The following is a 576,716-nucleotide window of genomic DNA, read 5'->3' on the forward strand; positions in this document are numbered from 1 at the left end:
AAATGCATATTTTTCCAAGAATATGTTAATTTTATATACTTATTGGAACATTTATGCCTCATACACACGGTCGGACTTTCCAACAGAAAAGTGCGATCGGAGCTTGTTGTTGGAAAATTCGACCACGTGTAGGCTCTATCTGACTTTTTCCATCGGAATTTCTGACAAACAAAATTAATTTTCCAACAACAAAATCAGTTTGCGTAAATTCTGATTGCTCACAATAAATTACAAGAAGGAAGCGCTTGGTCTGGTAAAACTAGCGTTCGTAAAGGAGATAGCACATTCATCACGCTGGAATTTTTAAAATATTTTAACGCAGCACATTTTCTTCTTCTTTATAATGCAAGACGAATAAAGTTGTTTTGCTACTCATATTCGCACAGAGTTCTCACAAACTGATTTCTTTATTATTTCTCGTGATCTCCTGAATTATGAAGTAGCACCCTCTACTTTTAGGTGCTTAGTGATTTTTTTTGACAGTATAGAATGTAGAGACAGGTAAATTTACAATTATTGTATCTTTCCTATAAAATAAAACTGAATCAAGGAAAAGGCAGCTACAAAAGAATGTGAAAAAAAATCTAATTAGTAATAGTGGTGAATATGTAGCGCTAAACCAAACATATAAACAGTGCAACCCTGTGAGTGAGATTAATCAGACAAAAAATAAGTGAGAAAAAGTCCACATAGAGGTAAATGAAACACCAAATGTCCTTTTAGATGAATACCCAGGATGTGACACAGCCCCAAGAGTCATCAAACTGCAGGCGTCTTCAAAATAAACATCAAGGTTCATATACCCTTACCAGAGATGTTGGACTCGACTATCATAAGACAATGAGTCAATTGAGCATGAATGCACCCATGGGACAGGTCCACAATGACTGTATATCCAATTTCAGGAAATTCCCTGATTGGCCTTACTCCAACTTCACATGGTATCGACCATGGATATAATGGATACTGCAGGCGGTACCAGGACAGGAACTCCAGAGATGGTAAATGAATGACCAAAACCAACCGTAATAAGGGTGCTGGAACCAAACGGTGAAGATCAACAGCATTTGCATCGGGGGGGGCTCCAATAGGGCAGGTCAAAGACGGCTTTTAATAGGTAAAAACCAATGTACAAAAAACTTATAAAACGTATAAAAACATATAAAAACAATCACATGTGATAAAAGCAATATGGGGAATAGAGTACCTCACCCGATGCGTTTCGTCCAATACGGATTTCGACTGGGGCATCTGATGCAGGGACCTACAGCTAGGTTGTGTTAAATGTACAGAACATATGTTTGTGTCATTTTATACTTTACTCACTGATCTTTTCCCTGTTTCCCCACTTTCATTCAAGAGGATATGAGATGCCTCCTCTTTTGTTAAAAGGAGGGACATTTTTCAAATTTGCAGGTTTTTTTCTCACATCTGGTGACAGTTGTGAATTTTAGTGGGGGGTGGATGTAGGGCCCTCTACTTTTAGGTTGGTGCTTAGTGATTTTTTTGTGACAGTATAGGATGTAGAGAAAGATACATTTAGGCAGGGTCCTACTATTTACTAGGCCTGGTTGTTTATTTGAGGATGGGAGTGTCAGAGTAGAAGGGGGTGTGGCCATCTACACTTGGGCTCAGGGATACCTCCTCTGTTTGACAGTGGATTCTGCTGGAAAGAGAGGGTGGGCTGAGACCCGAGTGGCAGGAAACCCATGTGAGAGAATTGACCAATGGTTAATTTCTATAGTCAATGGGAGGTCTCTCATAAAAAGGGGGGTCACATGCTCCGGGGGGGGGGGGGAAATGCGCGGTTGGAGTTGGAGTTGGGCCCAGCCACCTCCTGGCTGCCACTTTCCACTGCCTGGCTAAGGCTTTCCTATGTATGAAAAAGGGGTATATTTCTAGTTTTTTTCAGCAATCACACAAAATTTTCAGCTCCTGACTGTTGCAAATTGAATGTTAATAAATAGAAACGACTATCATGATGACCCCAGCATTTTTCATTCTTGTCACAATCATTTTTGTCTACTACTATCTATTGATATGTAAAACACTTTGTGAAATCATAAATTAGTGATCAAAACTAACATCTATTTAACATCGTTCATTTGACAACCAGAAATATTTTTAAGAATGCTATACCTGACTCAAGCTGGGCTCCTCCACATGTTGCTGCCTGGAAGGCCCAGGTTGGTCGTCGGAAGCCTTGAAGGAAGAGTGTAGAGTGCTGGCCTGGGTTCACTCTGATCTGACAGAAAACCCAGTCTGTCATAGTACTACAGCCTGGGTACATAAATGTCATCTGCTGCAGCTCCTGATCTCAGGGAATCCTGGACCTTCTTACGCTCCCTATTATAAGTGCTCCGCATGCCACCAATTTTTCACTTTAAATACTTGATGTCTGCCATGGGGATCATTGGCTTCACAAACTCAAGCAGTTTCTCCAGCGCTGCCTGCCTCTTTGTTTGGTTATTAAAAAATGGGTGGTTCACCTGCCACAGACAGGGCAGCTCCCTGAACATATCAATGAATAGGGCTAGAAATTCCCTATCATAGAAGGGATCCATTTTCTCTGCAGGACACAACACAAGACAAACCCTAATGTCAGGCGAAACTTTTCTAATCTTGACCCAATATAGGCCTCAATCTAGAAGCAGTATAGGCCACTGATGCACCAAATTAAAATTGTACCTTCATTATAAGGATCGTAATTTCCGATATTCTGTCCTCCACTCACAGATCATATGTATGATGCATGCATGTTACGCTTTATGTACACTGCACATGTGTGAAACTCCGCCCGCCCCTGACGTTCTTTCTAGTCTATTCCCTGCCCCTTCTCTTTCGGCGCAGTGGGTAGAGAACATAGCCAAGACACAGCAGGTGCATGCAGATGAGAGCAGCAACGATGAAAGCCCGGAGCTACGAACGTCCTGATCCCAGGGGAGATTTAAGGCCTCTAATATGTCCTTTGGTGAGATGGTGGAGATGGTGGACATCTTGAAGAGGGCCGACTATAATGGGAAGTATGGACCTTACCTAAACCCAAATGTCAGAAAGGCCAAGATCATGACTAAAGTTGTGAAGAGTCTGTGCTGGAATTTTGGGGTACGATGATCCAAGGATCAACTGAGGAAACGATGGTCAGACCTCAAATTGAGGGAGCAGGATCAGTACAGAAAGATCAAGACAGTTCCTCAAAAAAGTAAGTACTTGTCGTGTGTTCCTATTATTATTATTACTTGCATGCTGCTCCATGAGCTTTTCATGACTGTTGTACATTTTAAAATGGCAACTTTCATGTTCATGGGCACAGTAATCGGTTGTAGGAAACATCGTTCGTTCGCCCACTTATAAGATGTTTTTGGCAGGTGAAGGTTAACTACATTTGTTCATGCCTATTTATATTAAAATAAGTTTGTTGTCTAGATGGGTTTGTAATTAGAATGAAATGGAAAATTGATTCAGTGTGTAAGGAGAGGACACTCAGAAGTTGTTTTAACATCTGGACGCAGGAGCACTAGTGTGGGACAATAGAACAAACTTTTTAGGGTGTCCCAAACAGGTGCTCCAGTGGATACTAGGGGTGTCTCCATGTGTGAAAATTGTACAAAAAAGGGAAGTATTGCAGCTTTAGAAAGGAACAAAAAATTTCTTGGAACTCTGCCAAAACATACAATTGGACGACACTTCAAGCAATGTTTCATATTCCTATTTCTGGCCTCAAATATCTGTGTGCTAAGTATACCTATTTTTTATTCACATAGGGGAGAAAAGACTCAGGACATCTGAGGACACCACGAACCCCACACCTCCCAAAGAAGGGGAAATCCCAAAACCACAAGCAGAGGGTGAGGAGGGAGATGTTTATGAAGTGGGCGAAATTGTCACCACAACAGGTGAGTATATGAGACCACAGCTTCAGGTAATAGATGGATGCCCGCATATTTATAATACATGGTTGTTTTTTTAGGTGATGTGGATGTTGTGGAAGAAAAATCTCATTTCATCAGTGAAAGTGCCCAGATCCTCGTCGTGGAGATAATGGGGTGCAATCATGATTTAGAAAAGATAAAGGAAAGGGGTTGCACCCCCAAAACATGTCCATTGATCCACCATGATGGGAGCTAGCACATGTTGACATTAATGAAAAAGAGAAGTGAGATTGCGCTATGGATAGGGCCAAAATACCATGGGTATGAGCTGCCTCTACCTAAAATCTTCTCCCAAAAAGGGTGGATTAAACTGGTGAAAAAAGAAAGAGTAGACTTGACACTATACCTTTAAGTCTCAAAGTGTCAAAGTGTAAAATCCCCTATAGTTGTGGTTACATCTAGTGTAATATTACCAAACGTGATGGAAAAAAAAAACTTTTTATGCTTTCAATATAAAATGTGTACAAATTTTAAAAACACACAACAAAAATGTATACATAGGTGCATATAACAAAAAGTGTAAAGCTGTCTCCTGCACAGCCAGTATACATGTGATTAATTCTAATAGTGCTAAAATGCTAATAATTGTCCAATTGAAAGTCCCAAAGAATATTGAAATCACTTATCACTTATAAAGAGCTACCCGGTGCATATTTCCAGTGCAAAGTAATGATATTGCCCTCACCAGATACCCTGCCCCTGCAGGGGTCCATGCCCTTCAGCTACAATCTCTCCTTTAAATGGCTTGGATATCTGACTAATACTTTGCCCCTTGCCTGTACCCACTTCCGACCCTCCCAAAGAACAACAATAGGGAGGAGAGGAAATATACTGATATTTCCCAGAAGATCACTGCTGTTTATTTTGGAAGGTTTGATGTTATGTAGCCTCAATTTCCACTCTTGCTGAGAAGTATCCAATAACCAGTCAGAGTCCCAGCTACTGTCTTCAAGCTCATCTGCCAATGCAAATATAACTTCAAACCTTCCTGCCAGATTTCCTCTCGTTCCTAGATAGGCTTCAGCTTCAGATACGTCACTCTTGGTTTCTATGTCATGGGAAGCAGTAACATGGTATCTGTTAAGCCCTGTTCTTTCAGGAACCTTACATAAATACTGAACTCTGCAATTCAGCTGGGGAATCTGTGCCCCAACCCCTACCATCCTCTCATATGGTATCCTTTTGGCTATTGGCCTAGAATTTAACAACATGACTGCCTGTGTGAGGACCCAATCCCACCCCCTTAGTGTATGTGTGGGTGTAAGTTTGCATATCTGGTCCTTCAATAGCCTGATGTATCTTTCAATCAAACCAGCTACCTGTGGATGGTATGAGATGTGGCACAACCAGTACACTCCAGAATCTTTGGCCCACTGCTGTACTGCTGATCCAGTGAAGTGTGAGCCATTATCACTTTGGGCTTGTTTGGGACAACCGTAAGCAGCGACAAGTTTCTGGAGCAGTTAAAGCATTGAGGCTTGATCTGCAAATTTGCAAGGATGAACAAGCATAAGTCCTGAATAGGTGTCCACTGCAGTGCAACAATATCTCAATTGTTTCCCCAGGGCAGGGAACAGATGAAGTCAATCTGCCAGATCTCTGAGGGCCTCTCACCCCCCTTAATTGACCCAGTGGAGTACTTTTGCAATGGCCATTGTTGCACTTCTCCACACACTGTACAGTTTCCTATTACAGTCTTTATTATGTCCATGGATATAGGCAATCCTCTCTGCTGTGCACATTCATATGTTGCTTTCTGCCCCAAATGTCCAGATTGCTTGTGCGCCCAGTTGGCCAAGCTCATCAAGACAGGATCAATTGGCACAACTGCCTTTATTTTGGCGATTTCATCTGCAACACTGTTATAGTTCTCAAAGTCTGTGACTAGGGGCACATGTGTGTCAACATGCCCCACTTTTATGGTGCGGAAGTGAGCTTCCTTCCAGATGTAGTCCCAGACTTCCATGCCTCCCCACATCACCTTTCCATGAATCATCCATTCATTGGACTTCCACATGGGCATCCAAGTTGTCAGTCCTTTAAAAACCGCCCAGCTGTCAGTGTAGATAGTCACATAGTCACATAGTTACATAGTAGGTGAGGTTGAAAAAAGACACAAGTCCATCAAGTCCAACCTATATGTGTGATTTTATGTCAGTATTACATTGTATGTCCCTGTATGCTTCGGTCGTTCAGGTGCTTATCTAATAGTTTCTTGAAACTATCAATGCCCCCCCGCTGAGACCATCGCCTGTGGAAGGGAATTCTACATCCTTGCTGCTCTTACAGTAAAGAACCCTCTACGTAGTGTAACATTGGGGTGTTTAGCTCAAGTGGTTAGAGGCATTTTTCAGTCCACATCAGGCAGGCGTTTATAGTTAAGGGCCTGGTAGCCCACGTTTATTAAAAGGAAAAACAAAATAGTCCATCCAGGAATCCCACGCAGGGGTCCAATCTTAAATTCAATACACACAATCCAAATGAAAATGCTAGCCCACCTGGCTACTCTTCAGCAGTAGTGCTGCTATAGGTACTTGCTCCGTCCACCAAACTGCTTGGACGCACACAGTCTTAGGCTCCTTGGACGCACACAGCTTCAAGCCCTTTAACACACAGCTTTGGACTCCTTGGACGCACACAGCTTCAACCCTTCAACGCACACAGCTTTGGGCTCTTTGGACGCACACAGCTTCAACCCTTCAACGCACACAGCTTTGGGCTCTTTGGACAAGCACAGCAGCAAGCTACTCCACTCCACCATCCTCACACTCCATTCCCAACAGCCCTTCATTATATGGCCTGTGTGCAGCTGGGCACACACCCTGCTCGTTATCATCCAGACTTAGACACAGGGCTGGAGATATGCAAACTCTGTCTGTTTTTCCTCCGATTTCATAAGGACAGAGCCTCGCTCTGTCACATATCCCCCCCCTTTGTTTCGATCCGGAGGGAGGAACACCAGCACCCATCATGATGGTTGGGACACCTCTGTGCTGGCTGTCAGCCACGTAGGCCCAACCTTTTTTCCGGGTGTGCTTCCAGGCACGCCTTACCCTGGATCGCAACGGGGTCCTACAGTTCTGTATCCGCAGCCTACTTCCTCTGTCCTTGGGGTTCCTGAGCTCCCATTTCTTTTCTGGTGGCCCACCGCCTTTCCTGCTACTTCCTTTAAACTCAGTTTCCAGATTCTGTAGGGAACCTGCTTCAGACAATACACCTGATGAGGAACTACCTTTTCCCTCACTGGTACTGGTTTTCCCCATTACAACAGGTCTCTTGGGTTTACCAACTCCTTTACCTTTACCCTTGACCACCAACTCCCCAGAGCTTAACGTCTGTGTATCACGTTCATTTTCCAAGAAATTATTCATGTTCATATCAAGGCCATTATTTAAACTAACATTCAGGAATACACCACCATTTCTCCAATTACCAATACTGTCAGTTCTTTCTTGCTCGGGATTTGTTAGGGCCAGGTCCAAGGAGGGACAACACACAGGTGAGCAGCTATCCCCTATGGGATCTTCATAAGGCTTCACTTCACCTGTTGTCCAAATCTCTGTGGGCAATTGTCCTAACAATTGACATTGAACAACGCATGACCTATTTTCACCAGTACCAATCTTTGCCAGCTCACACTTTTCCATGTCATTGTTCCTCTCCATACTATATTTGAGAGTGTCTCCGGGTACACAAACTTGTACCTCTCTGCAGGTGATAGACAGAATCTCTTCTTCTGCCGTGTCCATATCTGGCCCTTCCTTCTTACGAGGTCTAGCGGGTGACGCAGTATCCACACCATTTACTGAACCCTGCTCAGCCGCACCTTGGACTGCACCAGCAGACATGTCTATCACCGAACCAGGCGGAGAGACCTCTGATGTCTCCAGCAGTCCCCTAGAGCGCCTTCCGTACTGAACCGTATCCGGAAGCACTCTCATAGGGAACTGTGACATCACTTTCCAGACTATTAAGCACCATACCACCCAGTTCCACTGGTGATTAATGTTACCCAGCACCGCTTGCATTACCTGGCTCCACCCTTTGGTACCATGCAGCATTACCACATCTGACTGCAACAGAGGCACCCAGGCATACAAGGAAGGTGCTTTCATCAGTTCAAGTAGTTCTACTAGCATATCTGTAAATTCTACACACTCCACATCAATATGCAAAACATTTTTGGGGATTTTTCCCTTATCAGAGACATAGAGGGGCTCATTCACTTCAGCGTGAGGGGCCACGATATTTAAGGGGGCCTCCACCTCACTGGAGGTACCCATCACAGCCTGATGTTCCTCTGGAACACTGTTAGATGCATGTCTCCCACTCATCCCCTCTAACTCACCAATAAGCCTCTGCAAGTCAAAATTTATTACCGTGTCACCTTGACACTTGACATTTAGCGGCTGGGTTGTGAGCACCACATCTGCCATGCATGCGCCCTGATCTGGTCCTTCCGACAGGAGGGAAACATCCCTTGCAGTGACCAACGCACCCTCAACCATCGGTCGCTCTGCAATCTCCCTGTCTGGCATAGCAGTTGTTGTATTCACACCCCTGTCACTCAACATAGCCTTGTCTAACATGGCTAGTAATTGTTTGTCCCAATCCATTGTGCTTCCATAATGAGGGCTCAGCAGTACCTCTTCTGCTTTAGGAGGCACCTGGGATTCTGCAGCACAATCAGTACCTTTGTCAGTTCTATATAAATCACATTTTGACAACATGCTTTTATTCTTTGCTAATGCTTCATCAAACAAGGCAGGGTGCAACACACCATCACCACCTTGCTTCTGGGGCACAAGCACACTCAGCTGTGTACCTTCAGCTTTGGCCAGTGAACTTAACCCCTTACCAACTGGGTTACACATATGGTAAACAGACTGCTCACACAAACTATCACTGCATGGTGTAGACCCAGTCTGTTCCACCAGAGAAAGTTCAGTGCTGTCCTGGAAAATCTCTGGCTCAAACGCATGGAGAGCCCCTGAGACTTCCATGGACAACCCCGTGGCTCTGCGTCTGGTTACCAAGGGAGACATCCCTCTTTCCTCATTACTTTTGAACAAATCAGAATAAGTACATTTACCATCGGCAATACCTTTACCATCAGCATTGATAGACATAGCAGTATTATTAGCTTTAACAGGCTGTTTTTGGTCAGTACACTCAGCACCCCATGTACCACTCAGCACACCACCCTTCCTCTCCAAAGGCATTATTTTGGCTATTAGGGTGGCTCCACAGTTGTCCTGGGAAACCACGTGTCTCACCACTGCGGGCTCCTGGTAGGTTTCCCTGGGCATCTCTGTAGCACCAGTCACTAGGGAACATGGCATACAAACTGTATTGGTCACCCCTAGGTTACCACTTCCAGCACTCTGGTGGATTACACCAGGCACACACAGAGTCCAGTCTTTTTGAGTTCTTAACCTTGCTGCAGGTTGAGCTTCAACCTGTGTCTCCCCACTACTCAGGGTAGCACACTGCAGCAAGTCCATTTTTACACCTTCTGCTGATCTTCCAGCCGGATATACTCCCACTTCACTGGAATCAGTCCGACAAACTGCAACAGTCTTACCATAATCTGTAGCAGGTAACTCTGGCTTCATTGGAGTACGTTGTCTCTCCTTTATCACGCTTTTACTGGCCAACTCTCCCCGGTGGCCATGGAACGAAACTGCAGCAGCCACTTCTGACTCCTTAGCACCCCCTGCAAGCACAACAGGTACTTCCTCACTGTTGCCAGAGGTGACTGAAAACACGTTTGCACACAAATCTGGGCTTGCGGACAAAGACTTCTGCCCAGTAACTACATCTCCAGGCATGTTCCATAACCTGGGACAAGAAAAAATTCCATGCCCCAGTTGACCACATTCCAGGCATGGTACATTTCTGCACATATCTTTAGTGGGACGCCGCTCCACATCTCCACTGTAGCTCCTCCTTCCGGTTAACACTCCATCTCCTGTTGCCAAGGGAGATGGCACTCTTCCAGCTGAACTTTGCTGGCTCTCTCCAACATGATAAATTGGCTCCTCCTTAAGCCACTTTCCACGATCCTTATTAGACATAGCCCATGGTACAGAGACAGCCCGACTGGCTTCCTCTGCGTTGCTATGGGCAACCACTCTCATCCTCAGCCTTTGATCAGCCTCTCTCCTTGCATATAGCATGGGCTTCTCTCTGCTGGATCCTGTCTCATGCTGTGACACATTCACATCTTTCACAATAGCTGTTTTAACTGCATCAGCTTTGCCAGGGGCAACAACAGCCCTCTTCCAGTTATGGACATCCAGCGGCTTTCCCTTTGCACTGAGGGTTGGCTTCCTTTCCTCTGTAGCTTGGTTCAGTGCTGCTAAATGCTGCTTGCACCAATCCACTGCAGATTCAAATGCTGGTGGACTCTCCATAACAGCAGTCATCTGTGCACTCATTGCACACACTGATTGTGCTGTCTCATGCACACAAACACAGTTCATAGCAAGAAAAAAAAATTTGACTTTTCATTCACAGGTACACCACCTGCAACACGCAATGCCTTTTGCCTGGCTGCACTTCCACACACAGCCAATAGTTCCTGACTTGAACTTACTGTAGAGCAAGGACCCGGATTCCACCGTCTTGTGCCCGCATTCGAACACCACTTGTAACATTGGGGTGTTTAGCTCAAGTGGTTAGAGGCATTTTTCAGTCCACATCAGGCAGGCGTTTATAGTTAAGGGCCTGGTAGCCCACGTTTATTAAAAGGAAAAACAAAATAGTCCATCCAGGAATCCCACGCAGGGGTCCAATCTTAAATTCAATACACACAATCCAAATGAAAATGCTAGCCCACCTGGCTACTCTTCAGCAGTAGTGCTGCTATAAGTACTTGCTCCGTCCACCAAACTGCTTGGACGCACACAGTCTTAGGCTCCTTGGACGCACACAGCTTCAAGCCCTTTAACACACAGCTTTGGACTCCTTGGACGCGCACAGCTTCAACCCTTCAACGCACACAGCTTTGGGCTCTTTGGACACACACAGCTTCAACCCTTCAACGCACACAGCTTTGGGCTCTTTGGACAAGCACAGCAGCAAGCTACTCCACTCCACCATCCTCACACTCCATTCCCAACAGCCCTTCATTATATGGCCTGTGTGCAGCTAGGCACACACCCTGCTCGTTATCATCCAGACCTGGACACAGGGCTGGAGATATGCAAACTCTGTCTCTTTTTCCTCCGATTTCATAAGGACAGAGCCTCGCTCTGTCACAGTAGTTTAAGGTTAACCTCTTTCCTTCTAATTTTAATGAGTGGCCACGAGTCTTGTTAAACTCCCTTCTGCAAAAAAGTTTTATCCCTATTGTGGCGTCACCACCAGTATGCCATTTGTATATTGAAATCATATCCCCTCTCAAGTGTCTCTTCTGCAGAGAGAATAAGTTCATTGCTCGCAAACCTTTCCTCATAACTAATATCCTCCAGACCCTTTATTAGCTTTGTTGCCCTTTTTTGTACTCGCTCCATTTCCAGTACATCCTTCCTGAGGACTGGTGCCCAGAACTGGACAGCATACTCCAGGTGCAGCCGGACCAGAGTCTTGCAGAGCAGGAGAATTATCATTTTATCTCTGGAGTTGACCCCCTTTTTAATGCATGCCAATATTCTGTTTGCTTTGTTAGCAACATCTTCATATTGCATGCCAATACTGAGCCTATCATCTGCTAAGACCCCCAGGTCCTTTTCCATCCTAGATTCCCCCAGAGGTTCTCCCCCCAGTGTATAGATTGCATTCATATTTTTGCTACCCAAATGCGTTATTTAAAATTTTTCTACATTGAATCTCATTTGACATGTAGTTACCCACCCAGGTTTCAATCCATGTACTCACCCTATTGTCCATGCCAACAGACCATATTTTGTACAGTAAACGTTTATGGGGAACTGTGTCAAATGCTTTTGCAAAATCAAGATACACCACGTCTACGGGCCTTCCTTTATAAAGCTGGCAACTCACCTCCTCATAGAAGGTTAGTAGATTAGTTTGGCAAGAAGGATTCTTCATAAATCCATGCTGATTACTGCTAATGATACTGTTCTTATTACTAAAATCTTGTATATAGAGTTTACATACTATTGATGTTAGGCTAACTGGTTTGTAATTCCCAGGGATGTATTTTGGGCCGAAATATTGGTGCTACATTGGCTTTTCTCCAATCAGCTGGTACCATTCCGGTCAGTAGACTAAGTAAAAATTAGGAACAATGGTCTGGCAATTACTTGACCGAGTTCTCTAAGTACCCTCGGGTGCCAGCCATCGGGTGCCGGTGATTTATTAATGTTAAGTTTCCCAAGTTTAATTTTAATTCTGTCCTCTGTTAACCATGGAAGTGCTTCCTGTGATGTGTCATGAGGATAAACACTGCAGTTTTGATTACTAAAGCCCCCCGATTCCCTCATGAAGACTGAGGAGAAGAATGAATTCAATACCTTTGCCATCTCCCCATCCTTTGTAACCAGATGTCCTTCCTCATCCTTTATGGGGCCAATATGGTCTGTCCTCCCTTTTTTACTGTTTACATACTTAAAGAATTTCTTGGGATTTTTTTTGCTCTCCTCCGCTATGGGTCTTTCATGTTCTATCTCAGCCATCCTTATTGCACCCTTACATATCTTGTTGCATTCTTTATAAAGTCTGAATGCTGATGATGATCCCTCAACCTTGTATTTTTTGAAGGCCTTCTCCTTTTCTTTTTTATGCATTTTTACATTGGAGTAAAGCCATCCAGGACTTTTTTTCGTTCTTTTAAATTTATTACCCAATGGGATGCATTGGCTAATGCCCTTATTTAATATGCTCTTAAAGCAAACCCATCTCTCCTCCGTGTTCTTTGTTCCTAAGATTTTATCCCAATTTATGCCTTCTAGAAAGGTTCGTAGTTTGGAAAAGTTGTCTTTGTATTCCCCTTATGTTTCCTATTTGTGTGATTTATATGGAAGCCAATTGACCCGTGATTCCTGTTCCCTAAATTTCCCCGTATTTCCACATCCGTGATCAGGTCTGTATTGTTGATAATCAGTAGATCCCGTAACGCTTTATTTCTAGTTGGTGCGTCTACCATCTGACCCATAAAATTGTCCTGCAAGACATTCCTTCCGCCCAGTCTATGTCTGGATAATTAAAATCCTCCATTATGATGACACTTCCCATCCTTGCTGCTAATCCAAATTGTGATAGGAGATCTGTCTCCCCTTCCTCCCTCAGGTTAGGGGGTCTATAGCATACTCCCATAATTATTTTCCCCTTAGATTCATCCCTTTGGAGCTCTACCCATAAGGATTCCACCTCCTCCCTAACTCCCTTAGTGACGTCATCTCACACATTCACTTGTACGTTATTCTTGATATATAGGCATACCCCTCCCCCTTTTTTACCCTCTCTATCCTTGCGATAAAGGTTATACCCTTGAATGTTTGCCAGCCAATCATGAGAGCTGTTGAACCAGATCTCTGAAGTTCCCACAAAATGCAAATCCTCCTTGTACAATAGTATCTCTAGTTCACCCATCTTGTCTGCCAGGCTCCTGGCATTGGTGAGGCAAACACATCGGGACAAGAAAGCTCAAGAATATAATAAATGAAAAAAATTCACGCAAACATCTTAAACAGTAAAATCTGTGGGGTCCTTTCTATGACAATACCAAATATACACAGGTGAAATAAATGGCTGTACAAAAATGTGTAAAAAAGGATCAAAACAGAAAAACAAAAAAACAAGACATGTGGTATAAAAACAATGCTAAACACTGCTGTTACAGATGTAGGGTCCAGTTGAAGTGCCATTTCAGGGCACGTAATGCGTTGACCTAACATGGTCTAACGCTGCTGTCATCCCCTCCTGTGCGCCCCCCGCATGATCCCCATCTTCACGGCCGTTTTGGGCATTTTCATAGAGACTTTCTGTTCAGTCCTCACTAGACTGGTGCATTTTCTACTCAGAGCTCCCTCTGCTGGATACTAACGGAGACTCGCTCCTTCTGAGTTCACCTATGACCTGGATAGACTCAGGATGTGTGATCCATGAGACCTATGCTGCATAACGTTTGTGTGACCGGCAAGTGCTCCGCTCCACTTGGAATCCACTCGTTTGTCTCTGGATGGTGTCTGAGCCAATAGCGGTATCGTTCCACCAGGACCTCCATTGAAGTCATACCAGTGAGCCTTGTATATTCGACCAAGAAGAGCTTGACACTAGCGGCACACACTGGGTCTCTGTTATCCTATGTCACTGCACCACCAGATGACGGATGATACTTGCACTTTCAGGTAAATTTGTTACAGCTATGGACATATATCAGATCATTTGGATCCCTGACTTTATATATGATATGCCATAATCTGTGGAACTTATTCCTGACTGCACGTTCATTGAGCCTGATATGGCTTACATAAAGGACATTTTTGGATACCAGTGTGTGCTGTATATTCGACCAAGACGAGAGTGACACTAGTGGCACACACTGGGTCTCTATTATCCTATATGATTGCACCACCAGATGACGGATGATACTTGCACTTTCAGGTAAATTTGTTACAGCTATGGACATATATCTGATCATTTGGATCCCTGACTTTATATATTATATGCCATAATCTGTGGAACTTATTCCTGACTGCACGTTCATTGAGCCTAACAGGGCTTACAAAAAGGATATTTTTGGATAGAACTGTGTGCATTTTTTGCCTGGCCCATATTCATCTACTATCAGCTTCAGCTGGATACATAGGGAAGATGGGAGGGAACATAGGAGGGGATGACCCTACATCTGTAATAGCAGTGTTTAGTATTGTTTTTATACCACATGTCTTGTTTTTCTGTTTTGATCCATTTTTACACATTTTTCTACAGCCATTTATTTCACCTGTGTTTATTTGGTATTTTCATAGAAAGGACCCCACAGGTTTTGATGGGCGATTCACCTGTGGAGTCTCTTTTTACTGTTTAAGATGTTTGCGTGAATTTTCTAATAAAGTTTACCATTTTTTCCTTCATTATATTCTTGAGCTTTCTTGTCCCGATGTGAGTATTCGTGAGCCCGCTATGGTCTCACATTCTCCTTTATTGTTTGCCTCTAGAATACGTTTGGGGAAGGAAGCCCATCATATTGATGGAAATATCCTCTAAATGGAATTAGATTTTTGAGTGGATTCAAGTGCTTTCCTTTATTATTTATTCCTGGCATTGGTGAACATGCCACATAGTTTAGACCGCTTGCATATTATCCTCTTGAGTTTTTCCGAGATTGCAACTAGGTCTTCCTACTATACTTACCTTGGCTTTATACTACCCTCTGGAATATGTTCCGCACTGACTATCTTTACCTCTGGACCCTCCCTCCCATCGCCTAGTTTAAAAACCCCTCTGACTTTTTGGCCATCTTCATTCCCAGCTGATCTGCACCCTCCTCATTTAGGTGCAGTCTGTCCCTTCTATAGTACCGGTTATCGACTGAGAAGTCATGCCAGTCCTCCAGGAACCCAAACCCCTACTTACTACACCAGCTCTTCAGCCACTTGTTTACGTCCCTAATCCTAATTGGAAAAAGGATCTTCCTGAAGAGTCATCACTACAGCTTTCAACTCGGCATACTGACTGGACCCTCCAATTCTGGTCTCCTGCAGGACTGTGTCTGTACTTGGGTTGTAGGCTGCTGTTGTTTATTTATGCCCAGACAAGGCGACTATGGCTGAACCATCAGTGAACCACGCTGACTCCTTCATGTCTTCTGGCAGAGCTCAAAGGGCGGAGCATCTTGAATGGGGGGTGACTGCAGCACAGGATTTTCTTCTTCTGACCGTGTGCTGGTAAAAGTAACAAGCGCTGCCAACTGTTTTGAAATGTCTCTAACATCCCCAGCTGCAATACCCCCTCTTTCTTGAAGGTACCACTTCTGTTGTCTGGTTCTGGGCTACAGCTGCCCTAGTGATCAGTCCATTATCTCTCACCCATCCTGCTATTGGCAATGCAGTATGGATGGTGACTGCATCCTTTCCTGTAATGGTCTCTACATGTTGAAGTGCTGTGTAGGCCCCAAACAGGTACTTCTCTAGGGGCATGTATCTCTTCTGTGCCCCTGTCAGTGTTTGGACCAAAATCCAATGGGTATGGCTCTCAGTCCTTTCTTTTCATTTGTCTACCACAGACTCCAAGGTATGGTACCATTCTGCTCCACTACATCCAGCTGAAATGGTACTCCTTGTCTCATCGGTCCTAATCCCTGATGCTTCAAAATAGCTTCTTTAGCAGCCAGGAATGCAGTCTCTCTGCTCTGAACCCCATGAGAACTCAGTGTTTTTTATGGCGACATTATATATAGGCCTCATAATCATTCCCCGATGCGCGATGAACGATCTCCAGAACCCCACAGCACCAGAACCCACCAGAACTGTCTCTGGAATTTTTCTCTGTGGCCCAGTCCACATCATTCCCAGGAATTTCACTTCTGTGGCAGCTCCTTGGACTTTGTCTTTGTCGATAGCCCACCCTCTGTTTTCCATGTGATGTATCAGCAGGTGCAGTGCTTCCGTTGCATCTTCTTTTGTTCCAGAGATCATGATGTCATCAATGTAGTGAAACACAGTGACTTTCAAACTCAGGGTACTTAAATCTTGGGCAATCTGTCCATGACAAATCATTGGAGAATGAACATAGTCTTCAGGAAGCAAGGTGAAAGTGTACTGGCGGCCGTCCCACACCATAGCAAACTAGTCTTGACACTCTGGGTTTATCAAAATCTAAAAGAAAGCATTAGCCAGCTCTATCACAGCATGATATTCTCATGCATCTTTAGCAATTTTCTCAACAACTGAGATCATATCTGGTACAGCTAACTTCAATGGAGGTGCCACTTAGACCTCTGTAATCCATAGTCATCAGGTTTCTTTACTGGGAACACCAGAGACGAGAAAGGACTTACAGCAGGTCTAAGGATCCCTACTCTCAAAAGTTCTTGAATAGTCTCCCAAATTCCTTTGTGGCCTCCAGGAAATCTGTACTGCTTGAGACAGACTGGCTTCTCTGGTGGAGGAATGTAGACAGAGGTCCATTTCGCATGACCTCTGACCACAGCCTTCACCGCCCTTACCAGATACGCTTTACCAGGATACCCAAATGTGAATGTACCTCTTTCAGTCTCAATTGACTGACCTTGAAGTACATCCATCCCAAAAATATTTTCGGGTAACTCTGATACCAAAACATTTGTCATAAATCTCGATCCCTTGGCAATAGCCAATTTCACCCTTATCCTAACTGCTGGTGTAGTTTGCCCTCCCAAACCATCTATATAAATCAATTCTCGTTTGTGATGGGAAGGATTTCCTTGCAAAAGTGTAACTTCAGCTCCGCTATCAACTAAAGCCATTACATGTGTAAGAGAAGATGACTTCCCCCACCTTACAGTGACAAGTGCATATGGGAGTCGGTCTCCTGCTGTCACTGCCCTCATTGCTATTACAGGAAACTCACCTTCCCTTCATAAAGGATAAGGAACCTCTCAATCCCCTTTTCTGATTCTCTCTAACTCCTCCCCAGGATAAAGGGAATTTGTGATTGGGTTCATGTTCAGTTTTTGGAATTGGTTTGGGGATCCTCTAAGTCTAGGCTGATGTTATCTTCACTAGGAGTAGTGTTTCTAACCCTGACAGTTTTCTCTACTAAATGTCTCCACCTCTTCAGCATTAATGCAGTAGAAATGCCATCTATCTCATCTTTAGGTACGTCTGCCTTTAATAGGTCAACCCACATTTCTTTCCTAGAAATAACTAGCCTTGTTTTATCCTCACCTCTTGTCTTCTCTACCCCATTCCCTTTCTTCTCTGTTCTTTTCTGCTTGTATTCTTCTTGTCTGGCCTTGACCTTATCTCCTTACCTGACAGGTTTTGTTTTAGTCTCCTCTAGCTCCCCCAACTGGCTTAAGAGGGTTGTGGCTTCATGAATCTTGTTGTTTAATCCGAGGCCTCCCAACAAGGACAATAATGGAGCCCTGAGATTAAATGGTGCAGACTTCATCAGCTTAAAACACAGAACAGACGTAAAGGGTTCCATATCTGGACCCATCCATTCTGGAAATGTATTTAATCCAGTTATACAACCCATCTCATGTAACCTGGAAATACCCTCTCCTATTGATCTCCAGGAGAAGGTATTTTCCAGGTCAGTAGGACTAGCGTATACTCGGAATATTCCATCTCTCACGAAGTCTAAGGCCGTGTACACACGCGGGGACTGTTCGCTCAACTTTGTCCGTCAAACAGTTTCAGCGGACAGTCCGCTCAAAATTAGCATGGACGGACTTGCCCACACACGACGAACGAACAGTCCGCTGAAACCTTCCGCGATGACGTGAACGGCACGTACGACGGGACGAAAAATACGACGTCCTATACACTGCAATGCAAACTTCGGCGTGTAAATCCTTTCTGAGCATGCGCGGAACTTAGTTTGACGAACAAGCCTACACACGAGGGGACTGTTCGCTGAAACAGAGTTTCAGCGGACAGTTTTTCGGAATTTCTGAAAAACTTTGTTCAGCAGACTGTCCGCTGAAACTGTCCGCTGAAAGCCCACACACGAGCGGACTGTCCGCCGAAACACTGTTCAGCGGACAAAGTTGAGCGAACAGTCCCCGCGTGTGTACGCGGCCTTACAGTGAAAAATTCATGCTAAACTCTCAAGCTTTTCACATTGCCTGATACAATTGTGGATCATGGGTTAACAATCCCATAGTCACTGCTTCCTTACCTGACAAAACAACACTGTCCACACCTTCATCCCATAAGCATAGGAGCCAACTCACTAGGGCCTTCCCAGACCTTTGTTTGTATTGTTTGGACAGCTCATGGAGTTCATTTTACTTCTTCAAATTCAACATCTCTGGGGTTGCGATAATGCACCTCCCCATCTGCCATATCCTCTCTATCATGTTGCCATTTCCTATGCTTAGTAATGAGAGGTCTGGCCTACCTTTTCTTTCCCACTAGCAGATCATGCGAAATATCAAACCCTATCTCCTCATCCTCACTATCATTTGATTAGAACACATCCTCACAATCCCAATTTTGGCATGTGATAATGGCACGTATCCTGGCTTTGCTAACAGGTTTACAGCCCTTCCTTTTCCCTTAAGGCATTAATTGATTTGGTCATGAGGGCTGTATACCGCTCTTGCAAATCGGCAGCCCGACTAGCAGTTGAATGTACACACTCTGAAGCAACTGCTACCTGGTCTTTTAAAACCTTAACTTCTGCCTCTGCCTTCTCCCTTCTATGTAATTCGTTATAAATAGCATGAAGGAAATACCAGCTCACTGTAGACACTGTCCTCTTCTCTTTATTACTTAAATCCAACCCCTTAAGGCTAAAATCTACAAAATGATCTGAGACTTTATCACCCCAAGTCAGCTTCAAGGGAGAAGCATACTTCACAAATTCTTTAGCAAGAGGCTCCCACTCATTGTCTCTGGCCAAGATAGGTAAGCTGCACACTTCCTTTCCGGCCACCAGAACCCTGTGCAGCCTTGCTTTTCCTAAACAGCTTAAGCAGCATTTTACCTAGCACAAGCTACACAACACACTACAGAAAAACAGGTCTGCTTCAATTGAATTATAGTACAGAAAGTGGCACGAGCCACCAAATATTTTGCTTGCATCTATCTAGCAAGGCTACTTTGTGGTATAAGCAAGGAAGCTGAGACTTCTGCAATGTCTAAATGTGCTTTTGCTATACAAGTATGCTGTACATACAAAACTATTACAATCTTAGGAATACAATACAAGACTGACAGATATCTATAAGAAGCAAAATGCCTAGCAAATGAACAACCTATGGTGTATAACAGTACAAATGCACTTAAAAGTTACTTATCTTCTGTTACTGTATGATCATGATCTCCATTGGCATACGATTCTTCTGGAGACTAGGCACCTCCTTGTATGATGAGTGGCTTCTGATCTTAAAGCATGATGATGTGTGTCCCACTTATGCCTGAATCCCCCTTTTTTATGTGTCAGGCTGTTTACTATAGTTACCAAACAACAGAAAACATACCCATTTACTGTAGCTGTGTAAACACTGGACTGTTTAAACTGTCAATTGAATACAACAATGGTATCTACGTACCAATTGTATGCAGCTGCATTTGTTTGAGAAATCTACTCAAGTCAAAACCTGACAGTATCTCTATGACCAACCACTATTGTCTGATTGTCCCATGTAATGTTATGTCTGATTAATATAAAAAAATCATATTTTAACAGACACAACACAGGGCCCAAGTGGCGCTCCTTTGGTGTGACTTTGCTGTCCCACATATTACGGAAAGGCAAGTGGATGTCTGTCCCCGAGCTACAAAATATGTTTCATTTGCATTCCACCATGTTTCCTCCTATCTCCAGCTCAGGCACGCTGTAGGCGTGCAGGGGGTTGCTACGTTATTGGCTGTGTCCAATACCCCTATTTTCCAACTATTACAGTAAAGCACTGAAACTAAAGAGATTATCTAGCATTGTTATCAAATGTTACTGACACACCATTTATGGGCTCACCCCACTAAGGTGGTATCCCTATGGGAATGGGTCATTGGACTACTCAATGGGAGGAGGCCCTGCAATCCATTTTCACCTGCTCTCTCAATGTTGCTCAAAAAGTATCCCAATTATATATTGTGCTTCAGGTACACTACACCCCATTTATCTTCATAAGATGGGTAGGCTGGCAGACCCCCTGTGCAGCAGGTGTAGGAAACACCATAGGGATCTTATCCATCTACTCTGACGCTGCCCAAAGCTCCACTGCTACTGGAGTGTGGTTCTTGGAATGCTTAATCAAGTGTTTTCTTGAGACCCAATTCACTGTATCTTGGGAGTTTTGGAGGAGGTAATTTCCGAGGAGATGTCCAGGACTGCATTTTCTAGGGCACTGTTTCCAGCCCGAAAACTTATTTTGATGGGTTGAAAATCGATCTCACTGCCCATGATCACCTTGTGGATAACACAGATGGTGAACACTTTGGTCATGGAACGGTATATCTATCAACACAGGGGAAGCCCAGGTAGATTCAAAAGAATCTGGTCACTTTGGCTGGATCCCCCGGGCTAAACCCCAGGGAATTTATAATGTCCAGAATTCTGCAATGCCCTGCAGGATGATCTTGATATGCTAGGGTTGCTTAATACCAGCTGTACTGTTTATGTCCCTATGCTTTAGTGCACTGCATTACTTTGACTAAAAATTGCACAGTCATGTGACACAGTACCCAAATAAATTTATTTTCTACAAATATAGCTTTCTTTTGGTGATATTTGATCACCTCTGCATTATTTTCTTTTTTGCGCTATAAAGAAAAAAGGACTGACAATTTTTGAAAAAAACAATATATTTACTTTTTGCTATAAAACATATACAATTAAAAAATTAAGTTTCTTCATTCATTTAGGCCAATATGTATTCTGCTACATGTTTTTGGTAAAAAAAAAAATCACAATAAGTGTATGTTGATTGGTTTACACAAATGTTATAGCGTCTACAAACTTTGGGATATATTTATGGAATTAAAAAAATAATAATTTATACTAGTAATGGAGAGATTGGCAATTTATAGCATGACTCAGGCCGGTGCTACCACTAGGCAAACTAGGTAACCACCTAGAGCGCACTGCTGCCTAGGGCGCCCAGCTGCTGGTTTCCTTACTCTCCATCTCCACAGCCGCGCTATGTAATGTAAGTTCTCTGTGCTGTCTTCAAAATACCTGTTATAACCTCTAGTGGGCGCCAGAGCTGCTGGCTGGGATAAAACATGCTCATCTAGAGATATACAGGGGATGCCTCTGCTGCATGTAACTCAGGCAGCTGCTCCGCTCTGTAGTGTCATTATAGAGGTGCAGCATTCCCCGGTGGAACGGAAGAAAACATCCCCTTCATGCCTCTATGATCAATGACCTGTCTGTGTCTGGTGAGTCTTGTGACCACTGTCAGGTTTTTTTTTTTGCCTGTGTGTTGCTTTGCCCCCTTCCTGTGACCCCCTTAAGGTAAGTCTTCAATGTCTCCTACCTCGCTATCCAAGATTAAAAAAAAGTTGTGGAAGGAGCAACTAGTTGATGTTTGGCACATCCTCCCTCAGGCTGAGAGAGATAAAAGCGTTCATTCCATGGCTCACTCACTTAACTTTAAGAGAGCAAATTTTCCAAGGATGAGGGCTGCTCTCCATGACTTAAACTGGGTGGGAATTTTGGCATTGATGAACACAGAACAGATATGGGAAAGAAGATATGCAAACTTATTGCAAAGTATATTCCCATGGACAATAAGGTTAAAAGGCTAAAAATAAAACCTATGTGGCTCACAGCCAAAATTAAAAAAGGCTTATTAAAAGTAATAAGAAAAGCTATAAAATATAAAAATGAAAGAACACTATCATCGTTTAACTGTTAAACGAATATAACAGAATATGTAGAAAGAAAATCAAGGATGCAAAAATTCAAAACAAACAACAGATTGAAAAAAAGTAGGACAAACTGCAACAAATTCTTGAAATATATTAACAGTAAAAAGGTCAGGTCTGAGCATGTAGGCCCTTTACAAAAATCTGGAGTGGGTGACTGGAGACAAAGAGAAGGGAAATGTATTAAATACTTTCTTCAGCTCTATGTATACAAAGTGGCATGGGGGAGCTCATGTCCATAATGAGGATGGTATTGACACAGTCCAAAATGATCCACAATGGCTTAAAAGTGATATGGTCCATAAATATTTAGACAGAATCAAGGTGGAGAAAGCACCTCATGAAAGACAGAAGTTGTCAAGCAAACCTGATTTCTTTTTATGAGGAGGTAAGTAAAACCTTGTACAGGGGGTGGCTGTGGATGTAGTATACTTGGAATTTGCATAAGTGTTTTACACAGTTCCCCACACACGGCTAATGTGTAAGGTAAAGTCTACAGGCTTGGAAAGATCAGTTGTAAATGGATAGAAAACTGGCTAAAAGACAGAATTCAGAGAGTAGTGGTTAATGATTCTTAGTCTGAATGTTCTAAGGTTATCAGTGGTGTACCCCAAGGTTCAGTGCTGGAACACTTACTTTTTAATATCTTTATAAATTATATTGGTTCTGGGATTAAAAGTAACATTTCTGTCTTTGAATGAATGAATGAATGAAATACTTATATAGCGCACAATGCGAACTGAATCGCCTCTAGGCAGATTCTTTGCAGATGACACTAAGCTATGCAGTGGAATGACGTCCCTACAGGATGTCTCCAGTTTACAAGCCAACCTAAATGCACTGTCTAATTGGGCGACTATATGGCAGATGAGGTTTAATGTTGATAAATGTAAACTTTTGCACTTTGGGGCTAAGAATATGCATGCATCATACGTACTAGGGGGAGAACAACTGGGGGAATTAATGGTGGAGAAGAATCTGGGGGTTTTGGTAGATCATAAGCTCAATAATAACATGCAAGCTACGGTTTCCAAAGAAAGCAAAATCCTTTCTTGTATTAAGAGAGGTATGGACTCCAGAGAGAGAGAGATATCATTTTGCCCCTGTACAAATCATTAGTGAGACCTCATCTGGAATATGCAGTTCAGTTTTGGGCACCAGTTCTCAAAAAGGATATCGGGGAACTGGAGAAAGTGCAGAGAAGGGCAAACAAATTGATAAGAGGCATGGAGGAGCTCAGCTATGAGGAAAGATTAGAGGAACTGAATTTATTCACTCTTTGAGAAGAGGTGATTAAGGGGGGATATGATCACTATGTATGAATATATAAGGGGTTCATATAGTGAACTTGGTGTTGAGTTATTCACTTTACGGTCAACATTGAGGACAAGGGGGCACGCTTTACGTCTAGAGGAAAAGAGATTTCTTCTCAAAATATGGAAAGGTTTCTTCACAGTAAGAGCTGTGTAAATGTGGAATATACTCCCTCCAGAGGTGGTTCTGGCCAGCTCAGTAGATTGTTTTTAAAAAGGCCTGGGTACTAACTGGGTACTAACATTTATAGGTAAAGTTGATCCAGGGAAAATCTGATTGCCTCTCTGGGTTTTTTTTCACCTTCTTTTGGATCAGCTATGGGTATAGGATTGGGTATATAGGATTGTATGATATTTTTTATTTTATTTTATTTTTTTATTTTTTTTATGGTTGAACTAGATGGACTTTTGTCTTTTTTCAACCTGACTAACTATGTAACAAATCTGCTGCCATCTACCAGGATGATGAAGATGAAATAAGGGTAGACATTTCAGCAAGACAATGATCCCAAACACAAAGCCAAGGAAACTCTCAATTGGTTTCAACAAAAGAAAATAAAGCTGCTTGAATGGCCCAGACAATCTTTGGAAAGAACTTAAGATCAGAGTTCATTGCAGAGGCTCACGGGAACCTTCAGGATTTCTTATAGGTGGATGAGACTATCTTCCAGAATTCTTCCTACACCTCCTTCCCCCCTACATTCTTTTTCCTTTTAGTTATACCCCATTTCTCTCTTTTCTCATCCCCTGATGAAGTCATGTGGGCATGACATAACACATAAGGCGTGAACGGAGGCATAATGGAAGCGATGCCGGAGGTATTACGAGTTTGGCACTTGTGGACTGTTACTTTGTGTTAATGTGAATAAAAACACTTTTAACTTGAATAAACCTTATAAAACATTATTACACCATGGAGAGTGTCTTTTATACATGAATATAATCATGGAGGATATCAAGGGAGAATACCCAGGATCACTTAGAGGAGACTTACTTACCATAGAGATTTATTTAGCCAGGGAGGAGAACTAGAGGATCCAAAGAGGCGAGCAGAGATTCACGGACCACCAGATTAAGTCTACTGTTATATGCTGTAACCTTACAGCTGTAAGGTGAGAGGCCAGTGAGCACAGAGCGGTCACAAAACTGAAAAGAGTAGATACCACTGATTTATTCACTTACCTACACTTACCTGCATCCTTTTAAAGGATGATTACTCACCACCCCATTTATTTTACACTGTTTATGTTTACAATTTACTATTATATACTATTGTTCCATTCTAATCACTGAGCATTGAGTGATGAATGCCTTCATTTTTTTATATATTTATCTGTGGTATTTGCACCTTCTTCTTTTAATATTGTATTGCACTGCTATCAGTACTTTAAGTGTTATGGATTGTATTATCATATGATTTTCTGAGTTTTAGGTATTTATTTGCATCACCATTGTTTACATTATTTGCACACCAATATTAAGTTAGTATTGTTGTATAGAATATCTTATACAACTATTAAAGCAGGGTCCTATATAAATAACAATCATATTAGCTACGGATAATCTAGCAGGTGTCTGCAGCAGCCAGCCACTCTTTAATATTGTATCTTATTTAAAGTGACACGTGAGTATTCATGACACAGTCATTATGAGCACACGTGTGTGCTCCCCATAGCAAACGGCTTGCTATGAGGGCACTTGGCATAGTTAGAAGTCAGGAGCGCTGGCAGGGGACCCAAGAAGAGGAGATCGGGGGTTGTTCTGTGCAAAACAATTACACAGAGCTGGTAAGTATAACGTTTGTTTTTTTTAATTTTTAATCTAAAGTTTTACAATCACTGTAATAATTTTTTACATTTATATTTATGATTCATAATTTTTTTGCATAACCCCTGTGGACTTGCAACCACTTTGAACCAGATTTATGGTGCCTGTGTATTGTATTTATTTATGAAAATACTTCTTTGCACATCCTGTGTACTATCACATGTAAATCCCACCCTATAGTTTTTATAGTTTTTAAAAAGGAAATCCTTAAAAAGGAGCTGTTTAGACTATACATATTCTAAATACTAAGTGACAGCGTTGCCTGTGTCCTTTGTTTCCCCTTGTTAATTTGTTTTCTCTTATTTTCCCTGCTCTTCTATGCTGGAGCTAAGCAAGTATATTTGATTGGCATTGTAATAGCATCACTTTCCAAGGGACTGTAGGGACAGTTGCAAGTCTTTTAACTCCACCATTCATCCCTGTTAATGGACTCACTTTCATTTCACAGAATGATTTGCATGCCTCTAGTGACACATTTTGAACCTGCTCTGCATCTGTTTGCTCATGCATCACAGCACTGATAAAGATAATGCCACAAGTAATTCAAGCAGGTTGCTAATGATCTTGGCTGTAGGCTGACAACACATGCTGTCAGCTACATAATTTCTGGAATATCACCAGCTGTAGCAAACTAATATTGACATACATTTGGAAGCAGATTTATTAGTTATACCCATCTAAAATACCTAATGTTAGCTACATCAGGTGCAAGGAAAATAAAAAAACATAAATTGTTTGCACATGATTGGATGATGTAAGTCAGCTGAGCTTTACCTCATTCACTAGCCCCTCAAGGACACTTCCTTACAAAGTGCAACATCGCTTGTAAAGTGAACAGTCCATTTGCCTTTAGTAAGTCAAACTCAGGGGTTATATGGGCAGTTGAGATTTCAGCCTTTCTCCTCTGACCTCTGACTTGCCGACTGCTATACGTATATATACGTTGCGGTTTGCAAGTGGTTTATTGGGATTATGGCTGAAGCTGCTAGCTATAACACCAGTATCTTTTTTTTTCAGCCAGTGGCTGGCTTTCTCTTGAAAGCGTCCTGAGCGGCCCCTCTCCCGCTGCTCATCTTGGTTTCTGGGGATTAAAGTTATTACCAGCGTGCCTAAGAAATTATCAAACGGTGCTGCTGGCTAATCACAGAGGCAATAAAAGACTAGATGATCATGACATCACTTTGGGTCCAGGTTTTTAAAGCAAAAGATCAATTTAAATTTTTGTTTTTTTTATCTTTTGCTCTTAAAGGTAAAGAAGAGATTTTTGACCCCAGATCTCTTCATAAAGTGGACCCGTCATCCCTATTTCTATTACAAGGGATGTTTTATATATATATATATATATATATATATATATATAGTTTGAGGGCTATAAGTCATTTTCTAGCAAAAAATAAAATACTGATTTAAACTTGTAATCAAAAATTGCCAGTAAAGGCCTGGTCTTCAAGTTGTTAACCAAGTTTTTAACTTTCTGGTTTGGGATATTTCGGTTTTGTACCATTTCCTGAAAACTGAAGTGGCTTTGTGTGAAAATCCCAGGAGGTCAGCTGTTTCCAAGATGCTGCATTCAAAGTTTTTAAAATTATGCATCTGTCCCGTTATTACACTTGGTCAAATTAAATATAAAAAGAACCTCTTGACAATATCTGCATGCTTTATGTATTGAGTTTCAGTCGTGTGATTCACTCTTTGGCTACTTGTGTTAATAAGGAGGGGCACCTAATAAAGTTATTATCAGGGAAATACTGAAGAGGCAAATCTCCTTGATCGTCACATTGGTAATGTGTGAAAGATGATGAATCAGAAAAAATACCTTAATACATCTGTCAAATGTACACTCCATTAATGCAACTTACACAAAGACCCCCAGTACAAACAATCTCACTTGAAAGGAACAACTGTTTTATAGACACACATCTTAATTTAGGTATTTCATTGAACAATCAACAATATTCCTGTGTTTCAGGGAAATCAGTAAAACATGTTTCACATCTAAAATGTGATTTGTATGATCTACCTTAATCCATCAGTTTCCTGCTGAACTGCAAATGATTTGTAAGTGAAAATAATCTTTTAAATAATAGTTTCTCAATCATACGCCAGTCAGTGCAATGCAATTTAATATACTGCACACAGTAATATATTAGTACATAATAACATTTTATTATAGAAACATATTTTCTGTATGAAGACAGCTGTATCACAATTCGATCAAGAGGAACTGCACAGTAAAGAAATACTCCCAGCTAAGCATTGAACAAGAATTTTTTTTTTTTCAGATGGATACAGCACAGAATTGTAATCTCAGAATATCAAACACCAAGTAAAAAAAGTCAATTTGAGAACAAGAATATATATACCTGTCTGTTTTTGTTTGGGCATAATAAAATGAATTTGGTGGTTAGGCCATAACATATACATGAAGAAAAGGATGAAGAAAGGAGTATTTCTTTAAATGTAAAAAATAGCAAAAAACAGGATTTTTATAACAGCTTACCTGTAAAATCCTTTTATTTGATGTACATCAGGGAACACAGAGCCATAGTACTTACTATGTGGGTTATAGGGCCACTGATAGGTGATGGACACAGGCACGCCCTAAGGCAAGAAGTGTACTCCCTATATAACCCCTCCCACTACTGGGAGTCCTCAGTTTCCTAGCCAAGCAATACAAGTGTATACCAAGAAGGGAGGGACCTCTGTGTCCCCTGATGTACATCAAAAAAAGGATTTTACAGGTAAGCTGTTATAAAAATCCTGTTTTCTTTTCTTACATCAGGGGACACAGAGCCATAATACTTACTATGTGGGATGTCCCATAGCAATGGCAACTGAAGGGGGGGAGACACAACAAAAAAAGTAGGGCAAAAAGGAGGCCAGAGGACTCATACTGCAGCCTGTAGTATACTGCACCTAAAGGCAATATCCTCGTGACTTTCAATGTCGATTTGATAAAATCTGATAAACGTATGAACTGAAGACCAAGCCGCGGCCTTACAGATCTGAGTTATAGAGGCCTGATGATGCACCACCCAAGAGGCACTAATCGCCCTGGATGAGTGTGCTCTAACATGGGAAGGAAGAATTGTTGAATCTGGACAAGAAAAGGTCCATGTCCGGATCCAATACCCCATCTCTGACATATCGCTAGGAAGATGCCGGGGCGAAGAGACCATTCTCCCGGAAATAATTGTTGGTCACTCAAATAGTCTGCCTGCCAATTCTCTATTCTTGGAATGAAAATTGCAGATAGGCAAGGAATGATGTGTTCTGCCATAGTTAGAACATTATTCACCTCTTTTTGGGCTGCGCGACTTCTCGTGCCCCCCTAGTGATTGATGTAAGCCACAGCTGTGGCCTTTTCGGACTGAATCCTGACAGGACAGTCCCGTAGTCTGACAGTCCAAGATTCTAGGGCAAGACATACTGTTTGAATCTTCCAAAATGTTGATAGGCAAGGTCCTCTAACCTGGACCATCTCCCCTGGACAGAATCTTCTTCCAGGGCTGCTCCCCAGCCTAGAAGGCTGGAATCTGTTGTTAACACTTTCCAGGATACAGGTAGAAAAGATTTTCCCTTTTGCTGGATAACCACCACCACCAATTTAGGCTCTGACTTACGTTGGGAGCCAAGCGTATTCCAAACTGACAGGATGGTGTTTTGAAGCAGTCTTGAGTGAAATCTGCGCGTAATGGATGGCCTCGAAGGAGGCCACCATTTCCCCTAATAATCTCATGCACAGCCGAATGGAAGGATTTTTTTTTTTTTTTTTTTGTTTTGATAAGTTGAATTAGTCTTACAATGGAACTGATTCTTGTCTGGGGTAAGAATACCTTCTTCCGTACGGTATCTATAACCAGCCCCAAGTACTGTAATCTCCTTGATGGTTTTAAGGAGGATTTTTCTAGGTTGAGTATCCAACCCAGAGATTCCAGGTAGTTTACAGCTGTGATCGGACTCTGGTTTAGACCTGAGACTGAATGATCTACTAAAGTTAGATCATTAATAGGCTAGGACCGTTAGCCCTTGAGCCCTTAATTTGGCTAAAGGAGGTGCCAGAAGCTTTCGGAACACCCGTGGTGCTGTGGCTAAACCAAATGGCAGGGCCACAACCGAAAATTATTATTTTATATTTCAAAGCGCAGACATTTCTGCTGAGCGGGAAATATTGGCATGTGGAGATCTGCATCTTTGATATCGATTGAAGCCAAAAACTGCAGGATGAGCATAGCCGATCGGATTGAGTCCATGTGAAAGGATTGGATGTTTAAGTGCTGATTCAGATCTAGAATGGGTCTTAACTCTCCGTTTGGTTCTGGAACCATGAAAGGTTTGAATCAAGACCTATGCCCTGTTCCACTAAGGGAACCTCTGATATCACAGACTGGGATAATATATGATCAAGAGCCAGAAAGAGAGACTTCTTTTTCTCTGGATCCTTGGGAACATTTGCCCTTAGAAAAAATTAGGAGATGGAAACTCTTGGAACTCTAGTTGTAACCTAGAGAAAACTGCAGAAGCCACCCATCTGTCTTGACATTGTTTCTGCCAGATCTTTGAGAAATGCAGGAGCCTTCCTCCCACCCGAGCAAGCGGGGGTGCCCCTTCATGACAAGGCTTTAGCATCCTGCTTTGTGGGCTTTCTGCCCCAAGATCTCTTCTGACCCTGGTGCTGCCTTTGGGGTCTTCCCCTTGAACCTGACATTTGAGGCCATCGAGACTGCCTCGAGGCTGATGCCCCTGGCACAGGAGAGGCAACACGCTTAAAGGAGAAATATTTGAACAACTTCTTTACTGGTAAAAGAGAGCTTTTCACATTAGAGATCCTTTGGATGTATTTTATCCAGATCGTCTTCAAATACCCGTTCACCATGAAAAAGGGAAACTGGCTAGGAGCTTTTTACACGGTGCTTCGGCTGACCAATTTTTCAGCCATAGAACTCTGTGAGAATGCACTAGTCCAAGCATGTTAGAGAGTCTGCAAAAGGCTTGAGACTGGGGCGGAGGTTCACCTTCCAGCAGGACAACGACCCTAAACATACAGCCAGAGCTACAATGCAATGGATTAGGTCAAAGCATATTCATGTGTTAGAATGGCCCAGTCAAAACCCAGACCTAAATTCAATTGAGAATCTGTGGCAAGACTTTAAAATTGCTGTTCACAGACATTCTTTATCCAATTTGACAGAGCTTGAGCTATTTTGCAAAGAAGAATGGGCAAACATGTCACTCTCTAGATGTGCAAAGCTGGTAGAGACATACCGAAAAAAACTTGAAGCTGTAATTGCAGTGAAAGGTGGTTCTACAAAGTATTGACTCAGGAGGGCTGATAATAAATGCACGCCACACTTTTCACATATTTGTAAAAAAAATTGAAAAACATTTTTCTCCCACTTCACAATTATGTGCCACTATCACATAAAATCCCAATAAAATACATTTATGTTTTTGTTTGTAATATGACAAAATGTGGAAAATGTCAAGGGGTATGAATACTTTTTCAAGGCGCTGTAGATGCAAAGGTTTGTACCTCTATAATATTGAAGATGAACTAATAGAATTGGATATGTCCCATATGGTCTATTGTTATACTTGTTGCCTTGCTACTTTTCTTTCTAATACATAATAAAATGAAATGCATTTTGTATTTCTGACTTTTATTTATTTTATTGTAGTGACATTAGCACTAATCTGAAATGAGCCAAAAGCCAATGGTACTGACTGACCAACAGCACATGATATGAACTGATTTAATCTCTGTTGAAATCCTAAAAAGCACTGGTATTATGCAGCAAAAATATTGCAGTCTCTGGTTGCAAAATATAAAAGCTGAAGTTTAATCTGCCCTTTTTTTTACGTACCATTACATATCTTAGTTTAGACTGCAATGCAGGCAGATCATAGCTGGTGGGATGGGTGCTGTTAGTACTTCTCGAAAACATCACGAAAACCCTGCCTATGTACCGAGAGACTAGATACACTACATCTGTGCTCAAATCCCAATAGCTTGTACATGTATTTCAACTATCATATGCTAAGGAGGTGTGACCACATGTTAACACCACAAATTCTGGATGGACCCTCTGCACACTACTACACCCTTTCCAGCAAACCATGCAATGAAAAGTAGGGATATTTAATTCACACGTATTGCAAAACATGTTTAAGCTGGCCAACTGCATCAAAATAATCCCTCTTATGGCCAGTCCTACACTGGTCTGCTACTGCAAATGGACACCATGCCAACATGGGGCATACAGACACAAGGTGTGGAAGAGCTACTAGATTTAGGTTTGTTTACTGACCTGCGTTACAACAGAAATGCCCTGTACTGTTCTCAAGAACCCTCAGCCCTGATGCAAGAAGTAGGATGAATTTTATGAAAATACCAGAATTATGTTATGGGTGGATGTCAGTCTGGAGGAGTGGGCAATTCTAGGTGGACTATGCATGGAGACTATCTCAGGTAAAACCGCATGTAATGCCGAGTCTCCATGATTGAAAGCATTATAATCTGATGAATGAAATGGGTGGGCCAAGGACATTAAGGCTGGGGAGGAAAGGAAAAGATTATCTTGGACATCCCTCCAGCTGCAGCTTCTAATACCTCTACTCTGCAACCTATAGTGATCTGAGAGTGATGATATCCGCTTTAGGTCACTCTTTAATCGATCTACATTCCACTGCACCATATGCCATTAAACAAACTAGAGAACACATCACACATAAACTTAGAGAAGATGAAGTAAATGTATTTATTACTTATTTTTCTTATGAACAGAATTACACTATTATAGACATATTTTGATTCACAGGAAATAAAAATCAACCATACTTTTTTGCTAGACGAGTACAATATTCTTTACACACTCATATTTTTACAATACACAGCTTTCTAAGGCTGAAGCAAACTGCAATGCAATGTTGATGCCATGTATATTACAACTACTTACAATTTCAGAATGGTGAATGGCAAAAAAATAAGTTATTTAAATATGGATTTCATATACAGAAAGTGCAACATAGTTAAACATTAGTTGTTTAAAGTTATTTCTCTTCCAAAAGGTATATGGACTCAACATTTTAATATACAAATAGTATATTGCAATGATATGGAAAAATGAAAGCATTATATGCATTGGTATACAGTGCCACTGGAGGAAGGACTGCAGTCCCTTTAATTAAGATGCTTAGAAATGTCCAAAAGGAAAAGGTTAGTTTATGGCAGACACAGTGATTCAGTCTAGATACAATTATCAATGGTGTGTATGCTAGGTGATAGAAAGCCACACTGTTTTCACAACCCTTAAAGTGAATTTCGTAACACATCAACTTTTAATATATCATTTGATAAAGACTCTTAGTATCTTTTACAAATATATAAGCATAAATAATTGTCTTAAAAGGAACTGCCAGTAGGAAAATCAGGATTTATGGGTTATGGTAGGCACCAGAACTTTTCAACCATATTAGAATTTAGTTCTAGCACATGCTGATAGCCCCAAGCGATCTGTAGCTTGGAAATACTGAAAGGAAGGGGAAGCCATAGCGACAATGACTACAAATGTACCAATGAGAAAAATACATCTATTAAAAGACCATACTTATTAAAAAGTATTTTGTTTTATTTTAGTATACTATATAAAAGTATCCAATTATCATAAAAACCCATATATAAAATAAAAAAATATATCACATGGTGTACAATACCAATTCCATAACTATCCTCAGTCAATATCTAAAACACATCCAGAAATGTGAATGTAGACCACAAGGATATTTAGAGAGTGGATATTGTACACAAACGTATCTATGTAATATATTTTTTCATTTTATATATAGGGATTTTATGATAATTGGATATTTTTCAATAGTATACAAAAAAGAAAAAAATAATTTTTGATAAATGTTTTTATATACATGCATTTCTTTATCGGACAATCTTCCTCATTTAAAGTCCCTGTTGCTATTGTTCCCCCTTTCTTTTCTGTTGTGGTATAAAATTGGATCATAGCCTTGAGGACTTGGCATATAATTAAATCTAGATTCCACTTCATGTTTAGGGTTGAACTAGCACGGAAATTCTAAATGTGTTACTGTTCAGGCACAGACTACATGGACAGCTCTCCACAGGCTGCTACCCCACCTACATTGCATTGTGGGAAGGGGGTGCATGTCTGAGTTCTGACTTTAGATAAAGCCAGTGCACACTCGGAAACCTCCAATGCTAACTTTGTTTCTTTATGTAACTTTGTCAGTCTACCCTTAGTTTCCAAAAAAATACTGATACAACATGCTAGGAGTTGTAGTTTGATTACATTAAAGTTTAAAACTGCACATTTATTTTCAGGCATTTTTGTAACTTTAGAAATGTTCAAGCAAGACTTTCTTGGAGAACTTATATATGCAGACAAGCAATAAAGAATGCACACTTTTACTTATATTTCCTAAAAGCTTTGATATGTTACCAGTGTTATTACTGCAACTACATGACCTCATTCAAGTGGCACTTTGTGCTTGAGGGACCAATTGAATGGCCTGAGCATATTCACACCGGTGAGAAGGCAGTGTGACTACCGCTATATACGTTTTATATCAATTATTATAATTTTTCTGATCACCAATGACATCGGGAATGGAAGTGAGAATAAATCCCAAATTTGCAGTTGCCATCAAAACTAAGAATAGAGAGGAACTCTTACAATGGGGGCACATGTTCCCATGACAATTGTCTAAGAGTGGATATTCCTTATACTGGAAATATATCCTCTTACTTCCTCTTGAGTCTACATGACAGAAAGTAACGGGAAATCTTTTGAGGCAAACATGAAAAAAAAATTTAATAAAAAATAATAGCTGTTTTATTTTTTAGATTTGGCTTCAGATTTAAGCCCTGTAATAAAGAGGACAAATATCTATTTACATTTTAATGAATTACATATGGTATATTGAGAATATTTCAGATTTCCATGAACACAATTAGAAAAGGAAATTGTTTCCCCATTGTGAGCATAAGGTAACAACTACCCCCACTAGGGTTTAGAATTAGCTTTTTGCAAATAGACTGTGTTAGAATTTATAAGAACAAGTTTAACTTGATTGGCTTTTATCTTTTTTGAACAATGTTGTGTTGTGTGTGACTGATATGATCAGTCATTTTGTGCTACAATGTGCAAATATGTCTTCCCCCTGTAATGAAGCTACATACTAAGTATTATTGCTATCATGAAGTTGTGCAGTTCATAATACTTAGAATGTAAGTTTATTTAAAAAAAAAACATTTTTTACAGTGGTGGTACAAATCTCAGAAGCAATATAAAAATGATAATTGGTATCCAAGTACATTTCTGAGCCTTTTGTATGGTTGCGGATGGAAGCACTTGTTACCTTACTATTTTAAACTAGCTGTAGGCTCTTATCCTGGACTGACTGGTAATTATATCTTCAAAACATAGTCTTGCATAAAAAAAAAAAAAACATACTGTGTTATGTGTTTTGCCTTGAAATGGCTGTACAGTCAGATTAGCAGTTGTATCTGCGCCATTATATCACAAGAAGTCCCCAGCAACCTAAATTACACAGTCAACTGGTCTGTGAACAAGCATTAGATCTCTGCAGTTAATATTTAAAATATGTCAAAAAATGCAATATTATTTATACAATTATACATCTGGAATAATATAAATCTCTGTAGTTTGCAACTGAAATAAACTGTACATAAAAAGAATATATATATATATATAGTTTTTTTATTTCTAAAATAATTCATGGACCTTAAAAGTTTGGCATTATTTTGCATATAAAAATGAAATTAATACTCAGCAGTACACAAGAAGATGCATGTTTTTCCTTTGTAATGCCAAGTGATTTTAGATTAGTAAAATTTAGTAAAATCTGAACTCTGTACATCTGTACCTGGTGAAAATGTTTGATTTAATCTATAATATACATTTTCCAGGCACATTAAATATCTGAATAGTTGTCCGTGTCTTGTATTTTACCAGTCATAAAATTTTGGTGTAATATTTATGGAAATGTATAAAAGACAGAGTAGCTGAAGCAAACATTGTAAAGTGAGCAAACAAAGAAAATGGCACAGCCAAGTAAAATAAGTTTATAGCATAATATAACTTTAGCAAAGGAAACAATTTAGCATAGTAACCACAAGTTGGTGTGCGCCAACAACTGCTGTTACAGCTATCGCCTGATTAGTTAAAATAGGTAACACCCACTTTTCTTTCCTCCATTTGTCAAGTCATTGTATAAACAAACATGATTATATACTTCTACTGTGCTTACATACCCGATTTATAGTTTAGTTATTACAGGATGAATATCATTCAAATGTCACCTTTTGTGCAAGACTAAACCATTGCAAAATGGAATGTTCTCCAGACAGCACAAGTAGTGTGTGGTCCATCAGACTAAAATTCAGTTCTGAAATGTAACTGTGAATCACAAATGTGAATATTGATGTTGTGATACATATAAGCTATATTATTTTGTTTCAGGAATGTTTCATTGCATTTTAAGAATTGTGTTCAAAGAGTGGTTTCCCGACATAACTGTAGTCCAAGAATGTATTAAAACAATAAAGAAAACACAAATATAAAATTATTATCACTTTTGTCGTGTAAAAGGATCGTATGGGCATAATTTGAACTACGCGGACTCTCTTAGTAGACTGCAAAACATTATTAACACAATCCTGCCAATCAGAGGGCTCACATTAGGGTTGACTTACTAAAACTGGAGGGTGAAAAATCTGGTGCAGCTGGTAGCCACCAATCAGCTTCTAACTTCTGCTTGTTCAATTAAAGCGGAGCTCCACCCTAAAGTGGAGTGTCCGCTCATTGGAACCCTACAGTACAGGTATCTGCACCCACTTCTGGCATAGATATCTGCAGAATCTACGCCCCTTTCCGCAGAATCCACGCCCCTTTCCGCAGGTCCCCCGCTGTCTGCTGGGAAACACACGGATCCCAGAGACAGCGGGGACCATCCTTATTGTGCAGCGCGACTCGCGCATGCGCAGTAGGGAACCGGGAAATGAAGCCGCAAGGCTCCACTTCCTGATTCCCATACCCAAGATGGCGGCGGCAGTACACGATAGACAATCGAGAGATCGGCTTCGGGTTCCGACATCGCGGGCGCGCTGAGCGGGTAAGTGTCCTTATTTTAAAAGTCAGCAGCTGCATTTTTTGTAGCTGCTGGCTAAAAAAAAAACGGCGGAACTCCCGCTTTAAAGTTATATTAAAAGGTAGATTTTTTTTATTAAATAACAAACATATGCACCCCCGATCCTCCTCTTCTTGGGTCCCCCACTGTCACTCCTGGCCCCTCACTCCTGTCCCCCTAGCAAGCAGCTTGCTATGGGGGTGTCTGAGCAGGCTTGCTCTTGAGCTGCTGCTCTGTGCATCCATTCACAGATGGAGCGTGGCTAGGCCCTGCCCCCGCTCTCTCATTGGCTGTGATTGACAGTAGCAGGAGCCAATGGCTTCCTCCACTGTCTCAGCCAATGAGGAGGAAGAGACCCAGGGGAGCCACTGCTCTTCCGCCAATCGCTGGATTGAGATGGGGCCCATGTAAATATTAGGGTGGCTGTTGCACACAGAAGGTCGAGCCTTTACAACCACTTTAAAGTGGTTGTAAACCCATTGATTTAAACAGTTTCAAAAACTAACTAGCTAACTGCACATTGGCTGTGCTCTCAACCAAACTGTCAAACCACCCAATGACTGGTGTCATAACGGATCACATGTGCAGCACCATGGCAGCTGAAGATTAAACAGAGGCAAAGATGGCAGCTTCCGTGGATGAAAACGATAGGGGAGTTTACTTCCACTTTAAGCTTTGACAAAAAAAACTGAAAGATGATTGGTTTCTATGCAGAACTGTACCAGACTTTGTACTCTCCAGTTTTAATAATTAAACCCCATTGTAAAATTATCTGCAGTAAAGGGAAGCCTGCAAAAAATATTTCAGTCTAGAAAGGAAGCGTGCAACATACCAAAGGCAGGCAACAGTGTGAGCTCTTCACAAACTTTAGGTGGATCCATCTCTTGCATCTCACTTCAGCTGCACTGCCCTAAATAAGGAATCATTTTTTTTTTGTTTCTCCCAGAGCTCCTCTATATTCCTAACTCACTTCTGGCATTACATTCACTTACTGTCAGATAAAAAGTAAAACTGTACGTTCAGACTGATACATCCACTTTAAAATAGCAGACAGATTTACTGATTGGTTGAACATTTACATACATTTACCTAAATCTTTACATTAATGGCAATGCAAGTGATTCCCAATGCTTCTAATATGAAAAGAAACCTGTAAATTAGAGGATTATGTAGATCACTGCTGACCTCTCCTAAAAATACTAGTTGCTTGTTTCTAAGTGCACAAAATATAATAGGATATTAAAATATATAAGCAGTAACACTGGAGATTGTTAATTTGGGAATATCAGATTGCATTCAAAAATCAGGAAGGCATTTATTTCCCTGCTGTAGCAAATTCAACTATACTGTATAAGGGTTTTTGCCTTCCTGTGGGTAAGTCAAGGGTTTGGGAGTGTGTGTGTGTGTGTGTGTGTGTGTGTGTGTGTGTGTGTGTGTGTGTGTGTGTGTGTGTTTTTAATGGTTTAATTCTGTCTTTTGGTTGAACCTGATGGATATATGTATTTTTAACCTAACTCACTTGGCAGGTCATGCTGAATGAGTGGCTACTTTCTAAGTGATCCATCAATTACTGACTTCATATCTGTCTTACAGAAACAATAGCTGTTCTCTAGGTGATATATAAATTGGTGCCAAATAGTACACTTCCATATCATGTTTATAAAATAAAGATGCCTTTTGTAACACTGCTTAAAAAGTATTATGAATATACTATATATTTATTACTGAAAAATACAATTTGATATTGTAAAATGAATCTATTTTTTGAGCTCAGTCTAGAACAGTTAAAGAATCATATCATTAGATATGACAAATACCGCCATCAGATTTTTGGCCTTTCTCCAGATGATTGAAGAAGTGTGTTACATATTCTGGATGAACAGGCTTATTAATCTATTGTACAGTTTACTTTTTTCTTTTTACGGTTTTAAACATCTGCACTTTGAATTAAATTGTTCGTTATATAGAAGGAAATACGTTTTTTTCTGTGTTGCATCAGATTAACCAAATTCTCAGAATTATCCTTGCATACCTGTCAATGCAGGTTGTTGTAACATGATTTTGTCATACAAAATACTACATACAGTATACTGTATATATGCTTTATCAAATACTATGTTACTTTTAAACAAGAGATGAAATTGAATGGATCTGGTTCTTGCTTGACAAACATGGCTGGCGTATGGGTTAAGCCAATGAAGAGGTTGCCACAGACCACAAGATCCCCACACCATGCTTTAACATACATAAGGGTATTTGTTGGCTATAAATTTGCAGAAATTGTAATCCCTTGTAATGGTTTCCCTTTTCAGCCAGGCTTCATACAATCCCTGCTCTAACAGGTGCTGTATAAATATACATTGCTAGCATGAACCCATTAAACCACCCATACATTTTCATTTTTGGGAAACGTACAGTATATAAGTTTGCATTCTGTATTAGAATTCAGAAGTTGTGCAAAGCTTAGCAATCCAGTTGTTGAAATCACTTACTGTAACTGGCGTATATCATATAGTAAAAAGCAACCACGTGGAACAATTTCTGCTAGTTACATTGTTGACTTTTCCTGAATACTGATAATGCACAGACTTTGAATGGTCTCTCATACAAGTGAAAGTTACAATAGGACAACATGGCATTCAGCAAAATGTTTGCTTTTATAAACACATTCCACTATTGATGATGATGTATTTTTATAACCAATGAAACAGACTTTGTTTTAAATTCATTACTGAAAATGAAGAATTTAAGGCAAAATAAGATTGTTACTGCAGTTAAGCCACATCAATTGCTAATGTTATTAATATGTAAAAGCACATTTGCATTCGTTTTTCAAATGTCCATTAAAATTCATTGTAACATGTTGGCCTATTGTAGTTAAGTCCTCCGATCTGAAAGTAGGAGAATGACTAGTGTGTGTAGATACTGTAAAGCACTCCTCTTTATCCACAACCTTACATGTCTTTTAGGTGCACAGATAGAATAGTCAGAATTGCAGCTTGCAATGCACATAGTTGAACGGATTTCAAAGCTCTGCCAACATAATGTCATACGCCATCTGAAAATCGTGCTTCACTGTTCATTGTGTACTGGCAACCATATTTATTGGTAAAAGCAGGTCTCCAAATACAGTTCCACAATTTAAACTGCTTCTGGTGTTATGGTCTTTATAAGTCTTGCCGCTTCTAGTATTTTGTTTATATGTCTCTCTTCTTTTATTCCAATGCCTCGTAAGTGAGTCTGTGAGAGAGCAGGCACTTTATTTAATGTTGTGAATCCAGCTTCCAACAGAGGGCATGCATACATAGGAAGGCCAATTGATATAAGCCAGTCGGAAACAGATGAAATATGCCCAGGAGATATGGGTTTTCTGCAGATCTCTGTTAGACCTCCACTTGGTATCTGCAAAGAGGACAATTGGCAATAATGTTAAATTAGTACCAGCTCAGACTTCACACATAAACATAACTTGGCTTTTGGTAATAATGAATATTGCTGTAAAAAGGAATATTGCTGTAAAAATAAATATTGCTTCCCAAAAGCCTCTATCGGTACCAATTTTATGCAAGCAGCAATACCATCGTTCAATTGTACTAACTGGTTGATTTGAAGAATAAACAAACATTTTTACTGGAAAATCAGTTCTGGCACAACCAAACCAAATGAATCTTTCTTGGTTTGGTTGAAAAATTGTTTTTAAACAAAAGTTGATCTGATACAATCTCATCTATGATAAACATATTGTATATCATTATGTGTAATGCCAGAATTTGTGGTCTAAAGGCCTGCAAATATGTATTACTCAAAGAAAAAGCATATCGGGATTTATGGATCAATGATTTTATACTGTACTTTTATCCCATGGTACTCAAGTACTGGAGAAGCTCCATTTTGTCTCTGCCTGGGAATGTTTGAAGCTGTACAAATATCTCTGCAAATGAAAATTCAGTCTGCAGTCGGAAATATTATTAAAGTGATATGCCTTTTTTTTTTTTGTTTTAAAATAACAAACATGTTATACTTACCTGCTGTGTGCAATGGTTTTGCATAGAGCAGCCCCACTCCTCCTCTTCTTGGGTCTCAGACCGGCACTCCTGGCTCCTCCCTCCTGCCGAGTGCCCCCACAGGAAGCAGTTTGTTCTGGGGGCACCCAAGCAGATGTGCTCCCGACCCGTGGCTTAAAGGTTTTCCTTTAAGTCCTGGTACTTACTTAAAATGAAGAGTGAAATAGCATATGGTATTGGATTTCTACATAGATTTGAATCAAACACATTTGTGTATCGGTTATACGTGAAAATGAAGACCTAATGCAAATAAAGAAAGTTACATAAGGAACACTTACAGCCATGCGATGCTGTTTTCGCAGAAGTCTGACACGAATATCGTCCATCCAGCCTGCAACATCTTTTATCGGCTGTCCTACGTCTTCAGCATATCTTTCCACTAAGGCTTCTGGGATACCACAGCGACCATGCTACCACAAGAGAAAAGGATTTTGAATTTTCATGACCACCATGAAACCAAAACAAGAACCAACAGTTTTTTGAATCTCCTGAATATTTGCACGCAGATCTGAGGAATCCAGCTACTCAGTCACCCAAGTGATTTTGCCCTATGAATTGTGTGCACACATATTTAAACTAAACAAAAAAAGTCCAAATTCACAGATTTTTCTAGGTTGCAAATTCATTTCCTCATCAGTCATTTTTTTTTTTTAATGGAGTTTCACTTTAGGATGTGCTAAACAGTGTTTTAGGTATGCTAAAATGAAATGCAATATGTTTGATTGAAAGTCCACGTTAGTGTACCTGAAGGCTGCAATCACACAGAGTTTTTGACCCGCAAAATCGAAATGCTCTGCTAAAATGACAAATCGCACAATGCAAATTTTCATTAATTTTAGCCCTAAAGGTGAGGCATTGAAATCGTGCTACTTCAGTGAAATTTCTAAGTCACAGATCAGTGCGATTTGCGCCAATTTGGATTGTGGCTTAGGACTTCATTTAACAGAAGTCTATTCAAGTCGTAATGAAATTGGAAAAAAGTAGTGCAGGAATCTTTTTATAACCGCTGCAACATGAATGGTTCCACTGCTGGCAATTGGGTGGGACTTGTTGACAAATAACACTGGTGTGAATAGGGCTTAATGGCATCTAAATTTATTACGTTTATTTCCCCACGAGCAAAGGGAGGAAGGAAGGAGGATTTTTTTTTTATTATTGATTTTAATCTATTTATACATTGCATCTTTATTTATTTTTGGATCACCTTTATTGCTATGACAAGGGATGAATGATTTCTCTTGTAATACCATGGACCATGACAGGTCCTCTTTTTTGTAGTGATCTGGGGTCTACTAGACCCCAGATCTCTCCTCTGGCCTATAAAGCATCTGATCCAACTCATTTGATCAAACCCAGATCAGCTAGATCAGATGCTGTCACAAGCCGATAACAGCTTGTTTACATAAGACCAAAAGCAGAAGTGACAAAATCCTTGCTGCTTCTGGTTTCTGATGTCACACAATGGGAGGAACAACATCAGTTCCTTTCACTGTCCCAGTGAAGCGGATGATTCTGGTCACATCTCACTGGGCTCCCTGATTGGACAGGAGAGGACAGCAAAGGCGGCGGCAGTGGGAAGGAGGAATCCCCTTCTGCCAACTGTAAAAGTGATCCAGAGACTCTATAGCCTTTTCGGATCACTTTTACATAAAAGTCACCGCCTCTAAAAAAGGATATCAGGATCATCATAGGCGTGCGCAGCCTATTGTATTAGGGTGTGCACCCCAAAATTCAAACACGCTTGCATGTGTGTATATATACTGTATATATACCATATTTATCAGTGTATAACACCTACTTTTTTCCCCTTAAAATGAGGGGGAAATTGTGGGTGCGTGTAACATAGTTAGTAAGGTTGAATAAAGACACTAGTCCATCCAGTTCAACCTGAGTGAGTGTCTACAATTGTCCCTATCCCTGTACATTGCACACTCACATTGGTCCCTACCTTCAAGGAGCCCACAATCCAAGGTCCCCATTATATACTAGGGCCAATTTGGGACAGAAGCCAATTAACCTACCTGCATGTCTTTGGAGTGTTATATACCGATCCCTGCCGTCTCTGAGGGAAGAGGAGCGAGCGCCTCTGAATTATATAGAGGCGCCATCTCCTGTGTACCTGGCGCTCCATCACTTACAGCCACACTTCCTGGCCCCGCATTGAGCCACTGTTCTGTCTATCATATAAGCAGTGCCAGGAGGCGTGGCTGTGAGTGGCGGAGCGCCGGGCACACAGGAGATCGTGGCTCTGGGTAATTCAGTGGCACTCGGAGACAGCAGTGATAATAAAACACAGTGGTGAGGTTGTAATTATGGGAAAGTTGAGGCTGCAGATGGGCACTGAACAGGCTGCATTGTTGGTCAATTTATAGGCTGCAGATGGGCACTGAACAGGCTGCATTGTTGGTCAATTTAATGGCTGCAAATGGGCACTGAGCAGGGTGCACTGATGGGCAATTTAGAGGCTGCAGATGGGCACTGAGCAGGGTGCATTGATGAGCTGTGACCCTGATTTGCTTCAAAGTTCTTTATTTAAAATATATTTTTTTCCTTAAACTTACCTCCTAAAATTGGGGTGCGTGTTATAAGCCTATGCATGTTATACACCGATAAATACAGTATATATCTATATATAGATCTATATATCTATATATAGCAGTAGGGCAATGGACAGTGTTGGTAGAGCAGTGGACAATGTCAGTAGGGCAGACATTGGTATCAGTAGAGCAGTGGATAGTGTCAGAAGGGCAGAGATTGGTGTCAGTAGTTTATTTTTTATATTTTATTTTTTATTATAACTTTTTTACAATTTTATTTTATTTTTTTACAAAAAATGTTCACAATCATTTTTTTATTATTTATTACATTTTTTTTTTAGGAGCCCCATTGAGGGGCTTTGGTGAAATATCAGGGGTCTAAACAGACCCCTGATGTCTTGCATTGAGACAGAGAAAGCTACTGAGAAAAAAAAGATCCCCCAGTCCTTTTTTCTGCAGCCAATCAGCCAGATTCTGATAGCACAGAGGGATTATGGTGTGCTTAGGCACACCCTTTGTGCACTCTTATGAGGATCATGGTTGCAGCCTCAGCCATGATTCCAGTATAACCACTTCAACCTTCAGGCTGTTTATAAATGACCAAAGGAAGAGAAGTGGTTAACAGAGGAAGTAAACTTTCAACTGTTTGTATTAGGATACATGCAAATGTATTCATCATGCATTTGACATGTAGCACAAGATGAAGCAAAACTACAGCTTGCTGCAGAGAAACACATTTATGAGAACTGTACCACCAAACGGGACATTACAAAATGCTTCATGAGGTTTAGGAGCAGTAAAAATTCAAGAGCGGCTTACAATGGGGAAGTGTCCCTGATGTTAGAATACAATGACTCATCGGGAAGAATTCCCCCATCCACATCAAGTGTGTAGATAGGGGAATTTGGGCCGTTTTATTTTACTTTTTTTACTTCAACCCGCTCATTAAACAAAACAAAACTGATTCATGTTTCATAGTTAGTAAGGTTGAATAAAGACACCAGTCTATCCAGTTCAACCTGAGTGTCTACAATTGTCCCTATCCCTGTACATTACACATTCAAGGAGCCCACAATCCAAGGTCCCCATTCATATACTAGGGCCAATTTTGGACAGAAGCCAATTAACCTACCTGCATGTCTTTGGTTTGTGGGAGGAAACCGGAGTACCCGGAGGAAACCCACGCAGGCACAGGGAGAAAATGCAAACTCCAGGCAGGTAGTGTCGTGATTGGGATTCAAACCAGCGACTTTTCTTACTGCTAGGTGACCACTACACCACTGTGCTGCCCATGTATGGCCAGCTTTAATATTGCATGTAAAGCAATCATGAAAACATTTAATGCTGCCCTTTAGCCTTGTACAGGCAGTCCCGGGTTACAAACAAGATAGGGTCTGTAAGTTTGTTCTTAAGTTGAATTTGTTTGTAAGTCGGAACAGGTACATTTTTTAAGTATAGCTATAACCAAAAAAAATATTTTTAAGCTTTTTGGATAGCATAGGAAAGGTTTAACACCCCTGTAACATTTGTTTTGCTGTTTTTGCCCTTGTTCAGAAATTTCACCTCACTTTCTGTCCCTATGACAATTTGATTTAGAAAATTTTGGGTTGTTGTGGAAACAAGGATTGGTGATAAACCCTTCAGTGGAGACACCTTTTTCCCATGATAACTATTACAGGAGTGAATTTCCCTTCCTAGGGTTTAGATATCCTCTCACTTCCTGTTGTCTCCCTCTGTTTGTAAGTAGGAATTGTTTGTAACCCGGGGACCGCCTGTATCTCCTTATACAATGCTAGACATATAATTCAAACTGCACAAACACAAAATCTAAGTAAACAATCATTTCCACCTCTTTCCTCCATAGAGATGGACTCAACGTGAAGAAACAATGTAATGTAGAGCATGCTGTATGGTACTGCAGTTATTGATATGATTATCAGACACTTCACCATACGTCAAAAAAAAAAAAAAGACTGACAAAAAAAAGCTGTATGCGGTTTCTTTTATTAACCAGTTGGCGTCCGTGCTATAGCCCAATGACTGACACAGCGCGGACCTGAATTTGCCATCATCAAATGACGGCCTCCCCTATGCATGCTCCCTGCGTGCATGCAGAGAGCACTGTGATCACAGAGTCACTGAGACTTGGGTGATCACCGATCCAAGTAAGGGGCCAGCCCTGATGGTTATGACAAAAAATAATCATAACCAAAAAAATGTATATCAGCTTCCAAAAACATATAAAGGACAGTAGTTTTATTTACCTTATCCGAGTATGGTTCCTCAGTAAGATCAATTTCTTCATCCTGCAGCTTGTTTTCTATTAATAATTCTTGATCCATTCCTCTGGCAACAGCCATCTTTCTGGCTGACACAGGGCCCAGTTTTACAGCATGTTGTGGAACATTTGAAGCATCTGGGGAATTAGGAAACCATGACAGCCGTGAGGTGGTTGGGGAAACACACTCATGTGCAGGAAGTATAGAGCTTTCGTTTGGTCCTAATAAGCCTGATTTTATAACAGGAAGACAAGATTCTTCAGTATTGGAAATAGTAAGACTTAGAGGAGGATGGCTCAGCCCATTAGCAAATCGCTCTCTGCATTTTTTGGCAGGAACTGGAGGAGGCTGTGAAGGGTTTTTTGCGGGGACCCTGGGCTCTACAGAAGTTACCACTGTTTTGTCCGTAGATACGCATGAAAAATCATTTGTGTTTTGGGCTGTGCGATCTTTATCATGGCTTTGTATATGAGATGTCCTTGCGATTTCAATGCGTTCAACAGCCCTGTCATGTACCACAGTATTCATATTGCAAGATATTTTGTCATGTACATCTCCTGTTCCTTCCTCCAAAAAACTAGTAGATTCTGTTTTATCTGGTGAAAAAACATTTTCATTAATACACTGAAGATCGTTTCCTTCCTGTTGAAGATTATCCAACGAGTGAGATCTTGGCCAGATCTTTAGAGATTTTCGCCCATCTTGTTCGTTAATTGCACAGACCCCAACAGGTAGACTTCTTCTGTTCTTTTTAGTTCCTGTAAGGTTGACTAACTTTGTATAGAAAGTGTGATCATGAAGCTGTCCGACATTTTCACTGACTCCCTGCGTTACTTCTTTGGTCACCTTCAGACCTGGGTAGTCCGTGAGCGGAGTAGTGGAAGGCTTAGGCAATAATGGAGAAGTCACTGGACTTTTGCCTATAAATAAAACATATTACAGTACATAACATTTACTTTGAGATGGAGGTCAAACTTTATAGTTATTACAGTAAGTACATATAGAAGTATTCTTTAGCACATTATAACAATTTTCACAATGTGAAAATACATCATCCAACCTTATTATTAAAGGAGTTTGAAAGGCATTCTATGCTTTAGGACAAAAAACCTTTTTTGTGTAGCAGGCCCCACAGCACCCCCTAATACTTACCCTGAGCCCCTTCTCTATCCAACGATGTTCACGATTCCCTCAACCATCCGGCACTCTCCTCCTAATTGTCTGGGGCACAGTGGCGGTGCTATTGCATCCCGCGGTTGTCAATCAAAGTCAATTAGCTCCATGTCTGAATGGATACACAGAGAGTGGCCAGAAGCAACAAAGAGGGACCCAAGAAGAGGAGGATTCGGGCTGCTCTGTGCAAAACTACTGCAACAGGGCAGGTAAGTATAACATGTTTGTTATTTACTTATTTTTTTAAAGCAAGATTTAATCACTTTAAGGTTTATGAGGTGCCAACTTTTCTTGCATGACTTAATAGCTTTAAGTTGAACTTTAGCCACAATTAGACATCTTATATTTGGTTCATTAGAAAAACTCTAATAATCTGATGGCCCATTGCTTTAGACATTATTTATCTATACCTAGTAGTTTAGCTTCTATTAGCAGTTTATTATTGTATATTTTAATATTACTATTAGTATTATTAATAATGTATACAGACATCCTTTAAACCAGATGGCTACAATGGGCAACTACATCTCTCTTTTGTTGCAATTTTCATCCTTTTTAAAATCTTTTTCAGCGTTCCTAGTTTTCCCTCATACCATTGATTGTTAGCTATTAATCTTTTTTAAACAAAACTGTGTGGTCAAAGCAAGTCCTTTAGTACTATCTGAGCGAGAGGAAAGTGGGGGCCCAGAATATTACTAGTAAATTGTCTCTATTACCTTTCAAAAGTCATGATGCTGGAAATATCTTTTAGATGTTTTCCTGCTACACCACCAGCCCATCAGAGTGAGGCGGGGTCAGTATTGAGCACTACTACTACTACTGAAGAACATTCAAAACTTATTGGATGTATCAGCCAAAAACTACGGACATCAAGACTGCAGGAGAGTGCATCGAAATATATGTGAAGACACCATTTGATGTCTGCATTGCAAAACTGGAGCCATAGAAAAAGATGGGTTACCATTGTAAAACCAGTAAAAAAGTAAATGTTCTTGTCATAATGTGTACCATACTGTACTTACGGTAGTTTTGTGCTGTATTATTTGTCATTTATTATTCCATTGCATGCATTCATCTGATATATCCAAAATCAGTATATGATCAAAGTATCATGAAGAATCCTCTTGCATGGCAGGCCTGTTCGGTAATTAGGGGAGGGTCAATATTTGCATCTTTGTGTAATAAGAGAAGACGCAACTGTAGTAGATTAAATTGTGAGAAAAAAAAAGTAAATAATGCAATCTGCCAGTGAATAAAAGATTCTACTTTGAACCCTGTGTTCACTGCTCTAAAGCTTAAAGTGGAGTTCCATCCAAAAATTGAATTTCCGCTTTAAGGGAAGTTGACCCCCTGACATGTCACATTTGGCATGCCATTTTTTTTGGGGGGGGGGGGGCGGAAACCCTCCAGCTCCCACTTCCTCCCAGGGCACTGCGGCGCCGGAAGTATGTTCACCTCTTCCCCCTCCACGGCAATCATCTGGGACACGTCATAGGTTCCAGGTGAGGGCCCGGCAAGTCAGTGTGCAGCGAGGCTTGTGCATGCCCGACTGTGAAGTCACAGCTGGGCACCCACAGTGGAAATGCTGGCACTGCAGAGAGGAAGGGGAGATAAGCGGAGCTTTGTTCCCCCGCATTGCTGGTCCCTGGGACAGGTAAATGTCCGATTATTAAAAGTCAGCAGCTGCAGTAGTTGTAGCTGCTGACTTTTACTTTTTTTTTATTGGAACTCTGCTTTACGTTAAAAGTGCAACCAGCATCCAATCATTATTTTGTCTCGCACAAATAATTTAAAAAACTGTTTACTGTGGCAAAGACCTAACCACCAAACCTATATTAAGGTGGATGCAAACCCACAGATTTACCCAGTGAAGTGAATAGCCTCAGATGATACACAGAGATTAAACAAATCTTCCTACATAAGTTTTACATGTATATCTGCTGTATTCAGCTTTCTAGACTCTTTAGAAAGTGCACATCGTGTTAGAAACTTTTCTTCCTGTTTCGGCAGTGGGAGGGGGGGTCTGGGCATACACTGTGTGTGAGCTGATTGGAGGAAAGCCACACCCCCTCCACATAGATAGAGGAACAAAAGGAACTTGCAGAGCTGTGCTGTGATTAGACAAGCTTTCTGCTTATCTGTCTCTAAGTTACCTCCACAACACAAATTTCCAGCTGCTTTTATCTCCTGTGCCAGAGAGTTTGTCAGAAGTTATCACACTGATAACAGAGGAACAAAGCACAAAACATGTGCCCAGGTCAGATTTCATGAATGGGGTTTACATCCACTTTAAAGAAAAAACAGGCCGCTGGATAAAAATTTGGAATCTAGATTCTCCTTTTTTGCATACAACTTGCATACAATGGCCTCATAATTAACATCTATGCAGCATTCTTCTCGCATCTGTTTACTACAAGGTAGCTCTAAAGGCTTATGCTTTGTAAAAATGCTGACACAACATATTGTCCTGAATCCACACAGGACACTGAAATGTTGTTAAAACATACCAGTAGATGCATTATCCAAATCCAAAATATAGTATTTGTCCATAGAAATGCTATTAGGCATGCTCTTCAGGAAATGTGATTTTGCTTTAGGCACTGTCTCTTACCTATTTTGTTCAACAATGCCTCTTGGGCTTTTAGAAAAAAAATACTTTAGGCTACTTTGTTCCTTTTTTTTTTTTACATAATGTTTTAGGCAACATCCAGGGCTATATGCTGCGTGCTAGCTGGTTTATAGAAACAGTACAAAAACAGCTCTGCAATAAGTGTGTTTCCTGTATAGCAATGGTAACAAAGAATCACCTGGAAACCTGCAGGAATGATGGAAACTGTCTGGAATGTGACAGCATGCTGTTAGAATTGCCCCTTTAATCCAGTTACAGTATAATGCAGGAAATATAGTAAAAATAGATACAGTGCAATGACAGGGTGGCAGAATGCCATTTAGATGCTCCAATTGGTCAGCAGGTGTCAGCTACTCAGAGAATGACTTAACAAGCCTACACGTACATTTTTTCCAGAGTGAGGTTTATATAGAAGCATGATCATATGAAAAACATATACTGGTGAAAGCTTTTTAATGAACCTAGACTGCTCAGGAAAAAAAGTAAAGGCATAGACCTGGTATTTTTTTCTGTTGTGCCAAATTTTTTTTTTCATACTATGCAGGTGCTGAGTGTAACCATATTTAGTGCTGCTCAAGATCCTAAAATGTAATACTGTCAAGATTACCAACTGTCCAGAAATATAGACAACCTCATTTGGGTTGCATTTTAATGGACTCTGTATAAGTCTGGAAAAAATGTAAATGTCTATGAAACAGTATGGACTCTTATTCCTGAATTTGAACAAAAGCCAACCACAGGCTTGAATATTTAGGTTTTTAGATGCCAAATAGATGTTAGACATTTATTCTAGTATCAATTTAAAGTTAACCTGTTTACAGTACTGAGTACATAACTGAACTAAATTGGTGATTATTTTTGTGGAACTGAGCCACATAATGGTCTCATCTAAACCGCTGCAGCCATGCCACTTACTGGCATGGGTGTCCTCTCCCGGGAAGTCTTTTCCCACAAAGTGGAGCTGCCCAACTTTCTTAGGTTAACAAGCAAAGAATAGTGATACTAATCTTTCCACCTTCACACAATGGAGATGAACAAAGGCAGGCATGTTTAACCACGCTACTTTAACTGGTAATCGCGTGGTCATGCCACGCTGTACCCAAACTAAATGTATATAATTTTTTCACACAAATAGAGCTCCAACTACTGGGTTTTTTTTTTTTTTTTTTTAAATGAAGAAAATCAAATCTCTCCATGAATTTAGGCCAACATGTATTCTGCTACGTCTTTGGTAAAACGAATCTCAAAGTGTATATTGATTGGTTTGCATGAACATTATCTACAATCTATGGAATATATACACTAGAATTTTTTTTTTTAATACTACTAATTGTGGTGATTAGCGAATTACAGTGGGACTGTGATAGTGCAGCGGACTGCGTAGTGATTGACACTGGATTTACTTTAGGGGACATCAGGGGTTTCTAAAAAAAGGAACAAAAACTGTCTGTTTTTATTTATTTTTTTACACTTTTTTTGGTGAATGAGTAGGGGTACAATGTATGTAGGAATGGAAAGTTTAAGTATATACAATTTTGGGGGTTTTAAATGCCTTGCACTGGCCAATTCCTGAGTACAGGATACTAATGCCGCGTACACACGACCGGACTTTTCAACATCAAAGGTCCAACGGAACAATTCCGGCAGACTATTCGATCGTGTGTGGGCTGCAGCGGACTTTTGATTTGCAAAAGTCTGACAGACTTTAGAAATGGAACATGTTTCAAATTTTTCCGCCAGAACTCCGCCGGACCCAGTTCCTACCGAGAAATCCACTCGTGTGTATGCTAGTCCGACGGACAAAAACTGACGCTAGGGCAGCTATTGGCTACTGGCTATGAACTTCCTTATTCTAGTCCGGTCGTACGTCATCACGTTCGAATCCGTCGGACTTTGGTGTGATTGTGTGTGGCCAAGTCCGTTCATTCGGAAAGTCCATCAGAACTCTGTCAGAACTCCGTCAGAACTCAGTCGAAAGTCTGTCGGACCTAAGTCCGGTCGTGTGTACGCGGCATAAGACTTCCTGAAAATTAACAATATTTGCTTGGTACAAAAATATAGCCAAGCTTTACTATCTATTTCTTAAAAGATGATAGAGATACCTAAAAGTATATCTAAACACTTAACTATAGTTTGCTAAAGCACTGTACATCAAACATTTTCGTGTTTTTGTTTTTACATCTCAATGTGTCAATGTCATTCCGTCTCTTTCAGTGACTTTCTGTCTATATGCACTCACTTTAGCGTTGGCTGTACTTCCAATCTCCCAACAGTTTCCTGATAATGAGAAAAGGTGGACAATAGCTGCACAATATAAAGCATGGCCACTTGTAGTCTCAATTTGATGTGTATGTGACAGGGTGACAATGGAGGAACACAACTGAAAGATAGCTGTTTCTCTATAACAGAAAATGCCTGAACAAATAACTTTATACCAGGCTCAGCAAGTATAATTTTAATGAATGTTGCAGATTTAGAAATCAATAAAAGGTGGGTTAATCTCATTGCTAAATATAAGTGTCCATCTTATTCATGATACAAAATTTAGGAAAATTTACCAAGAACTTTATATTTCATCTTTTGCATCTTCACACAGAACACACATGAACAAATCTAGATCAAACCACGTTGTTTAAGAGACCATCTCTTTCCTATAATAATCTGCTTTTAAGTGAAATATATTCAACTCCTTTCATCTTCAAATGGCTTAGAGAATGATAATAAAATATGCTTCTGGCAGAAAGCACCTTTTAAGAGCTGGAAATTTCTCTTTTTTTTCTTTGATATCTGAATATATTTAATTAAACTTTAAAACTCTGTTACAAAAAGATAAACCTGCATTTTAATTATAAAGAACAAAGAGCTGAAAACGTTGCCAGACTACAGTATGAATAAGAAAATCTTTGTAGTTTATCTTTTTCACCAGTGTATTTTCTCCCCAGTTTTTAGAGACCAATGATATTTGGCCTATTATGTTCTCTTCACACTGGTGTGGGACTCCTCTCGGCCCTCTGTTTACTAGGAATGGAGGAATCTTCCTATGTAGGTTTCTTGAATCCTGTCTGAAATTGATGAAACCTGAACTTAGCATCAAAACCCACTGAGGTCTGGGGGTGAAGGGAATTCCGCTGGTAAATTTTGACCATTTTCAAGCATTATAGGCAAGCTTTTGTCCAAAAATGGCATACAGAGCTGGAAACTGCCTTGGGGGCCATTTAGCAAAACCAAAAAAATTATATTTTTGAAATACCTTACGGTGGGGAAAGGGTCCTTTTAGTGCGAGTTCCAGAGCAACATGGGAAAAAACACACACGATTCTTCAAATTACATGCTTGAGAGATGCCTTTGAGCTATATGGTATATGGGGCTATAGAAAAGTATGATTTTCACAGGCAGCATCAATGACACCATATTCTGAAATCACATATTTTGGATGTGTAAAATTTTAACTGCTAGATTTAGCAGCCCCCAATCCAATTAATTTCAACTTCAAAAAAGTACTTTTCTAACTCTTTTTTTTTTTTTCTATTGAGCAAACTCTGTTGCAAACCTAGTATAATAGAATAAAAAATAAATAGAAATAGAAGTCAGGTATTATACCATTTTCACAAGCCCTAACTCAAATTTTACTCCTACAGGAGACCCACTTTAGGGGCATGGACACCCGCACTACTCTTAATAATCATAAGTATCAAACGTGGTACCACAATATGAACCGCACGCCAAATCCAGTGGGGTCTCCATAGCCTTCCATAAATCATTCAACTTGGACGTTCTGGATTCCTTTATTGATCCCTTAGGCTGTATCATTTTTCTCAAACTAAAATGGGAGCTTCCTGTCCACGGTTCTGAACAAATGACTCTCTTTTGGCGGTCCCTGTTTCATTCTATGTGGAGATCTCAACATGACCCTTTCCCCAGCCATGGACACTTCCTCGGGTAAGTCTTTCATCCCTCACTCCACTCTCACACATACATCAAGTCACTCCTACACTCCGCTCAGCTGGTGGATGTCTGGTGAGTGCAGCATCCTTTCGAGAGAGATTACAGCTGTTACTCAGTAGCCCATAACTCTTATAGCTGTATTGACTACTTCCTTGTCTCAAAATCTTTGTTAGACCTCCCTAGCAGGGCGTCACTTGGCAACATACTATGGTCTGATCATGCCCCTCAGCTGTGTTTAGCTCCATTGATGACTCCCACTTGCCCTCTAAAGACCCATTATATGCTAATATTTCTGTCTTCCCCAAACTAGGCAAGGACCCCTCTCAGTGTAGCAGTTATCGGCCGATTTCACTCCTGGCAAAATGATTACATAGTGGGGATTCAGAAACCCTCTTCTGACCATAAACTCTCGCTCTATGCGGACAAACTCTTGGTATACATCCAACAACTGCACATATCCCTATCTTTCTTGATGCCCGAATTCCACAGGTTCGGGGAATTTAGTAATTTCAGATTAAATATGTCTTAAATGGAAGCCCTTAAAATATCCTTACCAGCTACTATGCTTGCCCAAGTACGGTCCAAATTCTCTTTTCAATGGGGTACCAGAGGCATCTCTTATTTAAGGATAACAATTCCTTCCAACCTATCAGATCTCTATACCCTGAATTATATCCACTTATTGGCTCGTATTAGGAAAGACTTAGATACATGAACCTTGTCCTTGATGCCTTGGTTTGGCCCCATCAACACACTCAAAATGGACACCCTTCCTAAACTTCTTTACTTATTTCAGGTGATACTCATAACTGTCCCTAAACGTTTCTTCAGTTCTCTGCGCTCCATGTCTATACGTTTTGTCTGGCATCAAGGCCTATCCCACAACCACCACACATTGCTTGCTTACCCTAAACTCCAAGGGGGTGGGGGGGAGTTGGCCTTCCAGACTTTGAACTCTACCATAGGGTGGCCCTGCTGGCAGGAATATTTGAATGGTTCCCTCGCCCTTTCCCCAAAGCATCCACCACGGTAGAACAAACCTCTCCGTCTTTGACTTACGGGCCCCACTATGGGGATATATACTTTCCTCCTCATCCCCTTTGACTATAGCTGCCTTGCATTTATGGTATAAAAAGGATGTCAATCCTCCTATCCACAGACCCCTCGCCTCATTATTTGACCACACCACGTTGCCTCAGGGCATGGGGTCTTGTCTGGTAGGCCCGTACACACACTCTACCTGGCCGGTAGCTAGATCATTCATGCACTCCACCTCAGGTACCCCTGTTGTGCCTAGGGACCATGGTAACAGGCTTACTTCACATATCCTCCTTCTGCTCTGATCTATTCTCCTCCACTCAAAAGCATAGACCCTTGACAGGTTATGAACAGCTGTGCTTTCTCAAACACCCAGGCACTTACTCTCTACCATTTACAAATTATTGCAAGAACTACTACATGATCTACTCCCCTCATACACCAGGAGGTGGTCCACAGACTTGGGAAAGGAGCTTCCATTTCACACACAAATCATTCATATCTTGCTACACTCAGGATTTTTTTTTAAACTTCTATCCAGATGGTACAGGGACTCTCAATCGCTGCATAGAATATTCCCATCAGTCCCCCCTACCTGCTGGAGGTGTGGATCAGCCAAGGGGACCTATGTACATATATGGTGAATCGGCACTGGAATACAGCCCCTCTGGACACAGGTTTTGTCCATACACAGCAGCCTCTATGATCGCCTCCTGATGCCTATTCCAGAGATAGTTTTATTGTCCATGCTTCCAGATTCCATAGCCTCCCAAAAATGCAATCTACTGCGCTTTTTCCTGTCAGCCACCAGTCAGCTGATCCCCCTATTTTGGAAAGCAACTAAGCAACTACTACCCCCATATTGTCTTTATGGGTCTCCACTGTCAACAACATCATGCGCATGGAGGAGATGCTAGCCTTAGACAATGACATATGAAAAATTTAAGGTACTGTGGCTCATTTGGCTAGATTTTTGCACTTCAGACTTGCTGAAAAACATGTTAGCACCCACCATCTAACATGGGAACACTGACTGCATTCCACAGGTTAGTTCTCCAAGGCTTGCTCAACCCCCCCCCCCCAAATTTTCTCTACTTGATCTTGCCCTACATCTCAACTTTCCCCCCTCCTCTCCTCCTCTTTCTTCTTTTTTCTGTTCTTCTGCCTTCCCCTCCCACAACCGAATGTGCCATTCTCAAGCTCTAGCACATTTTACTTTGAGATATAGGTTTTAGTTCTCAATAGCACAAGCTATTTACATATAATAGTACATCACTTAAGCTCATGTTTCAACATGCACTGGATACATGAATTGTACTGTACAGTTTATTGTTATGTACATTTGGTTCTTGACCATGTTCTTTTATTCAGATATACAAAAAATATATATATTTGACTCTAAAGCTAAAGCCCCCTAACTACCTAAAAACTGGCCATGAGCACAACAGTTCAGACTCAATAGCCCTTTTTAGAAATACATTTTTGTGGTATCAGCAACTTTAGTTGCTGTTTAGTCTCTGGGCCTTTCCCCCTTGCAGTTTATTTTGTTTCATTGGGGTTATTTTCTTTTATTTCACATTATTCATATTTTTTATTTTCTACCAGGTTAATACAACATGGATGGTGATTAGTGTGTTTTAGATTTAAAAGTTTGGGGAGGTATATTTTATTTTGTCTTATGCCAGAGCCTTTTTTTGACTTCCGGGTGTGCAACATACACTTGTTGCTGACAGAGGCAAAGCTGCTCTGTTTCCAGCATGTCACTACATGTTTGTGCAGTAGAGTATACCAAAGAACCACACTTTTATTCCTCCTATTTCCATAGCTGCCATTAAATTTAGGAAATTCACTCTAATAAAATGTTAGAAAAGCCCAAATAGAAAGGTAGAGATTCTGAAATTGGAGGTAGTATTGGGCTATCATGTTCTTCAGGACAAAACAGCTAACAGACCACACCAGTGCCCTACACTTGACCTGCTGCCCCCCCCCCCCCCCCCCCGCGTGTGACCGAGGGCTGTTAGGCATCATGTAGAAAGCAGAGTGCAAGCGGGGTACCAAGTGCTGAAACACTCAATGTGTTCCAGTGCTGGCAAGAAAAGAGAGGGACTGGCTTGGAGAGAGAGAGAGAGAGAGAGCAAGCTGCGCTTCATCAATGGGGCATGGTATGGAGGGGTTAACTTTCATTGCCATGACCGGCAATGCCCGGGGGGGGGGGGGAGGGTTAATTTTTACTGTCATGAACATCAGTTCGGGGGGGGGGGGGGGTTCACTGCTACTGACCACCAATGCAGGGGGTGGTGGGGGAATAGATTTCACTGCTAGTGGACACCAATGCAGGAGGAGGAAGATAGGAGAGTTAGCTCTCACTATCATCAACTACCAATGTAGTGGAGGTTAAATTTAACTGTCATAACCACCAAAGCTGGGTGGAGGTGCTATCTTTCATTGCCACTGACCAATGGTTAAATTTCACTGCCAGTGACCACCAAATAAGGGTGGTTACTAGTACTGACACTAGTGTTGGTGGTTACTATTGCGTTCACTGTCACCAGTGCTGGATGCTATTACTATGTTCACCGATATCAATGCTGGGAGCTATTATTCCGTCCACTGACACCAATGCTGGGGTTTATTACTTCATTCACTGACACCAGTGCTGGGGGTTATTATCACGTCCACCGACAACAGTGCTGGGGGTTATTATTGTGTCCATTGATAACAATGATATGGGTTATATTACTTCAACAGTGTGCATTGCGATATCCTGATTTTTTTTGGGGGCATTGAGGTGAATAAAATGTGTTGCTATTGTGCGGCCCTCTGCAGTGTAAGGGGCCATACTTGAGGTCCCCTATAACTTCCCAGCTGACCACCAGTGATCTACAGGCAGGGTACATCTGCCTTTTATCAGTGTAGCATTGCTATACAGCCACAGCATAGGAGCTAGAGGAGTGGCTGACAAAACCTTTTGCGTCGTCCTCCTCCCAAGCACAGTAGAACAAGATGTCTGAAAGTGTTGTATTGTGCCCTCTTCCTCTTCTGTTAATCCTGCCGCAAACTGGCATTGAGGAGTCAGCAGAGTTATATGATTGCACAATCTCTGACTTGCGGCAGGAGGAAGTTTCTGGTCAGTGAGGAGAAAGGGGGTGTGGATGATAAGGTGGCAGACCATCCAGAACTGCCACTGATTTGAGAGGAGGAAAGGGAGGATTTTGGGGAAGGACACTTGAAGAGGACTGGAGGGAGCACAATTGTGGTCTATATCTTCTGCCTTCAGCAGCATATTAGCCATGGGAAATGCATCTGGAAACAAGACTCTACACCAGACTCTGCTTTGTGGGAGCACTCCTCCTCCTCTTTCTTCATTTTCCCTTCACCCCCCTCCTCCTTCTCTGTGGTCTTTGTAGACAGGGAGGGTTTTAGGGGCTTAGGATACGTTAAGCATGGGCCACGCTGTGGAGGATCAAGCAAAGCTTAAACTTCTGCAGAATTCTCCTATATCAATCCCACCATCAGCAGTTAATCACGATCACAACATACAAGGACCTACAATTTAATATTGACAGATACATGCATACACACACACACAACAGGTTGAACTGGATGGACTGGTATTTTTTTTTTCAACCTTACCGACTATGTAACTATGGCCAGTGTTATACCACATTGGCAGGTGCCCAGTTACCATTATTTTGGGTATTCCTGCCATCCATTATGGAATGTAATGTGTCTGTGTTGCCAAACCATGTTGTCAGTGGCAGGGTACATATGCCCATGGACATATGGTCTAGTAAGGCAGTGGGGAACTGCACATCCTACATAGCACACTGGTCAATCGTATGGTGGCTAGTAAGGTGCAGGGCAAGGCACATCGCTGGAACTGGTAGTGTCATCGTGTGTCAAGACAGTGCAGTCTACCCTACCCTCTTTCTCCTCACTGGTCTCACACTCCTGCTTGGAACCTAGAGTCCCCCCTAAAAGCAGGCAGCGGTAAAATTGAGGGTATAATCCTATGACCATGTGTTGCTCACTTTTACCCAAATCAGGACCATCACTTATTTCTTCTTCTATGTGATCACAGCATGAAAACAGGCTCTGGAGTGTTTTTTACTCCCCCAGTGGTTCATCATCTACGACAGTGATAGCAAACCTTGGCACCCCAGATGTTTTGGAACTACATTTCCCATGATGCTCAACTACACTGCAGAACATCGGAGGTGCCAAGGTTCGCAATCACTGATCTAGGACATCTGCACTATTTTATTCCCTTTTGAATAGGGTGACTAAAAATGGCAAGCCAGGATTAAGCAGAAAGTATTGACACCATCCACCCTCGTGTTCATCTTAAAACAAAAACTGACTAATACATGAGATTACTCACATAAAAATATTTACTGGAACTCCTCATGTTTTTAGTGAAAAATTCTGGCCCATTCAGTCTCATATTAAAGAGGAAGTAAACCCTGATGAGTTTACTTCCTCTTTCATTCCCTGCAAAGGCAAAGCATAATGGACTACTATGCATCGCATAGTAGTCCATTATGTGTCACTTACCTGACACAGGAGCCAGCGAAGTCGCCGCTGTCCCCTGTAGTCCGCCGCATCCATCTTCTTGGTGGGGTCTCGCAGCTCCGCCGCTGTCATTCAGCAAAGCCGCAATGACATCACTCCCGCGCATGCGCACGGCAGCTCCGTCGTTGAGAATGCCGCGCTCAGTGCGCCTGCGCGCCGATGTCTACGGCGCATGCGCCGTAGACAGCGGTGCCTGTTTTCAAGCAAATATCTCCTAAACCATATAGGTTTAGGAGATATTTCTTGGACCTACAGGTAAGCCTTAATCTAGGCTTACCTGTAGGTAAAAGTGGTTTGTAAGGGTTTACAACCACTTTAACCGCTTAAGGACTGCCTCAGGCCAATGTACGTAGGCAGAATGGCACGGCTGGGCACAATCACGTACCTGTACGTTGCTCTTTAAGTGCCCAGCCGTTGGTCGCGAGAGTGGTGTCGCACTCGCGACCCGGTCCTGAGCTCCGTGACCGTGGACAAAGGACCAGTGGACCCGATCGCCGCCGGTGTCCCGCGATCGGGTCACAGAGCTGAACAATGGGGTGAGGTAAGTGTAAACAAACCTCTCCTCATGCTTCCTACTGAGCCTGTCACTGATCGTCTGTTCCCTGTTATAGGGAAAGACAGTCAGTGATGTCAGACGCCAAGCCACGCCCCTACAGTTAAAAAAAACACACACACACACTTAACCCCTACGCTGCCCCCTAGTGGTTAACCCCTTCACTGCCAGTGACATTTTACAGTAATCAGTGCATTTTTAATTGCACTGATTGCTGTATTAATGCCAATGGTCCCAAAAATGTGTCAAAATTGTCCAACGTGTCCGCCATGTCGTAGTCCCAATAAAAATCGCTGATCGCCGCCATTACTAGTGGAAGTAAAAAAATATATATATTAATAAAAATGCCGTAAAACTATCTCCTATTTTGTAGACGCTATAACTTTTGCGCAAACCAATCAATAAATGCTTATTTTTTTTACCAAAAATATGTAGAAGAATACGTATCGGACTAAACTAAGTAAAAAAATGTTTTTTTTATATATTTTTGGGGGATATTTATTATAGCAAAATGTAAAAAAGAATGCGTTTTTTTCAAAATCGTTGCACTTTTTTTTGTTTATAGCGCAAAAAATTTAAACCGCAGGGGTGATCAATTACCACCAAACACAGTGCCGAAAAAGGGGCTTGGTCCTTTAGCTGGAAAATGGTCCAGGGCTTAAGTGGTTAACACGCTCTCACCCACCATCACTTTTTAATTTATTGCAGCATTTACAATTTTTTTCCCCATTGTAAGGCCATCCCTGCCCAGATCAAGCAATTACAGGCAGGGATTAATGTAGATATTTTAAAAATCCACAGTTTAAAGTTTTATTCAGTTTGTGTGCAGGACATTTTTTTTAGGACTGCGACCCCTGTAAACTGTTGCAAACAGGGTTAAGATATTACCAGCTGGGAAGGATGTAGCAAGGTGGACTCAAATGGATCTTGCGGGGCCTGCTCCTTTGGTGGGAGTCTCATTTTAATCCCCCTTCAGGAGTTTGTCTTTTCCTTTGAGTCTTTTTCCAAGGACAAGTGGGGAAAGATAGGTAGCAGCAAAAAAACTAAGCATGCAATCCTACTATCATAGGCTTCCCACCGATCCCCAGAGCAAAGACTTGAAACTCAAAGCAGCACTCACCAACACGCGCTCAAGAAACAAACTTTCCATGCCAGGTTCTTGCTGAACGGAAGAAAAAGATTGCCCCGAATCCCCCACACATCCAGTGTCTGGATGCCAGCTTGGAACTTCAACTAGTTAAATACCATCTGGCGAAAACAACCCCCTTCCTCTAGCTCATTGCCTGGGCAATCTGTCCCACATTAATATTTTCATACCCACCATCACAATTTGTTAAAGAATTTTTAGTATGGTTAAATATTTACAGATTTACCTTCTCTTTTACATACCTGTACTATTTTTTTTCCCCATATAAGGCTTTTCCTTGTCGAGCAAAGGGGCAGCAAAAGCAAGGCTGTAACCAAAACATTTACAAATGATCATGCCATGAACTAATAGGTGCTGAGGGCTGGTAGTTGCCCAATGTGTACTTGAAGTACTAGCCTGCCCTGCTGCATATCAAGTCAGTGAGGGCTATCAGAGTGAGCAGAAAAAAAAAAGGACAACTCATGACTATCAAACACCTTCATCAGGTGATGGGACATCGGCAATAGTTTTACTGGGATCACCCATCAGGGTATCAAATTAACCCTGTCTACTCCATGAGCCAGAATTGTTTTTTTTGTACCAAGCAACACAAAGATCACAGAGAAAAGAAGATAAGGGACCCTTGTGCTATACTGTACTCCAAGATATGGAATTTATAGGTACGTCAAAATTCCTATTAACTTAATCATACAGTAAAAGGACACAGGAGTGGATTCCTACACCATGGGATGTTCCTAAGCAATAATGTGAGCGGTGGGCAACAAAACAGCAACAGATCCCACGCATAAACCCAAACAGTTGACAAAAGAAGCACCTTACAGCCAAAGTATGCATCACTAGGGGCTCAGTTACCTGAAAAAATGTGGTACTGAAAATGTGAAAAGATGATCAGGTTGTGGCCCCACAACTTGTAAGAAAAACAGATGCTACATGCAGAAAAAACTCAACAGCCCCATCATCTTCATGAGAATGAAGAAAGAAAAATAACCACCCAGCCAGGTAGAACAGGGAGGATTCTCATAGAGCAGCCTTTATCAAACTTTTCAACACAGAGGAACCCTTGAAATGACTTTCTGGCTTCAGGGAACCCCTGCTAAATATTACTTTATCTACAACGCATTATAAATTAATGTGATGGTCATAGGGAAGAATGCTCCTCATAACCCATGGTCATTGGGAAGAATTATCTCCTTGTAGATAGTCAAAAAAGATCATTGGTGTTAGTAGGAACTTATTTGAGAGGCAAAAACTTCTCATTGCTCAAGGAACCTCTGGAGGAACCCTGGTTGAGAAACCCTGAGGGACCGTCCTGTGGGGAAATAGAAGAGGAGTCAGTTCCCAAAGTAAAGACATGGCAGGTAGCCCCACTAATAAGGTGAATCAACAATTAAGCTCCCTCTGTTCCAGTTTGCCATGGTCTGAGCAACTGACAAAACGGCAATAGCCGACTGCAGGGCTGGATCTGACAGAGCAAAGGATAACTTGAGTCTCCAAATACCTATCAAATTAATCCTTAAGGCTGGGTTCACACTGCAGTGGTTTATGAGAACGGATGTGATTCGCACCGCACTGCAGTGCAAATCACATCCGATCTCTGTGCGATGCGAGTTCAGCCATACAGACAGTATGGCTGAATTCGCATCGCACACGGCCCAAACTCGCACAGGACCCTTTTTTGGTCCGCAGCAGAATCGGATCGCATGGGTGTTCACACAATGCGATCGATTCCTGTCCGAGTTTGCAGATCGCACTGCGATATGCGAACTGATCTGGGGGTGTCATTAACATTTCACTGACACTCCCAGCAGTTCGCATAGGGCAGTGTGAACTGCCACCGGGAGGTATGCAATGCGGGAACCCGCCGCGGACTCGCGGCGTTCCCGCATCACTGCAATGTGAACCTAGCCTCAAGGACGGAATGCCCTCAAAAGGAAAACTACATTGATTATTTAGTGCAGCAATGGCTGGTTCGACAGTGGAAACGCCCCATTTTTTTCATTCTTTTTAAACATGTGAATTCTTCTAACATAGGGTACAAGGCAGCAACAATGCTAAGAGTGAATAAACTCTTGGGGTTGGGCCAAACATTATATAAGCTCCATTGGTCAAGGATAGGGAAATTCTTTCTAGGAAAGGCTGTGCAGAACTAGGTATGTCTAGTCAGAGACTAGTATGCATTGCCTCAACCAATGTGTTCACCATAGCTTGAATGTGACAAAAAAAAGCTGATGAATTAACTTTTAGCAGGGAAAAATATTTGTTAGCCTTTGCTAAGATGTCATAACTTTCCCTTGCCTTCTCCAAATGTCAATATACAAAATGCATTGCACATACAGCTCAGTACACTGTCTATACATGTCAGCAAGTGCATCGGAATTTGTGAATTTGTGAGAAGCAATGGAACATTGAATCCTGGGCAAGAAAAGAGAAGTGATTTAAAGTGATTATAACGCTATAGGGGCACTCTGAAGGTAAGAGGACCCAGAATCACTGGCGGGGGACCCCAGAAGGGGGGAATTGGGGCTACTCTGTGGAAAACCATTGCACAGGGTGGGTAAGAATGACATTTTTTTTTTTGTAATCCAACCTTTACGATCACTTTAAAGGCTATGTGCAAGGAAGATAACATCTGAACCCAGAGAAGCTGGAGGCTGATAGGAAATATAAGGCATTACAATTACATTTAAAGAAAAAGTTTAGAATGATTATGCATTATAGTTAAAATTATCATATCCATGCAAAAAAGTCTCAGCCTTTGGTACTAATTTAATATAAAAGTTTTATATTCCCCCTCAACCCTTCATATAGCTTCTGGCTGATTCTCCCAGGTAATATACCGTATCCTACTTCTAAATATATTTATTATATATAGAAGTTGTACAGTGCCTTGCGAAAGTATTCGGCCCCCTTGAACTTTTCAACCTTTTGCCACATTTCAGGCTTCAAACATAAAGATATAAAATTTAAATTTTTTGTGAAGAATCACCAAGTGGGACACAATTGTGAAGTGGAACAAAATCGATTGGATTTAAAAAAAATTTTTAACTAATAAAAAAATGAAAAGTGAGGCGTGTAAAATTATTCGGCCCCCTTGCGTTAATACTTTGTAGAGCCACCTTTTGCTGCGATTACAGCTGCAAGTCGCTTGGGGTATGTCTCTATCAGTTTTGCACATCGAGAGACTGAAATTCTTGCCCATTCTTCCTTGCAAAACAGCTCGAGCTCAGTGAGGTTGGATGGAGAGTGTTTGTGAACAGCAGTTTTCAGCTCTTTCCACAGATTCTCGATTGGATTCAGGTCTGGACTTTGACTTGGCCATTCTAACACCTGGATACGTTTATTTGTGAACCATTCCTTTGTAGATTTTGCTGTATGTTTGGGATCATTGTCTTGTTGGAAGATAAATCTCCGTCCCAGTTTCAGGTCTTTTGCAGACTCCAACAGGTTTTCATCCAGAATGGTCCTGTATTTGGCTGCATCCATCTTCCCCTCAATTTTAACCATCTTCCCTGTCCCTGCTGAAGAAAAGCAGGCCCAAACCATGATGCTGCCACCACCATGTTTGACAGTGGGGATGGTGTGTTGAGGGTGATGAGCTGTGTTGCTTTTACGCCAAACATATCGTTTTGCATTGTGGGCAAAAAGTTGGATTTTGGTTTCATCTGAGCAGAGCACCTTCTTCCACATGTTTGGTGTGTCTCCCAGGTGGCTTGTGGCAAACTTTAGACGAGACTTTTTATGGATATCTTTGAGAAATGGCTTTCTTCTTGCCACTCTTCCATAAAGGCCAGATTTGTGCAGTGTACGACTGATTGTTGTCCTATGGACAGACTCTCCCACCTCAGCTGTAGTTCTCTGCAGTTCATCCAGAGTGATCATGGGCCTCTTGGCTGCATCTCTGATCAGTCTTCTCCTTGTCTGAGCTGAACGTTTAGAGGGACGGCCAGGTCTTGGTGGATTTGCAGTGGTCTGATACTCCTTCCATTTCAAAATGATCGCTTGCACAGTGCTCCTTGAGATGTTTAAAGCTTGGGAAATCTTTTTGTATCCAAATCCAGCTTTAAACTTCTCCACAACAGTATTACGGACCTGCCTGGTGTGTTCCTTGGTCTTCATGATGCTCTCTGCGCTTTCAACAGAACCCTGAGACTATCACAGAGCAGGTGCATTTATACAGAGACTTGATTACACACAGGTGGATTCTATTTATCACCATCAGTCATTTAGGACAACATTGGATCATTCAGAGATCCTCGCTGAACTTCTGGAGTGAGCTTGCTGCACTGAAAGTAAAGGGGCCGAATAATTTTGCACGCACCACTTTTCAGTTTTTTTATTTGCTAAAAAAGTTTAAATTATCCAATAGATTTCATTCCACTTCACAATTGTGTCCCACTTGTTGGTGATTCTTCACAAAAAATTAAAATGTTATATCTTTATGTTTGAAGCCTGACATGTGGCAAAAGGTTGAAAAGTTCAAGGGGGCCGAATACTTTCGCAAGGCACTGTATATCATTATTTTCATTGTTTCACGGTATAAATTAAACCCCTATAGTAGTGATTATCTGGTGTTTTTGTGCTATTAAGGGCTAATTTTTGTTTTTCAACCCGATCATGACAGGTGATTATATATATACACACACACACCCACACCTGTTCTGTTATTCTCAGAGGAGTGGATTAGATATTTTGTCCCCTAACCATATAACTGGTTATTTATTTTTACCACTGTGTATAGATATTTCAGAATAAATTGCCATTTTTTTAACTTGAAATATTAACAAACTTATACACCACACTTTGGTTTGAGGTTTTTATCTGATTAACGATTAACTGCTTCAGCCCAGGAAGATTTGGCTGCTGAATGACCGGCCATTTGTTTTGCAATTCTGCACTGCGTCGCTTTAAATGACAATTGTGAGGTCATGCGACATTGTACCCAAACAAAATTTACATCTTTTTTTTCCCCACAAATAGAGCTTTCCTTTGATGGTATTTGATCATCTCTGCGGTTTTTTGCACTATAAATAAAAAAAAGCGTCAATTTTGAAAAAAAATTGATTATTTTTTACTTTTTGCTATAATATGCCCCAAAAATATATTAAAAAAATGTTTTCCTCAGTTTAGGCCGATATGTATTCTTCTACATGTTTTTGGAAAAAAAAAAAAATAAATCACGATAAGCGTATATTGATTGGTTTGCGAAAAAGTTATAGTGTTTACAAAATAGGGGATAGATTTATAGCATTTTTACTATTTTTTTTTTTACTAGTAATGGCGGTGATCATTATGGCGGACACATCGGACAATTTTGACACATTTTTGGGACCATTGGCATTTATACAGCGATCAGTGCTATAAAAATGCATTGATTACTGTAAAAATGTCATTGGCAGTGAAGGGGTTAACACTAGGGGGTGATCAAGGGGTTAATTGTGCTCCCTAGTGTGTGTTCTAACTGAAGGGGGGGTGGGACTCACTGTGATTGGAGCAGAGATCAGTGATCTGTAAAACACAGCCACAGCCTCCACAGTTAGCAACATGCCCCTAGGACATGCTTAACCCCTACACTGCCACCTAGTGGTTAACCCCTTCACTGCCAGTGTCATTTAAACAGGAATCAGTGCGTTTGTATAGCACTGATTGCTGTATAAATGACAATGGTCCCAAAAATGTGTCAAAAATGTCTGATGTGTCCGCTATAATGTCGCAGTCATGATAAAAATCGCTGATCGCCACAATTTAAAAAATATATATATATTACTAAAAATGCCATAAAACGATCCCCTATTTAATAAACACTATAACTATAATCGCTTATTGCGATTTTCTTACCAAAAATATGTAGAAGAATACGTATCGGCCTAAACTGAGGAAATTTTTTTTTTATATATTTTGGGGGATATTTATTATAGCAAAAAATAATGCGTTTTTTTCAAAATTGTCTTCCTTTTTTGCTTATAGTGCAAAAAATAAAAACCGCAGGGGTGATCAAATACCAATAAAAGAAAGCTCTATTTGTGGGAAAAAAAAGGATGTCAATTTTGTTTGGGAGCCATATCGCATGACCGCACAATTGTCAGTTAAAGTGACGCAGTGCCGAATAGCATAAAGTGCTCTGGTTAGGAAGGGTGTAAATTCTTCTGCCCCAGAAAAAAATGTATCTACAGCCCTGGTTGGAGTGTATGCAAACAGAATGTGCCTCCAAAGAGTCCACAGGAAATAAGCAGCAAAAAGATGCAACAAAAGCTAACAAAATAAAAGGAAAAGGTAAAAACAAGTATTTTACCAACTGTTTATGATACTCAGCACTTCAGCGAACTAAATGTCCTCTAGTTACAGTCATATTTACATTAATATAAGTCTTTAAAAACATCTTCTTCATAGCAATATGAGTCTGTTACTATACTATTGCAACAATTTGAAAGCAAACATTGTCCAACGCTCCTGACTTTTCCCATGTGAAAGAAAATTAGTATTAGCATATGAATAAAATGAATGTAAATTTGACTTTGTATGCTTTTCAATACCATATAGAAAATGATGCATGCAGAATTGTGACTGTCCATAGAACAAATATTCCTGTACACATACTTTATGAGTACAAGAAAACAAGGTAATGAGGGTTAAAAGGTAATGCATGTAATGCAATATAAAATGCATGATGTTGGGACCCATTTATAAAGGACAAAGGTACATTTTTCTTGCTTTTTGGTCCGTTTTCAGGTATCAAGCTTTAATGTATTTTTAAAAGGTCAGGTTTTGTAAATGCTTACCTTAAAATCTGCTTAAATTTGTAAACTGTGTGCTGCTAATTACCTGAAGAGCTCAGCGTAACAAAAAGCAAGCATTGTTCTAATCTTTATAAATAGACCCCATAGTGAGAAATGTCAAAATGCAGTAAGTAATGTAATGTGATAGCCAATGCAATGTTATGGGTTAGAGAGATTCTTTCACAAAGCAAAACACCTATGTGATTGGGCTCTGGCTGATGTGCCCCTTTCCTAATACAAGTGGCACAGGCCAATTTCTGGGCAGAGATTTGGTGTACGGAACCAGCTACACTGCCCATTGAGTATTAGATGTTGCTTTCAGCAGAGCGTATTTACACTGGTATTTTGCTTCATGAGTTATGGCCAAAGGAATAAAAAGCAAGCCGACAAGCATTATCCAAGCAAACCGTTTATTTATGTTCTGCATTTATGATGAAAAATATGTCTTTTATTTACAAACCCAATGTCTTTAATTACAGCTGTTATAAAAATATACAGTGTACAATACTGCCATCAGCATTGACTCCTATTCCTTATAAACAGCAAAATTAAAGCAAACTAGAATGGAAATAAAGTAGAACTAACGGTAGTATTGCATCAAACAACTCCACACTGCAATGGCGGTTATTGAAAAGATGTGGCCACCACCATTATGCTTGTGGGTACACCAACCTTTTCAGTTGCAATGTGTAGTCACCCACATCTTCAGATACAAATTAATCTTGCACAGTTCTGACTTCAGTAAAACACAATCATCAGGATTGATAAGCATTACTGAACTTTAGATCAGAACACTTTACCCTGCTTTCATGTTTAACCCTGAAAATCGAATTTATGTTAATTTTTCTAGGTGCACCTCTCTTTGGTTGATGTCAGACGGATGGAATGGATATGTGTCTTCTTGCTACAGAGCTGCATCGCAAGTAAGAGTAAAGAAGAAAAATCATTTTCTTAAATGCTACATGCAGCATTTTTAAAAGCTGGTCCTCCCCCCCCCCCCCCCCCCTTTACAATTGATTCATGGGGGAAAGCTAGTTCTCTCATCTAATGTATGGGAGTGAAAAACATTTAAAGGCAAGTAAAATGACTCCAGAAGTCAACAATCTAAAGTTTTCCTATTGATTACTGCTAGTCAGTAAAAATTTATATAAATATATATATATATATATATATATATATATATATATATATATATATATATATATATATATATATATATATATATATATATATATATATATAAATGTTTTAGGACATAAAATATAGTTTATAAGAATGCCTCCACTTAAAAAAAATATAAAGTTTTCCAAGGCTGGCATAAGACTCTTTTGATAATAAAAGAGTCCAGTAAACATTACCACACTTGCTTTATAAAAGGCAGAAGGACTATTTGCCTTCCCATGTGTACAGAACATTTGTATTTACATCAGCGATTGCATGAAATCTCTAGTTCACAAAATGTATCATTTGCTACTTGATCCATACAACAATGCTGGCAATTTAAAATAGTTTAAAATGCTAAAGAATTTAACAAGTATAGGTTTTAATGTGTCATACTTATTTAAACAGTGCTTTTACTGTATATATCCAAAACAAAACAAGCAAGAAAACAGTAAGGCCTCATGCACACTGGACGTTTTTACAGCTGCCGTTTTTGGCTTCAGACATTTTTTTCTACAGTCAATAAACTCTCCGGCATGTTATCCTATGTGTCCAATGCACAGTCGGTTTCCAAGAGGTGTTTTTCAGCTGTAAAAACACTCTAACATCAAAAAACACCTAAAAATGCAGATAAACGCTCAAAAATGCGACTTACCAGTGTTTTTTTTAACATTTTTGATCCATTGAAAAAAAAAAATGGTAAAATATGCTAAAGCTGAAAAATGCTATTGCAAAAACATTTAAAAACTCACTGCAAAGCTACTGGTGTTGTTTTTTTAACGTTAATATAAAGTCCAATGTGCATGAGGCCTGAACGTTTGCTCAGGAAATTGTTGAAGGACTGTAGATATCACCTCCAAATATGGACACATACAGGCTAACGTGAAAAACTGCATGATCTAGGGGTCCCCGATTCAATATTCTGAAAACCTAAATCTATAGCCATCATTAAAACACCTATTAAAAAACCCTATTAATAATATAAAAAAAACACCTATTAAAAACTATCCTATTTTAACCTCTTCTTCAGTATCCCCTAAATTAGGATGGCAACCTAGTGTTTTGGGTCTCACATGGCTCTCTTGCTCCTTTTCTGTGGCCCATATCAAGTTTTAGAATTTAAAATGAAGGAAACCCCAATTTTTCTTCAGTGGAAGAGATGATAAGGGACTATATACAAGATTTTAGTAATGAGAACGGTATCATTAGAAGTAATCAGCTTGGTTTCATGAAGAATCATTCTTGCCATCCAATCTATTAACCTTCTATGAGGAGGTGAGTTGTCATCTAGATAAAGGAAGACCTGTAGACGTGGTGTATCTGGATTTTGCAAAAGCATTTGACACAGTTCCCCATAAATGTTTACTGTATAAAATAAGGTCCGTTGGCATGGACCATAGGGCAAGTACATGGATTCAAAACTGGCTACAAGGGCAAGTTCAGAGGTTGGTGATAAATGGTCAGAGGTGGGTAGTGGGGTCCCCCAGGGTTGTGTGCTGGGATCAAGCCTATTTAATTTGTTCATAAATGACCTGGAGGATGGGGTAAACAGTTTCAATCTCTGTATTTGGGGATGATACTAAGCTAAGAAGGGCAATAACTTCTCCACAGGATGTGGAAACCTTGCAAAAAGATCTCAACAAGTTAATAGGATGGGCAACTACATGGCAAATGAGGTTCAATGTAGTAAAATGTAAAATAATGCAATTGGGTGGCAAAAATATGAATGCAATCCATACCCTGGGGGGAAAACCTCTGGGGGAATCTAGGGTGGAAAAGGACCTGGGGGTCCCAGTAGATGAATGGCATGCAGTGCCAAGCTTCTGCTAACAAAGCAAACAGAATATTGGCATGCATTAAAAATTCTCTCACTCTACAAGACTCTGGTCCAGCCTCCCCTAGAGTATGCTGTCCAGTTCTGGGCACCAGTCCTCAGGAAGGATGTACTGTATATGGAGTGAGTACAAAGAAGGGCAACAAAGTTAATAAAGGGTCTGGAGGATATTAGTTATGAGGAAAGATTGTGAGCACTAAACTTAATCTCTCTGGAGAAGAGACGCTTGAGAGGGGATATGATTTCAATATACAAATACCATACTGGTGACCCCACAATAGGGATAAAACTTTTTGGCAGAAGGAAGTTTAACAAGACTCGTGGCCACTCATTAAAATTAGAAGAAAAGAGGCTTAACCTTAAACTACGAAGAGGGTTCTTTACTGTAAGTGCGACAAGGATGTGGAATTCCCTTCCATAGGCAGTGGTCTCAGTGGGGAGAATCAATAGTTTCAAGAAACTATTAGATAAGAACCTGAACGACCGCAACATACAGGGATATACAATGTAATACTGACATATAATCACACACATGGGTTGGACTCTATGAACTTGTGTCTTCTTTCAACCTCACCTACTATGTAACTCAATATTGAACACTACGGACTAAGACTGGGATGCCATTAAAGTTCATGCGTGTATGTAAAGGGAGGAGCCACAATACTTTTGACAATATAGTGTGGATGTTGATTTAAAGTGGTTACAGCACAAGTAATAAACAGAAACATGGCTATAACTATGAACAGAGCAAGACAACTGACTCAACGTGTTACAGCAAAGACTTGCAGGTGTTAATGGAGTCTGTCCTCTTGTTTTTTTACAGAGTGAGCGATGAAATGAAAATGGTGGAAACAGGCAAAGAATGTCAAGCATTTTGTGGATCAGAAGTAATGCGAAAGCCAAGCATGGTTGTCTTTGTTAGCAGAAGCATGGAAGTCCAAGATATAAAACCACATACTGGCCAGCTGAATAAACCAGTGAGATTTCTTGGTAAGCCATATACATCTGTACAAATAATTTAATGTTAGTAAATGTTTCTTTAAAACATATCGCGCGGAAAGTGTTCAGCATGCTAGCCCGTGTAAAGGCATTTACATTACAATTCATCAGGTGTTTACTTCTTGTCATTACCATGTTCAAAATTCTCGTTGCTTTCATAGCAGCCAGAGTCTCGAGGGGAGCCTGCAATCTCTCCTTCTGTTAGCAATTTCTCTTGAGACCCAGTGTGATCACTGTTGCCTGTGACATTCAAAAATAAACATGAATTGTGTTAATAGCTCTGTTATAATGAGATGTCCCATAAAGCACTACCATTTGGTTATTATTATGAGTGTGTTATCGCTGCATTACCAAATCTGTTGAAGAACATTGTTTTGCAAGCACACATTGATCAGTCATGTTCCTTTTGAAATCAAAGTGGTTCTAAATGCAGAAGGTTTATGCATTAAGATAAAACAATTAGTGTGCAGCAGCCCCCAGCCCCCTAATACTTACCTGAGCCCCATCTCGATCCAACAATGTCTCGGCTGTCCAGGAATCTCTCTCCTCATTGGCTGAAACAGCAGCAGGTGCCATTGGCTCCCGCTTCTGCCAATCAGTCAGTGAGCCAATGAAGAGAGAGAGGGGGTGGGGCTGAGACATGGCTCTCTGTCTGAATGGACACAAAGAGCAGCGGCTCAGCTTGGGTGAACCCATAGCAAGCTGCTTGCTGTGGGGGCACTCGGCAGGAGCGATGGTGAATGACCTAAGAGGAGGATCCGGACTGCTCTGTGCACAACCACTGCACAGAGCAGGTAAGTATAACATATTTGTTATTTTTAAACAAAAAAAAAAAACAAGACTTTAATATCACTTTAATTCCTTATATTAGTATCAAGTTTCAAGTATATTAAGGAATTTTCTATTTCTTTCTTCAAAATATACCAGTGATTTAACTTGAAAAAATGTGTATGTTATTTATTTTTTATTGGATATGGTCTTATACTGGGTATGGGTTCAGATACAAATATTGATCCAGAATGATTAGCAACATATACCAGTGCTTCAAAGGAGTGCTATTTGTTACCAAAGAGTGTTTCCAAGCGTTTGTCTTGTCAATGCATGCTATGGTATAATCATTCCAGTATGCCGAGCTGAATTTATTACTCTAGATGTGCTTTTTGTTTGCAGAGAATGCATATATAAATTCTTTTTTTAATACTACTGTAAGAGTAGTGCTTAGCTTAAAGAATATGTTACCCCAACAGTTCATATTCCTGATATGTGCCTGGTGTACCATGTACTTGTGTTAAAAGTACCCTGTTCTCTTTATCTTGCTACTTGTGTGTGAAATACCTGGTGATCCTGCCAGTCCCCCTGCTTTCCCATTTAAAACTGACAATGCTAGGCATAAAAGCATATAAAAAATAAAAAAAATAGGAGAAACAGGGTTCTCCAAAAGGAGTCACCATAGAACACATGCATAAATGCAAAACATTTTTTAATTTAATTTTAATTGTAACAAAACCACCGATTATACAAATTAGGACAAATTCCAAACAAAAAGGGAGTATTCAAACACAGACTCATTAAAAAAAAATATGACAACGTTGTCACACCTCTTAAAGACTGGGAGGAGGAGATAGTTTTTAAGTCCTCGATGTACCTCGGCCACTGTTTTTTGTGGCTGAGGTACATCGATGATGTCCTTATGGTGTGGGCGGGGTCACCTATACAACTAGAGGAGTTTATGCTCCAATTAAATAGTAACAACAGGAATATACATCTAACATTTACATACCACATTGAGAGACTCTACTTTCTGGATCTACAGCTAAGCAAACATATGGGAGGAATTGTAACCAGCACATTTCGTAAAGAAACAGCTGCAAATAGGCTCCTCCTTGCCCAGAGCCATCACCCTACGTCTCTTGTTGAAGGCATACCCACAGGGCAGTTCCTTCAGATTAGAAGGAACTGCTCTGAGGATGAACAGTTTCTAAAAGAAGCAGATGACCTTTACGAACAGTTTAGACAAAGGGGATATTCACATCGTTTTTTTGAAAAAAGCAAGAAAAAGAGCATTTAACAAGAATCGTAGGGAAATCCTGTGTTCCGCATGTGTTCTATGGTGACTCCTTTTGGAGAACCCTGTTTCTCCTAGTTTTTTTCTTTATGCTTTTTTGTGTCACCTGAACTACATTATTTTCTTTATAATATGAATGGTAGTATCTGCAACATTTAAATTATATCTATGGTTGATCCAGGCAATTTTCGTTATTTTTTTATAAAAGCATATCATCCAAAGCATGATCAATTTTCTGTGCTGGAAGCATAGCATTCCTGTTCTCCAGTGATCAGACTTCTGCTGAAGCCCCCCGGGCACAGCTCTTCACTGGGATTATCAGTGTTCTGTAGTTTCTTCTCCCCTACCTTTCTAAAGATAGTGAGATTTTCTCTTTCCAACCATGGTGCCAATCAGCTGCCTGCAGTATCTGACAGGCTGGTTGTACCCAAGTTGATCAATGTACCCCTGTGGATCTTAGCAGTCATCTGAAATGCAGAATTGCTGCAGTTGTTTGACAATAATCATGTTTATGTTTAGATAAAATCTTAATGTTTTCCCAGTGGACTAAATGTCCCTAAATATAGCAGGTTATGAAATTAATAAAAATGCTATTGTACTGTAGCTTATGTACTCATAAAATAACAGTTTAACACACACATACTACTAAAGTGTAGCAATTTCTAGGTGCAAATACTATTCTGGGTGGACAATATCAATTACAAATTCTTACTGTCATATTCCTGCAACAACTCAATAGCTGTAAGAAGGACCGCTTTGTGTTCTGGATTTTGGATGTTCAGTTCATCCAAATCATCTTCTTCCAGAAGTTTGAAAGTATCTAAATCTTCATATCCATTGAAGAGAAAGGTTGGCATGTGCTCCTAGAAATCAAAGCAAGTTGTTAAGAGTTAAAAACAAAGCTCACCTATTACAAGTTAAACAAGTAAGGTATCTATCCATCTATCATTCTTATTATACAGGATTGATATAGCTCCATCACTTTGCGCAGTGCTTTACAACATGAGGGCAGACAGTACAGTTACAATACAATTCACTACAGGAGGAATCCAAGTACTATACTGTTGGGTAATCTGTGGTATCTAACGAGCAGGGCCCTCTAATTCCTCCTGCATTGAATTGTATTGTAACTGTACTTTCTGCCCTAACTTGGTAAATAGCCGCACAAACTATTGGCTCTATAAAAATCCTGCATAGTCATAATATTAATGTACCTTCATTTACATATTTGCTGACAATCTGGGAAAACACATTTAAGCATATTCTTCATCTTTAAAGTGACTGACTGTAAAATATAGGTATTTAGTATCTTCTCTGAGGGGAGGACTATATTTCCAGCATCTATTTTAGCTACAGTCACTTTTAAGATTTTTTTCTCCAAAACAAACCAACTTCTCATTAGCAAATTGATCTTTTATTTTAGCGTTCTGAAAGCAAATATTACAGAGAACAGCAAGAATATAGAACAGGATTTATTTATCAGTAAAATATGAAAATTGGTCAAGATTCTTAGATTCTTAATACCTTTCCACACCAGGGTTTAGGATTGTAGTAGGTGGACATTTTAAATGGAATTAAACCTTCTTTAGAAAGAATTCGGAGTGTGCCTTTCAGTGCTCCTTATTTGTCAGCAGCATGAATAATTGTCTGCAATGTTCTACAACAAACCAATATGCTCATGAAATCTGTACAGCCCATATGCACCAAATCATAATAAATAATCATACTGTAATACAAGCTGCTAAGCTATTCCATTAAATACACTCTGTAATATAAGCAACTGATTTCATACTCAGTGGTTTTATTGCTGAGGTGAAACAGTTATTGTATAAATCTTGGTTTATACCTATAACCTCTATTAAGTTGGGAGTTCAGTTTATATGTAGGGAGTAAAAGAAAAATCACTTTTATTCCTTAATCATTTCAACACTGCAAATGTCTGCATAAATTTTAGGACTCCGCCAACACTTAGGTAGATGGAAAGTTTGGCTAGTCAGTGGGTGTTCTATAAAGCCCAGATATTTGGTGATGTCTAAAGGGAAACTATATTATTAGGGAAAACATTGCAGTAAGTAAGTAAGCAATTTTTGTTTTTAAAGCAAAAGATCAAAAAATAAAAAGTATTTTTGATCTTTTGCTTTAAAGGGTAAAAGGAGAGATTGGGGGTCTTTTTGACCTGCCATCCTTATTTATATTACAAGGGATTATTACATTCCTTGCAATAAGAATAAAAGTAAACATGTCATACTAGCAACAACATGCCTCTGGATTGCTAACAGATCACTTACCTTCTACTAATCACTCCCTTGATGGCTGAATCAGTAAAATATTGCTACACAGCCAAAGAACAAAGTTCTGCAGTATTCTGACAGTGAGGGTGGGAAGCCAATTAGGAAATGTGTCAGTATTGTGGGCAGTGGAAGAAGCGCTGCTGTAAGGTGGCACTAAAGAAGGCAGTTAGCGATCTTATTATATCTGAATTCATTAAAATGCTTTCACTGCATGGATCTGTATACTGTATATAGTTGGGTATAAAGACTTTCTAATTAAATGTGAAGTTTTGTATCCTGCAAATGAGATAGAACTCAGTCTCTGGATTATTAAGGCTTCAGAAAAATGTCCAACCTTAAGATTGATTCGATCCAAAAGCTCTTCAACAGATTTTGGCTTTGGTGGTCGTCCCTTACGCCGTCTCCTTATTGGTCGCTTGGGCTTCTCTTCAACTTCATTGATAACATCCACATATATGAACTTGAAAGTGCCAACCTTGTTGTTCAAAAGACCCATCCATGTGCCCATTGGAGGCTTACTTATAATTTCAATGATGTCACCTTTCTGCAGTAAAGGAAATTGAGAGATGTGTTCAAAAACCCCTTCAATAAGAGCTAGTAAGGACTGTCAGAGATTATTACACAACAATGCATCAACTTGCTATTCAGAACATGTCACAATGGTTTACCTCGATATACTGTTCCTCCTAAGCGCTAGGCATTCAATAGGATCACCTGATGCTTTGGCCAATCAGGAAACAGGTCACACGAACTGCATGCTGATTGAAGGGGGGGGGGGGGGGTGGGCATTCATTGGCTATCGTCACTCAACTCATTCTTTATCATCACTCAACTAGGTGGAACTTTTGGCACAGTACTCTGCGCCCTGAGCCCACCCCTTTAAAAAACACTCAAACCCCCCCCCATTGGAATACATAGTCCAGCGCCCTGATATTAAGATAAGGGGGCCAAACCCATGGATGGGGGGGCGGCACTTGTCCCTCTGTGGATGGGCTGCCACGTCATTCTATTAAATGCGTGAAAGAAGTTTCTATTGTTCAAAACAAATCTGTATCAAGATGTTACAGCTAGTATTCTATAGAACCTATGTTGAATTCACATTTAAAAAGGCAAGAGTTCAACAGAATGAAGATCTGATTTATTCGAAAAGGTAGGTGTATATCCTTCCAAAACAATCAGCAACAGTTTTGAGCTCTATTATAACTTAGTAGAAACATCAGTCTCTCTATTCTCCCAAAAACTAGCATATTTAATGTATGTCAATACCTAAAAATGATTTACAAAATACTTTTTCTTGTAAAATATAAATAGAGCTAAACCAAACAAAACTGCACCGGATGTTTATTTTTTTGAGCTAAGAAAATTCTCAGCATGTACAGAAATACCTGTTAATCTTGCTAGAAATGCATTGTCCTTGTCACTTCCTGCGAGATGAACTTAACCACTTTACCTGTGGAAGATTTACCCTCCTTCATGACAAGGCCATTTTTGGCTATACAGCACTGTGTAAATTTAACTGACAATTGCATGGTCATGCAACACTGTACATAAATGAAATTCATATAGCTTTATAGAGCTTGCTTTTGGTGGAAATTGATCACAACTGGGTTTTTTTTTTGCGCTATAAACAAAAAAAGACCAATAATTAAAAAAAAAAAAAAAAAAAAAAAAAGCACAATTTTTTTTTCCTTTCTGATATCCAATAAAAATAAATACATTTAGAACAATATGTATTCTGCTACATATTTTTGGTAAAAAAAAGTTTCAATAAGTGTATATTTAATGATTTGCGCAAAAGTTATAGCGTCTGCAAATAATGGCATATATTCTGAAATTTTTTATTTTTGTACTAGTAATGGCGGCGATCAGCGACCTATAATGGAACTGTGATATTGTGGCGGACAATCTGACACTTTGTGTGAACCAGTGCCACTAATACAGTGATCAGTGCTAAAAAATATGCACTGTCACTATACTAATGGCACTGACTGGGAAGGGGTTAAACATCTAGGGTAATCGAAGGGTTAGCTGTGTGCCATACCAATGTTTTTGTGTTTACTTTCAAATGGTTTTATTAAGGGATGTGCGGGATTTTCTCTGCTTTGCAGGGAAGTAATATCCAGCACATTCCTGCTGACAGGACAGAGTTCTGCATTGTTAACATATACAGAGCTCCATCCAGTGTGTCTCCTCGTCGATCAGCGGGTGTCGTGGTCATCCATTGGCCAGCACCTGGTGTGACTAATCACAGAAGAAGCGGCACGCGCCCCCTACCCAGAAGTGCAGACTCACGTATATATACGTGATTCAGGACAGAGCGGCTTACCCGTAGCAGTAAAGCTGCTATAGGGTGGTCTGCAAACATGTTGTTATCTTTCTTGTTTGTGCTTTTTCTTTCCTATTATCTTCCTTCCAGGAGAGCAGCCTATGGTGACAACCTGGGCTCCTAGATACAGTGAAGTAAAGAGCATTGCCACCCTATGACAGGAAATGTGTTACTATCGGGATCATCAGGTGGAAATAAAGGATAGGAAAACATTAAATATGAGGCTAATGCATCCACCTTATCAAAGGACTGGTAAACTGCAATATATTATTATTATTTTTTTTTATTGACATATGCTTTAAATCTATAAATGAAAACACCAATTATATTGGAGGAAGACAAAACTAATTTCACCTTCGGCTCCTTTGTTAAAAGTGTATTTTTTGGAACATATCATGGCAAATTTAGTAGAATTAAAAATTATTTACTTGCCACTAACCATTTTGTTTTCACAGTTAGCTAATTAGGGGTACTCCAGAGCCATGCTTTGACTAAATAAAATGAATTAGTACAGAAGATACCGCCACCTGATCTTCCAGGAGAGAGGAGGAGATGACAATGACCGATTTTCCCAGCGAAAAAAATGTGTTTTTCAAAGTAAATCCATTGCTAATTGTGTGCATGCAAAGACACAGTCATTGGATGATGCAGGCACCTCTGAGAGTCATGGCCAGCTTAATAGGACTAGCTGATAGCAATTACCTAAGTGCTTATACAAACATGCTCAGCAAAACTGGATTTCATTTATAATTTGCTGTGATTTCTGATTAATTGCTCAGATCTCAAATAATTTTGCGGCATCAAGCTTTCCTGAAAATGTTTAAAAAAAATCTGCTATTTTGTCCAAGAACACAGAAATGTTTCATATTGGTCCAGCCATGTGGTATGTCCAGGATTTTATTTTAAAAAGTGGTCAGTGCACAAATCTTAACTATGCACATAATAATTAGTAGAAAAGCAACACAAAATGTCCATACTAACCTTCAGTTTCAGAGAATCAGAGTCATAAGGGCTGGGGGTGAAATCCGTGTGAACTTTAGCTCGGCCACAGAAAGGTCCTCTGTATGGCGGCTCCTCATCATCACCATCCTCAGACTTGACACTCTCTCTGTTGCTAGCAGATGAGTCTGTTGTGCTGACAGTTTGGCCACCTGATAAAACAGATCCACAACAGAATGAAGTATTGGACTGAAAACAATACTTATCTATTGCAAACGTTTCTCTTCTGAACTGTATTACTGCAATCTGTACAATGGAAATGATCTTGTTTTTCAGCTTGGAAGGGTAATGAGGATATTATGCAGGCCTTTTAACATACAAAATATAGTTAAGCTACTAAATGAAGATGGAAAGAATGTTAAATGACAACAGACAAACAATTAAGCAGGCACATGTAGAAAACCATCTGCAGAAACATTCTGTCTCTCAATTGATATTCTGTACACTTTGTAAGTAGAATCCGGTGACTAGAGTACATTCAGAGTGGTACAGTAAATGAAGGACTAGAAAAGATCAATATCTGAAGAACAATTATGCTTACTCATTGAGCTTTGGCCACTCAAGGAACTTCGAAGACTTTCCACTGAGCCCCCAGCTTTGAGTTTTGGCTTATCAAGTGTGCTGGTGGGGGGATGAGGAGATTCAGGAGAGCCAGGTATGCCATCTATACTCGAATCCTAGAAAACATCAAAGGCAATATTAAGTTATAAAATATCCTGAATCTCAAGAATCATGCACATTATTTAAGATGTTAACCACTTTCTTACTGGGCACATATACCCCCTTTCTGCCCAGGCCAATTTTCAGCTTTCAGCTCTGTCACTTTTTGAATCACAATTGCGTGGTCATGCTATACTGTACACATATGAAATTTTTATAATTTTTTTTTCTACACAAATAGACCTTTATTTTGGTGGTATTTTATTTTTTGCTAAACAAACAAGAACAGACAGAAACATTTGGGAAAAACAAAACAAAAACAGTTTTAATAGTTTGTTATAAAAATTTTCAAACAGGTATTTGTCTCTGATTCATGTGCACTGATAGGGCTGCACTGATGGGCACTGATATGAGGCGGCACTGATGGGCATTGATTGGGGGCACTGGTTAGCAGCACTGTTGGTGTGTGGGACCGATGTCCCTTTTACAGAAGCCGGCAATCGGCTTTTTTTTTCCTCATGCTGACAGCGTGAGGAGAAAAAATAAAGTAGATTACCAGCTTCTGTTTACATCATGGGATCAGCTGTCATTGGCTGACAGCTGATCATGTGGTAAAGGACTCAGTGATCACAGATCATGACACAGGGGGTGTGGGCAGCACGAGCATGGGAGGATATCAATGTTCGCCTTCCTCGCAATGTAAGCCTGTGCTGTAGCCATCTTTCAGCTATAGCGCGGTCATCAAGTGGTTAAATCGACTTAACATTTGTATTTAGACTTATAGGAGATGAAAATCAGACAATAAGTATTCATCCCTTATTTTAGGAAGTGCTGTTGTTAAAAAAAAAAAAAAATATACACACTATTACCCAGGCCACCAGGCTTTTTAACTTTTAAGCAGCCTAGGGCAGCTGTAGGGAAACACAAGTGCAATAAATAAGGTACACGTACCTGGTCTCTAAGACCAGGCCTTTTCTGATTCTTTGTTTACATGTAAAAATCTGCATTTTTTGCCATAAAATTACTTAGATCCTCCAATCATTTTTTGTAGCAGAGGCCCTAGAGAATAAAATGGTGGGTTTTGCAATTTTTAATGTCGCAAGGTATTTGCGCATATTTTTGTGAAAAAATACACTAATAAATGTAATACTTTTTAATGCACACAAACACAATATAATACCCAATTTTTTTGTAAAATATAAAATATGGTGTTATGCAATGTACACAGATACTTAACATGTCACGCTTCTGGAATGGCGCCAAACTACAGTATTTAAACATTTCCACAGGTGACGTTTTAAAAGCCTTTACTGTTTAGAGTTACACAGAAAGTTTGGTGCTAGAATTATTGCTTTCACATGTGTGGTGTGATCGTTGTCTACATATGCGTGTGGGACCAATGTGCATGCTCCCCTTTGTGCGCAAAACATGAGGGTATGGGGGCAGTTAAACATTTTTAAAAAAAATGTTTACACTGTTTCTTTATTTTATTTTTTATGACTTTTATTCTAGCACAAGGAATGTAAACATCCCTTCTGACAGCAATAGGTAGCGATAGGTACTATTTATGGAGAGATCTAATAGACCCCAAATGTTTCCTTTGCCTTTAAAAGCATCCAAGAGCGGTGTGATCAGATGCTTTCACAATTTAAAAATGATGCAGTTTACAGCCAGGGAAACTGGAAGTGACAAAATACATGTTGCTTCCAGTTTCCTATGCCATAGAGATAATCAGGGACCTTCTGGCTACAGGCATCATCCCAGTATACCGCTGCAACATATATGTACATTAGGCAGTCTTCAAGTGGCTAAGTAAACTTCTAACTAGTTTGGAGAAAGCAAAGGTTGGGGGCGCCTCTGAGATGACTGTTCAGAGCATTTAACTGTCTAATCATTATGACTGTTGGTGACAGACTGATTGAAAGTAAATACAGCAAAGATACTTAGGGGAGCAGATAAAAGGAGAAAGAAAAATGAAAAGATGAAGATAAAAAAAGTGAAATCTGCATCAGTCTGGTTGCAATATATCACTTATGCATTTCCAATGTTAAAGTTACTTCTTAGTCACATACATCTGGATTGCTAAAGAAGACCTATGAAAACCTGACATTACTAGCTCCATGCTTGTTTCATGTCCTGGATTCATAAAATGTTGAGGCCAGAAACTGCACTTTTAGCAGCAATAGGAGCTTCCATAGTTCTCTCAGCACCAAGGCACTTTATTAAGTCACTCATTGCTAGATTAGATACTTTATTAAACAATATAGAAATGTTTACCGCTGCTGCTCTTTGCTAAGCTGAAAGTTAAAAGAGAGTTTGTAACTTTGATCACATGATATAAGCAGACGTGTTCTTTATTTCAGCCACGAGGGCTTTCAATATTGCACAGTAAACAGTTTGCCAATTAATGGAAAGGGCTATGCTGGAAGCAACAGCAGTTACATCCTTCTGCTGCAAACAGGATTTCACTAAATTAAAACACGCTCTATTTTAAATTTTAAAAGTTAAAGAGCAGAAGCCACAAATTGTGGTCTAATAATTTAATTAGGCTTGCTCTGTTCCCCCTGAACCAGTTTTACTGTAATTTCAGCAGCTACACCTACTTTACAAAATAACATGCATTTCAAGCCAAAAGGTTTTTTTTTTTTTTGATGTGTATGATTAGATCCCCTGTCGAATGTTTACTGCGATGCAGGGCCTACTCACTTTCTGCCCTTTCGATGTTTTATCAGGCAAAAAGTGAGAGAAAAATTGCAACAGGGATGCAGCCCAAAATAAAAATCTAAAAGGGGGTTTTAGCCATGCCCCTATGCTATTAAATAAAAGCATTTTTATTTTTTCCTGTGTTGCTGTTAGTTATCCTAACTTTCTGTTTGATAAAACCTTATCAATGAGAGAAAACGTGAGGATACATTTTGGAGCTTTAGACAGCAATACACACCTAATGGGGTTCTAGTCCTACTCTGATCTATCCAAAACTGAAAAAAAAAACCTAACCAAAAAATAAGTTCTACATATGGGAGCAGACTGGAGAAATATACTCCTTAATGGGGATGCAGATAGCAAAAAAAACTTCACAGTGGGCTTGATCGCGCCTAGTGCACTGTGCTAACAAATACGGTTTTGGGCATTTTTCTGCAGCACTCTGCAACACGATGTGTATGTGCATTACAATTCATGGTAGGCACCACAACAAACATGTGCAATGAGCTATGCTACGGCACATCACCGGGCATGCTGTGTGTAATGATGTATTAAATATTGTAGATGCTATTTTTCTTGCACTGAGGCACATTCAAAAGGAGTAGGCTGCCATAAGACAGCATGCTGCAGTGCACAGGATAGTGTGTTGTGTTACATGCATTACTGCAGGATAAATGGGCCCCAATTCTTCCCTACTCAATCAAAAAATAAATAAATAAATTTAAAAAAAGGATTTGACTAGAGCTCTACATAACATACAAATTATACTTGCTCTATTTTGAAATTGCAATTACACAGGGTAAACTGCAGTTATTGAATATAAAACAGAAACAATCAGACTCAACAGTCATTTACATGCTGGCCATTAAAAAATATAAAAAATACGCTTGTTTAAACCTATTAAAATGCAGTGAGCTGGAGGTTCTTATTCAACACAAACTCAGCAATATTACTGCAGACAAACTGTTTAGCTTAGGAAAATTACAATGAGCAGAAATAGCATCTTGTCTTGTGCATGACGCCAAGACGAGCTCAGACAGGCCAAGTACATGGAACTTACAACTAGTCATAAAACTAGTTAAATCAAAACCTGTAATTTGCATTCTGCAAGACTAGCGACAAATGGATTTAATTTATACAGTAGCAGCTGTCAGCTGGAAAACAGGAAACATAATGTGCTCTCTAAACCAAAATCTCTCCTTTGAGCATTGCCAATACCTAATAGGAACTAAAAACACAGCATCAGAAGTCCAATGAATATTAAGGAGTCTAATAAGGAAGTTACTAGCTTATACTTGTTTGGTTTAATCTGCATGTATTTAATATCAGTGGCAATGACAACCTAGACTCACACATGGTCATTTAGCCGGGCATAGGGTGACATACTACTGTCTGCTGGCAGTCCCATAAATACAAATACTGGGCTAAGGCTTCATCTTTAAAAAAGAGGAGGGGGGGGGTGGCTATTTCTAGCAAAGCTGATCTCAAGAATGAGGGGCTTAAAAACTAGCAACAAGACCAGTTTTTCAAGACTGTTTTATTGACTCCACTGAGGACTGTTGATGGGCGGTGTATGTCTGATGCACCTACAGACACATAAGACTGGTTTTCTGATCTGGCTGAAAATGCTAATGCTAATCAATTTATTAAAAAACAAAAACACTTCAACCTTTACACTCACATTTCACAGTTCAAAAGACAGAAAATAGATAGCAAAGTCACAGCAAGCCTCACTCCTGTACAGCACAAACTTGGACTGTGGCCACGGCAAATCCGAGGTGTGCGAGCTTGTCAGCATTGTTCTCACCCTCTCCTCAATGCCCAGACACAGATGCCAATCACCACTTCCCCATGAGGAAGTCAGTGTATGACAAAACGTCGGGGGTGTGGCTGTGTAGCAATCATCACCAGTAATGTGCAGTGTTTGGAGCTGAACAGGGAAGTGGTGATTCGCATCTGTGTATGGCTTTTAAACTGTGAAATGTGAGTGTAAAGGTTGAAGTGTTTTTGTGTTTTAATAAATTGATTCATACGGTTTTACACTATCGGAGCACCTTTATTATTTTACATGTGGAATATTTGAATTTGCACAATGGATGATTGGAGCAACGGTTCACTTCTTGCTGTTTGGCTGATAAGCGCTTAAGCCTGATACGTTATAATTTATAGTTAAGCGCCACTATTTTTCATTTTTTCGGATTTTAGTCATTGTTATTGGTTAGTCACTGGCATTTGTGATAAATAATACAAGAATGTAAAATCTAATATTACAGCATAATCAACACAATGACAATGCATGTAAAAAAAACAATAAAACATATTTCAAAATATATTGTTGTAATGACCCTTTGGTGGTGTTGAGGTGCCAGAGCCAAAAGAATAATAAGTTATTTGAGAAAGAAAAAAAATGCGACACCAGAAATCCTTAATTTCATTTTGTCTCTTTCTCAAAAACATATTTTAAATCTACTGCTAAATCTTAAAGCAACTCAACTTAAGCAAAAATATTTAATTTTGGTTTTGGATACCGTGAACAAGGGTCTTTCCCACAGGGAGAGGAAATTATGAACTTGGGCGCCCTCATTTAATCTGGTGTCACTGAGAAACACAGTAAAGAAAAACCTTAATGAGGAAACAAAAAGAAAAATGAATAAAAAAAGAAATCAACTGGCTTATTAAAAAACAAAAACAAAAAAATCTCAAGGTAGATGCAGGATCTGTCCCCCCACTGCCTCTGCACTGAGAACTGAGCAAACACCAAAGATCGCTCAATTCTCCCCTCCGCTCTGAGCATAGAGCCGGTGACTGTCAGTGACCGGGCCTTTGCTCTGCCCCTCCAGTGCTCACTGGAGCACTGGGCTGGGGAGAGAAGGGAACAGCTGGCTCAGTCTTCCATTATCTCACTGAGAGGCCAAGCCAAATGCCAGTCCAAGAATATGAGTGGATCCTGAATGTAAAGTCAAGAAACGACAATCCCGCGATAGGAGAAGCAGGATCAAAAAAGCTTTGGCCCTGCTTCTCCTTAAAATTTTATTTATATAGTTTGATATCCATATGGTATATCAATTTAAAAAAAAAAAAAAGTTTAGAACATATCAGATGTATGAAATAAACTTTATATATTATATCATTCAGCTCAATGGTCTTAATCGCAAAAACAGCCCTGTTAGGACTGAAAAACATTAGATTGTCTTTTGCTTAGGAATGTAAGAGAAGACAGAAATACCATTTGCACAAAAAAAATGTTCAAATGGAACAGAAGGTAAAGAGGCAGATTGAGGTAAAAGTCAGCCATCAACTGCTTGAGCACAGCATTCAATTTAAATGTGTCAGGATGACATATTGGATGGATTAGTAAAGTAAACCACTATGTCAGCTCTCTCTAGCATGCAGATCGTTTGTCTTCTCCCATGAGTGAAAGACACACTCACACATTTGCTCTTTTTCTTAAGGTTTATAATACTTCCCAAATAATATAGGTTGAATTCAGAGTCAGCAATGGTAATAGTTAGATATGCTAGAGTTAAATTGCATGGTTGATTTAAAATTAAAGCTTTAAAAGGTGACATTAAAGCAGAACTCAATTCACAAATAACAATAAAAGGTAAAATAAAACACTGCTCTTTGCTGAAATATTCAGCTTCAGCCGCAAGATTTTCCCAACCGTTATTTTTTCCTGCTACTAGATGCCCTCAGTCTTACATTCAAAAGCTTTCAGCTCCCTTCTTACGAGCCAGGGTCATTCTGGACCTGCCCCAGCCTCTAATTGGACAGTGAAAGTAGAAGCAGCAGTGATGAGCTCATCCCGCTGTTACCTCTGTTACTCCTTTCAGCATGCTTTTGTCGGCACACAAATTGATTGGCTCCTTGTAACACTTGTTTCACAATCTAGCCATCCTGTACAGTGGCCACAAGAAGCTGATTTCTGGTCAAATTTATGTACTTACATTGACTGCATTAAAAAATACATTTATTTATGTATTAATGATTACAGGGCTTCTTTATGTAAGCATTCACTAACTCACAGAAATTCAACATCTCCTTGACATCATATTGCAGAAAATCAAGAAGAAACAATAAAGTGTTTCCTAGTTCAATGTACCAATTTAACCACTTACCAACCGGGCCATAGCCAAATGACAGCACAGTTGGATAACTCTGAGAGGGCGTACAATGACGTTCTCCCAGATTGGCGTGCACCCTGGAATGTCCGTGACCGTTGGGTCTTCCAGACCCGGCGCATCACAGATCGGGGTAAAGGGCCAAATGACAGAGGCCCTTTACCACATGAGCACCTGTCCAATGACAGCGTGATCAGATGTCGTCAGACTGCAGCATGTCTGGTTCAGCTCCTCCCTTCTCACCGATCAGGACAGTGTGTGAGGAGAGGAGGGAGCTGCTGCAGCAGCGCTGTGGGCTGGATCTGAAATTCCCATAGAGCTCATTTATGCTCATCCATCCCCACCCATGGCTCATTCATGCTCATTCATGCCACATCAGTGCTCATCCGTGCCACATCAGTGCTCATCCGTGCTATATTCGTACTCATCCGTGCCACATAAATGCTCATCTGTGCCAAATCCATACCACATCAGTACTCATCTGTGCCACATTGGTTCTCATCTGTGCCACATCTATCCCACATCAGTACTCATCGATGCCACATCAATTCTCATCCGTGCCCCATCAATGCCACATAAGTGTTTATCCATGCCATATTCATGCCACTACAGTGCCTCACAAAAGTGTAATAATAGGTAGTCAAATTAGTTTTGAAAGTTATGTCCCTTGAACACCTGATGGTGCTCCCTGCATGTTGGGCATCTGTATGTGGCAAGTAAAAGTCTCACACATGTGGTATCGTCATACTCAGGAAGAGTAGCAGAATACATTTTGGGGTGTCATTTTTGCTATGTACATGCTATGTGTTTAAAATCCCTTATAAATGGATAACTGTGTGCAAAAAAAATAAAATTTATTTTCATTTTCTTTCCACATATTTCAAAAACTTGTGGAAAAAAAAATCACAAGTTCAAAAGACTCATTATGCCTCACAGAATATACATTGCGGTGTTAACTTTCCAAAATGGGGTAATTTTTTGTTTTTTTCCATTGTCCTGGTGCTCCAGGGCCTTCAAAGGTGTAAGAGGTAATCAAGAAATGATATGTGTAATTTATGCTCCTAGAACACCTGATGGTGCTCCTTGCATGTTGGGCTTTTCTATGTGGCCAGGCTGTGAAAAAGTCTCACACACGTGGTATCACCATACTCAGGAGAAGTAGTAGAATGTATTTTGAGGTGTAGTTGCAAGTATGCAAATGCTGTGTGTGAGAAATAACGTGTTATGGCAATTTTACAAAAAATTACAACTCACCATACTTCTTACTAAATACATTGGTATGTCTACTTTCCAAAAAGGGGTCATTTGGGGGGTATTTGTACTGTCCTAGCATTTCGGGGCCTCATAAAATGAGATAGGCCATCAGTAAATCAGGTGTGATAAATTTTCAGTGGTGCCATAGCTTTTAGACTTTATAACTTTCACAAAGACCAAATAATATACACTGATTTGGGTTATTTTTTACCAAAGATATGTAGCAGTATAAATTATGGCCAAAATTTATGAAGAAAAATGACTAATTTGCAAAATTTTATAACAGAAACAAGGAAAAATGCTTTTTTTTTAAAAAAACATTTTCGATCTTTCATTTATAGCGCAAAAAATTAAAAAAACTGGTGATTAAATACTACCAAGAGAAAGCTCTATTTGTGTGAAAAAAAACGGACAAAAATGTTGTATGGGTACAGTTTTGCATGACTGAGTAATGTTATGATAAACTTACCTTCACAAACAGATGTACCTGCTACATATGTCAGATGTCCAACCTATGAAACCCCTGTAATATTTCACTAGAATACAGCTAAGAAAAAAAATGGGGTTATAAAACTAGAGAAATACCTTCTCTGTGTTGATAGTTTATGTTGCATGAAAATGCATTTTAACTTTCCGTCAACGAACAGCCATTGTTTACTGCTAAGATATGTAATTAAATCCAGCAGACTCAATTGCTATTATTAAAAAGGGCTTCTGCATGTAATGTAGCTTATGCCAACACTGGAGGGCAGTATTTGTCAAAACACTAAGAAATGGTTGGATTTGTAACAGCTACATTTTCAATGAAATTATACTAGTTATAGGAAAAAAATAAAAGAGAAATAAAGAAAGACATAAAAAAAAGAAAAAAAAAAGTTTTTACCTGCAGTGAACACTCAGATGTATTGGTTCATTTTCTCAGAGAATAAAAGGAAACCTATGATGGGATGATGTAGTGCTTGGCTGCATTTTGGATTTGGTTTGCATATTCTATGGGGCCAAAATTGTGCCGGAATTGCATAAAAGTACCACAGAACCCTTTCTAAAATTGTGCCGTGCTGTGCTGCATTTATGTGAATGGGCACCATTGAAAACAATGAAATTTCCACTGTTACGTGATTCTGTGTGGCTCAATTCACATTTGAAATCACACTAATGTGGACCAGGTCTAAAGTCAAATGCCAATTTATTTTAAAGTTACAAAGTGAACCTGTTTTCTCTGGTAATTCCTGATATTTTTACTATGTTTGCTAAAATTGTAAAACCAACCAAGAATGGACACAAGGCCATGACTCGGACATTTTAATGACGTGTTTAACAAACATGATTGAATGTAGCCATATGTCACAGACAACTTGCAGGAACTTGTATTAGTAATCAATTTACAATCATGTTTGTAAAGTCACATCACCCAGACTGCATGGATCATCGCTAACACACCAAAATGCTAGGAATGCTAAGTTAACTGTTTCCTAAACAAAAGATTTTGACTGTAACATGTGCAGTGTGTGGCAGTCCAGGAACACGTATACACAACAGCAGCCATATGTTTGGTAGCTGCTGCAGTTTTTCTATGCGGGAGTATGGCCTTAAAACACAGCTGGACTCCAGAATTCAAAGGCTAGTTTCTGTTTTTAAAGCAGCTTAATTTCAATAAACAAATTGCTAAAAAGGAATGTAAATTTCCTACTGACCTGCTCTGACACAGAACTTGTGTATTTTTTGGACATCCTCTTCCTCATGGTTTCCTTGACAGACTTCACTTTTTTACCAAGTGATATCCTCGGTGTGCTGGGAGATTTGATGACTTCCTTGTATATAACTTGTCCATCTTTTTCCTGCAAGAGTAAATCATTCTTTAATTTGTAGCCAATCAAGAAAGAACAAATGATTGCAATAAACATATTTCCAGACCCTTAACCACACACCCAGATGTTCCACCATACATTAATACCTTAAGCATCCCAAACAGAAAATCATATTATTAAATTTTATTTCTTATGCTGTTTTTTTAATGAATTAACCTAAATCAAAGCCCAAATTTATTGGGAATTATACAATTGGTGGGATGGTAAATTTTGATAGGTTTGTTAACCAGTTCCAGCCCAAGGACGTCATATGTCGTCTGACTTTCAGTGGTGATATCTGAATGATACCTGCAGCCATCATTTCAATATCTTCTTTTTCAACCAGTGATTCTGTGCACCGTAAGAACAATCATAGTGGCAGTTCAGCCGCTTTATCGTTCTTACAGGTGGCGGGAGGGGGCATCCCCCACCCCCCCCTCCCGCCACCCTCCGGCAGTTCTCCGGACTCTCCCTCCTCCCTCCCGGTCGGAAACCTGGAGAAAGAATCCACTGCTGCCAGATGACGAGCATAGAGATTTCCAGTCATCTCTATGACCGTCGGAGGGCCGGGCACATCGTTATGATGTCACGTCTGGGCCGCGGATGTAAACAAAGCTTAGATCTCGGCTGGAAAGCATTAGATTTATTTTATTTTTTTTTGATCTGATGCTTTCCAGCCTGGAGGAGGGATATATATGTGTGTGTGTAATATATATATATTATATATACATACACACACACATACATATATATATACACACACACACACACACACACACCTGAGCTTCACTCAATCCTGAACTTCACTCCAAACTATGTGCTTAACTTTCTCCCAGATCAGTGCACTTCTGTAACAAACTGGAATCACAATGACCAGTTTTGTTATCTCACCATCATGGATAGGAAAAAAGCTCAATCGATAGTCTCTTTGGTTCTTTACCATATAACCAGGTAACAATATTTCGCCACATTATTATTACACCACCTTTTTACCAGGTGGTTATATAGCAGTTCCTGAAAAAATGACACTGAATATCGGGAATATACATTTGTTTTTTGCACTTTAATGTTACATTTGTCTTGCTCTGAAGAAGGGCGTTATCTATATAGGCCAAAATTGTCATGTATTGGACACCGAATGGAACCTGATTTGATGTTTTTGCTACAATAAATCATTTAAGTGCAGCAATCCAATTTGTTCATATTTTATATATTATTATTATTATTATTTTTTTTAAGTTATTTATCATTTATGTTCATTTATATATTTTTTTGCCCCTATTACTTTAAAACTGATATATGTGTGATGGTATAGGTGCTTTGTTGTTACTGAGCTGTTTATGCACTTTATTTACTGTTCTATAAAGTATATTGTGCAAAACAAGAAACACAGCATGTGTTGTAATGTGGAAATATGGTTGCTAGTTTGCTAGCATGTACATGTAAAATTATATGTACAATGCACATTTCTTATGATCAAAAGACCCTTGTCAGATATTATCAGTCAGTTGGTACTCTCCCTGCATCCTCCCAGGAGACTATATTTAAATTGAAGTCAGTGGCTTCGTTGATCTCCATGTAGGTAGCTTTAGGTACTGTGAAATAATTAATCCTTATAGTGGTAATAAACCTAAAAGTAAAAAAGGATTCTTTTGGAACCTATCAATTCTTACATGTGTTGGCTGCATTTGTTTTTAGTCATTTTTTTTTGTTTTTTCCCTGATAAAAGAAGAAGAAGAAAACTAACCAATTTAACAGACCAAGCTGTCCAGCAAAGTGGCAGAGGGTTTGAGACAAACAATTTAACATCGACAGGTGTGCTTATAATGGTTATAATTACAATACATTAGACAAGTCCATCAAAATCTCAGTGAAAATACCCTAAGACAGTAAGTGTGTTACTGGCTGGATCATCAAGTGAGAAAAAGTCTACTAAAAGAAAAATGAATGTAGCCACCACATTTAAAAATTGGTAAGCTGAAATACACCACATTTTTGCTTTTTGGTTTAATACCGCTTTAATTTTCACAGCAGAAGTCATTAAAATCTGTCTTTACATAGTTCAGCTTACTCATTACTACTTTCCCAGCATTGACCTGATACAATGTAATTTCTTGATTCTGCTGTGAATTTTGTGGACACACTCTTCAACAGTGCCTCTAGCTACAGAGGTCAGAGAGGGCTTGTTTTTAAACACCATTACTGCTTAAATACTTGTCCACAGTCCTATCACAGTTTCACTTTCACTTTCAGGGTGTTTTACCTGGCTACAGGTTAGGGTAAAGGGTTAGTGAGTTACAGGCATAGTTCACCTTTTGAAAATAAATACATGCACCCACACAGATAAAATAAAACGTGCATTTAGTATTGCTTAGTATCCAGGCGTGTGGAGTATTGTAACCAAGATCAATGCACAGAAAGTGCAATGCACAGGCTCCTAAAGACTCTTCTTCTGGCCCCAGGTTTGTGCGGAGGTAAGGACCAACCGTTATGGGGCTGGAGGAAGTAATCAAATGTGGCGACATCACCACGCTAGTGCTACATTGAGATTGATGAGCCTTTCTGCAGTAGAAGATGGGACTTGTAGTGTTCCATTTACATTTCCCTGTGAATGAATCTGTGAATGAAGGATGTAGCTGTGTGGGCTAAGTGTCAAGTACAGCTGTGCTGAATTAAAAAGTAAACATAATGCTCTAGGAAGTATAACTATACGATGCAGGTAAGGATGGGGAAGGGAAAGCAGATTGAGGAATGTGAGGAATGTTTCATGTTACACCTTCGGTATGGATCTAACATGAAATATGGTCAAAGTAGTGGACTACGCCTTTATGAGAACATTTTAGGTATTACATTTAAATGTTAGGTTTCAGATAGGGGAAGCTTAAAAGATAAGGGTTTAAGAGGTAGCAAAAATACAGATATTAGAAATACTTTGAGGGATTTTTTTTTGAGAATTACTGCTCTGACACCAAAAATTGCACATTACTTTAGGTTCTTTACAACAATAACAATGCATGGTAGCATCTCTGCTTATGCGAGTTGGTTGTTATTTTGCTGTAATTTTGCCTGAATGTGTTTCAAGTCGTTGTTAGAGCATTTCAGCTAAAACTATAAACATACAGTAATTACTGAAATTAGAGGGACCTCAGAAACTCACCAGTGAATCAGCATTATTTCCTACATGTATTGAACGATTACCAAGATCAAATCCACCAAAGCTGCAGGTCCTCTGTGGAGTGAACATAGCAGGAAGGAATGAAAGATGAAGAAGAAAAAAGAAATGAGAGAGAGACAGGAGATAAAAATACAAAGAATTAAAATATAAAAAAGAGAACTTCAGTCATTATGGGAACATATGAAAACATACAAAATGGAAAAATCAAAATAATACCAAACTGGATGCTTCACCACAATGATTCATGCTTACCATGAAATGGTCTTTGAGTATTACTCTCTTTAAACTAATAATGAATACATTTCCTTCACATTTAATTTATGCTTGAGGGAATGAAAATGGCTTTCCATACAGTTGTAAGGCTGAATTATTTTTATCCTTCATCAAATCCTACAGAGCTGTTTCAGTCATCACAATACCATGCACGATGAGCTATCGTATGGCAACCACATGGCTTACTATTCATTACAGAAAATCCTGTCTATGTCTCTCGTCATCTGTCTATATGGCTGATAAAGAGGCCTAGCTATCAATACTGATATGGGAAAACATTAATGCAAAAAGGTAATAGAGAAAGTTGTATTTCTTCTCAATTCACCAAACACAAATATTTATACTCCATCAGCTTGATTATTGCAATATGAGAAAGACTTATAGATTTGGATTTTTTTTACATTTATAAGTATTACAAATTTGCAGTAATTTAATCTTTTTGGCATTCTTGAAAAAAAAAAAAAAAAAAAAAGAAAAAAACATTCTACATTCAAATAAAAGAAAATGCTAAGGCAGAGAGGCTTGTTGCCTTTAATATGCACACATGAAGAAATCCTGGGGAATGTAAAAGAAATGCGTTCAACTTTAGTACAAATGATATGCTACACATGTGTGTTCATTACGTTTTTGTTTGGAACAAGGAAAGAAGTTCAGAAAATGCCTTTTGCTGCACAGCTAATTCACATAGGTACTGCCGTATTTTTGATCTACTATGAACAGGCTATATTGTATATCAGTCATCTTGAAAAACTGAAATATTTTTAATCCATTTTATAAGTTTTGCCATCCACAAAATCTTGTGCAGCTCTACATAACATCAAAGATTTGTAAAGAATATGATAAATATGTAGGCAAGTGTTTTTTTTCCTTTTAAAACCTTACAAAATTATTCTCTAGCATTCTTCAAAGGACTACACCAAAAATACTACATGTGTGCTTTAACATCCCATATACAGAAGTCACACATATACAGAAGACACAGAAGTCCCACCCCCTGGAAATTAAAACAAAAACATGTTAAGCTTGTTCTACGCGTAATTTAAAAGATATGCATAGATTTGAAATCCTGACTCTCCTTTTACAATTTTCCCATATAAATCACAGCTCAAAGACAGATTTTAACAGGAACCATTAAAGAATATCTCTAAGCACAGCTGCATCTTGTACATTTTACTGCTTTCCTCTAAACACATTTCACTATAGAAACCAATTAACAATGTTAAAACATGGTTTTTAAAGTTGTAATTCAAATATATTACCCTAAAGTTTGCCATAGGGCCTGCAGCCTAAATGTAGCCTATGGCAATAAACACAGTTTAAAGGCGAAAAATTATTCAATCAATCTTGTAACAAATGCTGGCCCTTTTTTTTTTAATTAGACTGCTTGTTTAAAAAGAGTCCACTGTGTTGGTATTTAAAACAGTGGTATAAAACTGCAAATAAGAGGGCATACCAGACTTAGCATGTCAAGATTTCCATCTTCGACCACTCTTGCTTCCTTCTATTTCTATTTTTAATGGACTTTTGGTATAAAAAAGACTGCAAAAATTTATTGCAAATAGTGGTACCTTTGGTCCATTTGGTATTTTTGAAAACTCTAATCCCACAGCAGATAGGTATAAATGGCTAATAAAATAGTCTGTAACAGACAGATACCATTTCTTTGTTAAGGTCTGCTCTAGATGACACAATTTTCTTTCCTTCCACCGTGCAAGCAACAAGTGGAAGGAAAAAAAACACTTGATTCAATGATCAACACAGTTGGGGTCGATGGGGGAATGCCTCCAGATGCGCCATTGTATTCTGACAGCGGGGATGGCAGAATACAATGGTTACTACTAGCGGCTATAGCCTTGCAACATGCAAGTTGATGGACTGGTAAATTTGGGTACAATCAGCCTTGCCCATACATGGTTCAAATCTTGGCCAGGCCCTGCTGAACCAGCAGACATTCGGACATTCAAACAGTCTATGGCCAGCTTAACTTCCCAGATGTTCTACTGTTTTATTTTGTTAAACTGGTCGCCTGACACAAGAAATGGATAGTTCAGTTGGCCTTTTGTTCAAGTGATCAGGGAGAAGCAAGACAGTTTACGCTTCCCTGTAACACTAGAGAAGTATCTGTGAAGTGTAAACATACTAGGCAGCTGGAGGAAATAGAAAAAGCCAGGTTTTTATAACAAAGGACTGTAACCACACTGGGGAGATAAACAGATTTGTGCCACTACAACAAAGGGGGAGTAAATTGGCTGAATATGTGAGGTTTTATTTCCACAAAACCCAGAGCTAAAGTAATAAAACGCACAGCACAGAACAGCAAAACAGTTGTAAAATATGTTGTGTATATATATATATATATATATATATATATATATATATTACAAGAGATTTATTGACAGCAAGTCTGTAAAATTAGCAAGCACATTAAAGCAATTTGAGAAAGTACTGATACAATTTAAAAAAAAGTATGTTTTTGTTTGTTTTTTTAAACATAAAAAACAAAACAAAACAAAAACAAAAAAACAAGAGCTAGCTATCAAAAAGTTACTCAAACAGTCTAATCCCATCCCTAATTGGAGATTGGATATGCCCAGGCAAGGATCTGTTTTGGACTACCCTAGGGTTGATAACGATTGCATTTTTATCATTGGAAGTGTTTAGTACTACTCATGGATATTTTACTCTTTGTTATAAAATTATTTCGACCAATCCTAGAATCCAAGAACAGTAGCGCGATCCAATGCTACAGAGGATCAGAAGAAATGCCCCTAGATATTTTCTTGGATGAACTTCTGCTCATCATGGTCAGCACAACATACATGAAGCTATTTCACGCTATGACCAATACAAAATGTGGAACAGAAGCTTCATAGCTTTATCAGTGCTATGATACTTTGACCTATGGGATATGTAAGAAACACTTGAGGCCAAATTCAGCAAAGCGTTAAAGATTTAGGACTGCTAAAGCTTTAAAAGTGCTGGCGGTATTTGTCTCTATTGTACTCTACCATACCATGATTCATCTGTCAGTCAGAATTGAGTAGATATGGCAAAGATGAGTAGAAATATTTGCTAAATTCATTTGGGATTCCATAATAATTAATGTGAGTCAAAACTGAATCAGAACCTTCTGCTATAGATTTGCAAGATTTTATTTAAATCTCCAACAAAATGTTTTTGCTGTTTTGAAAAGAGTGAGGTGTGTTAAAAGTTAAGCGTTTTACTACTGCTGGATAGATTTCATGCAACTTCCGGTCCCATTGACTACACACATTTAAGGGGAATAACGGCATCAGGTACCGAGACAGCAGTAAAAACTTAAAGTCCAACCATAAGAAATGTAAAAAATCTGATCCTTCACTCCCTTAGCAGATGACACTCTGACACTCTCATGCTGTGGTCGGGAACCGTTCTTCATATCCATCGTTTTCATATCTAATGCAGAGAGCTATGAACTCTGCATCAGTCTTGATGACTTTAGGACCTTAGACTGCTGGAGCAGTACAGCAGAGGATTAGGTAAGCAAATCTATTTTAACATGCTCCCTAGACCTAAATGAGCAGCTAACCCTTGGCGTACAGGTGCACCACCGGCAAAATAACGTTAATTGTGCATACGCAGTAATTGTTTAATGTAACAAAAATGTAATACACTGTAAAATATTTATCTATATTTATTTATAAGAGAGTGTATATATATATATATATATATATATATATATATATAAAAATAAAATGTATATTAGGGCTGTTACTGATTAAAATTTTCATGTTCGATTGTTTTTTTTTTAAATCGATTAATCGACTAATTTTCAATTAATTATAAACGCACATACAGATCCAACTACTTTTAGCTGATCTCCTTGCATTGCAACTCTGCATTAGTCAGTGGTAAATGTGGTATACACTATATACAATCACCCGACACTAGTTAGTTTCCACAATCCATGACTTAACTTCACAGTTCACACAAATACGTTTTAAATTCAAACTGTAGCACTGACGCAAGTAAAAAAGAATTTTGATCGATAAAAAAAATGAATAGATTAATCAAGGAATTAATCTTTAATTTTCACAGCCCTAATATATATATATATATATATATATATATATATATATATATATATATATATATATATATACACACACACACACACACACACACACTATTACCATATGTATTGGGATGTCTGCCTTTACACGCACATGAACATTAATAGCATCCCAGTCTTCGTTTTTAGGTTTCAATATTGAGTTAGCCTACCCTTTGCAGCTATAACGGGTTCAACTCTTCTGGGAAGTCTGTCCACAATGTTTAGGAGTGTGTCTATGGGAATGTTTGACCATTCTTCCAGAAGAGTATTTGTGAGGTCAGGCACTGATGTTGTACAAGAGGACCTGGCTCGCAGTTTCTGCTCTAATTCATCCCAAAGGTATTCTGTCGCGTTGAGGTTAGGACTCTGTACAGGCCAGTCAACTTTCTTGACCCCAAACCTGCTCATTCATATCTTTATGGACCTTGCTTCGTGCACTGGTCCAAATCATTTGGTGGAGGGGGGATTATGATGTGGGGTTGGGGTTTTCAGGGGTTGGCCCCATAGTTCCAGTGAAGGGGACTCCTAAGGTGTCAGCATAACAAGACATTTTGGAAAATGTCATGCTCCGATAAACACACTGCTAAAACTTGTAGACAGTCTTACACAGAAGAGTTGAAGTTGTTAGAGCTACAAAGGGTGGGCAAACTCAATATAGAACCCTACAGAATAAAACTGGTGTAGCACCCTCTACCAATAGGTAGGTGCTAGTAATAGGTTTTTACTAGGAACTGTAAGCACCGGCAAATTTAGGCAGGCCTATCTGTTTTGATCTGGGGGCTGGAAGTGGTCAAAGTAGCAATGGGTGTTACCACCTGTGCTTTAGTTATGTTCTGGAAGAGGGGCAGGGCCTAGAACTGGAGTGGCAGGTAGCTTGTGTGGGAGCCCTGACCAATTCCCAAATGGTATTGTCAGGGGATGGGCCTCCTATATAAGCTGAGGCAACATGCCACTGGGGAGAGATGTCGGCTGAGTGAAGTGAGGAATGATCTCAGGAGAACTGCGAGGGAACTTTGCCTCTACATGGTCATTGGCATTGTCATCACACATGGTCCAGTCAAGTTCCTTATCAAGGACTCAGGGTAGTGAAAGGTTGGTGAGTGTTACTATAGTGGAGGGCTGGCTGGATGTGCCAGGAAGTCTGTAAGGAACTTTGCTTCTATACGGTCATTAGCAAAGTCTTCATCATTTACACGGTGAATGATGGGGAGTCCTGGATTAGAGGAGTCACTGTGGGGATCTGTGTCAAATCGATGTGGCCTGAGGGCACAGGATTTTCAAGTTGGGCAGGCTTGGAACAGTAGTCCACCATCCATGAGAAAGCTTGTAACCAAACTTGACCACTGGGCACCAATTTTCAGCTTTCGGCGCTCTCACATTTTGAATGACACATACTCAGTCATACAACACTGTACCCATATGAAAGTTTTGTCCTTTTTCCACACAAATAGAGCTTTCTTTTGGTGGTATTTAATCACCATTGGGCTTTTTATTTTGTGTGCTATAAAGGAAAAAAAAATACTGAAAATTCTGTAAAATAACGAAATTTTTCTTCATTTCTGTTATAAAATGTAGCAAACTAGTAATTTTTCTTCATACATTTTGGAAAAAAATTATACTTCTACATATCTTTGGTAAAAATAAGTACAAATTGGTGTATATTATTTGGTCTTTGTGAAAGTTCACAAGCTATGGTGCCAATATCTGAAAATTAATCACACCTAAAGTCTCATTTCTTGAGACCCTAACATGCCAGAAAAGTACAAATACCCCCCAAATGACCCCTTATTGGAAAGAAGACATTCTAAGGTATTTAGAAATAGGCATGGTGAGTTTTTTGAAGTTGTAATTTTTTCCCACAATTATTGCAAAATCAAGATTTTTTATTTTTTTCTACCCCACAAAACTGTCATATTAGCAGGTTATTTCTCACACACAGCATATGCATACCACAAATTACACCCCAAAACACATTCTGCTATTACTACCGAGTATGGCGATACTACATGTGTGAGACTTTTACACAGCGTGGCCACATATAGAGGCCCAACATGCAGGGAGCACCTTCAGGCGTTCTGGAGCACCCAGGCCAATTCTGACATTTCTCTCCTACATGTAAAAATCATCATTTATTTGCTGGAAAATTACATAGAACCCAAAAACATTATATATATATATATATATATATATATATATTTTTTTTAGCAAAGATCCTAGAGAATACAATGACGTCTGTTGCAACTTTTTATCTTACACGGTATTTGCGCATCAATTTTTTTGGGGGAAAAAACAAACAGTTTTGTGCTTTAAAAAAAATAAAAAAAGGTAAAGTTAGCACAATGTTTTTGCATAATGTGAAAGATGAAGTTACGCCGAGTAAATAGATATCTAACATGTCACCCTTCAAAATTGCACATGCTCATGGAATGGCGCCAAACTTTGCTACTTAAAAATCCCCATAGGCGACGCTTTAAAATGTTTTACTGGTTACATGTTTTGAGTTACAGAGAAGGTCTAAGGCCAAAATGATTGCTCTCGCACTAACGTTCACAGTGATACCTCACATGTGTGGTTTGAACACTGTTTTCATATGTGGGCGGGACTTACATATGCGTTCACTTCTGCATGCGTGAGTACACGGGTACAAGGGCGCTTTAAAAAAAAATAAAAAATTTATTGTTCATTTTACTTGACATTACTTGTGATTTTATTTTGACACATTTTCCCGTCCAAAAATGTTTTGTTAATTTTTGATAGGTACTCTTTACAGTGAGATATGGGGTCAATAAGACCCCACATCTCACCTCTAGGCTGGGAAGCCTGAAATAAAAAAATAAAATAAAAAAACTATCCTGGCTTCGATCGTAGCGGTGAGTTGGTGGAAGCACCGGAGTGCGGCAGGAAGGGGGACATCCCCTCTTGCCTCCCTAAGAACCATCAGGCAGTGGAACAGCCGATATGATCATTCTTATGGTATAGGGAATCGCCGGCTGAAAAAGTTGATATCTGAATGATACTTGTAGCTGCAGGCATCATTCGGATATCCCCAAACAAAGTCAAGGACGTCATATGACGGCCAGTGGGCACGAAGTGGTTAAAACGCATTTCTTTTCTTTTTTTTACACAAAGTTGTCCATTTGTACAATGTTTCTAACACATGGCATGTATATACCAAAAATGACACCCCAAAATAGATTCTCCTACTCGTCCTGAGTATGGCGATACCAAATGTGTGAGACTTCCACAGCCTAGCCACATACGGAGGCCGAGTATGGCTGAGAATGGCAGGGTATCGCAGAGTATGGCAGGGTATCGCAGAGTATGGCAGGGTATTGCAGAGTATGGCAGGGTATGGCAGAGTATGGTTGGGTATGGCAGGGTATTGCAGAGTATAGCTGGGCATGGCAGACTATGGCTGGGCATGGCAGACTATGGCTGGGCATGGCAGACTATGGCTGGGTATGGCAGGGTATTGCAGAGTATGGCAGGGTATTACAGAGTATGGCAGAGTATGGCTGGGTATGGCAGAGTATGGAGGGATGGCTGAGCATGGATGAATGGATGGATGGCTGGATGCGACTTCAATTGTCACTGAGCAGCGCTGTGGGCACTACAGATCCAGCCCACAGTGCTGCTGCCATCAGGTCTCTCCCCTCGCACTGTACAGATCGGTACAGAGAGGGGAGGGAGGAACCTGCGTCATGATGACACCGGTTTGTTTACAAGTGAACGCTCCGTCATTTGACAGAGCGATCATGTGGTAAACGGCCGCTATCAGTGGCCGTTTACTGTGATCCGCCGGGTCCGGAGGACCCGTCGGTCACGGATGTTCCAGGGGGCGCGCGGGAGCGAGATTCTGTGAGAACGTCCATGGACGGCCTCCCAGAATATGCCGACCGCACTGTAGCCGTCTTTTGGCTATGGCCCAGTCGGCATGTGGTTAAACTACAAGGCCTCTGGGGAGAGGCACTGCAGGCCTCAGGTCTAGAAGCAGCAAGCAACCAGAGCCTGCTTAAGGACTCATTCAGAGTGGGTCCTTTTTGCCCAAAGAGGATGTGACAGTACTTCAGTTCAGGATAAGTTTGTGCAGGAGGGGAACTAGAGGAGAAGCTTTGTGCAGGAGGAAAGAAGTTTCTGGGAACATCATTTCTACACGGTCAGAAAGTGATGTCTTCATTCTCTACACGGTATTGAATGGGGAATTCTTGGAAGTAAATAGTCTGTGGGAGTAGAGCAGAGAAGGAGCAACAGTCTGCATGAGATGCAGGAGGAAAAACATAACAGTTACAGGTGCACATCATATCTTCTGGCTCTAAATATGTGCTATTGTGTATAATCTCTAAAATATGATGGCAATTGAAACATCCTATGGGCATACCAAGTTGTACCCCCAATAAAACATAACAAAACCAGCAAAAGACTGTTCTTTGTCTCTAAACAGAAAAAGAAGAATTACTCTTGCGCTCATGAGGGTGTTAATAGTGTAAAAAATTGTAGTAATATTTAAAATGACAAAACTGAAGAAGATGATGATAATGTGTGTCCCACTTCCTAAACTGACCAGGGGTGGTCTGAAGAAGACTGTGTGTGAAGGGTGGTTGTAAGGCGCGTGATCAAACGCTTGCATCAAAGTCATACGGTTTATTCTTGTACAATAGAATACATACATAAAAAAATAAATATATATACATATATATATATATATATATATATATACACCCTTCCCACACAGTGTTCTTGGTCTCTGCAAGTGATGTATGGAGTCTGGCTCTTGCCTCTACTAGTGGCAACTACACCGCTACACTAGGATGCCATTAAAGTTCATGTGCGTGTAAAAGGCAGGCGTCACAATACTTTTGGTAATACTGTGTACACTCACACATGCATGTGTGTTTGAGCTTTGGGGTGCACACCCTAATGCATAGGGCTGTGAACACCTATGGTTCCACTTCCACTCCCAGTTCTAGTCTCCATATTTCCATGCACAAAATCCTAAAATAGGAATAAATCATTTACTTTTGTAAATGTGTAGGGTGGCAAGGCAATGATTGTAAATACCCTGTTTTAAATAGAAATAGCTGCACTCTTTGTACAGTGAAGAATGTTTAATGCTAATGATTATTCTGTATTAAAATGAAATAACATCCCATTTCTGAAGCATAGGCATTACAAGGAATGCAAGCGACAAAGCACAATGTTCCCTCTGCCTTGGAAGAGGAAAATTTAGAAACTTCCTCTTAATTTTGCAAACTTCTCTCTAGTTCAGAAAGCAATATTAATGTGGACCTTCACTTCAAAACTACACTTTATTTTAGTTGAATTCTCCCCCTGCCTTTTCTCATCAGTCTAAAAAATGGCAATGTTCTTCTATTTACCCCTTTTTTATTTTCCAGGTTGCCCTCTGCATCCAATCTAGCCTAGGTATGAATAACAACTCCTCTGCACCTGAAGTCTCCTTGCATATGGAGGCCATATGTTACAGGAGGTAACAGCCAAAGGAGGGCAGACTTGGTGGTGTCCCATCAGGGGGCTGGCTGCCTGAACCATAAAGAGACAACCAACTATTGATGACGTCAGACACAAAAATCATGTCACGGGACCTGGTGTGCACAACCAATTGGTGCATGACAGCAGACCAATGTTGTATTCAGGGGAAGTATGAGTATATATTTTTTTAAGATAACTGCTTAAAAAACAGGCAATTCTGACATTTCTAACATAGATGAAAGAATCTGCATTTTTTTTTGATAGAATCCCCAAATGTAATATATATTTTTTTAAATCAGACACCATTTAGAATACAATGTTAGTTGTTGCAATTTTTGAAGTCCACAATACTTGTACAGCCATTTTTAAAACGCAGATTTTCAGGAACAAATACACTTTAATGATGATGTTATGCTGAGTAAATAGATACCCAACATGTCACACTTTAAAATTGCACATGCACTGGTGGAATGGTGACAAACTGCAATAACTATAGACCATCTCCACAGACGATGTTTTAAAAACCTTTACAGGTTTCCAGTTTAAACAGGAAGTCTGGTGCTAGAACGAATGATCTTGCTCTGATGTTCGTGGTGATTTTTCACATTGTGTGAGCAGTTTAAATATGCGTACAGGATGTATAAGTTTGCATTTGCACGTTAGCACAGGGGGACCTTTTTTTTAATTTTTTTTATTTATTTTTTATTTACATTTTTTTAAACTGTCTTTAATTTTTTTTTTTGCTAACTTTATTGCTATCAAAAGGGAGGTACTCTTTACTGAGAGATCTGGGGTCTTTTAGACACCAGATCTCTCCTCCACCCTCAAAAGCATCTGCGCAAACCTAGATTGGTTTGATCAAATGCTTTACAAGCCGGTAACGGCTTGTAATCGTCACCTGGAACCAGAAGATCATTGTCGCTTCTTGTTTCTTACATCACAGGGGGAGGGGGTAGGTTAAGCACCTTCCTCCCCTCACAATGCTCCAGGACACAACATGGCAGTCCCAGGCTCCTTGATTGTATGGCAGAGCCAGGAGGCAGGTGGGATAGGGAGAGCCACTTCCGCACCCTGTAAAAAGGGATCCAGGTGGCTGTAGGGCCGCTCGGATCACTTCTACATTTAATCCCATCGCTGGCTGAAAATGTTGGCACCTGGAGCTGCTTATACAAAGAGCCTCCACATGCACAAAACATGTGGTACAGCAGCGTCTTTGGCAGATAGGTATTGGGATGTCATTGCATCATTGACAAATCTAGTTAATTTAAAGCAGAAGTTCAGTCAAACAGCTGAAACAGTTTAGATTCATATGTGAGTGCGTTTACCTGAAAAGGGATTTGTAGCTTTGCCCAGCTAGCTCTACCAGACAGCACAACATGGTTAGTGACCACACTTTTCAACCGTGCAGTAAAGCAAGATAGTTTGGTTACCTTGCAGTTTCCAGCCTGTAACTGAAGTGGAGGAGCAAAGCACACAGATTAGGCCATTGCTATGCTTTCTCCTGCTGTTTGTATGTCCTTGTCACCACACATGCACGAAGCTGACTGGCTAACTCCGAGTACTGACCCTTCCTCTCCAATTTTTTTGTTTTAAATGACAAACATGTTAAGCTGGCCATACACCTATAGATTATCTGCAGATTTTCTATGGTTAGATAGAAAAAGTGCAACAGATTTCTCCATGTTTGCTAAACGATGGAGGAATCTCCCACTTTTTCCATCTAACCATAGAAAATCTGCAGATAATCTATAGGTGTATGGCCAGCGTTATACTTACCTGCTCTGTGCAGTTGATTTGCACAGAGCAGCCTGGATCCTCCACTTCACGGGTCCCTCTCCGCTGCTTCTGGCCCCTCGCTCCTGTCAAGTGCCCCCAAAACAAGCAGCTTGCTATGAGGGCACTCGAGCCAAGTCGCAGCTCCGTGTGTTCATTCAGACACGGAAGTTGCCTTTTGGCCCCCCCTCTCTCTCTCTCCTGATTGGCAAATTGACTTTGATTGACAGCAGTGGGAGCCAATGGCACCCTTGCCGTGTCTCAGCCAATCAGGAGGGAGAGTCCCAGACAGCCAAGGGACTCATGGACATTGCTGGACAGAGATGGGTCTCAGGAAAGTATTAGGGGATGCTGGGGAGGCTGCTACACACAGAAGGTTTTTTATCTTAATGCATTGAATGCATTAAGATAAAAAAAAAAAAATTCTGCCTTTACAACAAGACAGAGTCAGATTCTTACATTAGTTGCCTGTAAAACACACTTAAGATTTTTTTTTTTAAATAAATACATAACTGCATTATAAAAACACAAAATTTCCCACGACACTTACCAGCTAGCCTGAAAAAAAAAACTTGTATACATCTGTTTAGATTTCACACTTAAGATTACTGTATTTCAGCATAATAATTTTGAGAGTATTTCCTTTTAATACTCACAATAAAAACATTTTACTAGTTTCCCCCATAAGGGAAGTTCATACAGTTCATACAGTTCTAGGTATTCTAAACAAATTAATCTACGTGGAGCTACCTAAGAGAAAACTGTATTTCACCTAGAATAATAAGAAAAAAAAAGACAATCAAGAGGCATGCCCTAGTTAACTTGCTGATCTATATTTCTTTTCACACAATAAATATAAAGGGACCTATTTTAGGAGTAGGGCGATGTAGGGATTGACTTATCTGTCCATCTTACTACAAGAACATTGGATGAAATATCTGTTTAATGACGTAATGTTCATGCAATCAAATACAAAAATCTTTGCAACGCAATAAATACATGGCATGATTAAAACCATTAGCATGCATTGTCGTCTGAAAAAAAAATGGAATATGGAATGACCACTTCCACAAAATATGAATTTCCAGTATCTCCCAGAAGTTGAAGTCAGCGATGAATGTAATTCCAGTTAATGTGTGGCTTCCTGCTTGTGTTAAAGAGGGGTTGTGTAATACTGAAGAAAATGAGTTTGTTGAAGGGAATGCGTGAAAGCTACTTCACTGCTATTTAACTGTGTTATGGACTTCTGATAAGTGTGAAATAAAAAAAAGAGGTTAAATGACATGTTAGTCATTAACATGAAGCTGCAACAAGCTATTGCTAAGCAATAAAACAAAACCTTTTAGGAATATAATGGTTTCTATCATACAGAAGTAAAATGTTGACAACCCTAAGGCATTTCCACAAGTACACTCTGGGTAATGATAGTATTCGCCAATATGTTTATTGTTTAACTAGGGAAGAGGTTGTGGAATTATATAGCACTGTAGGAGGCATTGCCAGCTCCAGACAACTACTTTAGCTATGAAGAAATTTTAATCCACAAAGACGTTGAGATAATAAAAAAAAGTACTTTGTAATTTGTAAACCAGTAATACATTTATGCCAGTGTATTTGCAGGGGGCATTATTTGCACCTAAAAAAACTATTCACAGTTCATTAAACTGTTTACTATGACATATTTAATGTGATATTTTTTTTGGCATCTACCAGATGTGGGAAAAATGAGCACATCTAAACTGAAGGTCATAAGTGGGTGAGGTTATGCAAAATCACTTCTGACTGCAACTCAGTGGGAGATAGAGGCTCAACATCAACCCTTTAGACTCACAGACTTTTGGTGGATTCTCAAGAGAACCCTTTTAGTACAGCGGTCAACAGTGGCAGCCCATTTTCTTTCAGCCTCCTCTTCCTCTTCTAACAGACATCTCTTCTCAGCCTTGCTAAGAGTCCTGTCACTTACAGGGCGCACAAGGTGGGTTAAGTTCAAATGACTGTATAGACTCCTCTCCACCACATAGGTTATGTTAAATTCACTGACTGTTCGACCTCGCGGCCTTCGGTGAGGAAAGACACTGTTGCCACTTCTACACCTCTGGCGGAAAGTTTGTTGGTCACAGGCAGGGGAGGGCATTCCTTTCCTGGCTGGTCGCTGACAGAGAAAAGCTCTAGCACATGAGTAGTTAGAGTCAAGTTTCTTCAGTCGTATCTGTTTTCTGATGTTTTGCACCTCTTCCAAAGAAACCAAAAGGTGATGCTTGTTCCTGTTTCTGTCATAAAAACAAACACTTTCTGTACTTACCCCATGGCTTAAAGAACCTAGGCTTTTCTTTAATTCTCGTTCTGTCATGGAGCGAGAGACTTTTTGGGACTTTTCATCCTCTGGATAGGAAAAAAATGTTCCAATCTTCTTTGGGGGTTTGATGAGACCCCTGCTATCAGATTTGCTCAAAGTTTTTACAAGTTTTCTGTTAACACTCATTGTTTCAAGGTTTCCAGATGATGGCGACACTGAATATAGGCTATCTTCTGGCTGTGCTTTTTCCAGTGAATTATCTCTACATTGCGGTTTCTTATGAACTCCAGAATAAAGTGCAGATTTATCATCCACAATAGGAGTGCTGTGAACTGCATCTTCCAGACCTATTGAAGGAAATACACACTATAAGACTATGTAGGTTATACAATTCCAGGAATGTGGGACATGACCACTATTGCATAAGCTGTTAGTAGATAATGCAGGGATACCATTGTTGTAACAGACTTATCACTTACTTACTCCTATGTCTTGGGTATGCATGTGTAACATCTTTGCCCCCAAGTGCCCCTTTATACCCAGTAAGGGGATCTTAACCACTTCAGCCCCGGACCATTTTGCTGGCCAAAGACCAGACCACTTTTTGCGATTTGGCACTGCGTTGATTTAACTGATAATTGCGCGGTCATGCAACGTGACTCCCAAACAAAATTGACGTCCTTTTTTTCCCACAAATAGAACTTTCTTTTGGTGGTATTTGATCACCCCTGCGGTTTTTATTTTTTGCGCTATAAACAAGAATAGAGCGACAATTTTGAAAAAAAAACGCATTATTTTTGACTTTTTGTTATAATAAATATCCCCCAAAAATATCTAAAAAAAAAAATGTTTCCCTCAGTTTAGGCCGATACGTATTCTTCTACATATTTTTGGTAGAAAAAAAATCGCAATGAGCGATTGATTGGTTTGCGCAAAAGTTATAACGTTTACAAAATAGGGGATAGTTTTATGGCATTTTTATTAATAATTTTGTTTTTTACTAATAATGGCGGCGATCAGCGATTTTTATTGCGACTGCGACATTATGGCGGGCACATCAGACATTTTTGACACATTTTTGGGACCATTGTCATTTATACAGAAATCACTGCTATACAAATGCAGTGATTCCTGTGTAAATGACACTGGCAGTGAAGGGGTTAACCAGTGGGTGGCAGTGTAGGGGTTAAGCGTTCCTAGTGATGTGTTACTAACTGTGTAGGGCTGGGCTTTCTTTTAGTGAACACTGATCTCTGTTCCAATCACATGGAGCAGAGATCAGTGTCACTTGTTGCTAGGCAGAATGGGGAGATGTTGTTTACAACAGCATCTCTCTGTTTAGCCGCTCCACAATCGCGGGTATGCCCGCGGGACCTGCAACCGGACTCGCGACCGGACTCATGGGGGTCCCGACCAGCATGCGACAGGGCGGTATTAAAGATTGGACGTAACTGTACACCAATATGCCTGCCCGTGCCATTCTGCCTGACGTACATTGGCGTGCGCTGGTCGGGAAGTGGTTAAACCAGTTTATGGATTTTATTTATTCACTTTAAAATACAACAGTTAAGTGTGAGGGTAGCATGAATAGCCAGTCATTTTAGTTTTAAGATTGCAGTGGTGCAGAAACAAATCAGTGGGTAAGTTCACTGATGCCCACTCAAAACTAAAATATAAGCAAGATGAGCCTTATGCCACGTACACACGATCGAAAATTTGGCCAGAAAAAGACCGATGAGAGCTTTTGGTCAGAAAATGTGATCTTGTGTATGTTCCATCTGACTATTGCTGGCTGAATTTCGACCAGCAAAAGATTGGGAGCATGTTCTCAATTTTACGGTCGGAAAAGTTGCTATCCGAAAATGCGTTAGTGTGTATGCAATTCCAACGCGCAAAAACTCACGCATGCTCAGATTCAACTACGAGACGGAAGCTACTGGCTATTGAACTTCCTTTTTCTAGTCCTGTCATACGTGTTATACGTCACCACGGTTGGAATTTGGTGAGACTGTGTGTATGCAAGACAGTTTGAGCGAAATCCCGTTGGAATTCCATTGGGAAAACCATCAGAACTTTTTCCGACCAAAATTCCGATTGTGTGTATGCGGCATAAGAAGCAAAGGAGTAATAATCATAAACTATAGCTCTAACCTCACAAAGCTAATTCAAATTGAAGGGTAACCTCACAGTGATCTCTACACTATGTTACCTTGATGTTACATGAAAGGTATAAATCTAACACAGAACACACAGCAACTTTACCTGCTGTCTCTTTGCTATCCTAAAACTTCTGTGTGTTTAAGAGTGTGCTCAGGTTTTTACTGGCTTAGATGTATGACAACTCTGGCAGGCATTTCAAATGTAGGACTATCATATACTGTAGATACTGAGAAAATTGCTGGACCATGTAAACCAGGCTACGTTAAGTGGGTTTAGGAAACAGACTCTCAAATGCAACTAATTATGGAATGTTCTTTGTTTTTGGCTTAATACATGATTTTCTTAGCATTGTTATTATTTATTGATTTTGCAAAGCCATATTCACCTTCTGTACTGGGTTTCTTCATTTCTTCTGCTCTGATAAGCTTCTTCCTGACTCTTCGAGTAGAGTTCACTAGCTTGTGAAGCCTCTTGAACTTCACTGACTCCTCTGACTCTTCATCAGACTGTTCTCTCGACTAGTAGGGAAGGAGAAAATACACACAAATAGATAGAGAACAACAAAGCAAAAGTACAGATGGTAATAATTTCACTCATATGTGTTGAAAATACTGCTGCCTCAATGGCAACACTTTATTTTACCATAAGTTAGGCCACACTGACAACACTGTAAAAAATATGGCCGCCTATAATTGCGATTACTTAAAATTTGCTGTATTGGAATCATAGCTGCTCTTCATCTTCAGTAAAGCTTCATATTGATCCTAATCAGTTTCCCTCTCAATTGTGATCAGAAAAATACAGAGGTCTCAAGTCATTTTTAAACGTAACATTCTGAGTTTAGGGAACATTTGGACAGAAAACAGATCTAGCCTCAAAAAAGCAGATTGTTTTAGATTCTTTCAGACAACATATCTGTAAAAAAAATAAACATATATATATATATATATATACACACACAAAGGCAGCATTATCCCTCAAGCAGACATATCAAGCACTATAAAGTTAAGCAACAGCCTCAGATATAAGATATTTTTGGTATACTCAGAGTTGATTTAACTTTTTTTAATTGCATCCAACACATGGCACATAAATACTATAACTAAAACGGAATTTCAAATGTAATTACACACAAATAAAGGAACTCATATAAAAGGACCAGTAAAAATAAATGATAAGTTACATCTACTTAACACAACTGTTATTACAGCTCTAAAATATGAATTAAGAATCCAAACAAATTATCTATGGCACTGAACATAAAAATCTAATGCAATGATCTCTTTTTCTAACAGAAATTACACTCTCGCTGGCTTAAATGCTGCAGAATCTCACTAGCAATGGAGCAGCACCAAAATGACAACTCGCAGGTTCCACTAGTGATGCCCTGGGAGAAGGGATCTGTATTAGTGATTCTGTGGTGAGCTCTTACCTGTGATAAAATTGGTAATTTGACATAAGTGGGAAAAAAATATCATCTTGACAACATTTTCATCCTATTCCTGAGGTATTTTGTACAAATAATATGACATACAAAACACTAACTGAAATTTTCAGTGTACCTGGATCATTTCAAAACCTGCCCTCGGGGCATTTGGCAAGAGGCATTTCTATGCCTGCAACTGAACTTTCAAAGCAAACTGTCCCTTCTTCATATAAAGCTGCTCTGACATTCACATATGATTATCACATATGTAGGAGGGAGGGCCTTAAAGTTGCTGTAGGTTCACATCCTTGGGTCATATGTAAATCATCTTATTTTAATCCTTCCATGACTAAGCGGCGCTTTAATTTTTTTTTACGGTTACCAGGTTAGAGATACAGAGGACTAGTGCTAGAATTATTGCTCTCGCTCTGATGATCACGGTGATACCTCACATGTGTGATTTGAACACCGTTTACATATGTAGGTGCGGCTTCCGTATGCGTTTCCTTTGCTGCGTGAGCATGCGGGAACAGGGGAGCTTTAAAAAAATATTGTTCTTATTTATTTTAATATTAATAAATTGTGTTAAAAAAATATTTTTTGATCACTTTTATTGCTGTCATAAAGAATGTAAACATCCCTTGTGACAGCAATAGGTGGTGACAGGTACTCTGGAAGTGGCGGTCCGTGAGTTGGGTCACCCGGTGGGACGGGAGGCCCGTTCAGTGCAGCGGGATGGGGGGGATGTCTACTCCACCCACTCACATAGGGTGGGGGGGGCTGAGATCTGGGTGTCCCCTTCCAGATTTCAATAGGCCCCCCGTTCATAGACCTCAACAACCACCGGCTAGGGTTGCCGGGAAGAGGCCATTGTCCTCATCAACATGGGGGCAAGGTGCTTTGGGGTGGGGGAGCGCAGAGCCCCCACTGCCCCAAAGCATCCACCCATTGATATCTATTAGCCGCAAATCGTGGGAAAAAAGTCCCATACCCTTTCCAAAAACGCATTGGCCGCAAAACACATAGATGTGAACTAGTACCATAGGAAACCATGTTAAATGGACTGTAGAGCGTTTTTGCAAAACGCACTAAAACGCATAGGTGTGAAAAAACGTTAACTCAAGAGCATTGCTAAGACATTACACTGTGCTAAAGTAGAATAAAGATCTGCCAGTGTTTAGCCAGCTTTACAGTTGAAAAAGCAAACCTTATTATTCCCATAACAAAGGGAAATTGGTTAACAAGGCTATAAACCTATAACCATACATCAGATATTTCCCAACTTCATGTCACTTTTTTATTTTTTATTTATTTCATCCATTTTTTGTTTGATCAAATGTGCTGTATCCCAGATGTTCCCCCTTAAGAGCAAAATATAATAAAACAATAACAAAAAAATGCATCTTTCCTCCAGCAGCAGTGACAGCAGATGGAGCAACATGGAACAAAGATCTTGTACCAAGGCCAATTTATATACAATAGGATACTTCTGCTTCTCCGCTAGAGTTAAAATGTGTTTTAAAGGCATATCACAGTAATCATGTTGTTGTGTCACAAATCAATTAAAACACTGTATCAGAACAAAATTTTCTATTTATTAAAAAGTGTTCTATTACTCTTTAATTGATATAGGTATCAGCAAAAAAATCACATCTGTAAGTAAAATCATTGCTGAAATAAAACACAATTGTTGCAGTATCTGGTGAAATTGCAAAAGAAAAGAAATACATGAAAAATACTAGTCAATACTAGGACATTTCTTTTACATGTAGTGTACACCCCCTTCAATCACGTCTGAGCAACAGAAGAATAATGTCTATGACCTTTTTATAAAGTTCTGAAAATGCACGCCTTTTTGTTTCACCAATAATGCACAGTATAAGCCCAGTTATCTTTACCCCTGTTTTAAAGCACCACAGCTTTAAAAGGGCCTTAAAATTTAACAATAGTCATTTTACATTACAGTAAATATTTCAGTAGTGGAATCTTATTTCCAATAGACATGCACTAAGTTAGTTATGAGGTTTCTGTTGGTTTTGCTACAGGAGCAGTGGTACGAATGAATCTTTACGTTTATGTCCATTTTCGACTATAAAATGTAAAGATTGCAGGATTCGACCTTCATCATTGGATGAAAAATTCCTTGTCCCATAAAATGTTTTACCTATTTAAAGTGCCATCACACTATTTTAAAAAGTGAAATAGGGTAGGGTCCTCCTAGAGATGGCTGACCAAACAAAGTATATCTGGTCCCATGTCCCTAGCATTGGGAGGGTACTTTGCAAGGGGGTGGTAAAGCCTTCTCGCCTCTTTCAAGGCACCTTGACCCCATGTTGATGGGGAGACAAGGGCCTCATCCCCGCATCTTGTCCCTCAAAAGGGATGTGGGGTTCTGCGAGGGAACTTATTGGAACTTGGAAGTAACCCCCCCTTGAACAATTACAAGGTACAAGTCTCTAGTGTTTGTAAAAAAAAAAAATCTTCCAAATTGCTTAAGGCAATTGTAGACGTATTAGTGCACATGCGTCAGAAACAATTGAGTAATTTTCACAATACTTTTTTTTATTATTTGCGCTAACATACGATTTTTCATGACAAGCTTTCAGGGTATGTCCCCTTCTTCAAGGTCCAAGGTCACACCCCATGCAGTCCATTGTGTTTTTTTCTGCATCAAAAAAGCATGGAAAGTAAGTTATGTGTTTTCCAATGGCATAGTTCACACTAATGTAGTCAGTTCCAGTACCCCAAGTAGAACATTTTTCCTGCACTGGACTGTACTGGAATGCAGTAAAATGCATCTGTGACAAACCCTTGTATCAACCGGACTATGTCCGCCATAAATGCTTCCTTTGTCCAGAACCAGCACTATCCAAGACCCTTTAGCTCACCCAGTCACCAGCGTAACACAGTGTAGGGTGAACAACATCATCAAAACTCCTTTATTTCAGCACGTTACCACAGATATACAACTCCGAGACACTCCCCCCCCCCCACCCTTGGATTCAGGGCGGGGTAAACGGTCCAATCACAATAGACACACAGGTCAGGTGTATTCAAATTTCTCATCAGTAAACAGTCTCATCAGCAGGGAGAGCTGTTGGAGGAATTCACCCCCACTAATCTCAGATCTAATCTACATACATATCTCATAATATCCAAGGCAGATAGAACATTGAAATACAACCCCACCCCAAACGATCACAGAAAAGAGTCCACAACAGCATGAGACAACACACAATATAGACATATATACAACATGCCAGTGTGGCTGTACAGTGTGTCTAAATAGCACAGATCATAGTGGGGTTCTCAGTCACCCTGTGCCCCTAATGGATGCAGGGTGTTTTACACATAAGAGGGGCCAGGGGAGCTGGACACGGAGTCTCCAAGGTAAGCTGAGTTCCACAAACCACCCACCCAAAGTGACTCCTGTCACACACCTCCCCTTTTAGCAGGAGACTAACGCCGGAGTAGACCCCAGACAAGTTGACTCCGAAGTTAGTAGTTCCAGTCCCCCAATGCCGGTGACCACACAGTACCCCATATATATATATTGTCCAACAGATTATATTATTATAACAGAGCATTACTCACCCAGCCAACCTCTGCCTCTCTCAGAACATGCCAGCCGCTGGGGAGAGGCGTGGACTGGCCCTTCTTCCTGGAGTCCTTTCAGCCGCTGGAGAGAAGACAGGGTGACTGGGATCACTCCATCATGCTGTTGGGGATCTGGGCTGACTGCCCAGCATCCCTGGGATATACAAGTGGAAACTGAAGTCTAATCCACTTTTGGTAGATGAAAATCCCCCGTGCTTGCAAAGCATGGCTGACATCCTCCTGTCTCAGTGCCGCACCATTTTCTGGGGTTGTGTCAGTGGAGACCGAAGTCCCATCCACTTTAACAGGAACTCCCTCTTCTGTTAGTTGAGGGCAGAGCTCAGTGATGTCTGGCCTTGATGCCAGCTCCCCTGCTGGGTTGGTGGCATCATTCTGGAGTGCCATCTGCTGCTGGAAAGTGACCCTCTCCTTCTCACCCTGGGCCTCCAGAACCGTCGCAGGTGTGCAGCAAAGAGTCCACAGCAGCATGAGACAACACACAATATATACATATATACAACATTCCAGTGTGGCTTTACAGTGTGTCTAAATAACATAGATCATAGTGGGGTTCTCAGTCACCCTGTGCCCCTAATGGATGCAAGGTGATTTACACATAAGAGGGGCCAGGGGAGCTGGACACAAAGTCTCCAAAGCTCTCCAAGGTAAGCTGAGTTCCACAAATCACCCACCCAAAGTGACTCCTGTTACAATGCTGTAAAATGCATCAAAAAAGCACTGGAATGCACCAGAACGCATTAAAAACACACTGGACCCCAGTACAGTGGGGTCCAGGAAAAGCATCAAATATGCACTGGAATGCATGTCCATGCAGAAACACATCTGAAACTAATCTGTAGTACATTTTTGTGGTGTGAAAAAAAGACAATCAGTGAGGGAAGGTAAATGAGGAAAAAAGAAGTAAAAAACAAAAACACACACAACATTCTGCTGAAACTTTTGTGAATTAGTACTGCCTGAACCTTGAAGAAGGGGACATACCACAAAAGCTTGTCCTGAAAAAATTGTATATTAGTATAAATAAAAAAAGTATGACGGACAATACTCAACCGTTTCTAAATAATAAAAAAAAAAGGTCACTCTTAAAAGAGTATGTTGTACTGCTGCGCAACTTCACAAGTACTGTATGTTATTTAAAGTATTTGTATATTTTAGTGTTGCCCCTTAAGCTGCATTAGAAGGCTGAACATGATTTTTTTTAAACTTTTTTTGCATTGGTACATCCAATGGTAGTGCCGTTCTATTTATGCCCATTTAAAAAAAAAATTTAAAAAAAACCCACAACAATTGGCTCCCATAGACTATTTAATAGGGTTTAGCAAAATATTGGCTGGGTTCGCCAAATCTCAGCCCTATCCAGTTTTCTCCTCATCACTCATGATGCCAGCATCAACATATCAGAAGTGTATATAGAACCATGTTAATGCACTAAAGCACCAAGAGATATTGGCCATTTAAAAAAAAAAAAAAAAAAAAGGTCAACATTTGGCCCTTGTGTATGTTGGTCTGTTCCGACAGAAGTCGGCCATTTGCCTGGCTTCTGTCGGATGAGCATTGTTCTGGTGGGGGGAGGGGGGGCGTCCCCCTGTCAGAACACAACTGCTCAGTGGGGAAGATCGCAAAATAACTTTGCATAGCTAGTATAGTGTCGCCGACCTGAGCTGCTTGGTTGAACGAAAAAAAAACAATTAGTGTGTGCCAGGCTTAAAAATGTGCTGCAGCTGGATGTTAGAGGCCACTTTGCTTGCCACCATATATATGCATTACATGGTTCATAAGAGGTTTAATAGATTACTCCAATCAACATCTGTATATATAATTAGAAAATTCTCTAATCAACATTCTACCTTCATAGTAAGGTTGAATAAAGACAATAGTCCATCCAGTTCAGCCTGTGCAGCTGTGTGCGTGTCAGTGCCCTGAAACAGAGCCAAAGATGCACATGGTGTGAACCCAGCCTTAGGTCTTGTAGTCGTTCCTCGTAATTGAAGTCCTCCAGTTCTCTTACTAATTTTGTTGTCCATCTCTGGACTCTCTTCAGCACATCCTTCCTGAGATTCAAGGAAGGAACTGGTGACCCGTGGAAGTCACACATCTATGGTGTCCTGCTATAATGAATGGAGTGGCAACCCCAGCCTGGATTCCAACCAGGTCATGCATGACCCCAACATGTTTCACTCTGCTCTCCGGAGCTTAGTCATGGCCTGAGCAGCTATGTCCGTGCAGCCACTGTGTCTCAATGTGACAGCAATGAGACTGGCTGCGCGGGAATGCATGCAACACCTGGACATCCCTGTGTGGGTGAACTCACCCTTCCATGGGCATACATCTATATATGCCCAGTCAGAATGAGGCATTAGGAAAGTAACTGTGAACCTCAATAGTTATATAATATAGATTTATTACTCTTATGATATTGAAGTTTTCTATGTCTTTCTTGGGAAGAATAAAATAGTAAATCACAAACAGCACTAATACAGTATGACATTTGCTAAATTCATATGGAAATCTAGTCAAAATATGCAACACATTTGAATTTTATAAATTTTTTATTTTAGATTATCACTGTATTCAGCTGCTGATCTGTAAGGAGATTCTGAATTGCTGGCTACAATTTTCAGACATGATCTATAAATTTTCACTGTATATTGCATATGGGTTGGTAATAAAAAACAGATTGAGTAAAATTAGTATGTCAGTGTGTCAAGTCCCCATTGAGACCAAAAGCACTTGCTTGGCTTACAAAAACAATGACACACATTTCCTGCCTCTCCTATATTACTTATATTCATATAGATTTGCAGGAACTATTAGCAACCACATCAGGGTCTAGCTCACCTAGCAAAAGAGATATTGTTTATTTAAATTGTTTACTCAAACTTTTTTTTTTAGCTTTGTATAAAGAATGATTAAAACCTCTGCCAGTTTTTTTGTCTTGGTTTCATTTCTCTTCACTTCCTGTCCCATAGATAAAGCAAAAGTGAGAGGAACTTCTTTCTTAGCGCCAGTTCACATGTATGTGGCTCTGTGCCCTGCAGGTGTGTGGGCACACCATGTACTTGGATTTTCTTAATCACTGCTGCATGGAAATCACATGGTGCTTTTGCGCCATGCGATATCCATATGCGAGAAACTGAACCACGTTTTTCAAAGCATATTGGCCCCATAAAGGATGATCAAGGGAAGTTTGTTACAAAGGAGAAGTCAACTGTACCAAATGCACTCAGTTTTTACAAAGGAAAATAATGAATGAAATAATCATGACTGTATTTTTAATAACACAACACAGAATGTACCCTCGTGGCTAACAGAAAACAGTGTCCAAAAGACTTGAAAAACCTAATGTAAATAAATCACCAGGACTAGATGGCTTACACCCAAGAGTCCTCAGACCTTTATAGCAAATTTATAAGGAAAGCTTAGTGACTGTAATGGTACCAGCTGATTGGCAAAAAGCCAACATGGTACAAATAATAAAAAAAAAAAAGCCCAAGCTATATACCTGGAAAATACAGGGAAGCCAGTCTAACATCATAGTATGAAAACTATAGGAAGGGATGAAAAAGGACTATATCCAATATTTTGCTTATGAAAACAGTACTAGTAATAGTAATCAGCATGGATTTATGAAAGACTGTTCTTGCCAGACCAAACATTCTATGAGGAACTGAGCTGTTACCTAGATAAAAAGGGACTGTTACATAGTTAGTAAGGTTGAATAAAGACACCAGTCCATCCAGTTCAACCTGAGTGAGTGTCTACAATTGTCCCTATCCCTGTACATTGCACACTCACATCAGTCCCTACCCTCAGGGAGCCCATAATCCAAGGTCCCCATTCATATACTAGGGTCAATTTTGGACAGAAGCCAATTAACCTACCTGCATGTCTTTGGATTGTGGAAGGAAACCGGAGTACCCAGAGGAAACCCACACAGGCACAGGGAGAACATGCAAACTCCAGGCAGGTGGTGTCGTGGCTGGGATTTGAACCAGCAACCCTTGTTACTGCTAGGTGAGAGTGCTAACCACTACAACACTGTGCTGTGTTGACGTAGTGTATATGGATTTTGCCAAAACATTTACAGTTCCCCATAAATGCTTAAATTTACAAACTGAGGTCTGTTGGCAAGGATAATCATGTATGTACCTGGATATAAAACTGATTATAGGGGCACAACATCCAAAGGCTGGTGATAAACAGTGTGTACTCAGTGTGTACCCTAAGGCTCTGTCCTAGGACCAATTCTGTTTAATTTATTCATAAAGGATATAGAGGTTGGTATAAAATAGTTCAGATTTCATTGTTTGCTGATAATACAAAGCCAAGCAGGCCATACATTTCACAGGAGGATATAGACAGTTTACAAGAAGAACTCAATAACAAAGGGATGGGCAACTACATGGCAAATGAGGTTCAATGTTGAAAAATGTACAGTAATTCACTCAGGGTCTAAAAATATGAATTCACGTTACTCGCTTGGGGGGGGGGGGGGGGGCTTTGGGGGAATCCAGAATGGAAAAGATCTGGGGGTCTAGTACATCACAGGCTCAGCAATAGTATACAATCCCAAGCTGCAGCAAGCAAAGTTAGCAGACTACTAGCATGCATTAAAAAGGATATTTACGCAAGAGAGAAGACTACTTCTCCCACTTTACAAAACTCTGGTATTGCCACATCTTGGGTATGGCATCCAGCTCTGGTCACCAGTGGAGTGGAAAGAGCCCAGAGAAGGACAAAAAAACAAATAAGGGAGCTGGGTGACCTTTCTTACGAGGCATGATGACAAGCATTAAACTTATTCTTCCTGGGGAAGAGACTTTAAGAGGGGATATGTTCGTGAGATACAACTATCCTAATGGTGATTCTAGCATACGGAGGAAACTATTAATTTTCAGGTTGCTTAAGAGGACACGTGGCCACTCATTGAAGTTGTACAAGAAGCAGTTTAACCTTGGGAACTGCATTCTTTACTGTCAAAGCAATAAGGATTTGGAACTCCCTTCCACAAGCTGGTGGTGTCCGCAGGGAGTGTTGATAATTAAAAAACTCTTAGATGATCTAAGCGAACGCAATATACAGGGGATATGGGAAATGGTGTTGACAAAATCAGGTGTGAATGTGGCTTAAATAAGGTTTAACATATGATTTCTTTTAACAGCTTCTTGAATTGGGTCATGTGATCACTCATGAATGCTTATGCTTTATATCTAGCAGTAATAGGCTGATAGAATCAAAATAACTCCAATAATCCTCTTTTTTCCTAGTTTTGGACAAAAGGGAGAAAGGTTAGAAAATCTGTCAGGCTTTTAAAAGGCGTTGAAGCGATATTAAAAAGTCTGTTATTTAAAAAAAAAAATTAACTGGTTATACGTACCTGCTCTGTGCAGTTGGTTTTGCATAAAGCAGACCAATCCTCCTCTTCTTGGGTCCCTCGTCGGCGCTCCTGGCCCCTTCCTTCTGCCGAGTGCCCCCACAACAAGCAGCTTGCAATGAAGGCACCCGAGCCGCAGCTCTGTGTGTCCATTCAGACACAGAGCCGCAGTTCAGCCCCGCCCCTTCTCTACTCATTGGCTCACTGACTTTGATTAGCAGCAACGGGAGCCAATGGTACTCGCTGTATGTCTCAGCCAATGAAGAGGGAGAGTCCCGATCAGCCGAGTGCAACATTGCTGGGCTCAGCTAGACCATTATTGCTGATAACGGTAAGTTCTAAAGCATTTGTTATTATCCAGCAAGTGGACCCAACAGAATTGTGCACGTAGCTTACTACAGGAGGCACCTGAAAGAGGGAGGAGCCTATAGCCCCAACAGGGGCTGCCAGAAATGGAGGGAAACTGTTTTTGTGCACCCAGAAAATGCTTTATTTTTTTACTTTAGATTTTAATGTCACTTTAAGATCATATAAAAAAAAAAAGGGACATCTATATTTTTAACAGGACAAACATTTACCCTGACGAGTACAAATGACAATACATCTTTTAAAATTATTGGCTAAACTTGAGGTTGTAATTGAAACTGTGGTGCCTAAGTGTTTCATTTTCAGTTTCCAAGGTAACATTACATCAGATTGTAGACAGCTGGCTCTTTAGTTTTTAACCAAAACAAAGCAACAAATCCAATACACAAAATTATACATTTAAAGAGAGAGAGGGACATTTGGCTGCCAGTAGACTACACTAAAATCTATGGGAAGGTTGGCATGATTCCTAGGGTGGAACCTCTCTGCTTCTCTTGGAACAAGTGTATCCTTCGCACATCTGCAATGCTCTCATAACCAGAAACACAGCCAGGTTTCGCTCTGCCTCCTTTTTTTGTTAGTGGGAAGAACAGGAAAAAGGGGAGAAATGTTTTCAATGTCTATATATGCAAATAAAACCTAAATCTGTGGGTATTAACATTAGCTTATATAAAAAAAGGTAAGCCCTCTGGTTACATCTACACCGCTGTTCAGGAAAGTGGTAAAAAAGGGTTCTCTAACTTTCCATGCTATGCAATATTCTCATTTGCCATTTAATGCCACAGTGAACCAGCTACAGTGCCTTGAAAGTATTCATACCTCTTGAAATTTTTCACAATTTGTTATGTTACAACTAAAAATATAAATGTATTTTATTGGGATTTTATGTGATAGACCAGCACAAAGAACCTCTGCCCCAGTCCCAAGTCTTTTGCCGACTCTAAGGTTTTCTTCTAAGATTTTAGGATTACCTTGTATTTGGCTTCATCCATCTTCCCATCAACTCTGACCAGCTTCCCTGTCCCTAATGAAAAAAGCATCCTCACAACATGATGCTGTCACCAGCTTTTAGTCCAAAAAGTTAAATGTTGGTTTCATCTGACCAGAACACCTTCTTCCACGTTTGCTGTGTCCCCCACATGGCTCTTCATAAACTGCAAACAAGTCTCCTTATGGCTTTCTTTGAACAATGGCTTTCTTCTTGCCACTATTCCATAAAAGGCCAGATTTGGAGTGCATAACTAATAGTTGTCCCGTGGACAGATTCTCATACCTGAGCTGCGTATCTGTATAACTCCTCCAGAGTTAGCATGGGTCTCTTGGCTGCTTCTCTGATTAATGCTCTCCCTGCCCGGCCTGAAAGTTTAGGTGGACGGCCATGTCTTGATAGGTTTGCCATTGTGTCACACTCTTTCCATTTCCATATGATAGATTAAGCAATGCCCTGTGAGATGTTAAAAATTTGGGATATTCTTTTTATAACCTAATCCTGCTTTAAACTTTAACCCAACTTTATCCCTGACATGTCTGGTGTGTTCTTTGGCCTTCATGATGAGATTTGTTCACTCAGGTTTTCTAACAAAACTCTGAGGGCTTTAATCTCTGCATTGTATTTATACAGAGATTAAATTACACACACTATTTACTAATTAGGTGACTTATGAAGGCAGTCGATTCCACTAGATTTTAGTTAGGGGTATCAGAGTAAAGGGGGCTGAATACAAATGCACACCACACTTTTCAGATATGTATTTATAAAAAAAAAATTTAAACCATTTATCATTTTCCTTCCACTTCACAATTATGTGCCACTTTGTGTTGGTTGGCCTATCACATAAAATAAATTTACGTTTTTGGTTGTAACATGACAAAATGTGGAAAATTTTAAGGGGTATGAATACTTTCAAGGAACTGTATATAGTTCACATGGTCTCATGAACTCTTTTACAAGCAAAGATTTGTCATTTTGATCAGCAAGTCTTGTGATCCAGCAGCAGAGCCAGGGTGTTTTCCTCATTTTTTTTTCTATTGCATATAAAGCTTTTCTCTGAGCATACTTAAACCTTCCTTCCATCACTTCTTCCCAATCCATCTACCATTTCCCGGTTTTCTTTTGTTTATGTATAAAAGAAAGCCTCCAACAGCATTTTTGAATAACAACGCTGTTGTCGTGTTGCCCTCCACAGAACTTCCTCCATGAGTGAAATCCAGTGATCCACCACTGGAGTTCAATCTGCCACCAACCGCTCATGTTCTTTTTGCTACCCATCTTATGTTATGTTGTCGTGAGATGTGCTACATATGGCAGCTACTGCTTAAATGAAACTAGACTTCCAAAAGCAAATTAGTTCTGCTTTAACACTCCCACCCCAAGCAGATTTGCTACTGTTTTTAAAGTTGTTGTTTTTTGCCTTTTTTTTATATTTAGCCCCACCCTCACCACCATTCTGGCCTAGGCCAGAATGTCATGTACCCATACCTGCAGACTCCTGGGATATATACATCAAATCTTCCAGGAAGCTGTAGGATCAGCACACAGAGCAGCTAGGGGGTGGGGCCGTCATGTCATTAAAACTGACTGTCTGCACTCTGAAGAGGCAGCCTGTTAAAGAGGACCAAGATGGCGGGCACAGACTGCGTGTCACTCGAATAGCAGATCACAGTTGGACAATGCTAGATTCACTGTGCAGGTATGTGCATGAAGCTCACTAGAGCATGTCAGGTAAGTGGGGAAAAAAAAACATGGGAAGAGGGTGAGTACTGCTTTAACAGAAAAAAAAATTTGAAATAATCGGTATAGGGCTATTGTCAACAAGCTATGATTATATTATAGAAATAAATGAAAAAGGTAGCACACATTTACAGTTCGTTTTCTTTTTCTTTCCAGTGTCATATAAAACATTTGAGTCTACAGACCAAAGGAAAAACAATACGCAAACAATATAGGCTGTATCCACAGTATACAGCTTTAAATTAAGCCATGACTTCCTGTTGTTTATCAGTCAAAGAACATTTTTGGAGTACTTTTCTAGAGCTGTTGCCAGTCCCTTGAATAAAGGCCCTTTGGCAAGCAAACGACACAACATTCGTGAGAACATTTTCTCTCCAGCTATAACCAATAAAGACACAAATATCTATGAAATTACTGAAGACTTTTTTTGAATGCTACTTCATACCTCTGACATTTTTGTCAGGTTACAACCAAAAACATGAATTTATTTTTTTGGGATTTTGTGTGACCAACACAAAGTGGCACATAATTGTGAAGTGGAAAAAGTGGCATGCATTTGTATTCAGCCTCCCTGATTCGATACTTTGTAGAACGCACTTTTGCTGCAATTACACCTGTAAGTCTTTTTGGGGATGTCTCTACCAGCTTTGCACATCTAGAGAGTGACATTTTTGCCCATTCTTCTTTGCAAAATAGCTCAAGCTCTGTCAGATTGGATGGAGAGTGTCTATGAACAGCAACTTTCAAGTCTTGCCACAGATTCTCAATTGGATTTAGGTCTGGACTTTAACCACTTGCTGACCCGCTGTCAGCAAATATACGTCGGCAGAATGGCACGGCTGGGCAAAGTAACATACCCGTATGTTACTTGAATTTCCTGCCGTGCATGCACATGCTGCGAGCTCCGTGACCGTGTCCCGCGGGACCCACGGACTCGATCGCCGCGGTGATACCCATGATCGTGTTACAGAGCTGAAGAACGGGGAGATGCCGATGTAAACCCAATGACAGGACACTGATCATCTGCTCCCTGTCACCGGGAGCAGCGATCAGTGTCATGTCACACACAGCCCATCCCCCAGACAGTTAGAAACACTCCCCTAGGACACACTTAACCTCCCCGCCCCCTAGTGGTTAACCCCTTCACTGCCAGTGCCATTTTTACAGTAATCAATGCAATTTTATAGCATTCATCGCAGTATTAATGCCATTGGTCCCAAAAATGTGTGAAAATTGTCCAATGTGTCCACAATAATGTCGCAGTCATGATAAAAATTGCTGATCACCACCCTTAATAGTAAAAAAAAAAAAAATGCCATAAAACTATACTCTATTTTGTAGACGCAAACCAATCAATATACGCTTATTGTGATTTTTTTTTAACCAAAAATATGTAGAAGAATACGTATCGGTATATTTTTGGGGGATATTTATTATAGCAAAAAGTAAAAAATAATGCATTTTTTGACGCTTTTTTTGTTTATAGCGCAAAAAATAAAAACTACAGGAGGTGATCAAATACCACCAAAAGAAAGCTCTATTTGTGAGGAAAAAAGGACGTCAATTTTGCTAGGGAGCCATCTTCCCCTCAATTTTAACCATCTTCCCTGTCCCTGCTGAAGAAAAGCAGGCCCAAACCATGATGCTGTCACCACCATGTTTCACGGTGGGGATGGTGTGTTCAGGGTGATGTGCAGTGTTAGTTTTCTGCCACAAACAGCATTTTGCTTTTAGACCTCATCTGACCAGAGCACCTTCTTCCACATGTTTGCTGTGTCCCACACTTAGTTTCTCACAAACTGCAAATGGGACTTCTTATGGCTTTCTTTCAACAATAGCTTTCTTCTTGCCACTCTTCCATAAAGGCCATATTTGTGGAGTGCACGACTAATAGTTGTCCTGTGGATAGACTCTCCCACCTGAGCTGTGGATCTCTACAGTTATCATGGGCCTCTTGGCTGCGTCTCTGTCTAATGCTCTCCTTGCCTGACCTGTCAGTTAAGGTCGATGGCCATGTCTTGGTAGGTTTGCAGTTGTGCCATGCTCTTTCCATTTTTGGATGATGGATTAAAAACAGTGCCTTGTGAGATGTTCAAAGCTTGGGATTTTTTTTTTTTTTTTTTGCTTGTTTTTTTTATAACCTAATGCTGCTTTAAACTTCTCCACAACTTTATCCCTGACCTGTATGGTGTGTTCCTTGGCCTTCATGATGCTGTTTGTTCACTAAAGGTTCTCTGACAAGGGTCTGAGGGCTTCACAGAACAGCTGTATTTATATTGAGATTAAATTACACACAGGTGGACTGTATTTACCAATTAGGTGACTTCTGAAGGCAATTGGTTCCACTAGATTTTAGTTAGGGGTATCAGAGTAAAGGGGCTGAATACAAATGCACACCACACTTTCAGATATTTAATTGTAAAACATTTTGAAAACCATTTATCATTTTCCTTCCACTTCACAATCATGTGCCACTTTGTGCTGGTCCCTCACATAAAATACATTTACGTTTTTGGTTGTAATATGACAAAATGTGGAAAATTTCAAGGGGTGTGAACACTTTTTGCACTGTATGCGATGGGGGAACCAGCTCGATTCCAGTGCGGGTTCCCGCATCACATGTCACACGTAGGCAGTACACATGGCCCTCTGAGAACTGCTGCTGGTGTCAATAGCAAGTTAGACACCCCCAGATCGGTTCGCAGATCGCAGTGAGAACTGTCAAATGGTACAGGAATTGGATCACATTAGTGTGACCACCCATGCAATCAGATTCCAGTGTGGAAAAAAAGGGTCCTGCGCCATTTTTGTGTGAATGCAATGCGATTTCAGCCATACAGTTTGTAAGGATGAATTTGCATCGCACAGACATCGCATGTGATTTACACAGCAATGCGGTATGAATCACATGCGATATAAAAAGGAGCAAAGTGCGCTAAATAAAACCTATTATTTAATAACATTAAGAGTAGCAGTAACTTACGTGTAAGATGCATACAAAAAAGTAATTGAGGTCAGAGAAGCTGCGATAATATCATGAATAAACAAATATAATGCAATTTTGTCAGTGGATCGCTCTTCAGAAGCACAAATATAAACAAATGAATGTGAATAATTGTGAAGAACACAGTGAAACGCAAATAGTATATACAAGCGAATCGCTATTAGAAGCATTAAACCGCTATTCAAATGTAAGTGATAATTGAATCAATCATGAAGGACAAATATAGAAAATGACATATGTGACTACTATAACAGAAAATCTTAATGAGATAAAAAGTCTCTGACAATTAACGCAATGAAGCGCCAAAGGACTAAAGGGTCACTCTTTAGATGGCCAATTTACTTATCAAAGTTTTCTTCATGTGCAATTAAAACACCAACAAAACCTTTCATCGCATAGATTAAAGGCTTACCAAAAGGAAAGCTCATTGTGCTTGCAGCTAACAACCCAGCCTGGGTCTTTCTCATCCAAGTGGTTCAGAATGGCGGTCTCCAAAAGATCCCTTGAACGCGAACAGCTGATAAGGACTTGGAAGGTTGGACTCCAGATAGGGCAACCCAGTCACAGATGATGTTCAGAGTAAGCCTTCTCTGAGGTCCAGCACCACTTCTCTTCCAGGTTGAGTGATGACCAGTGTCATGTAACCCACTTCCTGCAAGGCTAGGTAGTGATGCTCACATCACTACATCCACCACCACAGAAGATGAGACAAGAAGAGGACCCCAGTCATGTGACAGCTTGCCAGTGCTCCTCTGCTGCCCCTTCTCTGAATGAGAGTCTGTCATCTTACTCATTTGTATGTTCTTCACAATTATTCACATTCATTTATTTATATTAGTGCCTCTGAAGAGCAATTCACATGCTCGGAAGAGCGATCCCCCTACAAAATTTGATTATATTTGTTTTTTTTATGATATTAGTGCAGCTTCTCTGACCTTAATCACATGCGATGTCTGTGTTCCAACCCGTTTAAACCTAACTTTAATCTCAAAATGAGTTACAACGATCACCAGAACAAAGAGAGAGAGTCCGGTGACAAGCGATGATTTTTTTTTCATAAGTCTGGCGACAAGCGATCATCTTTATATATTTTTTTTTCATTCACAGCTTCCTCCATTCACACAAAAGAGGTGGATGGAGGAATCTCCCTGCCCCCAAACCGATAGACTTCTGTACAACCTGCCTGTGTGGTTTTTATCAAATGATCAGTGATGCCGGAATGCATGGATGGGGGTATCAGGTTTTTTTTTATTCTACCCTCTGGTTGAAAAAAAAAAAAAAAAAAAGATTAATGTATTAGCAGCGGTCCTCTGTCAGCTCCAATACTGAGTGCCGAGCGACCAAACACCACTGTTCGCTCAGTTCTCAGAGCTCCGTGAGCAGAGAGCCGGTGACTTTCAGTCACCGACTCTCTGCTCTGCCACCCCCCCCACATATGCTCACTGGAGTGCTGGGCTGTGGAAGGGCTGGGAGCGGCCAAACTCAGCCTCTCAGTGACGCGCTGTGAGGCTGAGCCAGGTGCCAGTCCAGGCATGTGGGCAGATCCCGACCATATGGCCACGAACTCTCCCAAGCCTCTTGGATGTCAGCTGACAGTGAGCTTCGGACCGCTGTTTGTTGAAAATGGGTCACAGGAGTGCAGAAAAAACTGAACTCCTGTGATCCATAGGAGAAGTACATCCAAATGAGCTTTGGCTGTACTTCCCCTTTAACCACTTGCCTACCAGGCACTTACACCCACCTCCTGCCCAAGTCATTTTTCAGCTTTCAGCGATGTTGCACTTTGAATGACAATTACATGGTCGTGCTACACTGTACCCAAATTATTTATGATTTTCTTCACACACATAAAGCTTTTTTATGGTGGTACTTAACCACTTCCCACCCGGCCAATGCACATATACGGCCGGGTGGGAGCCGTCTACTCCTGATAGGACGTTCAGGAACGTCCATCAGGAGGAGCGGGATCGCGCGTGCCCGCGCAGCGGCGCGATCCCGATGCGCCCGTGTCACCGGGACACGGCGCATCTCAGATCGGCAGGAGGGCTCTGTGATTGGCCCTCCTGATCACATGACGGCCGTGTCCAATCACGGCCGTCATGTGATGTAAACAAACAGCCGGTTGCTAGGCAATCGGCTCCTCCTCTCCTCACACAGAAGTCATCGCTGAGGAGAGGAGAGCAGATTGCTGCAGCCGGCTGATGATCAGTGAGTATGAGCTGTTTTTTACAGCTTTTTACTCACTGATCTTCAGTCTAGTGTAAACACACAACACACCACACAGTGTAAACACAGTCCCCACATATGTCCCCATAATACACATGTCCCCAAAACATAAAAACACATGTCCCTAATAATAAAAACATGTCCCCCACATATGTCCCACTAAAATCACTTGTCCCAATGATTATGTGCACACATATGTACGTGATCACCTGCACACATACGTACATGATCATTTGCGTACATATGTCCGTGATCACACAAACCAATTATTATACACTTAACGGAATTTTTTTTACCAAAAACATGTAGCAGAATACATTTTGGCTTAAATTTATGACAAAATTTGATTTTATTGGATTTCTTTTAAAATAGAAAAAAGAAAATATTGTTTTTTTTCCAAATTTCCGCTTTTTTGCGCTTATATCGCAAAAAATAAAAAACGGAGTCGTGAATAAATACCACCAAAATAAAGCTCTATTTGTGCGAACAAAATGATAAAAATTTCATTTGGGTACAGTGTAGCATGACCGCGCAATTGTCACTGAAAGCGCTAGAGCGATGAAAGCTGAAAATTGGGCTGGGAAGGAAGGGGGCGAAAGTGCCCGGTATTGTAGTGGTTAATCACTGCTGTCAGTAAATTTTGTAACAAATTTTTTGCCTCCACTGATGTACGCTGATGAGGCGGCACTGATAGGCTGAACTGGTGGGCATTGATGAGGTTGCACGGATACGCCGCACTTATGGGCACGGATATGTGGCACTCATGAGCACTGATAGATGGCACTAATATGCGACACTGCTGGGCACTGATAAGCGGCACTTGTGGGCTGTACTGATGGGCATTGATCGATAGCAGTGATGGGCATTGATGGGCGGCACTGATTGCTAGCACTAACTGGCATTGCTTATGGGCACTGACTGGTGCCATGGGTGGGCACTGATTGCTGGCATTGGTGGGTACCGATTGGTGACACTGTATTGCTATATTGTAATCATGGCACTGATGATCAGTGCCCTGATTACAATCCTAGATGTCACCCTGCGTGGAGATGCCACTGATCGGCTTTCTTCACCACACACTCTGTCAGTGTGAGGCAAGGAGAGCCGATTACTGGCATCTCCATGTTTACATGTGACCGGCTGTGGACACAGCCGATCACATGGTTAAAGAGCCGCGGACGCACCTCTTTACAGAGATCGGGGATGCTCAGTGTCCTGGTAACACGACGTGGGCATGCGAGAGCAGCCATTCTGGGACACCATCATCCCAAAACGGGTGCCACACCGTATCACTGTCATTTGACAGTGGGTGGGTAGCAAGCAGTTAAAGCTTGTCCAAGCTGTCAGAAAACAGGGTGGAGAGCTGAAATCACACACTGCATAGCTCAGTAAGGAAAGCTCTGAGATCTGATTGGAAGGCTCACACAGCACACCTGAACAGAGCCAAGACTGTCCATCAGCTGGAGGTCCCTCACCTGTCACCTTTTTTCTCTTGATGTCAGGAAAACGGATTCATGCTGATAGCAATGGAACAAAACAGCAGACAAAAATGATACATAATGCTCCTAATTGAGACAAGCACACACTATAGAAGTATATCCTTTGTTCATATTTCATGTCTGAGGTTTACAACCACTTTAAAAACCTGATATGGGTTCTACTCCTTACACATTTTACCAAAAACAAATATTTCAAGAATAACCTAGGAATTAGCCTTGGAAGGCTGGTTGGACTGTCAATTCTGAGAGGTGTGGTAATATGGCATAAAATGAAAACCACTCTTGATAAACAAATTAATTGTCAAGTATGTAGCTAGGAACAATAAACATCACATGATAATACTGATGCAATAATAGATGACTTTGCATGACCTATTTTCGTGCAACAGATACGGTATCTTTAAATCCTTAACCATCTTAAGAATATGGCTGATGCCACAAAAACATTTCTCAGTGATTTATTAACCAAGAGATTCCTAGGAAATATGTATACTTGGCTAAAAAATAAAAGAAAGAACTATACAGTCACTTAAGAGGAGAGTACCAACAGAATCAGCACACTAATTGCCAACTATTTTTGTCTCATATTCCAAAGACCGTTTTTAAACCCAGTACTTTAAGAGATGGCACTATCAACATCCAACTCAACAAAACAATGTACTTGCTTTTGAAAACAAACAGGAATAGGAGTCTGTGTAAAGTCACATAACTCATAAAAACCATTCCACAAATCACTTTAAGTTAAATACGTTATTTTTCCACTCAAGGTTTCTACTGTGTTTTGTACATCATCCAGCTCTATTCACTAACGTCTGGAAAAAGAGCAAGTAAGGAATAAATTGGTAAATTAAATTAAAGGAATGGTGGTTAATTATTACATGCAAGGGGAACACTTTTCCATAAATATAATTTTCAGTAATGTCCATATTGAGCTTTATATTTTAAACTATTTCTTTACAGGAAGCTCCAAATACAATTACTGTGATTGTGACCAATCACTAAAATTCCCTTTTTGTTGTGAAATCGATGGATCGATTCTTCTTGTACAATTCCCTACAGCACAATAAAAGCATGCAGATGCTCAAGAGGGGACCGCAATATGATGTTCAATTAAGATATTTAGTATATTGGCTACAATCCTGGTTAAAAAAAACAAAAGGAAAAGGATTACCAATACCAATTATTTTTCCTTAAAACAGAAATAAATCAGCCAAATTTACAGTACACTGGTAAAACTAGTCTCAAACAAAGAAATCTGACCCAAAACAAGTCCAATAATAGCCAACAAAGCATTTACAACATTTAAAGTTGCTAAAGTACTTCAAAAGTAATGAAAAGTACACCCATGTGCCAGTGTTGCCTTAAAAACGGATTTCCTTCTAAGCAAGTCTTCACTTACCAGCTTCGGCATTTAGGAAGTCAAACAATAGTTACTAGAAACTGCAATTCTTGCTCTTGTTCAGCTTTCTTTCTCCAAATCTCTGATTAAGCACTTCTTGAAAGCAACATGTGATTGCAATCGTGTACACGCGACTTCTTTTCCAAGTTATATTATCAGACACATAAAAGGTTCAGGGCCACAGTTATTACGTTAAAGGAGGGGATTGAGCAGAAGAAAGAGGATGCTGGACTTAATTAGCTGCCTTCTGCTCTCTGACTGATTCCCCGAATCCTAGCTGAGCTGTGGAGCTTGTAAGAAAAAAAAAAAAAAAAGCATAAGTCATCAGCTTTAAGCAAATCTTCTATTCACCACAAGGAAAAAGGGAGTGTTGTATATGGCAAACAATTCCTTTTTTCACTGAGGAAGGCTAGCTAACCTCTTGCTGGCCTCCAAAGCCTTAATTGCTGTCTATGGAATTTTGGTGACAAGGGAAAAAAAAAAAAAAATCACATTCTGCTGGACATAAATGGACATTGACCCTATAAATGTTCCAGAATATAAAGGCAATGCCCAAAGCATAAAAGATAATGGTGGATTATAAAAAAAAAACCTCTGTATTTCATAAATACAAGCGTTTTCATGTCACATCCTATGTGATGAAAATGCTTCCTGCGTTATGATGCATAAATAATACATAATAAAACCTAAATATGATTTCATTGTGTGCTGGTGAAAAAAAAATTCAATTTTCTACCAGAATAGTTAGTTGTAACAACTTCCTTTCTCATTTTCGAAAGCTGTAGAACTCCAGAACAAACATGGTGCATATGTACAGTATGTATAACCATTGACTTAATTACTGCATGTTCTTTAATCCAGATCTTCTTCCACCTCAATAGGTCAGTGACAACAGCTTTTCTCTCTATCTATCTATATATATCCATATCTATATATATAGGCATTGCAGACAATGCAGCCCAATCCAAAAAGATGGCCATCCAACATGCAGTTGCTTGCACATCTTTTAGCAGCAAGTGCAATGAGTAAACTGTTAATTCTGGCTAACACACACTACAGCTGTACTAAAGACAAAAATACCCTCAGGATACCTTTTCCTAGGTTCTCCACTGAAGCCAGCTATTTGGTTGTACTTCTTGGCACCAACACTTTTACACATCAGGTCTACTACTATCAACAAAAAGCCTGCAGTGAACATATTTGACAATACATCTCCTGCCTTACAAACATGTAAAGCAAGAGATTTCCCAGGTAACCAGACTGCCCACAAAAACAATCTGGTGGGCTAATTAATGCACTACTGCAATACCCAAATGAAAACTGAAGTCCAAGTCAGATAGTCATTATACCATGCACATATCTCAAAGCTAAAATTACCAGGTTTGAATGGTTACTACTTTTTTTTTTTTTTTTTTTAATGGTATTGTAAAAATAAGTTGGGAGTTGAAAATACTTGCCTCAAGTGAGTGAAAAAATTAAAACACTATAACATCAAATAATGCAAGCTAAAGATATGCCTTGAGTTTTTCACTTTTCATTATCCAGCTACTTCTGCATTTTGAAGAAACACTATATCATAGCTCTCTAGCACCCTCGTCACCTTCTCCCATGCTCGCCTACAAGACTTCTCCAGAACCTCTTCCATCTCTGGAATTCCCTACTCCAATCTGTCTAGCTATCTCCTACTCTGTCCACCTTTAGGGGATCCATGAAAACTCATCTCTTGAGGGAATCTTATCCTGCTTCTAACAGAGGCTGGTCATACATTGTACAATTTTCTTGATAATTTCCTTTAGGGCCGGTTTCCGCTGGTGCAATGTCTGAGATCGGATGTGATCACATGACATCTCTGTGCGATGCGATTTCAGTCATACAGATAGTATGGCTAAATTTGCATCAAACTCGCACCAAATGTATTGTTATGCTGACACCTCAAGAGTTCCTTCACTGGAACTAAGGGGCCAATTCAAATTCCTGAAAAACAACCCCACATCATAATCCTCCTTCCACCAAATGATTTGTACCAGTGCACAAAGCAAGGTCCATAAAGACATGGATGACAAAGTTTAGGGTGGAGGAACTTGAAGAGCCTGCACAGAGTCCTGATATCAACCCAGCAGAACACCTTTGGGATGAATTAGAATGGAGACTGCAAACTAGGCCTTCTTGATCACATCCGTGCCGATCTCACAAATGCGCTTCTGGAAGAATGGTTAAACATTTCCATAGACATAATTCTAAACCTTTTGGACAGCCTTCCGAGAATAGATGAAGCTGCTATAACTGCAAAGGGTGGGCCAACTCAATAGTGAACCCTACAGACTAAGACTTGGATGCCATTAAAGTATATGTGCGTGTAAATGCAGGCATCACAATACTTTTGGTAATATAGTGTAACATCTCTCTGTCTTTTCCATTACAGGGGGATGTAGTTTGTAGTCCACAACAATAGCAGGGAACAATGTTAACTGATAACAACCCAAGGGCAGATAGTACAGGAAGTTACTGGCTCACAAGATTTACCTTTTTTTTTACACTTGTCAAACAAATATAATAAAACTCTTTCAATGGTATACTTGACAGACCAGCGAACAAAAGAGAACATTTACTGTTAGCCCTTGTACACACGGTCGGACATTCCAACAACCAAATCCGTCGGATTTTGTCCGAAACTGTTGCATACACACAGTCTGACAAAGTTGTCAGAAAATCCGATCATACTTAACGTGATGACGTTATTTCGTTAGGACGGGACTACGTTCAGGCTAGTAGCCAATAGCTTTGGCCTAGGAATTTGATCTGAGCATGCGTGACACTTTGTCCGATCGGAATTCTCTACACATGATCGGACAAAGTCCAATCGGATTATGTTGGCGGAAAATTTTATAGCCCAGCTGGAAAACTTGGTCCGTTGGATACTCAGACGGAAACAGTCCGATGGAGCCCACACACTGTCGGATTATCCGACAACACGGTCCTATCGGACATTGTCCATCGGAATGTCCGACCGTGTGTACAAGGGCTTAGAGTTTATACACACTTTAAAGAAAAACCTACCACATAAAACACATGTTTACAAATTTACTAGTGCTGTTCCTTGATTGTGGACAACCATATTTGATATATCATGCTGAATATCCCTGAAGAGTTACTGGGGAACCTTTTTCAGCAATGGGAAGGGATTTTCATCCCATAAGCCCACAGGCCTTAAAAGTAGTATCCCAATTGAGTCCCACTGCTATTCTGCTTCACAGTAATTTGAAGCTAAACCTTTGGATTAATTGTTCCCGGGTTGCTATTATGCTTGGTGAAGTGAAAATATTTGCTGGCAAGTAAATAATGTAGTAACTGGCAGAAGACATTTTTCATTATTGAAAGGTTCACTTTATACACATATATATTTTACTTTCTGCAATATGTTGGATTGTCAAAGTGGTTCTTAAGGCAGAACGTTTTTTATTTTTACCTTAATGCATTCTCTGGAATACCCAATACTTCCAGGCTGAGAGGAACAAATTCTGGAATTATGGAATGCAGGTCTCGCTGTTGATGTATTCAAGATACACATGAAGCTGTGGGTTGGGACAGCCCATCAAGCTCTAGTAGGAACATGCCATCAGAAAAGTATTGTATTGTGGACTGGGCAATAGGATGGAAGGTTGTGCTCCCTGTGGAATATAGTGCTATGATTTTATAGGGATGGGATCAAACACATGTGTATAAGCACATGAGGAGCTTAAGGCCAATGGGTGACTTAGTCTTTGCCATAGGACACCTAAAGTGATTTCACTGGTAATTACTTTTCCTTATACACAATACAGTTGTTGTAGTATGTGCAGATGTTTTATTAACTGCTTTCCTCTGAATTTCTGATGTCACTGGAAGTTTGCAGTGGAAATATTTCCTGTTTAAACGGATTACATTTAAAACACTCTTAGGGACAGAAAACATATGTTCTTATCCACATTCTCATACCACATTTCTTTCTAGACAAAAAAAAGTATCTATGAGCAACTAAACAGAGCAGAGGTGCTAAGACGTTACCAGAGTTTATCCTCTGTAACCAACAGACCAAAATAAATATTTTATACAAATGTAAAGTGGTCCTGTCATGCAGCAAAGTTTTCTAATAAACATACATATGAAACTCTTTCCTCATGAATGCTGGAGGGCGATGTCCTCAGATCTTCTAAAGAGCATTCTAGGAAAGTCCATGAAGTTAGCTCATTCCCTGTTATAACAAGGAAGGCCAATACTCATGTTAACATTCATTTAACCTTGTTTTTTTTGTTTTGTTTTTTAACAAACTTTGCAGGAAAACTAAAAATACCCTACTGAAAATGTCTCATCTGGTCTCATCTCTCACCTCTGTGTTCTATAACCATGTGAAAAGAACAGTAGGAGTCCCATCTCACAGTTTCCGGTACAAGGTTTACTTAAAGTATACCCAAAGCCTCTGCTTTCATTTTGAGTAGGGAATGGCAAAATCTCATCAGTCTTTATTGTTAATTGTGACCCACTCCAGAGATTCCCTTTCATTTGCTGGTAGGTCTACATGATAACAAGTTAGGGGAAATCTCTGGAGTCACCCACAGATGGAATTCTATATCTTAGCCAGTTGCCACTAGAATAAGTGTCCCCATTGGAAAATTTCTGCTCCATTTCTATTCTGGTAACAATTCAAAACTTTGGAAGTTTCCTCACTTTTAGTCCCGGTGACAACAACCATCAGAACAAATAGAGAGGGTGAACTTCCACAGTGGAGGAATAAACAAGGGTTCTAATTCTTGTGGGGTTACAGGGTTAAAACCCATGCCTACTCTATCTAATGTATTATAATTTGCAATTATATACGGTATGCACATGCAGGCAAGCATAAATTACATACTAAATGCAGACTCTGCTCTCTACTCTGTCATGCTACACAATGGAGTTTTTTTATGCTCCTTCTCACAACGTAAATCTGCACGTCAGCCAACTCATTCAATATAAAGTATGCGTGGCTGATATTTAATCTCAATTTTTTAAGAGACTAATTGGACTGTGTCACTAAAAGCTCTATTTAGTTGATAACCTACAAATATCTATGTTTAATACAATAAAAATATGTAAGGAGCGAGCATGCATAAATGTGAAAATCATATTGGAAAAAAAATTGAAAATAGAAACCTTCCAATATTTATTCATTATTTTTCTTTGATTCCAAGTAGTCCAAAAGTACAGTGGCTCTCAAAGGTAAACAATCTGCTTCAAAACATTAAAGCAAATTTAAATATACAGAGCTCCATCTCACAGACACTTGAGTGAACCATTTCATTTACTACTACTGCAAACTTCATCTACAGCAGTGGTGATAGTCCAAGAAGACTCCCTTGCACAAAAGTGATGTAACAGAGTAAACTTGTGCAGTACATACACAGGGAGTGAGTAAGGTGGGGACAGGTCCTTGCCATTGTAGGCAGTAGTTAAAAATAATATTGTCTTTTTTGTGGTTACCTCCTTTCAAGATATCACATGCTGTTTGGAGTGTTGTTTATTAATTAAAACAGCCCAGCCTAATTAATTATGGACTCTACGCTGCATGGTTAGTTCAAATGGTAAAAAAAAAAAAAAAAAAATCTAGATGTATGTCAGCATTGCATACAAAGAGAAATACTGTATATTTAAAAAAATACAAATTCTACAGATAATTATACATTAGATGACTTATGAAACTCCCAAATAAAAATAACGATGAAGTTTATCACCATTGTATGATCACACTGCCCTCTACTGGATATTTTGTTTATATAGACACAATGAAAAGATTTAAAGGACAAAGTTAGCATGGGAAAGAAAAATGCACTCAACAACAACGGTTTATTTACACTCATACAATGCTGGACTTTCTCTGTATCGTACAAGTGGGTATTAAAGTATAAAATTACGAATGAGATTGATATGTTGACTCACCCTCAGTGGTGAAGCCTGGACAATATATAATAAAGAGAACAGTAGGAACTATCAAGAGCCAAGACGTATTGCTTGTTGTTGTGAAAAAAGCAATCTATCTGCAGACCAATTTATTGAATGCATGTTTTAATAATTACGGTTCTGTAATAACTCATGGCATCTACAGAACTGATGTTTGTGACTATTGACTACAGAATTGTTCTTTTAGCACAGACAGACACACACCAAAAATGAAACATATCATATTCCTCCTTAAAAATACCAGTTTGCCACAGGCATTAAGGCTGATATCCCCTGAGTTGCTGGACCACAGGCATGCAGTTCACCAACCACTTGAATCCTTGCCTATAATCCCTTGAGCACTGGGCAGGTAAAGAAATATACCTCTTTCCCAAAATAACAACCTGGTCCTGACAGGATTCAGACTGCTCCATGTGCCTTGGAGGAGTTATCTGTGAACTGGTTCACTGTTCAACACAATGTCTACATCGCTAAAATAAAACCAATACAGAAACTAGTTTTCAATATACTACATTTACAATAGTCAGAAACTGTACTATTTTGTTTACAAATGTTTAAAAATGGTAAAACTGTTACTTCTACTAGGAACTTTAGGTTTCTTATCCTCAGCACTGGAGGGAACCAAAACCAGCATTCTCTACAATGAAGTCGATCAGCATTAAGATTTCTCTCATATCTATACCATCAAGGTGCATTACGTATCTTTTAGGGTGACTTCACACCCATGGGATTTAGAACAAATTAACATATTTGCAAAGATTTATCCTTTTTTATTTTTTATATTGCTAGTTCACAAAAATGATGTAGGTTGACAAGTCCCAAAAAAAAGTTTATGTTTGTTTTTTTCATCTGTCAATATGCGTTATAGGGGCTTTGATGGGGATTGCAGTACAAGGTTGGGGCTGACCACTTACAGTGTTCCAGTCAGGGGTAAAACAGCCAGACAGGCTCATGTGTGTTACATTTGGGATGGAAGTAGGGAACCACATACATTCATTTTCAAAATGTAAAACAGATAGAAAAAAAACTGATGGAATAATAACCAGTGGATAAGCCAGATCAGACTGTGTAACAGATCTAGATGATTTGTTATTGTTCTCACATCTCTAATCATTACTTTTATTCCAAGATTAAATTTTTCAGGAAAATTACGGTCTGGTTTCTCCTTGTGAAATGTTGCAAACATGGAACAAGTAATAAGTGTCTAATAAGGTGGGTGATATTCATCATTTAAATGCACATTTATCATCAGCTTTTGATCAACTGTTCAAACCCACAGTAATATAGTAGGTCGCAAGTTCCAAGTTAACGTCGCATTAACATAACATGTTAAGAGACCATTTTAAACCAGATTTGCTTAGTCCATGAAAATATATTTAGACATTGATAAAATAGATAGACAAAGATTCTTATCATTAACTTTTTTTAAGCATATTTCTTTGTTAACAAGGAAATTATAAAGGGGGATATAGTGTGCACTTTCAAGTGGGAAGGAATGAGAATACATTTAGTGGGTGCAGCCTTGCTACAACGATCTGGCTGATTGGACTAAATGCAATGTTAAGATCACCCAAACCAATGCCTAAATTGCCTACCCCAGAGTCTTAAAATACTGCAACATGTAAACATTGTAAACCAGAAGAATTTCAGCAATCAAAATCAGTGTACAAATTTGTGCATTTTTAAAGAAAAAATACCCACGATGCCACAAGAAGATGGTGTGCGTAAGCTTTTGTGACAACTTTGCCCTGCTAACCACTGTTCAAAAAACAAAACACTCAGAAAAATAAATAAGAGAAAAACAATATTTCAAACAAAAAATAGTCTCCATTATTCAAACTTGTATTAGATCTTCGATCTCCATTGTCCCACGTGGAGTATATCTCCTCAATTAAACCCCCTATGGAGAAACTAAACTATTGTAGTGTCTACTTCAGGACTTCTGAAGCATTACCTTTGGCAACTAAAGTGTGGTATTTAAAGATATTCTCATTCTTTGGTTTCCACCTTTTCATTAGATGATTATTTCATTCATTCAACATTATGTTTTTTTCTTCTTTGATTTTGCAGTTTTTCTGGGAAAGAAATGGTCCCTTTTGTTTTCTTTATTCACACCTTCCCCGCACCCCCCTTGAAGCACCTGGCCAAAGCTGAAGCACACATGGTGTCTGCACGCATTTGACTATAGGAATATTTGCCCTTGTGCAATAATCTGTTATTGTTGGGGAACTTTTAACTTAACTCAGAACTTTAAAGTGGAGCTTTTAGTAACTCTACGAGTCCACATGAATAAATTCTTAAAATGTCACAAACACAAATGTCTAGCAAAGTAACTTAATCCTAAACTAAGAAGGTGTCAGCAGTCTGCTTCAAGTAGGATGAAGCATTATTTAGCTTTCCCTCTACCAGTGATCAATCTGCAACATTATTGTAATTTTGTAGCAAGGCAGCAGCCAGAGCTGACCTATGTCAGACATAACACACCCAAGCACTGCACACACACCAGGATTTACATGACATTTATATCTGAGCCAGCATCCCAGTCCTGGAAGTAGATGCTGACCCTCGCTAGTGCATTAACAAAGATGGTTTCACCATTTTTGAGAGCAAAGCAGATGAAGGCATTGTCAGGTGAAGCACTGATCTCTGTGGGAGGTTATAAATACTTGTAGGTGTTAGAATGATACATTAGTTAATATGCATGCACTTAAAATGAAAAGGCAGATCTGATGTTAGCTACTCTTAGAAAAAGAAACACACACAAAAAAAAGGGGGGGGGGGGAGATTGGTGGATCTGAAGTCAGAACGAACTAAGATAGTGGGACAAGACAAGCTGGCGGTGCCGATTTTGTATTATTCTATCTCTGTATTCAAAACTTGGGATGTAACTTTAGCCTATGCTTCATCATGCATTACATTCTTTTATTTACATAAAGGGAATGTTCACCACAAATAGCATTCAACAGTTTCAATACACACAAAAGAGACTCACATTGCAATTGGAAGACCCATCACAAGCTGGATATGATCCATCAGCCCAATCTGCTGAGTCCTGGGACCCTGGTGTCCTATTCTGTGATTCATATTCCTTCAGCTGAAAAGAGGAAGAAAATAACATAGTACTGCATCACAGCAATGGCACAACAGGCAAACTGTTGTTTGGAAGAATCTATCTTCCTTTTCATAGCCAAACATAGCAAGGTTAAGGTGTACTGTTAAGAAGCAGGACACAGCCATGGAAGGAACATATATGTACAAATAGCATTTTAATAGAAAAGGGTATTAAACTTACGTGAGTTTGCCATGCATTTACAAGCAAAATGCCTACAGTCATAGTTATTGTAAGAATATGCAGGAGATCACCTACTGAAAAACAATTTCATAGGCTACTACAGAACAAAAAAACCTATGAGGTGATGGGCGATTCCTATGGTGAGAGTATTAGATGATAAAGACAGCTCAAAGACATATCCTAAAAGTCTGCAAGCCTATATAACTCACGTTTGGAAATCATTTTAAATATCCCATTACTCTGTCTATGGGTACGGTAACTTTAACCACTTGGTACTTTGAAGAGGGATATCTCGGTAACGGCAGCAGCTGCTGCCACAACCGAGATATCCCTCTTTACAGGAGGCTGCCCTGTGTGCGATAATGGTGGTCTCCGGGGCGGGTTCGCCGCAAGATCACCGCTATCGGTGGCGGGAAAGGGGCCACCCCCCTCCCGCCGCTCTCCCGTGCCCTCCGCCGCTTACCGGTATCGGTAGCGGTGGAGGCGAACGGGTCCTTTCATCTGCTGGGTATGGAGACGAGTGAGGCTAAGATGGCCCCCACTCGTCTCTATACCATAGGAGGTCAGAAGCAACGTCAAAACATCACTTCCGCCCATACCTCTTAAAGGTACATTTTTTCAAATTACATTTTATTTATTGCATTTAAGTCCAAATATGAGATCTGAGGACTTTTTGACCCCAAATCTCATATTTAAGAGGACCTGTCATGCTTTTTTCTATTACAAGGGATGTTTACATTCCTTGTAATAGGAATAAAAGTGATCCATTAATTTTTTTTTCTTTTAAAGTGTAAAAATAAATAAAATCAAGTAAAATAAATAAGAAATTATTATATATATTTTTTTAAAACACCCCGTCCCGACAAGCTCGCGCACAGAAGCGAACGCGTATGTGAGTAGCGTCCGCATATGAAAACGGCGGTCAAACCACACGTGAGGTATCGCCGCGATTGGTAGATCAAAAGCAATAATTCTAGCCCTAGACCTCCTCTGTAAAGCAAACATGCAACCTGTAGAATTTTTTAAATGTCGCTTATGGAGATTTTTGAGAGTAAAAGTTTGACGCTATTCCACGAGCGGGCGCAATTTTGAAGCATTACATGTTGGGTATCAATTTACTCGGCGTAACATTATCTTTCACAATATAAAAAAAAAATTGGGCTAATTTTACTGGGGTCTTCTTTTTTTATTCAAAAAAGTACATTTTTTCCAAAAAAGTGCGCTTGTAAGACCTCTGTGCAAATACGGTGTGAAAAAAGTATTACAATGACCGCCATTTTATTCTCTAGGGTGTTAGAAAAAAAAAACTAAATATAATGTTTGGGGGTTCTAAGTAATTTTATAGCAAAAAAAAAGGTTTTAAACTTGTAAACACCAAATCTGAAAAAGAGGCCTGGTCCTTAAGTGGTTAAGGTGGATGTAAACCCACTTTCATCCTTTCTAAACTACTTCTGATCTATAAGGATATACATGCCTCCTCTCTGTCCGTTATGAGACCCGAAAAACCGCAAATTCTGTGGGTGCGTCTGTTGTCCGAAGCTTGGTGGGGGGAGTCGTGATGTCGATAGACTCCCGCCCACCTCTAAACTCCCCGGTCAACATGCATTTTCTCCTCAGGCTCCTGCATGAGATACATAAATCACCTGTCACTCACAGCAAGTCTCCCTCTTGCTGTGAGTGACAGGTGATTTACATATATTTCTCTGTGTGTCTGTTTTTGTCTCATTAAAAAAAGATAAGAGGACTGCTCAGAGCTGGATTAACTCTTTGTGGCAAGACTGGGCACAGATCACATGAAATCCCATACTGTACAAGGTGCAAGTCTTAATTTAAAAAAAAAATGGGTTTACATCCACTTTAAGTCATGTCGCTCTATATTTTAGTTAGCTGGGCTGTGCAGAATAAATACATGGCTTCACTAATCTCTTTTTAACTTAATACAGAGTAGAGAGGAAAGATGGCCAAGAACATTACAACCTTACAATAAAATCAGTGAAAGAACCTACTTACCTAAATAATCTATTCAATGTATATCTTAAATTGTATTGCATCTGTACTTTCTCCCTTTATTTTATAAAGTGCTGCACAAACTGCTGGTGCAATAAAAATGCTGTATAATAACAACCAACCAGAAAGGTCTTCACACTACAGATTATTGGTAAATTCAAAAAAGCATATACAACCATACTGTAATGTGTGCCCAGCTTTAGATTTATAAACATGCACACATATAATGTATGGGCCTGCTTGATTGTTTAAACATTTTTTAAAAGTGAAGATTGTTCAGAAATTGTACAATTCTATATCACAAGAAGGTAAAATATTACCACATAATAATCTTTACACTAAACCAATCATGGTAACAAAATGCAGAAACTGTCTATTGTATATAAAAATATACTGAATTTACAGACATTTCTACAAATTGTACAAATGATGCAAAGGTGAAACACATGAAACATGTGAAACACGTAAAACTGTTTTAAAAGAGAAGTATGTGTATTCAACTACGTAGAAGCAGCATCTGTCCCCCACTGCTTCTGAGCCAGAGAAATCAGTAATCAAAGACAGCTGAAAACTCAGTTCTCAGCATTCAGGGAGCAAAGAGCCAGTGACTGTAGTCACTGGCTCTCTGCTCTGCCCCTCCAGCACTCACTGGAGTGCTGGGCTGTGGAGGGGGTGGCTGGCTTAGTCTCCCAGCGGCTCATGAGGCTGAGTCAGCTGCCCGTCTAGACAACTGGGTGGATCCCGAACATATGGCTATTTCCTGCAGCCAGCCACTTGGAGTAAAACACGACCAGACCGGAGCACCCTGAGAATAGGTAAATATAAGGATCTTTCTTTCTACAGGATCATTAAAATAGAAGTTAGGAGGGGGTGGAGCAGTTTTAAGCATAGACCTAGACTAGAATACCACTTTTAAGGAAAACACTAAGAGAAATATAAAGGCTGCCAATCCTGACCTCTTAATGTTACTAGATGCTTGGCTGTCTCTAGTTACATTACCTAACAGGTCACTGACATGAAACCAGTATGCAGACTAGTAAGTCAGAATGCTTGATTTGCATACATGGACACGGACTATGCATCAAAAAAGAAGGCAATAAAAACAGCATAACAGCCATGAATATATAATTTTTAGATGGAGAGGTCAGCAATGGCAGCATTCTCTCAGTGCAGTCTTCCTTACAGTAATTGTTGGTAAAAAGAAATCACATGTACAGTGGTGAAAATAATTATTTAATCGTGCATGCAAGTTTGCCCACTCAAAGAAATTAAGGGTCTATAATTGTTATCATAGGTGTATTTTAAATGATGGAGATGGAATTCTAACCAAAAATAAGTATACGATCCCCTATCAACCAACAATAATCCTGGCTCCCACAGACTGGCTACAGTATGTGCTCATGTGGTACACTGATTAGTCCAGTCAATTTAAGAAGGTGCTCCTAATAACAACTCATGTGTATAAAAGACCTGTCCACAGAATCTCTTTCTTCCATTCAAACCTCACCATTAGTGGCAAGACGAAAGAGCCATCAAAGGACATCAGGGACAAGAGTGTAGATCTGAATAAGGCTGGAATGGGCTACAAGACCATCAGCAAGAAGCTTGGTGAGGAGATAAATGTTGCAGCGATTATCTGCAAATGGAAGAAATGCAAAAAACCCTCAGTCACCCTCGGTTCGAAGCTCCATGCAAGATTTTGCCTCGTGGGGTAAGGATAATCATGAAAAAAAGTGAGGAATCAGCCCAGAACTTACACAAGAGGAGCTTGTGAATGATCTCAAGGCAGTTGGGACCACAGTCAGCAACCATTGATAACACAATAAGCCACCATGGACTGAAATCCTGCAGGGCTCACAAGGTCCTCCTCCTCAAGAAGGCACATGTACATGCCCGTCTAAAGTTTTCCAGTGAACATCTAAATGATTCAGAGAAGCATTTGGAAAAAGTGCTGATGTCATATAAGACCAAAATTAAGCTCTTTGGCATTAATTCAACTTGCCGTGTTTGGAGGAAGAAACATGCTGACCACGATCTTACAAACAGCATACTTACAGTCAAGCATGGAGGTGGAAACATTATGCTTTGGGGCTGTTTCTCTGCTAAAGATAACGGGTGACTTTGCCACATTGGATGGGGCCATCGCTGCTGTACCAGTTCAGGGATTTTAAATCCCCACAGCTTTCTCTCCTCTTTTCCCGCAGTAACAGGACAGGCTACGCGGCCATGTGATGGCGCCGACCAATTAGAATGCTCCTAAACGTACCTCCTGATGAGGTACAATGTCAGTGTAGGTGATCGCTGTGCTCCAGGTCAGCGGGACTGAGAGGGGGGAGGGGGGGTGAGGAGGGCGTCCTGTGTAAGTTCACCTTACAGATTTTTCTGTAAGGGTGAACTTACCCTTTAAGATCATGGAGTGGCCTAGTCACACCTTAATCCTACAGAAAATGTACGGAGTGAGCTGAAACTTCAAGTTGCCAACAGCCAAGAAACCTTAAGGATTTAGAGAAGATCTGTAAAGAGGAGTGGACCATAATCCCTTCCGAGATGTGTGCAAACCTTGCCTTGTAACCATCTACAAGAAACATCTTACCTCTGTGCTTGCCAACAAGGGTTTCTCCACCAAGTACGAAGTCATGTTTTGCTTGGGGATCAAGTACTTATTTTACTCACTGAACTACAACTCTACTTTATAACATTTGTATCATATGTTTTTTCGAGATTTTTGGTTGATATTCTATCGCTATAATTTAAAACACACTTATGATAAAAATTATAGACCCTTCATTTCTTTGTAAGTGGGCAAACTTACACAATCTGCAGGGGAATAAATCATTATTTTCTCCACTATATACTCAAAGGATCCTAATTACGCCAGCATCCCAGCATTGGATGAAATACAGGCTCTGTTTTTGTATCTTTATTAATCAATCATCCAACCACTAAAGAGTGAAAACCAGTATGACTTTCCTTTTTTTTTTTTTTTTTTAAGAGTAATGATACAGAATATGAGAACATAAATCTAACTTTGGATCTAATTAAAATCCACATACATTTTGAAGTGAATGTCCACCGATTAAAAACAAAATTATTTATTTCTCTATTTTATTAATCATAACATTTGTATTTATAAACACACATATTATATATATATATATATATATATATATATATATATATATATATATATATATTTTTTTTTTTTTATATATTTTATATTTGTAGACTGCATGGCAGTATGATTTTATTTCATTTTTTGCACTCTGGACCACTTTATATAGTATAGTATTCATGTGTAATGTTACATACAGTACAGTAGAAATCAAGATACCGTATATACTCGAGTATAGGCCGACCCGAATATAAGCCGAGGCCCCCAATTTACCCCCAAAAAACTGGAAAACTTATTGACTCGTGTATAAGCCGAGGGTGAGACATGGCTGTCCATCCCTGTGTGTGTGTCCGTCCATCCCTGTGTGTCCATCCATCCCTGTGTGTGTATCCATCCATCCATCCATCCATCCCTGTGTGTGTGTGTGTGTGTGTGTGTGTATTCATCCATCCATCCATCCCTGTGTGTGTGTGTGTGTGTGTGTGTGTGTGTGTATCCATCCATCCATCCATCCATCCCTGTGTGTGTGTGTGTGTGTGTGTGTGTGTGTGTGTGTCCGTGCAGCCGTGTGTGTGTGTGTGTGTGTGTGTGTGTGTGTGTGTGTGTGTGTGTGTGTGTGTGTGTGTGTGTGTGTCCGTGCAGCCTTGTGTGTGTGTCCAGCCTACCTGTGTCCCAAGCCTCCGTCCCGAGCCGCCGTCGTCCCGAGCCTCCTCCGACCCGTGCCGTGCCTCCTCCGTCCCGTGCCTCCTCCGTCCCGTGCCGTGCCTCCTCCTTCCCGTGCCTCCTCCGTCCCGTGCCGTGCCTCCTCCTTCCCGTGCCTCCTCCGTCCCGTGCCGTGCCTCCTCCTTCCCGTGCCTCCTCCGTCCCGTGCCGTGCCGATGGATCGCCGCTCTTCTCGGCGGCCATTCTACAATTCAAAATTCCGCCTCCGCCTGTGATAGGCGGAACACTCAATTTCCCAGCAGCCTGTGTTCCGCCTATCACGGACATCCTCTCATACTCGTCCGTAGTATGAGAATGAGCGGATGTCCGTGATAGGTGGAACACTGACTGCTGGGAAATTCAGTGTTCCGCCTATCACAGGCGGAGGCGGAGAAGGAGGCGCGGCTTTTAAATTTTAATGTCCGCCGTCTGTCTGCTCGATACGCTGATCGAGCAGTCAGACAGCGGTGACTCGAGTATAAGCCGAGGGGGCACTTTCAGCCTCAAAAAAGAGGCTGAAAATCTCGGCTTATACTCGAGTATATACGGTAATTTAAAACAAATACAACATATAAATTGCACATGTGCAATAGTGATTTTTTTGTACATTTCTTTTAAGGACATAGCTCATCCCTTTATGGTTTGATTTTAATGTGTTTTTTTTTTCTTTTAATGAATGGTTGATAACCAGGTGTGTGGCAGACATACTGTAGACCATATGATAAAGAGTGGTTTCCCTGTGACAATTTCTGACATTACTTTCACTTTGCTACAGAACTTCTTGACTAAAGACTAAAGGTGGGTGAGGCTTATCAGGTCAGAGACCTGCTTTCCAATAGCAAAGTGAAAATATTGTCAGATGGGATGCAGAGTAAGCTTTTCTTAATATGAGCTAATTAGCAGGTAGCTTGTCTTCCCAGGTCTTATGAAGCAATTTAAGTTTCCATTGAGTTTAAACACAGGCTCACTTTAAAATCCAATTGCGGTGTGGGCAATAAACCTAAAAAGTGGATCCTGCAAAATAAAAATGCAGGTTGTCCAGACATGTCCTCCATGGACTCACTAATCTGGCAATGCGCTAAGTGCTCCTCTTCTGGGTTAAATGACATCCAGTGTTATTCAACCCACTTCAACAAGCCAGGGTATCAAGGCTCAGCCCCTGCCCAGTACTCACAGCAGTTTGCTGCAGAGAGCAGCGCCAAGTCATTCCAGGGAGTTGCTCTCAGCAGCATTTAGGATCTGCTCAATGCCAGAGGAAGATTAAAAATGACCTGCAATATCATCAGAATGGACTCTGGGCTTTAAAGTAGGAATGGTAAAAGATTTTTATTTAAAATGCCCTATGGGACAGTTTTAATATCTGAATGATTTAGAAGATAATTTTTTAAAGATCACTAAAGGATACTAGAGGAAGATACAAGGATATAGATATATAGATACACACACACATATATATGTGTGTGTGTGTGTGTGTGTGTGTGTGTGTGTGCTGTTTAGCCCCTCCATCACATTTTTGTGAAAAATATAAAATATACAACCGCAGGACAGCTGCATATTTTTCAAGTTCAATAGATTTTTATTAAGAGAGTTTTGCAAAATAAAGGACAGCTGCATTTGTTCTTTATGCTAAATTATATTTGCTGAACACATGGAGACTGAAAAAAAAAAGACATCTGAAAAAGAAAACATTAAAACGCAGCACTATGTGCTTTTCCAAGTCTTTTTTCAAATATTCAAATTTCCAGGCTCCACGTGTGCAACAAATCTGTCTTTATACAGAAAGCATTTGTTCCACGTGTACTCCATCCTTCTCTTGTCTCTCCCAAGAAATTTGACATGTGAGGGAGTGTGCAGTATACAGCCTAGTGTACATACTATTATCCAAGGAAGATATTAGGATCAATTAACCTTCATTAGGAAATAATCATTTTGTAGATGCTTGTATAGCAAGTCTTGCTGGCAAGCAATAGACAGTGACAAATTACCCATATTACACAGCCAGGAGAATAGTTTTGGTTTGCCTATGACTAAAGTATATAGCTCACTCATGAAATAGCTGGATCTTTCAGCTATGGTCATATTCATATATAATCAAAAAAGATCAGATCTATCGGTTTTAGTCATATTCATGTATGGCAAAATACGTCACATAAACATCAGCCAAAGCTTGCACATCATCTAGGAATAGATTTATAAAGCAGCATATGTTAATTTAAAACAAAACATCCACTGGTGGTGAATCAAACACTGCCATAGAAAACACATGCACCGAGAAGATTGATCTAAATGTTTGCTCAATGTCAGATTCACGGACTTATGAAAATATTCCTTAGTGTATGGTGAGTCTCAGAGAGCATGTCTGCAAAAAGAAAAACTTTCAAGAAGCTAACGAGTGCAACATGTTTAAAAAAAAAAAAAAAAGATTTTAAATACATGTAAACTTCTGTTTAAAACTAGATTTCACAGGTACATGTAATAAATATCAAATCTATAGATAGTGAAGAGCATCAACAGGTAACATCTAATGAAATAAACATCTCAACCTACAGAATAAAAACAGGTGAAATATGACCCTTCGGAAAGTGTATTTTGCCCACTAATATGAACTTTTTTTTTTAAAGCAGAAAAGTCAGATAATATATCTTAAAAGTAAACCAAACAGGTTACACTTTATTTTAGTGACATTAGCAAATAATTGGAACCAATGTGAATATCTGATTAACTGAATAGAATCCTACCCTTGCAAGTGCTTCCTCAATGGTGATCATCTTTTCCTTTACCATCATCATCAGCTGAATTCGCTCTTCATCACTCATTGTGATCTCACTAGCCACATAACCAACATCCTCCCCTGTACATAAAAGAAGTAGAGGAAAAAACACATGCAATATGAATTACATTTGTTGTAAAACAAAAAGGCAACATTCTAGTTTGTACTGAAATATGAGTAATGCTACATAAAAATAACAGAACAAAAAAAGAAAATGTTTCCAAAAGAGTAGTTACCGCTCATAGTGACCATCAAATCTAGTAATACAGTAGCACTCTTTAATAGTATAATTGCAACACACTCCTGATATGACCAGTAAATATAGCTTTACATTGTAACAAGTAGCTTTAACTGAATGGCCATTATGTGAAAAAAAAAAAAAGCTACTGGTACGGACAGGATGCAACAGCAATCCAGCTAGGGTGGCCTCTCTTTAAAATATAAAAGCCATTTAAAACTATTGAGCAGCAGCACACATTTTCTGCATTCCTCAATTCATAATGGTGCAGGAAACTGTCAGGAGTGCCATTCGCCACATTAAAGGCTAAGTCCACCTTTACAGAAAAAATATTAAATTCAAATATTATTGCAGGGAAAAAAATGTGCATTTATTATTTTTCCCTGCAGGAATCTGGAAAGTATTGCACACACCTGCAGACATATCCTCCAGCTTTCAGCCTGTACCTCTGTACAGGCTTTCTGTTCTAAAGCCAAAGGACATATCAATGGCCTATGAAAGCACTCATCAGTGCCCCTGCAGCCCATTGAAACTTCAATTCCGTCTTCTGCAGGGGCAGATGGTACTTTTAGTGGGCTCTCTGACCACACAATTGCATCATTCAACCACAAATCCATGTGAATGAATGATGCGGCTGTGTGGGCAGACGGCCTCGTATCGCGATGCTGTTCTTGAAAAGTGACAGTGGGTGCAGGGAGAAGAACCCCCACTCGCTGTCACAGGGAGGGTGGGATCAAGGGGAGATGGGGGCGGGAGCTGGAACATATGACATATGGTCCACCCTAAATATGATCAAAAGGTGAACTTTATCAGGTCTGTCTGCAGCACCCGCATCCATTTCAGAGTGAAACAGAAACTGCCACAAGGTTTAAACTCATTTACCATAGGGAATGTGGCAGTTTTCCCATCTACAAAACTTCAGTAGATCACTGCCATGTGTGACCTGCTGTTTGGGATGTGAACCATTAGCAGACATCACATCCCTCTCTCTGCCTGTGCAGGGATTATACTACATGAGCAGAACCTGCAGGGTTAACAACCCTCCTCTTCTCTCCAGCTCTAAGCTGAGTGGAGGGTGGGACAGGCAGAGATCAGAGCATACAGCTGCAGCTTTCCTGTTCTCTGCACTGTGTCTCTGATGGACATGGCATAACAGAGAACTGATTACTCCTAATTAACAAGAGAGTGGCACCCCTTTTGTTAAATAGGAGCAGAATCTGCTCCAGTTTTTATGTTTAGAAGAGTGGTGCAAGCATTATGTTAATTCCCCATAGTGACTTTACTGTGGTGTTTTTAAACAACATACCATCAAATGCAACCCAATTTCTTGTTTCATTTTTCAAAACAATAACAGGTGAAATTATCAATGTGCTTCCAGGTTGCTAGTTTTAAAAAAATGCACTTCTACCTAGACAGACTTTATAGTTAATATTGTTGCCATTAAGCTGACTACAGATGAATCAAACCATCCACATTTCAATCCGCGTGTAGATATTCCTGTTCTACAGAAGTTGGTAGATAGATCGACTTCTGTTAAAAGGGAATGTTGGAAAACTTTTGTCAATCAGTGTCTGCAGCCACTGATCAGTATATTCTGACAGCATAGTGCCCGCTTGTGTGAAATGGAAGAATCATTTATTTCACTCAGCCTGCTGAATGAACGAAAAAAACAAAAACAAAAACAAAAAACAAGTCCATAAACATTAGTAAATGTTGAATAGTGCACTGGTGGCCACTATCCCCAGAGTTTGGCCATCTCTGTGTTGAGGGAATGAAAAAAAGAAAAGAAAGGGGGAAATGCCGCCTAAATGAAGTATTAAAATAAGTTGATTTATTTACAAGGGGTTAAAAACACTCACAAAATTTGGAATATAAAAATGCTCATCATATACAGCATCAGCCAGTCCTCTTCGTCCCACAGGTACCGCCAACCAGAATCCCAACAGCTGTGGATGGTGCTGAAGTGCCCAGGAAGCCTAGTTGGAACCAGGAAGTCCACGCCAACCAGTGTGGAATGCACAGGCGGATGTGACATCACCAGAAGTGGAGGAAGGCCGGACGAATGACAGGCTACACGCTCAGAGCCCTTAGCTCCTTCTACAGGCCCCTTGCAAATAAACCAACTTATTTTAATATTGCACTTAGGTGGTGCTTTCCCTTTCTTTCTTTTTATTATGTATTTTTAGTGATTTAAGCTGATGGCCTAGCTGCTGAAAGAGACATTTAAACATTCTAGTGGTGCCAGGAAACAGACGCATATTACTGTATAGGGTGCAATTCGACTGCTAACAGAGGGAAAAAAAGAGAAAAATTCAGCCTGTATTAAAGAAAGTGGAAGTTTTGAAGGAACTTCTCTAGCAAGTCAATAAGACATTATTTCTTTGTGTAGATGCACGGGATTGTACTCGGAGGGCCTTCTGGGACACTGTACAGAATAAAAAGCGGCATTGTTTTATTCTCCCCCATCTGTTATGGCTTTCAGAACTACATCACCAAACTTGTCTAAATTTCAGCATAATCTCACATATCAGAAGTTAGAAAGAGAGCTTCTCTGTCATGATACAACTAGCCTAAAGCAAAGCATTTACCCCATGCATATGCCTTCATGAGAACCATGAATAATTTGCCACCTAGACATGTACTTATGTCTGTATTCTGTAATATTTGCGTCAGCAACAAAGCAAAAGGTACACAGACAATCTAATGGACATCTAGGTCAAGCTTCTTTAGGGGAAGTTTCTACTTGGGTATTTTATTATAGCGTCAAGTAAAAAAAAGTAAATGCGAGTCTGATTTTGCAAAACTGTAAATATCCAAATCTCTCTAAAAATCTGGAGGTTTTCATTTTTTTACTTGCAGCTTTCAGAATTTGCAAAGACCCCCCCCAAAAAAAAAAATATTTTCTGAAAGCACACAAGCAGAATAAAAAAAAGTGCTACTGATTTTTAAGGCCCCGTAATTTTTGCGCAAGTGTTTAAGAACTCACTATTTTCACACAAAAAAACCAACTGAAATCCTTCTTTACACACAAACACAATATAACTTCCGTAATTCCTGCAAAATTCCTACTAAAGCCTTGTTCAATAGGGTGAGCTGAACATATGCCCATGGAGGGCCATGTTTACCTGCACAGGTATTTTGTGCACTCCTGTGCAGGGAGTCCTGTTCATGTTAATTGGGACACAGCAGTTGCAAGGACAGCTCTGACATCCATGCAGGTGTAGGTGCATGGCCCCAAAAAGCAGAAAGTGTGAGTCCAAGGACATGTACCCACACGGATGTCAAGTTGGAAGCAGTGGCCTTACAGCCAAATAGTGTTTTTGGTTTGTGCTGCTCAGATGCAGTGTAGTTCCACTTTAAATTACTTGTCAGTAGTTCCATTTACATTCTGTTAGCTACAGCCGTGATCTCTGAACATACCCCCAAAATATAAAAGTCAATGCTAACATTAGGTTATGTTGTCAAGCTGCTAATACCTGTAAAAAGAGAAAACAACAAAGGCCACCAATCATTTCTGTTACCCTGAACATTACCAATCCAGTTTAACTCTGCACTTCAACATTACGACTTTTTACATCAAACATTTAGGCTTCGCTCACATTATGTGCAGAGACGTGAGTTTTTCTGCATGTGTTCTGCCAACAATTGCTCTCTATGTACCCTGTTCTCACCACTACACTAGCATCCTTTGTGGATTTTCTCTGTGCAGGAAACTGCAATGTGTATAAAACGCACTGAGACGCGCATGAAAACTGATGTAAACTCGTCTCTGCAAGTAAAATCTGCACGTCAATTTCCATCAGTGTTTCTGCACGTATGGTGTAAACAAGGCCTTAAAGTGGTTGTAAACCCTTACAACGCACTTTGACCTACAGGTAAGCCTAGATTAAGGCTTACCTGTAGGTCCAAGAAATATCTCCTAAACCTATACGGTTTAGGAGATATTTGCCCGAAGACAGGCACCGCTGTCTACGCGCATGCGCCGTAGACAGCGGCGCGCAGGCGCACTGAGCGCGGCATCGTCAACGACGAAGATGCCACACGTGACGGCTCCTGTGCGCATGCGTGGGAGTGACGTCATCGCGGCTTCACCGAATAACAGCGGCGGAGCTGCAAAACCCCACCGAGAAGATGGATGCGCCGGACTACAGGGGACAGCAGTGACTTTGCTGGCTCCTGTGTCAGGTAAGTGACACATAATGGACTACTATGTGATACATAGTAGTCCATTATGCTTTGCCTTTGCAGGGAATGAAAGAGGAAGTAAACCCATCAGGGTTTACTTCCTCTTTAAAGACTGTGTTAAAGGGGGAAATGTATATGCGAAGTGGGGAAAATTTTTAACCAAAAACTTTTTTTCAGATTTTTTTTTTTAAATGTCCTCTTTGCAACCTTTGTTACATTTCAACAAGGCTAAAGATGTTTACATGAAATGGCCAGCATAGCTGCTTTTGGAGATGTACCTTTCATATCTCCCCATGCAAATAGCAGCATTTAATTTCCTAGCAGATCATCCAGAGCACCAAACAGTTGTGCTCATAAGTTTACACACCCTGGCAGAATTGATGCTTTCTTGGCCATTTTTCAGAGAATATGAATGATAACAAAACAACTTTTCTGTCACTCATGGTTAGTGTTTGGCTGAAGCCATTTATTACCAATCAACTGTGTTTACTCTTTTTAAATCATAATGGCAACAGAAACTACCCAAATGACCCTGATCAAAAGTTTACATACCTGGTGATTTTGGCCTGATAACGTGCACACAAGCTGACACAAAGGGGTTTGAATAGCTATTAAAGTTAACCATTCTCACCTGCGATCTGTTGGCTTGTAATTAGTGTGTGTATAAAAGGTCAATGAGTTTCTGGACTCCTGACAGACCCTTGCATCTTTCATCCAGTGCTGCACTGACGTTTCTGGATCTGCGGGAAAAGGTAGCTGAACTATACAAAACAAGAAAGGGATATAAAAAGATATCCAAGGAATCTATGGTCAGGTAGACCAACTAATATTCCAGCCACAACTGCCAGGAAAATTGTTCAGGAAGAAAATAAAAACCCACAAAAAAACTTCAGGTGAAATACAGGACTCTCTGAAAACATGTGGTGTGGCTGTTTCAAGATGCACAATAAGGAGGCACTTGATGAAAGATGGGCTGCATGGTCAAGTCGCCAGAAGAAAGCCATTACTACGCAAATGCCACAAAGTATTCTGCTAACAATACGCCAAACAGCACAGAGACAAGCCTCAAACCTTCTGGCACAAAGTCATTTTGAGTGATGAGACCAAAATTTAGCTTTTTGGCTACACCCAGGCCTTTTTTTCACCTGGAACTTGGTGGAACTCAGTGGCCCCACCTCTGGCCCTCGACTTCCAGCTCACCACTATCACTTGATATCAGAGGAGTCCGGCTTTTGTGTTTACAAGTGACAGCTTGTCTCCCAATGGCTCCCACAGATCTGATCTCCTGAGCCCCTCCCCTGAGTGCAGGCTGGGCACAAGGGAGATGCAGGTTTCCAGGGTGCAGTGCGGATGCCAACACTCCCACTGAATGATTTACCTGCGAGTGAGAGAGGTGGAGCCACCTACAGTGTGTGGGAAGGTACTATAGAAGAAGAGGGGTGAAAGTGTGATATGGATGGAGGATGCAGAGGTAAGCAGCCGTGGAAGAAGGCTGAATGCTGCACCCTGTGTGTAGTGTACCCCTGAATTCTGCAATCTGTATGCAGTGCACAACTGATTTATACACTCTATGTAGTGCACCCCTGAACGTCGCAGTTTGTATGTAGCGCACCCCCAAACTCTGCACTTTATGTGTAACCCCCCTGAACTGTGCACTATATACTGACAGTGTACTGTACTATGCACTCCTGGTATTTAATGCCCCTTTAAGACCCTCCCACTGTTCGTGAAATTTGACCACACCCACTATTTGATACGATTTGGAGGTGTGTGTGTGTAGGTGGGGGAAGGGGGGTTTGGGGGGATCATAATAGAGTTACTGCCTCTATTTTATAATTAAAAAAAAAGCCCTGGCCACACCCATAAGTGCTTCATTTGGAGAGGAGTCAACAAGGCCTATGATGAAAGGTATGGAGGTAGATCGCTGATGTTTTGGGGATGTGTGAGGCACAAGAAATGTGGTTAAAATTTATGGCAAGATGAATGCAGTATTTATCAAAAAATACTAGAGGAACATTTCAATTCAACAGCCAGGAAGTTGCGCAGACGTACTTGGACATTCCAACATAATAATGATCCAAAACACAAGGCCGAGTCGACCTGTCATTAGCTACAGCAGAATAAATTGAAGGTTCTGGAGTGGCCATCTCAGTCTCCTGACCTCAATATCATTGAGCCACTCTGGGGAGATCTCAAACGTGCAGTTTATGCAAGACAGCCTAAGAATTTACAGGAACTGGAGGCTTTTGCCAAGAGGAATGGGCAGCTTTACCATCTGAGAAGATAAAGAGCCTCATCCACAAATACCACAAAATACTTTAAGCTGTTATTAATGTTAAAGGGAGCAATACATAATATTAAGAACTGGGGTATGTAAACTTTCTGTTGCTATTATGATTCTGGGCAGCAGTAGTGATTAGCAATCTCGCCTAGCAGTAAAAAGGGTCGCTGGTTCGAATCCCAACCACGACACTACCTGCTTGGAGTTTGCATGTTCTCCCTGTGCCTGCGTGGGTTTCCTCCGGGTACTCCAGTTTCCTCCCACACTCCAAAGACATGCTGGTAGGTTAACTGACTTCTGTCCAAAATTGGCCCTAGTATATGAATGGGGAACTTGGATTGTAGGCTCCTTGAGGGTAGGGACCGATGTGAGTGTGCAATGTACAGCGATAGGGACAATTGTAGACATTCACTGGAACTGGATGGACTGGTGTCTTTATTCAACCTTACTATCTATGTAAGAGTAAACACAGTTGCTTGATAATAAATGTTATCATTCCTATTCATAGCTACAATATATTACATTTTTGATTTTGGATTTAAAACTGCTTTAAATATCAAGCTATATAATCCTATTTCAGTAGTAGTAGCAGTAGTCAGAAAACCTACACAGAGAGCATAGGTTGCTCGGAAATAGCTGCAAAGATTGACCAATGAGATAGAAGAAACTGCCCATGGGTCTTCTAGAACACATACACTCCACAAGATTAGGTTTTATGGAAGAGATAAGGGATGCATGTAACATGATCACCCTAGATAGGGGGGAGAGAATTCTGTCATTCTACAGACTCCCATTCAGAGATCCTTATTACATGCAGTGAAAGCAATGAAAGAACTTGAATGGAGGAGGGGACAGACCTCACCGGGAGCTTTTTCTACTGAATTCAGCCCGGGGACCTGAAGTTATTGACCACTTCAGCGCCAGAATTTCAGTGCCAGGAAGAGGACCAGCATCCTTGCAATGTAGATTTCTCCAGGATGTAGCAGACTGCATGAAGTGAGGCTATATTGCAGGTACGTTAAGTTACTAAAACTATTGCTAAAAACTTCTTGCAACCCATAGCAATCAGAGGAAAACTTTCCCTTTTCTAGCATGGTCTTGGGCATGAATGTCATATACATGAAGAGCTGTGTAACTTCTATTACCTTTTGAAGTCTGTCTCATTATTCCTTTTTGACTTTTTCGGAAATTTTGCCAGAAATATTTATTTTTCTTCTTCCAGTCAATTTTTCCTAATATTCAGGGAAAAAAGAAACAATAATTCCAAAACCACTTTGATGTGTATTAATTATCATAGTGCTGCAATTGTGCATATAATTATAATTGTATAATTGTCCATATTTCTGCAATGTATCTGAAATCCGCACCATTTAATATCAATTATTAGTATGCTCTTTTTCTAAATGACCACACAGGTATACATACAATTGACTTTGAACACACAGCTAAAACATACAGAAGAAATACATTTATGGGAGCAGTGAGTGAAACTAAAACTTAGTACACAAACATACCTTTATGGAAGTAGTAAGTGAAAACAGCACATGCCACACAAAAATTGGCCAAAAAATGTAAGATTTTGGTATAACATACTTTATACTCTTTTCGCTAGCTTATTTTTATTTCTGTACTGCAATGTTTGCACAATGCAGTGCAAAGTACAGTCCTAACCCATTCACAGCATGTGTAAGATGCCAAGGATGAAGCCAGGCGCCAGGATAATGTAACTCTAGTGCGCATGTGCAGAAAAAGAGACCTGGAACACAAGGTGAATATCATGGTAGCTTTGACAAAATGTGGCAAAAAGCTCACACATTTCACTGCTGAAGGAGTGTACACCCAGACGCAAGTGAGCCACAATGTGCAAATACACTGCAAAACTTTTAGCTTTGTATTTTTGTCTAGGCAATCCTAAAATGTACATAGCCCTGCCAAGCTGTTCACCTCAAATTTCTCTAAAGCAGTTAAAGCGGAGTTCCACCTGTGAAAAAATAAATAAAAAATAGAAGTCAGCAGCTACAAATACTGTAGCTGCTGACTTTTAATGTATGGACACTTACCTGTCCAGGGAGCCTGCGATGTTCGCACCCCAGCAGATTTTTGGATCAGCTGTCTGGTGCTGCCGATACCATTCATCAAAAGGGAAACTGGTAGTGAAGCCTTTTTGGCTTCACAGCTGGTTCCCTACTGCACATGCGCTAAGTGTGCTGAGCTTTTTAAAGCGGTAGTAAACCCGCTATTTTTTTTTTTTTTTTAACACCTGCAAAGCAAAAGGCATAATGAGCTAGTATGCACCGCATACTAGCTCATTATGAAATACTTACCTTAGAACGAGGCCCCGACATCTGGCCCGATCCACGCCGAGGGAGCTGACATGCTCCCTCGGCGTTTCTTCCGGGTATCGCGGCTCCGGCGCTGTGAGTGACCGGAGCCGCGATATCGTCACTCCCGCGCATGCGCGCGGGAGATTTCTTTCCGGCCGCCGGCCACTGCCGGATTTTCAGGCCGAGAATTCCCTCGTGCGCATGCGCCGCTGCAGTCAGCGGTGCATACCGAGGGGAATATCTCCTAAACCATACAGGTTTAGGAGATATTTTTTTTACCTACAGGTAAGCCTTATTATAGGCTTTCCTGTAGGTAAAAGTTACAAAAAAGAGTATACAACCACTTTAACTGGCCCGGTGGCGGAGGAAGGTGGCTGAACTTCCAAGGGATAGCGGCGTAGTCTCTGGGAAGTGTGGAAGGGTACCTGTCAAAAACAGATACCTGTTATTCCCCCCCCCCCCCGAAAGGTGCCAAATGAGGCACTGAAGAGGGGGAGGAAGCAGAACCTCCAACATATGTGAAAGAACTATAATATATATATATATATATATATATATATAGATATAGATATAGATACATATGCACACATATATACATACACACACATCTATTATATTGTCCCAGTTAAATGATGTCATAGTTCCGGTGTCACATAATGACAGCTTTTTTCTGTGAGTAAGGGGAGTGAGACAGGAAGTGTGTTATTTGCTGGATCACCAGGTGAGATAAAAGGGGGTGAAAAAGCCGAAAATTGATGCAGCTACCACTTTTAATGATTGGTAATCTAGAAAATATATTACATTTTTGTCTTTGGGTTTAATACCACTTTAAAGCTGATTCAAGTAGCCAAACCTGGCCTTTGAGAACATGAGGATACTCTACCTGAAGCCTACTTTTCAATAAAGCTTGCCTAAAATGAATCATTATAATAACTAGCATCCCTGACTGCCTGGTTTTAAGATTGCTAATGATTATTATGGTGTTCTAAACTTTGCACCTTGTTTCCTGAAGGGCAGAATAAGCCTGAGTAGTATTTATTTAATTTATATATTGCTGAAAAATTTCACAAAGTGCAACAGACCATAAACAGCATTTTAGTTAGCAAATGAAAAAAAAAAAAAAACTCAGAAAAGTGTAGAAGATGCACTTGCCTACAGAGCTGTCTTCAGAGCTAGATTTATGCAGAGAAAATCTGAAAGAGAAAAAAAAAGGGAAATAATCAGAGCGTTCCACATTATGTGTATAATTCAGAAATGGTAAAAAAAACACAGTGCCTGCTTGTTTGTAATTTCCTCTATTTACCCGAAGAGGGCACCAAAGAGCTTCTTTTCTGCTCAGTAACCCAGCCATACTGATGTAGACTTTCAATGATTCATACAATATTTGAACATTTGACTTGACTATTCTCTGTACAAAAAGATAACTGTACTTTAGTACATAGCAACAGCTCATCAGAAAGGTCATTATTATTATTATACGTTATTATTTAATTCTTAGAGTGTCCCTATTTTTTAGAGCAGCTTACTCTATACCATGCTGATGCTTTGTTTACATGCCATGACTACTGATGCTATTTCCTGTTAAAGCCTAGTTGATACAGGAAGGCAAGCTCTGTATTGGTGTAATTTACACAAATCCTAATTCCTCAAATCTCAGCTGGAGACAAGGAGCATGCACCAATGACCTTATACTGCATTATGCATACTATACACATTACTATACAATACTTCAATTATTTCTAAGCCAGTACAGCTGACCTTTAACAATTCTATGCAAATATTCACTACAAAAAGCAGTGTAAAGCCATGTCCAGGTATACATAGTGGGAAAGCACATGTGTGAACTTTGTAAATGAATGACCTTCTTAGCTTATCACTGAGGTACCAGATGCTTCATTCTCATACAATAAGCACTTCCTTCTCAGGAGACCCAGTCTGTAATAATTACTGGCAAGCCTGCTTTCCTCTGCACACTAAGCAGCTGACAGATAAGCAGCTTGGAGAAGGTAACTGCCTTTGTTTTTAGTTCTGAAAAGGTAATTCCCACCAGGATGACACTTCGGAAACAGTTTACTTACCATTTTCCTAATTTAAAGGGTCAGCTCACTCAAACGAAAATCTCAGTTTTTGATAGATGCTGGTGAATTTGCTCAACCCGGCACCCTCTTATTGCTAGGGGATCTACTTGCGAAAACTCTGATCATGAGCATTTAGGTCATCTAATTTGCACAGTCATTATAAGAATTGCAGCAAGAGAAGAAAGACTACAAATTTCACTGTGCAAGGCGACTAGAGGTATTTAGAGAGCTCTCTAGGGCAGATAAGAAATCAGTGGGCAATTTAGAATAAAATCCTCAAATGGCTTGTCTAGACTGCTGTCATTTGGGTTCTGCACTTCCAACGTAGGAGTGTCCACCTTACCAAATACCCAGAGACGGGATGACTCCTCTGACAATCTCGGAGAAAAAACTAATTGGAAAGATCTGTTATCTGCATTCAGGACTTCGATGTAAAAAATAAAAATCAGCAGTACAAAAAAAAAAGTTTACTCCATCACAGTGGTCTCCAAAATTGTGGCCCATGGGCCAATGCAGCCCTCTGAGAAATGTTTCTCCCACTGGCACCATCCCTTCCACTGACACCATCCCTCTCCAATTAAAGAAAATGAAAGTAGGGAAATGGCACCAACTTATTGGTAGTGCAAGTTTATTACAAAAATACAAAATGCAAAATACAACCCAGCATCCCCCCTACCCCCCCCCCCCCCCCATCTCCCTCCCCTAACCCCTCAACATCCCCTGGACCAAACCATTCTTCTCACTGATATCAAAGTTGGGGCATTTTTCCTTCCACTTACACAAATGATGGGACACTACTAGTCACACATACACTAGCAATGGGCAATAATTCCTCCCACTGATATAAAAAATTAGGCACTATTCCTTCCACTAAAACCAATTATGGGCATTATTCCTCCTCCTACTGGCTGCAAGCACTGTGTGATTTTTTTTTTTTTTACTCCCACTGACACTGGGGCATCATCTACTTCCACTTCGACGACCCCTCCCTCCCCCCCCTTTTAAAATCTGAAGGACAGTAAATCGGCCTTTTGTTTAGAAAGTTTGGAGACCTCAGCTCTATCACAATGAGACACTTCTAGGTACTTTAGGCTCCTTCTCAAGCTAGAGACAACACTATTCAGCTTAAGAAAGCACCTGGGTTGGCTCAAAATATTGCATTTTGACAGATCAAAGTTGTTGCATTTTTTTTTTTTTTTACTGCGGAGCATTTTTTTGTGCTAATGATTTTAATTGGAACTAAAAAGAGAGCAAATATAAGGATGACATATTATTATACAGGATTTACATATCACCAACAGTTTGCACAGAACTTTACAACATAAGGGCAACAGTACGGTTACAATACAATGCTATACGTGAGGGTCCTGCTCGTTAGAGCTTGCAATCTAGGGGGCACTTTTACAGTTAAACCATTTAGGCCCTGTGCTTAATTAGTCATATACAGTTTAACAAAGCAACCAATAGAAATATATGGCACCCAAGATCTGCTATATGATACAACCACCTATAAAATGTATGCTACCAGCAGGCCTGTTTATGTGAACTACCAAGGACTACTGATGGACACATCTAATCTAGTTGAAGGGACTCAATACACAGTCTAACTGTCCATCAAACCTGTCAAAATGGCAGGAACTGGATGACAGAAATCTAATAAAGATAAGTGCATGTCTACTGAAAGATCAACTCTAGCCAAAGCAGTATTCATATAGTTCTCTATCTTCCCCATAAATGAGAGTGTGAGAAAATCTGTTTACATATTCAACCCATGTGCCAAACAGCACTTACATTTTTGGCTAATAACTGTCTTGTATCCTTAATTTTTTCTGTGCAATACTAACCAGACCCCTAACCAGGTCTTCATTAAACTGGAAAAAAAAGAGAGATGGGGGTGCCACCTGAGTATAGTATTTGAGTATAGATTTATTAACACTTGATTAAAAACACTCACAGGACGTATCAATAAAAGGTGGTCAGAGTAAGGTACTCAGCCCAAAAATTCCACTGTCCTGCAGGCTTGACCGTCTAGATCCAGATCACTGGCTGTGGATGGATGGAGACATGGATGCACTGTTGCAACATCCATCCATCTCAATCCATGTACTTGGAGTTCACAGTTCCTTCTAAGGGCCAGTAGAAGGAGCTGTGAGCTCCAAGCGCATAGCCTGTGACAGTACAGCCCCAAATCCAACTCCTTCCGGTGATGTCATTTCCGCCCCCTGTGGTCCACGCTGGTCAGCACGAGACTTCCTGCTGCAACAGTGCTTCTATGTTTCCATCCATCCACAGCCAATGGTCTGGATCTAGCTAGTGGAGCCTGCAGGATGGTGGCATTTTCGATACCTTACTATGAGAACCTTTTATTGATACTTCGTGATTGTTTTTAATCATGCATTAATAGATCTATTACTCAAATACTACACTCAGGTGGTGCCCCCTCCCCTCCCCTTTTGTTTTTTCCATGTCATTTCAGAGATGGACACACTCTCAGGATGTCTGCTGTTACTCAATTAAAATTTTAATTGACATTTCTATTCATGCACTTATGGACTAAAGATTATTCCCCCCCTTCCTTTTATCTATATATCCGTCTAGTGACTTCCTTGATTGGGACATACATTCTCTGTGCGCCAGAACCTTTTTGCTCTTTTCTAAACTGGAAATCCAGTTAGGGACCGTTCTAACGCAAGTCAGGTGCAAATGGAGAGAATACATCACATGAGAGAAACTAAATATGGGGTGGTGTGAATGGACAAACATTTGGGGTTTGTTACCATCCGGCTATACCCCTACAAAATGAGAGCTCTACTCTGCTGTTTCTAACAAGCTGAGATGCTGTGACATACCCAAATCAATCCTCCCAACAATTCCATACTACCATTGAATTTGGTGCAAATAGAGTTTTAGGGAAGCCTCTGCAACAAAAAACTAAATAGAACGGTTCCTGTTTAGCAGAAAAACAGCCTAGCCATTGTGAAATCATTTAGACTTTTCCCTATGATCCAGATGCTGTCTCTCCCATATCCCAACATAGAAAAATACCGATTGTTCATTTGTGACAGTACAGTGTCCTCTTAACAGCGGTGTCCTTCTTTTTACAATGCAATACACAGTTTACCTTATTAATTATATCAAAAAATAATAAACAATTCATATAATAAATTTATTGATTGGTGCGGGGAACACATGACAGTTGATTAGTGGCAATATATACTGTATTTATCAGTTGAACCTTGGATTACGAGCATAATCCGTTCCAGAAAAATGTTTGTAATCCAAAGCACTCACATATCAAAGCGAGGTTCCCCATAGAAGTCAATGGAAACTAAGATAATTCGTTCCACATTGACTTCTATTGTATGCAGTACCACATGTGGCCAGAGGTGGTGTGGGGGGACCGGGACTGTGGTGTCATAAGGGGTGGGGTCACCGTGTGACATCACCCAGTGACCACGCCTCATGTCTATATAAGTTATTGCGCACGTCACATAACAGCGTTACAGCGGGAGAGAGCGTTGTGTCAACATCGCAGGAAGAGAAGGGGGAAGAAGAAGACACAGAAGACCGGGTCAACGCTAGCAAAAGAGCTGGAAGATAGAGGTGCTGGCAGAAGAACCGGAGAGCGGGAGAAGAGTCCGGACACCGGGAAAAGAAGCCGAAGAAAGTGGAGAAGTCGGAAGAGACCCCCGAAGTTGGTAGAAGACCCCCAGAGCTGCCTAATAAATTACTTTAAAAACCTGTGTAGTGTTTTTTTTATTGACACTTTTTTTCCTCAGGTGAATGGGTAGGGGTACTATGTACGCCATACTCATTCAGATAGGGTGGGGGGGCTGGGATCTGGGGGCCCCCTTATTAAAGGGGGCTCCTGGATTCCAATAAGCCCCCCGCCCGCAGACCTCCGACAACCCAAGGCCAGAGTTGTCGGGAAGAGGCCCTTGTCATCAACATGGGGACAAGGTGCTTTGGGGTGGGGGGGCGCACCCACCCCCCATGTTGAGGGCATGCAGCCTGGTACGATTTAGGAGGGGGGGGGCGCTCACTCGTCCCCACCCCCTTTACTGACCAGCCGGGCTGCGTGCTCGGATAAGGGTCTGGTATGGGTTTTGGGGGGACCCCCACTCCGTTTTTTCAGTGTAGGGGGTTCCCCTTAAAATCCATATGAGACCTAAGGGCCTGGTATGCTCTTGGAGGGGGAACCCATGCGGGTTTTAAAATCTGGCAGGGAGTTTCCCCTCGAGAGCTGATTATTCTGACTTAAAGTCGTGTTGTAAGCCGCCCCAAGTCGTGTTGAAGTCGCCCCAAGTCGCGCTGTGATTCCTACTCAAGTCGTGTCCAAGTTGCCTCCCAAAGTCGTTCTGAAAGTCGTGTTGCCCTTGTGTGAACTGGCTCTTAGGGGTCTATTTACTAAAGCTGAAGAGTGCAAATCAGGCTCACTTCTGCTTAGAAACCAATTATATATATATATATATATATATATATATATACATACATACATATACATATATATATATGATCTGTGTTTTCAATTTATACTGGCACCTTAAAAGTTAAATCAGCATTTTTGCACTAATTGTGATGACACACTCAATAGACGATGGTACCTGTGATGTGTGTAGTACAACAACCACATCACAGTTATGTATACAATAAAATGGCAACATCTAAAGAGAAACTGTTAACAAACATAACAGTGAAAGGAAAAAAAAAAAGCATATCAGCCGCCTGGGAGCCGATTTGTTTAACCACTTGACGCCCGCCCTATAGCAAATAGACGGCGGCAAAGTGGTTTCATAATCAAGACCGGACGTCATATGACGTGATCAGGATTATGAGCCGCTGCGCGCCCCCGGGGGGCGCGCATCGCGGCGATCGTTGTTGCGGGGTGTCAGTCTGACACCCGGCAACTAAGATCTCGGTAAAGAGTCTCCGACGGAGACTCTTTACCACGTGATCAGCCGTGTCCAATCACGGCTGATCACAGTGTAAATAGGAAAAGCCGGTGATCGGCTTTTCCTCACTCACGTCTGTCAGACGCGAGTAGAGGAGAGCCGATCGGCCGCTCCTCTGACAGGGGGGGTCTGTGCTGATCGATTATCAGCACAGCCCCCCCGAGGATGCCCTCACTGGACCACCAGGGACGCCACTAGACCACCAGGGATGCCAAGGACAAGGTATGCCACCCTAGACCACCAAGGATTGCAATCAGTGCCACAATGGATGCCAATCAGTGCCCATAATGGATGCCAATCAGTGCCCACAATGGGCATCACTGATTGGCATGCATTATTGATTGGCACTAATTGGCATCCATTAGTATAATATATTATAATACAATGCCGCCTATCAGTTCCCATCTGTGCCGCCTATCAGTGCCTACCCATGCCCACCTGTGCTGCCTACCCATGCCCACCTGTGCCGCCTACCCATGCCCACCTGTGCCGCCTACCCATGCCCACCTGTGCCGCCTAACCCATGCCCACCTGTGCCACCTATCCATGCCCATCCATGCCAATCCGTGCCAATTTGTGCCACCTATCAGTGCCCATCTGTGTCGCCCATCAGTGCCACCCATCAGTGCCGCATACCAGTGCCACATATTGGTGTCCATCAATGCCACCTCATCAGTGCCACTTCATTGGTGCCACCTCATCAGTGCCCATCAGTGCCGCCTTATCATTGCCCATCAGTGTAACCCCATCAGTGCCCATCAGTGAAGGAGAAAACTTACTTATTTGCAAAGTTTTGAAACTGAAACAAAAAAAAAACATTTTTTTTTCAAAATTTTCGGTATTTTTTTATTTGTTTAGCAAAAAATAAAAACCGCAGAGGGTACAGTGTAGCATGACCGCGCAATTGTCATTCAAAGTGCGACAGCGCTGAAAGCTCAACATTGGTCTGGGCAGGAAGGTGTTTAAGTGCCCGGTATTGAAGTGGTTAAAACAAATAATCATACATTAAATTCTTCACTGTGACCCTTAGGAGCAAATGCAGGGCAGCAATTACATTAAAATGAAGGTTATTTATGTGCTGATTACAATTCCCCAATAATGATGAAGTGAAGCTTGGCAAAAAACGTGGCTATGTTTTGACATGCAGCCAAATGCTGTCACTCTATTAGATGGCTTTAGGGTATGTTGTCTATTGACATACAACTTTATTAGCAGGTTTCCACAGACACTGAAAACTGACAGGCCCCTCACATGCCAGAAGAGAAAAATACATTTGACTGAAAGTCCGCAATAATATTTTCAATACACAGATTACTGACCAGATATAATGATGTTCAGTTATTATTTAGTGAGCAGTGCAGGGATCAGCAGCTATGCCAAGCTCACAGTTTTCCTTTGAGAGTCAGATTGTTCATTTTGGGGGTTTTTGTTTTGCTTTTTAACAGAAAGCTAGAGTGTACAAAAGAAGGGTATAATTCATAGTGAAAGGGCAACTTCCATTCAACAAAACGGAAATGAGATTATGGACTACTGCATGTTAAAATACCTACCAATGCTAGCTATTGTGGCTAACTTGACCTGAAAACCACAGCCACATGACAGACATTAGGCGTTTTGAAGGGAACCTGTAAACATGAATTATTGGAGCTTCCATAGCTGACATGTCTTGCACACTGCAGAGCTGCCATTCTTATCAATTTCTCAGTAATTACTGAGCCAGTGACTATTACAGTGGTCCCCATACAATATACATAGTTGGTAAGGTTCAATAAAGATACCAGTCCAACCTGTGGTGTGTGTGTGTGTGAGTTTATGTCAATAATAAATCCCCTATCCCTGTATGCTGAGATCATTAAGATGCCCATCTAATAGTTTTTTAAACTATCGACACTCCCTGCTGAAACTACTGCTCGTGGAAGGGAGTTCCACATCCTTACCACTCTGACAGTAAAGAACCCTCTATGCCGGTGATTCTCAACTAGGGTTCCTCCAGAGGTTGCTAGGGGTTCCTTCAGCATTGGGCCATTTCTGCCTCTCAGATAAGTTCCCACTGACACCATTGATCTTTTTAGCTATCTGTAAGGAGGTAATTCTTCCCAATGACCACAAGTGGAAGGACCATTCTTCCCACTGACCATCACACAAATTTATCATGAGTTGTAGATTTCAATTTTTAGAAGGGGTTCCCAGAGACTGGAGAACTATTTGAAGGGTTCCTCTGTGTTGAAAAGGTTGAGAAACGCTGCTCTATGCTGATTAAGGTTAAACCAATTCTCTCTGTACATTTGCATTAGAAATATAAACATTTAATGGACCGTAGATGTGGCTTAATATGCCCTTTTCTGGTTCAATTTTTTTATTAAGTTTCAAGAGCATAGGAGCAGCCATGGTTTGCCCACGCAGGGGCGACATTGAACAGGCACATGCAAAAACAGGGTATGTATGTATGATAAACAACAGAGCTATGAACTGTTACTAGGACCAAAGAGGACCAGGGTAAAGATTAGGTAAGTATCACAAGCAGTACTACACTGTTCACAAAAGGACATCAGTCTCCATCTAATAGCTTTTTTTATCAGGAATGAAAAGGAAAGGAAAAAGACAGAGGAGGAAGAGAAAGGAAAAGAAAAATGAGCGAGGCCCCAGGAGAGGGTGAGTACACCAGACGTGGGACCTGTACAAGCAGGGTTTACAGTCAATCAATAGCTAGTTGGGGGCAGGGACAGACAAGGGTAACTTATCCAAGGGTCCCAAACTCTCAAGAATTTTGCATGAGAGTCCTTCAAAACACAGGCCATTTGTTTATGAACCATCTGTAGCACCCTCTAGTTAGGTGCTAGAATGATGCTTTTTCTGGAGTAGGAAAATTTAGGCAGGCCTAGCTGGTGACTAGGCCTGTTTGTTTTCATTCTGGGCTAGGAGTGGCCTAGGGCAGGGCAGGGCAGGGCTGGGTGACTCACTGGTAGCATCATTGTCACCCCCTCTTCATTCTAGAAAGTGCTGCAAGGAGAGGAGGGAGGAGAGATGGAGCTGCCTTGGGTATCTTGAGGAGCCTTGACCAAACCCCAACTTGGATTGACAGGGGTTAGGCCTCCTTAAATACCTGGGGTTAGCCCAGCTGGGGAGAAATTGTCGGGTGGAAGTGCTGGAGAGAGAGTGTGGAGGCCGAAGGGGCACTCCTCAGTCTGGGGGGGGTGTGGGTGGGTGACCCTGGGCCAGGGGGTTCGGGTGCATCCCGGAGGAATGAAGAGATCCTGGAAGGAGAGGCACACGAGAGAGCAAGTAGAGGACAGCAGGAGAGAACACTTCTAAGAGTCTCCAGGGAGGACAACTGGTCGCAGCCAAGAGGGCTGGTGAGTGAGCACAGTTGGGAGGACTGGGGAGGCATGCCTGAGAGAACTGGGAGATTGCAGTTTAAGATGGGTTCATAACCAGAAGAGAGGACTGTGGGAAGGGCAGTAGAGAGAGGTCATTGCAGCCAGGTTGACTGGCAGAGCCTGAAGATGGCTATCTGGGATTGGTAGCTGAACTGAAGACAGCTAGCACCTGAACTATTTCTACACCACAGGGGCCTGCGGTCCCTGCCCGCAAAAGGTAGTTCACGGAGGCCTGACTGAGTTAGAGTCAGGCCTAACCTTGCGGTGCTAGCTAGTTTGGAGGGGAAACAGTCTGCAGCAAGGGAAGTGCTGGTGGAGTAACGGTGTGCAGGAAGTGACATGCTGGAGGAGTAACGGTGTGCAGCAAGTGAAGTGTGGGAGGAGTGAAGAATAGAGGTCTTAAGCAAGAGTTAGTGCTGGAGAAAATACTGGAGTGTATATACTGGAGAGCATATAGAAGTCCCGAGCAAGTTTGCACTGAATATTTCTGGGCATTCCATAATTCCCCATCCAAGTTAAACCAATTCCCGCCCACCCAACGTCATATGATGTAATCGGGTTTGAGCGGTAATATCTGAATGATGCCTGCAGTTACAGGCATCATTCAGATTTCTTCCTTTTCAGCCAGTGATTCCCTTCCATTGTTACAGGTGGGATGCACAGAGGGGATGCACCCCCCCCCCCCACGCCCTCCGGTGCTTCTCCCCGCTCGCCCCTGCCATAGGCGAACTGGAGAAAGAACTGACCGGTGCTGGATGCTGACCATATAGATTTCTGACAGACCAGATGGTCCCCGGAGTCTCTATGATCGTTTGGAGGCAGGCGCGATGTTATGACATTACGCTCGGCCACTGCATTGGAAAAAATGCCACCGACTTGGCTGGGAAGCTGAGATATTTTTTCAGGTTTCCCAGCCTAGAGGTGAGACTTATTGATCCCAGATCTCACTGTAAAGAGGACCGGTCACACACTTGTCCTATTACAAAGGATGTTTACATTAGGAATAAAAGTGATAAAAAAAATAAAAAAATAAAAAATGTAAAAAGAAAGCATCAACCTAGAAAAATAAAAGTAAAATTAACAATAAAGAAAAAAAATATTTTTTAAAGCGCCCCTGGTCCATACGTGCTCGCTCTCAGAAGCAAATGCATACGCAAGTCGAGCCCACATATGTAAAGGGCGTTCAAACCACACACGTGAAGTATCGCTGCGAATGTTAGAGCGAGAGCCCAACACCTCCTCTATAAACGTTAAAATTTTTTAAAGCATCGCCTATGGGGATTTTGAGGAACCGTAGTTTGGTGCCATTCTACGAGCATCTGCAATTTTGTAGCATGACATGTTCGGTATCTATTTACTCGGCGTAGTATTATCTTTCACATTATACAAAAAAAATTGGGCTAACTGCGCAAATACCGTGCAAGGTGCAACAACTGCCATTTTATTCTCTAGGGTCTTAAGATTTTTACATGTAGGAGAGAAATGTCAGAATTGGCCTGGTAGGCAAGTGGTTAATCCCCTCAATAAAAAAACAAAAACAAAGCTATGGCCTGTTCTATGTCTCTGAGTGACTAAGAGACGGATGTCTGGCTGAGCAGGGTGACAGGTGAACCACTACATTCAGCAAACCCTACAGGGGCATGGCTACATAGCGGTCATCCTGGTTTTCATTTCCTGAAAAGCAGCATATGAAGACTTCCAGGCCTGGGCAATAGTTCGCTTGGTGGATATAAAAAGGTATGAAGCCAATTTCTGCTGAGGTGCGAAAAGACCTGGTATAGGGCAATGTAAAAAAAAAAAAGGCAGCCATGCCTTTACAGTCTGTTACATGAAATAAGGTTGGTAGTAGGCCATTAGGGGAGCCGCTCTCTCTCTCCTCTCCACCCCCTATATACAGTGGATAGATTCATGCCATGCCGCACGGGGGCAGCTTGCAGTTGTTTGCCCCACCCCAAACCACCCCCGCATTGTTTGCCCCCCACTGGACCAGAATGAAAATGCCCTTTTAAAATGTGGTTGAAGGATACATACAGTACTATATAAATATAGAATTGAAAAAAGGACCATAGATTCTCTGTAGATATGGTAAGTGGGCAGTATTGCTGTTTGTTTACCTTCTCATCTTTGAGGGTTGAAGAAGGAAGCACGGCACAGAGAGAAGACATTGTTAGAATAAAGCCAACTGTTCTCACAAGCTGAGAGACGAAAGCACTCTTTTGACCTTGAACCATGGACACTTCAAGAGGAAAAAGGAAGGTAGGATTTACGTTTGTAAGTAACTCTTTAAGCATTTGCTGCTCAAAGAGGGATAAAGGTAAAGAGCAGGGACACTAGCAACTGGTCAGCCATGCCAAGATATCAAGCCAGGCATTTCACTTGAGGAGCTAAGAACAGCATGTAATCTATTGAACAGATGATAAGCATTGTTAGACTGGATCTGTTCTAGGAAAATTTGTCCATGCAACATTCCAAAAAGCACCCTTCCTTGCCTGGCTGTCATTTTAGTTTGCATGCTCACTACAACTACTTCATCAGTCTACAAGAAACTGTAAACTATTCTGGATTGTTCAGAGATACTAAAGGGTGTTCAAGACTGTTACTGCTGCCTGAGCCAGGATTATTGAGGTTGTATATGTAACTTTTGTTTTAATATAATTTATATACATAAGTACTAATGTAAATAAATATACATAAGAATGTTAAAGCGGAATTTCACCCAAAAGAGTAGATGCTGACTTTTTGCGGGGAGCTTTGAGCTCCGATTTCATTTTAATTTTTAAAAATCTTGTGTATACTGTGCATGTACTGTGGTTTATCTTATTACATATATGCTCTGTGCTTCTTGCTTAGTAGTACAGACTGGAGATCACACTGCCAATTCTCCTCTTAGAAAAAGTGGCCATAAGCAGTGAAAACTGAAAACAATTGATTTCTTAACACTAGTGCCACGTACACAGGACCGGACTTTTTGACAGCAAAGGTCCGACGGAACGAGTCCATCTGACAATTTGATCTTGTGTGGGCTCCATCGGACCTTTGCATGCCAAAAAAACGGCGGACTTTAGAAATAGAACAAGTTTTAAATTTTCCCACTGGAACTCCGCCGGACAAAAACCAACGCTAGGGCAGCTATTGGCTATGAACTTCCTTATTCTAGTCCGGTCGTACTTTGGTGTGATTGTGTGTGGCCAAGTCCATTCATTCGGAAAGTCCGTCAGAACTCCGCCGAAAGTCCGTCGGACCTAGTCCCTCGAAAAGTCCAGTCGTGTGTACGAGGCATAACACCCTACGAAGGAGAAAAATGACAACAAGCCATAGCAGACATCTCAAGTCTCCTGGAAAGTAGCCCCGTAAGCGCCCCGAGATCTCCCGGGAATGATTGGTGCAGCGGGGATCAGCTGTGATCACGATCTCCTTTGTATTGATTTGTAGCTGACAGCCGCTTCTCATTCTCGCCCTCCCATGGCTGACAGCTAAAAAGCGATACAGGGAGATCGGTGCGGCTGGAGGGACAGCTGTGATCACCAATCATCCCCAGCTGTTCCGTGTGTGTTTCTCCCCCCCCCCTCGGCTCTCACAGCCGGATCCCCTACTCTTCTCTCCCGCCAGCTGTGGGAGGAACTAGTAATAGGACACAGTAAGCGAGATCGCTCCTGTGTCCTGTGTTTACTCTGCTCAGTTTATGAATGGAGAGGAGCCGCTGTCTCCTGTTCTTCATCTTTAGTGCTGAGAAAGGGACTGGAGAATGTGTTCCCAGTCCCTTTGTCTCAAAGGGGAGATGTCAGGGGTCTGTTTAGACCCCTGAAATCTCACCAAAGCCTCCCAAAATATATTGTAAAAAAATTCAAAAAAATTTAAAATTGTAAAAAAATAAACTACTGACACCACTCTCCAACTCCCTCCCCCAAAAAGCATTGTGAAAAAAAAATTAAAAAAAATTAAAACTGTAAAAAAATCTATTGTTAAAAAAAAAAAAAATACACTTTTTTTATACCTTTTTGCTATAATAAATATCCCCAATTTTTTTTTAAAAAAAGCAAATGTTTTCCTCATTTTAGGTCGATATGTATTCTTCTACATATTTTTGTTAATAAAAATCAAAATAAGCGTATATTGATTGGTTTGTGCAAAAGTTATAGCATCTACAAAATAGGGGATCGATTTATAGTATTTTTATTATTATTATTTTTTTTTTTACTAGTAATGGTGGCGATCTGTGATTTTTATCGTAACTGCGACATTATGGCGGACACATCAGACACTTTTGACACATTTTTGGGATGACTGAAAATTATACAGCGATCAGTGCTATAAAAATGCACTGATTACTGTATAAATGTCACTGGCAGGGAAGGGGTTAACACTAGGGGGCGATCAAGGGGTTAACTGTATTCTCTGACTGAGTGTTCTAACTGTAGGGTGGAGGGGACTGACTAGAGGGGGTGACGGATCGTGGTTGCTAGCTATTAGGAACTCACGATCTGTTTCTCCTCACAGAACAGAACAGGGATTTGTGCGTTTACACACACACACACACACGTCCCTGTTAGGGATGAGCTCAGGCGTGTTCGCATGGAACACGCCTGAGCTCATCCCTAGTCCCTGTCCTGTCTCTCGTGCTCGCGATCGCTCGTGGATGGAGGTCATCGCGACCATTGGAACCCCCGCAGCGAAGCACTGCACACGCCTGCTATGCCACTTAAAAGAACTGATATATAGCTACAACGGCTTGCGGGATTGTGCCGACCTGCCGCAGTATAATGACGGCAGTTGGTTGGCATGAGGTTAACAGGTATTAGTGTAGTTATATCCCTGCATTGTTTGTTTGCCTTACCTTGTAATGATGGGCTCACATGTTGTGACTGCTGTTTGTAGTGTCATGGCTGATCAATGCCCCTATGTCCAAGTGCAAGCAACTTCTTGTTGTGGCTCACAGGCGCGCTGTTGCATCACAAATGTGTGAGTGCTTATTTTATGAAGTAATACCTCTATTTGCTTTCACCTGCACCAGCACTAGACCCAGAGACCCAGGCATTATGGGATATGTAGTTTCTTGACATGAAATGTTAGTTCTCACACTACAGAGGTCATGCACTAACCTGTGTCGTATGCTTTTATCTTTCAAACAAATAGAAATGTATGACAACGGGAATGTAATGATTTACCCTACTATAGGCTTTACGTACAGACCAACAAATGATGACTATAAAAAACAACAAATATCTTATGAAAGTGAAAAACACAAGATGCAGATAGTAAAGTTTGGGGGGCACAAAAACCCTTCCCCTTGCAATATAAGAGAATAATGTGCTAGTATGCACCGCATACGAACACATTATGAAAGACTTACCCTAAAACGAAGCCCGCCAGCGGTACGTTGTCACCGCTGACAGTGCTTTCATCTTTACCAAGTCTTCCTTCTGGGTTTCGCTAAACTCCAACTGTTTGAATGGCCAAGCCACCATGATGTTACTCCAGTGCATGAGCACGGGAGCCACGATTGCGGCACAGTACTCTGCAGGGATGCCATGCTCAGTATGCCATCCCTTCAGAGCAATGTTTGCATGTGTTGGTGATGTTTAGGAGATATCGCTTGTATTTACAGGAAAGCTTTATTAGAGGCTGGCCTGCAGGTACAAGTCACCAGGCAGTGTTTTACTACCACTTTAAAAGTTGAGCTGCAGTACATTTTCAATTGGAGTCGATCGTTCTGCATTAATAGTTTCCTATAACACTTCTGCATAGATTCACTCAGATTGTTCTCAAAATTTGCAGTTTTTCAACTCTCTAATTACAGATGCCAAATATATATAAATAATGCTAAATGTGTGACTCTTTCTTCCTCCTTATAGCAAAACAGCGAAGCTGAATGGGACCTGGAAGTTTATTCCGGTAGAATGAGGGACTGTAGAATATTAAACAAATGTTTAGCAGTTACACAGTAAATAAGTATGATTTCAAAATGTTAAGCGAAGTAGATGACGAAAGCTAATAAAATATAAATCACAAATTTCAGGTCATGGTTTTATATGCACAATGTTGGTAATGGTCACAGAAGTAAACATGATCCTAATTAGACAGTAATCAATAAGAGGGAGGAGGGAAATTAGCATGCGGGTCATGCAAGGAACTAGGTTAGAAGCGACCTTGTCACATAATTAGTGTGAAAGCCAAATTCTACTATAAACACTATGGGATGAATACGCGTTCATCTATCTAAACGGGGGCCAGAGTGATGAGACAAATACTCCCTCAGTTTCTTATCACATTAGCATGAAACTGAAAGGAACTTTAAGGCAGCAAAGTATTGACCTTGTTGGCATCCATGTGAAAAAGGAATGGATAGGAAAATAGGTTCCATTCAATTATCTACCCATTAAGTTTCCATGGAGATGGTTTAGGTCAGGTCAAAACTTTCTCAGTAAATGCAAACACTGCAGTGTTTCACTGAAGCCAACACATTTGTATGTTTTTTTGGGTTGTTTTTTTTACTCCCGTAGGCAGCGCACATTAGAAGAGGCACTGTGTGTTTAATTAGACCAGGTTTGCATGCAAGTCACAAAAAAACCCCATAAGGGCTGGAAGTTAGTTGTACACAGAATCATGGTAATGCATGCTTTACAAGCTGTGCTATAAGTTACCACTTCTTGGAAGCTAGTTCTCCTATCCAAACCTCAAGTTGTATAAAGTTTCCCTAGGAGGCGATAATGAGCCTAACAGTTGGAAGCATCAGTATTGCAAAGATTTCCTAACTTGTTGGAAAACCACTATGAAAGCGAATGCTGGCTGTTCACAATGAACAAGAATTTTACAATGTGATTTATGTATGTACCCATTAGATGAGCATGGAGGAACATGGAGTCATGATATTCCCCTTGTAGTAGTGTGTTCAAGGCTGGACAGGCTATTATTCACATTGAGACATCTGTCGATCTTTGGTTAGCCCAATTACAGTCACTCAATAGTACATAACAAAGTTTGTGGGGTAGAAAAATATGCTAGCAGGGAAATTTACAACAAGTATTCTGATTGGCTGTTAGTACACATTTTATACACCAATCCCAAACACAGGGGTTGGACAAAAATAGGGAAACACCAGGTAAAAGAACAAAATCGTTGCCTAATATGTTGCTGGACTGGCTTTGGCATTCAAGATGGCCTGAATTCTCCTGGGCATTGACAAATATTATTCTGAGTCACAATCCTGCACAATGTCCTTTTGTCTCTTTCAGTCAGTTGACCACGCTTATGCTCATCAGACAACATTTTCCTGGAAACTGTATATAGCGTCATGAACCTCGCAACACCACAAATAAATTGGCAACTTCAGTCACAGAAGCACCAGCTAAGCGGGCACCAACAATTTGCCCTCTTTGAAACTCAGTAAGTTCTGACATGACTCCGTATTATTAGCAGCGAACGCAGAGAATGACAGAAGTGAGGCTTCCCACCTGTTAGCTAGGTGATGTAACACACATCGGAAGCAAAATAATATGAGGAAAGGGGATAAGTCAGTTTTAGGGCCCCCACTTTCCTCATGGGATGGTGGTGGTAGGAGTTTCAAGCCCTCAAATCATGTAGTGTTTCCATATTTTTGTCCAACCCTTGTGTGTGTGTATATACACACACACACACACACACACACACACACACACATATATACATACATACATATATATACATATATATATATATATATATATATATATATATATACACACACACACACACACACACACATACACACACACACACACACACACACACACACATACATACGCACACACACAGAAGGGTATGTCCTACACCTTTGTTTGATGGTCCAACATTTGGGGACAAGACACAATAAAAGAGCACCTTATAAAACAGAAGTGGTCATACACTGTAGTTACCACATGCACAAACACAAGTCCAAAAGTCATCATTCAGTTATAAAGGCTATTTTCTAAAATAAAAATATAAATTATGGATTCTTTTCCAACCCTGCTGGGGATATTACTCAATCATTTACACCTTAATTGCACCCTGCTACAATTCCTGTAGAGCACAGGCAATTAATGGAGTGGCGAAGGCGGCAGCAAGATCATGCCTCTATAATTTCCACAGGTTGTTGCTTTACAACAACAACAGGCCTAGACACAAGCAAACATATGAACAGCCATGCTGATCAAATATGATGTTATTGTTTTAATCGAGATCAATCTTCACGCTTCACGGACTCAAACTACCTCTTCATATTACTTTGTGGTTTATCACAAATATACTAATATCTGAGAAGAACAATCCCACCACAGAAATAATTGAAAATAACGGTAATATTTACGAATTTCTTTCATTGTCAAATAAAGAAAATGTCTATGACCAAAATACAGCTGGTGTGTATGTTCCAGCACTAAATCTCGTTTAAAATAAGAAATGAGAAAAATTACAGCATATCTGTAACACTCCTCCCTTCCAACAGCTGAATCAAAGCCCACAAAGCACATCTGTTGAAAACACCAAGGAATCTCTTAAAACCGGTAAATTACCATGAAATGTCAGCATTTTATGCGATTGCTTTGACAAAGGTATTTCACCTAATACTAGTCAAATGCTATACAAAATTAATACACCGGTATATTTATGAATTCAACTGCACAGCGCTGTCCAGCGGAGGAGGTCATTTGTTAGCTAAACCAGTAATCATGTACAAAACAATCATTATGTGGCTGAAACCTGAACCAGATACTGGCTCAGACATCAGTGAGGTCACTAGTTCCTTGTGGACAAGCTGTGCTGGCATAAATTCCAAGCTAGCTTACACCATGGCTGCCTTCACACTGCGATTTTTACATATTCTAAAACTTTATTATTTTTTTATATATGGCTAACTGCAAAGTGAAGTAGCTAATAGCTATTAGAATTTTTATCCTGTGTTTTATAATGCACGGATATTGAATTTGCTGGGAAAATTAAGCTCCTTTCATATGATTTGCTAACCTTCCACCATTTTGAAAACAATTTAAATACCAAAATAAACTGTGTTGAAGCCTATCCTAGCTATATGCAACTTTTAAGGCCTCATGCACATGGACACTAAGCAGCTTCTTGTGCTGGGGTGCAAAATACTCACAACCTTCTGGCTTTGCTTGGGTAAACACCAAATGCTTTTGCATCTGTATTTACCTAAGCATGCAGACAACGCATCCCAACCAACACAAAAGTGGTGGTATTTTACGATTTGGCACATAGGAGCTCCTAAGCGTTTGTGTGCACGAGGCCTGATACTTCACCACAGTCTTAATATTCTATGTGCATTAATGTGTTGAGCAACGAGAAATATGTATGCTGTTGCATCCACTACCTTTGGTTGTTTACTTTCAACACTAAATTGCTTTGTAAAATTCTGTAAGTCATGCTACCCTTAACATCACGAATAACTGAATTATATCATTGTGTAATACAATCAAGTCATATTGCACTAGGGCTTGATTGTACCATCTTAAAACTGGTCAGATGACTACATAGCAATACTCCAGGAATAAAGAACAGTCTAAAACTGTGCTGCTAGATCCAAAACAATTTATTAGCCAAATCTAAACAAAAATCTGTGTTTTGGCACTCCTGACAAAATTCCAAATTTGTAAGGGGGTCAAAGAAAAATGACTTAATTGACCATATGCTATATAAATCCTGTATAATAAAATTATTATATATAGGCAGATGATGATCATTTAAAAAAAAAATCAGAGGAGAGAGGAACCTAGTAGTGGTAATACTAATAAATTCACCAACATGTTATATAGCAGTGATGGCGAACCTTGGCACCCCAGATGTTTTGGAACTACATTTCCCATGATGCTCAGCTACACTGCAGAGTGCATGAGGATCATGGGAAATGTAGTTCCAAAACATCTGGGGTGCCAAGGTTCGCCATCACTGTTATATACCATCATTAACTCCACTGACAAGACTAAATAGCTAGAACCCTATGGTTCTAAAAGACATTTAAAAGTATTGTAGAATCCCCCAGAACACCCAGTGCACATAGCACTCGGTCCATTCAAATTTGTCCTGTGTATGTTGAGTGGTTGGACAGCCTGCTCCGCCCCTATCTGACTACACTAAACAAAGAAAATGGATTTATCATTGCCTCTGACTGACAATGCATAGAGGAGAGGTGTTGCATCAGACAGTGCACACAGAGCTCGCACATCCTCCAGCTCTGTCTCCTCTGACACTGCCAGGACAAACATCTTCATCCATTGGCTTCTCCACTGCCTTTAATACACTGAATGGAAAAAGCTACTGATCCCTCTCCTGAGCTCAGTCTCAGACCCAAGCCCATCCACTGCCTGTATTTAGAGTACACTTGTAACGATCATTCCAAAAAAACACAAGCTCACAACACAGCCTCCTACTACACTAATCTCTAGTGTGGTAGATAACTGTGCCATTGTGGGCTTGTGTTTCTGTGAATTTCTTATGATATAAAGAGCTTTAGCAACTTAATACTTTAGGTCAAGAGAACAGTTGTTCATGGGAAGCAATAAATACAACTCGTGAATATTAATGAGTCACTGGATGCTTAGGTAATGCATCTAATTGAAGAAGCCCCTAAGCACGATTGTAATTTTTTTCTAATTAAAAACACAACATTTTTGCCTTTTTTTGGTTATCTGGCTTTGGTTTTAAGAACATTTAAAGTATATGGCTTTTAAACAGATAATAGAACTGTAGGATTGTCATCCGTACACAATCACAAAAACAGGATGAAGGCCAGGATGCAACCTAGAAGGCTTTTAAAAAGGCTTGACCTGGATATCCTGAAATCCATGGAGTGCAAACAGAGGAACTGTCCAACAAAAACCTATTTGATTATTTTCTATGCAAGGCAGACAGACACAAGAATACGTGCCAGTTAAAACATTTATGACACAAAGTTCTTTGAAGTAAAGCAAATCATTGTTATCGTGTATGTTTTCTTTTCACAACCATAATTATCCATAAAATAAAACTAAAAGTATATATGTTGCACTCTCTAAATCGTGTATTTAAGAAAGCAAGCAATCCAAAACACTGAACATTGCAATTAAAATGGCAACCAAGGCAGTGAAAATATGTGACAATAAACCACCTTAAACAAGGTAGTAACAGTCATAACATAAAAAGTCCAACTCCGTGCTAATTGTGACCAGTATTCAAACATGTGAACTTCAGTGATCCGCCACCAAAGCAAATATAAGTAATGAACCATGCTAGAACTTGTTGTCCTTCACTAGTTGGAGGGGGGGATGGGGAATGTCACATCTTCAGCTCTAAGGTCACATTTCCCAAAAGTGAAGGACTAGAACATGTCCCAGCATGAACCCCTGAGATCTAAGGATGTGACCCCCGACCCCCAAAGTGAAGGACTACAAGTGAAGGGATGTGACCCCTTAGATCTCAGGGGTTAATGCGGAGACTTGTAGTCCACTAGTTTGAGGGGGGGTCACATCTTCCAAAAGTAAAGGACTACATGAACCCCTGAGATCTAAGGATGTAACCTCCTCCTCCCATCCTTCTGTGGGTGTCATCTGTCCTCCAGCAGGAGCTCAGCTGCTGCCCTTTCTGTACGGGTCTCTGCCCGGCTCCTTCATGACATATGGTTCCATCCCCAGGGCCTGGCCTCAGCTCAGACTGAGTAGACTGAGACTCTCAAATGCAGTTCCTTTCCCTCTGAGCAGGGAGCACCAGCCACAGAGGCTAGAGGTGGGTGGAGCTAAGCACTAGGAGGAAGAGGAGGAACTTACATCCTCCTAGGACCTTTGCTCTGAATGCTGAGGCCTGTATTAGGTGACTACAATGGTTGCTAGACGCCATGTGGTCCTAGCAACCAGGCAGTGGGCAATAGTGGCCAGCATGGAACATACCAATACTGTGAGCGAAGCAGCACTGTGGCAGGCTTTTTTGGAGGGGGGATAGGGAGTCCCAGGGGGCAATTGCCACCCTGCCCCTGTCCCAGTCCACCCCTGCCTCTGCCCCCCCCCCCCCGGAGAAACCAGCAGCTATGCCTGAGCCTCTAGGCAGCTGCCTAGTTCGCCTAGCGGTAGCGTCAGCCCTGCACACAGGGGATGAATGCCAACCAAACACAAGGTGGGAAAATGCTGAAAAGACGCCACAGATTGACATCGTGTCCCAATTAACAGAAGCCAATTTATAAGAACTGATCACAGAGAAGAAAGTAAATGACAAAAAATAGGCATACGTTTCTGACAGGTGTCACTGGCATTAAAAAAGCACCTCTTTTTCCTCTCAGCCTCAATTTGTGTATTGCATTGCAGGCTGGGTCCTAGAGGGTATTGACCACACAGAAATATAATACTTCTTTTCACCCACACAGAGGTGATTATTAGTGGGGTGTGGGGGTGTTTTTACAGAGACACTGCCACTTTAGCCTGAAGTGATAGTGTCTCTTTAGAAACCATTCTGGGCAACAACAAACTATATAGTGAGGTATAAATACAACCCAACAAATGCTGCACCTATGCTAAAAGCAGAAACCCCACAATTTACTGTACTCTAAATTGTCTACATTTACGTGCAGCAATGTTTTCACAGACAATCTCACAGGCCCAGTAGAAAGAATAGAGGGATTGGACTTCTTGGAGCCTGTCATGTTAAATGTCATCTCTCTCTCTGCTTCCTGTATCTCCAATCACTTTTACATTTTTCAGGCAGGTTTGGAAAGCATTTGTAGCTGTGGGAAACTTCTAACTGATTTTTATTTTCAGAAGGCCTTATGTAAGTGACAGACTGCAAAAAGCCTTCTTAATTAATATTTTTAATTGTTTATGTATTAAAAACATGTGCTGTCAAATCACCACCGGGCAGGGGTGGACGGGAGCAGCATGGATACAATACTGAAAGACTAATCAGGCAGGCTGTGCTTTCTGTAAGCATATCTATTTTTGGCTGTAGTGTACCTTTAATAAAGGTATTTGGTTCATTGAACATGTCGTTTACATATAAATGCAACCTAATAACAATGTAGTAGAGAAGGTTACATACATATTTAATTTCTCAGCATTTACTGTGATAAAAATCAATCTGTGCTAGAAGTGGAGGCCAAAGGAAATTATATCAGTGTTTACTTTACTTGTTCCCACCTGGGAGATAAAACAAATTTACTATCAAGTTAGCAGTCACACAGGCAAGTTTATAAGAGAATGAGGGAAATGTCGGAGTGTAGATATGGCTTACTGGTCTGTTTAATCAGCATTCTTTTAGTGACAAAGTACCCAGGGCTGTAATTACAAAACTGTATTTCAAGCAAGGTTTAAAATCTATAGAGCTAAATTTAATAAGCGGCTCTAAATTTCTCAGCTGAGCTTTTGCCTAATGAGGAAAACCTCATGTTTGGCAGCACAATATCTGTTGCAAGTCCAACTGCTTGGTGTCAGTCCTGGTTAAAAAGCAAAAAAAAATATCTATATTCCAATGATGGCCATGCATTTTTTACTATTTTTTACTATTTTTAATTGAAACTTTATGGACTTTGTTGCAATATTTATTCAAATCACTTTGCATTGTGTGTGATTCACGGAGCACGAGTACTTTAATATTTTTACTAATATTATTATTATTTTTCACTATTATTATCTATATTGGTTTACAGCACTTGTGTGTGCATATTGTGTACAAATTGTGAGTAGGAGCGCAGCACAATTTATATATATATATGTATATATATATATATATATATATATATATATATATATATATAAACAGGTTTCAGTGTTTTTTCCCATTGTGGGAAGGTGTGGGAAGTGTCAGCAGCTGTTTTGAGTTTTTAGTTTTGACAGGGCACAAGGTTCCACCCACTCCTTGTTCGCCAGCAGCAGAAGCCATTGGCTTCTGCTGCTGTCAGTTAAATCCTGTAAGCAGAGATTGGGGGGCTGAGTCACGCTGTGTATATGTCAATAGATGCAAACAGCCTGGCTCAGGATGGAGCCCGCCATAGGCAGCTTCCTATAGTGGCGCACTGAGAAGCGGAGGACCCTGGAGCACCAGCGGGAGACCTCAGACGAGGTTTGGGGCTGCTCTCTGCAATGCCATTGCACAGAGCAGGTAAGTATAACATATTAAAAAAAAAAAAAAAAAAAAAAGCCTTTACAAATGCTTTTAACCTCCTCAATAGCAGATAGATGCTATGTTCAAGTCATTTTTGTGAAAATGGCATTGGCTTAGTACGTTGAAGCTGTTATGTTCATTACATTAGGTCAATTCTCCTAAAAATTATACATGTACATAGTTTAACCTAAAACTTAGATTTTACATTTCCATAATAATAGGCAACAGCAGTGGACAGTGGTCAGCGGTCAGGCCCCGCCAATTACAATGTAATTACTGTGTAAATAAAATTGCACACAAAAGGACAGTGTTTTAATCTATGAGGATAAATAAGCAACGTTAGACATTCTTATAAATATGGTCACTATGTTTTTTTGTTATGCAGTTTGGAGGCAACATTTCTTTTTAGGGCCAGTAACCCCGAAATAGAAGTGCGGGTTTTGAAAACAAAATATACACTCACCTAGGTAGATGCAGCATCGATCCAATGCTGCATCTGTCCTCCTTCTACTGATTTCTTGGTCTTCAATAAGCAGAGAGGTGGTGACTGTCAATCACCGGCTCTCACTGGAGCACTGGGCTGTGGAGGGAATGGGAACAGCTGGTTCAGGCTCTCAGCGGCACACTGAGAGACTGAGCCAGCTGCCGGTCCGGCATCTGGGTGGATCCCAACAATAAAGTTGGGATTACCCCAGAGTCTGGACCAACTGAGTGATGTCAGCAGACAACAGACCTTAGCCCGTTGTCACGTAAACACGGGTCACAAGAGAGCCGAACCAAGTGCACTCGTGTGGCCTACAGGACAAGTAAGGTCAAAATGTATTTGGTTCTACTTTTCCTTTAAAACAATAAGGCTATTTTAAACAAAATAACTGTACTTATTTTAAAAGATCCTATACCTGTAAAGAATTTTGGACATATGTTAGTTATTTATATAAACTTGGCTGGGAGCTGCTTGTTCTGCATTAGCTGTCACTGTGGAATAAAGGAAAGTAAAATCTGAATTCCAGAAATGCTGAAAACTGCATTCTTTAACAATCCTCTGTCTGTCCTCTGTGATATTGCCATTAATTTCTTCCAAAAAGGTCTAAATATCTTTATTCAATGTTATGTCTGGGTCACAAGCTATTTGCAACCAACTCTGTTGCATAGATTGTGCAGGCTAAGGGGAGGAGGAATATGGCAGTGGTATGTTACCAGTTAAGTAGCCTCAGCACCCTTCCACCCATTTAAATAAGGGACATTGTGAGGAATATTGTGCTCAAATGAATGGCCATTAGCAGTGCAAGGAAAGTAATGGTTAGTCTAAAAAGACCAGAGGGCGCATGGTGACAGCCAGGTAGGTATGTACAGTCAAAGCCGCTCTCTTTGGTCCTCCCGAGACCTCCTGCTCTCTACCTCCCTTGTCACCTCCTGGATTTCTCCAGAGCTTCTCCCAACCTTTGGAACTCCCTACCCCAATCTGACCGACTGTCCCCTAATCTATCCATCTTTCGATGATCCCTGAAAACCCTTCTCTTTAAAGAAGCCTATCCTGCTTCTAACTAATACACAGTTTTACTTCCTCCATCAGCTCACCCCCCCCCCCCCCCCAGCTATTACCTTTTGTATCAATTGACCCCCCCTTGTTAGATTGTAAGCTCTAATGAGTAGGGCCCTCTAATTCTTCTTGTACCAAATTAAATTATAATGTAACTGTAATGTCTGCCTTTATTTTGTTAAGTGCCGCGCAAACTGTTGCTGCTATATAAAACCTGTATAATAATAATAATTTTAAAAAAGGAGACAGATCAGTTTGGTTAGCCAGTGGGAAGGACTGGAATGATAGATTTGTTATACAATATATATATATAGATAGATAGATAGATAGATAGATAGATAGATAGAAATAAATCTATTGATCATATGAAGCCATTCATTATCACATACAGTGGATATATAAAGTCTACACACCCCTTTTTAAATGTCAGGTTTCTGTGATGTAAAAAAATGAGACAAAGATAAATAATTCCAGAACTTTTCCCACCTTTAATGTGACCTATACAGGCATACCCCACCATTAAGTACATGATGGGGTTTATTTACTAAAGCTGGAAAGTGCAAAATCAGGCTCACTTCTGCATAAAACCAATGAGCTTCTAACCCCAGCTTCTTCAATTAAGCTTTGGTAATAAACCCTTGAAGCTCATTGGTTTCTATGTAGAAATGAGCCTGATTTTGCACTTTCCAGCTTTAGCAAATAAACCCCTTTGTGTACTTAAAAGTGGGGTATGCCTCTAAACTGTACACCTCAGTTGAACAAACTATAATCTTTTAGGTTGAGTGTGCACACCCTTAAACAAATACTTTGTTGAACCTTTTGACTTTATTACAGCACTCAGTCTTTTCGGATAAGTGTCTATCAGCATAGCACATCTTGACTTGGCAATATTTGCCCACTCTACTTTGCAAAAACTGTCAGATTGAGAGGGCATCTCCTCTGCACAGCCCTCTTCAGATCACCCCACAGATTTTCAATCCGATTCAGGTCTGGGCTCTGGCTGGGTCATTCCAAAACTTTAATCTTCTTATGGTGAAGCCATTCCTTTGTTGATTTGGATGTATGCTTTGGGCCGTTGTCATGTTGAAAGATGAAGTTTCTCATGTTCAGCTTTCTAGCAGAAGCCTGGAGGTTTAGTACCAATATTGACTGGTATTTGGAAGTGTTCATAACTCTCTCTACCTTGACTTAAGCCCCATTCCAGCTGAAGAAAAACAGCCCCAATGCATGATGCTGCCACCACCATGCTTCACTTTGGCTATGGTGTTCTTTTGGTGATGTGCAGTGTTTTTGCACCAAACATATCTTTTGGAATTATGGTTTCATCAGACCAGAACACATTTTCCCACTTGCTTTTGGGAGACTTCAGATGTGTTTTCTGCAAAATTTACCCTGGCTTGGATGTTTTTCTTCATAAGAGAAGGCTTCCATCTTGCCACTCTACCCCCATAGCCCAGACATATGAAGAATACGGGAGATTGTTGTGACATGTACCACACAGCCAGTACTTGCCAGATATTCCTGCAGCTCCTTTAAATGTTGCTGTAAGCCTCTTGGCAGCCTCCCTGGCCAGTTTTCTTCTCGTCTTTTCATCAATTTTGGAGGGACGCCCCTCCAAAATGTCAACGTAATCAAATGTCAATGTAAACGTAATGTCACTGTTGTGCCATATTTTCTCCACTTGGTGATGACTGTCTTCACTGTGTTCCATGGTATATATAAATTCTTTTGTACCCTTCTCCTGACTGATACCTTTTAACAATGAGATCTCTCTGATGTTTTGGAAGCTCTCTGCTGACCATGGCTTTTGCTGTATGATGCAACTAAGAAAACTAAGAAAATGTCAGGAAAAACCTACTAGAACAGCTGAACTTTTTTGGGGGGTTAATCAGACATTTTAAAATGATGGCAGGTATGTACTGACTGTTATTTAGCATGAGTTTGAATGTGACAGCTTAATTCTGAACACAGCTACAGCTGTGTTATGCAACCACATTATTTTTATTTTTACCCCCCCTACCCCCCCCCCCCAAAGATTTCAGTTATTTATCTTTGACAAAAAAAATTACATCAAAGAAACCTGACATTTTAACAGGGGTGTGTAGACTTTTTATATCCATTGAAGTTTTTTGGCTCCTTTTTAAATCAAAATGACAACAGAAATCACTCAAATGGCCCTGATCAAAAAAGTTTACATACCCTGGAATGTTTGGCCTTGGTATAGACACACAAGGTGAACCACGCAGGTTAAAATTTTAATTAGGAGGTTAATTTCCCACATCTGTGGCTTTTTACATTGTAATTATACAATGAGTTTGTTAGCTCTCATGTGGATGCACTGAGCAGGCTAGATACTGAGCCATGGGGAGCAGAAAACTGTCAAAAGAGCTGCGTAACAAGGTAATGAAACTTTCTAAAGATGGAAAAGGATATAAAGAGATATCTAAAGCCTTAAATTTGCCAGTAAGTACTGTTAATTTATTAATAAGTGGAAAATTTGGGGATCTTGCGATACCAAGCCAAAAAAGACCAAGAAAGATTGCAGCCACATCTACGAGAAAAAAATAGTTCAGGATACAAAGGAAAATCCACAGGTAACCTCAGGAGATTTTTCTTTTTTACTTCTTGGCACCAGCCACAAGCAAATATGCTGGGCCTTGGTGCCGAGCGGCTGCATATTTGCGTGCAATATTGCAAAAACAGCTGTGTTATCATTTTGATTTAAAAAGGAGCCAAACAACTATGTGATAATAAATTAATTCGAATGATCACTATCCTTAAATAAAAGACAGTTTTTTGGCATGATCACTTATATTTTCAATATTCATGCCACAATATCAGGATTTCTGCCAATGTATACAACGTTTGAGCACTGTGAGAACTTGAGAACTGTACATGAAGTGCGTGAATGATTTGCATGGTAGATGGTTAGTCAGTGCTCTCGGCTTGCACCCTTCAAGGGCAGAGGGAGCAGGCACAGTTGGCTCTTGCTCTCAGTCCAGCGCTGAGAAACAGAACCAGCTATCCTGGGTGGATCCCAACAAAATGGTTGGGATCCTTCCAGAGCCTGGGGAGACTCTGTGACATCAGATTCTGGGTTACAGGAGAGCCCAAATAAGATTTAGCCGTACTTCTCTTTTAATTTGTGTGGTCAGTTTTACAGTGATGTTCTAAAATACTGAACAGACTGCAGCATATCACTACCTGGAAGTGAATTAGCATGTTACAAGTCATTGGATAAGTCATATATATAAAGGAGTGTGCAGGCAACTCTAGGTACCAGCATTGTGGTGCCTAAACCTGTTCAGGATCTTTAGGGTAATGGATAGGGAAACTTTATGCCTGCCACATCAATTCCTCCCAAATCTTGTAAATGCTACACTGCCATAGTAACTGGTAACAAAACAGAGGCATGCAGGGCCAGGATCACCAAACGAGATACTTCCAAAATTCTCAAAAAAAATCTTCTATCTTGGAAGAATCATGCTCCTTGGTCCACCCTCACAACATCTATTCCATGCCTACACAGAAGTGCGTTTCACAACAAAACATTGGCTGCATTTTACTAAATGATAGCTGGTCAAGGAATCAGATGTTAGAAATCTCTCTCACCACTATACCACCTTCACAGTAAACATTCAATACAGTCCTGATATGTTCTTAAAACATACAGTTAAAAAATTATAAATATCTATCTTTTTAATGGTTTAATAAATCACAAAAACTTATTTTGCGGCTATGCCTTCTCCCATCTGCACCAGTCAGAACGAGAATGTGTAACTGTATAATAAAAGCTAAATATGATCCAATGCAAATCAACCAGCAAAGAGTGAATAAAATAAGCTTTGCAGTTCTGCATTCCATTTCTTGATCCCCCTTGAAATGACAATTCCCCAAGACAATATGAATTCAACAGCTCTGCTACGCCAACTATGCCTGGCTTTAAAAACTGAGTTATAATGGCTTCCATGGAATGAGTCAATTCAATATGGGCACAAACCATTATAGTTAAAATAAATACTGATAACAGCAAATTATACTTCAGAATTTCCTCTTCAAATAAAGGATACATTGAAAATCCACAGGTGAAAAACACCATGAATAAGTAATATTGCATACTTTTGGGGGGCAATAAAAACTGAAATCAGCATACACAATAATACAACTACAGTAATCCTTTTTAACATTCCACTCTGCATTCCACAAAGATTACAGAGACTACTTGGAATGGCTGTACTCTTTGTAATATCCTTTTTTTAAAGATTTGGAGCGTGAAAAGTCAAACATTTAAATATATGCTTGTTGCTATCCTCATTTAATGGAAATGATTGAATAAATACTATCTAACTTTTTTATGCAACTCTAAGAACAATAATTACAGAGTTTATTAAGCAATGGCTTCTTTTGGCTAGGACAGGACATCAGCAACATCAATTAACCAGAGAAGCTTACTTCCAAGTGCTACGTTCTGGTTTTCAGATATTCATAATTACACAGGAATGTTCTGGTGATGTGGGTATGAAACTCATGAAAGCCATATAAATATTTCTACAGGATATGAAGCTTTTATTTAACTTCTGAATGGTGGATCCTTTTCAAATCCAATTCATGTTTCAGCTGAATATCATTAAAATCCAGTTGAAAGAAATGTTTTCTTTATTTCAGTTAGGGCTAAATACCCGACTAGATTGTAATATACCACACACTCTAATGCCCTGTATACACGACCAGTTTTCCCATTGGAATAAACTCTGAAGGTTTTTCCGATGGAATTCCGCTCAAGCTGTCTTGCATACACACGATCACACCAAAGTCTGACCGTCAAGAACGCAGTGACGTACAACACGTACGATGGGACTAGAAAACGTTAGTTCCATAGCCAGTAGCCAATAGCTTCCATCTCGTACTTGCTTCAAAGCATGCATCGTTTTTGGCCCGTCGGAACAGCATACAGACGAGCGGTTTTCCCAATAGGAATTGGTTCCCGTCGGAAATATTTAGAACATGTACTATTTCTAGGTCCCTCAGAAATTTCGACCTAAAAAGTGCAATGGGACATACACACAATCGGAACATACGATGAAAAGCTCCCGTCTGACTTTTTCTGTCGGACATTCCGCTCCTGTGTACACGGAATTAGAGGTTATGAATGCAGGTGGATAGGGGTGGCTGGCAGTGTATAGTTTTATGAATGGGGTGTTGTGACTTTGCAAGTTTGGTAGCTGATCTGTGGGTGAATATACATGAGGAACGTTTTAATGAGGAAATAAACCGTTTTGATATACAGAGAGCACTAGATTTTGCCTTTTCTATTCCTATGTGCACCGAACCCCACTGAGGGAATTTGTACTGGCTGGTATCCATCCAATCAGCCAGAGGCAACACGGACAGAATAGGCGTTCCATGACCAGCTGATCCATCTGTATCCCAGGGAACCTGCTTTTTCTGACCTTCTGGTGAAACAGGGGTCAAAACGTGAGGTGAGCAGCTAGGATACAGAGGTGGAGGAGAGCACTTGCATTTTCAACATTTATGCACTGGTGGTGTGTTGTGCATTTTTGTGCAGAAGACTGAGGATTATAATTGTGCATTTTGAGTGTGTGGACTTTATCTTATTTATCATTATTGTGTATTGTTCACTATTCCCAGTCAGGGAACACGAATATTTGATTGTGCACTCTTGTGTATCTTGCTACATTGCAAGTTAATCATTTATTCTTATTTAAGGATTTATTGGTAGTTATTTAGGAAGCGCAACACTGTTTTGTTATGTATATTCTATATGTGTAATGAACGCATTTTCTGTGTGTGCAGCAGCCAGGTGGGGGGGGGGGGGGGGGGTATTTTTGCAAAAATTTGGGTGGGATTTTGTTATATCACCTACTACACAAATCACTACATAGTGATTAAGATTATTATTTGCGCTGATAGAAATTTGTTTTACTGTGGGTGAATATGTTGCAGTGTGTGTATGTATGTGCATGCGTGGTTGTGTGTGCGCGCAAATGCGTCACCATGGATTGTGGTGTGGGTGTTGTGGCTGGTGTGTTTTAGTGTGGATGTGTGATTTGTCACGGGTAGGGTTATGTGTATGTGCATGTTTTTGCTTGGATGATTGGGTGTGGGTGTGCATATGAGGATACATGTGTGAACATGCATGTATGGGTGGTTTGGACATGTTCAGGATTATGTGGTTATTATGGGTAGTAGATTATGGGGCATTTGAGTTACTGCTAGGTTGGATAAAAAGGTAGGATATGTTTGATAGCATTATGGTTTGGTGAGTGTGAGATTATGGGAGGCTTTGGTTGTATGCGGTGCATGGTCTAAGTATTCTCTTAGGACCCTAATGTAATGTGGGGGGCACTGTGGGCCCTGATGTAATGCGGCGGAGGGGGGGACACTTGGGACCCCGATATAATGGAGGATTCTGGGGATCCTAATATAAGGGGGGAACTCTTGGGACCCTGATGTAAGGGTTGGTGGTCTCTGGGGACTCTGATTTAATGAGGGGACCCCAATGTAGGAGGGGACTTTGATGTAAGTGCAGGGAGCCCCTGAGTTAATGGGGGGAACTCTTGGGACCCTGGTGTAATTGGGTGGAGAACTCATGGGACCCTGAAATAAGGGGGAAAAGCTCTGGGACACCTGATGTGAAAGGGAGGGACACTCAGGCCCCTGATGGAAAGGGAGGGACACTCAGGCCCCTGATGGAAAGGGAGGGACACTCAGGCCCCTGATGGAAAGGGAGGGACACTCAGGCCCCTGATGGAAAGGGAGGGACACTCAGGCCCCTGATGGAAAGGGAGGGACACTCAGGCCCCTGATGGAAAGGGAGGGACACTCAGGCCCCTGATGGAAAGGGAGGGACACTCAGAAAGTGGGGGACTCTGGGGAGCCTGATGTAAGAGGGCAATCAGTGCCCACCAGTGGCAGCAATCAGTGCCCACAAGTACCACCAATCAGTACCTATTAACGATGCCAGTCAGTGCTGGCAATCAGTGCTGCTCAATGCCCATCAATGATGCCCATCAGTGCCACTCATCAATGCCCATCAGTGCCAACCATCAATAACCCTTCAGTACCACCTATCCATGCCGCTTATCAGTGCCATCCATCAATGCTCATCAGTGTCACATATCAGTGCCCATAAGTGCCCATAAGTGCGGGATTAGTGCCACCTCATCAATGCCCATAAGTCTCACCTCATCAGTCCCACCCCATCAATGCCCACCAGTTCAGCCCATCAGTGCCGCCTCATCAGCACACATCAGTGAAGGAGAAAAATCATTTAGTTACAAAATTTACTGACAGAAAAAAAGTACAAAACGTTTTGTCTTTTTTTGTAAAAAATAAAAAAACACAGCAGTGATTAAATACCACCAAAAGAAAGCTCTATTTGTGTAAAGAAAATGATAAAAAAAAAATGTGTTTGGGTACAGCGTAGCACGACCGCGCAATTGACATTCAAAGTGTGACAGTGTTAAAAGCTGAACAATGGCTTGGGTAGTAAGGGGGTGTAAGTGCCTGGTAGGCAAGTGGTTGATGTTGTTGGTACTTTCACTTTGAAAATATTTTTCAGCACACTGTGCTCGAAAGGTTGCGTTACCCTACTCTAGTGAGAGCTCTACACTTAAGTTTCCAGGTTTGCCCACTTATCATAATATTTCCGAGAGGCAGTTTTTTTTTCCAGTTCTGAGCAAATTAAACTTCTACTGGCGCAGCAGGGGTGACTCCTTGAGGGAGGCTGCCAGGAACCAGTTGTGGATGGAGTTAGTTTCTAACTTATCTACTATTTTCTATAGTAAGATGTTGTAATAGTACTTTCTTTGCATGATAATTTCTCCTGGAAATTGACACATATAAGTCTTGGATGGTAGATAATGGAATCTGATACCACTCTTCACGCAAAAACCCAGGTCACAATCCTATGCAATGTTTTGTCTTTTTCAGCCTGTTGACACTGACGACCACGATTATCCCGATCAGCTGACATTTTCCTGGAAACTGTCATAATCTTTGATACTCTACCTCGCAACACCACAAATGAATTTGCAATTTCAGACCCAGAGGAACCAGCTAAGTGGGCACCAACAATTTCCCTTTTATGAAACTCGGTAAGCTCCGACATGACTCCGTATTACTAGCAGCGCACACAGTGAATGACGAAAGTGAGACTTCCCACCTGTTAGGTATCTCGTTGCAGAGCGGAAGCAAAAGAATGTTACATCACTTGTGTCAGACCCCTATATATATTTTTAATAATTTTTTGGAGTTTGGGTTAGAAGCTCTTCTTGCGCTTTTATGACGGTGTTGGTCTCCACTAGATAAACAAGAATGCTGCATGTGTCTCCATTGAAGCGATCGTCTGTCCCCATTACCACTGTCAGACTGGGAGGAAGAAAAATATATTCCAAATTGGGACACTAATTTCAGTATGGCATTTTAAAATGTTAGAAAGGAAGTACATTGAGGGCAAAACCTGCCCTTTAAGAAGCTGGTCTAGGAGAATTAACTGGCTTAATGTCTGTTGCTAGGAGATTGACAATTTACCCAAAGAACAAATTTCCAAAAAATGAAATAAGGCAACCAGTATTCCTGCGCTGGTGTCAATATTTATACAGCTGACTAGACTGACTATATTTGATGACATGTATAAAAACGATTCTACAGATAACTGCAGAAGATCTAGTATCTTATTAAAAAAGCAATCAATCAGACATTTTTACTTTTCCAGCTTTGTCTGAAAATTTTATTGGAAGTTACAATTTGATTTATATGAATGATATTGCCTTTTCCCCAAATACAGAGTATATGTAAATCAGAGGACTGTTGCACCTGAATAACCAACTTGAAAACAATGTTTTTCTTTTTTATTACAAGAAATTTACTTAAATTGGTATTTAAACCAAAAGCAAACATTATATTGCAGCTTACCAGTTCTTAGATGTGGTGGCTGCATTAGTTTCCCTTTTTTTTAGGCTTTCTGTCCTTTATTTTCTTCTGGTCATCCAGCCTCTAAGTCTGTTATTTTTTTTTTGTAACAGTTATGCCACGTACACACACGACGGGACTTTCTGGCAGAAAAGGTCCGAAGGGCTTTCGACCAAACGGACTTGCCCACACACGAACGGAGCAAAGTCCATTTGTTTTAAATGTGATGACGAACGACGGGATTAGAAAAGGAGGTTCAGTAGCCAATAGCTGCCCTAGCGTCATATTTGGTCTGTCGGACCAGCATACAGACGAACGGTTTTCCCGATAGAAATTGATTCCGTTGGACAGATTTGAAACATGTTTTATTTCTAGGTCTGTCTGAATTTTTGAAGAAATAAAAAGTCAGATGAAGCCCACACACGATCGTAATATCCGAAGGAATGATTCCATCGGACCTTTTCTGATGGAAAGTCCAGTTGTGTGTACGTGGCATCACAGAGATGAGACAAATTATAGGCCCGTCTAGGCCCTGAGGAAACTGGTTCTCCCCTGAAACGCGCCAGCCATTTTTTTTGGGGTAATTTTCGATCTACTTGACATCAGGTCCAGGCTTGTTGATGTTCGGAGAAGTTGAACCTGCTGTATTGATTATGCCTTTTATCAATACTCATTTGTGAGTATTCATTTTGCTATGTGTTCTATTTAAATAAAGCTCTACCAGTGGTAATGCACTAGGTCAGTGCGCCCTCCTTTTCTTTTTTTTTACAGGGGTGCTTCCCAAAAGGAAACAAAAAACTTTTTGCTGTACCTGCTTAGAAAAGTATTAGCTGAAGTTTGGCTTCAATTTGTAAGCATATCTAAATCTGTTAGTACATCTAACACTCCTCTTTCCCCAGACTGACAATGCAGCTGTCTTCTGTGCCCATTCATCCAGAGTGGGGTACTCTAATACAGGAGGTGTGTTAATAGCCAGTCTAAAAAAACAGAAAACAAATGCAGCCATCACATCTATGGATTGGTAAGCTGCAATATATATTACATTTTTGGTTTTTGGCTTAATACCGCTTTAAAAAAACACATTTAAAATAATGGACTTTATTAATTACCATAGCAAAGCCCAAAAAGGACTGTTGCTTTTTTTTTTCTTTTAGAAGCCCCCTTCTTAAATTTATTCAATTGGAATACCTCACATTATTATTTAGACCCCTTTTACACTGGCGGGCCACGTTAGCTTTAAAGCGTCGCTAATTTTAGCGCCGCTTTACCAACGTTTTCAGCCGCTAACAGGGTGCTTTTAGTCAGCGCTAACGGCCGAAGAAAGGGTTGATAGCGCCAAAAAGCATTACTTCAGCAGTGGTGCCCATCCATTTCAATGGGCAGGGGCGGTAGAGGAGCGGTGTATACATCGCTCCTCTACCGCCTCAAAAATGCTGCTTGCAGGACTTTTTCTAACGTCCTGCAAGCGCACCACCCCAGTGTGAAAACACTCAGGCTCTCACACTGGGGCTGCAGGGGAGGCCTTTTTCAGACTTTTTTTTTTTAGCCCAAAAGCGCCTGAAAAACACCCCAGTGTGAAAGGGGTCTTAGGCCCTGTTCACAATTGAGTGATGCCAGCGCACATTACATGCGATGTCTTTGCGGTGCGAAATCAGCCATACAAACAGTATGGATGATATTGCACCGCATTCGGTCCAAACATGCACAGGAACCTTTTTTCTGTTTGGACCAGAATCGGATCACATGTGTGTTCACACATATGTGATCCTATTCATGCCCGAACTGTCAGTTTGCAGTGCGATATGCGACCTGAAATGGGGGTGTCGTTAACATATGACGACACTCCCCAGCAGTTCGCGTATTGCAGTGTGAACTGCCGTGCATGTCCAGTGTGATGCGGGAACCCGCAGCTGATTCACAGGGTTCTCGCATCGCACAAGTGTGAACCGGGCCTGAGGGCCTATTTATACTGCATGGTGTGCATTGACAAGTGGTGGCATTCTGCTTTGCGGTGCATTTTACCTTGTACCTTTCTCCTCACTTTCTGGAATATGCAAAGGGTCTACAGAAGGGCAGAGGAGCCAAACTCATGCTGGCCTGCTGTTTTCCCTGTGTGCTGACATGCATAACCATTTGTTGCATCGTATTGTGTGGGGGGGGGAAATGTAGGACATGCCCTTTTTTCCACCACAAACCAGGGCACATTAGCGCAATGCACCAGCGTGTTTTTTTTTTTTTTTTACAGATTCTTGGGTTGACGTGTGTCAATGCATCTGGTGTAAACAAACCCTTAACCAGGCTATATATACAATTATAAATATGAAATGACAAATGCAAACAGAAGACCTTGAAGTTTACCTTGAGATTTCCCTCAAACAAACTCCACAAAACAATATAAACAATTCTTCTCAAATCAGGCAACCACATGTGGTAGCACTGCCTTGTGATTTTTAACACAGATTTGTGACCATCTTCTATTTACAAATCAAACATGTAGCTAAAATACTATAGATTAAAACAAACCATATATTTAAAATTACCCTCCAGTATAGTTAACCCTAAATTGTTATGGCATGGGTGAAGTGAAAGTTTTTTTCCCCAACTAAAATTACGCATTAATATACTCTTACAATAAGCCAACTGTGCTACATACTCCTACTCTATTCGGTCACTTTAAAGAAGTTGTGGTAATGAGGGTATGGTATGCATTTAGTCTCACTATATCATCTGTTAAAGACCAGACCCTGTGCACCTTTCTCCTGATAGAGCTCATGATACCCATAGTACAACTATTAAGGCCTCATGCACACTGGACATTTTAAAAATGCCAGTAGCGTTAGCTGTAGAAAGCTGTAGAATGAGTTTTGTAGTGTTTTTGCAGTCAATTTTTTCAGCGTTCCTTAGTGTTTGCATTTTCTAGATTTTTTTTTAGCAAAACTATGCTTGCACTAAAACATACCATAAACGCCAAATAGTTGTGTTTTTCCGTGTTTTCAGAATGTTTTTAGAGCTGAAAACTTCTCTTCAAACCCACTAGTTCCATTTTTACTTTTTTCCAGCCAGAAACACCCCTGCCAAAAAATAAAAAGCTTATGTGTGCATGAACACATGTATAACAAGCTGGGGAGTTTACTGGCTGCAGAAAAAAAAAAGAAGAAAAAAACAGCAGCTGAAAAAACATCCAGTGTGCATGAGGCCTAAAGGTGACCTGTTTCAAACTAAAATACCTGCCTGTGGTAATAAATAGGCACCTGGAAGATGAATAGCATAAGGATGAGAGGTTTGCATTAAGAGCATGAAAGGCATTAACATTTTTTTAATTTTTTTTTTACAAATCTCTTACCAGTAACCTAATATAACAGATGAGAATTGGCCATGATGCTAATGACAGGAGAATACTTTGTTTTTTGTTAAAGCCAAGTTCCAAGGGAAAATACACTCCACCTTCCGGCGAATGTTAAAGTGAAACAAAACTCAGCAAAAAAAAAAACACTATAATTGAAAAATGAGGTTCAGAGGTCCCAGCAGATTTTAGCCGTAATGTACTAGAACGCACAGCATATTAACAAATTACTTTGCAAGCAAAACTTCCAGCACTGCAGTGTCAGTGTTCCCATCGATCGTGAGCACCTGTAATTTTATCCTGGTCCTCCTTCTATGTTTGAACACTTGATTCTAAATTCTTGCTAGTCAAGGCCAATAGTCAAGCTATCATCAAAAAAAGGGCAGAGGGAACTCAGCATTTTTTTTTTTTTTTTATGGGGGAATTGTAACAAAGCAAAATGTTTTAAATAAATACTGTATAGTGGGGACAATGTCCTATTTTTATGTCTTTGAGGCAGTGGCGGCCCATCCATTAGGGGTGCACCCCTCCCTAGTCATGCATCTGACCCCCTGATCTACATACAGGGTGCCAGACTATGGATTCCAATTGGGGGGGGGGGGGGGGGTTGAAGCACGTGATTAGAGCCTTTCGCTGTCACCAATGTAAGGATTGTATTGTCAGCAGCACTGACATATAATCAAACTCCTGGCTGCTACAGTTGTGGGTTCTCTTTTTTCCAAGGAAAACTCTGTAACTGCTTAAAAAGTGTTAGCTGCAGTTAGGCTTTAATTTGAACCATGTGACTCTACACTCTTTCCATACTGTGATGCTGCTCAGGGGGTCTCTTTTGCTCCTCTATTGATAAAAAAAACAAATGCAGCCACCAAATCTAACAACTGAAAGCTGCAATAGATTAAATGTTTGTTTTTGGGTTTAGATCAGCTTTATATTATTACTTTGCTGACGGCCAATTTTTCTAGTGTAACTTTGCACAGTAGAATTTCATTTTTTAGTGTAACAAAACAGCTGCCTTGTGCCCGAGCCCCTTCCCTCTTTAATCTGCTCACAAAACTGCCCTGCTGCTGGTCAATTTTATTCTTTAGTTTCTCTGAGATGATGCACTTTGCTTTTCTAATGTAGAAAAACACCTGCCTTGTTTGTGTTTCCCCATTTTTGTCTATTCTAACTGGTCGTATTTATGCAGTGCTCTGGCGATGGCCACGTTTTATCAAACTATGCTATAGCTCTAGCTTTTGGAAAAAATGGGTAGATGGATATGGCAGGGGGTCGTGGTGAACCTGTTAAGGGTGTGCAATGTTTTAAGTTCACAGTGCTTTTACATCCCCCCCAAGGGAGGCAAAAAGTGTTGCAAAGAAGCAGATCTTGAACCGACATTCAGCAACAATGGGCCTAATTATCCCAAGCACACGAAGAGGAAGTAAACTATTGTTAAAAAAAACAAAAACAAAAAAAAAAAAAGACAACATGCAAGACAAAAGCATCAATGGCTTCCCCTACCCCACTGTGTAAAATTCAAAATGCTAACCATAACATACAAAGCCATCAACAACATCGCCCCCATCTACCTCACCAACCTCATCTGCAGATATCGCCCAAATCGTCTCCTCCGCTCCTCCCAGGACCTCCTGCTTTCTAGCTCCCTTGATACCTCCTCTTATGCTCGCCTTCAAGACTTCTCCAGAGTCTCTCCCATCCTCTGGAACTCCCTGCCCCAGTCTGTCTGATCAGCCCCTAGCCTGCCCACCTTTAGGAGATCCCTGAAAGCTCATTTATTCGGGGAAGCCGGTCCCACACCCACCTAACTGTCCCCGAGCCACCCCCATCAAATCATTCTCTGCAGCTATTACCTATTGTACTACCACCCCCTCCCTTTAGAATGTAAGCTCTATGAGCCGGGCCCTCTTGTACCTTTTGTATTGTACTGTAATTGTGTCGTCCACCCCTATACATTGTAAAGCGCTGCGTAAACTGTTGGCGCTATATAAATCGTGTATAATAATAATAGTATGCATAGCATACTAGCTCATTATGTATTACTTACCTCAGATTGAAGCCCCGGAAGCCGTCCTCGTCTCCCCCTCCAGCCGCAGACGTGGTCCTGGAGATACTTCCGGGTATCGCGGCACCAGCGCTGTGATTGGCCGGAGTCATGGTGATGTTAATGGGAATTATTAATACTATAGCAAAAACTGGGGGGGTTTTTTGGTTATTTTATAGCTTTTTCTTATATTGTGTAAACTGAAAATGTATACAACTGTACCTTTATTTTTCTGAAATTTTAAACATAGTTATTTGATATGACATTTCTTTTTCACAAAACGTAAGCGTATGACTTACTTTCTTTCAGTCTCTGGCGTAGATACTGCACTGTTAAATTCAAAGGAATCCTAAAAGGGCAAGAAAATGGGCATTTAATCAATATAATCACAGAAGTAGGGAACATTTTTAGTAGAAGTAAAAAACAGTAATTACAAGAAAAACAACTATAGGGAAGAAGATGAAAATAATCATTTATTGTACGTACTTCAGTTTGGGAACGCAGCTGTAATGAGGTGGAGCCAGCATCAGATTTCTCCTAAAACAGAACATATGCAAGTCAGTCATGAGACATCAAGAAACGTGGCACATTACGATCAGAAAAAAAACATCATCTTATGAAGATAAAATCGGCATACGTACTGTATATGAATGCAGGAAATCAGAATTGTAAATGATGTTCAAAGGAAAAAACAAAAAACATTGCAGTCTCTCCCTATTTTTCAGATAAAGTGCATATCATAGCTTGTATCAGAACTGATAAATGGGATAGCACTACATTGTAGAAACCATCTGTTTTTAACTGTGTTTAGTTAAGAGATGTTAAAGCTGCCTCCCTGATATGTTGATTCTGTTAGACACAGACACTCCCATGCTTAATAAAGAAGAATAACAGAAGTCGGGGAGCAGCTGAACAGAAACAAGAGGAGGTACAATATCACAGCCCATTTTATAAAGCGCACAACACACAGTATTTATCACAGCCATTTATATAGCACCCACAATTTACAGTCACATCAGTCCCTGCCCCCAAGGAACTTACAATCTAAAGTCTCTATGTCATATGCATACATACATTTACAAGGGCCAATTTGGAAAGCAGCCAAATAAGCTACAAGTATATCTTTGTGTGTGGGAGAAAACCAGATTACCTGGGAAAACCCATGCAAACACAGGAAGGAACATTCAAACTCCATGTAGATAGTGTCCTGACCATGGTTCAATAGTGTCTGGATTTGAATTGGGAATCCCAGTGTTGCAAGACAGACGTCATAACTACTAAGTCACTGAGCTGAAAACTAGCAAAGGTTTGCATGTGGCTGCAATACAAATCAGATTTTCATGAGATTCTTAACCACTTCCAGCCCAGCCTATAGCAAAATGACGACTGGGCGGTGGTTCAGTTATCCTGACTGGGCGTCATATGACGTCCTTCAGGATAACAGCCACCGCGCACCTGTGAGGGCGAGCATAGCGGCGATAGGTGGTGTAGTGTGTCAGTCTGACACATTGCTACATCGATCTTGGTAAAGAGCGAGGCTCTTTACCACGTGATCAGCCGTGCCCAATCATGGCTGATCACGATGTCAACAAGAAAAGCCATTGATCGTTTCTTCCTCACTCGCGTCTGACAGAGGCGAGTAGAGGAGAGCCGATCGGCGGCTCTCCTGACAGAGGGGGTCTGCGCTGATTGTTTATCAGAGCAGACCCCCCTCAGATGCCCACACTAGACCGCCAGGGAAGGGGGCAACATGTGTATGGCCAGGTATGTAACCCATGGCCATCCACATGTGCAAATTATGCCCACAAATGGGCACTGACTGACACCATTATATAACATGTGATGCCCAGCAATGCCATCCATCAGTGTCATTGGTACCACCAATCAGTGTCCATCTGTGCCACCTATCAGTGCTCATCAGTGCCACCCATAAGTACCCACCAGTGCCATCCATAAGTACCCATCAGTGCCCCCTACGAATGCCCATCAGTGCCACCTATCAGTGCCCGCTCATTGGTGCCACCTCATCAGTGCCCGTCATTGAAGAAGAAAACATACTTATTTACAAAAAATGTTAACAGAAACAAAAAAACTTTCGGTCTTTTTTTATTTGTTGCGCAAAAAATACAAACCGCAGAGGTGATCAAATACCACCAAAACAAATCTCTATTTGTGGGAACATAAGGATAAAAAAAATGTGTTTGGGTACAGTGTAGCATGACCGCGCAGTTGTCATTCAAATTGGTACAGCGCTGAAAGCTGAAAATTGGCCTGGGCAGGAAGGTGTCTAAGTGCCTGGTATTGAAGTGGTTAAACTTGCACCATTCCAGGTATATGTAGCATGACAGAATGGTGCCTGCTTGGATAAATGGAGCTCATTCTAAAAATGTTTTTTTAACAGGTAGACTGACCACAAATATTAGGGGTTTGTGATTAGCTGCCTCCCCTATCAGCACCATTGGGAAAATCTGAAAAGGTGACCTAACACTAGACCCCCTCCCCTCCTCATCCTCCTGGTGCCCACTGTACTTGCCTCCCGCAATCCAGAGCTGCCAAGGCTTCCTCAAACTGCTCCAATGATGCAGGGATTTGAATCCCCCACTGCTCTCTCTCCTCTCTGTCCTGCTCTGCCAGCCATCTACCAGGAAATTCTAGAGCACTTCATGCTCCCCTCTGCTGACCAGCTTTATGGAGATGCCAATTTCATTTTCCAGCAGGACTTGGCACCTGCCCACACTGCCAAAAGTACCAATACCTGGTTTAATGATCATGGTATCACTGTGCTTGATTGGCCAGCAAACTCACCTGACCTAAACCCCATAGAGAATGTGTGGGGTATTGTCAATATTGTCAAGAGGAATATGAGACACACAAGACACAACAATGCAGACAAGCTGAAGGCCACTATCAAAGCAACCTGGGCTTTCATAACACCTCAGCAGTGCCACAGGCTAATCGTCTCCATGCCACGCATTGATGCAGTAATTCATGCAAAAGGAGCCCCGACCAAGAATTGAGTGCATACTATACTGTATATGGACATACTTTTTAGTAAGCCAACATTTCTGTATTAAAAAAACTTTTATTGGTCTTATGTAATATTCAAATTTTCTGATACACTGAATTTTGGGTTTTCACTAGCTGTAATCAACATTAATAGAAAGAAATGGTTAAAATATATCACTATGTGTAATGAATCTATGTATATAATATAGGAGTTGCACTTTTTGAAATGGATTATGGAAATAAATGAACTTTTTGACGATATTCTAATTTTATGTGGTGCACCTGTATATATACAGTATATCATAAAAGTGAGTACACCACTCAAAAAGATGTAATAAAATATTTACAAAAATGTATTTGACAACACTGAAGAAATTACACTTTGCTACAATATAAAGTAGTGAGTGTACATCTTGTATAATAGTGCAAATTTACTGTTTACTAAAATAACTGAACACACATCCATTGATGTCTAAACCGCTGGCAACAAAAGAGAGTACACATCCAAGTGAAAATGTCCAATTAGCCATTGCCAGTGTCATGTGACTTGTTAGTGTTACAAGGTCTCAGGTGTGAATGGGAAGCCGGTGTGTTAAATTTGGTGTCATTGCTCTCGCACTCAGTGCCACTGGAAGTTTCAACATGGCACCTCGTGGCAATGAACCCCCTGAGGATCTGAAAAAAAGAATTGGTGTTCCACTCAAAGATGGCCTAGGCTATAAGAAGATTGCCAAGACCATACAGCGGTTTAATAGGACAGGTTCCACTCAGAACAGGCTTCGCCATGGTCTACCAAAGATGCTGAGTGCACATGCTCAGCATCATATCCAGAGGTTCTCTTTGGGAAATAGACGTATGAGTGCTGCCAGCATTGCTGCATAGGTTGAAGGGTCAGCCTGTCAGTGCTCAGACCATACGCCGCATGCTGCATCAAATTGGTCTACATGGCTGTCGGCCCAGAAGGAAGCCTTTGCTATTGTAACACTTTCTACAATGTAAATTAGGGAGTGTACAACTTGTATAACAGTGAAAATTTGCTGTCGCCTCAGAATAACACACAGCCATCGATGTGTATACCGCTGGCAACAAAAGTGAGTACACCCCTAACTGAAAATGTCCAAATTGGGCCCAAAGTGTCAATATTTTGTGTGGCCATAATTATTTTCCAGCACTTCCTTAACCCTCTTGGGCATGGAGTTCCCCAGAGCTTCACAGGTTGCCATCAGAGTCTTCTTCCACTCCTCCATGACGACATCACGGAGTTGGTGGATGTTAGAGACCTTGCGCTCCTCCACCTTCCATTTGAGGATGCCCCACAGATGTTCAATAGGGTTTAGGTGTGGAGACATGCAATGCAGTGGTCTTGGAGGTGTGTTTGGGGTCGTTGTGTTGGAATACTGCCCTGCGGCTCAGTCTCCGAAGGGAGGGGATCATGCTCTGCTTCAGTATGTCACAGTACAAGTTGACATTCATGGTTCCGTCAATGAACTGTAGTGCCTAAGTGCACTCATGCAGCCCCAGACCATGACACTCCCACCACCATGCTTGACTGTAGGCAAGACACACTTGTCTTTGTACTCCTCACCCGGTTGCCGCCAAACATGCGTAACACCATCTGAATCAAATAAGTTTATCTTGGTCTCATCAGATCACAAGACATGGTTCCAGTAATCCATGTCCTTAGTCTGCTTGTCTTTAGCAAACTGTTTGTGGGCTTTCTTGTGCATTATCTTTAGAAGAGGCTTCCTTCTGGGATGACAGTCATGCAGACCAATTTGATGCAGTGTGCGGCGTGTGGTCTGAGCACTGACGGGCTGACCCCCCCCCCCCTCCTTCAACCTCTACAGAAATGTTGGCAGCACTTATACATCTATTTCCAAAAGACAACCTCTGGAGTGGACGCCGAGCATGTTCACTCAACTGGTTGATTATGGCGAGGCCAGTTCTGAGTGGAATCGGTCCTATCCTGTGGTTAATCACTGCATGGTCTTGGCCCCCGTGATGCAGTTTCAAAGCGCCAAAGCGCGGATGTGAATTCCCGGGAAGGCCGTCATATGACGGCCTCCCCTGTGTACACTCCCTGCGTGTGCCCTGCAGGGCGCGTGCGGAGCGCGCTGTGATCACCAAGTCACTGAGACTCAGGTGATCACCGGCCCCTTACCATGTGATCAGCTGTCAGCCAATGACAGCTGATCACATGATCAAAACAAAAGCTTTTTTTTTATCCTCACACTGACAGTCACCTTAAAGGGACATTGGTCCTGAAACGGAAGAGGCAATTATGCCTCTTAATTGCACCTTGAAAGTGCCCACAAGTACAACCTATATGTGCCCACAAATGCCACCTATCAATGACCACAAGTGCCACCTATCAATGCTCACCAGTGGTGCAATTAGTGCCACATAGAAGTGCTGCCCATCAGTGTAACCGAGCAGTGCCCACTGCCACCCATCGGTGTCCATCACTGCCGCCTCATCAGCGTACATCAATGACTGACAAAAATTACCCATTTTAAAATTCTATAACAACAATTTTTATTTTTTTTCAAAATTTGGTCTTTTCACATTTTTTTTAACAAAAAAAATAAAAATAAAAAAATCGCACAGGTGATCAAATACCACCAAAAGAAAGCTCTATTTGGGGAAAAAAATTATAAATATTTCACTTGGGTACAGTGTTGTATGACCGTGCAATTGTCATTCAACGTGCGTCAGTGCTGAAAGCTGAAAATTGCTCTGGATAGGAGGGGGATTTAAGTGCCCAGTAAGCACTTAAGTTTGCAAAATAATAGTCTAAATTGTTATTTAAGTATGCATATACTTGGGAATGCTGGACCTGTAGATAAGGGTAAAGTGCAATATATGGATAAAGTTGAAAATAATGCTGAAAAGGCTCCCTTTTTCTTCTATTCTGGGAATGTTCTCTCTTTTGTTTTAAAGCGGAGTTCCACCCAAAAGTGGAACTTCTGCTCATTTGTCTCCTCTTCCAGTGCCACAATTGGCACCTTTCGGGGGGGGGGGGGGGTATACTTGTCTATGACTGTGACATCACCGCGGGGCTCCCTCTCCTCTCCCTGTTGCCGGGCCAGTAGGAGATAGCAGCAGGGCCTCGCGCATGCACAGTAGGGTTCCCGGCGTGAAGCCGTAAGGCTACACTGCCAGGTACCCTTAGATGCAATGATGGCGGCAGCACCCGACAGCTGATGGAAACATCAGCTGCGGTGCCAACATTGCTGGACTCCAGGACAGGTAAGTGTCCCATTGTTAAAAACCAGCAGCTGCAGTATGTAGCTGCTGTTTTTTTTGTTTTTTTTTGGGGGGGCAGAACACTGCTTTAAGTATAGAAAGATATTGTGGGATAGATTAAAAAAAAATAAGATAACATTTTGGTAGCTAGGGAAAAACAAACTGTGTATGTTAAATGTTGGGTTAAATGTGGATGCGAGAAGATGTATAATAAAACAATTTTTGAATAAAGATTACATGATTTAAAAAAAATATTTTATATATATATATATATATATATATATATATATATATATATATATATATATATATATATATATATATATATATATATATATATATATATATATATATATATATATATATATATATATACACACATACATACATATATATTTTTTTTAAATAATGAATACTTTACATCAACGCTATAACTACAATAGTTTTCTTTTTACCAACAGTCATCTACAAAAATGTAATACTTATATAAATGGTAAAATTAAAGCAGTTGCTCCCTAACATACTGTGTGCCAGTGCAAATGCAGATTTAATGTAGAACACACAGGGAACACAAAAAAAATAAATAAATAAATAAATAAACACACACACACACACACAGAAAATAGACCCATATGCAATATAAAATACATTATTCACTTTTCTATTACATTCACAAATGGGACACTATAATACACAAACAGCCGCATTATCTAATGAACATCAGCATTTACAGACAGTGAATAAAGTCAAAAAACTGTTTCTTGAAATGGCAACACCATGAACATACCAGACAAATTCTGACATGCAAGTCAGTAACAAATACAAATTGGCTTTTTACCTTTATATAACATAAAAAAAAAAAAGATATGACTAACACAAATATCCTTTACAGAGAAAAAAAATGTAAACAAAATGCCACAAAAGGTCATAGACATGTTAGATTATAAATGCTTTCTGCAGCTTTTTTCAGATTTCCAGAAGTAATAGCAGTTTATGGGACTATTTCAAATACTGTTTTAACAACCCTCATCATTTTTACATTTTTAAAAGCTCTCCCTTCATGTTTCGGCAGATCTCTAGAAAGATATATTTTTGTTATTGTGTGCAACTCATATTCGCATGCAATACACAAGTAGTAATGTCTCCTGGCCTACAGCTTTTCAGTATTGTCTGTTGTAACACTATATGCTTACAAATAAGCAAAGCCCATTTGTATCTTCAATCTTTCAAGAAACATGCTACCTCTGGGTGTACAATGTACAATAGAAAAGATAGAAACCAAATGATCGGTATCATCTCACAAATTAAATGCAAAAACCACTTCAGATTACAGATGGCTAAATGAGGTACAGGATAGAAAATGGCAAGAAAAGAATAATGGGACTGATTCTACTAACTACCCAGTTTCTAGGAGTACCCCCAAAAGACAATAGGACAGTAAGAATGCTACATACCATGAATTCGCCCCTCCTTTCCATTTGTCTTGAAGATGATCTCTGGGTCTACTTAGTTTGTACAACAGAGAGCTTTGGGGTATTCTGGAAACACATGGCTAGCCCTGCCATGTGTGAGCTGTGCATGTTTTTTTTATTTGTAACCCAAGCATATCCAGATGCATCCTGCCTTACAAAATCCTGACCCTCTCTGAACTTTTCTTCTACCTTCCTCAGCAGTACTCATAAAAATGGATGTGACAGGCTTTTGTGAGTCTACAGGATGGGAACTTACAGTTAGAAGACATTAATCAACGTGGTACTCACAAACAAGAGGTAACTAAAAACATCTGAAGCCAGAATAGCCCTACATACCATAGACAGGCTATTTAATGTTGTTTTGTTTATGCAAATCTTTCATATCTATTATATGTGCATTACTAAAGATAGAAATATTTTTATTGCAATATAACAGACAGGAAACAATTTGCTGCTATTGAAGCCATTAAAGCCACGCTATGAACCATAGGTAAATTGCTCAGGAATCACACTGCATTGCTGTTCAATTCACAAGCGATTCAGTGCAGTCCGATTCAAGGCCATTCATTTTGGATGGGCTCAAACTGCACCACATTGCACCAAAGCCATACAGGCAGCACATTTAAAAACGCACTGCAACCAGATCGCATGGTACATTTTGAATCATGTGATCCGGGGCAGCCAAAACCACTGCATTTGTGACCTACTTTTGGGGTGTCGTTAATATTGCACTGACATCCGCTGCAGATCGCAAGGGTAATACAATTCAAATGCAATCCGTGTGAGTTTCCCGCACCACATTAATGTGATACCTACGTCAAGCTAAAGAAATAAAATCCAAACTGAACTACGGTGAGTGCGCGCGAATATTTTGCTTTAAAGGGTAACTCCACTTGGAAAAAAATATAGCATATACAATGCTATACCAGCCATGCTGTAATGTAAGGTTATTTAAAAAAAAAAAAATCACCTTTCCTTTTCAATCTGCAACCACTGGAATTTTCTGTAAAATGCAACACAATATGGCAGCCTAGATGTGTTCTATACACTGTCGGTGTACAGAACCTTCCCAGAAATGTACTTTCCTGCTTGTGTGAGAGGCTCACTGAATTTTCACAAAAAAAAAAAAAATAGGTACCTCCTGCAATAGGAATTTCAGTTTTGGTGAGACGCTCACCAGGGGTTAAATACTTCCGATAAGGAAAGCTGCATCCCTATTAGAACACTTTAATTTAAAGAATTAACCAGATTCATTTATTAAAATTCATAGGAAAAAAATACTAATTCCCAAATTACAATATATCTCATTGATGTAATAATGCCATGAAAAACATCCCGGGCTTCAGTGTTTCTGGAAGTCTTTACTGTCCTTTTTCTGTCTCCGGATAATTCACAATTCTATCAACGCACAGCAGCTCAGAGCTTCTGCAGAATGATTGTTAGAGGAACAGAGCGCTGACTTGATAAGACAAACTTGACTAGAATACAAGATTTACTCTACATGTGGAAGCATTTAATCAGCCAAGCTTCAATTATTTCTTATCAAGGAAATAAGCATTTCCTTCAGCTCTCAAGGCTCTTTAAACCTTAGTGTATAGATAAACTGCCAATCAGAAAGAACATGTTGGGGGTCAAAAGCATTGGCAAGGATTGTGCAGATTAGAAGACCATATATGCTGCTATGATGATCACAAACATTATACATGATGGAAAAGATCCCACATCATACAAGTATAGTCTTCAAAGAGAATTAAAGGCAACAAGTCAAATAAATCAGAAGACTACTAATGGTATTTTATAAATATATTTCAAAAAATGTTTTTTTATAGAACAGAATGGGACTCCAATTGTGTCTCGGAGGAGTATGGAAAAACCCCCAAAAAATAAAAAAATAAAACTGATTTATACAAAAGTAAACAGCTTTTTATTAAACTAAAAGACAAAGTTTAAAATACATTGCAGTCTTTAGTGATTCAAATTTTGAAATCGGGGATGTGCTGGTTCCCAACAGGTTTATACAAAGAGTGGCCTACTCATTTCGCGGTTCAAACCGCTTCGTCAGGGCCTTGAGAATAGCACAGATGAAAAGCGACATAAATTCTACAAAGAAAACATTAATATATCATACATCATATGATTAATGTAAATATGTAATGATGCAAATGGCATAGATGTGTTGATTAATGGTCTATACATATATTTTACAGCAAATGAACTAAAAATACTGCAAAAAAAAAAAAACACACAACAGCAGTCATATTAACTGTATATATCCCCTGGTGCGCAGTCATATTTTGCGCCTGGTGTGTCTAAATGTGGAAAAACCACAAGTAAATGGAATTAACTGTCTAGGTAACATCAAATGATGTTAACAAAAAAACAAAGAACAAAAATAAATAAAATAAATAATGGTATTGGGTAAACAATGCAGCTTTCATAAATGGAAAGAATTCACCTTATACTGTATGTATAAAGTGGGATTATTGTAATTCACTGCTGCCAGAGCCCAGAGGGTACTGCACAATCTCAATGGCATTGTACATGCCAAATCCTGTGTTACCCATTTACCTTTCTCACCAATAAAATGTAAATTCAAAAGCAGTTTTGAATCGGATTGTAAAAGATTTGTAAAACCAAAATGAAGACTGATGAAAAAAGACAGTTGCTCCTGAATCAGTACTCTGTATCCGTCTATTTTTAGAAGGCACCTTTTATTACATTGGACTACACCTCCGAAAGTTTATTTTTTTATATTTATTCGGGGGGGGGGGGGGGGTCTGGCACTCACTTGCTTTGTGTATCACAGCCCCTTAAACTAGTGCTTTTAAATAAATAGGCATTTTTGCATCAGAGCACCATTCCTCCCCATACAAGTCAATAGGGATGAAAAAACTTGATAAAGCTTTGAACTACAGTAAATGCAGGATAGAGGGAGCTCAGAAGCGTTCGTGAATAAAGGCAAGCTAAAAGCAATCAAAAGCATTCTGCTTTTGGCCATCTACACAAGCCAGTAAGTGAATAGCATGTCCTGAAACCAGTTGTACAGTTGCATTTTCTCACAGTTTCTACTATGGCTTAATAAAAAAGGGTTATTATAAAGAAACTATATGTATATATAGCATTACAAATTTGTAGTATCAACATGGATATGGTTAAAGCTTAAAATGACTGTAAATGCATAAAACAAAATAAAAAAAATAAAACATATTAACCTGTATTTACCTCCAATGGAATTGCACAGAGCGGCCCCAAACCTCCTCTAGAGGCTCATGTGGGCTCATTCTATAGACACAGACAATGGGACCTGGCCCCACCTCTACTCCCTTGTCACCGACTTTGACAACAACGGGAGCCAATGGATCTCACTGGCTCAGCAAAGCCAGAGAGACCAGAAAGTGTGGGGGAGAGGAGCTGCAGATGGGCACAGCGCTGGATTGAATAAGGGCTTGTAGTAAAAGGGCAGTGGGGGTGGGGATACCAATGCCTAAATAATCTTTTCCTTATTGCATTATGGTAAAACATGGCTTTATAACCACTTTAACTTCAGAATAACATCTAAATTCCAAAATTTTAGGTTGCCCTCAGAACAGTAATCTTCCAGTGTTCCAATGGGGACCTTGGGGCTCAAGAGATTCTCTTAATTTGCAGGGATTTCCTCTCACTTCCTGTGTTGGCTATGGGACAGGAAGTGAAGATAAATCTCCCCAATGGGACACAAATGGCAAAAAAAACAAACACACAACAGGAGTTAAACCCTCACTTTCTTTATCCAAAATGAAAAAAAAAGTTTTGCCTATAGCTTATGAATGGACAGTAAAAGGAAAATCTGTAGACCAATGACCGCATTGTTTCGTCACTGCTCTTTCCTATCAACATGCTCCTTTTTAGCATGAACACTGCAGCACAACTAACTGGTGTCGCTTTTTTTCCTCCTAGTCTGAGCTCTGCAGAACAGTGGACTGCACAAGTCTGATAAGACAAATTCAGGTACACTGCTCGCATTTAAAAATTTATTTAATGACATATTAGGAAATACAGGGCTGAACGTGCCTTTTTTTTTTTACATCTGCCTGAAGTTTCTGCCACCCCGCTGAGAAGCGATCCATCCATTTTAGCCCTGTAATTCCTGAACCACAGTGCCACAACAGTGTGCAATGCACAAGGCTGCAGGGTGGTTGCCATGTGACCCCAGTTAGTAATGGATCCTGTATAGGAGGTATATTTTTTGCCGCAGAATGCACACGACCCTCTCTGGTCACTGTGTTGGGTCAATGGAGGCAGTCGGTAAAAACGTTGGCTCATCCATTTATTTTTACCACCTCCCAACCATAAGTGTAAAGTAGGTCTTAATTACTAGTTTTTGTCGACTAGAACAACAAATCAGACTAATAAGAAAAAACCTCAGGCTCTGCCAGTGTACAGATGAAAACACCAATGTATAAATGCCAAAGTTGAAATCCAGACAAAAACAGGAGTGAAACAAAAAAAACTAAAGCCTAGAGTTTTTTTACCACTTCTCTACTAATAGGTTAAAGATCACCAAGGCAAACCTATTATTCAGTGCAGGAAATGTGCCTGCAGAGGAAATACATCCATACATTTTGGGGAAAGGATATATCCTAAGCCAGCAGCTGCATGACTAGAAACAACATCTTCAAACTAAAAGGACAAGGCTGAGATCCAACAGGGACTTTCCTCATTCGAAGGTTCTGGGCAACATACGCAAGACAGTTCAAAAAGGCCAGGATTTTTCTATAAAAAAAATAAGGCACTTTTTTTCAAATGCTCTATTTACTGATTAGGTCAGGCAGGGTAAATTGTCTATTGTTTTAACCATAAAGGGATTTGATAGTACTTGTATTTTGCTTCATGACTCAATAATTGTTTAGTTTTGAGTGTGGAATGGTTAAAGCCCCTGTCACTTTGGTGTCCCATTGGGAAGATTTCCCTTCGATTCCTCCTAACTTCTGCCAGGTAAACCATGCACATTAGTTACAATTTTATTTATTTTTTCAAATTTTTACCTCATTTTGTGATGATTTCCAGAACAAACGGAGATCATGGTACATTGCTTTTCAGAATTGGTTTACATGCTGGTTGAGAAGCATTCAGGAGGTAATATACAGCTTGTTAAATGTCTGTTTGTTTTTATCCTCAAGGAGGTCCCCATTGACTTGAATGGAGCATGATCAGCATGTGGCTACGCTGATCAACTGTGGCATGCTGTGTAACAATGTACTACTGGCCATCATAATGACTATCATCAGCCATCAACTATGACTAAGGCTTAATGTACACGGGACATTTTTTACAACCTATCATGAACGATTTAACTTGACTGATAGTAACTCATGTTTAAAACTTCAGTTTTGCCGTGTTTACATGCCGCGTCTAGAAGCGCTTGATAAAAAACGTATTTTTTTCCAAAATAGGCAAAAATGAAAAATGCCTGTAAACAAAACGCGGCTAAATGCAAGTTACTGTGTTTAGAAAAGTTTGGTGCTTAAAATGCTCCTAAACTCAGTTCCTCTTAGCTCAACTGCCAAGAAATGACTATAAACAAACCTGTGTACATGTGCTGATAAGATAACAGAGGAGCTTCAGGAGCAGTTGAAAAAAATGCCCAACTGCTCCTAAATGTCCGTTTAGCAGCAGCAGTGTTCATGAGGCCTAAGTTTTAGACCCCTTTCACACCAAGGGCGTTTTGCAGGCGCTATAGCGTTAGAAATAGTGCCTGCAATCCGCCCTCGAACTGCTGCACCATTGTCTCCAGTGTGAAAGCCCGAGGGGTTTCACACTGGAGTGGTGCGCAAGCCCAAGGGCTTTCACACTGGATCGGTGCGCTGGCAGGACGTCAGGAAAAGTCCTGCCAGCAGCTTCTTTGGAGCGGTGTGTTTACCTTACCGCTCCTGCACCACTGCTCCCCATTGAAGTCAATGGGGCAGCGCTGCAATACCACCGGCACAACGCAGCTATTGCGGCGTATTGCGGGCGGTTTTAACCCTTTCTCGGCTACTAGCGGGGGGGTAAAAGCGTCCTGCTAGTGCCCGAAATGTGCTGTCAACCAGACGGTAAAACGCTGCCAGTGTGAAAGGGGTCTTAAGCAAATGTGAAACGAGTTAGCTGGTGATGCTGTTCCGCTCTATTTGTGTTTTTGGACACGTTTCTATGGATTTGCTGAAATAAAGGTGATTTTACTGGACGTGTGGCCAACCAGAATTCCTTTTTTTGCTCACTGGAATCTGAGATGGACAGGGCCAGCACCTGGTCTGTGTGTTAGTGGAGGTGGGAGACTGACCTAGAGCAGTGTTCACACACATCTATTCTGGTGGGCAGTCTGCTCAATCTCATGATTTTATCTCCTATACAGCACCATGAGTGTGAAAGAGGCCTAAATGTGTTTACCTAGAACTAATATTAATACCCATGTCTGTTCTGATATTAGCCGCCTATAATCGCCCAAAGAGCAGCATTCTGAATCACCCCAGGTGATTCAGTGCTCTGCAGTGCATAATATATTATTTTATATATATATATATATATATATATATATATATATATATATATATATATATATATATATATATATATATATATATATATATATATATATATATACACACACACACACACACACATACAGTCTCCTACATATATATCCACTGCATTCTAGTTTAGCCAAGCCTATATCTGGCTGCAGGCCATTGCTGGTGTACGTTCTCAAATACACTTTCAGGCAGGCAGGTGATTCAGTGCTCTGCAGTGCATAAAATATATATACAGTCTCCTACATATATATCCACTGCATTCTAGTTTAGCCAAGCATATATCTGACTGCTGGTCATTGCCGGTGTACATTTTCAATATATTGTTATTATTATTATACTTGTTGAAAATGAAAATATACTACTGGTTGTTAAATCAGACAGGGCTTTGTTGCTCACAGGAGAGGGCACATGGAGGATCTTATCTGTGTGTTGCTATATTTTTATGTCCAAGCTCTGGCTTCAGTATGACAGGAAACAAAGTGAGAAGAAAAATGGGTTTACCCAACTTTTTAATTTTACAACTTTTCTGTACTTTTTCAGGTAGGGGTGCCTGGATCAAAAGACTGGCTGCACAGACTTAGAAAAATTATTTGGCTGTTGTCTTAAATACACTTACCTCTATGATGACCTTTCTGACATTCCGCCATCTCCTAAAACTTGGTTAAAAGATTTGCGTGCCAATAGCTCAATGCATGTTATTTTATGAATGCAACTATTCACTGTAATACACTAATGGGCAACCATTGCAGTGACTAATTCCATTCAGGAGACAGCAGTAGAAAGCATGCTGACCGGAAGCAATGACCTAATGGTAACGCATTACTCCAGGCACATTTTTAAGAGAAGTGGCTCTCAAACAGGAAAACAGTGTTAAATGTAATTGATATATTACACAACCCCAGCTGTCATTCCAGGAGATAATTCCTGGAACTCTAGGTTTCTTGTAAACATAGGCTGTCTATATACTCCATTTTCTTACACAAAGTAACTTATCTGAACTACACTAGCAGACCTTAAATAGGAGAGGCATGAATAAGAACAGATGGAACACTTACTGAAATTTTGAAACCTACATCTTTGATGATCTTTTTAGACTTCATACACAAGGGCAATGTTTAAAATGTTACTAAACCCAGGACCCTGCATTCATTATATCTGATCTCATACAGTACACAGAACAGGGAAATGCCATTGTTTTAGGATATATAAAAACAGCTTAATATTTTTTTCTCATAAGCAGTATATAGCAGTCATATGACTTCTATCAGTGTCTGGTCAAAGCTTGTAGGAGGAGTTTTCATTTAGCTCTGACTGTCCTATGTGCTTGCAGAACCCCTGACCCTCTGTCTGGTCAGTGTTAATTGGCCCTGTGCTTATCACATGCACCCTACCAAAAAAAAAAAAGTGTCAGATTAACTCCTTACATTCCAGTGAGTATAACAAGCATGTGTTAATGCATATACAGACTGATTCTACTGTTGTGGATTTAGTAACACTTTAAGGCCCCTTTCACATGGATCGAATATGTTTTGACGGGCTCCACTAACTCAGCTGGGATCGCTCCGTTGACCCCCGCTAAGCCGGCGGATGACAGGTCCGTCTCTGCTCGCTGTGAAGGGATGGACCTGTCAGAGCTCTGCTATCCTCTCTGGCGAGATCAAATGAAAACATTTCATCTGATCCCATCCACTGGACGGATGGCGAACGTATCCCCATCTGTCTGTTTTGAACGGATCTGTCAGGGCGGATGGCAGGCGATTGTCAGCAGAAACATCAGATATCCACCTGCCCATAGAAGTCAATGGGTGGCCCGCTCAAATCTGTCTGAAAAACAGACAGGCAGACTGATCGTGTGAAAGGGGCCTAAAGCGATATCAAAGTTTTGTTTAAAAAAAAAAGAAAAAAAACAAATATGTTATACTTACCTGCTCTGTGTAATGGTTTTGCACAGAGCAGCCCAGATCCTCCTCTTCTCAGATCCCTCAACAGCGTTAACGGCCCATCCTACCTCCCAGGTGCCCCCATAGCAAGCAGCTTGCTATGGGGGCACCTGATCTGAGCTGCTGCTCTGTGAGTCGATTCAGACATGGAGCCGCGGCTTGGCCCCATCCCCTCCATCTCCTGGTTGGCCCATTGGCTGTGACTGACAGCAGTGGGAGCCAATGGCAAAAGCCAATCAGGAGTGTGAGTCCCCCGAGAGGCAAGGCTCTCCTGAACATCGCTGGATCAAGAGGGGGCTCAAGTAAGTATTAGGGGGGGGGGGGCTGAGGGGACGGCTGCACAGTGAAAGTTTTTTACCTTCATGCATTTTGTGTGAAGGAAAAGAAAACGTGTGCCTTTACAACCACTTTAGGCTTGTAAATGCTAGTTTACAAACAATCACATTCAGAAAGTTTTTTGAACAAGAAATAAACAAACAATCTTAAGAGCAGCTTACTTGAAGCTATTAGAAGGACCTTTAGCCCCTATTTGGAACTGTTGAATACATCTTAAAGACGAATCTTAAATAGGAACATCACCTCATCTTAAAAATTACAACAAAGGCACCTGCAGTTGTGAGCTTGTTTTAACATGTTCACTCTCTGAATGCACCAGACACAAACTAGTTAAAATGCACTTCAACATGTGTATTAAAAATGTATCATTAGCGCCTCAAAAACATAAACGTTTCTTAATACAAATGAACGTAGATATATGTCACAAAGGCTAGAAGACTGACGAGCTAAGATGAAACAATGACCCAAGATTTTTTCTCTGTCATGTGGTAACGACACCCCAAATGCAGATTGCAGCTGCTGTGTATTTGCCTACACTGGATCACATGGTACAGCAGCATGATGCGATTTGGAGTGCATCTTTTAAAAAAGTGCATGCGCTCATTTTTGTGAAAACCAGTGTGATTGTTGGTTCTTTCAAATGAATGGGTTGAAAATCGCATCGGTCTGATCCACGTTCCTGCAAAATTTAGGTGTGAACTGGCCATAAAAGCATGATTAAAAAAGGAACAGGAACATATTTTAAGGATAAAGATGAAGATGAAGATAGAGATGAAATAACGTATATGCGGGTAGGTCTACACAAAGTAATAATAAAATAAAGGGATCTTGGCTTGTTCCCAAGTGACTAATGTGGAAAAGGGAATGGTGCATAGATTCACTATTCAATCAGTAGCTTAATCATCTTCCCGGATGTTATACTTTTCCTTTTGCCAGTCAAATATACTGGACCATTTCATTGTGTTGCAATCTTCCTATTTACAGACATTTATAAACATTTTAAAAGCATTACCAACAGTCGGAAATGTGCTTGCACTATGTCTCTTCTACTGTTATGTTACTCAGAGGTTCAAAAAAATGTCAGGTTCCCAAAAGTTATAGTGGGGAATTTACAATAAATTTTTGATGTAATAAATGCATTATAGCCAACATCTGATAGTATCAAATGATAAACTATCAAACACAACGTTAGAGCAACAATTCTAGCCTTTTTCTTTAATTTAGTAATCAGACTAGAGCACAATGAGGTATTAAAAAAAGGACAAAAAAAATCTACTTAGCCAATACAAACTTACTTTGAGGTTATTTACCATGACTCCCACGGTCTCTTTTATTGCTCTAATGCAGCTTCTCAACCTTTTCAACACAGAGGAACCCTTGAAATAGTTCTCTGGTCTTGAGGAACCCCTGCTTAAAATTTGAAATCTACAACTCATGATACACTAGTATGATGGTCAGTGAGAGGAATGGTCCTTACACTTGTGGTCATTGGGAAGAATTACCTCCTTACAGATAGCTAAAAAGACCAATGGGGTCGGTGGGAACTTATCTGAGAGGCAGAAATGGCCCAATGCTGAAGGAACCCCTAGCAACCTCTGGAGGAACCCTGGTTGAGAATCACTGCTCTAATGACATGATAAAATCCCAGATATGCAAGTTACTCATCCAATATCTTAATAATATATTGTTTCAATCACCGTGACAGTGTGGCAGAAAAGTGACAGCACTGACAAAATCTATACAATGTGATACAATTTGGTTATCATTTCACTATATGCTGAAATGTGTGTCAGACTGAATCATAGTCATCACGTGTAATACAGAAATGTTCACTTACTGCAAGTGATAAAATGTGATAAAACTATATGTTACTGACATAACGGTTTGAAATTTAAACCAATAACTTCCTGTGCTCTCTGTACTGATAACTTCCCGGGCTCCCTTCCTGTGTGCAACGAAGAGGGGGGAGAGGAGGAGAAGGTTGTGTTCTTTGTAATGGTTAAGAAATGAAGTAGCCAGAGATGACAACGTGCTTTAGAATTCAGAGGCAAAAATACACTATTATCATGTCAGAGGATGGAAGGAGCATACTGTCTTTTTGGCCCATCAAAAAAATTATTTTTCAGTACTTGTAGTGAGTTTAAAGTAAGAAAACACAAGGAAATATGCATTTATTGCAAAATAAATCAATTTTTATACTTAAAATTAAAAACTTTTTTTTAACAGTTCAGCTCCGGACCAATAAACACCTTAAGGACCAGAGGTCTTTTTGCAATTTCGCACTGCGCTGTTTTAACTGGTAATTGCGCGGTCATGCAATATTGCACCCAAACGAAATTTGCGTCCTTTTCTTCCCACAAATAGAGCTTTCTTTTGATGGTATTTGATTGCCTCTGCGATTTTTTTTTTTTGCGATATAAATGGAAAAAGAGCGAAAATTTGGAAAAAAAAAGATATTTTCTTCTTTTTGTTATAAGAAAAATCGAATAAACTAAATTTTAGTCATACATTGAGGGCAAAATTTATTTAGCCACATGTCTTTAGTAAAAAAAATGTCAATAAGCGTATATTTTTTGGTTTGCGCAAAAGTTATAGCGTCTACAAACTAGAGTACATTTTCTGGAATTTACACAGCTTTTAATTTATGACTGCCGATCTCATTTCTTGAGGTGCTAAAATGGCAGGGCAGTACAAATCCCCCCCAAATGACCCCATTTTGGAAAGTAGACACCCCAAGGAAATTGCTGATGGGTATGTTGAGCCCATTGAATATTTATTTTTTTTGTCCTAAGGGATTGAATAATGACAAAAAAAAAAAAAAAAAATTTTTTTTACAAAAAGTTGTCACTAAATGATATATTGCTCACACATGCCATGGTTATATGTGGAATTGCACCCCAAAATATATTCCGCTACTTCTCCCGAGTATGGCGATACCACGTGTGTGGGACTTTTTGGGAGTCTAGTCGCGCAGGGCACCCCGAAAACCAATCACCACCTTCAGGATTTCTAAGGGTGCAAATTTTTGATTTAACTCCTCACTACCTATCACAGTTTCGAAGGCCATAAAATGCCAAAATAGCACAAAACCCCCCAAAATGACCCCATTTTGGAAAGTAGACACCCCAAGCTATTTACTGAGAGGCATGTTGAGTCCATGGAATATTTTATATTTTGCCACAAGTTGCGGGAATATTACAAACTTTTTTTTTTTGCACCAAGTTGTCACTAAATGATATATTGCTCACACATGCTATGGGCATATGTGAAATGACACCCCAAAATACATTCTGCTGCTTCTCCCGAGTACGGGGATACCACATGTGTGGGACTTTTTGGGAGTCTAGTCGCGCACGGCACCCCGAAAACCAATCACCACCTTCAGGATTTCTAAGGGTGCAAATTTTTGATTTAACTCCTCACTACCTATCACAGTTTCGAAGGCCATAAAATGCCAAAATAGCACAAAACCCCCCCAAATGACCCCATTTTGGAAAGTAGACACCCCAAGCTATTTACTGAGAGGCATGTTGAGTCCATGGAATATTTTATATTTTGCCAAAAGTTGCGGGAATATTACAAACTTTTTTTTTTTTTGCACAAAGTTGTCACTAAATGATATATTGCTCACACATGCTATGTGCAGAAGTCAAATTACACCCCAAAATAAATTCTGCTGCTTCTCCCGAGTACGGGGATACCACATGTGGGGGACTTTTTGGGAGCCTAGCCACGTACGGGACCCCGAAAACCAAGCACTGCCTTCCGGATTTGAATATAAAATGCTATAAAAAACAAACTAACCAGAGTCACCCGTAACACTTATACGGTGATCAGTGGTGAAAGGGTTAACTAGGGGCAATCAGGGGGTTCAAATTTTTATTAGGTAGTATATGGGGGTCCCTGGCGCTATATAAAAACCTGACGGGGAACCTAAATAACTAACTGGCTAACCAGCGTCACCAGTGACACTTATACTGTGATCGCTGGTGAAAGGGGGTGAAAGGGTTAACTAGCAGCAATCAGGGGGTTAAAACCATTATTGGGTAGTATATCGGGGTACCTAGCGCTATAAAAACCTGGCGGTGAACCTAAAAAAATAACTAGCTACCTAGCGACACTAGCGACACTGATGCAGCGTTCAGAAAAATTATCGCTTAGTGACACTGGCAAAAGGGGGTGAAAGGGTTAACTAGCGGAAATCAGGGGGTTAAAACCATTATTGGGTAGTATATCGGGGTACCTAGCGCTATAAAAACCTGGCGGTGAACCTAAAAAAATAACTAGCTACCTAGCGACTGTAGCGACACTAATGCAGCGATCAGAAAAACGATCGCTTAGTGACACTGGCAAAAGGGGGTGAAAGGGTTAACTAGCGGCAATCAGGGGGTTAAAACCATTATTGGGTAGTATATCGGGGTACCTAGCGATATAAAAACCTGGCGGTGAACCTAAAAAAATAACTAGCTACCTAGCGACACTAGCGACACATGCAGCGATCAGAAAAATGATCGCTTAGTGACACTGGCAAAAGGGGGTGAAAGGGTTAACTAGCGGCAATCAGGGGGTTAAAAACATTATTGGGTAGTATATCGGAGTACCTAGCGCTATAAAAACCTGGCGGTGAACCTAAAAAAATAACTAGCTACCTAGCGACTGTAGCGACACTAATGCAGCGATCAGAAAAACGATCGCTTAGTGACACTGGCAAAAGGGGGTGAAAGGGTTAACTAGCGGCAATCAGGGGGTTAAAAACATTATTGGGTAGTATATCGGGGTACCTAGCGCTATAAAAACCTGGCGGTGAACCTAAAAAAATAACTAGCTACCTAGCGACACTAGCGACACATGCAGCGATCAGAAAAATGATCGCTTAGTGACACTGGCAAAAGGGGGTGAAAGGGTTAACTCTAGGGGCAATCAGGGGGTTAAATCTTTATTGGGGGGTGATAGGGGGCTACCCTGGACCTAACACTAACTGTCCTGACAGTTTTTACTGTCACAACTGACACTGAATGCATTGATCAGTAAAGAAATGATCAATGCAATCAGTGACACTGTGACTGGGGGGGAGGGGGGGCGGGGGGGGGGATCGGGGGGCGATCGGGGGGGGGGATCGGGGGGGGTTTGTGTGCCTGTGTGTACCTACATGTCAGTGTAGTGTTGGTGCACACTTACTTTTACTGTTCTCCTCGTAGTCCGGTCAAAAAGACCGCCCCGAGGAGAATGACATCACTTCCTCCTTCCTGTGTAAACAATACACAGGGGAGGAAGCTTCTCATTGGCCAGGAGCGATACAGAGGGGGTGGCCGAAAACCAACGGCCATCCCCTCATCACGGAGCGCTCCTGGACCGAATCGGACCGCCGTAACCAGCGGGAGGGGGTCCGATCGGACCCCCCACCCGCTGGAAGGCAATCACGTAGATGTACGTGATTATGCCTGCCTGTGCCATTGTGCTGACGTACAATGGCAATACGGCGGTCCTCAAGTGGTTAAAGTACACAGGATCCACAGAAAATTGGATTATGCTGCCACCTACAGGAGTATTTGGACACTGGCAAACAAAATATAGTCACCAGCCCACTGCAACCCCTACCACTTCCAACATGTCTCAGTTTTGTAGAACAGCAGTACTAACAGTAGGATCATAAAAACAGAGGGGTGGGACCTGTGTCTCTCAATCAACTCCAGACAAAGGATGTTACAGTAAGCACAAAATTACATTTTCTTTCTAATTTATGGAGGTATGAACAGTTTATTGGGAGTTTTCTTGTCCTGCATATCAATATAAATGGAAAAACAGCAGTTAGCTTCTACTAGTGCTGCTGTCTAGGAACCCTGGAAAGTCCAAAGACTACTAGGGGGGCGGCACAGTGGTGTAGTGGTTAGCACTCTCACCTAGCAGTAAAAAGGGTCACTGGTTTGAATCCCAACCACGGCACTACCTGCCTGGAGTTTGCATGTTCTCCCTGTGCCGGTGTGGGTTTCCTCCAGGTACTCCGGTTTCCTCCCACACTCCAAAGACATGCAGGTAGGTTAATTAGCTTCTGTCCAAAATTGGCCCTAGTATAAGAATGGGGACCTTGGATTATGGGCTCCTCGAGGGTAGGGATCGATGTGAATTAGGTTGAACTGGATGGACTAGTGTCTTTATTCAACCTTATTAACTATGTAAATTCTAAAGTTTTCCCAATGCACACTCTACTCCTAGATGTGCTGTATGGAGACAGTAAAAATCCCTAATAAACTGTTCACAACTCCCAAATGCTTTGCACCCCAATATTAATTTTTCCTCTGTTCCCACTGTTGATCCAGGAGTGTCCTAACCAGTCTTTAAGAATCATATAAAATGATCGTTTGCAGATTCTTTACAAAAAATTGTTTACTCTGGCAGGCCTTGAATTGCAAACTAAACATGGACATGACGTTAATCTGTCAAACTCTAGTAGAAATTAAAAAAAAGACAAAAAAGGATCCAGCTTCCATCTGCACCAATTTGACAGTTGCTAGTTCATGCTGGCAGCCACACGTCTGGGCGTAGTGTGTGTCTCGGGAAACCTTTAGTAATCTTCCAGGGAATATCAGACAGGTAGCAGCACTAGTAGAAGGTACACGCTGCTCTTTGATTTTAGGGTGGCATGCACCACATTAATAGGAGCAGAAATACTCTTTACAACTGGGAGTCAGGGCAGCTGCCTGGGACTTCTTAGGTACAACATCATCATCTAGCGATTTTTGAGACTTTGTCAGATACAGCCTCCGTAGCTTAAGACTTAGAAGCTCCTGGAAGGTCATACTTATATTTTGCAAGGAAAAAGTGTTGAGGTACATGTATGGCCTACGATCAGAATTTAAAACTGCAATATGGCCCATGAAACCATACATAAAAGCAGTGGAATCCTCCCGAGTTAAAACCAAAGGGTGGTACCAGATGCAATAGAGCAAAGGAAGACTCTATAGGGACTTAAACAAAGACAGACAGTGTTCCAGGCCATTGAGTGGGAGCACAACAGGCCTTCCTGCTGATTAAGAGGTGGAGGGATCCAGTACAGCAGGACAACTCTCTTGCAGTTGGGATCTGGCATGTTGTGCTGCAAGCAGGGACAACATAGCTCAGGCTAAAAGGTAAAACCAGCTGCTGGAAGCAGAAGGGGTTTAAACAGCTGGAGGTGACCAGGACACCAAGTGGCAGCAAGGACTAAATGAGATGGAACTGGGTGTCTCTTGCGACTTGGAGAAGTGAAGGTAGAGTATTACCTCACACTCAATAATGGGAACAGTAGCGCTGTGAAAGCAACAATAATCTAATGGCACAGCACTCAGTGGTTTAACCCTTTTCATGGAGACTAATGGAAAATAAAAATGGCACCCAATGCTTCTAATATATGAAGTACCTACTGATGTTTGGTCCACGTGACATACTGGCCAAGTGAGTCATCAGAGACATGGTCACACCAAAGGCTATGCCATAGGTCTGGACCAGAGAGCACTCTGCAGCCAACCAATAAAAAGGTCACAGTGTGAAAAGGTCACATTCCAAGCTAGTCCCACAATCTTCTATTCATTTGAATAAAAAGTAGCACTTTGCAAGCTTACTCTTGTTTCATTTTAATTTACAAAAAAAATTAAAGCGCATATAGGCCAAAAGAAATGTTTAAATAGTATTCACTGGGTGCTTCTGCTGAAAGAGAATGTTAAAGGGTTACAGCACACAGTAAAAGAGATTTTTTTTTGTTCATACTGATGGTGTTATTTATGGGCATACCTCAGGACATTCATTGTAAATGGTTTCTACATAAATCTCAGAGTTGTAAGGCAAAAGATGTTCTATGACTAGAGACAGATCTACAAAAAAATCTTTATCCTAGTGTGCCTCAGGACAAAATCCTTCATGGGAGAAATTCATTATACACTTACAGAACTGTGTCAAGTCATAAAGCATTGAGCGGTTGTGTCTATAGGTACAAGGGTGAAGCTAGTCATCCTATAGGCAAACCAGCCATGAAGCTATAAACCTAACACCAACTTTTTTCCTTTTCTTTAAAGGATAAGTTCACCTAAAAAAATGCAAGTTTTTTTTCAGGAAAACAAACGTGAATTTATTTTATTTTATTTCACAGGAGTCTATAAAATATGGCACCTGAAATCAGTGGATTGAGGGTGCAATGCCAGGCTCTTGCAGGAACTATCAATGGACTATGAGCATGGCATCACACTCTTGCTTAATTGAGAACCACGAGTCCGTCTGCCATGGCGTTAAACGTGATTTGTAGTTTATTCATTCAGAGATTTCTGTGAATGAATTACGTGACTGTGTGGGCGGAGCCAAGTCCAAAAGTGACAGTGGCTGCCAGGGGAGAAGAACGCTTTCACAAGTGGGGTATGGTTTCAGGGGGGAAGGAGTCATTTGCATCCTTATAACCTTCTGTGGAATAGAACATTTTTTCCTAGGAAAAGAAACATACAAGTTTAATTGTCAATCATTTTCTGCTCAAAATAATGTGCTGAAAATTACACACAATTGTATAAATTAAAAAATAATTTCTAATCAAGCAATATATGTCAGCCATATAGGAGTATAATTATGATTTAATATAATGTTACATTTTAAAAGTGCAGCTATTCAGACAACCTGCAAAATGAATTATTTCAGGTAGGTGACGTGACGTCCCCCTCCCTCCGGGCAAGTTAATATATGTGTGAACATTTTGTGTGTGTGTGTGTGTGTGTGTGTGTAATATCAATCACATGCAGCCTATGTAGGCTGTGTGTGTGAGTGATGTGAGTTTTATATGTGTAAGACACACTACAGGAGATAGTCAGAGACTGCGGACATGATACAAGAGATGGTCAGAGACTGCGGACATGATACAAGAGATGGTCAGAGACTGCAGACATGATACAAGAGATGATCAGAGACTGCAGACATGATACAAGAGATGATCAGAGACTGCAGACATGATACAAGAGATGATCAGAGACTGCAGACATGATACAAGAGATGAACAGAGACTGCAGACATGATACAAGAAATGATCAGAGACTGCAGACACGATACAAGAGATGATCAGAGACTGCAGACATGATACAAGAGATGATCAGAGACTGCGTTTATGGTTGAACAAGTATATGATATCGCAGAACTGTGCTACTCTATTTAATCCAGCTCTGCAAGCTCAAGTCAGTAATCCTCCTTTAAAATGTACAACCAAGTGACAAGGCAGCAGCACATTTAATTTCCAAAATAAACATTTTCTTACAAATAGTGAACTGATCAGGATTAGTGGAGGACAGTAAACAGTTAATGGGTCTATGAAACTTCTAGCCTGAATCAGCAGTAAATCCTTCACAAAAACATTAAACTATGCAGCACACACAGAGCTCTGGCTAAATAGCGGAGCTGAAATGGTTAACAACCAATCATGTGTGACCCTGTCACTGGACACAGAATGCCTGAGGGAGCCTCTTGCAGAGATCTTATCACTGTGATTAACCGCTTAAGAGCCGGAAGATTTTACCCCCTTTAACTGACAATTGCGCGGTCGTGTGTCGTTACACCAAAACAAACGTCCTTTTTTCCCCACAAATAGAGCTTTCTTTTGGTGGTATTTGATCACCTCTGAGGCTTTTATTTTTTACGCTATAAACAAAAAAAAGCGACAATTTTGAAAAAAAATGCAATATTTTTACTTTTTGCTATAATAAACATCCCCAAAAAAGATATAAAAAACAACTTTTCCTCAGTTTTGGCCGATATGTATTCTTCTACATATTTTTGTAAAAATCACAATATTGATTGGTTTGCGCAAAAGCTACAGCGTCTATAAAATAGGGGATAGATTTATGGCATTTTTGTTATTTATTTTTTATTAGTAATGACAGCGATCTGCGATTTTTATCGTGACTGTGACTGGTGGACACATCGGACTAGGGCTGAAACAACTAATCGATTAATCGACAACGAATCGATTATTAAATTAATCGATTACTATTTTCATAATCGATTAATCGACCAGTAACAAAATGGGGTTAAAGTTAATGAGTCTGATGATATTTACCAGATTGATCCTTTAATAGTATATCTCTCCTCTAATAGTATATACAGTATTTCTCTCCTCTAATGGTATATACAGTATTTCTCTCCTCTATTAGCATATGCAGTATATATCTCCTCTAATAGCATATGCAGTATATATCCCCTCTAATAGTACATACAGTATATATCCCCTCTAATATTATATATAGTATATCTCTCCTCTAATAGTGTATATAGCCTTTAATAGTATATACAGTATATCTCTTCTAATAGTATTTACAGTATATATCCCCTCTAATATATACAGTATATCTCCTCTGTCTGTTATTCTCAGAGTGGATTAGATATTTTGCTCCTTAACCATATAGTTGGTTATTTATATTTACCACTGCATATAGAGATATTTAAGAATAAATTACCTTTTTTAAAACTTTACATATTAACTAAATTATACACCACACCTTTTTTTACGGTTATTAACCGATTAATCGGAACAATAATCGGCCAACTAATCGATTATGAAAATAATCGTTAGTTGCAGCCCTACATCGGACACGTTTTACACTATTTTGGGACCACTGTCATTTATACAGCGATCAGTACTATAAAAATGCACTGTGTAAATGACACTGGCAGGGAAGGGGTTAAACACTAGGGGGCGATCAAGGGGTTAGGTGTGTCCTAGGGAGTGATTCTAACTGTAGGGGGGCTACCACTGACATGACAGCGATCACTGCTCCCAATGACAGGGAGCAGTAGATTCCTGTCATGTCACTAGGAAGAATGGGGAAATGCCTTGTTTAAATAGGCATCTACCCGTTCTGCGGCTCTGTGACACGATCGTGGGACACTGGCAGACATAGAGTACGTGGGACCCCTGAGCACGGTCACGCTGCACGCGGTACATGCCCCCACTAGCCCCACCAATTAAAGGGGATGTACAGGTATGCCCCTTTTGTCCACTGATGACATTGTGCCAACATATATCGGGGTGCAGCAGTCGGCAAGTGGTTAAGCAGTGTGCAGCTATAAGGAAAAATAAAGAGTACAGAGCGAGGGGGAGGTCGATCAGTAACCTTGCACTGCCTGAAGGTATACATTTCTGGAAGACACTGGCCCTCCCAGTGGTATCTCCCTCCCGGCCCCCCATTCAGCACCTGTGTACAATCAAATGTGGTGGGCTGGAGAGGGTTACACTCAGTCTGCTGCACGATATAGCCACTTGCTCCTCCAGCCCTCCGCTGCTAGACATTTCCTCAGCCAGCCCCAACTCCTGTTCACAGAAAAGCCGCTGCCTCAGCTTCTCTCTCAGCTGTACTTTTTAAAACTAAAAAAAAGTTCCAAAGCTCCTAGCAGCTGACAGCAGCCCCCTGAGTGACTGGCTAAGCCTGGCGCTTGCGGGTGTCCGGGAACAGTCAAATGCGGGAGACTCCCACAAGTGGTGGGAGACTTGAGAGTTATTACACTTGAAAAGGTAGACAGAAAAAATAACAGAAAAATAAGAAATGTACAATTTAGCAGATGCTGAAGAATAATGGAGCACTGAAAACAATGGCAAAGGCCTCATATGTTCACTGGTCATTTAACCCCAGTGTATGAGGCTCAGGTGTTTAGCTGTGGGTTAAGGGATGGTCCCCCTGATAGCAACCTGACCAAATCTATAAGAGATGCCCAGCCTCAGCAGTGATCAGTCTCTCAGAGTTTAACAGGCTGCTGACAGTAGGGCTAAACAGTGCAGCTGTGCCCTCTGCCTGCAGTTAAAAGCCAGAGCCTAAAAGGAACTGGGGCTAAACACCCAGTAAATCCTTGTGTTTTTTCAACGTAATGCATCCTATGCATTAAAGTTGAGTTGCACCCAAAAAAAAAAAAATTTGGATTTTTTTTTTTACTCACCTCTAAATGGCTGTTGCTAGGTGGTCCCACGTAGTCTGCCTCCATCAGTGCCTGGGCTCGTGACATCACTTCCCCTCAGCGCAGGAAGGGCTCAGCTCTGCCCCCTCCCTCTTGTCAATCATATGGGACCTGTCACGTGTCCCAAAACTGAAAATGCTTTGAGGTGCATACAAGTAGCACTCCCTAATGGGATAAGCCTTCTGTTTGTTCATACCTCTTCAAATGGGATGCACTTTCTGGATTGATACATTGCTTGAATAGAACGGTGTAGTCTGCTTTTGGCCAGATTTGGATACAGTGAATGGAGAGAATGCCCAGTGATCATAATATATAATCTCATTAATGTATATTATGTTTTTTAGGGAACAATATCTGGCAACAGCAACACTGTAATAAATATACTAAGCACTATTGAGAAGTAACTATACATTTGGGTTTATTTACTAAAGGCAAAGTCACTTTGCACTACAAGTGCACTTGGAAGTGCAGTCGCTGTAGATCTGAGGGGGACATGCAAGGAAAATAAAAAAACAGCATTTTTGTTTGTACATGATTGGATGATAAAATCAGCAGAGCTTCCACTCATTTCAGATTTTTCCCTCAGATCTACAGCAACTGCACCTCCAAGTGCACTTGCAGTGCAAAGTGGATTTGCCTTTAGTAAATCAATCCCATAGTGTATTACTGCTATATCACAGGCCAGCACATAAAAACGCAACTCCCGCTGCCTTACTATGACTTGTTCCGATTGGTCTTCCTACGATTAGAATTCTTTGGTGTAGATCTGGGAAAGACATTACTCCCTGTAGTTTTTAACAATATTTATTTAACTTATTTAATAACAATAAGTATTTAACAATACCTTGTTAGTATTGAGGGATATACATACAGTATATGTCTACCCATTATAAGTGGTTTGAGTTTCTGCTTTTTGATTTTTCTGTGTTGAAGGATTTGATAGATATATACATATATATCTTGAGTACTAGAAGGACAACAATTTGAGGAGCTTTGGCCCCTGTGCCCACCCCCTCAGACGTTCATGTAAGGCAAGTGACCTTCTGCCATTCTATAAATGTGAGTAGATCAATATAGATGTTTTGTATACATAAAAATTGTTATGCTAAGAAAATGGTGGTAATATTTGTGATAAACTGATTTGGATTTTTATATTCAGCAGCATTTGATACTTTGTGATCTGGTCCTGAGGAAGCTACACAATTTGGCAAAAGTTGACCAGCCCATGAAAATGCATAGACCTCCACATTTTTGAACTGTGAAGTATAGATGTTGAAAAAGAGGTGTTATGTATAGAAGTATCTAGAATGATCTATGTATTAATGAGAGAGAGAGAGTGAGAGAGTGAGTGAGAGAGTGAGAGAGTGAGAGAGTGAGAGAGTGAGAGAGTGAGAGAGTGAGAGAGTGAGAGAGTGAGAGAGTGAGAGAGTGAGAGAGTGAGAGAGACTGGCTGCAGTACACAAGGCCCCGTTCACATACCTTGTAGCAGGAACGAGCATTCCCGCTCACAATCTTTGTTGCAGGATTTTCTTGCAATTTCCTGTGTCGCACACTGGGTAGCCCGTTCACCTTAACGGGCTACCCTATGTGCATTTTTAAACAAGCCCTTTGCCTCACGATTCTGTTGTGTGGCATCAGCAGCAGAACACCACCACATTTGGGATGCCATTAAGAATAAAGGCACCCAAAAGCACATCACGCTATTTGCCGCAATCTGGAATTGTGGGCAAGATCGCTGTGATTCTGCCCACAATTCAAAATCTTCCCGACGGACTTTCGGCGGAGATCCGACTGACTTTCTGAACGAAACTGACTTGGCCACACATGACCGGACTAAGTCCGTTCATTTTGAACGTGATGACGTAAACGGGACTAAACAAGGAAGTTCAATAGCCAGTCGCCAATAGCTGCCCTTGCGTCGTATTTGGTCTGTCGGAATAGCACACAGACAGACTTTTTTTCGGCATAGGGCTTCCCCTTTAAGTCCATACCAGGTGACGGGGCCAGCGACGTGTCAAATATCGCCTCCGAAGGCAGTGACATTGGCTTCCTTCGCTAGTCCGGGCTACCCTGGAGCTGCATTCAAAATGAACGGACTTTTCTCAGTGCGGGAAAAATCAGTTAACTTCAAAAGTACGGTGGACTAGCACACACACGGCCGTATTGTCCGCCGGACAAATTTTGAGTCAAAACTACTTTCTAAGTCTGCCGGACTTTTGGGTAAAAAAAGTCTGCCGGAGCCCACACACGGGCAGACTTTTCCGCCGGATAGTTTGATCGTGTGTACGCGGCATAAGGCTACTAACTTGCATATAGTATAATAAAACAGAAGGGAGCAAGAGTGAAAAAAATATGCAATGTGCATTAAATAATATTTCCCTCCAAGGGAGGAAAAGGTTTTAAATTATAAAAAAAAATAAAAAATATGTCCTCACTAATAGAAAGATCCAACACACAGCAATATATTTATTATGTATAACATGGTCATCAGTATATTAGTTTGTTTGAGGAAAGATCTGGGATGCAAAGAAGTACACAAATAATACAGGTCATCCTAATTTCTGACCTGTCAACAGTTAATTCTGCAAGCACTGACAGCCATAAAATGTTCTGAAACCAGTCATTTCTTTCATCCCCATGCTGTATATTTTTTAATGAGGAACATTGCCTTTGAAGCTCTTAGCACATTTTCCTCTCTCAGTTCTACGTAGATCTTAATTAAAGTTGGGGGATTCAGGTGAAGAAAGGCAAAATAAATTTGCATTCATTAAAATGAAGAGTAAGAAAAAGAATATATATATATATATATATATATATATTATATATATATATATATATATATATACACACACACACACATATACACACACACACTTATATATATATATAATAAACGTTTTTACTTTTTGCTATAATAAACGTCCCCAAAAATGTTTTAAAAACAAAATTTCTTCATCAGTTTAGGCCAATATGTATTCTTCTACATATATTTTAGGTTAAAAAATAAATACATAAATAAATAAATCGCAATAAGCATATATTGATTGTTTGCTCAAAAGTTATAGAGTCTACAAACTATGGGAAAGATTTATGGCATTTTTATTATTATTATTTTTTTTTTTTACTAGTATTGGCCGTGACCTGCGATTTTTAGTGGTACTGCGACATTGTGGCGGACAGATCGGACACATTTTTGGGATCATTGACATTTATACAGCAATCAGAGATATAAAAATGCACTGAGTACGATGTAAATGTCACTGGCACGAAAGGGGTTAACCCCGATCAAGGGGTTAAATGTGTTGCCTTGTAAGTGTTTCTTACTATGGGGGGATGGGACTGACTGGGGGAGGAGACATATCGCTGTTAGTAATTACTATAAACAGCAGATGTGTCTCTTCTCCCGTCAGAACAGGGATTTGTGTGTTTAAACACACAAATCCTCGTTCTGGCTCTTGTGTTCGTGATCATGGGTGCGCATCAGGTCCCCCGCCGTGCAGTGGGCACGCCTGTTATGGCCCTTAAAGGGGACAACATACTGGTACATCGTTTTGCGGTAACGAACCAATGCACAGAGCAGGTAAGTATGACATGTTTGCTGTGATTTACTGTAATACGTGCCACTGTGCTTGAATGCAGCAAGTTCCATATTCCAACACTGCATACTAATTGCTATGAACTGAACAATGAAACCCAGCCTATTGCATTTGGTGTGAATGTGACCTTACTGCTGAGTAAAAAAAAAAAAAAAAAGGGGGGGACTCACCCGTGGAAGCAGTAGTCTCTCAGCAGAGGACCAAAAATGCTCCCTTGCTAGAGCTTTCTAACTAGACTGGATAATGCTCTTTGATAATTTGAGAGCTCTAGCGTCAACTCTGAGTGGATGAGATGGCTGATGAAAAAATAAAAATAAATATTCCTCCATCCACACGAGCGAGGAGCAATCTCCCCTGCTAAGACACTGTATTCTGAAAGCGGGACGCCTCTTCTGTCAGAGTACACTGAGTGCGAAAAAAAATTCCAACAAGCCCAATAGACAGAAAGCAATCTAATGATCAACTTCTGTCGAAATAAGGACGGCCATACATAAATTGAAATTCAGCCAGTCCCTGCTGAACCAATCAATTTTTGATCCATCTGTGGCTGGCTATACAGTGTCTTGTCCCCACACAGGCTAAAGCCTAGTACACACTGATAGTTTTTTGTTTTGTTTTGTTTTTTTTTTGTTCGCTCAAACCAGCGTTCATATTTGTTAAACTCGCTGTAGAACCTAAGGGGTTATACCTCTGAATTGTGTAAAAAGGGCTTTTTGATCTGGTCTTCTCTGATCCTTCCCTTTTTTAAGGTCTCCAATCCATGTCCTTATAGAACAGAGCCTTGGGGACACTCTGCACATGCTCAGTTTGGTGTGTATTGTTAGAGAGATTTGTTTCTTGGGAGGGTACATGTGATTAGCACAGGGCCAATCAGCACTGTCCAGACAGAGGGTCAGGGGTCCTGCAGCCTCATAGGACAATCAGAGTAGAATGAAAACCCCTCCTACAAGTTTTAACCAGACACTCATAGAAGTCACAAGAATGCTCTAATTGCTGATGAAAAAAAGGTATTTAGCAGTTTATATTTACTACAATAATTGCATTTCCATGTTCTGTGTACCGGGAAGACCAGATATGATGAATGCATGGTCCTGGGTTTAGTAACACTTTAAGAAAGATACAATAAATAAGAGAAACACAACCCCTATTTTGAAATCTGTGATAACAAGTCAAAGAATATGCATTGCAGAGTTTTATCAAGACCACAAAAAGTCAAACATACTTTGCTTTCATAATACGTTTGGTTCTCATATTCCAGAAAATACTGCTGGAATATTTGATATTGAAAATATTACTTTAAAACATTCCAAGTCTCCATAACAATTTACTGCACGTCTGCACACCTTTCTAACAGTAATAAAAAAATTCTCTTTTTATTCAACAGTTGGTATAGGAAATGTTACTATGTTTATTAAAATACAATAGGAGAAACTGTGCTGAATTCTCTCCAAAAGAGTTTCTTTGAGAAAAAGCCACATAGTAAACTGCAATTTCCACAAGAAGAGTCAGGCAATTCTTTAGAATGCACAGGAAATACGTTTTATACATGACTGTATAGATAGGAGCAAATATCCCAGTCGTATTTTCCATGGGAAATGGCAAATGCAATATTTTATATAAGAGACAGAAAACACATCTCCTAATCCTAACAACTCATAAATTGGAAATGAAATGAGGATGATAAGCAGACAGATCAATTCTGTGTCAGCTCAGTTCCTTTTAATATTGCAGATGTATCCATCCAAGCCACTTCAAGAAATGAATGGAGGCTAAGGCACAAAAATACTAAAATGCTATTTATGCAGAAAGTGTTCATCAATGTATTTTACCCAAGACATTTTGTTAATATTAAAATAGTATATGGAAAGATTATTTCTGTATATTTGCATTCAGAAGAAAAAAAATCTACATGCCAACCTATGGTGCTCCCAATTTCACTATGGGTATATTATCTGATGGATGGATGGCTGTCTTCAAGGAGGAAACTCCATTTGGTCTACAGAAGCATCTGAAAAGGGCAACTTTTTATTTTCTTTAAATCTTTAATTTGCAGGGCAATATTATATGTAAAGCTCTATGCTTAAAACTCATGTCATTTTTATTTTTTTGTTTGTCATGTGTTTCCCGCTGTTGTATACACACAACAGGAAGTGAGAGAAAAGCTCTGCCCCAAAAAAGGGCTCTTTCACACCGGGCACAATACGGCAGGCTATTTATATTGGGACAGTCCCTGTGTCTAATGTGGCGCTCCACCCAAAAGTGGAACTTTCACTTAATTGCTTCTTCCACCATCTGGTGTCACATTTGGCACTTTTCAGAGGGGGAGGAGGGAACAGGGACCTGTTTTCGACAGGCCCCCTTCCCCACTTCCGGGTAGACTGGGCCACGGCCCAATTGCCTGGAAGTTCAGCCCTCTTCTCCTTCCTTTGCCGCCGGGCCAGTCAGAAAGCGTAGCGTGCTTCTCGCAATGCTCAGTAGGGAACCAGTTGGGTTCCTTTACCTGGAATGGTGTCAGCTGCACCCGAAAGTTGATCCGAAGAAGATCATGCCGAACCTCGTGGGCTCCCTGGACAGGCAAGTGTCCATATAGTAAAAGTCAGCAGCTACAGTATTTGTAGCTGCTGACTTTAATTATTTTTTCCCCAAGGCAGAACTCCACTTTAATATGACATGCGGGTGAGTGATGCTGTGGGTCCCCAAGCACATACGACGTAAACTCAGGCACCCGCACATCACATTAGGATACAGCTGCAGAAAAGAATGGGACGCCGGAATGGGCATGCATGCAACACCTGTGCATCTCCATGTTGGGAAAATATGGACCTCCACTGGACCTGCAGTAAAGCAACCCATGTGAATGAGCCTCTAGACCAGGGGTCTCAAACTGGCCGCCCTCTAGCTGTTGCAAAACTACAAGTCCCATCATGCCTCTGCCTGTGGGAGTCATGCTCGTAACCATCAGCCTTACAATGCCTCATGGGACTTGTAGTTTTGTAACAGCTGGATGGCCGCTAATTTGAGACTCCTGCTCTAGACAGTTGTCTCGGAGTAAGTGTTCCCATTGTACAGAAACAGTGCCACATATAGAACGTGAATGTCCCCACTGCTGGTGATAAAAAATCTGACAGGGGTTCTAACCCATCTTTACTCTATCCACAAAAAATAAAAGGTTTGGGGTTTAGCTTTACATACAGGGTTTACAAAAATTTTTCATTAAAATTGTTTTTTTTTTTTTTTTGGGGGGGGAGGTATAGAAAGCAGAGGGGCATGTCTTTTAGATAATGCAGTGTAATATACTGCAGATGTGTGTGCATACTCCTACATTATAATTATTACTCATTATTGCACAAAACCTCTGCCCCTGCTTTATCAACAGTTATACTTTATTATAAATGCTTTGAATAAATATCTAACTTTGGATTATATATAGTTGGCAAATAACGATACTTTCCCACAAAGCAGATGCACACAAATATGGCCTTTGTAATATACACACATGTATCTAATAAAGAGAATAAAATAAAACTGGAAACGGTTGTAGGGGCAAATATGGATAAATCTTCAGGCAATGGTAAGTATATAAAAAAGGTAACACGAGGAATTGCAGTTTTAGTTTTAGAATTCGTTTTTATCCATATTTACAAAGCTTTAAATTAGAGCTGTTACTGATTAAATCTTTTGTGTTCGATTAATCGTTTTTTTTTTATTGATTAATCGACTATTTTCGATTAATTATAACATACATACAGATCCAACTACTTTTAGCTGATCTCCTTGCATTGCAACTCTTAATTAGCCAGTAAATGTGGTATACACTATATACAATCACCCGACACTAGTTAGTTTCCACGGGGCATGGCTAGCACGTCATTCAAAAGCAGGGGTCTCAAACTGGTGGCCCTCCAGCTGTTGCAAAACTACAAGTCCCATGAGGCATTGCAAGGCTGACAGTTACAAGCATGACTCTCACAGACAAAGGCATGATGGGACTTGTATTTTCACAACAGCTGGAGGGCCACCAGTTTGAGACCCCTGATCAAAACCAAGCGCTGCCATCATGGCAACAGCAGAAGCCAATCCACACGGCAAAAATATCACAGCTTATCAACCTCTAAGGACAACAATGTTAAAAACGGAGGTTATTAAATTTGCCTACACGTAGCTCACTGAACGATCCCAGTTAACCACATCCATATTTACCATCACTGTCCAGGCTGTCCGGTGAAGTCACCAGACTCCTTTCCCTTCATTAGCAGATGGAGGCACTTGGGGAAGGGGGGAGGAGTCCGGTGGCATCGATGTCCGTGACATCACCGGATCTCCGACGGAACTCCCTGAAGCCCACGGAGAGGTGAGTAGATCAAAAGAATTTTGATCAATCAAAAAAAATTGTGATTAAATCGAGGAATTAATCATTTATTTCCACAGCCCTAGTTTAAATATCTGTCACTTAATTCACATTCTGTCCACCACTGAAAGACATTGTAATAGGTTTGGGTCAATTTCATTTTATTTTTTTAACTGGATTTCTGTTCAGGGCAGGCTGTTTTTAATTTGGCCATAGACAAGCAGATATGTCAGAGAATGACAGACAGGGTAAAAGCTACCTATCCACTCATTGACCTAGTCCATCTCTGGGATATACAATAATCCTTGGATGATGCCAACAGGGGAACATGTGTCATACTTTTTATCCTTCACTTTTCTCAACAAAAATAGTAGAATTAGAAACTATTTACAGGGAGACTAAAAATTTTATTATGTATGGGAATAAGAAACCAATAAAATGCCAGTAGAAATTTGAACATTCTGTCCAAATTAAAAAAAATGTGTTTGGGCTTTTGACATACTTACGCATTTCACAAATACCAATCACTCTATGCGCCTATAAAAAAAAAAAAGCTTAAATCCTCCTAATGCTTTAATAAATGTTTGAACACGTGGAGATGCTGTATGATATACTGTATATTCAACTTTTTTTCAGTTGCACTCAAGCAATATATCTGGGACTCTTCATAAGCTTTGGCTACATGAAGACACTCAACCTGACAGCTAAGCGTTCAAAAGAAGCAAACAAGAAAATCTCTTTTTAATAAACTCAGATGTGCTGCAAGTCTTCAATCTGATTACAGCTGGGATAACGCAGTAAGCTGGCCGAGAAACCAGATCTGGTGAATCATATAACAGAAGACCGCATGACTCCTTTAAATTATAGTTTATAGCACTTATTTATATCTCAAATATTTCCTTCCCGTGCTAACAAACACACCATTGAGGGCATAAATATGCACATTCTGCAAGAGAACAGCTCTTTAATTTTATTTACATTACATAACTATACAAAGGCTAAATCATCTACCTGTTTTCCGTGACACCATCAATAATCTTATAATGAATCTAATTTATAGCTAGATTTGTCGTAACATGGCCTTTGGCAAACACACAATAATACATTTCAATTTAACAGATATTTATCTTCATACAGTCTGCAGGCCAGTTACACCCTTTTTAATATGTTGCCTGAAAACGCACACATACAGGTATACTATGAGAAAAGTATAATTAAAAAGGGCAGAGTCACTTACAAAAATGGTTCATGTATACACAAGTCTTAGCCTCTACTGGTGATGGACAGGAACACTTGACTTGGTTCATTAAGCTGTAGTATCTCATTCAGGAAATGAGGGAGAATCAAACTAATGGGGACACATACAGCAATATAAAACTGTGGTTTTAAAATTTTATTAAATCCTTCATTTAAAAATGAAATGCAGCATACAGTTGTGCCTATTATGTTTGCCTATGTTTTCTATGTGGCATTTATCTCCAATTTCTCTATCCTCGGGTTCCATTTTTTTGGCTATGCTGCCTTTCAGAGTCCCCTCGAGTGCCACTGTGGCCTACAAGCATGCTACCATCTGATTTGCCAACAGTCGGTACGCAAATACTTACAGGCAACATCAAAGCACAGAAATGTAAAATCACTCCTCATCTCCTCCTTCAGAATGCAAAACCAACTGTGGGTGGAGAGAGCATCAAAAACTCAGTGCCATGAAACAAAGGATGATGGGAAATGTAGTCTCTTCATGGACAGTCATACAGACAGAGAGATCTCCCTCTATCCATAGATATATATTTTTTTATATATTTCAGTCGGGAAAAAAAATGATTTTTTTTTGTCAGAACCTGTAAAAGGTGGGTGGAGTCGCCCCAACTGCACCCCTTCCCTTTCCCAAAGACCCCAGTCCAGCGCAACAAATATATAAGCTTGTATACCCTTGACTGGAACAGCAAACAGCTCCCTATCATACTGATAGTAGCCCTTTAACATTGACATTTGCTTTGAAAGAAATCCCAAAAGACAGACAGACAATCAGACACCCCTTTCTAAGGACCGCCTCACACCAATGTACATCAGCAGAATGGCATGGCTGGGCACAAGCATGTACCTGTACGTTGCCCTTTAAGTGCCCAGCCGTGGCCGTGGGACCCGCGGACCCAATCGCCGCCGGTGTCCCGCGATCGGGTCACAGAGCTGAAGAACGAGGGGAGGTAAGTGTAAACAAACCTCTCCTCGTGCTTCCTACTGTTCCCTGTTATAGGGAAAGACGATCAGTGATGCCAGACGCCAAGCCACAGTTAAAAAAAAAACCACACACACTTAACCCCTACACTGCACCCTAGTGGTTAACCCCTTCACTACCAGTGCAATTTTTACAGTAATCAGTGCATTTTTAATTGCACTGATTGCTGTATTAATGCCAATGGTCCCAAAAATGTGTCAAAACTGTCCAACGTGTCCGCCATAATGTCGCAGTCCCAATAAATAAAAAAATCGCCGCCATTACTAGTAAAAAAAAAATTATTACTAAAAATGCCATAAAACTATCCCCTATTTTGTAGATGCTATAACTTTTGCGCAAACCAATCAATAAATGCTTATTGCGATTTTTTTTACCAAAAATATGTAGAAGAATATGCATCAGCCTAAACTGAGGGAAAACATTTTTTTTATATATCTTTGGGGGATATTTATTATAGCAAAATGTAAAAAATAATGTGTTTTTTTCAAAATTGTCGCTCTTTTTTGTTTATAGCGCAAAAAATAAAAAAAATCGCAGGGGTGATCAAATATCACCAAAAGAAAGCTCTATTTATGGGAAAAAAAGGACGCCAATTTTGTTTCGGAACCACGTTGCATCACCGCACAATTGTCAGTTAAAATGACGCAGTGCTGAATCACAAAAAGGGGCTTGGTCCTTTGGCTGGAAAATGGTCCGGGAGTTTAAGTGGTTAACAAGAAACCTACACTCCACTTTAATAATGATGCTACCACACAGTGTGTGCTGTAAATTGCCTCCAGCATTGCTCTAGATTTTGCTTGCTGGAAGCTGTCATTTTATTGCTAAAGCCCAGTGCCCCTGAACAGCAGTTAGGGCTAGTTTACACTTGCTTCAAAACAAGGCTTCAGACACACTTTGTTAAAGCTCTCTGAACGTCAGTCAAAGCCGTTGTCACTAAATAAAATGGTTTGCTTACAGTCCTGTTTACACCTTGCTTTTACTTGGTGCTTCAATGAGACTTCGGTGTGGCTTCAAGCAAGCTTTGTCATAGACTTCTATGGAGGCTTTGACGATGCTTTGAAGCACACTTAAAGCTATGTGGGTTATAATTTTTGAAGCAAAGCCAAAGCAAAGCAAGGTTTAAACAGCACTGTAACCATTTTATTTAGTGACATGGGCGAAGCCTTGTTTTGAACCAAGTGTAAACTAGCTGTTAATGTGTGTTGAAGCCGAAGTAAGTGTAAATGAGCCCTAAAACAAAGTGGAACTAAACCCATCGATTTAACAGTTTCAAAAAACAGTTACATTCCTGAAATGCCGGGATTGCTAACTGTCACATTAGCTTGTGCCCTCAACCAAACTGTCAATCAAATGGCCAGTGTCATAACTGATCACATGCTTAGCATCAGTGCAGTTGCAAATTAAACTGAAGCAGCTTCCTTGACTCTAAAGGATTCTTTTTGTAATGGACTTTTAAAGCATTGCACCATGGTCCTGCAGATTGTGTGTGTATCTGCCTGCCTGTACCTCCGATACAGCCAGGCAGTGACAGAAAGACTTAATAAACAGGCACAGAGCTCAACAGCACCGATGGTAGTTCATTGAGAACGACAAGTCGACAGCCGCAAAGGCTGTCAGACTTTTTCGTTTCCCATTCACAGAACACTGTGAATGGATGATGTGGCCAGGCAGAGCCCCACGCAGCCACGTTTTTTGCAGATTGTGACAGCTAGCTGGGGGGGGGGGGGGTGGAAAATCCCCCACTAGCTGTCAATATAGGGGAGCAGGGAGCCAGTGCATCCATAACATGTTACACCCTGAATATGGGTGCAATATGTTAAAAAAGGTGAACTTATCCTTTAACCCTTTTGCTGCCAGGTCCTTATGGACCAGACGGAGGTGGTGGGGTGGGGGTGTTTCACACACAATCTGGTGTGGCTGCAGCATTTGGGAAACCTGATTGCTCTCACACACCCCTGGTACTGGTGCCCCCCCCCCCCAATATGAATGTAATCGCATGCATCAGGGGGTGCCTACATGTGAAAACATTGATTGCAATACACATTACATATCACCACACACACCAGAGGCAGAGGAATAATTCTAGCACAAGACCTCCTCCGTAACACTAAATGGATACCCATAGGGGGCTTTTAAAGCGCTGCGTATGGAAAATTTAGGGTACTGATGTTTGTCGCCATGTCACAAATGCATACAAATTTAAGGTTTGGCATGTTGGGTATCTTTATTTACTTACTTGGTGCAACCTCATCTTTTATATTTTACCAAAAATCTAGTAGGGCCTAAAGAGAACGTATCCCCAAAATGGATATCCTGAAACGAATTATTGAGACCAGATACTGCATTTCATGGTGCACCCTCAGCATATTTAGTGCAAAGAAAAAGAAAAAAAACTGATAAATGGGCTTTGTTAGATAGTTTAGATAAATATAGGGGTGGGGTAGGTAGGCACATATTTTAACAATTATAACTATATGATTTAACTACAAATTTGTTGTAATGATGCATGAGAGTTTTTAAATGTGGCTTTAAAATCATTAACAGGAAAAAACCTGTTTAACAACCTAAAAGAGATAGAGATTTATACCTCTGTCTCTAAAACAGGCAAGTCTGGCCATCCTCATGCATGACATGCTGCTAACCTTTAAAAGCCACTTCACATTATTCAGTCTGTACTGTACTGAGCCATTTCCTCCTTGAGCACCAATAATTGCCCTTCCCCTGCCTTGTTTCTGTTAGTCCGTGAGAAAAAAATTAATTAAGAGGAAGAGAAAAAGAGAAGCAACAGGTTGCAGAATAAGACTTGTATGACTGAATCAAAACATTGAAAATAAAGCTGTACTTGCCCATACCAGACTACTTGCTTACATTCCACTATCTCCGTGTCACTACGATCTAGTGTCAGACCTCAAAGTTCATTTAAATTTTAAATAATAGACAGGTGTAAAAAACAAAACAAAAAAAAAAACAGTTTTGTCATGGGAGAAAAGTGGAAAAAACTTTTAAGACCCATAGAGGATGTAAACAGTTTATGGGACATAAAAGATTACCACATCTACCCACCTAATAATGCAGTCTGAATCTCAACAGAGTAAAATGCTCAATCTGGGAATATTTCATCCCTTTACATTAATATGGCAACACACACACACACTTCACAAATCACAAATCAGCGAGTAAGCATTATAGTTATTTAAAGCCCAATCTCAGACATTTTTTGTTTTGCGCAATACGCAAAAGAAGATGTTCATACCGGGGAGATTTCACTTGCTGTCAGGTCAGGAAATTATGGGAAATCTCTCCAATATGGGAAACAGATTGAAAAAAAAAGTTTTGGAACAACGAGGAAGAGTTAGAAGTTCTGACAATGTTTTTATCACAGTCTGTGCATTTCTGTCTCAGTGACAAGAGCTCCCTTCATTTCTTATACAAATGTCACAGGAAGAACTGAGTGGTGTAAATGGACCCACAAAAAAAAAAGCACTCACTTTCTCCTGCTCTAGCAAAACAAAATAAAATGTTTTGGGTGGGTTGTTTCAGACATGTAACGGTGGGGCAGTATTTGGTAATAGACAATTTACAAAAAGCTAGCTATGGCCTTTGAGGTAGTACAAATGATTAATATAATTTACTGTACCGCTCAGAACAATCAGTTCTGCTTACCAAAACAACTCCTAAGTTCCAAATAAGGCCTCATTCACATGGTCTTAAAAAAAAAAAAAAAAATTCTAACCATTTTTTATTTACCAATCTCAATGCAGCTGCATGGTTTTCAATGGCATAAACATGCACTGTGCTCAGATCCATAACCAAAAATCTGCATCTGCTTGACATGAGTATACATATACCGGTATATAATAGAGAAAAAGAATATGACAACTTTTAGAGCATTAAACACCGCTCTATTGACTAATCATTTATGCTAAAACTTTTGTTCCTTGCATAATGATCATTAAAATGTTTACAGCCATGTTACTGCCATGTGAATGTAATCTAAAATATTTAACCATGAGCCAAATTTGGGAAAATAAGTTTTAATATACATAAAGAGATGCAATTTGAATAAACTAAATGCATGTATCTGAATAGGTATGTGTAGACAGAGACGGCTCTAGGCTTTGTGAGGCCTTAGGCAAAACTTGGACATGAGGCCCATAATGGAAAAAATAATTCAAGCGATAAAAAATAACAGTGTGCCCCCCCCCCCCCCACAGCCCTGCAGACTTCCCTCCTCTGTTCTCCAGCTTACTGCTGTGGGGGGGGGGGGGGGTTGTCTTCAGGATGGAGGCTGGGAAAAGGGCCTGGTAAATTACATTTACCAGCCCTTACCTTTTCTAAAAGAACACAGTGCATGATTGGAACTGATCGCTCACTTTGTTCATTCATAGAATACTATGCTTTAGTTTATGAATTAAGAGGAGCCTCTGTCTCCTGTTCATTCATCTACAGTGCAGCTGACGCTATAGAGAAAGGAACTGGGGAACGTGTTTCCTCATTTCCTTTCTCCGTCTCAAAAGTGAGACTTCAGGGGTCCGTTTAGAACCCCGATATCTCAAAGATACCAAAAACTCTCACCAAAAAATGTAAAAATAAATAAATAAAAAGATTGTAAAAAAATAAAAATAAAAAATAACTGAAGAATATAAAAAAAAAAAAATGGGACTAAAATTTTGAATCAAACTAAAAAGCCATGCCCAATAGGTAGCATAATTTATCCACACTCACTGTTTTTTCTGTATGCTACAGGTCACCATCTCCCTAGTAGGGGCCCCTACTGTACAATGGTGGTAAATTGGAGTAGGAGAGGAAAGTGGAGGGTATGACGGTGGGTAATACGTACATGAGAGGGGTGCGGATTGTATGGTGGGGGTAGTATGTACATGAGAGGGGTGCTGAGGGTATGGTGGGTAGTATGTACATGAGAGGGGTGCAGCGTGTATGGTGGGGGGTAGTATGTACATGAGAGAGGTGCGGAGTGTATGGTGGGGGTAGTATGATATGAGAGGGGAGCGGAGTGTATGGTGGGTAGAATGTACATGAGAGGGGTGCAGAGTGTATGGTGGGGAGTAGTATGACATGAGAGGGGTGCGGAGTGTATGGTGGGGGGTAGTATGACATGACAGGGGTGCGGAGTGTATGGTGGGGGGGGGGTAGTATGACATGACAGGGGTGCGGAGTGTATGGTGGGGGGGGTAGTATGACATGAGAGGGGTGTGGAGTGTATGGTGGGTAGTATGAAATGAGAGGGGTGTGGAGTGTATGGTGGGTAGTAGGACATGAAAGGGGAGTGGAGTGTATGGTGGGTAGTAGGACATGAAAGGGGAGTGGAGTGTATGGTGGGGAGTAGTATGACATGAGAGGGGCGCAGAGTGTATGGTGGGGGGTAGTATGACATGAGAGGGGTGCAGAGTGTATGGTGGGGGGTAGTATGACATGAGAGGGGTGCAGAGTGTATGGTGGGGGGTAGTATGACATGAGAGGGGTATGGAGTGTATGGTGGGGGGTAGTATGACATGAGAGGGGTGCGGAGTGTATGGTGGGGAGTAGTATGACATGAGAGGGGTGCGGAGTGTATGGTGGGGAGTAGTATGACATGAGAGGGGTGTGGAGTGTATGGTGGGGGGTAGTAAGACATGAGAGGGGTGCGGAGTGTATGGTGGGGAGTAGTATGACATGATAGGGGTGTGGAGTGTATGGTGGGGGGTAGTAAGATATGAGAGGGGTGCGGAGTGTATGGTGGGGAGTAGTATGACACGATAGGGGTGTGGAGTGTATGGTGGGGGGTAGTATGACATGAGAGGGGTGTGGAGTGTATGGTGGGGGGGTCGTATGACATGAGAGGTGTGTGGAGTGTATAGTGGGGGGTAGTATGACATGAGAGCTAATGCATTAGTGACTAGAGGCAGTTAATTAACCCCTTTGTGCTGCATTAGTGGAAACAGTATCAGTGTTTATGAACCCTTTCATGCTGCACCATATAGGAGTTAATTAACACTGATACTGTTGCCTCTAATGCAGCACAAAGGGGTTAACTGCCACTGGTCACTAATGCATAGTAATGCATTAACCCCCTCCATGTTGCAATTACAAATACCATCTGTAAACTTACTTGCACTGTTGCAGGGGGCTTCACTGGCTCCTCGCAGGTCTGTGCAGCAGCAGTCTCCTCTGCCTTTTCATCCCGCCTCCCGGCCCGTTAATGATATCACGTCGGGCGGGACTAGGAAGTTCCTGTCGGGCGGAGATTACTCCGCCTGACAGGGAAGTGAATGCGTTCGTTGGATGGGCCCATAGCATACTTGCACCGCTCTGCTGCAGATTTAACACAGTGCAGCGGCGGCCGGCGGGTGTCACGGTTGTCTGCAGTGATGCAGAGCAAGCCCCATTTTTTACGAGGCCCCCCCTTCCCAGTCTGCCCCTACATCCTGACGGGTTCAGCAGTGGCCGGCAGCTCCGCCTCCTTTACAATTCATCTGCAGCAGCGCTGTATACAGTAAAGACGGTGACACTTTACCGTCCCAGCCCGCTAACCCTGCCAGCTTGGGGACACTGACCGGGGACATTCCTCCCATTCTTCCACACGCACATCAGGCAAATTAGGTGGTCGCGCGGGGCCTTAGGCAATCACCTTATTTGCCTAATTAGAGAGCCGCCTCTATGTGTAGAGCTTTTATTCACACAAAATTATAGCTTGTAAAACAAAGATGAGATTTCTTTCCAGCAATGGAAAACAATTTTACAGCATGCCAATTTAAACATATTAGTACTTTTTTGAAAAGCAGTAAAGATGCAAAAAGTTTTTGAGCACGTTCTCAATTTAAAGCTGCCTATCTACAAGATATCCCTCAGCATATTGTGCTGCAAAACATGCTTGCTGGTTTAATCTAAAAACTGAAGAATTTCTAATTTATATTACAACAAAAAGAAATTAGATAGCACTGGTTGTATTTTAATCATGCCTTCCCACAGCATAGACACACTATAATACACCTGTTTTGATCGGTAGAACAATGCTATTCCCAAACGTTTGCGTTAGAAAAGCATTGATGTGTATACTTTGGGGTTATTTAGGAAAGGTAAATCCATTGGAAGTGCAGTCTCTCTAAATCTGAGGGGAAGCTCTGCTGATTTTATCATCCAATCATTTGCAAGCTAATACGCTGTTTTTTTATTTTCCTTGCATGTCCCCCTCGGATCTACAGCGACTGCACTTCCAAGTGCACTTGCAGTGCAAAGTGGATTTTCCTTTAGTAAATAAACCCCTATGTGTATACTATCTTACTGAAATAGCTTACTATCACTTGTCATGAATAAGGATGAGCTCAGGCGTGTTCGCAACCCGCATGTGCAGAGTCTGCCAGGAGGTTGGCACTGCACCGCGCTAATCACAGGCAGCGAGACATTTCCCGATCTCTGCAGCCACAGATCATGAAATGTCTCACTGCCTGTGATTAGCGCTGTGCAGAACCGACTTTCTGGCGGGCTCTGCACGTGCAGGTTGCGAACGTGCCTGAGCTCATCCTTAGTCATGAATATGTGGGCCCCTTGTAATGTTACCAACATTAATGGAACCAATTATACAGCACTAGCATGTCTGTTTTTTGTAAAGCTCAGATAAATTACAATGGAAGTCAAACCATTTTCCATAACAGCCCCTTGGCCCCAACAAATAGATGAACTTGCACCCCCTTGAGAAACCCGTCTTGTTCTTTTTGGTCCTGGGAAACACAATAGGCAGCATGTCCAACAGTGACTGCAAACGTCAACATATTAGGGTGACAGAAAACAGGATTCACACAAATGCTGCTTTTATCCATTCACATACTGAAAAATGATTCACTTTCATGAATGGTTTAACAACTGTGTTTAAGGCTAGAATCACACTTCTATGTGCAATTGGCGCTGCGGGACTCTGTCTGTTCCCACTTCCATAAGCACCCATACAGAAAAAGTGCATAGTCGCTCAGGAGATACTATTCATCTTAATGGCTTCCCCACACACTGGAAACCACAGAGCGGCTTCCCAAACTGCCAACTGCACTTGTGATTTCAAGTGGTAGGCAGCGTTTTTAGAAATGGCCCAGTGATGTTTTTCCCTGATTTTTGTGTAGGCACAAAAATGTGAAACTCCCCTTAGACCCCATACACACTATTAGATTTTCTGCAGATTTTTTCTTCAGATTTACCAAAACCACATAACATGGAGGTAAAAATTGCATGTAAAAAAATGACAAGCTTTCAAACATGCAAAAATAACATGAATATCATACATTTCCTTTTTTTTTTTAATCAGTATACAATACATTTAGGGTTCAATAATCATTCTGTGAATTTCAGGAATTCAGTATTTATATACTGTGTGTTTAGGAATTAATATATATTTTATATATATATATATATATATATATATATATATATATATATATATATATATATATATATCTATATCACACACACACACACACACAGTTTGTGAAACATGATTTAAAAAATGTAAAAAAGTCAGAAGGGATCCAAAACGATTAGAGCCTCCTTTGGAATCAAAAGTGCAATCAGTTTAATGATGGTGACTTATTGCAAATGCAAACAAAAGCATGTGTGTGTATAAACCAACACAGCAATTACATTTAATATTATAGTCAGGAATGCTGCACTAAAGTGTACAGTAATAGCTTCCAATAAATATGTAAGTGTAAATAAAATGTAACTCATGCTGAGTAAATTGCGTTAGAGAATAATAAGCAGTGTTTGGCACTGAGCAAATTAGCGATGAACTGGTAGGAATACATTCCTCTACTGTAATGGGATACACATTCTAGTTTAATATCACAGTTTAATAAAGCACACCAGTTAAAATAAAGCCATAGTAATAAGTAGCAATTTTCCAGTGGTGCAGTATTTTTCAAGAATTTCATTTTTACTTCAAAACTGTAGCTTTCTTATGTCATGTCTACTAAACAAACAATCTATTGCAGCCTATGCTATATATATATCTTGTCTATTACACATGAAACACTGGGTATAGAGAACATCAGGCTTATTCAATGTAATGTAAAAATTGCAGTAACACATTACAACCAAAAATAATTTAGATTGTTAGTAAAGTAAATGGTTGATTTGGTGCTGAATGTTATAGTACATTACTTCTTACTCTGGCTTTTTAATTAAAGCAGAGTTCAAGCCTTTAAAAAAAAAAAAAAAAAAAAAAAAAAAACACACCACATCGATGTTCGCATCTTCTACTATACATTACAGCCTATGTAGTGAATGAGGTCTACTTTTCACCTGCAATGCTGTTTGCTGTGCCAACTTTTGTGTAGTGAACTCATCCAGGGGTCTCACACACCCACTGCTGAGCTAACCCCCTAATTATATATTATATATATATATATATTATATATATATATATATACACACACACACACACACACACACACACACATATACAGTATCTCACAAAAGTGAGTACACCCCTCACATTTTATTATATCTTTACATGTGACAACACTGAAAAAAATTACACTTTGCTACAATGTAAAGTAGTGAGTGTACAGCTTGTATAACAGTGTCAATTTGCTGTCCCCTCAAAATAACTCAACACACAGCCATTAATGTCTATACCGCTGGCAACAAAAGTGAGTACACCCCTAAGTGAAAATGTCCAAATTGGGCCCAAAGTGTCAATATTTTGAGTGGCCACTATTATCTTCCAGCACTTCCTTAACCCTCTTGGGTATGAAGTTCACCAGAGCTTCACAGGTTGCCACTGGAGTACTCTTCCACTCCTCCATGACGACATCATTGAGCTAGTGGATGTTAGCGACTTTGCGTTCCTCCACCTTCCGTTTGAGGATGCTCAATAGGGTTTAGGTCCAGAGACATGCTTGGCCAGTCCATCACCCTTACCCTGAGCTTCTTTAGCAAGGCAGTGGTCATCTTGGAGGTGTGTTTGGGGCCATTGTGTTGGAGTACTGCCCTGCAGCCCAGTCTCCAAAGGGAGGGGATCATGGTCTGCTTCAGTATGCCACAGTACATGTTGACATTTATGGCTCCCTCAATGAACTGCACTCCCTAGTGCCAGCAGCACTCATGCAGCCCGAGACCATGACACACCCACCACCATGCTTGACTGCAGGCAAGACACACTTGTCTTTGTACTCCTCACCTGGTTGTCACCAAGTTTATCTTGGTCTCATCAGACCACAGGACATGGTTCCAGTAATCCATTTCCTTAGTCTGCTTGTCTTCAGCAAACTGTTTGTGGGCTCTCTTGTGCATCATCTTTAGAAGAGGCTTCCTTCTGGGCCATGCCAGACAATTTGATGCAGTGTGCACTGAGCACTGACAGGCTGACCCCCCACCCCTTCAACCTCTGCAGTAATGCTGGCAGAACTCATACATCTATTTCCCAAAGACAACCTCTGAATATGACTCTGAGCATGTGCCCGCAACTTCTTTGGTTGACCATGGCAAGGCCTGTTCGGAGTAAAATCTGTCCTGTTAAACTGCTGTATAGTCTTGAGCACTGTGCTGCAGCTCAGTTTCAGGGTCTTGGCAATCTTCTTATAGCCTAGGCCATCTTTATGTAGAGCAACAATTCTTTTTTTTAGATCCTCAGGGAATTCTTTGCATTGAGGTGCCATGTTGAACTTCCAGTGACCAGTATGAGAGTGAGAGCGATCACACCAAATTTAACACACCTGATCCCCATTCACGCCTTGTAACACAAACGAGCCACATGACATCGGGGAAGGAAAATAGCGAATTGGGCCCAATTTGGACATTTTCACTTAGGGGTGTACTCACTTTTGATGCCAGTGGTTTAGAAATGAATGGCTGTGTATTAAGTTATTTTGGGGGGACAGCAAATTTGCACTGTTATACAAGTTGTACACTAACTACTTTACATTGTAGCAAAGTGTCATTTTAGTGTTGTCCCACTAAAAGATATAATAAAATATTTACAAAAATGTGAGGGGTGCACTCACTTTTGTGAGATACTGTGTGTATATATAATATAATATCATCTCGCTCTGTCTATATATATCTACATCTATCTATCTGTCTATCTATCTATATCCACACACACACACATACACAAACGGAAACACAAAATATTGGGGTAACATACATTTTGAAGTAGAATTCCAGTTAGGCATTCCAGTTATGCCTAACTAGATTAAAACTGTCCCTCCCCCTCCTAAAAGCTATGTTAACTGACCTGTGTAAGAAAGATATATAATATGCCTGTATACTTAACTATTTTCAAGCCACTAGGTGTTGACCATTTACATAAATCCTGAAGCATGGCTGGAAAAATCCCAGTATGTGGCTAAGTGAGCTCTTGCTATTACTGGTCCCCTTCATCATCACAGGATGGAGCCCTTTCTCTGATTCAAACCCCCTCACATGCGCTTTCACTCCCCTATTACAGCAGCTCTGAGCTCAAAGTTTGGGCACTCACTCTTGTGATGGTGAAGATATACAGTAACAGCTCAGGCTCTCTTAGCAATGTCTTGGGAGTCTTCCAGTCAGTCGTCATAACATATGTAAATGGCCTACACCTATAGCAAGGGCATTGTTCAACCTTAGCCAAAACCAACGTAGCAAAATTTCACTCAATTCACACAATCAAACTGCAATGGAAAGGCTCTAATTTTATTTTTACTGGTAATGGCAGCGATCAGCGAATTTTAGCGGGACTGTGACATTGCAGCGGACATATCGGTCACTTTTGACACTTTTTTGGGACCATTGACATTTATGCAGCGATCAGTGCTAAAGATAGCCACTGATTACTATAGAAATGTCACTGGCAGGGAAGGGGTTATCACTAATAGGCGATCAAGGGGTTAAGTGTTCCCTAGGAGGCATTTCTAACTGTGTGGGCAGTGTAGTGACCGGAGGAGGAGACAGATTGCTGTTCCTAATCACTAGAAGCAGCAAATCTGTCTATTCTCCCCAGACAAAACAGGGATCAGTCTGTTTACATTGACAGGTCCCCATTCTGTCTCTCTCGGGAGCGATTGCGGGTGGCCGGCGAACATTGCAGCTGCTGGCCACACGCATTGGCTCTGGCGTCGCCCCTAGTAGTCTTAAAGTGCCCGACATACAATGACGCCGATTCACCCAGGAGAGCCAACCTGCCGCAGTAGAACTGCAGCGGCTGGTCCTTAACTATTTTCTGTAATTTTCTATAAAAATCTATCTTGCCATCCATATATGTTACGTTGCTAAAATCTGAATGATTAGCATTTTATGTTTAAATTAAACCTGTCAAGAGATACACTGGGGCTGTCTCAACTTCTTTTTGGAAATTCTAGTTGCCTGGCTGTTTCCTACATATGTTCTTTAACACTTATGTGAATCACTCAACTGGAACATATAGGTAAACTAGGTAAAGAACTATCAGAATTCTTTACATACACACTTGTTTCAGATAAGGGATTCATAAAAGGAGGGTCAATATGGCAGTCAAACACCCAGAGTTTAGAGAAGAAGAGGTTAGCAATGCCAGCCTGTGTATCTCTCATGTTTCCTTTACACAGCATTTTCTATTATTTTTATCCACCTTTAATTTCCCCATTTCCAGGCGGTTATCTGAACACAGGAAAATCTACCAATACTTTTTAACAACTTTATAGCAATAAGCACAGAACAGATCCTCTGTGAGATAATGGTGTATTGTTTTCCCCTACAAAAAGCTACACCCAGCCTTCTTTCCAGACTGAGACCAATGTATCACCCACAGGAGCTTCGCAGAAAACTACAAAACTAAAACAGTTGCTATCTTCCATTAAGTTCTCTATAAATCAGGCCTTGGCCAGCATGATTTATAGAGTTCTTTCATTTCACTTATCTCTAACTAGCTTTCTATGTTCTGAAGAGCGACCAGCCAGAGGCACTATCTCCAGCCTGGAAATGTGAATTCAACAGAACAGGTTGTAAGAACAAATCATTCCCAAGACGACCAAGAGCTTAATTACAATTCTAGTATTTGAACATTTAAACAGCAGCGATTTACACAAATGGTTTTCCTGTCTGAAAACTGAAATCTTCATTTGTTTTCAAACTTATTTCGCTTTCTATTCTCCCGTCCTCAGTGATATGGAACAGTACTGAGGAGATAACGATATAAATAAACTATCCTCAGCCTTACAATAAAATGAGATTTACAATCCAAATAAACATAACTCATAGGCCTCCTGGGAAACAGCATTTAAAATTTAGGGGAATGTGAAGTGTTTTATTTATATTTTCTCTTTCTGCATTATGTTGAGGGCTGATCAAGTTTTAGTCTGGTTAAAATATGAACTATTACTTATGATTATTACCTATTTACTACTTACAACCAGAAAGTGACAAGCGGAGGCTTCATTTACCACTTTTCTGAAGGCTGTCTAACAGGAGCTTGAAACACACACACACACACACACACACACACACACACAAACTAAAAAGACAGTGCTGGGCTTTTTAATAAATCCAGCCATTTCTGCAAACAAAGGAAAAATTGGTATAAAAAATGAATCAAGTTGTAACTTCTGGGGTCCTCTTCCGGCACTCCTGGCACCTCCTCTTTATCGGGTGCCCCATGGAAAGTTTTTTATGGGGGCACCGGTGCAGGCTTGCTCCCAATCCTGCCGCTGTGTCCATTGACACAGACAGTGGGACTCGGACCTGCCCCCCACTCCCATGTCAGCTTTTTATTGACAGCAGCGGAAGCCAATGGCTCCTGCTGCTATTAATCTGTCCAATTAGGAGAGCGACAATGGCTGGAGCCGATGTGCTCATGCGCATTGCTGAATCGAGCTCAGGTAAGAAAAAGGGGTGTTCTGGAGGGAGGGGGGGGGGGGACTGCAACTGCAACTGCAACTTTTTCACCTTAACGCATTCAAGTAAAAACCTTAAGGCTTTACAACCACTTTAACTACACTTTGTGTAGCAATCCTCTTCTCCTCTTCTCGTCTCCTTACTATAGGCTTACTATTGGCTCCCGCTGCTGTCAATCAAATCCAGTGACACAGGAGTCGGGGGGTGGGGCCAAGTCCGAGTCCTGCTGTCTGTGTCAATGGACGCAGCAGCAGGACTCGGAACCATGCCCGCACAAGTGCCCTCATGCAAAGCGGCTCTCTGTGGGGGCACTCGATGTGGAGGATGAGCCAGGAGCGCCGCCGATGGACCCCAGAAAAGGAGGAGCCCCTCTGTGCAAAACACTTGCACAGAGCAGGTAAGTATAACATGTTTGTTATTTATGAAGAAAAAAACTTTGCAATCACTTTAAACTCACTAAATCTCCCCTGTAAACCAGTTTGGGACACTTATAAATTTAAAATGTATATTGTAACCAGGAATACAATGTAACAATTCTATGAAATGCTAGCGGGTATTCGAAAATAAATATTGTTGCATTTACATGCCAATTCTCTATAGCATTATCTAGAATTAGGATAGTGCAAAGAGCAATGCTAATGCGCAAAGTGTAGTAACTCATACTAGCTAAACAGAATCTACAATTTAACTGATTTGACTACAATAAACTGATTACTATTGGCTACAGAACTTTGTGCATAAGTACAGTTTTTTCTGCTGCCTTAAAAACTAACTTCCTTTTTGTTGAGAAAAAAAAAATCCCCTCCCTGAAGAAATAGCAGTTTGTTGTCTGCAGAGTAAATCTGAATGGGGAGTGACTTTTACTATTAATCAGTTGATGCACATACAGTACTCTAACGAGGAAAGTAGCAGGTTCTGCATTCCTTTAGAAGTATTTGGCTATCACTAAAACTAACATTCTTGTTGAAGAAGATGCCCAAATCTGACTTGTATCTTAGTGCAGGGTTCTGGAGAAATCAATAAGCCAATCATGCAAGCAGGAAATGACGTTTCTGCGAGTATTCCATACACCAACTGTGTACAGAAGACCTCCAGGTTGCATTATTTCATTGAATTATACAGAAAATGACAGCCAGATTGAAAGGGAAAGGTCATTTTAAGAACACTGAATTACAATATGGCGTTTGTATCTATTGCATGTTTCCCAGCCTGGGCACCCCGATTGAATATGCTATATTATTCATTTCTATTTTTTGCTAATTTGTTCCCCAACAAAAGCGGAAACATACCCAACAGTCTCCCAAATCAATATAAACAACTGTACCAATGTTCCAAAGTGAATTCAAAGGCGAGTATAGTAGACAAAAGAAAAAAGGTCAGTATCACTGCATTGCATTTTTGTTTTTTGTTGGAACCCCTTTAAAGTATTTAAGGTCTAGACAGCCGCACTGTGTAGAGGAAATCGTTTTCCCAATCACTGGCTGCCAAAGAAAATCAAGGGTTTCAGCAAGGCCGTCCTGTGACTGGTCACCAAATTTCAGAACACAAGATATTTTAATTTCTAGTTTTGTCAGACGCAGTGTAGCCTGGCCCAGATTTTTAGTTTCCATTGGCAACTAGGGACAGACATTTTTAGAAAGCGGAAATTGGCTGAACCTAATGGAACTTTTCTGGAGTTGATTAAAAACAACAACAAAAAAAAAAAAAATAATTGTCAGCACACTCTAAAGCCTCATACACACCATCAGATTTTTCTGCTGATTTTCTCCTTCAGATTTACCAAAACCGTATAATAATATGAGGTCAAACCTTAGGCGTTTCAATTTGTATGCAATCAGGCAGGCCCTTGCACTACATGGTTTTGGTAAATCTGAAGACAAAAATCTGCAGAAAATCTGATAGTGTGTATGGGGCTTAAGTCTTCCTTTAAATTGCAATATAACTAGCAGTGAATGACAATAAAATTTATTTTGAAACAAATGAGAATTTTAAAATTAGCCTTAAAAATTGTGAATTTTTATAAGCAGCATAGGAAATATAAGCAAATGTAAATAATTCGATTTTTGTATCTCAAGACAGTTTCAACAATTTTACTTAATGTGATTGTAGCCATATTAGTGCAATTGTGACAGAGAAAATTGAGTACTGTCTGTGATACTTTTTTTATTTGCACTGACATACAAAGCTTGTCCTGAAAAATTGTACGTTAATGCAAATAAAAAAACAATTAATTTTGAAATGGACAGCAGGAATAATTTTATAGTGTTAAAGCGTAACTAAATTAAAACATGTTAATGAAATAGAAGACTTTTTTTTGTATTGTGCAGGATATCTTTTTTAACGTATTACATATGTATAGGTATTGCTATAATGCCGACAATTTACCCACTGCTTTACACACTGTGGTCAGTCCTGCTCTGTGTGGCTGCACTGCAGAGGATGATCACAATAACAACAATCAAGCCAATGTGCTAGAGCCCTGCATGACAGCAGATAAGTGTGTGCTGCAGCGGGATCATAACGCTGCTCTTGCATAGACACACAGTAAAGACAGCATTGTCGCCCAAGAAGTGGAAGGCTTAACACTGGCAGGAACCCAACATATAAACTGAAAAAAAAACAAGCCTGCAATGTGAAAGAAGAAACTCATAGGAGATGCAGAAGAGTAGGCTACCATTTAAAGATTTTTTATTTTTTTTTGGTATACATACTTTTACACTTACCTCCACGCTGTCCTGTCTAAAATACAGCTCTCCTAAAACTGTACCAGCGGTCAACTAATTCTACTCAGAAAATAGCAAGCACCGGACATGAGAGCACATGAACCTGAAGCACTGAGCTAATGGTGCCGCTGAGGACCCGTCCCAATTTTCTGACCACTGGATCTCGGAAAGGAACACTTTACACCTACATCTTACTGTACTTTTTGGATAGAATTCCTAAAACTCTCCTTTAATACCTTAACCAATGCAAACCATGTGTAGTTATTTTTTGCTCACCGTTTCAAGATCCTGGGAAACATGGCGTCTGCGCAGTTCCTCCATTCTCTCGCACACGTCTGTGAAACAAGTGTTGTAGTAATCAGCGTACTGCTCAGCGAGGTCGTCAATATTTCCAAGTGAACCATCCTACAATAACAAGACGACAGAGTTAGCGAGTGTCATTTAAACCTCATAACCCAAAAATATTACATTAGATGTGTTTGCCAAAAAAAAAATTATAAGTAGAACCCCCAACAAAGGCTTCCGGATGCACAGCTGTAAACAAAATTTTCTTTCAATCATTTAAATATGCACAAAGCCAGCCACAAACGCAGCCCTTTAATAGGCTTCTAAATCTCTTAAAGAGAAAGCAATTGATGCAAATAAAAAATGCTAATTGCTTCAATGTCTCTAGCTGTATTTAAGAAGCATGAAGCATACATAAATACCTGTTACTACTGGATAAGGTGTCAAGAAATTTATATATATAAAATTATTATATCTTATATTTTATCAACAGCTGTCACCAAACAAGATTTCTCCTCCTTTATATCCTGCTCTGATGACAACTGTACAATTTCCCCATCCCTTTCTGTCTGATGACAAGGGTCACCAGAACAAATAGAGATGGAAAATCTACCTAGCAAAGACACAGACAGCAATAAAAACCTAAGAGAAGTCCTAACCCCTCACTACTCCATCCAATATAAGACAACAGTTTTGGCTATACATAGGCTTTAATGTAAGGAAATTAAAGACGTATTTTCGAAGTCACTAACCTAGTAGATATATACAGCAAGTGAAGTGAACTATAACCCTTTTTCCTGTGATTCAAAGTATTGAAACCACTGGACCAAAGGAACGGCACCCAGACAAATAGTACTCTCCGAAATAGAGACCAGTAATGGCAGCACAGGTTTTCTGTAACCTAAACTACAGGCAGATACAAAAGATCACCATTAATATTAGTTATGGTTTCAATAACATCATCACTAAATATATGGAAGTACAGCCATCATAAGCATTGTTAAAAATAAACCCTTAGGGGCTGAAACGCAACAGAGAGGCATTTGAGCAGTGGTTTTGGATTGATAAAGACTTGTGCTGTGAAGCCAAAAAGAGTAGCTGGGTAAGTTTTTAGATTAGATTGCTGCAATCCTGGCATTACAGGATGCAGACTGTTATAGGGAAGATTAGCAATGTAAGCCAATCAGGTTGTACACCACTTTCACAGTGCAGAGTTTACACTATCACTTAGAAATGAAGTTACCACATTAGAGACATTATTGCTGACTAGATTCCTGGTACCCAACTTTTGTGTGGCTCCCAGGGTACCTACATAAAATAGTCCTTTTATCTTGCTTAGGCCAGTGAATCAAACACTGTTTAGACTAAATTCTAGTACAGTAAAACCTTGGTTTGAGAGTAACTTGGTTTGAGAGCGTTTTGCAAGAAAAGCAACATTTTTAAATTCTGGCTTGATATACAAGCAATGTCTTGAAATACAAGTAGCGCCACGTCACGATTGATTATAAAACAGAACAGAGGTGCAGCAATATGGTTACATTTAATAAAAGGTACAACATTTAGCAAGTCACACGGTTGATGAATAAAAGAGGCACATCTAAGTATGCAGACATCCGAGGTAAAGCTGTCCACGCAGGCTGTCCTCCTCGCCGCCATCGGCATCGTATTTCTACGCTGCGCGGTTCAAGCCTTGCTTTCAAAATGCTCGATTGCAGACTGACAGCAGTGAGATCCGGCGGTGCGGGGGATGGTCTATGTGGACAGCTTTACCTCAGATGCCTGCATACTTAGATGTGTCTCTTATTATACGTGTCTCTTAATCATCAACCACGTGACATGATAAATCTTGTACCTTCATTAAATATAAGCATATTGCTACACTTAGAGGCATCTCTGTTCTATTTTATACTCTGTAGCTCCTGCTGGATTTTGCTTCTTACATAGTTACATAGTTACTAAGGTTGAATAAAGACACCAGTCCATCCAGTTCAACCTGAGTGAGTGTCTACAATTTTCCCTATCCTTGTACATTGCACACTCACATTGGTCCCTACCCTCAGGGAGCCCACAATCCAAGGTCCCCATTCATATACTATTTTTCAATTTTGGACAGAAGCCAATTAACCTACCAGTATGTCTTTGGAGTGTGGGAGGAAACCGGAGCAGCTGGAGGAAACCCAAGCAGGCACGGGGAGACCATGCAAACTCCAGGCAGGTAGTGTCGTGGTTGGGATTCGAAACAGTGACCCTTCTTACTGCTAGGTGAGAGTGCTAACCACTACACCACTGTGCCGCCAAAATTTTATCCCCTTATGGAAGCTGCCATTTGTGGATGGACATTTTATGGTTACACAACATGGTCACATTGCTATATTCTTTTTATATGGACTATAAACTAAAGGACTTCTGAATAAATGGGTGTGGAACAAGTTTCAATTATTTCTCATGGGGAAAGTCCTTTGATATACAAGTGCTTTGGATTACAAGCATGCTTCCAGAAACTAAATATGCTCGCAATCCAAGGTTTTACTGTAGTTAAAGTTTGGTTTATTTCCTTCATGCCATTTCCTGTGCTATTGTCTTTCTTTTTTTTCCCCCTGATCTTTTATAAAGGATCTCGGTGAAAGAATAGTGAAATTTGGCACAAATCATTTTTGGGGACTGTACAGAGCTGCTTTGCTGGTGATACTGATGGAGTTGTTGCAAACAAATTTCCAAAGGCTTTTTATTTCTAGTGATAACAAGAATATTGTTATTATGCTTGTTATATTTTTTTTGTTTTGGCGCAAGTACACCATTATGCAGTAGTTTTTAAGAACAAAGATACAACTATGTTGGTGTCCCTTGTTAATTTTACATTGTATTTTTTAAAATGTAACTGCCTACTCCCAAACTGTAATTTAAAGTAAAACACATAGCCAAGTATTATTCTCCACAATTTTTAAAAAAGAAAAGAAAAATTAGACATGCTATCTGCCAATAGAACTTAACCAAAAAGTGCATTCTATGTATTCAAAAAAAAAATAAAAAATAAAATCATTATTCAACCAAAAAATAAAATAAAAGCTTCACACGTGTCCTGCTTCTTAATAGAGGGGATCAACTATGCCAAGAGTTGGTGAAAGCAGGGGTCCGTCATCCGGAGATAATTCCGAAAATCTTCCGGATTATTTTCCTGGAGCTCCCGCAGCAAAGGCATATAACATAATTGGTCATAATAAAGCAACCAAGTTTTGGTCCAAAAAATCCTCCACCTCCTGTTCCTGAACTGGGCTTGGGTAAAAGCAATAACCCCAAGGCCAATAATAAATAACGTTCTCTCAGATTCTGCAACATGGCTGGTTGATGAACGGCCGTTCAGAAACAAACTGAAAAGCGCAAATCAACAATAATGTGAAATTAGCAGAAGGAACCCAAAGGGTGGCGCTAAAGAGCTCAAAAACCAAGTAGTACATTACTACGTTCGTGTTTGTTGCCAGACAATTCCTTGCCGTTTGTATGCAAGACAAGTTCCTGGCCGAGGTTTCGTCTGCGGAAAATCCGATCATGTGTAGGAGGCGTTAGTAAAAAATGCATATGTATCATGTTGTTGTACACTGCTTTCGCTGACTTTCTGGACACACATTCCAATTATTACTTATCTTTACTCCAAGCACCATTTATCACCTAAGTTATGCTCTGCGAAAGCTGTAAATAGTTCCGAAGGTCACCAGGTAGTTTAGCACACTGCCTATGACATGAAATCTATGAACAATGTTATCTCTTAAATCATTTGTCCACTCAATGTCTTTACAGACCTTTCAGAGTTTCTAGCAGATAAGTTAACTGGGAGTGAATGTAATAACTATGTGGCAGTTCCTAGGTGAATAAATGAAATACTACGCAAGGTCTAAAAAACGATTTTTATATAAAACTTTTGTGATGAAACAGTGGTAAGTCCCAAGGTGTTTTAATTATGTTTTTTTTTTTTTTTAATACCACTTGGCATATATGTCGGCTTCTCATGGTATGTTCCCATCCTGTAAGGGGATATTGGCACCAGCTAAAAAAAATACTGACTGACATTTTAAATGATATCCACTTTACCATGAAGCTTGCACCTTCAGGTATTGCCACTACAATACTGGCAGGGCACTAGAGTACATAACATTTTGCAAAATTAAGAATTATGCAGAAAGGTAAAGATTTATAGTAGATAGTAGTAGTTATAGGTTATAGTTTAGGGCGCTAAACGATAACTTTATACTCCAAAAACAATCCATATGTCATGTGCAGTTTTTTATGACATTGTTTCTTACTACCCACATGATCTACCAAACCTCTCCTCACATCTGTTTGTTTATAACAAGCAATGGTTACCCACTGCTCTATGCAAACTACACATCCCATAGCCCATCTCGTGGAGCCAAAAAAGGGAGGGCGGACTATGGAGAAAAAATTTAGCCACCCTCTAACAGGAAGCGGAATCACAGATCCAAAAATAAAATAAAAGCTGGGAGCAATAGAAGGTACTTTATTTCCGCAAGGAATACATACTTGGATAGATTTCTTTTTAACCACTTAGAGCCACTAACTTCCCCATTATTTAATTATGTTAACTTTATCAAAGGCATGCAACAATGGCAAATATGAAACAGTGCACACAAATTAACTATTTTAATTGATTAAAAAGTGCACAAAATTGCAAAATGAATTTTGGAATCCCTATTGCACAGATGTCTCCTTTTTATAAATTGAACTGTCAGTTCTTCCTGCTGTGGAACAGAAAAAGATTATCTAAATTGTACAAAATAACTGCTTAAAATTATTTGGGGAGGGTTGTTGGATGTATTCTGTCTATATGTGTGTTGATAGAAGATCTGAACAGCAGAAAAGCAACAAACATATGGTCCGACAACAGGATGAAATTAAATAAATCATAAAATATGTTATATTTGGGTTATACTTTAGGAGTATTTACTATACACCAACCAAGGTTTTCTGTTTTTTTTTTCATAGGTAGGAATACCCCACAGGTTACCAAATACTTTTTTAAATATTGTATAACATTGATTACCAGTAATCTGCCATTATATAAAGATACCTAAGCAAATAGGGGATGTCCTACTAAATATAAAAACATGTGGGCCAAATGGTTGAAAGACCCTGCCACAGCTTCCTAGATACAAAATAACTTGGAGATGTCTAGCTACCTTTGCTTGTAAATAAATTAATCGTGCTGCACTATCCCCTTAATAATCTGCTGAACCTGCAGAAAAAAAACCTAAAAAAACAAAACTGTTAACTAAAGTGATGTGCCTATAAATTCAAAGAATTATATATATATATATACATACATACACATACATACACACATATACATATACACACACACACACACACACACAACTGTTGTCATATATAGCATGCCTTAATAGTACCAAGCAGTGGATGAGATTGTGTTCTACTCCATATGACAGACCAGCTGCCTCCTGCGCCGTCCAGTCCCCTCCTCTACGCGTGTCGATACAATGGAAATATTGTATCTTCATCAGGGGGATCCCTGATGAAGATACAAGGCATGTTATAGAGCAGTGCACTAATGCACCAGACCCATGCGAGTACCCTATAATAGGGCTTTGTTTACATTAAATAAAATCTTTTAAAGCGTTATCACACTATGGAAGTCTCTTTTTAATATTTATAGGAGGATGCCACATCTTTGAGCAGTATTTGGACCATGCAACCTGACCTGGAATCTGTTTTGACGATTCAAAAGCATGTACTGACCAAACTTAATTGCGAGGTCACACGCCCTGAGGTGAGTGGCCATCGCCTTGCGGTTGGGAGCACCTGAGTGTAGTCACTTACGAAGATTGCTATATTCACAGTCACCTATCAAGTTTATTATCTGTGATTAAGGATGCTGAAAACGGACCCTGGGTGGTCAGAGTATCACGGACTTCTAGGCACCGGAGCACTTTATGGATCACTTTTGTATCAATATTTATATTTTATGAAAAGTATATTCATGCTATATGATGATGTAATCTGTATGACAACAGCAGTCACATACATACATATATATATATATATATATAATTATTATTATTCTTGGAATTTATAGGCACATCACTTTAGTTAACAATTAGTTTTTTTAGGTTTTTTGCTGCAGGTTCAGCAGATCATTATCGCAGAACATGATTTATTTATTTATCTGTGATTCTCACATGTTAGTATGGGACGCAATTAATGCTAGCAGCTGTCAGCACACTATTTTAAGATGGGGAATCTTTGATTTGGTAAGACCTTTACTATTATTTTGAACTTTTGCTTGATTTGGGCCAAGTGTAGAAAATTGGGTCATCTTTATTTTCATATTTTTATATTGCCACTTTGTGGCAAAGGTTACACAGTCACACCACTGCCATCCTGGTGTTGACCACACCATCAACATTTGTACCATATATCCTGTGCCCAAGACCCCTGCGTGGGCAATGCCAATTTATTTGATGTATTATTTTCGTGTTGTTCTTATCGTACTTGTTTTATACATGAAAACGTTAATAAACAGATGTAAAAAAATAAAATAAAATTATTGTAAAAGATTGATCCCTAAAAAATGGGTCTGTAGATTGCAGGTGGCTTATAGATCCTTGATTGCTCTGTAATTTGCTTCCCAGTCTAGAATGAAACCAAGTGCTTTAGAAAATTATTTGCATTATGCAAGTATTTTGTCTTCATGTTTAAAATTTTCTTCCAGTTTTCTCATCTGAATGAAATATTGTTTTACGTTTGTGATCATCGAAATCAAAATAATTGCTGATTTGCAAATTCTTCATTTGGCTGCATATAATCAGTCTGATCCCCTGCAAATCACATAATACAGAAAACCAGGCACTCTTAACTTATGAATTATAGGATTCCTTGTAGAGCGAACAAAACTGCATGCACATATTGGGGTCATTTACAAGTTTGCTGATTTGCCAGATCTGCAATAGACTCAATAACCAATGGGCCTTCCTACTTTGAGAATTCTGTCAAGCTGTCAGCGACATGAAAATGGAAGAGAAGTTCAGTTCTTTGATGTCTTTTCATAGTCGCTGAATGTGTAGCATGCAATAAAACACTTCTGTTGTCCTTAAACTGACAATAATCCATAATTCCCTCAGTATTACCCAACGCAGGAGTCACGGTATTTATTAGAGCTCACATGCTTAGTCATGAAACAATGTAGGACAATATGAGGCATTCCAATTATATTTTGATGTGCTGACATCTACGGAAAAGGATCTGTGCCATATAGATTCATCACGCATGCTTTTCAAATTATCATAAAAGTTTGTTTTTATTTCCTAAGTTCACGGATCTCATGAGACTTCACACTGGGATGAAAATGTCTACATTCCAGCAATCCATGCATGTTTCAACTTTACCGTCTATCCATAGTGGAATTTTTCTCTGATCTCACACTGTATAGCTAAGCATTGAACAGGTACCCTTGTCAACAAAAACATTGTTATGAGTTAATCACTTCCTCAGCGATTAGAGGAATTTAAGAAAATATTTGCTTTATGGTCACACAGAAAAAAGGGTATCAAATTATACTTTAGGATATAGCAATACAAAGTTTTCTCCAAGTTCTTAATAGTCAATAAGGGTCAATTAAATGAATGCATCAAAGGAACGTAATAACAGACACATCAGTAATAAAGTGCATTTATATCCAAAACTGTTTACTTTTATAGTTCTGGATAGAGCAGAGGAGGGTTGGTTGGAACCTATGTCAGGTTTTTGCTGTTTGTCTGTGCTGAGGCCCCCAAATAGTGTCATCCCCTCTATCCTTCCTATTGACTATTGTCACAAAAATGGAAAACGATGAGAAATTCAAAACATGGTTTCCACCAAAGCAGAAGGTGATGGGAATCTTCCAATGGGGACACCTGTTTTGGTGAGAACGGTCTATGAGGGCACTGAATGATACACAATTTAAATTCAAACTGGTGGGTTAATTGTCCATCAACCAATTTTTATTATCTGTCTTTGCTGGGGACAGTTGCCCTCTCTGTCTTCCCTGATGAACACAGACACCAAAATAACACCAGGAAAGTAAAACTTTATGGTTCTCATCGGAACAGGAGGTGAAGGGAAATCTTCCAATGGAGAAACATTTCGGTGACCTCACTGTTGGGTCTCCAGGACAAAGCGTAAACAAAAATCTCCCCCCTTAAAAAAAAAAAAGTTTGGGCTAGCTAGATTCACTGTATTTAAAAGAGAAGTAAAGGATTTATCCCCCCCCCATTTATACTTACCTAGGTGGATGCACCATCGGTCCAATGCTGCATCTATTCCCCCCCCCCCCCCCCCCCGATGCCTCCACACTAAGAACCAAGCGATCGAACATTGCTGATCACTCGGTTTTCAGAGCTCTCTGTTCTTCTCCCTCCTCGCTCATTGGAGGGCAGAGGGAGAAGGCACCTGACAGATCCAGTCTTCCATTGTCAGAATGAAGTTGTGCCTGGACTGATTTCTGTCACGTCAGCAGAGAGCAGACTTGCTTACCACTCTTTGCTGAAAATGGGTCACAGGAGGGCAAAACTTTGTGCAGAACCTTATTTTTTTCAGTTAAAGGCCCCTTTCACACAGTGCTGACTCTGGTTAGATCAGCAGGGGATCTGTCTGCTTATCCCTGCTCATCTAAACAGAGCAGGCAGATGACAGATGTGTCTGCTCAGTTTATGCAGAGCGGATATGGACCGAGCCTGCTCTGCTCTAAGGACCGCTGGATGTAAACGGACTTGGCTGTCTGTTTACACCTGACTGCCCTCTGATCCACCTGGATGGAGGGGAAGGATACCCTTCAGTTTTCTTTTTTCATTTTTAGTGGACTGGATTGGAGGTAGGAGGGTGTCAATGTACACAAGTCTGTTTACACTCGCTGGTCCAATGGGGTGAATAGAGGGTCCGATCAGGTCTGTCAGAAAAAGAGACAGATCCCTGCTGATCTAACCAGAGTCCGCACTGTGTGAAAGGGGCCTTAAACTGAAAAAAAGAAGGTTCTGCGCAAAGTTACCAAGCAGCTTTCAAGTTTTCTTTTGTAGGACAAATTAAAAAATACATTTTGTTGATTACTTTTGTGGTGAACTTTCTTTTGTTCTGTTTCTAAGAGAATGTGCATTTCATTAGACAATACGTGTCAAATGTTGAGCACAATGAATGCAAGTGCTTACAGTGATAACTTTGACCTAGGCAAGCTAAGTGCCATTTCTGTTAATATGAAATAATCCAATTTCATGATTGCTTCATTAAAGTATTCCAGATGGCTTTAATACTGTACTTTCATTTATATGTGAAGTTCTATGGCTAATACAATACATAATGTATCCCTACTAGCTCTTGTATTTAATTAACTAGGAAGTCTAGGGTCAATGGACATGCAGCTTTCGTTAATAGAGAGCCAGAGGGCACAAGACTACTGGGGAAGACATTCATCTTTATTAACAGATCTTAGGTTCATAATGTAACACATTATTTGTAGCAGTTGTCATACCCAATATTGGGACATGAAAGCAATGGAAGGCTATAAGGCTGGAGACAGCCCAATGAAAGAGAGGATTGTTTTACATTGAACTATGCATATGGATCCAGAGCTAAAACATCAGTAAATCAGAGCCTGCAAGATTAAGCAGTTTAACATACATTTTAGTACACAAGAGAATTCTTAAAACAAGTTTGTCACCTGCAATGATGTCTTAAGAGCCGTAGAAATGATTCAATTAGTTGCCATAAAATTCTAAATTTAACAGCTTAATCATTACTCCTAGATTTAAATCAGGGCAGCTACAGCTTTTTTGGAGGTGGGAGTTAAAAGAAAAAAATAATAAAAATGTATAATTATATATATATATATATATATATATATATATACACACACACACACACACACACACACAAAATGTTCCTTGTTATGCCTTTCAAATGTGACCAGCCCTTCCTCTGCTCCTACTGCTTCCTCTAGTCTAACGCTTAAATAGGACAGGAAATTACTAAAATTACTGCTGTCCAAAACCTTTTTGCACCACATAGGATTGGTGTAAGGAAAAAAGAAAAAGCTTCCTGCCATTCCTCCAGTAAAAAGTGTGCGTAATAAAGCAGTGCATATAGTCAACGCACCCAGTTCAGGATTTCCTCAGGAAATTCAGTTTTTCCCATAGATCTACATTGCTGGGTGCAGGAAACACAGTCCAGACCTAGTGAAACATTCATAGTAAAAAAAAAAAAAAAAAAAAACCTGCGACCACTATAACCCAAATATAAGTGCATCTTTACAGGTATGCTTGCGGCAATTTGTCATGTTCAGTGACAAATTGTTCCCAATATCTGACGGTCTGCATAACATCTCCGCCACCAGCAATAGGTCCTGAACTGTTGGGAGTCCCGATTTACAATCACAATACTAATCAGCATTAATTTTGAATGTTCTTCCCATGATTACGTGATCATCTTTGAGGTCTCCTAATAAAATACATTTTATTGTGAGAGAAACTATAAAAATCTGCAATCTTCTCTATAAAGCTCCTTTGTTACGGCTAGGAAAAGGCAGAAATGTTGGAGTAGCAACCTCATCCTACTTCTGTAATGTTTCACAAGGTGTTCCAACGTGTGTATGTATGAAGGTGGTAGGGTTATCAGCCTGCAAGGCCCTGGAGGCTTGGTTCACACTTATGCGATCCCAGACATCGCATGCGGTTTGCACCACATTGCTGTGCACATCACACGCAATGTCTGTGTGAAGAGTATATAGATTGTTATTATGCAGTAAGAACATACAATTCACATGTGTGTTTTATATAACGGAGTAAAATATAGATTATAAACCTCTCTTGATGCTAAACCACAAGAAATCTATTCATAGCTGTTTGCAGAATAAAAATGGCAAGGGTTTTCTGTGTCTGATTTCAATGACAATGGCGTGTACTGTTCTGTGTAACCCTTTTCACTCACCTCTCAAATAAGAACCGTTGTCTAACATTCAACTGTATTATGTAGAATAGCCTTGAAGTGAACAAAGAGCCTTGTGCATGGCAAATTCAAGCGCCATCAGCCATCTCATAATCAAAAACAAGGCAAGAGAATAAGCTACACCAGACCACAGTTATATGAAAACAAAAAGGATTACAGACTAGTTCACATATCTGAGGTCAGCTTTTCTAGTGAAGCTCTATCACAAATGACTCCAGCTAGAGATATTAATCATTTAACCGTAGTGCTTTACACCAGTCCCTACCTAAAACAGTTTATAATGTAAATGTCTGTCCTAAAAGTATAAGCATGAATCAGAACTCAGGGCACCTTTCATACAGAGCGGAATCCAAGCAAATCTGCCTTCTCAGCAGGGGATCTCTCCGCTGGTCCCCGCTGAGCGGGCAGATGACAGGTCCATGTGCGCTGTGCAGAGCGGACACAGCCCGTTGTTCTCTTTGGGTGTTCAAATGGAAACAGACTGTCATCCAATCTGGACAGGATCAAGTGCTGGTGGGTGTCAGGGGACACACGTCCGCTGACAACCGCCACTTCATAGAGAACAATAGGTGGTCCGATCGAGTCTGTCTGAAAAACAGACAGGTGGACCTAATCGGTCATCTGGTGTGAAAGGGGCCTTAGCCGGGGGGTTCAGCAATTCACTTTGCTGGTGAACAAGAGACACTTTGCTGGTGAACTTGGAACATTACCCACTTACCAGCTCACTGAGGACTGTCAGCAACTCCTCTCCAAATAGTCTGTGCTCTAGGGGGACACAGGATCTCCTCCTTTCAAGGCCACAGGAGAGGAGAAGATTCCTCACCGTAACACTTTGGATGGTCACACTGAGGTACCGCCATAGCCTGCTAATGTCACTTAGGGCCAGTTCACGCCAGACACAGTTCCGTTCAGTTCAGTGTGCTTTTTTTCTGCACCAAAAATGCATGCACAGTGTTTTCTATGTATTCCAATGGCTCTAGTTCACACCATTCAGTCAGTTTCTGGTCTGGCTATATTGGTGCAGAAAACTGCATCTGGTTGAACTGGGCCTAAAAGGAAACACTTTTTTTTCCCATGTTTGAAGTAAAGGAGAGATGTGTTGTTTGCCATCTTTGTCCATTGGAGAGATTTACCTTCACTCTCTATCCCATAGGGAATCCCAGGATGTCAACTAGTGTCCCCATTGGAAGATTTCCCCTTTGGGTTCACAACACTTTCTGATGTCAACCCAAAATTTGGGATTTTCTTTTTGTTTCACTTTCAATGATATTATTTAATAGGACAAATAGAGAGGGGGGGATCTTCCTAACGGGCACAGACAGCAATAAAAACTGACAGGGGTTCTAATTCATCTCAACTCAAACAAATGTTTTGCCTTCATTGACACTTTAATATATTTCCTATGGTACTCTGGGAGATACGGATCATTTCCTATGTCAATTTCTATGGTTACTAAGGTTTCCATCATATAAAAAAACAAAGAGTTTGTCCTGGGACTTTAAATAAAGTGGGTACCGTTTCCATCAGTAAACAAAACAGTAAATACAGGTGTATGGTTTATTCAAGTAAAAATGTTTACATGCATAGATATCATCAACAACTGCCAATTTAAAAAAGATACATAAACAAGGAATATTGATACATTGATGCCGCCATCTTGGAACCACACACCTGGTCAAGCTCAGTGGCAAGTATGGGGACCCATAACCCCTCCTGTGCCTTTATAATTAATATTGTGCCATATTGCCAAATATACACTTTTTCATCCTAGGCACATTGTTACACACCCCTGAAGGGCGAGCTGGATCTCTTGAAACGCGTCAGTTGGTATGATGCCCGTGTACTACGAATGCTATTACATCAATGTATCAATATTTCTTGTTTATGTATCTTTTTAAATTGGCAGTTGTTGATGATATCTAAGCAAACATTTTTACTTGAATAAACCATATACTGTATCTACTACGGTTTTGTTTACTGGTGGAAACGGTACCGACTTCATTTAAAGTCCCGGGGCTAAACCTTAATTTTATTATATGTTACAGGGATGGAAGTGGGTTACTGGAGACACCAGATCTTTCCCTTTTTTTTCCCCATCATATAATGTACAGCATTCTAGGTCAGCAAGAGGGGCTTTGTTCACCGTCAGTAAAGATGAAGCAGGAAACATATGCTTGAATCCCAGAGCAGAACTCACAGCTGTGAGAATGCTGATGCCATTGTTTAAGAAAGAATTCAAAGACAAAACTAAACATATGTCACAGCTTATTAGATGAGGTGACTGAATTTGTTTCTTTTTTAGGCTTTTCCCCCCTTCTGTTTTCACCAGGTAATCTGGCCAGTAACACACCTCATGTATTAGAGCGCCCCAACTCTGGATGGAGGAGCACAGGAAGATCCTTTAATAGCTGCAATCATGCGGGGAGGGAGTGTTGGACATACTAGCAGATTTAGATACACTAATAAATTGAAGCCAAACTCCAGCTAATACTTTATAAGTATTTACAGTAAAGCTTTTTTTCCCCCCATTTGGGATAAACATTTTACAGAAATTAAAGCTGATCATTGTAAGCACCCCTCTCACTGGTAAATGTTTTTTCTCAGAAAGTGAACTGCAATATATTAAAATGTTTGTTTTGGGGTTTATACCACTTTAAGGCAAAAAATAACAAACACCCTTTAATACAGATTTATAAATTAAAAAAAACAACAACAACAAAAAAAAACAACACACTGTATGTGTGTTAGATTGCTGATGCTATAAACATTAATCTGAAATCTTGTTTTATATTATTTTCTATTCCTACAAGCAGAAAAAGAGCTTAAACATTGTGAGCTAACCAGGCTTTACAGCACCACACAATGTAAAAGTATCATGTTTTCAGGCACCAGGAACTGGAGCAGGAGTTGCTGAACACAGGAAAGACCTCTGTGCCTCTTCTCACCTTCAGTTGAAGCGATATATGAGGGGATTCCCAATTCTACGCACTTGCCAACATTATAAATGTAGGATTTGTACAGGAATTTTGGGAAGGCTCCAGTGAGGCTGGGGCATCAGGGCGCAGCAAAGGTAATGGCGCTGCTACACAACAGCTGTATTTATACTGAAAGTAGCAGAAGGGGGCAACGTGAGCAGTGCTATGAACTATGTAAAGCATTGCAGAATATGTTGATTCTGTAAAGGTATTTAAATAAGTATCCAACCAATAAGGCTCCACGCACACTGGGCTTTAAAAAAAAACAGCTGTTCTCTTTGGAGTAAAAAAACGTTCATATAGAGCATTTTTTGTACAAAGTTTAGACAAGTTTAGGAGTTTTACGTTTTTTTTTCTGCCAGTGAGCTCCAATCAGAAACACGAATGAGAAGGGTTTTTTTTTTCCTGCTTCTAAATGTCGATTTCAAAATATGCCTGTAAACGTCTGAATGTGTATGGACACATGGGATGACATTGAGCTGCTTCTACAGGCAGAACACCAAACTCCTGTAGTAGCAATGCTTTTTATGCCAGTGTGCATGGGGCCTAAGGATACAAATAATAAAACAGAGACTCAGAAAGCATTAACACAGGCAAGCAGACAATGCAAAAAGAAATAAATGTTCCTGCCACTCGAAAGATTGCTGTAGGGTAAATTGAAGAAGAGGGAAATCTTCACAAATCATGCCACTGCAACAGGTCAGGGGGTACTCTAGAAGAAAATGAGGACAGAGGGCACACCAGCCTTGCGCATTACCTTTGCGACAATGACATTTATTAAAAGTGAAATAATATACTCACAAACGAGTGATAAAATCAGACAGATATTACAAAGTGCAACATTTGCCTCATCCAGCAAGAACTGCTGGCCAGTAGACTTGGTTGGGATGAAAAAGTCCAAAGTAGCTGGCGCATTTTGTGGGTGGCCCCTCTTCCCCAGAGAGAGAGAAGCGTGCCCTTTGGACTTTATCACTCGTTTGTGAGTATACGATTTCCCTTTTAATACATTTCAGTGTTGCAAAGGTAATGCGCAAGGCTGGTGCGCCCTCTGTCCTTGTGTTCTTTTAGACAATTAACATTCTCTGAGCAAGATATCAGCAAAGGCAGCCTAAACTTTTATGCCATGATTGGTTAACTTAAAGTTAAAAGCCAAGACTCTAGGCTGTGCTTCTCTATGCAATGCTGGTAGATCATGGTTGGTCTGAGGTGCCAGCAGGGTCCTGGACATAGCTCCGTGGAACATTATGGAACCATGTGTCAGTACTATATTCAAGACCTCCCAGCTCTACTCCAAGCAGCGGGCTAGCTCTTTCGATAAGTTATGAAAATAATAAAACCCGCTAAACGGGTCAGTCTGGATGGATGGGCATTCCAAGGGAAGCTTTAGACGAACATAGGCAACACCTCCATGTGATGTCGAGCCTTCATGATTGAAATAAGTGAAATCCAATAAATGAAAGTGGTGGGCAAGGGAAAGTAAGGCTGAGAAGGAAAGAAGCATACAGTATGATGCTGGAGGCCCTCCAGCCAGGAAATTGGATGGGCTCGGACTGCCGCTTCTAATGCAAACTGTAAGAAGCTCACAGCATACAGTGAAAGCAATTTTAGTACAGGAGAGGAGCATTTACAAATGTACAAGAATAAAAGTGTGAAATGCATAAATCTATCTATGGTGGTAAGAGCAGTGCAGGAGAGAAAGGGGGTGGCACTCCTGCGCCCTTTATGGACGCCCCGCCATTGCTGGACATGGTTTTACTAGTCTACCCAGTCTCTTCTACTAACGAATTGATCATAGAACAAACCAGCTTCCCAGTACAGCCAACTTTCTACCCTTTACAGTAGCACAGAGGCCAGTAATAAGATGTTTCTCACAGCCACCAATCATATTCAAGCCTGCTGTGGAAGCCTAATGTGACTGGTGATGCAGAAAGCAGAGAGAAAAGTTACACAACCCAAGCTCCATTAAAGAGGAGGTCCAGCCTGGGCTAAAAAAAAAAATTAAAAGTCAGCAGCTACAATTTTGAGAACTAAAACCAAAATTAACTTCCTCAAAATTCTGTTTATTATGGGTTCACTGAGTGCAAAAACAAACAGGTATAAAAACTTTAGAATAAACATTAAAAATAATAATCTATTAAACAAAATGTGTTTACAATGTCAGTGTCAATGCCAAGTGTATAGATAGAGCACATGATCACCACATCCCCATATTTTTAACCACTTGCTTACTGGGCACTTAAACCCCCCTCAGTCCCAGACCAATTTTCAGCTTTCAGCGCTGATGCACTTTGAATGACAATTGCGCGGGCATACAACACTGTACCCAAATGAAATTTTTATCATTTTTTTTCCCACAAATAGAGCTTTCTTTTGGTGGTATTTAGTTACAGCTCGGAGTTTTATTTTTTGCTAAACAAACAAAAAAAGATGCAAAAAAATAAATAAATAAAATCATGTTTTAATAGTTTGTTATAAAATTTTGCAAACGGGTCATTTTTCTCCTTCATTGAAGTGCGCTGATTAGGCGGCACTGATAGGCTGCATTGGTGGGCACTGATGGGCTGCATTGGTGGGCACTGATGGGCTGCATTGGTGGGCACTGATGGGCTGCACTGGTGGGCACTGATAGGCATAGTTAAGGCGGCACTAATAGGCACAGATAAGGCGGCACCGATGGGCACAGATAAGGCGGCACTGATGGGCAAAGATGGGCACAGATAAGATGGCACGGATGGGTGGCACGGATAAGTGGCACGGATGGGTGGCACGGATGGGCACTGATAGGTACCACAGATAGATGGGACTGATGGGCACTGATAGGTGGCACTGATAGGTGGCTCTGATAGGTGGCACTGCTGGGCACTGATGGGCGGCACTGCTGGGCACTGATGGGCGGCACTGGGGTGCAGCACCTTTGAGGCAGATTGGGTGGCACTGTGGGTGGCACTGTGGGTGGCACTTACTTTTGCTTTTTATTTTACTTCAGGATGGCACTGCGGGAGGCAGGTGGGCACTGGCAGGTGGCAGGTGGTCCCTTGTATTGATGGCCGTGATCGGGACTGATGTCCCGATCACGGCCGCCGGTGATCGGCTTTTTTTTTTTCTCCTCGCGCTGTCAGCGCGAGGAGGAATAATAGCAGATTACCGGCTCCGTTCTATCACATGATCAGCTGTCATTGGCTGACAGCTGATCACGTGATAAGGGGTCGGGAACGACCCCTTGCACGGATCGGTGATCAGGCGAGTCTCATGGACTCGCCGATCACAGAGCGCGCCGCGCGCGCCCCTCAGGGGGCGCGCAGGCCGCTCGTGACCGGGACGACGTCAATAGACGTAGTCCCGGAAATGTAGGTCCGCGCTAATGCCGTCATTTGGCAATAGCGCGGATCTCAAGTGGTTAAACATGAGCACATGTCTCTCAAGACAAAAAAGGAGGTTTATTGGATTTTGAGGCACATCTCCTTTCAAAAGATCAGCATACATGAACATATGTTAAAATCCAGGTTTGTTACAATTTCACCAGTTATTAGATTGGTCATAGTAAAAGAGAAAGAAACAAAACAAAAGACATACAGAATGTGTATCCCCTATGAAAGTAAACACCATACGTACAGACTCATCCACAGCAAGACATACATCTCATTGATCTAACCCAGGAGCAGCCTTAAGCAAAGTCCCCTGGATCCCAAACAAATGCATATACTGTATATTACATATTGGATAAAAGGAGTTGGCTGTTGAGGAGTCGATGCTTTACACATTTCGCTGTGCGCTTCTTCAGGATTAGGGTCCCAAAGAAAGAATATAAGAGTGGAATAAATAGTCTCTGGTACAAACCCATGGCTAAAGCACAGTCCCTCCGTGTTGGATGTCCAGCAAAGTGTCTGGATGGTGTAATGAACATGTGTCCCCATAAGTTAGCCACACCAGAGCAATTATCATCATTGCAGATACACTCTCTCCTGAAGACGCACATTACATTAATGTATGCTGATTCCTTGAGAAATTATACACTAAAAAAATCTTACACACCTCCTTATTTTTGGGGGATATTAGCTGATACGTTAAAGAGGAAGTAAACCCTAATGGGTTTACTTCCTCTTTCATTCCCTGCAAAGGCAAAGCATAATGGACTACTATGCATCACATAGTAGCCCATTATGTGTCACTTATCTGACACAGGAGCCAGCGAAGTCACTGCTGTCCCCTGTAGTCCGGCGCATCCATCTTTTCGGTGGGGTCTCGCAGCTCCGCCGCTGTCATTCGGCGGAGCCGCAATGACGTCACTCCCGCGCATGCGCACGGGAGCCGACACGCTTTTCCATTGTTGGAAATGCCGCGATCAGTGCACCTGCGCGCCGCTGTCTACGGCGCATGCGCCGTAGACAGCGGTGCCTGTCTTCGGGACAATATTGTTTAGGAGATATTTCTTGGACCTACAGGTAAGCCTTAATCTAGGCTTACCTGTAGGTCAAAGTGGTTTGTAAGGGTTTACAACCACTTTAACGTGTCGGTAAAAGAACAGAAATGCACTAAAATATTATTTAGAATTCCTAGAATTTCACATTCACATTTGGAAAAAAACGTATCCATTTCCAGAGCCGCTCTTGTTCTAAAGCAGGGATCCTCAAACTACAGCCCTCCAGCTGTTGCAAAACTACACATCCCATGAGGCATTGTAAAACTGTGACATTCACAGACATGACTAGGCATGATGGGAATTGTAGTTCCTGAACAACTGGAGGGCCATTGTTTGAAGACCCCTGTTCTAAAGGTTTGCCACTGGGAAAAAAAATGTTATTTGAAGGATCTATAGTTTGCACTACTAAAAAAACTGTACCCCAAAAACCTTATTTTTCTGCAAGGCAGATTTTAATGGGGTTCATCAGGCAAGAGATGAGGATTGGTGAGAGTTTTCCCAATCTCAGACTGCATGTTTTTCAGATGTTTTAAACAGAACTGGCTTGCATTTTAAAGTCTACTCCTCTAAGGTGGTAGAGGGCTTGTGTACAGGTTCTTCCACTTCTAGTAAGTAGTCAACACCTAAGGGCTTGTTCTGATGTGCACATTTGTTCCACTTTAGTCTAGTAAAGATCATTTGGCCTTATTATAATGAAACTTCAGCCACTTATCATAGAAGTACCAAATCTCAGGTGATCTAATTGCTATCTCCTCCTGATACAAAAGGAATTAAAGAAGTACAGTCAAACCTCGGGTCACAGTAGTGCAGTTCATTCTGCACTCCTGTGACCCGTTTTCAGCAGACAGTGAGAGCAGGGGGGGGGGGGGGGGGAGACCAGAGAGCCGGTAACTGACAGTCGCCAGCTCTCTGCTCACTCAGTTTTCAGCCTTAGAGCCAGAGGGGGACCAATGCTGCATCCACTTAGGCAAGTATAATAATAAAAAAAAAAAAAAAAAAAAAAAAAAAACACTCAATTTCTCTTTTAACCACTTCAGCCTCGGACCAATAAACACCTTAAGGACCAGAGGTCTTTTTCCAATTTTGCACTGCGCTGCTTTAACTGGTAATTGCGCGGTCATGCAATATTGCACCCAAACTAAATTTGCGTCCTTTTCTTCCCACAAATAGAGCTTTCTTTTGATGGTATTTGATTGCCTCTGCGATTTTTTTTTTTGCGATATAAATGGAAAAAGAGCGAAAATTTTGAAAAAAAAAAGATATTTTCTTCTTTTTGTTATAAGAAAAATCGAATAAACTAAATTTTAGTCATACATTGAGGGCAAAATTTATTCAGCCACATGTCTTTAGTAAAAAAAAATGTCAATAAGCGTATATTTTTTGGTTTGCGCAAAAGTTATAGCGTCTACAAACTAGAGTACATTTTCTGGAATTTACACAGCTTTTAATTTATGACTGCCTATCTCATTTCTTGAGGTGCTAAAATGGCAGGGCAGTACAAACCCCCCCCCAAATGACCCCATTTTGGAAAGTAGACACCCCAAGGAAATTGCTGATGGGTATGTTGAGCCCATTGAATATTTATTTTTTTTGTCCTTAAGGGATTGAATAATGACAAAAAGTTGTCACTAAATGATATATTGCTCACACATGCCATGGTTATATGTGGAATTGCACCCCAAAATATATTCCGCTACTTCTCCCGAGTATGGGGATACCACATGTGTGGGACTTTTTGGGAGTCTAGTCGCGCACGGCACCCCGAAAACCAATCACCACCTTCAGGATTTCTAAGGGTGCAAATTTTTGATTTAACTCCTCACTACCTATCACAGTTTCGAAGGCCATAAAATGCCAAAATAGCACAAAACCCCCCAAAATGACCCCATTTTGGAAAGTAGACACCCCAAGCTATTTACTGAGAGGCATGTTGAGTCCATGGAATATTTTATATTTTGCCAAAAGTTGCGGGAATATTACAAACTTTTTTTTTTTTGCACAAAGTTGTCACTAAATGATATATTGCTCACACATGCTATGGGCAGAAGTCAAATTACACCCCAAAATAAATTCTGCTGCTTCTCCCGAGTACGGGGATACCACATGTGGGGGACTTTTTGGGAGCCTAGCCACGTACGGGACCCCGAAAACCAAGCACTGCCTTCCGGATTTAAATATAAAATGCTACCAAAAAAACTGTTAGCGATCGCAGGGATCAGGCCTGACTCTGCGATCACTGCAGTTATGTGTTTAGTGTTTTGTAAGTGACAGTGATCGATCGATACTGCACTTGGGTGGGCTGGGCAGAGGGGCAAAACGCAGGTGCTAGCAGGTATCTGGGCTGATCCCGCTAACAATGCGTTTTTTTGGAACCCTGAACTGCTGGGGACGCTAGTATAGATCTGATCAGATCAGATATTGATCTGTTCAGATTCTATACCACTACGGGAGGTGTATGCTTTGCGCGTGGGTGTTAGCGGTACTGGCACTAACCTAGCGCTGCCTGGGGCGACGCAGACCCTGACCCTAAAACCTAATTGATATCACCCGCCGGGTGATCGGGGGTTAAACCTTTATTGGGTAATAAATGGTGGGTGCCCTGATGCTATAAAAAGCAAACTAACCAGAGTCACCCGTAACACTTATACGGTGATCAGTGGTGAAAGGGTTAACTAGGGGCAATCAGGGGGTTCAAATTTTTATTAGGTAGTATATGGGGGTCCCTGGCGCTATATAAAAACCTGACGGGGAACCTAAATAACTAACTGGCTAACCAGCGTCACCAGTGACACTTATACTGTGATCGCTGGTGAAAGGGTTAACTAGGGGCAATCAGGATGTTAAAACCATTATTGGGTAGTATATCGGGGTACCTAGCGCTATAAAAACCTGGTGGTGAACCTAAAAAAATAACTAGCTATCTAGCGACAGTAGCGACACTGATGCAGCGATCAGAAAAATGATCGCTTAGTGACAGTGGCAAAAGGGGGTGAAAGGGTTAACTAGGGGCAATCAGGATGTTAAAACCATTATTGGGTAGTATATCGGGGTACCTAGCGATATAAAAACCTGGCGGTGAACCTAAAAAAATAACTAGCTACCTAGCGACACTGATGCAGCGATCAGAAAAATTATCGCTTAGTGACACTGGCAAAAGGGGGTGAAAGGGTTAACTCTAGGGGCAATCAGGGGGTTAAATCTTTATTGGGGGGGTGATAGGGGGCTACCCTGGACCTAACACTAACTGCCCTGACAGTTTTTACTTTTACAACTGACACTGAATGCATTGATCAGTAAAGAAATGATCAATGCAATCAGTGACACTGTGACTGGGGGGGCGATCGGGGGGGGATGTGTACCTATGTGTACCTATGTGTCAGTGTAGTGTTTTGGTGCAGAAAACCAACGGCCATCCCCTCATCACGGATCGCTCCCGGAGGGAAACGGACCGCCGTATCCAGCGGGAGAGGGTCCGATCGGACCCCCCACCCGCTGGAAGGCAGGCACGTACATGTACGTGCTTGTGCCTGCCTGTGCCATTGTGATGACGTACAATGGCAATACGGCGGTCCTTAAGTGGTTAAGGGCAAATCTTCAAGTACACAGACACCTATAAAAGTCTAATAAAATGAGGAAAAGTTAGCAGGGAAAAAAAATAAAAATAAATAAAAAAAAGGAAGGTCACAAAGTTAAAGTTGTTAAAAAGTCAAAAACACTTACTCGTCACCTCTCTCCATCCAGTGTTGTGCCCATCTGCAGCAGCGCCGCTCTATCTTTCTGCTCTCACTGGACAGACAGAACATGGTGACACATGGAGAAAGGGAGTGGACAGCACCAATGGGTGACTTCAGAAGAGGAGGTAAGGGACCGCTCTGTGCAATATCCTTGCACAGGCAGGGCATGCAAATATAACTTATTTTTTTTATTTTAGGGAAAAAAATAGGAACCTTTAATATCATTATAGAGCTGAACTCCAAAAAGACAGAACAATGAATGCAGTTTTGTAAACAATAATAAAAATTCCGCTAAAAATGAAAGTCCATATTTGAAAAAATAATTCATAAATATATAAAGAGTCCACATTTAGTGTAATAAAGTGACTGTTTCCATGACAATGTCCATCATCCATCACAAAGAAATCCCAGTGAATCCACCACCAGCTGTAGAAACTGCTTAACAGCTCCGATAGAGCCCTTATCACCGGGGGGGTTCGGGGGGCACAATGAACGCCTGTGGCCTAAAACCCAGCCAGGGGCCTTTCTTCACATCCCAGCATCTTCATGCACTCCAGATGGCAATCAATGGATATGGGTAGGAGTTATAGACCGAAAAGAAACCAAAGGCTCCACATACTGGTAGTATAAAATCCTTGGGTTTATTGGATTGATATAAATCTCACTCACAACAAGGAGTAAAAAAACTCCTTAGATTTGGAGTGTCAGCCAGCACACTACCAAAACAACCTGTCTTTCAGGACATAAGAAAAGAGAGACAGTGATGTCAGCACATCGTTCCGCCCTACGCATTTCGTAATAGCATCGTCCTGGGGCTCCAACCTGAAGGATGGGTTGTTCTGGTAGTGTGCTGGCCGACACTACAAATCTAAGACGTTTTTCACTCATTGTTGTGAGTGAGATTGTTATCAATCCAATAAACCCAAGGATTTTATACTATGTGGAACCTTTGGTTTCTTTTCACTGTCTAACTCTTACCCATATATATTGATTGCCATCTGGAGTACGGAGAGATCCTAGGGTGCGGAGAAAGGTCCCGGCTGGGTTTTAAGCCAGAGGCTTTCATTGACCCCCCCCCCCCCCGTGATAGGGGGTCTATTGGCAGCTGGTGGTGGATTCACTGGGATTTCTTGATGATGGAAATCCATCCAATAAAGTGACTTTCATGGAAACAGTCACTTTATTACACCAAATGTGGAAAATATTATATGGCTTGTTTCACATATGGACTTTTTACGCAATTTTTACTTCTGTTTATTTTTACTTTTGTGATTGCGTTGCACAAAATTATTGCTGCTAATTTTGTTTCTTTTTTCAAAGGGATAATAATTTTTAGCACAGTCCTTACATAATTTTATTTAATGTAGTTATGTATTCATAAAAAAATACCATGATATTAATTTTAGTTACAACTAACATAAGCTTAATTTGAGCAGACATAGAATGAGATGGATGAGCTCATCCCTCAGTTGCTGCTCCTTCACTGTCCATTTACAGACTGGGGACACGTTGATGACCTAGTTGTATTGTATAAAGGCAGCTGAAAACAGTCAGGTCATGAAGCATGCTGTGTTGTTTGGCAGGAATGCATAAAATTAATAGCAGATGAGCATAAATACAAGCAGGTTCAAACATTCACACATACTTATTTGAATCTATTTCAAGATCATCTAATATTTATTGAAAAACAGCAGTTACTTTAAAAATAAAACATGTATTTTTATCTTATTTAATAAGAATCTATAATACAGTATGTACATTCTGAATGTAAACCATACACATCGGATACAAAGTGCCCCCCGGAATCAGCTTTCTGCTCTGATCTGCTCATCATTAGCAATTTTACCAAACAGCTTCTCGTCCAACATCAGTGGCTGACCTCACAAATGCGCTTCTGGAAGAATGGTCAAACATTTCTAGAGACATACTCCTAAACCTTGTGGACAGCCTTCCCAGAAGAGTTGAAGCTGTTATAGCTGCAAAGGGTGGGCCAACTCAATATTGAACCCTACGGACTAAGACGCCATACTTTTGATACACACACACACATATATATTTTCTCATTAGATAGGTAGGCTCTATCTAAAACCTACTGAGCTCATTGAGGTAATTCTTAAAGAAGACGATCTGTATAGAGACATGTGAGCTGCCGTTTATACATTGGCTTTGAAGATGGAAGATATGGGACTCATCGATGTCTTTGTTTTAGTATCTAGTAAGTTACTGACCAGAAATAATGTGTGTATCAGCTGTTCCCAACACCTTGGTTGTTCTAGGTCAGTAGCTCAACAAGAAGAAAAGGAAGGATCAGGATGACAGTTGTAGAGCCTGCCCCTTAAAAATTTAGTAAGCAACGTCAGCACTCCTATTTCTATCCTGATAGCTTTCTCAAAAAGGTGCACCAATCCACAAACCTGGGCAACTCAAACTGATGATGAAAAAAAGACAGACAGACATCATCTCTAGTAAAAACTGTATGTCACAGCTGTAGATCCAGATGTACAGTGTAAGCAACTTAGTACTGCCTTGTCCCAGGTTTAGTTATTTATTAAGAATTTTAGCATTCAGTATTTACCTCGTCTGACATTATTTTTCACTCTATGCTTAGTTTGACCTATCCAGATTTATAACAGGTTTAGTTTAGGTGTAGCATCCAAATCACATTCCTTAATATAGAAATGACTGTTAGGACGAGAATTTACATATATTTTTTTTTATACATACAGACTTGTAACAAAATATATAACAGCAAGCAAACAAAAAACTGTTAGCCACCTTAAAAATTACCTTTAACAAACTGTAGCAGAAAGAACATAAAATCTGCATTCAACGTATAACAATATTTTCTAATAATATTGTAAATTGGTAGATCCCTTCAAATTCTGGTAGTTAATAAACTAACAAAGTATAAAAGCGACTAACAGACTGCTGATACTTTGCAAGAATGCGTTTTTGTTCCTCACCACCCGAGTCTCTTTTGCATTAAAAGGTTTCACTGTGCAAAAGTGTGGACCACTAGCCATAGTTCTGCAGCTAATAACAGTTTAAAAAGGTAAAATAAAAAGCAGTCATGTATCCTGTCCATTTAGTATGGAAGAGATTTGGATGAATGTGATCATTTCCCCGCCTCAAATCACGAAATGCCTTGTATTCAATGAAACTGAAACTTTGCATATTGGATTGGAGGATCTATACAGGCATACCCCACTTTTAAGTACACAATGGGGTTTATTTACTAAAGCTGGAAAGTGCAAAATCAGGCTCACTTCTGCATAGAAACCAATGAGCTTCCAGGTTTTATTACCAAAGCTTAATTGAACAAGCTGGGGTTAGAAGCTCATTGGTTCCTATGCAGAAGTGAGCCTGATTATTTTGCACTTTCCAGCTTTAGTAAATAAACCCCATTGTGTACTTAAAAGTGGGGTATGCCTGTATAATATATTATATATATATATATATATATATATATATATATATATATATATATATATATATATATAATGTGTGAAGTACCGTAAGTTTTACAAAGTACTGCTGCAAATACTTGGTTAGTGCTAATTTTTTCAGTGGACATATCCAAAATTAGCTTTTAGTAAACTCGTCATACATATACCATGTGGAATATCAGGGAAAAAAGGGCCAGTAAATTAAAAGATAGATCAGTCTTGGGTATACTGAATGCTCCCAACCACAGCCAGCCACTTTTGGGGGTGTTCAGCCACATAAACAAGAATGCTCTACGAAGAAGAAAGTTCTGGCTCATGCAGTTTCTAGCCAATTTAGCTGTCAGAGAGTGGTCAGATTATACATGGGCATTTGACTTGGATTAGGATCTAATATTTTAGAAGTAGAGAATACTGCAAATTAGAACATTTCCAATGAGTTGACAAGTTTTTCTCCAAAACTGTATGTTGTTTTAGGATAATACGGTTTTTCTCTGCTAGATCATATGCAATTTTTTTTATCCTGTCTTATGCCCCGTACACTTTCCGATTATCGGACCACAAACGTCGCTTTCGGACAGATCGTTCAATAATCTGATTGTTAGTTCGCAGCTTTCGACAGCCGATCACGACAGTCCATCCAGCCAAATCGGAAAGGGACAAACAGGAAAACTTTGGTCGGACAACAGCCCGTTTTACGACAATCGTGTAATCAGTACAGTATGTATCCGATAAAAGTCATTCGACAAACACCACGCATGCTAGGAGACACGAAAATAAACCAAAAGGACATGGGTCACACATTTGACATCATTTAAAATATGTAGCTACGCACAGCGGAAGATTTTTCCAGAATCCTACGACAAAAATCGTACACACATTTCGCACTGTTGTATTCGATCTTAGTTGTATGCAACAAAACGTGAACGATTTGTCTTACGATAATCGGAACGTGTGTACGGGGGCATTAGTGTACGTTTTTTTTTTTTTTAACTCTTGTCTTTCAAACAATATTTCCACCTTTATTTTTCTGCTATCGTGTTTCACATTTAAATTTGACCCAATTTAAAAACTAACTCATCATTACAATACACTGACTGTTGATTTTCGGGAATTTTAAGAGGCATGTATAACTTCTTCTTTCAAAGAGCATTTCTGTATGTACTGTCTATGAAAGAAATGGTAGAATAATTGCTACAGTGGTGGCTAACTGAATAGACATAACACTGAAAGACAGCCTTCTGTAAGCCATATGTAGCCGTTTGCAGCTTATGATGGACTATTGCTTTTAAGACATTTCACAGCTATTACTTTACTACACGAACATCTGCTGTATGTATGGACAACTAATCAAAGCCTTGGGCAGCACTGACATAAGCCACTGTAGACACTGAATTCCTGGAATAGTTAAAAGATTCCACAATTAGGGGCATAATGATTTTCATAAGACCCCCTAGAAGAAATTTCAACAACTCAATAGCCAGTTTTCTTAATCCTTTCAGCATGTTGGTTGCATATTAGAAACCCAATAATCTCACAAAAAAAAAAAAAATGTATTTATTGGGCTTGTTTTATAAAGGGGTGAACCCAAATTTGTCACTTTTTATTCACCTTATTTTTTATATTTATAAAAACATTGTGTGCTTTGATTACAGTGTTTCATTATTTATTTATTTTTTTACCCTGTTAAAATCACTAGTAAACACTGTATTTAACCTAACAGATTTCACTAGTTTATAAGCAGGTCTCATTAACTTTTCACCTGATTATTTGTCAGAAAGGTTTACTTTTTTAGGGTCACCCTTGACCAGGTATAAGACATCAATTTTAGTTTCAGTGCCCCTTTGTTTTAACACCAGCCTGTTACAGGAGACTAGTATTTCCATGGCAGGGCAGCATAACTCCCGGTCATGATGATGATGCTTACCTGCTTATCCTTTAAAAAATGTATACTCGGCAAGTTTAAGAAGAGCCCTTAAAAATATGAATTCTCTCCTTGCAACAAACCATCAGCACTGGGCTCCTCCATATTCCTGGTGCAGCAGGAGGTACAGACAGTGTTCCCCCATTCAACTGGCAAAAGGGTCTCCTTTCCATTTTATCCAGATAAAAGAAATTGTTGAATTAAAACAAAGATACAAGGTGAATATTGCTCAGAAAATGCTAGTTGCATGGCTGTCATGCTTAAACTTTGGTCTCAATGCTGTGTGATTCACGGATTCAGAATAAGTACAGAGATAAGACGTTCTGATGCTTTTTCGGTCATGCCCTGTATAGTCAAGCAATTGACTTTTTGAGAGGGAGGATCGCAACGTCAACTCTCATACTTCCCCAGAAAAAAAGGAGTAGCAAACTCAATGCCATTGCTGCTACCTGAGGTACTGTAAACATGGAAGAGCAACGTAAAACACTCATCTGGTGCGGAAAGCACAGAGGTGGTATCAGCCTGTTTGCTGGCCTTCTAGCAATCATACACTAAATTGCATGCCTGCTTGCTAGCATTACAATCTTTAGAACCAGTAATGAACAAATTATGAAATAAAATAGCTTTAAACATATCCCCTAAGGCCGCGTACACACGGGCGGACTGTTCGCCCAACTTAGTTTGTCAAACAATCCGACAAACAGTCCGCTAAAAATTTGCATGAGCGGACTTGACCACACACGATGAACGAACAGTCCGCTGAAAGCGTGCGCGATGACGTGAACGGCACGTACGACGGGACGAAAAATACGACGTCCAATACACTGCAATGCAACCTTCGCCGTGTAAATCCTTTCTGAGCATGCGCGAAACTTAGTTTGTCGAACAAGCCTACACACGAGCGGACTGTCCGCTCAAACCAAGTTTCAGCGGACAGTCTTACGGAAATTCCGAAAAACTTTGTTCGTCAGACTGTCTGCTGAAACTGTCCGCTGAAGCCCACACACGAGCGGACTGTCTGCTGAAACACTGTTCAGCGGACAAAGTTGGGCGAACAGTCCGCCCGTGTGTACGCGGCCTTAGACAAGCCTACCTGCGCAAGTATTCAGTTGTCTGTGTGAGAGCCCTGGGTGCTCAAATATGCAAATGTTAACACTTCCTGATGTGGCAAGAGCTGGATAATCCCCTTCAATACATTCCTATGTGTCAACAGAGTACAGGATTGAGAAATGGGCCAACAGGAAGGTTCAGGAGGCCGGACAAGACAGGTCAGCTAAATATAACATGAAGATTTAAAATCTGTATTATTGGGGTGTTCTGAGATGTGGCACACCTGGGGTGTAAAACCTAATTATGGTCCTAACAGGTATCCATTATAGTTGTTTTCGTTTCTAAACCTACTTTTCCTCCCCTCTCAATCAATTCTAATGCTGCGCACACATGTCTGGACTTTCTGGAAGACTAGGTCCAATCCGATTGTTTTTCATCTTAGAAATAGAACATGTTTCAAATCTGTCCGATGGACTAAATGTCTATCTGGAAAACCGTTCATTTGTATGCTGGTCCGACGGACCAAATATGACGCAAGGGAAGCTATTGGCTTCCTTTTTTGTCCCGTCTTACGTCAAAATGTTCAAAACAAACGGACTTCCGTGTGTGGCCAAGTCCGTTCGTTTGGAAAGTCAGTCGGAAATCCACTGAAAGTCCATCAGACCTAGTCTGCTGGAAAGTCCGGTCCTGTACACGGCATTAGGCTTACTGTCAGGGCTGGGATCAGCCCTTCTTTCAGTTAATTGCCAGCTCCTATCTCTCCACAGTGACTCACCTGTTGATGTTATCCTGCTCGTCAGTCCTGCCTACTTAAGTCATCCTGCTCAGATGATCACTGCCTTTGCCTTGATCACATCTCTAGAGACACTCTCCTGTGTTCCTGTTAAAGACTTGCTTGGCTGATATCCCTTCTAGATCCAGATCCTGCTTGCTGTTCTACTACGCTCATCTCTGCCTCCCTGATGTTTTGGCTTGTCTGACTATCCGTTCTGGTTCCTGACTCCCATCACATTATTTTATATTCATCTTGTTCTCCCTGTCACCTCCTTACCCCTTTCCGACACACATCCCTCCTGCCAGCTTGACAATCCCGGGCAGCTAACCTTGGGAAACCTTGACAGCTCACCATACCTCTGCTGCCCAGAGCCCCTCCCCCACAAATGCACAATTCAACTGTCCAACTCTGATGCCCACTGCCTCAATAACCTGTCAGTTCAGATCTCCGCTACAACTCTTGGCACATACAGATTCTCCAAAGTTGACACTCAGTCCTGGTACTGGTCCTTGGCTGCAATTTTTCCCCATTCTATTCAAAGCAGATTGACTGAAGTTCTAAATGTTCAACACTAGTTTTGGTGACAGCCAGGGCGTCCCTCACTTTGGAGGCATTTCCTCTCACTTCCTGTTTTAGCTATGGGACAGGAAGTAAAGGGAAATCTCCCCAATGGGACACAAAAAGCAAAAAATAAATAATAATGGAAGGAATTATATCCCTCTCTTACTACATCCATTAGAAAAAAGCTTTTAGCTATACTTTAAGACTTAAAAATGTCCTGTCTAGAAAATAATTTCAGTTAGCAGGAATATACTTCTGCTTCTACATGGTGCTGTTCTATTTGGAACACCCGACTAACCTACAGTAAACCAACTGGTCATGTTCAGCTCCACCTCTGTCATACAGCTTGCATACAAACCATCTCCATTTAAGTCAAATGTTTACCATTCTCAGCAATTTTTGTATGTGAATTTCAATTATCACATGGAAATATTCATATCACCAAAAAAAATACAGTGCAGTATCTATTTTACTAGGCGATAAGAGACTTGCTTTCAAATAGCATATGGGTCACATTTTAGAATTGTGTAATAGCTCTTAGTCAGCGTTAAATGTTAAATATTGATTTTTTTGAGGAGGTTGTAATCTTATCATTGAACTGCCAGTGTGACTCAAGCAACTCTAGGTGTTTGACTCAAGCAACTACAATATCAGATCTTTTAGAGGTATACAGGCGCATCTCATAAAATTAGAATATCATCAAAAAGTTAAATTTATTTCAGTAATTCAAAAAGTGAAAAACCCATTTATTTTATATAGATGTATTACACACAAAGTGTTACATTTTAAGCATGTTTCTTTTCATTTTGATGATTATGGCTTACAGCTAGGAAAAATCCCAAATTCACTACCTCAGAAAATTAGAATATTACAGAAGACCAATAAAAAAATAAATAAAAAAAAATTATATTAATACACTATATATATATATATATATATTTTTTTTTTTTTTTTTTTTTTATACAGAAATGTCGGCTTACTGAAAAATATGTCCATACACAATATAGTGTGCACTCAATTCTTGGTCGGGGCTCCTTTGGCATGAATTACTGCATCAATGCGGCGTGCCATGGAGGCCATCAGCCTGTGGCACTGCTGAGGTGTTATGGAAGCCCAGGTTTCTTTGATAGCGGCTTTCAGCTCATCTGCATTGTTGGGTCTGGTGTTTCTCATCTTCCTCTTGACATTAACCCACAGATTCTCTATGGGGTTTAGGTCAGGAGAGTGCTGGCCACTCAAGTACAGTGATACCATGATCAAAAAACCTGCTATTAGTACTTTTGGCAGTCAATCATCACTGACTGTGGAAATGTCACACTGGACCTCATGTCTCTCTGCTCTTCCTCCAAACTCTGGGACCTTGATTTTCAAATGAAATGCAAAATTTTGCACAGGCCGTGATGATTTTGAGAGCCATGTCATCTGCCGATTGGGTTTTCACGAGCTGTAAGCCATAATTATCAAAAAATAAATAAAAAATGCTTGAAATTTATCACTCTGTGTGTAACATATTTACATAAAATAAACAAGCTTCACTTTTTGAATTGAATTACTGAAATAAATTAACTTTTTGATGATATTCTAATTTTTAGAGAGGCACCTGTATTATTTTTGAAGAACAGATTCAATTATGTATTTTTTACAGCCTGTTAGGAACTATATACTATTTGTATTAAATATAATCCATCACTGATGGATCGTAGGTAAAAAGATGTTAAAAGATGCATGCCTATTTACATCTGCCTGACCATAAACCTAACATGGGTTTGTTACAAAATGCAGGAAAATACTGAATGGACACAAATGTCACAAAAGTGGCATCCGTTCTATTCTGCTCCGATTCAGCAGGAAATCTGTTCACAGGTCTCCTGGTGATGGTAATGTACACTACTCTTCCCAGGTATACCTTATGATTCTGATGATGTGCTTCTGATGTGTTCTTTTTTCATGCTGCTATCCGCAGCTGAAACAGTACCCATGGTTATGTGCAGATAGCTGCACTGAATCGTTCCTGGACATAGTCAAATACATTTTTTCTATCTGCACAAAACCGCATGTAACAAAACCGTTGCTAAATGTAGTGTGTGAATGGGGCCATAGGAAAGCATTGTGTGCATTTAGCTGTGGTAGATAACGTCATCTGTCTGCAGCTAAAAGCTGAATTCTATCCACCCGCGTGAAAGGGGCCTTATGCTCTGTACACATGATAAGATTTTGCAACAACAAATGTTGGATGTGAGCTTGTTGTCAGAATGTCTGACCGTGTGTATGCTCCATCCAACATTTGGTGTCGGAATTTCCTCAAACAAATGTTTGAAAGCAGGTCCTCAAATTTTCTTTCCGATCGTGTGTACACAAGTCTGTCGCACAAAAGTTCACGCTCGCTCGGAATCAAACAGAAGGACCCGCACTGGCTATTGAGCTTCCTTTTTCTCTGCTCGTCGTACGTCTTGTACGTCACAGCGTTCTCACACTCGTAAATTTTGGGCCAACATTTGTGTGACCGTGTGTATGCCAGACACGTTTGAGCCAACATCCTTTGGAAAAAAATCCATTGTTTTGTCGGAAAATCTGATCGTGTGTGCGGGGCTTTAGAAGTTCAGTCACACAACAGGACAGTAGACAACAATAACAGAAAAAATATCTGCATTGCATAAAGGCCAAGCCAAACTTCTGACCTCAGCACCATTTATATGCTGCTCCATACATTGTACAAGGCCATTCACATAAGACAAAACAAAAATTATACATCAGCTTAAACTAAAGGACTTGAGGAATGTTGGTCGAAAGTATTTTAAAATTCTGTTTGCCTTTAACATTTGATATTGAAATGCGTGGGCTTATCTCAATGCAAACCCTCATTAAGGGCCGGTTCACACTATTGCGATGGCAGACATCACATTACATGCGAAGTCTTTGCGGTGCGATGTCAGCCATACACATAGTATGGCTGATATTGCACCGCATTCGGTGCAAACACACACAGGACCCTTTTTTCTGTTCAGACCAGAATCGGATCGCATGACAGTTCGCAATGCAATATGCAAGCTGAAATGGGGGTGTCGTTAACATATAATGACATTCCCCAGCAGTTGGCATATGGAAGTTGATTCGCAGAGCTCTCGCATTGCAATAGTGTGAACCGGCCCTAACTGTAATTAATAATGTGTTAATTCAAGAAAAATTTCTATACTGCTCCTTTGAATTTTCTCATCAAATGAGTAAAAAAATGGAGTGTCGATTTAACCCCACCAGCAATAAAAAAACTGAGCCAAATGTTCACAATATGAAAAATTTCCAATGCAATTGGACTAGTATATAGCCAGCCTAACTCCTTTGCAGGTTTGATTAAGAGCATTTGAATAGGGTTAATAACAAAGAAGGGTTCAACAGTTACATTTTTTTATAAAAACTGTATTTAATATGTAAATTAATATTTCAGTAAAACAGTATTTAATATTAAATACTGTTTTAATATTTAAATAAATACTGTTTTACTAATTAAATAAAACCATATTTAAATATGTAATATGTAAATTCATATTTAGTAAAAAACAGTATTTAATATTTAAAGAATAAAACAGTTAATATTTATCATATAATATTTAAAATTAATATTCAATAAAACTGTATTTACTACAATTTAATAAAACAGTTAATAATTAATAGTTAATGTTTTCCATAAATGAACCTGGGTGTTTAAACTGTTTGTTCAGTAAAGTTATGAAGAAACTTATTATGGCTTAGACGTAGAACATACCACTTTGTAGGGCCATTTATTTAGAAATTCTTAATGCCATATACACACACGACTGGACTCTCAGGCAGACTAGGTCCGACGGTCTTCCCGACTGACTTTCTGAACGACCGGACTTGGTCACACATGAATGGGCTAAGTCCGTTCAAAAGTCCGTTCATTTTGAACGTGATGACGTAAGATGGGACTAAAAAAGGAAATTCAATAGCCAGTAGCCAATAGCCTCCCTTGCATCGTATTTGGTCTGTCGGACCAGCATACAGACGTACGGTTTTCCCCGATAGGAATGGAGTCCATTGGACAAATTTGAAACATGTTCTTTCTAGGTCCATTGGATTTTTTAAACAAAAAATGATCGCATTAGCCCACACACAATCGGATTGTCTGACGGACTGATTCCGTCGGACCTAGTCTGCCAGAAAGTCCAGTAGTGAATATGCAGCATAAGAGTTCCCAAACGTCTTCTCACGGCTGCATATACAGTGTATCTCACACAAACCAAACTCTGGGAACATACATGTACAGCAAGAGCACAAACCTTGTAACATTTCCACAAGTGTTTAGAATAACTTTGACAAGATTATTAAACAAACTGGTATGAGAGAAGTATAAACAGCATACAAATATCCTGATCATCACAATAAACAAAACACTTCACATTGCACCTGACTGTTCATCTACTGCCAATAATTAAAAAAAAAGGTTCATTTCCTAAAAGACGTAATCTAAGGCTGATGTCAGACAGGCGATTCTGCCCCTGGAGACAAATCCCGAGTGTCAGGACCAATAAACAAGCCACCTGCCTGTCCCTATGGAATGGCTCCCTCTATAGGCAGACGCAGCGAGATGTCACGGCTGAACCTCCATCTCCAGCAATGGGAGTAACTTCTTTTTCCCAATTACATAGAGAGAACTAGGCAGCCTCTTAGGTGATTCCAACAAATCTCTAATGTCAGGGTCGCATTCCTGACATCTGCCTCATGGTGTTCAGGATACTTAGTAATAAACCTAACGTGTGAATATCAAATGTATCTTTCTGTATCTCTTTAGGTAGTTGGATGTCACTGTGATCTCTCACAAGACATTTGATAGTCATTACTATATAATTCAAGACAAGTTACATTCACTGCTGTATATAATACTGAATATTTGCAGCTCCAGAACTGCTTAAAATGTACAGAAGTTGCTGTCAAAGATATTCATCTTCTTTGGTCCTGGTGACCACTGTCCCTCCTGACCTTCAATATCACCGAGGTGAGAATGACAGGTCTCTCTGCTCCTGAAACCATTCATGTCACCCGGGCGAGGAGAAAGGTCCTATTCGTGTCACCCGGGGGAGGAGGAAGGTCCTATTCGTGTCACCCGGGCGAGGAGGAAGGTCCTATTCGTGTCACCCGGGCGAGGAGGAAGGTCCTATTCGTGTCACCCGGGCGAGGAGGAAGGTCCTATTCGTGTCACCCGGGGGAGGAGGAAGGTCCTATTCGTGTCACCCGGGGGAGGAGGAAGGTCCTATTCGTGTCACCCGGGCGAGGAGGAAGGTCCTATTCGTGTCACCCGGGGGAGGAGGAAGGTCCTATTCGTGTCACCCGGGCGAGGAGGAAGGTCCTATTCGTGTCACCCGGGCGAGGAGGAAGGTCCTATTCGTGTCACCCGGGCGAGGAGGAAGGTCCTATTCGTGTCACCCGGGCGAGGAGGAAGGTCCTATTCGTGTCACCCGGGCGAGGAGGAAGGTCCTATTCGTGTCACCCGGGCGAGGAGGAAGGTCCTATTCGTGTCACCCGGGCGAGGAGGAAGGTCCTATTCGTGTCACCCGGGCGAGGAGGAAGGTCCTATTCGTGTCACCCGGGCGAGGAGGAAGGTCCTATTCGTGTCACCCGGGCGAGGAGGAAGGTCCTATTCGTGTCACCCGGGCGAGGAGGAAGGTCCTATTCGTGTCACCCGGGGGAGGAGGAAGGTCCTATTCGTGTCACCCGGGCGAGGAGGAAGGTCCTATTCGTGTCACCCGGGCGAGGAGGAAGGTCCTATTCGTGTCACCCGGGCGAGGAGGAAGGTCCTATTCGTGTCACCCGGGCGAGGAGGAAGGTCCTATTCGTGTCACCCGGGCGAGGAGGAAGGTCCTATTCGTGTCACCCGGGGGAGGAGGAAGGTCCTATTCGTGTCACCCGGGGGAGGAGGAAGGTCCTATTCGTGTCACCCGGGGGAGGAGGAAGGACCTATTCGTGTCACCCGGGGGAGGAGGAAGGACCTATTCGTGTCACCCGGGGGAGGAGGAAGGTCCTATTCGTGTCACCCGGGGGAGGAGGAAGGTCCTATTCGTGTCACCCGGGGGAGGAGGAAGGTCCTATTCGTGTCACCCGGGGGAGGAGGAAGGTCCTATTCGTGTCACCCGGGGGAGGAGGAAGGTCCTATTCGTGTCACCCGGGGGAGGAGGAAGGTCCTATTCGTATCACCCGGGGGAGGAGGAAGGTCCTATTCGTGTCACCCGGGGGAGGAAGAAGGTCCTATTCGTGTCACCTGGGGGAGGAGGAAGGACCTATTCTTGTCACCTGGGGGAGGAGGAAGGTCCTATTCGTGTCACCTGGGGGAGGAGGAAGGTCCTATTCTTGTCACCTGGGGGAGGAGGAAGGTCCTATTCGTGTCACCTGGGGGAGGAGGAAGGTCCTATTCGTGTCACCTGGGGGAGGAGGAAGGTCCTATTCGTGTCACCTGGGGGAGGAGGAAGGTCCTATTCGTGTCACCTGGGGGAGGAGGAAGGTCCTATTCGTGTCACCTGGGGGAGGAGGAAGGACCTATTCTTGTCACCTGGGGGAGGAGGAAGGTCCTATTCATGTCACCTGGGGGAGGAGGAAGGTCCTATTCTTGTCACCTGGGGGAGGAGGAAGGACCTAATCGTGTCATCAGTACAAAAAATATTAGAATGTAAGCTCCCAGGAGCGGGGCCCTCCTAACCCTCTTGTATTGTTGCCATATTTTGTCCCTTTATATTGTGAAGCGCTGTGCAACCGTTTGGAGCTGTATAGATCCTGTATAATAATAACAATAATAATTGAAGATCCAGTATAAGAGCAGATATCCCCTCATTTGGAGAGCTCCTCTTATTTCCTGTTGTGTCTCTGGGACAGGAAGCAGGGGCAAATCTCAGCAAACGGGACACTGACAAGATAAAAGTAACTTGATCATTATTATTATTATCATTTTAATTTAATGACATTTTTTGATTTACTTGTAGCATATATTGGGGACAGAAATGTAAACATGAGTGATTCATTGTATAGAAAAGTAAATAAAAAGAAACCTAAACATTGGGCAAGCACAGATGGGAGAATAGAGGAGATGTCTTCACATCCATGTTCCCAGTGAGCACCTTCATTATAGCAGTGGTTGGATGGAGTGCTAAGTGATAAGGGGTGACACAGCGATGGGGGGGGGGGGGGGGGGGCACAGTGATGAGGGGGGGGGGACACAGTGATGGGGGGGGTACACAGTGATGAGGGGGAAAACAGTGATGAGGGGGAAAACAGTGATGAGGGGTCCCCCTCCCCCTTTACCCAGACTCACCAGCATTCCCATGACATCTGTCCAGATCCTGGAGAACGAGTCACCCTGGGTGTCCTCCTCAGCCTGGGACGGAGTGGCCGCTGCCTCGTCAGGCTCCATGGTGGAGTCAGCTGTGTGTGGTTGTCCTCCTCAGCATGTACATAGTGTGCGTGACCCGTGTAATGCACCCCGTGTATGGTGTGCCCTCATCTCCTCCGCTCAGTCCCGGGCTCCACTCTCTGCACAACTTCACACCACTCTGCGGGCACACCAGCAGTCTGGGACTCCGGACTAGTCCACAGAGTTCACACGGGGGGAGCCGCTTCACAAAAACAAAGCCCTCCCTCACACATTCTGTCCGCCTCCTTGACGACACACACACAGAAATTCACACACACACACCTCCTGAGACCAAACAAGTGTGAACCTCTCTGAGGGCTGGTGGGCAAAGTGAGCATCCCCCCTCTCCGGTGTGCAATGGTCTCTCCCGCCTCCTCACAAATCTCAGCAACAAAAGGTAGTGTGCGAAGTCCGTGTATGGGACAGTATGGGACTGTATGGGACTGGAGAGGACGGAGCGCCTCATGGAGCCCGGCTATGCCGCTACTGTACTTCTACTAACTGGGATAGCACCACACATGTACACTGGGGACTTCTGGGCTATGTGTATATATAATGGGGAAAGAAGCGCAAAGTGACACTCTAAGTGCAGTAAGTTTGAACAATTTATTAGGTAAAGGGTGAATATTTACTCACAGGAGGATGTTAAAAATAGACATGTCGAAAATAAAAGAACAGCCGTCCAGGAGGGAGTCCATCAAAGGCAGAGCGTTGATGCAGTGGAGCGGGTTGCGCCGGTGGATGCCGGCGTTTCCTGGTCCTCGATCACACGGAATGCCAGGGAATGACATCACTTCTGGTTGGATGGTATGTCAGTAGGCAGGCAACGCGTTTACGGAGCATGTACTCCTTCTTCAGGCCTGGAAGCCCCATAAACGCGTCACCTGCCTACTGGAGGATGGGGTAAACAGCCCAATCTCTGTATTTGCAGATGATACTAAGCTAAGCAGAGCAATAACTTCTCCGCAGGATGTAGAAACCTTGCAAAAAGATCTGAACAAATGAATGGGGTGGGCAACTACAGGGTAAATGAGGGTCAATGTAGAAAAATATAAAATAATGCATTTGGGTGGCAAAAATATGAATGCAATCTATACACTGGGGGGAGAACCTCTGCGGGAATCTAGGATGGAAAATGACCTGGGGGTCCTAGTAGATGATAGGCTCAGCAGTGACATGCAACGCCAAGCTGCTGCTAACAAAGCAAACAGAATATTGGCATGCATTACAAAGGGGATTAATAGCAGAGATAAAATGATAATTCTCCCGCTCTACAAGACTCTGGTCCGATAGCACCTGGAATATGCTGTTCAGTTCTGGGCACCAGTCCTCAGGACGGATGCACTGGAAATGGAGCAAGTACAAAGAAGGGCAACAAAGCTGATAAAGGGTCTGGAGGATATTAGTTATGAGGAAAGGTTGCAAGCACTGAACTTATTCTCTCTGGAGAAGAGACGCTTGAGAGGGGATATGATTTCAATATACAAATACCATAATGGTGACCCCACAATAGGGATAAAACTTTTCCACAGAAGGGAGTTTATTAAGACTCATGGCCACCCATTAAAATTAGAAGAAAAGAGTTTTAACCTTAAAATACGTAGAGGGTTCTTTAATGTAAGAGCGGGAAAGATGTGGAATTCCCTTCCACAGGCGGTGGTAAGCAGGGGGCATCAATAGTTTCAAGAAACTATTAGATAAGAACCTGAACGTCCACAACATACAGGGATATACAATGTAATACTGACATATAATCACACACATACGCTGGACTTGTGTCTTTTTTCAACCTCACCTACTATGTATGTACTATGTAAGTATAACATGTTTGAGTTTTTTTTAAGGAAAAAAAAAAACAGACTTTACAATCACTTTAACCATTTCTCTTCCGAACAATGGCTACAGCACAGGCCTTATTTGCTGGGAGGGCGTAAATAGACGTCTTCTCATGCATGAGCTGCCTGTGTGCCCCCTGCAATCCTGGCCCCTTACCACATGATCAGTTATCAGCCAATGACAGATGATCACATGAAGCAAACAGAAGATCAATAAACTGCTTTTTTTTCTCCTCTCGCTGACAGCGTGAGGAGAAAAAAAAAAGCTGATCACCAGCTTCTGTCAAAGGGACATCGATCCTGAACAGGGAGAGCCGCTGCCCCCTCATCTGTGCCCACCAGTGCACAGATGAGGAACTCTTGCGTAATATGGAATATTGCTAATAAATCCTCAGTTTTTTTTTGTAAGCTCTTATTTAACAGTTGTTACAGTTTAAGGTGGTATTAAACCCCAAACCAACAATGTAATATACTGCAGATTACCAAGCCTTAGATGTGGTGGTTGCATTAGTTTTTTTAGGCCAGTACCACAGTTCTTGTATTAGGGTGCCTACACTCTGGACGAAGGAGCAACAGAGGCACCTTTGGACAGAATCAGGGGGAGGATAGTGTTAGCCCTTGTACACACGGTCAGACATTCCGACGGAAAATGTCCAATCGGACCGTGTTGTCAGATAATCCAACCATGTCTGGGCTCCATCGGACTGTTTCCATCGGAATATCCGACCGACAAAGTTTTAGAGCTGGACTATAAAATTTTCCGACAACATGATCCGATCGGACTTTGTCTGATCGTTTGTAGAGAATTCCGATCGGACAAAGTGCCGCGCATGCTCAGATCAAATTCCTAGACCAAAGCTATTGGCTACTAGCCTGAATGTTGTCCCGTCGTAACAAAATAACGTCATCACGTTACGTACGATCGGATTTTCCGACAACTTTGTCCGATCGTGTGTATGCAACACAAGTTTCTGACAAAATCCGACGGATGTTGTTGTCGGAATGTCCGACCGTGTGTACAAGGGCTTAGAGCTTTGGGGTGCACATCATAATGCAATAGGCTGTGCACAGCAATGTGCAGCAATCACATCAAAGAATTGGTAAGCTGCAATATTATAAATGTTTGCTTTTGGGTTTAACGCCACTTTGAGCTAATGAGGGTTTAATACTACTTTAAAAATGAACCCATATTCTCTTTTCACTTTCATCCTTTTTCTTTTACTCCCTCTCCATTTTGTCCCTTTCCCTGTCTTATCTTTTTACAGTTTTCTTCATTTTATTTCTCTTCATCTTCTTTTTATGCCTTCAGTATCAGATTTTCTAGGCCTATAAAAGTCAAAAAGACTCCCCAGCCTATACATCTTTATATAAATATTTTGTGTTTTGCTAGCATTTCACGTGATGCCTTTGGATGGTGACATACTGTTGTCACCTGTAATGTGAATCTGTACACTATTTTAGACTCTTAAATGTTGAAGAGTTTTTATCATTTTAAATGCCTAATAAAAATTATAATGCCGCTTGTTATTTTCTTTATGTGGTTTTTAAATTAAAAAAAAATCTGCATAGTGAATGGGTAGAAAGAGAGACCTAGAATGCAAGACACCAAGGTGGGACAACCTGTTATTGCTAATCAAAACCATCACAAAGCTTTTAGTGCAAACGATCAAATTCTCAATTATATAAAGGCAGTCCCCGGGTTACAAACAAAATAGGTTCTGAAGGTTTGTTTTTAAGTTAAATTTGTATGCAAGTCGGAACAGGTGCATTTTATTTAGCCCAAAAAATAAGTTTTACGTTTTTTTGGATAGCGCAGGGAAGGGGTTAACACCCCTGCAATGTTGGTTTTGCTGTCTGTGCCCCTGTTCAAAAATGTTAACCTCACTTTCTATCCCTGTGACAATTGGATTGGTGATAAAGCTTCAGTGGAGACCCCTTTTTCCCATGATGACTCTTAAAGGAGTGAATTTCCCTTCCTAGGGATAGATTTCCTCTCACTTCCTGTTGTCTTCCTTCCTTTGTAATTATTAGACCACTTTCACACTGGAGGTGTTTTTCAGGCGATACTGCGCTAAAAATAGCACCCAAAAAAAGCCTTTGCTGCAAACCTAGTATGGAAGCCCAAGTACTTTCATACTGGGGCGCTGCACTGGCAGGATGTCACAAAAAGTCCTGCCAGCAGCTTCTTTGCAGTGGTGGAAGAGCGGAATACACCACTCCTCCACCGCTCCTGCCCATTGGAAACAATGAAGCAGCGCCGGAAAAGCACCGCCACAGCGGCGTTTTGCGGGTGGTTTTAAAGCGCCGCTAAAGACAGGCTTCTTTACTGATGACGCCCGGGGCAGCTCAGTGTGAAAGGGGTCTTAGTTGCATGCAAGTTAGATCTTTATAACTCAGGGACTGTCTGTATGTGCAAATCAGGGCAACTTAAATTCAGTCCTGGAGTGAATCTGTTTGCTGACTTCTACAAAGCATACCATACTTTGATCACGACAAGTTGCTGCTAATGTGAATCATTTGTATGTATTATGAAGAAAAAAAAGCAGAGGTGTGTACCTGCATGTTCTGTTGTACGGAAAACTGGTTGGATCAGCTGAAATGTCTGTGAAGTACATGGGTGGAGGCACACCTTTACTACGATGTTATTGAAGTATGTCTAGGCCAGGGAGTGTATTTTAGAAAAGTATGTACTGGAAACTAGGTTGTCAGCTTTTTTTTTTTTTTTCTTTACCTGCCAAATGTGGTACCATGATTTTCCAACCAAAATAACTCTAGTGCATCCTGTATAGGGTAGTGCAGTCTTGTTTTCAATAGTTGCCTTTATGCAAGAGAGCAGACCAACGTCACTGGATAAATATTATATACTTTAATGTGGCCCGCTGACTAACATTCGTGGAAGGTAGAATTACTCTTCTGGAAATATTTTTAACTTTCTTTTTCAGTCTTAAAGATTTCCAGTCTAAATAAACTGCAATTAAAAGGCAGGTAAATCTCTTAATAAAAATTGTGCAGTAACATTCTTTAGTTTCCTGTCCGGGTATTTGCTGTTCAGTTTGACATAACAGAGGACAGAGATGGGACATTTTTTTTTTACCATTTACTGCTGGTGCCCTAGTTCATTTTAAATAGAATGCCAACTCATCGGAGCAGACAAAAAAAACATACCTGCATTATTTTGTTGTTTGGGCGCAGCACCCCACAATGCACAGTAGTATATTACCATGTGCTGCTATGCTCTGGGGTCTTTTAGAATAAATGGAACCACACCATGTGCATTACCACAATGTAATGGTGTAAATGGACCCTTCACCTGTACTCTGGCCTCACTTCTGGGACCCAGCGTCAGCTAATAGTGGGCTATTGCCCGCTATCAGCTTACAGGGCAGAGCCGTGCAAGGCCCTGGAAGGATCCTAACAATATTGATGGGATCCACCCTAATTCCTGAATGACAGCTGGCTCCGCCTTTCAGTACACAGCTGAGAGCCAGAGGTAGTTGTGCCTGCCTCTCCCCTGTCCTTTGCTGGAGGGGCAGAGTGGAGAGCGGTGTCTGACAGTCACTGCTCTCTGGTCTGAGCAGACCAAGAACTGAGCAATCCGAGCCTATGTGATCACTTAGTTCTCAGCCTTAGAGCTGATGTGGGACAGCAACTTCACATCAATGCTGCAGCATAGAGGCGAATATGTATGTCTGTTTTTTAAAAACCCCATACTTCGTTAAAGAGACACGATCATTGTGAGCAAACTGACAATGTCTTTGCAAAGGTCCCCCCTCCTGAAAACCACTGATACATTTCCAGTGCTTACCTGCCCTCTTTTCTCTGACACGGTATAGGGAACATGTGGCCCTACCTAATGTAACAGTGCTCGGGTTTAACAGCCTATCACTAAGCCTGAACACTGTCATGTAACAGAGGGGGTCTGACATCATTGCTACCCCTCGGAGCTGACAATAGGGATTTTTGCACCAACTGAGATAAAGGAACAGAAGGAGAGATCCGGCAAATTAATATCAGTCGTGGAAGGGGGGGGGGGTACAAAGGCAGTATTGGAGTGGGAGCAGGGGGAGACAGGCAGGACATGCTACCTATAACCTGTGTACTTTGCTGAAGTTTTATCAGCCTAAGGTACTAGACTGGTAGAATTATGACTGGCTACTGACTGAAATAGATCATTTTAGTAACATTACATTATAGAATGGTTTATGTATTAGGCTCCATGTACACTGAAGCTCAAAAAAGCTTTTTCTGGAAGCCAGATTGCTGGCAAAAAACACTGGTTGAAAAATGTGCTTTTAACAGCGTTTTGTACTAGCGTTTATGCACATTTTTTAGCGTTGGTGTTTATGGGCGTTTTAAATAAAAATACATGGAGGACACTCCAAAAATCGCACGATGCATTGAAAAAATAGAACACCGAACGATAGTTATCATGCGTTTATGCGCGTTTTTAAGCATTTACCGGCATTTGGCGTTTTTTGTGGTCAGAAAAGCAGAACTTTGAATGCGATCTTATGGCGTTCAAAAAAACAGCCCATAAACTCCACTCCTGATAAATGCTAAAAAAACTTCCATGTTTGCATGGACACATAGAATAACATAGAGTGGAGTTTATGGACTGTTAAAAAAAAATGCCCAAACTCCAAAAAACGTCCGTTTATGAGTCCCAGTGTACAAAGTCTAACTCCCCAATTAAAAAAAAACACCATTGTGACCCCCCCCCCCCCCAGCACAGTAAAAAAATAAATGCTCATTATGTTCATGGGTGCATAGAAAGGGTAAATATTTGCCTTACACCTGGCTCCAGCAGGTCCCTCCAGTGCTGCGACTGGCTGGGGTATAAGGTAAATCAAAGAGCTTGCACTGTGCACCCCTATGTATAACAAACATTTAACAGTTGCTGTGTGTGTGTGTTTTTTCAAAATTTCTGGATTTGAGCTTTAAGGCAGTTTTTTTTTACCTACACAATATTTCAAGTATGTTTGCATGTATATCAGTCTGCAAGGAGTTTTACTCTAGATATAGCATAAAGAATATACATTCAGAAGACTTACCAGTGCATTTATAAATAATGACTTCTAGTAAGCAGACCAGATAAAACACGTTATCTTAAATCAAGAGCTAACATAGAAAGTCAGACGTCATTTAGGTAGGCGTGTACAATAAATTCTATGTGATAATCTAAAGCTGAACTCTAGGAACTCAGCACCACAGCCTTTCATAGAAAGTCTTTCTTTTTATTGATACAAGGCCTTTTCCAATTGGATCAGGAGGAGATTGTGATGTCACCTGCCTGACCTTACCCCATCATCCAATCAAAAAATACCCTCAGTTTGATGAGAAAAATACATTCTCTGAATGGTGGAGGTGCGAGAGGGTGACTCTCTGCGTTCAGTATAATTTCTGCACACCCAGCAGCCCTCCGGATGTAAGATATGAAGGATCAATGTTAGAGGTTTAAGTGTGACTAAACCCACAACAGTAAACCATAATCCCATAACAGCATGAGGACACAGGCTGTAGTGGAAATCTCCTCCTACCTGAACACTCAGCACTCAGACAGACCCTGCAGTTTATCACAGTATACAGATCAGCCAAGTGGCAGTATTTTAATGTATAAAAAAGATTTATAAGCTGTGGGCACTGGGGGATGAACTATTTTCATAATACTGGGTTTAGTAGAAAAAAAAGAGGGTAGTTCTTGGAGTTCATCTTTAATGTAAACTAATATGCTTTCAATAGATGTCAAAACAACAGGCTAACCTAAATGGAAACTATAATAGTTTGGGGTCAATTTTATTTATTTATCTTTTTCCTTTTATACATTTTTAAACTTGTTTTGCCACTATTTACATACAATTATAGTTAAAGAGGAAGTAAACCCTGATGGGTTTACTTCCTCTTTGTCTCCATGTAAAGGTAAAGCATAATGGGCTACTATGCATTGCATAGTAGCCCATTATGTGTCACTTACCTGACACAGGAGCCAGCAATGTCACCGCTGTCCCCTGTAGTTCCGAGCGTCCATCTTCTTGGTGGGTCTCGCTGCTCCGGTGCTGTGATTCTTCAGAGCAGCGATGACGTCACTCCCACGCATGCGCACGGTAGCCGACACTCGAGGCATATCGCCGCGATCTGAGGCTTGCCCAGTGCACCTGCGCACCGCTGTTTACGACGCATGTGCCGTAGACAGTGGTGGCTGTCTTCAGGTAAATATCTCCTAAACCGTATAGGTTTAGGAGATATTTCTTGGACCTACAGGTAAGCCTTAATCTAGGCTTACCTGTAGGTCAAAGTGGTTTGTAAGGGTTTACAACCACTTTAAGTAATTTTAATACTGATTTAGACTAGGTTCACATTTATGCGATTTGGCTTGCAATTTGATTTGGCTTGCAGCTATTACCAGCAATGGAACCGCACGAATCGGTGCGACACTGACTTTGCAGCACTGTACCGATTCCCAAAAGTAGTTCCTGTACTACTTTTAGTAACTTTGGGGTGCGATTTGCATATATGTCTGTGCAGGAACCTACACAAATGTCTCAGAAATCACTCGCGAAGTCGGAACTGACATGCGGGTATGAAATTGTGCGAGTTCAGCTGAACTAGCATGATTTCTAACCCGCAGTCAGTGTGAACCTAGACTTAACCTTGTAAGCAAAAAGTGCCAGAAAAGTGGGTAGTAACCAAATGGAGTTATCAGGAAGTGGTAAAGATAAGGTAAGCAGGTGTAGCTGGGGATTACAGCAATTAAGTGAAGTTTTGCTTTTAGGCACAATATTAAATTAAAATTTACAGAAAATTACAGCAGCTGCAGATTGAAAAGAAAGAGTTTAATCCCATTAAAAGTACAACATGGCTGGTGAAGCAAATGCATATGCTATATTTTTTTATTTGCTATATAAATTGCTATATATTATTTATGAGCAGATCTGTTCGATGTTTTATACTGGACATTTTATCCAGTGCTTTGGTAAAGCTCCACAAAGTGTTTCAAGTCCCCTTGAGCTAAGGACAATCTTGTATGAAGTATGGTGGGTTCACTTTGAGGGTCCTTTGAGTCTAAAGTGGTCTGCCTTCTCAAGTGTAGGGAAAGTGGGCACCATCTTGCCTGCTACTGTGACGAACAAGATGTGGTGTGGCTTGAGCCTATTCTCCCTGACTTCCATGCAGTAGTATGTAATAGTAGTAGTAGTAGATCATCTTCAAACTAGAAAGCTGCACAGGCATTAACGTGGATAAGTGCTTCATACTGTGAGCAAGCCCACCACCAAGCACTTTGCAAAGTGATAGCAACCCCTAATTTTATGAAGCGTGTTCAGAAATCAGTCATTTAGTTTCACATGTACTGTACATGGGCTCCTTTAAAATGTGTTTTCATGCATTAAAATTCATATATTTTACTGCAAGAAATGAACCCTGAAGGCCAAATCACACCACATGCAGTCCAGTGCGTTTTATTTTCTGCATCAAAAACACATAGAAAGTAGGTTATTTGGCTCTCAATGGCATAATTCACACCAGTGCTTGCAGTTGCAGTGCGTTCCAGTTCCGGAAAAAAAACATGCTGCATTTTTCCTGCACTGGACTGTACTGGAACGCTGTAAAAAGCATCAAAAACGCACTGGAACGCACCAAAAATGCACGGGAACACACATGTTCTTATAGTTGAGACACAAGGCACAGACAGCTGTCTTCTTAAAAAAATAGAGCTACAGTCCTCAAATATGGTGGAACAACAATTGGCCGTTGGCACCACAACTTGATAGCAGTGCAAACAGCGACAATCTTCCTAAAAAAAAAAAATACAACTACAGTACCCAGAAGTTTAGGTGGGTAAAGATGTCCTGTGGCATCACCTTTTGATGGCATAAACCATGGGGAGGTGCAAAAAAATTAGAGCTACAACCCTTAGGGTTTGCAGGGTAAAACATTTTTCCACTGGCAGCACAATTTGATGGCAGCAACAGCCCTAAAAGCAGAGATTCCATCACAGGCGTGCCCTGTTAAAAAATTGGAGCTTCAATCCTTCCTTAATGTTGTGGGTTTGTTTGGACTAAGAAATGGAAGAGAGGCGTCAGGAGGTGATGATTTTGCCAGCACAATTAATTCTCAACTAGCGGAGGTGTGATGAGCAGCTGTGAAATCCCTACCACCATCAAGAAAAAGTACAGCTGTGGGTGTACAGTGGTTGAAATGCCCTCTGGAAAAAGTCTGTAGATCAGTGGCGGCTGGTGAAGTTTTAGGATGGGGTGGTCACCAGACCTCGCCCTTCTTTTTTTCCCCCTCCCACTTCTAATTAACCCCACCCCTTGCTTCCACCTGTATTCCACTTGCTTCCACCCATAGTGTCAGAAGTATACAGCTCAGCATCACAGGGCAGAGTATACAACCCCAGAAACACAGGACAGAATATATAGCTCAGCCTCACAGATCAGAGTATGTAGGTCAGCATTACAGATAGGGTATATAGCTCAGCATTTCAGATATAATGAATAGCCCAGCAGTAATGATACGCTATATAGCCCAACATTAGAGAAGGAGTATATAGCTCAGCATTACAGACACGGTATATAGCCCAGCATTAAAGATACGGTATATAGGTTAGCATTGCAGATACAGTATATAGCCCAGCCTTAAAAATACGGTATATAGACCAGCATTACAGATACGGTATAAAAAAAACTGACAGCAATACCCCCCATCCCCCCCGCGTGGGGCTCATGGCACTGACAGCACACACACCTCCCCCACCAGTGCGGGGCTCACGGCACTAACAACACCCCCGTGGGAGGTCCGTCACTTACCGGTTTGTGGTTTCCTCTCCTCCTGTGTCTCCTCCAGTGTGGGCAGCAGGCAGCAGCGGCGGCTTCGCTGTCTGCTCCTCATGCTTGCTCCGCTCTGTGTCTCCTCTTCCGCCAAAGCACTGGGCATCCGCATCGCCTGGCACTTTGGCCAGTCTGGAAACAGGCCTCACTGGCATGCCTTCTGATTGGCGGGAAGGCACCGTAATGTGAAAATAACAAAAATTAATTAACTATTGCCACGCAATTTGCCCTTTTTCAAGCCTATTAGAGCCTCTAGCTCTAATGAGGTTATTCAAAAAAGAAAAATACCCCCGCCCCCCCTGCCATAGGAATCCATGCACCCGGGCTCCTGAAAGGGGCCGGGCACATGGATAGGGAGGTGGCAGCAGTGATGGGGGGATGGTGCCCATGCATTGTGGGCCACAATGCACGGGTCGCCACTGCTGTAGACATTACTTACTTCTTCCCTTTAGCCCTTAACGCTCCCCTTTCTTGCCCTATTGCTGTTCTTGCCCTATTGCTGAATACCAGGGGAACCACTGGGCAAACAAAAGCTTGCCCTAGTTGCTCCTTCATTTTCGACTGTTCTTCTCCCTGTGTTGCCAAAGGGTAGGCAGTTAGAGGGTATAAAAAAGACTTGCCAGTGCATTTATAAATAATGACTTCTAGTAAGCAGACCAGATAAAACACGTTATCTTAAATCAAGAGCTAACATAGAAAGTCAGACGTCATTTAGGTAGGCGTGTACAATAAATTCTATGTGATAATCTAAAGCTGAACTCTAGGAACTCAGCACCACAGCCTTTCATAGAAAGTCTTTCTTTTTATTGATACAAGGCCTTTTCCAAATGGATCAAAAGTAATGTAGGCATAGGATGCACCACCTTTCCCCTTAAAGAAGAATTGTACAAAAAAAATGATTGGTTAAACACACAAGTACTTTTTTACCACTACTATTTCTTTATATTGGCTTTTGAAATTTACAAATGCAGCAATTTATAAATGGGATGAGAGCTTTAGCACTGGGAAACACTTTTTGATAGATAAGTAGTACATTTTTACAACTATATAGATCAGACATATATGAGGGACAAATGAGAAGGAAATAAGGATAGATACTTTCTTCTGAATGAGAAACAGTCTCTCAAGACCAGGGACAGTTAAAAGCTATGAGTATGTTGTCTATATGACCGTGTGGTGTTTGTTCCACAGGGAAGTCTAAGGCATTATATGGCATTATATCGGCTTAGTGACAAACTCCCAGATCCACACCCTCTGCCAAGGGAAAAAGCCCAAAAGCCCCAGAGCTCTTTAACCACTTGCTTACTGGGCACTTAAACCCCCCTCAGTCCCAGACCAATTTTCAGCGCTGATGCACTTTGAATGACAATTGCGCGGGCATACAACACTGTACCCAAATGAAATTTTTATCATTTTTTTCCCACAAATAGAGCTTTCTTTTGGTGGTATTTAGTTACAGCTCGGAGTTTTATTTTTTGCTAAACAAACAAAAAAAGATGCAAAAAAATAAAAAATAAAAAATCATGTTTTAATAGTTTGTTATAAAATTTTGCAAACGGGTCATTTTTCTCCTTCATTGAAGTGCGCTGATTAGGCGGCACTGTTGGCTGCATTGGTGGGCACTGATGGGCTGCATTGGTGGGCACTGATGGGCTGCATTGGTGGGCACTGATGGGCTGCACTGGTGGGCACTGATAGGCATAGTTAAGGCGGCACTAATAGGCACAGATAAGGCGGCACCGATGGGCACAGATAAGGCGGCACTGATGGGCAAAGATGGACACAGATAAGATGGCATGGATGGGTGGCACGGATAAGTGGCACGGATGGGTGGCACGGATGGGCCCTGATAGGTACCACTGATAGATGGGACTGATGGGCACTGATAGGTGGCACTGATAGGTGGCTCTGATAGGTGGCACTGCTGGGCACTGATGGGCGGCACTGCTGGGCACTGATGGGCGGCACTGCTGGGCACTGATGGGCGGCACTGGGTCGCAGCACCTTTGAGGCAGATTGTGGGCACTGTGGGTGGCACTGTTGGTGGCACTGCGGGTGGCATTGTGGGTGGCACTGTAGGTGGCACTGTGGGCACTATGGGCACTGATGGGGGGCACTGATGGGGGGCACTTACTTTTATTCAGGATGGCACGGCGGTGGGCAGGTGGGCACTGGCAGGGGGCAGGTGGTCAGCTGTATTGCTGGCCGTGATCGGGACTGATGTCCCGATCACGGCCGCCGGTGATCAGCTTTTTTTTTCTCTCCTCGCGCTGTCAGCGCGAGGAGGAATAATAGCCGATTACCGGCTCCGTTCTATCACATGATCAGCTGTCATTGGCTGACAGCTGATCACGTGATAAGGGGTCGGGATCGACCCCTTGCACGGATCGGTGATCAGGCGAGTCTCACGGACTCGCCGATCACAGAGCGCGCCGCGCGCGCCCCTCAGGGGGCGCGCAGGCCGCTCGTATCCGGGACGACGTCAATAGACGTAGTCCCGGAAATGTAGGTCCGCGCTAATGCCGTCATTTGGCAATAGCGCGGATCTGTAGTGGTTAAAGCTGAAAAAAAATCTAAAATTTACATACAGAAAATGCATTACGCTATTCATCAGTTCTGAGAACCAGATTTTAGAAGAACATTTGAAACCAAAGACTCTTCCTGGGTATGGGTAAAGCTAGCAGAAATAACTATTTAAAATGTGTGCACATGTGACATGAGTGGGTATGCAAAAGGCATTTACAAATATAGCCTTAGTTTCAGCCATATGAAAAGAAAAGGACATTATTTCCCATGTGATTTAATTAGTTGCTTGAGGTGAAAATTACTTTGCCTTCGTAAGATGCTGTGTCAGACTGTCAATCTCATTAGAGCAAAAGACCTGAAGGCAATGTTTGGATTCAGAGCACTTAAGAAATTATTTAGGTAATGTTTACAAAATGGCATACAGGTAGTGCGGGTTCACACTACAGCGATTTGGAATCCGACTTGTAAGTCCTTAAGTCGCCCCCAGGTTGCTGGACGTATGAAATGCCATAGAAGTAAATGAGAGACATCTTAATGTACACTACTGAAGTTGCTCTGACTTCAGAAAAGGTTCCTGTGCTACTTCAAAGCAACTTCTAGGCAACTTGTACCCATAGATTTCAGTGGAAGTTGTCTCTTAGTCGGATTTCCATCTATATTGAAGCGACTTTACAGGAAAAAGAAAATAATTTACCCAGGTACTTCCCACGTTTACCCAGGCAACCCCCTCCCCAACTTGTATCCATAGCTTTCAATGGAAGTTGCCTCTAAGTCGGATTTCCATCTATATTGAAGGGACTTTACAGGAAAAAGAAAATAATTTACCCAGGTACTTCCCACGTTTACCCAGGCAACCCCCTCTCTCCCACAGAGCTAATTATTCTGTGATTGGCCACAGCTAAAGTTGCCTGTCCTCAAACAGCTTTAAGTCACCAAGTTGCCCAAAGTTGTGCTGAAGTCGCCTCCAAATCTCCTTGCAAAGTCGCGCTGTAAGTCCGGTTGCCCCTGTGCACGTATAGTAATGGTATAATGTTTCTGGAATCATATTGACCAATACTAAAGCTATTATAACACAGTATCAATGTAAAGATAGGGGCTCATGATTGACTGTTGGGTCTTAAAAGGCTTTCTTACATGTAGGAATCCAGCCTGTGTATCGATGTTGCTCACTGTGATTGAGCCTGGAGATGCAGATGGATAAGAGAAAAGGTAATCATGGTAAATTTGTGGGTATGAGGCAGTTAAGCCAGGCATAGATGGCTGAAATCTTAGACAGTTTAGCAGGGACCAGCTGAGATTTGTGTGCATGCTATAGCATTTACAAACTATGGGATATACATTTCTGGTCCTAAGTTTACATACGCTGGCAGAATTAATAATTTCTTGTCCATTTTTCTGAGAATATGAATGATAACACAAAAACATTTATTTTGCTCATGGTTAGTGTTTGGCTGAAGCCATTTATTATCAATCAACTGTGTTTACTCTTTTTAAATCATAATGACAACAGAAACTACCCAAATGACCCTGATCAAAAGTTTAAATACCCTGGTGGTTTTGGCCTGATAACATGCACACAAGTAACCATCCTCACCTGTGATATGTTTGCTTGTAATTAGTGTGTGTATAAAAGGTCAATGCATTTCTGGACTCCTGACAGACCCTTGCATCTTTCATCCAGTGCTGCACTGACATTTCTGGATTGTGAGTCATGGGGAATGGAAAAGAATTGTCAAAAGGATCTGCAGAAAAGGGTAGTTGAACTGTATAAAACAGGAAAGGGATATAAAAAGATATCCAAGGAATTGAGAATGCCAATCAGCAGTGTTCAAACGCTAATCGAGAAGTGTAAAATGAGGGGTTCTGTTGAAACCAAACCACGGTCAGGTAGACCAACTAAATTTCAGCCGCAACTGCCAGGAAAATTGCTCGGAACGCAAAGAAAAACCCACTAATAACTTCAGGTGAAATACAGGACTCTCTGAAAACATGTGGTGTGGCTGTTTCAAGATGCACAATAAGGAGGCACTTGAAGAAAGATGGGCTGCATGGACGAGTCACCACAAGAAAGCCATTACTACGCAAATGCCTCAAATTATCCCATTTACAATATGCCAAACAGCACAGAGCACAGAGACAAGCCTATGACCTTCTGGCACAAAGTCATTTGGAGTGATGAGACCAAAATTGCTTCATTTGGAGAGGAGTCAACAAGGCCTATTATGAAAAGTACACCATTTCTACTGTGAAACATGGAGGTGGATCGCTGATGTTTTTGGGATGTATGAGCTACACTTTGGGAATTTGGTCAAAATTGATGGCAAGATGAATGCAGTATGTTATCAAAGGCATACTTTGACATTCCAATATGACAATGATCCAAAACACAAGGCCAAGTCGACCTGTCATTGGCTACAGCAGAATAAAGTGAAGGTTCTGGAGTGGCCATCTCAGTCTCCTGACCTTAATATCATTGAGCCACTCTGGGGAGATCTCAAACGTGCATGTCATGCAAGACAGCCCAAGAATTTACAGGAACTGGAGACTTTTTGCCAAGAGGAATGGGCAGCTTTACCATCTGAGAAGATAAAGAGCTTCATCCACAAATGCCACAAAAGACTTCAAGCTTTCATTGATGTTAAAAGGGGCAATATATGGTATTAAGAACTGGGGTATGTAAACTTTTTCAGGGTCAAGAAAATGGCCAAGAAATCATAAATACTGCCAGGGTATGTAAACTTATGACCACAACTGTATACTGGAATTTATATTTATTTATATTAGTAATGGTGGCGATCAGCGACTTATAACGGGACTACAATAGTGCGGTGAGCAATTTGACACTAACTGACGCTGGGGGGAACTAACTGCCACTGACATCAACAGTAAGATTATTACAGTGATCAGTGCTAATAATATGCACTGTCACTGTACTAATGACACTGGGCAGGAAGGGGTTGGTTAACATCTAGAACGATCAAGGGGTTAAATATATATATATATATATTATATATATAATTTCTGTGCACAGCTGCCGCCCTGTAACAGTAAATCTACAGGAGGTGGTCGGAAACTGGATAAACATTCTTCTCTCCCCAGTGTATACAGTATACCAAGGTAAAAGGATCATTATGTATTTAATCTCATGGCAAAATTATTTGTTTGTATTAAGACAAAGTGAAGGTTATGTCCCAGAAAGCATTCATTACAAAATGTTTGACCCCAAAGGTGTACCCAGGGATGTCAGCGGCGGGGCAGCCAATACACATGTAGGGGGCCCAGGGGGCTCGAGCGGCCCGAGCCCTAACCAGAGCCGTCTTTAACATGGGGCAAAGCAGGCAGCTGCCCTTGGCCCAGTGAATGTTGTGGGGCCCAAAGCAGTTGCCCCTTGAGCCCACACTGCCCACATAGTTGCCAAGATCTTTATTAGGCTGTCCAGAGATGTCTGTTTTCTGAGCTGAGTCACAGAAATAAGAGTCTACTCTCTCTTCTAGCCGCTGTACTTTCCCCCACCATTCTGTCTTTCTCTGGCCATCTCGAACATCTACCCCTACCACAATTCTCCAACCCTGCAGGAGTCTGTTTATGTGGGCACATAGTGTGCCATCTGGACCCCTTTTGATGAGTGATGGCCACTGGGTGGAATTGGTGGGATGGCTGGGGTGTACCACTCATCTTCCCTCCCCATAACACTGGGTTTTAAAAAATGAACTGAGACATTCTGTATTTGGGGAAAACAGCATTGTGGTACACTGACCTGAAGACTGTATGCAATTTATGACTTGCGTTGCTTTTTGTAGCAGGCCTTTATAAAAGTAGAGCATTTTGTATCAGGAGTAGAATGTTGCACAGTCATTTTTCTAATATGTTCAAGCAATATAAAAAAATCTACTATGTATTTATATACATACACAGTATATAAACTGTACATGTGTGTATATTTATACATACATACTATATCACAAATAAAATGTTAGAATTCTAGCACTACTTGCAAAATACCTATTAATGGAATCCAGCAGTTACTAGTCAGTGATATTTTCAAATAAACACTCCAAATTGAACCCAGCTTCACAGCAGACTTACTGGCCCTGCTGGAAATGTTTGGCAGGACAGTGCATAGAAAACGTAGAGGAGATATTCTGTGATGTAAAAATGCCAAAAATTCAAAGCACAGTATGCTGATTCAAGGAATCACACTTGAGGTATGCAGGTTCATTTAATACTTTGGAAAAGGAGACTATTTCTCCTTAAACGTATGCTTCAAATATTGCACAAGATAGTCCAGGTTTGAGGACAGTATGATCCAAAACATGATGTTTTCTACATTTTTTTGTTTACAAAGCTGTATTTCCACCATTAGATTGCAGCATATCTGTCCTTTTTTTTTTTTTAAATACGTTTTTCATAAGGTCAACTTTGGTTTATATTTGTAGGAGCTAATGTATTTATCACATCTTCTGTTTACTAGACCTTTTCAAATAGCAAACAAATGCCTTTTTGAGACACCTATATATTTCCATAATAGAGGAACTCATTATCATTCCAGTTTACTAATCATCACATCCTCATTACAAATGGAACTAAAAACACAACATACTAGTCAGTTGACTTTCATTTGATGTCCTCCTTTACATAAAGAGATAAGATAAAGAGAGTTATTTTTTAGCAAATGTTGTTAACTACACGTTTTTAACAAGATACTTGGATATTAGAGATTTACTGTATTTTATCAGTGTTTAAATAAAATGTATTTAGAAGGGCTTGGGTAGCAATAGACACACAAATGTCTCAATGGGAATTACAGGCAGCAAGACTCCACAAAGTATATTGTGACTTTGTTGATGGACCATGTACATGTGTGAGGTACTTCTTTACCTCTTTGTGGCAAGAAGAAGGAAGGCCCAGTTGTATATAATGTTTGTATATGATATTTATATCATAAATATTTATATTTTAACCAGTTGACCTTTTGGAAGGTTTTACCCCCTTCATGACCGGGGCATATTTTGCTATTGCTACTTCAACCACTTGCCAACCAGCCGCCGCCATTATACTCCGGCAGGTTGATTAATTCCCGCAAATTGCAGTAGCTGTACACCGGCCCTTTAAATAGCCATAGGAGGCGTACAATGGGAAACTGATGCGCTTGGCCAGCGGCCGCCATGTTAGATTAATTTTGTAAATTTTTTATTTCTTTTACCTTCACTCTCACCTTCATCCACTGGCATTAATATGCTTAATATGTTTATTGAAACATGCATATTTATAAACCATCTGAAAGAAATTATTGTTGGGATGTAGGATTGTGTTTTCCCATTCAACTGTTCTGTAAAGTATGGGCTCAAGTTAAAGGTCTCCAAATCTGACCTTTTTTTTGTCTGGATCTGTGAGAATTCAGTGTCTAGAGCACATGTGTCAAACACAAGCTACAGCTACAATCATAGTGCTGTTGAAAGGCCACAATTAAATTGATTTTGCCACCTCTGGTCTACAGAACAGCGATTGACAGCACTGAAAGTTTGTTCTCAGGGAATAAAACAGCAGGCAGGTTAGAAAGCTCTGTCTGGTACTGTTTTCCAGGGTGCTGGAACTATCTGTACTATGTTTCCCTTTTCTATTGCCCTAATCAGGGCGCAGGAGTAATTATCATTGGACTGTACATGCACATCTGACTTCTCTCTAATGCCTCTGGCCAGCTTAAGTTGATATCTGTGGACATCCAACATTTAGATATAGTATATAGTTATATGTTCAACTGCCAGGGAACTCTACTGACAGATAAGACTCTAGGGAAATGCTGGCAAACCATAAGCAGACCCCTTAGAGTACCCATCACATAGCCTAATAGTTAAATAAGTTTTAAAATAAAATAAAAATGATAGTAAGCACAGCATTATAGTACATAAATGAGAACATTACACAAACCACATAGCACATTTTCTTAATAAGAGAACTGAAACATACTGTGAGCAGTGACTATTTATGCTTACAGTGGAATTCTAGTCTAGATCTAACTTAACCTAAAATGGCTTCCACCCTCCTAGTAGCGCTTATGCCGCGTAGACACGACCGGCTAGGTCCGAAGGTCTTCCCGACGAACTTTGGGCGGAGTTCTTACGGACTTGGCCACACGCGAACTAAGTCAGTTCGTAAGTCAGTTAATTTTAAACAAGTTCAATAGCCAGTAGCCGATAGCTTCCCTTGTGTCGTATTTGGTCCAACGGTTTTCCCTATTTTAGTCCATCGGAAAATGAGTCGGATAGATTTGAAATATGTTCTATTTCTAGGTCCGTCTGATTTTTTTATTCGAAAAACGATCGGACTAGCCCACACACGATCGGATTGTCCGATGGACTAATCCCTTCTGACCTAGTCTGCTGGAAAGTCTGGTCGTGTGTACACGGTAGACATGTGTGCCATCAATACATTTGTTTTGTTTCATTCCATTCTGTTTTGTATTAAAATTAATTCATAAATTGTGGCCGAAATTCAATTCGGATTCGTATGAAATACAACTTTTCATTAGGTTCGTAAACTTTTCGTAACAACAACAAAAGTTCATTATAATAAATTTATCATTATGAGGGGCTCCCACCATCCCTGTACTGTGCTGACTTCATGGGTTTTTAACCTTTAGTTTCATTAACTTTTCGTAACAATAATGAAAGTTTGTTATGATAAATGATCCAAAATTCGTATGCATAAAAATTTGTATTTCGGATCCTCACGAATGTACGAATTTCCAGAAATTCGTACAAATTTTTTAATTCGTTCAAAACTATTCGTACATGTCTAGTACGTAGCATTATACGAACTACCTATAAAAGGAAGAGGCTAGTTCTTATCTATTCTCAGGGCCCTCCAGTCTGGTTACTTGAGCTCCCCATCAGCTGGATTGCCTGGGTGGTGACGTCACCCCTAGGCTTATTATGGGGCTTACGGTTGTCGGCTGTCCCTCCTTTCCCCTGAAGCCGACTGCTGGGAGCCGGCAACATGACCAGGCTGGAGTGCCCTGAGAATAGGTAAGAAAAAGCATCTTCCTTCCACAGGGTAGTTAGAATAGGAGTTAGGAAGGGGTGGGAGCAGATTTAAGCTTAGTTAGATCTAGACTGGAATTCAACTTTACCAAAAACATGTAGTCATGCCATATAAGCTATATATTGGCATCACTCGCACAGAAATGTTAGGACAGATGTGATTGGCAGGATAAATAAACATATTTCTGTTTCAGTAAAATATTTGGAAAACAAATGTGCCAAATGAAGCATAATTTCACAAGACTTCGTTTTTGTTACATTTGAAATATAATCCAGCCTAATGAAATGATGTGTTTGCACTTAGTGTGTAGGATATTTTAAATGACCACATAGCTCACACATCATGTTAAACAAAATGTTCTCCTCTTTGCAACACATTTTCACATTTTTTCCAAGATAAACAGGGAGAAATGAAAATATCTGCCATCCAATTAACAATATGTGCTGGAAAGCTCAGTAAATAAGATCATCTCTCTGTTGCAGAAATTATATATTGCTTAGCCCAAACACTAATAGTTACAGAACCTACCCTGCATTTCTGAACATTCTGTTCAAAAGATGTTTTTTCTTGAGGCATATTACCATTAAATGTAATTGTAGTAGCACAATTTTTTTTTTTTTTACGGTATTACCAGAATGTACATTTTTTTTTCTAGATGATATTCCTCAATTTACTCATTAGTTACTAAGAAAATTGTTGTTGTTATATTTCCGTGTTTTCATTTGTGTAGCTGGAAGACTGAAATGTAAAATACTTCTCTGAAGTTTTGGCAGAAAACCACTCTTGACTTACCATGTGACATCAATGCAACAGCTCAACGTCCCCAAGTGATGTAATCGCTCCACAGTTTGGCTGGGGACCAGGCCCAAGAAGCCACTTAGTGCTAAGCAAAAACCTTTGAACGATATCAGGTTCTTGTTAGAAGATATTCCACTTCGCATTCCATGGGGAAGAAATCCATCCAAACCAGGACATCAAATGAGTAGAAACCACAAACCCACCCCAGAAATGAAATCCTCAGGACAGATCAATGCTCTATGCAGGTAGAATGTGGCATTCTAAGGACTCCTCTTTAAGCACCTTGGTGCAATATACAAAACACTGGAGCACTTCCCACTTTAGCATGCAGTGTGTAATGTGACGAAAATAAAACCCCTTTCTCATCTACACTAAACATGCAAGTAAAGTGACTTCCTTTTGCTGGCCCACAATGTCCCATCCCCCGTGCATCTTTTTTTTTTTTACCTATCCTCAATGAAGCTTCTAATTAACCCTGAAAAACTACCTACTGTTAGAAACCCCCTGCTCTGTGTTGAGTGAAACATCACCTGCTGAGTTTGCCTGAAGCTGATAAGGTACAGCCTGACAGATTAGGAGACATGCTGTTAAACAAATAAACAAAATAAAGACTGGGTAAAAAGTAGACATACAATGCATTCTAGAGAACATTCATTAGTAATACATTTGCCGCTAGAAAGAAGTTTTAAAGATAGATTTTATGGCATCTAAATATATAATATATATATATATAATTTTTTTACAAAAAGGTATATTCATACTAGTGTAGTGAAGACTTAAATGTAAATTGTTAAGATTATTATTATTATTATACAGAATTTATATAAGGACAACAGTTTACGCAGCGCTTTACAATATAAAAAGGAGAAAATACAGTTATAATACAATAAAATACAAAAGGATTAAAGTGGAGGTCCACCCTAAAGTGGATCTTCCGCTCATTGGAATCCTCCCCCCCTCCGGCGCCACAATTGGCACTTTTCAGGGGGGAGGGGGGAGCAGGTACCTGTACAGTACAGGTATCTGCACCCACTTCCGGCGTAGATTCTGCAGAAGGTACGCCCCTTTCCGCAGAATCTGCGCCCATTTCCGAAAGTCCCCCACTGCCTGCTGGGAAACACATGGATCCCAGAGACAGCGGGGACCATCCTTATTGCGCAGCGCAAATCGCGCATGCGCAGTAGGGAACCGGGAAATGAAGCCGAAAGGCTCCACTTCCTGATTTCCATACCCAAGATGGCGGCGGCAGCACCCGAGAGACGATCGAGAGTTCGGCTTCGGGTGCCGACATTGCGGGCGCACTGGGCGGGTAAGTGTCACTATTTTAAAAGTCAGCAGCTGCAGTATTTGTAGCTGCTGGCTTTTTTAAAAAAAAATGCTGGACCCCCAGCGGACTCCCGCTTTAAGAGGGTTTACAATCTAATAGGATCTACTAACCTGAAATCACAATTTATTTATTTTTTTCTCACATTTTTAATATTCCTAGGCATGGGTGTCAGTTTTGCTGTTCAAAAAGAAGAGGAGTGGTTGGTAAAGGGTAAATAAAGGGTAAATTTGGTTTAGTATGGTGCATTGGTATCCACTGTAACCAATGGTTAAACTTGGAGCACCACTCAAAGCACATGGAGAAAGCCAATCACTTTGGTCCTCAGAAATAGGGGTGCCAGCTAGTGTGTTCATTCATATGCCAGTGATGGATCCATTGTACACTAATGTCACGTACACACAAGCAGACTTCTCGTTGGACTGAACTCTGAAGGACTTTTCGATGGAGTTCCGCCGAAATGGACTCACCTAAACACGATCACACCAAAGTTTGATTGTTTAGAACGTACGATGGGACTAGAAAAAGGAAGTTTAATAGACAGTAGCCAATAGCTGCCCTTGCGTCATTTTTGGTCTGTCGGAACAGCATACAAAGGAGCAGTTTTCTCGATAGGAACTGGTTCCGGCGGAGTTCCGGTGTAAAGATTTGAAACATGTTCTATTTTTAGGTCTGTCAGAATTTTAGAAAGAAAAAGTCAGATGAAGCCCAGACACTTTCGGAATGTCCGACAGAATCATTCCGTCTGACCTTTTCTGCCGGAAAGTCCGGTCGTGTGTACAGGGCATTAAGAAAGCTGCACTCCTGACCCAACTGAAGTGTGGATATCAATGTGAAATGGCCTCAGACAGCTCTCCTTCGCAAGCCATGCCCCACTGACGCATTTCACCCCAGCCACCGTCATAGTCATAGATGTCTATAGCACATGGCACAAGGCCCGAGAGCCAAATCCAGCCTGCCAGGCCATTTCATGTGGCCCTCGCAAATCTCCTGCACCCCCCTTTTCTCCATCCCCACCTTGTGTCAGCAGATGGCAGCAAAGAGAAGGACAGAACTCTTCTGTTAGATCCTGCACTTCTCCATGCAGCCATGGAGAAGCTTGTCTCTACTCCCTTGTCTCAGCAGTCGGCATCAGAGTGGAGGACAGAACTCCTCCTACAGATCCTGTGTCTTTCTGTGCAGCCGCAGCAGCCCCTCATGTCCACCTCCCCTGGTCTCAGCACACTCCTGCAGCTGGCTCCTGCCCTCCTCTGGTTCTCCTCTAGACCCGGAACTTGCTGCCTCCTAGCTCCGCCCCCAGCTTCTTCTTAGCAGCAGGAGAAGAAAACAGAGGGTGCACTGTGATGTAAGGGAGGGTGGGGGTCTCTTGACACCTGCTTATAATTTTTATGAGAATAATACAATTCTATGTCAGTTGAGAAGGACGGTCACACACCCCTGGTATCATCCACAAAATACTTTATTGGAGACTGTTCAGACAGAACACCATGGCAGATACAACTGGCTCTTTGAGAGCCACCATAATGCTGATTCAGCCAATCTTCTGGAACCTGTGAGGTGTCCCAGAAGGTTGTAGGGAGGGGGGGGAGAGGTGAACTTCCTTCTGGCACCACAGGAGGAAGTGGGAGCTGGGTGCCTGTCAAAACTGGGTACCCGCTCCCCCCGCCCCAAAAAAATGACATGCCAAATGTGGCATGTCGGGGATCACCAGTACTTAAAGAGGAAGTTCCATTTTTGGGTGAAACTGCACTTTAAAGCTGAAAAGCTAAAAGCAAACATTTAATATATTACAGCTTACTGATTCTTACATGTGGTGGCTGCATTGTTTTTTTGTTTTGTTTTTGTTTTGTTTTAGGCTTTATTTCCTTATTTGTTTACTAGGTGATCCTGGCAGTAAGTCTGATATTCTTCAACAGAGAAATCTGTCCCGTAGATGTAGCAGTTAGGGGGTTGAGACAAACTATTAACACAGAGAGAGGTGCTTACTATGATCAGCTTTTATTTATTTATGTAAAACCTTTATCCACAAAACTGTTTCCCAAACTGCTTAAAAGGTTAGTTGGCTTCTAACACTACCCTTATCCCAAACTGACAATGCAGCTATCTAAAGGTGTGTCTGTTGGTCCTTCACCCAGAGTGTAGGCACCCTAATACAGGAGGTGTGTTACTGGTCAGATCACCAGGTGAAAACAGAGGGACAAAAGCCTACAAAAAGAAAACAAATGCAGCCACTGCATCTAATGATTTTCTCTCAATTCATGTGCTTGAGACAGAGGCTATAACCCTTACCACTCTACTAAAAAGTACTGTCTCCCTTTTGGAGAGATTTTCTCTTGCTCGTTATCTGCTTTTGGCAAAGAAATTAATGGGAGGTCTCCCCAGTAGGGTCAAAGACGGCAATAAAAACACTTACAGATGTTTTAACAATTCCTTACACTACGCAAAGCTAAATAGAATGTTTTGGCTTGTGTTAAGCCTTAAAATAAACATGTTGGTTCATCCAGACATACAAGTTTAGGTGAATAAAACTGAACTGAGAAAGGGGAACTGGTATAGACAGTGGCCAGCACCTCTTATTTCAGGAAAAAATTAGCCATTGGACAATACTTGATACTTACCGTTAACAGAAGCTGGCTGGTTACCTTTAGGTTGGGTTCACACTGCTGCGATGCGGGAACGCTGCGAATTCGCTGCGGGTTCCCGTATCGCATGCCTCCCGGCGGCAGTTCACACTGCCCTATGCGAACTGCTGGGAGTGTCAACACCCATGCGATCTGATTCTGCTGCGGACCAAAAAAAGGGTCCTGTGCGAGTTTGGGCTGGATGCGATGCAAATTCATCCAAACTACCTGTATGGCTGAACTCGCATCGCACAGAGATCGGATGTGATTTGCACTGCAGTGCGGTGCGAATCACATCCGATCTCATCACCGCAGCAGTGTGAACCCAGCCTTACTGCTGATACAGAGGTGAGATTGTGTTGTAATGGACTTAATGGGTAACCACCATCTCATAATTATGGCCAGTTTAAAGTGTATGTAAAGATAATAGAAAATTGTATCAAATATTTACCTTAATTTTCCTTTTCTGATGCCAATCCATGGCAGTATATATGTGATATAGCTCTGCCCTATATGCACCCACAGGACCTGTTTAAATCTATAAAAGGATAGCTAGAGCAACCTCCCACATTTTCTGTAAAAATAACAAGATAAAAAAAAATGAGGGTTCGTATGCTGCTAGAGATTGGCATTGGGAAAGGAAAATTACGCTAAGTATTTGATACACTTTTCCATTTTTCTGACGCCAACATGGCAGCATACATATAATAAATAACGAGCTAAACATGGAGGGCTAAAATGTATAATCAAACTTTATTACTAAGGATGAGCTCCGGCGTGTTCGCATACTCCACGTGCAGAGCCCGCTAGGAAGTCGGCGCAGCGATGCGCTAATCACAGGCAGTGAGACATTGCCCGATCTCTGCAGCCGTGTATCAGGGCAATGTCTCACTTCCTGTGATTAGTGCAGTGCTGCGCCGGCTTCCTGGCGGGCTCTGCACGTGGAGTATGCGAACACGCCTGAGCTCATCCTTATTTATTACAATGGACATGGAAGACTGGACCCTCATTCCGTTGAAGTCCATTGATGTACGAGCCCCTGGATCTTTCTTGTAGTGTCAGAGGCAGGTGTACTGCGCCAACCAGCTTGCTGCGTTGCAGATGTCTCCATAGGCATTTTGCATGCGTTGCCTGAACTTAAAGATGTAAAAATGGGGGAGGTTGCTCTAGTTTTAATTTCATAGATTTAAACAGGTCCTGTGGGTGGATATAGGGCAGTGCTATATCACATGTATGCTGACATGTTATCAGGAAAAAAACTTTTTTTCCATTTTACTTTTGGCTAGAGTGATGAATGGTTAATATCCTAATCAAGTTTTTATTTTGTCTGTGTTTCAGTAACCTTCACTTCCTGTCCCAGAGACATGACAGGAAGTAAGGGGCGATCCCTCCAAAGTATATATGCTTTATACTGTTGTCACCAGAACAGGTTTACCCATTTTAACATTTCTCTGAAAGTTCTATCCCTGTAACAACTCTAATATGTTGAGGTTCCCATCATTTTAACCACTTAAGGATCGGAAGGATTGCCCCTTAATGACTAGGCCATTTTTTTAACGATACAGCATTGCGTTACTTTCAGGCCGCGTACACGGGCGGATTGTCTGCCCAACTAAGTTCGTCAGACAATCCGACAGACAGTCCGTTCAAAATTTGAATGAACGGACTTGACCACACACGATGAGCAGACAGTCAGCTGAAAGCGTGCATGATGACGTGTACAGCACGTACGACGGGACTAGAAAAACGACGTCCTATACACTGCAATGCAACCTTCGGCCGTGTAAATCCTTTCTGAGCATGCGCCATACTTAGTCCGTCCAACTTGCCTACACACGAGCGGACTGTCCGCTGAAACCAAGTTTGGACGGACAAAACCAAGTTTGAACGGACAAAATTACGGAAATTCCGTAAGACTTTGTTCGTCAGACAGTCCACTGAAAAAGTCAGCTGAAGCCCACATACGAGCGGATTGTCCGCTGAAACACGGACTAAGTTGGACAGACAATCCGCCCGTGTGTACGCGGCCTAACTGACATTTGCACGGTCGTGTGACGCTGTACCCAAACAAAATGCATGTCCTTATTTTCCCACAAATAGAGCTTTCTTTTGGTGGTTTTTGATCACCTCTGCGGTTTTAATTTTTTGCACTAAAAACTAAAAAAGAGCGACAATTTTGAAAAAATAAAAATAAAAATATTTTTTGCTTTTTGCTATAATAAGTATCCAAAAAAAGTTAATAAAATGTCTTCATCAGCTAAGGCCAATATGTATTCTTCTAAATACTTTAAAAATTGCAATAAGCATATATTGATTGGTTTGCACAAAAATTATAGTGTCTACAAAATAAGGGATAGATATATGGCATTTTTATTATTTATTTCTTTTTTACTAGTAATGGCGGCGATCTGCGATTTTTAGCGGGACAGCGACATCGCGGCGGACAGATCAGACACTTTCTTTACTTTCAATATGTTTATTGAGTTTTAGAACAAGTAGAAAAACATATGTTTATCAACCCACATGGCCTACAATCAAAAAAAAAATAGTAACAGTTACAAACATTAAAGTGTATAACATTTAACATTGACCGTTAGCTGTGTAATTACCCCCTCTCATACATAGAGGATGCCCGGGTAGAGGGAAATATTGCAATAAGAAGCCCGGGGTTCCCAGATAGCTTTGAGTTTTCCAAGTTTATCCTGCAGTTTCGCAAAAAAGTGTTATTGTGACATTATCCAGGATATTTTCCTCTTAACCCCCGGAGTGATAAGGTGGGTGTTTTCCAAGCCCTTGCGAGTGTAATTTTAGCTCCCAGGAGGATGTAAAATGTTAGAGCTTGCATGTGTTTAGGAATCATCGGGATTTTACGATTTAAGAGGGCTATGGTGGGATCTGGAGCGATCATAAGGCCTGTCATCTTCCTCACAGTATGAAAAAAACTTTTTCCAGTAGGACCTAATGCGGGTAGAGGACCCCCAGATGTGGAACATTGTGCCCCGTTTTCATCCCCTGAAACACAGGTGCGACGCATCTGGGTATATCATTGCCAACATGGAGGGAACATAGTACCACCTTGTTAGGGTCTTGATATTAGTTTCAATCAGTAAGACATTTCGTATACCTTGATAGGAACTTTGGAAAGCTTTGGACCAAACAGCTGGGTCCCACGTGTGCCCCGTGCCTATCTCCAGCCTGGGCGTACAGTGGGATGCCTTCCTTGCATGCCAAGGATCCATAATGTTAGAACACCATTGTTTGTACGGGGTGGTTTTGTGTGGTTCATTCCTATCAGTCCAGAGAAATTTAAGGAAGTGAACAATATGGGAGAAGCAGAACATCTCTGAGTTGGGCATTTCTAGTTTCGTCCTACAGTGTTTCAGACTGATCGGGCCTATCGGGGTGAAGTAGTGACCAATGCGAAGCCTTTGTTTGTTCACCAGTGGAACGCTTGGATGTTCATGCCTGGGGGGAACGGCGGGTTGCAAAAAATGTGCGACAGAGGGTGAAGAGACAAGAGTATGTTGTTTGTGGAGTGTGTTGCACAGTGCAACTGAGTTAGAAAGAGTAGGCAGTCTGAATTTCATTTCACTCCACAGAAGGTAGTCTAGTGTGCTCAAGGGGACTGCTTGCCTTTCCATGGAAATGCAGTCTGGTTTAGGTCAGCTAGAGTAAACTATTGAGATTAGGGTAAGTTGAGCTGCTTTGTAGTACCACCACAGGTTAGGAAGGCCTACAACCCCCTGTGACTTTACCCTGTATAGGACCTCTTTGGTACACCTGTAACCTTTATTTCCCCAGATAAAGCGTACTATTTGTGATTGTAGTCCTAGAAGGATTTTTTTCTTTATAGGGATTGGGAGAGATCGGAACAGATATAGCATTCGTGGGATTGGACACTTTTTTGGGACCAGTGACATTTATACAGCGATCAAAGCTAAAAATAGCCACTGATTACTGTATAAATGTCACTGGCAGGGAAGGGGTTAACACTAGGGGTGATCAAGGGGTTGTGTTCCCTAGGGAGGTGCTTTTAACTGTGGGGGCAGTGTACTGACTGGAGGATGAGAGAGATCGCTGTTCCTGATCACTAGGAACAACAGATCTCTCTCTACTCCCCCTTCAGAACAGGGATCTGTCTGTTTACATTGACAGATCCCCATTCTGGCTCTCTGAAGAGCGATCGCAGGTGGCTGGCAGACATTGCGGCCACCGGCCACGCGCATCGGCTCCGGCCCCCTATTACTTCTTAAACGACGTACAATGACAGCGATTCGTGCAGCCGTGCCAACCTGCCACGGTACAACTGTGGTGGCTGGTTGGCAACTACCAGGAACAATGGTCACCAGGATGAATAGTGAGGGTGAATCTTCCTAACGAGGACAAGGGCAGCACTGAAAATGAGATAGGCATTATAAACTTTCCATATTCTATCCAAAACTAAAAAAAAGTCTGGTTTTATGTACACTTTAATGCCCTGTACACATGGTCAGACTTTCCAACAGAAAATGTGCGATCAGACTGTGTTGTCGGAAATTCTGAGCTCCATCTGACTTTTTCCATCAGAATTTCCGAAACACAAAGTTTGAGATCTTGTTCTAAAATATCCGACAACAAAATCAGATTGTTTAAATTACGATTGTGTGTAGACAATTCCGACGCACAAAGTGCCATGCATGCTCAGAATGATTTGCGAGACGAAAGCTATTGGCTACTGGCCTCTTTATAGTCCCGTCGTACGTGTTGTATGTCACCTCGTTCTGAATGGTCGGATTTTCCGAAAAATTTCTGCAACCGTTTTCATGCAAAACAAGTTTGGGACAAAATCCGTTGGAAAAAATCAGACCGATTTTGTCGTCGGAATGTCCGACTGTGTGTACAGGGCATTAAACTACAAAACTTTTAACATTAGGTTGCATTATGTTTTGTAAAGCTGACCATATATAGATCGAAATTTGGCCTGTCCCTGCAGAATCGGCAGAATTTCTATCCATGCATGGGCAGGCTGGTTGTACATCTATTGATTGACTTGTGTACAACCAGCCTGTTGAAAAATGTCCTCTTGATCAGTGCCGTAGGCTATAACTAGCAGTGCTGATGAGTATATTCTGATGGCGGGGAGATCTCCCTGCTCAGTGGGAAGGATGCACATAGTGTGTGGATGGGGGGAAACAAGTCATTTTCTTTTGTTCAACCCACTGAAAATTACTTGTTTATGGCCAGCCTAAGAATTATCTATTATGGTTTTTGGGAATGTAACCTGAAGCAAAATATGGAACCTACCCCATGACAGCTTTAGCTTCACGTGTATATCTGGGCATAGTATTGTGCCTTATGTAACAAAATAAAGGATCATTTTAAAACATCCTGGAAGCACACACAATCTTTAGTGTGATAGTGTTGATGTTGTTTACAGCAGATTTCTGAATGTGAAACCCTCTTTTTTTTGCAGTATATGCAGTAACTGTTCTTCACACAACAAGGGTATGTATCACAGAGTGACATCACTGGCCCCTCAGTAAAAAGTTCTTTTGTTCTAGTTAAGCACAATGTGAGAATTGTACGTGACCAGCATGCTAAGTCGTAAATCTGTGTCTAGGTTGTAAAATGAAACTTACAGTTCTATGCTCTTATTTTTTACAGTTCCTAAAATAGGCCATACGCATTTCATGCCATCTTTAAAAGCTTTGGAGATCCAAGTAAAAAAGAAACCTCGTATTAATAATATTGAGTGAGTTTAACGTTAGCTTCATGTTCAAGCGATAAAAAAATAAAAAAATGAGAAAATATTTTGGTACAGATTAACTTTGCATTGCTTGTTTCTTTTTTATTTAATTAACCTGGAAGTTCAGTTTGACTTTATAATATTAATAAAGTATACTCATTAGATTGATGGTATCTTTTAACAATGTTCACAGGTGAAAGTTATCTGTAGAATCATGCTGCAACAGCAGAGGGAAGATGGACAGGATTAGATGTCATTAGGAAGGTTGACTAGAGTTTAGAACTCTACTGATCTCCTCTGAGAAGCCTCTAGGACCTCTAGTGCCACGTACACACGACCAGACTTTCCGGCAGACTAGGTCCGATGGTCTTCCCGACAGACTTTCGGCAGAATTCTGACGGACTTCCAAACGAACGGACTTGCCCACACACGAATGGACTAAGTCTGTTCAAAAGTCTGTTTGTTTTGAACGTGATGACGTAAGACGGGACTAAAAAAGGAAGTTCAATAGCCAGTAGCCAATAGCCTCCCTTGCATTGTATTTGGTCCATCGGACCAGCATACAGACAAACGGTTTTGAGTCAGTCGGACAGATTTGAAACGTTCTGTTTCTAGGTCCGTCTGATTTTTTTAAATGAGAAAACGATTGGATTAGCCCACACACGATCAGAATGTCCGACGGACTGATTCCATTGGACCTAGTCTGCCAGCAAGTCCAGTCATGTGTACGCGGCATCAATTTTACACCACCACATTATTATTAATACAGGTACTTACAGTATATAGCGCTGACAATTTCCTTGGTGCTTTACATATAGATATTGCACAGTCACACCAGTCCCTGCTGTCAAGGAGCTTAAAATCTAAGGTCTCTATCCAACATTCATAGATACACTAGGGTCAATTTAGACAGGAGCCAATTAACATTATTATAATACAGGATTTATATCAAGCCAACAGTTTACGCAGTGCTTTACAATATGAAAGGGGACAGTACAATTACAATGCAGTTCAATACAGAAGGAATAGGAGGGCCCTTCTCAGGGAGATTACAATCTAAAGGGAGGGGAAGGTGGTACAAAAGCTAATAGGTGCAGGGGATGATCTGATGGAAGTGATTGAGTACAATTCTTAAGTGGAGGTGGGCTAGGCTTCCCTGAATAAGTGAATTTTCAAGGATTACCTAAAAGCAGACAGGGTAGGAGCTGACCATACATACTGTTGTAGGGAGTTCCAGAGGATGGGAGAAGCTCTGGAGAAGTCCTGGAGGCAAGCATGACAGGAAGTAACAAGGAAGCTAGAGCACAGGAGATCTTGGGAGGATGAGAGAGGACGAGTTGGGTGATATCTGCAGATGAGATTGGTAATGTAGCTGGGGGCGATGTTGTGGATGGCCTTGTATGTTGTGGTTAGTATTCAGATTTTTATACAGTGGGGTAAAGGAAGCCAGTGAAGAGCAGAGAGGGACAGCAATCTCAAATCGGTTAGTGAAGTGTATGAGCCTAGCAGCAGCATTCATAACAAACTGCAGGGGGGATAGCCTGTGTAAAGGTAGGCCAGTGAAGAGGCAGTTGCAGTAGTCAAGGTGGGAAATAAACAAGGAGTGAATAAGTTGTTTTGTGGTGTCATGAGCCAGAAAGGGGCAAATTCTGGAAATGTTGCAGAGGTTAAGGCAGCAGGATTTAGCCAGTGATTGGGTGTGGGGGCTGAAGGAGAGGTCAGAGTCTAGGATTACAACCAGTACCCTGGCGTGTGTGGCGGGACCAATGATTGTGCAGTTGATGTCAATGGTAAAGTCATGGGGAGGGATCGGGAAGGAGGAAATATTACAAGCTCATTTTTAGAATACACTGAATAATTACCAAGTTCTCTTCATTATATGTAAAAAATATTGAGTGGGAGGGATTGGTTGTTCTAATTTGCCTGTAACTGTAAAGCCTAGTACACACAATCAGTTTGTTTTTTTTGTTCAACCCAGAGGGCTGAAAAAAAACTGCAGAGTTCAGGAGGAGATCCTGTACTAACAATTCAATGTTCCAAGCTGAGCTATTATGTTCTGTCCCTCCATCTATAACAGTGGTCATCAACCCTGTCCTCGGGGCCCACTAACAGGTCTGGCTTTATGTATTACCTTGGGGAGATGCAAACTAGAATACTGCAATCACTGAGCAGTAAATGATATCAACTGTGATGTATTTCTTGCAAACCTGGCCTGTTAGTGGGCCTGAGGACAGGGTTGATGACCACTGCTCTATAACACACCAGTCAGCGCTCTCAACCATTGGCTGAGAGCACTGATTGGATGCCAATCGGCAGACCTTTTCAGTTATGCCTCTTCGACAGACGCCAGATGTTCGGCTTGTTTCTGTTGGACCAGCTACTGTACACATGGGCCAAATGTCAGTAAGTTTCGATACCGCTGATATTTAGCCTATGTATAGGACTATATTCCATGAGAGCTATGAGGTCAAATAGACACAAACAATTGGGAAACACACCTTGAGGTATATCCAGGCACCACAGTGGAGGCTGACAGCACAATGCCCAGCTGACTGGACTTTCAGTACTTTCCAAGTCACCCCTATATCTCTTCTGCTTAGGCCTTCTTTATGGTGTCAATGCATTAACCTATCTTTCACCACTAGAGGATAGGTAGATGTGGTTCCCAGAGAAAGAGAATGCTCATGAAACATCTTTCACATGGCCATTTGTTTGCATTCCCTTTCGATGTCAAATGACATGTGATATCGCCATGGTCTGCTTTCAGTCCTTTCAAGTTCCCAAGACAAAGAGCCCAGAAGTATAAAAGAGAACAGGCCATTCAGCCTATGGGTGTGTTAGTAATATAACTGATACAGCCCTGCATCTTCGAATATTTTTACTTTATAATCTATTCGTATCCCTCTAAAGTGAAATCTAATATTACACCTTTTTACTCTATTACTTCAAAGTAAGAGTAAGACATTACTTTACATACAACCTATTTATCTGTATAAGCCAATTAATTAAAAACTAGACTGAAAAATAATTAGCCATACTTGAGCATTAGGAGTTGTCACACCTATTGTTTTGTATTTGGAATGTATTTAGCTGATTCATTTAGGCTATGACAAAATATGCATAAATTTCAGTTATGTATTATAGCATATATTATGTATTATGTATCATGATCCTTAGTCGTACCTCTGTGTCCCCAGATCAACTTCTGATTATACCCTTTGCTACTCTATTAGCAACTAGGTGCATAGATGGCTGATGTTGTTTGTTTATAGACATTTATGGCTTAATAGTCAGTATATTATACCTTACATCACTTTACAAAACGTATTGAAGACTTTGGCAGGCTTTCACCAAGCTTCAACTAATGCTGCTGAAGCCTGCTAGTAGTGGACAGCACTGCCATTGAGATTTATTTAGCATTCCTAAACTGGAGCTAAATGGTGCTTTAGGGCTGGATAACTAGTGTGAGTGCAATACCACTAAACTCTATATAATATGCATTTTCATCAAAGATGAAGCAAGGACAATTTTTTTTAATGCCCTGCACCTAAAATGTGCCGTGCTGAATAGGTCTTTCTCCACGCTAAAGTCTGTTTAAAGCAGGCCTTAAAGTTTGGTTGGATTGTCCCTTCTTTTGAAACCTGTGATGAGTAAATATGCATGATACAGTGGACTCAGTACTTTCCAAGTCACTATTCTGGTACAAGTCTGCAGATCAGGAGTTGTGATTTCACTCTGACCAGTGGCGGCCCATAATGCAGGGAGCATGGGTGCTGCCTTCACATCCATGCGTCCGGCCCCCTAATCTACATGCAGGGCACTGGACGCATGGATTCCAATCAGGGTTTTTTTTTTAAGCACGTGATTAGAGCAAGAGGCTCTACTAGGCTTCAAAAAAGGGTGGGCTCAGGGCACGGATATTCGATATTGTCTTCCTTTTTCTCTTCCCGGCCATTCAGGAGGCGGGTCCTGAAACCCGTTTCCTGATTGGCCGAGAAGAGAAGCGTTACAATTGGCCTAGGAGGAGGAGGGAGGAGATGCATGGTGTGATGCCGTAGAGGAGACGCAGGGGAAGCCATCACCCATTGTCCGCAGGGAAGAGCTGCCCGTGCTATAGATGGGGTAAGTGCCGGGCTGGTAACAGTCCAACGACTGACCCGACTGACCCTCCCAAAAAATTTACCACCATCCGCCGCTGACTGAGATTTCTGATCTATATACTGTACCTTTTCTGGGTCAGTGACTTAGAAAATATTGAAGCCTGTTTCACTGTATTTTGGGGCAAAATCCAAAATGTTGTCACTGAAACAGGAACGCAAGGCAAACCTTCCAATGGGGAGACTTGTCTAATAAGTCCCGTACACACGAGCCGAGGCTTACTGAATGGGACACAGATGGCAAATAAAACCTGTTTTAACCATGTCCTACGTATTCCAAGTTTTAAAAAGTTTTTGCTTTAGATATACTGTATATAGATATATTTTAGGAACACAGTTTCCGTGACACAGCATGTGACACAGACATTTCTTTTGTTATTATTATTAATTGATTATATTCTGACCTGCAAGATAGCTTTATATTTAATTTGGTACAGGGATCTCAGGCTCCATTAATTTGCTCTGGTACAGGTATCTTAGACTCCATCAGATTATCATACATAGGCTTCCACCACAGGATATATTAATCAGTGCCAGAACAATATCATTCAGTGCCCAGGGCAAAAATGCCCCCTCCACCCTTAATTATGTGTGAGCTTATGAGGAGGAGGGGAAGAGAGAGAGCACAGCCCCCACCTCCTCCTGGCTCTCTCCTCCTTTCCTTTCCATTTCCAGTGCTGGGCTGACAGAAGTAGTGATGCCGCTATCAGTACTCCTGTCAGCCTTATACTTTCTCCTGCCTCTCCCTCTTTAGTGCTTCCTCTAATTTCTGGTTAGGAATGCACCATGAGCATGCAATGATTATTCACTGCCATACTGCGCATGCACCAGAGCACTGCTTTTAACTGCTGTGTTCAGCTGCATGTGCAGTACAGGTAGGGTTACTGTGCATGTCTAAGCATGGCATCGACAATATGCCCTGGCTGGGAGTGCGCACATCGAGGTGTTTCCAGGGACTACCTGCAAGGGAAAAGAAGACATCTTGGGAGCATAAAGTACATACACTAGACTTTCAGAAGCAAAGTATGCAGCAAACTCTGAGAAAAAAATATGGGGACAGAAAGTAATAATTATGTAAGGTATGTTGCTACATGTATTACTTTTTCATGGAGGAAGACACTTTAAGACTAGTCAAGCGTTGAGGGATAGGTTAAAGGATATGGGTTGTGTGGAAAGGGTAAGTGTCAAGGTCTCAAGGCCTAGTTTAGAGGATAATCCTTTAGATGGTTGGTTAAGGGTTTGTGGGGCTTCAGTGTTAAGGAACACGTTTAGAGAAGTACCTTGTTAGTGTTTCCATATTATATAAATGATTTAACCTCTTGCCTATCACATTATAGGAGCAGGACAGCCATTGAATGACTTTCATCTTTGTTTTTCTTTTTTCAAAACAATACAAAATGTCATGAAGCATACTGTACATTAACAATACATTGGTTATACAGCTGTGCTATTTAATGTCTGGGAATATTGTCCAAGTTAGCCTTTCACCAGTGTTAAGCCAGCCTTCTGCACTGCAAGTGAACCCTCACCAGTGTTGACGTTGTTATAAACAGGCATGCCGTGTGCATCATTACTTCACCCATCACTAATCATCCAACAAGAGTTCTACATAACAAACACAGGCTGGATGCAATGTGCATGAGGAGAAATGTCTTTAAACACAAACCATGTCTTTTTCACGAGATGTCAAAAATCAGGCAAGGCTAAATATATTTGTAGAAACTGATCTGTCAAAAACTTCTGGTACTTGTGGGCCTTGTTGGGTTAAATAATACTTAAGAGAAGAACACAATCTGGAAGAGGTATATAGTAAACAGAACGGTGTGTGCTTTTAAACACTTTCTGGACTATTCGTGCTATGTTCACATAAAATACAAACTCAAACTCATTGTTTTCAACTTTGTTAATAAAAGGTAATATATAGTCTTCAACCACACACACTATATATATATATATATATATATATATATATATAGAGAGAGAGATAGTAAATTTTATTTATATATATATATATATATATATATATATAATATACTTTACTGTGTAACATTTATAAATATAGATGCAAGCTGCTGTATTTCCCCATTAGACCCCTTTCACACTCATGCGCTTTGCAGGCACTACAAGCTGTAAAAATAGCAACTGCAAAGCGTCCTGAAAGATCCGCGCCTGTCTCTTCAGTGTGAAAGCCCGAGGGCTTTCACACTGGAGAGGTGCGTTGGCAGGATGGTAAAAAAAGTTCTTCTAGCAGCATCTTTGGATTGTTGAAGTAGCGGTGTATATACCGCTCCTCCACCGCTCCTGCTCATTGAAATCAATGGGGCCTCACAGCTATACCGCCAGCAAAGCGCTGCCCTTTTTCGGCTGCTAGCGCCCTGCTAGCGTCCAAATACCCCCGCAAATATGACGGTACCGCCGACGCCCCAGTGTGAAAGGGGCCTTACAGAACTAAGTCTGATGATTGAAAATGATAGACTCTCTAACTCTCTATAACTTTAACTACATTTAATTTATCTCAGCAGCCCTTAAAGTGATATTAAATCTTGTTTTTTAAGCACTTTCAGAAGCTGAATTACTCAAATGCTGAGTAATTAGCTTCTTTATCTTTGAATCCTTGCCCATGTTCCACTTTGGTTCTGTGAGTGCTGTCCATGTTTCTAGTTTCATGGTTGCTACTTTCTCTTGTAGCATCCTATGGAGCCAGTCTTGCATGCAGGATTTTAGGCTGTGCCCCCCCACACTGTGTAGATCAATAGAAACACACAGCCCCATAGTCTAGGATGGCACAGCACTCTCCTGCTTCTCTCTCCTCCCTTCTCCAAACTAACAGACTGGATGGAGACTGTGTACGGTTAACTTTTTCCTGTGAAGATCAAAGGTTCAGGGAAAGCAGCACTAATAAAACAGGAGCCAGCAGCATTGGAAGTAGCGAAGTGCATATGCTTGGGTAAGAATTACAAAAAAAATCTGTGTTGGGGAATGTTGTTATTGTTATTATTATTATTATTTATTTTATGCTTTATTGTGGTCAGCTTAAAAGTGCTTAATACTACTTTAATGAAGAATACTAATCACACTCTCTGATACATTTATTTTTAACAGGAGAGTTCAGGAACACTAGATGTTAGCGCAGGACTCCTGGAGCCAAGGAGAGCGGAAACACACTCCCTTACCAGAGAATATAACTCTAATGTACAAATAAGCACAGCCCTTTTGAAGACATGTGGCAGTGTCATTAATTCTTAATGGAATCCCCATACACCTTGCTAATATGCGTGCAAAGTACCATGAGTTTTTGTGCACCACGACTTTTACCAGAGGCTCATGCAGTTCTTTTGTGTGAATTTTGCCTGTAGAGCAGCCCATTGCCCTCAGTGAAAAATTGTGCAAAAAACATGCACACTCCATTGCACCCACATGGGTGAACTGCACCTTGTTGGGTCCCTTTCGGTCTCTTAAATATGGCATTGAACATGCTTTGCTATATCTCCTGATTCTGTCAGAAATCTTATTGGTTGATCACTTCATGTGCTCTTTGCCTGTGTTGTATTTTTATTATTTACATTGTCTTTCACTATCTGTGAGGACTATAGAACCCCTCCCAGTGTTATTAAGAATAGCAGAGGGAGGTGAGTAAATAAGACAAGTGAGCATGTAACCATCACATGTAAGGAGTGGTAAGTGGCAATATATTAAATTTCTGGCCTTGGGTTTAGATAGGATTTAAAGCTGTACGAAAAGATCATGGTTTGATGGGGTTCTGCACTTATAAAAATATAATGAAATATTTTAATAAATACACATACTAGTACCTAATCTGAATTTTATGTCCATAATATGCTATCAATCCTTTATTGTCCATTAAAATAAATAGGGTAGGGTTGGTGACCTATCAGTGTTACCTAACTGTAACAGAGAAAGGGGAGTTACAAACCAGGCTATATTCTCTAGAAGGGATTCTTGAATCAAAAGCCAATTGACTGCAGTGCTGATCCAACAAAAAATTTCCAAGAAGCCTATTTATAAGAAATTGCTCAGGAATGGCCATTGATAAATTTAAATTCAGCTAGTCCCTTTTGAACTGGGAACATTTTAATCCATCTATGACCAGCTTCAATCTGTTCTTTTTTATAGTTATATGTACGTAGTGGCATTGCCAACCTCCAAAGGCCTAATGGTGACCTCCAGAGTCAGAGAGAGCTGACTCCTTCCTTGTAGTGTGGGTAATTAGGCATGGTGGGTATATTGCAAGTTGGAAACATGGGTACCAGTCACTTTTTGGAATGCAAGAAAAGAGATTTATTGTCTCTTAAACAGAACTGGGGGAGAGAGGGTTAGGGCCAGGACACCCTTAGGCAGATGCAATAGTAATTGGCAGACTCTGAGACAAAATAATAGGCAGACAGCAATACAGGTAGAGGGCCTTTAAGCTGGATGCCGCAACTGTAATTGTAGAACTGCTGTCTCCTATAGCAACTTAACTTTGAACAGTCAATAGAGATCCATATACATAACTCACAGTAACCCGTTATACATCTTTTCTCACATCTCACAGTGTCCTACTGTAGATCTTTCCTCACAGAGCTCCCGGTTTCTCACTAGACTTCAAGAACCCAGTCGTCGCTGGATTCCCTGAGCTCTTCTACAGCTAACCCGCTTAACTCTTCAAAATTCACCCATGCTAACCTGCTGGGTCCCTGGCTTTGAAGCTTTCCCACTTCTTCACTGTCCCCAGCTGGTGAAAAGGATGCTCTGGTACTCCTTCAGACTTCCATACACTGGCTACTGATAACAGGAATGGTGGTCCCCTGCTGGCGACTATTCCTCCCTATACCTCTGGCCTTGATCACCACTTTCCCCTGGTGACAAGAGTGGTTGTCCCTTGTGGCAACTGCTTCTCCTTGGGAATGATGCAGCTCTCCCATCCAGCAGAACCTCTGCAACGTGGTTGGGCTTCCAGCCTGACGTCCCGACCCCACGCTGCCTCTCTCAAACTTGGATAGGCCTCAGACAGCCTAGCAGCCAGGTGCTACCAGGATAGCCCTCAGGCTTCTGCCCTCGCAGCCCAGAGACTTGTGACACACATCCACCCAGACAGCCGTCCAGGTGGCACAGAACCCCGATCACCTGACCGGAATAAATAGGCGCTCCCAACAGGCCAAGGGAACCAAAGAGACCCCTGTCAATTGGCTGAGTCAACCTATTCACTCCTAGTCTGGATTCCCTAAGCCCTTATCATTCTACTGCCACTCACAACAATGCCACCTAGTGACAGAAGAGAGAGGTGTATCAAATCCAGAGTTATACCCCTTTCACACTGAGAAAGTCCTGCCAGCAACTTCTTTATAGCGGTGGAGGAGCGGTGAATACACCGCTCCTCCCCATTGAAAACAATGGGGCAGCGCTGCTATACCACTGGCAAAGCTCCACTGCAGCTGCATTTTGCGGGCGGATTTAACCCCTTTTTTGGCCATTAGCGGGTGGTTAAACCGCCCGCTAGCGGTCGAATAGCACTGCTTTACCGCTGATGTCCGAGGCAGCTCAGTGTGAAAGGGGTCTTAGGGAAAAAGCCAGTGAATCCCCTATCAATCAGCCATGTCAGTTACTACCTAGCAAGCTCAATTTGTTAGCAACCCTGTCTACTATCTGGGTGCTACATCTACATATAGCTCTAAGGTTTTACATACTGTGAACAATTCACAAAAACAGACACTTGGCTACCACTTGCATTTTTGTGAACAATTCAAATTATTGAATCAATCCTCATACAGGGAGCCTGAAGTGGCTCATTAGATGCTGGCTTCCAAAAGCATCATGTTAGCATGGAGCTATTAGTTTGTTAAATATTCAATATTCATTTCTTAAATTAAAAAAAATAATCCTCAACAAATATATTGGATTTGTTTATCCTGTTATTCTGAAAATGCTGTCTTTGCTCTTGTGAGTTAGATGCTCTCATATTCATGTGTTCTTTGCAGGAGAAACAGTTGATCAAATCCCTGCTTGTGGATAGGCTAATCTCTGCATAGTTTGAATGCCGTGCGAATTGTTTTAGGAATATTCCTGGAAAAGAAAGGGCGTGATCTGTAGCTCAATCAAGGTAGACCACTTTAAATTCCCAATTTGAGTTGGCGAGAGAGAGTGATAAGATTTTCCTTTCTTCCTGAGTAGAGATTGAAGGTAAACAGCATATAAACCCTGGCAGAGAGTTGGGTTCCATTTCCCGTTTTTGGAATGAGAGACCATAGACTTGGGAGAATATTGCTGAGCCCAGATAAAAGTTGGATTGAGAAACAGAAGCAGGGCTAAGGACACATGAAGATTTCTGTAGACACCCCTCTAGCTAACTAAACTGAGGGGGGATCTGAGACAACTGTACATGGCGTATGGCACAATCTTTTTGCAAGTTCAAGATCTGTAATCATTCATACCCTACTGATCAACTCCCTCCCCAGTCCAAGCAGAGCACACTTATAACAATGCTAAGCACCTCTATGTCAATGTTAAAGCAGGTTTCAACCCAAAAGCAAACATTTATTATATTGTAGAAGTGATAGCTGCATTTGTTTCCTTTTTTAAGCTTTCTTTCTTCTATTTTCAATGCTGCTGTCTGCCATCCCCCCTGTGCTAATTCATCCAGAGTGTTGTTTCACCAATACAGAAAGGGATTTTACTGGCCAGATCACCAGGTGAAAACAAAGAGAAAAAAGCCAAAACTAAAACAAAAATCGAATGGTTGGTAAGCTGCAATGTAATACATTTTTGGTTTAGGGTCTAATACGCTTTAATAATAATTTTGTTGTGAAAAACTGTGGCAGTAAACTCATACTATACAATGAAGAGGCTGGGTCCCCTCGGGCACAGTAAGCTCCCAATGGGGTGCCTGAGGGGAACCAGACAAATTAGCTTTCTCCAGCCAGACCCACCGCACTCCAAATGGAAAGGAATATTACATTCGCACAAAGGTCCAACAATATTTAACTGCACAATCGATTTAATGTTTCCAAAACTGTTCAGTTCAACTTATGCTTCGCAGTTTTACTAATGTCACTGTGCAACTGATAACTGTGTTTGGTTTACCTTATTTATCGTTTATATTTTTGTTAATGTATTACTGAAAACCAATAAAAACCTATTGGAAAAAAAAAAAAAAACTGTGGCACTATCTGAGATTTACGCCTCTTAGCCCTTGTACACACGGTCGGACATTCCGACGGAAAATGTTCGATCGGACCATGTTGTCGGATAATCCGACCGTGTGTGGGCTTCATCGGACATTTTCTGTCGGAATGTCCGACCAACAAAGTTTGAGAGCTGCATATAAAATTTTCCGACAACATGTTCCAATTGGACTTTGTCCGATCATTTGTAGAGAATTCCAATCGGACAACGTGCCACACATGTTCAGATCAAATTACCAGACCAAAGCTATTGGCTACTAGCCTGAACGTAGTCCCATCGTAACGAACAAACGTCATCACGTTCTGAACGATCGGATTTTCCAACAACTTTGTCCGACCGTGTATATGCAACACAAGTTTCGGACAAAATCTGTTGGAAAAAATCAGATGGATTTTGTGATCGGAATGTCTGACCGTGTGTACAGGGGCTTAGTTCGTTTTTGAATCAGTCAAAAATGTACTTAACTTTGTCGTTGACCACCTCCTGAAAAAATGCGATAGAATAATTACACAAGTCCTAAATTTACGATCTAATACAGCCTAGAGCTCAGCATGTATTATTCACACATTATACAATTCTATCCCCACTTCAAAGGGTATTCCTATTGACTAATTGTTTGTAAAAGCACATCTGTGTAGAAAAACATAGCTGGATTATCTTTGTTGCGATTTGTGCTATTAACAAATGGCATTCCCGACACAATCTTACACAAAACAAGAAGGAAATTCTGGTTTCGCGCACAGGAATATTTTAAATAAAGTTATTGCCAAAGTATACAAAGCAGCTGGTAATAAAATTTTATGATATGCTACAAATGTTATAACATCTGCTTGATAATTAGCGTAATTAGCATAGTGTTATCATGTATTTTGCAAGTTCCAAAAAAAAGAAAAAAGATGTTTATATAGAGTGCAACATGTTATCTTTTCTTCTTCCAGCCAGTACTAAAGTCACAGGAGGATGCTAGCTAGGAATTCAGTTAATCTACTCTTTATTTAATGATAACCAGTAAACTTGGAGTAGACAGGGTGACCACGATGGGACACCATGTATAAATGAGTAAGACCAGAGGAACTGACTGAGATTCAAACCGTTAATGGGCAGGCTGAATGTACCCAAGATGATCAATCGATTGATCAACTTGGGTACAACTAGCCTGCCAGATTCTCTTGTGATTATTGCTAGTGGCTGCTATAGTTGCTAGCAATAATCACAGTCTTCTCCCGGTGGGGACAGCTTCCTCCACTCCCCCCCCCCCCCCACTGCGAGAAGACAATTGCTGATCCCCCCATCAGCACTGCCTGGTGGCCAGTAGTTAGATGTGATAGTTGCATTTGTCTTGTTTGTCTCAGGTTTTCTTTCTTGTATTTTCATCTGCTGACCAGTAAGTCTGTTAGTTTCAAAATCTTTTCATGGATGAGGCAAACCATTTAACACTGACAGGGGTGCTTACAATGATCAGATTTTATTTATTCATTTAAAACCTGTACCCCAAAAGGGAAAAAGAAAACTGTTGCTGTAACTGCTAATAGAGTGTTAACTGGAGTTTGACTTCAATTTGTTAGTGTATTAAAGATCTGCTAGTAATTTAACACTACCCCAAAGACCGACAATGCTGCTGTCTGCTGAGCCCTCTGTGCTCATTCATCCAGAGTGGAGGTACTCTAATACCCTGTACAAACGGTCGGACATTCCAACGGAAAATGTGCAATTGGACTGTGTTGTCGGAAAATCGTGTGTGGGCTCCATCAGACTTTTTCCGTCGGAATTTCTGACACACAAAGTTTGAGAGCAGGATCTGAAATTTTCCCACAACAAAACCCCATCATTTAAATTCCAATCGTGTGTATACAATTCCGATGGACAAAGTGCCACACATGCTCAGAATAAATTACGAGATGAAAGCTATTGGCTACTGCCCTATTTATAGTCCCACCGTACGGGTTCTACGTCACCGTGTTCCGAACGATCAGATTTTCCAACAACTTTGTGCAACCGTGTGTATGCTAGACAAGTTTAGGCCAAAATCTGTCGAAAAAATCAGACAGATTTTGTCGTCGGAATGTCCGACTGTGTGTACAGGGCATTATACAGGAAGTGTGTTACTGGCCAGATCACCAGGAAACAGAGGGGAACGCTTAAAAAAGAAAATAAATGGAGCCACCACATCTAATGATTGATAAGCTGCAAAATATTACATTCTTAGTTTGGGGCTTTATACCACTTTAACAACTTGCGGAGCAGCCACCGCCATTTTACTGCGGTAGGTCGGCATGATCCCAGCGAACCGTCGTAGCTATACGTCGGCTCGCAGGATCAGTATAGCAGACAGCGCATGCGTGCGCTCACTGCACAGCGGGGGGGTGCCGATGCTCGTGGCTGACAGTCGCGATGATCGCAGGCCATGAGCGATCATGAGCAGGAGACACAGAACAGAGAAGAGTGTGTGTAAATACACACTTCCCTGTTCTGTTCTGTGAGGAGAGACAGATCGTGTGTTCCTGTTAGCTAGAAACCACGATCCGTCACTTCCTCTAGTCAGTCACCTCCCCCTTCAGTTAGAATCACCTCCCAGGGAACACAATTAACCCCTAGATTGTCCCCTAGTGTTAACCGCTTCACAGCCAGTAATCAATGAATTTTTATAGTGCTGATTGCTGTATAAATGATAATGGTTCCAAAAATGTGTCAAGATTGTCTGATGTGTCCACCATAATGTCGCAGTCACGATAAAAATTGCAGCTCGCCGCCATCACTAGTAAAAAAATAATAATGAAAATGCTATAAATCTATCCCCTATTTTTCAGACGTTATAACTTTTGCGCAAACCAATCAATAAATGCTTATTGCGATTTTTGAAATGAGCTTTTTTTTAAAATAAATTTTATTAGTGCAAAAAAGTAAAAAATATTGTATTTTTTTTCTAAATGGTCTCTCTTTTTTTGTTTATAGTGCAAAAAAAAAAAGGAACTGCAGAGGTGATCAAATACCACTAAAAGAAATCTCTATTTGTGGGAAAAAAAGTACATTTTGTTTGGGTGCATCGTTGCACAACCATGCAATTGTCAGTTAAAAGAACGCAGCGCAGAATCGCAAAAAATGGCCCGGTCATTCAGAAGCCAAATCTTCCAGGGCTGAAGTGGTTAAAGAAGTTTTCCAGCCTAGGGAAAAATTTAAAAGTCAGCAGCTACAAATACTGTAGCTGCTGACTTTTAATATATGGACACTTAGGCCGCGTACACACGCGCGGACTGTTGGCCCAACCTTGTCCGCTGAACAGTGTTTGGGCGGACAGTCCGTTTGTGTGTGGGCTTTCAGTGGACAGTTTCAGCGGACAGTTGGACGGACAAGGTTTTACGGAAATTCCGAAAAACTGTCCGCTGAAACCTTGTTTCAACGAACAGTCCGCCCGTGTGTAGGCTTGTTCGTCAAACTAAGTTCCGTGCATGCTCAGAAAGGATTTTCAAGCCGAAAGTTATAATGCAGTGTATAGGACGTCGTATTTTGCGTCCCGTCGTACGTGCCGTTCACGTCATCGCGCACGGTTTCAGCAAACTGTTCGTTCGTCGTGTGTGGCCATGTCCGTCCATGCTAAGTTTGAGCGGACTGTTCGCTCAAACTGTTGGACGGACAAAGTTGGGCCAACAGTCCGCGCGTGTGTACGCGGCCTTACAGTACCTGTCCAGGGAGCCCGCGATGTCGGCACCCCAGCCGATCTTTGGATCGGCTGTAGGGTGCTGCCACTGCCATCTCCACTAAGGGAAACTGTCAGTGAAGCCTTTTGGCTTCACAAATGGTTCCCTACTGTTCATGCGCAAAGCTCGCTGTGCTTTCTAATTGGCAGCGGAGGAAGGAGGAGGAGGGCCAAACTTCCAGAAGTGGGGGCATGGACCTGTCAAAAAGCTGGGCGGGTGCCAGCATCTTCTGTTGGATGCCAATCTTCATTGGCTGGTTCAGGAAAGTGTCAAGCCCCATACACGCTATCAGATTTTCTGCTTATTTTTGTCTTCAGATTTACCAAAACTATGTAGTGCAAGGGCCTGCCTGATTGCATACACATTGAAACTCCTCTAAGGTTTGACCTCATATTATATGGTTTTGGTAAACCTGAAGGAGAAAATCAGCAGAAAATCTGATAGTGTGTATGGGGCTTCACTCCTGCACAGGAGTGCAATCATTTCAACACACGCTGTTTTAGAATATAAATTGATGACTGTGAGCAGACAGGTAGGTCTCATTTCTCTCCAATAAAAACCCTGCCTGCTCACAGTTTTTGGCAACGGGACTTTAGTTCCACTTTAGGATGTCACAGGAAGTGAGAGGAAGTAAGAGGAAGTGAGAGGAAATTTCCAGACAGTTTTCACTGGAACAGCTACAGCCCCCATAAGATTTATTCTCACTTCTTGTTTTGATGACAACTCTAAAATTTTAGGTTTCCCAGCACTTTTTGTTTTGGTGACTATAATCAATAAAAACAACAAAGGGCATGAATCTCTATAATAGGGACAAATTGGGAGAAATCTTAATGTGTAGCTAATGTGGCTGGCCATAATGTAGCGTCACTGTTCTGGTCCAGTATTAAAGCCATTCATCACTAGGATCCGTAATCCCGTCAGGGCACTATCTGCATGGTGTTTGTGTATCCTCCCTGTGATTCTATGGGTTTCCTGTGTGTACTCTGGTTTCCTCCCACACTCCAAAGACTGGTAGGTTAATTGGTTCAGTTGAGCACAACCAAGATGGCTGCCTTACCTCACAAGTGCTTTCAGTCAAGGAGAGAAGTGTTATAGAAATACAATTTAATTTGATCAGGTTTTCTTCAAACCCTTAATAATTTTTTTTCCCTCTTTAGTTAGCATGGCACGTTATATAGCACAATACATAGTATTTAGACCTAATCATTCACATTTAATTCTGAGGATCTTACAATCTAACCTTCCTGCTTCAGTCATAATGCAAACGTAGACATGAAGGTAAACCGTTTCAAAAGCCATATTGTCTGTCTTTTATTTGTTTGGATAAATTGGGCAACCACAGGTAACCAACGCAAGCATTGGTAAACGTACAGTATATATCAGTGGCGTACTAAATGGGGGCCGGGGGGGGGGGTGGACCCCCAGCAACTGAAGCAAAATATAGTGCTATTGTTAAAAATTCAGCCCAGGACCCCAGAAATGCAAGAACTAAAAACATCTACAAAAACACAATAAAGTAGTGCAATCTTTCTATATACCACACACAGATTTTGCATTAATGAATTTATAAGTGCTGTGCAGACATGTCACTACAAAGTGCTATTGTCTGTAAGTGCTGATACAGACGGGATATAATCAGAATGGTATCCTGTTCAAGGACACTGCACTGTTTTTTAACTATGTCGTTTCAGTATATGTAGCTTTGCATTTGAATGTGCCTTTAACCTTAGAATGTTAATTTACTGCAGGTGAGGTCATTCTTTTTAGTAGTTTTCGATCTTTTTTCCTTCTTTTTTTTTTGTGGATATATTTGGAGGTTCTTTGTTTTGAAGCAGCTTGTGTTTTTGGCATTTAGTCCTTTTGGAAAGATGTAGTGAATCCTCATTAGAGGTGATCAAATCTTCCTAGGTTCTGTTTGTGAACTGTGAATATGTTTAAAATAGATATTGAAGTCTATGTCTGTATAGAGCTAAACATTGAAGTTTATGGGAGAGGGAGACAAAGCTTGGTGTTTACTAACTCCTGCTAGGGACACGGAGCTAACCAAGTGTCCCCATGGGACTTGTCACCCCCTACAGCCAACTCCTCCTTTCCGTATAGTCTTCCATGGTTTATAGCTTTAATTGAATTAGCACAATAAAAAGGTCCAGAATCTTTCTGCTGGCTTTCTCTGTTTATTTTTCAGGTCCTGGGACATCTCTCCCATCCCCACCTAACATCCTGGACACTGATAAGAAGGCACAGAAGGCAGCTATTGCCACAAGTTAATCACTGCTTTGATCCTGGGCAGTTTATTAACCACTTGCTTACTGGGTATTTTTTTTTTTTTTTTTTTAATTCTTTATTTATAAGATTTTCCAAAATTTACAAAAAACCACAATTCATATATAAACCATTTCGCATAATAAATACAACATCATTTCTTATACAGGTTATCTTCCTTTTCCCTCCCCCCCCCCCTTCCCACCCCTCTCTCACTCGATCCTACTCCATGGGACTCCTTTTGACTAGCATTCCACCATCTTCAAATAACTTTCAGTTTTACCAAACAATACCCAAAGACGCCATTTATTCTGGTACCTTTCCTCCAAGTTATCCAGTTTGTACATTGACTCTTCTATGATTCGAATCTTTTCTAGTCTATCTGCCCACTCCCTCATTGAGGGAGGGTCAGATCTTTTCCATCTAAGCGGTATCAATGATTTAGCAGCATTTAATAAAGAGGTCAAACTATACACAAGAGGCCGCGCTTATGGATCAGGTCACAATCAAACAGGAGTGTATGAGAATGCCTATATCGCCCCCTAACTTTATTTGATAATGTTTCACTGGTTGTAGTTTTTTTGAGGTATAACTTTATAACCAATATATATATAAAATTTAGACCTATTTGTATTAGTCACTCTGAGGTTGCTGCCTCCCTAAGAACACAATCTGAAGTCCAGGTTGTGTTTAAAAGTTGGATGATAATAATGGGCTGATGGCGCTACCTCACTCAGTCAGAGACCCAAAGGGGTAAAGGTAGATAAATATATTAGACCCTGAGCTATACCCACAACCACATGTAGCATCCCAGACAATATTCAAATTATTTTTGTGGTATTAATTTTGGTGATCTCAAAAACATATATTGATATACTACACAGCCGACTATCTCTCAATGGTGTACAAAAACCCCTATTCGGGGGAGAAGTTACACTTATAATCGCACTGTATTTGTGCAATTCCTGTGCAGTTGCTATACCTGTGCGCAATTTGTATTACCGCTATAGTACCCTATAGGTGAAAAAATATATTATATTACAGTGAAAACCACCAAGACCATGAAAAATGCAAAGCAAAAGAAATAAAATCAAAATCAAAAAGTTGAAAAAGTCAAACGCCAGAAAAAATATAATAAAAAAGGTAAATAGATAAGTGTGCGGAGTGGTTCTCAACACCCCTTTTGCAAATGTGAAAGAAGAAAAAACCTAAAAAAAGTATAAATAGTATCCAAAAAATCAATAGGTTTATGTGTCTATCTATATAAAGTCCACAAAGAGTCTCTTATCAAGTGCTTTCAACCATGCGATTATTCTTTTTCAAATAACAGGAAGGTGACTTTTGTGATTAAGCCTGCTTATTGGTGACTTCCGTGCTCGTTCCCCCTCAAGGGTCCCCACTCACCGAATCCACGCACCCCCTAGGGGGTATGTTGCCCGTAATCTGTGCTCCACTGGGTTGAGGATTCTTCTGATTGTCTCTGTCTTCAGTTTCCCCAAGGTTTATTGGAAACGATGAAAGAAGGAGGCTTTATTATCCGCCAATAGGTCCTCAAGAGAGAAAAAATCTATTCATGGTGTAGTATTCTCAATGACTGACCACTTGAGAAAAAAGGGGGGGGGGGGGGGACGGGCTGCAAAAAGGGTTTTTCAAAAACAGGATTTTTACAAAGAATATGGCTTCTGCAATATTTTATATACCTTCTAAATATGTATATAGCAGAGGGCTGATGATCATTCAAAAAATATGCTTTATTACAAAAATATTTTATAATTACAAAAAAAAGGTAGGAATAAAGAGTTTTTGCATATACTAAAACATTACAGTGCTCGGTGCAAAAGACCACTTTTTTACAGATGTCCCTTTAAGCCACGACGTGCGGTCTGCAGCAATTGCACTGTACGCCTGTATATTCAATGTATATGCATATACCAATACTACATCTCAGAAAAAACACAAAAATAAAAATAGGAATAAAAGTAAAATTAGTTGTAAAAAATAAATAAAAAAACCCGGAACAGCAAACAAAAAATATTTTAAAAAATAAATAAAAAATAAAAATATATCTAAAAACAAAAGTCCTTCTATTAATGCAAACCAGCGCTGTACTAAAATGTATGGGGCCTAAGTAGCCAATTCTCTAGCGGGTCCCGTTTTATTTGGGGACTATAGGCTTCCCATGCACTGGATGCAGATCTACTTATCTCAATAAAGGAGTTTTCCTCCTATAGACCGAAGTTTGAAGGAAAATTGTTTGGCACCAGCCCGGTTCGCCCATCAACAGGAGTAGTCTCCTATTAGAACGGCGTGCGTTCCAACTGCGCTCCACCGGGTCAGGCGCACCGGAAATGACGTGGAAATGACGTGGTGTACGTAATGACGCTGGACGCGTTTCGTCATAGACGTCCTCAGCAGCGATGCTGAGGACGTCTATGACGAAACGCGTCCAGCGTCATTACGTACACCACGTCATTTCCGGTGCGCCTGACCCGGTGGAGCGCAGTTGGAACGCACGCCGTTCTAATAGGAGACTACTCCTGTTGATGGGCGAACCGGGCTGGTGCCAAACAATTTTCCTTCAAACTTCGGTCTATAGGAGGAAAACTCCTTTATTGAGATAAGTAGATCTGCATCCAGTGCATGGGAAGCCTATAGTCCCCAAATAAAACGGGACCCGCTAGAGAATTGGCTACTTAGGCCCCATACATTTTAGTACAGCGCTGGTTTGCATTAATAGAAGGACTTTTGTTTTTAGATATATTTTTATTTTTTATTTATTTTTTAAAATATTTTTTGTTTGCTGTTCCGGGTTTTTTTATTTATTTTTTACAACTAATTTTACTTTTATTCCTATTTTTATTTTTGTGTTTTTTCTGAGATGTAGTATTGGTATATGCATATACATTGAATATACAGGCGTACAGTGCAATTGCTGCAGACCGCACGTCGTGGCTTAAAGGGACATCTGTAAAAAAGTGGTCTTTTGCACCGAGCACTGTAATGTTTTAGTATATGCAAAAACTCTTTATTCCTACCTTTTTTTTGTAATTATAAAATATTTTTGTAATAAAGCATATTTTTTGAATGATCATCAGCCCTCTGCTATATACATATTTAGAAGGTATATAAAATATTGCAGAAGCCATATTCTTTGTAAAAATCCTGTTTTTGAAAAACCCTTTTTGCAGCCCGTCCCCCCCCCCCCCCCTTTTTTCTCAAGTGGTCAGTCATTGAGAATACTACACCATGAATAGATTTTTTCTCTCTTGAGGACCTATTGGCGGATAATAAAGCCTCCTTCTTTCATCGTTTCCAATAAACCTTGGGGAAACTGAAGACAGAGACAATCAGAAGAATCCTCAACCCAGTGGAGCACAGATTACGGGCAACATACCCCCTAGGGGGTGCGTGGATTCGGTGAGTGGGGACCCTTGAGGGGGAACGAGCACGGAAGTCACCAATAAGCAGGCTTAATCACAAAAGTCACCTTCCTGTTATTTGAAAAAGAATAATCGCATGGTTGAAAGCACTTGATAAGAGACTCTTTGTGGACTTTATATAGATAGACACATAAACCTATTGATTTTTTGGATACTATTTATACTTTTTTTAGGTTTTTTCTTCTTTCACATTTGCAAAAGGGGTGTTGAGAACCACTCCGCACACTTATCTATTTACCTTTTTTATTATATTTTTTCTGGCGTTTGACTTTTTCAACTTTTTGATTTTGATTTTATTTCTTTTGCTTTGCATTTTTCATGGTCTTGGTGGTTTTCACTGTAATATAATATATTTTTTCACCTATAGGGTACTATAGCGGTAATACAAATTGCGCACAGGTATAGCAACTGCACAGGAATTGCACAAATACAGTGCGATTATAAGTGTAACTTCTCCCCCGAATAGGGGTTTTTGTACACCATTGAGAGATAGTCGGCTGTGTAGTATATCAATATATGTTTTTGAGATCACCAAAATTAATACCACAAAAATAATTTGAATATTGTCTGGGATGCTACATGTGGTTGTGGGTATAGCTCAGGGTCTAATATATTTATCTACCTTTACCCCTTTGGGTCTCTGACTGAGTGAGGTAGCGCCATCAGCCCATTTAATAAAGAGGGTATCAAGGAATACCCATACTCCTTCTCTCCTTTTTCTATATCATGAAACAAACATACCCATGGATCCCTCCTAATCCTTTCCCCTGTTATTTCAAAAATAGTTTCTATTACTTTATCCCAAAATATCTGTATCTTAGGGCACAACCACCATATGTGGGCAAAAGACCCCTCCCCCATGCAGCCTCTCCAGCATAGCCGGGGGGTCGCACTACATATTTTATTTCCTTGTTGTGGGGTTATGTACCATCTTGTTAAAAGTTTATATGACATCTCTCGTGTTTGCGAATCTACGGTAACCGAATAGGTTCGTCTAATTATCCTATTTCTATGGCCATCGTTACCTAAGGACCCGATTTCGCTTTCCCATTTTTCTAGATAGGGGGGGTAATTTTGCTCTATTCTTTCTATTAGAATTTTATAAAATTTTGAGATTCTTTTTTGAAGGCACTGACGGTTCACTAATAGCTTCTCCAACGGTCTAAGTTGTTCCATACCCCGTAGTGGCTGTGGTAAAGACTGAATGAAATAATATAATTGAAAATATCTCCATTTGTCTAATGGTTTATGTCCCCATTTCCCTATAATTTCTTCGTATGTGCACATCCTATTACCTTCCATCACCTCCTGTACTTTAATGTTATCTTTCTTAACCCAACTACTATAATATAAATATTCCTCTTGACCTGGGATAAAAAATTTAGTATCCAGTAGTGGCATTAATGGTGAGTTGTGTTCCCAGTTGTGTCGCTTGTTTATTGTGTCCCATATCTGAAATAAATTTTTTGTGAGTGTGCTTGTGTTAGGGCCTAATTCTCTGTGTTTTGCAGGTATCCATACTATTTCCCCTAATTCCCTTCTACTTAACTTAATTTCTAATTCAGCCCAGTCCTTACCCTTTTTATTATAAATCCAGTCCGGTATTCGAGAGATTGCTATGGCCTCATAATACTTTTGGAGATCCGGCATTGCCAGCCCTCCCCTTTCTTTACTTCTAATCAGGGTATTCCGAGCCACCCTCGCCGCTTTTTTTTTCCATATAAATCTATTAATCAAAATTTTTAATTTATTTAGATAAACCTGTGGTAACACTATTGGGATCATTTGGCATGTATAGGTGAAAATTGGTAAAATAAACATTTTAACTACGTTTATTCTACCTGTCCATGATAGAGCTTTATATTGACACCTTTCCAAATGTTGTTTAATTTTATTTAATAAGGGTATGTAATTGGCCTCGAACAGATCACTCACCTCTGCTGTCAGCCTTATTCCCAAATAGACCAATTCCCTCCCACACCATCTGAAGGGGAATTTAGACTGAAGGCGGCTCTGCTCTGTTATTGAAATATTCAAATTCAAAATTTCGGATTTAGATATATTAACCTTAAAGTTAGAGACCTTCCCATAATTTGATAGTTCTTCCATTATTGCTGGTATGGAAGACCCGGGGTTGGAAATGTAGAGCAAAAGGTCGTCGGCAAACGCCGCGACCTTGAACTCCCTCTCAGCGGCCCATATCCCATGAATGTTTGGATTCATCCTGATGGCCCTCAACAGGGGTTCAAGCGTCAATATAAATAATAATGGGGATAACGGGCAGCCCTGTCTTGTCCCATTGAACAACTCGAGGGGGCAGGACAGGGCCCCATTTATTCTTATTCTAGCTTTAGGGTGGGTGTAAAGGGCATCTACCCAACCCCTCATACGGTCCCCCACTCCATACCTTTCCAGGACTTCAAACAAGAACCTCCACCCCACTCGGTCAAATGCCTTTTCCGCATCTATTGACATGAGTACCGCAGGGGTACCCCGTCTTACCGCTTCTTGGCATAGCATAATGGTCTTTAGTGTGTTATCCCGACCCTCTCTCCCCTCGATAAATCCAACCTGGTCCTGCAATATCCATTCTGGCACATGTGGTCCCAATCTCTCTGCAATAATTTTTGCAAACAATTTAATATCTGAATTTAATAAAGAAATTGGCCTATAGCTTTCTACTGCCGCCGGGTCCTTACCCTCTTTTAAGATCAGGACCACATGTGTCCGAAGTGTTTCTTCGCGAAATTCTTCACCCTTCCCCACTGCATTAAAATAGTCGCATAATTTTGGGACTAGCTGTTTTTGGAATTGTTTGTAGTATGAGATCGGGAAACCATCGGGCCCCGGGCACCCTCCTTTAGCTGTATTTTTGATCGCCCTCTCAACCTCCGCCCTTGTTATTGGGGCTTCTAATGCTTCCATTTCTAATTGCTTGGCCCTGGGGATATCTAACCGATTTAAGTATTCCTTTATTCCCTCCTCTACTTGATTCTCAACCTTATCCTGTTGCCCGATATTATACAGGCCCTGATAATATGTGAAGAATGTGTTAACAATATCATCTGGCATATTTTGTAAGTCCCCCGCAGCATTTCTTACTTTTGGGATGAAAGTTCTATTTTTTTTTTCCTTCACCCTCCTAGCCAGCCATTTACCTGATTTATTCCCCCATTGGTACCTTTCTCTTCCCAGAATATGATAGATCGATCTCCTATTCTGCTCTAAGCAATCCTCTAACTCACGTTTTTTTGTTATTAAGTCTTGGGTGTCCCGAAGCCCCCATGGTCTCCCCAACTGTTCCAATCTCTGAATTTCCTCGTATAATAGGGATTTCTTCTTCTCCCTCTCTCTCTTTTTCCCTGCGCCAATCCCTATTAATACGCCTCTTATGACTGCCTTGTGCGCTTCCCATAATACAGGGCTAGATGTTTCCAGTATATCATTCAGACTAAAAAATTGTATAATCTCCTGCTCAATCCTTTCTGCTGTATCTTTATCCTGTAGTAGAGATTCATTCAGTCTCCAATTCAACCTCGGTCCATGGTCCCCCCCGATCTCCAACTGGATCAACACAGGAGCGTGATCTGAAACAGTTCTTATCTTTATTTCAGCCTTCTTAAGTGCCCTTAAAAATGAATGCTCCAGGAAAATATAATCTATTCGGGAAAAGGAACCATGGACCGAGGAGAAGCATGTATAATCCCTATCTTTAGGGTGCAGTGTTCTCCAAGTATCATGTAATTGGTATGCAGTTAACGCCCTTAAAAACATCCTCTGTTTATGTTCGGATATCCTAGGCCCCGCCCCTGTAGTATCTATTTTAGGGTTCATACTCCAATTGAAATCACCTGCCAGGATTAATTTCCCTTCTTTAAAGTCTTCTATTTTATTCAAAACTTTCTTCAAGAATCTACCCGTATTCTTGTTTGGGGCATAAATATTAACAATTGTACATTTAAAATTAAACAGCATACCTTTTAGGCACAGGTAACGACCCTCCGGATCCACCAGTCGCTCATCTAGGTTAAATCTTGTTGTTCTACTGAACCCTATTGCAACCCCTCTCGAAAAGGGGGATGGGGAATCCCCATAGAACCACACCGGGTAATTGGCCGAATTCAGTCTAACCCCAGAAGTGCATGTTATATGCGTCTCCTGCAAACACACTATATTTGCATCCATATATTGCAGTTCGCCATTTACCCGGAATCTTTTCCTTTTTGAGTTTAAACCCCTTACGTTATACGTAACAACATTAAGGACTACCATACCTCTCTACAGGGGTAATTCCCCTCCCTATTTTTTTCCCTTTCTTCTTTCCTTTTTCTTTTCCTTTTTAAGCGTCTAGTGGATCCAGTGGTGCCTGTCCCCGCTAGTCCCATGGGAGGACCGAGTGAGAGCCCCAAAAAGCAACCAAAAACCACCCCCCTCCCTCTCCCTCCCTCCCCCCATCTCCCCTCCCTACTCCCCCTTTGTCCTATAACGGAACGTCTCATGAGACTGGGTAGGACACCCCCCTTCCCGTTAAGCCTATGGCATTGGTGGGCCGCTGTTTGTGTTCGCCTCACCCCCATAGTATCCCTGGAGCTTGAACCCTTATCCGCCCAAGACTCCCCTCGCCTTCCCTCCCTCCCTCCCCCCAACTCCCCCCCCGCACCCCTCAACTCTCAGTGCGAATTCATCAGTTCAGCTCAATTCCAGTAATCTACTTTCGACTCCACCTGTTCGGTCGGCCCTGCCCTTTCCTCCCCCGGGTACTATTCCCTTCAGCCCCTAATACATCTTCACTACCCCATTCTATCTGAGGGGCGGGGTCTATACCTAACTGTTCACAAAATTCTGGGAGGTCTTCAGGGTAGCGCAGAACTGCAGATCGTCCCTCTTTCTTCCCTATGAGGCATGCAGGAAATCCCCATTGATATGGTATGTCCGCCGCTCTCAGTAGTTCAGTGAGTGGTTTTAAGCATCTCCTCCTACCCAATGTCTCACCCGCTAAATCAGGGTAAATCTGCAGTTCCGTGCCCCCATGGACCACCCCAGACTGTATTCTCCCTCTTCTCATTACCTGCAATTTTTCTACTACATTATGAAATCTCACTATAACGTCTCGAGGTGCTTCTGTTCTAATCCCCCGGGGTCGAGTCATTCTATGTATTCTATCAATTTTCAAAGGGGCTGTGACTTCCTTGTCCAATAAAGGGTTAAAAATCTGTTGAGCTATCTCTCCCAGGGCGGACCCACCATATGTCTCGGGGAGACCTTTTATCCGTATATTCTTCCTCCTACTTCTATTTTCTTGGTCCTCCAGCTTATATCTAATTGTTCTATTTGATTTCCGGAGGGCTGTTATCTGCTCTAGGATTCCCTCCATCTTACTCTCTTGAGTCTCGACTCTGTTTTCTAACTCCTCAACTCTCCCCAATACCAAACCTATATCGCTTCTTATTGTTGCGATATCTGCCCTTAGGGAGATCTCCATTCTCGAGAACATCTCAGAGAGCATCTCCCTGATTTGTGGGGGTTGGGGGGTTTCTTTATGGCTATCCGGAACCATTTCTTCTGTCTCCCTATTAACCACCTCCCCCTCTCCCCGGGGATTATTCTGGTCTACTTCTACATTCTGTAGATTTACCCCGCTTTTTTTTTTAAGCTCACTTGACTTTATGGTGGGATTTTTTACCCCCTTCCCTCTTCCCCCTTCTGTCTACTTGGGCCCGAGCGAATAGATTTTTCTGTTCTGGGGCTATCGGTCCCTTCATCCTCTCTTATACTAGAATTTGCAGCCAAATATTTTTGAATCCCGACCGGACTTGTAGCCGGGGTGACTGTCTTGTTAACTTTACTTGTCTTTCCCCTCATTTTGACAGGACTGAAAACCCTCCTCCCTTTATCTAACGCTCACCAGGTATTCCTTTTTACTATCAGCCCCCTCTCTTTTCCTTCCTTCCTGCTCTTCCCTCCTACCTCCAACCTAATCTAGTATACCTGCGTCCGAACCACTGAAAATCTCCCAGAGGCCTAGAACCACCCACAATGAAATACAATTAGATCAAGGATAACAACAACAACGGCTAGCTTACTCTCAGAAAAAAAAAAAAAAAAAAAAAAAAATAAGAAGGAGATGGGGGGGATGGGACCTAATTCAGCTGCTTTCCGCGCCGTGGATAGATCCTCTATCAAAGTCCATGCCGTCTAACTCAACGGTATACCTAAAATGTGATAGGCTAAGCAGCGAGAAGTTGTTGATAATAATATTATTGCAGCTATTGAGCTGAGTTCATCTTACTTTGATAACAACTTTTCCCACCCAGAGATCAAAAATAAAACAAAAAAACAAAAATATATCAAGTCCTTCAGCTGTTAAATGGAGACAATCAAAACAGTCACACAGCCAGAAAAGGTTTTAAGTAGGTTTTTCCTGCAAAAAGAAACTCTTGCGTCAGATAACAAAACATCGGGATGCATCCAACCTCATTATACCTATAGTATGATAGGCTAAGCAGCGAAAAGTTGTTGATATTAATATAAATGCAGCTATTATACTGAGTTGATCTTACTTTGATGACAAATTTTCCCACCCTAAAATCAGAGAAAAACAAAAAACAAACATATATCCAGTCCTTTAACTGTTAAATGGAGGCAGTCTACACAGTCACACAGCCAGAAAAGGTTTTAGATAAGTTTTTCCTGCAAAAGAAACTCTTGCATCAGATAACAAAGCATCGGGGTGTATCCAACCTCCTTTGTTCACAACAGCGCATACTTCATCCTTAGGTTATATGCATACAAGTTCAGTTGTAATTTTGTATTCAACTAAAGAAAAGGGTTTAGCAGCTAAAGCGAGTTTCCAACAGCAAGCAGATTCTTTTTCTTCCTTTTATTATGGCTTCCCCTTCTCCTCTCCACGCACATTTATAGCAGCGGCAAATTTAGAGTATGCAAAGAGACACTGTCCTTCGCAGACAGACCTTAGGTAACAGCCTTCTTATGCCATTAAAGGGAGGGGAGGGGGGATACTCACAGGTGAGCCCGAGCTATAACCAGGGGGACAGAACCCTTCCTATCAGGTATAGTGTCTTTGAACCACCTCCAGCTTTGGGCTGTCCCCCTCCCCTTCAGACCGCTTGTCTTACCGCTGTCCTGTCATCATAGACCGACCGCCCAGCACCGACAAGCGCAGACACAGCTCCTTGGATACACGGCTCCTCTCCTGACACCAAGTTTCAGATACAGCTGTCTGCCGATCAGAGGGCCTTCATCGCCGAAGGGTAAGCATCCGTCCGATCCTCCGCCGATTCGCCGAGAGAGAGGTAGCTATCAGCATATGCCTGGATCACGGAGGCCGCCGCAGCGAGGTTCGAATCCGCGCGGCGTTGCTGGAGCTCTCCGTGGACCAAGAAAGTCACGCCCAGCCCAGCATCGACGAGAGCGTAGCGAGGGGGAGAGAGAGTGGGGATCTCGGGAGATCAGCGTGCAGCGGCTCCTACGTCATGACGCCGCCCCCTGCTTACTGGGTATTTAAACCCCCCTCCTGCCCAGACCAATTTTTAGCTTTTAGTGCTGTCATACTTTGAATGACAATTGCGCGATCATGCTACACTGTACTCAAATGAATTTTTTTTTATCATGTTTTACACACAAATGGAGCTTTCCTTTGGTGGTATTTAATCACCACTTGGGTTTTTATTTTTTGCTAAACAAACAAAAAAAGACAGACATTTTTGAAAAAAAAAAAAAAGAGGTTTCATAGTTTCTTATAAAATTTCTTATAAAATTCTTATAAAATTTCTTATAAAATTTACCAAACAGATAATTTTTCTCCTTCATTGATATTCACTGATGAGACTGAACTAATGCACACTGATGGGCTGCACTGATAGGCACAAATAAGGCGACATTGATTAGACGGTACTGATGGGCACTGATAAAACGGCACTGATGGGCCCTGATGGGGGGCACTGGTGGGTGGCACTGATGAATGGCACTGATGGGGGGCACTGGTGGGGGGCACTGGTGGGTGGCCCTGATGAATGGCACTGATAGGCACTTATGGGCACTGGTAGGTGGCACTAATGGACACTGGTAGGTGGTACTGATGGGTACTGGTAGGTGGTATTGATAGGCAGCACTGGTGATGAGGTACTGACTGGTGACATTTATAGGTGGCACTGTGGGAACTGATAGGTGGCACTGTGGGCACTGATAGGTGAAACTGTGGGCACTGAAGGGTGATACTGTAGGCACTAGTAGGTAGCGCTGGTGGGCACTTGTAGGCGGCACTGTTGTGCACTGGTAGGTGGCACAGAAGCCTCTGCAGATGCTCTACTCGATTGGCTCTGTCACAGCCACCGGTGATCGCCTCTTTTTTTTCTCCTCACGCTACCAGCGCGAGGAGAAAAAGTAGCCAATTACCAGCTCTGTTTACGTCACATGATCAGCTGTCATTGACTGACAGCTGATCACGTGGTAAGGGGTCGGGATTAGTCCCATATGCTGACCAGGGGTAAAGGCTATGCATTGCAGTATAGACTGTTTATTATTTATAACAGTGAACCTGCAAATTTTTCAGGCAAAACCCAACAAAAAGGAGAACCAGAGCCTTATCCCTAATCCTTATACATGAAAGTGCCAAGTCAATAAAACTAAGAAAAAGTTGCAAACATGTCATTTTCAGTTATATTAACTATGTAATATGTAAAAATGCGATACAGTTCTGTCTTTGACCTGCCCTCTAGAGAAATCCAAATAATTATTACTTTATAAATAACCATGGCTCGGGCAACATACTGGTCAAACTTGTCACCTATTTCTGTGCAGTAAATTGATGTAGTTTACACTGCAATGTAATTCACGTAGATAATTGATAATGATTTACTGTCTGTAACTGGCTAACAGTGAAAACATAATTACATCACCAGCCTACACGTCTCTCAGACTTATTTAGAATTCTGAGACTCTCTTTCCTTGCCAGCTGCATTCCCCTCAATTGCTGTCTGGTAAATAGCAGCTGCAGAGGAAGCCTAGTGATGCCAGGGTACATCATGGCAAAACATCCCTGCTCTTTAGTCTAATGTATTGCCAGCCAAAATTGCTGAATAGAAAATCCGTGTCCTGCTGAAGATATGAACCTTTCTATGCCAAATGATCTGGCAGCTAGGAATGGCTCAGGACTGTTCCAGCACACCTTGGGTTAAGGAATGGAAAGAAGAGCGTCCATTCATTTATTGAAATAAAAGGAATTGAAAATAGTAGGAGGTGAAAAAAGGAAAGTTTCAGGTCCCTCTAGGTTTATAAGAACTCACAGTTCTTAATTTGTATTGTCTGGGAACAATACTTTCATGTGTTGTCACAAACTACAAGAAATTATTGCATGGTAGTTCATTACACACAAATCAGCTTATTGCAGTTAGTCTAATTTACTGTATGTTTGACTTTGACCATGTCATAAATGCACTGTTTGGAAGGTCCTCATCTCAAACTTCTAGAAACAATACCCCATAATGACAATGTAAAATAAATTTGTTTGAAATCTTTGCAAACTTATTAAGGCTGGGTTCACACCTATGCAAATTGGATGCGAGTTTCCCCCGAATCCAATTTGCATGACAGGAGATTGTGACTCTCTATGGAGCCAGTTCACATGTCTCCATTGCAGCTGCAGAGCGGCTTGCACAGGAACACTGTGCATCTTTGGCTCCATTTCAGGGCCAAATTCAGGCAAAAATTCGGCCCTGATTCGTACCTGAAACAGAGAACAGGGATACACCTGCCCCCTGCTGTGAGCCAAATCCGTCAGAGGTGTGACCCCAGCCTGAAAGTAAAAAACAAAAAAAAAATTTCACATGTACATGTTGTAAGTATTCACAGCCTTTGCTCAATACTTTGTCGATGCACCTTTGGCATCTAATACAGCCTTGTCTTTTTGAGTATGATGCTACAAGTTTGGCACAATTATTTTTGGGCAGTTTGTCCCATTCTTCTTTGCAGGACCTCTCAAGCTCCATCAGGTTTGATGGAGAGCGTTGGCGCACAGCCATTTTCAGATCTCTCCAGAGATATTCAATTGGGTTCAAGTCTGGGCTCTGGCTGGGCTATTCAAGGACTTTCACAGAGTTGTCCCATAGGCACTCCTTTGTTATCTTGGCTGTGAGCATAGGGTCGTTGTCTTGTTGGAAGATGAAACTTTGTCCCAATCTGCAGTGCCTGGTTTCCTCCAGACATGATGCTTGCCATTCAGGCCAATGAGTTCAATCTTTGTTTCATCAGACCAGAAAATTCTGTTCCTCTTGGTCTGAGAGTCTGTCAGGTGTCTTTTGCCAGATTCTAGGCGGGCTGCCATGTGCCTTTTACCGAGGAGTGCCTTTCGTCTGGCCAACCTACCATACAGGCCTGATTGGAGGAGTGGTGCAGAATTGGTTGTTCTTCTGGAAGGTTCTCCTCTCTTCACAGAGAAATGCTGGAGCTCTGTCAGAGTGACCATCGGATTCTTGGTCATCTTCCTGGTTATGGCCCTTCTCCCCCGATCACTGAGTTTACCCGGGAGCCCACTCTAGGGAAAATACTGGTGGTTCCAAACTTTTTCCATTTATGGATGATGGAGCCAACTGTGCTGATTGTGACCTTCAATGCTGCAGTATTTTTTTTATACCCTTCCCCAGATCTGTGCCTTGATACAATCCTGTCTCAGAAGCCTACAGACAATTCCTTGAACTTTATGGCTTGGTTTGTGCTCTGACATGCACTGTGGGACCTTATTTAGACAGGTTAGACAGATTTACAAATCATGGTCAACTGAATTATTTACCACTGGTGGACTCCAATTAAGTTGTAGAAACATCTCAATAATGATCAGGAAACAGGAAGCAGTGAGTTTAATTTTGAGCGTCATGGCAAAGGCTGTGAATGCTTATGCACCTGTGATTTTTTTTCGTTTTTGATTTTTTTTTTACTTCTTTCATGTTGTCATTATTTGAGGGAAATAATGATTATAATCTATTTTGGAAAAAGGCTGCAACATAACAAAATGTGGGAATACTTTCTGGATGTACTATAGCTGGAGAATACAATTACATACAGAGATTAGAATGGGAGACATCTGGAGAGTTGCATGCCCAAATAACATGTATTGGTCACATTAATATCAAAAAGTAAAAAATAATACTGTTCTGACTAATTTAAAGTATATTCATATTACAGGTACATTATTCAGCTATAGCATAACCTGGGACATCTGGTAAAACATTGTAATATAATTGATGGCGGTGTGACAACATTTACATTGTGCACAGCACAGTTTGGGAGTTAACATAGATCTTTGATTATGTTAAGTTCCTAAAGTATCTCCTGATATTTTTTATCCCTCAGACCTTTCACCATTTCAACATTTTTGATAGGCACCAAAAATGGTGAAAGTTCTGGGGGATAAAATATATCAAGAGATACTTCAGGAACTTAACTACTTCCCACCCGGCCAATGTATATATACGGCCGGGTGGGAGCTCTCTCCTTCTGACTAGACGTTCCTGAACATCCTTCAGAAGGAGGGGGATCACGCACGCGCATGCCCGCGCATGCCCGCGCAGCGGCGCAGCGGCGCAATCTGATGCGCTCGTGTCACCCGGACACGGCGCATCTCTGATCGGCAGGAGGGCTCTCTGATTGGCCCTCCTGATCACATGACGGCCATGTCCAATCACAGCCGTTATGTGATGTAAACAAACAGAAGGTTGCTAGGTAGGCAATCGGCTCACCTCTCCTCACACGGAATTCGTCACTGAGGAGAGGAGAGCGGATCGCTTCAGCCGGCTAGTGATCAGTGAGTTTGAGCTGTTTTTTACAGCTTTTTACTCACTGATCACCAACCTAGTGTAAAACAGTGTAAACACACATGTCCCCAAATCACACATGTCCCAAATAATAAACACACATGTCCCCAAATAATAAAAACAGATGTCCCCCAAATATGTCACCCTAAAACCACATGTCCCAATTGTTATCTCCACACACTGTACATGATCATTTGTGTACATATGTCCGTGATCAAACAAAGCAATTATTATACACTTAACGGAATTTTTTTTACCAAAAACATATAGCAGAATACACTTTGGCTTAAATTTATGGCAAAATTCGATTTTATTGGATTTCTTTTAAAATAGAAAGAAGAAAATATTGTTTTTTTTCCAAATTTTCCGCTATTTTTTTCAGCATTTTACATGTATTCCTACTTGTTTCTGTGGCCATCTCAATAAAGTTGGTTGCAAGTAATTTCCTGCTTTTGCCCTGCAGCCTGAAAGAGCAGTATGTTAACATCCTCTGTTCCTGGGGCAGCTGCTTTGAGCCACCACTAGAGGGAGATAAAGAGACAGAAAGCAGGAACTTTGTATTCTAATACACAAGCTAGTCCTATTCTCTGCTTTAGCTCCCTTCATTGTGACCAGAAACACTGCTAAAGATAGAGAAGAATGCATACGCACTGGCATTGATTTACTAAAGGGTAATAGACTGTTCACTTTGGAAGTGAAGTTGCACTTTGCAAGGGAATTTTCCCCAGAGCTTAATAAATGAAGTGAAGCTCTGCTGATTTCTGTCATTCAAGCATGTATTCACTAAACTCTTTGGAAATGTATTTTGGAAGTGCAACTGGCAAAATTAACAGTCTATTTTCCTTTAGTAAATAAACCCCACTGCATCCAGACAAGAAGCCCCGTATCTAAAACTCTAAGCCCACGTACACACGGTCGGAGATTTTGCCATCCAAATCCGTCGGATTTTGCCCGTCGGATTTAGTCCGACGGATTGTGCCCGAAACTGTTGCATACACACGGTCGGGCCAAGTTGGCGAAAAATCCGATCTTTCAGAACGTGATGACGTAATTTCGTTACAATGGGACTACATTCAGGCTAGTAGCCAATAGCTTTGATGTAGGAATTTGATCTGAGCATGCGTGACACTTGGTCCGATCAAAATGCTCTACACATGATCGGATTAGGTCCGTCCGGCCCAGTTGGTCGGGAAATATTTCCAACATGTTGGAAATTTGGATCGGACGGAGATTCGGACGGAATCAGTCCAATGCATACCACACACAGTCGGATTATCTGACGACACGGTCCGATAAGACTCATCCGACAGATTCTCCGACCGTGTGTACAAGGGCTTACAGTTACATAGTTATATGACTCAGATGCACGTGAAATGCAGTATGCTTTTTGGTGCCCTCAATGAAAATGCTTTTTGTTTGAGATGCTATTGAATTGCTTTTGTTTGCATTCACATTTACTTTTATGGGAGGAAAAACGACTCAAATGCAGAGAATAAATAAAAGCTGCATACAATGCAAAGCAAATGAGCAAGTGCAGCATTAGACAGTGTGTAGAGTGTACACTGTTCCATAATAATAAAAATTAAAAAAACAAATATTGCATTGCATATTCTTCCAGATAATTTCACAAACGCATGTCAGAATGCAACCAGTAAGTAAAATAAACACCTGTGTATATAAGCTTTCAGTATCACAGTGTAATAGGCAGGGGCGGACTGACAACTCATGGGACTCCCGGGCAATAGGAGAAGATTATGGGGCCCCCGGGTAATAGGAGAAGATTATGGGGCCCCTGGGCAATAGGAGATTATGGGGGGCCCCCCAGGCAGTAGGAGATTATGGGGCCCCCAGGCAATAGATTATGAGGCCACACAGTATGCACACACAGACACACAATATACAAACACAATATACACACACAGAATACACATACACACACTGAAAGGGTACTGGAGAGGCGGGTCAGCTATAATCTTGGGATTAAAAAAAAAAATACAGATTTTTACATACTGTTCTCAATGTTTTATTGTTACTGGCAACCCTGAAGGGGGCCCTTTAGTGGCATGGGGCCCTCGGGCAGTGCCCAAGGGCCCAAATGGTCAGTCCGCCCATGGTAATAGGACTTTTGACTCCCTTAAATTATTCATTCCATTTAAATATTCTATATATTATCTTAGAAAGTAAAAAACAAAAAAAAAAAAAAAACCCGCACACACATTTTAATCCTATTTATGTTTTGTCTGTCCTTTTTTTTGAACCTCTCCTGCCATTTTCACTTGGGGATAAAATATGTTGACAATTTGGAGACTGGGAGTTCCTTCCATGGCAATGTAGCTTCTATTTCCTTCCTTGCTTGTGTGGAGTCTTTCATTATTTACCGCCAACTGATGAATTCTTTTGTAAACGACTGTTTACGTAGACAGAGAATGAGAGAAATGTTAGGAGGGAATCTGAGGAAGTCATAGAAACAGCACACATTCATCTAGCTTTAAAGAATTTAACCGAGAAATAAATAAAACAAGGGGTCTTAGAAAATGGTCCCATAGTAATTCAGCCATACGTTTTAGCTCTACAACCTTCCAGCTTTCTGAACATTGATATTCGAAAATAAATTATAAAAGTGTTGTGTCATTTTAAAATTTATGAAGATATGTTAAAAAAACCAAAAGGAACAAATCTTGGTGATCTTTGCCAATAAGGATGAGCTAATCTGCCTAAATTTTATTTGCAGAGGGTTAGGTGAATCCTGTTTGAGTTTTGGGTCACCTAAACATAGCAGTGAATCCCAGAGAAATCTATGGGAGGTGAATCTTGTTAGTAAATTCTGGTCATTTAAATAAGATACTTGGGGGATGATTGTACACTGTGCATAGTGTTATGTACAGTACAATTTTAATGGACAGTCTCAAGGACAGCATACACTAGCAGTATGTACACGTCTATGGAACTGTTGTTTTTTTTTTTTTACAATTATTTTGGCTTAAATACATCAGCAGCACTTCAATCTGATTCTTCTCAGTTAACAAAAGGCTTTTTCAGTGGTAATAGGTTTTGGCCAGAAATGTGCTAGTAGTTTGCTGAGGCCGTGCCTATTCTCACTGATGCAAAACTGTCCCACCACTGGCCAATTTCAATCAAGCTTTCATTACACTATAGGAGGCTGCAGGAAGATTTGACTGAAATTTACTTTTTTTTTGTTAGAATTAATTAGAAAAATAATATTTCCTTATACATTCTCTATGTATTCTCTATGTATGCTTGGCATGTAACCTATATTCACGTGCACTGCACCGCAGTGTGCAATTGGTGGGCAGAGCAAGCGGTAGACCTTTAATGTATTCTGCAGACATCACTGCAGGAAGCAGGGCAGCCATCAGAAATTTTGTGGCCCCTTACACAGCTTTAGGCTTGTGCCCCCCCCAGTCCTAACCATCAACATTCCCCAGGGTCCACCCACTGGCCATCCCACCAAATCCTTTAGTGCACCCACTTTTATTGTAAAGAGGAGTTCCACCCACTTTTGAGAGGTGGTCTTAAACAAAAGACCACCTCTCCTTCCCTCGTTTTTGGATAGTAAAAAATTTTTATGTACCTTTTTATGAAGTACAGCCTGTACTTCTGATCCATCTGGTGCACGGCGCAGGACGTCATATCCTCTTGGGCTGCGAGCTCCCCTGCTGTCTTCTGGGACCTGTGTGTGTCCCAGAAGACAGCTGACCATTCACAGAGCGTCGCGTGACTCGCACATGCGCAAGGCTCCACTGCCGGTTTCCCTTAATTAGAATGGTAGCTCCTGCACCCAATCCAATGGACAGATCGGCCTGGGGGGGGGGGGACCCTTAGCGGGCTCCCTGGACAGGTAAGTGTCCTTATTAAAAGTCAGCAGCTGTTTTTAGCTGCTGACACCGCTTTAACATTCTTACAATGTAATATGTAAAATAATGTAATATATGAAAATAAAACTTGTCATCAGTGCTTTTAAGATTTAATAGTAAGGAATTACATTTTGTCCATGACAAGGTGGACTCCTGTGAGCAGGACCCTACACGAACACTAACTGCACTACCTTTTCAATGACCCCCAAAATATCCTCCCTTAGTAGATCTAAGAACAAAAACACAAAACTATAAACAAAAAAACAAATATATTTAGCAAAGAGACATTCCGACCCAGCAAGGATGACCCAATCTAGCATCTGTATGCACTCCCCAAACCTGTACACACTCAGCCCCCCCTCACACCCGTATGCATGCAGCCTCACCCCTCCCACCTGTACGCACTCCGACATCCCTCACACCTCACACATTGAGCCCCTCCGCACTCAGCTCCCCTGACACCTGTATCCACTCAGCCCCCCTTCACACCTTTATGCACTCAACTCCCCCTCACACCAGTACATACTCAGCCCCCCACACACCCGTGTGCACTCAGCCCCCCTCCTCACCCCTTTACCCACTCAGCTCCCCTGTAAGCACTCACTCACCCCCCCTGACACCTGTACGCACTCAGCCCCTCTTCTCACATGTATGCACTCAGCCCCCCTCACACCTGTAGTACTCAGCCCCCCACAATTGTAAGCACTCAGCCCCACCTCACACCTGTATGCACTCAGCCCCCTCCTCACATCTGTACACACTCAGCCCCCTGCAACACCTGTACACACTCAGCCCCCACCCCACACCTGTAAGCACGCAGCCCTCCTCACCCCTGTATGCACTCAGCCCCCTCCTCACACTTTTACACACTCAGCCCCCCTTCACACCTGTATGCACTCAGCCTCCCTCATATCTGTACACACTCAGCCCCCCCACAACAGTAAGCACTCAGCCCCTCCTCACACCTGTACACACTCAGCCTCCTCCCACACTTGTACACACTCAGCCCCCTCCTCACACCTGTAGGCACTCAGCCCCCTTCACCCCTGTACGCACTCAGCCCCCTTCACCCCTGTACGCACTCGGCCCCCTCTTACACCTGTATTCAGTCAGCCCCCCTTCACACATGTACGCACTCAGCTCACCCTCAGACCTGTATGCACTCAGCCCCCCTCACACCTGTAGTACTCAGCCCCCCACAATGGTAAGCACTCAGCCCCTCCTCACACCTGTATGCACTCAGCCCCCTCCTCATATCTGTACACACTCAGCCCCCTCCAACACCTGTACACACTCGGCCCCCTCCTCATACCTGTATGCACTCAGCCCCCTCCTCACACTTTTAAGCACTCAGCCCCCCTTCCCACCTGTATGCACTCAGCTCTCTCACACTTGTACGCACTCAGCCTCCTTCATATGTGTACGCACTCAGCCCCCCCCACAACTGTAAACACTCAGCCCCCTCACACCTGTATGCACTCAGCCCCCCATCTCACCTGTATGCACTCAGCCCCCTCCCACACCTGTACACACTCAGCCCCCTCATCATACCTGTACACATTCATCCCCTCACACCTGTATGCACTCAGCCCCCCTTCACACCTGTATGCACTCAGCTCTCTCACACTTGTACGCACTCAGCCTCCTTCATATCTGTACGCACTCAGCCCCCCCACAACTGTAAACACTCAGCCCCCTCGCACCTGTATGCACTCAGCCCCCCATCTCACCTGTATGCGCTCAGCCCCCTCCCACACCTGTACACACTCAGCCCCCTCCTCATACCTGTACACATTCAGCCCCTCACACCTGTACGCACTCAGCAACCCTCCTCACACTTGTACACACTCAGCCCCCCTCCTCACACCTGTATGCACTCAGCCCCCCTCCTCACACTTGTGTGCACTCAGCCTCCCTCCCATGTGTACGCACTTAGCCTCCCTCCTCACACCTGTATGCACTCAGCCTCCCTCCTCCCACCTGTATGCACTAAGCCCCCCTCCTCACACGTGTATGCACTCAGCACCCCCACACCCCTGCATGCACTTAGCCTCCCATTCACCCTTGTATGCACTCAACCCCCCCAGGATACTCCTGTAAGCACAAGAAAAAAATCCTTGCAGCAAAAGAAAAAAATCAGTTTAACCTAAAAAAATATATATAAACAGACAACCTCCTCACACTTTTACGCACTCAAAAATGCCTTATAAACAGTCAATGAAAAATAACAACCCTGAAACAAGAGCCCACTTTTTAATGGAAACCTTGCTGCAAAGAAGCAGATTAACCTAAACGTAAATTAAAAAACAATATACCCCAATATAACAGACCCATACACCACCCCCTGAAATGTATGCCCATTGTTTTGTTTTTTATGGGAAAAAAAAACATTTTCTATGAGAGCAGCTGACCTCAAATCAACCACAAAATAAAACTAAGGCTGGGTTCACACTGCTGCGGGGGGAGATCCGGATGTGATTCGCACAGCAAATCACATCCGATCTCCGTAGCACTGCGAGTTCAGCCATACAGATAGTATGGCTGAACTCGCAGCTGTCCCGCAACAAACTCGCACAGGACCCTTTTTTGGGTCCGCAACGGAATCGGATCGCATGGGGGTTCACACCATGCGATCCGATTCCTGTGCGAGTCGGCAGATCGCACTGCGATATGCCGACGGATCTGGGGGTGTCATTAACATAACATTGACACCCCCAGCCGTCCGCATAGGGCAGTGTGAACTGCCGGCGGGAGGTATGCGATGCGGGAAAACGCCGCGGATTCGCGGCGTTCCCGCATCGCAGCAATGTGAACCTAGCCTAAAGGCTAAAATGCCACCAAAAATAAGTACAAAAAGGCAAGAATGAAGTTAATTGCCTAAAGAGCTAGCAATTAAGAATTAAGTACAGTTTCCTAACTGATCCAAATCTCTCCCTATATTTCTCTAAAGCAGCTTTGGGAAAAGAACTAGCCCCAGGTAGATCCCGCCACCCACAGACAACATAGAGCTGCCAAGCTCTGTCTCCAACCTCCCGCCACATGGGGGTACAGAGATGTGCTAGGGGTTGAAGGTGCACAGCGGAGACCAGCCAGATACAGGGGAACCTCTGGAAGGGGGGGCGGCTGTCTGGGGACCGTGATTTAAGGGGGGACCCTCTGGGGACCATGATGTAAGGGGGGGCCCTCTGGGCACACTGATGTAAGGGGGCCTTTTGGGAACCCTGATGGAAGGTAGGCTCTCTGGGCACCCTGATGTAAGGGGAGGCTCTCTGGGGACACTGATGGAAGGGGGAGCTCTCTGGGGACACTAATGTAAGGGGGGCTCTCTGGGGACCCTGAAGTAAAGGGAAGGCTCTCTGGGCACCCTGATGTAAGGGGAGACTCTCTGGGGACACTGATGTAAGGGGGAGCTCTCTGGGGACCCTGAAGTAAAGGGAAGGCTCTCTTGGGACCCTGATGTAAGGGGGGGCTCTTTGAGGATCCTGATGTAAAGTGGAGGCTCTCTGGAGACACTGATGTAAGGGGGGCTCTCTGGGGACACTCATGTAAGGGGGGCTCTCTGGGGACCCTTATGTAAGGGGAGGCTCTCTGGGGACCCTGATGTAAGGGGAGGCTCCTTCTGGACCCTGTTTTAAGGAGGGCTCTCTGGGGACACTGATATAAGGGGGCTCTCTGGGGACCCTGGTGTAAGGGGAGGCTCTCTGGTGACCCTGATGTAAGGGGGAGCTCTCTGGGGACACTAATGTAAGGGGAGGCTCTCTGGGGACCCTGATGTAAAGTGGAGGCTCTCTGGGGACACTGACGTAAAGGAGGGTTCTCCGGGGACACTGATGTAAGGAGAGGCTCTCTGGGGACCCTGATGGGACCCTGATGTAAGGAGGGGCTCTTTGAGGACTTTCATGTAAGGGGGCTCTCTGGGGACCCTGATGTAATGAGCGGGGCTCTGGGGACCCTAGTGTAAGTAGAGAGGCTCTCTGGGGACCCTGATGTAATGAGGTTGGGCTCTGGGGACCCTGATGTAAGTGGGGGATCCGCACTCAGATATGTAACGATTATATATATATATATATATATATATATATATATATATATACAGTACAGACCAAAAGTTTGGACACACCTTCTCATTCAAAGAATTTTCTTTATTTTCATGACTATGAAAATTGTCGATTCACACTGAAGGCATCAAAACTATGAATTAACACATGTGGAATTATATACTGAACAAAAAAGTGTGAAACAACTCAAAATATGTCTTATATTCTAGGTTCTTCAAAGTAGCCACCTTTTGCTTTGATTACTGCTCCGCACACTCTTGGCATTCTGTTGATGAGCTTCAAGAGGTAGTCACTTGAAATGGTTTTCACTTCACAGGTGTGCCCTGTCAGGTTTAATAAGTGGGATTTCAAGCCTTATAAATGGGGTTGGGACCATCAGTTGTGTTGTGCAGGAGGTGGATACAGTACTCTGTTAGAATTTGTATTATGGCAAGAAAAACGCAGCTAATTATAGAAAAACGAGTGGCCATCATTACTTTTTTTTATTATTATATATCTATTTTGAGTTGTTTCACACTTTTTTGTTCAGTATATAATTCCACATTTGTTAATTCATAGTTTTGATGCCTTCAGTGTGAATCTACAATTTTCATAGTCATGAAAATAAAGAAAACTCTTTGAATGAGAAGGTGTGTCCAAACTTTTGGTCTGTACTGTATATATATATATATATATATATATATATATATATATATATATATATATATGTGTGTATATGTATATATATATATATATATATATATATATATATATATATATAATATACATGTGTATGCCTGCCCAAGTGTATGTCTTTCTTTACTTCACTGCTATAGGCTCTAGCCCGAGATCTTTTGTAGACCCAGCAATGCCCCTGGTGGAGGCCCTTCATGGTTTCTTGCACCAGGGCCCTGAAGATTCTAGGCATGCCTCTGGTTGAATCCAGTAATGTTTTAGCATTTCTGAAGTATGAATTTCATTATCTATGTATTTTGGCCTTGAAGCTATGAAGATGATATCAAGTAAGCCCTAAAGCATACCTTTACATTTCAAAACACATTATTCCTTAATTGATATATCCAGGGACACTGAACAATTTTGCAAACATCATCTATTACCTATGATATTTCCCCTTGGCTGTAGAGCTGCTAACATAGGCCCAGGCCAGTGTACACATTGTGTATGTTCAGATTGCTGTTTATACTGAGCAACATATATGATGGGCTTGATTTACTAAAGATTATCTAAGGTGAAGAGAGCCTGTGTTAACTTGGTACATTTATGTTAGGGAGAATTTTTTTCTAGTATACTTCCAAATGACTAAATATTTAATGTTTATCTCATTTCAAGCTAGGACTATGTATTTTTAAGATGCTTTCAAATTAAATTTACATGAGGTAATTACAGCAAGGCTCCTCTCACAACAATGTAGAGAAGGCAGACAGAGGTGCTAAAATATAATAGGACATGGAGCGGCAACATAAGTGGCTTGAGGTCAACATTATAAAGAAGACAGAAGCATTGGCACAGAAAGAAATTTATTGACCCAAAATTATCATGGAAACAGAGACACTCGAAGATCACTGAATCAGTAGGCTGGTGTTTTCAGTTCCCTAAATTATCATTTCAATTTCCAATCTCATAATCCTTATGCCCCGTACACAGGATCAGACTTTCTGGCAGACATGGTCCGGCGGACTGGAATCCATCGGACAATTCGATCGTGTGTGGGCTCCGTCTGACTTTTGGGAAGAAAAAGTCAGATGGACCTGGAAATAGAACATGTTTTAACCTCCCTGGCGGTATGATTCGTTCTGGTTTTAAGTGCTGAAAGCGGTACAATTATTTTGCATGGAAATTTGGCCGTTTTATATTGTAGTCCTGTAATTCTTAGAAATAACTCTCTTAAATCTGTTCAAACAAGAGTCTAGCAGACATCCCGGGTAAAATAAAGTTTATAATATAATAAATAATAATAAAAAATATTCAATAATGTAATCAAATCCTAAAACACTGAAAAAGGGACACTTTCTGGTTGCTATGGACAATCTCCAAATTCCAGGCAGAAAAAACAGTATTTATAATATAAAAGTGCATGCAGGGCACTACACAGACCACTAGGAACAAAGGGGGTGTGTAATTTTTTTATACAGCACTGTAATCTGTAAGATTACAGTACTGTGTGTGTTTTGTGTACTTTTACTTTTTTGAATTTGGCGCAAATCTCCGCTCCCGTGCGCCGTAACGTCGCAGGGAACAGAGCTCGGCGGCATTCGGGCACTGTGATTCGAGCGGAGGACGGCTCGATCACACAGCGCGGAGGACATCGCTGGATCCAGGGGACAAGGTAAGTAACTCTCCCTGTGTCCTCCCTGTATCCAGCGATGTGATCCCGAGTCTGGCTCGGGGTTACCGCTCGTGGAACTAAAATCCCAACCCGAGCCAGACTCGGGATCACCGCTAGGGAGGTTAAATCTTCCCGCCAGAAGTCTGCCAGACCCAGTTCCTATCAGGAAGCCCATTCTTTTGTATGCTGGTCCGACGGACCAAATACGACACAAGGGCAGCTGCAGCACCTGCCCGTGAGAATGTTTCCAGCGCGATCCTATCGTGCTGGTTCTCGGCGACAGGGAACATTTTCCTATCTCAGCGAGCGCAAGGGGGAATGCCCCTCCAGGGGCATACCAGGCCCTTAATTTTAAGGGGAACCCCCTACGCTGAAAAAACAGCGTGGGGGTCCCCCCAAAGTCCATACCAGACCCTTATCCGAGCATGCAGACCAGCCAGTCAGGAAAGGGGGTGGGGACAAGTGAGCACCACCCCTGAACCGTACCAGGCCACATGCCCTCAACATGGGGGGGGTGAGTGCTTTGGGGAAAGGAGGCACCCTGTGGGCCCCCCACCCCAAAGCACTTTGTCCCCATGTTGATGAGGACAAGGGCATCTTCCAGACAATCCTGGCCTTTGGTTGTCGGAGTCTGCGGGCGGGGAGCTTATCGGAATCCGGGAGCCCCATTTAATAATGGGGCCCCCAGATCCTGGCTCCCCACCCTATGTGAATGAGTAAGGGGTACATCACGTCAATAAAAAAAACACACTACACAGGTTTTTAAAGTAGTTTATTAGGCAGCTTCGGGGGTCTTCTTCTGACTTCGGGAGTCTCTTCCGACTTCTCCGTGCTTTCCGGGTCTTCTCCCGCTTTCTGGCCTCTTCTCACACTCTCCGGTTCTTCTGACGGGCTCCTCCACTATCTTCTGCTCTTTTGCCTCTCTTTTGCTAGCGGTGGCCCGGCTTTCTCCTTTGTCACTGTTGCCATCTTCTTCTTCTTCCTTCTTCTGTTCTTCCAATGTTGACATGATGCTCACTCCCGCTGTAATGGTGTGGACACAGTGAGCAACGACTTATATAGGCATAAGGGGCAGGGTCACCGTGTGATGCCACCAGATGACCCCGCCCCTATGACGTCACAGTCCCGGCGCATGCTGGAACTGTGACGTCACAGTCCTGGGGCATGCTGGGACTGTGACGTCTTATGCATATATAAGTTGTTGCTCACCGTGTCCACGGCAGTACAGCAGGAGAGTGCGTCGTGTCAACATTGGAAGAACAGAAGAAGGAAGAAGAAGAAGATGGTGATGGCAACGAAGGAAAAAGCCGGGTTACAGCTAGCAGAAGAGCGGCAAAAGAGCAGAAGATAGCAGAGGAGCCCGGCAGAAGAACCGGAAAGCACGAGAAGAGGCCAGAGAGCGGGAGAAGAACTGGAAAGCGTGGAGAAGATGGAAGAGACCCCCGAAGTCGTAAGAAGACCCCCGGAGCTGCCTAATAAACTACTTTAAAAACCTGTGTAGTGTGTTTTTTTATTGACACTTTTCCCCCCAGGTGAATGGATAGGGGTACGATGTACCCCATACTCATTCACATAGGGTGGGGGGGCCGGGATCTGGGGATCCCCCTTATTAAAGGGTGCTCCCGAATTCTGATATGCTCCCTGGCTGCAGACCCCGACAACCAATGGCCAGGGTTGTTGGGAAGAGGCCCTCAGGGCGCCCCCTTCCCCAAAGCACCCACCCCCCCATGTTGAGGGCATGCAGCCTAGTACGGTTCAGGGGGGCTCGCTCGTTCTCCACCCCCTTTCCTGACCGGCCGGGCTGCGTGCTCGGATAAGGGTCTGGTATGGACTTTGGGGGGACCCCCACGCCGTTTTTTCAGCGTAGGGGGTTCCCCTTAAAATCCATACCAGTCAATGGGGATCGCAAGGTGTCAATCTTGCTGATGAAAGCTGCGAGATTGACTTTCCATTCTTGTCACATCATTCCTGGAGTCACGTTTAAAATTAATGGACTTTAGTCCGTGTGTGGGCAAGTCGGTTCATTCTGAAAGTCCTGATGAAATTTCTATAATGTTCTGATAAAAACCATAAAGAATGCAATGACTGCACATTTACCCAGGCTGAGCCCTAAGCCAGACTACGCACTTTGTACTATTCAGACTGAAGAGCAACTTCTATTCAGCAAAATTACTCCTTTGGATGAGCCACCAGAACTTCCTGCTACTACCCTACCCAGTTCTTCTGGACATATTTCAGCAGATGAATTTCACCCCTAGTGCTCCAATCTAGGTCATCTCCTTAAAATACATCCTTCCCTGGATGTACCTTCCAGCAGGACAGCAGGAAGCTTCAGGCCCCAGGCTTTTGCTCCTCACATGCACAGCACATCCTCTCTAGACAGTAGATCTGGGAGTAAGACACAGAACCTACTCAACATGCAGAGCCTGGGAAGCAAGAGAGCTTTCCAAGGTCACCCCAATTATGTATATTCCCACCCAGCATGCACTAATGGCAATAAACCTCCTAGTGGCTAGGAAGACATAACTATTCAGAAATCAGTTTATTGGACCATCTTAAACTATTGGAAAAGACACAATCCAACTGAAGGCAGAAGCAAACAATAATAGCTCAGGCTAGCTTAGGTAGAACCTGAGGAAAGCTAAACTATCAATACAAGCTCAAGCTAACTACAGCCCAGCATCATTAAATTTGAACTAGGGACACCAATGCTTGGTTTTCTGGATATATTGCACACGATAATATGTAGTAAATAATATCTAGTATAACATGTATTTATCCTATAAAAATGCTTTACTGGAGGACATACTGTATAAGGAAGATGAGCAGAAGTAGCAGCTGCAATCAGGCCACTAATAAAGAATAAAGTGTGTCCAATCAGTCACTGTAGTTTCTAATGGAAAAATAAATGAATGTTTTAACACTATTGTGTGATATGACACTACAATTGTATTAACAAGCCTTGCATTAAGAAAGCCCATTTGCCCACACTGTACATCACAATGCATGATAGTGTGGGTGCGTTGGCAGTTACTGTACTTGTTCAATGTAATACCATTCTAAATGATTGACACGACAATTTTGTTCATTATGTGCACTGTTGTAACCCATGATAAAACACATGTTTTACCGCAAAGCAGCAATGAAGCCAGCCTTCTATTTTCGTGCTAAACTACATTTCAAGTTATTTTTTCTGCCATAGTAATGCAATGTATGTACATGATAGGACCCCAGACTAGTTACTCTGGGTTATTGCACTCTCCACACAGTGCTGCCTATCAGTGCCATCTATAAGTGCCCATCAGTGCCGCCTATCAGTGTCCATCAGTGCTGCATATCAGTGCTGCATATAAGTGCCTCCTCATCAGTGCCCATCAGTGAAAGAGAAAACACATTTTTATAACAGAAATTAAGAAATATTCGTCTTTTTTTAGTTTGTCTAGCAAAAAAATAAAAGACACAGTGGTGATCAAATACCATCAAAAGAAAGCTCTATTTGTGGGAAGAAAATTATTAAAATTTAGTTTGGGTACAGAGCTGATCTTGTCAATCATATGCTGTGTGCTGGAGATCTCTCCGCGTCACCTTTTTTCTCTTGGTGTCAGGAAAATTTGTGAGAAGTGACTGATAGCAGAGGAACGAAGCAGCAGACAGAAATGACACCTAGTGCTCCTAATTGAGACAAGTGCACACTATAGAGGGATATGCATTGTTCATATTTCATGTCTGAGGTTTACAACCACCTCCCACCCATGCTATAGCTAAAAGACAGCTACAGCATGGGCTCACATTGCCGGGATGGCGTCTATGGATGTCCTCCTGTGATTGTATTTTCCATGCGCCCGCCTGCGGCGTGCATCTGTACCAATCTGTGATCGCAGTGGACACAGCTGTTCACAGAACGGGGTAAAGAGCCAATCAGAGTGGCTCTTTATCATGTGAAAAGCTGTGTCCAATCACAGCTGATCACAGTTTAAACAGGACTTGCCAGTTATTGGCAGTCTTCTCCTCGCGCTGAGAGCATGTGAGGAGAGGAGAGCCGATAACTGGCACATCCACACAGGGGACATCTACACTGATAATCAGGGCACTGATCGTCAGTGTCCTGATGATCAGTGAAGCCCCAACAGTGCCATCTATCAGTGCCCAGTGTTTAGCAAAAAATAAGAAACACAGTAGTTATTAAATACCACCAAAAATAGCTCTATCTGTCTAAAAAAATAAATACATTTTGTTTGCGTACAGTGTTACAACGACTGCGCAATTGTCATTCAAAGTGTGACAGTGCTGAAAGCTGAAATTTGGCCTAGGCAGGAAGGGGAGAAAGTGCCCGGTATTAAAGTGGTTAACATACTATACAAAATGTTTATTTTATTTGCCGATTAATATATCTATAATAAATGGACATATGTCTGTTGTATACACCTATTCAGACAACTCACTTGTGCGCATGCAAAGTTTGAGCTTACTGCATTAGGCAGAATGCAACCAAGATGCAGGGTGAGGGATCGCCGGCTGTTAATGTTTTGTGCCACAAAAATTAATGTTTCCGCCATTCGGTTTTTAAGTTATTGCAATTTTAGATTATGTGACCTCAAGCCCCACACACCTTTCAAAACAAATATACCATAGGTTTGTGCAGCAAAAACAAGCATATTGGTATAGTGTATTTTTTCACATAGCACTCTCATTTTGTATCAAAAAGTATGATTATGGGACTCATGTATGCTTTTAACCTGAACTACCCTAAAAACCTAAAATATATCTTTAGATTTTTTGTCAGAAGATCTTTTTAGAACTAGATGCGGGCAATCTATCTTCAAAAGCTCACACTTTAAAGTGCAAATTACTTTCCTAAAAGGCTTTAAAAAAAGTTAATACATTTTATGTTCTATGTCCTTTACAGATATACTGTAATGGTACATGTGTGTGTTTCAGTTTGATTTGTTAGCTGGGAAAGAGGCTTTTTTTTTTTTCAAAGATGTCTACATTTACATTTGATGCTCCTTTAATAATATTACATTTGTAACACTTAACTTAATAATACATGTTAATTTGTTTTGAAAGCCTGTTTCATTAGACTATTCCTTTTTTATATATTATTGTATTATTATTAAATAAAAACCTTCAAACATATATCAAATACATTTGGGAAATAAGTTTTACCAACTTAAAAAAATTGAGTAAGTTACAAGAAAAAATAAGTTAATATCAGCAACAAAAGGGTCGCTGGTTCAAATCCCAACCATGACACTACATGGAGTTTGCATGTTCTCTCTGTGCCTGAATGGGTTTCCTCTGGATACTCAGGATACTCAGGTTTATACTAGTTTATACTATGTCCAAAGACATGCTGGTAGAGTAATTGGCTCCTGTCTAAATTGCTCTAGTATATGTATGAATGTGAGTTAGGAATCTTAGAGTGTAAGCTCCTTGAGGGCAGGGACTGATGTGAATGCACAATATATATGTAAAGCGCTGTGTAAATTGATGGTGCTATATAAGTACCTGAAATAAATAAGTTAATGTATGTATTGCTAACTTAAACCTATGGCCTATAAACTGAAAAAAGAAATGAGTAGGCTTTACTTAAACCTATGGACTATAAACTGGAAAAATTGAGTTGGCTTTACTTGAACCTATGGTCTATAAACTGGAAAAATTTAGTTGGCTTTACTTAAAACTATAGTTCCAGACAAATGAATGTATGTATTCCTAACCTAAAACACTATGGTCTATAAACGGAAAAAAATTGAGTTGGCTTTACTTAAAATAAAAAAGTTGAAAACATGAAAAGTCTAATGAGTCAGACAAGAACAGGTTTAGGTGACAGTACTAAAAAGCTGATGCAAATAGTTGCCTAGCACAATATTTTTTATAGTGTGTTTTTTGTGACTTTTTTAAACTTTTTTTTTTTTAAATAAAACAGATTCTGCAATACCTACAAATGATTTTATGTAATGGTGTATGTCCTGCTGCAGCATAACTGCTTTGGTGTGGTAGAAGGAAAACACTGGCTTGGAACAGATTCAGTGTCGCATATTTCGAACTTTTTATAATACACCCTGTACACTGCATACCACATCTTTAGCCTCAGTGCTATGTAAGCAAAATGTCTTATGCTCTGTAGCTTATAACATACTTTAGATATTTTGCAGGCGCTGTTTTCGTTGAGTGCACTCAAGTATGGCTCCGATATAGTCCAGAGTTTTTTGAAAATATAATTTAAGTTATCAAGTATTTATCAGATACATGGCAAACAGTGAAAAGTATAACTATCATTCAATACAACGGTTAAATGTAGGGAACTTTGTCTCCATTGAAAATGACAATTCGTTTTTTTCCTAGTAGAACATACATTTTGAAAATCAAATGACATGTCGAGTAAAACATTCATATTATGTCATATTAAAGTGGTTCTCCATGGCAAATGGAAATCCCTGTTGATTTCTGTCCCATGTAGATGAGTAGCCTGGTCACTTCTTAAGGCTTCCTGGTAACCAACAATGAAACTTTTGTCATAATACAGTATATGCATGAATAGCATTACTGTTTTACATACTGCATGGATGGAAATGTACTCCTGTGGATAGCTGGGGGCATTCATGAGTATGAGACAGCTATAGAAAGGGATGTTGCCCCACATAAATCATACCCTGCTGCCTCTCACCTTGTAACTTGCTACAATGGTACATTGTTACAGTTTAGGGGATCTCTGACTAAAATGTTTCTTCCTTTTTACATCATTCACCCAGATTAAATCTCTTATACCTCTCCGGTGGGTTATAGTCACTTGCCTGAAGTTAAAAGGCTACCATGCCTTGCAAAAGTATTCACGCCCCTCTGCATTTTTCGTGTTTTATTGCCTCACAACCTGGAATTAACATGGATTGTTTGAGGATTTGCATCATTTAATTTACAGTACATGCCCACAACTTAAAAGATGTTTTTTTTTATTGTGAAGCAAACAAAAATAGGACAAAATAACAGAAAAAGTCAATGTGCATAACTATTCACCCTCCCTAAAGTCAATACTTTGTAGAGCCACCTTTTGTGGCTATCACAGCTCCAAGTCCCTTTGGATAAGTCTCTATGAGCTTGCCACATGTTACCACTGGGATTTTTGCCCATTACTCCTGGCAAAACTGCCCCAGCAACTTCAAGTTAAGGTCTCAGCTTTGACTAGGCCATTCCAACACATTTACATGTTTCCCCTCAAACCACTCAAGTGTTGCTTTAGCAGTGTGAATGGGGTCATTGTCCTGCTGGAAGGTGAACCTCCTTCCTAGCATCAAATCACACACAGAGTCTTACAGGTTTTGCTCAAGAATATCCCTGTATTTAGCACCATCCATCTTTCCTTCAACTCTGACCAGTTTCCCAGTCCCGACTGCTGAAAACACAGCATGATGCTGCCACCACTATGGTGTTCTTTGGGTAATGTGATGTGTTGGGACATAGTGTTTTCTTTCATGGCCAAAAAGTTCAATTGTAGTCTCATCAGACCAGAGCACCTTCCTCCATATAGTTTGGGAGTCTCCCACATGCCTTTTTACAAACTCAAATCATGCCATTTTGTTTTTTGCTGAAAGTAATGGCTTTCTTCTGGCCACTCTGCCATAAAGCCCAACTCTATGTACGGCTTATTGTCATCCTATGTACAAATACTCCAGTCTCTGCTGTGGAACTCTGCAGCTCCTCCAGGGTTACCTTAGGTCTTTGTGCTGCCCCTCTGATTAATGCCCTCCTTGCCCTGTCCATGAGTTTTGTTGTGCAGCCGTCCCTTGGCAGGTTTGCTGTTGTGCCATGTTCTTTCCATTTGGTTATGATAGATTTGATGGCGCTCCTAGGGATCATCAAAGATTTGGATATTTTTTTATAACTTAACCCTGACTTGTACTTCTGAACAACATTGTCCCTTACTTCTTTGGAGATTTCCTTGGTCTTCGTGGCAGTGTTTGATTAGTGGTGCCTCTTGCTTGGGTGTTGCAGCCTCTGGGGCCTTTTAAAAAGTGTGTATATGTAATGACAGAACATGTGACACTTAGATTGCACACAGGTGGGACATCATTTCATTAATTATGTGACTTCTGAAGGTAATTGGTTGCACCAGAGCTTTTTATGGACTTCATAACAAAGGGGGTGAATACATACGCACATGCCAATTATCAGTTTTTTATTTCTGAACAATAGTTTTATGTATATATTTTTCTAATTTTACTTCACCAACTTAGACTATTGTGTCCTGATCCATCACATATAATTCAGATTAAGAAAAACATTGAACTAAAGGCTGTAATGTAACAAAATAGTTAAAAAGCCAAGGGGGGTGAATACTTTTGCAAGGCACTGTATATTTTACAGTAACAATTTTTTTCTTAAAAAGTATGCTGTTGCTGTGGTCTCCTTAGATATTAGACCCCTTTCACACCACACCACCCATAGCGTGGGCGGTAAAACGCTGCTATTTTTAGCGGCGTTTTACCGCCGGATTTGCGCCGCATTTCGGCCGCTAGTGGGGCGCTTTTCCCCCCCGCTAGCGGCCGAGAAAGGGCTAAAACCGCTGGCAATACACCGCAAAAGCAGCATTTTGCCGGCGGTATTACAGCGCTGCCCCATTGATTTCAATGGGGAGCAGTGGTGGAAGAGCGGTAAACACACCGTTCCTTCACTGCTCCAAAGAAGCTGCTGGCAGGACTTTTCCCTGACGTCCTGCCAGCGCACGGCTGTAGTGTGAAAGCCCTCAGTGTTTGGGCGCATGTGTATGGTGGGCCTGCCACTGCTTTATGTGAGAAAAGTGGTTTGACTCTCCTGGGGGCTTCCAACACAGGTCATTTTAACCCTTGCTGCAGCACTTAGCAATTTAAAAAACGTGTGAAAAAAACAGAAAATTCAGGACCGTACATGCAGCCTGACTGCATTACAGTAATAAATCACAAGAGTTTAATTGGGCTTTAACATATATGTAATATCAATCATCAAAATCTTTTATAAACTGTAACATATCAATGTATAGAATTATTTTTTTCAATATTCCTAAATTTACAGCTAAATAATGCCTGGTGATCCTGCCATGAAGGACCTTGCTCCCGTACTGTCCGTTATATAATTTAAACACTCTGTCCTTGTCTCCCAATTGTGTCCTTGCATTGTCCCATGTGCTTCCAAAGGAGACTACATGCAGCGGTTCCAGTACTCATTATTCAAGCATTGGCCCACTGCTGTCACTACCAGGTCACCCGCCCTGAGAAATAACATGCATCCATAATGTGAGTGCATACATGTAAGAAAATGTTTGCCAAAAAAAGGCTTCAGGAGATCATTATCACTAAGATGAAACAAAGGGTGCATAAAAGCTAGAACCTAGTATTTTTTTCCAAATTTTGTACTTTTTTATGATTTATATCAAGTTAGCAAACTAAATGTCATTCAGTTATGGTTTATATCTACTTTAAGGAAAGTAACAATTTTAAAAGTCATGCTGCTGATAAAACATTATAATGCTTTAAAGCCTGTCAGTTCTGACTTTAGGATTACAGAAAGATATTTTTACGACATATGGGACAAATAACAGTTTCTATCAGCATAGATACATTTTATTAATGTCTCCTTACTCAAATATAACATTCTCATTTTTAGACTGCATGTTCTGCACAATCTCTTTGAAAATATGTCAGTGGAACATTTCTGGAATATCCTTATAACACGACATATTTCACAATATATATTCTCAGCCTGCTGCTCTAGAAGGATGTGTACATTTGTTTTGCTTCCTTATTTGGGAGGATTGGATTACTAAGAGAACACCATTTTTGCAACCTGTTAAAGTCTCAAAAATATTCTAAGAAAAGTCCCTGCATTTGAAACATAAAACACATTCCGTGAACTTCACTTAAAAATTCCACGTTTGTTCAATGCGCTAGTTGTAGGGGAAAAAAAGTTTAAAGCATTTTTTACCCCAACACTTCATATTCCTGATGCTTGCTTGCTGTACCATGTACTTGTATCATGTTCTCTTTGTATTGTTTCCTTTGTGTGAAATGTGAAATCCCTGGTGTTTCTGCCAGCCCATTTACTTTCCTATTAAAAACTGACTGCACTAAGCAGGAGAGCAAACCGTGGTCAGTTCTATAGCTATGCTGGGAACTCAGCCTGCTCTCCTCCAATGATCAAACCTGTCCTGACATGCCTCCACTGCACAGCCATTCATTAAGAAGATCAGTGTACTGCTGCTTCTCCTCTCCCCAGCTCTTATGCAGCTGAGAACAGAGGAAACAAAAGGGAAATAGGTATTTATAATTTTTTCAAATCTATACAAAAATATTTTGCATTTCATTTCTATTTTAAACTGAATGGGTTGTTTTACAAGGTGATTGTTTACAATCACTTTAAAGTTCAAATTAAGCCCTAACATTTTGGCTAAATGTAGTGCAGTTACAGTAAAGGTTTCTGCAATTGACTACAATAAAATATAATTTCCCAGTATTCGGCCATGTACATGTTTTTGCAATCATAGTGTAGCACAGAGTTGAATAAATTGGAACAGTAGGTATGGCGTTTTTCCCAAAAAAATACACAATCCTGTACCAGGGATCTGAGTGCTCCAATGACACACTCTAACCAGTGACTTATGTAGCCGAACCATCTAATGTGCAAAAAAAAAAAATATATAATTATTATTATTATTATACAGGATTTATATAGCGCCAACAGTTTGAGCAATGCTTAACAAAATAAAGGCAGACATTACAGTTACATTACAATTTGGTGCAAGAGGAATCAGAAGGCCCTGCTCATTAGAGCTTACAATCTAAAAAGGGAGGGTCAATTGATACAGAAGCTAATAGTCGGACAGATTGGGGTAGGGAGTTCCAAAGGATGGGAGAAGCTCTGGAGAAATCCTGGAGGCCAGCATGGGAGGAGGTGACAAGGGAGCTAGAGAGCAGGAGGTCTTGGGAGGACTGAAGAGAACGGCTTGTTTGGTATTTTGGGACTAGGTTAGTGATGTAGCTGGGGGTAGAGTTATGGATGGCTTTGGAAATTATTGTTAGTACTTTGAATTTTATTCGTTGGGTGAGTGAAAGCCAGTGGAGGGATTGGCAGAGAGGGGTAGAGGATGCTGAATGGTTGGTAAGGTGGATGAGTCTTGCAGCGGCATTCATTATGGACTGAAGGGGGGATAGTCTTTGTAAAGGTATTCCAATGAGGAGGGAGTTGCAGTAGTCAAGGTGAGAGATAACCATTGAGTGAATTAGAAGCTTGGTGGTGTCATTCATTAAAAAGGGGCGTATTCTGGAAATGTAGCTAAGGCTAAGGCGGCATGATTTGGACAGGGATTAGATGTGGCCCTGAAAGGACAGTTCAGAGTCTAAGGTTACCCTTAGCACCCTGGCATGTAGGGACGGACTGAAAGATGTGTCATGGATCTTGACAGAGAAGTCAGGGGAAGGGGCACGTGGAGGAGGAAATATATAGAGCTCAGTTTTAGATTTAGTTTGAGGAAGTGGTTTGACATCCAGGCTGATATGTCTGTTAGTAAATCAGTGATGCGTGAGAGATCAGTGCATGCGAGACTGATGGGGTGAGCTTAGGGGCAGAGAGATAGATTTGGGTGTCATCAGCATATAAATGGTAGTGGAAGCCATGGGAGGCCGACCCAGGGAGGACATGTAGATCGAGAATAGTAGAGGTCCAAGGACAGAACCTTGGGGGACCCCAATGGTAAGAGGAGTTGGAGAAGAGGAAGTGGAGTTGTAAGTGACACTGAAGGTGCGATGAGATAGGTAAGATTCAAACTAGAGCTGTGGAAATGAAAGATTAATTCCTCGATTAATCGATTCATTTTTTTGATCAATCAAAATTCTTTTGATCGGAACTCACCTCTCTGCTGTATTTCGGGTCTTCAGGGAGTTCCAGACATTGATGTCACTGGACTCCTCCCCCTTCCCCAAGTGCCTCCGTCTGCTAACAAAGGGAAGGGGGGAGGAGTCTGGTGACGTTGAAGTTCTGATTGAACATAACGCGTACAGGGGAGGAGCTACGTATGACATCACCCGCTGCTGTCTTACAGAACTAACACGATTGTCGGCTTTACTGCTGTTTTTTTTTTCATCTTTATGTGAGTAGTTTGTGTTGAACACAAAAATTTACTTAAGCGGTGAGCACTTAGATCTTTTCTTTCTACCCATGACCTGGCGTCCTTGCTAAGATCTAAGGAGACGTGAGAGAAATTTATGGTCCATGTTAACCCTTTTGATACCCGCTTGCATGACCACCTGTTTGTACAGGGGTAAATGCCATAAGGTGAGAGTGATTAGTTAGACCAGATGTGGAGGGATTGTCATGCTATTGGGGAAAAAAAAAGACTTACCTCACTGCTACAGTTTGAATTTAAAACTTATTTGTGTGAACTGTGAAGTTAAGTCATGGATTGTGGAAACTAACTAGTGTTGGGTGATTGTATATAGTGTATACAACATTTACCACTGACTAATGCAGAGTTACAATGAAAGGAGATCAGCTAATAGTAGTTGGATCTGTATGGGCATTATAATTAATCAAAATTAGTTGATTAATCGATGGAAAAAAAAAATCTATTAATCAAACAAGAAAATTTTAATCAGTAACAGCCCTAATTCAAACCAATGGACAGCGCAGCCATGGAGACCAAGCAAGTTTAGTTTTTCCAGGAGGTTCACTGTATCAAAGGCAATTGAAATGTCCAAGAGTAAAGCCGCGTACACACGGGGCGGACTGTCTGGCCAACTTAGTCTGTTAGACAATCCGACGGACAGTCCGTCATACTTTCGAATGAACGGACTTGACCACAAACACCACTTTTTGAGCGGACTAATACGGCGTACTAAGTCCGCCATACTATCTGCCCTACTTTTGAAATGAACGGACTCGCCCACACACGCGGAGGAAAGTCCGCTCATTTCGAGCGCGTCTCCAGGTAGGCGGGGCCTGCGAAGGAGACGTCGCTGACCCCGCCGCCTGGAATGGACTTAAAGGGGAACCCCAACGCCGAAAAAATCGGCGTGGGGGTGCCCCCCAAGTCCACAACAGACCCTTGTCCGAGCACGCTACCCGGCCGGCCAGGAAAGGGGGGCGAGCGAGCGCCCCCCCTCCTGAGCCGTACCAGGCCGCGTGCCCTCAACATGGGGAGGTGCCTCGGGGAAGGGGGGGCCGCGCGGCCCCCCCACCCCAAAGCACCTTGTCCCCATGTTGATGAGGACAAGGGCCTCTTCCCGACAACCCTGGCCGTTGGTTGTCGGGGTCTGCGGGCGGGGGGCTTATCGGAATCCGGGAGCCCCCTTTAATAAGGGGGCCCCCGGATACCGGCCCCCCACCCTATGTGAATGAGTATGGGGTACAATGTACTCCTACCCATTCACCTGTAAAATAAAAGTACAAAAAAAAACACAACACACGAGATAAAATACTTTATTGCACAACTCCGGGGGTCTTCCGTCTTCGGGGGTCTTCTCGCCGGACTCCTCCGCTATCTTCTTGTAGCTCTTTTGCTAGCGGAGGAGTCCGGCTTTCTTCCTCGCCGCCGGCCTCTTCTCCCGACTTCGGGGGTCCTGTCCCCCTCTTCGGTTCTTCTGCCGGGCCACCGCGCCTTCTTATAGCTCTTTTACAGGCGGTGGCCCGGTCTTCTGTCGCCGCCGTCGCCGCCGCCTTCCGTTCTTCTTCTTCTTCTTCTTCTTCTCCAGGAGATGTTGCCTCGACGATCTCTCCGGCCGGAATGCCAGGGACGCACTGCGCGGCCACTTATATAGGGACAAGGGGCGGTGTCACATGGCTTTATGTCACATGGGTTGGTGTCACACATGGGTTGGTAAGCCCCCCGCCCGCAGACCCCGACAACCAACGGCCAGGGTTGTCGGGAAGAGGCCCTTGTCCTCATCAACATGGGACAAGGTGCTTTGGGGTGGGGGGGCCGCGCGGCCCCCCTTTCCCCAAGGCACCCCCCATGTTGAGGTACGGCTCAGGAGGGGGGGCGCTCGCTCGGCCGGGTAGCGTGCTCGGACAAGGGTCTGTTGTGGACTTGGGGGGGACCCCCACGCCGAATTTTTTCGGCGTTGGGGTTCCCCTTTAAGTCCATACCAGGCGGCGGGGCCAGCGACGTCTCCTTCGCGGGCCCCGCCTACCTGGATACCCGCTCGAAATGAGCGGACTTTTCTCCGGGCGGGAAAAGTCCGCTCATTTCAAAAGTACGGCGGACTGGCACACACACGGGCGGATTGTCCGCCGAAATGCGAGTCCGACGGACAGTATTACGGAAATTCCGAAATACTTAGTCCGCCAGACTGCACGCTGAAAAAGTCCGCTGAAGCCCACACATGAGTGGACTGTCCGCTGAAATGTGTTTCGGCGGACTAAGTAGGCCAGACAGTCCGCCCGTGTGTACGCGGCTTAAGAGTACAGAATAATGACCATTGGTTTTGTCTGTTAGTAAGCCATTTGTGAGTTTTAGGAGGGCAGTTCCAGTGGAGTGCTGTGGGTGAAATCGAAGGGGATCAAGAAGGTTGTTCTCAATGAGGTGGTCGCTCTGTTGTTTGTAGACTAAATATTCAAGGAGTTTGGAGGCAAAATGGAGTAAAGAGGTTGTTAAGATTGGTGGGGTCTTGTGAGGCCTTTTTTGATATGGGAGTGACTAGTGCATGCTTTAGAGGGTTGGGGAAGATGCCAGTAGAGAGTGAGAGGTTGAAGATACGAGTTAAAGAGTGTAGGATAGAGCCAGATGGTGACCGTGGTATTTGAGAAGTAACAGGGTCCAGAGGGTAAGAGGTTAGGTTGGTGTTAGAAAAAAGTTTAGTGACTTCCTCTATAGTGGCTGGGTTAAAAGAGGTAGGAGGTAGGAAGTAGGAAGTATTGCTTGTGCAGGGGGACAAGGAGTGTAAAGTGAGGGTGATATTTGTAGAGTGGAGATCTCGAGACGAAATGTCTCAATCTTATTTTTGAAGTGATAAGCAATCTCCTGGGCAGTGAGTAAGTTAGTGGGTGGAAGTAATGGAGGACAAAGTAGAATGATAAAGGTAGAAAAGAGTTGACGAGGACTGCGTAAGAGGTTGTCAATGAGAGTGATAAAGTAGGTCTGCTTGGCAGTGTAGAGACAGGAACGGTATTTTTTTAGGGCAGATTTATATTGGTTGAAATCTTGCTGTGACTTAGTCTTATGCCACAGACGCTCAAGAGTGCGGCTCTGTTTTTTTGAGACATTTGGTATTATCTGTCTGCCAGGGTTGTAGCGATCAGAGCCTGATTCTGTGTGTGAACTGTTGTAGACAGAAGTGGCCAAGTTGGGGCAGGACAAGGATGAGATTTTGTCGTAGAGACAATCAGTAGCAGAAAAAAGAAGAGAAGGGTTAAGATGGCAAAGGTTTTTATGGGTAATAGTTTGGTAGTTGGAAGGCAAGGAGGGGGAAGATAAGGAGATTGTGAAAGTAATAGTGTTTTCACACCGAGGCATTGGCTTTATCGCTATTTTAGCTGTTCGGATGCTAGCGGGGCATTTTTAACCCCCACTAATGGCCAAAAAAGGGTTAAAACCGCCCACAACGGTGGTTCGGTGGCGCTGTCCCATTGATTTCAATGGGCAGGGCCGCTTTAGGAGCAGTGTATATACTGTCTCTATACTGTCTATATGAGTCTTCAACTGTATACACCCAATAAAACTTTTGGAAAATGGTATTATGCTATGGGAGCATCTTTTCTCTGCCTGTTACATATTTATATAGTTGGCAAGGTTGAAAAAAGACACAAGTCCATCGAGTCCAACCTGTGTGTGTGTGCTTTTATGTCAATATTACATTGTATACTCCAAAGACATGTCCAAAGACATGCCCTAGTATATGAATGGGGACCTTGGATCATGGGCTCCTTGATGGTAGGCACCAATGTGAGTTTACGATGTATGTGTGGAACGCTGTGTAAATTGATGGCGCTATATGGGTACCTTAAATAAATAAATATAATAGAGGAGCATCTTAATGAGACACAATGTACAGGGATAGGGACAATTGTAGACACTCACTCAGGTTAAACTGGATTGATTGGTGTCTTTATTCAACCTTAGTAACTATGTGACTATGTATTTATGTATGACTGTGTATATCCCTGTATGTTGTGGTCATTTAGGTTTCTATCTAATAGTTTTTTTTTAAATGATCTATTCTCCCTGCTGGAAGCCACTGCTTGTGGAAGAAAATTCACCACAGTTTCCGGTTAAATCGCTTTTCCTCTAATTTTAGTGAATGGCCATGAGTCTTTTTAAATGCCTTTTAAATGTGGGTAATATGGATTATGATGTAAAAGCATAAAGCACAGAGCGGTCTCTGAAGGCATAGATCTGGATACTGCCGCACAGTCGCAAACACTGTGAACGTGAAAAACCCCTTCAAGGGGTGAGTATTTCCGGTGAGTGAAATACCTATAGGGGCCACCATAAAAAGCACCAGCACAAAGAACACACGATTGATGAGCATCTGTCACTTTATGCATAAAGATTTTGTGTTTACAAAAAGACTGTATATCAACTATTTCAAAAGCACCAGTCACTTTATTTAAAGTTGCACTTTTGTCACTTGTCACTATATGAATTCAATTGTCAGTCACCAGCTGTATCATAGCACCAGTCACTTTATTATACTATATTATTATATTTTTTCGCACATTAGATGGTTCAGTTACAAAAGTCACTGGTTAGAGTGCATCATTGGAGCACTCAGGTCCCTGGTGCAGGATTGTGTATTTTTTTAGAACAGCGCCACACCTTCTGTTTCAATTTATTCAACTCTATACTCCACTAAGGTGGCTGTATTGGTAAGGGCAGCAGTTCCATATAAACAACTTTTTTAGCCACTTAGGCGGGACCACTCATAACCTCTTTTTAACTTATCGTGTAGCATAGGTTACTCTCAGGAGACCTCTAGTTCTAAATGCAAAAGTGGATCATAGCTTTAAGAAGCACATAGAGATGCCACAGCTGCTGTGTAAATAAGAATATACAGTATATGAATCATGTAACTCTGGGTCCTGTGATGGGTATAACGCAGTGGTGAATAGGACATAGGAACTAGTTTAGGGTAAAAAAGGGTTTAAGGTAAAAAAGGAGGATGCCTCAGAAGAAAAGAAGCGTTGAAATCCCAGTAAGGTATTTTAAAACTATGCAATTATGTTGAGTCAGAGGTACTTCTTAAATGGCCAAAATAAACAAAAGAAATACATACCTAATAATTTTGCTGTCTCCTAACTATACACTCAACTGGACAAGGTGCTAGTGTTGCAGTCACTTACATAAAAAATGTATTGATTCTTTGAGAAACCAATGGGGTGTGCTTAGTTCTAATAATACTGTGATGACACTATTCTAGCAGACTGCCCTTGTGCTTTATGATTACAGATTTGATATTGTTGTGCGCTCCAGGTACCTTTCACAGTGTAGACAGGGGCACTCTACTAATGACACCTGGAGCAACAGGAATTTCCGGGAATATTACTTGTCGGTCCCAGACCATTGGGTTAGTTTGTGATCTTGCAATGGAGATACAGTGTAAACTGCCACAAATGTACAAGTAAGGCCGAGTACACACGAGAGGATTGTCCGTCCAACTTAGTCCGCTGAAACGTGTTTCAGCGGACAGTCCGCTCGTGTGTGGGCTTCAGCTGACTTTTTCAGCGGACAGTCTGGCGGACTAAGTCTTTCGGAATTTCTGTAATATTGTCCGTCCAAACTTGGTTTCAGCGGACAGTCCGCTCGTGAGTAGGCAAGTTGGACGGACTAAGTATGGCGCATGCTCAGAAAGGATTTACACGGCCGAAGGTTGCATTGCAGTGTATTGGACGTCGTATTTCTAGTCCCGTCGTACGTGCTGTACACGTCATCGCGCAAGCTTTCAGCGGACTGTCTGTTCATCGTGTGTGGTCAAGTCCGTTCATTCAAAAGTAGGACGGACTGTCTGTCGGATTGTCTGACGGACTTAGTTGGCCAGACAATCCGCCCGTGTGTACGCGGCCTAACACTCTAAAACCTGACACGTACTGAGACATGTCCTATTTACAGAAGTCATTTTAATGTACAGAAGTCCAACCAATGTCCAAATCTTGCTGCTTCACCTGTATCACTTCCAGTATATGCCACTTCTTTGTGTCTGTTTACATCAGTGCAACCTGGATTCTGCAGGTAGTGCAGCCTATTCATTTCAATGGGTTGCTCTACTCACAGAAACATGGGTAAAGAAGTCTCAGACCCTTCTTTTAAAATTGCGCTGCACTGAATCGCATGGTGCTGTGGCACGTATGCATCTTTATTGCAAGGCATGGCAATACTATTAAGAATTACTGGCATGCCTGCTAAAGAGAAGTGTGTTTTGCCTGCGGGCTGGGAATGCATGTGATTTTGCGACTGTTCCCAACCCGCACAAGTGCAAACCTACCCTTAGCTAATTACACCAACAAGATACTTATTCATTCTATTGTTATCTCTTCCCTTGACTATTGCAATTTCTTCCTCATTGATCCTACCTCTACACAGCTATCCTCCTTTAGTCTATTTTAAATCGGGCGCCAGACTGACCAACTGGTCAGTACCCACTGTCCCTCTCTGCCAATCCCTCACTGACTTTCATTCATCCATTAAGTAAAATTCAGAATGCTAACGCCAACATCCAAAGTCATTCACAGCTGACCTGAGCTAGATCACCAATCTTTTCTCAAAATGTCACCCAAACCGTCCTCTTTACAACTTCCAAGACATCCTGCTCTTTAGCTCCCTCAGCACCTCTTCCCTTTCTCACCTCAGGGATGTCTCTAGAGCGTCTCTCATCCTCTGGAAGTCCCTACCTCAATATTTGAGTTAGGGACCTTGAAAAATCGAATCCTTGAAAACTCATCGCATTTCTTATCCCCTCAGAATTTCTTGGGATTTCCAGTTTTCTTTTTTGGGAATGTATTCATCAGTGAATTGCTCAATACATTTTTCCTCTGCTTGCTCTGAGTGGGCAACCTGACACTCATTCCCTGTGTGACTAATGTCAATGTAATATAGGGGTGCAGAAATGCCTAAAAGACAACCCAAGGTTAGAAAAGCATGACTAGGACAGTATGCAGTCACTCCTATATCACTAAACTTGCCTTTTTAAACTTTGTTTTAAAAAAATGGATATGGTGCTAAGTGGCTATTTGGTAGCATTCGCCATTCACATGTTCTTCCATCCTTTATGGACAACTAGTCAGTGACTACACTATGCACCCTGCAGAAAAATAAAATATTTGTGTGTCTCTGTGCAAAGCCAGTGGCAATTTATGAGGGGCATGTACTAAAACATTTTGAACACAGAAGTTAATTATTAGGTTCAACTACTGAATGTGTTCTAGACTTATCATACTTGGAAAAAAAATCACATAAAATATTATGCTAAACATAATATGTAACCTAAACCTAACTCATAAAACTATCTGAATCTTGCATCTAAAGTTAACCATTAGCCTAAGTTTTACATCTAACACTAACTGTAAACCTATCTTTTACATTATCTTGGTGGTACTATTAACTAGGTGAAAGTGTTATATGATGGAAGTTCTGACAGCTCTATTCACCATATCATTGGAGCTGAAATTTCTGTGCCACAATAAAATGATCCATGAATTACTTCCTCTGGTACATTTGCATCTTTCTTTGGCAAAAGCAGCAGAAATAGCAAAAACTGAAATGCACACAATGGATCTGAAAATGTTCTTTCTTGTTTCAGGACCACGTGTAGGGATGAGCCGAACACCCCCCGGTTCGGTTCGCACCAGAACTTTCGAACGGACCCCAAATTCGTACGAACATTAGAACCCCATTGAAGTCTATGGGACTCGAACATTCGAAATTAAAAGTGCTATTTTTAACGGCTAATATGCAAGATACTGTCCTAAAAAGGGTTTGGGGACCTGGCTCCTGCCCCAGGGGACATGGGTCAATGCCTAAAATGTTTTTAAAAATGGCCGTTTTGGCGGGAGCACTGATTTTAATGACGATTAAAGTGAAAAAAAAAGTGAAATATTCCTTTAAATATGGTGCCTGGGGGGTGTCTGTAGTATGCCTGTGAAGTGCCACGTGTTTCCCGTGTTTAGAACAGTCCCTGCACAAAATGACATTAAACGGAAATAATACCATTTAAAACTGCTTGCGGTTTTAATGTTATATCTGGTTCCTGCAATATGGTTGAAAATCATTGAGAAAAATGGCATGGGTAGCCCTCCTTGCCCATTACCAGCCTATTTGGGTCTTGTACGCATATTAAGGGGAACCCTGTACCCATATTAAAAAAAGGAAATGCGTGTGGCCCCCAGGCCCTATATACTCAGAACAGCAGTATACAGGCGGTGCAAACAAGACAGGGACTGTGTAGGTTTGTTGTGTTAAGTTGAATCTGTTTGTAATTTTCAACTGGTACATTTTTAAAGTGTAGCTCCAGTCAAAAAAACTATTTTTAAGCTTTTTGGAAAACATAGGGAAGGGTTATCACCCCTGTATAATTTGTTTTGTCGTCCATCTTTTTTCATCTCACTTGCTGTTGTCTCCTTCCGTTTGCAAGTAGGAGATGTTTGTAAATTGGATGTTTGAAAGTAGGGGCCTGCCCTATGTGCTCTGCAGAAATGGCTGAACAAGGTGTTGGTTTTGCCACAACATTGTAAGCCCTCAAAGTGACTCTTGGTGGGCGCTGGAGCGCCCTGCTGTGAACGATTATATCAAGAATTGTAATTACATGCCATTGTTGAACAGTGGTAGAAAAATTGACCTTTGGTGGTTGTGGTGCTGGGGCCACAACACTATAAGTCCTCACTGTTACTCTGGGTGGGCACAGGAAGGGGCCCTCCTGTGAAATATTATATCAAGAATTGTAATTACATGTCCCTGTTAAACAGGGGCAGAAAAATTTGGCCTTAGGCACTGCTGCTGGTGCCACCACACTGCAACCTCTTCCATATACTCTAGTTTTATTGCAGGAATTAGCCCTGCTGCAAAGCATTGCATCAAAAATTGTACTTAAACGCCCCTGTTAAACAGGGGCAGAAAAAATGGGCCTTAGGCACTGGTGCTGGTGCCACCACACTGCAACCTCTGCCATATACTCTAGTTTTATTGCAGGAATTAGCCCTGCTGCAAAGCATTGCATCAAAAATTGTAATTAAACGCCCCTGTTAAACAGGGGCAGAAAAATTTGGCCTTAGGCACTGCTGCTGGTGCCACCACACTGCAACCTCTTCCATATACTCTAGTTTTATTGCAGGAATTAGCCCTGCTGCAAAGCATTGCATCAAAAATTGTACTTAAACGCCCCTGTTAAACAGGGGCAGAAAAATTGGGCCTTAGGCACTGGTGCTGGTGCCACCACACTGCAACCTTTGCCATATACTCTAGTTTTAATGCAGGAATTAGCCCTGCTGCAAAGCATTGCATCAAAAATTGTAATTAAACGCCCCTGTTAAACAGGGGCAGAAAAAATTGGGCCTTAGGCACTGGTGCTGGTGCCACCACACTGCAACCTCTCCCATATACTCTTGTTTGATTGCAGGAATTAGCCCTGCTGCAAAGCATTGCATCAAAAATTGTACTTAAACGCCCCTGTTAAACAGGGGCAGAAAAATTGGGCTGATGGCATCAACCAGAACCAGAAATGTTCTTCCAACATATCAGCGGAGGAGGAAGAGGATAGACAATCAACATAACAGGACAGTCACTCAGCATCAGCATAGGCAGTCTTGAAGGGATGTGATATTTCAAAAAAAATTATTCTGTTACATCAGCTTCAGGTGCTTGGTAGCTGTGGGTGATCCAAGACTGATTTATCTTGATGAAGGTCAGTCGATCAACTGATTCGGTGGACAGGTGCACCCTGTGATCGGTAACAAAGCCACCAGCAGCACTGAAAGTGCGTTCCGAAAGAACGCTGGATGCAGGACAGGCCAGTAGCTCAATTGCATACTGTACAAGCTCTGGCCAGTGATCCATCCTCAAGACCCAGTAAGCCAGAGGATTTTCGGTGGGAAAGGTGTCCAAGTCTGACTTTGCCCCTAGGTATTCCTGCACCATGTAAATCAGACGCTGGCGATGGGTGCTGGAACCGATCATACCTTGGGGCTGCGGACTAAAAAATTGTCTGAAAGCATCAGTCAGACGGCCAACTTCTCCACCGCTCCTTCTGACCGATGCCTTAGCAACACGTTGTCCAGGACCAGGAGTTTGTAACCTCCCAGTCTCTGGGAACGCGTTGCACAGACCTTTCTGCAAGGCCTACCGGAGATGTCTCATCCTCTGCTCCCTCTGCGATGGCAAGATAAGGTCGGCAACCTTACCCTTGTACTGTGGATCAAGGAGAGTGGCCAGCCAGTAATGGTCCCTCTCCTTGATCCGAAGAATACGAGGATCCTTCCGCAGGCTTTGCAGGATCAGGGAGGCCATGCAGCGTAGGTTAGCTGAGGCATTCGGTCCGGAGTCCTCTGGGTCACTAAGGACAACATGATCCGCAGCTACCTCCTCCCAGCCACGTACAAGTCCACGTGTTTCTTGGGACTGTAAATCATCCCTACAAGACTGCTGCTGCTGATGCTGAGTGCCAGCCTCCACCTCCATGCTGACACAATCATCCTCCTCCTCCTCTTCCTCCTCCTCATCCTCTTCCTGTGTGATGGGTGGCACAGCAGGAACACTGTCTGGATAAAGGGGGCCTTGAGAGGCAAGGAAGTCCTCCTCTTCCTGCCTCTGTTCTGCCTCAAGTGCCCTGTCCATTATTCCACGCAGCGTATGCTCCAAGAGGTGGACAAGAGGTACAGTGTCACTGATGCATGCACTGTCACTGCTCACCATCCTTGTGGCCTCCTCAAATGGTGACAGGACAGTGCATGCATCCCTGATCATGCCCCACTGGCGTTGTGAGAAAAAACCGAGCTCCCCTGACCCTGTCCTGGTGCCGTAGTCGCACAGGTACTCATTGATGGCCCTCTGCTGCGTGTGCAGCCGCTGCAGCATGGCCAATGTTGAGTTCCACCTGGTGGGCATGTCACATATAAGGTGGTTCTTGGGCAGGTTCAACTCCTTTTGGAGCTCAGCCAGCCGAGCACAGGCATTAAATGATCGGCAGGAATGCACACAGACTTTCCTGGCCTGCTTCAGGACATCCTGTAAGCCGGGGTACCTGCCCAAGAACCGCTGCACCACCAGGTTAAGGACGTGAGCTACACAGGGCACATGGGTCAGTTGTCCCTGTCGGAGGGCGGAGAGGAGGTTGGTGCCATTGTCACAAACCACCATTCCTGGCTTAAGCTGGCGTGGCGTCAACCACCTCTCGGCCTGCCCCTGCAGAGCTGACAAAACATCCGCCCCAGTGTGGCTCCTGTACCCCAAACAAACCAGCGCAAGCACGGCATGGCATCGTTTTGCCTGCGTACTTGCGTAGCCCCTGGAACGCCTACGAAGCACCGCTGGTTCTGAGGACAGAGCACTGGAAGAGGCCATGGAGGAAGAAGAAGAGGAGGGGGTGGAGGAGAGAGGTGTGTCACAACCAATAGTAGCATTTTGGAGGCGTGGTGGCGGAACAACTTCCAACACTACTGCACCTTGTCCTGCATCCTTCCCAGCTGCCAGAAGAGTGACCCAATGGGCCGTGAAAGACAGGTAACGTCCCTGTCCATGCCTGCTGGACCATGAGTCAGCGGTAATATGCACCTTACCGCTGACCGCCCTGTCCAGCGAGGCAAGGACATTGCCTTCCACATGCCGGTAGAGAGCCGGAATCGCCTTCCGTGAGAAAAAGTGGCGTTTGGGGACCTGCCACTGAGGAACCGCACATTGTACAAACTCACGGAAGGGTGCCATAGTCTACCAACTGAAGAGGCAGCAGTTGAAGTGCTAGTAATTTAGCCAAGCTAGCATTCAACCGCGAGGCATGTGGATGGCTGGGAGTGAACTTCTTCCGCCGGTCCAGCAGCTGGGGCAGGGACATTTGCCTGCTATAATCGGACGTGGGTGTACCGCTAGCAGAGTTCCCAGAAGCACTTGGCTGTGACACACCTAATTCTACACCTTCATTCCTCTCAGAGCAGGTTTCAGAGAGGACTGAAGGTCTAGTGGGGTTGGAGATGCCAGCTGATGAGGAGCAAGGAGAGGTCCGCTTTGTTCTTTGGTGTGGGTCTTTGAGGTACGCTTGCCAACGAGCTGCATGGCAGGTCAACATATGTCTGGTCAAGCATGTGGTGCCCAAGCGGCTGATGTTTTGGCCACGTGAGATACGCTTGAGACATATGTTGCAAATAGCAGCGGTGCGATCTGATGCACTCGTCTCAAAAAAGGCCCACACCAAAGAACTTTTAGAATAACACGCAGAGGCAGCGCTCTGCACAGGCGGAGCTCTACGGTGTGATTCAGTCGGTGTGCTGCCCCTAAGCTGGCCCCCGGAGGGCATCCTGCCTCGTTGGACATGTGCCTCCTCCTCCTCCTCCCTCCTTCCAGGCACCCACGTGGAGTCAGTGCCCTCATCATCCCCTCCCTCTTCATCGCTGTAGCAAACCTGGCAGTATGCTGCAGCTTGTGGAACATGACTGCCAGATTGCTGTCCTTCTTGAGCATCCCCTCTCTCTGCGCTCACGCTACTGCCTTCCTCTAGCTTAGTGTCATCATCAGAGCCCACAAAACACTGGGCATCCTCCTGGAGCATGTACCCAACACTGTGCTCAAAGAGTTCAGGAGACTCCTCAGGAGGACGTGGTGGGTCTAGGGAAGGAGTCACTGATGATGACATTGAGAGGAGGGAAGACGATGCGTTGACAGCTGCTTTGCTAGTACCCTGAGACTGGGTGAGAGAGGATGAGGAGGATGAAGAGGGCTTGGTCATCCACTCTACCAAGTCGTTGGCATGTTGCGGTTCAACATGTCCAGCTGCCGAAAAGAAGGACAAGCGTGTCCCATGGCCACGTGCTGATGACAATGCACCGCGTCCACGACCAGCACTGTTGTCTCTAGACACAGAGCCTGCTTGCCCTCTTTTATCGGCTCGCGCCTGTCTGCCTCTCCTTGCTGGCCTTCCAGACATGGTAATGGCCTGAAGGGAGTTGGGTAAAAAAGCAGTTGGGTAGTGTATATTGTGCTAGAGGCACACAACACCCACTAACTCCTGCAGATGCCTTTATTATAGAACACCAGAGATAAAGGGGTATATACAGATGTATACTGTGCTGTGCTGGAGGCACACACAACTTCCAATAACTCCTGCAGATGGCAAGTGGGCTCAAATAGAGAACAGCTATGTAGGTGGATATAGCGGTAGGTACTGGGTACAGAGCACGCAGACAGCACGCACTATCTCCTAACACTACTGACTGCAAGCTCTATTATAAAAGATAGATCACTAGCTATATAGGTGAGGTGAATATAGCGGTGTATACTGCGGTCAGGGCACGCAGACAATAACCAGAGAACACCAGAGATAAAGGGGTATATACAGATGTATACTGTGCTGTGCTGGAGGCACACACAACTTCCAATAACTCCTGCAGATGGCAAGTGGGCTCAAATAGAGAACAGCTATGTAGGTGGATATAGCGGTATGTACTGGGTACAGAGCACGCAGACAGCACGCACTATCTCCTAACACTACTGACTGCAAGCTCTATTATAAAAGATAGATCACTAGTTATATAGGTGAGGTGAATATAGCGGTGTATACTGCGGTCAGGGCACGCAGACAATAACCAGAGAACACCAGAGATAAAGGGGTATATACAGATGTATACTGTGCTGTGCTGGAGGCACACACAACTTCCAATAACTCCTGCAGATGGCAAGTGGGCTCAAATAGAGAACAGCTATGTAGGTGGATATAGCGGTAGGTACTGGGTACAGAGCACGCAGACAGCACGCACTATCTCCTAACACTACTGACTGCAAGCTCTATTATAAAAGATAGATCACTAGCTATATAGGTGAGGTGAATATAGCGGTGTATACTGCGGTCAGGGCACGCAGACAATAACCAGAGAACACCAGAGATAAAGGGGTATATACAGATGTATACTGTGCTGTGCTGGAGGCACACACAACTTCCAATAACTCCTGCAGATGGCAAGTGGGCTCAAATAGAGAACAGCTATGTAGGTGGATATAGCGGTATGTACTGGGTACAGAGCACGCAGACAGCACGCACTATCTCCTAACACTACTGACTGCAAGCTCTATTATAAAAGATAGATCACTAGTTATATAGGTGAGGTGAATATAGCGGTGTATACTGCGGTCAGGGCACGCAGACAATAACAGGAGAACACCAGAGATAAAGGGGTATATACAGATGTATACTGTGCTGTGCTGGAGGCACACACAACTTCCAATAACTCCTGCAGATGGCAAGTGGGCTCAAATAGAGAACAGCTATGTAGGTGGATATAGCGGTATGTACTGGGTACAGAGCACGCAGACAGCACGCACTATCTCCTAACACTACTGACTGCAAGCTCTATTATAAAAGATAGATCACTAGCTATATAGGTGAGGTGAATATAGCGGTGTATACTGCGGTCAGGGCACGCAGACGATAACCACTACACAACAGCAAGATCGAAAATCGGCCGAAAACGATCGGTGTGTACTGTGTTGAAGGTACACAGAACACCCACTGCTTCAGACGCCAACACACTACACAAGGCCGCCGCACTGGCGGCCTTATATAGTTTGGGGCGTGCACTACACAGCCTGAGCTATGATTGGCCACAGGCATCCTGCCTGTGGCCAATCATGGCTCTCCTCGCTGCTGGCGCTGCGATTGGCCAAGCATGCGGGGTCACAGTGCATGCTTGGCCAATCATGAGCCAGCAATGCACTGCGCCATCCCAGTGCATTGTGGGCCGTGAGCGCCACACGAATTTGGCGCGAACGGACCAAAATGTTCGGACTTCGCCGAACGGACGAACAGCCAATGTTCGAGTCGAACGTACATTCGACTCGAACACGAAGCTCATTCCTAACCACGTGCAACTTCTTCAGAGAATACCAGGCTTGTGCAGTTTCGTAACGAATCGAAATTCGGCCGAATTTGGCATCAAAAATAACGAATAACAACGAATACGAAAGAAATATAACAAATGAATTCAAATGAATTTGGTAGTTCTTTAAAGATCTAATGAAACAAAAGGTCAGCTCAAAGTAAATCTTATAGTCCAATCAGCTAATAAATTTTGTGCCGGAGGATGGATTACTGGCAAAGTGCATTCCTGAGAACTGAGTTAGAAGGGTGTTGTATTGTATTTGAGCCGAGGAGAAGAGACGTTGTCATTGTGTGTGTTAAAAGATTCAATAAACAAACGACTTTCCAAACTACGAATCATTATCACGAATGTCTATACATACATAAATAGCGAATTTTAACAAATACGAACGAATAATAACGAATTATCTGAAAACTTATTAACATAACATAACGAATATAACAGAAGGAAATTATGTATCTTACGAATGACAACAACCCAAACTAAACGAAATTTTCCATTGTGCACAAGTCTAGAGAATACCCTTGTTTCTGAAGGAACCTGCGCTGGCCACTTTGTCATCAAGTTCCTTACTATCTTACCCTCAATTGTGCTGTCTGAAACTGTGATTAGCATGGCACTCTCTGAATTAAAATAAATATCTGATAATAATGAACAGATTCACCACCACCACTACCATCCTCTGTGAAGTCTACCACCATGCCACCACATCTGTTGGCTATATGTTATGTAGGTACATTTTTTAAATATCCAAAAAACAGTAGGACCCTACCCAAAATAAAGTTTTGTCCTAAAATGTTTTTGCCTAGATACCTTTTTAGAATTGTATTAAGATTAGAATGGGATGGCATGCATGGGAACTTAGAGAGTTAACATTTCTGCTTTTTCCAAGAGACAGAAATTACACTTTAGCTAAAATGGGGAAAATGTATTTCTTGTAGTGGGTATTCATGCCACATTGTAGATTGTGAGGGCAACTGGTTTAATTATAAGCAGTTTAAAAAAAAATGCTTGTGCCTCTTGCTGACACACAAATAATTATTGTTAGTATCTTACTGGCATTAAAGTTTTAGAATGGTACTATGGTTGAGATTTCTCATGGCCCAGGAGGCGGATCGTGTCCTCTCCTCTCTTTATCTTAGGATCTCGACGGGGTCGGCCGGGGGAGACCTGGCCTCTTCCAGAAATGGCTGGAGGACCTCCCCACCCTGGCGACTGATGATTGGGAAGAGGGGCTACAGCAATACTTGCCACTGATGATATCAGCTAAGGACAGATTCATACAGTTAAAATTTATTCACAGGGCGTACTATACCCCACAACGCCTGTCTAGAATATACCCGGGATACTCAGATAGATGCCCGAAGTGTACCACTGAAGTGAGGTCTTTTCTGTATGTGGTGTGGGAGTGCCCGGTTATAAGACGATTTTGGGAAGGTGTGGTGCGGGAGATTAACGAAGTTGGGGCCCTCTTGGGCTTAGATCTGATAGTCTTATTATTGGGCGTGTGTGACAGGGTGGCGCCGAATATACATAAACAGCTGTTTGTGTTTTATGCAGCATTTTACGCCAGAAAGGCTATCCTTATGCAGTGGAAGAAATCGGACCCACCCAGTATAACCCATGGAAGGCCTTAATTGATTCTGCCCTTCCGCTGTATAAGCTTACTTATATGAGTCGTAAATGCCCTAAAAAGTTTACTAAGATCTGGGGTTGTTGGGTGCAGGAGTGAGGCACAAGCTTGTCCGCTCTCACTGAAATAGTCCTCGGTTTTATGGGCCCCCCCCATTTCTACGGGCCCCCCTCTCCTCGCCCTGACTTAATGTAGAAGGTCAGGTATTCGATTTGGATTAAATGGCCTGGACCTCTGCAACAACCAAACTAAAGAGTTGTCCCCTATGAATACTGGATCAGATGTGGGGAGGATGTGATCTCCAGAATGTGACTGCTAAATCTGTGTATACGCTATAAGCTACCGAACGATTTTGCTCTGCTGATTTGTGTTTTTTTTTCTTTTCTATTTAACACTTGTTATGTTGTATTTTATATTCCATATGTAAATACATGCTGTGATGTACTGCTGTATCCGTTCAGAGAGCAATAAAAACGTTTCTGTTAAAAAAAAAGTTGTAGTTTTGCCACCTTTTGGTATTCAGATATTGCATATGTAAATGTATTTTAAAAAACTTAATAAATAGCATAAAAAGTTTATTTTTAATAAACCTTAATGAATAAATCCTAATTTAGTAAACATGTTAAAGCTGGTAATAAAGTGTTCTGTGGATGGCCAAGATAGCTTTTTAACTGATGGCCTTAATTACTGTATAAATGCTATGTAATGTTGGCGTACAAAGTACGTGCAACATAAATCAAGAACTTCAATTATAAACACATGTAAACCATTGTATAGGAAACCATTATGTATTCAGATCATTTGTTCACTCTGAAGTTGCAAGACAAGAATGGAAATTGATATTTGGGCATCCCTGGTAATCCATCTACTGAAAGGTCATTGGTGCAAAGACAATTTTAAGGCCAATTCTAGATAGTAAAGGCCAGATAGTTTCAAATGCCAGATATCTGTTCGGCTATCTCACTGAAGTTTGGAAGATAAACAGAACGACAAGGTCAAATTACAGAACATAAACCAAAAAAAAGACAGAAAATAGTAGTACGACACAAAAAAGAAACTTGCACAGAACTATGTATGCTTTACAGCAATGTCACCTTTCACATCCCCTTTAGTATTTTAGCTATCACTTTCTGTCTGAGCAGAACATTTTCTCAGTTCCATTTTTCAAGAGACAAGATTTTTTTATGGCACCATTCAGGATTTTCCCATAACAGCTGTTATTCTCCTCTGACACCGTCAATTCAGAACATTTCACTTGAAATTGATTTACGAGTATTGCAATCTTCCTCCATACTATTAGAAAGACACAGAGAAATAGAGCTGCTTTAAACATTGTTAGCTAGGAAATCCACTTAAAATCGTGTATTTTTAGTGCATAGTAGATATGCATGGCAATTTTAAATATAAATACTCCATAAAAGTAATGGAAAATATCAAAATAGAAAAAATTCAGTGTTATTCAAGGGTCAGCTAGGTTGATACTGATGATTTAACCATATAAATCATATTGAAACCATATAATAATTATTTATATTTATATGATCATTATAGAGAGATATCTATGCTTAAACTTTCCCCTTTAACTGCAAAATCACATTGATGGATTTCATAAAAAAAAAAAAAAAAAATACAATTTAAGATTGGTGATATTTCTGTTATGTGAATGAGCATGGTCTTTTAACCCCTTCAGCCCCAGAAGATTCTACCCTCTTCCTGACTAGAGCACTTTTTGCGATTTGGCACTGTGTCATTTTATCTGACAATTGCACGGTCGTGCGCCCTTGTACCCAAATAAGATTGACGCTCTTTTTTCCCCACAAATAGAGCTTTCTTTTGGTGGTATTTGATCATCTCTGCAGTTTTTATTTTTTTGTTATAAACAAAAAAAGAACATAAATTTTGAAAAAAAAAACGCTTTATTTTTTACTTTTTGCTATAATATCCCCCAAAAATATATACATTTTTTTTTTTACTTGGGTTTAGGCCAATAGGAAGGGTCCATATGGATTTTGAGGGGGACCCCCATGCCATTTAAAAAAAAAATTGCCACGGACCTAAAGGGCCTAGTATGGAATTTAGGGGGACCCCCACGCATTTTTAATAACAAATTTTGGTTCGGGGTTCCCCTGTGGGGAAATCCCATGCCGTTTTGATCAATGAACTTTTATGTGTATTGCCAGACCGACAATTCATTATAGCCGCAAGTAGTTTTAAATTACTTTTTTTCCTTTTAGAAATGTCCTTTTGCTGTTAGGGAAACATGCACCACTTTACTATAGACACCCCCCAGGTATGAATTTAAAGAAATATTACACTTTGACTGTTTCACTTTAAGCATTATTAAAATCACTTTTCCAGAAAAAACTTCAGTTTTTAAAACTTTTTTTGCATTGATACATGTCCCCTGGGGCAGGACCCAGGTCCCCAAACACTTTTTATGACAATAACTTGCATATTAACTTTTAAAATTAGCACTTTTGATTTTGATTAGCACTTTTGATTTCTCCCATAGACTTTTAAAGGGTGTTTTCCGAGGCTTTCAAATTTGCTGCGAATACCCCAAATTGTTCGCTATTCGGCGAACAGCCAATGTTCGACCCGAACATAAACTGAATCCAGATTTTTGTCAGCAAAAAAATTGGTGCCGTTTGTAAATTTTGGCTTTGGGCCAGTAAATTTCACTTTGGGGGGTTGGCAACACTGGTGCCTAATCGTTTTTCACTGGTGCAATAACTCGGAAGCTACAAGTTATATGGCCAATGATAAAATGTCTTCACTCACTTTGATCAAAGAAGGATATGAAAAATGACACCAGACAATTTATTACAGGTACTTATATAACGCCATCAGTTTTGCGCAGCTCTTTACATATTATATATTGCACATTTACATCAGTCTCTGCTCTCAATAATAGACAGTATATGATCTCAGAGGAAATAGGGGAAGGCTATTTACACTGCCATCTCCCCCAAACAGTCAACAGAAAGATACCAGTTTTAAAGATGCACTACATCTTCCTACCCTTTAAAGTGACCTATTATCAATGAAGGTCCCCAAGGAAGGATATGCAGGAGGTAACAGCTGTATTATCACAAAATGTAGCAGCAAAGTAGCAGGAAAGATCACAGACACAGGAATCAGAAACTAAATTGTAACCATAGAGTTGCACAAGAGAGAAAAATACATTATGCTAGCTTTAAAGTGTTCACCTTTACATAAAAAAAATGTAAAAGTGAACTAACACCAGACACCCTTCCCATCCCCTTGGTCCCCACTGAACTTACCTCCTGGGTTGCCAAGCTGTCGACACCCCCACAGACACTCCAGTGGTCTGGTGATTTGAAATCCTCCCTCCTCTCCCTCTTCTCGGCCAGCATTTTCGGGATGGACCAGATGAATTTGGATTGGATAGCGCCGTCAATGTGACAGCGCTAATCAATCACAGGTGATATCACTACCCTAATAATATTCAAAAGCAAATTCTTTTATCCAATGTGCATCACAATGTTAAAAGAGGAAGGAAGATAAGTTAAAAAGCTTCAATTTTCAAGAATGGAGAAAAAAGTCCTGAGTTTAAAATGGTAAAAAAAGGTATGTAAACAATATTTGTCAGAAAAAGTGAAGCAAGATTTAACGCTGTTTCTGTACTATTAAATAATATTATATAGAACATAAAAAAATGTAAAAGTGAACTAACACCAGACACCTTTCCCATCCCCTTGGTCCCCACTGACCTTACCTCCTGGGTTGCCAAGCTGTCGACACCCCCACAGACACTCCAGTGGTCCGGTGATTTGAAATTCCCCCTCCTCTCCCTCTTCTCTGCCAGCGTTTTTGGGATGGACCAGATGAATTTGGATTGGATAGCACCATCAATATGACAGCGCTTATCAATCACAGGTGATATCACTACCCTAATAATATTCAAAAGAAAATTCTTTTATCCAATGTGCATCACAATGTTAAAAGAGGAAGGAAGATAAGTTAAAAAGCTACAATTTTCAAGAATGGAGAAAAAAGTCCTGAGTTTAAAATGGTAAAAAAAGGTATGTAAACAATATTTGTCAGGAAAAGTGAAGCAAGATTTAACGCTGTTTCTGTACTATTAAACAATATTATATAGAACTGTACATTTTGTATTCATGCATTTAGTTTACAGCAACTGAAGAAAGTCTTAGGCAAAAATGTCATTAAAGTACAGACACAAATCATATTGTAAGCCTGGAGGACATTCTGTTTATGGTTAGTAGTATATGTTCACATTGATTTCACTTTCCACTGCTTGTAGAAGGAGGAAAAGTCATACAGAAGGAGGAAGAGTCATAGAGAAATTTCCGTTCTGCAAGTCATCATGTGCAGCAACCCAACATTTGTACAAGTAATGACCTTCTATGCTATACAATCAAATGTTAACAAACGCGTGTCCTGCAAAAGAATTTAGCACTATAAGAATATGATACTATACATGACCATAACCCAGCAACCAAGATAACAACACAGGATCTTAGGCAAGAGGTGTATATATTAGAACACCTCAGATTAAATTTGAAGCCTCAGCTAGAAGCATTAGAAATATTTTAGAAACAAACCTTTTGAGACATTGAAACATTGAAATACTTGAGAAACAAACCAATGGCAGAAGTGGGCAAATGGGCGTACCTGTATGTCCCCTTCAATCGGCTGGGCTAGCGGGTGCACACTCACCACATACAGGGTGACTGCGCCCGCAGGACTGGCGGACTCTATGTCTGCCGGTCTCCCGGTAATTGTGTCACGGAGCCACAGAACAGGTGTAAACAAGGCATTTCCCCGTTCTGCCTTGTGACGTGACAGAGATCACTGCACCCTGTCATCGGGAGCAGTGATCGCTGTCATGTGAATTGAAGCCCAGCCCCCCCCCTTAGAATTACTCCCTAAGACACACTTAACCCCTTCATTGCCCCTTAGTGGTTAACCTATTCCCTGCCAGTGTCATTTATACAGTAATCAGTCAATTTTTATAGCACTAATCGCTGTATAAATGACAGTGGTCCCAAAATAGTGTCAAAAGTGTCAATGTATCTGTCATAATGTCGCAGTCACGATAAAAGATTATCGCCTTTACTAATAAAAATGCCATAAAACTAAATTTTGCAGACGCTACAACTTTTGCGCAAACCAATCAATATATGCTTATTGCGATTTTTTTTTACCAAAAATATGTAGAAGAATACATATTGGCTTAAACTGAAGAAAAAATAGTTTATATATATATATTATATATATATATATATATATATATATATATATATATTTGGGTGTATTTATTATAACAAGTACAAAATATCAAATTTTTTCTAAATTGTTGCTCTTTTTTTGGTTATAGCACAAAAAATTTAAACCGCAAAGGTGATCAAATATCACCAAAAGAAAGCTCTATTTCTGGGAAAATGTTGTTAGGGTGCAACGTCGCACGACTGCGCAATTGTCAGTTAAAGTGGCGCAGTGCCGAAGCGCAAAGTGCTATTGTCACTCTGGTTTATAAAAAAAAAAATGTCCCCGCTGTATATCCATCATCAGCCACGATGCCTGGCGCACTGCTGAACCCCGTAAAAAGAAAGAAAAACCTCTGGCCTCGTTGAACACTCCTGCCGACTACCTGCTCTGTCATCTGACATTTCTTAAAGAGCTAAGGGGCACAGTCACCCGATGATGTCAGCGGTCACCCGGCCACCTTGTGATGTTATTAACCCAGAATGCCCCGGTTGTTGACATCACAAGAGGCGGGGTCATCTGATGATGCCATCGGGTGACTCCATCCCTCAGCCATTTAGGACCTGTCAGAGGGCGGAGCAGGCAGTCAACGGGAGCGTTTGACGAGACCGAAGGTTTTTTTTTCTCTTTTTGGGTTCGGTGGTATAGTGATTGATGATGGATCTACATCGGGGTGACATTTAAAAAAAAAAAAAACTTTAATAACAGAATTGTCAAAAACTTGTGTTGGGCCTTTATTTACTTTTTACACTTTTATGCCAAATGGGTAGGGATACTCATTCACATAAGGGAGAGAGCCTGGACCTGAGGGTAGATTTCGATAAACCCCCCCATCTGCAGACCCCCACAACCACAGCCCAAGGTTGTTGTGGGGAAGAGGCCCTTTTCCTCATAAACATGGGGACAAGGTGCATTGGAGGGGATCTGATGCCTCCCTGTCCCAAGCACCCAATATGTTGAAGGCATGTGGCCTGGTTTGGTTCAGGAGGGGGGTGCTCGCTCGGCGCTATGGGGGGACCCAATGCTATTTTTTTTCCTGATTTTTCTATTGCCAGCATTTTACATTTCAGCTGTCAGCGGGGAAGCCCATTGACAACTGATGAGTTAAGGACGTGGCGGCCAGCTTCGGTCGCTTATTTTTTGACCAATCTGAATTTTAATTGTCCTGAAAATTTGAAATGAGTTATAAAACAAATAAATGAAACTAAATTAAACAAATTTCAATGAAATGTGTTACTATTTCATTCAAAGATTTGGATACATCCAATTCTCTGAATAACCAAAAATTCCTTTGAATTTACATTCAGACTGAAACAAATTGCACATGTCTAGCTGTTACAGTGATCATCACAGTAACAGCAATCAAAGTGTAAAAGCAATCAAATTTCAGTGTCACCATAGTAACACTGAATTACTCTGATGACAGGATGCAAAAAAAAAAATGTAAAAAAGGAAAAAAGAAAAATGAAAATATGTAAAAAAAAAAAAAAAATTGAAAAAAGTTTTTTTTTTTTAACATGCTGTCATCAGTATTCCTGATCACCGCCACACCAGTCATATGATGACGCTACTCTACACTGGGGAAAGTATATAGAAAAACTTGTGAAAAAAAATGGATTTAATTTCTTTATTTTCCCAAAATATTGTAACAAAAAAAATGTATGAATTCAAACAACTAGCCATGCCTCGTACTAAATACCTCGGGCTGTCTACTTTACAAAAAGGGGTCCCTTTGGGGTAATTGTACTATCCTGGCGTTTTGGGGCCTCAAGAAATCCATGATGAACCATAAGGATTGATCAATTTTCAACTAAATATACTGTGTCATAGTTTGTAGACGCTATAACTTTTACACAAACCAATTAAAATAGATTAATTGGGTTTTGACCGAAAAGAGAAGACTCCCGATTGGCTGCTAAGAAGGAGGGAGGAAATTGAAGCCATCGCCGCCGTGGAGACCTATGGAAAGCAGGGGAACGAGATGGCGCTGCTGTGCATGGGAAGCCGCAAGGAGGTAAATATGACTGACCGTACCACTGACCGACCAACGGGGGGGTTGTCGGTGGCATACTGTTTGCTGCCCCCCCCAAAACAAATTCCACTGGCCGCCACTTATCTAAATTGCCAGTTAAAATAGCACAGTGCTGAATAGAAAAAATGGCCTGGCCATGAAGGGGATGGCAAGTGGTTAAAGTGTATATTACGCCAAAACATTTCCTTTTTTTTTTGTTGTTGTTTTTTTATGTGGAATTTGGAAGACTTTCAACCCTGCTGGGGAGATTTACTATTTTCTAGTGTATATTGTGCTTGTACAGTTAATATTTTTCTAAATCAGTGCTGTATGGTCTATAAACACGTGTATATATTTTAGATTTTTCAGATATTAGGCATTTCCCCTTGCTCTAATTTTAATGGTTGTAATTTATAGATGAGTTATAAAAAATAAATATATTTTTATGTTTAACTTTTATATTTTTCATTGCCTATCATAGAGCTCTCATCTGCTGTAAGCAAAAATAAAAATCTGCTAAAATGTATCATATATAGCAGGAAAATTTGTTGCTGGGTGGGCAGAAACTTTCTTTTGATCACCATGGTTCAATAATCATGGTGATCACATGATCTGTGATCTGTCTCCAACTGGATTGTGCAGTGGTCAGTGGAAGACCAATGCAATCTCCAAAGCCACTGCAGCCACTATATTGGAAAGATTAGTCAAGATTAGTCAATGATACTAGGTTTTTAAATGCTGTTGGTGAGGGGAAGCACTGGATAGCTTTGCTGCCATTGTGCTATTGCTGGGTGTCCATTGTGTCCCTTTACTTCTAAGGGGGGTGGGCTCCCTCCAGGCATGTCTACCCATAATCTGTCCAGTTATTATATATGTGCTCAAACTTTGGAGACTCTCAATTTGTATAGTTAGGACGCAATACACGGGGGTGGGGGGGGGGGGGGGGCGGGGGTGACGTGACCACTGCAGCTTACGCATGTATTTGCAAATGTCTGCAAACTAAACCCCTTGGTTTCAACATGAATTGTTAAGACAGGATCAATTTGGTTTGTTGCAGGCTGGCTCCCTGCTACAAAGACCAGTTATAAGTTGGGGTGGTGGCCATTTGTTTGTACTAGGTTTTTGATAGCCAGGAAAACATAATAGTAGCTAAATTATACATAATTTATATATTTTTTATATTTATAAAATGTATATTAAGTCTTTTTTATTAAATGGTTTAATACATGATAACCAGGGCCGTCTTTAATATTGATTGGACCCTGGGCAAAACTTTTCTTGGCCCAAAACCCCCCCATGCAGTTTCGTCTCCACCTGCTCTGAGACATACAATAAATAGCAGCTAGACTCAAAATCAGTTCACTAAATCAGATCAGGCGGCTATTGCGATTGGTTGCCAGAGGTTATAGTGTATCATTACCGCTCACTGACTGGTTGCTAGAGGTTACAGCACACATTACAGCTCACTGATTAGTTGCTAGAGGTTACAGCACATAATTTCTGCTTGTTGAGATTACTGTACAGTAATACTGCTCACTGATTCGTTGCTAGAGGTTACAGCACATCATCACCTCACTCCAGGGGTCATGCTATACATATGGATGTCGCCTTTATTTACATATCCATGCAGCTATTTACATATGAATGCCGGTTATTTACATATAAACACAGGGTCTGCAGGTGAGTCATCTGTACACAACAATAGGACAGAGCTGGGCAGCATTAGTTGCAGCATTTCACACTGAGATATCAGGATACAGCAAGAGACAAGGACATTTTAATTGGGATAGTTGGCAAGTATGAGGCAGCTGCTTTGGGCCCCACAACAATGACAGGGCCCAGGGCAGCTGCCCCTTTTGCCCTGCCTTAAAAATGGCCCTGATGATAACATATTGTGATGTTATGCAGTATATATGTAATTGAGGTTTGTAAACACAAAGGATACATTTACTTTTCTTCATTAGGTGCTAATTTTGGAACAACTGTTAAATTTTACATTACCTGTTGTGGTGTTTACTTCATTACATTCTGAATGCTTTAGCAGTATAATTAGATTCATTGAGTCTTGGTTATTCCCTATCATTCAGAATAGATGCCCTTGGCTGACTTCACAGGATGTGCCCAGGTGCCATAAGCCAAATATGTAATGAGGGTCATTGGACTGTGGGCACATCACAGATGTCTATGCATTGTGGACTCAGGGTGGAAGCATTGCCAATTTCTCAGGCCTTTCAGCAGCCCTTCAGTCTGTCTATATGTAGCAGCCAGTTATTCCAGACCAGTGAACCTAAGCACTGCCTTTTCATTTTCTATGACTTGCCAGTTTAAGAAAATAAAACAGATTAATCCACTTAATAAGCTGATGATAAATTAAAATCAAACAGATTTTTGTGCCTCATTTGTGAGTGTTTTTGTTCCTGCGGTCTGGTAAAAAATAAATGTCATCACAAATCTTTGCTGCCCAAATCATTGTGATTGACAACATGGTCTGCAGGTTTCCAAGGTCTGGTTTCATCTTCATTCCCTGCAAAAGATGACTTCTGGCCACTCTGGCTACTTGCAGATAAACTGCTCATTTACATCAATGCAGAGCACCTCTCCCTTTTTCAAAGAGTGTCTTAAAGAAATGAGAACCGAACCACAATGAACACATTTATATGGACAATAAAGTCTAGTATTACCATAAACAATTTTCCCTAGGCTGCAGAGACAAAGCCACTTAGTGCTGAACTCATGGCAAAACGCTTAATGCACAGATGAACTAAATACACAGTAAAAGGGATGTTTTATCTGCCATAGGATTTGTATTTCTGTCCATTCAGTCCTGGGATTCACACAGCATTGGCACAAAGCACAGGCCTGACTTGCTGCTGTTAAAGGGGTTGTAAACCCTTTCCAACCACTTTTTACTACAGGGAAGCATATGATTAGGCTTACCTGTAGCTAGACTGGATATTTCCTAAACCTGCACAGTTTCAGAGATATCCGTGTATTTGCATGTGCTGATGTCATCGGCACATGCGCACTTCAGCAAACTGGCGTGCCTTTGCTTCAGTTGTACTGTGTCGCTACTGGTGGCTCACGCGCTGGAGTGACATCATCCCGGCTCTGACCAATAACAGCGCCAGAGCTGCGATACCTTGAAGTATCGGCCGCCACAGCGGTGAACGAGGACCGCTGCGGGGGCTTGGATCTCAGGCAAGTAATGCAAAATGAGCTAGTATGCGAAGCATACTAGCTCATTATGCTTTTGTCTTTTTATATATATATATATAGTTTTTATATTTTAAAGGGTTTACAAGCACTTTAAGTATTGTCAGATGTTAGCACACACAAAAAATAAAATAAAAAGCTCACCGTAAAAATAAGGCAAACTTGTAACAAAAGTTGCAAAAAAATCATTTTTATTTCCTGCTGTATACTCTTCAGTTACATAATTAAAGCGGAAATTCAGTCATTTTTTCATCTTTCCATCTATTAAATCTTCTGCCCTTGTTGTTTTAACTTTGGATAGTAAAACATTTTTCTGCCAGTAAATACCTTATCCCCACTTTCTTTTTCTTGTCTGGTAAAAAGCCTAGGTTTATGACATCATGCACAGCTCTCTCTCTCACTCTCGTGAGCGTTTGCCAGGAAGGGAGGGGGGATGAGTCATAAGAGGGCCAGTAAGAGCTGCAGAGCTGGAGGTGTGCCTCTGTGTGTCTGTGTGTAAATCCAGGAAGTGAACAGGCAGCAGCTACAGCTGCCCACAGTGAAAATGGTTGCAGCCAGACCCAGTGGAGGGAGATGTCTGCAGCGTATTTGGCAAGTACAGAATCACAGTATATATAAAATAATATGCAAATAGGTTGGAGGGAAGCTTCAGAATGCAAAGATGTTTTTATTACAAATCATGTAAACATACTCATTTCCTCTTTAAACTTTTTTGGCTTTGCAGTTCTGGCGAGCAACACAAAAGTAGCTGTAATTCTGTAGATGTGTGTCTCTTAACTATCAAGAAAAAAAAAAGAAAAAGGAAAGAAAACAAAGTACAAACTAAACTGCAAATGCATATAACTGCAAATTGCATGGGTATAGCAAAACGTGCGAATTTAAAAGACAGTAAATTGCTTCTATCCATTTCCAGCAAATGCCTCTTTATTAAAGTGAGATTATAGTATATAGCTTCAAATCATAGCTTCATTTTCATTTATTACTCGTTGATGAGCTAGATAATAGTTAGACAGGTCCAAAGAGCTACTGTGTAGCAGCATGAAGCAGAGGAGCAGTCGGCTGTAATGTCGGCATTGCTGGGAATGCATCATCATAAACAGCATGAAGTATGCAAAAATACACAGCAGAGACACATCATTCAGACAGAGCACTCTAGTGGTCGCAAAGGCAGATTCAGGGAAATTGGAACATTTTGTACAAGGCGCCTGGCATACAAAGCCAAACAACTGCATGCACCAGGACACACAACATATGGTATAGAAACGAATGCTGGTATTTTTAAACTTGGCAGGAAGGTCAAGTTTAGACTTCTACCTGGTGATGGAATAACGCAATAAAGCAATTATTCTCACGTTTATAGACTTTATTTGATCTTAGAAAATTAAAGCCATAGACATATAACATTTTGATGCTGAGCAGAGTGATAATATTTTGTATTGCATTGTACTTTTTTGCACTAAATTACCTTTTTTTTAAATCAATTCAAAAAGTGACTAAAGGTCCAAAATGGACATCATTTGACATAAGAGTTTTTAAATGTAACACCTAACTACGTACATACACTACATGCTGTATTTAGAAAGTGATAAATGTTCTATTCTCTTTAAATTGGACACCAAATTTTTTGCTGCATTTCACTGATACACATTTTCTGCTGAATTACAGAAATATTCATCGGGAGTAATTTGCTGGGCCTAACAGTAGTGTGGCAAATGTTGATAGAAATTTTTGACAAATGTGCATCAAATGATTTGGCCAATATAATTATGCTACAGTTGACAGTTGTGCCCTACTTATCTCCCCACCTGTGTTGAGTTAGGGGTTAACAGTACAGTTAAAAATGTGATGTTAAGGTGAGGATCTAAAGAATTTATATGCTAGTTTAGGTTTTTGGGATAAGGGGAAGTCTAAGCCCTTGTACACACGGTCAGACATTCCGACGGAAAATGTCCGATAGGACCGTGTTGTCGGATAATCCGACCTCGTGTGGGCTCAATCGGAATATCCAACCGACAAAGTTTTAAAGCTGGGATATAAAATTTTCCAACAACATGGTCCAATGGGACTTTATCCTATCGTTTGTAGAGAATTCCGATCGGACAAAGTGCCACGCATGCTCAGATCAAATTCCTAGACCAAAACTATTGGCTACTAGCCTGAACATAGTCCCGTCGTAACGAAATAACGTCACTACGTTCTGAATGATCGGATTTTCCAACAACTTTGTCCGACCGTGTGTATGCAACACAAGTTTCGGACAAAATCCGACGGATTTTGTTGTCGGATTAAGTATAAAAAAGGGGGTAGTTATGGCGCTCTCCTGCTATTAATTCTACTTAGTGTCTACAATAACCGTACCTTATTGTTAAATTATCCACTAGTGACTAACGTATAAAAAATAAAAATAAAGATAAACTCCAAAATTAATTGATACAAAACTAAAGAAAATAAAATAAATAAAATAAAAATCCTTATGTGCAATATACAACCGACAATATAAACCGTGCTTAGAAATATGTCACAGAAATGCTATTTAAATTATCCCTAAATTACTATATACTGGTGCAAAAAATTCAATATACTTTCTGTAAAAAATACTCGTGTGCGTTTTTGCTAATCACATGATGAGCAAAGTGCTGAGTGCCTAAAATTCAGGTTCAGTAAATGCAATAAAGTGTTACGTGCTTCTATATGTGCCACAATACCTAAATACAGTGCTTTATATTCAATAAATAAAAAAAACGCTGTAAGTAAAATTACAAAAATACAAATGCAAATTGATACAAATGTCCAGCAGCAGAAAATTGATATCAGAAAGTCCTATCTGGGACAAAAAGTGACAGTGTGCTTCAGTGCTTGGTGACTTCCTGGATTGCAACCGGTGCGATTTCCATGCATAAAGACAATAATCCGCACTCACCAGCTCCCCTACCCCTTAAGGGGTTAATGCGCCTCCACAGTGTAAGCCCCTGTGTCGCTATATGGAGCTGCTTCAGTTACCATCCAGTAGTGTCGTTCATTAGAAACAAAATGATGCAAACATAGTGTGATCCCATTTAAAACAACATTTTATTAGGTGTATAAGAGGTTACTCACAAACCGAAGGATAAAAACAATGCCTCAGTGTATTTGCTGCTCACAGCTTTTGAATTCACCGCCGCCGCCGCCGTAATGAGAGAGTGTACACCTTAGGCCACGCCCTACACGTTTCGTCATTGGACGTCGCCTGGAGCCAATGACGAAACGCGTAGGGCGTGGCCTAAGGTGTACACTCTCTCATTACGGCGGCGGCGGCGGTGAATTCAAAAGCTGTGAGCAGCAAATACACTGAGGCATTGTTTTTATCCTTCGGTTTGTGAGTAACCTCTTATACACCTAATAAAATGTTGTTTTAAATGGGATCACACTGTTTGCATCATTTTGTTTCTAATGAACGACACTACTGGATGGTAACTGAAGCAGCTCCATATAGCGACACAGGGGCTTACACTGTGGAGGCGCATTAACCCCTTAAGGGGTAGGGGAGCTGGTGAGTGCGGATTATTGTCTTTGTGCATGGAAATCGCACCGGTTGCAATCCAGGAAGTCACCAAGCACTGAAGCACACTGTCACTTTTTGTCCCAGATAGGACTTTCTGATATCAATTTTCTGCTGCTGGACATTTGTATCAATTTGCATTTGTATTTTTGTAATTTTACTTACAGCGTTTTTTTTATTTATTGAATATAAAGCACTGTATTTAGGTATTGTGGCACATATAGAAGCACGTAACACTTTATTGCATTTACTGAACCTGTGGCACTATTTTAGGCACTCAGCACTTTGCTCATCATGTGATTAGCAAAAACGCACACGAGTATTTTTTACAGAAAGTATATTGAATTTTTTGCACCAGTATATAGTAATTTAGGGATAATTTAAATAGCATTTCTGTGACATATTTCTAAGCACGGTTTATATTGCACATAAGGATTTTTATTTTATTTATTTTATTTTCTTTAGTTTTGTATCAATTAATTTTGGAGTTTATCTTTATTTTTATTTTTTATACGTTAGTCACTAGTGGATAATTTAACAATAAGGTACGGTTATTGTAGACACTAAGTAGAATTAATAGCAGGAGAGCGCCATAACTACCCCCTTTTTTATACTTGTCTATGGTTTTCAACCTTTGGGTTGGATATTTTAGGTAGTGGCAGCCCCTCATTCCCACGTCAATCGTTATTTGCTTATAAGGTCTCACATTTTGGGTTTAATCATTATTTCACGTCCATAGCGCACCTTGACCCCCTTTTTTCTATTTGTTGTTGGATTGTCCGACCGTGTGTACAAGGGCTTAGGCTGCATTCACATTTTCACGTAACGAGAACAGGCGTTCCCACTCGTGTCATTGTTTGAGTAATTTGCATATGATTTTGCTTGTCACATAGGGTCAGCCCATTCCCTTGAATGGGCTGCTCTATGCACATATGACACCAGAAAAGAAGCTAGACATGTGCGATTAGTTTTTAATTTTCGATTCGTACGAATGCGAAATACAAATTTTTATGCATACGAATTCTGTACGAAATATGTAATTTCCTTTACGAATTTTGGATCCAAATTCATAACGAAAATTCATAATTGTTACGAAAAGTTAACAAACCTAAAAGTTAAAAACCCAGGAAGTCATCACAGGGATGGTGGGAACCCCTCATAATGGGCACAGCAGGTGTACACTCAGACCCGGGAACTCAGCACATGGATGGTGGGAACCCCTTATAATGGACACACAGCAGGTGTAAAGATCTGGGAACTCAGCACAGGGATGGTGGGAACCCTATGGGAATTTCTATGCTGAAGAATTTTATACGAAATACGAAATTTCATTAACAAATTTCAGATCCAAATTAACAGAAACGTGACTGGTGTTTTGTTCACCAATCAAGGGAAGCCAGCACAGCACAGGGATGGTGGGAACCACTCATAATGGGCACAGCGGGTGTACACTCAGACCCGGGAACTCAGCACAGGGATGGTGGGAACCCCTCATAATGGACACAGTAGGTGTACAGACCTGGGAACTCAGCATAGGGATGGTGGGAACCCTATTGGAATTTCTATGCTTACGAATTTTATACGAAATACGAAATTTGGAATTTCGGATCCAAATTCCATTACAACAGAAACGTGACTGGTGTTTTGTTCACCAATCAGAGGAAGTCAGCACAGCACAGGGATGGTGGGAGCCCCTCATAATGATAAATTCATCATGATGAACTTTCATTATTTTACAAAAAAATTACGAATCTAACGAAAATTTGTATTTCATATGAATCCGAATTGAATTTCGGACACGAATTACGAACTATGACTTAATTTTCGTACGAAACGAAACAGAACAAAACAAAACAAATGTATTAAGCTTCATGTGATTTTCAAGGCAGCGGTTTGCTGCGATTGCCATGTTATCCTGTCTCACAATAATTGTGGCAGAACCGCATCATGTTTGGGGTGCCATTAAGGGATAAGTGAGAATGGAGCCTTAAGTGTTAAGTCTTAACATTTAAAGCTTAACTCATTAAGTATTGTACAAAACATTCCCCTCTGGGTAATCTATGTACATTGCAAGGATTATAACAACCTTTGTTGTAAATTCCTACCTTTTGTTATTCTGAAGTAATCCATGTGTATTCCTCTGCACTGAGTGGGTCTAATGGGAGTGGTCTCATAATTACCTATCAGGTGTGCACCTGCAGAGCACTAACGAGAAAATCAGCTGGGCCCGCATTCCTTTAGACATGTTCCTATTGGGAGTATCCCACCAAAAAGGACATTGTTGTTGCAGGGGATGCCTGAGATCTGACTTGTATCTTAGTGCAGACTTCTGGGAAAATTGGTGAGCCAATCATACAAGCAGGAAATTATATTTCTGGGGGGGTGGTCAATATACACTCTGTGTACAGAACACTTCCAGGTAGCCATATTGCACTGCATTCTCAGAAAATTACAGCTGCTGCAGATTGAAAAATAAAGGTCATTTTTAATGATATTCAATTACAAAGTGAATTGTGTCGCAATTGAATACACTATATTATTTTTTCTTTATTTGCTTTTTTGTTTTCCCCCACGAAAGTGGAGTTACCCTTTAAGATAAGTGTTAAGTTAATAGTTAAGTTATGGGTGATGGTCACAGCTATGTCACCCTTCTACTATTTACAGTGACTATAGTATGTGAATCAAGAAAGGCGTTGAACAAATTCCAGAAATCCCTGAAAAATATGAGTTCACAGGGATGTCTTTGATATGTTTGGCTGGGATCCTACTTTAAAACAGAACTACAGTTTTTTTTTCTCTTGTAAATTAAATTGCCCATGAGATTTTAAAATAAAAATGCAGCTCTTGCTGCAATTCTCACCTTTGCTTTGAGGCTATCCCTCAAAGGAATTTTTCTCCTGCACCTTGTTGTCAGTCATTTTCCAGGTTGAATGATGTCAAGCATTATTTGACTTGCTTTCTGTGGGTTGTGGCTGTCAAGGATAACCGTGTAGGGGTATGTCATTGTCATCACACATGCCTGTGCTCACAGAAAAATGTCGCTGAGAACAGCTCTGATAGCATTACGTGAGTGCTGTTCTCTGCAGCATTTAGGAGTGCCCAGGACTGATGCTGGGCCAGAAAATGAAAGAAACAATAACCTGCTCGTCTAATCCACTAACTAATCTCAGGTCAATTCCCAACTAAGTCACTGTGTCCTCTGTTAGTGTTCTGTCAACATTGGGCCTTTACAACCAGCAGCAGGCTCACAGAGCAGAGAGAGCCTTCAATATTACGCAGCTCATGTATATATGAAGGCCTGTGCACACCTAAGAATGCAATCTGTCTACCAGTAAAGAAGTTGACCTAGGAAGTATCTGGGGCTTAAGGACAAAGAACAAGTTGTTTTCTCCAGTCATCAGCCCTGGAACCCCCACACAATTTATAGATGAGAAACTCAGATGACATATACTGTATATACTGCCCACAACCCTGCTAGTTAGTGTATCACAATACATTCATTTTAGGTGTCTAGGTGTTACACCACAGCCCATATTGGGCATTGCGCTTGAGATATTTGGACTCCACATATAGCCAGTGATAACACAGCGATATGGGGCACTACAGGTACCCCTTATTGCTCAACTCAGAGGTTCAGCAGTAAGGAGGAGGAGCCTGTCCACCAATGAGAAAGTGACCACCTGGCAAGTTGGTGGTACATATAGTAATCACCCCCTTGGTGACGCCCCACCCATGCTAAAGAAACCACCAGCAGTAGGCACCAGTGCTCTGGGAGGGGGTCCCTGTTTTTATGGTGACTTTTTTCCCCCTAGTCCTAAATGGCATGCAAGCTGGTATTAGCAAAGAAATGAAAGCTGCAATCTTACTGCCCCCATGCTAAATTAAAGAGAGAATAAATACACTTTTTGGAATTTCAATGGAAAAACAAACACAACATAACACAATTTATTTGTGAAATATGAAAGACGCAGTTAACCTGAGTAAATAGATACCAAACATGCCATGTTTTGAAATTGCGCATGCCCGTACATTTTACTATCCATAGACAACACTTTAAAAGCCTTTTCAGGTTACCATCTTAGATTTACAGAGGAGGTCTAGTGGTACTGTCAATGATCTGAGTTCATGATGGTACTTCACATGTGTGGGACGATCACTGTTGCGTGCGTGCAGAACCGATGTGTAAGTTCGCCTTTGTGAGTGAGCATTTATTTAAGTTTTTTTTTTTAGTTTTACACTGTTGCTTAAACATTTTTTTGATCACTTTTGTTGCTGTTACAAGGAATGTAAACATCCTTGTGACAGCAATAGACATGTTACAGGTACTCTTTATGGAGAGATCTGGGGTCTATAAGGCCCAAATTCCTCCTATGCCCTTAAAAGCATTCTCAGAACTCAAATTTCTGTTTTAGAATGCCTTTGATTTTTCAAAAATGGCGCCATTGACATCCGGGTAAACCGGGTTACAATAGCTGAGAGCCAATCAAAGCCGATCCGGACTTTGTTTGGTTTTCTGGCCAGCTGGCAGATGCACCACCTGGGTGCTTAAGTCTCCCGGTGGGACGAGAGTGCCCAAGAAAGTCATGGAAGGTGGCAGGAGGGGTGGGCCTCTTCTCCCGTTGCTTGTAAAAGAAATCCAGCGGCTAGTTAGCTGCTAGAATTACTTTTACAAGAGACTGCCGGCAGGCAGGCATCATCCTGGTAGAACCACTTGAAGTCCAGCAAAGTGTGGGTACGTTGCTGGTCAGAAAGTGGGTAAAGAGCCTTTCTTATTGAAGAACAGATGTCACAGAATTTCCAAAAATTTAATTATCACTGGGAAAATGTTGGGTAGATGATTACCTTTAGACATTGGACTTGTACATTGGGTTAATGCTTGCAATTGAACTTTGGGTGATGTTGGGTGAAATTCACAGAGTTTCGCAGAGTGAGTTTCTTAACCATTGGTGTCTTAAATAACCATATAATTAAATCCGAAAACGTTCTGCACATCAGCTTTCACGTGTTTGTGAGATATTTTTTTTTTTGCTCGCTCTAGGTCCCTGCACAATTGCTAACCTCTGTATTCTTGCATTATGTTATTAAATAAGCTCATTAGCGATCTAAACACTAAACAAAGTTAATAAATGCACAGTGAAAGCTATGATTGTTGTGTATTCTTTGTTTTTAAATGGCTGCTTATTTATAACATTATTTTTTCAGATATGTAGCCCACTTTTGCAGATAAAATTCTAATCTACTGAATTTCTATTCAACGCATTGTTTTTTGGTAATACAAATAGATTTGTAAGCAGCTCATAGGAAGTTTTTATACACTTTATACAAACTCTCTAAGTACATTTGCCAAGCTAACTGTAACTGTGACAGAGATAATGTGATTGCAGAGAGACATTATGAGACTGTACAGATTTCAAATGAATGCAGCTTTTCCAGTCTTCACCAGCAGCTGCTTCCCTTGAGAAGTTTTCTGGATGTTGTCCCACTGAATGTGGGATGATGGAATGTAGTGTTGACCCAAGAATGCCAGCAAACAGCTTGCACACACAAGCAGCATCCACCCTTCTCTGCCTTGTGAGGCCCAAATTTAACATCTGAAGCAAACAGTGGAACACAGTTGCCCCCTAGCATGATGCTGCGGGAATACAGTCTAGATGAATGTATGCATTTGTTTAAAGGGATTAGAAGAAAAATATAATAATACTATACTATACTATATACTATAATACCATACTCAATAGCCTTAAATAGCAGTATAATATAATGCACACTGTCATGTCACAGGAGCACTGCTGGACTTTAGAAAAATATAGATACACTTTTCTTTAATCCCTCAGAAGATTTTATCCTCTTCATGACCAGGTAATTTTTTGCTATTAGGCACTGTACTAATTTAACAGGTAATTGCACGGTCAGGCAAGGTTGTACCCAAGTGAAATTTATATAATTTCTTTTACACAAATATAGCTTTCATTTGGTGGTATTTGATCACTGCTGGGTATTTTATTTTTTGCAATATAAATGAAAGAATACCGAAAACTTAAAAAAAAAAAAAAAAAAACAACAACAATATTTTTGACTTTCTGCTATAAAACATAACTATTAAAAAAAATCAAATTTCATCATAAATTTTATGGCAAAATTTATTCAGCTACATATTTTTGCTAAAAAAAATCCCAATAAGTTTATATTGATTTTGCGTGAAAGTTATAGTGCCTACAAACTATGGTGTGTATGTATATATATATATATATATATATATATATATATATATATATATATATGTATAATTTATTTTTATTTTTTTAGTTGAATTTTTATTTTTTTACTACTAATGGTGCAGATCAATGACTTACAATGGGACTGCGACAGTGTGGTGGAAAATCTGACACTTACTGCTGCTGGTGAGAGCTGACCAACTGCCACTGACAACTCCATTGACATTAAAGTGGTTGTAAACCCTTACAAACCACTTTGACCTACAGGTAAGCCTAGATTAAGGCTTACCTGTAGGTCCAAGCAATATCTCCTAAACCTATATGGTTTAGGAGATATTTGCCCGAAAACGGGCACCGCTGTCTACGGCGCATGCGCATGTATCTTTAATACAGTGATCAGTGATAATACTATACACAGTCACTGTACTAATGACACTGACTGGGAAGGGTGCTAACATCTAGGGTGATTAAGGGGTTAAATGTATGCCTAGCTATGTGTAATGTGTGTAAAGTGTGCTGCTTTTACTAACATATGTCTCAGTTTCTCATTCTTGCTTTAAAGGAATGAGAAACCAACAGATTGCTCCCTCTGTACAGAGCTCTGTGTTGTTTGCCAACTCAGAGCTCTGGGGCGTGATTGCACACAGCTGATCAGCAGGTCTCAGGCATGAATAATTGGCAAGGACTTGCTAACAGTCTCCCGCTGTGTACAATCACAGCGGGTGCTTGGTGGGGGGTTGCACATGCGCACACCCTAAACTTGGAATATCAGTACATCTCTTTGCCTACAGCAGCCACTCACCCACAGTACATTGCGGGCAGGCAGGCGCCAAGTGGTTAAAGCATATGTATATTTGTTTATGTATATTTTCTATCTAGTTTTTTTTTATCATGCTCAAAACTCAACAAATTTTCTATTTTAGTCAGGTTAATATAAAATATTATTAGTTACATTTATAGCAAGTAAGGGGAACTTTTCACATGTTTTTCTAGCTAACCTTCTCTGCTTTTTGGAAAAAGGCCTATTGTTTATACAGCTCAATAGCTCAAGCTTAAAAAGTCAGAGCAGAAAATAATTATTCTGCATGATCCCCCCTCCATTCTGCATTCTTCAGACAGTTCCATTTTAAATTTGGAGACTCTCTCTGTTCATTGAAGACCTAGAACCAAGCAATCTGTGGTCTTTGATCACTCAGTGCTCATTCTTAGAGACAGTGGGGGACAGATGTAGCAGACATATACAGCATCGGACCGATGTTGCATCCACCTAGGTGAGTATACAGTATGTTTTGTTTTGTTTTTTAATTTCCATTTTTCTCTTTTAAATAGAATCTGATCCTACTCCTATTATATAGCTCACACATTTGCCACAGTCCTTGCATCCACACAATGCTTTATAATTACTGTGCTGAGTCAGATTCTCATAGACACACTTAATTCTGAAGGATAATACATTCTTAAGCCAAAAGGATATAGTAATATTAGCTGTACCTCAAAACTTTATATATCGGGAAGTGTCGTACTGATTGATGAAAAAAAGATGATAAAATGATATCTTTAATTAAGTGAGAGATTAGGTGGGCTCAGTCAAAAACTTTGCAAAACCGATCTGCATAAATGAAGTATGGAAACTGTCTGTAAGAAGCATGATAAAAAAAAGAGCAATAATAGGAGAAATAAATGCATTGGGACACAGAATCTACTTTCATACGTTTTTTTTATAAGGATTTTTTGTTTTCCCTTTTATTGGTGGAGCTAGATGGACTCTTATCTTTTTTCAGCCAGGCTAACTATGTACCTAACTTGTATCTGGATAAGTGAGAAGGAACAGTAAAGTGATGTACAAATGTTAATACCTAGCAAAATGAAACCGGCAGTTCCATTTGCGTCTGTTTTAGCTGCTTGCTGACCGCCCTACATCATGTTTACTACTACAGGGAGCTCACACTGTAAATATACGTGATCCTGCATTTCTGGGTATCAGGCTTGCATGTGCGCAACCGGAGGCTCGCCTGTGCACAGTGGAAGCCAATCAGCGGGTCCGATGGACTCGATGCCTGCTGGCACCCGGTGATCATTCGTAACACAGGTGGAACAGCAGTCTGCCTATGTAAACAAGGCAGATTGTCATTCTGTCAGTATGGAAGGTATTGATCCTGTATCCCTGAAAAGCAGGGACATGGATCCATGCCTTCCATTAGTAAAAGCACCTCTCCCATAGTAGTAAAACACTGGTCAGGCACACAGTTAACACTTTCATCATCCCTGATGTTAAGTATCATTAGTACAGTGCATAGTTTTAGTACTGATCACTGTATTAATTTCGCTGGTTCCCAAAAAAGTATCAAAAGTGTCAGTTAGGTGTCTGGTTTGTCAACAGCAATATTGCAGTCCCACTATAAGTCACTGATCGCTGCCATTACTAGTAAAAAATAAGTAAAAATTCCATAAATATAACCCATACTTTGTAGCTATAACCTTTCTGCAAATCAATCAATATTGTGATTTAGTTTCACCAAAAAAAGTGGTAGAATACACATTGGCCTAAATTAATGAAGAAATTTGATCGTTTTAATTTTTTTTTGTGTTTTATAGCAGAAAGTAAAAAAAATTGCAATTTTTTTTCAAATTTGGCAGTCTTTTTTTTGTTTATAGCACAAAAAATAAAAAACCACAGACCTGATCAAATACCACCAAAAGAAAGCTCTATTTGTGGGGAAAAAAACATAACTTTTATTTTGGCACAGCATTGTACGACCATGTACTTGTCAGTTAAAGTAACGCAGTGCCGGATCCAAAAAATGGTCTGGTCATGAAGGGGTAAATCTTTCAGAGATTAAGTGGTTAAAAGGAGAAAAGGTGCTCGAGTAGGAGATCCGGGTGATTGGACAGGTGGAAAGGGGTCTGGGAATGTACTTGGATTGACAGGTGCATACACATCAGTACTACACCAACAGTAATGAGAATAGAGGCTGAGGGGAGGAGCTAATAGGCAAAGGTGCGTGAGATGCAGAAGGGAGGAGTTTATAGGGGAAGAAGTGTGACAGGCAGAAGGGAGGAGTTGATAGGGGAAGAAGTGTGATAGGCAGAAGGGAGGAGTTGATAGGAGAAGGAATGTGAGAGGCAGAAGGGAGGAGTTTATAGGGGAAGGAGTGTGAGAGGCAGAAGGGAGGAGTTTATAGAGGAAGGAGTGTGAGAGGCAGAAGGGAGGAGTTTATAGGGGAAGAAGTGCGATAGGCAGAAGGGAGGAGTTGATAGGGGAAGGAGTGTGAGAGGCAGAAGGGAGGAGTTTATAGGGGAAGAAGTGCGGATAGGCAGAAGGGAGGAATTGATAGGGGAAGGAGTGTGAGAGGCAGAAGGGAGGAGTTGATAGGGGAAGAAGTGCGATAGGCAGAAGGGAGGAGTTGATAGGGGAAGGAGTGTGAGAGGCAGAAGGGAGGAGTTGATAGAGGAAGAAGTGTGACAGGCAGAAGGGAGGAGTTGATAGGGGAAGAAGTGTGATAGGCAGAAAGGAGGAGTTGATAGGGGAAGGAGTGTGACAGGCAGAAGGGAGGAGGTGATCGGGGAAGAAGTGTGATAGGCAGAGGGGAGGAGTTGATAGGGGAAGGAATGTGTGAGGCAGAAGGGAGGAGTTGATAGGGGAAGGAGTGTGACAGGCAGAAGGGAGGAGTTGATAGGGGAAGAAGTGTGACAGGCAGAAGGGAGGAGTTGATAGGGGAAGAAGTGTGATAGGCAGAGGGGAGGAGTTGATAGGGGAAGGAATGTGAGAGGCAGAAGGGAGGAGTTTATAGGGGAAGAAGTGTGACAGGCAGAAGGGAGGAGTTGATAGGGGAAGAAGTGTGATAGGCAGAAGGGTGGAGTTGTTAGGGGAAGAAGTGTGACAGGCAGAAGGGAGGAGTTGATAGGGGAAGAAGTGTGATAGGCAGAAGGGAGGAGTTGATAGGGGAAGAAGTGTGATAGGCAGAAGGGAGGAGTTGATAGGGGAAGAAGTGTGATAGGCAGAAGGGAGGAGTTGATAAGGGAAGGAGTGTGAGAAGCAGAAGGAAGGAGTTGATAGGGGAAGAAGTGTGACAGGCAGAAGGAAGGAGTTGATAGGGGAAGAAGTGTGACAGGCAGAAGGGAGGAGTTGATAGGGGAAGAAGTGTGACAGGCAGAAGGGAGGAGTTGATAGGGGAAGAAGTTTGATAGGCAGAGGGGAGGAGTTGATAGGGGAAGGAATGTGAGAGGCAGAAGGGAGGAGTTTATAGGGGCAGGAGTGTGATAGGCAGAAGGGAGGAGTTGATAGGGGAAGAAGTGGGAGAGGCAGAAGGGAGGAGTTGATAGGGGAAGAAGTGTGACAGGCAGAAGGGAGGAGTTCATAGGGGAAGGAGTGTGACAGGCAGAAGGGAGGAGCACAGGGATCACCCAGGTTGTAAACAAACAGCACTGGCGAGAAAGACTGTGCAGCAGTAGCTGTCAAGACATGTCCCGGCAGGAAGGAAGCTGTGGCCTAGTACCAGAAACAGTGGGTGAAAGAAATGCAATCACTGAAAAATGTATTGTGCATTATTCTGTACAAAATGTTTTAAAAATACATGAATCCCATGTAAGTATTGGTGTAGCATATAGAATGATACATATACAGTATAGATGGATAGATAACTAATCTACTAATATTAATAAAACCATGTTGAAAATTCTGCTAATTAAACACAGCTTGAACAAGGAACTTGAGGAAGATGCTCTTTCTCCCATGTGTCCTCTATAATTGTTATGATGATATGCGCTGATACGCATGTCACAGTGCTGGACCTTTCATTTTCACATGAGGATTGCCTTCCATGCAAAACACATAATTATCTCCTAATAAGACACAAAGATGTGCATATCACACACACCAAGATTGCTTTAATAGCCATTAAAACTGTTTTTCCCTGCTGTTAAGTTCATAATAAAAATGAGGCCAGACCACTGCAGAGAAATGAGACCAGTGTTTTGATATAGTTCTCACCTTTGTATTTATGGTGGGTATGACATTCTTGGGTCTTGCTTCATTAATAATCTGCCTCCATTAATACTGATGGCTATTTAACACATCCTCTTAGAGTCCATAAATTAATTTGACTATGACGCCTCAATAGTGTTCGCCTGCATTCTGCTCATTAAGTTAATGCCATAGGCTTAAATATTCAGAATTAATAGAAATAATACATGAGCTAAATGAGGTACTCTTTCTCTGAAAAATGTCACAATGTCATATATGATTAAAGGAGAAGGTGAGAAAAAGATAAAAGTATAGAATATTGCGTCTTTGTATACTAGTATCATATAGTGATTTTAACCTACCAACTGCAAAGCATGAGCTATGCCTTGTCTGTATTTTGCAGGCAAAATTGGTACATTTTCTTAATTTTTCTAGGGGGAATTCAATATTAAATAAAAAATAAATAAAAAAAATTAAATAAAAGTTAAATAAATTTATATGCTTCAGTTTAATCTGTAATTAAAAAAAATATACGTTTGTATAAATATATGAACAATTTAAAGGAATACATATAGGGGGTCATTTAATATATTGCTGCAGTGCTAATTAGCGCTAATTACTGGTAATTGAAGCAGTATTCACTATAGCACTGGTAAAAAAATACTTCCAAAATCAAATTTACTATAGTTCCCTGAAAACAAATAGCGCCCAAAGCCTTACTCTGCTAAAATCTGGAGTAGTGCACACGGAAATAATGTTTAGAACATGATATAATTGCCTAAATGGTACTGAAATATGAGGTATATTATTTAAAGATAATCTGCTTTTAAACTGTGTGAAAATTTTTTATGCTAAAATATCTTTAAAAATCTGAGAAGAGATGAATCCACTGTTTTTGTACAACTAGGTGCCAGCACAACTGAGCACGCTCAGACATGCAAACTACTCTAATTTTAAAGCTTTTTCTCATGGCGCTATAGTAAATACCAAAATTAGAGCTGGGCTAAAAAGCGTTTTTGAAAGTGAAAATCTGCGCTATATAGTCCAATGCAAGTTTCAACCATTGATCCTAATGGTACAATTGTAACGTCCCCAAATAAATCCTTTTAATGTTGAGATGAAATGTATCTTTCTCTGAAATGCATTTTCCTGTGCAACATTGTTGCTTCTACTTTAACTATTGTGTTGTTAAGAATGCTAGAATGTGGAATATTTTGATGTTTTGGTAAAAAAAAACCCATATATTTAACAAATAAATAACAATAAATAAAATATAATTACAAATATTTTTCTCTGTCACTTTTACGTGTTACTCTCCATCCTTTTACCTAAACTCACACAGCTGTCTTTACAAACCACAAACAATAACATTGCTAATTCAAATTTAAAATGAGTCACTTTTTTGTGCTTTTTATTATTTCCAAATAATCATAATTTGAGCCCAAAAAATGTGATATGTGTACCAACATCAGAAAATAAAATGTAATTCCCCAAAAATTGAGGGTAACATCACTATTCTACACTCACCCACAAAGAACCACCAATTATCACAGAATAAATCAAGAAGAATAACTCTTGAGTAATGTAATTCCATCACCGGTATGTCCAAAGAAAAGCAGTATTTATGTTTAGGAGGTTCTCATACATGGCAGCTCTATGGCTTAGAGGTTAGAGCTTCTGCTTAGCATCCCTGAGCTTCTGGGTTCAAATCTCAAATATGCTTATTCATGTAGAGAAGTTATCTCATCTCCCAGGTCCTAAAGCTATGTCAGTATTTATGTGTAGGAGGGTTCACTCACCATTGTAAATCTTGCCAGATACACTATCTAGCCAAAAGTATTGGGACACCTGCCTTTACACACACATGAACTTTAATGGCAGCCAAGTCTTAGTCCGTAGGGTTAAAATTTGAGCCCACCCTTTGCAGCTAGAACAGCTTCTAGGAAGGCTGTCAACAAGGTTTAGTGTGTCTATGGGAGTGTTTGACCATTGTTCCAGAAGTGCATTTGTGAGGCCAGGCACTGATGTTGGGTGAGAATGCCTGGCTCGCAGTCTCTGCTCTAATTCAGACAAAAGGTGTTCTATCGGGTATAGGTCAGGACTCTGTGCATGGCAGTCAAGTTCCTCCAACCCAGACTCACTCTTCCAAGTCTTTATGGGCCTTGATTTGTGCACTGGTGTGCAGTCATGTTGGAAAAGGAAGGGGCCATCCCCAAACTGTTCTCACAAAGTTGCATGAAATTGTCCAAAATGTCTTGGTATTCTGATGCCTTAAGAGTTCCCTTCACTGGAACTAAGAGGCCAAGCCCAACCCCTGAATAACAACCCCACATTTTCATCCCCCCTCCACCAAATGATTTGGACCAGTGCACAAAGCAAGGTCTATAAAGTCTATAAAGACATGGATGAGTGAGTTTGGGGTGGAGGAACTTGACTGGCCTGCACAGAGTCCTGACCTCAACCCCTGAATTAGAGTGGAAACTGTAAGCCAGGCCTTCTCATCCAACACCAGTGCCTGACCTCACAAATGCACTTATGGAAGATTGGTCAAACATTCCCATGGACACACTCCTAAACCTTGTGGACAGCCTTCCCAGAAGAGTTGAAGCTGTTATAGCTGCAAAGGGTGGGCCAAATGCATCAATTTTGAACCCTGCAGACTAAGACTGGGATGCCATTACAGTTCATGTGCGTATAAAGGCAGGTGTGCCAATACGTCTGTCAGACATATTGTATATTGCTTGTGACTTTGAGCATGGCTATGAACTTAGGGCTGGTTCTCACCAAAGAGATGCTGACTACATGTGTGGGGCTGCCTGCTGGCTAAATGGGTAGCGATTCTGTCTGGCAGCCCTGGGGTTGCTTGGTCACTTCCCCAACATCCTAATGTTTGTGTTGAAGTTTATATGCTATCCCTGTGTGGATTTCTCACCACAATCCGAAGACATGCTGGAATTTTGTCTCCTGTCGAAAAAGTCTCTAATGTAAGAAAGTTACTTTTGGATAGGGATGAGCTCAGGCGTGTTCGCATGGTCCACGTGCAGAGCCCACCAGGAAGTCGGTGCAGCGCTGCGCTAATCACAGGCAGTGAGACATTTCCCGATCTCTGCAAACATGGTTTGGGAGAGTCTGCTAACCTTCTACTTGTTGATCTCATTGATTAATCATGTACACAGAAATGCAGCTTCCAGCAGAACATCGTCACCTATGTATGTGTGTGGATTGTGTACTGGTGGTGGGTGTTATATATTGAATGTGTGCCTTTTGAATTTTATGCTGGAATACTTTGTAAGAATTTCTGTTAAGTATGTTTCTATAATCTTGCAGATAAAAATGTGGGCTGGTGGGTGAGGAATTGTAGGAAATGTTACCCATTATACACTGAAAGTAAAGCTGTGTCCACTCTAAGATTTAGACAATTTTTATATTGTAAGCTCCTATGAGCAGGGCCGTTAAAACCCAATTGATAACTGTTTTGCTAATTGTAGCACCATATATCCTGTAGAATTTATTTTTGAAGCTAGTAAATGAATGTACATAATTTTGTTTCTGCTGGAAAAATAAAAGTACATTATTGAGTTTGTTGGTTGTTTTTTCTTTCTTTTATATCTTATAATTTCTATATTTATTTGTGCACAAAAAAAAAACTAATTTCTTTAGCACACCTGCAAGCAAATGATAAAGGTTGAATCTTTATATGTAACAGCTGTGGAGAATTGCAGGTAATTAATTCAACTGGTGGATAGGCAGTGTTGTATGTGTCAGCCTTGGTTCACATCGGTGTGATTTGACATGTCAAATTGGCAGCAATTGCACCGTTATAATTGGTGCAGCGCCGCAATTTCCAAAAGTCATTTCTGTACTACTTTTTGATGACTGCGGGTGAGATTTTTTTTTTTTATTGACATCAGTGCAGAAACCTGCACAGATGTCTCTGAAATTCTCCCCACAGTCGGGACTGACATGCGCAAATGAAATTGTGTGAGTTCACTGAACTTGCATGATTTCCTCCCTGGTCAGTGTGAACCAGGGCTCCAACTGGGCCTTTGTCTTTGTAATTCACCTACTTCTATCCCAAGGACATAATCTCTTATCAAACTCCCTTAAGTTTACCTGCAAATATCATATGTAGAAATACAGATTTGCATATCTGCAAATAAACAAAAATAAAAACATTTGAATTGTAGTTGCGATTAAATATTTGCAGCTGCAATCAAAAGGGTGGTTTCACCTTCTGATCCAGAAATCAGTGATTGTAATCACCCAGAATTTCCTGTGCTGGTCCCTCTTTAGCAAAGAGGAGGTGCTGCTCATTTGCCTGGTAAATTTAGGATATGTACTTGTGCTTACTCAACGTGGGGGTGGATGTGGTAGTTAGATTTGGTGTAGGTGGGGTTGATTGATTTGTTTGGCATCACCACACATTTGCTTCTGGTCCATGTGCACACATCACTTCCTGCATTTGTTCTAGTGATGTAAGTCAGTAAGGACTATGCAAATATAAATGAGAGCTCCTTTCTATTAAAATATATATGACTTGTTTCACTGTTGGGGCGACTTTTCCAGCAAACTTGGACCTCTGAGTTGCATGACAAGTTGTACCCCATGTTTCTCAATGATAACCATTCATATCTGTGCTACTTAAAGTTGCAGCAACTTCAAAGTAGTTCCTGTACTACTTTGGTGTGACTTGAGGTACATAGGGCGCAATATTACACAGGCATTCCCAGAAGTTGGGGCCAAGTTGTGGCAGCAAAATAGTGTGACTTTCAGCAGCAGTTGCAGCAGTGTGAATGAGATCCTGGATAATACCTTTTGAATTAGGCACGATTCTCACTTGTGTATACTGCAAGTGGGTCAAATTTGTCCCTGCACTAATGACTGGTTTGACTTTGATGTGACTTGAGGTCCATATACCGCAAGTTTACACAGGTATTGGTTGCGCAAGTGCAAATGGGGCCTAATTCAAAGGTGTTATGACTCTACTGCGGACAAAAAAAGGGTCCTGTGTGAGCTTGGTCTGAATGATGGTGAAAAACCCCCAAGAGTACGGTAATCCAAGTATTAATACACTCCAATCTTATTTAAATATATACTGTGCAATCACCATACACATATAATTAGTGTATGAATAGAGGTGTAAATCCATTCTAAAATGTATTGTGCTAATATCCAACAAAAGGAAATTGGATATTAGCACATTTTGGAATGGATTGGAGGTTTACACTACAATTTATACATTCTTATATGTGTATGGAGATTGCACAGTATATGTGTAAATAAGATTGGAGTGTATTAATATTTAGATTATTCTTGGGGGTTTCCACCATCATTTACAACATTTTTTTTTCATATATGAATATAATTATTCATAATTGTTCTGCAGTTTTTCCATTTTTTTGGGGGGTCTTTAAGAGGAGCACTGATATGAGGGGATAAGGGGCCTCTATGGGGGCCCCTAAATTATAGAGGGGTAACACTGACCCCTGTATTATGGGGGGGTAACACTGACCAATAAAACGTCCCACATTATTGCTCTCCTTAGTGCACCCAATGGTGTCCCAGGTCTTTACAATCCTATAGTGTATATTAATTTAAATGTGAAAAAAGAATTGTGAATGATGGTGGAAAGCGCAAAGGATAATCCAAGTATTAATACACTCCAATCTTATTTAATCACTTCAATACTGGGCACTTAAACACCTTCCTGCCCAGACCAATTTTGAGCTTTCAGCGCTGTCGCACTTTGAATGACAATTGCGCTGTCATGCTACACTGTACCCAAATGAAATTTTTATCATTTTTTTCCCCACAAATAGAGATTTCTTTTGGTGGTATTTGATCACCTCTACGGTTTTTATTTTTTGCTAAACAAATAAAAAAAATACCGAAAATTTTGAAAAAAAACATTTTTTTGTTTGTTTCAGTTTCAAAACTTTGTAAATAAGTGTTTTCTCCTTCACTGATGGGCACTGATAAGGCGGCACTGATGGGCACCAATGATGTGTCACCAATGAAGTGGCACTGATGAGGTGGCATTGATGGACACTGATATGTGGCACTGATAGGCGGCACTGATGGGCACTTATAAGCGGCACTGATGGGTGGCACTGATGGGCGACACAGATGGGCACTGATAGGTGGCACACATTGGCACTGATAGCTGGCACAGATTGGCATGGATGGGCGGCACAGATGGGCATGGATAGGCGGCACAGATGGGCATGGATAGGCGGCACAGATGGACATGGATGGGCACTGATAGGCGGCACGGATGGGCACTGATAGGCGGCACAGGTGGGCACTGATAGGCGGCATTGTATTATATTGTACTGTACTAATGGATGCCAATCAGTGCCAAACAATAATGCATGCCAATCAGTGATGCCCATTGTGGGCACTGATTGGCATCCATTATAGGCACTGATTGGCATCCATTGTGGCACTGACTGGCATCCCTGGTGGTCTAGGGAGGATTACCTTGTCCTGGGCATCCCTGGTGGTCTGGTGGCGTCCCTGGTGGTCCAGTGTTGGCATCCTCGGGGGGGGGGGGCTGCGCTGATAATTGATCAGCACAGACCCCCCCTGTCCGGGGGCGCGCAGCGGCTCAAAATCCTGATCACGTCATATGACGTCCGATCAGGATTATGAAACCACTTTGCCACCGTCAATTGCCTATAGGGCGGGCGGCAAGTGGTTACACATATACTGTGCAGTCGCCATACACATATAATAATGTATGAATAGAGGTGAAAATCCATTCCAAAATGTGTTGTGCTAATATTTGCCATGCAGCTTTTTTTTCCAAAATTTTTGCCATGCACCTCTAAAGTGTTCGGGTTTGGCTTAAAGGTGGCAACCCTATCCTGCAGTGAAGAGAAAGGGAGAAAAAATAGGGCAGACAGCAGCGGCAGCAGTGGCAGCCGCAGTTTACCTGTGTGATTCAGCCGTTGCGGCGCCGCCCACTGCACTGACTGACATGCCACAGTGGCTGAATTTGATGGGGCACAGTGGCTGCATTTGATGGGGCACAGTGACTGCATTTGATGGGGCACAGTGGCTGCACTTGATGGGCACAGTGGCTCCATTTGATGGGGCACAGTGGCTGCAATTGATGGCACAGTGCCTTCATTTGACTGCCCCTTGGCTAATTTTAAATAAATAAACTTAGGCTTAGGGGCAAGGTTAGGTAGGTCAGTGCATGTCAGGTAGGTCAGTGTGGGTTAGTGTATGACAGATAGGTAGGTTGGTGTGTGTCAGGTAAGTCAGATAGGTAGGTCAGTGTATGTCAGGTAGGTCAGATAGGAAGGTCAGTGTGTATCAGGTAGGCCAGTGTATGTCATGTAGGTCAGTGTATGTCAGCTAGGTTAGTGTGTGTCAGGTAGGTAACACCCCCCTCCATACAACTCCACTGCCCGCCGCCCCATCATCCCCCCGGTGGTTCATGCCATGCCAGCTGGAGCCAGGAATGGTTGTGTGTGATAAACCTCCTGCTCACTCTCAGACAGGGGAAGTTGACACGTGTGCAATGCCTGGCACATGTCCTCAATTTGGTGGTGCAGCATTTCCTAAATAGGTATCCAAGGTTGGAAGATCTACTAAAGCAGGCCAGAAGAGTGTGTAGCCATTTTAGGTGGTCATACACAGCCAGTGCTCAGCTGGCTGAAATTCAGCAGGAATTCCACCTGCCTGTAAACCTCCTGATTTGTGACATGCTTATCAGGTGGAACTCGACTTTGGCAATGCTGCAGCGGCCGCACCTGCAGCAGAGGGCCATCAACAAGTACCTGTGTGGGTATGGCACAACAACAGGCTCAGGCTTGCTCGACTTGTTTTCCTCATGTCAATGGCTGCTCATAAAGGATGCATGCACTGTACTGTCACCATTTGAGGAGGCCACAAGGATGGTGAGCTGTGACAATGAATGCATCAGTGACACAATCCCTGTTGTGTTTCTGCTGGAACAGACTCTCCGTGGCATTATGGACAGGGCACCCGAATCAGAGCAACAGGATGAAGAGGAGGACTTCCTTTCCACTCAAGGTCCACTTTATGCAGACACCATTGTTCCTATGCCACAGAACACACAAGAAGAGCAAGAGAGAGAGAGAGGAGGAGGAGGATTCTGAACATTTCAGAGCCATTGAAGCAGAGGAAGACATACCTCAAACAGTAAGAGATGGTTTTAAATTTACAGAACCCTTGGGAGTAGTAAGTGGCTAGGAGGAGGCAGTTCCAGATACTATAATCCTCAGTGACCCGAGGAGTCTGCTTCTCATGCCTCCACAAATTTGCAGTGCCTGGGCTCCTTCATGCTTCAAAGCCTGCGAAAGGACCCGAGAATATGTGGCATAAAGGAAATGCATCACTGTTGATCACCCTCCTTGATCACTGTTATAAGGGGAAAGTCTTATAAATCATCCCCTCCCCCCAGAGAGTGCAGAAGATGAAATCTCTTGAGGACACCTTAAACAGAAGTTTATCAAACGCTTTTCCTGACTCTGGTAGGTTACAATGTTGTGGAAAATTCGTTTTGAGGCATCTGTTGGTCAAGAGAGGAGTGGTGGGGAAGTAATGTATTTCTGAATTTTTTTAGTCCTTGCCACCCAGAGCTGTCAGCTTCCACATCCGACCGGCAGTGTCTGCATCACATGGTGGATGATTATCTAGGGGCAAAAACATAGATGGAGAGCTTTCCAGTCGACAATCCACTGGCTTACTGGGTCATGAGATTAGACCACTGGCCATAACTTTCCCAGTATGCTATTGAGCTGCTGGGCTGCCCTGCATCCATTGTGCTTTCCGAACAGGTATTCAGTGCTGCTGGAGGTTCTGTTACAGATCATTGAATGCGTCTGACTTTTATCAAAATAAATCAGTCCTGAATTACCAGTAGCTATGATGCCGATATCGCAGATTAAGTGTTTTTGTGATGTGGAATCTCTGCAGGACTTTTAGGCTGCCCAGTGTTGTGGGTGTTAATTTCATCTGGAAGAATGTTTTTGGTGTAGGTTTCATGGGCACAATTAATACCCAAAGACCAATTTTTCTGCACCTGTCTGACAGGTGCATATCATTGCAATTTTTGACAGCAAGGCCAATTCTTATTTTCATAAAGAGCACCTCTATAGGGTTACTGTGTGAAGGTGCCACTGACACCCATAGAACAATATTTCTGTACGTGTTTGACAGGTGTATATCATTACAATTTTTGACAGCAAGGCCAATTCTTGCTTTCATCAAGAATACCTCTATAGGGTATACGGTGTTAAGGCGCCACCCACACCCAAAGAATTATTTTTCCACACCCATTACAGAAGTAGAAATCCAAAGTCTGTGGTAGAGACACCAGACTTTATCCAAAAAATCTCAAATCTTGTTCCCCATGCACTACATTGCGGCCTCATCATACAGACTTGCTCCCCAATCCATTGCTTACAAAATAAAGAAAGGTTGGAGGGAAAAAATTTTGGGCTTTTATCTATACACAGTACAGATATGACACTTTACAGGTGGACTAAGGGGACTCCCCAGGCACTATGTTGAAACGAATTTTTCATTTTTATATTTTCACTTTAAGCATCAATGAATCACTGCTCATTTAAAAATAATGCTTTTTACAAACTTTTTTTCATTGATATATGTCCCCCAGGGCAGTACCCGGACTCCCATAATCATTGTATTCCCAATTACTTGCATATAAGCCTTCAAAATGGGCATTTTTTGCATTCGGGTTCCATAGACTTCAATGAGGTTCGTTATTCAGTTCCGAACTTTCCAGATGTTCAAAAGTTCTGGTGTGAACTGAGCAGGGGGTCATTCGGCCTATTCCTACTGGTGAGGACATCTCTCTGCTCTCATCGCCTATTAGCTGGTGCCTTGTCCGAACATGTCAGTTTACCTGCTAGCTACTGTACAGGAGATTACAAGGGACTGAAATCAGATCAAATTCAAATATTTATACCATCTCCTTTTAAAAATTATTTAAAAAAAAATACAAATCCGCATTTATTTATGTTTTATATCTGCCTGGATAAAAGCTTTTTTTGAAGATTGTTAAAGTATAGCTGTTTCTTTAATAAGCATTATGAATTTAAACTTGCCCCTGTAGCCTATAAAATAACAATATGATAGTTTCCCATTTATCTAGGTGAATCATGTTTCTAATACCATAGCCTAGTTATAAGTTTATATCAATCTTTGTTATGAACAACTGTTCCTGTTGACCACTACAGGGCATGGTTTGGAGATTGGAGACCTCCATTGTTTTTAGGCTGAAACCAGAGACGTAACTAGAAACCTCAGGGCCCCGATGCAAGAAATCAGGAAGGGCCCCCCCCCCCCCCCCCCCGAAAAGCATGATTTTGATACTATATTTTTTTCCACTGTACAACAAAGTAAAACATTTCTGTGGAGCCTGTGTCCCGAGTGAAACCTGTGTCCCCAGTGCAGTGGTGGTACTGGAGTGGGGTGGTGGTGGTACTGGAGGGGGATGGTGGTCCTGGAGAGGGGTGGCAGTGGTACTGGAGGTGGTGGCGGTGGTACTGGAGGTGGGTGGTGGTGGTGGTACTGGAGGGGGGCTGGTGGTGGCACTGGAGGTGGGTGGCGGTGGTGGCACTGGAGAAGGGGTGGTGGTGGTACTGGAGGGGGGGTGGCGGTGGTCCTGGAGGTGGGTGGTGGTGGTACTGAAGGTGGGTGGCACGGTGGTGATGGTGGTACTGGAGAGGGGTGGTGGTGGTCCTGGAGGTGGGTGGTGGTACTGAAGGTGGGTGGCACGGTGGTGGTGGTGGTACTGGAGAAGGGGTGGCGGTGGTACTGGACATCAGGGTTCACAGAGGGCCCCCTTGCTTCAGGATCCCCAGATACCCCCCTTACATCAGGGTCCCCAGAGAGCCCCCCTTACTTTAGGGTCCCTAGACAGTCACCCCCCCTTAAAGAGGTTTCTCTGTACCTTGCTGGACTCCACTGTGCACCTTGGCCCCCAGCAGATCTCTGTAAACCCCCCCCTTCGCACCTTGGGGGAGGCAGCGATCAGCAGCTCTATGATGTTGATGGGCGGCGGGATCTTCCTGAGTCTATACACACACTGGAGAGGGGTCAGCACGGCTGTGAGTGGAGAGCATGTCTCATGTAACAGCAGCGCAGAGACACCGGGACTGACGTTTAATTTTCCCTCGTCCTCTCTCCCAGGGAACACAAAACACACAGCTGATCTGCTCCCCTTACGGCCCCCCCTCCCCTGTGTTCTCCGAGGGAAATGTGAGCTTGTTAGCTTCGCACCTGAATGCCCGCGGAGAACACAGGAGAGGAGGCGAGGGGGGGCCAAAGGGGGAGCAGATCAGCTGTGTGTTTTGTGTTCCCTGGGAGAGAGGACGAGGGAAAATTAAACGTCAGTCCCAGTGTCTCCCATCGCTGCTGTTAAATGAGAGACACGCTCTCCACTCACAGCCCTGTGGATAGCAACCACGCCGGGCCCCCCCCCCCACAGTGATGGAATTCCAGGGCCCAGTCGCAACTGCGACTGTTGCGACCCTGATAATTCCGCCACTGGCTGAAACGTCACTCCTTCTTTCAGGTTTCATAACACAACAGGATGTACTCAGAGCTATAAAGATGCAGGCAACATTGCGGGAAACAATATTTCTCCTCAGAAAGATTAACTTTTTAAAGTTGGTTTTGTTTGATTTTTTTCTATGATATAAGGACAATTTTAAAACTGACACTTTTCATGTACTGCAGCTATGCTTTGAATGAACTGTGCCACTTAAACACCTCGATACTTTATAATGAAATTGGGAACAATAATTTTTCTTTTCCTTTTTTATTTTTTTGTTGACCATAAACATTTTGATAATAATTTCAGTAACTGCTACCATTGACAGAAACACTTGAAAAAGAAATATACATTATAGTATCTTTATATAAAGCATCAGGGGCCAATTAAGTTGGGAATTTGTGATTCTTACAGTGAATATTTCCAGATTCACTAATGACACTATAAGTACTTACTCATGACACTTCCTATTTAAAGGTAAAGTGCTCTGTGGCGACACATGAGAACCCCTATGATGGATGCCTATATCAGACAATGGAAAGGGTCTATGTAATATAGAAAACAATGTTGGTGCTACAAAAAGGACCCTCCCACACTAAAGATCAGAAGAAATTAGATTTGGGACTTGTGATCGTATATGCAGGTAAGCAAAGCTTTAACTTGAAAAAAATAAAAAAATAAAAAATAAATGAAGGACAGTAGATTACATTGAATATATTTTTGGAATAGGTATTACACGTTGAATAACTAGCTATCTATATGAAGAGCAATAGCCCCTGAGTACAGTTATATTTTGCTTGTCCCACCTAAGAAGACTAGAATTCAGCAGCAAAGAAAGCTTTGAGTTTGTAAGTACACACTGTATGTATGCAGTGTAAAATTGAAGAGATATGAGCACCACACTAATTATACAGTCCATAAAGATACTGATGGGCCTCGCACATCAGTTGGAAAGTGCATAAAACAGGCATGTCCAAAGTCCGGCCCGCGGGCCAATCGCGGCCCGCAGTCCGGTTTTGAACGGCCCGCCTGGTGTGCTGCGGGATCAGGGCTGTCAAATGAGCCGATCCCCGGCACTGTGTGAAGCTCCGTCGGCTTCAAAAGTGAAAGTAAAGTGCAGAGGAGTGTGCTGTGCTCTCTGCTTCCCCCTACAGTGCAGTACCCGGCTGAATGAGGAAATGGAATGGAAAGGTACTGTACTACAAGCTAGATTCGTTTTAAAAAGGCTTTATTTATGTGTATGTGTGTGTGTGCATGTGTGTCTGTATGTATGTATGTGTGTACATGTGTGTCTGTATGTGTGCATGTGTGTCTGTATGTATATGTGTGCATGTCTGTCTGTATGTATGTGCATGTGTGTCTGTATGTGTGTGTGTGTGCATGTCTGTCTGTATGTGTGTGTGTGTGCATGTCTGTATGTATGTATGTGTGTGCATGTCTGTCTGTATGCATGTGTGTGCATGTGTGTCTGTATGTATGTATGTATGTATGTATGTGTGTGTGTGCATGTGTGTCTGTATGTATGTGTGTCTGTGCATGTGTGTGCATGTCTGTATGTATGTGTGTGCATGTGTGTCTATATGTGTGTGTGTGTGTATGTGTGTCTGTATGTGCATGTGTGTGTGTGTCTGTGCATGTATGATTGCATGTGTGTGTGTGTCCATGTATGTCTGTATGTATGCGTATGTGCATGTGTGTCTGTATGTATGTGCGTGTATGTCTGTCTGTATGTGTGTGCATGTATGTGTGTTTGTATGTGTGTGCAGCATGTGTGTCTGTATGTATCTGTGTGCATGTATGTGTGTGTGTGTGTGTGTGTGTGTGTGTATGTATGTCTGTATGTATGTGCGTGTATGTCTGTATGTATGTATGTGTGTGCATGTGTCTGTATGTGTGTGTGTGCATGTGTCTGTATGTGTGTGTGTGCATGTGTCTGTATGTATGTAAGTATATGCATGTGTCTGTATGTGTATGCATGTGTCTGTATGTGTGTATGCATGTGTGTTACTTTTAATCCAGACCCCCCCCCCCCCCATTCTTGTACCATCAGAACTGATTTTGTGGTGCTTGTGTGTGTGATAGCAGCCAGGATTGCTGCTCCTCTGAAAAGCAATCCATATACAGATCGCTTTTCAGAGGCATTTGAAAGGTGGTAAAGAGGCATTATGTTGCCTCCTCACCACCTGTTTTAAGCCCGTAAATGTAGCATCACTATACCGCAACTGTGCAGTCTACACAGTTGCGGGGTAGTTGCAGTGCAGGCCCATTCACCCTGAGCATACCTCCAGCTGCAGCCACAGCATGTGTACACCCCCAGCTGCTCCCTCTGCAGCTAAAGGGGGAGAAGTTGGGGGTGGTAAAAACAGCTTAACCATGTAGTTTTACTGCCCCTCCAATAAGCCCTTGGTTCACATCTGCATGGCTGCATGCTGTGTGTAGGGCAGCCCATGCATTTCAATGGGCTTCCATACCCACAAAAATGCAGGGAAAGAAGTCCCAGAGCTTTTTTTTTTTTTTTTATTGCGCTGCACCAAAAGCACCCCATGTTTCCAATGTGTGGGGTACCATTAAGACTTAGCGGTACCCCCAAAGAACAGAGCATTCGTCTGTGTGTCAGGCAAACGAGCGCGACAAAGGCACGAGAATTTTTGTTGGGCCAGGTATGAGTGCTCGAATGACCGAATTTTAATGGTTCAAAGAATGTCAGGCAAAATGGTCGGCCCTCACACATGTTCACTTCATCGAATCTGGCCCTCTTTGAAAAAAGTTTGGACACCCCTGGCATAAAATATGAGATAATGGTATGGTGAGGTGAGGCACTTGTCCTGAAATTCAACAAATAATTTCTATGCTTTCATTAAAATGATTGGATTTTTGAGTGTTTTATTTTGATATTGTAGCTGTGTTTGCTAAAACTCTTCCTGAGGGCAGGTGATCACATAGATGACATATTCAGAGGAGCAATACACTCGGGATTTGATGAGCCAGGACATTCCATTGCTTTTAGATACTAAGTTTGAGTTTTATTGGAGATAGAGTAGAGACAATTGTAACATACTGGTGCTGGGTCTAGGAGGGATGTTCCTTCTTTAATAATGGATCCACCAGCAATATATGTGAGTGTTTGTCTAGTGTGCTGCGGATGTCCCAATGGTCCAATCCTTGCTGTACAGTACAGAGTGATGAATGCCAATGACTTGTTTTGTCTCTCAGTTGGTTCTCTTTGAGTGAACTTGAGGCAATTTGCTTCTGTTAACTGTAAAATAAATTTTTGGGGTATTTTTTGCATGAAACCAATATTTGAGGGCATTGGTTTGTTCTTTTTGTGCAGCACAATTCCTTCTTAGTTCTTTAGCCCCCCCACCCCAAAGCACCTTGTCCCCATGTTGATGAGGACAAGGGCCTCTTCCCGACAACCCTGGCCGTTGGTTGTCGGGGTCTGCGGGCGGGGGGCTTATCGGAAACCGGGAGCCCCTTTCCTGAGTGGCCGGGTAGCACGCTCGGATAAGGGTCTGATATGGACCTAGGGGGGACCCCCACGCCGTTTTTTCGGCATAGGGCTTCCCCTTTAACTCCATACCAGGTGACGGGGCCAGCGACATGTCAATCTGACTTCCTTCGCTAGTCCCGGCTACCTGGAGCCGCACTCAAAATGAATGGACTTTTCTCCGTGCAGGAAAAGTCCGTTCATTTCAAAAGTACGGCGGACTAGCACACACACGGCCGTATTGTCCGCCGGATTGATGCAAAACTACTTTCTAAGTCCGCCGGACTTTTGGGTAAAAAATGTGATCGTGTGTACGCAGCGTAACTGGTTGCTTATGGACATTTGCACCAGTTTGTTTTTTTGCTACATACCTTTTAAAGCACAATCATTATTTTCACATCGATATTCACAAGTATGAGATTTGGATAGCTCTGTCTAAAAAAAGCCTAGTGTTACAGTATATTTTCACTTGCAGCCATCATTTTTGACATGTTTTCTTGTGACACCCCAGCAGGAGAAATGAACAACTACTTTCTCACTACAAAAGCTCACTAGAAAAAGTAATAAGGCTCTCTAATTCTTGTTCAAGACAATGGGAACTCATCTAGAGGTGAGTTTTCCCTTACAGAAAATAATCATGAGAATAAAGGAGAAAAAGTTATGAGAATACATTTGTTTTAATTAGAAACCTATAAATCGTAATGTTTTCTAATTGATAACACTTAATGATGTTCAAGGTGAACATACCCTTGAGATGCTCCAAAAAATCTGAATTACATTTGAATAAACTAGAATGCAATTAAAATGAGTCTAATTAGTGTGGAGTATAAAAGATGCTCCATCAAATATACTTCAGTAATTTATCAAAAACCTGATTTGCTCAGGACATCTGAAAGCAGTAGTATATTTCACTTTTACTGTTATATTTTTCTAGCAGGCATCATTTATCAAGTTGCAAATTGGTAGTCATTTCCAAGATCAGCGCAATGAAGAATAAAACGAGAAAATGTCCAAGTTTTAGAAAACTGTTCATTTTTATATTTTTAATGAGAATTTAATGGGCAGTAATTGACATATTTTAGTACATGAGTGATTCCCTTAATTTATACTTGCAGTGGTTGGAGAAGCAAGCTTTTTATAATAACAGATAAATAGAAAACAGACATATATTTGTGGGAGAAAGCAATAGTCTTTATCTGTATGTGATGTGTTCTGTATGTAATCCCTCTAGTATGCAAAGTTTCTGCTGAACATTGACTTGTGATAGTGTGGGGGTTATATACTAAAACTGGAGAGTGCAAAATATGGTGCAGTTCTGCATAGCTGCATCAGCTTTCAGATTTTATTGTCAAAGCTTAATTGGACAAGCTGAAATTAGAAGCCGATTGGCTACCATACACAGATGCACCATATTCTGAGTGCACCATATTTAGTAAATCTCCCCCTGAGTTCTCAACCCACTGTACAGACAATGGTGGAGGTGGGAAAAATGATAACTGCAAGAAAATATTCTTCTAGAGTTGGTCTTTTGCTATAATATTCTCCCTGAAGACACAATACTTGAAAAAAGGTAAGGCAAATATATAGTTCTCAAAGGAGTTTATATAAAAAAAAGGATAGAAAACCTTACAAGGTTATACAGTAGTTGCTAAGTTGTCCATGTTAATCTTTATGAATTAATGGCAAAGAGTGGACACAACAGGGTACCTGCTAATATAGTTAACCTTTTTTTTGTACATCTTACTGGACCTAGTTTTACTTCCTTTGTATTTACCTTCTTAAGGCCCATCTCTGTAGCTAAGCCCCATTTATCTGCCATCACATTATAGTGCCTGCTCTTAGACAGGAACTTTCAGGTTTAAAATGGCTGGAAAGTTCAAAGTTCAAAGTGCTGTGTTTTTACTGTTTTAAATTCACTAAAAAGAGTATGTGCAACAAAACTTTTTTTTGTCATATTGATGAGGGTTTCACCACACCAGAAGTGAGGGAAATCTGGGGCACAGACAAAATAGGATTTTTGTACTTACCATTCTTGGAGTCTATTGAGGGTCACAGGAAAGTAGAAATCCAAATACAACTGGGTTATACTGCTGCATTTCTGAGGCCTGGATGCTGGCAAAATAAACAGGGTTAAACTAGCTCACTGTACAACCCTGCCTCCAATCTCAATTACTAATTTTTGTAGAATAATGGGAGACTGGAACCATTCTGAGCTAGAAAATCCATAAAGAGTTCTTGAAAACAATGTGAGCCTCAGGGAAAAGCCTAGAAGTGCAAACTGACAAGAACCCAACTATTTTAGAAGTGCAGACTGACAAGAAATCAACTATTATATTTCCCATACAGGGATATGGGAAAAATTAAAGACACTGACATCTACACAGGTTGAACTGGATGTACTATTGTCTTTATTCAACCTTACCTACTATGATGCTATGATACTATGATACTCAATACAATTTTAAAGCAAATTTCAACAACCAAATGGGATCACTTTTTATTCAAGTAAGAGTAAATGGTTAAGAGTTGTATGGCTAAAGAGGCTAGATAGACTTTGAATGCTTTTGAGGAGTGGAGTCCATAAGTTAGAAGCATTAAAGTTCTGTCACATCAAAAGATTTCTTGTGTGGAAGTGAGCACACAGAGACAGAAGCTAGAGGCTTGGGGGGGTTATTTACTAAAGGAAAATCCACTTTGCACTGCAAGTGCACATGAAAGTGCACTTGGAAGTAAAGTCACTGTAGATCTGAGGGGGACATGCGAGGAAAATAAAAAACAGCATTTTAGCTTGCACATGATTGGATGATAAAATCAGCAGAGCTTCCACTCATTTCAGATCTACCACTTAGATTTAGAGCAACTGCACTTCCAAGTACACTTTCAGTGCACTTTCAAGTGCACTTGCAGTGCAAAGTGGATTTGCCTTTCGTAAATAACCCCCTTGGACATTCTCTTATCAAGTGACTGACCAAAAAATGCTTGCCTTCATAAGACAGGTGCATAATATTTCCTTAGAGTGTATCTTCATCATTCTAAGCATGTAGCCAAAGAATTCTACACATAAGAACAGATATAATTGTCACTTGAGACACTAACGTAAATGCATTTAACCACTTGCCGACCGCCGCACGACGATGTACGTCGACAGAATGGCACGGGCAGGCATAAGGGCTTACATGTACGTCCTTGCCTGCCCGCCGGTCGGGGGCCCGATCGGGCCCCCGCCCGGTGCCTGCGGCGGTCGGTATTCGTTCGGGAGCGATCCCGGACGAGGGGACGGCCATTCATTCATGGCCACCCCCTCGCGATCGCTCCCGACGAATGAAAATGTCCCGTGACATCACTTCCTCTCCTGTAATGTAAACACAGGAGAGGAAGTGATGTATTCTCTCCTCCGTGTCGGTATTTTTCGTTCCGGCACCGAGGAGAGAGGTTCGGTGAGTTGCACCAACACACCACACATACAGTAGAACATGCCAGGCACACTCACACCCCCCCTTTACCCCCCGATCACCCCCCAATTACCCCTGCCCCCCCAGTCACAGTGACACCAATTGCTTTTTTTTTTTTTTGCATTGGTGTCATTTGTGACTGTAATAACTGTTAGGGCAGTTAGGGTTAGCCCCCTTTAGTTCTAATGTGCCCCCCTAACCCCCCCAATAAAGGTTTAACCCCGTGATCACCCCCCGTCGCCAGTGTCACTAAGGCTGGGTTCACATTGCAGCGGTTTATGAGAACTAATGTGATTCGCACCGCACTGCAGTGCAAATCACATCCGATCTCTGTGCGATTCGAGTTCAGCCATACAGATAGTATGGCTGAATTCGTGTCACACCCGCCGCAAATTCGCACGGGACCCTTTTTTTGGCCCGCAGCAGAATCGGATCGCATGGGTGTTCACACCATGCGATCCGAGTTTGCAGATCGCACTGCGATATGCGAACTGATCTGGGGGTGTCATTAACATTTCACTGACACTCCCAGCAGTTCGCATAGGGCAGTGTGAACTGCCGCCGGGAGGCATGCGATGCGGGAACCCGCCGCGGATTCATGGCGTTCCCGCATCGCTCCAGTGTGAACCCAGCCTAATAAGCGATAGTTTTTCTGATCGCTGTATTAGTGTCACAGGTGACGCTAGTTAGGCAGGTAGGTATTTAGGTTCGCCGCAGCTTTTTATAGTGCCAGGGACCCCCATATACTACCGCATAAAGCCCCCTGATTGCCCCCTAGTTAACCCTTTCACCAGTGATCACCATATAACTGTTACAGGTGACGCTGGTTGGTTAGTTATTTTTCTATAGTTTCAGGGCACCCGCCATTTATTACCTAATAAAGGTTTAACCCCCTGATCACCCGGCGGGTGTCATTTGTGACTGTAATAACTGTTAGGGCAGTTAGGGTTAGCCCCCTTTAGTTCTAAGGTACCCCCCTAACCCCCCCAATAAAGGTTTAACCCCGTGATCACCCCCCGTCGCCAGTGTCACTAAGGCTGGGTTCACATTGCAGCGGTTTATGAGAACGGATGTGATTCGCACCGCACTGCAGTGCAAATCACATCCGATCTCTGTGCGATTCGAGTTCAGCCATACAGATAGTATGGCTGAATTCGTGTCGCACCCGCCGCACCCGCCGAAAACTCGCACGGGACCCTTTTTTTGGTCCGCAGCAGAATCGAATCGCATGGGTGTTCACACCATGCGATCCGAGTTTGCAGATCGCACTGCGATATGCGAACTGATCTGGGGGTGTCATTAACATTTCACTGACACTCCCAGCAGTTCGCATAGGGCAGTGTGAACTGCCGCCGGGAGGCATGTGATGCGGGACCCCCGCCGCGGATTCGTGGCGTTCCCGCATCGCTCCAGTGTGAACCCAGCCTAATAAGCGATCATTTTTCTGATCACTGTATTAGTGTCACAGGTGACGCGTGTTAGGCAGGTAGGTATTTAGGTTCGCCGCAGCTTTTTATAGCGCCAGGGACCCCCATATACTACCGCATAAAGCCCCCTGATTGCCCCCTAGTTAACCCTTTCACCAGTGATCACCATATAACTGTTACAGGTGACGCTGGTTGGTTAGTTATTTTTTTTATAGTTTCAGGGCACCCGCCATTTATTACCTAGTCTCACTAGTGTACCCCTAAATTTAGGGGTGTCTACTTTCCAAAATAGGGTCATTTGGGGGGGGGTTTGTGCCATCTTGGCATTTTATGGCCTTCAAAACTGTAACGCCCTTAGAAAGCCTGAAGGTGGTGCTTGGTTTTTGGGGCCCCGTACGCGGCTAGGCTCCCAAAAAGTCCCACATATGTGGTATCCCCGTACTCAGGAGAAGCAGCAGAATTTATTTTGGGGTGTCATTTCACATATGCCCATAGCATGTGTGAGCAATATATCATTTAGTGACAACTTTGTGAAAAAAAAATAAAAAATAATTAAAGTTTGTAATTTTCCCGCAACTTGTGGCAAAATATAAAATATTCCATGGACTCAAAATGCCTCTCAGCAAATAGCTTGGGGTGTCTACTTTTTAAAATGGGGTCATTTGTGGGGGTTTTGTGCCATCTTGGCATTTTATGGCCTTCAAAACTGTAATAGGTAGTGAGAAGTGAAATCAAAAATTTACGCCCTTAGAAAGCCTGAAGGCGGTGCTTGGTTTTCGGGGCCCCGTACGCGGCTAGGCTCCCAAAAAGTCCCCGTACTCAGGAGAAGCAGCAGAATTTATTTTGGGGTGTCATTTCACATATGCCCATAGCATGTGTGAGCAATATATCATTTAGTGACAACTTTGTGTAAAAAAAAAAAAAAAAAAAAAAAAATTTTGGCATTATTCAATCGCTTGAAGCAAAAAAATAAAATATTCAATGGGCTCAACATGCCACTTATCAATTTCCTTAGGGTGTCTACTTTCCAAAATGGGGTCATTTGGGGGGGTTTTGTACTGCCCTGCCATTTTAGCACCTCAAGAAATGAGATAGGCAGTCGTAAACTAAAAGCTGCGTAAATTCCAGAAAACGTACCTTAGTTTGTAGATGTGACAACTTTTGCGCAAACCAATAAATATACAATTATTGACTTTTTTTTTTACCAAAGACATGTGGCTGAATACATTTTGGCCTAAATGTATGACTAAAATTGAGTTTATTGGATTTTTCTAATAACAAAAAGTAGAAAATATCATTTTTTTTCAAAATTTGCGGTCTTTTTACGTTTATATCGCAAAAAATAAAAATCGCAGAGGCAATCAAATACCATCAAAAGAAAGCTCTATTTGTGGGAAGAAAAGGACGCAAATTTTGTTTGGGTACAACATTGCATGACCGCGCAATTACCAGTTAAAGCAGCGCAGTGCCAAATTGTAAAAAGACCTCTGGTCATTTACCAGCAAAATGGTCCGGTCTGAAGGTGGTTAAAGTGGTTATAAAGATACAAGGTTTTATACCTTAATGTATTCTCTGCATTAAGATAAAAACATTCCAATAGCAGCACACCCCCAGCCTTCCCTCAATACTTACCTGAGCTTGATCTCAATCTAGCTATGTGCATGTCTGCAGCAGCTCTTCTTTCCTCTCCTCTGTCTTACAGGCTTGGCTGAGAGCAGTGGGAATCTTCACTTTGCGGATCTTTCATTTGGGACGAATACCCAATCACATGCAAGGAAATTTATAAAACAGTATTTTTGCTTGCACATGATAGTATGCCAGCAGTGCTTTAACTCATTCATTAAGCTCTGTGGATTATTCTCTTACATAGTGCATCTGCACTTGCAAAGTTAACAGTCTTTTTGTTTTCAGTAAATTAACCCCTTATGCATCCACAAAGTCTGTTTCTATCTTCTTTATATGATCAGGCAAAGTTAATAAATAAATAAAAAAATTCCAGTTATCCTTTAGGCCCCATTAACATGTAGTAATTTGTAATCGCAGGTGCATGCTTGCAATTCTTAATCGCGTGGCAATTGGTGAAAAATGCTCAAAGTGCGTTGTGGTGCCATTCATTCTAAATGGTACCCCAAAATTGTCATGCGTCAGAATAGTGCTGCAATTGCTGCAAATACATCTTTAAAAATCTTTTGAAGTTTTTCACCCAAAAAGGAGCAGGGGCTTTGTTTGGGTAACAAATGCCACCCACTGAGGTAAATGGACTGCCCTATGTGTAACTTGTGGAATCGCTTAAAATCACTGAAACAAATTTGCGAGCGGGAACACTAGTTCCCGCTACATGAAGTGTGAATGGGACCTTAGGATGTTTACTAGATAAAGGGTACAGTGAAGGCCCAAGCATCTAAAGAAGCATCAAAATGAATCTTGACCATCCAGTTGATCCCATTTGTCCAGGGCAGAGTGTATTGCATTGACCAGGTTGAGAAGAATACTCTGTGTAAAAATGTAAAATTCATCTATAGGTTGGTTAAATACAGTTTTAGCAGGAGAAGACTAAGATGTTTCTGAAATAGAATCCAATAGGGCAAAGGGAGTGGACCAAGTATATCTGCTAGTAGAACATGCCATTAAATGTGCACAGAAGAAAAAAAAACTCAGAAGGATAAACATGGTGCCCAGAAGACCTAGTGTGCTAATGTGGGTAACAGACTCAGGTAAGGAAACTGGAGAAGCTGGAGAAAAGGCTGAACTAGTAATTAGGGTCCTACTTGAAAATTTCCTTTGACTGCTTACCTAATGGTACAGTCCTTTCCAGTGCCCAGCCTTTTCTATACTGTTTGCTTTCATTGGTCTGATTACCTCTGGCCACCTGTGATCCTCACCTGCACCCTCTGCCTAGGTTGCGAGTACACTGGACTTACCTCATTCTTCTAGTTTCCCTTATTACACTATATATTATTACATCATTTTGAGGAGTTTGTGTTTTAAGATAGAAAAATAAATGATGGCCCAAACTATTTTTTTCACTGCTAATCCAAAATAGTGTGTAAGAAAAGTTTGACAACTGAAAAAAGGGGAGGAGGGTGGCAAGAACTTGGGTCAGGTTGTTGTTACCTATGTATGTCCATTTTTAAAGCTTAAGTAAAGAAGAGGAATCAATCAGCAGCTCCATTTGCATTGTGGTGAAACACTACCTTTCAGGAGCTGTATCTGGTATACATGTGCTAGGGCTATTTTTATACATACCTGTGTTTTGGGTATGTTTGAAGTAATAGTGAATGAAAAATGTTTGCTCTACAAAAACTGTTGTGTACAAGTGTACAAAAAATGTGCATGTGTACACACACTAAAAAGTGCACGTAAGGGTGTTCTTTTGTCCACCCTCTGAGACCTTTCCCTGATCCTGGCACAAGGCTCCTGACAGGGACAAAGTGCATAACTAGTTCTACCTAGCCAGGAGGTCTGGCAGACCCATTTCCTTGGGGCCAACCGAAGCTGACCACCGAGTACAAGGTTGAGGGGCCATCCTGAAGAAAGACACCCCAGGTTCGAAAGGAAGGACCCTTAGGGCCTCACATCCCCCCCCCCTAGACTTCAGGCCAAGCCCAAAGGACTCACATCCTCCATCCAGGGAGAAAAACACACACAAAAGTGAAAGGTGACATACATGAGGAGAAAAATAAATAAATAAGTGCCCGTGCAATGTGCACTGGCTATGCCCTGAGGCCTGGTAGCAAAAATTGTCCAGGACAAGGCCTAGCCCATAAGGGCACAGTGCAGAAAAAGTTTTTAGTGCTGTGACTATGTGCCTTTTCACATAGTGGGGTCCCACACCCAAGTGTTACTAAGAGCACCCCTAGGGCAACCACTCTCAGACTCTCTACTTTCCCAGCGCAAGGTATATCCATTCAAACCAGGAGGAACTGGGCCCATCCAGTTTTCCAGGGGGAATTACTCCCATGCCCCAACTGCCTGTGGGCGCCCCAGTTTCTGTTCCAGCCAGTACTAGCCTTTAGAGCTCCCAACATACCAGCAGGGATACTATATAGCCAGCGATTCTAGTCCCCAGTCAGGCAAGATTGAAAGCATAGCAACCCTACTGGATACTGATAACAACAGATAGTACACTAGATCTTAAGCCCCATACACACTATTAGATTTTCTGCTGAGTTATGTCTTCAGATTTACCAAAACCATATAATATGAGGGCAAACCTTAGGAGTTTCAATTTGTATGCAATCAGGCAGGCCTTTGCACTACAAGTTTTTTGTAAATCTGAAGACAAAAATCAGCATAAAATCTGATAGTGTGTATGGGGCTTTAGCCAAAAGGCTGAGAAGCTCATTATTTCTATTGGTTAATCTATTTACTGCTTTTTGTGGAGGGAATCCTCTTTGGATATTATGAAATGATTTTCTGGGTTATGGTTGTTTTAATAGTTCCTTTTTCCTATGGCTATGATTTAATGTTTTAGTATTTAATAGAATTGTTATACTGTATACGTGAACAGAACAACTATTTTTGGTGTGGGGTCTAAGTGATGTGCGAACACAAAACATAAAGGGAGTGCAGATGCTGTGTTTATGCTCCAATTGTCCCCAGCCTGTAAAACGGTAGCATTTTTGCATAACTTTTCAGTTGTCCATATCTTTAAATGGTCCACTTTGTTGCTCCCTGGCCCATGTTGGTAGTGAAACACTTGGGGGGTCATTTACTAAAGGAAAATCCACTTTGCACTGCAAGTGCACTTGAAAGTGCACTGAAAGTGCACTTGGAAGTAAAGTCGCTGTAGATCTGAGGGGGATATCCAAGCAGGCACTGTGGCATACAGGGTGGCTGTACCTGCAGCATCTCCTCCTGCGGATCACAGCGCTGGCTGGGTCTGTGTTCGGCGGCCGCTCTGTAACATGGCCCCGCCCCCTCAGACCTCAGACCTGCTCGTTTGATAGGCAGAAAGTTAATTCTATCTACTATCACACGAGGCGGTCTGAGGGGGCGGAGCCATTCTACAGAGCGGCTGCTAACACAGAACCAGCCAGCTCTGTAATCCGCAGGAGAGAGCGAGGATGCAGCCGCAACTAAAAGCGGCCCCAGGGCAGGCGGCATACCGGGATATCTCCCGGTATCCCGGTAGACCAGTCCGGCCCTGCATGCAAGGAAAATAAAAAACAGCATTTTAGCTTGCACATGATTGGATGATAAAATCAGCAGAGCTTCCACTCATTTCAGGTCTACCCCTTAGATTTAGAGCGACTGCACCTCCAAGTGCATTTGAAAGTGCACTTGCACTGCAAAGTGTATTTGCCTTTTGTAAATAACCCCCTAGGTGTGTTAAAGACCTACTCATCCGTTGCTACATGCTGAAGTTCCTCAACTAATAGCTGTACATTCAGGAAAGCTAATGATTCCTGCTAATTGCAAAGCTAGAGGTCTGAATCAGCAGGGGGCATGTTGGACTCGGAGAATGCAAGGGTCTTTCCCTGCAGCATGTTGGCAGGGCATTATTAGTTTGTGGCTGCTTTCTAAACTTTATCCCTTTTAATGCACCTGTAATGTATTCAGCTGTTTTAAACTGAAAGTTCACTAGAGATTTAAGAGTTAGTTGTCCTGTATTGAATGAAAACTATTGCGCAATCTAAGTTTGGAGGCAATCTCCAGGATAAAATAGGTCACTGTATACTTTGGCTTCAAAAAAGGCAAATAGTTGGTCCTCTTTTACCCTGTCTCAATAATTATGTGCTGCTAATTTTGTTCTTATAACAAAGAGAAGCAGATATCTTCAGGATAATTATATATATGGCATGTTTCAAAATGCCTTTGAGAGGTCAGTAAAATTAAAGCTACAAGGTACAAACTGAGCAATGCAAAAAGTAGGGTAACAAACCTAAAGCATGATTTTTAACTATGCAATAATAACATGAGTCCTAAATGCACTTTACCTGCTTATCTGGCAGCATGGCATTGGGAAACATTACATATGTTTTGTAATTTGCCATGTAGGATTTTGTTAATTTATAAGTTAAATGATTCGGCACCCCCTGCAAATCACAAAAATTCTAATTTTGTGAACGGAAGTCATCGGTTACCAACAGAGCATTAAGAAAAAACAAAAATCTACAACCCTCAATATGTGATTACTACTGCATAAATATATTTATCAAAATACGAATAGAAACATGTTGGATTTACATGGATACTTTATCCCACAAAAAGAGAAATTCAAAATGCTTAAAATGTTCCTTCCCATCTCCACATTTGTGTTTTCATACATCCCAATAAAATAACTTTAATAATGTATAAAGAGGTGCAGAAGTACCACAATGTAAAAATTCAATGCAATAGCAACATTTTTATATCCACCAATCATTTTAATATAACAATACACAGTGTTATCCTTGGAATACAGAACCCTCCAGGAATTGAAAAGGCATTTTGGTCACTGTTGTTATATCAGAACTAAATATTCAATTGGCTTTAAAAAATTCTCAGTGACTGTCCAGTCAGAAAAAGCATTCTCACTGGACACTGAGCCAATTGCAAATTGTTCTGAAATAACAACAGTGTCTATAATTATTATTATTATTATTATACAGGATTTATATAGTGCCAACAGTTTGCGCAGCGTTTTACAACATGGGGCAGACAGTACAGTTACAATGCAATTCAATACAGGAGAAATCAGAGGGCCCTGCTTGTTAGAGCTCACAATCTAGAAGGGAGGGTAAAATCACTTCAGTTCCTGGAGGATTTAAGAATTCAAATAAAAAATGTGCCACAATGAGGGGAATTTGCTAAAGCTTGAGCAACCACAATTTGGAACAGCTGTACATGGCAATCAATCAGCTTCTAGCTTCCATTTAGCAAAGATTAACTGAACAAGTTGAAACTAGAAGCTGATTGGTTACTATGTACAGCTGCTCCAGTTTTTGTAAATTCCCTACAATGTATCTTTGTTACATTGCTAAGTTTGGTGAATATACACATGTTGCTATTGCAATGCATTTTAAAACTTCTGAACTTCTTTTTACATGAAAAAAAGTTATTTTTGTGGGATGTATAAAACACAAATATGCAGCTGGGAAGGAACATTTTAAGTATTTTAAGTCCTCTGTGTGAAATAAACCAGCATGTTCCTAGTTATAAATTGGTAATTTATAAACAGTGGCAGCCACATATTGGGGGTTGTAAATGTTTGTTTTTATTAATTTACAGTACAACTTTCCTATTTTCTCCAAAAATACTTTTGGGGAACAATTAATTGAATATTTTTTTTGGTGATATTGGGCCCATATTATGTGCAAAACACAAACACCCACAGCTGTTTAGGATATAGGTGCTAGTGCATGGTGTACTCTACAAGAGGCGTTTAATGTCATTAGTAATAGCAAGCAATTTTTACCTTACAACACGCTGTTCACATTTTTGGCAATGCAAAGGGGTTTTATTAAAAGGCTTAGTGCATAGCTACTGAACAGACTACAATTCAGAGTTTACAGGAGAATGCTAGATTTTACAAGCATGTTACGAGTGAGGATGATGCCATTATAAAATATCAAAAGTGCTGTCAAATACTTATTTATTAAACGACTGCAATCTATTAAATCAACCTTTAATGCACATGTAATGTTTGCATGCAGAAAACCCCGCCTTTAGACTCAGACATGGTGATTTCAAAGTATATGTAGGAAAAAACTTCTGTGATCATTGCTACCTTCACTTTAGTGTGTTACTCAGGGGGCTATATTTTCACACCTGTTACCAGGTTTTGTTTGATATGGGCAACTGCACTTTGTACATTGTTGTTGCTGTTTTTCATCTTTTATTAAAAAGGTTCTCTAGGAGGTAGATATCTTGATTCATATGTATACGCTATGATATTAACACACAGAAAAATGATGAGAAACTATTATTCAAATAGCTTAAAAAATATATAACGGTGTCCCAGCCCTATGAACGCTGATTGATATTTACCATGCTTGTGTAGCCACAATTCTAGATGATGAAATCATGTCCTGAATTACTAGTGATGCTCAAAGATTTATGAAATTAGCATTGCTTCAGCCCTGACCAGCTACACAATATTGTTGCTGTTTATGTATATGCTAGACTTGTTAGGAGGTATGAGCTGTGTACGTGTGATACATCGGATGTTGAATCCAGTATAATGCAATTCATTTTTGATTTGTGAAGCGAGTGTAAACATGGAAACAGATACAACGTAGTAAAGTGCCCTTAAAGATTGCATTAAAATGTTGTGGTTGTTGTTACTTGGACAACAATGTTATTTTTTCTCTGTGGTCACTAAGCATACTATAAATAAAAATAAAAAAGTACTATAGCTAAAAACAACTTGTATCTTCAATTTAGTGATGCAAATGGTTTCTGCATTAAAAAATAAATAAAAACAGTTTACATTTTGGAGTAATCTCCTAACATCACAACTACAGTACAAGTTGGCTCGTTTGTTTAAAGCATGCACAAAATACATGAATACATTAATAATTTGAACTAACCTCACTCATGATGGCATGTTCGGAGCAGCCCTGATCGTTATGGTTGTGCAGTCCTGTTACAGTTCTGTTTAGTCAATAGTCTGAGCATGCCCAAAACACTCCTGCATTCCCTAAAAACTTGCATTCTGTGATGAATCTGTTACTATGGATGAATTGAAGTGCTATAGAGGCAAGGACATGTAATACAGTGGTTTTCAGTTTCAGGGTTAAAAACCAGTTTGACCAGTTATACACACAGGCCACCTTTCATTTAGAATTGTGCAGAGACTTAAATTACAGTTGGATGTGCAGAATTGGTTTTCCCACCAATTTGTTTTCTGGAATCAATTTATACCATGAAAAGCAGTGCTGGAATATTAGCATTAATTGTACGACTATTCCTTTATTATTTCACTGTTTTGTCATGCTTTACTATAAGTATATTGTAAAATCCAAATGAATTAAGGTTGAATTTGTCAATTGAAGGCTTATGGTGTCTGTCAGATGTTCTAAGAAGATTCGACGAAGCAGCTAAACTGTACGCGATCATACATTTCCGGTTGAATACTCCGCCATCAAGCTATAGTAGAATTCTAATGTTGTATGACTAGTAATAATTGTAATTATTGATTATTATTACTAGTTAAACAATATTACGATTCTTCTATAGCCTATGATCGGAGCATTTGACCGCAAATGTCTGCTCGCGGCAATCGTATGTTTTTAGCTGCTTCATCAAATCTTCACTTCGAACAATATTGCTATTTTACTGCTCCTCCTCTTTGGTTACAATCGGCCAATAACATTCATCATCACTATCATTTTACTTCCGCCAGCCATTCCAGCAGCGACCACTAATAGCTCTTACTATTGCCGCTATAATGTCAAATCTTTTCTCTCTACATCAAATAATCTTGGACTAATAGAGTTAGGTTAGGCATATTCGACCACAGGTTCGATAGACACAGATTGCTATTGTCACCATCATGTTGAATCTTCTATCTATCTATAATTGAACTGTTGCCGCAACGATATGAAAATATAATGGATACAAAAATAAAGGATTTTTTAATTTCGGATCTTTCGGATTTCGGATTCTGCATGTTTGTTAAACGTTTTGTTAAAGACAAGGAAATCCCCTGAAATTTGGACTAAAATGCATTCTGACGATAATGAATGCACATGTCTAGTAAAGAACCTGCCTGCCTGAAATGTGTTTACTTTAGATTTTAGTTCCCCATTAATACATTATGCAAGATGGATGGGCAGGATAAGCTATGTGAGGAGTTATTTTTATTAAAACCACTTTCATATCACCAAATGTTTCTCTAAATTATTTTTTGCCACCTAATTGCAAATACACTACATTATAGTCAAAATACCCATCTTCATCATGCCCTTTTCTGTATAGTTAGTACAGGAGTGGATAGTAACTGGCTGGAAAGGAACTGGACATTCTTAATAAAAGCAACTGTTAATTCAATGTGCATGGTCACCATAGGAATCCATGCAGGATGAAAAGAACTCTCAACCTACAGCACATTATAAAAATGTATTTGTGAATATCCTATCAGCTTAATGTGCCACTGTACTCCACCATAAAATAATGTGTCACAGAGCTAGCCATAACAAAGAGGAGATAGCCCAGTGTTTTCCTAAAGATCTGATTATGGTTTAATATAAGAATTTGTTTTGCTTTTATGTGGAAATTACTTCGTTTTGTTTTAGAGAGGCTCTTCTCCTTTTAGTAAAATAATCTATGAAAACCAAAGCATATTCTCTGCGGAAAAAAACCATGTTGGATGTTTGTTACCATTAAAAATAAAGCTGCTCGCACCTTCAATCTGATCTCTAGTCCTCAGATGTTCACTGCTTTGGAGTCTGTTCCCCCAACATATTTTTACATTTTTTTTTTCTTAAAATTTTTTCTTTTTCCTTCTTTTTTTCTTGCTTGGCCACTTCCTCAGGAAATGTTGCACAGTGCATATGACAAAAACATTTTTAATGCAGATCCCAAGAGTGGAAAATATATACAATTAAAAATATATGTGATTAAAAAGAGTGGGGAAGAGTCATGGTAGTTGTAAGCAAAATTTATACAAAATGTAAGAAGTTAAGCATTTAAAAGTTTAGACATATAAAAAATGTATATACAATATATTAAACTAGGCATAAAATGTGACTGTAAGTTGCAATTTAAAAAATTAACATATGGAGGGCTCATGCATGGAGCTGACGACGACGGACTTATCCCACTGAAGCTCCGATTTTCTCGGGACTCCATGGCTCTAACGGACACCTGAATGGCAGGGTAAATACTATAAAATCATTACTCTAAGCATCCCCAGTAATCTAAGTTCAGTGATCTCCACCACTGAGCTGTGTGTTGAATGATGGATGGCCCCCCACCAGAACACTCTAATCAGCGCTCTCTGCCATTGGCTGAGATCGGTGGTCGGGAGTTGGTAGGATGCTGGTTTTCCAGCATGCACGGCATACACACGGGTCGAATGTCAGACTTTTTTTTTTCTTAAACCGGCCATTGTCTCCCGACATTTGGCTTGTGTGTACCTGACTTAAGTCTGTTATTAATTTGCCCGATTCTGTATCTACTCTTAGCTACCTCCTGGCCTGAACTAGACAATTTGTCTTTCTGTCTGCTGTCACTAGTAAGATATTCTGTGACCATAGCCTGTATGTGATCCTAGTCAATTTAGTGTACTTCTAAGCTCTTGCCCTAGCTGAGAGCCCTTTGCCCCCTACTGGTGATACCAAGGATTGACCAAATATTAGCATAAGAGGTGGGAAGCATTTGACTTCAGGCAGAATGTTTACAATCATAGTTTGCAAAATTGAATGAAAAGTAAATACAGAGATGGCAAAAAATGTATGTAAATATCAATCAGTTCATAATAATTGAAAATTAGGAAAAGGTAGTTAAGATCCAATCTCACTTTGCTTTACAATTGCTAAGTTGCTAAGCACATTACACCAGTAATCATCCTGGAAATAAATGAATGCTGCATGTGATTGTCAAAAAATAAGCACATGTTGTTGGCAAAAGCTGAGGTACACTGCAGTGTTATTGTTTAATCAAATATGACGCAGCATGAAATTTTGTCCTCGGGGTAGCATTTATATTCCATGTACAGTATTTATGTTAACAACTATTTTTTATCTCTCTTTCCTTTTACCTACATTGATTAAGAGGCAGCAATACAAAAAGCCAAGGGCAAAGACAACAAATGATTGACACTTTACAGATAATTGCTGTGTGTAATTACTCTCTATAACAACACGTGAAATGTTTTGCTATTTTTTAATGGAAGGGAACAGTAGATGCATTTTTCAGAGTTTTTCTCTTTATTGGCTTGCTACCAGTACTGTATTTGTGACATACAGTAGATTATAAAGAAACAATTAAATCTTTTGTTTGTAGCGTTCCATTTTTGTAGTTGATTAACAAAAACGTACTACAGTATAGAGGTAATGTTAAAATGCAATTGACACTTACACACTAGTTAAAATGTTTGTGAAGCTGTGCTACTGGGGCAGTGAGGGCCAGGATCCTGGCTGTGCTATCAGACATTTGTAAGCTTTGCCTATCTGCTGGTAGTTACTCAGTACTGCAATTTAGTTATGTGCAGTGCACACCCGCTCTAATCAGGAATGGTTAAGTAGACTGCTAGACATTTATACTGCAACAACAGATTAGTCTGTCTGCTTTTCGCATGACCTGGATTCAAGACTGTCTGTTAATTGACCTGGATTACTCTTGCAAATTGTTTTGTCTATGTTTATTCTGATCATCAGCCTGTTTTCTATTTTATTGTCAGTCTTTGCTCTGTCTACCTTTCTGAAACCTGGACTCTGTGTAGGATTCTTTTGTCTATGCCGGATCTGACCATCAGGCCGCGTACACACGCGGGGACTGTTCGCCCAACTTTGTCCGCTGAACAGTGTTTCGGCAAACAGTCCGCTCGTGTGTGGGCTTTCAGCGGACAGTTTCAGTGAACAGTCCGCTGAACAAGGTTTTTCGGAAATTCCGAAAAACTGTCCGCTGAAACAAAGTTTCAGCGAACAGTCCCCTCGTGTGTAGGCTTGTTCGTCAAACTAAGTTCCGCGCATGCTCAGAAAGGATTTACACGCTGAAAGTTATAATGCAGTGTATAGGACGTCGTATTTTTCGTCCCGTCGTACGTGCCGTTCACGTCATCGCGCACGGTTTCAGCAAACTGTTCGTTCGTCGTGTGTGGCCATGTCCGTCCATGCTAATTTTGAGCGGACTGTTTGCTGAAACTGTTTGACGGACAAAGTTGGGCGAACAGTCCCCGCGTGTGTACGCGGCCTCAGCCAGCTGATTCTGTTGTTTTCTTTGGTCATCATTCTGAGGGCTTAGACTGTTCTAGCTTCTGTACTGCCTTTTTGATGGCTGTTGCCCCTGTTGACAGAGTGGATCCCCAGAACTCTGTGATACTGCTAAGGTCAGCTGCATTACATGACTGGCTGAACAGAATACCAAATGATGTGGCAGATAGAAAAGTTTTAATATGTCTTTCATCTTTGTGTTTAGCTACCTGAAGTCCAACTCTATGGCAGTATGTTATCTAATATCAATAGTTTTCCACTGTTTATATTGCTCCAATTTACATCCTTTCATGATTTTTTTCTCATTGCTCTATTTCCAAGGAAAAAACATCCTTTAGTTTAGAAATCACTGTCAATATTGTTGTCAGAGAAACTGCTGAACCCCGGAGTGTTTCCCCAAGCGTTTGCACAACAGATCTATGACCCATCCCATCAGGGACAGTGAAAACCAACAAAAACAGTATACAAACTCATCTTCAAGACATAAACATATCAAATTACTTTAAAATGGTGAATTATATTGCATTTTCCACACAACTGTTGTTATTCTTACCACATATGCAAACCTGATAAGATTTAGTGTTTAATTAAATGCAATTGAATATAACCTTATTCTGCATGACCATTGCACAAATAAATTTAATGCAATGTGTGTTTATGAATGTGTGTTTATTCTGCATAGATAAAAAGGCAAGCCAGAATATCCCTATTTCTATTAGTACTGATATCAATCTTTGGTAGGTTCAGGCTACTGTATTTCTAAGGCTATTCAGGAAGGAGTGTAACACAAAGAGTGTAATGTAAACCTAAAACCCATCAAATTAGTTTTTTTTAGCTTTGCATAAAACAGGGAAGAGTTAAAGTGTTATTAAACCCACAATAGTAAGATCAGTCTGTATATGCAGTAAAGCAGTGGTCACCCACTAACAGGCCAGGTTTGCAAGATAGCTGAAATACATCACAGGTGATATCATTTGCTGCTCAGTGATTGCAGTATTGTAGTCTGCATCTCCTTAAGGTAATACATAAAACCTGGCCTGTTAGTGGGCCCTGAGGACAGGGTTGATGACCACTGCAGTAAAGCATGCTTATTATACTCACTGTGCAACCTAAAGGGTTAATCCTCTGCATTATGTAAAAAGGCTGTGTGATCCTGTCTTCTGTGATCCTCCCCCTTTTTTTTTTTCATGTCCTCAATCCATCTGCTGATAGAACAGAGCCCTAGGAGGCCCTCCACACATGCTCAGTTTTGTGTGTATTGCTAGTGAGTTTTTTTTTTTGGAGGGTGCATGTGATCAGCACAGGGCCAATCAGCACTATTCAGACAGAAGGTCCTGCAGCCTCATAGGACTGTCAGGGTAGGTTGAAAACACCTCCTCCACCCTTTAACCAGACAACGATAGAAGTCACAAGACTGCTGTAACTGCTGATGAGAAAAGGTATTTAGCAGTTTAAATTTAGTAAAATAGTTGCATTTCCATGTTCTGTGTACTGTGGGAGAACAGATATATTGAATGCAGGGTCCTGGGTTTAGTAACACTTTAACATTTCTATCAGATTGTGTTTTCTGTCTGTGGTCCTATTGGGGAAATTTTCCCTAACCCCCTGTGCCTGTTACTCTCAGCTAGGAAATGGGGGCAGCAGTTGTCATTCAGGGTTGTCTTTCATGCAGGGCAAATGGGGCAGCTACCCTGTGCCCTGTCTTTGCTGTGGGACCCAAAGAAGCTGTCCCTTGAGTAAAAACTACCCGCAAATTGGGGCCACGATGAGGGCACTACAGAGTGCACCAGGGACACAGGAGGCAGCGCTGTAATCTCGAGCCAGCAGAGATGTGGCAGGGCGGGAGCTCCTCTCCCCAGCAAGCAATTTTTTTTTCCAAAAAAATCTGCTATCTTTACTATTTTTATCTTTTCTCAAATAATGGACACATTGATATGGGGATATATACCCTTGCTGTTTTCTACAAATATTTTTTACTTTTTCCTATGTTTTCTGTTTTTCTTTGTTTTCTAACTGGCACATCCCAACGTTCAACCTCAAATCGCCTGTTGCATGTCACTTATGGGTATTTGCTGCATGTTTACCTTTTGGATGAATTCTGCTAAAAAATGTGGAACACTCTACCATGTATTTGTATATGCTTATATGTCTCTCCCCCTCTTTGTAGAACAGCTACTAAGCTCCCGATGAAGCATTCGTATGCGAAACATGTAGAGCAAGCATGTTACTACATACCATACACTGTTGCAGGACTAATATGATGTTTGGTATCACTTTTCTGCTGTTTTAGAGAGTAAAAGCAACAACAGAGTTTTACATGTATTGACTTTGCAAAATAAAGTTTTAATGAAAATTCCCTTTTGTATTTTGTGTTTAATAAACGATTATGTTATTTTTATAATTGGTGCCTACAAAGTCCATTCTTTCTCCTCACGTGCTTTTTGATCTAAAATTGTTCTATAGGACGTGGCACTGCTCCATCTTTAAGACCCCTGCAGTACCATCCTGTGATGGAGTCTTGGTATACTTTTTAATTCATACATGGCAAATGAGGTTCAATGGAGAAAAATGTAAAATAATGCATTTGGGTGGCAAAAATATGAATGCAATCTATACACTGAGGGGAGGACCTCTAGGGGAATCTAGGATGGAAAAGGACCTGTGGGTCCTAGTAGATGATAGGCTCAGTAATGGCATGCAATGCTAAGCTGCTGCTAACAAAGCAAACAGAATATTGGCATGCATTAAAAAGGGGATTAATTCCAGAGATAAAATGATAATTCTCCCGCTCTACAAGACTCTGGTTCGGCCGCACCATGCTGTCCAGTTCTGGGCACCAGTCCTCAGGAAGGATGAACTGGAAATGGAGCGATTATAAAGAAGGGCAACAAAGCTAATAAAGGGTCTGAAGGATATTAGTTATAAGGAAAGGTTGTGGATAGGGATGAGCTTCGTGTTCGAGTCGAACGTACGTTCGACTCGAACATTGGCTGTTCGGCCGTTCGGCGAATTCCGAACATTTGGGCCGTTCGCGTCAAAATTCGAGTGACGCGCGCGCGGACCACAATGCACTGCGGTGGCGCAGTGCATTGCTGCCCCATGATTGGCCAAGCATGCACTGTGACCCCGCATGCTTGGCCAATCGCAGCGCTGGCAGCGAGGAGAGCCATGATTGGCCACAGGCATCCTGCCTGTGGCCAATCATAGCTCAGGCTGTGTAGTGCACGCCCCACACTATATAAGGCCGCCTTTGAGGCGGCCTCCTGTAGTGTGTTACTTAGCATCTGAAGCAGTGGGTGTTCTGTGTACCTTCAACACAGTACACACCAATCGTTTTTGGCTGATTTCCTATCTTGCTGCTGTGTAGTGGTTGTTGTCTGTGCCCTGACTGCAGTATACACCACTATATTCACCTCACCTATATAGCTAGTGATCTAGCTTTAACCACTTAACTGCCCATTGCCGATTAACGGCTTCAGGGCGGTTGTTTAACTCTGAGAGGCCGTTAATTAACGGCCTCCCAGAATTCTGCTCTCACGTGCCCCGAGGTGCGCGCACTCAAAAGCATCCGTGACCTGTGGACCCGGCGCATCACGGATCACGGTAAACGGCCGCTCATAGCGGCCGTTTACCACGTGATTGCTCCGTCAAATGACGGAGTGATCACTTGGAAACAAACCGGCGTCATGTTATGACGCCGGTTCCTCCCTCCCCTCTCTGTACCGATCGGTACAGCGGAGGGGAAAGAGATCGGTGTCAGCAGCGATGTGGGCTGCATCTGCAGTGCCCACATCGCTGCTCACCGAATTTAACCCCTCAATTCCCTGCCAATACTCTGCAATACCAGTGCATACTCTGCAGTACCCTGCCATTACTCTGCAGTACCCCGCCATTACTCTGCAGTACCCCGCCATTACTCTGCAGTACCCTGCCATTACTCTGCAGTACCCTGCCATTACTCTGCAGTACCCCCCATTACTCTGCAGTAACCCCCATTACTCTGCAGTACCCCCCAATACTCTGCAGTACCCGCCATTACTCTGCAGTACCTGCCATTACTCTGCAGTACCCCCAATACTCTGCAGTACCCTGCCATTACTCTGTAGTACCCCCCAATACTCTGCAGTACCCTGCTATTACTCTGTAGTACCCCGCCAATACCCCGCCAATACTCTGTAATACCCTGCCATAAATTGCCATACCCAGCCATACTCAGAGATACCCAGCCATACTCGGTGATACCCTGAAATACCCAGCCATAGACGCCCCCCACCCCTCACCGCCCTCCGGTGCTTCTACCAACTCGCCAGTACGATCAAAGCCAGAATCTTTTTTTTATTTTTTATTTCAGGCTTCCCAGCCTAGAGGTGAGATGTGGGGTCATATTGACCCCCCAGATTTCACTGTAAAGAGGACCTGTCACCCCATATTCCTATTACAAGGGATGTTTACATTTCTTGTAATAGGAATAAAAGTGATCAAAAATATATTTTTGGGGAAAAAAATGTCAAACTAAAATAAATAAAGTAAAATGAACAATAAAAAAATAAAATAAAAATTAAAGCGCCCATGTCCCCATGTGCTCGCATGTGCCACACATGTGAGGTATCGCCGAGAATGTTAGAGCGAGAGCAATAATTCTAGTCCTAGACCTCCTCTGCAACTCAAAACATGTAACCAGTAAAAAAAAAAATTAAAGCGTCGCCTATGGGGATTTTTTAAGTAGCGACGTTTGGCGCCATTCCACGGGCATGTGCAATTTTGAAGAGTGACATGTTTGATATCTATTTACTCAGCATAACTTCATCTTTCACTTTATGCAAACATTGGGCTAACAAGTGGTTAATAATAGAGCTTGCAGTCAGTAGTGTTAGGAGATAGTGCGTGCTGTCTGCGCGCTCTGTACCCAGTACATACCGCTATAATATAGGGCAGGCCCCTACTTTCAAACATCCAACTTACAAACATCTCCTACTTGCAAACGCAAGGAGACAGCAGCAAGTGAGATGAAAAAAGATGGACGACAAAACAAATTATACAGGGGTGATAACCCTTCCCTATGTTTTCCAAAAAGCTTAAAAATAGTTTTTTTGACTGGAGCTACACTTTAAAAATGTACCGGTTGAAAATGACAAACAGATTCAACTTAACACAACAAACCTACACAGTCCCTGTCTTGTTTTCACCGCCTGTATACTGCTGTTCTGAGTATATAGGGCCTGGGGGCCACACGCATTTCCTTTTTTTAATATGGGTACGGGGTTCCCCTTAATATGCGTACAAGACCCAAAGGGGCTGGTAATGGGCAGGGAGGGCTACCCATGCCATGTTTCTCAATGATTTTCAACCATATTGCAGGAACCAGATATAACATTAAAACCGCAAGCAGTTTTAAATGGTGTTATTTCCGTTTAATGTCATTTTGTGCAGGGACTGTTCTAAACACGGGAAACACGTGGCACTTCACAGGCATACTACAGACACCCCCCAGGCACCATATTTAAAGGAATATTTCACTTTTTTTTTTTCACTTTAATCGTCATTAAAATCAGTGCTCCCGCCAAAACGGCAGTTTTTAAAACTTTTTTTTGCAGTGACCCATGTCCCCTGAGGCAGGAGGCAGGTCCCCAAACCCTTTTTAGGACACTATCTTGCATATTAGCCGTTAAAATTAGCACTTTTCATTTCGAACGTTCGAGTCCCATAGACTTCAATGGGGTTCTAACGTTCGTACCGAACGCGGGGGTCGTTCGCAAGTTCTGGTGCGAACCGAACCGGGGGGTGTTCGGCTCATCCCTAGTTGTGGACACTGAACTTATTCTCTCTGGAGAAGAGATGCTTGAGAGGGCATATGATTTCAATTTACAAATGCCGTACTGGTGACCCCACAATAGGGATAAACCTTTTTTTACGGAAGGGAGTTTAACAAGACTCGTGGCCAGTCATTAAAATTAGAAGAAAAGAGGATTAACCTTAAACTACGTACAGGGTTCTTTACAGTAAGAGTGGCAAGGATGTGGAATTCCCTTCCACAGGCAGTGGTCTCAGCGGGGAGCATCGATAGTTTCAAGAAACTATTAGATAAGCACCTGAACGACCACAACATACAGGGATATACAAGGTAATACTGACATATAATCACACACATAGGTTGGACTTGATGGACTTGTGTCTTTTTTCAACCTCACCTACTAGGTAACTATGTAACTATGTCTCTGACCCTCTCCTGTAGTAAGTATGTAGTCTTCAACCCTCTCCTGTAGTATGTGTGGGGTTTCTGAGCATCTCCTGTAGTATGTGCGCAATCTCTGACCCTCTCCTGTAATATGTTGGCAGTCTCTAATCGTCTCCTGTACTATGTCTGTACTCTCTGACCATCTCCTGTAGGATATGCACAGTCTCTGACCATCTCCTGTAGGATATACGCAGTCTCTGACCATCTCCTGAAGTATATGCGCAGTCTCTGACCATCTCCTGTAGGATGTGCACAGTCTCTGACCATCTCCTGTAGATATGCGCAGTCTCGGACCGTTTCCTGTACTATGTCTGCAGTCTCTGACCATCTCCTGTAGTATGTGTACAGTCTCTGACCCTCTGCTGTAGTATGTGCAAGGTTTATGGGCATCTCCTGTTGTATGGGCGTGGCCTCTGACTGTTTCCTGCAGTATGTGCACAGTCTCTGAGCATCTCCTGCAGTATGTCTGCAGTCTCTGAGCATCTCCTGTAGTATATGCACAGTCTCTGACTGTCTTCTGTAGTATGTGCGCAGTCTATGATTGTCTCCTGCCGTATGTCCGCAGTTTCTGACTGTCTCCTGCAGCATGTTGGCAGTCTCTCACTGTCTCCTGCAGTATGTCAGCAGTCTCTAACCGTCTCCTGCAGTATATCAGCAGTCTCTCACCCTCTCCTACCCTATGTCGGCAGTATCTCACCCTCTCCTGTAGTATGTGTATTAATGTGCTGCTTTACTTGCTCAAATATTTGGGATTGCTTCACTGCTCATGGAGTGGTAATGATGCAGTAACCTGTGTCAATCAATCAGTGAACAGTAGTGATCTGCTGTAATCTCTAGCAACCAGTCAGTTAGCAGTAATGATGAGCAGTAATCTCTAGCAGCCAATCAGTGAGCCGTAATGATGTGCTACAACTTCTAGCAACCAATCAGTGAGTGGTAATGATGTGCTGTAACCTCTAGCAACCAGCGAGCAGTAATGTTGTGCTGTAACCTCTAGCAACCAATCAGTGAGTAGTAATTATGTGCAGTAACCTCTAGATTTTGAGTCTACTGGCTATTTTTTTCAATGTCAAAGAAAGGGGGGCAAGAAAATGTTTGCCCAGGGTACAATTAACATTAAAGACACCCCTGATTTAGATGACATGGTGAAGTTGACAAAAAATAATAAGAAGTTCTAATGTGTTTTGTTGTTAATTTCCCATCAACTTCTGTTCTGGCATGAAGTGATTGGAAATCTCCTAAGTAGGGACTAGGGGTGAGCATATGTATGTCTGAAACTTGTTCAAACTCACCTGACCAATCTCACCCAAAAGCTTTCACTGTACTTAGGCAATCATAATTGGGTTCAAAAATTCCCCTGCTCACAGTAGCACATTGTATACACCCCTTGTATGTGTGTGGCAGCAAAGTGGGTAATGCCTAAGCTGCTTATGATTGGTCCAGAACATGTGACATCTTCCTGGTGGGATCACTCAGGTAGGTTCAGACTATGATGCGAACATGCCTTGGTTCATCCCTAGTAGGAACACTGACAGCAATAAAAACCTGAAAGAGACCCTAACCCTTCCCCACTATGACAACATTAAAGGAAAAAGTTTTGGCTGGAGTTGGGCTTTAATTTAAAGTAAGTTTACATAGTCCAATATAGTTACACATTTTACTCGTTTACAAAAAGTGTCATTAATCAAATTACTGTGCAGTATACACTATAATACCAATAGTATTGGGATGCCTGCCATTACATGCTCATGAGGTTTAATGGCATCCCAGTCTTAGTCCATGGGATTCAATATTGAGTTGGCCCACCTTATGCTGCTATAACAGCTTCAACTCTTCTAGGAAGGCTGTCCACAAGGTTTAGGAGTGTGTCTATGGCAGTGTTTGACCATTCTTTCAGAATCACATTTGTGAAGTCAGGCACTGATATGAACGAGAAGGCCTGGCTAGCAGTCTCCGCTCTAATTCACCCAAAGTTTTTGCTCGGGTTGGGGTCAGGACTCTGTGCAGGCCAGTCAAGTTTCTCCACCCCAAACTCGCTCTTCCATGTCTTTATGGACCTTGTTTGTGCACTGGTGCGCAGTCATGTTGAAACAGGAAGGGGCCATCCCCAAACTGTTCCCACAAACAGAGCATGAAATTGTCCAAAATGTCTTGGAGCTGTTTTAGCTGCAAAGGGTGGGCCAACTCAATATCGAACCCTACGGACTAAGACTGGGATGTCATTAAAGTTCATGTGCATGTAAAGGCAGACATCCTTTTGGTAATATAGTGTATATAACAAGAATTATTTTATAATGTTGTCCAGTTCTAGGCACCAGTCCTCAGGAAGGATGTACTGGAAATGGAGCGAGTACAAAGAAGGGCAACTAAGCTAATAAAGGGTCTGGAGGATATTGGTTATGAGGAAAGGTTGCGAGCACTGAAATTATTCTTGCTTGAGATGGGATATAATTAAAATTTATATATACCGTACTGGTGACCCCACAATAGGGATACAACTTTTTTGCGGAAGGGAGTTTAACAAGACACGTGGCTACTTATTAAAATAAGCAGAAAAGAGGTTTAATCTTAAACTACGTGGAGGGTTCTTACTGCAAGAGTGGCAAGGATGTGGAATTCCCTTGCACAGGCAGTGGTCTCAGCAGGGGGGGGGGGCATCAATAGTTTAAAAAAAAATATTAGATAAGTGCCTAAACGACCGCAACATACAGGAATATATAATGTAATACTGACATAAAATCACACACATAGGTTGGACTTGATGGACTTGTTTCTTTTTTCAACCTCACCTACTATGTAACTATGTAATGATTTGATTTACAGCCATAGGTGTGCACAGCCTATTGCATTAGGGTGTGCCTCCCAAAGCTTAAACACACATGCATATGTGTGTACAGTATGTATGTGTGAATGTGTATATATGTGTAGCTCTGACCCCCGAAGGAGCGGCTGCTTTTTTCTGGGCTTACCGATTACCTCCTCCAGCTCGTAACTCATCGTTCTTGTCTAGGGGTTCCCAAGGTTGATGGCCCAGTAACTGTAGAGACCGACACTCAAATTCCTTTTCAGAGTTTTTATTTGCATGAAACGTTTGAACAAAACTCAGTCTCTCAGTTGGGAAAAGAGGGTATGAGGATGAAGTATAGCTCAGGTAATTTGGAACTGCTGACATTCAAGAAATGTCTCTCTTTAGATAATCCAGGGAGTAGCCACTCGAAACTGGATTCTTTAACTGTTGGATAAATCCTTGTTTGTGGATCTAGCAGCCAACAAGTGATTTTTGCTTAGCAAAGTCTCTACCACAGACTTGGTTGTAAAACTTTTCTTACTGTACCAGTAGGAACAGTAGGAACTTTTCTTACTGTACCAGTATCTTGCAGCCGGTCCAGCGATAATGTGAGAAATGTGGATTCAATTAGTGTCCATCACAGCTCAGCTTCCAGGCTCTTACCAAGCAGCCAGCCTTGTGCGTGGCCCTCTTACTGAAGAGTCCTCCCCTGGTTGTATGTAGAGTTGATGGGCCTCTCCAAAACCTGAGACGGCACCGGAAAACTTTTGAATCCTCCTGGGCCCCTGGGGGCTGGTCAGGAGGACCAGGACCACGGAGTCAGCAACAACTTCTGGACCGGAACCCAGAACCATGTGACTTTAGCACCTTAAGTACCCTCTCCAGGAATACACAGCGAGACAAACGCGCCCACTGATTGGCTCAGAGAGAGAGATTGGTACTCAATGCGTCCAACCAGACTGTGTTCTAATGCCTCTGATAGATGCAAACCCCACCTATGACCAGGCAGAACCTTAGTACAGCCAAACCAAACTGATGCCAAAATACAATTTCACACCATTAACCCCAAGACTCAACTACAGTCTTAGGAAAAACTAAATTTACAGACATAGCGTGTACTCATCAGGAGTACCGGCGCTACACATGTATATACAACAGGTAAAACAAGTATTGAACACGTTAACATTTTCCTAGGTAAATATATTTCACCACATGTCGGTAACAACCCATGCAATCCAAACAAAGAAACCAAAACGAATTAGTTCAGAAATTAAGTTATAAATTTAGCTCTAAAGTAAAGAAAGGCTTGCTGGGGAAGGGGCTGATACAGTACCATTCCCATTGACTAAGGAGGCAGCAGAGAGGCGGAGCAACTGTAGTCTCAGGATTTTTACAGGCACTACATTGTTGGCAACCCTGGGGAATTAGGATGTGCCCAGGCACACCCAACACACCCCATGTGCACATCTCTGTCTACAGCTTAATGATCTAGGGACTTGTCTCTTTTTCTGGTAAAGTAAAAAAGATAATTACTGCAAACAGTATATATTCAATTTACATGAGAGGTTGATGTAACATGGCACTGCCCTGACCCATCTCTAGAAATAATTTTTACACCCGCAATACTATTTTGATGCCCTTTTATTTGCACATTCATATGTCTTTTAGGATAAATGTAGAAACTGCTTCTACTTGATGATCACATAGCATTTATAACCCAGAAAGCCCAGTAATAATTCTGAAACATTTTCTTATTCCATTTGAGTAAAAGTAATAGAACAATTTCTTTTCCTGGACAGGGACAAGAGGAGTTAGATGATTGTGCTACCAAGATACTATCTAACAGGCCACTGAGCGCGGCAAGTTATCAATAAAATGTCAAATCAGTGAATTGCGTAGTAGTTAAGCACTGGGGATATAAGGCAAATTGCCTTGTAACCTACAGATGTACTCATGCTAACATGGAGGTAACTGACATTGATAGATCACCATATTATATATAGTGATAGAAGAAGCAGCTCTTTGGGAGAACTACACTGGAAGAGTTGTAAGATAAATGACCCTAGGTGGACATCTGTAATGTTTGTTAGAAACAGTGACATCGGCTCTCAATAGATAAGGTGCATATTGCAGAAAAAAAAAATTCACATGTCTTAAAGCTGAAGATCTCCTGAATGAGGTTTATTTCAAGTATATGATTAAATCCCCCTCTGCTCTAAATTGCTCCAGTCTAGTGGACTGAATGTGTGAACATCAGCAGCAGCGATCATTTTGTTTGATGGATGACTGGCCAAGAATCATCACTATAATTACCAGAAAAAGGGGTCATCGCATTAAAACCAAATGTGAAATTGTGTCAATGCTGAAGAATAATGGGTCTTTACAAGTGTATTGCCAAAGTCAAGGATTACCTATTACACGTGGCTGCCCTGTCATGTACTGGCAATAAGCAAGCTATTCCTGCTTAAGGCATGATCTTCAGCGCATAAGATGCGCTACAAACAATCAAATAGGGCGGAATACGAAAAGGCACATGATAATTTAGAAGTTACTCAGTATTAAACCTTTTACTTTTTTGATTGTCATTTAAATTAAACACCAGATGGCCCCCGATCTTGCACATAACCTATCAATCCAAAATGGAAGATTATTAAATTATTGCAATAATGTGAAAAAACTTTCAATAAATGTTCATAAAAGTAGTGACATACTGTAGTTCAATTAAATAAGTGCAAAAAAAAAAAAATCCATCAATAGAGATAATCCGGTGGTTCTAGATATTGTAGATGAAGTATCAATAGTTTATTGACAATTTATCCAATGCATGAAAACGTTAACACCACACCAAGGTACTCACAGAACTCTCACCTCATAGGCATAGGTTAAGTGCCTTTTAGAAATCCAATAGTGTAGGTTTCACTTCCAGGATCCAATAACACTGCACAGCAATGTATTATAGATAAATAAATTCCACCCCTTGTAGCTGATATTACGATCCACATGTAAAGTAAAAAAGCCTCCAATAGTGTATTACCATAATAAAAAAAGGTTTATTCAATAAAATACCTGCTTACATAAAAGCAGCAGCAAGCGTGCCATACAGAGACAAACTTTCAGCGTTTTACACCACCTCGCAAGTCACTTCCGGCATGCAGTATACTCCCGCCATACCCTGCACGTTACGTCATGTGATTTACCTTGCATGTGGATTGTAATATTGGTTACAAGGGGTGGAATTTTTTGATCTATAATATCTTTTTGGTGTTCCTGTATCCTGGAAGTGAAACTTACCCTATTGGATTTCTAAAAGGCACTTATGCCTATGAGGTGAGAGTTCTGTGAGCACTTTGGTGTGGTGTTAGCGTGACGTAACCCTACGCATTACGTCACGTGATTTACCTTTCATGTGGATCGTAATATCAGTTACGAGGGGTGGAATTTCTAGATCTATAATAGCTTGCTGGTGTTCCTGGATCCTGGAAGTGAAACTTACCCTATTGGATTTCTAAAAGGCACTTTACCTATGCCCATGAGGTGAGAGTTCTGTAAGCACTTTGGTGTGGTGTTAGCGGTTTCACCTATTGGATAAATTGTCAAGTCTATTGATACTTCATCTACAATATCTTGAACCACCAGATTATCTCTATGGATGGACTTTTTTGCACTTATATAATTGAACTATGTCACTACATTTATGAACAGTAATTGAACGTTTTTTCACATTATAGCAATAATTTAATAATATTCTATTTTGGATTGCTAGGTTATGCGCAAAATCATTGTAACTTTAATCCACTCTGAACAGGCCTCGCCTTGGTTGACCAAAGAAGTTGAGTGCATGTGCTCAGCAACAGAGCTTGTCTTTAGGAAATACTGTAGACGTATGAGTGCTGCCAGCATTGCTGCAGAGGTTGAAGGGGTGGGGGGTCAGCCTGTCAGTGCTCAGATCATATGCCACACGCTGCATCAAATTGGTCTGCATTGACACTTTCGGCCCAATTTGGACATTTTAACTTAGTGGTTTGGACATTAATGGCTGTATGTTGACCTACTTTGAGGGGACAGCACATTTACCCTGTTATACAAGCTGGACACTCACCACATGACATTTTAGCAAAGTGTAATTTCTTCAGTGTTGTCACATGAAAAGATATAATAAAATATTTACAAAAATGCGATGGGTGTATTCACCTTTGTGAGATACTGTATGTTAATTGTTGTAATAACTTCTATTTTTAAATTCATAAATTCTTTATGTAATGTAAATGACTGCAGTGAATTATCTCAATGTTTTTCATTGGGATTAAGCAGCTGTTAGTGTTCATATCAGTGCATGCCATATGGCTTGGCATTGAGTCTCCTACTGGAATACACATTGCCATTCCTAACAATTGCATGTAGCAATATGCTTCTTTCCTCCAGAGGGAGATGATATATTACAACACTTGCTAAGTTAGTGAAATGTCAGTCAGTGTATTAAAAGGGACCTTTTCTTTAAAAACAATAAGATACAGTAGGTTGGCAAAATTGTACATCTTCTGTATCTACAGAATATTAAAATGTAGAAAATAGCTCATGCAATCCCTTGCGTCAAAGAAAAAATATAGAAAAACATAGTACATCACATAGAATAACACTCAGATTGTAAAGAGTAAATGTTTTTTGCAATGTTAGTAGTGATGGACCAATGTTTTTTTTTCTAGAATGTGTGAAATGCATTCTTTACTTTTATAATTTTAAAGTAGCAGAAAACAGTATAGTGCACATTAGTTGAGGGTACACATAAGAGGGAAACATAGTGGTACAGAAACTGACATAAAGTCCAAAGACATTTTCTTGAACTGTTTAAAAATATGTAACAATAAAGCATGACATAAGGTATACCATGCTCTCTAAGTTGTGGTGATATTTACAATACTAACTACTGAATTGTTGCTTTAAAAAGCGATTTAAAAAGCGAATGTAAACCATTGTTTTTTTCTTTTTGCCCTGCAAGGTAAAGGCATAATGTGCTAGTATGTGACTCCCACGCATGTGTGTGGGAGCAGCCGGTCACGGCACAGGGCTCTGAAGAAACGGCACAGGTGGGCGTTTCTTCAGAGTGAATGCGCCAGTGATGTTACTGGCTGCATGTACACTAAATATCTCCTAAACGGTTCATGTTTAGGAGATATTTACATTACCTATAGGTAAACCTTACTATAGGCTTACCTATAGGCAAAAGTAATGCATGGAAGTTAACTTACACTTTCTGTCTTCCTGTACAGATTTATTTAAAGTGTTACTAAACCCACAACAGTAAAATCAGTCTGTAAATGGAGTAAAGCATGCTTGTTATACTCACTGTGGAACCTAAGGGGTTAATCCTGCACATTGTGTTAATTATGTTTGATCCTGTCTTCTCTGATCATCACCTTCTTCCACAGTCCCCAATTCATCTGCTGAGAGATCAGAGCCTTGGGGGCACTCTGCACGTGCTCAGTTTGGCATGTATTGCTAGAGAGTTTTTGGGAGGTTGCATGTGATCAGCACAGGGCCAATCCGCACTATCCAGACAGATGGTCAGGGGTAATGCAGCCTCATAGGACAATCGGAGTAGAATGGAAATTCCTCCTACAAACTTTAACTAGTGCTCGACCAGACACTGATAGAAGTCACAAGACTGCTATATACTGCTGATGAGAAAAGGTATTTAGTAGTTTATCCTTACTAAAATAATTGCACTTCCTTGTTCTGTGTACTGTGGGAAACCAGATATAGTAAATACAGGATCCTGGGTTTAGTAATAATAATAATTTAGTAATAATAGGTAAACATTCAGAAGCAGTAAGTAGGACTATTTTAGGTGGAACTGTACTATAGATAGATTCACACAGTACTGTTATCATGTGGGTGTTTGACCCAAAAGTCTAAGTTATAAATCCTGGCAGTTGGTTACTGTAAACCTGTTACTAAATATTTAAGATGATATGTAAAAAAACATATTTTAGATTTTGGCATCCTTTCCAAAAAGATGCAGTAAAATTTGTTGTAATGTAAGTTACCCCAGAAAAACGGAATCATTCTAAATTAAGCTCTTAATTTAATTTTTTTGGTAGCACAAAGAAAGATTATATGGCTGTTTATGGTGTTACCACATTCATTAAGACAATATACTATAAAGAACTTAAAAAAGTTTGAACTTTACTTTTACCAGAGAGGAACAACCACTTTATAAAATCTTTATGTGGTCATACCTCTCTGGTAACGGTAAAGTCCAAACCTTTTCAGGTTCTTTATAGTTAATTTGTTTGCTGTATGGCGAAAATAATAATTTTTTTTTTGTTTTGGACAAATTTTAGGTAGGTACCAAATATTTATATATCTGCTTAAGTGTGCCAAAAGTGCTATAGCCTAGAATGATGTACTACTGTATGTACATCACAGCTTCACAACAAAAAGGATTAAGGCAGAATGTGGCCATAGGCAAGGTAGCAATTTTGGACCCCCATCTATTCTACATTAATAAGAATTACAATAGGCACAGACATGCCACCCAGTTTGCATTGTCTGTACTGGCATGGCCTGCCCCATCAGGCACCAAGTGAAGTGACATGCAGGTACACAGCTTTGACCAATTTGCTATCCACCTCGATTATACAGGAATATTAAGGCTGTAGCTGGGCCCCCTAGCCCTCCTGCCTTGCCTTGTAGATAATTCAGCTCTACAACTTCATCAAATACGGTGAGCTCATGCTTGCCCTGTCCCACCTCCCTAACCCGTGGCACTTCTCTATGATGGACAGGTATCAAGCTCCCATCAGAATCAATATATCTAAAGATAGATTCACACACTCTTACTAAAATTGAAAACAATTTCAAACACTCCCCAATTATGAGATGGCACTTACTATCTTACTGGTAATTTGGTACTCACCATTAAACCTTTTTCTTGACTTGAAGTCAGGGACAAAGGATTGTAGAATAATCTGTGACATTTGGGTTATGCACGCTCAGTAGACAGACACTGGCAAACAGAAAAATATTTTGAAAGCCAGACCCAAGTCTCACTTCTAACTGCTATGCTTTAGTTTTGTGAGTTACCAGTTATGGAGAAGGATGTTTTCAGGGGGAAACAAGTACAATTACCCCAATGTTCCAAATCTGGATTGAATAAAAATTCCAAGAGGAACTGGCACTTGATTTAGCAAAGACCAGCAGTAATTTGGTCAACCGAAAGAAAATTATTAATGTTAATGCCTAATCTTAGCATACCAAACCCTTGAGTTGAAAGAAAAGAGGCTAGGACAGAAGAAATATGGGCATGAAAATATAAACCAACTAGAAAAATATGTTTGGAAGCTTAGCTTTAGGTATCCTTAACCTTTATATAACCTTTATACAGTAATATGAGAGGTGTGTCTAGATAAAAAGCAATTTCTAAATGAGATAGGTCCCCTTAGGGGTGTGTTCAAAACAGGCAGCGGGCAAGCAACATAATATTGCCTCACCGCCTGTCAAATGCACTCTGAAAATAGATCTTGTGTGGATCATTTTCAGTGGGTTACAACAGGTATAAATGAGTCCTAAGGAAGGGAAGAAGCTAAAGGGCCCATGGTGGAGTTTTGAAGAGGAGAGATCTAGGGCTGAGTTGCCCCTCCACCTTCTGTGTGCTTTCAGTGTGACAACTATCAAAAATGCAGACAGCTTCTCCTTCTCAACTTGGGTTATATTATATGCCACATGACAAGGGGAGACAGTAAGAAGGGCAGTTTGCATTACTCCCCAATGGTGCTGTTCTGAGACTAAGGTGTTTTCTCAATGCCTGCTACCTTCTGCCCACAGCAGGAGGCTACTAGAGGAAGGAGAGAGTTGAACTCTCCTTCCAGCAGCTATCGAGCATATGCTTCTTTTGTCAGGAGTGTCTCTGCTGTCTTCTCCTGTCAGTGAGGCATGGGAGAAGCAGAGGCATATGATAAGCTCCCAGTGCGCCCCCGGGAGCATTGCTAGAATTGTAAAAGACCTGGGGAACCCTTTAGCAACCCAAAAATAGCAGTAATGTGCTGCACTGTGCATGCTGTAGTGTGGTCAAACTGCTAACACTGCTAACAGTGGGAGGGGCTTAGGGGGCATGGGTGCAAAAAATTTGAGCCTCCTTGTACTTATAAAATATGCATGATTGCTGTGCCACAAGCAAGAATCTCACAGACACATATAAACCTCAGCACTGTAATAAAAAAAAAAAAAAACTTTCATTCCATTTGCTTATTATGCTTTTGTGCATACTGAAAACAGCAACTGCTTAGACAATATAGTGTAGTGTATAGTGTATATAGTGTAGTGTATATAGTTCCCCTTTTCCCCCAATTCCCCAGAAAAAATCTTGCCCCCAACCCACCCAGAACAAATCTTCTCCTTTCAATCCTTCCTCCCATCCTTTTGCACGACCCCTAAATCTCCCCTCCCAGCACAATGCCCTCATTCCTCCTCCCAGTACTAACCCCCCCTTTTTAACACAAATTGCCCCAAATCTTACTTCCCACGATAAATGATATTCCCCTATCAGCACAAATCCACAAATCCAGCACAACCCCCCCCCCCCCCCAATCTACTCTTCTAGAACAAATCCTGCTCCACCCCTAAAATTTTCCCCCTGCTAGCACAACTTCTCTCTCTACTAAACCGACCTCTCCCAGCACAAATCTCCCCCAATCCTCTTTCTAGTAAAAATCCTCTTGCCCCCTCAAATTTCCTCCCTCAGCACAAGTCCTCTCCCCTCAATCCCTCAATCTAGCACAAATTCTCATATCCTCTCCCTCAAATACTTCCTTTAAGAACAAATGCCCCCAAATACCCCCTTTCAGCAAAAATTCTCCCCCCTCATCCCCCATTAAAACATAAATACCCCATCATGTATCCTGTTATCCCCAGATCCATTATTCAAGCACAAATACTCCCCTTAGTACAAATGCTCCTCCCTCCAAATTCCACTCAAGCACACATTCTCCCCTCCCAGCACAGACCTGAGATTTTCTTCCCCCCAGGGACCCAGGGAACCCGGTCGGAGATGCGGGGCACATGTATTGGTTGACTAAAGCCGCAAAGTATCAAGTCATGTGTTACCTCTATCAACTAAGAACAGGAAAATGAGCCACAGTGGTCATGGAATCACCAAAACTGAACTAGAAGCATGGAAAAATGTTAATTGATGAGATGCATTTAAATTTTTCCTGTGACATTTATGTGGCTGGGTCAGAATTTGGCCTATACTGCCTGAATCCACAGATTTTTATTTTTATATATTATTATTATTATTATAGGTAAGACTGTAGTTAAGACTATATGGTGTTCTGACATAAGGTGGATTCAAACATGCTATGTGTTTTCTTATGCAAATCTTCTCTTATTCTTGTCCCTGACAAAGTGGCGTTTGTCACATAACATTTGAAATGTTTTTTTTCTTGCGTTTTCATGCGCCCATAAAATTATTGTTATATTTTCCTACCTCGAGTAGTATCTTGTTTAATTGTTTGCCCTTTACGCTGTATGCTGTGCCCTATTACATTTTTTTCCCTTTTAAAATCATTGACATATATTTGCTCTGTGGTATTATTCTATCTTCATTCATGTTCTTCACCATCGGTTAGTCCAGTGATGGTGAACCTTGGCACCCCAGATGTTTTGGAACTACATTTCCCATGATGCTCATGCACTCTGCAGTGTAGTATAGCATCATAGTTAATGTAGTTCCAAAACATCTGGAGTGCCAAGGTTCACCATAACTGGGTTAGTCAGACCTGGGTCTGTATATATTGTGGGATATATTACACTATACATTGAGATATTATATGTTGAGTCTAGGTAGAGGTTCTTGTGCATACATTACGGGGTTTCTATGTGCAGTTTTACACAATATGCATTTTAATATATTACATTTACTATATTATATTTATTATATTACTGTTATTATTGGAGGTCCTTGATGATGCCCTGTGGGAGGGTGAAACACGTAGACGTAATTTCCGGTTCTTATTGACATCACTTCCGGTATCGTGGAACACACACCATGAACTGCGTTTCCTGTATTCACAGCACCATGGTTTTATGCCTGATTTTATCTTGCTTCTTGTAAGTATCCATTTCTACGCGCAATAAATCCTTCTCATAGCGGAACTTCACTATTAGTCCATTCCTTTTCATTCTGGGTACCTGTTATTCTGGCCGAGTATCTTTAACAAGGACGTTTTGTTTGATGATCTGATGCCAAAGCTGCCATTCCTGGCCATCACTATTAAGCCTGAAGTGACCACTGGACTGAAAGGCTGGGGGTCCATTTGATCCGGTGAGTGGGGACACAGGAGGGGGTGTTGTGGCACGCCTGGAAAATTTTGGAGCACTTTTGGATTCAAGCACATTAGTCACTTTATTTGGACTTTAACGTTTATTATCAATGTATTGTTTGCAATTTCACCTATACTGTGTTTGCTAGCGCTGTATTTTATTTATTTGTATAAAACATTTACTGTTTAGTTACTTGAGTTCTAATTGCTTATGGGTTCCTTATTAGACATTTAGATATTTGATTTTTAACATTGTTACAAATCACTGTGCAACAACATATTGAAATGTTTTTACCTACTGCATTTTAGGTTTGAGATCTTGTCTGTGCATCTTGAGCTAGAATAAATGTACATTTGTTTCAGTGGTTGATAACTACCATTCGAAAACTAGTAGGAGTTTTATTGTCTCCAGAGTTGTCTTTAGAACTGGTGATTTAAACCCCAAATCCTTGAGCTCCCCAGGTTCTTTACTCATATCGATCAGAAATCCCCTTTGACAGAAAAAAGTTGCACAAAAGAATCTTATTGTGTTTGAGTGTAATAAAACTAAGTGAAGAAGTTTAGCTCTTTTCGAAAAACAAAGTTGAAACAGTTCATATTATATTACATTTGACACTTCTCTGTGCTGCAAGTGCTAGCTGCTGAGTGTTACATTAACATAGTCCTTAGTACCAGTGCCAGCTTTTCATTAACACTTTCCATATGAATTATTTTGCACAGATATTAAACATCTTGATCATAAGGACAATTATGTAATGCAGAAGTACTTACCACAGGAAGGTTTTTCTTGTCATGAGAATAAAGCTGTCAGCTAATCACATTCAGGTAACTGTAGTGGTATAAATTGGTCCAAGGCAATCCTTCACAACTGCATTTTGTATTGGCTCAGTAGGTAATGAATATGCCTAGCTCCATGTCTTTATTTGCACTGACATCCCATACTCCGGTGATTTAAATGATATCCCATCGTGCACAGAGGAATGTCAAAGCAGCATAAATAGAATGGTAGCCCAGGAATACATCACATTTAAAATTATTGTTTAATATGAGGCTATGCAATACAGGCTGCCTTGAATAAATCCACCACACCTTACAGACAAGCCAAGTGCCAAGATTGGCATGCCAATAAATTGTCTCCAGGGAAGTAAATGCAGCTTTGAAAAGACAAAAAGATGATTACACAGTGCCTGTTTGTTTTTAAAAGTCAGGCACACTGTGCTCAGCAAATATAGCATAGTAAATGTGTAGTTATATTTATTTATAACAAAAAGGAACTGCTTAGGAAACAACATATATGATTATATGCTAACAATAGCATTGCTCTTGTAACTTAGTATGCCAGCACTTTGGCACAGTTGACATTCTTTGTAATGTAAATACAATGCTGGAAAATGTGTTTGATCCCAATGAGCATAATGTGGGTACATGTTGCAGCTATAAATATTTATTGATTATTTCAACTTGTCACTGTGGGTGCCAAGTGTACATGGTTCTGCCTGGTAACCATGTGCTAAACACAGCAAAAGCCTGGCACATTATGAACTGAATCCTACTTGCCAGAGAATAAGCAACTATCATCTTGCCTGATATGAAATCTGATTGGTTACTATGAGAAACAACTCCACAGTTCCTTTATTGTAAAATAACCCCCTCAATAAGTCAACCACAGTGCACTGTGATTGTGCATTCTAAAGTAACAATATAATTCTATAATTTTTATTACATTTCTCATATTAATATAATGTTGTGTATATACTGTATGTGTGTGTGCGCATGTGTACATATATATATATATATATATATATATATATATATATATATATATATATTGTATATAATCAATCAGGAGGTATAGTGTCAAAATCTAATAAATGCTCACTATGTATATATATATATATATATATATATATATATATATATATATATATATATACACATACACACACACACACAATCTGGGGTGATTATGCTCAAGTGGTGTATGCGCTTTCAGGAACACCGGTCAGTCCAGACTATATTTATTTATTTATTTATTTTTATTTATATAATAAGGGTGTACAAAAATAAACTGAACAAAAACACGTTACTCAGCTTTCCTTGGTACCGATCGATACATTATGCACTTTATACAGTTCAACTACAGAAATACATTACTTCAGTGTTACCAACAGCTAAAGCCCTAGGTTGATGACTCTAGGTCTCTTTACTGGCCTTCATACTAGCGAGCCCCACACGGCTGGATAGTTCTCCTAGGCATTCCCTTCTCGGGCTGGCCATGGGAAATCGCATCTAAGGCAGGACCTTTCCACTAGAAAGTAAGGCCTGGTCAGTACTGTGCTAATAGGTGCCACTCATCTGTTAGGAAGGTGAGGAAATAGCATGACAAAACCCTGACAACCACAAGATTTTTTGCTAGGCTTCTAAGGGGTAAGGGCAGGGGGACGGGACAGACTGTATTTTTAAGGGCGTGGCAGCCCAATTTTATTTAAACGAAACATATTTCACAGAAAGTCTTCCCTTGCGGGGGGTTCCACCATCATTGTATAACAGAAAACTTCAGCCTCCTGGCTCACTCACTCTTACTTAGTCAAACTTCCTCCTGAAGCCCTTACTTGCTCAGCTGCATGCTGCTTGGTCGCGGGCCACATCTGCCTCCTGCAGACATACATACTCAGACTCCTAGAGACCGTCTGTCTCTCTTTCGTGGAGCCCTCTCCACCTGAAAGCCCTCCTGACTCCTACACCAGGCCACCTGCCTGTAGGGTGGCGCTGTTCCCAAGTGTGAGCCCTGAGCTCTCTTCTTAAGGGGAATATAAACCCAGGCCACAGGTGTGCAATCATCATGCCTGTTTTTGCAAACTCTTATATAAAAAAAAACAGCTTATATTTACTTTTACTGCTGACTTAAGCTGTGTTTCAGCATTCCTCCCATAGCCCGTTAATTATGTCTGTACCAAAGTCAACTGTGCGAAAAGCTCATCTCATCCCTGCGTGAAGATCAGTAAATATTAAAGATTTCAAAAGTAAATACTGTATTTCATGTTTTGACACACGTTTGGAAGTTACCACACATTTTCTGCTAGAGATTTTAATAAAGAACTTGTGAAACAAAAGTTATGGTTTGCTCATTGATGGAGGTTGATTTACTAAAGCAGGGCATGTTATTTATTTAGCTCAGTGATGTTGTATGTACTTCAATCTTGCAATTTTGTGCAAAAGAAATCCCATTTTTTTGACACATTGGGGGTCATTTACTATAGCGCCGGGAAGTACTGGGCGCTATTACATGTAATAATGCCCATTTTAGGCAATTAAGATTTCAACAGGCGAATGTACGAATGAGAAAGAACGCTATTAGCGGCAAACATATGTTAGTAAATTCGGAAATCAGCGCTAATTAGTGATTCCGCAGATATGCAAATGCCAATTTCTAAGTTATTATATAGCACTGCATTGCAACCATGATCCATGTATGTGAAAGAAACATTTTTATGTGAGATGTGCTCTACCTCGTGTGCATCTATTGATGTATATCGCAATAAGTATTCCTAGATTTTTCCTTCTTTTGCTAACGAATGCAGTTATGAATGATTATTACAGAGTAATGTCTGCTATTCTGTAAAGTTACATGTATTGAACATTTAGGTTACCTATTTGTTGTATGTTGTTTTTTCAAGTTTTTTTTTTTTTTGTGACTATAAAGCGGTAATTAGTTATGTTCCTTCTTTAATCATACTACACTATTAGGCAGGTATCAGTGTACTTAGCACAATAGCTTGGTGGTGTGCTTGGATGTCTCCACAACACTCAGGGTATGAGTTCAAATCCCAGCCAACCTACCATCCACCAGCTGTGTTTATTTTTTCAGCGCACAAGCAAATTAAAATAAACAAACAAAGAAATGTAAACTGCCTGTTAACTAGCGTGTGATGTTTGGAAGTCCACACCATAATATTATTGAATACTTACATACCATTGCATGCATTTGAAGAGTTAATATAATAGAATCAGCCAAACTAAAGTTCATTGGCAATCACCTATTTTTAGCATATGCTGCTTTGGCTAACTGTCATTCACCTTTTTTTTACCAATGCAATCTTTTAGTATCGCTCTGTGGGATTTGAACCCATGAGTCCTTCAAAGCTTGAGGTTTTTCAAGGTAGATGCGCTGACCACTAGCCTATTGGGCTTAGCACAATTATACATAGAAAATAAATTTACTAGTGTTTAATGTTTATTCTCCCTGAGCTGTCTCTCCTGCCACCACCGACCTTCTCCCGCTGCTGTGTTCTTCTGCGCAGCTGGTTAACCGCTAATAAAAATTGCAGCTCTTCTGTGGCCATCCGATGACGTCACCAGTAGAGCCGCCACACAGCTGGTGACAACACAGCGGAGGAAGACTTCCACAGAAGAAGAGCGGCTTTTTTAAAATTTGCGGAGGTGTGGAAGAACACAGCAGGTTCAGGGAGAAGACAGCTTGGGGAGAAGATGATGGTGGGAGAGACAGCAGCAGGAGAAGATGGCTCAGGGAAGAAGACGGCTCTGAGCTATTTTACAATAAAGGACTCGTCAAAAACCGGCTATTGTTTTTTTCACATTTCACTGCTTTTTTTATGAATGGATAGAGGTACGATGTACCCATACCTATTCATGTAGGGGGGCAGGATCTGTGGGCCTCCTTGTGAACTTACTTTGTGGGACATTTTTAGTTTTAGTTTTTAATAAAGGACTTGTCCCAAGCTGTGTCTTGTCTTTTTTACCATTTTGGCACTTTTTTTGTGAAATGGTAGGGGTACATTTGTACCCTGTTACCAATTCACACAGAAGGGAGGCCAGGATCTGCGGGCCCCCTTGTTAAAGGGGGCTTCCGGATTCTGATAAGCCCTCTGCCTGCAGACCCCCACAACCACCGGGCAAAGATTGTGTGGATGAGGCCCTTGTCCCCATCAACCTGAGCACAGGGTGCTTTGGGGGCTACCCCAAAGCACCCTTCCCATGTTGAGGGCATGTGGCCTGCTACGGTTCAGGGGGGGGAGCTCTCTCGTCCCCCTCTTTTCCTGCGGCCTGCCAGGTTACGTGCTTGGATAAGGGTCTGTTATGGATTTTGTGCCACTTTACAGGCAAACTATAGACACCCCCAGGCACGATATTTAAAGGAATATTTAATTTTTATTGTTTCACTTTAAGCATTAAAAAAATCACTGCTCCCGAAAAAACTGCTGTTTTAAAAAAATTGATGCATTGATACATGTTCCCTGGGGCAGGACCCAGGTCCCCAAACACTTTGTATGACAATAACTTGCATATAATCCTTCACAATTAGCACTTTTGATTATTCATGTTCGTGTCCCATAGACTTTAACGGTGTTCGTGTGTTCTGCTGAATTTTTTGCCTGTTTGCATGTCCTGCTGCGAATCGAACTCCACACGTGATTGCACCTGATAAGCAGTAACACATAATACTATTTGCAACTGTGTTAGCCCTTGGCTACGTGCCTCAAATCTCCAACTACAGGCCAAAGATCGAAGTCCATTTGCATGCACATAACAAAGCAACATTTTTCTAAGCATGTGCAGTGTAAACCCTACCATTTTAAATGTCCAAGTCCCTGGGCATGATTAGTGCTAACAAACATTAATATCAGTCCCTGGCTGCAATGAGCTTCCAATCTAAAGTTCAAAATTAACGTTCTTACATTAGAGACTATTTCGACAGGAGACAAATAAAATAAAAAGCCAGCTTGTCTTTGGATTGTAGTGAGAAACCCAAACAGGGAGAACATATACACTTCAACACAAGTGTTAGCATGGTGGGGAATTGAACCTGCAAACCCAGTGCTGCTGGATAGAATTAGCTAACCACTACCAACCAGCAGGCAACATCACACATGTTGTCTGCACCTCTTTGGTGAGAACCAGCCCTATGTCCATAGCCATGCTCAGTGTCACAAGCAATATACAATATATTGTCCTAAGTATTGGGATACCTGCCTTTATACGCATATGAACTGTAATGGCATCCCAGTCTTAGTCCGCAGGGTTTAAAATTAATTTGGACCACCATTTGCAGCTATAACAGCTTCAACTCTTCTGGGAAGGCTGTCCGCAAGGTTTAGGAGAGTGTCTATGGGAATGTTTGACCATTCTTCCAGAAGTGCATTTGTGAGGTCAGGGGCTGATGTTGGATGAAAAGGCCTGGCTTACAGTCTCTGCTCTATTTCATCCCCAAGGTTTTCTGTTGTGTTGAGGTCAGGACCCTGTGCAGGCCAGTCAAGTTCCTCCACTCCAAACTCACTCATCCACGTCTTTATGGACCTTGCTTTGTGCACTGGTCCAAAGCATTTGGTGGAGGGGGGATTATGATGTGGAGTTGTTTGTCAGGGGTTGGGCTTGGCCTCATAGTTTCAGTAAAGGGAACTCTTAAGGCATCAGCATACCAAGACTTTTTTTGGAAAATTTCATGGTCTCAACTTTGCGGAACAGTTTGGGGACAGCCCCTTCCTGTTCCAACGTGACTGCACACCAGTGTACAAAGCAAGGTCCATAAAGACATGGATGAACAAGTTTGGAGTGGAGGAACTTGACTGGCCTGCGCAGAGTCCTGACCTCACCCCGATAGAACACATTTTGGCTGAATCAGTGCCTGGCCTCACAAATGTGCTTCTGGAAGAATGGTCAAACATTCCCATAGACACGCTACTAAGCCTTGTGGACAGCCTTCTCAGCCTCCCCAGCCTCCCCAGCCTCCCCAGCCTCCCCAGAAGCTATTATAGCTGCAAAGGGTGAGCCAAATCAAATATTAACTCTATGGACTAAGACTGGGCTGCCATTAAAGTTCGTGTGTGTGTAAAGGCAGGCGTCCCAATACTTTTGGCTAGATAGTGTATCGAGAAAGATTTACAGTGGTGGTGGTAGAACCCTCCTACACATAAATACTAGATTTGGACATACAGTTTTAGGACCTGAATCAGGAGTTCTGTTTAACAACATAGGGAGATTAGACAATTTCTCTACACGAAGCGCCATGTGGGGGATTAGAACTCAGACTCTCAGAGATGCTAAGCAACAGTTCAAACCTCTAAGCCACAGGCCTGCCACATGTTGAAACCTCCTACACATAAATACACATATACTGCATTTCTTTGGATATATAGGTGGTGGAATTACATTACTCAAGAGTTATTTTTCTTGATTTATTCTGTGATATTTGGTGGTTCTTGGTGGGTAAGTGTAAAATAGTGATGTTACCCTCTGCTCTAATTTTGGGGTATGATATTTTTTTATTTCTAATGTTGGTACACATATAACATTTTTTGTTTAAGATTATGTGAAAATAATAAAAAACACACAAAATTGTGACTCATTTTAACTGCTCAGCCCCAGAAGATTTTACCCCCTTTCTGACCAGAGCACTTTTTTTACGATTTAGCACTGCATCGTTTTAACTGACAATTGCACGGCCATGTGACATTGCACTCAAACAAAATTGATGTCTCTTTTTCCTCACAAATAGAGCTTTCATTTGGTGGTATTTGTTCACCTCTGCGGTTTTTACTTTTTGCGTTATAAACAAAAAAATACATAATTTTTTTTTAAAAAGCGTTGTTTTTTACTTTTTGCTATATTACTTTGCTCGCAGACCCCGACAACCAACAGCCAGAGTTGTCGGGAAGAGCCCCTTGTCCCCATCAACATGGGGGCAAAGTACTTTGGGGTGGGGGCATAGGGAAAACCACCCACCCCCTATGTTTAATGCATGTGGTTTGGTATGGTTCTGGGGGGGCACTCGCTCATCCCCACCCCCTTTCCTGACCTGCCGGGCTGTGTGCTTGGATAAGGGTCTGGTATGGATTTTGGGGGGACCTCATGCTGTTTTTTTTGGCGTGGGGTTTCACCTAAAAATCCATACCAGACCGAAGGGCCTGGTATGCTCTTGGAGGGGGAACCCATGCCGTTTTAAAAAAAAAACTTTTTAAAATTTTGGTGTGGAGTTCCCCTTCAAGATTGTCAGAGCACAAGTTTCATGCCAAAGTTGGATCAGTTAGGACGCCGATCCGACTTCGAATCCAACTTCAGTGATATTCAATGGGCTGAAGTAGGATCAAAGTCGGACAAGTTAAAATGGCTCCCATAGGGAAACAATGATTTTCACACGTCATGTGACATGAGCTCCCAATATCAGAGCATTTTTTGTACCAGTGTGAACCCAGCCTTTGTCATCATTTCAGAAGTTTATATAATTACATATATTTATATACAAAGAAACATGAATTGCTGTGGGACTTTAGATGCGGTGCAACACACAATGATAAAATCAATAAGGTAAAGATTAATTGGTAAATACAATTTCCATCAGATCAACAGTGATCAATAGTCAAGCAGATTGGCCAATATATACATATTAATTCCGTAGCCAGGTACAGTGTTTCAAAGTTCAATCCATAATAGGTGTGAACTTGCGTCTCTGTAACCCAACATGTTTTGTGACATAGCGTCACTTCCTCAGGGGTTGATGTGCACACAGTTGTAAATATGCAAGACATTACATGCTCATGACCTAATGGTAGTCGCCTAGAAATGTCTGACCTGTGAACTGTGGGTGTGGGATCCAAAGAGCCCAGCAGTGCAAACAGGACAAGGTGGAATGTCGGGCATGGAGAGCAATCCAACAAGTTCTCCACCGTGATAGCATGGTAAGACATGCTGACAAGGAGTGAAGAGTAATGAGACAGAACACCATGGAGAGCATGCAGGAAATCTCCAAAGTGATTCCTAATATCCTTAACTATTTATGGAAGGGGGTACATTGTTTCATAGTACACTAAAACACACATTTTGTGACACTGCTGGATGAGCCTTAAAGAGAACCTGTGTCAAATGAGCTTTTGCAAGAACATTTCATTTTGAATTATCTCAATCTTGCAACTGAATAGATTTATGTGGACTCCCCCTTTGTTTTTGGTTTGTTACCCCAACATTTCATATTCCTGATATGCTATAGCCGCTTCTGATAATTGCATGCTAAAAATCCAATAAGCTGGTTGTATCCAAGTCGATTGGTGGATCGTCTTAGGTACAATCAGCCTGCTCATAGTTGGATCTCATATCGCCTGGTCCCTACTGAACTGGCTAAGATTTGAACCATCTATGACTCTTATGCCATGTGCACAGGGTCAGATTTTCCGTCGACAAATGTTGGCTGTGAGCTTGTTGTCGGAAAGTCAGATCATATGTAAGCGGCATTAGAGTTTCTAGGCTTAGTTCCAAGTATAAAAGAAGTTAAGGCCCTTTGGAAAGGAGAAAGGACTCCCAGAAAGGAGCACAAAAGTGTATTAGAAAATTATATAGGGAACTTGCCAATATAGTTAGTTTCATTCAGCCTTACATTTACACATTACCACTGATACCTGCTGGGTAAGTTTAGATTAATTTATTGAAGCTGAAGTCCCCCACTTCTTGGCCTGGAGGAAAGTGAGGGCCTTTTTGGTTGAACTATTCACAATCCTGCTGATTTAAGTTTTCCTGGAATCTATACATTGAACTGTCATTATGAAAACTAAAGCCGCGTACACACAGGCGGACTGTATGGCCTACTTAGTCCGTCGAAACACATTTCAGCGGACAGTCCGCTCGTGTGTGGGCTTCAGCAGACTTTTTCAGCGTGCAGTCTGGCGTACTAAGTATTACGAAATCTTCGAAATTCTGTCCGTCACACTTTGGTTTCAGCGGACAATCCGTTCGTCAGTAGGCTAGTTCGACGGACTAAGAATGGCGCATGCTCAGAAAGGATTTACACGGCGAAAGGGTGCATTGCTGTGTATTGGACTTCCTATTTCTAGTCCCGTCGTACACGCTGTACACGTCATCGCGCAAGCTTTCGACGGACTGTTTGTGCATCCGTGTGTGGTCAAGTCCGTTCATTCGAAAGTAGGACGGACTGTCCGTCGGATTGTATGACGGACTAAGTAGGCCATACAGTCCGCCCGTGTGTACGCGGCTTTAGACTACTAATGATCATCACAGATCTGTGTGGAAAGTCATGGTCACTGTTCTGGGTCTGTGACTGTCCAGGAATCTTTCCAAGGATTAGACATTAGTCATCATACAATTTGGCAGTCTGCTTTCATTTTACGAGTATGTAGATAAAAGGATGAATATGACATTTTATTAGGCACAAACCAACCTGTGATGCTGCAAAATTAATGTTTGTCAATAATGTGCAAATCATAACAGGTGCACCTGAAGACTAGGATTTATGAATATTCCCACTGGTGTGTTACAAATAGGGACGAGCCCACAGTATGAGTCAAACATAAGTTCTAAAACGAACCAAACAAATGGGGCGTTCGAAGAAAGGATGCCCCATAATGCACTGTGAGATCACTGTATGATGCATTGCTTTATGATGATTGGCCAAAGTATGCACCTGACCTGCATACTTTGGCCAATCATAGCGCACTCTGCTGAGAGAGCCATAATTGGCCAACAGTGCATTCTATGGTGTACTGACTGTTTCCAATACACTTCAGGTGGTGTATTAATACACACATATATATATACAGTGGTGTGAAAAAGTGTTTGCCCCCTTCCTCATTTCCTGTTCCTTTGCATGTTTGTCACACTTAAGTGTTTCGGGAACATCAAACCAATTTAAACAATAGTCAAGGACAACACAAGTAAACACAAAATGCAATTTGTAAATGAAGGTGTTTATTATTAAAGGTGAAAAAAAATCCAAACCATCATGGCCCTGTGTGAAAAAGTGATTGCCCCCTAAACCTAATAACTGGTTGGACCACCTTTAGCGGCAACAACTGCAACCAAGCGTTTGCGATAACGTGCAATGAGGCTTTTACAGCGTCCTGGAGGAATTTTGGCCCACTCATCTTTGCAGAATTGTCCTAATTCAGTTACATTAGAGGGTTTTCGAGCATGAACGGCCTTTTTAAGGTCATACCACAACATCTCAATAGGATTCAGGTCAGGACTTTGGCTAGGCCACTCCAAAGTCTTAATTTTGTTTTTCTTCAGCCATTCGGTGGTGGACTTGCTGGTGTGTTTAGGATCATTGTCCTGCTGCAGAACCCAAGTTCGTTTCAGCTTGAGTACACGAACAGATGGTCGGACATTCTCCTTCAGGATCTCTTGGTAGACAGCAGAATTCATAGTTCCTTTTATCACGGCAAGTCTTCCAGGTCCTGAAGCAGCAAAACAGCCCCAGACCATCACACTACCACCACCATATTTTACTGTTGGTATAATGTTCTTTTTATGAAATGCAGTGTTCCTTCTACGCCAGATATACTTGGACACACACCTTCCAAAGAGTTCCACTTTTGTCTCATCGGTCCACAGAATGTTGTCCCAAAAGTCTTGGGGATCATCAAGATGTGTTGTGGAGAAATTGAGACGAGCTTTGATGTTCTTTTTGCTCAGCAGTGGTTTTCTCCTTGGAACTCTGCCATGCAGGCCATTTTTGCCCAGTCTTTTCCTGATGGTGGAGGCATGAACACTGACCTTAACTGAGGCAAGTGAGGCCTGCAGTTCCTTGGACGTTGTTGTGGGGTCTTTTGTGACCTCTTGGATGAGTCGTCGCTGCGCTCTTGGGGTAATTTTGAGCGGCCGGCCACTCCTGGGAAGGTTCACCACTGTTCCATGTCTTCGCCATTTGTGGATAATGGCTCTCACTGTGGTTCGCTGGATTCCCAAAGCTTTGGAAATGGCTTTATAACCCTTTCCAGACTGATAGATCTTAATTACTTTCTTTCTCAATTGTTCCTGAATTTCTTTGGGTCTCGGCATGATGTGTAGCTTTTAAGGATCTTCTGGTGGACCTTACTGTGTCAAGCAGCTCCTATTTAAGTGATGCCTTGATTGTGAACAGGTGTGGCAATAATCAGACCTGGGTGTGGCTAGAGAAATTGAACTCAGGTGTGGACAACCACAGTTATAGTATGTTTTAACAAGGGGGGCAGTCACTTTTTCACACAGGGCCATGATGGTTTGGATTTTTTTTCACCTTTAATAATAAACACCTTCATTTACAAATTGCATTTTGTGTTTACTTGTGTTGTCCTTGACTATTGTTTAAATTGGTTTGATGTTCCGAAACACTTACGTGTGACAAACATGCAAAGGAACAGGAAATGAGGAAGGGGGCAAACACTTTTTCACACCACTGTATATATATATATATATATATATATATATATATATATATATATATATATATATACTTTGCATTCAGTGTACCCTATATTTACAGTACAGTGTACAGTTGCTAATACAGTGTAGGTGGTGCACACAGTATCTAATACAGCGTGTACAGTTTCTAATATACGTCAGGCGGTGTATTAATATATATATATATATATATATATATATATATATATATATATATATATATATATATATATATATATATATATATATATATGTATATATATATATTGTATATACAATTTAGTATATACAGTATCTCACAAAAGTGAGTACATCCCTCACATTTTTGGAAATATTTTATTATATTTTTTCATGTGACAACACTGAAGAAATTACACTTTTCTACAATGTAAAGTAGCGAGTGTACAGCTTGTATAACAGTGTAAATTTGCTGTCCCCTAAAAATAACTCAACACACAGCCATTCATGTATAAACCACTGGCAACAAAAGTGAGTACACTCCTTAGTGAAAATGTCCAAATTGGGCCCAAAGTGTCAATATTTTTTGTGGCCACCATTATTTTCCACCACTGCCTTAACCCTCTTGACCATGGAGCTCACCAGAGCTTCACAAGTTGCCACTGGAGTCCTCTTCCACTCCTCCATGACAAGATCACGGATCTGGTGAATGTTGGAGACCTTGCGCTCCTCCACCCTCCGTTTGAGGATGCCCCACAGATGCTCAATAGGGCTTGGGTCTGGAGACATGCTTGGCCAGTCCATCACCTTTACCCTCAGATTCTTCAGCAAGGTAGTGCCCATCTTGGAGGTGTGTTTGGGGTCGTTATGTTGCAATACTGCCATGTGGCCCAGTCTCCGAAGGGAGGGGATCATGCTCTGCTTAAGTATGTCACAATACATGTTGGCATTTGTGGTTCCCTCAATGTAGCTCCCCAATGCCGGCAGCACTCATGCAGCCCTAGACCATGACACTCCCACCAACATGCTTGACTGTAGGAAAGAAACACTTGTCTTTGTACTCCTCACCTGATTGCTGCCACGCACGCTTGACACCATCTGAACCAAATAAGTTTATCTTAGTCCCATCAGACCAATGGACATGGTTCCAGTAATCCATGCCCTTAGTCTGCTTCAAACTATTTGCAGACTTTCCTGTGCATCATCTCTAGAAGAGGCTTCCTTCTGGGACGACAGCCATGCAGACCAATTTGATGCAGTGTGCGGCGTATGGTCTGAGCACTGACAGGCTGACCCCCCCACCCCTTCAATCTCTGCAGCAATGGTGGCAGCGCTCATATGTCTATTTCCCAAAGCCAACCTCTGGTTTTGATGCTAAGCACGTGCACGCAAGTTCTTTGGTCGACCATGGCGAGGCCTGTTCTGAGTGGAACCTGTCCTGTTAAACCGCTGTCCTGTTAAACCGGCCACCGTTACAAAAATGTGAGGGGTGTACTGACTTTTGTGAGATACTATATATATATATATATATATATATATATATATATATATATATATATATATATGTATATATATATATATATATATATATATATATATATATATAGTATCTCACAAAAGTGTAGCCTATATCTACAGTGCATCTACAGTGCATTCTGTGGTATTCTGTTTCTAATATACTTCAGGCTGTGTACACAGCATCTAATACAGTGTGTACAGTTCCTACTACACTTCTGGTGGTGTACACTGTATACAATACAGTGCAGCCATTGTACACTTTCTAATACACTTCAGGTGGTGTACACAGTATCTAATACAGTGTAGTTTGGTGTTGCAAAACAAAAAATACATCATGTCCGGAAGGTCACCTAGGCAGACACTCACAGGCCACTAAAAGAGGGCAAGCAGCCTTTGTGTCTACAGTGAACAGTGGTGGTTGTGGACATGGTGCTTCAGGTGGCCGTTGGGCACGCTTGTCCTTTTTTGCTGCTGCTGGCCGTGTTATTGAGCCACAACATTCAGAAGAGTTGGTGGAGTGGATAACGAAGCTGTCCTCATCCTCTGTCACCCAGGCTCAGAGTAGTTTGCCTTCCAATGCAGCTGCCAAAGCGGCTCCTTGTCACTCCTTCTGTAGCCCCACCATCATGCACGGAGGTGTCCCCAGAATTATTCAACCACAGTGTTGGTTATATGCTTCTGGAGGGTGCACAGTGTTTTGAAAGCTCCAATGTTGGTTCCCAGGTTGATGAAGGGAGTAACGTGAGCCTAGAGAGAGAGGGGTTGCCACAGAAGGACAAGAAACTGGCAGTCAGGTTTCACAGAAAGGCCCGTTCCTGTGCCCAACAAGTGTAACTGTGAGGGTTTACAGTGTTCTGGTGCCACCAAAACCAAAAACCCAATTTTTCTGCCCCTGTTTAACAAGTGCAGGTAATTACAACTTTTGATATAATATTTCACAGTAGGGCCCATTCCTGCGGCCAACATAAGTATCTGTGAGAGATTACAGTGTTGTGGCACCACCACTACCACCACCCAAGGCACAATTTTTAAATAATATTTCACAGCAGGGCCTGTTTCTGCACCCAAAAAGAGTAACTGTGAGTGCTTACAGTGTTCTGGTACCACCAACACTTAAGGCCCAATTTTCTGTATACAGGTCATGTCATATAGTATATATACTGCTGTTCAGAGTTTATAGTGTCTGGGGGCCTGGGGGACCCCATGCCATTAAAAAAAAAATTGGTGCGGGGTTCCCCTTTATATCCATATCAGACCTAAATGGGCTTGGTATGGGTTTTGGGTGGGACATCCACGCCATTTTTTTGTATTTTTGGTATTTTTATCTATATTGCCGGAATCCGACAATACATTACAGTTGTGAGCAGCTTTAAATTACATTTTTTCCTGTAGAAATGTAATTTTGCTGTGGCACTGTTATAAACATGGGAAAGATGGGCTACTTTGCAGGCATACTAAGGACATCCTCCATGCATGATATTTAAAGGAATATTTCATTTTTATTGTTTCACTTTAAGTATAAATAACATCACTGCTCCCAAATAAAGTCAGTTTTTAAAACTTTTTTTGCATTGATACATGTCCCCTGGGGCAGGACCCGAGTCCCCAAACACTTTTTATAACAATAACTTGCTTATATGCCTTTAAAATTAGAATTAGTTTTTTCACGTTTGCTTCCAATATAGACTTTAACCCCCCTGGTGATATTCCCGAGTCTGGCTCGGGTTGGAGATTTTGTACCAAAAGCGGTAACCCCGAGCCAGACTCGGGACCGCATTGCTGAATCCAGGGAGAGGTTTACTTACCTTGTCCCCTGGATCCAGCGATGCCCCACCACTGTACGAGCTCTATATATCACAGAGCCGATCTCCGTTCCCTGCGAGCGTTGCGACGCACGGGGACGGAGAACGGCGCCAAATTCAAAAAGTAAAACACACACATTACATACAGTATAATGTAATCTTACAGATTACATTGCTGTATGTAATTATTTCACATCCCCTTTGTCCCTAGTGTTCTGTCCAGTGTCCTGCATGCAGTTTTATAATATAAAAACTGTTCTTTATGCCTGGAAACTGGAGATTGTCCATAGCAACCAGAACTGTCCCTTTACATCAAAAATGGTTTTAGACCAGCTAGAAAACAGCGATAATAAATTAGAATCACTCGCAGAATTTAGCGATAGCGGTTTGTGGGGAAATCCGTCATCAAATATTGAAAAGTAATGACAGTGACAATTCTGCAACTGAGCAAATTTCAGTGTTTTTGATTTGATTACATTATTGAATAATTTCTATTATTGTTATATTATTATTTGGTATAATTATTTATAGTTATTTATTATATTATAATTTATGATTTCATTTTTCAAACTTTATCATACCCGGGATGTCTGCTAGACTCTGGTTTGGACAGATTTAAGTGAGTTATTCCTAAGAATTACAGGACTACAATATAAAACACCAAATTTTCATGCAAAATAATTGTACCACTTTCAGCACCTAAAATCTGAAATAATCATACCGCCAGGGAGGTTAATGGTGTTCACTTGTTCGAACCAATTTTTTGCCTGTTCGCATGTTCTGCGGCGAACCGAACCGGGGGGTGTTCGTCTCATTCCTAGTTACAAATTTGGAATATATTTCATGTAAACTTTTTTTCCTGGGTTGTAGGATTATTTTATAAAAGGACACCATTTATGATAAAATTAAGCCACCCCTTTAAATTATATGGCAGACATAAAAGTTAGTGTATTACACTTGGATATCATTTATTACAATAGTATTGTTAGGAGATATAAATAATACATTTTTATATTATATTATAGCTAAATGTAACAATGTAATAGTGTACCATTGCTTTAAATGGGGCAAAGATAATAGGTGGTTTTAGGCACTTTATGCGTTATATGCAATCAAAGTTATACCTTAATTGCAGTTTTCCCGTCAAGTCTTTTTTTATTGCTTTAGACATTATATTTATAGTTGCAATTATTTCATTATATAGTCATTGAAACTACCTGTAGTATTTACAAAAACAGTTTTACCAAAACGAATGCACATGTCTACTTCACAGTAGACATGTGCATTCGTTTTAGTCCAAATGCATTTTCGTCCGAATTTCGGGTATTTTCGTTATCATTTTAACAAAAGTGCGTGCAGAATCCGAAAAACGAAAGATCCAACATAAACAAATGCTTTATTTTCATTTTCGTTGCGACAAAAGTTCAATATAGATAAGAGATTTGACATGACGCTGACAATAGCAATCTGTATCCATCGAACCTGTGGTTAAATGTGCCCAACCTTAGCTCTATTAGCTTGTAGGAGGAACACTCGACCGGAAATGTATGATTGCGGCGTCGTACAGTTTAGCTGCTCCGTCAAATCTTCTTAGAACATTCGACAGACACCATAAGCCTTCAATGACAGATTCGACCTTAATTATTTTGGATTTTTGGATGAATGCATTTTTTATTGAAACTAAATAAATAAAAACTAATTTCGGGAGTGGGAGTAACTAAATAAATTTATTTTTCGGACAAAACGAAATTCCCGAAACAAAATATTTCAGTGTGCACATGTCTACTTCACAGTACAGGCAGCTAGAGAGGTCATTGATGTCTTTTTAAAGTTTTTTTTTTTGCTGCTTATTGATGATGTGTAAAAATTTAAATGTCAACAGTCTCGGCACAGGTGAACTTTAACCCTTTTATTGCCACAGCATAAGGCTTATGTCTGTGGTAGTGATAGCCTTCACACACTGGACCTCCCCCATGGGAGGCTTTACTACCACACCTCGGGCCCTGAGCCAGCATGGTAGGTGTCTCTGGGTAGGGCAGAGGGAGCTCAGTGGGAGCAATAGCTCTAAGCCTAATATTCACAATAAAGTCTGAACTAATGACCTACCAGACCTTTTAAAGTATTTTCTATGGGTCATTTTGGGTAGTAAAATTTGTCAACACTTCATGGGCACACGCAATGTTAAGATTTGACATGTTGGGTATCGGTTTACTCAATACAACCTCAACTTTTACATTTTATCAAAAATTTTGGGTATTATATTGGATTTGTGCTCACTAAAATTAACAGTGCTGGCACAAAGCCGATTCCTCCCCCATGACTTCCTCATACTTACCTCTCCAGGGCTCCTCTGATGCTCCTTCCTGCTAGCCTAAAATACTCTGTATTTCTCAAGATGGTGGTGCATCCCCCTATGATGCAGTGCATGGAACTGGTGGGCAATCACTAGGCTGAAGCACTGTCACAAAACAGAGGGGGTGAAATCACAGTTCTCTCTAGGTTCTAACACTGCTAAAACAGGGTATTTTACTAGTTGTGGTGGAGGAAAGAGGACAAGGTTCTTGCTGTAAATAGGTCATGAATGAGAAGGTGAGTTGGTCATGTACAGCACAAAAAGCTGCAAGCCAGTCTCCAGTTCCAAAGGATGCCCTTTTAAAGGCCTTCATTTGCGCTTTATAAAACTCAGATTAGGCTATATTTGAATAAACCTTAACATTGTTTCCTAGATAGATTTTACAGGTCAGTTATTGATTTTATTTGTTTCCTGTAGTTGCTTTTCTAAGCCTTGTTAGGTAAGCTGAGGTTATTGTTTATATAGTAAGATAAATCAGCTCAAATCTATTTTTGCCATTTGGCAGTTACAGCTCAATCACTGCATGAAAAAGTAGAATGCTACAGATGCCAATATCTAGTTACATTGGATTTTTTGTAACCTTGGAGGAAATCAAGTTTAAAAATCACTCGCTCCTTCTGTTGCTAATTATCAACCCAAGAATCCAAGTAATTTGTCTTGATAATTTTGTTTATGCTAGACTCCCTATTGTGTCTTTAAAATATCACTGCTTCAATGAACACATTCTTTTAATCAGCTTTTGAGAAAAGCTTAGAAATTCCCAGGGTTTTGTGTGCACATTTGATTTTCTCTTGTTTTTTAAGCTGCGTGTATCTGTGAAAGCTAGAAGTAATAAACTGGTAAGTTGGTAAATTGTAACCCTGTTTTCTCCAGACTCTTTTTGGTTTTATCATGTAAACATTTTTCAAGGAACTATATTATATATCGGGTATAAAGTAATGCAGTAATGGGTCTGCAAATCAGGAAATATGGCAAACTGAGATTGTTTTTAAATTTGTGTGCAATGCAGATTAGCCCAATCTGAGAATATTCACTCTATAAAACAAAAGCTATATTTTTGTATTTTTCCTTTACAAATGATTGGGTTCACAAAAAAGCTTTACCTTATTCAGCAGGATACATGAACATTTCATTTGATACCAAATTTATCTTAATTTTCCCTTTCTGGTACATTCATTGATTGGTGTGTTAGTAGAACACTAGGACCAATGATGTGTAGAAAAAAACTTTAGTTTTAGGCTGGGTTCACACCGCTGCGGGGGGAGAACCGGATGTGATTCGCACCGCAAATCACATCCGATCTCCGTAGCGATGCGAGTTCAGCCATACAGATAGTATGGCTGAATTCACAGCGCTCCCGCAGCAAACTCGCACGGGACCCTTTTTTTGGTCCGCAACAGAATCGGATCGCATGGTGGTTCACACCATGCGATCCGATTCCTGTGCGAGTCGGCAGATCGCACTGCGATATGCGGACGGATCTGGGGGTGTCATTAACATAACATTGACACTCCCAGCCGTCCGCATAGGGCAGTGTGAACTGCCGGCGGGAGGTGTGCGATGCGGGAAAACGCCGCGGATTCGCGGCGTTCCCGCATCGCAGCGGTGTGAACCCGGCCTTAATATGGAGGCAGCTCTTTGTCAGCCAGGGTCCAGTAACACATTTGAGAGGCTCAGTATTCCTCCATCAGGGATGAGAAATGTAATAAAATAAAAATATTTTAGAACAAGTATTCTAAAATAGTATAATGCATAACATAACTGTGGTATGATAGTTACAAAAGATGTTCACCTTTCCAGGGCGTGGAAGGGTGGAAAGTAACAGACATACAACACAAAGCAGGTTGTTAATTGAGGCCAGTAACTTATAAAAATCAGACTTGCCCTTATATCCCTCTGTGAAAGTCATACAGAAAATCTTTGCTATACACCATGGCTATTTGGGGTTATATTATGAGATGCTATGTGAAATTTTTTTTTACATAACTTGTAAAAATGTAACATCAAGGGAATTATAAATATGTACAATGGGATTATGCTGTAGATACATACAACTTAAGCCCCGTACACACAGGCTGAATGTCAGGAGACATTAGTTACATAGTAGATGAGGTTGAAAAAAAGTCCATCAAGTCCAACCTATGTGTGTGATTATAGGTCAGTATTACATTGTATATGTCTGTATTTTGCGGTCATTTAAGTGCTTATCTAATAGTTTTTTTAAACTATCGATGCTCCCCACTGAGACCACTGCCTGTGGGAGGGAATTCCACATCCTTTCTGCTCTTAGAGTAAAGAACCCTCTATGTAGTTTAAGGTTAAACTTCTTTTCTTCTAATTTTAATGAGTGGCCACATGTCTTGTCAAACTCCCTTATGTGCAAAAGTGTTATCCCTATTGTGGGGTCACCAGTATGGTATTTATAAATTTAAATCATATTCCCTCTCAAGCATCTTTTCTCCAGAGAGAATAAGTTCAGTGCTCGCAACCTTTCTTCATAGCTAATATCCTCCAGACCCTTTATTATCTTAGTTGCCCTTCTTTGTACTCACTCCATTTCCAGTACATCCTTCCTGAGAACTGGTGCCCAGAACTGGACAGCACACTGTAGGTGCGGCCGGACCAGAGCTTTGTAGAGCGGGAGAATTATCGTTTTACCTCTGGAGTTGATCCCCTTTTTAATGTATGCCGATATTCTGTTTGCTTTGTTAGAAGCAGCTTGGCATTGCATCTACTAGGACGCCCAGGTCCTTTTCCATCCTAGATTCCCCCAGAGATTCTCCTCCCAGTGTATAGAATATATTCATATTTTTGCCACCCAAATGCATTATTTTTACATTGGCTGATTAAGAAAAAACATTCGGCACAAATGCTTTTTTTTTAACCAGCCAGTGTAAAATAATGCATTTGGTTGGAAAAAATATGAATACATTCTTTACACTGGGGGGAGAACCTCTGTCGGTCTGCCTGACAGAAGCCAGCTGTCAGGTCACCTTGAGGCCAGGTGACAGATGCACACCGTAGGGATCAGGAGTGCACCGCAAGGTTGTGGACCCTACGGCTGACTGCTGCGGATAGGAGTCAAGGTGATACGGAAGGCAGCGCCGCCGGTACACCAGGTCGGATCCCACCAGGGTTAGAGCGTAAGATTCCCTGGGGCGCGGAGTCTAAGAGCCAGCAGGTGTTCACCAGAGCCTCTAGTGGTGAGGATGGACTGAGTTGCAACTGGCTACAGGTCGCGACCCCCAGGGTCCCCCAGCTCACAATCAGTAGGCAATAGGAGGGTAGGGATAGTGAGGGATTTAGCCAAGGTCGGGGCCACCAGCAGACATGAATAGTCAGGGACACACCAAAAGGTCAGGATCACAGGCAAACAGGGATAGTCAGGGACACGCCAAAGTCGGTAACAGAACAATAGAAGAGCACATGGCAGGTAACAGGAAGCCAAACACACAAAGGTTGATCAGCAGGGTTGGCCTGCAGTGCACAGGTTCTCTGATAGGAGCTAGGGTGGAGCCATGCCAGAGGATGGATTACAAAAGCAGTCAGGTGAGGGTCGGCTGGTCTCTAGAGATGAACGCATGGAGACAGGTAAGCAGACAAACTCTATTCCATAATCATGACACCAGCCATTTGAACAGCTTCTGTCAGACAAGCTTTCTGGAAAACCAGCATCCGGCCGAATCCTGATCAGCTGTCAGAACTCCTTCCCCCTGTCAGAACACAACAGCTCAGCGGAGGGAAATTGCGGCACTAACTTTGCATAGTTAGTACAGACGCTCCGATAGGAGCTATCAAGTTTTTTCGTTCAACCTGCTGGGTTGAACTAAAAAAAACCTTGCAGTGTGTACCCGGCTTTATCCTCACTTGGCTAGCAAACAATAGGTGATTCAAATGTCAAAACAGGGTGTTCTAAGAATTTCCTCTGAATTTATAAATTATTCTTTAATTTATCCTAGCATGTAAATCAATGTATAAATTGGATAACAGACAGTATTACAGCTACCTGTACCTGTTCCATGAGGTATATTGTAACACAGCCAGAATATTTTGGCAAAACTTTCTGAAATCAGAAAATTATTGGAACATACCATTTTTATTCATTGATTGATCAGTAATGCAATGTAATAAGACATTAGAATTTTACTTTTCAAACTGCACTATGTACATCAGTACATTAGCTTTGAGCCATGAGAACACATCACTGGAGTAGATAACTCTCTAGAGAGATTTTTATGTTAACAAATGGAAAATCAGTCTCCTACTTGCTCTGACCCCTAAACGTATTCTAATTCATAGGCTGATCCCAAAACCTTACTCCCATCTTCAGCCAACACTTAACCTTAAACCTAAAACTTAATGTAACACTTTACACATGAAATCCTTATACCAATCATTAACCTTAAAACTTAACCTTAAAGTATATTTAAACACGAGAGCAAAAATGTATTATTTTGCAGCTTACCATTATGGATGCATTAAATTTTTTTTTTTTTCAGGTTAACCACTAGAGATCCGCGCTATAGCCAAATGACGGCTACAGCGTGGACCTCCTTTGCCGGGACTACGTCTATTGACATCGTCCAGTGCACGAGCGGCTTGCGCGCCCCCTGAGGGGTGCGTGCGGCGCGCTCTGTGATCGGCGAGTCTATGAGACTCGCCTGATCACGGATCCGAGCAAGGGGTCGATCCCGACCCCTTACCACGTGATCAGCTGTCAGCCAATGACAGCTGATCATGTGATACAACGGAGCCGATAATCGGCTATTTTCCTCCTCGCGCTGATAGCACGAGGAGAAAAAAAAAGAGCCGATCACCGGCGGCCATGATCGGAACATGAGTCCCGATCACAGCCAGCTTACCAGTGCCCACCTGCCCCCTGCCAGTGCCACCTCAGGAATAAATAAGTGCCCCCGTCAGTGCTACCCAGCAGTGCCCATAGTGCCACACATCAGTGCCCATAGTGCCACACATCAGTGCCCACAGTGCCACCCATCAGTGCCCACAATCTGCCTCAACAACGGTGCTGCACCCCAGTGCCACATATCCGTGCCCATCAGTGTCATATACCAGTGCCCATCAGTGCCACCTATCAGTGGTACCTATCAGTGCCCCTTAGTGCCATCCATCCGTGCCATCTTATCTGTGCCCATCTTTGCCCATCAGTGCCGCCTTATCTGTGCCCATCAGTACTGCCTTATCTGTGCCTATCGGTGCCACCTTATCTGTGCCTATTAGTGCCGCCTTAACTATGCCTATCAGTGCCCACCAGTGCAGCCTATCAGTGCCCACCAGTGCAGCCTATCAGTGCCGCATCATCAGCGCACTTCAGTGAAGAAGAAAAATGACCTGTTTGCAAAATTTTATAACAAACTATTAAACATGATTTTTTTTTTTGCATCTTTTTTGTTTGTTTAGCAAAAAATAAAACTCCCAGCTGTCATTAAATACCACCAAAAGAAAGCTCTATTTGTGGGAAAAAAATGTCATTTGGGTACGGTGTTGTATGCCCGCGCAATTGTCATTCAAAGTGCAGCAGCGCTGAAAGCTGAAAATTGGTCTGGGCAGGAGGGGGGTTTAAGTGCCCAGTAAGCAAGTGGTTAAGCATTGTCTGCACTTACAGAAAATACCGCTTCAGCTTTCTAAAAAGCATGTGTCCTTGTAACATCCTGTACACTGAAATTAAATCTCTAAGAATTTTATAAATCTTTTTGACTATCTTCTGTAAACTACAGAACATCTCCCCCTATGTTATGGAGAAGAGAAGATGTTTTTATTGCAGATTATGAGGACAACTAAGGGTGACAATGTTAGGCTTTCATAGATAGAGTGCAGTGAGTGACCATTTATTAAATGCCTGACATTCTCGTGTGTGCCAGGCTTAAGTTACAGTCTGGTCACAGACTGTGTACACCTTTGTGTACATTTTCGCAATTTTGGTCTAAGGAAAACCAATTTTATTAAAAGCAAAGGAATACATCATCAGAGTTCAGATTCAAAACTAGTTTTCATTAAAGGGTTAAGAAAGTAACAGTATATGTGTTGGGCACAAAAACGTTGCCGTGCCTTTTCCAATTACATGTTATATAAAATGTGGAAAAAGGATGTTTTCTTTTATATATTAAAAAAAACAAAAGAGTCCTCAACAATAATTTACCACAGAGCTGACTAAATGTGTAAATGATCTGTCTTTATTAATTATGTTAATATCTGCTAATAGAGTTGTTTTATAGCATTAGCTATAAGAATTCTAAAAATGCTAAGAGCACCATTATACAGCACGATCACCACATCTGCTCAATGCCTAAAGCCATTAGGCATAAACACTCTCTGAGGTAAGATCTATAAATGGTTTGGATTCATTAAACCCCAGTGTAATAGGGTGTACTGTACATTTAGTTGGAGCAGTACATAAAAGGCTCAGCTAAAGGTAGAATATATCAAAACAGTTAAAAGTATGTGATGAAAAACTGCTTTGGAATGAAACATCTATTCAAGTACCAATAATGGTCCCATTATATAGTAGATATGTCAGCATTAAATTACTCCTGATATATTAGGCCGCGTACACACGCGGGGACTGTTCGGCCAACTTTGTCCGTCAAACAGTTTCGGCAAACAGTCCGCTCAAAATTAGCATGGACGGACATGGTCACACACGACGTACGAACAGTTTGCTGAAACCGTGCGCGATGACGTGAACGGCACGTACGACGGGACGAAAAATACGACGTCCTATACACTGCATTATAACTTTCGGCGTGTAAATCCTTTCTGAGCATGCGCGGAACTTAGTTTGTCGAACAAGCCTACACACGAGGGAACTGTTCGCTGAAACAAGGTTTCAGCGGACAGTTTTTCGGAAATTCCGAAAAACCTTGTTCAGCGGACTGTTCGCTGAAACTGTCCGCTGAACGCCCACACACGGGCGGACTGTCCGCCGAAACACTGTTCAGCGGACAAAGTTGGCCGAACAGTCCCCGCTTGTGTACGCGGCCTCACTGTTTTGGTTTAGTTGCATATAACTTACATGTCCTACATATAGATTTATTCTAAGCCCAGTTCGCATTGTTCTGAGAGTCATTCATTGGAATGAAAGTATCACTTGAAAAACTGTAAAAAATCATAATGGATTCAAATTGGTATTTACCCATCAACTTAGAAAAGTAAATCCAAAAGTGAATCCATGAACAGAAATGAATGAAAAATGGTCTTCCAATTTGCTTATAATACCCCTTGGCACCAGCTGCACGCAAATATGTGGCCTCTTGGTGGGTGGGCCTTGGCGCAGAGCGGCTGAATATTTGTGTGAATTAGGGTGAATGCAGCTGTGCCGAGAGAACGTGCCCTGTGCACTCCCAACACAGTTATCAGTGCTACTTGTGATCAGGAGCTTTCCGATCATGTGACTGCTGTGACAGTCAATCACGGTGGTCACATGATCATAAACCCTGCCCCATTTCCTGGCATCTGAAACCTTCTAAAGAGACGCCAGTGCACAGAGGTGAAATCTCACACCTCAACAAGCCACCCAAATGTTACAAGTAGGCTCGAGTGTTCAATACAGGATCTATAGACCTTTAAGTATTGAAGCAGCTTAAGGAGATAGCTCAAGCACCTAATGGAACTTTTAAAACAGAATAATGCGCTATCAAAAATTTTTTTTTTTACATACCTCACATGTTGTTGGGTGTTTAAAGTGAACACGGACTCACCCTGTGTACCAATATGTAATTTGTAATTATATTTTTAGTTTGCTAAGTAATCAAGTGAAAGTGAAAAAAGCTCTTTGTTTTTATAATGAAAGATTATAGAGTTTTCGTGCCATACAGATGTCATTTACAGAGTAAAAGGAACAACTTCCTTAAAATGTATTTATGGAATAACAATGCATTTGTACCCAAATTAAATAGTGGGAATGTGAAGAATGAAATGTACAAGGGGGAATCTGGACCATAACTACAGATAATGTGGTCCCAAAGAATTTTTTTTTAAATCGGACCCTGCTGTCGTTGATCTTAACATAAAGTATGGTTAATCAAAGACAAGCAGCAGTACAGCTATCAGCATAGTCAGTACACTACAAGGGACTGGTGCTGTGGAATGGTACAGCACAGTACATATTAGGCTGCTTTCACACCGCTCTATTGTAAAGACTCATTTTTGCTGCATTTCCTGTGTGTTTTGCAGCAGTGAAAAAAAGGCATATGACTCAAAAACACAAACGTGCAGTTTTGATGCATTTTTGCCACTGAATGAGGCAATGCAGAATAGGGAACTTACAGCATGCCACGTGGAATGAGGTGTTGGGGAATAGGGAATGTGCAGTATGAGATACAGAATGAAGCGGTGCAGAAGAGGAAATGTACAGCACGTCATATGGATTGAGGTTGTGAGAAATATACATACGATTTGAGGGGGTGGGGAATGTACAGCATGGCATAAGCAATGAGGTGGTGCAAAATAGAGAATGTAAATCAATGAGACAGTGGAGAGTAGGTACAAAATATTAGTGTAGTAATACACAGGATTATTGTATTACCTCAGTAGAAATGTTCTGCTGCTGCTGCCCAGTGCCCCACTCTGTCCACCTCTCATGCTACCTGCAGGGCAAAGAGTAATGATCCCAGTCCCATCAACAGGACTTACACATACTGTGACAGCTCATCAAATTTCTCCCTTCCTCTGCTGGACTTTGGATTAGATTATGTCATTTACTATAGCCACAAAGGGCATTAATAGTGGAGGACTTCCTCTGCCCAACTGTTCTATGTTTGCAAATGACAGCAACAATCAAAGCAGCATTGAGCATAGCACACTGTTCTCAGTTTAACTGCAGAGGAGCCCACTGCTCTATATTCCTTGATCAGCCACCCCATCATGGTACAGGCCCAATAGCAGCCACGTGAGCTGCAAAGGTAGTAATACTGTATTACTGCCACTGCATACAGTATATCTACAAGGATCTAATGATTGGCACCCAGGAGGTTCATGCAATATTTCTGAATGAATAAAGCAATAAAGGTGATTCTGTTCTACTTGCAGTTAGTGAAACACTTGCTATATGCCCTTAAAGCCTAACCCCAGCCGAACATTATTATTATACAAGATGTATATCCACTTCCCGACCAGCGCACGACGATGTACGTCGACAGAATGGCACGCGCAGGCATATTGGCGTACAGGTACGTCCAATATTCAATGCCGCCCTGCCATCGGGAGCGCGCCGGCGGCGGCGCACTCCCGCGCTGGTCGGGACGCCCGTGAGTCCGGTCGCGGGACCCGCGGACTCGATCGCCGCGGGCATCCCCGCGATCGTCTCACGGAGCGGCCGAATGGAGGAAATGCTGTGTAAACAGCATTTTTCCATTCTGTCTAGCAACTAGTGACGCTGATCTCTGCTCCATGTGATTGGAGCAGAGATCAGTGTTCACTAAATGAAAGCCCAACCCCCCCACAGTTAGTAACACACCCCTAGGAACACTTAACCCCTACACTGCCACCCACTGGTTAACCCCTTCACTGCCAGTGTCATTTACACAGGAATCACTGCATTTATATAGCAGTGATTACTGTATAAATGACAATGGTCCCAAAAATGTGTCAAAAATGTCCGATGGGTCCCCCACAATGTCGCAGTCACAATAAAAATCGCTGATCGCCGCCATTACTAGTAAAAAAAAAAATAATAAAAAATTATTAATAAAAATGCTATAAAACTATCCCTATTTTGTAAACGCTATAACTTTTGCGCAAACCAATCAATAATCGCTTATTGCGATTTTTTTACCAAAAATATGTAGAAGAATACGAATCGGCCTAAACTATGGGAAAAAAATGTTTTTTTATATATTTTTGGGGGATATTTATTATAACAAAAAGTAAAAAATAATGTGTTTTTTTTCAAAATTGTCGCTCTATTTTTGTTTATAGCGCAAAAAATAAAAACCGCAGGGGTGATCAAATACCACCAAAAGAAAGCTCTATTTGTGGAAAAAAAGGACGTCAATTTCATTTGGGAGCCACGTCACATGACCGCGCAATTGTCAGTTAAAGCGGCACAGTGCCGAATCGCAAAAAGTGGTCTGGTCTTTGACCAGCAAAATGGTCCGGTCTGCAAGTGGATATAGTGCCAACAGTTTGCACAGTGCTTTACAAGATGGGGGCAGATAGTACAGTTATAATACAGGAGGAATCGGAGGGCCCTGCTCATTAAAGCTCACAATCTGAAAAGGAGAGTGTAGTGATACAAAAAGGTAATAACTGTGGGAGATGAGCTGTTTGAGAAAATAAAAGTACAGTTGTTAGGCGGAGGTGCGATAGGCTTCACTGAACAGAAAAGTTTTCAGGGATCACCTAAAAGTGGACAGAGTAGGAGATAGTTGGACAGATTGGGTTAGGGAATTCCATAGGATGGGAGAGGCTTGAGAGAAGTTCTGGAGGAGATCATGGGAGGTGACAAGAGAACTAGAGAGCAGGCGATCTTGGGAGGAACAAAGAGAATGAGTTGGTTGATATTTTGAGACAAAGTTAGCGGTGTAGTTGGGGGCCAAGTTGTGGATGGCTGAATAAGTTACTGTTAGTATTTTAAATTTAATTTGTTGGGTAAGTGGTAGCCAATGGAGGGATTGGCAGAGAGGGATAACAGACACAGACACTGACCGGTTGATAAGATGGATGAGTCTGGCAGCAGCATTAATGACGGACTGAAGGGATAGCCTATGTAAAAGTATGCAGGTGAGAAGGGAGTTGCAGTAGTTGAGGCGAAAGATAACCAGGGAGTGAATTAGGAGCTTTGTGTTGTCATTGGTTAGGTATTTTGGAGGTTGAGGTGGCAAACTTTGGTTTGTGATTGGATGTGGGGCTGAAAAACGTTTTCATAGTCCCGGATTACACCTAGCACCCTGGCATGTGGGAATGCGTTGATGGTTGTGCCTTTGATCTTGCATGTTCTCCCTGTGCCTGCGTGGGTTTCCTTCCACACCTCAAAGACATGCTGGTAGGTTAAATGGCCCCTGTCTAAATTGGCCCTATTATGTATGAATGTGAGTTACGGACCTTAGATTGTAAGCTCCTTGTGGGCAGGGACTGATTTGAATGTACAATATATATAAAGTGCTGTGTAAATTGAATACCTATAATAAATAGATATCCTTGCTTTGGTTGAATTTTTATATATATATATATACACACACACACTATATATGTATAGGGTTTGTGCGTACCTTATAACAGTTCCTTTTAGGAAAACAAAATAAATGTTTAGCATCATTGCCTCACTCTCTTTTATCTCCCCCCAAGACAGATTACATTTACTTGAGTTGCAGTATTTTTCCTTTACGTAAACGTATACACGTATCCATACCTGAAATCGGAATACTTTTTGTACTTGAAGCCTTCCCCATGACTCTGTTTTTTTATAACTGAGGATATAAAATCTCTCTTTAGCTTCAATCGACACGTGAGACAGTCAGTTACAAAATAAATAATAGGCCCTCACGGCTTCTATGGATGGAAATGTCAGATCAAGTTAGAATCAGAGAGAAATAAAACAAAAGCATTGTCCTTTTCTCACTGGCATTTTATTAGGTTGACAAAGTTAATTTCCACTTTACACCCTGTACCCACATCCCCGTTCGCAACAATTTCGCCTTCAATTACAAGCAAGAACACTATACCTCTAAACATGTTTAGCATGAGTGACAGTCAAGAGACAACTTATCCCACAAATTCCTGCTCAAATATTAACTTGTCACATAAAATCAAAAAACGTATTCCAAGAAACAGGTTACAGGTATATGTTCACTTTTGTTCAACAGTAAATTACTGGAGTTTTCTGTTAAGAACGTAATAAACAGACGTATTGCAACAATTTCAGTTAGTAGCTGTATGTAGTAAAATCATGAAAAAGCTGTTCACCTTACCTGCTAGATCTGGTGGAGCTTAACAAAAATGTACCTAATATGCTTATAATGTATTTGTTGCGAATCTCGTTGCCTTTCTGTCCAACACATAACACCAATTAACAACACTTGTCTTCCTCTCTCTTTTTTTTTTGTTTTGCCTTTTTTTGAACAGCATGTTATTTAACACTTTTGTAACCAGAGGTCATTAATAACTAAAAGCTCAAATATAGCAGCTTCAGACAGGTTAATAAAGACACACAATTAATAAAGTGCTTTACTGGAAAAAAAAATATATATATCCTATGATGTAAATACATTTTCAAATGACATCATATAGCAATGCAGATCCATGTGAATCATAATAAACAATGCCTGCCAACCCACTGAAAGAAAAAGCCAAATGACCACTGACAAGATCCAAACCTGATGACTCAATTGACAGATTCTGGTCCCCTACACAGAAAGTAAACAAAGGTGCACAGTATCCCAAGTGATGCACCAAATATAGATGTAACATCATGGGGGTCTGGTTTTTATTTTAGCCTGTGTCCCCACAGGGGAGATTCACCCTCTCTCTTTGCCCTGGTGATTCTAGGACTGACAGTATGGACAAAGGAAAAATTTTGAGTTATCATCAGAACAGGAATAGATGGGAAATCTTCCAAATTGGGTAATTTGCTCTTGAATAAGGGCCAATTTTGCGCAATTCCCATGCAAATCAGTGTGCAATTTTCAGCCCATTCACTAGACATATACACACTGAAATATTTTGTTTCGGAATTTCGTATTTCGTCCGAAAAATACATTTATTTAGTTACTCCCGAAATTTGTTTTTATTTATTTTGTTTTTCTTTAAAAATTGCATTAGTCTGAAAATCCAAATTAATTAAGGTTGAATGTGTCATTGAAGGCTTATGGTGTCTGTCGAATGTTCAAAGAAGATTAGACGGAGCAGCTAAACTGTATGATTCCGTATAGTTTAGCTGCTCCGTTGAATCTTCTTAGAACTTTCGACCACAGACACCATAAGCCAAAGATTCAACGTTTGTATGTTTTTCGCTGCTTTGTCGAATCTTTGTCGTTCGTGTTGAATGTATATAGTTTAAACAGAAAATGGACTGGTGATAGTAATCACCGATCAGATAGGTTACAAGATAGGGTATATAGAATCTATTTAGAATCTCAATCTATAATGTAGAATCTATAATAATAAATCCCCCACAACACGGGCAGCCTCTGAGGCTATCACAACAATAGCAACACTAGTATCACTATCAAGTTCACAACACTAACACAATAGCAGCAGATTATTATGAAAAAGTTGAACTGTAGCTTGCTTCACTATTGTTCTTCTGCTGTGCTTATGCTTAATTGCTAAATAATTCAGGTTCTCTGACAAATGGACCAGCTAAGATTGACTGTCTTCTGAAATGATTCAGTGTGTGTGTCTCTCTCTGCTAGCAATCGTACGTGAAAGTAAGTTGGCTGTACGTGTGTACTTAACATGACAAACATATCTTCTTAAACAATTAATGCAAAGAATTAGAGGAAAACAACAGAATGGGGAACACTAGAGAGCTTTTCAAGAAAATTGGAGATATCAAGGGAAAGTTTTGTGCACAGATGGGCATGATAATAGACAAAAATAGCAAGGACCTGACAGATGCAGAAGAGATAAAGAAGAGATGGCAATAATACACAGATGAACTATGCAACAAAGATCTGAATGTCTCATGTAATCACGATGATGCAGTTACTGACCTTGAACTGGATATCCTGGAGAGTGAATTCAAGTGGGCCTTAGAAAGCATTACTAATAACAAAACCAACAGAAGTGATGGTATCCCAGTTGAGTTATTTAAAATCCTAAAAGATGAAAACTCAACAATGACCACAGGACTGGAAGAGGTCCATTTACATTCCAATACCAAAGAAGGGTAACGCCAAAGAATGTTCAAACTACCGTACAATCGCACTGATCTCACACATTAGCAAGGCTATTCTGAAAATTCTACAAGCTAGGCTTCAGCAGCATGTGAACCAAGAGCTACCGCAAGTACAAGCTGGATTTTGAAGAGGCAGAGGAAATAGAGATCAAATTGCCAACATTCACTGGATCATAGAGAAAGCAAGGGAGTTTCAGAAGAATGTCTACTTCTGCTGCTTTATTGACTACTGTAAAGCCTTAGATTGTGTGGATCACAACAAAATGTGGCAAATACTGAAAGAAATGGGAATACAAGACTACCTCACCTGACTTCTGAAAAACCTATATGCAAGTCAAGAAGCAACAGTTAGAAGAGGGCATGGAACAACTGAAAATTGAGAAAGGAGTGTGGCAAGTATGTAGATTGCCACCCTACTTATTTAACTTATATGCAGAGTACATAATGAGTAATGCTAGGATCGACGCATCACAAGCCAGAGTTAAGATCGCCGGGAGAAATATCAACAACATGAGATATGCAGATGATACCACACAGCATGGCAGAAAGTGAAGAAGAACTAAAGAGTCTCTTAATGGAGGTGAAAGAGGAGAGTGCAAAACCTGGTCTGAAATTGAACATTAAAGCCTCGTACATACGCTTAGATTTTTGGACGACCAAATGTCAATTTTTAGTGGCATGCTACTCTTGTGTCGAAAGTGAAGAAGTTACTCACAATATGAAAATTTTTGGATGACAGAATACAACGTCGGAAGTGACGTAATGTGTTGAATAGCTTTGTATGTATTCTTTAGTTTCTGAGCATGCGTAGTCTTGCTCTTACGTTTTTTTCGTGCGAAAACCGTACTAATGAAATGAAAATCAGACGTTGAGTTCAGACATTTATAGTCTGCACATCCAGCTTTTGTCAGTTAAAAGCAGTTAAAAGCACAATACTAATGATCCAACAGCTCGTCGTATGAATTTTTCCATCCGATTTTCGGCTTTAAGAAAACTAAGATCATGGCAACCGATCATATCACTCCTTGGCAAATAGAAGGAGAAAAAAAGGAAAAAGTGACAGATTTTCTCTTCCCAGGCTCCGAGATCATGGCAGACGGTGATTGATCCCATGAGATTAAGAGACACTTACTTCTTGAGAGGAAAGCAATAGCAAACCTAGACAACATTATAAAAAGCAGAGACATCACCTTACTGACAAAGTACAGTATAGTCAAACTATGGTATTCCTAGTAGTGACCTATGGCTGTGAAATTTGGACCATAAGGAAGGCTGAACGCTGAAGAATTGATGCTTTTGAATTTCTTGAAGGAAATAAACCCTGAGTATTCACTGGAAGGGCAGATCCTGAAGATGAAACGCAAATACTTTGGCCACCCAATGCGAAGAATGAAAAGACTCTGATGCTTGGAAACATGGGAGAAAAAAGTAGAACAGGATGACAGAAAACAAGATGGATAGATAGCAATATCAAAACAATGAACATGAAGTTAAGCAAGCTCAAGGAGGCAGGGAAGAACAATAAAATACTTGTTTGGTGTTGATTTGCTCTGCTTAGCTGTTGTCATTTTACTCTATGCTGTCAATCTTAGTTCCTTGTGGTTATGAGCTATCTGTCCCTTGTATGTTTTTTTGCATGTATCTTTTCACTAACCTTTTCATCCTGAGAATAGTAGTATACGAGATTTGAACCATAACTTTTTTGTGTCACTGACTTTGATTATATACTCTATAGGCAATAATGCATTTTTCTCATCAATGTCTCATTCCTCACCTTGTATATTTAATATCACAGATTTCAGTGGCAACCATCATATCTTGATTTTCCCATTACTTTCTGTTCCCATGACAGTGGTCAACTGGACAAACAACGAGGGTGACTCTGCCCACCAGGACACAGAAATAAAATATACAAACAGCACAATGGTTCACAGATACACTATTCATCACTGCTCCGTTGTGACCATTCCTGCTTTAATGTGTGTGTCCTGAGCTGAATTGCACCACATATATATCACTTTTGGATTCAGTGTCCAGCTGTTTTGGCTTGACAGCTATGAATTTGCAGCCTCATTTTTACTTTCAGTAGAACAATGGGGCAAGCTGGAGTTGTAAAGATTATTGTTAATAACAAGAATAGGAATAACCACTTTGAGGCATGCCAACCCCCTAAATACCCTTTCAAAACTGTAATCTTTCCTGAAATGTAGTTTGTTGTTAACCATGGTGATTTATAGCACTAAGGAAACATCTGTACTTTCAAGACAACAGAATTAATTCTAATAAACCAGGTGCATTACTCTGATGTGACCACACTACACGTCCTCACAATGTGCCCATGCTGAGAATAAACACATCAAGCTAAATCTCACTACAAATAAATGGCAAGAACACCCTTGTGTTGACGAATCCCACAGAGCAGAAAATCTGAGTTTTGGCACAGGTAGCTGAACCAAAGTTTGATTTGTTTAATGTCCTGCAAGCTAAGCAGTGCTTTCATCAACTCATCTTACACAGACTGTTAAGTAACACTGCAACTGGCCTGCCATTCTTCTCTTCCCAAATTAGTTTTATTTCCTCTCGTTAGATGAAACAATAGCTTAGAAAAAAAATGACAGAACACGACTGCCCAGCTAGCTGTATAATATAGATAAAATTTTATGTGAAAAACAAGTAAAAGCCAAGTAATAAAATAGCGTACTTTGAGGGTGGAATAAAATTAGATAATTAAGCACAATAAAAGTTGGCAATCATGAAAAAAAATAAGTTAACTAATAATTTTAGCCTAAATACAGAACAGTGTTTTAAAACAACCTCCCTTGCTTTCCCTGAAATAACAGAGCCTTCAAAATATTGTGTTGAAGTGTAGCTTAAACAAATAGCTAATGTTCTTCAGATAAATAACAAAATTATGATGGCACTATGGGTCCACTTCAATGACAAATAATATTGTTATTACATAAAATAGTGCAAAAAAACAAAAACATAGCAGCCAAGAAGAAATGATCTCTAATGCCCTGTGCACACGACCGGTTTTCCCGTTGGAGTAAGCTCTGAAGGTTTTTCTGACGGAGTTCCGGCGGAATTCCGCTGAAACTGTCTTGCGTACACACGATCACACCAAAATCCAATCGTCAAGAATGTGGTGACGTACAACACGTATGACCGAACTAGAAAAAGAAAGTTCAATAGCCAGTAGCCAATAGCTTCCATCTCGTACTTGCTTCAGAGAATGCGTCGTTTTTGGTCCGTCAGAACACCATACAAACGAGCGGTTTTCCTGATATCAATTGGTTCTGTCGGAAAGATTTAGAACATGTTCTATTTCTAGGTCCATCAGAATTTTTGAAAAAAAAAGTCAGATGAGGCATACACACAATTGGAATATATGATGAAAAGCTTCCATCTGACTTTTTCTGTCAGACATTCCGCTCGTGTGTACGCGGCATTAAGGTGAATTCACTATATGCGGTGACAAACATTCTACTGCATTGTAAAACGTCTGTTCCCGCAGGGACACACAGGAAACAATGGTTTTCTTTGTGTCCCATTCACACTGCAACACAGCCTAGGGCTGTGCTGCAATAAAACGCAAACGTGCTGCTTTCTATTGCAGCGCATCATGCCGAATCGTGTACATTTTATATATTTCAAATAAAGTTCATAAAAAAACAGAACCATGTGATTCGCTAAATCATGCACCTCATTGCCTCCTACCACAGCTGGTAATGGAGAGCTGTCACAGTGGTAAAGCGCTGTGGCAGCTCTCCGTTGTGTGTGAATTCACCCTTAAAGTGGAACTAAACCCATCAATTTAGCTGTTTCAAAAACAGTTATATTCCTAACATGCTGGGAATGCTAACTCACATTTGCTTGTGCCTTCAACCAAACTGTTAAACCATCAAATAACTGGTGTTATAACTGATCATATGTGCAGCATCTTGCCAGTTACAGATCAGAGTCCAAGATGGCAGCTTTTTTGGCTGAGAAGGATAGGAGGAGTTTGTTCCGCTCCAACTGCATTAGTTGCTGTTAAAGCTGACTATAGATGGATCAAACTAGACAAATTGTGATCCATCTATGGCCATTCCTGCTAGAGAAAACTTGATCTAATTATTAGCTTCTCTCAAATGGGAACATTGGAAAGTTTTCCTTTGATCAGCATTGCAGCAAAATTAGCTGCACCCCTGATCAGTGTATTCTGACAATGCAGGATTCCCCACTTGCAGAATACAATAGGTCTGTGAGGAGGATTCCTCAAATGTGTGGATGGAGACATTTAAAAAAAAAAAAGTTTTATTTATCAGCCAGCTGGCTGATTAAACAAAGATGATCCATGTATGGCCAGCTTCAGTGTACGTTGCACATAGTCATTGTATTTTGCACTATTCAGCAGTGCTTGCTGAGATAATATTGTTAAAATAGAATTTTAGCTAGAAAATTAAATCCCAATACACCACTTCATGCTGGCTCCTTTTGTAGGTATAGCTATAAAAACATAAAAAAATAAGTGCCTATACTGTTTAAAATCCAGTAATACACTGCCTCACTCTGCTCGGCACAGCCTCAGTTGCTCCTTATTTTTGGCACTGTGCCTAAAATCAGTCACTATAGGTTGATCTGGCAGATTTAAGATTTACTGAGCAGGGAGGAAACAACAGGAGTAACAAATACTGTGCCAAGGAAAAACAGATAACAGAGGGAGAAAAGAAAATCAGAAGAGGTGACAGGGCAAACTCTGGAGACTCAAAAGAGTTTAAACAGAGCTCCACCCAAAAGGGGAAGCTCTGCTTATTTTCTTCCTCCCCCTCTCCACTGCCACATTTGGCATCTTTCGGGGGGAGCAAGTTCCCTGTTTTTGACAGGCGAGGTCCCCCCGGAAGTTTGCCCCCCTCCTCCTTCCCCCGCCACCAGGCCATTCACAAAGCGCAGAGTGGGTGCTGACATTGCGGGATTCCTGAAGCTCAGCTTTAAATATACAAGGATAGCATTTTATCTTATCTCCTTGATATTCTCTCCTTTCTCTCTTGGCATCAGCAGCTGTGAATCTGAGCACTGTTAGCTACTATAGCCTTATCCTCTAGCTGAGCCAAGACATACAACAGTGGCGCTGCTGGGGGGGGGGTTGCGGGGGGGGGGGGGTTTCGGCCTGCACCCATGTGGCAGTGAAGGAGTTAACCACTAGTTGGCAGTGTAGGGGTTAAGTGTGTCCTAGGGAGTGATTCTAACTGTGGGGGGGAGAGGCTGTGTGTGACACAACACTAATCACCGCTCCCGATTACAGGGAGCTGTGATCAGTGACAATGTCATTAGGCCGAATGGGGAAATGCTTGTTTACATTAGCATTTCCAGGTTCTTCCTCTCCATGAGACGATCGCGGATATTTCCCTGTGGACATCGAGTCCGCGGGACCCGCAACCGCGCTTACGAAGCTTACGTGGGCGCAAACTGCCTCTTAAAGGGCAACGTACAGGTACGTGATTCTGTCTGTACGTGCCCTTCTGCCACAGTATATCTGCGTGAGGCGGTCGTGAAGCAGTTAAAATAGTGCTACTTCAACAAGATTTCAAAGTGTGATTTGGACATTCCGATATCATTGCGGCTTATGACTTAATTTAACAGAAGTCTATACAAGTCACCTTGAAATCACAAAAAGTAGTGCAGGAGCCTTTTTCAGTCGCTGCGACTCGAGTTGCAACAATTTGAACGATTGTCATGCAATTTTGAACTGTCAAATCACATGACAAATCACACTGGTGTGAACCAGGGCTTCGATCAGTCTGGGAAATCTCAGAGGAGTTTGTTTTCTCTAAAAAACAAAACAAAAAAACACACACACATATATGACCCATAGGGAGTTTTAAAGCATTGCTTATGGAAAAAATAAAGTTCTGAAGGTTGTCATTGATTTACAGGCAGTGACAAATGTCAGGCTTGCCATGTTTGACATCTACAATGAGTAAAATTATAAACGCAACACTTTTGTGTTTGCCCCTATTTATCATGAGCTGAAATCAAAGATCTACGACTTTTTCTATGTACACAAATAGCCTATTTCTCTCAAATCTTGTTCACAAATCTAAATCTGTGAGCACTGTGAGCAATTAGTGAGCACTTCTCCTTTGCAGAGATAATCCATCCACCTCACAAGTGTGGCATATCAAGATGATGATTAGACAGCATAATTATTGCACAGGTTTGCCTTAGGCTGGCCACTCTAAAATGTGCAGTTTTACTGTATTGGGGGTCAGGGCCGTCTTTAATTTAGATTGGACCCTGTGCAACATTTTTCTTGCCCCCCCCCCATGCAATTTCCCTCTCCACCTACTCTGAGACATACAATAAATAGCAGCTAGACTTAAAGTCAGTTTTCTGTATCAGATCAGGCAGCAATTGCAATTGGTTGCCAGCAGTTACAGCATATCATTACTGCTTACTGACTAGTTGCTAGAGGTTACAGCACACATTATGGCTCACTGATTAGTTGCTAGAGGTTACAGCACATCACCTCCTCACAGCAGGCATGATATACATAGGAATGCCGCCTTTATTCACATATCAATGCCGCCAGCCGCATCTATTTACTTAGTATTGTCGCCGCTATTTACATACGAATGTCGGTTATTTACATGTAAACACAGAAAACCAGTCAATATCTGGGGTGACCACCATTTGCCTCATTCAGTACAGCACCTCCTTAGCATAGAGTTGATCAGGTTGTTGATTGTGGCCTGTGTAATGTTGGTCCATTCCTCTTAAAGGGCTGTGCAAAGTTGCTGGATATTGGCAGGAACTGGAACACGCTGTTGTATATGCTGATTCAGAGCATCCCAAACATGCTCATTGGGTGACATGTCCGATGAGTATGCTGGCCATGCAAGAACTGGGATGTTTTCAGCTTCCAGGAATTGTGTACAGATCCTTGCAAAATGGGGCTGTGCATTATCATGCTGCAACAAGCGGTGATGGTCGTGGATGAAGGGCACAACAATGGATCTCATCACAGTATCTCTGTGCATTCAAAATGCCATCCATAAAATGCACCTGTGTTCATTGTCAATAGCATACACCTGCCCATACCATAACCCTACCGCCACCATGGGCCACTCGATCCACAACATTGACATCAAACCACTCACCTCACCCACACAACGGCATAAACACTGTCTGCCATCTGCCCTGTACATTGAAAACCAGAATTCATCTGTGAAGAGAACACCTCTCCAAAGTACCAGACGCCATTGAATGTGAGCATTTGGCCACTCAAATTGGATACGGCGACAAACTGCAGTCAGGTCGAGACCACCATGAGGATGATGAGCATGCAGATGAGCATCCCTGAGATGGTTTCTGACAGTTTGTGCATAAATTCTTTGGTTATGCAAACCGATTGTTGCAGCAGCTGTCCGGGTGGCTGGTCTCAGATGATCTTGGAGGTGAAGATACTGGATGTGGAGGTCCAGGGCTCATGCGGTTGGGAGGCTGGTTGGATGTACTGCCAAATTCTCTGAAACGATTTTGGAGACGGCTTATAGTAGAGAAATGAACATTCAATTCAAGGGATGACTTGCGACATCTGCGGCAGCGGCCATAACACGCACAAACGATAAGCACCATAGGGGCGAACAGGCTAAATAGGCTGCCTGTGTGGTTCCCCCTTGCTTCTCCCTCTTTACCCAGCGGGAATTTGGTGTCGCCGGAAGGGATCAATACATTTATAAGCTCAGGGGATACCCAGAGTATCTACTATCACACGCCTATTGGCCATCCACATACTACAATTTTCACCAAAACCGTATGCTTAAAGCCCTAGGGCTCAGCACAATATTGAGAATACTGTTATCAGCTCCTGAAGAAGCGTTATTTATTAGACGCGAAACATGTAGAGCACCAGAACACGTTTAAGCTTCAACTGTATATTTGATATCCGCTATTTTATATTTATATAAATATGTATTTGTGTTTTCCTTTTTGGAAACCTTGAGTGTATTACCTTTGATAGGATATCAACTAGGTCTTAAATGTGTATGTATAAGGAGGAAAAAACTTTTTTGTGTCTGTACTTTTAATTTTGATTGTTTATATTTTATATGCAATTTGCTTTGATAATAAATAGAGATAATCTCTCTTGAATATATTGGTTGTTTTTACAACTCTCTTTAGGCCGGGTTCACACCGCTGCGATGCGGGAACGCCACGAATCCGCGGCGTTTTCCCGCATCGCACACCTCCCGCCGGCAGTTCACACTGCCCTATGCGGACGGCTGGGAGTGTCAATGATATGTTAATGACACCCCCAGATCCGTCCGCATATAGCAGTGCGATCTGCCGACTCGCACAGGAATCGGATCGCATGGTGTGAACCCCCATGCGATCCGATTCTGTTGCGGACCAAAAAAAGGGTCCCGTGCGAGTTTGCTGCGGGAGCGATGCGAATTCAGCCATACTATCTGTATGGCTGTACTCGCATCGCTACGGAGATCGGATGTGATTTGCGGTGCGAATCACATCCGGATCTCCCCCCGCAGCAGTGTGAACCCAGCCTCATGCCTAAAAAGTCCAACTGAACCCACATTTTTTGAGGTATTTTATGTGAAGGTTCTCTTATCTATATTTTTTATTTTTCTTCCCAATTCCCCATTTCCTGAAAAAGTCTATATTTGCAAAGTGATAACCAGGACGTGGCATGTGTTTAAATTTTTTTTAGTGTATCCACAGACACCACCCTGTGATAGATACACACCTCTATTCATTCAAGTATACAAAAATTGGGTATTATAACATATTAGTTGCCCCCCCCCCCCCCCCACAAAAAAAAGCTTTTATTTGTGTATTTTTTTTTTTTACTGAAAATTTGTTTTAGTTTTAACCACTTTCAGACCGGACCAATTTGCTGGTCAAAGACCAGACCACTTTTTGCGATTCGGCACTGCGTCGATTTAACTGACAATTGCGCGGTCGTGCGACGTGGCTCCCAAACAAAATTGACGTCCTTTTTTTCCCACAAATAGAGCTTTCTTTTGGTGGTATTTGATCACTCCTGCGGTTTTTATTTTTTGCGCTATAAACAAAAATAGAGCGACAATTTTGAAAAAAACGCATTATTTTTTACTTTTTGTTATAATAAATATCCCCCAAAAATATATAAAAAAACATTTTTTTCCCTCAATTTAGGCCGATACGTATTCTTCTACATATTTTTGGTAAAAAAAATCGCAATAAGCGATTATTGATTGGTTTGCGCAAAAGTTATAGCGTTTACAAAATAGGGATAGTTTTATAGCATTTTTATTAATAATTTTTTTTTTTTTTTTTTACTAGTAATGGCTGCGATCTGCGATTTTTATTGTGACTGCGACATTGTCGGGGACCCATCGGACATTTTTGACACATTTTTGGGACCATTGTCATTTATACAGTAATCACTGCTATATAAATGCAGTGATTCCTGTGTAAATGACACTGGCAGTGAAAGGGTTAACCTGTGGGTGGCAGTGTAGGGGTTAAGTGTTCCTAGGGGTGTGTTACTTGGGCTTTCATTTAGTGAACACTGATCTCTGCTCCAATCACATGGAGCAGAGATCAGTGTCACTAGTTGCTAGGCAGAATGGGAAAATGTTGTTTATACAGCATTTCCTCCATTCGGCCGCTCCGTGAGACGATCGCGGGGATGCCCGCGGCGATCGAGTCCGCGGGTCCCGCGACCGGACTCACGGGGGTCCCGACCAGCGCGGGAGCGCGCCGCCGGCGGCGCGCTCCCGATGGCACGGCGGCAACGAATATTGGACGTACATGTACGCCAATATGCCTGCCCGTGCCATTCTGTCGACGTACATCGTCGTGCGCTGGTCGGGAAGTGGTTAAGTAATATTTGGGCCTAAATTTAAGTTTTAAACATGTGTGCAAAAAAAAAAAAAAAAAAAAAAAAACATAACTGCTCTAGCAGCAAAAGGGTTAAACGCTTTTTTTTTTCAAACAAAAAAACAAAACCTGTTGCTGTACCTATTTATGAAGTGTTAGCTGGAGGTATGCCTTAAATTATGTATCGAGCTCATTTAAACTCACATGTCCAGTAGACTATCCTGTGTACTATTTGGCAACTCTACTGCGCAGTTTCTTTGTCACCCTTATTTGTCCACCTACTCTAAAACAGATGCAAAATTAACCGTTAAATGTACTGTATGTTAGAGGGGAGATTCAGAATGACCAAAATTGCTGCATTAATGCCAGTGACAAACTGCATCATATACTGTATGTATTTGTTTTTATTTACTACACACGGTCGGACATTCCGACCACAAAATCCAATCTTGCATACACACGGTCGTACAAAGTTGGCGGAAAATCCAACCATTTGGAACGAGGTGACGTACAAAACATACAACGGGACTACGTAGAGGCCAGTAGCCAATAGCTTTTGTCTCCAAATTTTTTCGTGGCATGCGTGGCACTTTGTGCATTGGAATTCTCTACACACGATTGGAAAAAGTCAGATCGGAATGTGTTGAATTTTAGATCCAGTGCTCAAACTTTTCTGGTTGGAAATTTCAACAGAAAAAGTCCGATAGAGTCCGTACACGATCAGATTTTCCGACAACATAATCCGATTGGACTTTTTCCGTCTGAATTTCCGTCCGTGTATATGGGGCATTACTGTAGCTGCTTACCTGGAGTTCAACTGGACTTCAAAATGCAATTACTAATTCATCTTTAACCACTTCCCACCCGGCCAATGTATATATACGGCGGGTGGGAGCCGCCTGCTCCTGATAGGATGTTCAGGAACGTCATTCAGGAGCAGCGGGATCGCGCGCGCGCGCGCCCGCGCAGCGGCGCGATCCCGATGTGCTCGTGTCACCCGGACACGGCACATCTCAGATCGGCAGGAGGGCTCTGTGATTGGCCCTCCTGATCACATGACGGCCGTGTCCAATCACGGCCGTCATGTGATGTAAACAAACAGCCGGTTGCTAGGCAATCGGCTCTCCTCTCCTCACACGGAAGTCACCGCTGAGAAGAGGAGAGCAGAACGCTGCAGCCGGCTGATGATCAGTGAGTATGGGCTGCTTTTCACAGCTTTTTACTCACTGATCATCAGTGTAGTGTAAACACACAACACACCACACAGTGAAAACACAGTCCCCACATATGTCCCCAAAACACACATGTCCCCAAAACATACATGTCCCCAAATAATAAAAACACATGTCCCTAATAATAAAAACATGTCCCCCACATATGTCCCACTAAAATCACATGTCCCAATGATTATCTGCACACATATGTACGTGATCACCTGCACACATATGTACATGATCATTTGCGTACATATGTCCGTGATCACACAAACCAATTATTATACACTTAACGGAATTTTTTTTACCAAAAACATGTAGCAGAATACATTTTGGCTTAAATTTATGACAAAATTTGATTTTATTGGATTTCTTTTCAAATAGAAAAAAGAAAATATTGTTTTTTTCCCAAATTTCCGCTTTTTTTGCGCTTATATCGCAAAAAAAAAAAACGGAGTCGTGAATAAATAACACCAAAATAAAGCTCTATTTGTGCGAACAAAATGATAACAATTTCATTTGGGTACAGTGTAGCATGACCGCGCAATTGTCACTGAAAGCGCTAGAGCGCTGAAAGCTGAAAATTGGGCTGGGAAGGAAGGGGGTGAAAGTGCCCTGTATTGAAGTGGTTAATGGTTAGAAGCAGATCAGGTTATCTATAAGTCTTGTTTAGCAGTGATTATAATTATGACAATATCAATGCTATTTCAAAGACTGTATTAACAATGTATTCTCTGTTATAAACTATCCTTTTGCTCAGCCTTTTTCTAGGTGCATTTTTTTCCAGTCACCTGAGAGACTGATTGCTGTATGGATGTTGTATGATTTGTTGTTTCCAGACTCTAGCTGACACAATTAATTATTGTCCCTAGGCTTTGCTCCCCTATTGATCCCAGAAGTGAAAGCACTTGATAATCAATAGGAGGCATTCTAATTAGAGGCACATAGTAAAATGTTCACACAGCCTTACAAACAATCCTACAAAAAGAAGTTCCCATTTTGTGTTGTTTTCTCTGGTATACAAGAGAAAATGTTGTTTTTTTTTGGAAATGTTGTTTGCAGAATGCAGCTAATTAATCTGCCTTGTCTATCATCAAATTGTCACTGTTGCTAAGAACAGTAGGAGAGGGAGTCTAAGCACTGTTGATGAGATTGACCTGTCATTGCTTGCTCTGGTCTTGACAGCATGTGTGCCAGGATCTGCCTGATAGAAATCTAGCCCTTTAACTCCTCTATTACTGCACAGGCCTGAAGTGAATTAAGATAAGGGCGATTGCATAGATCTCTCCATGGGGAAAATTAGCCATGGCTTAATTACTGTACATTCATTGCAAGTGAAGTAAAGATAAAGTATGTCCAATCTTAATGCTGCTAATTTAGAGATTCTCTTTAATCTTTATAAGGAACCAATTGCCAGGAAATGCACATATTAAATCTACTTGAGCAGATTTTTTTATTATACTAAAAGGCATGCTATTGAGGACAAAAAAAAAAAAAATCAGTACATGCCAAAATGTTGTCTAAAACAGCACAAAAAAATAAGAATTACAACAGTTGCTGTGCATTTTACAATACACTTCCTAATGACCCGTGTAGTGATTTATAAATATTCTGCTCAAATAACCATATGGACAGGCAACAGTGTCTATTAATTAATAAGGATGAGCTTAGGCGTGTTCGCACACTCCACGCGCAGAGCCCACCAGGAAGTTGGCACAGCGCTGCACTAATCACAGTCAGTGAGACATTGCCCCAATGCATGGCTGCTGAGATCGGGCAATGTCTCACTGCCTGTGTTTAGCGCAGCGTTGTGCCAACTTCCTGGCAGGCTCTGCACATGGAGCATGCGAACACGCCGGAGCTCATCACTATTAATTAATATCAATAATTATTTTGTTTTCAGCATCTAAAGCTGGCCATACACTATTTGAATTTTGTTTAATGGTTGGCCCAATCCCATCCAAACTATTCGGTCAATCATATTCAGATTTTTCTACCAAAGCCTGCTGTTGGTGGCTATTAGAATACAATACCTCAGTGGGAGATTTGTCCATCTGCACTGCATAGTGTAGATAAAGGAATCTGTTAGATTTTTTTTCATTTAGCCTCTGGGCTGACATAAGACAAATGAAAGTGTTTATGGCCAAACTTAAGCCTCATACACATGATCAGATTGTTAGCGGGGGGGGGGATTGTCTGTTGACAGACTGTTGTCCTAAAATCTTACCGTTAGTACACTCCTTCTGACAATTGTTGTCCAACTTTCAGCCAACAAATATGGGATGGCAGTCTAGTAAATTTTAGGCAGACAATGGACTGTTGTCTGATTTTTGTATCACCAGTACACAAGTCCATCACACAAAAGTCGAAAGTACAAACATGCATGTTTGGAATCAATGCTCACCAAACATGAAATTAGCAGAAGGGGCCCAAAGGGTGGCACGCAAGAGCTGAAATTCCCCGTATTACATCACTATGTTCTTGTTTGTTGGCTGACAAATGTGTACTGTAATGGTGCGCACACATGACTGGGTCCGACAGTCTTCCTGACGGACTTTCGGCAGAGTTCCAATGGACTTTCCGAATGAATGGACTTGGCCACACATGAACGGACTTACTAAGTCCATTCGAAAGTCTGTTCGTTTTGAACGTGATGACATAAGACGGGACTAAACAAGAAAGTTCAATAGCCAGTAGCCAATAGCTTCCCTTGCGTCGTATTTGGTCCATTGGACCAGCATACAGACGAACGGTTTTCCCGATAGGAATTGAGTCCGTCGGACAGATTTGAAACATGTTCTATTGCTAGGTCCGTCTGATTTTTTTAGATGAAAAACAAATGGATTAGCCCACACACAATCGAATTGTCCGACGGACTGATTCCATCAGACCTAGTCTGCCAGAAAGTCCGGTCGTGTGTATGCGGCACTAGCATGCAAGACAAGATCCTGGCCCTTTGGACAAAAATCAAATGCTTGTTGGCCAACAATTGGATCGTGTGTGTACAAGGCTTTAGACTGGATGTATTAATACAAGACAATATTGGCCAAATGCGTTTGATGTATAACCTATTGTGAAAACACTGCAAAAGTTTGCAATAACCCCTATCAGAAAACAAGTTTCATCAGCAAGCAACTCAGATGGATATCTGACTGGCTGCTGGAGAGGGTTGTTGTTACAGTATATAAAAATCTTAGGGCCTCACTGACCAATGTATAAAACCAGCCACGTATGTATCTATGTTCACATCCAACATACAGTCAGACCCTTTAGCCCCGTACACACGATTGGACTTTCCGACGGGAAATGTTGGATGTCAGGCTGTTGTCAGAAAATCTGACCGTGTGTATGCTCCATTGGACAATTGTTGTCGGGCTTTCCTTTTTGGCTAGCATGTTTTCAAATTTCGGTCTTGTAAACTAGCGTTTGTAATGGATAATTAACATTCATGACGTGGCAAATTATGAAATCTCCAAATGCAGTGCACAATTCTCTCCTTCTTTAATGGGGTGATAATGGACCGTTTGTTTTCTGGTGACACTGATGGAGTTATTGCAAACTCATTTTCAAAAGCTTTTTTTTTCTAGTGATATCAAGAATCATATAATTAGTATTTTTTTTTTTTTTATTCATGCAAGTTACCACAGCACCACTATCCCCTAGTTTCAAAAATACAACTATGTTGGTGTCCCTTGTCAATTTTACATTGTATTTTTTTAAATGTAAATGTCTACTCCCAAACTATAATTTGAGTAAAACACATAGGGGGTCATTTACTATAGCGCCGCGGTGCTAATTAGCGCTAATTGCTGCAAATTCACGCTAATTAGCGCTAAAACGGTATTCACTATAGCTCTGGTGAGAAAATACTCCAAAAATCAAATTTACTATAGTTCCCTAAAACCAAAGAGCGCCCAAACCCTTACTCTGCTTAAACCTGGAGAATTGCACATGGAAATAATGTTTAGAGCATGAAACAATTGCCTAAATGGTACTGAAATATGCAGTATATTATTTAAAGATAATCTGCTTTTAAACTCTGTGAAAAAATGATTTTTACACTGAAATATCTTTAATTACAGCCTGTAATTACCGAAATCACGCGAGATGTCGGCTGTAGCACCCGAGATCTCGCGAGATGTCGGGTGCATTAGCCGCAATGTCTCCTGGGATTACACGAACGAGATCCCAGGAGACAGTGCGGGCTTCAGCAGGAAATGACGCTGATCCCCGCAAGAGACCGCCCATCGCCGCAGGGGTTTAAAATAAACTACTAAAGATTACAAAAGGTAGGTGAATGCAAAAAAAAAAACAGGTGGCATTATGAAATATATTAACTAGAGGCAAGAGAATGGGCAAATGTTTTATTCTGAGTGCAGAACCCCTTTAAGTTTACCTGCAAATATCGTATGTAGAAATACAGATTTGCATATCTGCAAATAGAAAAACACTAATTGCGGTTGCGATCAAATACTCACAGCTGCAATCAAGAGCGTGGTTTCACCTTCTGACCTGGAGATGAGTCATTGTAATCACCCAGAAGTTCCTGGGCTGGTCAGGATCTCCATCTAGGTGGAGGTCTCTCTTTAGCAAAGACGAGGTGCTGCTCATTTTCCGGGTAAGTGTAGGATATGTGCTTAATGTGGGGGTGGATGTGGTAGTTAGATTTGGTGGGGTTCATTGATTTGTTTGGCATCACCACACATTTTCTTCTGTCCCATGTGCACACATCTCTTCCTACATTTGTTTTGCTGATGTAAATCGGTAAGGACTATGCAAGTATAAATGTGAGGTCCTTTCTATTAAAATATATATGACTTGTTTCACAGTTGGGTGAATTTTCCAGTAAATTTGGACCTCCTGAGTTGCATGACAAGTTGTACTCCATGATTCTCAATGATAGCCATTCATATCTGTGCTACTTTAAGTCGCATCAACTTCAAGTAGTCCCTGTACTACTTTGGTGTGACTTGAGGTACATAGGGCGCAATATTACACAGGCATTCCCAGAAGTTAGGGCCAAGTTGCAGCGGCAAAATGGCAGCAAAATAGTGTGACTTTCAGGTGGCAGCAGTGTAAATGAGATTCAAGGATAACGCCTTTGAATTTGGCCCTATTGTCACTAGTGCATCCTGAAAGTGTGGCAAATTAGTCCCTGCACTACCCTGGTTTGACTTTGATGCGATGTGAAGTCAATATACCACAAGATTACACAGACGTTGTTTTAAATCATGGCAAAGCTGTGCAATTTTAAGGTGGCACAAGTGCAAATGGGACCTTATTCAAAGGTGTTATTAATTAATCCCATTAGGTTACTGTCACACGTGGGAGAGTTTTCATGCAGCATTGGAACTCAGATTTACATCTTCAAGAATCGTTATCGCAATTTTTTCCTCTTTACGATCTTGAAAAAAGTGTTTCATGATTCTTGCTATGCAAAGAATTCTCTCTGCTCTTCTGAAGCCACAGCTGTCCAAAGAAAGGAAGAGAAAAACCGGGCAGTCTGCCAAGTATTAGAACATTCTTTATCAGTGAACTTAACTAGAAACATTGTAACAATTTGTCAATGAAATTGTTACACTTACACTTCTAAGTAAGTGAGGAAAGTTTAACCACTTAAACACCAAACCTTTTTCTGACATTTGTTGGTTTCAAGTTAAAATATTTTTTTGCTAGAAAATTATTTAGAACCCCCAAACATTATATATATTTTTGAGACCCTAGAGAATAAAATGGTGGCTGTTGCAATATTTTATGTCACGCTGTATTTGCGCAGCAGTCTTTCAAATGCAATTTTTTTTTAAAATTACTTTAATGAATTAAATAAAAAAACTAACCAGTAAAGTTACCCAAATTTTTTAGGGATAATGTGAAAGATTTTACGTTGCGAGAATCGTGATCTTTTTATTCTAAGCAAAACAAAATCCTAATTTTGGCCAGAATCGTGCAGCTCTAATATCTATGCAATTTCACCCATGCTCTGAATTGACATGTCAAATTGCAGGCCAAATCGCCACCTATTGATGGCAATGGAACTGTACGAATTGGTGCGACGCCACAACGATTCCCAAAAGTAGTTCCTGCACTACTTTGGGTGACTTTCAGGGGGTGATTTCTTACCTCCCAACTTTTTGAGATGGGTATAAGGGACACCTATTAGCAAACGTAGGTAGGCATAGGACACACCTCCTAAAACACCTTCTTAAAGGAGAATTATCAGACATCAGAGTCGCATGACAAATCATACCCCATGATTTTCAATGTGTACCTTTCATATCTGTGCGACTTCAAGTCACACCGATTTCAACGTAGTCCCTGTACTACTTTTGTCAGACTTCGATGCAAGTTGAGGTCCATAGATCTCAAGTTTACACAGACATTCCTTGGAATTGCGGCAAAATTGCAGATGCAAAATCGCGGGAAAGTTGCGCACCTTTCCCTGTGACTCCTGCATCCATAGGCCTCAAGATTACACAGGCATTGCTTAAAGTTGCATCAAAATCTCACAGCTTTCAGGTTGCACAAGTCACTGTGCTGAGTACTATTATACATAGAATATAAAGTAGTCCCACCATCAAATACTAGTAAACGTATGTTCTCAATATAATTGTGCTCAAATGGCTGAAAATCACACAGATGGTATCACCTACTGAAAGCTTGCATTAGACTCCGCAGCATATGCTGAAAAGAGGCGAATACCTATTAGCCAATGCCTGAAATGCAAAACATTATTGTATAGAATCAAACATTAGTAAATATATATTTTCTTTGTAGGTATGTGCTCAGCTCTGTAGCATAGCGTTATGCCCTGCTACCCTCAAAGGTTCAATCCATGAGTTCAGATCCCACTTACAACCTCACCTCCTAAAAGTGTGCATTGTACTCAGCAGTATAGTTAGCCAATGCACATCAGTTTGGTTTATTCCATATTTTAACTCTTCAAATGCATGCAACGGTATGTAATTATTCAATAATATTATGTTATGGAATTCCAAAATTCAAGTAAAAAAATGTTGTAGGTCCCCCCCAGTACATACCAGGCGCTTCGGGTCTGGTATGGACATTAAGGGGAACCCCACATCAACATGTAAAATAAAATTGATGTGGGCCCCCCAAAATCCATACCAGACCCTTATCTGAGCATGCAGCCTGGACGTCAGGATGCGGGGGGGACAAGCGAGCACACTCCCCTTCTGAACCGTACCAGGCCACATGCCCCAAAGCACCTTGTCCCCATGTTGATGGAGACAAGGGCCTCTTCCCGGCAACCCTGGTCGGTGGTTGTCGGTCTGCAGGCAGGGGCTTTATCAGAATTTAACAAGGGGGCTCCCAGATCCTGCCCCCCTATGTGAATAGGTATGGGGTACATCGTACACCTACCCGTTCACAAAAAAAAGCAGTGTAAAAAAAATCAATAGCCGGTTTTGACAAGTCCTTTATTGTAAAATAACTCCAGACGCTGTCTCTCCCTCCTCCATCTTCTCCCCGAGCTGTATTCTCCCAGAGCCATCTCTCCTGTCACCGCCGTCTTCTCCATCTGCTGTGTTCTTCCGCACAGCCCGTTACCTGCTAATAAGAAAAAGCTGCTCTTCTTCTGTGGCGGTCTTCCTCCGCTGTGTGGCGTCTCTTACATAGCCATGGAGCGGACTCTCCGTGTGACATTATTGGATGACCACAGAAGATCACCACAGAAGAGGAGTGGCTTTTTTTTTTATTAGTGGGTAACCGGATGGGCGGAAGAACACATCAGCGGGAGAAGACGGCAGTGGCAGGAGAGACAGCTTGGGGAGAAGAAACATCAAACACTAGTAAATGTAATTTCTACATATGATTGTGCTACGTCCAATAGGCTAGTGGTCAGCACTTCTAACTTAAACAACTCAGGCGTTGAAGGACTCATGGGTTCAAATCCCACAGAGAGATACTAAAAGATTAAATTGGTGAAAAAAAGGCAAATGACTATTAGCCAAAGCAGCATATGCTGAAAAAAGGTGAATGCCAATTAGCCAATGCACTTTAATTTGGCTGATTGTATTATATTAACTCTTCAAATGCATGCAATGATATGTAAGTATTCAATACTATTATACTGTGAAATTCCAAACACCACACACTAGTTAACGGGCAGATTACATAGCTTTGTTTGTTTATTTTAATTTGCTTGTGCACTGAAAAAATGAACACAGCTGGTGGATGGTAGGTTGACTGGTATTTGAACTTGTACCATGAGTGCTGTGGAGACATCTGAGTAGACCATTAAGCCCTTGTACAAGACATGCATAATAGTGTAGTATGATTAAAGAATGAACATAAATAATTACAGCTTTATAGCCACCTAAATCAAAAAATCAAAAATAAAATACAACATACAACAAATAGGTAACCTAAATGTTTAATACATGTAACTTTACAGAATAACAGACATTACTATGTAATAATCATTCATAACTGCATTTGTTAGCAAAAGAAGGAAAAACTCTAGGAATACCAATTGCAATATACATTAACAAATGTACACAAAGTAGATCACATCTCCCATAAAAATGTTTCTTTCACATACATGGATCACGGTTACAGTGCAGTGCTATATAATAACTTGAAAAAAAATGCATTTGTGTATACGCAGATTTTCAATCTTACTAATGCTTGTTCGTGGCTAATAGCGCTCATATTCATGCGCACATTCGTCTGTTAAACTTTTACTTGGTTAAAATGCACACCATTAATTGCAATAGTGCCCAGTACTTCCTGACGCTATAGAAAATGACCCCCATAGCCAAGTATTATTCTACACATTTTTTTTTATTGTGCATTAAAAAAAAATAGACATGCTATCTGCCAATAGAACTTAACGAAAACGTGCATTCTATGCATCAAAAAAATATAGAAAATATACCAAATCAAATCATTATTGAAAAGCGCAAACTGAAAAAGCGTTAAATGAAAAACGCAAAAAGAAAAGTGCGAATCAACAATCACCAAACTTCTACTAACACGAAATTAGCAGAAGGAGCCCAAAGGGTGGCTCTAAAGAGCTGAAAAAACAGGTAGTACGTCTAGTACGCCACTACATTCATAATTGTTGGCCAACATTTGTGTGACCGTGTGTATGCAAGACAAGTTTGAGCCAACACCCTTTGGACAAAATTCCACGGTTTTGTTGGCGGAAAATCTGATCGTGTGTATGAGGCATATGTGTTAGGATTGGACTAGGAATTGTACCTAGCATAATAAGTCATAGAGGTTGATTTAAAAAAAAAAGTGAAGAAACTATTTATACAGCAAATTATTTTTTCACTGTGACTGAATGTGCCTCTCACCCATACTTTGCTATTTTTCTGATCTTATAATGCCTTTTTTATAGCTAGGGGCAATTGCAATGTGTTTTCAATTTTAGATGTGTCTAGTAAGGAAAAGTTGCTAATGCTGATAATAATATTATTGATCAGGATAGAAAGCGCTCCTATACCGAGTCCACGTCCATGCTTAGTAAAGTTCTATACAGTTCATACAGGTAGAACTGCTCCCAGTGGAACTGTTGAGTACCTCTGCCCTGCTCCAGTATTGACCTGCCTTGTACCTGGATTTGAGTAACACACCACACCTTGAAATCTTTCAGTGGGCTTTATTAACAAGGAAAGCCTTGTAGCAAAGACGTTGACTACAATATGGACATAAGCAATTCTAAATAAACTGCACCACATGCAGAAGAATAATTTAACTAAGCATCTCAATCCTTGTCTGAGTGAGTGAAAAATACAATTAAAGTCCTGCCAGTGTTGGGCACTTGTCTCATTAGAGCACTCACTCTCAACTGAGACAGGGTGAACAAGTGTTCCTGTCCTCTCTGGCCAGGATGAAGCCACAGTGCTTGAGTGGAGCCTACCACTTCAGCTTGCACCTCTGTAGGCATAAGTGAAACTCTTGGTGTCCAATGTTGGCATAACACTGGAACAGCAGTACAGTTTCTGGAACATTAGCACTACTCACAGCTCACAACAGCATGAGGCTCAATTCTCTCTGGTCAAAGCAGCCAGCAGCTCTCAGCACAGCAGCACATGATCCAGCACCGTCCTCGCTGACCTGCAACTCGGGGCAAATCACAGGGCAGATCAGTCCAGCACTTTCCACCATGTAGCCCAATGACTTTTGGACTCTTGGCTTGGCTTGTGTTTCCAATATTGAGACCGGTCTACTGGGCTCCCAGTATATTTTTTGCCATAAGCTCGGACTCCTGAGCTCACTGAAGCTCTCCAGGGGACACATAATCCTCCCTAGCCACTGTACTCATCATGTGGGTCCCAACCATTCTCTCATGCAGATTCAGGGCAGTCTCCCTCCACTTTTGAGCCCTATATGCAAAGAGCACTTCACCCCACTCTTGCTGCAGGTTCCAGCTGTACTGTCCTCCATTAACAGTGGGCGGGGCTAAACCTAAATTCTCTTCCTCCTGGGCCAAGTTCCTAGGGGGGTAGGCTTGTCCAGGCTGCAGTGGCAGCCAATCATGATGCTTACAATCCTACTGCTTAGCTTCTCTCTTTCTTGCTCTGTCTCCAGGCAGGGGGAGAGAAAAGTTCTGAGGGTGGATGGGACATTCTGATGGGTGGCTTAAAAGGAACACCAGCCGCCAGCACTACATACATATCTAAAAGAAATTCCTACATTTTTAAATTCATGATCACATGATTGGGTGTTCAAGGTAAACACTGATTCACTTATCTAAATTAAATTATGTTATATCTAAATTTATCTAAATTAAATATGTACTCCTTTAATAAGCAATTCCCATTTCCTTTATCTGGTGCCTTAAAGAGAAGGCATTTTACATTAGGTTAAATCACATTAAGAATGTGTATTTGCCTTTTAAAACCTTGTTTCAATATTTGGTTTGCAGTTATGTATGGTACATACTGCTCAAACTTGTGGAAGTGTTGAATTGTAGGTCTGTTAACTTGCTGCACATTTTCACTGGCACGTTGTACACTTGCAGAGCACTTGAAGCACAAGTTCTAGTTGATGCTTTTCCAATTTGTAGAAAATTTGCGTGACAAGTCTCTAACAAGAGCAAAGTTGCAGTGCTGAGTCTACAACAAGAGCTCTGCAAGTCTAAAGCAAGGGATGATTATTGCACAACATAACTGAACCAGAACTTGCAGAAGACTTGCAAAGAAAGTTGATCTGGAATCATGCAATGCGGACTTGCTGCAATTGTACAATGAAGTTGTGAAGCCTGACAAGTCATTTTCAAACTTGCAGCACAATTGCTTGCTATCTGGGGGTATATTGTGTATGTGTATTTTTAAGAGCACTGTATAGCAATTGTGCTTTAATGCTGCTCCATACTTGGGTCAGCTCTCACCCCTATACAGTCTCACTTATCCTGTCATTTATTTGAATACAAAATCCAATGTAAAGGCTGATAAATGTGCTGGATTTTATACATACTAACACTTTACAAATCTGTGTGTTTAATGCAACTATGCAAACAGCACAGTAAACAAGTACATAATTTAATATAAACATACTTCCTGTATTTTTTTTTCAAATACCTAAAAAGACAGTAGAATTGTTATACAAGTGTGTGTTCGCTGCAATCTACAGTATTTCAATGGTTAATGCTAAAACTCTTTTATATCTTTAGTAACTGAGCTTGTTTGTGTATTCACTGATAATGTGCTATAGTTTCCTACGGATTTTTTTTTTTTTTCATTTAGCTATTCAACATTATACATATAACACTGAATGCTGTTTGTAAACGCAGAAGCAAATCTATGAAAATAATTTATAATGACATATGAAAGGTCTATACTTGTTGCTTAGATATGAATGCATGCTAAACAAAAGCAGAGAATTTAGCAAAATATTTTCACGATAAATGATAGATAACAAAAGGCATTCTTTTAGCATTACTATATCATGGTTCAGTGAAACGTGTAGCACAGCAGAAACCAGAGAAAAATCTATTAATGAACAACTAGATGTACCATAAAGGCAATCAGTAAAACATTAATTTTCATGGGCTATAATTATTTTGTTTACACTATTAGGTAATACATACATGTACCAATTAATGCCATGCTGTGACACACTGTGCATGCAATTTATATGCAAATAAAAATCATGTCTATATAATGACTAGACAATATGACCACAAGGTGAGAGAATTAGAGTGAACCCTTCTAACATTATTTTGCATCATTATAAATATTTCCATTTAGCTAATCGTGCACATCCAGTAAAAGGGAGAACAATAAGTGATCAGCTATACACTGGAAAATGTCCTGTTATAAATATGTACACTAGATGGCAGTATCTATTAAATAGTTTTGCTCTGTACATGAATGAGGAAAATATATTGGTTTTGCTGAGAATGCACCCAGCCATTTAACGTCTTGTTTAGTATTTACCTTTTGCAGACACTAACCAATAAACATGTAAAACAGGAAGACAGAAGAGATAAAGGATTAAAAAATATAATCAAAAATAAGTAGGCTGTTTTTATAGCCTGATTGCAAATACAGAAGGTGAATTCACAAATATATAGATATATTTCCATAAAAAAAAAAAAAAAAAAAAAAAAAAAAAAAAAATATATATATATATATATATATATATATATATATATATATATATATATAAAACAAAATGATGTACTAGTACTTGTGATCACTATTATATTTATTATCCCCCTCCGCATTTACTGTGAATGTCTAGCCTCTTTGTTTGTGTAGAGTGTAGGCACACAGGCATCTTAACAAAAATGCAGGAATAAAGCATGAAATAAAATTTATTTTACTGCGTATTTTATTCCTTTTACTAAATGTTTATCAGTTTCAAACCTCCTTAAAAGGCTTGCAGTCTCATTCAGTGTTCATTCCATTTTCAATCCTACTTTTTTCTATTCGTTTTCAGCAGTCAATGCATGCAACAAGAAAAAAATAGACTGAAATCAGATTAAAAATGAAATGAAAAAGGACCATGCACTTTTCATCTGCCTACCACTGATTGCAATGTAAAAAAACAGAAAAGGAAATCAGAATCCAGCAGGAACAAAACTGCAACTTGTTGTATTTTTAGACCAGGGAGGACAATACAAAGGAAGAAAACTAAGGTGACACGTGTCACTAAAAAAAAGTGGTAAAATCGCATTGTGATGTCGTTTCTATGTTGCTTGAAAAATACAAGTTGACTCAAAAAAGACATCAATAGAAGGCTAAATTAAAAGACACCTCCTTTTATAAACACATACTCTTATATCCAGTGGCAGCTGGTGCTCCATTTTTGGGGGGGAAACAAACGCATGGAGATTAGGTGTCAGCGCATAGAGATTAGTGCGGCAGCGCCCCTTATGGACCAACTGCCTCTGCTTATATCCCTATATAGAGAGATACTACAATTTACTACAATATGAGATTGCATTGTAATTGTTTCTAAGGTATTTATTCTTAAAAGAAAATGTATATTTAGTATAATGTTGGCACTAAGGCAAACCTTATCATCATTTCCTTTACTCCCCTGATCTGATAAGTTCAATACAGTACTGTTGTGGAGCTTTGTCTACTTACAAATAGGATCCATTGGCAAAATTAGTGTTCACTGGCCTCAGTAGATAAGATGGAGCTGTGTTTATATCATGTGCTAGTGACTATCCTGTTTTTAATTCTAATAACCATGTATCTTATTATGATAACACAGTTGATGGCTTCATCTATGACAACTAAGTGGAACAACTGTGCATATTTGCATATATATGTGATCGGGTTAATGCACAAGGCTAACCTTTCCATATCATATTAAGTCACAGTTGAAAACCCTCATATTTCTGTTGCCATTCAAAGCTCCATTCCAGTTTGGACAGATCATCCTCCCCCTTGTCCTTTGACCAATCCTGCATTTTGATTATTTTTGGTATATGTACATTTTTTGAAGCTGTATATGGTCTGGCCATGTGATGTTCCCTGTTTCAACTAAAAACATAAATGTATTTTATTGGAATTTTATGTGATAGACCAACACAACGTGGCACATAATTGTGAAGTGAAAGAAAAATGATAAATGGTTTTCAAAATTGTTTACAAATAAATATGTGAAAAGTGTGACATGCATTTGTATTCAGCTCCCTTTACTCTGATGCCCCTAACTAAACTCTAGTGGAACCAATTGCCTTCAGAAGTCACCTAATTAGTAAATAGAGTCCACCTGTGTGTAATTTAATCTCAGTATAAATACAGCCGTTCTGTGAAGCCCTCAGGGGTTTGTTACAGAACCTTAGTGAACAAACAGCATCATGAAGGCCAATGAACACACCAGACAACTCAAGGATAAAGTTGTGGAGAAGTTTAAAGCAGCGTTAGGTTTATAAAAAATATATTCCACGCTTTGAACATCTCACAGAGCACTGTTCAATTCATCATCCGAAAATAGAAAGAGTATGGCACCACTGCAAATCTACCAAGACATGACTGTCCGCCTAAACTGACAGGCCGGACAAGGAGAGCATCAATCAGAGAAGCAGACAAGAGGCCCATGGTAACTCTGGAGTAGCTGCAGAGATCCACAGCTCAGGTGGAAGAATCTGTCCACAGGACAACTATTAGTCGTGCACTCCATAAATCTGGTCTTTATGGAAAAGTGGCAAGAAGAAAGCCATTGTTCAAAGAAAGCCATAAGAAAGTCCCAGCTTGTGCTTTTGAGAAGCCATGTGGGGGATAGAGATGAGCCGAACACCCCCAGTTTGGTTCACGGCAGAAAATGCGACCAGGCAAAAAATGTGTGCGAACACCGTTAAAGTCTATGGGACATGAACGGCTGTAATGCAAGCAATATAGACGAAAATCATTGAGAAAAACGGCATGGGTCCCCCCCCCCCAGCCCATTACCAGGCCCTTTGGCTCTGGTAGGGATATTAAGGGGAACCCCGCACCCAAATGAAAAAAAAGGCATGGGGCCCCCAGGCCCTATATACTCTGAACAGCAGTATACAGGCGGTCCCAGGGTTACAAACAAGATAGGGACTGTAGGTTTGTTCTTAAGTTGAATCTATTTGTAATTTGTAACTGGTACATTTTTTAAGTGAAACTCCAGCCAAAAATCTATTTTTAAGCTTTTTGGATAACATAGGGAAGGGTTATCACCCCTGTAACTTTTGTTTTGCTGTCTATATATATGTATATATATATATATATATATATATATATATATATATATATATAACTATTTTTTCTTCAGTTTAAGCCAATATGTATTCTTCTACATATTTTTGTTTAAAAAAAAATCGCAATAAGCATACAGTGGTGTGAAAAAGTGTTTGCCCCCTTCCTCATTTCCTGTTTCTTTGCATATTTGTCACACTTAAGTGTTTCGGAACATCAAACCAATTTAAACAATAGTCAAGGACAACACAAGTAAACACAAAATGCAATTTGTAAATGAAGGTGTTTATTATTAAAGGTGAAAAAAAATCCAAACCATCATGGCCCTGTGTGAAAAAGTGATTGCCCCCCTTGTTAAAACCTTGTTAATACTATAACTGTGGTTGTCCACACCTGAGTTCAATTTCTCTAGCCACACCCAGGCCTGATTATTGCCACACCTGTTCACAATCAAGGCATCACTTAAATAGGAGCTGCTTGACACAGTAAGGTCCACCAGAAGATCCTTAAAAGCTACACATCATGCCGAGACCCAAAGAAATTCAGGAACAATTGAGAAAGAAAGTAATTGAGATCTATCAGTCTGGAAAGGGTTATAAAGCCATTTCCAAAGCTTTGGGAATCCAGCGAACCACAGTGAGAGCCATTATCCACAAATGGCGAAGACATGGAACAGTGGTGAACCTTCCCAGGAGTGGCCGGCCGCCCAAAATTACCCCAAGAGCGCAGCGACGACTCATCCAAGAGGTCACAAAAGACCCCACAACAACGTCCAAGGAACTGCAGGCCTCACTTGCCTCAGTTAAGGTCAGCGTTCATGCCTCCACCATCAGGAAAAGACTGGGCAAAAATGGCCTGCATGGCAGAGTTCCAAGGAGAAAACCACTGCTGAGCAAAAAGAACATCAAAGCTCGTCTCAATTTCTCCACAACACATCTTGATGATCCCCAAGACTTTTGGGACAACATTCTGTGGACCGATGAGACAAAAGTGGAACTCTTTGGAAGGTGTGTGTCCAAGTATATCTGGCGTAGAAGGAACACTGCATTTCATAAAAAGAACATTATACCAACAGTAAAATATGGTGGTGGTAGTGTGATGGTCTGGGGCTGTTTTGCTGCTTCAGGACCTGGAAGACTTGCCGTGATAAAAGGAACTATGAATTCTGCTGTCTACCAAGAGATCCTGAAGGAGAATGTCCGACCATCTGTTCGTGTACTCAAGCTGAAACGAACTTGGGTTCTGCAACAGGACAATGATCCTAGATACACACCAGCAAGTCCACCACCGAATGGCTGCAGAAAAACAAAATGAAGACTTTGGAGTGGCCTAGCCAAAGTCCTGACCTGAATCCTATTGATATGTTGTGGTATGACCTTAAAAAGGCCGTTCATGCTCGAAAACCCTCTAATGTAACTGAATTAGGACAATTCTGCAAAGATGAGTGGGCCAAAATTCCTCCAGGACGCTGTAAAAGCCTCATTGCACGTTATCGCAAACGCTTGGTTGCAGTTGTTGCTGCTAAGGGTGGCCCAACCAGTTATTAGGTTTAGGGGGCAATCACTTTTTCACACAGGGCCATGATGGTTTGGATTTTTTTTCACCTTTAATAATAAACACCTTCATTTACAAATTGCATTTTGTGTTTACTTGTGTTGTCCTTGACTATTGTTTAAATTGGTTTGATGTTCCGAAACACTTAAGTGTGACAAACATGCAAAGGAACAGGAAATGAGGAAGGGGGCAAACACTTTTTCACACCACTGTATATTGATTGGTTTGCGCAAAAGTTGTAGCGTCTGCAAAATTTAGTTTTATGGCATTTTTATTAGTAATGGCGATAATCTTTTATCGTGACTGCGACATTATGACAGATACATTGACACTTTTGACACTATTTTGGGACCACTGTCATTTATACAGCGATTAGTGCTATAAAAATTGACTGATTACTGTATAAATGACACTGGCAGGGAATAGGTTAACCACTAAGGGGCAATGAAGGGGTTAAGTGTGTCTTAGGGAGTGATTCAAAGGTGGGGGGGTTGGGCTTCAATTCACATGACAGCGATCACTGCTCCAGATGACAGGGTGCAGTGATCTCTGTTACGTCACAAGGCAGAACGGGGAAATGCTTTGTTTACACTTCCCTGTTCTGCGGCTCCGTAACACAATTACCGGGAGACCGGCAGACATAGAGTCCGCCAGTCCTGCGGGTGCAGTCACCCTGTATGTGGTAAGTGTGCACCCGCTAGCCCAGCCGATTGAAGGGGACATACAGGTACGCACATCTGCCCACTTCTTTAAACCACATAATTAAATACACTGCAGCTAACTGAATAACCCATGCCTGCTCAATCTAAATTACACTCTCTCTCTGTCCATGCCAACAACACACTACACGGGGCCAACGTGCAGGCAGCCTTATATAGCGTGGGACTTGGCCAAAGGCACCCTGCCTTTGGCCAATTATGGCTTTCTTAGCTGAGGGCGCTGGGATTGGCCAAAGCATGCAGGTCATGGTGCATGCTTTGGCCAATCATCATACAGTAATGTACTGCGCTCTCGCAGTGCATTATGGGGCATTATGTAGCACTCGAATTTGGCAATTTTGAAAACAATCTTAGAGTCTACAAAAGACTTGAGACTGGGGCAGAAAATCATCTTCCAGCAGGACAACAATCCTAAACATACAGCCAGAGCTATAATGGAATGGTTTAGATCAAAGTATATTCATGTGTTGGAATGGCCCAGTCAAAGTCCAGACCTAAATCCAATTATGTGGCAAGACTTGAAAATTGCTGTTCACAGACATGCTCCATCCAAGATGACAGATATTGAGCTACTTTTTAGAGAAGAATGGACAACAATTTTACTCTCCAGGTGTCCAACGCTGGTAGAGACAGCCCCAAAAAGAAGCCTGGCAAGCAGATTCAAGGGGGCTGAATATAAATGCACCGTACACTTTGCACATATTTATTTGTAAACAATTTTGAAAAACATTTATCATTTTCTTTCCACTTCACAATTATGTGCCACTTTGTGTTGGTCTATCATATAAAATCCCAATAAAAGACATTTATGTTTTTGGTTGTAACAGACAAAATCAGGAAAATGTCAAGGGGTAGATGTATCAGTAGGACTAGTGGATAAGAAGGTTAGTCAGAAGCATTGTATACACAAGCCTCTTAACCCCTGACTATGGTCCAGGGAGAGAGCAGATCATTCTCTAATCATGGGCCACCACTTAATGGACACTAAGAATGTGGTTTAGATTATTTAAGATGGGACAGTAATATTTATCTCCTAGGAAATATATAAAGACTATTCCTGATTTGCTTGATTCTGAACTATACTGCACCATACATACGGTCTGACATTCCGACCACAAAATCCGTGGGATTTTTTTTGCCGACGGATTTTGGGTGAAACTTGTCTTGCATACACACGGTTGCACAAAGTTGTCAGAAAATCCGATTGTTCTGAACGAGGTGACGTACAAAACATACGATGGGACTTAGTAGAAGCCAGTAGCCAATAGCTTTCGTCTCCAAATTTTTTCTGAGCATGCGTGGCACTTTGTGCGTCGGAATTCTCTACATACGATCGGAAAAAGTCTGATCGGATTTTGTTGTCGGAAAATTTAAGATCCAGCTCTCAAACTTTTTCCGGCAGAAATTCCGACAGAAAAAGTCCGATAGAGCCCACCCATAATCAGATTTTCCGACAACATAATCTGATCAGACATTTTCCATCTGAATTTCCGACCATGTGTATGGGGCATACAGTGCCTTGCGAAAGTATTCGGCCCCCTTGAACTTTTCAACCTTTTGCCACATTTTAGGCTTCAAACATGAAGATATAAAATTTTTATTTTTTGTGAAGAATCACCAACAAGTGGGACACAATTGTGAAGTGGAACGAAATCTATTGGATTTTTGAAACTTTTTTAGCAAATAAAAAACTGAAAAGTGGTGCGTGCAAAATTATTCGGCCCCTTTACTTTCAGTGCAGCAAACTCAATCCAGAAGTTCAGCGAGGATCTCTGAATGATCCAATGTTGTCCTAAATGACTGATGGTGATAAATAGAATCCACCTGTGTGTAAGCAAGTCTCTTTATAAATGCACCTGCTCTGTGATAGTCTCAGGGTTCTGTTGAAAGCGCAGAGAGCATCATGAAGACCAAGGAACACACCAGGCAGGTCCGTAATACTGTTGTGGAGAAGTTTAAAGCCGGATTTGGATACAAAAAGATTTCCCAAGCTTTAAACATCCCAAGGAGCACTGTGCAATCAATCATTTTTGAATTGGAAGGAGTATCAGACCACTGCAAATCTACCAAGACCTGGCCGTCCCTCTAAACTTTCAGCTCAGACAAGGAGAAGACTGATCAGAGATGCAGCCAAGAGGCCCATGATCACTCTGGATGAACTGCAGAGAACTACAGCTGAGGTGGGAGAGTCTGTCCATAGGACAACAATCAGTCGTACACTGCACAAATCTGGCCTTTATGGAAGAGTGGCAAGAAGAAAGCCATTTCTCAAAGATATCCATAAAAAGTGTCGTCTAAAATTTGCCACAAGCCACCTGGGAGACACACCAAACATGTGGAAGTAGGTGCTCTGGTCAGATGAAACCAAAATCGAACTTTTTGCCCACAATGCAAAACGATATGTTTGGCGTAAAAGCAACACAGCTCATCACCCTCAACACACCATCCCCACTGTCAAACATGGTGGTGGCAGCATCATGGTTTGGGCCTGCTTTTCTTCAGCAGGGACAGGGAAGATGGTTAAAATTGAGGGGAAGATGGATGCAGCCAAATACAGGACCATTCTGGATGAAAACCTGTTGGAGTCTGCAAAAGACCTGAAACTGGGACGGAGATTTATCTTCCAACAAGACAATGATCCCAAACATACAGCAAAATCTACAAAGGAATGGTTCACAAATAAACGTATGTGTTAGAATGGCCAAGTCAAAGTCCAGACCTGAATCCAATCGAGAATCTGTGGAAAGAGCTGAAAACTGCTGTTCACAAACGCTCTCCATCCAACCTCACTGAGCTCAAGCTGTTTTGCAAGGAAGAATGGGCAAGAATTTCAGTCTCTCGATGTGCAAAACTGATAGAGACATACCCCAAGCGACCTGCAGCTGTAATCACAGCAAAAGGTAGCTCTACAAAGTATTAACGCAAGGGGGTAGAATAATTTTGCACAGCCCACTTTTCATTTTTTTATTAGTTAAAAAAGTTTCAAAAATCCAATAGATTTCGTTCCACTTCACAGTTGTGTCCCACTTGTTGGTGATTCTTCAAAAAAAATAAAAAAATTTATATCTTAATGTTTGAAGCCTGAAATGTGGCAAAAGGTTGAAAAGTTCAAGGGGGCCGAATACTTTCTCAAGGCACTGTACATGTTCATGGAAAGAGCTGGCCACACTGATCTCTTCAATGTAGGTGCTGAACAGTCTGTTGTTCTAGGGGCCAAATAGTCTAGTCACATAGGCATAATTGACTAGTTAATTATTTTTCTGGTTTCAGTCGTATTGTTAGGGTAATATGATCAGGAGGGAGGGATGTCCTCCTGGTGTATATATTTTGATGTGAGTTTGTTCAAATAAACATTCCATGTTTCAGTTTGTAACTGAGCTAGTCTCACTTTGTTCTTGGTTATGACATGTGGCTGTAATATCTGATTTCTGAAGGTCCAGACTGGAGGAAGCAGTGTACTGGTGGAAGCACTCAGCGGAGTGTGGGAATGATTCCGTGACAATGCATAACATCAATTTACAATGATCCTTAATACGTTTGTATGTATACACATTTAATGGCCTGAATGTGTGTTTTTTTTACTGATGCTGTACTGATAAAATGTTGTACTATGTTTTTTTATACAAATATGTTAGACCCCTGACACCTGTTTTACCACTTGGGGTTCTCTATGCTGTACAATTTGTTTTTGGGTTAAGTAAAACTTCTGTTTTTGCTCACGTCTATGTTTTTCCAATATTTTCCAAACTTTCCAAACCTTAACCTCATAGAGACTAGCAGGCCAACCATAAAAGGCTCAAACCTAGCATTCCTGACCCATGACATCATGGAAAGGAAGGTTCATAATGAGGAAAGAGGTTTCCTGATCAGACAACCAATCTCTCTGTGATGTAGCCATAGGTGTGAGACCCCTGACACTATTATATCCAAAAAAATAGACCCATAAGGCTGTTGGAAAGTTAATGGTATGACTACTTTAAGCTAGAGTCATCAACTACAGCAGAACAGAAGGTAACCAGAGATGAGAGTATCATAAGTCAAATTAGTTTACAAGGACATCGCTATCAAAAGGATAAAAAGGGCTCCTTTCAAACAAAAACCCACAGTATTCTTAGAGTGTGCTAAACCACACAGCAAACCTGCTTAACAACTTACTATCTGATTTTCAGAATCGTATAACCTCCCCCTGAACAAGGCAGCATCTGCTGCCCATGATCAAGGGATAAAAATCCTATTTTTGGGATGATTTGCCTGATCAGGGAGGAGAGAAAAGAAGGCATCTAAAAATACTTATAGTATTTCCAATAGTTTCCACAAAGGTCTTCAGATTTACACTATCTACACATCTGACTATGTGTCCTATGTGGTGGCCTTTCAGGGAAACAGGAATGTTCAGCAATGGTATTCCCATCGAGTAGGAAATCAGGGGCACTCATCTGCTGAACTCTCAGTCTTCATTGTGAAAACCAACAATTAAGGGAATCCCGAAGGCAAAACTTTGACTCTAGGAAAGGTAGTGGTCGCAAATGACAAACTAAACATTGTGCAGAGGCGGGAACAGGTCACATGACCTATTGCAGGGAGAGCTACCAATATTTTCTAGAGATGAAGGCCCTTCAGCACTCAGGTGATTTCCAGCTAAGGTCATATCAGAACAGAATGACCCCCCAATGACTCAGGAACTATTTATTCCAGAGAACTCAAGGGTCAGACAAGAGGATACGTCCATCGGAGGGGTCCTCCCTGGGCAGGAGGAAGAAATCATAATATCCCTCAGCAAAGATTGGCATTTGGTATCTGTGGTATCTTTCTCAGAGTTTAAGATTCCCAAGCCAGAGGTGGGAGCTGCATGAGAAGGGAAGACCACGCTAGAAGAACATCCTGCAACAAGCCCACAAATATGAGGATAGGGTCTGCTACACAAAGAGGAGGGGAAAAACACTGCAGGGAGTGAACTTCTTTAGCGAATACCTGCGCTGAATAACTCAACACAATGGTTACCCAAAGAAACCAGCATTAGACAGGTGTCATCTAGATGAGGTTTACAGGCAATATCAAACTCAGCATTGCTCTCTCTTTGAGAATACAGGAAATGTACCCTCTTTAGTCAGGATATCCTAAGTATTTCACAATAGAGATATCAAGAAAGGCAATAGGTTGGATGCAGAGGCCAGTGCTATGAAGAGGACTGCTTAAGGATTCTGAAGGGTCAGGTCTTTACCAGAGAAGAGAACAGTAGGGACAGACTCCTGTCGACACTGTAGGTTGGGATGTCCCTCAAGAGAGGGATAGGGCTGAGCAGTTTCCAGCACCGGAGGCCTTTGGCAGACGGTGAGGAGGTGTAATTATGCCACCTCACCACCTGTTTTAACCCTGTAATTGCTGAAACAATTTGCCACATCCCCATTTGCTTGAATGGGTCACATGTTGTAGTGGTACTTTCCCCTGCACCATACAGGGGAATACATTTTTCCATGGCGTAAAGCAAAGCATCGCAACTGCAGCATGTAAACACCCCTATCTTTTGCCTTTGCAGCAAAAGGGGAAGGTTGGGGATTCTAAAAATGCCACTTAACTGCAAGTCTACACAAGCCCTAAGGGTAACTGCATCAAATGTTCCTTGGACACATTTTTGGCATCCCAGGCACATATCCAAAGTGCTCTACATATGTGAACAGACATTAGCCCAATGGAAGACACAAGCTTAGATACTTGCAACAGGCTATCATAAGTAAAGCTTAAAGCTCCAGACATCTATTCCAAATGTTCAGTGAAACGAGGGCCCATTTTGGTCATGTCAGGGTCCTCTTTAAGGGATTTAACTCAAAGTGACACAGTTTCACAAACCAAAATCACTGACAACACAGGGCGCAACGTAGATCTAACTGAATCAAACTGGGAACTAATTATGGAATCTAACTTCCATTTTTGTTTGGTGATATGCCTGTTACAGTGCAGTATCGGATCATCTATGGTTGAGTGAGATTAACTAAGCAATGAAATCTCTCACAATAGTAAACAGCATTGCTACAATGTGTTTTCGGTCCTCATAGTGGAGGTGCTTACATAGTAGGTGTAATGCAAAGATTGTAGAAGCTGTGAGAGCTCTAAAACATAATATTTAGCCTAGCTGAACAAGCTCTAAAAGACTCTAGGCCTGAAACAGCAGTCTGGTTCTCTAAATGCAGGGTAGTGAGTACTATATCAAGCAGGTATGGACTCTAGCGCTGATCTTTCTGGGCCTTCAAGCCAAAGCATGCCATAGGCCCATGTTCCTATGTCTGATTCAGATTTAAACTCTGATAGGGATGGCATGTTTAGGGCATCTGTGAGCAACATGCTCTAGTAATTGTGCACAAACATAAAAAAGGTTCAAAGAGGACACTTTTTGCACACAGGACAGACCTCAGTCTTGCCCAGCAGAGCTAAAGATGCTTCTAATGTGGATGGCTTCACAGTAATATGTGTTCCTGGTTCTAGATTGCAGGCTTACCTAGATTACAGGCTTCCCTTAACCAGGAGGTGAGTATGGGCTGAGGTCACCCATTGCAGCAGCACTGTCCCCTGTGCATATTTCAGAAGACACACGTACAAAGGAAAACAACTAAGTCAAAGAAGAAGCAAAGGCCTTGTGTACTTACAAATACAAGTAACTGATGCTAATGAGGCTTGCAGGTGGGCTACAATGTAGAGACCAGCTCAAGCAGCAGTGTGGAAATCTTCAATGATGTTATTGAAGATAAGAAAATACCAGCGGTTTACCAGTTACCTTTAAAAAAGAATAAAGACTAGAAAAAAATATTTTTTGAGGAACAGGTGTCCAGCCCCCTAGGAAATTAGCACAAATAAACACATGCTGGAAGGAGGTGGGGGTTATATGACTGCTTTCAACAGTTTCTCAAACTCCTGTAGATGGCCCTTTAAACCCTTATTTTTCAGAATTCCTGTGTCCCTCAGTGGAAGATAAAGAATTAGGAATGTGCTTTTCATATTACTGGATAATTTAATTACATCTTCAGACAATTTATTGTGTGAGAATTCTTGACTCTTTTGGTAAATCAGCCCCAAGGTATCAGCCATATAGAGAGTCCATTAAAACACAAGCTTGTGTAGCATTATAAATCATTAAAGAGGTATTAAACTCCACAAAAAAATATGTAAATAATAAGTCCCTACAGTGTTATGTTATAATGTGCTAGTACTGTATGAACTGCATACTAACACATTATGGCACACCTACCTCTCAAACGGAGCCTCTTGCCCAGTCTTCCTTCTGAGTATCGTATCTTTGGGTGCTTAAATGGCCAGGCCATGATGACATCACTCCCACGCATACCCAGTTACATCACCATGGCACACAGTGGGTGCCTTAAATGTGATCCGGACTGCACATGTGCAGCTCAGATCACATTAGCGTTGATAGACAAGGGACTCTTCTGTTATAAAATCCCTGCTATTCAATGGCTTTTAGAAATATAATGTCAATACCACTTTAAACTGAGCTTGCCTAAGTGAGCAGCAAACATGGATACCACGTGTACATATCTAATATAGAATAAAAATACATATTATCAAAAGAAACAATTTTTTGGAAATTTAACACATTGATAAGATCATTTATATCAAGCTTACATATTTTATATTTACAGTATTTAAAAGATTTATATTACACTTATATTTGACTTTATTGTTCCATTGCATTGTAACATATATATATATATATTTTTTTCTTATACCTGACTATTTTCATCTTTTAGCAGCACCAGCCCTCCTTTATGTCTAAGCCTAGGCACATATTCATGTTTCATACATAGTTAAAGATCCTCGGTATGTTTCAAAATGAATCACTCACTCTTTATAGACTAGCCGCACTTCCTTTATCATACACCATTCTGTTAATATTAGATAACTGGCATCATCACATATGAATGGCTGTCAGGCTTCCACTGCTAGCTCACACTGAGACATCTGTATACATACACATTTACAGCTATTTCATGGCACATCTCTCTGTTTTCTGCTACCATGTATGTGCAGACTAATCCAGATCCATCATGAGCTTTAATTCACATAGACACAGTGATCGCAAAGTAACCTTTATGTTTCCCAAAGGATTGAACTGGTAATAATACTTCCAGATAATTGTTAATGAAAGGTGGCAGGCAGGTAAAGTAGCCAGGGGGGATTGAGCGAGCATCATGTGATAAAGTCTGACTGTATATTTTCAATGATAGGGCAATGCATTTTATGTGCACAGACCTTTATACACATATTCCCCTGAGATCCACTTCCTGGTGACTATGTCAAATAGAAATATGCACATAATATATCAAACAGACAGAATTCTGTACATTATCCTCCTATTACAATTTTTTTTTTCTGAATATCTGATTGTTAACAGAAATAAAGAAATAAGAAAAGGCATTTTGTTTATAGCAATATATATCTCACTACCTAATAAATAAATGTTGTAATTGCATTGCTAATACCACCTTTGCCTCATAATAAACAATGTAAAGGTTTAAATTCATATACACTGATCATATACATCATAAATTCATATACAGCCAAAACGTTATGACCACTGACAGGTTAAGTGAATAACATTGTCTCATTACACTGGTACCTGAAAGTTGGTATATTAGGCAGCAAGTAAACATGTTGTACCTGAAGTTGATGTGTTGAAAGCAGAAAAAAAGGACATTGCGGTTTGCCATGTATGGGGCTGTTGAGCCACAGACCAGTCAGGGTGCCTATGCTGAACTGTATTTACAGACAAAAGCACCTACAATTGGCATGTGAGCATCAGAACTGGATCATGGAGCAATGGAAGAAGGTGACCTGCTCTGATAAATCACATTTTCTTTTACATTATGTGGATGGCCGGGGGCGTTACTTACCTGGGGAAGAGATGGTCCCAGGATGCGGTATGGGAAGAAGGCCAACTAGTATTGTAAAAGAAAATGTGATTCTTTAGACCAGGCCACCACTGATCAGCCATAACATTAAGGTCACAGGCTACAATAATAACATTAATTATCTCAATCATTGCTTCGGGCAATGTTCTGCTGGGAAATCTTGGTCCTGCCAACAACCTAAACATTGTTGCTGACCAAGTACACCTCTCATAGAAACAGTATTCCCTGACAGTGGCCTTTTTCAGGAGCATAACGCACCCTGCCACACTGCAAAAATGGATCAAGAGTGGTTTGAGAAACACAACTAGTTTGAGTTGTTGACTTGACCTCCAAATTCTTCAAATCTAAATCAAATCAATCACTGCTCCCTGTCATCATGATAAAAATCGCAGATCACTGCGATTACTAATAAAAAAAATTGATAGTAAAAACTCCATAAAACTATCCCCTATTTTGTAGATGCTATAACTTCTGAGCAAACCAATCAATAAGCACTTATTGCAATTTTTTTAGCAAAAATATGTAGAAGAATATGTATTGGCCTAAACTGAGGAATTTTTTTTTTTTTAATATATTTTTGGGGATATTTATTATAGCAAAAAGTAAAAAATATTACTGTTTTTTTCAAAATTGTCTCTCTTTTTTTGTTTATAGCGCAAAAAATAAAAAATGCGGGGGGGGGGGGGGTCAAATACCACTAAAAGAAAGCTCTATTTGTGGGGAAAAAAGGAGATCAATTTTGTTTGGGAGCCATGTCGCACGGCTGCGCAATTGTTAGTTAAATCGACGCAGTGCCAAATGCCAAAAAAGTGCTCTGGTCAGGAAGGGGGTGAATCCTTCCGGGACTGAAATGATTAAAGGATCTGCTACTGGCGGCTTGGTGCCATATACCACAGCATACCTTCAGGGGTCTAGTAGTGTCTATGCCTTTACAGGTTAAAGCTGTTTGGGTAGCCAAATGGGGACCCGTTAAATATAGGTGGGTAGTCATAAAGTTATGGCTGATTGTGTATGTCACTTTAGAAAGAAGAGACTGTTGCTGTTGAAATCAATTTTAAATGTGAGTTGCTATGTTTTTTTATATAATACATTTTTATTTGAATACTATACAATGAGTCTATTCTTTCTTGTATAACCATATCACCCACTGGAGGAGAGGAGAGTAGATAGTGGGAGAGAGTGTGGACAGATCCATAAACTATAGGATTGCTAATTGGAAGAAAGGATATGATATACACACCAATGGAGAGGAATTGCTTACACTGTAACTGCTTTTAAACCTTCCGGTCTAGGGAATGAGGTGAGCTTCTAGCACACACAGTGTGTATTGAGGTGCAAGGGAGAGTGATCACATCGCTGAGAAATTTGATGACATTTGCACAACGGATATCACTGGACATACTGATTTTATTCTTGGACACTATATGGACACTATTATATAAAAAAACTAGTCACTAAATTGGATTGTTTTTTCACTTTATCACTGTATTGATAAATGTATTTTTGCTTATTTGCACATTTTTGCCATATCTTGCATTATTTGCAGCCCTGGTGTTTTTGGCTACAATACCCAGTAGGGGTATTATTTTAACGTTGGATTGTGATAAGACATAAGAATATTATTTTCATGTGTCCTCTTGTACCAAATTGTAATGTAACTGTAATGTCTGCCTTTATTTTGTTAAGCGCTGCACAAACTGTTGGCGCTATATAAAACCTGTATAATAATAATAATAATAATAATTTGTGTTATTTTGGACACCTTCATGAGAAGTTCCTTGCAGTACTGGCATTTTGAGTACCAACTCAGTAGATAATGTATTATTATTATTATTCACGTTATTTATTATCTACCTTGGGAGATCACACACATGTAATATTACTGTTTGCAATTATTTATGTAGTTTTATCATTCTTTTAATTTTAAAGAACAGTGCCACTTCAAATTTGTAATCAATCTCCCTTTAAATCTTCTATGTTAGGTCAATGGTGGTGGGGACATTCTATAAACCTTTGCAAAGCCATTGACCTAATAAGAAAGTTGTGTACAGAGCAGTGATGTGAAACAGGGGATACCTAGCATATCTAGGCAATTGGGAAATGTGATGAAGATGGTAGGGGAGGCAGAATGTAGAGTTTATTTTTTTATTTTTTTTATAAATGTGAAGTTATGCTTTGTACAGTTTTTTTAAAACCCCATTTATTGCACTATTACCAGGGCAGTTTTTAGAGTTGATGAATGAATCAGATTTAGGTGTCATTTCATTAGCTGGCTACAGTTTTGTCACATCTTTCATCTTCAGCTGGTGTTCAAAGCTCAAACCTTTTGTCTGGATAACAGCGAGATGAGCAAGATAGCTTTAAGCTCACGTATTCAGAGGCTCTTAGAAAAGCTGTACTGCTTTCCAAGCACATGTCATCAATTTTCTCTAAGCACTGTTAGTTCATGAACAATGACAATAGCAACCCAACACACTCATAATTCTGTTTGGTTGAAAAGCTTAGCAGTCATCATTTTAAGCAACAGGCATAATACCCAAGCACACCAAGGCTCAGGGCAATTTAGCATGCATGTCTACAGTATTTCTTCTTATAGAGAAATTCCTTAGGATATTTGCCACTTAAACAGTCATCAGCTGTTTATACATTTCACATTTAACAAGAATGATAGCTGACAGAGAACACATATGAGGCCAGCACAAGCTATAGGCCTGCCATTTAATATGAACTGGCCTATTTAGAAAACATTCATTCAGAAGCAATGTCGTTTATTGTCACTCTCAGACTGACATTTACTATCACCTGGAATCTAAACTATTCCCCTGCAGCAGCAAGACAACACAGGGCAGGATTTCCTGCAACTGCACTACAATTTCAAATAACCCCACTTTTCTTTCATTTATTGCTCACTCACAAGCTTCTAAAGTAAAATAGCATATATAAATATAAGAGAATATTTTTATACGCAATGAATAGACAAACTAACAGATACCACTAAAGGGTATATTTAAAAAGCAGTGATTATGATATTTATGCAACATTCACAGCAGGTGAATTTTCTTGGTGCATGTGTTTTAAATTTCAGTGGTTAATTCACCTGTGAATGTCACATTTACCCCTTAACAATAATTAAATTCGAGACACAATGCATCCACTTTAATTGATTTTTTTTGTTAAAATAAAAAAGATATATGTATTATGAGTATGTGTGTGTGTGTGTGTATATATATATATGTTCTCCCTTACCTCCACCTTGGAAGTTCTCTACCTGCACTGTTGCTCTTTCCTCCTCCGGGTGCATCCTTAGCAAGCCAGGTGCCAGGGAGGCAATTGTGCAGGTGTGCTCCTGAGGCAGGCTATGTGCGTGTGCATAGACAAACACAACACCAGTAAGCCACGCCCCTGATTCTTCTTCACAGATGTTTGATTAACAGCAGCTGTAGCCTATGGCTTCCTCTGCTCTCAGTGTCTCCTGTGAGACAGGAAGTGAGGGAAGCGGTGCTGCTGCCAGGACAGTGTTGGAGCAGTGAGAGCAACCAAGTAAGTGTTTAGGGATGGGGTAGAACAGGTAGTCAGGCATTTTATTTAAACATTAGAGCAGAGAATGCATTAAGGTGAAAAAACGTTTTGACTTTAGAACCACTTTAAGCTTTTAATGTCCCCAACAAGCTCTATCAAAAACCTAATTTTACTGTTTTGGGTAGATGTCTTTATAAGTTTTCAGATACATATATTTTATGTTGTATACAAAGTTAAACCTAAGTTCTGTACTAAGCTAACACTTTGAGCTGAAGGAACATCTGGCAACTCAAATATAAGCATATGGTTTTGAAAAATAGCCAGTTGCAAGCATTGCTTTTTAATTGGCCTTTTACAGAAACCTTGTGGGAAGTGTTTGCCATTGCTTGGTAGATTCTGCTACAATTAAGTAGTTACAAGAGTTTGGAATTTAAAAAGAAGGCAACCTCACACAGCAACCAAAGTATTTTAGAAATAGTAAAGAGCAGGGAAAGTAATATTGGGTTACAGATTAACTTTACAGTTGCATACAAATGAAAATTTTCTTATTTATGTACCTTTACATTCAAAGTACTTTAATGTGTCAGCAACCACTATTCATATAAACTATCATAAATGCTTCAACCATCCAGATCAATGTAACATCTGCTGATTAACTTAGTTTAGTTTATTGTGTTAGAATAGCCATAAATAGATAACTCTGCTGGGTAGCCACTGGTCCTATTTTCTAAAGAATTCTAATTCACTAGTGTACTAACCAACAGAAACCAAGAAAACTTGATCTAATACAGATTTGGCTTCAGTAGACTGAATACTGTTTGGTTGCTATGGGGCTGATGTACTCAAGGCAAATAGACAGTGCATGTTGCAAGTCCAGCTGCACTCTGCAAGGGAATTTGCTCCAGAGCTTAGTAAATGAGATGAAACTCTGCTGACTTCCATCATCCAATCGTGCGCAAGCAAAAAAAGGCAGTTTTTTTACATTTTCCTTGCATGTGATTGGGTATGTAATCACATGCAACAGGTGCGCCCTGTTCATGACCACAACACTACCTGCCTGGAGTTTGCATGTTCTCCCTGTGGCTGCGTGGGTTTCCTCCGGGTACCCCAGTTGTCTCCCACACTCCAAAGACATGCAGGTAGGTTAATTGGCTTCTGTCCAAAATTGGCCCTAGTATAAGAATGGGAACTTTGGATTGTGGGATTCTTGAGGGTAGGGACCGATGTGAGTGTGCAATGTACAGGGATAGGGACAATTGTAGACACTCACTCAGGTTGAACTGGATGGACTGGTGTCTTTATTCAACCTTGCTAACTATGTAACTATATGGGGTGCAGGGGCACTACCCTCTAATCCATTATCCCAGCCCCTAACTTACATGCAGGGTAGTGGATGTATGGATTCCAATGGGGTTATTTTTGAAGTATTTGATTAGAGCCTGAGGCTCTAATTGGCTTAAAAAAAGGGTGGGCTTGGGACGCAGAGCACTGCGCCCCAAGCCCACCCAGTTGTGTGACAAAAGCAAATTAATATCCGCTATGTCCATCTCCTGCGTGCAGTGGGGGTTCACTCTCCGCATTTACATCCGTCTCTGGGGGGGTGTGAGATTGCCGCATTCCCGGCCATCTCCCGTGGGAGGGGAGTGGTGGGGGGGTTTGGTGTTAGTTTGCCGCTTCCCCAATATATTAAGCACCAAATCATCCAGGCATTACAGCCACTTGGGTTGAATTTGCAGAAACCCAGGGTACAAAAAGTAAGAGCACCGTTTCTTTTTATAACAAGAAAAGGGAAATTTAAAATTTTTAATATTAACTTCACTGTATCCTCCACAAAATCCAAAGTCTATGTATTTCACTCTGCAAAGTGAGTCTTTCTACAGTACTTATCAGTGGAGTTACTACAAATTCATTTTATTCATGGAGCTCATTAGTTTTGTTATGTGACAAAAAATTATATCAGTATAGGATGTTTTTTGGGACAAATGTAAGATTATTAGAATATACTTTACAGTTTGCTGAAAATTGTTTTGTGGCCAATCATTGGGAGACACTTTCCTATGGTTTAGGTGGTGAATATTGTACTCTTCATATGCCCATTACAAGGTCACACCAAGTCTAAAACAATTGTTAATGTGGTTCATAGACTATAGCAATCTTTCTTTACACAGATTTGCACTTGATTTTTTTTAATGCATAATTTGTAGAAATCCAGAAAATAAAGCAAAAATTTGGAAGCAGAATCTCAGTGATTAGCTTTTACTCCACAGAAAACACATCATAATCCCAAGGCTAGAATCCACAGCATAAAGAGATTTGTTTGCGAAAATAAAGACATGTTGGTCTATTTGTAAAACATATGATGGATGAATGGCACAAGCATTCGTCCAGTCTGCATGAACTTTCCCAGTATTTTCTCTAATACTATGTCTTTCTATAATTATCATGTCCATCTAGTGGTCAAAATGTGGTATTTTTTCTGAAATACCTCATCAGAATATATGCTGTATTTTGGAAAGGAGATACAGCGGACGGTCCACAGAATGTATGGGGAAAATTTGGACACTCTGGGAAAAATGCTTGTAACAATCTTTCAAAAATGTTTTTATAAATATACCCTGCAATGTTTAACTTCTTACATTTTATACCAAAAGAAATTCACAGCAGAAAATTCATGTAGATAAAATAAATGTTAAACTGAATGTACATCTCATACACTTTAAATATGTTCCAGGAGCACCCAGCAAAAGGTGTGCACATTATTACAGTATGTTTTCCTTAAAACCAGCCACAACTTTATAAAGCCTATGTATTGCCTGCTTAGCACTAAGTGGGACCCTTGCTTTCTTTGGGAAAGTGATCCTACACCCTTCCCACTCAATCGGGTGCAGCTGTGCATGGTAGCCAATCAGCGTCTAACATCAGCTTGCTTAATTAACTGCCTAAGCCCTGGACAATTTGGCTGGCCAAAGACCAGACTGCTTTGTTGCGATTCGGCACTGTGTGCTTTAACTGACAATTGCGCAGTCGTGCAACCTGGCTCCCAAACAAAATTGACGTCCTTTTTTTCCCCACAAATAGAGCTTTCTTTTGGTGGTATTTGATCACCTCTGCCGTTTTTATTTTTTGCGCTATATACAAAAAAAGCAACAATTTTGAAAAAAACGCATTATTGTTTACTTATTGCTATAATAAATACCCCCAAAAAATATATAAAAAAACATTTTTTTCCTCAGTTTAAACCGATAAGTATTCTTCTACATATTTTTGGTAAAAAAAAAAAAAAAATCACAATAAGCGTTTATTGATTAGTTTGCATAAAAGTTATAGCATCTACAAAATAGGGGATAGTTTTAAGGCATTTTTATTAATATTTTTTTTTTTTACTAGCAATGGCGGTGATTGGCGATTTTTATTGTGACTGTGACATTATGGCGGACATGTTGGACAATTTTGACACATTTTTGGGACCATTGGCATTAAAACATTAATCAGTGCGATTAAAATTGTATTGATTTCTGTAAAAATGTCACTGGCATTGAAGGGGTTAACACTAGGGGCCAGTGTACCTAACTGAAGGGGGATGGAGACAGTCTAACTGAAGGGGGATGGGGACTGTGCAGGGAAACTAACAGATCGCTGTTCGTACTCTGTATGAACAGACAATCTGTCGGCTCACTCCTCAGGCAACCAAAAATAGTGTGTTTATAGTTTACAGTTTACACACAGCTCCTGGTTCTCCATGTGCCCTGAGTGATTGCGGGAGTCCAGCGGTGATCAAGACTGCCAGGCACTCGGATCAGCTTGGGTGGAGCGAGCGGGTGTGCGCGCCTCCGGCGCCATGCAAGCGCCCCATAGTGGCCGTTTATGTTACCGAAGTAACATAACGGCGATTCATGCAGCCGAGCCATGTTGCCGCAGTACAAATGTCGGTTAAAGGAGAAGTCCAGCCTGAGCTCATTTGGCTGGGCTTTTCCTATGGGTCACAAGAGTGCAATTCGTTTTTCACTCCTGTGACCTATTTTCAGCAGAGAGGGGTTGAAAGTCCGCTCTCTGCTGATGTAATTGGAATCAGTCCAGGTACCTCCTCATCCCGACTCTGGAAGTTTGGATCTGCCAGGTGCTGGACCGATATGAGTCTTGGCCTCTCAGCAAGCCCCTCCACAGCTCAGTGCTCCAGTGAACGTGGAGGAACAGAGAGGAGAGCTGCTGATTGACAAGCAGCAGTTATCTGCTCAGGGAGGTGAAAGAACCGGGCCATCGGCGGTGTTCGGTGGCTCGATTCTCAGTGAAGAGGCAGTGGGGGAAGGATGCAGCATCGGACCAATGCTGCATCCCCCTAAGTAAGTATGATTATAGGATAAAAAAAAAAATCCCATACTTCTCTTTTAAGCTTTGACAATAAAACTTGAAATCTGATTGGTTTCTATGCAGAGCTGCACCAGATTTGGCCGGCTCCAGTTTTTGTAAATCAACCCCACTGTGTCAGAGCCAGGACTAATCAATCAACAGGGATAAGGATTGCTGATTACAGAGTTATAGGTCTGACACATTAGGGAGCTTGTCGGACCTCTGCAATGAGACCAATGCTTCCTTTACAGTGAGCAAGGGTCCCACTCTGTGGCTAATAGTAGGAGACAGACTTTCTTAATAAATTTAAACACCCTTTGTTCTGATTTAAACTGAAAGTGGGATTCGGACATAATGAAGTCACTAATGTGTACACTTTGTTTTGTTATCAATTCCATCATCTGAACGTACACATTTGTGTTATTATTTCTGAACATGCTATTGATAATACTTTAAATGCTTATTAAATTTCAGCTTTCTCCTGAAATGAGTTTCCTGCTGTTTAATGTCCAGACTTCTATCATGGACTAGACATCTGTATATAAGGAAATGTACCGGCGACAGACTACTCAATTCATATCCATTCAAAAGCACATTTCATAGTGTTTTCTTGTGTATTCCCTTTTAAATGCAGCAATAGCTTATAGTCCGAAAATTAGACTAAAATTTTCTTAGGCCATGATGATGACAATTTTATCGAAAATTCAAAAGATGTATAGGACAGAACATTTGCATTTAGACAGCATCTCTGCTTGAAACTGAGTCATGAATTCATGAACAGCAATCTGAATGCTGGAAAACAACAGGCAATATACCTAAATGATGTCAGCACATCAACCTAGGACAATATCTTCGATTCAGTGTTTACCAACAATAAAAAAGTACAAGAATATAACCTTTGGTTTGCCTTGAATCAAAGATTGAAGATTGAATACAATTTGAAGAAGTATCATAAAACGACCAACAAAATAAGCACTACCAACTTGTAACAGGATACAGTATATATCTGTATTATATATATATATATATATATATATATATATATATATATATATATATATATATATATATATATATATATACTGTATCCTGTAGTTCAAACATATTATACACCCACATTATCTTACAAAAGTGAGTAAACCCCTCACATTTTTGTAAATATTTTATTATATCTTTTCATGTGACAGCACTGAAGATATTACACTTTTCTACAATGTAAAGTAGTGAGTGTACAGCATGTATTATGCTGCATACAGACGATTGGAATTTCCGACATCCAAACCGTGGATTTATTTCCGATACCCAGTATTAAAAAAAAAAAAAAAAAAAAAAATATATATATATATATATATATATATATATATATATATATATATGGACCCATTATTTTATCACCATCAATGTATATGAAGTAAACTAATCCAACAAACCAAGGTATAATGAAAAACTAATTACAGATTGACTCAATGAGAGTACCCAGTGATCAATCCAAAATAAGGGCTCATTCGACAAATAGAGAACCCATAACAAAACAAAACTTGTACACAGTAATATCCCCCCACTATATCAATAATGTACAATTAATCTGATAATGCCCAATTTAAAGACTACTCCAGAGGATAATGCGAACCCTCCTTACCATCTATCTTAGTGCAAGACCCCCTCACTATTTATCTTCGCAAATATCACTTTACATGCTAAGCTATTTCCCTACTTAACCACAGCCTACATGTCCTTACTGCAGGGACCTAATAAGTGTTGATACTGTGCAGATCAACAACCATCCAAGATTAAACTTGTGTGGCAATTGTCAGGATCAACAACCATCTACATTCAAAGCTGGGGTGCCACCATCAAGATGCTAAAGAACCCATCCCGTATTTACCTACATGTTGGTATTAGGGATGAGCGAATGGTTCAGCCCAAGCATAAGTTTGTACCAAACTTTCACTGTCTGGACATTGACGAACGTGAACAAACAAGTTTGTTTGGCCCCCTGAACCAAACACAATGCATTGCAGCACTGAACAGTGCATTGCAAGCCCTGATTGGCTGAAGCAGTGAAAGCTTCAGTCAATCAGGGCACAGAGCACTGTCAGAGTCATGACTGGGCACTGTCATCGTGACTTTATCAAATCATGGCTTATTCCCGCCGTACAGTATAAAAGTATTCTTTCAATGGCAGGCATTTTCAGTGTGATTTTGGCATGGAGAGAGATAGAACAAGGCTCTGTTCAGTGCTATTAGTTAGTGTGCTATACTGTGCTATTTTGCTTCAATTGTAAGTGTAAAATATTAGTTTAGTGTCAGTCTAGGGATAGTGTGAGTGTAGTGAGGAGGACCATCATTCAGCTTTGCATAGTGTGCAGCTAGAGTAGGGACAGCTCAGATAGTTTCACTGTAGTGTAGTAAGACCGTGACATTCATACATACATTAGTGTAGAGTAGGGACAGCTCAGATAGTTTCAGTGTAGTGTAGTGAGACCGTGTCAGTAATCTTTACATTAGTGTATAGCTAGAGTAGGCACAGTTCAGATAGCGTCAGTGTAGTGACGGTGGAACACCGTCTATTTGATGACTGCCAGTTTAATGCCATATAGTTTTGTGTGCATTACTGCCAGTTTAACGCCATACAGTTCTGTGTGCTTTACTGCCAGTTTAACGCCATATAGTTTTGTACGTTACTGCCAGTTTAATGCCATTTAGTTTTGTGTGCGTTACTGCCAGTTTAACGCCATATAGTTCTGTGCGTCACTGTAGGTTTGGCACATTATATTGCAGTATATTATAGTGTATCCGTGGAGTGTGTCTTTGTACTGTGAGTACTCAAATTAAAGTGCACCAAACACCTCTCTACATTGATTAAAGTGCATCTACGTACAGATTTCAACTTATTCTTTACATTTGCTAATAAGTACCGCCCCCTCCCTCCCAATAATGTCTGGGAGGACAACAAGGAGATTCAGACGTTCCCTTGGCACTGTAAGGGGGCCAGCAACAAATGTGTCCACAGAGAAAGATGGACGTGGTGGTCAGTCCTTAGGCAGGGCATCATTTCCTCTGTTTAGTGAGTTTGCCCATGCTATCCAGCCACAGCATGCAGAGGAGGTGGTGGACTGGCTTACTAAACCTTCCTCATCTTCCTCATCCTCTCTCACGCAAGGAGAGACAAGTGTGTAGTCCTCTGCAGTTGTCAGAGTGGATAAACCTGCCTCCTTATCCACATCTATTCTTGCCATGGCCCCAACATAAGTCATTGAGGTGTCAGCTGAGTTATTTGACCACAATGTCACCCACTTGCTCCTTGATGATGCCCAGCAATTACTGGATTCAGATGTTGGTTCTGAGATTGAGGATGACAGGAACATGAGCCTAGAGAGACGGAGGGACACTGGTAGACAAATTGGCATTCATGTTCCCCAAGCTGCAGCGTATTGTCAAGTTGTCCCCAGTGGTAATGATGAAGATGGAGGAGATGGAGATGATGATGACGAGGTCTCTGATGCGACTTGGGTGCCAGATAGAGCAGAGGAGGAAACTGAAGGTGAGGCGGCACAACCCCAAGGAGGCTGACATCAAGAAAGAGTAGAGAGCAGTCACTCTATTCCATCACATTCTGCAACTGTTATCTCCCGGCCCACTCCCCGAAGCATCAAACATGGCAAAAACACCAACCATATGCATATCGTTGCAATTTTTTTGCCTTCGGTGGGAAGGTACCCCCGACACCCAAAGAGTAATTTTTCTGCACCTGTTTGACAGGTGCATATCATTGCAATTTTTTTACAGCAAGGCCAATTCTTGCTTTCATCAAGATTACCTCTATAGAGCTATGGTGGGAAGGCGCCACTGACACCCAAAGACCAATTTTTATGCACCCGTTACTTCTATACAAAGTCAAAGAGGCACCAGAATGTATCCACAAAATCTCTAATCTTGTTGCACTACATTGTGGTATCATCACACAGACTGGCTCCCCAGCTGTTGCTGAGCAAAATAAAGGCTTGCAGGGAAAATGTAATTTTGGCTTTATAAATGCAGTTATTACTGCATCAGATTCTAGACATGGTACAAATTTGTCTCTTTACAGGTAGACTAAGGGGACCAAAGGCACTGTATTGGAAGGAATTTTTCATTTTTAGGCTTTCACTTTAAAAATCAAGAAATCACTGCTCATTTAAAAATTTAGTTTTTCACAAACTTTTTTTATTGATACATGTCCCCCAGGGCAAATCCCAGACCCCTATAACCACTGTATGCCCAATTACTTGCATATAAGCCTTCAAAATGGGCACTTTTGATTTTTGACGTTTGGGTCCCATTGATTTAATAGGGGTTCGTTATGTGAGTCCGAACTTTCACGGTGTTCGGAAGTTCTGGTGCGAACCAAACAGGAGTCTATTTGGCCCATCCCTAGCTGGTAATAGCCCCCATCCAGTCTACGTAGAAGTTATGATTGTTAGAAAATAAATTAGTAAGGGTATCCAAAAAGAAATAACAAGATAGAAAATGAATTGTCTCAATATTTTCAATATACCATGTACCCAGAAAACTGGGTCAAATAAAAATAGCCACCTGACAAAAATAAAAATATACTGAACCATGAGTGGCATTAAACCATTAAAACATTGAAGGTCAAACTCCTTGTTCAACCCCCCCCCCTCCCCCCCAGAGCAAGAGACCCCATCTGATGTATCCACCATGACTTCTCCAATGTAATCACAGCCTCTCCAATGATGCTTGGGAGCCTCTATGCCCCAGAATTGTAAACCTTCTGGGTTTTTGTTATGCTTATCTCTAAAATGGATGGATATATGGTGATTATTAAATCCATTCCTAATGTTCCTCACATATTCCTTCATCCTGACTTTGAGTGCTCTTTTAGTTCTACAAATGTAAATTAAATTGCAAGGACATTTAATGGCACAAACAACTCCTAAGGTGTCACAAGAATTGAAATCTCTAATGGTATACGTGTGATACGTTTTGGGATTAGTGAAATAAGCTGTACACTCACTACTTTACATTGTAGCAAAGGGTCATTTCTTCAGTGTTGTCACATGAAAAAATATAATAAAATATTTACAAAAATGTGAGGGGTGTACTCACTTTTGTGAGATACTGTATGTATATCTTTATCAGTTACCTTGATGAAGCTAAAAATGTCAATAGTATATAAGTCATAGACAGAAAAAAGTTAAATTGCATCTATTTGGAATGGCTTGAAGCCAAAGCGAATGAATACATTCATAGACTTTTCTTTCGGCATTCTACTAAAATGGCTTTGACAACCTGTTGTTGTAGTTAAAATTGGGATAAGGTGGTAAAAATAAGGGAAGGGATATTTGTGGAGATACAATGGGGTTCAATGACAGAGTAGACTTTAAACCCTAAAAGGTGATCACCATAAATAGAACCCATTTTCTGGCTTATGTATGCATATATAGCTTACATATTGTGCCTTTGTATATAGGGTGTTACAATGCAATCCCTCTGATTTGGTTGAGTGGTCTTCCAATGCATCAATTGTTTGTCTTACAAATTCTCATAATTTATTAGGGGCATCCAAAAACCTTTTTGGAAAAACACCTCACTCTTTAAGCTTACATTGATACAGTAAACAAGCTAGTATATTTTCAACAACTGCTGGATTAGGGCTAATCTGCAGTTTATTAAAGACTTATTTAGGACAGTGAAGTTGATTTACTAAAGGCAAATAGGCTGCTCTCTTATCAAGAGAAATTACACTTCACAAGAAAGCATTTTCCTCCGAGCTCAGTGCATGAGGTGATGCTCTGCTGACTTCCACCATTTAATCATGCTGTATTCCCCCCCCCCCCCCCCCATTTTACAGGACATCCTTTATTAAAGAACCGTCCAGAAAAAACAGAGGGGGAGCAAAACTTCAGAAGGATGGTTGATCTATTTGTCTTTCAATTCCTTCAGTCTTCTGATGGCAGATTTCACTGTGATGGCCAATGTGGTGTTGTAGGTCCAGGCACCTCCAGCTACAATTTTCATGCAAGAACCACAGTGCCAGATTCCTACAGCCTTCCTCTTTATTTTGGTCTTGGCACAGAAGAAGTAAGTGCACTTGACATGTTGGCCGATTTCAATTTTCTTGACCATTTTCCTTAGGGAAGCACCATACCAGGTTCCATATTTACCCACAATGCCAATTGTCTTGCGTTTGGCCATCTTCCACTAGGACCTGAGCAGAAAGGGAGCTAATCATGCTGTATTTTTATTTTCATTGTATGTGATTAGATAATCTTTGGAAAGTGAAAATTCACCACATTCACTAAGCGGTGCAAAATCACTTGCAAAGTGAATAGTCTATTTGACTTTAGTAAATTAACCCTGATTTGTAGATGCTGGTAGTTGCGTTCTAAACACAGCAACAGTGGTGCCGCAAAATATGAATCAGTGATGGAGGAGGTCCGAAAGCATAGTACAAAACTCACATACACCAATATAAATAGATTATCTAAGTGTTATTATTTCAACACAATCTTCTAAGAAAGCATAAGAAGTACATTCCAAAGTCATAATATGCTTATCACTTGCTTTAAAATCAGTTGAGGTTGTTTCATTATTTTATATACAGTATATGTATATAAATTACAGAATTGGAAAACAACAGGTGATTCATTAGTGAAAAAAAATCTTATAAATATAACTATAACTGTCATCAGTAAAATAGGTTATCTGCATGATTATTGCTGCCACGGCTATACATGCAGGTCACCTTGCCAGCATGCTGATCCACTGGATTCATTTTTTTTTTCAAAGCAACCAACCTGGAGCAAGATGAATCGACTTGGCAGTGAGTACTATATGTAGAGTTGGCATGAATTTATTGTGCTTGCAGGAGTTGCTAAAAAACAAAACAAAAAACAAACAACACCCTTGTGTATTGTTGTTTTGTGGTCATTGGATTGTGAGTCATTAACATAAATGAAAAAAGTGCTGTAGAATGATTAAAATGGAAAATCTTGTTTTCTGGGGACAACCTAGTGTTTTTGCATTTAAATTAGGATGACAGCAGCTGTCTTCTCTGCATTGTTGATCTTGTCTAAGATTTTCTGCATTTTAAAATAGCTGTGCAATTTCTGAATGTCACCATGTGTCACTGAGTTAAATTATCTGGCCTTTTTACTAGCATAGACTTCTTATTATTTTCCTAGTGTGAGTTGATTGGCGGGCATGTAAAACAGGTATCCTACAGCCTAACATTTAGCGTAATTAACAGAGCACATCACATAGAAGCAACAAGTACTTTAACGATTATTCTCCTTTTTTTAACCATTTAGCAGAAATTATTTTTAAAACATATTTATTGTAGTTATTTGTTATTGACATATACAGTATACCAATGCTATGACGGATCTCTATATGGGCAGAAACTTTTCACTGCGGAATAGATACAGCTCTATGTAGCTTCATGCTTCCAGAGTACCTATATACAATGTTAGTCTATTAGTTGGCCCATGCTGGCAACTGGCCAACCAGGCTTTTTCTGGCACTTTTTGTTTACAAGTTTAAATCAGTATTTTTTGCTAGAAAATTACTTATAACCCCCAAAAATGATACATTTATATTATACATTTTTTTTAGTAGAGACCCTAGGGAATAAAATAGCAATCATTGCAATTTTTTATGTCACACGGTATTTGCACAGCGTTTTTGCGAACGCACTTTCTTTTAAAATAAATACACTTTAATGAATAATAATAATAAAAAAACACAATATTTACCCCTATTGTTTTGTAAAATGTGAAAGATAATGTTAAGCCGGGTAAAAAGATACCTAACATGTCACACTAGAATGGCAGCAAATGGCAGCAAACTACAGTACCTAAAAATCTACTTTTTAAACACCTTTACAGGTTACTTGTTTAGAGTTTCAGAGGGGGTCTAGTGATAAAATTATTGCTCTTGCTCTAATTTTCACAGCGATACCTGACATGTGTGGTGCAAACGCCGTTTACATATGTATGCGCAACTTATATATATGTTAGCTTCTGACCGCGAGCACGGAGGGATGGGGATGCTTAAAAAATGTTTCTCTTATTTATTTTGCTTTTTATTTTTTATTTTTACACTGTTCATTTTTTTTTTTTTTTATCACAATGTAAACATCCCTTGTAATAGAAAAAAGGGTGGAAGGTGCTCTTTACGGAGAGATCTTGGGTCAAAAAGAAAAAAATTATATATTTTCATCTTTTGGTTTAAAAAGAAAATATTTTTTACTTGCAGCCTGGACCGGCAATTACATCATGACGTCGCTCTGGTCCTCCAAGGCCATAGAGTTGATCAAACGTATTCACTCTTTGATCGCCTATGAGAGCAGCCGTTTAATTTCTTGGCGAACCTGCAGAAAGGGTAAGCCAGAGAAACACCAACGAGCAGCAGGGCTTATGAACTGCTCAGAATGCTTTCATGAGAAAGCCAGCTGCTGGCTCCACAAAACAGTACCAGTGTTATGGCTGATATCTTCAGCCATAATCCTGGTAAACCACTTGCAAACCGCAACGCATATATATATATATATATATATATATATATATATATATATATATATATATATATATATATATATATATATATATATATATATATATATATATATATATATATATATATATATATATATATATATGCCTGTGTGTATTGTGGTCGGTAAGTGGCTAAAGAAAAGCATATCTAGGGTGATATAGGAGATTAATTACCTTTTTTATTTTTTGTTATTTTGTACACATTTTAGTGTCATTATTGATTATATATGAGTCCTTTTTACCATACATGGTAAAGGAAAACTCACTTTTCATAAAAAAAAAGTTATTTGGTGTTTACAAATGTTACACACGCCATTTTGTAATTTATGGACCTTTTTCTGTAATGTGCAAAGTGTGCCCTCTGCCATTTCCTTACTACTACTTCTGGGTTCTCTGCTGTCTGGGCAGTGCCTGATTATGTCACTCTTGTGCATCATCCCTGGCACCTAGCTCCATGTGGCGCATGTGGTGCATAGTGTACAAGAATAAAAACTGCTATAAAAACTCATAATATATGAGTGACATTTAGGCATCCTCTGCAATAGAAATTTCATTTTTAGTGAGACGGTTCCTAGGGCTTATCTACTACAGGGATGCAGGTTTCCCAGTTAGAACACTGCGAGCGCACCGGGAAATTATCTGTGTGCAAACCCTAACATTCAAAAATCCGTTTGCAAAGGACATAGTGAAACAAACAACAATTTCCTCAAAAGAGAAAAAGGTAGGAATCTGCAACAAATGATCACCCTGAAGGGATTGTTTTTTTTACCCCTCAAAAGTGGCCCCTTAATGGATTAAAACAGGCAGCGTACCTTCTGTGTACCTTTAGCCTCCAGGACAGAAAAGAGGACAACCAGAATAAATTGTTTGTTTTCTACAGGTCATATACCTTTGAGCCCCTCACCAGGTGTATACATCTAGGTGTTCACAATTCTGGCAGCCAATATCCTGCCTAGAACTCTAACTGCCCCTTGACCTGATTAGTGATGGACGAACTTCCGACGGGACGTTTCGCGAACGCGAAACGCGAACGGGCACAAACGTTCGCGAAAACGACCGTTCGCCGCGGGCTCCATTGACTTCAATGGGAGGCGAATTTCGCAAACCTTTAGGTCGAATTTGCGGCCACGGGGTAATTATTAGGGGGTAGCACGTAGTCCCACCACCTGGACAATAGCATAATACATGTATGAGGTGAATTTGGGATCGATAACTACAAGCATTTTTTTTTTATTTGGGAAATTGTTCTGACAATTCAGGACTATGGAGCTAATGAAGGCAATGGAGGAGAGGGAAGGTCAGGGACCAGGGTAGGCAAACAAGAGGGTGCAGGAGATACAGAGCACTGACAGCAGCACCGTAATACAGAGCACTGACATCAGCACCGTGACATACAGCGCTGACAGCAGCTCCGTGACATACAGCGCTGACAGCAGCTCCGTGACATACAGCGCTGACAGCAGCTCCGTGACATACAGCGCTGACAGCAGCTCCGTGACATACAGCGCTGACAGCAGCTCCGTGACATACAGCGCTGACAGCAGCACCGTGACATACAGCGCTGACAGCAGCTCCGTGACATACAGCGCTGACAGCAGCTCCGTGACATACAGCGCTGACAGCAGCTCCGTGACATACAGCACTGACAGCAGCTCCGTGACATACAGCGCTGACAGCAGCTCCGTGACATACAGCGCTGACAGCAGCACCGTGACATACAGCGCTGACAGCAGCTCCGTGACATACAGCGCTGACAGCAGCTCCGTGACATACAGCGCTGACAGCAGCTCCGTGACATACAGCACTGACAGCAGCTCCGTGACATACAGCGCTGACAGCAGCTCCGTGACATACAGCGCTGACAGCAGCACCGTGACATACAGCGCTGACAGCAGCTCCGTGACATACAGCGCTGACAGCAGCACCGTGACATACAGCGCTGACAGCAGCTCCGTGACATACAGCGCTGACAGCAGCTCCGTGACATACAGCGCTGACAGCAGCACCGTGACATACAGCGCTGACAGCAGCTCCGTGACATACAGCGCTGACAGCAGCTCCGTGACATACAGCGCTGACAGCAGCTCCGTGACATACAGCGCTGACAGCAGCTCCGTGACATACAGCGCTGACAGCAGCTCCGTGACATACAGCGCTGACAGCAGCACCGTGACATACAGCGCTGACAGCAGCTCCGTGACATACAGCGCTGACAGCAGCTCCGTGACATACAGCGCTGACAGCAGCTCCGTGACATACAGCGCTGACAGCAGCTCCGTGACATACAGCGCTGACAGCAGCTCCGTGACATACAGCGCTGACAGCAGCTCCGTGACATACAGCGCTGACAGCAGCTCCGTGACATACAGCGCTGACAGCAGCTCCGTGACATACAGCGCTGACAGCAGCACCGTAAGCAGCCCCAGGAGGAAGTCAGCACAGCACAGGGATGGTGTGATCCCCTCATAATAAGAACCCCCAGGAGGAAGTCAGCACAGCACAGGGATGGTGTGATCCCCTCATAATAAGAACCCCCAGGAGGAAGTCAGCACAGCACAGGGATGGTGTGATCCCCTCATAATAAGAACCCCCAGGAGGAAGTCAGCACAGCACAGGGATGGTGGGAGCCCCTCATAATAAGAACACCCAGGAGGAAGTCAGCACAGCACAGGGATGGTGGGAACCCCTCATAATAAGCAGCCCCAGTAGAAATATGACACCGCTCAACCTCTTCAAAGAGGAGGGTAGGGGCATATAGTACGGTGTGCTTTTTTGGGTCAGGGAAGTGAGCCAAATGAATTAAGAAGGTCTGTGTGCTTGATTCCAAAAATTGTTTATAGACATATACATGGTCTACTGATCACATGTGTTGAATTCCTCCGAGATCCATGCCTCATTCATTTTTAGAAATGTGAGGTAGTTAACACTGTGGTGAGCTAGGCGAGTACGCTTATCGGTCACAATCCCCCCTGCTGCGCTGAACGTCCTTTCGGACAGGACACTGGATGAGGGGCAAGCCAACAGTTCGATTGCAAATTGGGCAAGCTCTGGCCAGAGGTCAAGCCTGCCCACCCAGTAGTCTAGGGGTTCATCACTCCTCAGAGCGTCCACATCGGCCGTTAACCCAATGTAGTCGGACACCTGACGGTCTAGGCGTTCCCTGATGCTGGATCCGGATGACACCTGTCGATGGGTCGGCTGAAAGAATGACCTCATATCCGAAGTCACCAACACATCTTCAAACCGGCCTCTTCTTGCAGGCGCTGTTGGATTGGTACCCGCAAATCCTTCTCTGGGAGTGGGAATTGCTCCTCTGCCAGCGCACGCAAAAGCAGAATGCAGCATTTCTCGAAGCAAGGCCTGGAAGTGCTGCATTCTGACAGCCCTCTGCGACGGCGGTAACATTTCCGCCATTTTGTGTTTGTACCGGGGGTCTAAGTACGTTGCCACCCAGTACTGGTCCTTGACCCTCATGCTTTTTATACGGGGGTCCCTATTAAAACACTGGAGCATGAAGGCCCCCATTTGCACTAAAGTGGAAGCGGTGTGGTGGCCTGGCTCCTGCTCATCATCCAGGATAATGTCGTCCTCTTCATTCTCCTCTCCCCATCCTCGCACAACAGGGATCCCAGAAAGGTTTAAAGCATGCTCTTCTTGCTCCTGCTCATCCGCCCCGGCACCATCCTCCTCTGACTCCTCATCAGACTCCTGTTGTTGACTTGTCTCAGATAGAGTAGCCCCCCCTGGGAATTCATCCAGCATTGCGACTTCCTCATCTTCCCGCTCCTGCTCCTCCACAGCCTGATCAATGACACGACGCAATGCACGCTCCAGAAAGAAGGCATAAGGTACCATGTCACTGATGGCGCCATGGCTGCGACTGACCAGTTTGGTGATCTCCTCAAATGGCCGCAGAAGTCTGCATGTGTCGCGCATGAGCAGCCACTGGCGCGGTGAAAAAAAACCCAGCTCCCCAGAACCGTTTCTTTCGCAGAGTTCATACAGGTAGACGTTAACTGCACGTTTCTGCTGGAGCAGCCTATCAAGCATATAGAAGGTTGAGTTCCATCGCGTCGGGCAATCGCAAATAAGACGTCTGACCGGCAGATGGTGTCGCCGCTGAATGTCAGCAAGGCGAGCCATGGCCGTGTAAGATCTTCTGAAATGGGCCGAGATTTTCCTTGCCTGCCGCAAGATGTCCTGGACCCCAGGGTATTTGACAAGGAATCGCTGCACGACCAAGTTTAAGACGTGTGCCATGCACGGCACGTGCGTGATTTTGCCCTGTTTCAATGCGCTAAGCAGATTGGCACCGTTGTCACACACCACTTTACCAACTGTCAAATTGAGCGGTGTTAGCCACTCATCTGCCTGTGAACGCAAAGCTGAAAGGAGTGCCGGGCCAGTGTGGCTCTTTGCTTCCAGGCACAACAGACGCAGCACGGCATGGCAACGTCTCACCTGGCATGTGGAATAGGTTCTGGGGAGCTTGGGCGGTGCAGTGGAAGAGACGCTAGCAGCGGAAAAGGAGGAGGCAGCTGAGGAGGAGAGGGAGGAGGATGGAGTAGGAGGAGGAGAAGAAGAGTCAGGCCTGCATGCAATCCGTGGCGGTAAAACCAAATCTACACGGGTGCCACGGGTTACATGCTTGACGGCCGTCAGAAGGTTCACCCAGTGGGCAGTAAAACTGATATACCTTCCCTGCCCGTGTTTGCTAGACCACGTGTCTGTGGTCAGATGTATCTTGGCACCGACACTGTGTGCCAGAGATACATTCACTTGCCGCTGAACATGGCCATATAGCTCTGGGATGCCCTTCTCTGAGAAATACTTCCTTCCTGGGACCTTCCATTGTGGTGTTCCAATGGCCACAAATTTGCGAAAGGCCTCCGAGTCCACCAGTTTATATGGCAGTAGTTGGCGGGCTATGAGTTCTGACAAGCCAGCCGCCAACCGTTGGGCAAGAGGGTTATCCGGCGTCATCATTTTTTTACGCTCAAACATTAGGCCCACGGAAGCCTGCCTTTTTGCAGAAAAATGTGAGCTTGGCGTGATGGAAGGTGGAGTGGAGGACAATTGTGAGGAGAGAGGAGAAGGAGAAGTAGAAGACGAGGCTGGACGGTGAGAGCCTGCAGTGTGGCTTTGTGTGTTCCGTTGCTCCCACTGGGCTCGGTGATGGCTGCTCATGTGCCTTCTTAAGGCGGTCGTCCCTAGGTGAGTATTGGGCTTACCGCGACTAACGCGTTGACTGCAAAGATTGCAGATGGCAACGCTATTGTCAGCAGCGGACACGTTAAAAAAAGCCCACACTGCGGAGCCATGTGCCGGTGTCCTGGGAGCGCCAGATGTGACCGTACATGGTCGATGACTCGCTCCTGATACATTTGCAGTCTGCTTTGTCCCTGCTGTGCAATGTAAGTCATTGCTGCTTCTCCTCCCTATCTGCTGGTCCATATCTCCCTCTGAACTCCCCTCCTCTTCCTCTCTTGTGGGCACCCACGTGACATCACTAGACACGTCATCATCAACGTCACCTTCCCCACCGCTATAAGTAGAGTAGGCAGCAACACCGGGGACCAACCTCCTCCTTGGGCTGATCTGGGTACTGGCGTCAGACTGCTGAGTAGCGCTTGTTGCTACCTCCTCTTCCTGATCCAATACCAAGAGTGGCTGCGCATCAGAAATGTCCTCTTGATATGGATCGGAAAATAATTCCAGTGACTCAAGCGGAAGGTATGTGGTGGTGGTGGTGGTGGTCGTGTTGTTGGTGGTAGTGTCTTTGGGGGTGCACATAGCAGAGAGTGAAGAAGAGGGTGCAGATCGAGAGGATGAGGAGGGTGCAGAAGAATAAGGCTGAGTGAGCCACTCAACCAAGTCTGGTGCGTCCTTTAAAGTAATTGAACGCACCTTCTGCAACTTCCCACTTTGGCTCAAGGCTGTTGCTCCTGCCCTACCCCTACCACCCCTGCGGAAGGGCCTGCCTCTTCCTCTGCCTGTCATTTTTTAAATCACCCTGTGACAAAACTCTTAGTCCCTATACCGCTGAAGGACTGCTGCAGTATAGGGCAGCGGTCAGCAGTAGTGCACGTCAACCCTATGTATTGTGGACCGATAGCGGTCCTTACAGAACAGCAGACTGTACTGCACTCAGGCCTATGTACCGTAGCACCCTATACCAAGTTACCAGTCCTTATAAAAACTTTTGTGGACCAAGCAGGTTGTGTGTTAGTGATTAGCAGACTGTACGTCAGTCCCTATACCAATGAAGGACTGCTGCAGTATAGGGCAGCGGTCAGCAGTAGTGCACGGCAACCCTATGTATTGTGGACCGATAGCGGTCCTTACAGAACAGCAGACTGTACTGCACTCAGGCCTATGTACCGTAGCACCCTATACCAAGTTACCAGTCCTTATAAGAACTTTTGTGGACCAAGCAGGTTGTGTGTTAGTGTTTAGCAGACTGTGCGTCAGTCCCTATACCGCTGAAGGACTGCTGCAGTATAGGGCAGCGGTCAGCAGTAGTGCACGGCAACCCTATGTATTGTGGACCGATAGCGGTCCTTACAGAACAGCAGACTGTACTGCACTCAGGCCTATGTACCGTAGCACCCTATACCAAGTTACCAGTCCTTATAAGAACTTTTGTGGACCAAGCAGGTTGTGTGTTAGTGTTTAGCAGACTGTGCGTCAGTCCCTATACCGCTGAAGGACTGCTGCAGTATAGGGCAGCGGTCAGCAGTAGTGCACGGCAACCCTATGTATTGTGGACCGATAGCGGTCCTTACAGAACAGCAGACTGTAACGCACTCAGGCCTATGTACCGTAGCACCCTATACCAAGTTACCAGTCCTTATAAGAACTTTTGTGGACCAAGCAGGTTGTGTGTTAGTGATTAGCAGACTGTACGTCAGTCCCTATACCAATGAAGGACTGCTGCAGTATAGGGCAGCGGTCAGCAGTAGTGCACGGCAACCCTATGTATTGTGGACCGATAGCGGTCCTTACAGAACAGCAGACTGTAACGCACTCAGGCCTATGTACCGTAGCACCCTATACCAAGTTACCAGTCCTTATAAGAACTTTTGTGGACCAAGCAGGTTGTGTGTTAGTGATTAGCAGACTGTACGTCAGTCCCTATACCAATGAAGGACTGCTGCAGTATAGGGCAGCGGTCAGCAGTAGTGCACGGCAACCCTATGTATTGTGGACCGATAGCGGTCCTTACAGAACAGCAGACTGTACTGCACTCAGGCCTATGTACCGTAGCACCCTATACCAAGTTACCAGTCCTTATAAGAACTTTTGTGGACCAAGCAGGTTGTGTGTTAGTGTTTAGCAGACTGTGCGTCAGTCCCTATACCGCTGAAGGACTGCTGCAGTATAGGGCAGCGGTCAGCAGTAGTGCACGTCAACCCTATGTATTGTGGACCGATAGCGGTCCTTACAGAACAGCAGACTGTACTGCACTCAGGCCTATGTACCGTAGCACCCTATACCAAGTTACCAGTCCTTATAAGAACTTTTGTGGACCAAGCAGGTTGTGTGTTAGTGATTAGCAGACTGTACGTCAGTCCCTATACCAATGAAGGACTGCTGCAGTATAGGGCAGCGGTCAGCAGTAGTGCACGGCAACCCTATGTATTGTGGACCGATAGCGGTCCTTACAGAACAGCAGACTGTAACGCACTCAGGCCTATGTACCGTAGCACCCTATACCAAGTTACCAGTCCTTATAAGAACTTTTGTGGACCAAGCAGGTTGTGTGTTAGTGATTAGCAGACTGTACGTCAGTCCCTATACCAATGAAGGACTGCTGCAGTATAGGGCAGCGGTCAGCAGTAGTGCACGGCAACCCTATGTATTGTGGACCGATAGCGGTCCTTACAGAACAGCAGACTGTACTGCACTCAGGCCTATGTACCGTAGCACCCTATACCAAGTTACCAGTCCTTATAAGAACTTTTGTGGACCAAGCAGGTTGTGTGTTAGTGTTTAGCAGACTGTGCGTCAGTCCCTATACCGCTGAAGGACTGCTGCAGTATAGGGCAGCGGTCAGCAGTAGTGCACGTCAACCCTATGTATTGTGGACCGATAGCGGTCCTTACAGAACAGCAGACTGTACTGCACTCAGGCCTATGTACCGTAGCACCCTATACCAAGTTACCAGTCCTTATAAGAACTTTTGTGGACCAAGCAGGTTGTGTGTTAGTGATTAGCAGACTGTACGTCAGTCCCTATACCAATGAAGGACTGCTGCAGTATAGGGCAGCGGTCAGCAGTAGTGCACGGCAACCCTATGTATTGTGGACCGATAGCGGTCCTTACAGAACAGCAGACTGTACTGCACTCAGGCCTATGTACCGTAGCACCCTATACCAAGTTACCAGTCCTTATAAGAACTTTTGTGGACCAAGCAGGTTGTGTGTTAGTGTTTAGCAGACTGTGCGTCAGTCCCTATACCGCTGAAGGACTGCTGCAGTATAGGGCAGCGGTCAGCAGTAGTGCACGGCAACCCTATGTATTGTGGACCGATAGCGGTCCTTACAGAACAGCAGACTGTACTGCACTCAGGCCTATGTACCGTAGCACCCTATACCAAGTTACCAGTCCTTATAAGAACTTTTGTGGACCAAGCAGGTTGTGTGTTAGTGTTTAGCAGACTGTGCGTCAGTCCCTATACCGCTGAAGGACTGCTGCAGTATAGGGCAGCGGTCAGCAGTAGTGCACGGCAACCCTATGTATTGTGGACCGATAGCGGTCCTTACAGAACAGCAGACTGTACTGCACTCAGGCCTATGTACCGTAGCACCCTATACCAAGTTACCAGTCCTTATAAGAACTTTTGTGGACCAAGCAGGTTGTGTGTTAGTGATTAGCAGACTGTACGTCAGTCCCTATACCAATGAAGGACTGCTGCAGTATAGGGCAGCGGTCAGCAGTAGTGCACGGCAACCCTATGTATTGTGGACCGATAGCGGTCCTTACAGAACAGCAGACTGTAACGCACTCAGGCCTATGTACCGTAGCACCCTATACCAAGTTACCAGTCCTTATAAGAACTTTTGTGGACCAAGCAGGTTGTGTGTTAGTGATTAGCAGACTGTACGTCAGTCCCTATACCAATGAAGGACTGCTGCAGTATAGGGCAGCGGTCAGCAGTAGTGCACGGCAACCCTATGTATTGTGGACCGATAGCGGTCCTTACAGAACAGCAGACTGTAACGCACTCAGGCCTATGTACCGTAGCACCCTATACCAAGTTACCAGTCCTTATAAGAACTTTTGTGGACCAAGCAGGTTGTGTGTTAGTGATTAGCAGACTGTACGTCAGTCCCTATACCAATGAAGGACTGCTGCAGTATAGGGCAGCGGTCAGCAGTAGTGCACGGCAACCCTATGTATTGTGGACCGATAGCGGTCCTTACAGAACAGCAGACTGTACTGCACTCAGGCCTATGTACCGTAGCACCCTATACCAAGTTACCAGTCCTTATAAGAACTTTTGTGGACCAAGCAGGTTGTGTGTTAGTGTTTAGCAGACTGTGCGTCAGTCCCTATACCGCTGAAGGACTGCTGCAGTATAGGGCAGCGGTCAGCAGTAGTGCACGTCAACCCTATGTATTGTGGACCGATAGCGGTCCTTACAGAACAGCAGACTGTACTGCACTCAGGCCTATGTACCGTAGCACCCTATACCAAGTTACCAGTCCTTATAAGAACTTTTGTGGACCAAGCAGGTTGTGTGTTAGTGATTAGCAGACTGTACGTCAGTCCCTATACCAATGAAGGACTGCTGCAGTATAGGGCAGCGGTCAGCAGTAGTGCACGGCAACCCTATGTATTGTGGACCGATAGCGGTCCTTACAGAACAGCAGACTGTAACGCACTCAGGCCTATGTACCGTAGCACCCTATACCAAGTTACCAGTCCTTATAAGAACTTTTGTGGACCAAGCAGGTTGTGTGTTAGTGATTAGCAGACTGTACGTCAGTCCCTATACCAATGAAGGACTGCTGCAGTATAGGGCAGCGGTCAGCAGTAGTGCACGGCAACCCTATGTATTGTGGACCGATAGCGGTCCTTACAGAACAGCAGACTGTACTGCACTCAGGCCTATGTACCGTAGCACCCTATACCAAGTTACCAGTCCTTATAAGAACTTTTGTGGACCAAGCAGGTTGTGTGTTAGTGTTTAGCAGACTGTGCGTCAGTCCCTATACCGCTGAAGGACTGCTGCAGTATAGGGCAGCGGTCAGCAGTAGTGCACGGCAACCCTATGTATTGTGGACCGATAGCGGTCCTTACAGAACAGCAGACTGTACTGCACTCAGGCCTATGTACCGTAGCACCCTATACCAAGTTACCAGTCCTTATAAGAACTTTTGTGGACCAAGCAGGTTGTGTGTTAGTGATTAGCAGACTGTACGTCAGTCCCTATACCAATGAAGGACTGCTGCAGTATAGGGCAGCGGTCAGCAGTAGTGCACGGCAACCCTATGTATTGTGGACCGATAGCGGTCCTTACAGAACAGCAGACTGTACTGCACTCAGGCCTATGTACCGTAGCACCCTATACCAAGTTACCAGTCCTTATAAGAACTTTTGTGGACCAAGCAGGTTGTGTGTTAGTGTTTAGCAGACTGTGCGTCAGTCCCTATACCGCTGAAGGACTGCTGCAGTATAGGGCAGCGGTCAGCAGTAGTGCACGGCAACCCTATGTATTGTGGACCGATAGCGGTCCTTACAGAACAGCAGACTGTACTGCACTCAGGCCTATGTACCGTAGCACCCTATACCAAGTTACCAGTCCTTATAAGAACTTTTGTGGACCAAGCAGGTTGTGTGTTAGTGTTTAGCAGACTGTGCGTCAGTCCCTATACCGCTGAAGGACTGCTGCAGTATAGGGCAGCGGTCAGCAGTAGTGCACGGCAACCCTATGTATTGTGGACCGATAGCGGTCCTTACAGAACAGCAGACTGTACTGCACTCAGGCCTATGTACCGTAGCACCCTATACCAAGTTACCAGTCCTTATAAGAACTTTTGTGGACCAAGCAGGTTGTGTGTTAGTGATTAGCAGACTGTACGTCAGTCCCTATACCAATGAAGGACTGCTGCAGTATAGGGCAGCGGTCAGCAGTAGTGCACGGCAACCCTATGTATTGTGGACCGATAGCGGTCCTTACAGAACAGCAGACTGTAACGCACTCAGGCCTATGTACCGTAGCACCCTATACCAAGTTACCAGTCCTTATAAGAACTTTTGTGGACCAAGCAGGTTGTGTGTTAGTGATTAGCAGACTGTACGTCAGTCCCTATACCAATGAAGGACTGCTGCAGTATAGGGCAGCGGTCAGCAGTAGTGCACGGCAACCCTATGTATTGTGGACCGATAGCGGTCCTTACAGAACAGCAGACTGTAACGCACTCAGGCCTATGTACCGTAGCACCCTATACCAAGTTACCAGTCCTTATAAGAACTTTTGTGGACCAAGCAGGTTGTGTGTTAGTGATTAGCAGACTGTACGTCAGTCCCTATACCAATGAAGGACTGCTGCAGTATAGGGCAGCGGTCAGCAGTAGTGCACGGCAACCCTATGTATTGTGGACCGATAGCGGTCCTTACAGAACAGCAGACTGTACTGCACTCAGGCCTATGTACCGTAGCACCCTATACCAAGTTACCAGTCCTTATAAGAACTTTTGTGGACCAAGCAGGTTGTGTGTTAGTGTTTAGCAGACTGTGCGTCAGTCCCTATACCGCTGAAGGACTGCTGCAGTATAGGGCAGCGGTCAGCAGTAGTGCACGTCAACCCTATGTATTGTGGACCGATAGCGGTCCTTACAGAACAGCAGACTGTACTGCACTCAGGCCTATGTACCGTAGCACCCTATACCAAGTTACCAGTCCTTATAAGAACTTTTGTGGACCAAGCAGGTTGTGTGTTAGTGTTTAGCAGACTGTGCGTCAGTCCCTATACCGCTGAAGGACTGCTGCAGTATAGGGCAGCGGTCAGCAGTAGTGCACGGCAACCCTATGTATTGTGGACCGATAGCGGTCCTTACAGAACAGCAGACTGTACTGCACTCAGGCCTATGTACCGTAGCACCCTATACCAAGTTACCAGTCCTTATAAGAACTTTTGTGGACCAAGCAGGTTGTGTGTTAGTGATTAGCAGACTGTACGTCAGTCCCTATACCAATGAAGGACTGCTGCAGTATAGGGCAGCGGTCAGCAGTAGTGCACGGCAACCCTATGTATTGTGGACCGATAGCGGTCCTTACAGAACAGCAGACTGTACCGCACCCAAGCCTATGTACCGTAGCACCCTAGACAGACCAAGTTACCAGTCCTGATAAAGAGCTTTGTGGAACAAGTGAGTTGTGAATGATTAGCAGACTGCAGCAGAAGGGCAGCAGTCAAGTATAATATTCTTTCTATATTTGGAAGAAAGAATATTATACGTGTACAAGCCTATTACCGTACCACTGATACCAGTCCTGAAAAGAACCTTTGTGGAACTAATAGTAACAGCAAGTCTTTAAAATTATCCTCACTGCCTGACAACACTGCTTCCTGCCTGTCCCTATACAAATTGGCAAAAAAGAGTAGGCTGGAACGATTAGCTGGAACAGCTCTTTTGTGGACCTGATAGTAACAGCTAATGATGATGATGATGATGATGATGAAGAAAGACTAATCTGGCTGAGCTGTCCCTAAAATAGCAGCATACAGCGCTCTGTCCCTTTATCTAAACTGACAAAAGAAACTCAGGCTGCTGACCTAACACCTATACCAGTCCTGAAAAGAACTTTTGTGTACCAAATAGCTAGCGTTTTCTCTGTCCCTACTCCACACAGGATCCTTTCCCTACAGTGACAGAAGAAAGAATGTAAAATGGCCACCGGATCGGGTGTATTTATAGGTTAGGGGGAATGTCCAAGTGTCCATGAGCTGTCATGTCTCAATTGGTTGTCCTGTAACACATGATAAACGTGTCACGAAAGGTTAAAGTTCTTGTATACATTAAACACGTAAGTCCGCCGGGGCGAACGACGGAAAAAGGCGTTCGAACCCGCGGACGGCGAAAGTCGGAAATTCGCCGCGAAACGACCGCCGGGCGAACCGTTCGGCCATCACTAGACCTGATTACAGGCTGGCTGACTAGCTGACAGAGAGTGTATATCACAATAAGTTAAAGGGGTTGTAAAGTAGAGAGTTTTTTTTTAATCTTAAATCACAGAAGAGGGAGATCCAGGCTGCTCTGTGCAAAACCACTGCACAGAGGAGGTAAGTATAACATGCTTGTTATTTTTTTTAAATAAAAAAAACAAGACTTTGCAATCACTTTAATAGTCACTGGCAAGAGGCACAGCCATAAAATGATTATTTTAGCGCATATGGTAATGGTCCTGTTTATAACAAAACCATAGAAGTAAATGGCTGCTGAATTTTTTCTTTAAATGACAGAATATATTTAATTGACAACCACACTTCATATAATATGAAAACAAACATTGAAACAATGAACAGAGTGTCTGTCAGTCTTCTGATGAATCACTGGGAAATGTACACTTTGTTGCATTATCACATACTAGCTTACTGGCCTTTATCAGCCACTGTTTCATTGCCCTTGCTCCACCAAGTTTTCATTGGGAACTATCCAAAAATGGCCTGGTACAATTGGCCAATGATACATTTGGGCATGAGCTATGGCATTAAAAGTGAATGTAAACCCTCACCATGTAAAACAAAGCATTCAGTTTAGTTTTTGTAAAATAAGCCTCAGTTTCAAGTAGTAATGAAAGACAGAACATTTGTGTATAGATTAAAAAAAAAACATTATAAATAGCTTTTGTCCCTTTTTAATCACTACAATAGAGGGCACTTTCGCCCCCCTTCCTTCCCAGCCCAATTTTCAGCTTTCAGCGCTCTCACACTTTCAATGACAATTGCGCGGTCATGCTACACTATACCCAAATTAAATTTTTATCATTTTGTTTGCACAAATAGAGTTTTATTTTGGTAGTATTTATTCACGACTCTGTTTTTATTTTTTGTGATATAAGCGAAAAAATTGCGTACATTTGGAAAAAAAAACAATAGTTTCTTGTTTCTATTTGAAAAGAAATCCAATAAAATCTAATTTTATCATAAATTTAAGCCAAAATGTATTCTGCTACATGTCTTTGGTAAAAAAAATTCTGTTAAGTGTATAGTAATTGGTTTGTGTGATCTCGGATATATGTACGCAAATGATCATGTACAGATGTGTGCAGGTGATCACAGACATATGTGAGCAGATAATCATTGGGACATGTGATTTTAGTGGGGCATATGTGGGGAACATGTGTTTTTATTATTCGGGACATGTGTTTTTTTTATTATTTGGGGACATGTGTGGGGACATTGTTTTTTACACTAGGTTGGTGATCAATGAGTAAAAGGCTGTAAAAACTGCTCTTACTCACTGATCACCAGCCGGCTGCAGCGATCTGCTCTCCTCTCCTCAGCGATGACTTCCGTGTGAGGAGAGGAGAGCCGATTGCCTAGCAACCGGCTGTTTGTTTACATCACATGACAGCTGTGATTGGACACGGCCATCATGTGATCAGGAGGGCCAATTACAGAGTCCTCCTGCCGATCCGAGATGCGCCGTGCCCGGGTGACACGCGCGATCCCCCTACTTCTGAAGGACGTTCAGGAACGTCCAGTCAGAAGTAGAGAGCTCCCACCTGGCTGTATAGGTGGGAAGTAGTTAAAAGTGATCACATGAGCTGGGAGAGGAGAACCAGCAGCACACTGAGCTTCTCAGTGAAAGGCTGTGTGGGGGGCGGGGGGTATCAGGACAAATCTGATCATTGGAGGAGGGCAAACTGAGTTCCCAACATAGCTGGAGAACAGACACAGTGTGTTCTTCTGCTTAGTGTTGTCAGTTTTTCTGTTTCATTAATTTTATTGAGTTTTCAAGTAAGAATGGAAAACAATATAAAGCAGCAATATCAACAATACCAAGCACAGTAATGAACTGCCGTCATATTCGGTGTATATAAGAATGGTGACATCAAAAAGTCCAATAAAAAGTCCAGAAAAGTTTTAGAAAACAATGAGTGTGGTCAATTTTCAATAGGAAAGCAAAGTGACTGACAGGAACACCAGGGATTTCACACAAAGGAAGCAATCAATGAGAAGTAGACATGTGCACACTGTAATATTTTGTTTTGGAATTTCGTTTTCGTCCAAAAAATTAATTTATTTAGTTACTCCCAAAATTCATTTTTATTTAATTTGTTTCTTTAAAAAATGCATTTGTGCAATTATCCAAAATAATTAAGGTTGAATCTGTCATTAAAGGCTTATGTTGTCTGTCAAATGTTCTAAGAGCTAAACTGTACAACGCCGCAATCATACATTTCTGGGTGAATGTTCCACCTACAAGCTATAGTAGAATTCTAATGTTGTATGACACTAGTAATAATTATATTTATTAATTATTATTACTAGTCAACCAACATTAGAATTCTTCTATAGCCTATGGACAGAACATTTGACCATAAATGTCCACTCGTGGCTATTGCTTCGTTGAACCTTCATGTTGAATTTTTTCTCTCTATGTCGAATAATCTTGGACTAATAGAGTTAGGTTAGGCACATTCAACCTTTTTTGCTATTGTCTCTATAATGTTGAATCTTTTCTCTCTATGTCAAATCTTTTCTCTCTATGTACAATAATCTTGGACTAATAGAGCTAAGGTTAGGCATATTCGACCACAGGTTAGATGGACACAGATCGCTATTGTAAGCGTCATGTCAAATCTCCTATCTATATCGAACTGTTGTCACAACAAAAATGAAAATAAAGCATTTGTTTATGTCGAATATTTCGGTTTTCAGATTCTGCACGTTTGTTATCGTTTGTTAAAACGATAACAAAAATACTAGAATTTCGTACCAAAATGCATTTGTACAAAAATGAATACACATGTCTAATGAGAAGAGGACACTTTTTCATACAGGTACATGGTACAGAAGGCACATATCAAGAATATGAAAAGTTAGATTTACATACTGTTAAAATCTCCATGCAACCTTCAAAGGCAAGAAGGTAATAATCTGTTACTTTACTCCATCTGGCTAATACTGAGTAACAGAGGCAGGTCCTAGTGGTACAGAGGATGATTGATCAGATGTTCCTCTGCCTGTTGTTCGCAATAAGTTATCTGCCTAAGGCGTGTTTTAGGCTCTGCTGTACTGTATGTGTAATCCCATCTCACTAAATATCTTGTTTAATCAATGAAAGTTGAAAACATCCCCACATGGTTGTAAAGAGTTGCTAATGTGTTGGTGCTATGATAGTAATACTGATAATAAAAATAATATGAACAGATTTATAGTAGTGTTCTTGTCTGCATTAAAACAAATCTACAAGTCCTTTTGCTTTTGTACAGTGACAAGTTAATTAGATTTAATTACTAACAGATAATTAACTACTGGTTTTTACTGCAGCCACCAGAGAAATTGCAATGGTAATTTACAAGTCACAAAAATATGTAGTAGCATTTCTTCAAGTGTGGTCATTTGTCTTCTTTGAAACCTGTATAGGTGTACAAAGACTATTATCATGAACAAAAATTGTGTTCTAATAACTGTATAACACAATGGGGGTTATTTACAAAACGCAAATCCACTTTACACTACAAGTGCACTTGAAATTGCGCTGCAAGTGCACTTGGAAGTGCAGTCGCTGTAGATCTGAGGGGGACGTGCAAGGAAAATAAAAAAATAGCATTTTAGTTTGCACATGATTGGATGATAAAATCAGCAGAGCTTCCCCTCATTTGAGATCTACCCCACAGATCTACAGTGCAAGTGCACTTTCAGTGCAATTTCAAGAGCTGGATTTGCCTTTCGTAAATAACCCCCAGTGCCTTTAATGATCTTATGTAGTATAGGAATTCCTTTTTTTTGTTTGGTACAAACAATAGCACTGCCAGGGATGCTTGCAAAGGTTACTTTTTATCTACAGGTTTTAGATTTCATATAAAGAACCTGTTGATGGAATTTTTAAAACACCTTTAGCCCCGTTCATATCGGGGAGATTTGATATGTCAAATCGCATGCCAAATCACAGCCTATTGCTGGCAACGGCACTGTCGGAATCAGTGTGGCGCCGCACCATTTCCCAAAAGTAGTTCCTGCCCTACTTTTGGCAACTTCGAGGGGAAATTTCAATAGACATCCCCCTGAACTCGCACTGAAATGCAGGTGATTTCAAACCCTCCTTCAGTGTGAACGAGGGCTTAAACCCAAAAGCAAACATTTATATAATTAAGCTTACCTATTCTTAGATGGCTGCATCAGTTTTCTTTTTCAGATTTTCTTTCTTCTATCTTCACCTGGTGATCTGGCCAGTAAGTCTGTTTTTTTTTAACCACTTTGTTTTGAGATTTTGGTGTTTACATGTTTAAAACTGTTTTTGTTTGCTAGAAAAGAACCCCCAAACATTATATATTGTTTTTTTTTTTTTTATAACACCCTAGAGAATAAAATGGTTGTTGCAATACTTTTTTCACACCGTATTTGCACAGCGCTCTTACAAGCGCACTATTTTTGGGAAAAAAAATAAGATGGCAGTAAAATTAGCCCAATTTTTTTTATATTGTGAAAGATAATGTTACGCCAAGTAAACTGATACCCCACAAGTCATGCTTGAAAATTGCGCCCATTCGTGGAATGGCGACAAACATTTACTCACGTATGTGTTCACTTCTGCATGCGAGCTTGGCGGGACGGGGATTGTTTAAAAATGTTTTTTATTATTTTTATTTATTTTACCTTTTATTTTTTATTTTTACACTGTTTAAAAAAAAAATTCCCTTTTATTCCTATTACAAGGAATGTAATGTCCCTTGTAATAGAAAAAAAAACATGGCAGGTCCTCTTAAATATGAGATCTGAGGTCAAAAAGTCCTCAGATCTCATATTTAGACTAAAATGCAATTAAAAAAAATGTCCCTTTAAGAGCTATGGGCAGAAGTGACGTTTAGACGTCGCTTCCGTCCATCAATTGTATGGAGAGGTGGGGGCCATCTTCCCCTCACTGAACCAGCAGCAGGAGGCGCCACCTCCCTGCACCGATAAAAGTGATCTTGCGGTGAATCCTTGTAGCGGACCGCCCGCTGAAGAAGGGGATACTGGGGTTATGGCAGCTAGCTGCTGCCATAACAATGATATCCTCCTTCAAACAGCTGCCGTAAAACTGCGGCAGGCAGACCATAAGTGGTTAAAGAACAAGCAATTTTGCAAATGTAGCAGTTACAGGGATGCGACAAGCCATTTAACCACTTCAGCCCCGGACCATTTTGCTGGCCAAAGACCAGACCGCTTTTTGCGATTCGGCACTGCATTGTTTTTTTTACTGACAATTGCGCGGTCATGTGACGTGGCTCCCAAACAAAATTGACGTCCTTTTTTTCCACAAATAGAGCTTTCTTTTGGTGGTATTTGATCATCCCTGCGGTTTTTATTTTTTGCGCTATAAACAAAAATAGAGCGACAATTTTGAAAAAAATGCATTATTTTTTACTTTTTGTTATAATAAATATCCCCCAAAAATATAATATAAAAAAAAATGTTCCCCTCAGTTTAGGCCGATACGTATTCTTCTACATATTTGTGGTAAAAAAATAGCAATAAGCGATTATTGATTGGTTTGCGCAAAAGTTATAGCGTTTACAAAATAGGGGATAGTTTTATGGCATTTTTATTAATATTTTTTTTACTAGTAATGGTGGCGATCAGCGATTTTTATTGTGACTGCGACATTATGGCGGACACATCTGACATTTTTGACACATTTTTGGGACCATTGTCATTTATACAGAAATCACTGCTATATCAATGACACTGGCAGTGAAGGGGTTAACCAGTAGGTGGCAGTGTAGGGGTTAAGTGTTCCTAGGGGTGTGTTACTAACTGTTGGGGGCTGGGCTTTAATTTAGTGAACACTGATCTCTGCTCCAATCACATGGAGCAGAGATCAGCGTCACTAGTTGCTAGGCAGAACAGGGTAATGCTGTTTACAATGGCATCTCTCTGTTCAGCTGCCCCGTGAGACGATCACGGGTATGCGCGTGGCGATCCAGTCCACGGGACCCGCAACCGGACTCACGGGACTGCTCGCGACGGCAGTGCAGTAAATTTAAAGGGACGTACAGGTACGCCCATTTGCCTGCACGTGCCATTCTGCCGACGTACATCAGCGTACGCTGGTGGGGAAACGGTTAAAATTTACACGGGTGCTTACAATAATCAGTTTAATTTATTTATGGAAAACCTTTATCACAAAAGAAAAAAAACAACTCTGTGCTGTAACTTCATATAAAGGGCTTCGCGGAATCCGCTTGCTCAGCGGGGGATCTCTCCACTGATCCCAGTAGGTAGATGAGAAGTCCATGTCCGCTCCGTTAAGCAGAGCGGACACGGATACAGAAACGGACCGCCTGAAATAGGACCCCGTCCATCTGTTTTTGGTGGACAGGATCGGATTGGATGGTGGCAGGTGTCCGCTGACATCCATCGCTCCATAGAGGAGACTGGAGGGTCAGATCAGATGTGCCTGAAAAACTGACAGGTGGACCCAATCGGACAGCCCATGTGAAAGGGGCCAAAGTGTTAGTTGAAGTTTGGCTTCAACCCCCAGATTGACATAGCTGCCGTCCACAGGTGCCCCCTATTCTCATTCATCCAGAGTGGTGTCTCTCTAATACAGGAGGTGTGTTACTGGTTGGGTGAAAACGGAGGGGCAAAAGCCAAAGAAAAATAAATGGATGCAGCCACAACATCTAATGATTGGCAAGCTGCAATAAATTACATTTTTCGGTTTTAGTATTATTACTTTATTACGCTTTAAAATTCAACATTTTGACCACATTTCTGTCAATGTGAACACATTTATGAATAAAGCTGAATTTAGAAGCTGGCAATTACCACGTTTAAATAGAAAAAAAAAAGTCAATTCTAAAAACCAAAGACCCCAATTTGAGTGAACATTAGGGAGATGTTATTTTAACAAACAAACAGTTTGTTCTGATTTGCCCCTTTGTAGTTTGAATACACAATACCAAAAGCTGAATAAATTTAGTATGGTACAGTATATAACATGATTGCATGTTTATACACGGCAAGGATTTAATTTAAGTATATAAATGTAAAGCAATTTATACATGAATACTTTGCAGCACAGAGGCAGAAGGCAAGAGGTCATTTACACATTTATAGAAGCAAGTCTTTGCCACTGCAATACAGACAAAGAGAACACAACCTCTCAGTAAACAGTGTTGGCTTGGATACATCCCTAGAGGAACATATACCATACTTTGCAATGAAAAGATCTCAGTTTTGTTTTGAGATGTCTTTTCTTCCCCAAACCTGACAGACCTTTTAATGGCCTTGACACAAAGGAATCCTGGTTAGCTGCTGACAGCAATATGCAGCCATAACTCATAGCAAACACCATTCACTGTTATGAAGCAGGGGCAATCAGGACTGGATTTATAGCTCCAGAGTAAAGATGAGTGAACTTCCTAAATCCTCTCCACTAGTCATATGTCTGTTCCATTCCTACAATCCGGTTTACAGAATTTAATTTAGCGGGTTGTATTTTTTTCAGCAAATTTCATATTTATGTGTGGCATGGTGGGGTTATATGCAGCATACCTTGGTGGGGGCAGTAAATTGCTAATCCTGCCCTGTGAACTGGTAATAGGGTCATCTGAACCCTTACCAATTCACCTAAAGAAAACATGACATTTAAATGAAAAATAAAAAAAATCAAGAAAGCACAACTCTGTAATCCAAATGGTTTTCTTTCATTATGGAACTGAGAAAGATATTCTAGTTCTATAAAAATAAACCCCTCTAGGGTTTAAAGTGTAGGAATAAAAGTGCCCACACTTTACAGCGATATTAACCACTTAAGGACCGAGCCTCTTTTTGAGATTTGTTATTTACAAGTTAAAATCATTTTTTTTTTGCTAGAAC

General features: G+C 41.2%; 1 protein-coding gene and 1 pseudogene across 8 annotated transcripts; both read right to left on the reverse strand.

The window, feature by feature from the left end:
* Window positions 1–32,302: 32,302 nt before the first annotated feature.
* Window positions 32,303–311,856, reverse strand: SASH1 (SAM and SH3 domain containing 1). 8 transcript variants are annotated; one of them, XM_077486691.1, is made up of 20 exons: window positions 311,689–311,856; window positions 253,364–253,492; window positions 198,341–198,391; window positions 198,154–198,203; window positions 158,651–158,691; window positions 156,320–156,406; window positions 148,439–148,551; window positions 139,580–139,681; window positions 109,357–109,489; window positions 106,347–107,158; window positions 92,872–92,943; window positions 89,562–89,705; window positions 79,671–79,806; window positions 79,112–79,281; window positions 76,139–76,348; window positions 74,226–74,376; window positions 71,581–71,688; window positions 45,610–46,544; window positions 41,087–41,218; window positions 32,303–40,146 (listed from the first exon to the last, which is right to left on the reverse strand). In XM_077486691.1, exons 1-20 carry the CDS (start codon window positions 311,689–311,691, stop codon window positions 39,886–39,888), a joined length of 3,840 nt encoding a protein of 1,279 aa, XP_077342817.1. In that variant the 5' UTR covers window positions 311,692–311,856; the 3' UTR covers window positions 32,303–39,885. The 8 variants fall into 8 exon arrangements, with proteins under 8 accessions (XP_077342817.1, XP_077342816.1, XP_077342819.1 ...); XM_077486690.1 differs by lacking the exon at window positions 311,689–311,856 and adding an exon at window positions 290,571–290,864; XM_077486693.1 differs by lacking the exon at window positions 311,689–311,856 and adding an exon at window positions 290,571–290,861 and having other exon boundaries at window positions 106,818–107,158.
* Window positions 311,857–553,037: 241,181 nt separating this feature from the next.
* On the reverse strand, window positions 553,038–553,313 carry LOC143990117 (large ribosomal subunit protein eL43 pseudogene; annotated as a pseudogene).
* Between the last annotated feature and the right edge of the window lie 23,403 nt (window positions 553,314–576,716).

Source organism: Lithobates pipiens, unplaced genomic scaffold (genome assembly GCF_037356315.1).
Source record: "Lithobates pipiens isolate NorthernLeopardFrog02 unplaced genomic scaffold, aLitPip1_a1.2 Scaffold_18, whole genome shotgun sequence".
Taxonomy (NCBI): Eukaryota; Metazoa; Chordata; class Amphibia; order Anura; family Ranidae; genus Lithobates; species Lithobates pipiens.

Coding starts and splice junctions, on each gene's coding strand:
- SASH1 (XM_077486690.1), bottom strand. CDS start 290,669: ATGGAGCCTGACGAGGCAGCGGCCACTCCGTCCCAGGCTGAGGAGGAC. Junction 74,377..76,138: donor TGGATCGAATCAATCTTAAG/GTTGGACATTTT, acceptor TTTGATTTCTAG/GAGCACATGCCAACCTTTCT. Junction 71,689..74,225: donor GTTGTTGCAGGAATATGACA/GTAAGAATTTGT, acceptor TGAATGTCACAG/GCAACAGTGATCACACTGGG.